Source organism: Pleurodeles waltl, chromosome 2_1 (assembly GCF_031143425.1).
Source record: "Pleurodeles waltl isolate 20211129_DDA chromosome 2_1, aPleWal1.hap1.20221129, whole genome shotgun sequence".
NCBI lineage: Eukaryota > Metazoa > Chordata > Amphibia > Caudata > Salamandridae > Pleurodeles > Pleurodeles waltl.
In genome coordinates, this window is record NC_090438.1 from 131,254,032 (window position 1) to 131,830,747 (window position 576,716).

General features: G+C 43.7%; 1 protein-coding gene across 4 annotated transcripts; it reads left to right on the forward strand.

The window, feature by feature from the left end:
• The first annotated feature begins 2,261 nt into the window (after window positions 1-2,261).
• On the forward strand, window positions 2,262-485,001 carry LOC138262001 (synaptotagmin-like protein 2). Of its 4 annotated transcripts, none has more exons than XM_069211640.1 (17): window positions 2,262-2,573; window positions 162,970-163,511; window positions 180,140-180,291; window positions 269,505-269,619; window positions 294,691-294,802; window positions 343,550-343,640; window positions 359,484-360,587; window positions 388,196-388,294; window positions 394,119-394,210; window positions 396,492-396,593; window positions 399,647-399,816; window positions 405,343-405,445; window positions 408,794-408,955; window positions 414,387-414,465; window positions 434,996-435,095; window positions 439,998-440,203; window positions 477,072-485,001. In XM_069211640.1, the coding sequence occupies exons 2-17, from the start codon at window positions 163,387-163,389 to the stop codon at window positions 477,215-477,217; spliced, it is 2,958 nt and encodes a 985-aa protein (XP_069067741.1). In that variant the 5' UTR covers window positions 2,262-2,573; window positions 162,970-163,386; the 3' UTR covers window positions 477,218-485,001. The 4 variants fall into 4 exon arrangements, with proteins under 4 accessions (XP_069067741.1, XP_069067749.1, XP_069067759.1 ...); XM_069211648.1 differs by lacking the exon at window positions 2,262-2,573 and adding an exon at window positions 2,593-2,721; XM_069211658.1 differs by lacking the exon at window positions 2,262-2,573 and adding an exon at window positions 129,155-129,543.
• The last annotated feature ends 91,715 nt before the right edge of the window (window positions 485,002-576,716 follow it).

The window sequence follows — 576,716 nt, forward strand, 5'->3', positions numbered from 1 at the left end:
TTTAGGAAAGTAAGGGGATATGTTATAATGGATATTGTTATCCAGCCTTGTGGCAACAAGCATGAGGTCATAGTGGCATGCATGGAATGTTGACACAGGCTGGAGGTGGTTAAAGGATGAGATGGAGGGCAGTGGATGGAGGTGGTTCTTACTTCATGCTAGCTACATAACAAATAAAATACATTTTACTTACAGGATGAACGACTCGTCATTACAGTATCCTCAATTGGTGTGATATTAGGCTCAAGTGACATGCCTTCTTGGGAAAAACATAATGGTCAGGGGTCATATTATGTCACTTACTATGATTTCATGAAGGTCAACGGGTATATGATGTCACTCACTACTGCTATCCCTAGCATTTTGGTGAATCAACGCCAATGCCAGAGAGCAAAGAAAACACCTGACCCAGAAAAGCTCTGCATACTAAAGCTAAAATGAGGTGCTTTATTTATCGGGGTTCCACTACTGCTTGGAGAAAATTCTGAACACCAAAATCCCTCCTTGTAAAAATGATACATTGCTTGACTTCTGTTTCCACACACAACACCCACATTTTAGTAGACACACACACACACACACACAGATACTAATACATGCCCAATTACACTTGCATATTTACAAGCCACTTCCTACATAGTCGTGCAGTTTAGCAGTAATGGAAATAATACTAGTTAAATAAGTAGATGGGCTTACTGTAGAGGTTTCGCTGCTCACAAGCTTGAATAATCAAAAAACAGCTTAGATGGTTCATGTCCTTACCGCAGAGCGAGCACTGCAGGTTAACAATCTGGTCAGGTTAGTGAGTTCAGGAGTGTCTTGCAGAGGTGTTCGTGTGAGCAGCAGATCACATCCTCCAACCTTGGTAAATTAGGTCAGTGGGTTACACTCCTATCGACATCTGTTGTATCCCAAAAGCCATGTATGTGCATCCTAATGCAAACTTTCATTCTATTGAGTTTTTTTTTTTTAACTGTAGTTTTATATAGTGCGAATCGACCCAAAGATATTGGAGCGCGTTGCATGAGCACCAGTTACGTTACACAAGGACATTAGTTGTAGGAAAGGAACACTCATCAGGTAACTTCCAAGTTAATTTATTTATGAGCAAGCAGCAAGCAGTACAACTCTCACATCTTCCCCGCTACCCTGTCCAACCGCCACTCCCCACGAGCCTGCATTCTCTTTCCGAATCTACCCACCTCGCTGCTACGTTACTTTAGAGCACGTAGCTACATAACAAATACCAGATTAGTTTTTGGACTTTTTTATTAGACGTGGGTCTCTGAAGTGAATTTCTAAGAATCACAGGATGTTGAGGCGACGCTGAGACTCAAATCTAGTTCCCCAGTTCCAAAGTGGTCAGTTATGGCCATAACGCCACATCCTCGCTGGATGGTCCCAGTTCAGTTTGGCAGTAATCATTCCCACTTCTGTGAATGCAGGTGGAGGTGCCAAGGAGGCAATGGGCAAGACCACCTCCTACCACGAGCAACCACCAGCATCATACCTCGGACATCCAATCTATGCATTTGCGCGTTAATCTCTCTTTCATCCATCCATTTCATTAATCCATCCTTCCGTTGATTCGCTAATATGTACAGACATCCTTGCAGTCACTCGCTCAACCACTCATCCATTCACTCATTCATTCACCGATCCGTTCTCTCACTCATTCATTCACCCATCCAATGTTTCTACGCATTCTAACTTTCACCAACTCACCAAACCACAAACACTAAATTTGCAACTCAATGAAGAAACATTTCAAACTAAAAAAGAGAAATATTTTCCATTTTACCGACCTCAGAAGTGTGAAAGTCTGAGTAAGCCTGCCAGGATATACAACTGTCGTCCTAGGGAGAGACACACACCCAGTCAGTGGAATCACTGGTGCACTGACGCAGCCTCCAGACACACTCAACTCTGTAATAATTCAAGACATACTGAGAACTTAATTGTTTAGATATTATTTGATTTAACCTGTTACAGAATTATGTACGTACATACTGAGAAACACATCCCAATAAACCTATCGCCTTCATTTCACACGAAAATCACCAATTCACCAAGGTTTTGCGAACTTACTAAAGTTTTGCAAACTTTATTCGAAGGGTTGATAACGAGTTCAGCAGCTGTCCACCCAAAGTACTAATATTGTTGCCCAAGGCTGCCTCGCTCCCAGTGCCACGTTGCCTCCTTGTAGGGCTGAGATGTACTCCAACCCTGCCCGTGCCACAGGTGCACGCAGCTGCCAGGCTTGCTAAGCCAAGCTGCCCGACCGGCCCTGCAGGTCGGGCGCTGGAACTGAAAGTGGTAGAGCCGCAGACCGCGGGATCCAGGCCAGGGTTTGCAGCCAGCCCGCCGGGTGAGGTGTTGCACCTCGTGCACATTGGATAAAAGTTTGCAGCCGGTGCCCGGGCCGAGGGAGAGACACGCTCTGTCTGCGCACCTGCCACCGAGGGACATCCCCACTGCAACAATTCACAGCAGCTTCCTTCACCTCAGGAGCCGGTGGAGGGAGGCGGAAGAGGCTGGTGTGAGAGAGTCAGCGCTGCGGACCCACGGAGCAGGTCTGTTCAAGGATGCGTGAGGAAGAGTGTGGTTGGAGTGGTGTGCGGTGGCTGCTGTCCGGGTGGAAAGGCGGATATTCCAGCGTTGCGGCTGCAGCCTGTGGTAGACCAGCTGTCCCTGCAGACGTAGGGACTGGCGTTGGTGAATGTACGTTTTACCTCAGAGCCTATACACTTTAAAGCACTTTATGGACAATGTCATTCCCTTGTTTACACTGTTAAGCAGACACCGTGTTCAGTGAGTGAGGGCGCTCCCATATTGCGACACAGCTACTTGAAGCGTTTCTAAGCGCTACCAGTTAGAGCAGAATGATTCGACTGTTTAGCATCCTCGACACAACTCTGCAATCGTGGTTTGTTTATCAAACGCTACAAATGTTTACAGATGTGGACAATTAAGCGCGAGGAGAAAGTGCGCATTTGTTTTGCCCATAAAAACAGTTTTGGTCGTCTGGGGAAGCAGAGCTGAAAACCCGGTTCTAGATTGGAAGAGCCTCAAATACTTCTAAAGATGACTGCTAGACCACAGCTTTGCACACAGTAACATCTAGACTACATGCTTACTCACCAGAGTCACTAGACCACAAGTACACCTAGTTTGGCCACTATACCATATCGTTACCTAGTTTGTCCAGTAGCCCACACCTTTACCTGCTTAGCCATGTGTCCACTTCTGCACCCGCATTAGCCCTTCAACTTAAAAGTGTTACCACTAGACCACATCTTCTCTCTTTCTCTTCTATAAATGTAGCACCAGAGCACTTCCGCCCACTCAGGCACTAGATCACCCATTCTATAAATGTAGCCGATAGATCACGTTGCCCCTAAAGACTCTAAACCTCATCTACTCACATTCTAGCCATTAACCTACATCTTTACTGTAATTAGCATCTGGACCTCCCCATATGAGCCTGTAGACCACATCATACGCATCTTTAGCTAATAGACCACATCTTCAGTCTCCTTGGTTTCATCCTTCTTAGTCATTAGACCACATCTTCAGCCTCCTTAACTACTTGACTACATCTTTCGTTTGGTTAGTCACTATATGACATCTCCAGGCCTGCTCAGTCGCTAGACCACAGCTTCAGTCTCCTTAACCACTAGACCGTGTCATCAGACCCCGTAGCCACTAGAACACATCTTCCATTTGATTAGCCACTATACCACATCTCCAGCCTGCTTAGTCACTGGACCACATTTTCAGCCTCCTTAGCCACTACACCATGTCATCAGCCTTCTTAGCCACTACACAATGTAACCAGTCTCCATAGCCACTTGACCTCATCTCCAGCCTGCTAAGCCACTATACCCCATCTCCAGCTTACTTAGCCATTATAGTCCATCTCCAGCCCGCTTAGTCACAATAGCCCATCTCCAGCTTACCTAGCCACTATTGCCCATCTCCAGCCTGCTTAGACACTATACCCCATCTCCAGCCTACTTAGCCACTATATACCATCTCCAGCCTGCTAAGCCACTATATCCCAACTCCAGCTTACTTAGCCATTGTAGCCCATCTCCAGCCTGCTTAGTCACAATAGCCCATCTCCAGCTTACCTAGCCACTATTGCCCATCTCCAGCCTGCTTAGTCACTAGACCACATTTTTTGCCTCCTTAGCCACTACACAATGTCATCAGCCTCCTTAGCCACTTGACCACATTGCCAGCCTGCTTATTCACTAGGCTAAATTTTCAGCCTCCTTAGCACAAGACCACATATCCAGCTTCCTTAACCACTAGGCCACATCGTCAGTCTCCTTACCCATTCGAACACATCTTCCACTTGCTTAGCCTCTAGACCGTATTGTAAGCCTCCTTAGTTACTTGACTAGGTCTTCAAACCGCGTACTCACTAGACCATATCAACATCCTGCTTTCTCACCAGAACACATATTCAGCCTCTTTACCCTCTAGACCACGCATTCTGCCTGTTTTCTCACTAGACCACGGCATCAGTCTCCTTAGCCACTGGAGCACGTCATCAGCCTCCTTAGCCACTAGACCAGACCACGTCATCAATCTCCTTAGCCATTAGCCCTCATCTTCATCTTTCATAGCCAGTAGACCTTATCTTCAGGTTCCTCAACCACTAGGTCACTTCATCGGACTCTTTAGCCACTGACAACATCTTCCGCTTATCAGTCTAGTATTATAACATATATTGTTACACTTCAGCTTCTATATCATATCTTCCACTGACTTTGACTCTCATTAAGAGAATTACTATATTCCCAACATGGACACCATATTTAGTTAAAGGCTGAATTGAGATGCAGAGTTGTGTAGGAACTCCGCACTTCGGAGTTTCTTTCCACATATTTCTCCAGGAAAAACCTGGTGATATTCGTGCACGGCAAAGGGAGCAGAATGGGTGAAAAGCATGTCAGAGTAGGTGAAAAACATGTGGCAGTCGATCTGCAGACACCAATTTTGCTTTAATTCTACATCCTACTCCTAAGGGCCCTGAAATCGCGCACCATGGAATTGTGGATCCCTTGGTATCGATAGCTCTGGGTGTGGAACTAATGTAGTTCTCTCATCACTCAAGAATAAGAGCCACTGGACCACATCTTTCCTCACTAAGCCACAAACCACGTGTTCCACAATGAGGCAAAATATGTGGAAATTACAGTGTAAATCTCTTGATTCTCCTTTGTATGGCTCGTATGAAGTGAAAGACTCGTAATGATGAGGGGATACCACACTTTGGCAAAGGTGACCCATGTCTTATAATATTATTACTTCTTCTGTGGTGTTAGCGGATCAGTTTACCAGGCAGTCCACAATGAGGTGCTTAGACAAGATCTTCTTACAACATAGCCATGCAACCACATCTTCACACAATTTAGCCATTAACCATCGAATCACCTTCCGTAGTAAGCATGTGTATACCTGGCTACAGGTTTACTACAGAAGATAGTGGAAATACATCAATTACTTATTGGTAATGTAAAAGTTCATAAAATGTTACGTCATTATGTCGCTGGCCAAAAATGGTATCTGTGACGCGCAAGACTTCTCTGCCGAGGAGGGTCATTTCTACTATCTAGGTTCAAGTAACAGGCTTTTTAATTTAGCAAATGTTTGCCAATGAGTTCCATAAAAATTGATGTGTTTTTAAGCATTTTTTGTGTAGACGTCAAAGAAATATCTTGACTTAACCGGTCATGACAAATTTGTTTAGTACTGTTTTGCAGCATTTATATTGCACTTACTACCCCTATGTGGGGTGCTCAAGCACTTGCCCACAAGGGTAAAGCGCTAGACCATCTAAAGTTGGAAGGAAGTTGTCTTTGTTTTGATTCTATTTGAGAAGTGTTTCCATGTTGTACATGATGACCACCAAGGTGCCATTATCGTGTTATGGGACACAGCGTGTAGAAATGTGGTGGGTGATGAAGTGTTGGAGACAGACACACAATTTTAAGGTTTTCAGCTCACTGGCAGCTTTGAATAGCTCTTCAGGTCCCTTTATGGTATTTCTTATCGTTATATTTTGCTTAGCTTGTTACTGCAGAGTTGTCTAATCTTAGATTTTGTATATAGTTGAAGTCCTTTGCTCATTTATTCTATCCTTTTTTTGGCAATGAAATAGGGTAGGAAATGATGCAGCTCATGAGATTCAAGACTGGGACTCTAAGCAGCGCATGCTGTGCAAAGATGCCAAGTGCTATTTGTTGCATAAGAGGCCTCTTGCCAGCAATTGTGACAGTCACTTGGGGCCGGCTCACAAAACAAATAGCACTGGTGATATTTCATGATTGTGGTGATAAGTTAAGGTTGTGCTTGGTGTATTATCAAAGAGGTTTCTAGAAGTGGTGGTGAGTGAGAATGTCTCTACGTGTGTGTTGGGCTGCACTTTGTTTGTGGTAGTGAGGTGGTCTGTCATTTGCATTGCTGTGGTTTTCTGCTGTATTATTTCAATGTGAAATTTTGTTGCACTGTGGGTATTGAATCAATCCTATTTGAGTGTTTTGCTATGTTGTGTCCTGGTTAGTTTTAACTCTGTTGCTTACTTTAGATATTTCTACAAATGTTGCTACATTTTCAACCAAAAGCAGCACATGCCTTGAACGTCCCCCTGACAAGGCACCACTTGCCACTGTTTAAGGTTGTAAAATAGACACCAGGTAGTCTAAAACTGTGGCAGAGACCATGTCTTAAATTTAGCACTTGCAGTGCTTAATTTAGATATACTGTCCCGGAGGTATTAAATTCATTTTTTTTAAATTTATATTTCTTTATTGGATTTTCACAAAATAACCAACAAAACAGGCCCAAGTCCTTACATTGATTAAACCTATTTATTAACCGGTTTTCTCCTGAAACACTTGTGAACAAGTGATCTTGTCTGTAAATTAGAAAACTTGGGGGAGGTAGGGGCAGGCCAGTGTACCGAGGTTAGGCGAGAGATCATATTCGTTCATTAGGAAAGTAAAATCAGACTTCTCTGTAGTACATCCAAAAATAAGCTCAAATGTTTTTGACAGCAAACCCTGAGAGCCAGCCTTGAAATAAAGGGTGTGATGGGGTGTGGAAAAGTACAAGCATGGAATCAAAGTATTAAGGGCAGTATCTTGTGAACAAACTCTGTGTTATCTGTGCTTGCCTGAGGTAAAGTTAAGAGGGCAGCAGCATAATATTAAATTGCAAGATAACACAAAGTAATGTGGTGTGGGTGTAGGAAAATGGGCTACTGGTTGAGGGGAGTGAAACCCTACTCAAGCAGCAACCATAAATCTTATCAGGGTGAAACTCAAGCAAACTTCTAATTAACTCATGCTTAACCCTCTGGCAGCTTGACACAAAAGCAGTCAGGCTTAACTTAGAGGCAATGCGTTAACTATGTATGCATCATTTTAAACAGTAATAAAATGAAAACATAACACTTGAAAAATCCCACACCAATGTAGAAAAATAGGTAAATTGTAATAAATTATTTGAGAACAAAAAGTGGCATTTTCAGAATTGTGACTTAACATTCAACTTTACCATTTAAGAGTGGTTTAAGTTACAATTCTTTAGACACCAAATGTGACATTCTTACTTGCTCCCAGTTGAAAGTTATCACTTATTAAATGTAGTAAGTTAACCCAATGTTATCCCATAAAAGAGGCATCTCTTGCAGTAGTGAAAAAATAGTTTAGAAGTTTGTAACTACCAGGACATGTAAAACTTAAAAGTACATCTCCAACTTTTTAAATACACTGCACCCCACCCTATGAGCTATTTAGGGCCTAAATGAGAGGTGACATATATGTTTAAAAAAGGACGCTTTATGCTTGGCAAAATGTTTATTTGGCCAGGTCGAAATGGCAGTTTAAATGCACACACAGGCTGCAAAGGCAGGCTCAAGAAATGCTTAAAGAGCTACTTAAGAGGGTGGCACAATCAGTGCTGCAGGCCAGCTTGTAGCATTTAATTTACAGGCCCTGGGTACAGGTATTACCACTTTACTAGGGACTTACAAATAAAGTAAATGTGCTAATTGGGTATAAGCCACATGAACGTTAGTACTTGTTAGTAGCGGTAAAGTGTACAGAGTCCTAAGGCCAACAAAAACAAATTCAGCAAAAACAGGAAGAGTAAGGCAAAAGGTTTGAGGGAAAACCACCCAAAAGGTTGACAGGTCTAATAGTGGGATGTGATGCCCTTCATGACTTACTGTCACCACACTGCATTAGTCTGTGATAATATACAACCTCATATCGCAGTGCTGCGCTGTTAACCTAATCAGGCCAAGCAGATAATGTAGACACAATCTGTTTCCATGGTATAGTCCCTTGATCTCTATCCGTTGTTGATGCTAACTGTGGCTCCTATGGGCTTTGATGCTTGTTATCATGTTTCACTAAGCACTGGTGTTGGATCTGACAACCGCAGGGTGGTCATCCCCCAACTTTTTGCCTGCCTCCCTCCACTTGTCTGACACTGTTTTTGCTGGCTTTAGGACTCTGCACAAATTTTACCACTGCTAATCAGTGCTAAAGTGCATATGCTCCCGCCCTTAAACATGGTAACATTGGTTCATCCCCAATTGGCATATTTGATTTACTAATAAGTCCCTAATAATGTGCACTACATGTGCCCAGGGCCTGTAAATTAAATGCTACTAGTGGGCCTGCAGCACTGATTGTGCCACCCACATACATAGCCCCTTAACCATGTTGCAGGCCTACCATTGCAACACCTGTGTGCAGTTTCACTGCCACTTCGACTTGGCATCCAAAACTACTTGCCAGACCTTAAACTCCCCCTTTTCTACATATACCACCCCTTAGGTAGGCCCTAGGTAACCCATAGGGCAGGGTGCTGTGTAGGTAAAAGGCAGGCGATGTACATATGTTTTTTTATATGTCCTGGTAGTGAAAAACTCCTAAAATCATTTTCCATTACTGTGAGGCCTACTCCTTTCAAAGACTAGCATTAGGCTCGCCATCATATAAATTTTTACTGGTAGATTCTGATCTGAAAAGGGTAAGTAACTAGGTCATATTTAGTATGGCCTGAATGGTAATAGAAAATCCTGCTTATTGGTTGGATTTTATATTATTATTTTAGAAATGCCACTTTTAGAAAGTGAGCATTTCTCTACACTCAAAACCATTGGTGCCTTACAGCCTGTCTCCAATCAAAGTCTGGTCTGTGCTGGTTGACAGCTCCCTTATGCATTTCACCAACCAACCACAAACACAGGACACTCAGCCACATCTGCATTCTTCTGCATACTGAATTGCTCTTCCTGGGCTGGAAGGGTGGAGGGCCTGACACTTAAATTTCAGAAGCCAATGGCCTGCCCTCATACAAAGAACTGATAACCCCCCACCGGGACCCTGGCAGACAGGACTGGGCTGAAAGAGGAACTTGTGCACTTCAAAACTACTCTTTGACGTCTCCCCCACTTCAAAGGCATTTTTGGGTATATAACCTGGGTCTCTGACCCTACTAAATCAGACACTTCTGGACCTGCACCTGAACTCTGTCAGAAGACCTGCCTGGCTGCCCAAAGGACTCTCTGGACTTGTTTGCTGAGAAGGACTGCTGCCCCTCTGGTGCCCTGCTCCCTGGTGGCCTCTGACTCTGCCTTCCCCCAGAAGTGCTCTCCAAGGGCTTGGATTGAGCTTGCCTCGTTTTCTGAAGTCTCAGGGTCAGCAAAGACTTCAACTACTAGCAGTGTTGTCACTGTGTTATGGTATAAGTTCTGCAAAAATACTTTACACATTGTCTTCTAAGTTAAACGTACCAGAGGGTGGGCACAGGATAATTTGGATTGTGTTGTGACTTATCCTGACTAGGATTGTGGTCCATACCTGGACAAGGGTGTATACCTCTGCCAACTAGAAACCCCATTTCTAACAACTGGCAAACCCAAAAGGATTTGGTGTGGCTGCCAACCGTTTGGCTTTTTTCAATGCTTCTTTTGTTTTCTCATTGTTTTTACAAAATGTTATTTTTGGGAAAGCTTGTCAGTCTTACAAAATGGCTAAAATAAAAAATATTTATGGACTTAGAAAGTACACATCGCCACAGTAGTTCTAGGTACTGAAAGAAACTACTTTGTGTGTGGATGTGCTCCTTCTGAAACATCAAAATGCCGTCACTCACAGTGAAGTTAGCCAGTGGCTGAAGTGGGTTGGCCCAGTGTTCTATGCTGTATGCTGTAGTGGGTGGAAGAAAAACGTGAATGACAAAACATCAGACCAATAAATGAAGATGGCTGGCTAAAAGCTCCTATAACCAACTATACTATTGATAAACTATTAGTAAAACCATTAGGTCTTGGCTAACACCAGACCTAAAAAATGGAAGGACTTTACAGAGTTAGGAAGAAAGAACTATGCAAAACACGATAACATGCTATTTTCAGACATAAAACCTTTAGTAGGCTAACTATAATTTTTAGTTGCTGGGATTCTTCCTCATGGAGTTGAATGGAGAATATTCCTTCCTCTGTGCACTATGCAGTGGTCTTAAAGGGCACATTTGGGGATGAATACTGGGCCATTAAGTATCTGATTGGGACACAGTTTAAGGCTTCAGAGGGATGCATAAATGAGATGTGTGTGCAGTGGAGTAGCAAAAAATGAATTTTAAAAATGTAAAGAAAACATCCATGAGAGCAGAGATAGGCCTACTATGCTGGTCACTGAAGTTTTAGACACATGTACACGAGTAAACTGCACCTGCTCAAAGTGAAGAAAGCCAGTGGCTGCAGTGGTCTGACCCATTGACTCATGCTTGGGTGGAATCACAATGTGAATGACACTTGAACAGACCAACAGATGAAGAGGGCTGGCCAAAAGCCACTCTATAAAAATGTATGTTTGCATTTTATTATGATTTTTTTAAAAAAACATGAGGATGGTGAGCTAAAGCTGTTTCTAGATCAGGCCCAAAAATGGTCTTCCCATCTCGTGTTTTGAAAGTGAAAATAGTATATTTGGGGTGCAGTGGGTCCCTCACATGCTGGGTCCTAGAGCACCTGCACCTCTAGTGATGCCCCTGTGAGTGTGTGATAACAATAGGTTGCAGTGTAAAGAAGGTATGAATAAAAGAACAAAAAAGTGTTCCTTTCACAACTACACTTAGAGAAGGATTTTACTGCATGAGCAAACAGGTGCACCCACAACCCGGAAATACAGCCCAAACTCCCAGAGACACCAGTACCAGGGCATGCCAGGGGGTGGCATCAAACTGGAGGTGAGCCAAAGAAAGGTGTAGAATTCAGTTTACTCCCTAAGGCAAATACCTGCGTGGTCTTGACACCTAGCAGCCCATATTATGGGTTTCTTTGTTGAAAAATGTATCGTTTCACCTGGACCCAGAATCAATGTTTTGAATTATGGCTACTGATGTGTATGAATGAAACATGCTATTTAGGGCCTCAATACAAATGAGATTCTTCTAAGTGCTGCCTTAAAAGTACACGGAAGAACTCACACATCCGGTTTATTAGCTAAGTGGTTCCAAGCGTCAGTAACAGCCAGGGAAGAACACTCCCCGTTAAACACAAGGCCCTGATTCACAAAACTTTCCAAAACCGTTGATGCACACAAGCGTATCTTCTGTGCGAAAAAACTGATCTGGAGATGTAAATTCCCTGACCCTGATTCATGACCGTGGGAGCCGAGGCCATTTGACCCACAGAGCAGATTTACTACTGAAGACAGTGCGCCAGGATGGGGAGATGTGCATTCTGTGTGGGGAAGGAGACTGGACACCCTCACACATGGACATTTGTGCAGATTCATAAACCCAGTGGAGAATGTTTCCCACACTGGTTGCATAAGCGAATTTTATCCTGTCAAGAACCCGGCTGTCTTTCAGAGTGTGAAAGGAAAGGGTGCACCCCTATAATTGATGGGTTTAAAGGGGAAGCTGCTTCTCCACAGAATATCTTTTATATCCATGGAGAAAATAAAATTACGCATGTGTCAGACAATTCCTGAAGTACTCCTGGTGGTCAGTGAGTGCGCTTGGAAATTTACTGTTGGATTAATTTTCTGTGAGTGCGCCTATTGCATTTTGGGATTCACCAAAAATGCTTGAACTTACTCAAGTCATAGAGTCTATGATTCATTTGTCTACAAATATGATTGTGAATAGAAGCCCATAACAGGAAAATCTATGAGTACCTGGTAGGAAGAGAAGAATAAATGGAGGATGGCTCTGCTGGAGAGCTGGCAGCAGGTGAAGGCTAGCCCATGTTGCTAGCTTTTTGTAGCTTTTTTAACGCTAACATTTGTGTGTAAAATTATTTTGATCTTTGCTGGAGCTGAGCTTAGTGTTGGAAAGTCTAGAGAGTTGAATGCAGATTTCTTTTGCTAGCCAGTTAGTTTTGTATTTTATAAAGGTTTCCCAGAGGTTCTTTCAGGAGGCCAGGTTGGTAGGAGCTAACCTGGTGTAACCAAGATTTCATTGGAACTGCCTCTACAAAGACATGACCTCATTATGCGGTGTGATGTTGAGGTTGTAGGATGTTGTGAAAGTAAGTTTATCTCAGATCCCAGGTTGAAGCTCAGATTCCTCTCCTTGGGCTGTGTTGGTGACAGTGATGCACCCAAAACAAGGGACTCTTTTATTTCAAGGTGACAACACCTGCATTTATCCGCGAGGCACGGATTCTAGGGCACTGGTTGAAATGAGTCAACGCTGTCATATGCATTGTTTTCAATGTGGAATCCTCCCAAACAACCGAGGTATCCACTCCTCCTCCTGTTTCACTCTGCCTTCAAACGTTGCCGTAAAACTGAGCACACCCCTCCTCACACGCCCAATGCAAGAATGAATCTGCCCTCTGCTTAGTCATGGGTCTCAGCCACTGGTCGATTACACTTCATCGAGAGCTGTCAATTGCTGGAAACAGACTGGTGGCGGGTTCCCAAAACCTGTTACTGTGTGTCCTCCCAGTGTAGTGGAATAGTAAATGCAGTAAATGGGCTGGAAAGACTTCCTTCAATTTCCAGTTGTATGCACATTGGTACATATGTGACACCTGGCAATGGCGGTGTGGGCGAGGCTTGGAACTAGTGGCCTGCGGTTGCAGCTCCAGCTTCTGAAAAAATTGTCGTGCAGCAAATGTGCAGCAAATGTGCAGCACATTTTATCAATGTGTGAATCTGATGAAGGATTGACAGGCTGGCACATGATGTTTAGAGAGCCTTTGAACTGATTTGTCCACACTGCCAAAGCTTTACAGAGACATTGACTGACTTGCGCACACCAGCAAAGTAGCTCTGAAATCTTCCACTACAATGTTAGGATTTGTTTATTTAGGGCTTTAGGTGGCTGCCAGAGCGTATGTCATGAACAGCCAAGACATACACAGAGACGTAGGGGTACTTGGTCAGCCCCCTTCAGTCATTGCTTGAAGACTGCATCCTTGGCATTGTGGATCAAGGTAGAGAAGTGTTTCAATGTCCTTGTTAACCTGAAGTGCTTAGACAGTGATGGGCACCATTCATGTGCTGCAATAGGGCACATTTGTGCTCCTGAAGTTGTTGTTGCAGCATCTATCACTTTGAACCTTAATGCCTTTTTGCTCCTAAATATCAATTGTGCTTCTAAAACCGATTCCATACTCCTGCTGATTCTGCATCAAGGGTGATTCTGAGTTTTAATGTGAGTTTTCACCTCATTGTAGCTCCTAAATGTATCACCACAGAGGCGCCTTCTTTGCACCTAAATGTGGCTTTGAACACAAATGGGTTCTCTGCAGTCTTGCTGATCTTGCTCCATGGTGGTTTGCACCATAAGGTGATTTTGCACCTGAATGTGATTTTTGCTCTTACAAGCTTTCACACTCTTGTTTATGTTGCTTCAAGGGGGTGTTTGGAAATCTATGTATGTAAGTGGCGTTCACACAGCATCAACCTTGCCACAAGGCAGTTGAGCACTATATAGGATCAAAGGCAAAGATACAGTCAACTAGTGATTGGATGGGATGCTGGGTTCTGAGAAGGGAGTGGTTTGTTACTTTAGCATGATGTGATTTTGCACCTACATTTTGTCCTTCAGATGTTGTGATGTGATTTTATCACCAAACCCTTTTATAATTTGTGCTTATAAAAATATTTCCACATTCCAGATGACACTGCATGAAAGGAGGTAACTTTACATTTTAATGGGATTTTGCTCCTGTGATACACAGTCCTATGATTTGGCACCAAAAAGTTGTTTTGCATTTAACAATGAATTATGCTTCTAGAGATTTTACATGCTTATGCTGATGTTGCACCAAACATGATTTTGCACCTCCTCGTGCTGTCTGCTAACTATGAGATCATCCAAGTACTCATTCTTGACACTTACTTATACGTTTTCTGTCAATACAGATTGATACCTCACGGCTGCATATTGAAGCTGTTTTATACTGAATCTGCTTCTCAGGAACAGTAGCCTTCACATTCTTTGTATGATATTAATTAATATAGCCATTAAATCTAAAACGAAAAGAGCTTCATATAAGATCAGACCACAGGATGCTTGTAACAACACATCTGAGATCCTATCACCCCCCGCAGCCTTGTAACAACACATCTGAGATCCTATCACCCCCCACAGCCTTCCCCACCCTATCCACAATTATTTTCCATCACCACAAACAGTGATGCCCTAACAACGAAACCTGAAAACTTAAGTGGTGACAAATATTATAATACCAGACTGGACTGCATTAAAACTGACTTACTGTTTTTGTTACTGAGGATATACCCTCATGGAGTGCTATGCAGTGGTGTTTCTTCTTAGAAACGTTAGCTACAGATCACTCTTGTATGAAAATGAATAAATCCTTGTGTATCAATATCTTCGTCACATTTTTATATCTGACATCCATACAAGATTTTACCCTCACTAGAAGCAACAACACTGACACCAGTTCTGCCATCTGGAATAGTCACTACCTTGCAACCCAGTGACCAAAGTCCTACTTTTTTTCCACCATCCTTGTTCTTTGGTTTGGAACTTCTCGCACCATACCAATCAGTGCTATGGAACGAATACAATGCAAAGCAAAAATCGATTACTGAAGAATGATGTTGACAGCTCAAACTAACATATCACGAGACAGCAGTAATCGATTTTTGTCTTGCATTGTATTCGTTCCATAGCACTGATTGTTCTTTGATTTGGCACTGATGGGGGGAAAGTCCACTCTTGATAGAAGCTGTCATCCAGTACATTGCCAGAAGACAACATGATTCTTTCAGTTACTCTGTTTTCTTTCCTATGTCCCATTACCACGAATAATTTCATATGAGATCATGTTTATCAGACAATTCAGAATATGGTTTACCAACAAGAAACTTTAAAACAGCAAAAATCCATGCCAAATTTACTATACAGAATAAAATAAAGTTTTCATCAAACCAAAAATGTATCAAATGTTCATGAAGAACCATCTATGTTTTTTAAGTTTCCATCCATCTGTCCTTATGCGTAACTGCCAACAACTAATCTGCCGACAGTGACGTTCTTTTAGCCTATAGAACTTTGGATTTTGGTTGATCTGTAGTTTTGTTCATAGCAGTAAAAGTGTAGACTAACAGGTCCAAGCAGGCAAACTATTGGGGGGCAAATAAAAAGGAATGGAACTCGTAGACGTTATCACACGATTTGGCGCACACCATCATTCCCCTCAGATTGCACATCCCAATATTCCCCCATTGTACATCACCTTGTGCCTCTTGTTGCAGGGCACACTTTATTCTCATAAAGCACATACCAGTTTGCTCCTGGACCATATTTCACTCAATGATCCCCTGATGCTTTCTACCTAGTGGTCCCCTGATGCACAGCACTCAAGACTCCCATGACGTACAATACAGAGTGCTCCAGTGAGGCACATGCACCAGTGCTCCCCTGAGGAACATCAACTAGTGCTCCCCTGAGGAACATCAACCAGTGATTCCATGCAGCATCACTCATTACATCCTCGAGTATCTTGGGGTACTCACCTGGTGGGTATCACCTAGTGCTCCCCTACTGCATATTGCCTTGTGCCACTTACTAAACATCATTCTGTGGTATGCTGATGCACATCACTCTGTGACCCCCTGATTCACATGGTTATGTATGACTGTTGACCTGTGTCCACTGGTGCCTGTATGCATGGGTCCCTAAATGGGTGTTGGACTTTGTGGAAATGTGTGCTTGTAAGTGTGTTGGTCTGTGTTCATGGGTGCCTGCATGTTTGTTAGACCATGTGAAAATATGTACTTTGGTTGTGTTCATCGGTGTTCGTGTACCCCCATATTTTCTGTACCTACATGCGTGTTCATGATACAAAAGCCAAACCTACTGGCTTTATCAATGCTTGTTGCTGTTATCACTGCACGCTCCCTCACTTGCGCTGTTGCAGCTTTCTCCTTCATATATGAGTTTATTCAGGCAGTGTCACGTGGAATATCTGTACTAGCACGATATGTATTTTGGGCACACGCCAAGTATGTATCTGGCTCCTTCTCTACACATTAAGGATTATTTGTCGCCTTCCTTTGTTTCTGAAGAAGAGTATGGTAAGTTAATACTTTACATCTGGAATGGGATATGCCCCCTTTCTCATAGGATGAGGTTACTTGGGTGAATGGTTGTAGCACACGTCAGCTCGCCAGGACAACAACCCTTTAGGGAAGCGGATGTCAGTGGTGTCACTGAATGAAGACTGGTGGTTGACCTGTTGGGAGACATCACACAAAGGGGGAGTACACTTAGAAAAAAACATAAGAGGAGAAGCTGGTTATAAAACACCTATAAATATAAATGAACTGTATTCCAGCACTGCTTAGGAATACAAATGATCTTTGTGCTGTCCTGAGGTCTCGAAAGGAGATCTCCGACGAGTCTTGGCGTTCACAGAGGCAAAACACTTTGAATGTATGTCTTGGACTCAACAAAACTTGAGGGAGAGACCCCCTGCAAAGTACATGAATGAGTACCCCTCCAGACTTACTCAGGAGCTCTCAGTCCCAGGTAATGTGCTGAGGGGGCTCCCTGCAGCTCGGGGGCCACCCCGCATGGCTGAAGGGGCCTTTGTTACACCACTGCTTGGAGTAGAGCAGGAGAGCAAAGTGCCCCAAACGTCCTGTTGCTAGTTTTATAAGACAGAGAGCAGTACAGCACCAAATCATTGCACCAAATGTTTACGGTTTATAGCTCGTAAACATCAAGCCAGAAACATGAGACAGTGCCTGCTACTGGCACAACTCACCTGTTACTGCTAGGCCTGGGTGAAATGTAAATTACCAGGCATAATTTGCATAATTTCAGGATTTCGCATTACACTTCTTACATAAAATTTCTAAAATGACTCCATTATACCACATAGTGTAGTTACGGGATTCACAGAATCAGGCTGTTTGCAACCGCAAAAATACTTTTCTGTATGTACAAACCATAAATTGTGATTGTATAATGTGCTACAGAGTTGCAATTTGGGACTAAATACGGTCATAGAACATTAAAATTTTACCACCTCCTCAAAGAAAGTGGCAAGCTATTAACAAACAGAAAGACCCCCGCTCCCCTTTGTGAATGTCGACAAAAACATGGACCACTTCCTGTTTTTTTTACCCACATCTTGTTTTCCTTTAAGGAAAACGGGCTGCATTTTTAAAATAAAAATGCTTTATTTAAAACCCATCAAAGTCATGGTGGTTTGTTGAACACAGTAGGCCGCCATCGCTGTGATCGCTGCGATTCCTAGTGGGTTGCAATTTGTGAATTACCTCATTAATATTCATGAGGAAGGTCGAATTGCAACCACTAAGAATTGGTAGTTTGCAAACCAATTTATTAGTGCATATGTCAATTCCCAAATTACCACTCTAGTCTAGAAAAATACTGCTCACAAATTGCGACCAGTATTTTATGTCCAGTGCCATGTACATCCGGCCCTCAGTCTTATTCGTGGCAAAATTGTGCAGCAAACGTGCAGGAAGAACACTAAATGCCAGAAGATGTGCAGCTGATGCTCACGCCACTTGTGTTTCTCACATTATTTTTCAACCACGAAGTGTATTCCCATGTTAAAACTGAAGGAAGGACGCATTTCACAATAAAATATAGCGATAAATGATGGATTTGCAATCGTGTAATTACTTTCACATAATTTTTCTGACATTTTGCATAATTATGTGAAAGCACATTACACCAAATTTGCACGCCCTTAGTAACAACACCGTGACTCCATAACAGCTGTCTGTGAAGAAGCAGTGTAGCGCTAACCTAACTCACTCAATGTGCCAGCATTGGAAGCCATGCAGGCTTAATAAGCATATGAAAGCAGTGCTTGCATGTGGTGGAAATATAGTTTATTTATTTTTATAAGTATTTTTCCAAGTGAAGACCTAACATCAGCAGGGTTGGCCCTTCTACCGATAGCATAATATAAAAGACAGAGTGAAACAGTGCTTAATTTGTAAATAAAGACGTGCCGGTGCCCAAAGCCCTCCTTGTAAACACGCGGCTGCTGCAATTAATTGTGTGAGCAGGGAATACTGAGGCGGCGTAATCCCGAAGACACCTCGGGCCTCTTCAATCCATTTAAAGCCAATACCTGCCCCTTCAGCTCACTCTGGCAGCTTTCTACTTTCTCCCTTTGTTACGCTATTTCGTTTTTCTCTTCCTCCGTCTTTCCCATAAGTGTCTTTTGCAAGCAGCAAATGCTTGAGGCAGAAGAATAAGCCCCGGCCCTCAAAAATAAGTGCCGGTGCTCAGCACCGGAAACAACAAGCACAAATTAAGCACTGGGGTGAAAGCAATATACAGAATCTTGGTTAAAGTGCAGCATTCTTTTAAGAAAGATTCACACAGTGGTGATAAATTATGATTCACCTAGTGCCATATAGAGGTTTACATTAAAAGTACGAGAGGCCCCAAAAATATCATTTGGTCTTGTACAGGTTAGTTCAGTGCATTCAACGTTTTCTTAAAATGTTGTAATTATGTTTTAAACTGTGAAATGCATTAGTGTTTTCATGTTGTGTCTTTCTAATAACAGCTTTAGCTTGCATGTGTTGCATACCTATTGTTTCAAGTAATGTAATAATATACTTATTGTATGGTCTGAGTCAGGCCTTGCTTGGGTGTATGGATAGCTTCTTTTAGAATAGCTTCCTTGTCAGCCAGCCTGGCACTGATCATGTTCTTTTACCCTAAGCACATATTGGAAAACAATATAGTTCTAAGAAGTTGATTCTTCCTTGTTTGTTTTATTAGGCAATACTTGCCTTTGCTAGTCTGAATGGTTTATAAACCGAGAGATAGGAAATAAACTGAAAACCTTATACTTCCAGCCAGTAATATCCTTAATATGTAATAACCAGAGCAAACACAAATGCAATTTTTCTTTGTTTACTGTACAACGTTTTACAAATACTTTATGAAACAAGCACGTATGCAATTGTCCTGGTTATATGTAGAATGTCTTACAAATATCCACCCTAGTACAAACAGCACAGTGTGAGCTAAAATACAAGCAGCAGATCTGATACGGAACAAGGAAGAGAATGTAAGCGGGTCCTGTTCATTTGACATATAAAGAAGAAAAGTCATTTTTGATAGGTGCAGGACATCAGTTTTACCTCCCCTTTGTCTTTATATTTTTTTCTAACCTAAAATATGTTACTACATTATCAAAGTGCTATATTAGATCAAGTGAATTAGTTATCCTAAAGTGATATAATTAAGTGTGTATGTGGTCATGTATAAGGTATGTGAACTACCATATTTCAAGCACAATTTATATTGTTTACCTTCTTTAATGTGTTTTATTTTATATATTTACATATTGCTGAGAGTAAACATACCGTATTTTCCGGCGTATAAGACGACTGGGCGTATAAGACGACCCCCTACTTTTCCTGTTAAAATATAGGGTTTGGGCTATACTCGCTGTATAAGACTACCCCTCTTCCAACGCACACCAAATAAAAATTTTAAAACATCCGATTTGATTTTAACATGGTAATTTTAATTCAAATGCTTATGACATGCAGGTACTTAGTAGGAAAACTGTCACTTATAAACAGAAGGCTGTTTGTCATCAAACATGTAAACATAAAACAGTGCAAGTGGAATAGCCTGGAGCACATGCAGGAATACGTGCCTGTCCAGACAACTGCCAGCGAGGATTGCGGCACACGGTAAGGACAGCTCAACTCACGGTTGACCAATCAGCTCTGTGTCCACAAGTAGCTGAATCTTGTGGGATGCGGAACCCATCATACGCTTGGAATCGATTTCCAAATGCAACGCACGGTGGCTCAGCTACAGGGCGCCTGTCCCTGAAGTTTCAGCACACCATATACCGGCGTATAAGACGACCCCCGACTTTTGAGGAGATTTTCAGGGGTTAAAAAGTCGTCTTATACGCAGGAAAATACGGTATGTAAATTTTAAAGCCAGTGCTAGTTCATGCATGGAGCAGCAAAATAAATAGGAAAAAGGACAGGGAGATTGAAAACAAAATACTGACATATATTCAAATGTCACCTCATTTAGTGAGCAGGTGCACCCATTCAGACACCAATCCGGTAAGCATGTGGTTGAGTTGCAGATAACCCCTCCCTCTAAAATTCACACAGGTGCATATCAAGGGAAGGCTGAAGAGGGGCTGCTTTATTGCCTGCTATATTCCTATGTTAGGATTTTAAGTCCTATGAGATGTGACACGAGTGAGGAGATGAACAGTTCGAGTAAAGGGATGTGGGAAAGAAATGCTGGATAGAAGCAATGGAATCTCTCTTACAGTAAGAATGTTTATCAATTTATAACTGTATGATTGTGTTTGTTGTTTGCTACTTTGCACATAGTATCTTTTGCATGTCTTCCCACTTGATTTATATATGGATAATATTAACAACATTAAAAACAAAAAGCTGTTATGAGGCCATAAATGGATGCACTTCGCTTCTTAATTTTGACACCAGTGTTTAAATTTGCATTACGAAAAACAGTAAAATTAACCCCTCAAGGATGACAGCATGCTCAGTGGAAAAGCTGTGAATCCGACAGCTTCTGTTTTGTTATGTCAGATGAACAATATGTTGGCACTCCAGTTTATACCGAGGACACTAGCACACAGTGGAATCACAGGACCGAGGGCTGCTGTTGCCAATATATCTTTCACATCTCTCTCAGCCTCTTTCTGAAATGGAAATGGAAATGGAATTTGAGAATCTAAAGAACGTGCTCACGTTTAACCATTTTGTCCCACTGTCAATGAGAGAAACCATAATGTTTTTTTTCCTCAAAGACACAGCATGAAATCTTTTATAGAACAAGCATTGACAAAGCCAGTAGGTCTCGTGTGAGAGACCTGTAGGTTCTGACATTGTTTTTTGTTTTGTTCATGCTGTACACAGTATCAAAGCAAATGCTGCATGGCATAAAGGAAAGATGGGAAAAATTACTCCGGTGCTGGGCATGTCATTTTTCAGACGCCTGCATGCATTAAACATATGGCACAGAAGCACACAGATGAATAAGAGCTATATGGAGGGACACAGAAGCACACGGGCGAGAGAGGGCAACATGAGCACAGGTGGGAGGCAGAAGCACGTGGGTGGGAAAGAGTGGCACGGAGAGCGGGGGGCTGAGAGCTCCACGAGGGAGACTACTGGAAACACATGCACTCTCATGGAGTGCTTAAACAAAAAGAAAAAATGTAGCTCCCAAAACACGAGTGGTAGGACAGTACAAGTACTGACCCCTCCAGAAGTAGATCTGCTATATTTGTTCCCTTGCTAAATGGTTCCAGAATAGGAGCAGGGTTCTGATTTCCCTTGCAAAGTCTTTCCACAAATCCAAGGCAAGCTTAAAGGGGGAAATATGTGCTTACAGGAAAGGCAGTTATGTGCTGGATGGGTTAAAACTGGCCCTATCATCATGCCCTTAACAGTAATGCCAAAAACATGCATTAATTTGAGAACAATGAATGTTAAAAACATTAAGGTAATGTGTGTCAGTGATTTTGTGCCTCTCTTTTTTCACGTTTTACTTAATGTTGCATTGGCCAAGTGACTTAGCTGTTTCATCATGCTGTGTTTCTGTGCATTGTATTACTCTTGCATAGTGCGTACTTTGACTTGTGCCAGGTGTTAATGAGGGGTTTTGATTGAGCGTGCTGAGGTTGAAGGCAAAGCAAAGTGCCTGTCAGCGTGGTGACGCCTCTGCAGAGCACATAGAACAGTGGTCATGTATTCTAGCTACAATTGAAATTCAGTGTAAATGTGTGCAAAGGTTGTGCAAAGGGGTCAAAGTACTTAAAAGGCAAAAGCAAAAGGAAATAAAGTGCTCAAACATGTATGAGTGCAGTGTATGTTTGAGATGGTAAAAGGATGGAGATGCGAAGAAGTGCATTCAGGCAACAGTGAAAAAAGGGTGCTGAAGAGAAACGAGGGGAGATTGAAAACGTGCAGATGGATGAAATGTGCAGAGAAAAAAGCCATACTTGACATAAAGCACACACAACTGAATACCATACTCCTTCCACTGGCCTCCATAATATTTAATTCATTGTCTCACAATTTCAGAATTGAAACATTTCCAGTGTTAATGATTTATAAGAAATCATTGTTGTTACTCATTTATCTTAAACAGATAACAACCACTGACAAAGCCAATAGGACTGACAAGTTTTAGGTGTATGTCAGTTGTTGTGTCATATTTTTGGATGCAATAACATCTCAGAGATAAACCAAAATACAGACCGGGTGACACACTAAGGGAATCACAGAAATGTATTTTACATGTCCCTTTTAGAGAGCCCCCACTTTTTTCATCCATGCAGCCAGCAGTTGTGGGTGCTTCCCAATGCCTGGTTAGGACATTTTCTTCCAAAGTTGATGCCACATGCAGTGCAAGACATTGCACAAGCACACACTTTAAAGGACCTAAAGTTGTCACGCTGTACAATTTGCACATTAAAATAACTGTTGAACTTATCGTTGCAGTAAGATATGGGGCAGTTTCTAATGTGTTTAATATTTAATATTTCATGGCTATACATTCACACTGCTTTATAAACCTTGCTTTCTCACTAAATTAATTTACTTTTAAATACACCATTTGTCCATTTTTTTTTCAATTTTTTCTTGGGTTGAGGACCCACCCTGGACCCCACGTTTGTCCATAGGCTTGCTCGCTTCACTCGCTACATAAAAGTCATACCCAACTTTTATGCCCTACCACTTTCAAATGTCACCAGCTACCACTGCTCGTGGAACTATCAATCACTACTTGCCTTAGAGAATCCCCCTTGGATATGATGCTTAAGATGTCAATGGAGGTGGAAAGATTACACTGAGCTGGGTGAGAGGATTAACGTGCAAAATTTGTGATTTAAGCTTTGATGATGTCATTGGCCTCATTCTAACTGTTCGTAAGTTTCACAAGCTGTTCTGGGAGACGCATCTTTCCTTGTCTCAGCAGCCAAACATTGGAACTCTTTCATCTCGATCTTCCCTGCTAGAAATTAGAAAATCACAGAAAAACTAACTATGTCTGACCCCTTAGTTAATGATGAGTCTCCCAGCTTTGGCTAGGGCTGTTCAATACATTTAGAAGTTTCAACTCCAATGGACCTTCGGGTGGTCATTTAGGCTTTATAAACATTAAAAATAAAAACAGTAATAAAAAATGTGTCTAGCTCGTTTAGCTTAGCCGTCCTTTTCAGGTGACCACAACTTATAAACAGGGGCTGTTGTTACAACCCCAAGAATAGCCAGGTTGTGAAACTTTTGAGGGTTGTAACTGAGAAGGTTTGCTTTATGACAGTCAAGAAACTACTACATACAAATGACCCTGCTTGACCTTTAAATTAAAAGCCAATAAAATTAGCTTATTTTCACATGCAATCATGTTAAAGGTATATTATAACAAGGTAAAATGCCAAGTGTGAAGAGTATACTAAATAAATAGCCTTCATATATGTCAAAAGGGTAAACTAGGCTATACTAAATGTTTATGAGCATATCGAGATTGGTCATTCATCGAGGAGCATAGCCACCCAACCTGACACTCACCACTGATCTCCACAAAGAGTATGCCCTATGGGTGGTGGCGCCCATGATTGTAAATAAGCATGTGTACGACGCCCACATCACATGTTACCAACCATGTTAGAAGCCATTATGCCATGTACCCGTCAGCCCAGGCCGGGGTAACATATTACTAAGTGGCACTCGCAGTGGACTATCAAAGTATATTGTGGCCTACTCATAAATGTGCCTGGTTAACACAGTCTTACTCTACACCCTACTCGTGTTAGCATCTCTCTGCTTCGTGATGTCTTTTTGCATTTTCCATGTCTCTGAGAAGTGGTATGGGTAAAAGGATATTGTGCCCATGGGGTATTTCAGGTCACCCATTGCCTTCAGCAGAGCATACAGTGACTGCTTCTCTTCGAATATCAATAAGATCATCGCCGGTTCTGAAGAATCTCTGGTAGACTTCTCTACCCAGGGCCCTGTGATAAATGTCAATTAATGCATGACCCAAGGACATGGCCTATGTAATTTGTTTCCTAATCAGCCTCAATTACAGGCTATGTGCGTTATCAAAGAATTGCATGCGGTGATGAGATGCTCTTGAAGTTCTTTCATTGACGTTATGATGAATGGTATAATCAACATAGATGCGGTATATCGTGGCCTCAGCTCTTAGCTGCCCATGTGTCCTGGCACAACCAGCACTGCAAGGACAAGGAGATGCGTAGTGCTCCACCGAGGCGTGATCCTTGCTAGCCCTCACTTTATATTTATCTCTTAAGTTCATCCACCAGCTCAGGGGCTCTCTGATTGTTCCATTAAGCATCACCTTCCAGTCCAGATGACCTTCTTGAAGGTCTACTGTGGGATATTATACCTGGGACTGGGACATCTATTCATGTATATATATTTCAGCTGGTGGCGAGATTGTCTATCTTACCTGTGCACATTTCTTGCCTCCTATAATGTAAGACTCTAAGTATGATATATTGTATCGAGCTGAGACTTATTCCTCTGAGGAGGCTGCTGTAGTACATGGAGCCTGAGGCACAGAGGGCATCACCAGCTGCCTGCCCTTTGTTAAACTGAAGTTTAGGATGTGCTGCTAGTGAGAAGGTCTGGACTGCTTGCGGGCAAAAGGGAGTGTCATCATCTCTGCTGAACTTGGCAGCTGAAGCACAGGGCCGGCAGTACCAGCACTGTGCGAATGCACAGGTGGGGTCTGCAGGGCATCTGCAGGCCCATGGAAGGCTTTGCTAAGGAAATGCGGCCTCAATTATATTAATCAACCAAAATATCTGCAAATCTTTGTGACTGGCTCTTTGCGCATCAGCAGATTCAGATATCCGCCAGGGCACCTGAACATCAATGTGTAACACACAGGTGCTCCATACACAGTGTCAGTGATGAACCTGTCCATTCGAACATCTGGTCATACATACAGTGAAAAATCATCTACCGAGGAAAGTAACTAATGCACCAACGTGGCTCTCAGTACAGAAATTCCGACCAAGGAACGCACGGTTCTTGTTCTAATAGCTCCAAGCACGCTTTCAAAGCCCTGCATTATTTAAATACACAATCAGTTATTAGAATGTTGAACTGTTCGTTCTTGCTGTCTTGGCGGCCATTTTGCAATAAATATGAGTAGCGAAAATATTAACTATTTATATCATGCATGTCACAGTCTAATTTATTTCTTGTCATCTATTAGCAGCTGTTTGTTGCTGCCCAACTGAGTATACTGATTTCAGCGGCATCAGAAAGATAAAAGGTTGAGTCAGCTGTTCCAGAATAGAACCTGTGTCATGCAGGCACATGGACTGGTATCGTGCCCACTTGACTGTCCCTGGTGGCAACATTTTTTAGGTTTGGGTTTAACGTGCTTTATTGGAATTATGGACCAGGCTAATGCAACAGTGCATGCGCGAGTCGAGAGTAAAGCATTTAAGGCCACTGCTGAGTGAACAGGAAGCACTGTTTCTATGTTTGTGCTCTGTGCGCCTGGGCATCTGATGCAGATTTAAACAGCTCCTCTGCCCTGCCTCTGTCTCTACATTCACTGTTTGCTGCAAAAAAATGCCACGTGCACCACCAGAACAATACAACTATGCAACTGCAGTGGAACTCTACAATTGCACAACCTCAGCTCCACAGCTTTTCTTCTGCACAACTGAAACAACACCACATCTATACAACTGGGCACCTGCAATACTGCCTGCATTGATTGCGATCCGTGCAAGTGTGTGTGTGTTGCTGGTGCCGTGAGTATTATGCCGCTGTCTGTCTGCTTGGGGTGGATGATTCTTCAGTGCTGAGGGAGTAGTTGTAATGAGTGTGAATATGAGTCAAAGGCCATCGAGTTTATTTGGACTACAGGAATCATAATGTTCCCATTGGTATACATTTTGGGTGGCCTGCGTAAAACTAAGGTCACATAATGTCATTGTGTAGGTAAGCACTGCACTCATTGCAGTCTTTTTGGTTGTAAAGAAATATTCATCAACCAGAACCTCGGAGAATCAAAGATTCTCCGATGAAAACTCTTGAATAGTCAAGTTTCTCCTCCTCTTTTGCTCTGTTCACCGACCCTGTGTTGCCCCTCCAATTCTTTTTTTCCAGAGCAGATTTTCTTTTCCCCTCCATGATCTTATTTTCCTTGGAACGACGAGGAAGCATTTTTTGAGAAGCACCTGCTTCTACCATCCTTTGTCCTACGGTTCATATTTAGTTCCATTCGGAATTATGCTTATTTCGTTATGTTTCCTTTCAGTTTTGTTTACATCCAATTTTTCCTTCATCTCAGCAAACAGTTCCCCACTTCTATCATCCACATTGAGGTCCAGTTTCTTTACTGGCTGTTGTATTCATTCTTTTTATGCGGGTTTCTCCCTTTCTAACATATGCCCTCAAGGTTTACTCGGCTGCAGGGGGTAGGTGAAAACATCAGGTAGGACCACCCTGGAATGCCCATAAATGCACCACTAACTTAACTTACAAGGATGGAAATTTCACTACAGCGGCGGGAGGTCCAGAGTGAAAGTTGCTCTTTGGAAGTGTAAAATTCCACACCATTCCCTGAATCAGGATGGGGAACGCACCCTTCTGATGGACTTTCCTGCAGGTGCTTGAACTTAGGTCCCAGATGCTTTGAACATTGGATCAAGGCACACCCAAGGTACCTCTGTTCCATTGCTCACATTGTAATCCACCAGGTACAGCGCGCCAGTCGTGGACTGGATGTTATTCCAGGAAGGAAGGTGCACATTAAGGTGCCACTGGGCCTTGCTTCTTTCCTCTTTTACATAATTGTGTGTATTCTGGGGCAGATGATCAACAGTGCTTGTTTGTTCCCTTACTGGGCTACCGATATTATTATTACCAGCATCACATTCACAGACTGTTGACTTTTACTATCAAGCTTACTATGTATCCTGCACTCACGGGCTCTGGTCAGAGAGGGTTAGGTATATTTTTTCAGGAGAAGGAGCCCCGGTTCCTTAGACTTGACCTATAAAATCCACTCTGAGGAAAGTGTGCCCCCCACGCCCCACGAGCAATAACTTTTGAACTTAATTAAGACCTCGCTGGGGACAAGGGCTGCTGTAAATCCGTATGATGACGAGACTGCACCAAGGACAAGCCACTTTGCACTGAGGAGAGACGACAATAATAGAGGGAAGATGCAAGAGAAAGAAAAAATGAGACATATCACCAAGGCCATTAGAATTATGTAACCGAGAACGATCGGATTATGTGCAGCGAGGGACCAAATTATGTGGCAACCTGACGAAATTATACAGCAAGAAAAGGCCACTTATGCAGAATTGTGTGGCACATTCTGTGGCAGTATTATCTCACTACATTCGTCATCGGTACCCAAAGGATCCGAAACACTATTCAAAATACAAAGGCTTCATAAAGAAAAAAAGTATACATAGTCAACAGACCCTAGTAAAAATGTTATCCACCAACAAGTGATGATGATGTCTTGTCTGGATGCTCAGGAACACTGTTTTATTATGTCAAAGAAATCTTCTGGGACTCCAAAAGAGTTAGAAAGTGTTTATTGACTAAATAAGATGTAATCGTGTTTGAATCACAGTCAGTCGACCAGTGGTTCGCGTTGAAAATGACCATGGAGGCAGGAGTTTCCTGTAGTGGTCACAAGATAAGTCTCATATGAAGAATACAAGCGGTGCCTTGGTGATTGCATGAGAGTGGGCGAACGACGTTCACCTGTTGCAAAAAAGTAAACTGTTTTCAGCTAACCAATTATTCATGTGGTTTCCCACCTTGAGAAACAAAAGACAAAGTGCTACACAATCAGAGAGGGGCACTTCCTGTGGGCAGTGATAGCCTGAGCAAGAAAACATGGCTGAAGCAGGTTACAGTTACACTAATGCGGGCAAATAGGTTTCAAGCTTTTCACAAATAACACCCTGCTTAACTCCAAGACTGAAATAGTGTTACAAGACGCAAGGTGACTCAGCTGGAGGGATCCTTTCGGATGGCTACAATGGTTTCAGCATGGTGAGCCATAACACCCTGATCTATCATTTGAAAAGATGGGAATATCCAGATCAGTTTTGTAATGGTTAATACCCTTTTAGAGACCTGGACCCTTTTAGAGGCCTAGTAAATTACATTGTGCCTACTGTCTTTGCAGAGGCTTTGTAGGAAAGTACCCTCTTTTTGACATGGTTACCCCCACGTTTTGCCTGATGTCGGTGTGTTTTGACTGTGTTCACTGGGATCCTGCTAACCAGGACCCCAGTGACTGTGCTCTCTCCTTCTAAATTTGGTTGTTCTGACTTTGTTCACCCCACAGATGGCATACTGGTGCCCCCATGTAAGTCCCTAGTATATGGTACCCAGGGCATTGGGACACCAGGAGTTCCCCATGGGCTGCAGCATGTATTATACCTCTCATGGGAGCCCATAAAAAATGTGTTTGCAGTCCTACCATTGCAGCCTGCGTGAAAGGGTGCATGCAACCTTTCACTACAGATCACTGCACCAGGTCACTGTAAGTCACCCCTATGGCAGCCCTCCTAGCCCAGAGGGCAGGGTACAAGTACCTGTGTGTGAGGACACCCCTGCATGAGCAGAGGTACCCATACAAACTCCAGGTCCATTTTTTTGGGCCTTTGTAAGTGTGGGGAAGCCATTTTAACCATGCACTGGACACAGGTCCTGTGTCCAGCTACACAATGGTAACTCCGAACCTGGGTGTAGGAAAGTACCTTCTTTCTTGGCATGGGTACCCCAATTTTCTGCCTGTTGTCAGTGTGTTTGACTGTGTTCACTGGGATCCTGCTAACCAGTAACCCAGTGATTATGCTCTCTTTTCCAACTTTGGTTGCTACTAATCTTTTCTCCCCACAATTACTGGTGCCCCCCATGTAAGTCCCTAGTATGTGGTACCTAGGTACCCAGGGCATTGGGGTTCCAGTGGATCCCTGTTGGCTGCAGCAGTTATTCTGCCATCCAAAGGGAGCCCATGCATAGGGTTCTGCAGGCCTCCCATTGCAGTCTGCATGAACTGGGTGCACGCACCCGGTTTCACTACACGTCAACTCACCAGGTCACCCCTATGGTAGGCCCTCTCAGCCCAGCGGGCAGGGTGCAGGTACCTGTGCGTGAGGGAACCCCTGCCCTTGCAGAGGTGCCCCCACGAACTCCAGCATCATTTTACTGGACTTTGTGAGTGCGGGGACACCATTTTATTTGTGTACCGGACATAGGTCACGACCTATGTCCAGCTACATAATGGTAACTCTGAATCTGGGCATGTTTGGTATCAAACATGTCGGAATCATACCCCAGTACTGTTGTCAGTATTGATTGTATGATTCCATGCACACTGGGGGCTCCTACTAGTTTGCAGGCTTTTTTTTGGGAGCCTGTGCTGCTGTTTTTCTACAGACAGGTTTCTGCCCTCCTGCTGCTTGACCAGCTCAAGCCCAGTAAGGCAGAACAAGGGATTTCCCCCGGGAGTGGGAGGCAACACCCTCTCCCTCTGGGAATAGGTGTTACATGGCTTGGGAAAGGTAGCCTCCCCAAGCCACCGGTATGCTTTGAAGGGCACATTTGGTGCCCTCCTTGCATAAACCGGTTTGCACCAGTCCAGGGACTGCTCTGGCGTGAAACTGGACAATGGAAAGGGGAATGACCACTCCTCTGTCCATCACCCCCTCGGGGTGGTACCCAGAGCTGCTCCTGTGCCTTCTTGAGTGCAAGGTGGGCAGGGGCCACTGGGAGCATATTAGTGGCCAGGTCAGGCAGGTGACGTCACAGCCCCCTCCTGATAGGTGGTCACCCTGCTAGGTGACCAATACCCCTTCCTGTGCTATTTAGGGTCTCTCTAGGGTCTCTCTCATGGGGGGGTCCTCAGATTTGTCATACACAATTCCAGCAGGACTCCTCTGCATCGTTTACTTCATCTTCTGGCCACCGGGACTGCTAATGAACCCTCCAGGAACCGACAATCTGCAACTCCAGCAACAAATCCGCTTAGTAACATTGTTACTCCGGCTCCTTCCAGCAACTGCAACATTTCCCTGGATGTGGATCCTCTGAGGGTGATGATTCTTTAGCCTGTACAAGAAGCAAGAAGGAATCTCTCTTGGAGTGAAGGAGTCTCCCCTGTATCCGCAGGCACCAAATGCTATGACGACCGGCTGCGTGGATCCTCTCTTCTCTGGAATTGTGTGGATCCTGCATCACATGTGGTGGCCTGGAGTGGTCCCCTGGTCCTCTCCACCAATGGTCCAACTTGGGAGACAGTGAGCCTTTGCCTGTTCTTGCAGGACAGTACCCCTCTGCTCCGTGACTCATGCAGCTACCAAGGCCTGTTGGCTCTTCTTTCAAGGGATCTTCAGTCCCCCCTGCCCCGGCCCCCAGCACTCTTCCCTGCAAAGCACAATCTCCTGCCTGCTGCTCCAGCGACCTGGGACTTCTCTTCAGATGTGCTGAGTGGGTCTCACTGCGACTCCTGTGCCTGCTGCCTGTGAGTTGCCTGTTGGGGCTGGAACTTCTGCCTCTCCTAACTTCTGAGTGTCGCCTGGGATTCCCCTTCTTGGATTGAGTCGCCCCAGACCTTCGTGGTCCCCAGCAGCTCTGCAACTCTTCTTCTGCAACTCTTGCCTTTGCCAAGTCTTGTTGGTGGTTTTTCCACACCACTGACTGACTGCAACTCTTCTTCCGATGTGGGACATTGGCTGCATCACTTGTGGAACTCTTCTTCTGCTCCTGTGCTGCATAGCCGACTCCTGGTCTTCACCGTCGACCTGGTCCTGCATCTCCACAAGGGTGGGTAGTGGCTCATGCCCCAACCGCCTGGCATAATTTCTGTTCCTCTGTGTGGAGTAGGGACGAAGCACTGATTGATTCAACTTAATTAGTACCCGTCCGCTGCTCCCGACGTGATCAAAGTACTATTTTGTTCTTTTTAACATCTAGCGCCCTTCAAACAAAAGGCTTGCAACTGGAAAAAATTTGCTCAGCAGGAAAAACAAGATTGCCAAATGTTATTTTTTAAAGCTAACTTTCTTTTATTTTGCCAAGTTGTCTTTTCTCACTTTACACTCATGTTTTCTTTTGTTTTTGCTTGTGGGTGCTCTTCTTAAAAGGTGACATCCATCCATCCCAATTAACCCCACTCCAATCCACCACAATCCACCTCACGATAACCCAGTCAACCCCATACAAATCCAATAAACCTCACCTCAAACCACCACACCCCAATCCACTCCAGTCAGATTCACCCCACTCCAGTCCAATCCACCCCACACCACTCCAGTCAAATCCAATGCTACCCAAACCACCTCATTCCAATCCACCCCCCTCCAAAACAATCCACTTTAATCCGCCCCACTAAATCCAATCCACATTAACCCCACCTACTCCAGTTGAATCCACCCCACTCCAAACCACCTTAATCTACCCCACTTCAAGCCAGTACACCCCTCTCTAATCCAATACACCCAACACCAATCCACTCCAACCAAATCCATCCCACTCCAATCTGATCCACCACAATACACTCCTATCCACTCCACCTCATCCAATCCACCCCACTTAATCCAATCCACCCAACTCAATCCAATCGACCTCACTCCACTCCATCCCACCTCAGTCCACCCCTCTGCAGTCTACCTCACCCCATGCTAATCCAATCCACCTCACTTCAATGCAATCCACCCTTTCTATCCATCCCAGTACAGTCCAGTACAACCCACCCCAATCCAGTCCACCTCCTCAAATCCACTTCACCCAATCCACTCATCCCATTTCAATCCACTCCACCTCACTCCAATCCACCCCATTCCAATCCAACCACTCCAATCCGGTCCAATCCACCCCACTCCAGTTCACCCTACTGTACCCCAATCCACCCCACTCCATCCCAGTCCAGCCTACCATACTCCAATCCATCCAGCCTACCACACTCCAATCCGGTCCACTCCCACACTCCAATCCAGTCCACTCCACTCCACCCCACTACAATCTACCCCAGCTCAATCCAATCCACCCCACCCATCTCAGTTCAGTCCACCACATCGCACTTCAATCCACTGCAATCCAGTTCGACACACCCCACCTCAATCCAGTCTACCCAATCCTACCCCAATCCACCCAACCCACTCCAATCCACCCAACCCCACTCCAAGCCAGTCCATCCCAGCCCACTCCAATCCACATACTCATTCCAATCCACCATACTCTACTCCAGTCCACCCACTCTATCCCAATCTAGCCCACCCCATCTCAGTTCAGTCTGACCCACTCCAATCCAATCCAGCTCAACCAATTCAAGACAGTACACCCACTCCAATACACCCACCCCACTGCAGTCCATCACTCCAATCCACCCCACTCCAGTCCAATCTAATCCAGCCCACTCCATTCCAATCCTCCCTACGCCAGTCCAATCTACACCATTCCATCACTCCAATCCAAACCAGTCCATTTCAATCCATCCCTCCCCAACCACTTCCTCCCAGACCAATCACTCCAATCCAAACCACCCATCCAATCCACCCAACTCAAATACACCCAATCCCATCTACCTCAACCCATTTCAATCCACTCCACACCAATCCACCCCACTCCACTCAATCCCCCTGCTCTGCAATAATCCAATCCACTCCATTCTACTCCAATCCACCCCACAACCTCAGTCCACTCCTACCCACTCCACCCTATTCCACCCCACACCACTCTACGACACTCTGCCACTGAACCCTACTCCCCTCTACTCAACTCTACGACAATCTAACCCTCCTGCTCCCCTCTACAACATTGAAACAAATCCACTTCATGACACTCTGCTTCCCCACTCCCCCCTGACACTCCACGCTGCCACCTTTTAGCCATGCTGAACAGGAGCCACACTGGTATACAACATGGCAAAATACATTGCCAAAGCCAATAGCTCTTGTATGGGTGAGACCTTTTGGCTTTGCCAACGCTTGATTCATATGCAGAGGACACCCACTTAGTAGTCTGTCTTGATTAGCATGCTGCTGTCTCACTGGCAGATTCACGTAACTGTATGATAGCAGTAGCAGTACAACCATGGATAGCATACATTTGTATTTATTTACTAAGGAAGCTCAAGATTGCCACCTCAGGCAGGCACAAAACAACAAGAATGACTCAGAGACTAAACAGATGGAGGAGCAACAAAATAGACATATTTTCACCCTTTAATGAAAGGGTAAGAAGTCCATCTCAGTTCCAGAAGCAGCTACTGCAAAGTTTTGGATCTAAAGACTGAAAGGCTTTCCCTCTGCTGTGTTATTTCCTGCTGCATTTGATATTTAAAAGCAAAAGAGAGCTGATCTGAGGGGTCTGGAAGGGGCCTGGTCTGTCTGCAGCTGAGAAGGTATTTTGGGTTCCTTTTTGTACAAGCCACAATACATTAGTCATGGCAGCAACAACTGAATGTGCTGATTGACCAGAAGCCAGTGTAAATTGTGTGAACGTTAGAGAAGTGATCAAATTTGCACAAGCCAGTAAAAAGGCTCACCGCCATGTTTTGAGTCATCTGTAGTTTGTTAATCTGAACCTCAGGTAGCACAAGATAACGGCATTAGCGTAGTCTAATCGAAAGAAGATTAGGGAGCAAACCACCATGGCATGGGATTTGAGGTGGAAGAAAGGGCAGAATGGTGGTAACCGGAAGTCTGGAGTTATAGACGGGGAAGTAAAAGGACAGATCTTTATCAAAGCAGACTCCAGTGTTTTAACCCTCTGCATAGGAATGGGTAAGCTACCCTTGGAGGTGAGCCAGAGGTCATTAGACTTATTAGTTTAGATAATAGTGAGGATATAGAATCCCGGTCTTGTTACAGTTGAGCTTCAACAAGTGGGCCGTCATCCAGTCCTGGATGGGAAGACTACAGTCCTTAAGTGAGGAAGCCTTCAAGCCCAGACCGTTTTCAAGAGTAGTTGGGTGTTGTCAAATTCGACAGTGCCAAAATTCCAATCTTCCTACTCGCTCTCCTAATGGTTGCTCAGAAATGCTAAATAGGATAGGGGATAGGCCGGAATCCTGATGGACCCCACATCTCACAATCATTTCATTGGAATGAAACAGAGGCAGTAATTGGTGATGACCAGGGTCAAAGGAGCAAAACTACTTCAGGGTGAAGCCTCTCTGGCCAAGGTTTTCTAGATGGCAAAGGGGTACTTTATGATCCGCGGTATCGAAGGCTGCAGACAGGCCCAGGAGCAAAAGTCCAGTGGTCTGATTTTGAGCTTTCGTGATCCTGAGATTATTGAGGGAAGACACAAGAACTACTTCAGCACTGTGTCATGGTCAAAACCCCACCCACAACCAATCAAGAAATACTTTTGTGTTCCAGTGAATCATTCAGCTAAATGTTGTTCCATATTCTTGGCCAGTGCTGGGAGAAGAGTTAATGGGCCTAAAGATAGTCAGGTCCATCACGTCCAAATCTGTTTTTTTTCAAGGGTAGATGGTCACAGCTTTTTCTTTTTTTGTAGAAGTCATGAAGAGAACCCTCTTGGAAAGAGTCTTTGAAGACATCGGCTAGAAGATTAAATATTTAGGTTGCATTGACTGCAAAACAGCTCCTGCTTACAGATCCAGAAAAGAGCCTGGATTTAGATGGCCAAGACTTGCGTTACCTCCTTCTATGAGTTCTCAGGTAGTTTAGGAATAAGCCTGTAGTGCTGTTTATAGGTCCCAACAGATAATGCCTTGGAATTGGCTGCAGTAGAACCAATTATATAATGTATCCTTATGATCTTATTAGAGAATTGAGAAGCCAAGTTATCGCAAATCTCTTGTAAAGCCTTAAATGTAGGCCAGCAGCCAGGGCCATGGGATGTAAAGAAGCAAAGTTTTCTAAACATCTCACAAGAATGTTGAAGGGAGGTCTGACGGCGTGCAAGAAAAAAAGTGTCAATGGCAAGCAGACAGTTCTTACACTGCCAGAGCTGAGATTTACATCTTGCTTAGTTTCTGGGGAGTTGTTCTTTTGCCAACTTCTTTCAGTTTATACAGCTGCCTGACTAGCTTTCTTTAATTCCACTGTAAACCAGCGATTTGGTATATTTGCCACTCCGGTGGGATGGGGAGTCACTATGGGGTGGGTATCGATTGGCTGCTCCCAGTTTTGATTGACCCAACTCTGTGGTGGTTGGCCTGAATCTTCAGATAAAGTGAAATTTAAGTCAAGTAGGCCATGTAAGGTTACTGTCATTTTAAACTGACTCCATTTTTAAAGTGTATCCTGTGAAAGGACAAGAGGTATACAGTGTTTACATTTAAAGGTATGAAGCCCTTGAAACAATATAAGAAAATGATTAGACCATTCAGTAGGACGAGTCTTTGAGGGGCACATTCTAAACTGTGGCACAAAAATAAGATCGAGTATGTGTAACAGGATGAGTTGGCGCTATTACAGGTTGTGGGGGGCCATATTACCTAAATCAGGTACCCATTTGTTGTAAACGATCTGTTCTGCAACTGGACCCTTGGCATGAAAGTTTAAGTCACCAAGTACCATTGCAGGGTTGTAAGCTACACAAACTTCACTTACAAGACTGATAAATTATTTCAGCCAATCCACAGTAGCGTTGAGGGGCGGGCGATATGTTAAAATAAAGGCCCATTTAGAAGCAAGGGACATGGCAACTTTTCAAATGATGGTTTTAGGCAAGGAGTAATGAGGTATGCCTGAAAGCACAAAATAAAAAAAACTGATTTAAAGATTACTGAAACACCCCTCCAATCGCCCCCTCCTTGTATTTACGCACTATGCTAAATCCAGGAGTAGCAATAAGATGTAATCCCAACAAGCTATAATAACTGGTTCTTGGTAACAATATGGATTGCTGGGTGGAGGTTATGTGGCCCAATAGTCTATGACCGGTCCCCTGTCCAACAAATAAGGTTAAAATCCGTTGGAGTTCTTGTAGGCAATGTGAGCCCAAATAAACTTGATCTATAGATCAAGCGTCCATGCTCTTTGGGTATTAAAACGCTTAACTTTTCTCTCATCAGAGATGCATGCCCCAATTATATTGACATTTTTCTAATTCAGAATTTAACTACTGCAACTGCCTGTGTCTGAGACTGACATCTCCTGACAGATCAAAATTTCAAAAAGTTCAGGCTGTGGCACTTTTCACATTGTAGAACATGTTGGCATGGCTCAGATGCTTGTAGAAATTTCCATTGGTTGGCTGTAGGAAAAGTGTATAGCTTAATTATTTAGGATTATTTCACAAAGTTTACTGTCTGCAGGACAAATTTCCCCTCTCCTGTTTGATACACGCCATCTTGTCCAATTTATTTGTCAAACCTGCAGTCCAATTTATTAAAAGAATAGCAAGGAGAGGAGTCAAATCGTTTAAATACTTAGGGATGAACATAAGGGATCAATGACTATTAAAACCGATAAAACACAGATACGACTTGTCTTTTCTGTTAGCCCTTTAACTTAAGGTTCCTCTGATGATTAGTGGTTCTTAGCGCCAAGAAGCCATAATGATGATAAGTGCAATTTGTAAGATGCAAAATCAAATCAATATTAGATCGAGTGTGCACGTGCATCTGCTTTCTGTTGAATGCAGCACACTACTGGAAAGAAGCCTACGTACACACACTTCTTGTAATAAATGGTGTGCCTCTTTTTATTATATATCCCAGTTATGTTTTAAAGATTATTTTTAGTTTTGGGTTTACTATGTGGCCACACTTGGGCGTTCGAAGCACCTCTTTAAATAGACATCTTGCAGGAGAGGATTCTAGTCACATATATGTAAACTTGAAGTGTCGTCCTGCGAGGCCACCTATGATTAGACACATCAGACGTTCAGGAGAGGGGTAAAACGTTTGGAATTTTCCTGGGATTCGAATTCTCTAGTACTGTGTGCCCTTATGACACTGATGTTGTTGTGGGAACTGATGCCACATGCATTTGCACAAATAATGAACCAAAACATTTTCATGACAAAGGAATCATTATTCCCATCCCGGCTGAATTACATTTAAATGTGTAAAGATTGTTTTCATGAGGCAGGAAGAGGCCCTTCCACAGTCTATCTGCTAGGAACACAAATTCTGTCTGGGCAATAGTTTCACCTCAATTGTACCAATTTAACACCTCGAAATAGCAAACAGAAACTGTTAACCTTTCCCAAGGGTCTGCCACTGTATAGCGCCTTGACTGCTATGTTTACTTAGGAATGTCTGAGGTAATCTTTTTTTGTTGAAATCTGAAAATTATGCAGCAGATGGTAGAATATGTAGCAACTGCAAAATGACAATAGTTCAGAAAATGCAACTGACACGATTCCAGAGGTCGTGTGCATCACCAAGGGGAGCAGCGGCAGGTGGGACCTGAGAGGGAGAGCAGAACATACTAAGAGAGCCAGTGCTTGGACATCAGAGAGTCAACATTATAGTTTTGGTAGTTAAAACCACATTCATTGTATGTGCTACCAAAGCCATTTGGTTTACGTGTTTCCCCAGAAGGCACTTTTTGTGCAACTATTTTTCTGCTGCACATTTGCAGAGTAGTATGAATGGTGTGCATGTGGGGCAGAAGGTTTTCCAGACTCTGGGTGTTGGCGAGATTTCTGTGGGTGTGCAATTTAGGCAGAAGCTAATGCAGTGTGCATGCTGGATGGGAAGTGTTAGTCACTTCTTCCAACAGTGAACTAAAGTCGGCTTATTTCACAGACATCTGCCTGTGTGTTGGGGTTAGCATGTACTCAGACCGGATGTATGAGGTTCATGCTTAAAGGAGGAGTACTGCAGCGAAATATAAGGTGTAATTCATAGCGGCACACAAATTACATGGACCTGCCATTCGCGCACAGGGGAAGCATGCAAACGCCACACATGATCGACCTGACAATTTACCAGCTACCGGAGGGTTTTTTAAATGCTGAACATGGTGCGGTCCCATCTCCCAGGCTAGGGGTGCTGAGAAGACACTATGAAACAGCAGATTAAATACTGGTTGTCAGCCTATTAGCTTGAGCTGAGAGGCCTGGGAAGGGGAGCTAGAAGCTGCTGGAAGCGGCACGTGGCAGCCCACGTGACCACGTGGTTGGTTAGGCTGCTGGCCGTTGCTAATCTCTTTCCCCTGATGGGCGGGTGATTCAGCATTTGTTTGGTTGCAGTGCTTGTAGTAGACTCTCTGTGAAAGCTTAAGTTCTGTGAGTGGCAGCTGGAAGACGCCGGGCAGTTAAGGAGTGGGTGCACACAGAATATGCTGTTTGTCAAGGCTCTCTTTCCACCGGAAGTGTTACATATGGATCCAGGCAGGTGCGCACTGTGGAAGTATACACCGCTCAAAAGTCCCTTCAGAGGGCACCTGACAGCCTTCACGAATTTACTTCAAAACATCTAAAATAGAAATAAAGTAGAAATATTCAGGAAATAAGTTAGTACAAATAGAAAGGATTGTGCCCTCCTTGCTTTTTTTTACTAGTAGGGAGTTGGACGTTTTGGGACTAATTTACAAATGTATGTAAGATTACATACAAGGGTGTGTTCCATACTGTAAGTGCTCTGTGAATCAGCAACAGATTGCTTGTAGTGCTGAGACAGCTTTCACATCATACCAACATTTAAAGTGGCCTGATTGTTTTTAAGCCACTTGTGAACTCAGTCGTCCACCTCACACATAGGTTAAATGAAGGCCTCATTCTGTGCAGGGAGGCAGTGGCCAGCACATGAAGATGTTAACTTTATAGAACAAAGGGCTTCAATTAAAACAGATTTTGACAAATTCTCAAATGTGAAGGCCTGATTTAGATATTGGTGGATGAGTTACTCCATCACAACGGTGATGGGTATTATGTCCACGGAAATCTAAATCACATTATATCCTATGGGATTTAGATTGTGACAGAGTAACTCTGTCAATATCCTAGTCTCTTATTCCCTAATGCAATAAAAGCACTGGATTTAATGTAATTGCCCCAGCAGCTTCTGCATGTGTGTTGCATATTTACAGGGACTGAAAATGGGGAAAAAAGGCTCTTTCTGCTGGGGTGTCACTGGCATTAGTAAAAGGCATATCCTCATGGTCAAATGATGCTGATAGCAATCAAGGATTCATGCAGAAGTGTGGAAATAACGCTGATAGTGCTGAGCCAGTAATGATATTACCAGAAGCTATTTCCACTGTCCTTCAACCTGGTAATTCAGGGAATCAATGTTGTTTCCATTGGTCACTACTGCATGTGTACTCCGCCAGGAACAAGCTGCTGTACACATCTCCGAGATTACAAGAGGTGAAATGGTAATACCTTTGGAGTTTCTGATGATGCTGGCAATGTTATGGAAATTTCCAGTAAACCTGTTACCATACATTTCTTTTACTCTGTGCTATTTCTACCCTGGTTGAAATAAGGGTATTAGTTATTAAAATAATTTTTAGTTCTTCCTATTTTTAGGCCACTCTGAGCTCCCACATGAACCGCAAACTGCAGAAATAGAGGGGGGATACACTGGTGGATGGGTTGGAAGCCAATTATTTTATGAAATTACAACAATAAACTATGCCTCTCCATTACAGCAATAATTCCAATCTCTACTATGCCAAATTATCTGACTGAATGAATAAAACGTTTAAGGATATCCTTCAATGTTACTAATTTTATAACCATGGTGTACATGTTACAGGCCAGTTTTGATCAGAACTAGTCCATATTATGAAAATTACATCACAACTAGCCTGTAACAGTCTATTACAAGTAAGTTCTAAAGTCACTGTGGCTTGTGGCGCTGCACTGTTGGTACGAAACGTTAAAGTAGAAGATGGTGGCAGGGGTGGGAGATCTGAAGGAACTGTGTAATTGGGGAAAAGCATTGACGGGCCTAGGAAGCTGTACAGGCATGGAACCGCGGAATAGCCCATGGGGTGAGGTTGATGCGCACACAGGGAATCGGGCTGCAGCAAGGAGGGCAAGTGAGCTGTATGAATAGGGGGTATTCTAACAATCGTCCATGCTTTCCGGGCTCAAGATGGTAGTAATTTGATGGCCGTGGCAGGCCTGTATTAAATGCACGTACATAGCCCCATGGCCCACCTCAAAGTTTTGATACTACATAGATGCACTTAACTGAGGTTCTCCATCCTCAATATAATAACAGAGCACCTTCTTTACTCGTAATAAACTCAGTGCTTAATTTGTGCTTGTTGTTTCCGGTGCAGAGAAGCAGCACTTATTTTTGAGGACCAGGGCTTATTCTTCTGCCTCCAGCATTTGCTGCAAGCAAAAGACACATATGGGAAAGACGGAGGAAGGGAAAAACGAAAAAGCATCACAAAGGGAGAAAGCAGAAAGCTGCAAGAGTGAGCTGAATGGGCAGGGAGTGGCTGTAGTTGGAGTGAAGAGGCCCGAGATGGCTTTAGGCTTACGCCGCCTCAGTATTCCGTGTTCACACATTTAATTGCAGCAGCCGCGTGTTTAAGAGGAGGGCTTTGGGCACCGGCACCTTTTTATTTACAAATTAAGCACTGAATAAACTAAAGACATAAATGTTATATCCAAATTTTGTTTTAAAACATAGTGAGTAGACAAACACCTGCTCATCGTGACAGGAAGGCTACCAGAACCACTCACTACCAAAACATAATTTAAAAAAAATGAACGGCAACTTTGCCCCCAGCGGATCTGGCTTTGGGGTGTAGCCCTCAATATTATAAAGGCAAGAAGAATTTATTGCTACCCTGTGGCTGCAAAGGGACAGAAAATCATTCCTTTGGACACCATGGCAGAACTCCTTGCTCCGCCCTTGGAACATGTTCCAACTACTGCAATGACAAAAAGTCACCCTAAAGCTAATTTGAATTCAGTCTGCTGAGCTCCTCCAAGTAAAGGCGAGCAGAAATATATTTCATTTCGATTACTTTCATGCAGAAGCACAAAAGATGCACTTAACATCACTACTTTATACCGCGGTGTTAAGATGCTAATTGCACGGCAGCGGGGCCGTGCGAGCGGTTTGCACACATTGCCTTCATTATTTTGTCTTAGAACCGGCTGAGAAATCCAATTCTCCAAATTTGCTGGAACCCAGAAGCTGGAAGCAGAAGAAAGGAGTCTGTTAATTCAGGTGTTTGAAGTTTTTAAATGAGTAATTTAAAGGTGTGAATCAAATTAACCTTGGCACGTTGCCCATCCTCAGGATCAAAACATCGCCTTAATGGAAAGAGTTCCTCTTCTGGAGCTTCGACCTGAAGAACCTGACTTCTCTTCCGGGTCAGCAGCCGCTGATTGACGGAGAAGCGCGAGATGTGCGAGTAACCGGAATTGGTTGGCATTCCAAAGAGAAAGTTTACCCGAGACCCCCTCCCCCCCAACCCCAGCCACTTATTAAAGCACTTCATCTTTGTTTTGTAATTGGCCTGCCATTGAAGCAGTGTAGCAGTGTAGCAAAATTAAATGCGTCGCATTTCACTCTCCGAAGAGACTCCCCACATAATATTTATGGTGGGAAGACGGGCATGAAAGACTATTTTGCATCCAGTAATTGCATTTGCGTTCCCACATTTGGTGATGGATGCAGAACTCTCTAGAAGTCACCTCACAGGCCCTTTGGTGGGGGACAGTGGGATTGGGAAGTGGACATTAGGAATGGTAAGAATTACTTTGTCCTGTCAATCATCCTCTAGTTTAGTTTCTGTAACTGATGCACAAATCGGGGGGCATGGTTATCAATCGTGCAGTAGATGCAGTGGCACTGGTGCCTGGGGCGATAGTATCCCCCAGTTAGGGGTGATATTATCTCCAGGGTAGTGAGTACCTGCTCTTTTATATTTCCATTTAGAGCAAAGGTCACAATACAAAATGTAGATCTAGGAAAGCAGTCGGTGAGCATGGACCCCAGCCCAGTAGCACATTGGCGCCCCAGGCCATTGTGTTTGTTAAGCAACTGCAGTGCTTAATTTGTGCTTGTTGTTTCCGGTGCTGGGCACCAGCACTTATTTTTGAGGGCCGGGGCTTATTCTTCTGTCTGAAGCATTTGATGCGAGCAAAAGACACATATGGGAAAGACGGAAGAAGGGAAAAACGAAAAAGCGTCACAAAGGGAGAAAGTAGAAAGCTGCAAGAGTGAGCTGAAGGGACAGGGACTGTCTTTCTATGGATTGAAGGCGCCCGAGATGGCTTCAGGATTATGCTGTCTCAGTATTCTGTGTTCCCACATTTCATTGCAGCAGCCGCGTGTTTAAGAGCAGGGCTTTGGGCACCGGTGCATTTTTATTTACAGATTAAGCACTGAGCAACTGGGTATCCTCCATTATTCAGCCACGTTATGTTAGATGTTTTTATGTAGTTTACATTCCAGCAATAGATACCTTCTTGCTTTGGTTTCGAGGATTTGGCTATTCACCAGTCAGGGTAGGTTCATGAACTGTGGTATCAGTGGTGTATTAGTGATTCAGCTGCTGTTTACAGTAGGTGTATTTTTAGGACTTGGTAGATCCAAGGGTTATGTAGTTTAACTGGTGTAATGGCCAATGTGCTTGCCAAAGCCCCTAGGTGTTGCCTTGGTTATTTGGCTTGCCGCATGCCCTGTTACCAAATAATTAGTTGTTTCATACCAAAAGTATTTGGGTAGCTTAAAAAAAGCCCATCATTCTTATAAAGATCATTAAGGGCCTAATTTAGAGTTTGGCTGAGCGGTTAATCTGTCACAAATGTCAAGTTTTATAGGCTATATTGGAATTGGAATTCGGGAGACGGTATATCTGTCACGTTTATGACAAAGTAACCCCCTCCGCCAAACTTTAAATTAGGCACTAAGGGCCTCATGTAGGAAGCCGTTTGCATGGTGCAAACTGCGAAAATCGCAGTTTGCGCCATGCAAACAGCCTTATGCGATGCTCATTCACAATTTGCAAGTCGGTACCGACTCGCAAATTGTGAATGCGACTCACAAATAGGAAGGGGTGTTCACTTCCTATTTGCGACTCGCATCGCAATGCAGAATTGCTTTGTGACCGCGAATGCGGTCGCAAAGCAATTCGCCGTTACCACCAGTGTCACACTGGTGGCAACTCATTCGCCCTTTGTGAATGTGGGCAAAAAGTTTTTTTCAGAGCAGGCAGTGGTCCAATGGACCACTGCCTACACTGAAAAAACGAAACCAAATGGTTTAGTTATTTTTTTATTTTTGCAACTCGTTTTCCTTTAAGGAAAACGGGCTGCAAAATAAAATTAAAAAACTACTTTATTGAAAAAGCAATCACAGACATGGAGGTCTGCTGACTTCAGCAGGCCACCATCCCCGTGAGTGCACCGACTTGCTATGGTGTCGCAAAAAGAGACCCACCTCATTAATATTAATGAGGTGGGTCTTTGCGACCCCATAGCGAGTCGCAGACGGTGTCTGTGACACCGTTCTGCATCCGAATTTGCGATTTGGAAATTGCGAGTCGCACCGACTCGCAATTTCCGAATCGCAAATTCAGACCTTACTACATCTGGCCCTAAGTTTGGTGTGTACAAGTTCCAAACTGGATCCTTTCCTCCCCAGTCAGGCAGTAGAAATGTGTTAAAAATATTCTTAATTCAACTGGCTTGTTTTCCCAGAGAACCAGTCCTGCTTCAATAGATGGGCGTGGCAGCAGGTAATAGGATTACATGAGAGAGTTCTTTATACCTAGTGAAGCTGGACCGTGTCACACAGCAACCGACTAGAGATCGGTTCAGTGCAGTGTTTACCTGAATCTGTCCCCACATGTCTCAACTGGTGTGGCTTTTTCGTCATTGTTTAAACCGTCTCTTTTGTTGTGAACGTTTGCTGCACAGAAGGCCCTCGGGGTCCTTTACGCAATAGTGTTTGTCCCACTTGGAGAATGTGAAGCCCGCGCATCTTTAGGGTGGGGGCTGTACATCTAAAGGTCTAGACCACTCCCTGTGACTGGTCACAGTCGCCGCCTTCAGCAGAAGGTTGTGCCTAATGGGACGACGAGTGCATGGATGGGGAGCACATTATTTGCACTTTAGTGTAACACCCTCTTCCAGACTTTTGACGAGGTTCCCAAATGTTGTCAGTTTTCCATTAAACTCAACAAATAATTAAATGCCATTCCCTCTACTAGATGTCTCCTGCTTTGAAACCTTTCTGGGGCACAGTGGCTTCACACAAATTTCTGTAGCGGTCACAGCGCCTTTGCCAGCCCGAAGTTTAATTCTGAAGAGCTTAGGAACTGGTTCTGCAAGAATACTGTGCTGACTAATGAATACCAGAGAGTTTAAAGGGCATGTGCCAAAATTCACTTGTGCTGATCCCCAAAGCACATCCCCTAGAGGTGAAAAGTGATGTATACGCCTGCCAGCCTCTTGAACCATTCGGCCCAGAGCTGATTGCGACGTCATTTGTAAGAGCTCTCAAGCATCCCATCACGAAAGACCTGGTTCTTTAAGAGATAACAAACAAGCTGTTTTACTTTATCATGTACATATAGTCTTTATTTGGTCACAGACCCGTAAATACATTGTTCATATGAATGGATATGTTAGCTTTGCATCCGTTTTTCTTGACACCCAAATCTTCATGCTTCTTGAACAACCAGGGCAAAACACGATGCACTCTGGGAACTTCAGAAATAGAGATTCTGTGGTTCCCATTAGACTGAATTATTTAAATTTTATTTTTGATACACACTCTGTTGTAATTGATCGGTTTTATTACTTTATATTATATTTTGTGATGTTATTGGTCAATTAATTCCCATATCCTTCCCTGATTGATTTATTTATTGGTTCGGTATTTAATTACTTATTGCAATGTGTATTGGTTTTAAGTTTGTGCACTGCAAACTTAATTCCTTTAAGTTGTGGTTTGCGGTTGTTACAGGTTACTTGTTTGCTACATGGCACTGCCTTGTTTTATCATTCCTGCATCGTGCAGCATACTTGCTTCACACATCATACCCATACTGGTTTCTTACCCCATCATCGCTGGCGCCAATATCTATGCACACCGCTAGGAAGAGTCACTTTATCTTAATACTTAGGGCCCACTGGCCACACGTGTTGCCAGTCCTCTAGACTGACTGCATGATCCTTAAGTTAGTAAGGGGAAACTTTTTGCAGATCTTCGAAGGCAGTGAGTGCTGGAGAAGTGTCCCACAGCCTGCATGACTTTCGTGTGTTCACTTTGACAATACTTGTCCGACTTGTCATGCCAATATTGTGTTTGTAAGGTATGGTATTGTATTGCTTGGCAAAAGGTTAAAGTCACCCAATGCCTAATTTGTAAAAATTAAAAAAAATTAAAACAAATAGGTACAGGGATCCAAAGTTTTTCTTATAAATCTACCACCAGAACTGCTATGCTCCAAGAATCAAAGGCCACCTAATTTTGATTTCTCCTCATCAACTCTTTCCTCCATCACCCTACACTTCCTGTTTCTTTACCTCCCTCTCATAGGTTTTTTTTACTCCTGCTTTCTTCCTTTCTCAGTGTTTTTGTGTCTTACTCTTCCTCCACTTTTCTTCCTTTTCTGACTTTCTCTTGCTTATCCTGGGAATGAAAAGTACCGGTCACAGAAATGAGTGCTGGTGCCCACCGCCTGCAAGTACCAGCACAAACTAATCAGTGATGTTACCTTTCTGCATACTTGAGCAATAATATTACATATCCGCACGCCTGGGTTAGGGTTCGGTAAGGGAAAGGAGGTTAGCAGAAGTATTTGGGCAACACCGTGAGAAATAACCCAAAAGACAACAGTAGAACCATGATGAAAGTTAGTAGGACCCTCATTGCAAGGTCTGGGCTAAATTTCAATCTCTGTCCAACAAAGATCTGAATTACAAGTTGTATGATAATGATCTCAGCCTCACAGTTTTCCCCAGATAGATTCCGGCAAGTAAAGCCTGCTGCAGCTTTTTGGGTGAGAAGGTCCAGAAAAAGTAAAAACATTCCTGAATTGAGAGTACTACAAGCTGCATATCCTGATATACCAAAGACAAGTAGCACGTTTCATCCCAAAAAGATGGATAGTTGGCTGTACTTTTACTTAGCAGAGCCAGTGCATTATATGAGGAGCAGGTAACTGCAGGATGTTTTTCCTTGTGGTTTGACTAGTTTTGAAAGAGGGTTTTCTACTACCTGCAGGGTGTGTATCTGTAAATCTGGAACACATGCATGGAGGTTATTACATAGTCTTATTAACTGCCCCTTTGCTGACTTATGGTCAGGGGCGTAGCTTGGTCAGTATGATTCGAGGGTGGGGGGCTGACCTTCAGATTTCCCAACAATCAAGCTGGGACATGTTAGACCGGGCATCGTTGGTTTGGTTTCCCCTGCCTTTTTGCCTCTGCCTTCTGTATTTTTGACTATGTGCTGGAGTTCGTTTTTGCTGGTTTCTGATACTCTGGGCACACTACCACCGCTGACCAGTGCTAAAGTGCAAGTGCTCCCTGTGTAAATTCTGATTATTATTGGTTATCCATGATTGCCGTATTTGATTTACTAGTAGGTGCCTCATGTGTGCCCGGAGCCTGTAAATCAAACGCTACTAGTGGGCCTGCAGCACTGTTTGTGCCACCCACATGAGTAGCCCTGTAAACATGTCTCAGACCTGCCATTGCCATTTCTGTGTGTGCAGTTCTAAACTGCCTTGTTGACCTGGCAAGTGCACCCACTTGCCAGGCCCAACCCTTCCCTTTTAGTATATGTAAGGCACCCGTAAGGTATGCCCTAGGTAGCCCCATGGGCAGGGTGCAGTGTATTTAAAAGGTAGGATATGTACAGGTGTGTTTTACATATCCTGATAGCTTAAATCTGGTGGCATAGCAAGCCTGAGACCCATGTCTGGGCATACCCTTCTCACTTGGGGTGACAAATGCAAAAACAACAGATGATGGACGGAATGCAGAATAAATCAAACATTCACCCTCAGTCACAGATCTAGGTTTAATCCATCAGTTATTTTGCTTGCCATGCCATTCCAGTTTGGACTGAGCCATGTGCAAATCAGTCTTGACCCTGTTCCCCATGGAAACAGTCCAGCCCAAACTGCCAGGCCAGGTCCTCCCTGGACCAGAAAAAAAACCATCCTCAGAACGGTTTCAGGGTATCACCCTTCATCAGCCAGGCTAGCTTGAATCTGGTGGCATAGCAAGCATGGGACCCACATCTGGGCATACCCTTCCCAATTGGGCTGACAAATGCAAAAACAACAGATGGATGGAATGCAGAACAAATCAAACATTCACTCCCAGTCACAGATCTGGGTTTATTCCATCAGTTTTTTTGCCTGCCATGCCATTCCAGTTTGGACCCAGCCATATGAAAATCAGTCTTGACCGTGTTCCCCATGGGAACTGTCCAGCCCGAACTGCTAGGCCAGGTCCTCCCTGGACCAGAAAAAAGCATCCTGGGACCGGTTTCAGGGTATCACGCTTCATCAGCCGGGCTAGCTTGAATCGTGTTTGCGAATTCACTCTAGACGGTAACACAAAGGGAGTTGAGGTGTGTCCTCCATATTCTGATGGCTCTTTCTAGGCTAGAGTGGTGGAAGGAGCTGACACTTGCACCTGAATAGGGCTGTGCCTGCCCTCACACAATACAGTCTCCAAACCACTATAGTGTGTCTGGGGCCAGGACAGGGAGAGGCAGGGTCTTGTGCACCACAAAGACTTTCCTTTGAAGTTTGCCTACTTCAAAGGCAGAAATGAGTATAAGTATTGGACTGTTGACCTCACAACTTCAGAACATTTCTGGATCAAGAGGAACCTCTCTGCCAAAGAGAAGAGCTGAAGAGCTATGAGTGGGAGTACTGCCCCTTTGCTGTGTGCTTTAGGTTGGCCTGCAGTTGCTGCTTCTACTTTGGAGAGGACAAAGACTGGACTTTGCTGCAAATCCTGCTTGTGACGTTTCTCCAAGGGCTTGGACCGAACTTGCCTCCTGTTAAGAAGCCTCTGGGACAGCAAATACTTCACCTACAATTGTCTAGGTTCTCATGCTGACGATCCTGACTAGCCAGGTGGTGCCCATTCCAGTTCCTGGGCCCTAGGGAGTGAAAGCTCACCTAAAAACAAGAAGAAACTGGCACATGGATTCTGGACGACTCCAGAACCGGTGCCGCTGCCCAACTCCGCCTGCACCGAAGCCATGGACCCCACTGGAACGTGACTACCCCACTGACCCCGAGGGCCTGATGCCATTGCAGTGCCTCTGAAGGTCCACTACATTGTGAGTCCCAAGTGCCGTGTCACTGACGTCCGTGACACCTGACTCCGCCATGACACCTGACTCCGCTGTGGCACCTGTAGCCTTGTGGTGTGACCACAACCCTGAGAGGTCACCCCATCATGTCTTGACCCGCCAAATTCATCGACCCCGCTGGATTGTAAGGAACCAACACTTCACAACTGACACTGTATCATCTCCGCTGCAACCGTAAGGAACCAACGCCTCCCCTCCCGAGCCCCGTAGTAAGGAACCGATGCCTCACCTCCCCGGTAGAAGTAAGAAACCGACGCCGCACCAGCTCCAGTGACCCCTCACCTCCTCGACTCCGTGCAACATCTTTGTTTCATCGTTTTCAAAGGCACTGTTCCTGGGGCTCGTGCGACTCCGTGACTGGCGCCGCACTCCCTCCTGAGTGGTGTCAGACTGTTGGGAACAACTCCGTCAGTGAGGTTGTGATAGTGCCATTTGGAGCTATTGTATTTCTAAGTGCTTTATTGGGATTTAACCTTTAAAAATTAATATTTTTGCCTGTGTATGTTGGATGTTGTTCTGGTCTTGTTTTACTTAGATAAATATTGGCTATTTTTCTAAACTGGTGTGGAGTACTTTTGAGGTGTTTTCACTGTATTACTGTGTATGTGGGTACAAATACTTAACACATTGCCTCTGAGGTAAGCAGCGGTGGCTCCTCTGCTAAGCTAAATACATTTCGAATTGTTCTAAATTTAGTGAAAAAAGAAAAAAAGTTTGCTCATTGGTCTTTTTGCATTTGGACATACTCAAGTTGCTGTGTAGGTATACCGCAGTGTTCTTGGTGGGGACAGTGATTGTCACCGGAGATCTGTTATTGGTGTGCTGGAGAATGGGGCATGTCTTGTCAGTGTAGTGGGATAACCTATTTGTAGGATCCATTGACTTTTCAGCCACTTGTGCTCAAAAACTGTCCAAAAAGGTCCAAGTTGTTAAAAATGTGGGATCAACTAGTTGTGCGGCACATACCATAAGATATACCTGGGTGTCATCTGCATAGGGGTAGGAGGAGAGGCCAAGGTTCATGGCCATACTCATGAATGGGAGTATCATTATTGCAAAGATTAGGGAAGAGGATATTTATGCAGGTTTATGCTTGTGATCGCAGACAGAAAGAGGATGGTGGCCCCCTGTGACTCCATGTTCCCTTCACTTAGGAGTCACCTAAGTCATTTGTGGGTTAGCATAGAGGTGCTGAAAGTATGGGAGGATAAGGGCAAGGCTCCACGCCCTGGGGCATGCTAGAGGCACCTTGACTCATTAGGGTGTCGGTGTTACTGGTGAAGATGGCCCTTGGTTGTGAGCTGGCGAACACCAGTTCCTTATGCATGCCAAGCAGCTCTTTGGTTGAGTTTTAGGATTGGTTGTGAGCATCAAATTATTGCACTGTTGCTCTGGTAAATACAGAGTGGTATTTCCCTGAGAAGCTGTGCAGTTAAGCAGTAGTTCTGTTTTGTTCCAGCTTCTTTCCAACACTCTACAATGATGTTTTAATTGGAAGTGGCTGTGAGTGGAGGACCGGCTTTTGGGCGGTGCGAGTGGTGCGGCCGCACCGGGTGCTGACCTGGATTGGGGGGTGCTGACCTCAGGGGGGCGCTGTGTTTAGCAACAACTTACAAAAACTTGCGATTTAAAAGCACCTGCTGAAAAGTTCCTTGTGTGTCCAGCCTTCAAGAAACAATTAAAATGTCAAGATACCGCTTGTGATTAATGCTCCTGCTAGGGAGAGAGATGTGAAGCCATCCTTTACAAGCGCTTTAAAACAAATGTATGTATGTGAAATTGGGGCCATGCAGAGATGAGGGGCACATTTGCCGGGTGATAGTGAGTGAATCCGAGGAGGTGGTCATGTGGTAGGAGGGCGCCAAAAAAGACTGTCGCACAGGGCGCACCAATGCTAAAGCCGGCCCTGGGTGAGTATACCACTTATTGATCTTCAAGAGGCACAATTTTGTGGTACAGCTAGAAGCAGGAGTATCCAGGGCCTTGGCTAATTTTGCTTGCAGGTGGCCCAGAACATCTATCATAGCCTCTAGATGTGTGTCAAGCATTTGTGGAACAACTGGGTGAACGCTTCTGCCTGTATGTTTGTTGTCTAGATTTCTCCATGAGGACAGTACGCTGATGTCAATGGAAGTCTCTTTTTTTAGGTCTGTGTCAATTTAGAATTTGAATTTGAGTTAGCCCTTGTGTTTTGGGGAGAACATTTGGTCAGTGGTATGGCTTTCCTCATGGGTTGATTTATTAACCAATTGAGTAATGGAATGTACATTATCATCTTTCAAAAACCATCTAGCTCTGATCATTGGGTGGAACGTCTGCATGGATGTTTAGATAACCCAAAATTAAAGCTCTGTCAGATATGCTTGGAATTATATGGGGCCACATTAAGGAGGTTGGCTTGGAAGTAAATGAGACATTTTGTGGATGGATCATACATAAACACATGCACCAAGTTTGTGGTTGGATAGAAGCTACTTAAATAGTCAAAGGATAGGACTTTAAACTGCTTCAAGGAAGTAACTTGGGATGATCAATATAATCCCTCCTCTGTTGCCAAGATCTATGTTTTTCTAAAAGTATAAATAGCATCTAATAGGTCCCCCACTCTGAAGGCTCTTAGCTTAGGGACCACCATGTTGACAATATTAGTCAAACAGAGAACATTTTGAATTGAACCATGACTAGTTTCAGCAGATATAATTTTGCATCATTGTTGAATACTCAAGACTAGACCTCTGGGATCTGAATGAAAGCCTCTACTCATAAGGTGAACAGAATAAGATCCAATAAAATTAACTATTTTGGGATGCACATATCCAAGTGAATTACTGCAACATAATATGCAATTATAAACATTTTTTATTTCTTAATCCCAAAGAAAGAAATGATAAACAAAAAGGAAAAATATATTACATGTTAAAAACTTCTCATAAAAAGCATATTTTTACACTGTTAGATAACATATTTTCCAACTTTGTTTGACTAATACAGTTGTATCATTGTTATGGTCCATTTACTCTTCTTAAAATCGAGCACTTTTAAATAAGGATGATAAATTATTGCCAGAAATGAAAAATACACAAAAGAGCTGATTGGAGAGGAGGATTAAGACGGGTTGATTGGAGAGAAGACTTCAACATGTGTTTTGCGTCTTCCTGCTGCTTACTCAAGGCTCTAATAAGTACAGCCAAAGAAAGTAAAAAGAGGTGAGACACAGTTTCTATTATGGATCTTACTAGCGTAGACATGTTGTATGATTCATACTGAATTTTAATCTTCTGTTCTGCATCCCAGACTGCCCGTGCTACAGTAACATTGCCCCCTCAATAGCACTTGTTTCTCGCCACCTCCTGCTGGGTGGGTCAGATTCTCTCATCCGCTCTTGTGGGACTTTTATGTTCATATTTTTAACTTGCCCTTCTGAGACTTCTTTGAACCTCAAACCCGGGGCCATAGTTGTGAGAGGTGCAGCTGGTGCAGAGTCACCAGGGCCTAAAGAAGTGGAAGGCCCAGCTTGACATGCCTGTCTACGAAAAGGAAATGTCAGGGTCATCAGAGGGTGATAAAAGGTCGAGATGTGAATCTCAGCTGAATGTGTGCTACTCAATTTAATATATATGGTGTAGATTTCAAATAAAGAAAATCTTCCATGCCAATATCAATAAAGTTCAGAATCAACATTGTTATTTGTAAAGTACATGCACAACTCTACTTGAAAGTCACCCAATGACTCAAACAATGCATGCACCTCATCCATACCCGGATTTCCAACACCTCCCTGAAACTCAACAACACCAGAACAGAAATCTTACTATTTACGAAAAACAAGAAACAGTACTAACCAGGCTCAATGACATCAGCATTGATGGCTCAAACATCACCTTTCACCCAGTACAAACTTATTTGGAATCATCCTGGACACCAGCCCCACACTCCAGGGACACATTGGGAAAGAAAGACGGTCTGGTACCAGCTCCCTGTAGAAAGTGAAACTGTTCCTCTCAAGAAAGCAACTGCAGAACTGCTGTCCAAGCCCTCATACTCTGTCATCTGGATGCTGGAAATGCCCTACTCTGTGGCCTTCTAGACTTCACCCTCGCTCCCCATAAGGACACCTAAACCCGCCGTATGATTGCGTCACCCCAACCCTGATGGAGCTCCATTGCTCCCCTCGCCAGATCACTATATCTACTAAACCAGCAGCTTCATGGCCAGCACCCCTGCCTACTGACACTCCCCCCACTCTGGAGGCTTATGGCACACCCACAGCCAGGACACCATCAGAACGGAAATGTGTAAAAAACACAAAAACAAGACAACACATGTTTTCTGTTTGTGCACCCAGGGTCTGGATTTGAGTGTGTGAGGAAGAAGTGTTTGTTTTTTAGAGAATGGTCAGAGAGAGACTGGGTTGGTAGGACATTCTGTTATTGGTTGTTGGGATTAAGGTTATGACCACCTAGAATGAGGAGTTGTTTAGAGTGAAAACAACTGCTGCTCCAATTAATCCCCTTTGATATTGTACAGAGCTGTGCTGCTTTTTGGCTAGGTTCATGCTGTGGAACAGAGCATTACTGAGAACCCAAAGCAGCTTAGGCAAATGTTGTCGGGCCAGCCCTCAGAGGGTGCAGAGCCTGACCACTACGATTGGACTTCAGGGGTTCTCCCCCTAAGAAAATTTGGAAACAGAAATGGCAAAATTGGTGCACTCTACAACACATCTTCCATTATATATTCAATTGTATTCGTTTTTAAAGCATAGTAAATGATGACCTTACAGTGCACCGGGATACGGCAATCTTTATAGGAGCTCTTTAATGATTTTATCACCATCATCCCCTCATCTTTCCATAGCCCCTCTCTCACATGCGTTTAATTTGTTTTATAGCGGCTCTCTTACTAGCGCAGGAGGTTGGAGATCTTTACATCACACTCACATACTGAGACAATGAATCGTACATGTGTATATCAGTGTATAGAAAATGTTACATAAGACAAAGTGGACTACAAGGTGTAGGATTCACGTGTCATTTATAATGGCAGACATTTTTTAAGAGTGCTTGTCTGGGGAAGCATAAATTAAGGATTCAGAACGTAACACAGTAGCTAGGGTTGACTTTACTAATCATTTATTTCTGCCCAAACAAACCTTTTGTAGCAAAATTAGGATAATCAAAGACTGGGGAAAAACATACCTTTCTAACCTGTGCCATGCATTTTGCATGCAGCTCTTTGATGGCAGTTCATAGCTCACTGTGCTGGATTATAATTGTAATTTATGAACTGCACAGTAACAAAAGGAGCTCTGTGACAAAAGCAGCATCCCACTGAGCTGTGCACATAGAATACGGTTCTGTAATCTGCAGAGTGCATGCGCTTTGCAGCAGGCATAGTAACCCTCTGCCCTACCTTAGATGAGTCAAGGCTGCCACTAGACAAAACTCCATCTCTCTCGCAGGTACATTAATCACCAGAGTTATCTTGGCACTTTTATTGTTGTCTGAAAACTGTTGGATATACAAGGAACTCTGCAGTGCTATTAAAACTGCTACAAAAGCGGCCCCTCCCCTTCCAGCCTCTCTGGGAAACGCCCGATGCCCGGTACGGCCAGTCCGGTCTTGCTGTGAAATATCACAAAGATGGGTACCTAAAGGACATGTTCACCCCTTGGTGCATCTTGGCGCTGAATAGCATGTTTCCAACTCGTGCTCTTTTTAACAACCTCGGTAGAGTGAATGGTTGAGTGGACCCAATGTGACACCTGTTAGCCAGAAGTCAAACAGTGATTCCTGGAATAGCCCACTGAGGCAGCAGACCCAGGTTTTATCGACTGAACTCCCGCAGATACAGCATATGGCAATTAAATGCCGCGTTGAGGGCAGTGCGGTACCACTTGAGCCATTTGCTCTGAAATAAACACCAATTTATCCGAGGCTCCCCTCCCTAGCTTGCTCGGCTATAAACCTGCCCCAGCGACGGCGGTAGTGAAAACACAGCTCCACCGCCTGGGTTTTAATGAACTCATCTTCACTCTTATTAAAGTCAGTTCCAGATAATTTACTGTAAATGCTTCAGGTGCCCGAGAGCGCTCAGCGTTCCGCCGAGCTCCGCTGGCAACCGTGGGGGCTGAGGGCGGGTCTCTTGTTACTGGGGAAACTCTCGCCAGTCCCGAGGCTGCGAATTCACTGTGAACTATTTGTAAATGAAACCCTCTGCCACCAGTCTTTACTACGCTCTATTTACTCCGGCGTGCATGGAGTTTGTGGCACATTGGCAGCCTGCTTTAGTTTTGGAAGACTGTTTAGAAGGGAAAACGGACTGTGCACTTTGTATGCAGGAGTGTGCGAATTGTGCGTAATTTATATGTGTTTCGGATGCAGTTTGCGCGAAATGCGCGTAATTTATTTGTGTGCAGTTGCGCCAAAAGTTGGGGAAATTACATGAAATTCCGCAGCAAATATGGTCTTCCGGCGGTAACAGAACTCTCCAGCGGGAGTCAAAGTTGAGTTCATTAAACACATATATAATCAAATGCTATAGGAGCTGTAATTAGGTAGGACATAGTGGTAAAACGAGCACCAGCGATTTACCCCGACTTTACCACTGGCGCTCGTTCCGATTCGAGCCTAACTGCAAGCACCTTGTTGGATTTAGCACTCCGTTTTACTACCAATCAGACTGGTGACAAAACAAAGCACTGGCATTGCTACTCCCCAGTGCTTAATTTGTAAATAAAAACGTGCCGGTGCCCAAAGCCCTCATCTTGAACACGCGACTGCTGCATTTAAATCTGCGAGCACGGAATACTGAGGCAGCGTAATCCTGAAGCCATCTCGAGCCTCGTCAATCCATTTTCAGCCACTCCCTGCCACTTCAGCCGACTCTACAGCTTTCTGCTTTCTACTATAGTGACGCTTTTCTCTTTTTCTCTTCCTCTGTCTTTACCACATTTGTCTTTTGCTCGCAGCAAATGCTTGAGGCAGGAGAATAAGCCCCGGCCCTCAAAAATAACTGCTGGTGCTCAGCACCGGAACGAACAGGCACAAATTAAGTACTGCTACTCCCTGCAAACACTGGCACGCAGTGCACGCTAAACGATTTGTGCCCGCTGCGCCGCAGTTCTATCACACAAGTCTGAGTGTGGGACACCAGCTCGGTGCTCATCAGGTGAAGGTGTTACCTGCGCCAGGACGTTTTGCACCTTATTTAGATTCGGACTATCACTGAGGCTCGTGTCATCAATGAAACCATATTGGATACAGAGAACCACGTCTTTGCAGCTGTAAAAACACATTGTTTGGCACCGTGAGTGTGACCCTCGAGGGTGAGATGTGTATCAATGCTTCTGGCCGCGCGCCTTGTTGCAGAGGCACGAGTTGGACTGAAGATAAATTCGATTGGTTCAAATCAACCTGAAAAATATTTCGATTTTTCCTTAAGAATACTTTCAAGCTAGTGGTAAGATGTAATAAAAATGACAATGTACTGCATGGTGGATGACTCAGATGCCAATCCAGGTGTTGCTTACAGGAGGCCAGAGAGGCAGTTTGCATCTGCGGCAGACATCTTACAAAACAACTGCAGTCTCACGGCCGACGCGACCTTACTTCTTCCAGTGTTGACAAAGAGGGTCCCACGGATAAAGGTAATTATGTTAGTTGCATTCATATTGAAAACACCGGCTAGACCCAGAATGTTATCCTCCATGGAGAAATGGTAAAACACTAATTGACAGTGCACGGAAGACTGGAGTAGAGGCTCACGCGTTGTTTCAAAATTTCCTATGCAAACTTCGTGAAGGTTTTTCCGAAATTTTTTGAAAGTTGTGAAGTGAAGAAAAAGTTGAAGGAAAAGACTTGCAAAAGTAGGTTTCAGGAAAAGAAATCTCACAAAAAATAGTGGAAGAATTCTCTTGCTACTCAATTTTGCACAGATAAAGCACTTTATTGCGATCTTTTTTGCCAAAAAAAAAAAAAAAACTTTGCCTGACCCATGAGAGTCTTACTGCCACTAAATTGATTTTGCTCATAAAGAAACTGGTTCTCCAACATGTGATGTTGCAGCAGTGAAGAACGATTTCTGAGTCCTCCGATGGTCCCTGTGCAGGGGCGTAGCTTCGGGAGCTTGGGGGGGAGCAGTTTGGGGTGTTACACCCCCCAATAAATGTTCTTTCTGATAAATAGTTGGGTACAGGTGTTTTCAGTCAGGTTTTGAGAGAGGTCAGTCAGATTTAGGCAGGAATTTTTAAATACACAGACAAAAAATGCACACTCACTCTCACTCTCTTTTTTCTAAGTCCTCATAAATATTGTTTATTTTACAGAATATTGTTTTTTTTTCACTTAGTACTCCTCTTAAACTGCATTCCTATCCCTTTCCACTACCTCTTAGGCCCCTCTCATGCACCCTGCTTGTCATCTAATGCAGTGGTTCCCAACCTTTTGACTTTTGTGGACCCCCACTTTATCATTACTGGAACACCCGGGGACCCCCCCCCCACTGAATCATTATTGAAATCTGGGGACCCCGCACTGAGTCATTACTGAAAGAAGGGAACCTTATCTGTTAATATTATTTAATTTTCTAAGCAGTCGCGGACCCCCTGAGGAGGCTTTGGGTCCCCCAAGGGTCCCTGTACCACATGCACTGATTGTCAGAAAATCTGAAGCTCACGCCTCCCACCAATCTTAATGACAAAGCTACTCCCCTGTCCCTGCCTAGTGGATATTGTGCAAAACTTTAATTAAGGCTGACCAAATTTTTTGTATCTGCTTGAAAATGTCCCAACCTCACACAGAACACAAAGGCTTGTACTCCTAAATAAGGTACTGAAGCCATTATCAGAAGAGGGTATTGAGGAATGTATCATCGTTGGAGGCCATAGGGATCTAAATTGCTAAAGAACTTAATCATCTTTGCACGAAAACTCATTCGCTATCTTTTCAGATGTTCATTCTATTTCTTCTGCTTTAGGCTCCGAGACACTCCTGTGAATATGCACAGCTGGTTTCCTGGAGGTAGTGCACATTGCAATCATTGCAAATATAGTTGCTTTGGAAATAGAGGAAAGTCTGGTTAAAATGCCCAAAGCTGGTAAAGTTATGTCGACAAATACAGATTTCTTGCGCATGTAATCAAGGAGAACATAAATGTAATTGCCAAGACCTGAATGCTGCGTCTGCCAGCTTTAAAATGTGTTGATGTAGGACTGATTATGTTATATTTCATGCGTCTTAAGGAGCATACTGGGTACTAGCGAAAAAAAAAGAGCAAGAAGAAATACCTGTAGCATAGTTTCAGATGTTCTACCAAAGTAGAACACAGAGAAAAGGCAGGCAGAGTCTTTGTGTTCTGTTGCAAATTGCTAATCGCCTGCTATTTGCACACAAAGTAGGTATGAGAAGTTAGGAAGGAGGAGGGCAGACCGGTGGGCTAGGAGTTTGCCAATCTTAGTAGAAGAATTAGACCCTTACAAGTGGCCTGGAATGTCAACGGGCCTGGTAAATTTGTGAGCCCACTCAAATTATACGCTGTGCAAGTTTCACTTAGAGATGCCAGCTGCTTAACAGAGCTGTAATCAATGATAACTATTTTGATAGTGCACCACTTATCATAAAAGTCCAAAAATTGTATAGCATCACATTGTTGTCTTGATTTTATTCAACTTTTTTTTGACATATGTTCAAGATTATTCATATGATAAGGTCTAAGTGCAGGACAATCTCTGCAAATGTTATTGTATTCGCACATGAGCACAGCCAAGGCATCCCACACCATACAGATAAAGCCAAAAATAACAGCCAAACCTTTGCGCCAATACATCCGCGTGTAAGCACAACCGTAGCATTCCGTGCCGTGATGCCATGTGAAAAAAGTATTACACCCGACATTCTTCTTGGTGACAAGCATAAAAGTTATACATATACAAGCCCTGAAGAAGTCCTGTGTTAGGATGAAATGCGTTGGCTGATGTTTTTATGAATATATGTCAAGAAAAAGTTGAATAAAATCAAGACAACAATGTGATGCTATACAATTTTTGGACTTTTATGATAAGTGGTGCACTATCAAAATATTTTTCATTGATTACAGCTCTGTTAAGCAGCTGGCATCTCTAAGTGAAACTTGCACAGCGTATAATTTGAGTGGGCTCACAAATTTACCAGACCCGTTGACATTCCAGGCCACTTGTAAGGGTCTAATTCTTCTACTAAGATTGGCAAACTCCTAGCCCACCGGTCTGCCCTCCTCCTTCCTAACTTCTCATACCTACTTTGTGTGCAAATAGCAGGCGATTAGCAAATGATCCCCTTGGGGCTGGCACCTTGGCAGCAGGTGAAATGATATGTGCACACATGGAATGACGATATTTTAGTTTACATTTTTGCGTTATTTGTATTACATAGGTGATAGGGGCAGGTGCATTATTCCTTTAGACCCGCTGCCAAACAGTATATCAGTTTCACCAGAGCTGTAATCAATGTGTGAAATTTCAGGGTAAACATGCAGGAATCAGCTCAGAAACAGTGATTCCTGCAAGTTATTCTCAAAGTCTCATAACCCCGCATTATTCCCCCCCCCCCTCAGAATTACTGGGCAGGGGCATCGCCAGATTTTAAGGGCCCATTCCTAATGATCTCACGGAATCGTTATAATTCATGTTGCATTTTTGGGATAGTGATTATATTTTTGTATGTGCTAAAATTACATGTTGTGATAATATTTTTTAAAAGGTGTTCTCGATATAAAACATATATAGGCACTCATAATGAGTCACCTCTTAAATCCAAAGTATAGCTGCTTAATGAAGGGGTTCGAGGGGTCCTGCAGCATCCCCAGAATAGGCATGTTGGAGATTAAAAGGTGAATGAGCAATAAAGATGCCTCTACATTTTGATTTAATCTTGTCATGTTTGCTGGGCGTTCCAAGACCGGGGACAAATGCCATTTATGTCTTCTGACATATTGCTGCTTATTCTCTTAACATGGAAATAGCTGGTAATTTTTCTTTCTCTGATTGCAAAGTGAGAACATTTTGTAAAGTGAACTATGTGAAATCTGGCTGGGATACAGGGAGTGTGAAAGGAAAGGCTGCCGGATGTCATTTTGTTCGTACACACAACAAGCTTTAAACATCTGTAAATGAACTGTGCACATTCAACCAGCAGTTAGAAAATCACAAACAAAGCACTTTTACATAATTCTGAAGTATGATGGAAACGTGGATTTTAATCCAATGAAAACAAATCTATGCACTTTACTTGGTCAAGCGTAAACAATAGGGCCCATATTTATACTTTTTTAGTGCCACATTTGCATCATATTTTGACGCAAAAGCGGCGCAAACTTGCAAAATACAATAGTATTTTGTAAGTTTGCACCGTTTTTGCTTCCAAAAGCGGTGCAAATGCAGTGCTAAAAAATAATAAATATGGGCTTAAGTATTTGGGAAACCCAACCTAAATATATTATCGTCTGTGCGCAATAAACTTTTATCAGGAAAACTACATGCCTGTGCACTTTAATGGCCATTGCAATAGTAAATGTGCTGTCTGTAAAGCTACCACACCATGCTTTGGTAATAATTTCAGTGTACTCCAAAGCGCACCGCCAGTTACCATTACTACCCTCCTGCTGACTGGGATGACTCATTTGCAATACTTTTAAATTTGTCCCAATCTGTATGATTTCAGTGACATAAAATTGATGGCAGCACCCCTACTCTGAGAATTGTTACAGCACCACTGCTCCGAAGAGGCTGGAAAGAAGGAGTTAAGAACCCACAGCACTGGAGTTATGATTTCTGCTTCTAAAAGTAGCTGAATCCTCTGGGTGAAAGTCTGCGCCCAAATGAGAAATTACTGGGGGAATCACACCTGGAATGACTACTCACCTGGTAATTCCTCATTGTTTATTGGATCCCTAGAGTCCTTGGGCAGAAATGGTCCAGATATTCCCTGGCCCCAGAGTTACAAGTACACCTAGGGTGCTAATTCTGAGTTTGGCGGGTGGCGGAGGCCGGCTGACAAACTCAAACCGTCACCTGATCGCTGGTGCCATCAGGACACCGCTAGCCGTATTCCGCCGGGACCACCAGGCTGGAGGCCGTCTTCGGCGTGGCGGTGTCGGCGGTATTCCTGCAGTGTTTCGGCCGCGGTCGGAATGTGGGGGATCAGACCGCCACCAGCACAGTGGTCCGATGGCCACCCCGAGTCTGGCGGTCTCACGACCACCTGACTCGGAATGAGCACCCTGGTGTCCATAACTCCAAGAGTAGAAAATGAATAGCCTATTTCCCATGCTACTTATAATTAGGGAGTGTGGGCCTTATTTAGAATTTGGCATCAAAATGTGACAGATATCCCGTCCACCGTATTATAAGCTGTAATGCACTTGTAATTCGGTGGGCGGGACATTAGCAATATTTGTGACACATTATCCTGGTCCTCCAAGCTCTAAATACGACCCTAAATGTTTAAAGGCTGCTACAGCAGACCTGGAAGTTAATGCTGGGAATTTTCTATTGTTTGCGTTTCACAGACCAAACACGTATCATTGTTAAATGGATTAAGGGAAGGTTCCTTTGTTTTATTATTCACTGTTAATCTGCATCCTGGTTTAAATATTTGCCACTAAATTCTATTTACCTTAGGGCGTAGAATATTTGTAGAGTCCCCATGATTTAGTTCCTCATATGCCCTGGTGTTCTGGTCAGTCATGGAAGCTTGAACTTCAGAAATGCACTTTCTCACCATCATTGTTTCTGCAGCATACCTATTGTAAAGGAAAGTTAAATAAAGCTGTATAGATTGCACGAACTAACATTATCAAAACTGGTCCTAAAACCTTACTTGAAAAATAACTCTTTTGGACAGAGAGCTGTATATCTGTGGAGGCATACTTGTCAGAGTAATGCCTCATTATACTGTTTAAATGTTGCTATTTGTATTCCCCTACTGGCTGCATAATATTTATTATGGTCCAGGTCCACATAAATTCATTGCTCCTTACTCTGCTCTGTAATGTGCAAGGGTTTATTTTAAGTGGACAGATACTGGGTTGTGGTTCAAGAGATGTGCAAGGACCCCTACAGCACCACGTTTCAATGGAAAATACACAAAGGTCACCAGCGCAGAGGCCAGAACTCTTGTTAGCAAATGCACCAATATAGTGGTGGGAGGCTACTGCCTTTACAAGGAGGTAAGTAGAACTAGTGCAGTGGTGGCATCATACCGTGTAGTGATCAGTATGAGTGAACACGTTTTTTTTATTACCTATGTTACTGGAGTAAGGTTTATAGGCTCCCTCGTTTGAAGTTCCACTGCTGTGTGCTTAACTCGCCTTTGGCCTGCATCAGGTTTGGTGTGGAGTGCTGCGTAGTGCATGTGTGGTACACATGTGCTGTCTGTATGTTATTCTGTGGTTCAATACAGTGATAATGCAGTGCTGTGCAGTGTGTGCATATTATATGCTTGTGCTGGGTGTATGTGTGCCTGTGACCGGTACAATACATGACGGATTTACTGCCGTGTAGTGCATGTATGCTATATGCACGTGCTGGGTGCATATGCACCTCTGAAGGGCACAATAAATGGCTGTTTCTGGGTGAAGATCCAGCTCTGACTGGAGTAACATGAAGAGAGGAGGTGGAGGAATCCCCTTTGACAGATTTGTGCATTGCTGCATTCCTATACGCTGGTTGGGACACACTATAGGAATGAAGGGCCAGTGCACTTCAAAGGGTGCTCTTTAATTCAGAAAGACAGAGAGAACGAGAGGAGAAACAGAAGGAAAAGGAAAGAGAGGCGGAGAGAGAAAGGATAGCCCATGACAGAGAGAAACGTAGGATGGTAGCAATGACAGCTCCATCTGGGAAAGTAACTCTACATCCAGTTCAGGCCAGGTTTCAGCCAAGATTCCAAGAGATCTTGTGCTTGTGTATGTGGAAGGCCAGGACATCATGAAATGGGTTGTGAGCTTTGAGGTTGCCTCTAGGGCACAGGCCTTGAATGAGGTGTCTATGACATCTGCCTTAATGGGGCACATGCAATTAGAAGGGACAGCCTTCATTGGAAGGATGTGAAAATGAGAGAGTGAAGGAGGCTCTGATTACACAATTGGGGCTGAAGTCAACTTAGTAACTTCAGAGATTCCGGGACTGCAAGAGAATGGATGGTGTTCTGTTTGAGGCTCGGATTCATGGCGTATTGTAGGATTGGAATGAGTCGATGAGAGGGATGGAGGCCAAAGACTTTCAGTCCCTTAACCGGTTGATGATGACAGAGAGACTCAAGGAGGCATACTGTACCCCACTTAGGCAATACCTGTCTGATTTGACAGAGGGGGAACCAGGGAAGCTTGCTGTATTGACTGACAAGTGGCTAGCTAAAAGGATTCACAGAAGGCTAGAACAGCACAGTTCTAAGCCAAAGGGAAATAAGTGTTCTGCACAGACTGGTTCCAAATCAGACAGTAAAGGCCAGGTTAATTCCCATGGGACTAGAGGAGAGCCGAGTAAAAATGGAAATGTTAATGGGTGTGCCCGGGAAGGAGCAACATGAGAAGCAATGACAGGGAAGTTCTTCCAAGTTCAGGGTGGTGACTTGTTAAAATGCCATCAGATGGGACACTTCAAAAGACATTGTCCGGCAAAAGACCCTGATTCAGCAAAACCCATTATAGCAAGCACGTTACATGTGGGTGAAGGGACCCAAGAGACCCTGGTTGAACTCAGTCTAGTAGCTACAGAGATCTTGGAGAGTAGCCCAGATGTTCTGAAGCACATTCATCCTACCATAATGGAATATGTGCAGGAAATTAGTACCAATGAGAGGAAAGTGCCTACCCTGAGGGATACTGGAGCCTTCTGCATTATGGTTGAGAGGAAGTGTCTTTAGCTGGAGGAGTTACTCCCTGGTACCAAGCATAGAGGTTTGGTAGCCAGTAGAGAGGGCATGAATTATCCGCTTGCAAGGGTTGAGATTGAGCTCAGTGCCAAGGCAGCCATGTCTGATGTCGAGGTAAATGAAAAGCAAGGTGCTGGATGTGTCTTGGGTAATGATTTGATTGCCCTTGGCTTGCTGCCAGGACTGGAATCCTTTATGGCTTGGACCACATCAGGTTTGTTGGCCACCAGAGCACAGGCTGCACATTAGTCTCAGAGTGGGACTGGGATAATTCCTGATTTGCAGGGACCAGGGCAAGGTAGTTTGCATAAAGGGAAGACTCCGGGAAGGCAGTGGCTGTGGAAGTCATCGCTTCTGCTCCAGAGGGAGAGCAGGATGAGGCTATTAAAGTGGACCAGGTGCTGTAGTCTTGGTCGTCTCTAGAGCTTCAGGATTTGCTAGCTGCTGGAGGGCCTAACTGGGAAGATTTCCACAAGGCACAGGAGGAGTGTCCCTCACTTGTGGGACTTTGGAAAGAAGACCAAGAATAGGTCACCAATGTAACGGTCAGAAAACACTACTTTGGCTGGGAGGATGGCCTCATTTGTAGTGAGACAATGAATCCTGAGCCAGGAACTAGCAAGAGATTAATGGTTCCATTATTGCAAAGGAATCTCCTGTTGTCAGTAACCCATGGAGTACCCTTAGTAGGACACTTAAGGATTAGAAAGTTCTACTGGCCAGGAATGTGCAAAGACACAAGCAGTTATGCAGAACCTACCCTGCTTTCCAGGTGAGTGGTAAGACAGGAGTGGGGATTAAGGCACCATTATTGACCCTACTAGTTGTCCTTTTGTGTCTGGTACAAGAAAAGAATAGGAACTGAATGCCCTTGATCTATCTGGTGGCACAGAGCCTTTCTGCCTCCAAACTCTCAGCCCCATATCATGGACTGCAATGCATAGCAGGCAAGTTTCCCAGGTCTATGTGTGATGTGCTGCTTCAGTCCAAGTTTTTTCCTTTGAATTTTGGGACTTGTAGTCCTGTTTTAAAATAGAATAAAAAAGACTACAAGTCTCAGACCTCAAAGAAAAAAGCCTGGAATGGACCAGTGCATCATGCATGGACTGGTAAACTTGGCATGGCTGCTCCAAGCAAAGAAGTCCATCTGCTACCATGTTTTCACCAAGAAAGCTGGCGCCTGACAGGTGCATTATTACGATAAAAGCAGTGAGAGCCATCCTTTTTAGGACAGTCGGAGGTTGCAGGTGCTGTAATTCGGCTTTTCACTGACCCTGTGCTCTCCTTTATTTTTTATCTCAATTCTTTATTACATTTCCAAAAGAAGAAATTTACAAACAATAAACCGCATATAGATGCCATTACATATACTTGAAGTGTACATATTATACAAAAGAAAAACCATACAAACCAATGATCAGAAATAAGAAGAAAATAAAGAGAGCAATAAAAAAGAGAAAGAAAATGATATTCAAGTACCATACATACATATATAGAATGTAAAGCATTTCATCAAGGTAAATAAATAGAGCAGCAAACGTCTATATTAATACATATACAATATCTGTGAGAAATGTGGATGGAGCAGTACTACATTAAGTAAACACCAGGGGCGGCTCCTGTGCTACGGCGAAGGAGCACCTCCCCTCCTCCCCCGCCAGCAGCAGCAGCTGAAAAACATTTACTATAAAACGATAATACCCTATTTTTATTATCGTTTTAGAGTAAAAGGGGCAGTGCCATTGGGCTGGGACGAGGAGGAGTGCACAGCACTCTGCCTCAGTGCGCATGTATGTTTGGCTGGCTGTCTCGGGCTGGCCAAACACACATGCACTGGGCTCTCTCTGGTTGGAGACAGCAGGCAGAGACTTCCACTCTGTCTCAGAGTGCCCTGGCTGGGCGCCCGACCAATCCTAATGCCGCTTTCATGCTGCCAGCAGCAGGAAAGCGGCGTTAGGATTAGAAACAGGGCAGGCTGGGAGCCTGTGCCTGCAGCCAAGTCGAGGAGCGAATTGGAGCGGCAAGGGTCAGCGCAGCATAAAAGGTAAGTTTTTTTATTATATATGTATGTATATATATATATATATATAAATGTTCGATGGCATGTGTAGCTGCAGATACACATGCTATGCACAGGTCCTGCCATCTATTGTTGGGCTCGGAGTGTTACAAGTTGTTTTTCTTCTAAGAAGTCTTTTCGAGTCACAGGACCGAGTGACTCCTCCTTTTCGGCTCCATTGCGCATGGGCATTGGCTCCATTTTAGATTGTTTTCCCGCAGAGGGTAAGGTAGGAGTGATAGAGTGTAAAGAAAGAGATGTCCATGCAATGGAATATATATATATATATATATATATATATATATATATATATATATATATATATATATATATATGTACAAATTTGAATGTAACTTAAACGGCTACAGGCTCCCAGGGAGGAGGGAGGGCGCATGTGAATCTGCAGCGGACACAGGTTACAAACTAGATGTTGGTCTGTGTAAGGATACTTGGCGTGGCACTGATGGCAGATTCTAAACGGGGTCCAGGACTAGATGGCAGGACCTGTGCATAGCATGTGAATCTGCAGCGGAACATGCCACAAACAGATGTACACTGGGTAAGTGACATTTTCCATATATATATTTTCGTCGTGCCCCCTTTTCCCTCCCGTGAGCCGCCACTCATCAACACATTCAAGATTATCTTACATCAAGAAAAGGGCCCCAAATAAAATCAAAGTACTGTAAATTATCTTTCAATTTATAGATCATTTTCTCAAACAGAGCCACATCAAACATGTCTTTCAGCCAAGAATTAAGCATGTGGCTGTGCTCTTCTTTATGCTACACAGTGAAGTGGAGGGGTCCAGAGGAAGGGCCCAGCTTTAGCCCCATCAGAAAATACTGCATGCAAACTAGTCTCAAAGCTCAGCTGCTTCTTAACCCTCATTTATAATCCCTTTTTACGTAATACATATTTCAGTGGGTGTTTGCAGATCATTTGTTACAGTAACCTACATTCCCAAATGTTAGCAGACTGCAGAGGTTTCACTTTGCTGTGTCCTAGTGGACATTTTTAGACCCTGGACCCTGTGCTGTACATGGTTCTAGTCACCCTATACATTTTTTCAGAGAGTGCCCATGAGCTGCTGTGTTGTGCCTTAAACACACCTCATGCTAAGAAGTGAGGAACTGGTGGGTTGGGCACGTTATCTGTGTTTGTGTGAGAAATTTTGGGGCTTCTGTTCCGTAAATATCACATGGCTTTGCCAACTTCACAAACCTGGGGTTCAAGCTGGAAATCAGGCAAAATCATCCTACAAATGTTTGCAAGACAAGATTCTCTCAGAATGTTTTTTATTTGTAGAAAAAATCACTGCAAGGTGAAGTTCTCGACTTCCTGAAGTGCAGAATTGAGAAATTCGAAACATTTTCCATCAGAATTGTAATTCTGCACGCCTGTAATGAAAACTAGGGGTGTGCAAACTTTTTATAATGCGAGCAGAATGTCACAGAGGTCTCAATGATTATTAGTCCGTGGGGTTTTCTGATTTCCTCGTTTTACACCACTGCATAGTTTTTTCACCTGGCGTAAAATGACCCATTAAACAGAGGGTAATGTTCAAAGCTCAGGCCATGACTTACAGGGCCTTACATCCTTCCGGCCCTCTCTGTCTACAAAGGAGAACCTCACGCTCTTCCATCCAGGGCTTGTTATGTATCCCGAAGATACATAAGGAGAGGCTGAGAAGGCACTTCTGCCTATTTGTCAGCAAAAAGCTGGAACGTGCTTCCTAAAGCGATCAGAGACTTTGGCACAAAAAAGGGCTTTAAGGCTTCTTAAAAACTCATTCTTTAGGGAACCCTATGCTACTTTTTTTCGTTTTACTAGCTTTTAGCACGTGGACGCTTTTTGGGACTGTTATGGTAATGTGTTCTTTTTGTCACCAACAAAATGCAACAAAATATTTTTCGTTTTAGCTATTGGCCCAACAGCAAACCTTTTGGCTTTGCCAATGCTTGTTTCTTGAATCAACTTAAAAGCTTGCAAAAGGCCTGATCTTAACAGGAAAACCTAAATGCAGAAAACATGAAGACATTAATGAGATTTACAAAAGTTTTCACTGTAAAAGTTTCACAACTTCTCACTCACTAAACCAGTAATGGGGACGTTTTTGATGGAAAAATCAATGACAACCTATGTTCTATGTTGGAAATGCCTGAAGGTCTATTCTGTCTAAGATAAGAGGTGAGTGAAGCCTTTTGGAACATAGCTGGGTGAATATTTACTCATCAAATGCGCTCTTCATTCAAGACAAGTATGTTTGTAACTCTGTTTTTAGCCATGGCAACAAGTGATGTGTGAACCAGTGCTTTCTACGAAACATCTATAGTTTGAAGTGTTGATAGTTAAACACAGCACTATTTATAATATATAAGAAAAATACTACACGAGGCAATGAAAGGCCTGGTTGTGATTTTCTTTCCCAGGCTGATATTTACTTTAACTTGCAAAGTCTTCACATGGAGAAAGTAAGTTTTAGAGAGCAGGTCAAACCACAAAAATTCTCTCTAAGCACTTTTTGGAATTACAAAACAATGTCAGATTTTCCTTTGGTGCTAGCTCTGCTGATTGTCCACAGATCCGGGTTACCATAAATGTTCAACAGAACATGTAGTTTTGTTTTATAATAATATTATTAATAAATAACTATAAACAATGGGTGTTAATGTTATCCAGTTTAATGGTTGTCAGGTTATCTACTTCTGATTGATGGAAGGCTTATTCATCCATGAAAGAATTTGAACTTGTGACTTGCAGATCACGGGATATTGTAGCAGTAAGTGTTCAGCTCTCTGAGCCCCCCTATCAGCTTTTATGGCACACGGTTCCATATAAACAAATGTGGCTTATGAGGCCTTCCCCTAGAATCACAGTATCACTACACCTGCTTGAAATAGGCATAGCTTTAGAAATATGAGATTTTGAAAAAAAAACTCTTAATACCCTCTGTGGCAATGCTACTTCATGCGGCACTGCTATGGGAACACGCATTGCCTCTTCATCCGTTTTCCTCACTACAGTCCTTATGGGGTATAGAATCACTGCATGTAACGATGAATCCTAGGACTCGTAGTAATGAAGTTGATAAATAAGGTAATGTGACCATTCTTCAGCCCATCACTTTACAGCTAAGCAAAACTGAGCCAACTGGGCCACAATCTTTACAAGGCCTCTCTGAGCCAACAAACAAGTTGTAATAAAGAAGAGTGGAAAAAGAAAAAACACAATATTTGAAGCCACCTAAGGGCGTTGCAGTTTAGCTCCATCAAGGAAGATGAGTTTAGGCCTAGTGTTTTATTGTATAACAACATGTAGTAACAACATGTTGTACCAGGAGAATGGGGCCCCAAAAAGCAGAGGCCTTGTGCAAGAGCTTTGGCGACCGTCCCCTTGAGACAGCCTTGAGCGGAGTGAAGCTTTGCTTGATACATCCAATAGATCCAGCTGTTTCAAGTGTTGAGTGTGCAGTGGTAAGATTGTGTATGTAAAAAGAAATAGGAGTGTGCCAGGGGCGTGGCTTACAATAGTGCAGCAGTTACGGTGGTACCAGCTCTCTGAGGGCCCACTGCTGTATATTACTGTATATTACTACTGAAAACAGGGGATGGGTAGCTCATTTTCCATGCTTACAATAGGGCTCCGGGCACCTTTGCTCTGCTGGGTTGTGGAGAACAGGCAAGTTGCTGACTTTGAAATAAAATAACTTTCGTTCTAATCGTTGCTTCCGTGTTTGACCCCATTGTCTGATCCTGGACAAGACACTTCTCTGCTTGTGCTTCAGTTCCTGTTTATGCAAGCCTGTGGAACCCTTAAAACAGATGGGTATGGAGTGCAACATATATACACAGGGTATTGCATTTTACTTGCCGGCTGTATCAAAAAGGAGGGCAAAGAATGAACAGTTGTGAATCTCAGCGCCTCTTAGTCCTCCTGAGCCATTGTAATGCACAGCAGGGGGGATAGTGTGGAGACATCATCACAGCTTGGCATGAGGTATACTTTAGTGCAACAAGATTAGCACTCTTAGGTATTGGAGCTTAAATGATTTGATTTGAAAATGTTTACCAGCATTTCTCAGCATGGCTACCACTTACCCGAAAATCGTACACACCCTTAGTGGCATTTCCCAGCAGCAGCAGTTCCCTTGCTTGATGGCAAAACGAGACGTTTTCACTGCTGCTGCTGAATGTTTAATTACACAACACCAACATTTTTTGGCAGTGACAGTGTAGAGCTCAAGCAGTGAGTTGGTGCAGTCTGAACTTCCTTGCCACAAGCCTGAGCCAGTAGGTTGTCCACAGGAGGTGAGTGCCCATGGCATGCATTGCTCTATGGGGCATCAGCCCTTGCGATACACAAGCATGTACTGTTCATCATGTTATCCCCCTTTTGATACCTAGTCAGTGACTGACACTGCCCAACTCGGATGTATCTGTGTGACAGCCAATCTCCAATCTATTGTAGCACTTCATACCTCTGACGAGGCGCTGAAGAGCATTTGCAGGTTGATAGTACCCTCTCCCGAGGCAGTGCTTGGATAGAAGAGTTTGTGCATGTAATGTGGCTTTCGTGGATAGTTTAATTGTTGTGCACCAACCGTAACTGAGCGTTTATCATTTTGTTTCACTGCACCATGGCCTACATCCAGATGGGAAGCAGGGATAGATAGGATGCTTAAGCATTAGTTGCTTGGCTATAGATGGACAAGTGCTTGAGTGCAGTGTTGCCTGTTTAGGGAGAGTTTTGGCATAACACATGTATGGTGAACATATATTTGCGCATGTGCCTAAGCGCAGAAGGAAAGGTGTAAGAACAGACATCATTGTGTGTGTAGATAAATTGCACAGAAGAGAATGGTGCTGGCTGTGGCAGGTGTTATCTACCACTAATTCTCAGGAGTTCACTCATGAGCACAAGAGTGGCACCCCACAGAAATAGGCATTGTACAACCAGCCATGGTACATGCTCTGAGGAGTTCACCCATGAGCAACAGAAGAGCAACCCACAGTAATGGGCATTAGACAATCACCCATGGTGTGTGGTCCGAGGAGTTCACTCATGAGCGGCAGAAGAACATCCCATAGCGGTGGGCATTCCTCAAGCAGACATGCTATATGCTTTGTATTCACTCATTAGTGGCAGAGAAGCAACCCATAGGGGTGGGCATTATGCAGCCAACCATGGTACATGCTCTGAGGCGTTCACTCAGCAGCACAATAGGGCATCCCAAAGGGACAGGCATTGTAAAACCAGCCTTGGTGTACGCTGTAAGGGGTTCACTCGTGAACGGCAGAGGGGCATCCAGTAGTGATGGGCATTATGAGTCATGGTGTTTGCTCTGAGGAGTTCACTCATGAGCTGCAGAGAAGCAATTTTTATGACTGGGTGTCATAAAACCAGCCATGGTACATGCTCTGAAGGGTACACCCATGAGCAGCAGGCGAGCAACCTATAGGGATGGGCATTATACAACCATCCATGGTGTATGCTTTGAGTAGTTTACTCGTGAGCGGCAGAGAACCAACCCATGGAAGTGGGCATTATACAACCAGGCATGGTGTATACTTTGAGGAGTTCACTCATGAGCAGCAGAAGAGCAACCCAGAGTGATGGGCATTATACAACCAGCCACACCGTGTGCTTTGAGGAGTTCACTCATGAGCGGCAGAGGACCAACCCATGGGAGCTGGCATTATACAGCCAGCCATGGCACATGCTCTGAAGAGTTCCTTCATGACCTGCGGAGAAGTAACATTTAGGAGTGAGAATTATAAAACCATGCATAGTACATGCTCTAAGGAGTTCACTCATGAAGGGTACAGGAAATAAACACAGGCATGAGTGTTATAGAACCAGCCATGGTGCATGCACGGAGGAGTACACTCACGAGCGACAGAGGAGTTAACCACAGCAATGAGTATTATAGAACCAGCCATGGTGCATCCTCTGATTTCACTCATGAGCGGGAGAGGTCTGACCAGTGGGGCAGGGCATCACACAGCCAGCCATGGTACATTCTCTGAGGAGTTCACTCATGAGTGGCGGAGAAACAACTCATAGGATTGGATGTTATAAAATCAGCCATAGTACATGAGCAGCAGAGGAGCCACCCCTAGGAATGGGTGTTAGACAACAAGCTTTGGCACAAGCTCTGTGGAGTTCACTTACAAGAGGCAGGGGAGCAACCCATAAGAGTGAATATTATGAAACCAGCCACATTGTATGCTCTGAGGAGTTCACTCATGAGCAGCATAGGAGCTAACCATAGAAATGAGCATTATAGAACCACACATGATGCATGCTCTGATTTCAATCATGAGTGGTAGAGGAGCTAACCATATGAATGAGCATTATAGAACCAGCCATGGTGTGTACTTTGGGGAGTTCACTCATGAGCGGCAGAAGACCAACCCATGGGAGTGGGCGTTATAGAATCTGGCATGGTATATATCAAGAAATATGTAATACGCCCTCAAATATTCGGTCATAATCGTACCATGTAAGACGGTTTTGACAAGGTCTCTTTTGAGTGCAGACAGCTTGTCCCACTCTTCTTTAGAAGGACCCGAGTGTCCAGTGCCGTCATTTCCCAGAATGGAAGGAGTCTGTAAAATTGCAGATACTATGTCGTCGTCAAAACTGAGTCCCTGGAAATTATCCATATTAAGGGTGTTCTGAGAAAATAGTGATAATCCCACAGCTAAGCTGCTGTGCTAATATATTCAAAAAAAGGAGGGAATTATGAGGAATTATGGTCCAGTGTATATCCTCCCAGTGGAAACATCAAGAAATATGTAATACACTGTTCCAACCAAAAAGAACGGAAACTAATGGCGGGGGTCCTAAATTCTAGGAGCAAGAAACCACACACATCCATAGGATGTCATGCTTCATCATCGGAACTGCTCCTCGTCAGACCGGCACTGCAATGTCTGACGGGCACCACCCCTGGTGGGGGGGGCTCTTTGCCGGAGATCTTTTTCAATGATGGTGCCGTGACCCCAAAGGTGAATAAGTGACAGAGGAGATCGGAAAAAATCGTGGTTAAAATTAGCTCACAAAACCGCCACTGGGTATATACTCTGGGGAGTTCACTTGCGAGTTTTTCTGTGTGCTTTGAATTAGAGGTGGCACTGTTGCTTTTTGGACCTTTGACATCTAAGCAGCTCTCATAAACATGAATTAATTGTGGGGCCTTTTCACTTGCACTTGCAGCAGTTTGTGTGTTAATTCCGATAACCAAATCAGTGTTTATATTTCCTAAGTCATTTGTTTCATTACATGTACCCATCTGTCTTTTGATCATTTGCATAGTCAATACAAATCAGAGTTCCTGTAGACGTCCTTCCCTGGAACAGAGATGTGCATTTTTTGCTTAAGTCCTCCCATCTATCAGAAAGCCCCTCTGTCTTGATTAAATCGAATTCATTTGTCCATTGTTCTATGTATAGTCTTTAAACTCCTGGATCTATGTGATGGAGTTGGATGATAATATGGTCAACGTCATCGGTCTTCACTTATAATGCACCCAGTGCATCACATAACAATATATCATCATGGTATTTTATTATTGTATTTATGTTAAAATTGTCTACCTAATCTTGTAACTATTTTATTCATCCTTACTATGCAATGTAGTGTGTTGCAGAGGGTACAGTATTATTGTCATGCAATGTAATGCTTGCGATATAGAGCTGGTGCACCTCAAGATGGCTGTATCAGTGACGGCCTATCTTTGAATCCATCACCTTTGACATAATTTGAATAAACAGTGCAACAAAGTAGGAAAGTGTGAGGAAATGGGGTGTATTATTTGGTGTGGTTATGAGACATCCCCATGTAGTACAGCACCAACCACTGAAACACCAGTCAGGTTTAGTTTGTCAAATTTTAGCTCAACCCTGGGTTACTGTGGCTTCGAGCAGTCAGGCTTTAACAAAGGAACAAGTGTAAAGCATTTATGTAGCACCACAATAATTGAAGAAGAAAGAAACTCGGCACTCAAGAAATCTGACATCAATTTATAAAAACAGATTTTATTTTATGGACACCAAAATGAAAAAGATCCACCGGAGCATTCCGAAGATGTAGATTTCACAAGGAACAATAAATCGAGACTTTTCACTTAACCTCAAACAAGCATTTGCAAATTAAATAGACTTAACACTTAGAAACCTTTTCAAGAATACTTTGGTCAAAGGGAAATGCGGTTACATGTAGTTACTTTGGTTGATAAACTCTGACATTTAGCCAGTCAGAGGGCCAGCAAGTTTTGAAGAACCTCAACAAGAAAAGCAGTTGTAGTCCAGTTCCAGTGTCAGTGGCTCCTTGCCATTGACTTCCAAGGAGTGGTACTAATGCAAGAAATACAGGATGCTGAAGATGCTCAAGGATGCTGGTGATGCTGCGTGGTTGACGGGGGGGTCTTCCTGAGGCCACTCCGTGTTCCACAGTCCTGGTGGGGTGACTTTGGCCACAGGGGTGGAAGTCCTACAACCACAGAGGTTGAAGTGACTACTGGTCACTGAGCACAGCCAACTCAGCAGTTTGTTTTTTTATGGTCAACCAAGCTGCACTCTGGTGACTCTCCTTGTTCCAGGAGACTCGGGTGCAACTTCTGTGCATCGAGTCTTGGTCTCCTGAGCTGCACGGCGGCGAGGAGTGGTGATTCGGTAATCTGAGCTACCAACTCTCCCCCACAGGTTTCTTCTGCTTTTACGGCCCTTTGATGTAAATAGGAAGCAAGCCAGTTGACTCTTGGAATCTTTGCTTCTAGCTGGGCTGGGGGATGAGTTCTCCACGAGCAGGACATAGCATGCACAGCCCTTTCTTTTGCTAGCATAAAGAGCAGCAGGTACAGTCCAAATTCAGTGCAGCCTTTTCTGTGCCGGTTCCAGGGTCATCAGGGTAGTCCTTCTTCGGTCCCCTTCTCCAGTCAAGCAAGACCTGAGTTCTGGGTGCCAGGGGTGCCCCTTTTATGGCCAGAGAGTGCACTCAGGGAAGGCTGTAGTCGCTAGCCAGTGGGCTACTAGGTTCCCCCTGCCTGATGACAACTTCCTGTGAAATGTGGCACCTAGCTATCTCAGATGGATCTATTCTGTCCACTCGCAAGATGTCTGGACCCCTCTCTTAATGTGTGGAACTTGGTAGCCCACCCTGGAGGTGGGGCTACCTGTGGGCTACATGCCCATGGAAAAAACTGTTTGGCCAGCGTTTCCCCCCTCTCTGATCCAATGCCAACCTGTCAACCCAAATAAAAGAGCATCCCCTCTCTAGTGTGTTCACCATTTACCCTTTAAAGGCAGCTTCCCATTTGAAGCTTGCATTTCAGAGCCAACACCTTTATGGTTACCACCCAGGAGAAGGTAACACCTCCATGAGTGGCAGGTCTCTATTCTTACCTGTCCTGGGAGCCATTGACATATCGTCCCAGACAGGCAGAAGTTGTCTTGAGGCTTCAGCAAATTGCCACTGGAAAACTGGGCAATAGAACGGCAACTTTCTTAAAGTTGCATGTGGCAACAAGTTACATTAAGTTTGGTTGAGCATCAAATTTGGCTGAATGTAACAAGTTGTTTGATACCTTGAAGTACCAACTTTGGCAGTCCCATTCAAATGTTAGTCTAGCTGAGGAGTCAGCGTGTAACTCTGTACCGGCCAATGGGTCAAAATGTGTCTGCCAAAACATGTTAAACACATGTTACACTTTTTAATATGCTGCACACTGCCTTAGGGCTAGACAGACCTTTTGTAGGGATGGCTTACACACATTAAAAAGTGAGTATGGGGTTTGCCATTGGTTAAAATGGCAAAGTCGAGTTAGCCGTTTTAAACTTCCTTTCCAGTCTGCTGTGGGTGGCACAAGAGCTGCAGTCCCTGATGGGACACCCTAAGTTACTGGCCGTGGGTACCCCTGTTACCATATACTAGGGACATACAGGTAAGTTGGCTAATGCCAGTTGGGTATAGGCCAATCAAATATACATGTTTAAGGGTTAGGGTGCTGGCACTGAGGTCTAGTTAGCGGGCCTCAATGCATTCTGCAGAGACGAAACAAAGCCGGCAGCATCAGTCCAAAACTTTGGGGGTAAACACACAAAATGAGTCATTTCCTTACATTAATCAAAATTTGTTTTTGATAAATAAAAAATGTGGGCAAATTGTAATCTGAAGATGTATATTTGTATGGAATTAGCTTGACTTCTTGAAGAGAGAGAGGCCACAGTTTGGGACTGAGGTATGCTAGAGCTTCTATGTCAATTTACCAAGGATCCCGCAAAGATAAACTCATTTTATCTGTCGCTCACCTTTGGTTGCTTGGCCTGAGCAACAAGGCTAAGCTTTAAAGATTCATGCAGATGGTATGTGGTATAATAACAAAGCAGACAGCAAACTACTAAATAATCAAGAAATCTAAAGATCTAAAACTATTTGAAAGAAAACATATTAACAACAATGAAAGGTGGATAAGGGATAAGGGGTTTAAAAGTTATGAAAAAACTAATCATTACCGTAAGGTACAATTGAAAAGGCTTTTAATAAATATCACTGGGGAAAGTAAACATTTAAAACAATGACAGTATCCTTTTGTTGTCACCAGTGAGGCAAATCTGCGAGTGCATGCAGTTACAAGGACATTGAGTCTGGGCCTTCCAGAGATGTAACCTCTGATTTGCATTATGGAGGTAAAATCAGTCCAAGGCTTCAAAAAGAATGGATGCTCTTGGTTCAGCAGGAAAATCGAAGGCTGCAGCCTGATGTATCTTCAAGAAGTCTCAGTTTCCAAATATTTACAGGTCAGGAATGCAGTTCCCACAGCAGGATGTCACGTTACCCACAACACAGACCCAGCTTGGTCTGGTAGTCCGTAAGAATGCCATCTTGCTTGGCCTTGTAAAACATCATTATGCAGACAGAAATTCAGTAGAGGTCAGAGCAGTCCTCTCTGTGTTTCATCAGCTTGTGAAACAGATGTATTTCCATTCTGTCTTTCACAGTATCCTTGTACCAAGGACCAGTGGGCCAGCTATAGGCTTTTAAAAGAATAGATTAGAGTATCACTGGTGTCTATCTCTTAATCACTCTCTAGATTTCCCTTTTGTGTCTCACTCCCCCTAGATGTTTTAATGTTGCTGCATTGGATTATCATGACACATTTCTACTTTTCTCATTGTGGTGATGGTCGTACAAAGCTGGTAGGCCTGACTTGTGATGACCACACCCCAATTTAATTGTGTTCAGCATATGTGAGGGAGGCATCATGGTTTAAGGATTCGAGGCATGCTGAGGTGTCAACTGTTAAAGGGTGTCCCCATAGGGATTTCCACCTACCACCTTGTATATGTTTGTGAATTAATGCATATTATTAAGAAGTGCATGCTTAATAAAGTACTTTTCCTTTTTATAAGCAAACATACTGGCTGGACAATAATGTATTGTGTTGTCTGTTGCTTGACTAAGGACTGGGGAACTAGCCATCACCACCTCCCTTGGCCTTGAACTGTTCTGCCATTAAACCCTGAGAAAGTCAAGTGCTACCAAGGAGTAGTTGTTTCGCAGCAGATGGAATTTGCAGTCTTAAAACTTGTGAAGAACCAGCTTCCTTCACAACTAGTAGCCCACATCATTACACCCATTCTACTGGGTGACAAACTTTCTGTGTTTTTTTCAAATATAGCAAGTAAAAACACTCACATAGTTCTTTATATCTCATTAGAGCTAATTAGGTTAAAATTGTATGCCCCATTCCTATTAAAGAAACATGTATATTCAAGCCCTTCTTCAATCTAGTATTATAGTAATACAGATATTCGTCACATCCACTTTTTTAAGGTCCGTCATTACCTTCCATCATGAAGTAGGCTGACCGCATCGAATACAGTTCTCGATGGGAAACCTGTAAAGTGTCCGTGTTCTTCACTGACCCCATTCCTTTCCACTGGAAACACTTAGGCAATAAAAATACCCTCGTGGTTTCCCATATGCCCAAGTCAAATCCTGTCAATAATGCCTCTCATCTACTCTACCCCGATCACTCTCCTTTCGCACTGATACCATACAACCACGCTGGAGACTCTCACTCCTCCACGAGATCATAACCATTTGCAGCATGCTGATCCGGATCATCTAGAAACCATAGTCCTCTTTACCTCCAGGCTCATGGTTAACCAAACTCCTGCTTGGCAGGAGTTATTGGCAGGTGGGTGTTCTTTGCAGCCATTCTACACTCTTGAGGTAAGCATCACTCCCTTCCTCTTAAGAACATGCATGCTGGCTCCATCCAGAGAGGCATGAGAGGATCCCAGGGAGCTGAAAATTGAAGTGTTCTCCCAGAGAACAATATTCTGCAGAATGTTCTCATAAATGGCCCACACACTCCTCAGCCCTGATGTTCAGGTGAATATGGAGTGAGTCTATTTCCCTTCCAGTTACTCTGCATGAAGACTCCATGGGCCATATGTACGAACACATTTTCCCATAGACACAGAATGGGCAAAACTGCTTGCTACATCGGCCCCAGCTGTCTATCTTCGGATACTATAATGAGATGTGACATCACAGCCTTTGTTATGTCGGCTGCAGCTGACTTTCACCATAAGCATATATTTCTCAACATGTGAGCTAGACTTTCTTCCAGTGGATGAGAGTGGTTCACTGAACACTGCACCTTTTGTCATCTGAGCACCATCTGAGTGCCACGCAGCAGCCCTGCCTCCTAGTCTTTACTACCCACGCCCACCGCTGACTCTTAATGCATGCACGTCACATGGGAGATGTACGCCTAACCAAAACCTGAATCATTAGGTGCAGAATCCAGGACTCTGCACTTCAAAAAGCCAGAAAGAATTTCACGTATGCAGCCCTTGCCTATATTCCAGAACACCTCATTGAAGGTTACTTGTACTTTATAAACAACCAAAAAGCCGAAACAGACCTTGATTTGTATTTGGGAAAACATTTTGCTCTGCCTTCCTCATTTCCTACCCTTTGATCACCGCCTAACTTTAAGTTAAAAAGACAGCACACCCACTGTTATAATCGTAACTTACTATATCAACAGAAATGTGATACATACTCAGACCACAACAACCTGATTTTCTCCTCACCAAAGACGTCACTGAAGTTCAAAGAAACTAGGCACATAAGTGGTACTGGCATCTCTTGCATAACATAGGTGTGTTGTTCATGTTTCTTTTCAATGGATTGAGTCATTCTTGCTCACTACCAGGCTGTCAATCACCGAGTCGTCAAACGTATTTCCCAAAGACCCAACATCCCATCTGATGTCCATGACTATTTCATTCTCAGTGGCCACAGCCATCTTAATCACCTCCAACTTAATCTGTGAGGATATTGAACACACTCCACCTTTAAAGTGACAAATGTGGGCGCAGAGGGCCCTAAGAAATCTATAGAACAACCCATGCCTAAACATTGGGTGGGGGGGGGTCAACATCAGATCATGAGGCAATGTGTCCCTAGAGATAAGTTTCAAATCCACATTTCAAATATAGACAAGTCAATCAAAAAAGGAGTTTGAGATCTGAATTTTTAAAAACCATGAAGGCTTATAACACAGTTCAAAGGTACAATACAGGAATAGTGAGTTCAAATGCAATAATAATGGCATTAAGTTACATAAAAATAATTTGCCGTGAAAGAAATCATTTGACATTAATGCCATCACATGCAGAATGATATAATAATTGGCATGAATCAGAGAAATGATCATTCTCAAATGTGCAGCAAAATTAGTTAGACATCGATGGCATCTTTATAGGTTCAAAAAAGATCTACCCCCCCCACCCCAATTCAAGGGTATCTTTATAGGTTCAAAAATGATCTACCCCGCACCCCAATTCAAGGGTTTACATAAAGTTTTCTTGCATAGGAAATTACAGAACCTGCAAAGTCAGCATGCTATTGCTATGGTCATGACACCAACAAATCAAATTTTCACAATTTTAACCGGCACATAACCCTATCACCTTAGCACTATTGATTTGCCTCGTCTCACTTAATGTCATCCAAATGTGTTGGAACAAATTAGTTAATACGTAAACAACAGTGAACCATTTTGAATGAAAGCAATACGTCTGCAAGCAGAAGGTCCTTGGAAAATGTTGCAAAAGGATCTTTTCTAGCAGGCTTTTTGAGAACAGTGTAATTCAGGAATAAATATTCCACATCTTGCTGCATGTGTGTCAAGCAAGAAATAAAAAGACAGATTGAACATTATGATATGGCATCCATTTTAAACAAAATGGGGCCAAGGCCCAACTGAGGTCTAGTCAGCCTAAGCCACAAAAACACTATAATGCACTGCAATATTTTTGTTTGAATTGCATGAGTTCCATATCAGTGTACACATCTGCAATGAGGTGCAAAATGGCTAATCTGAATCAACATTTCAATTTAAACACTCAAAAGCTCGAACACAAATATGATACTTGCCTGAGGACTCACTTAAAGCATTCACTGCAACTCTTCTACGCTCCATGTCATGTACCCACAACTCACTGTCTCCCTTCTGTTCACGCTGTCCACTCCCAACCTCTTAGCCCTGTCTGATGCATAGATGACTGACATTCTGCATTTGCAAAGGTTTGAGAGGTAAATATAACTGTGAAGAAGTGGAGAATTAGAAAAAAGTGGCTGAGCGGCCATGATGTTCACTGAACCAACTCATTGAAAGAAGATGCAGGCCAGAGCAAGTAATCATTCCATTGTCTGGCAATACGAGGCTTCCCTGATTAATCAATCTCTTATATATGCTTGTAAGGCGACCAGCTTACAATAAGGTATTCTGCCCTCTACAGGGACCTCCTCCAACTTGTTGCCCATCCTGAAACAGCTTTCTCTTAGGAGACCTGAAGATCTGAGTGGACGACCTTTGAATTAAATATGGTCTAAAATTGGCCCTCACCATGGTTAACCTCAAATCTAACAATTGGTTGAAAATCAGACCATGAAGCAGGTCATATCCTTGGCCTCACGGTTATTATTATACCAATCTTCCACATATTCACCTATGAGCTCCTCTCTGCAACAGCCCTTGTTAACTTAGTTTGAAGGCTGCCCTTGGCTCCTAGTTGAAATGTGCTGTGGAAGGGAGGAGCTCCCCTGCAAAAGAATTTTGGACAGTAGTACTTCTGAAGTTGTCTTCTAAGCACTTTCAGCTAATGACTTCCTGCTGGACTCTGTTCCAACAGACATCATAGCCATAATGGAAATAGGCATGACCCTTCCACACTGTCAAGTGGCTGCCGTGTGTCTTACCATCACTGTGGCGACACACGTCCTACTCCGAGAGAAACAAAATCATAGTGCTGCTACAAATAATCACAGACAAGCACATACACACCAAACTCACACACTACCTTCTGCTTTTTTACCGGTTTTTTTTGTTTTTGTGGATATCTCCCTTTCATTTCTGCACTTCTATAAGATATGTTAAGGTGCAACCACAAGGCGGTGCTAATGGCACCATATTACAGCTGGGACCTCTATAAACAACCATTTTGTTGCGGGGGTGGGAGGGTGCAGAGAGTGTGCATTTTTGCTATTTGTACCAAAAATCCTTGCACTGCTACCTGGCTTTCTTGCTGGGATCACTGCTTTTGTATCCATGAGTGGGACCTTAAAATGTCTTCTGATAAGCTCAAAAAACACAAATCAATCAATTAATCAGGAATTTGTAAAGCGCACTACTCACCCATGAGGGTCTCAAGGTGCTGAGGGGGGGGAGTGGGAGTGGGAGAGTGCTGCTACTGCTCGAACAGCCAGGTCTTGAGAAGTTTCCTGAAGGTAAGGAGGTCTTTGGTCTGGGCCAGGTGGGTGGGAAGAGTGTTCCATGTTTTGGCAGCAAGGTGTGAGAATGATCTACCGCAGGTTGTAGTTCTGCGGACGCGTGGGACGGTTGCGGAGGCGAGGTCAGCGGAGCTGAGATGCAGGGTCGGGGTGTAGTAGGAGAGCCGTCTGTTGAGGTATTCTGGTCCGGTGTTGTACAGTGCTTTGTGAGCGTCGGTGAGCAGTTTGAAGGGGAGTCTCTTGTTGACTGGGAGCCAGTTCAGGTTTCTCAGGTGGTGTGTGATGTGGCAGTGGCGGGGAATGTCCAGGATGAGGCGTGCGGAGGCGTTCTGGATGCATTGCAGCCAGTTCTGGAGTTTGGCCGTGGTTCCTGCGTAGAGGGCATTGCCGTAGTCCAGTTTGCTGCTTACAAGTGGCTTGGGTGACTGTTCTTCTGGTTTCGGTGGGTATCCATTTGTAGATCTTTCGGAGCATGCAGAGGGTGTTGAAGTAGGAGGAGGAGATGGCGTTGACTTGCTGGGTCATGGATAATGAGGAGTCCAAAATGAATCCTAGGTTGCGTGCGTGGTCAGTGGGAGTCGGAGTGGCTCCGAGAGTGGCAGGCCACCAGGAGTCATCCCATGTGGAGGGGGTGGAACCGAAGATGAGGACTTCCGTCTTGTCGGAGTTGAGTTTGAGGCAGCTGATCTTCATCCATTCGGCAATGGCCTTCATTCCTTTGTGAAAGTTGGTCTTGGCGGAGTCCTTGGTGAGGTAGAGGATCAGTTGGGTGTCGTTGGCGTATGAGATGATGTTGAGGTTGTGGGATCGGCGATGTTAGCGAACAGTGCCAATGTCTTTCAAAGTCTAAGCAACCTTCTCTGATCTAGCCAGGATCCATGCATAGTATTACCTAGTGCATTGAGACGCTGGGTTTGCGAAGTGCTCTACACAAACACACTCATTCAGTCACTCTTTCGTCTATTCACTCATTCACTTGGTAGTTTGGTCACTCTGTCTCCCTGTCATGAGGAATAGCTGCTTGAGTTCTTCACCACCTCCAGAGCTATAGATAGTTAGTCTTAAGGGATTGCATAAGTTCTGCATGGACACTGGGGATGTCACTCTCCATCTGATGCAAGCCACCCTCCATCATTCCTTGTTGACAAGTCCACATGCACAGGGGAATGCTTTGCTTTAGATTAGAAGGTTTCTGATGGGCCCATTGAGGACTATTTGTGAACCAACCACGTAAGGGATCTGTCCGAGTCCTGCTATACAAGCATTGGTACACCAGGGCGTTTCTGTGCATTAAAAACATATCAACCTGATAGTGTGAGTGCATGATGTTTTTGCTTGTTTACTCAAAAGATGTACTAGGGAATTAAACATTTGCTGCTGGAAGCCTGCATGTGACGTGTAGATCAGCTGGTCCAGTCTTGCAAAATCAACTCTGCCTTTCATTCTTCAGGGGGGCTTGATTCATTCAGTGCCCTCAATGGGTGAATAGTCATATCTGCTTTTTTAAGTGCGCAGAAAGTGCAGTATTAAGTACCGCACACTACTACTACTATTAACGACATTTACATAGCGCGGAACACCCTAGATTTCGAGGTCAGCAGATCTTTAGCTCATTCCAGGACAAGGCGAGCTAGATCCTTGGAAAATATGTTGTTCTTTACAGTGCTGTCGTTTTTTCCGAGCTTAAATTCAGTGGGAGGCGTTACCCGACGTCTGCAGCTCGGCCTGAGGAATGTCTCCCCACCTTGATGAAGAGATTGAAAGACAACTAACATTTGCATTCTTTCTTAATCACACTGTATAGTTTTTTGTTTTTTAAATATCGCCTGCTGTGGTAGCCGATCTATATTTGGATATAGTTCACACAAAATTAAAAAATGAAATACCTGCTGCGTTTGGCTGTCAGTTGGAGCACTTTGCATTTACCGTGAATTTCCCATCAGGAGTTCAGTGTCCCTCAAGGGCTGAATTGACAGAACAAGTGTTGAATGTACAGTGAGGTCAGCGAGTGAGGATTGCACTCTAAATTCACTCCGTGGGATATCTCCACATGTTTACTTCCGCGTGGCCCTTGCCATACAGGTCCTCGCTCTAGCGGTCACGGCACTCCTAATGTGGTAATTTAGCACCCAAAAGTGCTGACACGCCGTTATCATTCATTCCAGGATGAGAAGACACTTTGATATAACTTTTCCTCTGTAATGGGGAATAACAGTGAAATTGGTATAATAGTACAAATTTCCATAGGTAAGTCACAAATTTTGGGCTGTTTTCCGGGGACAAATTCCAGCAGGTATTGCAGAATGAACCATGTTCTCAGGAAGCGTGGAGTGCGGTAATACCTCCAATCCCACCCAAATGAAAATTAACTGAAACCTGTGAGGACAGGTGTGTCTAGGAGCGGGAGTTAATTGGTGTTTGTGAATTGTCATCGGTTTACTTTCTGGCAGGAACCACCGCTCCTCTTTTAAGACTAGAAAAACCCGTCTTTTCAATGCAGAGTGCGCAGGACGGAACAAAGCCACATAAAGGGATTTGTCTCTGACACAAAACTGGTAACCCTTTGATAAATCTGGCCAAACTTGCTGTGAAGAAGAGTGAGACGCTACCGAAGGGCCCACGCGTGTTCGGAATCACACAGTCTTGGGGCCTACACACCCTGCTGCTGTTTAGAACCAGTTGGTAACGCCTCTGCTTGTGCAAACATTAGGTTCCCACCGTGAAAACACAAAAATATGTACTCGTGTGAAAAGGTGGAGTGGGGTGACATTGAGAGCACAACGCTCATCCCAATAACCCATAATATAGCCTTAGAACCCGCCGTAGCGGGCTCTACCGGCTATTAAAGGCGTCGGCTCGGGCATTTAACAAGGGAAAGGGCCTTTAATAGGCGGTAGAGCCCGCTGCGGCGGTTTCTAAGGCTATTAGAACATTCTGCCACTCAGGGCAGAATGTTCTATTAAATAAAACAAATTGCTCATGGAGCCCGAGGGGATTAAAATCCCCTCGGGCTCCGTGAGGCTTTGTTCACAGCTGTTGCTGTGAACAAAGCGAACATTGGAATGTTGGCGCTGCGGACTTTTACCGGTAAAAGCCCGCAGCACTCCCTTGTTTTCAATGGAGCTGCCAACGTTCTAATGTTCTAATAACCCATAACAACCTATAATTAGTGACTAACCAGTAACCCTGGTTCCTAAGTAGCTTGCTGTTCGCCATAAAGCGCCTCAATGCCTCTCGGGAGAAGTAGGTGCTATATAAATGCAATTACAATACAGTTTAAGGTAGAGGAAAAGTGGGAGAAGTCATTTCCCCACTTGGGGAATTAATGTTTTGCTCAACGTGGTCATGAATGCTGCTGTCGGTTATCTGCCCTGCATAGATCCAACTGGAGTAAACCTTGACAGGAGTCACGAGTGGACTATGTTCCCTTGAATGATGGCATGTGGCAATACTGGCGGCCTCTGTAGTATAGCGTTGCGGTATTACTAGGGTATTGTAAATCAATCTCTTCGGATTTATCATACAGAAATTGATGCTGCTCCATCAATTTCCACAGGGCAGCTGTACGTTCACGACCTTTTTTGGTAACAGAGTCCTCTCAGTATGTGACCTGAAGATGTCCTTGGAAAACAATGTGGTGACACTGAAGGCAGTAATACCGCCAGTCATGATACCCTATGCTGCAGAAACTTACATTTTTGCCAACAATAGGATTAAGAAGCCATTTGTTTACCGGGTGTCCACCTGCAAATATGTAATTTTCATGGATTTCAAGCATACTCCTTATATATTTTGTGACACATCAAAATGTGGGAATTGGCTAAATCGGTACTGGTGCTCAGTGGTTCATAGATTCACGCATTTGTGAATCTGTCCCACAGCGCACAAGTATGCCAGTATGAATGACATACCATACCAGCCAGTGTGAATGGCATACCATACCATGTCTACGTGTGTCTTTTACTACAAGCCCTGGAGTAAATCACACATAAGCAGCGGTGGCTATGTCGTCGGAGCGTTGCCTCCTCGCGAGCAGCAGCAGCTGCAAACCTATAACTTAAAATAATAACAAACTGTGTTTATTATTGTTTTATTGTTAACGGGGCGGGGCCATGGGGGATGACAGAGACAAAGGTAGAGTGCACAGCACTTCCCTCAATGTGCATGTATGTTTGGCCGGCCATCTCGGGCAGGCCAAACATACATGTGCACTGTGCTCTCACGACCGGACACTGTGTTGGCAAGCTGGAGAGAGTAGGCACAGGCTCCCAGTTTGCCTGGGACCGCCCAGCGAGGGCAACCCATCCAATCCTAATGTTGCTTTCATGCAGCGTTAGGATTGGCTGCAGGGCAGGCTGGGAGCCTGTGCTTCTAGTGACCAGGAAAGAGGAATGGAGCGGCGGCAAGAAGGTAAGTTTTTTTTGTTTTTTAAATTAAATGTTTATTTTGTAGCCGCCTCCCCCCAACTGCTGCGCACAACCGCGCAGCGAGCCGCACATAAATAAAACACAACCTGTCACAGAAAAAACGTAGTGAATCAGTCTGGTAGAGCAGACCCCTAGCTATGTTTCACAACGTCATGCCCACTTCTGAAATCATCAGTAAGCCGACACAGCTTCATCTTTACGTACACAGTCGCGTATAAGATAGAATATATTTTTTCATATTTTATTCTGGCAATGTTATGACTCCAGAGGGAAATTTATATGTTCTTTAAAAAAAAAGAGGTAGCAAGGACGTCAGACCCTCTGTGCTAGCTTGTTCTCAAGGAGCCCTGATTTCCACAGAGAATTCCTCGCCTGATAAATGTCCTGAAATATCAACAGAGAGCACCTCATTAGTCAAACCCGCCAGCCTCATGTGACCAGCACGAGCCCTGTCAATACTGTTTAATTCAGGGGCTGCATCCATCATTTTACTGAAAGGCAGATACTGGGAACTAATTTTCCTCACTGAGTGAATCTGAACAGAACGAGAACTGTTTCATTGCTTTAACTTATTTTAGATTTTTCAATTTTGTGAATTTACTTTTTTTATTGGAATAAAATAGATGTTTTATGCAAACGTTTTAATTGTCCTGCTGTTATAATCTAATTTGCAGCTTATTTGTTTAGAGATTGTGAGTTTTCTGATGGCAGCAAGTACCATTAGGATCTACATTTTTCCTTTTTTTAGATCTGGCGTTGACCTAAACCTTTTGATTTTATTAAAATTATATGTATAATATGCTTACTCACTGGACCTTTCAACCAGTCCTCTTCACCCATTTGTCTGCTGTTTTGTCTTTCACAGTTTATTTTCGCCTACTGCAGAATGCAACATAGAGAATGGGTCAGCCCACTTCAGCCATTGGCTAAGTTCGCCCTGAGAAAGAGCTTTCTGCCTTTCACAAGATGCACATTCACACACAAAGCAGTTTCCTTCAGTGCCAAGGTTACAATGGCAATGGGTGCATTTTAATATTTTTAGCCACTGTTCTGTTTTTATTCCATATAGACGTCTCAGCAATATTCCCAACAATAAAGTTTTGCAAAGCTCATAACAAAACAAGTGTTGACCACTGCCAACCTATTGGCTTTGCCAATGCTTGTATATATTTGTTAACTTCTTTCTTGTTGACTTTAGTTCCAGCGGCATATGGCGTAGTCCCATGAACTAGTCGTGTTTCTATCACGTAATATTAATGGGAAAATATTGCAGTACTATATATAGGCAAAAATATTAATGACACTAATAGGAACTTCACATACTTACAGTGAGAAATACAAAAATATTGACTGCAAAAATATAGCAGACCAAAACATTGTCATTACATATGAAACTATATATAATTTAAAATATTTCACATTATTAACTTTTAAAAAAATGGCATATGGAAAATAAATAATCAATATATGTTAACAATAAAATTATAAAAATATTGAACATAGACTGTAAACAAATACAATTATGTAGTGCAGTAGATGAACCATTGACATCCACCACACTGCCTGTACAGAAGCATATTCTTTCCTGAACTCAAATTGATTATTTTTGTTTTGCTACGACGAGCAGTGTGCACACTGTTTTGACGTCCCAGCAAACCAAAAGTGAAAACAGATGTGGTTTTCATACCCAGAATGCCCCTCCGACATCAAATGTCTGCAAAATTATATATTTTGTCACATTTTTGTGTGGGAAACTTCAGGAATTAGAGTGGATTCCTACCACCCAGCGTTCCTACACTTCTCCTGATAGAAACAGTACCCCACTTGTGTGGCTGGGCCTAGCACATGCAACAGGAACAGATAAAACCAGGGAACATGCCAGACTTTCAATGGACTTTTGTGGGACTCATGTGGGAGCAGTGGGTGGTAGGAAAAGTATAGATCCATTCACATTGAGGAAGTTTAAATGCAAGAGTATAATCAACGTTTGAGGTTTATAGGGCATTGTGTGTAAGAAATGGTTGTGGAATTCATACAAGGCACACCACCCTGGACTTCCCTGGATGTCTAGTTTAAAAAAAATTCAGTGTTTGGTAGGTGTGCCTAGGTCTCAGCCCAGCATGACCCCAGATACTGCAGGTACCCCATCACCAGAGAGGTACATTTTTTTACAGGAAATCTTGATGTATCTGTGTTGAGTTTTTTAGAGTTTCATATGTGTCAGGGATGCTAGGTGCAGACACACAAGTGGGCTACCCTTTTTATCAGGAGTAGTATGAAAAGGATGGGTGATAGGAACTATATGAATCCATACAGATTTGGGGAGTGTCTGTCACAGATAAGTGAGGAAAATGTTAGATTTTAGTCAAGGTTTTTTGTTTTGCAGAGCATTGTGAGTAGTACAGCATACTGGGATCCATGCAAGGCACACGACCATGAACTCCTCAGGGTGTCTACCTTTCACAAATGTTTGAGTTAGTCGGTTTTCCTGAGTGGTTGCCAAGGCCAGGCTCAAACACTGCAGCTACCCCCATAGCCAAAATAGGAATTTTGTTTACATGAAATGTTGGTGTCTCAATGTTGCTTATGGAATGTTTTGTGTTGCGGGTGCTAGGGTTAATCAGACAAGTGGCATACCATTTTGTGACGGGAGAAGTTTGGAAACACAGAATAACATAACATTTGTTACTATGAATTGAATTACCCTCCATTATTGGCCTCCAAATGTAAGCCAGTATACAAGAAAGATCACATTTTGAAAATTGCCCTCTGGATTGCATGATAGTATGGATAACCCGAAAGCCAGAGGTACACTAATAACCACTGTTCCTAAACTCAGTATCTTGTGCTCATTTAAAAAATATATTGGTATTCTTTATGCTAATTTTTCATTCAATAAGTTTTGCCATAGGAATTGCTGCATGGTTCATGTGCAAGGCAAAATCATTATAAGCAGTAGCTCGTTTGTTGTCTCTCGTTATCACATGTCTTTGTATAACCAACAAACACTACATACCCCTGAAACCAGAAATGTCTGACAAATATAACGTAAGCTAGTTTTGTAATTCCACCATCGGAGCAACAAAGTACAGATGAAAAAGTCACCCTTTTGGTTTTTTTCCTACTTATTTTCATTAGTTTTTTATTTCAGCGATTTAGTTTCTTTTGGAAAACCATGAGCAATCTACACAAATAAACCCATGCAGAATTTGACATTTTGTCGAAGTTTCAGAAAAGCATAACTTTCTGGGTTTACACCTGTTTCCATCACAAACTGCAAGCAGGTTGAAACCACAACAAAATAGGCAAAATGGACTGCCAGTTTAAAAAAAGTAAAATTCTGTGATAAGACAGGGGTTTTCTTTTAACGCTCTACTTGTTCCTGAAAGCTGGGAGAATGGTGATCTTAACACAGCAATGCCTTCATTAATGTCATTTTAGGCAGAAAAACATACACTTTCTTGCACTTTTTCACATTTTCCAACACACCAATGTTTTGCTATATTTTGGGGATATTCTTGGTTCCCAGCAAAGAAGTCCACAAATTCTGGGAAACTTTGGAATCCCCAAAATGTGGGGGGGAAAAAGGATGCACATTTAGCCTGGATACCTTTTGTGGGGAAAAGATTATGATAGCCTAAGCATGAAGTGCCCCAGACATCAAAGGAAGGTCTCCGCACTGAGGGTGAAAAAGCCACAGCAGCTAAAGGGCTAACCCACTGACAATTAAAGAATAAATTACCAGTTTATCAAATTATCAAACTAAAATGTATTAACTATATAATTTCTAAACAAATATATAATTAAAACACTACTTTACCCACCTAGAAAGCCGACAACCCACAAACATTTATTAAAGAAATAGTAGAAAACCATAAATATTACACAATATTTAAAACATGTATTAAATAAAAATATTTATTATATAAAAAACTAAATCACAATACATTAAATTAAGTTAATGTATATAATTAATAATTTAACCGATTAAAGTATACAATATAAAATAATTATTTGTAAACTATTATAAAATATTTCATCAACAAAACTTCCCAGAACCCGCCTATGAATTAGAAATAATTGTACAACAAAAGAAAATTCTTTAAATATTGCTAAAACAGAAATCAAACGGTATCAAAAAATTATTACACATAATTAACATTAAAATAATAGCAACTTATAACACAGGTAATAAAACATAACACAATAATTAAAAACATATTGTAAACAAAGACATTAAAAAAGATAAGAAATACTAAAAAAAAAAGGTATTTTTACCTGTGATATTCCGTTCCACAATATTCTTGACAGCATATTTTTGACACGATATTTGTGTTCCACAATATAAATGATATTAAGGTTGTTCACCTAGCATCTTCATTAGCCTTAATTCTTCACCAGGGTAGTGTCTTCACACGGGGTGCTTGTAGATTAGTTCGCTATACTCACCAAAATGGATGTATCTTCTCAAATCACACCGATATTTCCTAAGTATAGCCACATTAGAGAGTTACCATTTAAAGGGACTGTATAGCAAGCAATAATATGCAGTCCGGTGGTTGTTTTTGCAGATTAGATGGCCATATAAGAGATAACCAAATGAAAACATATATGTAGATGGCTTGCAGTTCAGAGGTAGTTTTAGTCAGTCCTAATCATACAGCTTTCGAAACATGGAGTACATTTTGTGAAATCCAAAATCTTGCAACCGGATGTTAGAACTATTTTATTAAGTGACAGAGCATCCCGCCCCTTTGATAATTTCTAAAAGGTGCATGCATTGCATTTCTAATAAATTATGCTAGTTGAAGGCAAACATTTCTAATCGCTGTTCAACCTGAAATTCAACCCAAAAATCCCTGAAAGGATTAGTTAAAAACCACGCTCTTGTTGATGACAGGGGCACTGAACTTTAATAAAAGGCAAGGATGGCAAAATATAAACGCGTTTATTTGGTACATGCTTTATCGCGCCCTGTGATTGCTTTTTTTGTTGCTGAGTTGCATAGCACTCTCCAATTTGAACTGCAAGGTAGTGGCCAGAGTGAGTTCCAAGGCAAGAAGAGCAATGAACTACCAGGCAGTAGCTACTTTGGGAGATGTGGTGCTTCTTGTAATGGGTTGCACTGGCCACATAGAGTTATGAGGTACTTACCACAGTGAGTTACGGGGCCCTGCACACACTGTGTCGCAAGGTACCTACTGCATTGACTTGCATGGCACTGGCCACATTGAGTTGTACATCTATTGCTGCAATGAGTTGTAAGGTGCTTACCTTTTTGAGTTGCAATATTCTTGCCTCATTGAGTTACAAGTTGCTTACCTCACTGAGTTGCAAGATGTTTGTCTCATTGTGTTGCATGGCACTGGCAACACATTGGGTTGGAAGTTGTTTACTGCATTGAGTTGCAAGGCACCTGCCACATTGAGTTGTACATCTATTGTTGCATTGAGTTGTAAGGTGCCTTCCTTGTTGAGTTACAAGATGCTTACCTCATTGAGTGGCAAGATGTCTGTCTCATTGAGTTGCATGGCACTGGCAACACATTGGGTTGGAAGTTGTTTACTGCATTAAGTTGCAAGGCACTGGCCACATTGAGTTGTACATCTATTGCTGGATTGAGTTGCAAGGTGCTTACCTCATTGAGCTACAAGGTGCTTACCTCAATGAGTTGCAAAGTGCTTGCCTCATTGAGTTGCAAGGTGCTTACCTCATTGAGTTGCAAGGTGCTTACCTCATTGAGTTGCAAGGTGCTTACCTCATTGAGTTGCAAGGTGCTTACTTTATTGAGTTGCAAGATGCCTGCCCCGTTGAATTTCAAGATGCCTGCCCCATTGAGTTGCAAAGTGCTTGCTTCATTGAGATGCAAGGCTGCTTACCTCATGGAGTTGCAAGATGCCTGCCCCACTGAGTCACCTCATTGAGTTGCAAGGTGCTTGCCTCATTGAGTTGTACATCTATTCCTGCAATGAGTTGTAAGGTGCTTGCCTCATTGAGTTGCAAGGGTGCTTACCTCATGGAGTTGCAAGATGCCTGCCCCACTGAGTTGCACCATTGAGTTGCAAGATGCTTATCTCATTGAGTTGCAAGGTGCTTACCTCATTGAGTTGCACGGGTGCTTGCCTCATTGAGTTGCAAGGGTGCTTACCTCATCGAGTTGCAATATGCCTGCCCCATTGAGTTGCCTCATTGAGTTGCAAGGTGCTTACCTCATCGAGTTGCAATATGCCTTCCCCATTGAGTTGCCTCATTGAGTTGCAAGGTGCTTACCTCACTTAGTTGCAAGATGCTTACCTCAATGAGTTGCAAGATGCCTATCAATTGAGGTCCATGGCACTGGTGACACACTGGGTTGCAAGTTGTTTACTGCATTGAGTTGCATTGCACTGATCACATTGAGTTGTGCATCTATTGCTGGATTGAGTTCCAAGATGCTTACCTCATTGAGTTCCAAGATGCTTACCTCATTGAGTTGCAAGATGTTTACCTCATTGAGTTGCTTGGCAGTGGCGACGCATTGGGTTCCAAGTTGTTAACTGCATTGAGTTGAAGGCACTGGCCACATATATTTGGAAGATGCTTGTAGCATTGGAATATAAGGCATGGGCTGCATTGTTTTGCAACGTATCTCCCATATTAGGTTTTGACATACTTTCTGAAAAGAGTTGCAAATTACTTTCTTCAGTACACTGTAGGGCACAGACTGCATCACTTTACAGGGTATTTACCACATTGATCTGAGTTATGTCATGTGATGCAGATTTATAGAGCATACTGTCACCGGTTAGGCCATCCTGGCACTGAGTTACAGGGTACTGGCCACACCGAATTACAAGAACTGGCCACCCTGAGTTGCAAGGCACTGGCCACATTGAGTTTTAAAGCTCTCTCATTACTAGCTAGTATTGATGAAAAGTTTTAGGTTATTATTTTGAGATCCTGATATACGTGATGTTAAGAGGTCCCCACTTCATGGAACTCCTTTGGTGTGGTGCCAGTGCCCTGAGCATCGAGCGAGCTTGAAAATAAAGATTACCTTGGGCATGACTGCATGTGATATGCGAGTCATGTCTAAAATGTCATGAGAAGCTGCATTGCTGGTTGGTGCAGGTATTGGTAGAGAGTAGCCCTAGCAGATTATGACACCCCTAGCAAACCTGATCCCAGGAGGCCAAAGGAAGTGCCCAGATAGACTGTGTTTTTGGGGCAATAAAAGGAACCCAGCTGGACAAAGCCTCGGGGGCAGTAGCATGTGCTGGGTGAGACCATACCTCAGGGGCATGAGAATGTGCTGGGTTAGACCATGCCACATGGGCAGTAGAAGGTGCTGGGTTAGACCATACCTCAGGGGCAGTAGATGGTGCCAAGATAGACTGTGCCGTAGGAGAGTAGAAGGTGTTCAGTTAGACCATGCTGTCAGGACAGTAGATGGCACCAGGCTAGATTATACCTTGAGGCAGTAGATGGCGCTTGACTGTGCCTAGTTAGACCAAGCCATGGGGGCAGTAGAAGGCTCCACACTAGACTGTGCCTTAGGATTAGTGGAAGATGTCCAGTTAGACCATGCCTTTGGACGGTAGAAAAGACCAGGCAAAATCGTACCTTGGGGCAGTAGATGGTGCCAAGCTAGACTATGCCCAGTTAGACCAAGCCATGGGGGCGGTAGGAGGTGCCACACTAGACTGAGTCCAGTTAAACCAAGCCATGGAGGAAGTAGAAGGTGCCAAGCTAGGCTCTGCCCAGTTAGACCAAGCCAAGGGGGCGTTAGAACGTGCCACACCATAGGATTAGTGGAAGATATTCATTTAGACCAAGCCATGGGGGCAGTAGAAGGTGCCATGCTAGACTGTGCCCAATTAGACCAATCCATGGGGACAGTAGAAGGTGCCATGCTAGACTGTGCCCAGTTAGACCAAGCCATGGGGGCAATAGAAGGTGCCAAGCTAGACTATGGCCAGTTAGACCAAGCCATGGGGGCAGTAGAAGGTGCCACGCTAGACTGTGCTTTGAGGCGAGTAGAAAGTGCTCTGTTAGACCATGCCTTGAGGGCAGTAGAACGTGCCACACTAGACTGTGCCCAGTTATACCAAGCCAGGGGGCAGTAGAAGGTGCCAAGCTAGACTCTGCCCCTTTAGACCAAGCCATGGGGGCAGTAGAAGGTGCCACACTAGACTGTGCCTTGAGGCGAGTAGAATGCACTTCGTTAAACCATGCCTTGAGGGCAGTAGATGGTGCCTAGCTAGACTCTGCCCAGTTACACCATGCTTTAGAGGCAGTAGAAGGTGCTCGACTAGCTTGTGCCTTCGGGTCGATGCCAGGTGCCCACCTGGACTCTGCTGCTAATTCGTGCAGTTGGCCACAGTACAAGGTCACCATAGACCACGGTCCAAGCCCAGCAGAGAGAGGTGAGGTCGGGAGAAAGGTATCCTGATGACTGAGGACAGCACGCCCTGGAGACCAGACATTATCGTAAGTGATATCGAAACCAACGAGGAATAACACAGAATAGGAAACATAAGCGAATCAAGCACCCCCCGCTGTGTGTGCCCTGCTGACTGTACCAGGGCAGGGAAACCGAGCATCTGCCATTTGCACACAGTACTTTCAGTTCCGTAAATACTGCTTAAAGGGTTTAACTTGTGAAGAATGAAATGCCTTCCACCTGCCTGTCCTACCAGCTTTTGTCTCGCACATTTCCGAGCAGCGGGAGCAGGGAACGACTGGGGCAGCGCTCGGTGTACTTAGAAAACACAGCACGTTAGGGGGCGCTGTACCCCGATCCCCTGCTGCAGGCCTGAACCTAAACTGCACAGAGGCAGGAAATATTCCGGCGAGAGTCCCTGCGCCATTCTCAGCTTATCATAACATATGGGCTCCCGCTGTGTACTTTATATATGTGAGCATCTTAAAGACACAGTGATATTGACACCACATACGTGTAGGGTGTTCAGATTTTGAGGAGCAAAAACCAGGACAGGTCAGACATAAAAGAAGGACTAAAGACTTTACTCTGACTTTGATATCTGTCATTTCCCGTTTTTTTGCGTAGCTCTGTGAATGTTTGACTATATGTGCGTGTGTTGTGTATATATATATATATATATATATATATATACAAACACACATTTACAAGACTAAATATATAAAATTAGCTATGGCTTGACCTCCCTGCACCCCCAACCGCCCCCGCCCACCTCTCTCTTCTCCCCACTCCTCTGTCTGCTGGGAGCAGACAGGGGACTGTGTTGCCTGACAGTAACAGATAAATTACTTTAAATATTTCATACTTTATAGGTCTGTTAAAGGAGAGCATACCTTTAACTTATGCTTCTATAGATGATCTGACTTTTGTCCCAAAAACCGGGACATTTATTTAAAATTAAGAGAAGTGTCAGGACACCGGCACAGTCCTCTAAAAACTGGGTCTGTCCTGGGAAATCCAGGACGTCTGGTCATCCTAAAAAACAAGCCTTTACAACTTCTCATCTGCATTGCTGTCTTCACACCGATCGATTCACCCATCTATTAAAATGTCTTCTTCTGTTTATCTGTCGCCCTGTTTGCCATCCAGTCTGTTCATCTGCCAGTCTGTGCCATCCTTCCTCATTGTTGCAAAGATGGGACAGCACTTGGCATCCATGGTATGATTTGTAAAACTGAAAATAAGCAGCAATGCTTCAACAGCACTGGGTATCTCCCCTGTAGCTCCCATTCTATTTTAATACTTGTTATAAATGGGGTCTTTGGTTGGCAGTCAGTTTGCACTTTGTCCAAGTAGGGACCCTCACTCTAGTCAGGATAAGGGAGATACCTGCTCAGATAACCCCTGCTCAGCCCCTTGGTAGCTTTGCATGAGCAGTCAGGCTTATCTCAGAAGCAATGTGTAAAGCATTTGCACATAACACACAGTGATAAGTGAAAACACTACAAACGGACACCACACCAGTTTAAGAAAAATAGCCAATATTTATCTATACAAAACAAGCCCAAATACGATAAAAATCCAACATACAGTAATAAAAATATGAATTCTGCAAGATTTACTCAAAAGTACAGTTCCTTGAAGTCGACAGCTCCACCTGGGGCTAACACAGCGTTGTGATCAACAAAACCAACAGTTCAGGCCGGCTGTGGCGTTGCAGGCCAGCTGCGGTGTCGGGAAGACCCACAAACAGTACCTTGGATTTGCAGGGCATCGTGATCCTGGCGGTGAGCTCCAGAGAGCAGCATCGCTGACGTTGCGGTGTCGGTTCCGGAGTTGTCAGGCCCTTGAGGTCACACGTGTTGCGGATCGAACTCCAGGCTGATGAAGTCAAGTGCGCCGGTGTGGATGGCGTCAGGGCTGCGGTGTGAAGTGGGACGATGCGACGCTTGGTGCGCACAGATCATAGTGCAGGCAGCGGCTCGGTGACAGCGTCCAGCGGCATCGGTGAGACCAGGGCTGCGGTGTGTAGCGGGGCGGTGCCACATGCGATGTCCACAGGTCACAGTGCAGGCAGCGTCGTCGGCGTTGCTGAAGCGCTGTCATTGGTAGGCCCAAGCCAGCGGTGCGGGACGGGACGGTGCTTCGTGACCCTCACAAGCGTTGTCCACAGGCCACGGTGCAGGCAGGATGACTGGTCACGACATAGGAGTGGTGCTGGCATCGGTGGACTGGGGCTTCGGTGTGGGACGGGACGGTGCTTTGTGTACCTCACGAGCAGTGTCCACAGGCCACAGTGCAGGCAGCGGTGCCGGTGTCACCAGGAGCGTCGTCGTCAGGGATGCCCATGCTGCGGTGTGAGCAGGCGATGCTGGAGTGCGAGGCCTACAGGTCGCGGTGCAAGCAGCGGCTCGGTGAAGTCGTCTGATGACGGCGTCGTGGAGAGCAGGGTCGCAGTGCGAAGCAGGGCAATGCGACTCCTTGAGGCATCGGCAGGTCACGGTGCAGGCCAGTGGCGTCGTTAGTGGCGTCGCAGTGGTTTCTCCTCTTGAACAGCAGAAAACACACAGTTCCCAGTCCTGCAGGTCGAGGAAACTGAAGTCTTTGGTGTCCCTGAGACTTCCAACAGGATGCAAGCTCTACTCCAAGCCCTTGGAGAATTTTCTCAAGCAGGACACACAGCAAAGTTCACCCTTGGCACTCTTTTCAGGCAGAAGCAGCAACTGTAGGCCAGTCCAGCAAAGCAACACAGCAAAGGGACAGTACTCCTCCTTCAGCTCTTCTCCTGGGCAGAGGTTCCTCTTGATTCCAGAAAGATTCTAAAAGTGTGGGGTTTTGGATCTTCTTCTTATACCCAGTTCTGCCTTTGAAGTTGGCAAACTTCAAAGCAAAGTCTCAAGTGTTTGCAAGATCCTTCCTTGTCCAGGCCAGGCCCCAGACGCACACCATGGGGTTGGAGACTGCATTGTGTGAGGGCAGGCAAAGTCCTTTCATGTGTGAACGACCACTCCTCCCTCACCTGTCTGTAGACCCTTATCCTGCCACAGGGGGCAGACTTACCACAGCAAACAATTCACCCTGCTGCGGATTGTCCAGGGTTGTAAATCCAAACAGCATGCTGAGTTGTTCTCTGAGTCAGTGAATAAGCAGCACTGAATGTCCCCAACAGGTGTTTTTGCACATGAAAGTTATACCCACGAAAACATATTGAATTTGCACCAATGGAAGAACATCTGGAAGGGCACCTGGTTTGCTGAACTCCACCGTCACAGCTGACATTTAATTAGTGTTACTGGCGTAGTGCATAGAATGATGTTAGGCCACTTCAAGCCGCTGAATGTTATTCGCATTACTGAGGCCGTGGCAAAATCAGCTTGCTCTAGTCTTGTCTCGGAAGAGGCATAAATAGTGCCAAGTAACTTGCTCCATTGTCATCACTCGACAGTCATGCATCGGGGCTGCATCAGAAACAGTTGTGCTGGCTCAGTCCAAAGTGTTTGCAGTCCCTGAAATGCACACAATTAACTGTGAATTTCCCTGAGTTGATACATGGACCTCTGAAAACTGGCATGTGAGGAAAAAAACTGCAGAAATCAGCAGTCAAACACCAATTGAGTACGGTTACTCCTCATTCCTTAGATGAAACCTTCTAATAGTGGAGTAACACCACACTCGGCAATTACAGAGCCACGTTGTATTAGTGATTACAAGTGCAGTATAGAAACATCAGCATTGACGTACAAATTTTAATAATGGCCTTGGATTAAGAAAGATTTTACCCTCAGCAACAAAATATATAGAGTGCAAGTCTTGGGTTGGAGTAATAACATAAGTAAGAAATTGCCCCAGATTTACATAAAATGTTTTTTTGTAAACCACCAATGAGTTCCAAACCCTGCTTTTTTTTAGATAAATAGAAGGATACAAATAGCATTTGTAGCACGCTATCTATGCACAGCATTTAGATGCTACATAAAAACCCACTCCTTTAAACTGATATAAAGAGAAAGCCACCAGGTGTGTTAAAAACACTACTGAAATATACCAATATCTGGTGTATTTAAAAATAAATGTCAGAAGAGATGAATATCAGATGTATTATTGAAAAATCTGAGGTGTATAAAAAACAAACAGATTAAAGAGTCAAGTATACTAAAAAACTGTTGAAAGAAAATAATATCTCTTTTAAAAATGCTTAACTGATGAATATTTGGTGTATTAATAAAAACTTCTGAAAGAGACAAATATCATGTCTAATAAAAAAACAGGTGAATATCAGGTGTATTAAAAAAAATGTAAAAACGTTCAAAGAGACGGTGTGGTAAAAACTGCTGAAAGGGGCGGATATCAGGTGCTTTAAAAACTACTGTAAAAGAAATATGTGGTGTAATAAAAAACTGATAAGAGAAGAGACAAATATCAGGTGTATTAAAAGACAAATATCTCAGTTAAAAATGTTGAAAAAGAGACGAATATATGATGTATTTAAAAAACTGATGGTGTTTTAAAAAAATCTACTCAAAGATAGGAACATCTGGTTTGTTAAAAACTGATGAAAGAGATAAATATCAGATGTATTAATAAGGATGAAAGAGATAAATATGTCTCTTAAAACTTTATGAAAATCAGGTGCATTAAAAAACATAGATGAGACGAATATCAGGCGTATTGAAAAATAAGGGACGAAATTCAGGTGTATTTAAAAACTGCTCAGAGACAAAAATCTAGTGTATTAAAACAAATGCAAAAAAACGAATGATACTGTTAAAAAAACTGCTGAAAAATAGAACATCTGGTGTGTCAAAAAATCATGAAAGAGATAAGTATCATTTGTATAAATAATCTGATGAATATAGGGTGTATTAAAAAAAACTGATGGGCGACTGGGCACCTCTAGTGCACTGTATTAGGGACTTACTAGTAAATCAAATATGCCAATCATGGATAAGCCAATCAACAGTACAATTTATATGGGGAGCACTTGCACTTTAGCACTGATTAGCAGTGGTAAAGTGCGCAGAGACAATAAACCAGCAAACATAGACCTGAAAAATATAGGAGAAAGAAGGCAAAAAGTTTGGGGATAACCGTACAAAAAGGGCAATTTCCAACAATACTTTATTTGGCTACTGTCTCTACTTCTTCTCTCATAAGACTAATGTGCTGCAAATCGTTTTTAACACACCTGCCAGGCATGTCGCCCATCAGTTTTTTTTAATACACCCTATATTCCTCAGATATCATATTTCTTTTACAGCAGTTTTTAAAGCACCTGATATCCGCCCCTTTCAGCAGTTTTTACCACACCGTCTCTTTGAACGTTTTTACATTTTTAAAAATGCACCTGATATTCATCACTTTAATACGTTTTTAATACACCTGATATTCACCTGTTTTTTTATTAGACATGATATTTGTCTCTTTCAGAAGTTTTTATTAATACACCAAATATTCATCAGTTAAGCATTTTTAAAAGAGATATTATTTTCTTTCAACAGTTTTTTAGTATACTTGACTCTTTAATCTGTTTGTTTTTTATACACCTCAGATTTTTCAATAATACATCTGATATTCATCTCTTCTGACATTTATTTTTAAATACACCAGATATTGGTATATTTCAGTAGTGTTTTTAACACACCTGGTGGCTTTCTCTTTATATCAGTTTAAAGGAGTGGGTTTTTATGTAGCATCTAAATGCTGTGCATAGATAGCGTGCTACAAATGCTATTTGTATCCTTCTATTTATCTAAAAAAAGCAGGGTTTGGAACTCATTGGTGGTTTACAAAAAAACATTTTATGTAAATCTGGGGCAATTTCTTACTTATGTTATTACTCCAACCCAAGACTTGCACTCTATATATTTTATTGCTGAGGTTAAAAGCTTTCTTAATCCAAGGCCATTATTAAAATTTGTACGTCAATGCTGATGTTTCTATACTGCACTTGTAATCACTAATACAACGTGGCTCTGTAATTGCCGAGTGTGGTGTTACTCCACTATTAGAAGGTTTCATCTAAGGAATGAGGAGTAACCGTACTCAATTGGTGTTTGACTGCTGATTTCTGCAGTTTTTTTCCTCACATGCCAGTTTTCAGAGGTCCATGTATCAACTCAGGGAAATTCACAGTTAATTGTGTGCATTTCAGGGACTGCAAACACTTTGGACTGAGCCAGCACAACTGTTTCTGATGCAGCCCCGATGCATGACTGTCGAGTGATGACAATGGAGCAAGTTGGCACTATTTATGCCTCTTCCGAGACAAGACTAGAGCAAGCTGATTTTGCCACGGCCTCGGTAATGCGAAGAACATTCAGCGGCTTGAAGTGGCCTAACATCATTCTATGCACTACGCCAGTAACACTAATTAATGTCAGCTGTGACGGTGGAGTTCAGCAAACCAGGTGCCCTTCCAGATGTTCTTCCATTGGTGCAAATTCAATATGTTTTTGTGGGTATAACGTTCATGTGCAAAAACACCTGCTGGAGACATTCAGTGCTGCTTATTCACTGACTCAGAGAACAACTCAGCATGCTGTTTGGATTTACAACCCTGGACAATCCGCAGCAGGGTGAATTGTTTGCTGTGGTAAGTCTGCCCCCTGTGGCAGGATAAGGGTCTGCAGACAGGGGACACTGCAAAGTTAGCGAACACCCACGAACTTGTAGGTCTGTTGGTATTTGCAATTGAACGTCGATATACCTGCAGGCCAGGGTTAGCGGAAGTCATATCACACACCCGTTCCCCCCTCCCCCTTCCCACTCTTCACCCCTTAAACAGTCTCTTTGCTGCTCATTTGCTAAGTCGAGGACAGAGACTGCAAACTGCAGGAAAAGGAAACAGCACAGAAGAGGGGGTCCATGTTTCACACCCTCTAAAGTTTGTCCCTATAATCCCAGGAGTAAGTGCCCTTCAAGGGAGCGAGGAGAAGGAGTACGTGCATGGGAAGTTCATCAGGAAACCCTTCTCCATACTGAAGTAATGAGAAAAAGTTACTGGAGTTCACATGGAGGACTCTGAGCATGGAGTCATTGAGTGGTCTCTAGGGGCCGCAGCTGCAACCATTGCCTTGCGACCCCTGGCACTGCCTTTGCGATCCACTGTCTCAGAGGTGGCCAGATCAGTGCCAGGAACAGAGTGGCAGCTCATCCTTATGGACATGGGTTGGGGCTCCACTCTCTTGGTTGTATAACAATTTTTTTATGACGGTAATAGTGAATAATATTGTGTAATTTACCAATGTAATAATACAAAAGCTGAATATGAGCTGTAATATGACCTTTCATGGAAGCTGAGGTTAAGTCAAAAATGTTTTTAAATGTAGGTTGTGTGCATGCTTGCAGGTGAGAGTGTTTGTGTGCAAGGGTGTATGTAAGTGTAAATGTGTGTGTATGCGAAAGCATGTGGGTGTGAATGAAAGTTAAGGGCATGTAATGTCATTTCCTCTCCCCCTGGCATTTTGGTGACTTGACACGCATGACACGAAGTCCCCCAGGAATGCATGATTTTAGTAGCTTTGCGTGCCATCGAGTTGGGTAACAATAAGTCTTTATTAGATAGCACAAAGAAACCTCTTAACGTGGACCTGTGCTTTGTAAGGGATCAATGACAGAATATCGGAACCAAAAATATTGTATGAACAGAATATAATGTCTAACGATATTGAGGACCAAAATATAGAGAAGTGCAAATAGGTAAGTTTAGATTGAGTATTCTTAACTCCACATCTATGTACCTTGAAGATATATATATATCTCCTCTTATATCGAAAAAGATTCCAGGCAATAAGCATGCAAGTGAATTCTCTTTACTCCAATACAATGGAAACGCCAGAACGTGTTCGCTGATATCGTTTCCTTTGAGTCCTTTTCGATATAAGAGGAGTCTTGTGTGTATTTGAGGTGCATACGGCGTAGCGCCATTGAAGCACCGCTGGCGTTCAGGAGCCGACCGTCAACGCCAAACTGCAGCGAGGATACAAATATATATATAAATCAAGGTACATAGATGTGGAGTTATATATATAGCAAAACTTTGCTTACCTACAGCTTACCTTCACAATGTTTTTGTCCTTGATGTTCTTGACATCCCAACACAATATTTTGTCCCACAATATTTTTGGTCCCGATATTCTGTCTAAACATCCTTTGCAAGAGGCATACATTATGTTACGTTATGGCATGCTATACTGTGTTGGGTTGTCATTTTCCATATGTATGCTTTTTTGAACCACGTAAACCCTACTAGTCTTTGCGGACAAGCCCCCCCGGGAAAAATGCTTTGTGACCATCATGCTTTGCATACCTGGAAAGGAACAGTAATCAGGTTACCTGCTATTACAACGCTGCATATACCACTGGCTTGGGTTGGATGTTAAAAGGGGTGAAGACCAAACTATTTAATTATTCAGTCATCCTTTTCATCCGGCCACCTGGGCTGGAGCTTTCTGGGACCTTTAAATGGATGACACTGCCAAAATGTCTCTTTTTGCCAGAACCGAATATACACCTGACCATGCGGACACCAGTCCAGTTGTAAGGTCCATATGGGGTGCAGTGAAAGAATGGATTATTTCTAAAACGTCTATTTAGCTATGTGATAATTATGGCTGGTAATAGCTGGGCGGTAGGCAGCCGGCTTTACCTCGTGTGCAGACCTAAGGCATGCAGTTTGGGGACTATGACATTTACAAAATGAAGTGATTAACCGGTAATGACAGCACGTTGTCTAGTGCTGGCTTTTCACATTCCCGCAGTCTGGATTGCCAGACCATGAGATCATAGGACCATCCGTTCCATCCGTCGCCCAGTGACGTCATCACGTTGCCTATTAAACCGAGGCATGTCTCACTCTACTGGCGCAGGCAGGTGGCCAGTGCATCACTGACATTTTTTTAACGAGATTGTTCAGCTTTTAGGGAAACGGTGGCGTTCATCTGTTACAGGATAAAATTGGTAAATTCCTGCTTCCTCCTTCCCAAGAGAACTTCCTCCCGCCTGGGGCACATTTCATGTTATGAGTTTTGCTGTGATCTTATTGTTGGACCAAATTGTAAGGGACAGAATTCGCCAGTACGTTGTGAATTCTGTGCTTTTTTTTCTTCCGCTTCAGTACTCCCACTCATACTGCACACTGCCCAGAGCCCACTCTGTTATTCCCCATTGATTACTCATTAAGCTGAGAATCGTTAATTGGAGACTTGAATGTTCCAAGCGTGATTTGGAGACCCTAAACCAGTGGTTCCCAACCTTTTGACTTCTGTGGACCCCCATTTTATCATTACTGGAACCCGGGGACCCCCACTGAATCATTATTGGAATCCGGGGACTGCCCCCCCCACTGAGTCATTACTGAAAGCTGGGGACCTAATCTGTTAATATTATTTAATTTTCTAAGCAGTCGCGGACCCCCTGAGGAGGCTTCGCAGGTCTCCAGAGGTCCCCGGACCACGGGTTGGGAACCACTGCCCTGAACCATCACTGGGGGAGACACATTAGACATAGGTTCTAAATTATTTTGTATTCATCAACATGTATATTGAATTCAAATTCAAAATAGTAGTTGCAGTGTGGATGTGAACGCCGCCAATGTGTGTAGCACACATTTATTTCGAAAGAATATTCAAAGTATTTACACATTAAAATTAATTTGAAGTTTTGCTTGATCTCTTACTTTTAAAGTCCTTTTTAAATGCTGTCTAGCATTCGTGCAAATCCATTTATGTCTTGAAATTAAGGTGTGCTCCTGAGGTTAATAATGTTAGGTGCTTTGGCAGTAGGGGTGGACTTAAGTCCTTCTTAGAGCTTCTCAACAGGTTTTCAAAGTTTGTCTGTGACTTCCATGCACTATTCAGGGAGAGTGACCACCCCCATCTTCTTCACTAAAAGGTCTAAATGTGTTGATCACTAAACCCCTGTCTATACAAACATACTTTTAATGGGTCTTCATCAGGACTGAGGCTTGTCAGTGCTGGTCTCTTGCCTAAAATATTAAATGAGTGGTCTTAATATATTATTCTTAGATGCATGACTTGTCATTCAGCGAATAACCCCTAAGTTGAGTACTCGTGATGCAACCTACCTCTATTTCCATTGTAAGTCTAGGTGTAAATTACCTAATGCGGGGGAAGGGGCAGTTTGCTGTAGGTCCATACATAATTTCATTGATGTTTGACAAGGTACTGGAGCTGGATTTTTTAACCCAACTGCTTTTACATTGAGCCAGTATCTGTGAGTAATGTCGCAAATTCGTTATTTTATTTTCTGTGGGCATGTGTAGGAATCCAAAGGCTGCTTGGGTTTTCTTTGGCTGTTTGTTTCATTACAGGATTAATGTACCTACTTCTTTACATGATGCATGTGCTCAATGCACTTGTTCAACACAGGATGAATGTGCTCAATGCCTTGTTTTGGTACAGAATGGATGTGCTCAATGCACTGGTTCGGTACAGGATGGATGTGCTCAATGCACTAGTTTTGATACAGGATGAATGTGTTAATTCCCTGGTTCTGTACAGGTTGAATGTGCTCAATGCCCTTACAGGATGCATGTGCTCAATGCACTGGTTCGTTACAGGAAGGAAGTGCTCAATGCACTGGTTCGTTACAGGATGGATGTCCTCAGTGCACTGCTGCGGTACAGATTGGATGTGCTCTATGCACTGCTTTGGTACCGGATGGATGTGCTCAATGCACTGGTTCGGTACACAATGGATGTGGTTGGTTTGCGGAGTGCATGATACGTCTACTCAATGGTTATGTTCCTTGAAGAATAAACATACCCGGTTCTCTGATTCAGCACACGATGATTGTGTTTGGTGCTCTTGTTCACTGCAGGATGAATGATTCGAAGACCTGGTTCACTGTAGGACGGATATGTTCAGTGCTCTAGTTCACTGAATGATGGAAGGGCTCAGCGAACTGGTTTACTACACAATGAATATGCTCACTGCAGCATGACTGTGTTCTAAGCACTGCTTCACTGTGGGAAGAGTGTTAGATGCACTGGCTCATTTCAATTCTGTTTTATGATTTGATGCAGTGTTTGACCAGAAGATGAATATGTTTTATGCACTGGGTGCTCGTCAGGTATCGAAAATGTTGCATCTTCTTCTCTAGTCAGTATCTTCATTGTTCAAGTCCTGGGAAAGTACATCCAGTATACTTTACACTGATTTGGATATAACTTTTTCTCTGTCATCTACTGTTCGTGGTTCACTCACAGGATTTTTGCTGAGCAGATCGTTATTAAACAATAAGCGGTTCACGGTCAGATAATTGTGTACAATACAATGAGCCATGTAAGACGAATGTGTACAATACACTGGTTCAGTATAGGATGAAAGAAATTGCTAGTGGTTAGCTAGAGGATGAAAATGCTCAATGCATTGTTACACTGCAGTTTGAAGCTCACCTGAGGATGAATATTTTTCATTGGCTGATTTTGTACACACTCATCCTGTTCCTTATGTACTAGTTAACTGCAGAATGTTTGTTTTAGCTCACTGGTTAATGGTCCTGGCCCTTTCTACTGGGTCACCCCAAACTTTTTGCCTTCACCCTTCTTGTTTTCTGAACCTTTGTTGTTGGCTTTCAGGACTGCTAACCTGTGTCAAAGTGCTTTTGCTCTATCCCTAAAACATGATAAAATTGGCCTACACCTGATTAGCAAATCTAAGTTACTTATAAGTCCCTAGAAAAGTGGTACTACATGTACAGAGGGCTTGTAAATTAAATGCTACTTATGGGTCTGCCGCACTTATTGTGCCACCCACCTAGGAAGCCCTTTAAATATGTCTCAGGTCTGCAATTGCAGTGTTTGTGCAGTTTTAAACTGCTAAGCCAACGTGGCAAAATAAACCTTTTTGTCAGACCCAAAGCTTCCCTTGTGATACATACATGGCACTCCTAGGGTAGACCCTAAACAGCCCAGATGACAGGGTGCATTGTATTTAAAACGTGAAACATGTACAAGGCCTAACTGTTCCATTGGATTTCATTGGGTTATCTTATTACCTTTAATACGTGATAACTTTTGGTTGTGAGCAGATAGGGATCTCATGTTTACATTTAAAATAATTATAATTTAAAAAACTCCTTAATGATGATCTCTGATTTTAAGTTACAATCCTGAAAATGCCACTTTAAGAAAGTTGCCATTTTCCTAAGCATTTGGTGCATGTGTCCTGGGTCACATGACTGGGTATGGTTGGCCTTTGTGTATTCCTCCCAGACAATGAGACAATGAGACTAAGGGAGACTAGGTTTTGGCAGGATGCGAGGGACGGAGCTCTGCACTGCCCCAGTTATATTTCAAAGTATTGCTTCCTGCACACTCACGAAGAACTTGACACCAATCTTTTGTCACCCTAGACCTCTTGGAGCCTAGACAGGAGAAGGAGGAACACTTACAGAACTAGGCCTAGTCGTTTCTCCCATTTCAAAGGCTGGCCCATGTATAAATATTGGACCTTCAGACCAGCACTTCAGTACACTCCTGGACATGTGGAAGACTTCAGAAGGACTGCCCTGCTGCTTGAGGCATGCCTTGTACTTCAAAGGACTGCCCTGCTGCTTGAGGCATGCCTTGCTGCTTGAAAGAGAGGGGAGCCATCTCTTAGAACCCAGGACTACCAGAGTGACTCCACGGTTCAGTTGGCTGACCTTCTGTTCTGGGCTACAGGGACGCCCAAGTTTTAGAGGCTTCCCTGCAACTGCCCAGATGAGCTGCAGTAACTGGACCTGTCTGGACCTACCTGAGCGCTGTTGGCCTTTGCCAGAGTGATCCTCAAGAGGTGCCTCCCTAGATCCTAAAATCTTGGCTGGCATCAGAGTGCCCTCTTCTGTAAAGAAAAGGGAAATCCTGATGTTTTGGGCTCTTTACAACCGCGAATTGGCCGGTTTGTGCTGAGACTATTCCGCCTGCAGCGACCACCAACGTGACTCTTGTAAACCCAAGTCTTTGCACTACAGTAACCACCAGTGCTAACCAGCAACTTGAGATCTGCACTTTGTACTACAGCAATGGCAGCTTGCAGTGACGCCAATGCAAAGCTTCAGCAATAACCATCCACAATGCCCAACTGGATCTTCACACTACAGCGATGACTGTGACACCAGGCCTGCTCGTTCTTCACCCTTCTCAACCAATAACACAATTTCTTATACTGGTTTATGACATACTGTATGTGGAAAGTGCATGTGCTCGCTACAGGATGAATATCTTTGATGCTCACTTCACTGCAGGATGACTGTGGACAAATTGCTGGTACAGTCCAGGCTGAATATGCTTGGTGCATCAGTTCACTGGAGGATGAATATGTTTGATGCACTGGTCCACAGAATGATGAATGTTTGCATTGCACCAGTTCACTGGAGGATTGATGTGCTCAGTGCACTGTGTGGGTTATCCATTTGTTTACTATTGGATGAATGTGTTCTATTCCTTTGTTCCTTACATGCTGAATGTTTTTGATGCACTGTTTCAGTATTGGATGAAGGCTGTTTATTTTCTAGTTCAATGCAGAATTACTGTTTTGATGCATGGATTTACTACCTACTGAATGTGCTTGGTGCACTGGTTCCAGGATAACTCTGCTACACGCACAAACACGCTGAAGGGTGACTGGGGTTGCCTTGAATTTATTTATTTTATAGTCAACCAGTGCATCATTGTTTCATTGGTGTGTGAATGTCTTTGATGCACTGAACTACTGCAGGATGGTTGTATTTGATGCAGTGATTTACTGCAGGAAGAATGTGTACAGGATATTGTTTCACTACACAATAAATATGTTTGATACAATTGTTTACTGTTAGAGGAATGTGTTCAGGGTGTTGTTTCACTGCACAATGAATGTGATGGATGCACTAGTTTACTGCAGGATGAATGTGTTTGATGCACTGGCTTACTGCAAGAGGAATGTGTCTAGGGTCTTGTTTCCTGTCACATTGAATGCACTTGATGCACTTCTTTTTTTACTGCAGATGAATGTGTTTGCACTGGTTTACTGCAGGAGGGATGTTTTTATGGCAATGTTTCACTGCACAATTAATATGTTTGATGCACTGGTTTACTGCAGGATAAATGTGTTTGATGCACTGGTTTACTTCAGGATGGGTTTGGATGCACTTGTTTAATGCAGGAGGAATTTGTTGTTTCACTGCAAAATGAATGTGTTTGATGCTCTGGTTTACTATTGGATAAGTGTATTTAATGCACTGGTTTACTGCAGGATGAATGTATTTGATGCACTGGTTTAGTGCAGGATGAATGTATTTGATGCACTGGTAAACTGCAGGAGGAATGTGTCTAGGGTGTTGTTTCATTCCACAATTAATGGGTTTGATGCACTGGTTTACTGCAGGAGAAATGTTTCCAAAGTGTAGTTGAATTCCACAATTAATGTGCTTGATGCACTGGTTTACTGCAGGATGATTTTTTTGATGCACTTGTTTACTGCAGGAGGATTTTTTTGATATACTGGTTTACTGCAGGAGGAATTTGTCCAAGGCGTTTTTTCACCGCACAATAAATGTGCTTGATGCACTTCTGTACTGCAGAATGAATGTATTTGATGCACTGGTTTACTGCAGGATGAATGTATTTGATGCACTGTTTACTGCAGGATGAATGTTTGATGCACTGATTTACTGCAGGATGAATGTGTTTGATGCTCTGGTTTACTGCATGATTAATGTATTTGATGCACTAGTTTACTGCAGAATAAATGTGTTTGATGCACTGGTTTACTTGACAATAAATGTGTTTGATGTACTGGTTTACAGCAGGAGGAATTTGTCCAACGCGTTTTTCACTGCACAATGAATTAATGAGCTTGATGCACTGGTTTATTAAAGGATCAATGTGTTTGATGCACTGGTTTACTGCAGGAGGAATGTGTCTAGGGTGTTGTTTCACTGCACAATGAATTGGTTTGATGCACTTGTTTACTGCAGTATAAATGTGTTTGATGCACTGGTTTACTGCATTGTGAATTTGTTTGATGCACTGGTTTACTGCAGGAGGAATTTGTACAAGGTGTTTCCCTCCACAATTAATGTGCTTAATTCACTGGTTTACTGCAGAATGCATGTATGTGATATCCTGGTTACTGCAGAATAAATAAGTTTAATGCACTGGTTTTCTGGACAATAATTGTGTTTGAGGCACTGGTTTACTGTAGGATGAATGTATTTGATGCACTGGTTTACTGCAGAAGGACTTTGTTTGATGGACTGGTTCTGTGTGAACTTGTGAACAGTGTGAACTTGATTGATGCACTGGTTTACTGCAGGATGACATTTTCCAAGGTGTTGTTGCCCTCCACAATTAATGTGCTTGATGCACTGCTTTACTGCAGAATGAATGTATTTGATGCACTGGTTTACTACAGGATGAATGTGTTTGATGCACTGGTGCACTGCAGTGTGAACTTGTTTGATGGACTGGTTTATTGCAGGAGGAATTTTTCCAAGGTGTTGTTTCATTCCACAATTATTGGGTTTGCCGCACATGTTTACTGCAGGATAAATGTGGTTGATGCACTGGTTCACTGCAGTGTGAACTTGTTTAATGCACTGGTTTACTGGACAATAAATGTGTTTGATGCACTGGTTTACTGCAGGAAGAATGTGTTTGATGCACTGGTTTACTGCAGAATGAATGGGTTTGATGCGCTGGTTTACTGCAGGATGAATGTGTTTGATGCGCTGGTTTACTCCAGGATGACTTTTTTGATGTACTGGTTTACTGCAGGAGGAATTCGTCCAAGGCGTTTTTTCACTGCACAATAAATGTGCTTGATGCACTTCTGTACTACAGAATGAATGTGTTTGATGCACTGGTTTACTGCAGGATGGATGTATTTGATGCAGTGTTTACTGCAGGATGAATGTTTGATGCACTGATTTACTGTAGGATGAATGTGTTTGATGCTCTGGTTTACTGCACGATTAATGTATTTCATGCACAGGTTTACTGCAGGATGAATATATTTGATGCGCTGGTTTACTCCAGGATGACTTTTTTGATGTACTGGTTTACTGCAGGAGGAATGTGTTTGATGCGCTGGTTTACTCCAGGATGACTTTTTTGATGTACTGGTTTACTGCAGGAGGAATTCGTCCAAGGCGTTTTTTCACTGCACAATAAATGTGCTTAATGCACTTCTGTACTACAGAATGAATGTATTTGATGCACTGGTTTACTGCAGGATGGGTGTATTTGATGCAGTGTTTACTGCAGGATGAATGTTTGATGCATTGATTTACTGTAGGATGAATGTGTTTGATGCTCTGGTTTACTGCACGATTAATGTATTTCATGCACTGGTTTACTGCAGAATAAATGTGTTTGATGCATTGGTTTGCTGGGCAACGAATGTGTTTGATACACTGGTTTACTGCAGGATGAATGTGTTGGATGCACTGGTTTACTGCAGGATGAATGTTTTTGATGCACTGGTTCACACGCTGGTTTACTGCAGAATAAGTGTGTTTGATGCTCTGGTTTACTGCAGGATGAATGTGTTTGACGCGCAGGTTTACTGAAAAATAAATGTGTTTGATGCCCCGGTTTACTACAGGATAAAAGTGTTTGATGCCTGGGTTTACAGCAGAATGAATGTTTTTGATGTGCTGGTTTACTGCAAGATAAATGTGTTTGATTTGCTGGTTTACTGCAGAATGAATGTTTTTGATGCGCTGGTTTACTGCAGGATGTGTGTTTGATGCACTTGTTTACTGCAGGATGAATATTTTTGATGCGCTGGGCTACTGCAGGATGAGTGTGTTTGATGCATTGGTTTACTGCAGGAGGAATGTGTCCAAGGTGTTTTTTCGCTGCACAATGAATGTGCCTGATGCACTGCTGTATTGCAGAATTAATGTATTTGGTGCACTGGTGTATGGCAGGATGGATGTATTTGAATCAGTGTTAACTGCAGGATGAATGGTTGATGTCTTGATTTTCTGCAGGGTGAATGTGTTTAATGCTCTGGCTTACTGCAGGATGAATGTATTTAATGCACAGGTTTACTGCCGGATTAATGTATTTGTTGCTCTGATTTACTGCAGGGTGAATGTATTTGATGCATTGGTTTGCTAGACAATGACTGTGTTTGATGCACTGGTTTACTGCAGGATGAATGCTTTTGATGCACTGGTTTACTGCAGAATAAATGTATTTGATGCTCTGGTTAACCAAACTGCATTAGGACGTCAGACATACACCTATGCTTGAATGTCTACCACACTCTTCCCCTAGAGATAGAAGGAGGTTGCGGGCGTAGGAGGCACCTTGAACCCTGACTACAGTGGCCCTGCTGAAGTATACAAGAAAAGTGATAGATTGAATGCCCGAATAAATCTCAGCCATTGGTAACCACTCGGGCCGCATCCCACTCCATTGTTATTTTGCACACCATGTCACCTCCCTCATATGCAAATCAGGTCTTGGCCCTTCTCCAATAGGAACATTCCAGGCTGAACTGCCAGGCCAGGTTCTTCTTGAACCAAATAACAAGCATTACCTTACTCCAAAATCTTACTCCTATGTAGGAAAGATTGATATAAATGTACTAACATGCCTTCCACCCTGGAGCAGCCTGGCGCCTAATGTCAGGAAAGGGTAATGTATGCAATGCTGGTTGGGGAATGGTGTAAAAAGACAGAAAACGTCTTTACAAAGAAGTAAATACCATCCAGGGTTTGAGCTTCTTGTGGGAGAGAGAGCGCAGGCCTCTGTGGATCTGAGAGAAGGAGGGGGTGATATCCTTTTTCGGGGTGTTAGAAGAACATCGGAAGTAGTAAGAGGGACGTGTGCAGAGGCCTGTGGGCAGTGGGCGCTGGAGTAAGCAAGAAACCCCTCTGGCAGATGCTTTATAACCACGCGGTAATTAAAAACCTCTCAGTGGCACTGATGAGTTCAGACCGCAAAGGGGCGGATTTTACATAGAATTCGGAAAAAATAAGCTTGTTGATTCTAGATGGATTCATTTGAAGGGAGCCAGGCACAGAAACAGGAGGGAATGGTCGCTGCGTGTTTCTTTGGTACATAGGAAGCCTGGATTAGATGTTGGCTTGCGGGGGGTCCTGTTATTCTGGGGATGATTTTTACAGGAGGGCTTGATAGGTGATAACCCTAACATAAACATTGTTGGTGATCTCAAGTCTGAGCAAGGGCAGACACTCCACTGAGGAAGTGATATGCTAAGATTTCCTGTTCCCATTGCCTAATTGAAGAAACATACCTCAGAAAGTCCTGATAGAGCGTTCCGTCCTAATAAATTACCTGTATCTGGACGCTCTTGGGTCGATGAATCTTTTGACCAAGTGGGGCTCTCTTCACCCGAGAGTAATCAATTTAATCAAATCAATAATCAATAACGAACATAAGCAATGCCCTGATCAACATAACACTTCACAATTAATCCAGAAAACATTTCGGCGAACCATGACCTTTCGGCCATGAATAACCACTCCAGTTTATTCAAAATTAATGAATTTATTTCCCTATATTAACAAAGCTAGCACGATATAAATGTGTCTCAACACCAAATGATATATGTAAATGAACATTAATAGCTGTCCATAACGGCGAAAAGATGCAATCTATGCAGCATTTGAATAACAATGCATTCGATGATAGCAACGCAAACCACTAAAATGATAATCTGTAATAGGCTAATTGCATACATTAGTCAGCATAACAAGGTCTCAAATTGCATCGTGCAACAAATGAATCCTCATCTAACATCAAATTAGCATCTGCATGTGGGACTTTATGCAAAAAAACAATTTAGCAACATTAATTTGGAAAAACTCCTAACTAGGGCTCATATCAAAAATCAGCAGTTGGTTACCTAAAAAGAAAACACAATGCAATTGTACATTTTATCCTTTCATATTTACCAAATTCAATCAGCATTCAAAGAAGTCTTCGTCTCACAGGTACCGGTTGATCAGCATGGGACGGGGGTAAAGGGGCAGGGTGGACGGGGCAATTGCCTCACAGCGGCAAGATAAAAGGACAAAACTACTACTTTATGCAAAGGGACGAATCAAAGTTAAAGTCTCTAGGGTGAGAATTTCTTAAAGTCTCTTTCTCTCGATTAGAGAAAGCATCAAAGTCTCATTCAAAATGGCGTCGAACATCAATTGGCATCGTAGAAGATGGCAAAATGACGAGGTCGGCAAGATGGGCCATAATGTCTGCAATGTCTAATGTCCTCAATGGGTGCAATGGGTAATGGCTGCTTTCTTCTTGTGCACCAGGTTTAAATAATCAACAGTTCAAATCCAGTAGGGTCTTCCATTGGAGGGTTCATAGGTTGGCTTCAAATTGTCCAATCAAAAACAACAATTTACAAGCTTCTACCTAGGCCTACATTATCCTTGGAGTCGGGAACGTAAGTTGCAACATATTTCACCAATTAATTCACTTTCAGAGCTTCCATTGTCTGCACCTGCAGATTGACCTTGGAGCAAAGAAGAAGATGCCAGGCTGGCACGAAACCTTAAAGATAAGCATGTGAACCGATCTCACTGGAAAAGTACAGCTTCAAGCAAGAATACACGTTTTATTAGCACATTAGAAAAATACGAGCATCTAAACCGTGAGACAAGGCAACTAGGCCGAAGCCTCCACTAAAGTTATGCTAAGTTAAAACATTTCAAACAAGCAAATCATGGCACACGTTTACGGTTATGTCAGATTAGTACAATTCTAATACATCACGTTATATAAAGCACGCTTATAAATGTTGGCGAACTACTCTGAGGGCACATTTGTCCCCATACAATCTTTATTAGTTCGGTTAAAGTCACACTTGATTATTGCAGCACTACGTTTTATGCGCTAATAAATGTAAAACCTTTGTTTCTGCGTAATCAGTCCAAAGTGCATGCGCTGAAGGTCGAGCATTAAGTGCAAAGCAGGGTTTCCAGGCGTTGATTATTATGTTCCCACCGCAAAACACTCACAGAGCATTACAGTGCAGACATATCTCCTGGGTTCCCTGCCCAACACTGTGACAAACTGTGTCTGTTTCCCTTTCTCTTACCACCTCAGCCCAGCACTGGCGCCCCCCCTCCACGTGTCCAGCATCAGCACCCATGTCCCAAGTTCCCTCCTCTTTAGAGTCCCCATCTTATCCTCCCACACCAGTCACCATCTGAGCCCTCATCATCTCGCGACCACCTCTGGAGAGCGGCGGCTCCTCCGCTATGGTGGAGGATCTTCGCCAATAGCAGCTGCTGCAAATTGAAAAATAAAAATGATATTAAACAATGTTTATTATCATTTTGGTTTTGACTGGGCAGGGCCATGGGTGTTGCCATGTTGGAGACAGCAGGCACAGGCTCACAGTCTGCCTGGCAGCGCAAAGCCAGGGTGCTCAGGCCAATCCTAACGCTGCTCTCATGCTGACAGCAGCATGAGAGCAAAGTTAGGATTTGCCACAGGGTAGGCTGGAAGCCTGTCCCTGGTAGCCTGCAGCGAGAGCAGAAGAGCAGCAGTGGGATAAGATTTTTTTTTTTTTTAAAAAATGAATTCCTAGTTTTGTTGTCTTTTTGTTTGTGGCCCCCGCCCGCCACTTTGTCCCGATGGCAGCCGCCACTGGCTTTGGATCTCCTTTCCAAGAGGGTCTGAGGAGGTTTGTGCTTCCACCATGAGTAGGGTGCAGCAGGGAGGAGTGTGGGGAAGAAGTGGGTGAGAAGAGCAGTGGCATATCTAAAAGAGATTTTGTGGGGCACATATTGTGCTGCAGATGATACTGGTCAGTCCTCTTTCCTGCAAAAGGTGATTGTGGAAAGTGTGTGTGTATAATTCTAAACATGTGCATGAGTAAAATGTTTAGATATGACTTTGCATTTATGTATGTGTGTGTGTATTATATATATATATATATATATATATATATATATATATTTGTAAAGACACACACACGTACTTATGTACGTGTTACCAGCTGTGGAGGTGTGGCAGAAGAGGGTTCTAAGACAAATTTAAAGGGCCCCATCTGTCCCCCTCTACAGACGCCAGTGTTAGTGAGAGAAAAGGGGCAGTTGCTGGTGGTCTTCAACTACCTGGGCATTCAGTGAAACGATGTAGAACTGAGGGCTCCTTCTCAGGCCTGTCTGAGTGGAGAAGGGCTGTGATGGATGGGCAACTTCAGCAGATGTCAGTGCTGGGAGGCACCGCATTCTCCTTGACGCCTTCTCCTGGAGTTCTTTCTGCTGATTACATGACCTTTTTATTCCATAAATGTATTTCACAGCTTAAAATGTCACTTCTTTTAAAGTGGGTCTGCCTACCCTCTCCACGTTGCCGTTTGATTTAATGATGTCAGTGAAAAACAATCTGTTCTTTTTTTCCTGCCTAGTCTTTAAAAATATGAACACGGAAATTGTTTAGCAAAAAAAAAAACTTTCTAAGGAAAATGTCTTGTGTTTCCTTGGAATATGATCCGAATATATTACATGTCCAGTAATGAGCTTTATAATATTTCCAATACTTCTGGAAACTTTATCCCTTGTTGCCAAAGCCATCCTCCTGAAACTTGAGAATGAGGAATGCTGGCCCCATTTGTATTCCGTTCAACAAGGAAGCTGGCACCTTGCTAAAGTGTCTGTAACATCCTCCTTCCGTGTTTTCGTCTACGGGCAGAAATGCATAGATTTAAAAAAAAAAAAAAAGCCCTAACACTGTGAAGTGCCCGTGTGGCCTTTTTCAACACAACGTTCTAGCTGTGTTCTCGCTACGCCACCTCTAGTGCTCTGTATCAAAGTTTATTTTTTAAATGCCATGTTCCTCATATTGTTTAAAAAGTCAGCCTTGATTTTGTTTTGGGAAAACAAATATCAAGGGCCAGACCAGTTGGAAAAATTGTCATTTTTAAGTTGGTTGGTTGGTGCAAATCTCAGTACAAAATTGCACCTCACTAGTTCATATAAGAACTGCGCAAGATGTTTAACTCTCCTAGCAAATTGGAATTTTGCCAGCTGATGTGCTCCCATACAGTAAAAAAATGCCAACTTTATGGCATTTTTCCATTATTTTGGTAGTACCAATAGATGGCGCTCTAACGTTGCCTTTCCTCAGCTCCCGAAAACGCTAGCAGTAATGCAGAATGGGCTGATACCACTGACATCTGCATCGCCCTGCCTCGTGTACCCAGTTGTTTAGGCTGTGCTTGTCAGTCTGGACAGCTGTTTCTTCCTCCAAGAGGACCTAACGCTTTAGGATTCTTGGTCACCACCCAAGACGTTTGTAATGAAAACAAACGCTCTGATAATTTAGAGGATTGGGAAAATAGAAATTGTCATAATAGTGTTTTCATAAGAAAACAGACAAAATATTTATCCTAACAGAGGGTGCTGATACATATTCATGAAACGTTGTGTTAAGTGGTAGGATCAATTACTTGCAAGGCAGGGGCGTAACTATGCAATGATTTTTGCCTTTTTGTGAATTTTCTTTTATTTGTCCAGCTTCTACACGCAATGTATAGATTTGACAGACACATCAGTTTCTTATTTTCCCGATTTAGGTTCGCCCTCTGCACATTTCTGCACCTTATTTGATCATTTTCACTGCATTTCAAGATAGTTTTTACTCTAATCAGACAACTGGGGGTGGAAAATGTGTGCATATCTCTTCTGCAGGTCGCCTTCCTTAAGATTGTTTTAATTCACACACAGCAGCATTGGTCTCTGGAAATTTGTCACAAAAGTCGCCGTTTTCTCGCAAATGCGAGGAAAGCCTAAAACGCTGCTATTTTATAAAGTCGCAAAGTTGTTCAGAGAACTTTGAACAAAAGGTGAATTGGACCTGATTTTAACTGGGAGTGAAGTGCTGAATACAGTTGATGATCTGTTGTGATTCATTTAGACTAGATTACTTATTGTAGGAAACATAATGTACTTTAACAGTGTTTGTAAATTAGAGCCGCCCATCTGTGTATAATCACTTTCATCCGTGGGACTTTCTGTTCTTATTCTGCTTTTATGATGCAAATCCAACAAAAAGAACATACAAAGGCCTAACAGAACCTAGGGAAACAATGTGCGGTGGATTAAAGGTCTAGCTTTGCTTGTTACTGCTCAGTCCTCGAGGGTTACGTGGGAACCTCTTCTTAAAAAGTGTTGTTCAATTTCGTCAATGCCCCTTCAGGCTTTCAGCCTATTGCTGATGAAACAAGCATTGGTAAATCACATAGGTCTGGCTTTAAAGGAATGTATGGTAATGTGAGGCATTAAAAGTAAATAGCATGAGAATAGATATCTATTTGTCTGGAAGCAAAGAACTGCGGACTAATATTGGTGTATGTTAAAAGGTCACGTTACAGTTGCAGTGTCAAGCCAGACTTAAAACTCCATATAAGGTAATGGCTGCCCTCATCCTATCTGTGCTGCTACCAGAAAAAAAAACCCATAAATTATCATACATTCTGAAGGCATGAGTGTGCTCCTGAAAATTTAAGCTTAGGCAGCTGGATAAATGAACTAAATCACAGCTGTGGAAGGCAATCACTTTTTTGTGGAAAAGCAAAGCACTTCTGCCCAATCAAAACATGTACTCCTGACTCCCAACATGTAGGGGGAGCCCAAGCCCCTCTCTAGTGCTGCTGTATTTAGTGGAGCAACAGTGATGGTTAGATATGTGTATTTGAGGCCTTTCCAGTGTTTTGTGTCTTGTGCAAAAAGTCCTTCTGCCTGGGAGGTTCATGTGGGAGATGAGGCCAACAGCAGCTGTCCAAAATCTAAGACTCAGGGCCTGATTTAGAACTCCTCGGATGGGTTACTCCGTCACAACTGTGACAGATATCCTGTCCGCTGAAATCTAAATCCCATAGGACATCATGGGATTTAGATTTAGGCGAACGGGTTGTCCGTCACAGTTGTGACGGAGTAACCCATCCGCCGAGTTCTAAATGAGACTCTAAAGGTTGTACCAGGTGTTATCTGACTAGTATTTATGTTCAGGAAGTTTTGGCCCCGTTTTGTGGATTGCGCTCTGAGCTGTTTCAGAGCGCTCTGACGGTGATTCAATGATCCATGCACACCAGCAGTGTTTCTTTGGTATTTTATGCTGACTTGTAGCAGGAGTCTGGCAACTGTGTCTTGCTTGCGCTCGAGTCATAGGAACGCAACAGGGCCTAGGTGAAGTCCGTTCACACAGCCATGGTGGGAGAGGCCTGTGGAATTATTACAAGCATTTATGTTTTTTGGACAAACTTGAATTTGGAAGATGAGCCTCTATGTTGTGAGACGGAAGAACAAATAATTAGATTATTGAGTTGATTTTAAGATTCGAGGGAGTGTTTGAGGTCCATTTAAACAGTAGCGGCTCTCTGCTGTCTGAAGGGGCGGAACAGGTGCGGGGTGCGGTGGGGAGGCAGGCGAGCATTTAATAAAAAAAGAATAATAATTAAAGTAAAACTTACCTCCCCCGTTGCCCGCTCCTCTGTCCCTCGTCGCGCCAGGCTGCAGGCACAGGCTCCCAACCTGCGCTGCGGCCAATCCTGACGCTTCTCAAAGCAGCATTAGGATTGGCTGGGAGCCCCCAGACAGACTGGGAGCCTATGCAGGCTCTCTCCAAGAGCCTACTGCGCATGTGTGTTGGGCCGGCCCGAGATGGGCGGCCAAAAATACATGTGCAGTGAGTGGAGTGCTCTGTGCCCTCCCCTCAGTGCTTGCTACCCCAATGCCCCACCCCTTTACAAGAAAACAATAATAAACCAGGTTTATTATTGTTTTCTTGTAAAGGTTTTGCAGCTGCTGCTGCTGGCGGGGTGACTCTCCTCCACCCTAATGGAGAAGCCGCCCCCGTTTAGGCTCCTGTCTTGCTTACTGCCTTGGGTAACAGATGCATGTGATGCTCTCGAGCGGGTTTTCATTGTCTGGGAGGATGCCACAATGACTGCACTGCAGAGAAATCTGATTGGAAGGGTATGATATTAAATCTAAACTGTTCAGGAATGTGACCATCCTGTAGGCGCTGAGTTTTGATCAACAGTCTTGGGTGAATTTATTGTCTGTAAAGCACTGTGAGTAAATCGGCACTTAGGGAAACCTCATTGTGTGTAAGGCCCTGGGGTTAAAGCTGCACTCTGCTGGGACTGATTTGTTTGGCATGATGTGAGCTCGAACCTCCAAGTTTTCAATCATTCTATTGCTAAAAGGTAGAGACTTCCCCCATCACAACCACCAACACCACGAAAACAGGAGAGGAACTCAAAGCAAACCGAGATGAACTGCGGAATTTACGATATTATTGGCAATGAAAGTGCACTGAAGGAGTAGAGTGATGAGAAGGGATACAGACAGGAAAGAAAAAGAACGTCTTTATAAACATTTATTTCCTTTACTCAGTAACGCCAAAATCAAGCAAACCTTAGATTTGTGTTAAGCGTACCAAAACTCATTACCAGACATAGACCCCTTGCCTTATAAAAAGGCACATAAAAGTGAACTACATTGAAGTCTGAATATTTGGATTTATTACCCATTTACTGTGCTGTAATCCCATTCTTGCAAAGAGGAGGACTGTGCACATTAATTGGACATTAATCCAGATGAGATTGAAACGCGGATGTATGTTATCAGATGAGGTGAGGTAGAGTTCCAGAAGGCATCATCAAAGGTTACTTTGTTTTCCAGTTTGCTGAAGGTGTGTTAAAGTGTTCAGAATATAAAACAAGCATTGACAAAGCCAGTAGGTCTTGGCAATCCGAGAGCTATAAGCGTTTTTAATGTTAATGTCTTTTAGCTGTGTTATGGAATGGATTGGATGTATGTGGTGTGAAGTGGAATTATGTGGATTGGATTGGCATTGTTTGTTGTGAAATTGTGTGGCATGGAATTGTGTGGTGTTGAGTGGTGTTATACGTAGTGGAACTATGTGCATAGTCATTATGTGGTATCTATTGTAGTTGAATTATGTGTAGTGGGATTGCGTGTTATAGAGTGGAATTATGTGGAGTGGTATTGTGTGTTTTGAAGTGGACCTATGTGGTGTGGGGTCTAATTTTGTGTCTTTGCCCATTTATTGGACTCTTTCTCCAACTTTCTCCCACCTGCCTGCATTAGCCCTTTAGGCTACAGCTCGCATCTCTCTTTTGCAGCAATATTAGACATGTTCAATGATGTATAGTTTTCTTTCTGCCTCATTGAATTCTCTCACCTGCTATGCATGAGGCCACCAAAGTACAATTCTCTAGAAACAACTAGTAATTAGTAGTTTGTCATGTAGGACTGTGTGTAGTTCAAAAGATTATGACAATTCCTGCTCCCGCTGAACAAATATGGCTTCCTTCCTAGCCTATTTGGCTATCATTTATATCCTTGTCTATAAGCTCCTTTACATCGCTGTCCTAAATGCTCCCTGAGCTTCCCCCACTTTGCACAATTGTTTTTACCAAGACTAGTGTCCCAACAAATAGGGGTGAAAATAGTACCAGATACCAATTTTGCCACCCCAGCTTTCTGAATATTGCTGGCAATGGGGCAGGTGGGTGCTCTTAAGTGCCTTCTTTCTTAGGACTTGCTATGACTGATGTCAAATGTTATACAACAAACTGTTTGTCTGGGAAGATATTTATATTTTCCTGTGGATATTTGTTAAGTGTGTAGCTCGAGAAGGCAGCAGTGACTATCAACGCTCTCAGACCAATATATCTCCCTAGCCCCATTACAAATTCCTCTTAAAGCACTTCACATAGACTAAATCAATGGCATGTAACTAGCAGGAATGTGCTGGGAAGTATAGAGGACCACGGGACAAAATAAGTAAATACCTTGGAAAGTCATTCAAAAAACTTAGAACTTTGTCATCGTTGTTTGCAGATGGAAAGAATATGACTGGCCAGAAGGTAGTAACCACACTTGCCACAAACATCTAAGTAGTCTTTCTTATTACCATACATATGGCTACATAATGTGCATCATAAAAAACAATCCACGATCACCCACGTTCAGATTTCCGTCCTACACTACACTGTCAGAGAGCCTGTCAACAAAGCGTCCTAGAAGTCTTAGTTTTTTTCTTAGGTTCACCTCCGAGCAGTACATGGTGTGCGCTGCTCTCTTTTAATGGACATAGTGGAGAGTCTAGAAATGAAGAGTCTGCTGAGATGGCCATCTTTGAACAGGCAGAGATGTGATGGCCGCTTTTGGTCAAACAGTGAAAGCTGTAAAGTTGTATGCAAATCAGTAAATTTAGTTAAGTAGATTTATTTAATTGTGTTTGTAGGTCAGTTGTTGTGCTGCAGTCCGTATCTGCAATGTTACATAAATATTTAAAATTGCGTCAATCATTAGCATGAGCAAGGCAAGTTCGCCATGGTACATGTTATGGGCCACAAATGTGGTAGTCCACATAGTGCGTCTTTTTGTGTGACATTTCATTCTACATGTAGAATCGTGTTGCTCCAGAGACACCATCACAGTTCTTCCTGAATTTTCATGGTGATAATCTGTATATTGCTGTTTGTTCTTCACCAATCTCTGATGTTCTCCTCTACTCCCAGCACTCTGAGAAATTACTTTTTTTTTGGCAGATTGTCGATGTTGGGTTTTACTGACGGGGAGTACATGACTGGTACTAGCATACGGAGGGTGGGCTCATCGCATATTCTGTTCTTAATGACTCTGGAGCTAACGAATAAAAGGAGAAGACGGGCAATTCTCTTGTCCAGTAGTGTTCTGTGCACACTCTTGAGGGTTTGCCCCAGTGTTGTGGTGGATGCTGGAGGGACAGAAAATAAATATTAAATGAAACAGCCACTGAAAAATCCCCGGAAGTGGAGAAACAGAGTCGGATATTTTACCTGCAGGCATCCGTGTTACCTGCAGGAGCGACCCGTGAGGAGAAGAGCCCCTAGAGACACATGCATCACAGTAGGTACACCCCGGCTATGCTGTGCCAGCTTCTGTAGTACAGTTTGGCCAGCTACCTAGCTAAAGAGACAGATGAGAAATGGGGAGAGGGGTGTCCACGTACAGTCCTGAGTGATTTTTTCCCCATTGCATTTAGTTTTATCCGTAGCCGTGAGAGAGACGGGCAAGTCCATTGAAGACTTGAGATGATTGCTGCGACCTCTGATAATGTGACAAGATAAGAACATGACTTAGAGCCCTTTTTACTGCCATGTCCCTTGGAGCTAGTGAAAACGTGCGCGCTACTGAGGACTGCTCTTAAAGAAAGAATAAAGTAGTCCCTGGACAGATGTTAAAATGGCGACCAGTGTATTTATATAGTACTTGGTCCCTGCTGTCAGACAGGTCTAAACACAGCAAGAGGCATGACAAATGTATTCCATGTACAAATGGGGACAAAGAATAGGAGAACGACGATGGAGCAGGAAATGAGAATCCTATGGGTGAGCTGTAAGCCCACAACATATATACAACATGTCTCAAAGAGACAGCGCTATCTAGCCGAGACCTAAAAAGTAAGACTAATCTGTGGAACCAGGGATTTAACGTCTGTCTGTTCTGTGCATCATGGTCCATACGAAGTCTTTGATCCCGGTGCAGCCAAGATTGTGAAGGTTTAAAATTTCATCACTGCCATTATTCCTCCTTCTAAAGTTTCTTCCTTGATCTTATACAACCACTTTCCTCTCTATTTGTGCAATCCCATCTCCATTGGGTCATTTTACTCACCCTCTATTTTTATTTTACTATCAATAACTTTCTTTCTTCTGCACTGGTCCTCTATTCCATACTCCCTCATTTGCATAGTCCTTCAGTTTCCTACCATCCTTACTCTATGTTTCATCACCAGCCCTCTCTTTCATACCACCCTTGCTCTGCGTTTCATCGCTAGCCCTGTTCATGCCATGTTAATCCTTCATTGCCATCCCCCTCTCGATCCTACTGCACTTGCTTTTCCGTTACCTCCCTGCAATAGAAATCATGCAGACCATCATCAGTACCATAATTCACACACCTGTTAGGATCACGTTACGAGTGCCCTTTTATTTCCAATGGGGCTTGTCAAATAATTTATGGCCCCATCAAAATTACGAGATTTGTGGTAACGCCACAGATCTGTAATGTTGCTCCATATCTACAGGAAAAAATACAGAAAACTGTGCAACTACCAAGGGAATCTGGACCAGAGTTACCAATTCCCCGGGAATTTCTCAATCTACGTTGTCCCTCAGGGTCCAAGTTGTGATTCTCAGTAACCCCACTCCCCAAGGATTAGCGATTCAGGTGGCATTGGTAACCAGGTTATAGGGATTTTCATAATGAAGAGTTTAATCTATCACCAGCTGTCCTTACACATTGCCACTTACTCCTCTATACTTAGCTTTTACCTTTATCAGTTATCCCTCCTGTCCTTCACCACCAATCTCCCTTGCGCTTCCATTTTCAGGTCAATGCTTCTAACCTGCAACCCGTGCATTTCTTTTTTCTCCATCTACTTCAAACCCAGTTCTCTAGTCAATGCTAGATATTGTCAGCACCCTCTCCACTACATTCAACCCTGATCATATACCTACCTCGTTCCTCTATCCCGAGTGCTAACTCTGTAATCCACAGTTGTCTTTTGTCTATGCCACTGATTAACTTTGGAACTCATTTCCTCACCATATTGCAGAACTAGATAACCATCTTTTTTTTCAGAAAAAGTCTGAAAATTTGGCTTTTTTCTCAATAAGACTGTCTCTAGGTTTCTCTGATATCTATGTTTGAAAAATTCTCAGCTGAGTAGGATATGAGTCTTTCAGTGCCTTGACGTCTCAGGGTATTTGTGCATTCACTGAATTTTATTTAATTTCCTCTTTTCTCTATTATTTAATCTCCTCGCTTAACGTCTTGCCCATTATTTCTCCTTCTTCAGCAGCCGCTGTTCCATCCTCTGTGGCTCTTGATCGTGCATCCACAGCAACCGAGGTCTGTATCATGCCCACTATCTTGATCTGCATTACTTCCCTGTCCAGGGCCATCTACCCTCTTTCCACCTTTACTCCGTCCCATAAGTTGCTAGCTCCTACATCGCCAGCATTCATTACACCATTGCACTCTTGTGCCTTTCCTGCAAGCCCATCTCCAGCCCATGCCACCATAGTCCTCCAAAACCCATCACATATGTTTCTGACATCTTCATGACTGCAATCCTTTCTCTATGCCACACCAACTCCTGCTCATCTGTACTCGGGCCAGTTCCTGTATCATGTCCTTCCCTCTCTGCTCCATCCTCTGGCCCCCTTCCTGAACCATATCCTTACTCGTTTAGAATCTAAAAGGAAAAAACAGAGAGGCACGAGAATGGAAAGGGAAAGCATAGCAGCGAATAGATTAAGAAACATACCAGTCATAATACTGGCTCCATTGGAGAGATGAACTATGGGCATCTAAGGTGTTATAAAAGAAAGAGAGAAGGACAGGTAAAGAGGAGAAGCAAGATATGGTGGGATGACAGGGGTTCATCGGAGTAAAGAGGGAGCAGTGATGGCCCAGCAGGTCTCCGGGAACTCAGGAATATTGTAGCCAATGAATAGCTAACCCCGGGTACAGGCAGGGGACTGACCCACATCTGGGCTGGAAGTGGGCAGTCTCACTGTAGGACAGGGGGTTCAATATCAGTGAGCTGATACCCCACTGTAATATAAAACAAGAGTGCAGAGTACAACGAAGTGAGAAGACAGAGCTGATGCAAGTAAACATCAATGGAAGAGAAAGAAATGCAAGAGTCAAGGATGAGGGTGATGAACCCAAACAAGTATTTAAATATCTAGTGCCCTGCTGGGTCAGGGGTCTGAGGATTGAACAATGAGTATCATATCCATAAAATGCCAAGCCAAGGTACTTCCTACCAAAACAATAGACACGAGAGCCAGGCAGCCTCAGGGATGCTGCCATAGCTGTGTGCACAGAAATGGAGACGTCAATGGATTAGAGGTGAGGAGGACAAGGGCAAGCAAAGAAGCATCTTTACTTGAAGCACAAATGAGACAGGAAAAGCAAGGATGCTGGGGACTGGGTTTCCGACGATGCTCAAAGACTGCGAGGGCGAGTAGATAGCATGAAACCCTAGCACACCGAGGACCCAGACACAGGGGTACTGCCAACCAGTAACTCATAGGCCACGACACTCTCAAACTCGTATCCCTCATCAAGGTGAGCTCCAGCCCACTCTATTGTGGGTGGTCACTAGTGCTCAGAGTATTCAACAGGAGCAGATCCACAGGACGTCTCTTCCCAGATTCTATCAATATATGTTACATAAATTGTGAGATCTACCTAAGCTACTGAGGTAGTTCCCTGTTTAAAAATATCACCTCATATGTGCTTTAAGCGACAACTATCATTAAGAAATGTGCTCCTTTATAAATCATTTGTCAACAGCTTTTTCTGAGCACGGTACAGTTAATGTCACATTCCTTTTCTGTTCTTACTGATTTCATAGTTAGGCACGCACCATCCATCAGGGTGATCATGCTTCAAGCTGTGATGACGCATGGCTGTGATGTTCCCTCGTTTTTGCCAGTGATCGCCTCTTTTCTGGGTCTAGAGCAAGCTTTATACACCAATAGTGTCTTGCAGTGGTACTGCTTAATTAATCCCTATGGTCTGAGTGTATAAACATCTCAATTTTAGAATCACAATTTGTGAAAAATAATGACTCGGAGAATACAATTCACAGATTTTAATGTACCAACGTACCCTGAACTGAGGTTTCCCATTCATTCTGGTTTGGATTTGCAAAAATGCAGATTCACATTGTGCAATTAGGTAAAAGTTGCAAATAGTGAACATCGCATCCAGCAGTCATGGATGGCATCAACAAACCTGGAAGTAGGTCAGTTGTAGTGTGAGAGGAGAGAAGAGGAGCAGAGGCCCTGATCTCTTCACTGCACCCCCAGATACACCCAGAATGGTGCATCAGGAGGTATGTAAAGTCAATGCTTAGTTTGTAAAATGAGTGTCGGTGTCCAAAAGTGCTGGCAGAAGCCTGCAGGAGACTGCTAGTGCTTATTCCACCTCAGGCCTCTTTGATAGACTACCAGACACACTTTCTCTTTATTTCACTATTGCAGCTTACTGCTTTCTCCATTGGTGACAGTTTTTCGGTCTTTCTCTTCTTCCTTCTTTCCCATTTATGTGTTTTTTACTCTCACGCTCTCTGGAAATATCCGATGAGGAAAAATAAGTGCCAGTCCCCAAAAATGAGTGCCGGTGGCCCCCACCAGCAACCACCAGTTCAAAGCTGTGTCACGGAAACTGGAGAACGAATCACTTGAAAAACATGATGGTGGAGTAATGTATTTTCGAGAGTGATAAGCTCTTTGGCAGGTTCGCTCAAAATGCTCGAAGGGCCCTCGAAAAGTTGATATGGGGACGTTTCCGAGACCACATCAGTGCTGTGGGAGTGAGCAATAAGGCAGCTGATGAACTTAGGAAGCATTGAAATAATTTAATGTCAATGGCAAGGAAAGAGTGACAGCAAGAACAGTGGAGGCAGCTGGCTCTGCTGCAGGTGGTCATAGTATTGAGCCCAACCCTCGGTCCTGTACTAATGGAAGAAATGATTGACACAGCATTCTACCAAGAGGAAACCCAGGTGTCAGACCTGACGTCCTTGATCTGATATTCCTCCAAACCTTTTGCCTTCACTTTCTGAGTTTTGGCTGAACTCTTTCTTGCTGGTATTAGGACTCTTTGCACTTGACCCATGCTAACCAGAGCTAAAGTGATTCTGCTTTCTCCTTAAAACATGGTAACATTGGTCTACACATAATTGGCATATTTAATTTACTTGTAAGTCACCAGTAAATGGTACTCTAAGTACCCAGGGCCTTTTAAATTAAATGCTACAAGTAGACAACAGCACTCATTGTGCCACCCACTAAAGTAGCACTGCAAAACATGTCTCTGGACTGCCACTGCAGCCTGTAGTGTAGTTTTAAACTGCCATTTCGACCTGGCAAAATGAACCTTTTTTCCAGGCCTAAACCTTCCTTTCCAATACATATGTCACCCCTGAGGTAGGTCCTCACCACCCCTGGGACAGGATGCAAAGTATATAAAAAGTAGGGCATCTCTACTTAAATTGTACATGTCCTGATAGTGAAAAACTCCTAAAGTCATTTCCACTGTTAAAAGACCTATCTCTCACATAACCTAACACTGGGTTTCCTTATTAAATTTAAGAAAGTGTTACTTTTAGATTGGCACCAGATAGAGATATGCTGGTTACATTCAAATGAATTGTAATGTAAAATCCTATTTAATTGTGAAGTTGGATTTTAGGTCAGTATATTTAAAGCATTGCTTTCAGATGTTTCATGCCCTTGTGTACTTGCATACTTCATCAATGTGCAAAGTTAAGCAATGACTGTACATGTAACTGTAGACTACAGACTAGTTCTGTATTGAGCAATGTATGATGGTTTGTTGTTGTATTGGACATTGTAGTGGTTGTGTTAGGTCAAAACAGTGGCATAACAAAGGCCCTGCAGCCCTTGCAGTGCAGGGGACCCATGAGCTCCAGAGGTCCCCACAGCAAACTGTGCACTGGCAGCAGGCCCCTGACTGGGTCCAGGGGGCCCCCTCCAGGTACTTTGCAGTGGGGCCCCCTCAAGTTTCGTTACGCCACTGGGTAAAATGTTGGAGAAATGAATGGGTCATGCAAGAATACCTGTAGATTGAGTCTAGTTCCGGATCAGACAATGTGCATTGGCTTGGGTTGTGTTGGAGTAGCAGTGGCTGTGTTAGGGGAGGGAGAAAATGTTGTATCTACTACTTTTTGCAGTGTCAGTCTTAACATGGATGAATACAATGTACAGCTTCCCATGCACTTTTATGCCCCTCTGGCTTCACTTATTGCTTTTTGTTCACATTGACCTTGATCTGAGCACCCTGCCCTTCGTAGGGAGAGGGGAGAGAACGATTTGATAATGTGCACTGTTGTATGGAAGGAGGGGGTAGACCATGAGGGCAAACGTATGAATTCAAGTCCAGACAGTGTCGTTTTTTATTGCAGGGGATCCCACCTTCTAGGCAAAGTAGATGTGATCTAGTGTCATAAAGAATTGTCAGTGTGTTATGCTGTGTTGCCGACATTGGCATAGCACTTATTACCACTAGAAAGGCACAAAAAGTGATTTCCTAATAGAACCACCCGTTCTTTAATGGTCTTGGATTGTCTGCCCTTAAGGTTGCTCATAGCCCATTAAGCATCACATCTTGGTTTCTGTAATCTGGTCTCTACTGGAAACTGCAGAACTCACTGATCTACCAGCAGCACCTTATGTTCGAAGTCCCTCTGCTTCACTATTAATGGCCATCCCGGCTCACACTATCATTTGCATTTGTGATCTTGCTGCGGATGGATGTGAAATAGGGCTGTTACTCTACAGCAAGTGAACAGCCGAGCCTGGACCTGGAGGGAGGGTTGTGTGGCAACCAAGAGTGCAGGAACAGCTCTCTTCAAACATTCTACCAGTGTAAAACCATATACTTCCCTCCCCAATGATCTGAGAACCTCTCCTTGGCCTTTATTAACCACAGGTCACGCCTCGTGGGGCATTAACATCTAGGAGACTCTTTGTGTATCTAGAGGGTAGTGGTTAATGATTCCATGTGTTATCTTACAGATGTGCTGTGTGCTTTCGCTCACACGCACAGGTGACTTATACCTACACCGAAGAGTGAATGATCAGTCCACAGGGAGACGGAAGATCATGCCTGGAGTTGGTATCTCAGCAGTTACAAGTTGTATTTGCTGCTTGTTGGAGCGTACTGTCCTTCTGGTGTAATAATTGAATGTAGTGTTTCCAGGGCGAACCGGCTTCCTATTGGCTGCTAAGAGCGTGAGAAATTTTTTAAATACAGAAGTGAACGAGGGACCCAAGGAACTTTGAACGTGCAGGTGCAGGGCGGTCGCGAGAAACTAAAAAACACAGAGGAGCCCCAGGAGTTTTGAAAATGCCCATGAACTCGAGGAACTTTGAATATACAGAGGTGCGAGGGAACAGGGTAGGCAAGGAACTTTAATAATTCAGAGGAGCACCAGAGGAGTCAACACTTGCAGAAAAATGGATCAGAAGAATAGCAGAGCATACATTTTGTGGTAAGAAGGTAAGAGGAAATAGTAACTAAACATTTATATTTAAATAAATTGGAAAGTGTAGAAAAAAAACACAAAAACGTGGGTAAAGTATATATAAAAAAGTAAGATCAAGTGTAGCCAAAAAAGGCCTTCTGTAATTGATTTAGTTCGAGGGAGTGGAGAGTAAACCAAGTGTGGTTAAATTGAGAAAACAGAGGCTCACCCTATGCAATGAAGCAACATTTAAACAATCTATGAGGTGAAAGCATGAATTAAAGTACAGTCACTGATCACATTTTTCTGCAGCAGATCTCGAAGTCCAGTAAACAGAGATGTGGTTCAGTGTAACAGGGAGGGAATTCTAATCCTACATTTTCCACTTTATGGACATTTTGCACTCTATGCTGGGCATACCAGTTTATTTCCCCTGCCTCAGGTTTTCTGAATGCAGTGCTAATTTATCAACCTTTACTGCTGGATTGGCACAAATGTGCATTCTTAATCCAAGCACATTTTGCTTGAGGTTCATGAATTTCCATTAGTCAGTTGTGTATGGCTATGTATGGTTAGAAGAGGTGTGTTAAATGTATAGTAAAAAAAACAATACAGTCTGTTCTTTACAATGCTCCTAGCCCATTAATCCGTTTATGTCTGCGGAATTGTCTGCCTAGACTGCGGACAACCCCGCAGTAGTACCTTCCGCTTAGTGAATGAGGAGTGAATGTTACAAAGCGTGGTTTTCCTTGTACGTTTGTGAATACATACACACTTGTTTTTTTGGGGGGTATTCACAAAATCCTCCCTGACCCTTTCCCTGTCTGGAAATGGTTATATTGTTCTTCCAGCAAAGGGGCGGAGTAACGTACGCCTTGGGTTGGACCAGCAGTGGATGACTCCGCAGACTTTGTGAAGGTGTAGGAAAAGAGGTTCCTCAACAGGGAAAAATGCTTTCTCCCTGAAGAAAAAATTTGCATTTGCACATCAGGCTGCTGTTCCACAATTTATAAACTATGTCTAATTCCACTTTGAGGAAATGGCAGCCCTTAAAGGAGGCAGTCAGTAGTAGGGCTTGAAAGCAGTGACCGAGGAAGCTTTCAGTCATTCTAAATGCTGAGTTTTATGAATACGGGAAAATAATAAGGGGCCAATTATGACTTCGGCGGACGGGAATTTCCTACGTGGAGGTTGCCACCTTACTGTCTACCTCCCTGCTGGCCCCGTTATGGCTTTCCTGCTGGGCTGATGGGCAGAAACCAAGGTTTCCGCCCGTCAGCCCAGGGGGAAAGTGGCAGCAGCATAGTTGCTGGCTCATAATCAAGCCGGTGGGCTTGCTGCCGCCTGCATGGGGCACCTGCACCCTCGTAATGCGCACTGTCCGCACAGCAGACAGTGCGCATTACGAGGGTGCTGGTCAGGGGGACCGCTGCACTGCCCAGGGCAGTACTAGAACCTACCCCCCTTTGGCCCCCTGCACCTGTCCTGCACCAGCCTTTTCATGGCAGTTTTACTGCCATGAAAAGGCTGGTGAAGAACCAGGTTGTAATTAGCTGGGCAGAGCTGAGTTCAGCACCGCCCTGGCTGATTGCATCCTGCTCCCGCTGTCAGCCTGTCGGAATCGAAGATCCCAGCGGAGATGGCGGTAGGTTGGCGGGGCTGCCGCCAACCTCGTAATGTGGCGGTCACACCGCCGCAACCGTGGCTTTCTGACAGCCACTGCGAGTCTGGAGGTCTGAGGAACGTCACACTCGTATCAGGCCCCAAATGTGCACCAGTAAGAAATAGTATTTCTCTGAGTACATATTTACGATTCTCTTTGGAAATTGTCCCACTGTTTGTGAATTGCTCTTCTACTTATTGCAGCTAGATCTACCATATATCAAATATATAAAGAAAAACATGTGGGGAAATGTGGCACACTCCCAAGAGTAAATACTAAAAAGATGTGGCGGTAATGAATAGTGACACTCTGCAGTGTGTAAAACTAACACTTACACAGTTATATGTGTGGTTGTGAAGGGTTGGTTCAAGTGTCAACACAAATGCATTTTCAGTGTAAAGTTCACTCAATTACAGGTTGCTAAGTGCTGTTCAGGGGCAGACAACAAAGGCTAACCTTGTTCAGATAGCTCAAGCTAACCTTGACCTGTACACTGTCAGTTGCAACCTGCCACAGCATGAATGAACAATTATTTAATTATTTGATAGATGTTTGACCGTCTTATTGTTGACCTGTGAGGCCACTTGAGGCCTGATTCTCCAAATTCAACCTGGATGCACCAAAAATGCATTTGCAAAGCAAAGTCCAAAGGCTATTGACAAATAAGAATTTTTAAAGAAAACATTTCACTAATCTTGATATTTTACTGCCACAAATTGTATTTAGGAATATGGAAGTTCCACCAGTTTGAAGGAATTTCTTCAATCACACATTTAATGTTTGGCAGTTTTGTGGACAGTTGGGGACAGTCGTGGCTACAAAACTAAGTAAACACCCAAAAACTCATATGTTTGAGGGTATTTACATAATCCTTGAAGGTAATTACTCACTTAATAAAAGCTAGGAAATGTACCTCTCCCAAGGGCAGGAATAACTTAGTTTCAATATTTAGTAGGAAATACTGGAAGGGGGTCCTCGATGGAATAAATATTTTCTCATGAAGAAATGGAAAGCCAGAATTAAATGTGCCAAGGCACATGTGCAATAGATTTAACTGTGCCCAAATTTCTATGCGGTAAAAAGTTCACTTGAGTGCTCCTGGAAATTTATGACTGTCATCGTTGTCCTTCAAAAGACAGAGATTTGCTCCAAAAGTAGCAGTAATCCCAAAATCTATTAATCGAAGCAACTGTGGCAGAACACAGTTCAAGAGCATGGTTCATAAAACGAACCATAGACAAGCTACACAGAATAACTATTAGCATGACATACAATGTTTAACAAGTAAATAAACAGCCATGAATCACGCAGATAAATATTTGTTTTTTATTGCCACACTCTGCGATTTTAATTAGCATGGAGACTCTCCTACTAACAAAGACAAAGTACACATGCCTGTTTATGCCAGCCCCTTTTTCTTTAATCTCTCTTTTGAACCGAAGAGTAGGATGCTGATGAACCTCAGAGGGCTATACAGGAACGTGCTCAACCTTTTGAAGACCAGAGTTTGACATCGGCTAGCATGTCTCTTGCTACAGCAGATGAAAGGGATCTAAAGGGGGAAGCAAGTTTAGATAGATTAAAAGATCTCTGAGAGGTCTCATAACAACTCATATGTAAGGACCGTAATGAAAAAGAGAGCATAAGAAGGTACTAAATAAGGGTGGATGGAATATTCTGTTCTGCCTGCAGAATTGGCAGAATTGGGCGACTCCGCGTTACTGTTGTAATGCAGAGTTCCGGCCAAATTCCAAAGTTGCTGCGCGGTGGAATTTGTTCTCATTTAAGGCTCTGGAACAGTAAGTTGGTGAGTGCAAGCAAGATTTGGCATCGCCTAGCTCGATTTCCAGTCACTAGGGGGACATCTGGCAAGATTTTTCTCATGTAGGCAGTCACTTGCAGTCGTAAATGTTAGCCGGCAGAAGGCTGCCTCTCGAGTATACTATCTACTCGAGCAGCAGCAAAATTGACTCAAGTAGCTGTGTCCCCTTGCACACTGCGTGATGCTGTTCACACTGATTTTTCTGTGCAGAACCCGCTACCAACGCTAAATCATAGTGCAAGCAGCTCAAAAGGGCCGAGGGGTATTTTCTGGTTTAGGGGCGGGGTGGGGGGGTCGGGGTTTTAGATTTAGGGCCGGGGTGGGGGGTCAGGGTATTTTTTGGTTTAGGGCCAGGGGTGGGGGGGTCAGGGTTTTAGGTTTAGGGCCGGGGTTGGGGGCTCGGGTATTTTCTGGTTTAGGGGCGGGGTGGGGTTTGGGGTTTTAGGTTTAGTGCCGGGGGTGGGGGGTCGGGGTATTTTCTGGTTTAGGGCCGGAGCGGGGGTGAGGGGCCGGGGTTTTAGGTTTAGGGCCTTTAGGTTTCAGGGATGGGGTGGGGGTTGGGGTTGTTTTAGGTTTTGGGGGTAGGGTGGGGGTCAGTTTTAGGGGCGGGGTGGGGGGGTTGGGATTTTAGGTTTTAGGGGTGGGTTGGGGGTCGGGTAATTTTAGGGGCGGGGTGGGGGATTGGGGGGTTTAGGTTTAGGGGCAGGGTGGGGGGCTCGGAGTAGTTTTAGGGGTGGGGTACTTTAGGTTCCAGGGATGGGGTGGGGGTTGGGGTTGTTTTAGGTTTTGGGGGTAGGGTGGGGGTCAGTTTTAGGGAGGGGGCGGGGATAGTTTTAGGGGCAAGGTTGGGGGGGTTGGTGTGGTTTTAGGGGGATGGGGGGTGCAGTAATTTTTTGGGGTGGGGGGCCAGGGGGGACACATGCAGGAACAGTGGATGCCTATCACTAATGCCTTTACCAGGAATGCCTTTACAACGAAAAATCGTTGTTAAGGCATTCGTGGTAAAGGCATTAGTGGTAACAACGAGGTCATTGTTCCGACCTCGTTGTTCAGGCATTCGTTGTTCCAGCAGGCGTCGTTCCGACATACATCCACTCAGTGGAATTCCGCTGAGTTAAATTCCGCAAGTTCCGCCTACCATTAATACTTAACCACATAATCTCATGGAAGTCAGTGCAGTGGTGCCAGTCACAGCCGACATGTCACAAGGTTGATAGAAGGTGATCTGGCAGTTGTACAGTGGGCGTGTCACGTACCTCTGTGGTGTCCAACTCCTCTTTAATTGTATGGCTGATTGGTCGGTTTCGTCATTACTTGTTTTAACACGTAAGAGCTTTTGCCTGTAAAGTCAGCGATATCAGGTAATTATGCATGTAATTTAAAAAATAAACACTCATTGTATCTTCCTGGAGATGTAGTGTGTTTTATGGTGAATGATATGCTGAGTAGCACTACCAAATGGTTTTTTAGTACAAAAACCCACAGGAAATGGCACGATAGGTTGAAAATTAAGCCACTTTTTATTAATTGTGTTGGAGTATATTAAAGTATTTAATTCCCAGTGACAGCAATTTAACAATTTAACATTTCTGTACCAGTATCCATTTAAAACACCCCCTACTTCTGCAGCCCAACAGTCAAATGAACAGCATTCTCAAGTCCTGTGCCCCATACCCAGAATGACAGAACATGCGCAGTCCTTCTATTTTGATTATAACAGTCACTACTACATAGACACAAGTTTCTTGTGCAAGTGTTTGGGGTTAGTTGCCAATGATCTGGTATGTTTCCTAGCATCCAAACACGAGGTATTTTGTGATGATGGATGAAGAATGTTTTCATATATTAGTTTTTCTATTTTCTTTTATTGCTAGGGCCTGGTTACAAGTGGACAGTTATATTGATATCCCTGGGCAAACTATGTCATTAAATGGTGTGAGATGTTTATTTCACATGTTGATTATCAGTTAAAGTTTGCACACTTTGTTAAGTTTTGGCATGTCGAACCTCCTGGAATTTAACTGGGGAAAAAGGCCACTATATATCAGGACAATGGATTTTGGTGCCAGGGTCAACAGGAGAGGCACAAGCATCCCTGTCAAAAATGCCCAAACTACCCCCACTCCTTTCATCTACTTTCTCTCTCTCTTTCTATCCACCCATTCCCTCCCTGTCTCTTCTTCCTCCCGCTTTCCCTCTCTTTCTGCCTTTCCTGTAGCCTCCCTGTGTATTTATTCTTTGGGAGCTGGGGAAAGTTACAGAGGCACAAGGAGTGACCATTGGCTTTCAAAACTGGCCTTCAGATTTGCATGTTATTCCCTAAAATGTCGGAACAGTCCATGAAAATTACATCCAATACATTCCAATATTATAAATTGACTAATATCACGTGGGAGCAAATCTGCTATCAGGGACGAGGAGTGGGCATTCCATGGCTCGGGTGCTTTGAAAAGTTGGTGAAAAGACATAAACCTGGGAATTTGTGTATCCTTACATATTTTTGTAAAATACATCCCACACTGCACACAACTATGGATTTACCATTTACTCCTGTCACTGGCAGAAGTAAATTAATATCCAGGTGGGAATAAAGAAGGAGCAGCACACAAATAGCTGAGAGTGATGGAGAAATAAAGAAAAATGTTATGAAGAGCAAATGCACTTTTGCTAGGCGATTCCTTTTCCATAAATGTACACCCTATACATTTACTGAGGTGTAAATGCTTAGGCGTGTAGACCATTGGCATATTTGTATTTTGCACACCTACATTACTATAAAGTCAGTTTTAGTGCATCATGACATTTTGGCAAAATTGCATAGCAGGAGACACCAACCACACCATCTACCGGCCCTTCCACAGCTGGTTCATCACAAGATGACAACCGAATTGTGCTGCATTTGACATCTGCTGCAGCGAAACCAGCTATGCCCAAAAGAGTCAGTGGTGTGACAGTTTTTTGTTACATGCTGAGCAAAAAATGGTATATGCAACTTATGCAAACAGGTGCTACATAGGGGTACAGTTGGTCAGTAATGGGGACAAGTGGGATATGGAAGCACCTTCGGACTGTGCATTCCTCCCACATAGCTCAGAGTGTGAAGGAACAAAGACCAAAAAACCTAACCCCTGGAAGTGCAATGTCAGCAACAACAGAGACAATCGACCTCATTACGAGGCTGCCAGTCCACAAACCGCATGGTGGCAGTCTGACGGCCACATGCTTGGCGATCAGACTGCCAGATTATGAGTTTGGCTATGGGAACGCCAGCACCCTGCCGGCGCCGCCATAGTCAGGATCGCGGCAGCCAGGACCACGGTGGTCAATGTTGCTGAATCAGGCTTCCTGACCACCACAGCCATTATGATCTGGAGGACTGCCAAGCTTTCTATGGCGGGGACCCTGCCATGGAAAGCTTGGCAGTCCTGCAGGTAAGGGCTTAAAACGGGCCACAGGGTGAGGGCCCCGGGGTGGATGAGGTGGGAGTCCCTGTCTGCCCTCTCATACCTGTTGGGTTGTGGGGTGCATTGTGTGCCATGCACAACTGGGTGCGTGGATGCAGTCCGCTCGCTAGGCTGGCGGCAGCCTACAATGGCAGTCTATGGCCACAGTATACTGCCCTCTGCCTCCTCCCGCCAGCACCTCCAGCCCCGTGGGGAAGTAGTAATAGGGCGGGCAAGGGACTGTCGGCCTGGTGCCATCCTGACAGGCGCCACCCCAGTGGTCCAACTGGTCTGATCGCCAGCCTTGTAATGAAGGCCGAATGACACTAAGCAACTTTTTTTTACTTTTATTTATTGTAAATACTGCTTGAAAGTTGTGGCTTCTGGAGAGAGCAACAAAATAATTGTTACCAAAGCTATGGAAAACCACCTAAAAAAGGGACACAAAGATTTGTTAAAAAAACATAAAAAATAACTATTTACATATTGAAAATTAAATATATTACTTTAACATTCACAAAAAAGTTTACTTTTTTAAAATTACAAAACAAAAAAAATATAGTTAAAAAAAAAAAAGAGCAACCCAAAATAATTAAATTGCCCAGATGCAAACATCTGCAGTCCGTCTCTTCTGCACACAATTAGAGGTTTTGTGTAGAGAGGGTCAGGCTGGATTGCTTGCAGAGGGTTGGGCACAAGGTATAACCAGAAGCCAGGCCTTGTTCCCAAACCTCACTGAGCATGGCCATGTGCAATGTGCAATGGGCTTAGCAACCTGAAGAATTTGTTACAGGAGCTACATTTAGAACGAGATAAAAAATAAACTCAGAAACTCAAGGAAAAAACGTAAGGTTAAAGCTAGGTAACAAAATAAGATCCTAACTTGAATAAAAAAACAGCCATTTACTGAAAAAGCAAAGGTTAAAGTGATGTTATAGTTAGGTAAGGTATGTGAAGGTAAAGTGATGTTATAACTAGGTAATGAGATAAGAACTAACTTATACCAAATGAAAATCGACTGAAATTTGAAAGTAACAGTTCACTGAAAGAACTATAACTTATTATTGACTTCATATATTACATCACTCATGCCATGTTAAATGACATCACTGATGACCCCTCAAATGACACTGATGACATCAATGATGACATTATCCTTGCTACTGTTATGCTTATTACTCAATAAAGCTTTTACATTATTTAAAAAAATGAAGAGTCTGATATAAGTTTGGCGGACAGATTAGTATGTGTCAGGATGGCGGAGGATGTTACCTCCGCCATCCCAAGGATACTTCACTAGTTAAATGTAGAGATGAACACCTTGCCCTGCCATCATCTGTGTACATTGAAGGGAACCGCCTTGATGGCGGATTCTTTCAATGTACTATATGTTTGGTTAACGGCTACTGATGGTTTTGACAGCCATACACCAAACCTTTGATGGACGTTTGTTTTCGGAAAACAAAAAAATACAAATGACTCTCCACACCCTGGAAATTCTCTCCAAGTTTTTGTTAACAAATTATTATTCACTTGCAGATGTTTCGGGACATGCCCATATTAAATACATGCCGTATTTTGCTACATACATGTTGTATATAGGTTGGAGATTTATAAGCCGTGGAGATTTATTTGTAGAACTTTCCAGCGATTTTGAGGCTTTCCAGACTGTTAAATAATGTACAATGTAGGGTTCACACACTTAGAGATGGTGTAACTCACAGTATAATTGTAACCATACCATTAAGGTTGTACACATTTCTGCTCTTCTCTGTAATGTATGTAGCATATTTTACCAAATTACAATAGGGATGTCCATATATACTGCAGGAAGGTGTTTTATTTAAAGACAAGTGCATACCTGTCAACCGATTGATTCAAAATTGGGAGTCGTGTAGTCTTCCAGAGTGTGATACCATTTAAGGTGAATACAGAATGATCACTATTTTATACTGTGTTCAACCTTTAAAAAGTGAAGCACTCCATTAAACTGTATGGACAAATTGTGTTTCTGTGGTTGGTGAATACCAAGAAATATAGGGTGACCTCCAACAAATTTGTGTACATTCACAAATAAGGATTATGCCCTACATATTGCAAAATGTTGTACCCATTATCTCAAAACTGATGATTGGGTACAGGTGTACCTTGGTGAATTACTACCAGTCCACAACACCGATAGCAAACTCTCACAATCGCTGGCTGATGTCATCGGTGATGTAATTAGTGATGTTATTATTAATATCATCAATGATGTCTTTTAACATGTTATATGTGATGTAAAATGTAAGGGCATAAGCAGTGCATGACAGGAGCTTAACTTAACTATAACTGGCGAATTTAAGTGTTTTTTCAGTTTATATACATTAGTTCTTAACTAATTCTTATCTAATTTCAACATGTACCTACACTTTAATCTTTAGGTTTTACTACCCCTAAACGCTACCCATTTCTAATCCCTAAAATCCTTTACAACCTCAATACAATGCCCATCCCTGAACCCTAAAAAACCCTTCTTACCTTTAACCCAACCAATTAAAAAATCATAAAACCCTTTATTATCATAATACACTACCCAGCCATGAGTGGTAAACATCTTTAACAAATTTCATCACTGAACCGCAAAAACTTTTAAATACCCCTAAAAAAACGTTAAAAATGTAAATCAATATGCATATATGGATTTTTTAAATAATCACCATATATTAATTACTTAAAATTCATTTAATTCATGTGACAATTCATTTTATATAATAAAATAATACATAAATACATTTTTGTTTAATCAATAGTTTTAATTTATTAACAAATGTGAATAGATTAAGTGACAGAATCTTAAAACTAAAAATGTAAGTGTGCTCGTGTGTGTGTGTGTATATATATATTTTTATCATTAAATAAACAAAGGTTAAAGGGCATTATAGTTGAGTAAAAATGTTACTTGAGATAAATATAAATGGTAAATTTCAGTTGTTTTCTTTGTTTAAAACAGTGCGTTTTAACTGACACTTTTGCCTAACTGTAACGTCCCTTTAACATTTAGTTTTTTTCAGTGTCTGTAAATATATATATATATATGTATATTCACTGAAAAAACAGAGGTTAAAGTAGCATTGTATTTAGATTGAATTTGTCAGTGGCAACATTAACGTTTTGAACTAAAAGAATCACAGAAATTCACCAGCAGAGCTAACTATAACTTGCGCCCCCATCATGCACTGCTTATGACAGCACATAAGACATCACTCATGACAGGTTCAATGACATTTTTAACACATTTCAGCCCCTAGGGTGGGCTCCCTGGGGACCTTTAAAGGCTTGGGGAGGGGAGCCATGTACCCACTCCCCACTTCAATAAAGAATTTTGCCCCGGGAAATGAGGTCCCTGATGCCTCTAGAAGCTCAGGGAGGGGGGTTGCATGGCTGCCTCCCCTATTTAACACATTTCAGCCCCTGGGGGTGGGCTCCCAGAAGCATTTACCGGCTGGGGATGTGTGACCCCCTCCCCTTTACGAATACATTCGGCCAGGGGATATGGGGTGCCCTGGGCCTCTAGGTGCTCAGATAGGGGCCCACTTCCCCCTCCCACTTTCATTGATGTTTTTTTCCCCCAAGGATGGGCTCCTGAGGGCCTATACCTAAGAAATGTAGCCATTTGGAAATTGTTTTTGATCCTTCAGGAGTCTTGCAGGATCACAGCAACTTTTGTCAATTGTATTTTTCTTTTTGGCCCTGAGGGAGGTCCCTTCGAGTCCCCCCCATGAGGACTAAGGGGGTCAGGGCATCCCTACCCTGCCCTGTATAACTTTATTTTTTCTAACTTCAGGACAGGGGACTAAGGGCCTTATTATGAGTTTGGCTGTCCCACCGTGGAACTGCAAAACTCAAAAGGAGGACAACATGGCGGCGGCGGCCCCCCTGAGTGTATTACATTGTTCCTGCTGGGCTACCCGGCGGGAATATTGTAGTAGGCAGTTCCCGCCAGGCTGCCCGGTGGGAACAGTGCTACGATTTTGGTCTCGGCTCCATTAAGGGAGCGGAGATCAATACCGTAGCACCCAGCACCCTTGGAATGGGCACTCTCTAGAAAGCAGACAGTGCGCATTCTGATGGACCGCCAGCCTCATAATGAGGCCCTAAGTCCCCAAGTCCTGTAAAGGCTACCAGCAAAATTATTTTGATGTTGCTGGCAGTCAGTCAGAGCACTTGCTCTTGCAGGAGTCTGACTCCCACCGGAGTGAGACGGCCCAAGGAAAATAAAGCTCCCTGGGCCAATCAGATCGCTCTATTTTAAGAGTTTCATGAGACCCTTGCGAGCCTAACCTTACAGGTATACAATTATTTGTCACCCTTAATTTCTCAAAAACTACTGAACGGATTTACACCAAAATCACAAAAATCTGTGGACCACAATCTAGCTTTCTGCTGAATTTGGTGTAATTCGTTGGGCAGTTTTTGCTGTTGCCCTTCTTAAAAAAGTCTATGAAAAAAAGCATAATGATTTTGAGTTTTGAGACCCCACTTTCTCAGCCCCTACTTGACGGATCACCCTGATGATTTCCATGCACACACTAGGGAGAAAAAAAAAACTCAGAAAGGTGGGGAAGCCTTTCTGGTGGGTTCAGGCGTGAGCTCATGTGTTCATTGGACTGTATGTATGGGCTCCATTACCAGTCCCCTGTTATCCCTTTGGGGAGATACCACGGCTGGAATTTACAATACCGACTGATATTTCCCCATGAGATAATGGGGATCAGAAACTGTTTTCCCCAGACTAGAGAATAACATGTGGACCCTGGAGTACTGCGTCCTGTTCTGCATGTGTGTGGACTTAGAATTAAAGATGTTGAAGATCCGTCAACTGCTTGTTTTTTGTTGTTGTTGCCAGTAGTGGTCAGTCCATCATATCGTTCACCTCATAGTTAGCACAGAAAGCAGCTGAACAAAAAGTGATAGGAGCAATGCTAGAGCGCAGTAATTCCGGACAGGCATGACTGGATATCTGCAGAACCCTGCTACACCCTGGTAGGTAGCTGTGCAACAAGAATTCCATATCTGCTTGTACAGTTGACACATGTAAACTCTGTTGAGGAGGTCCAGAGTGCGACGTACAATCTTACTAATTGATTCAGTAACAAAGGTAGCTGGGAGGATTCTCCTGACTTTCCTTGAGGCCTGAGCTAAGTTTAGTAGTATCCTTTCTAACCTACAATATGGGTTTCGCACTAGCCTTGACACCATAGAACAATGCCTCAAATTCTACCTCCTGATCAACAAGTATATTATAGCTAAAGAGGGCAATTTATATTTGGCATTCATGAAGCTAAGTATTGCTTTTTACCATGTCATCCATTCCATACTGTGAAGTATTGTATTAGAATTAGGTATGAATGAACATATTAAAATCTTTTTGAGGCAGTTGCATTTGGAAATAACAGCATGTGAGATATCTGGCCCTATCACATTGAATCAGAGCATCCTTGCCCCTATCCTTTTTCACTCTATATTAATGGTCTTGAGTAGTTACCCAATACTGCCATTACTTTATGCCAGTGACGCAGTTTTCATTGTCAGGACTCCAATTGGCCTAAAGAGAATAATAGATAAATTTTCAGGTTTAATGGCCAACCTTTATTTATAGATTAATGAAGCCAAAACCCATATTATGGTCTATGGCCTGAAGAGAGCCAGTCAGAGGAACTGTACCATAAATAATGGAAAGATTGGGTTGGTCCCTTCTTTCGCTTATCTGGGGTCTTGTTTGAGGATACATGGAGTTGGAACCTCGCTAGCCGAGTTTGCTCGGCTGAGTTTAAGAGGAGTGTTGAGGCATTGTTGAAATTCTGTTCACAATGGGCTCAAAGTCTTTGAAAGAGTTGGTGATTATCTAGAAGGCGATTGATGTTATGAGGTAGGGTTGTGGAGTCTCAGTATTAAAAAAATAGAGAATGTTTTTCTGCTGTGGTTGCTGGCTGTTCCTTCATCCACATCAAGTTATTGTGAATTTCAATTTGGGTAACGCATAAAATGAGGTTCAATAGATAGGTGCTGCTAGATTGCGTGAAACCAGATGGGGTGTTAGGATTCCATGATTAGCGTTCTTAATAAAATATTCTTGTACGAAATTGGTTTATTAGTTGAGCAAATAATAAACACAACCCTTGTCAGGGTAAACCAAAAAGTCACTAAGTATGCTTAATCCTCAGGTAGCATGGCATAAAAACAGTTAGGCTTTACTTAGAGGATATGTGTGAACTTCTGATGCAGCCCTCAAACAGTGGAAAAGTAAAAACACAACACAATTCCAAACCAATTTAGAAACATAGAGCTAAGTTTAATAACTAAAATAACACCAAAACAACAAAAATCCAATCAGTGAAACCAGATATATGAGTTTTTAAAGTTTTAGATGAAAATTGCACCAGAAAGCACAAATCACCATTTGCGGAATCTGGTCATGCTGTACTGGGATAAAGTCACAAGTTCAGGATGACCGCGTTGCAGCATGCATCAGATACAGGGTCCAGGTTCTTCCCGCTAAAGAGTTACCTTCTCAAGTCGGTACAAGGAGCTGCTGTTTGCATTGGTGAGGGCTACATGGAAGGCGGTGTCCGATGGAGGAGCAGGTCGGGCATGGCAGACAGTCACCGGTGCAGCACAAAGAGCTGGTTGTAACTGGAGTTTCATGTTGGTGGTTGACTCGGGCTCTCGCTGTCGGTGCGAAGTGCAGGTCTCACTGGGGCCTCACATTGGCAGTTGTTGCGGATAGTCAGTGTCGGCACAAAGTGCAGGTCCTGCGTAGCTTCATGTTGGTGGTCCTTGCAGGTGGTCATTTCTCAGCATGAAGAGGCCAGTTCGCGTTCGAAAGGAGCCCAAACTTTCTGTGTCTTCACCATGAGTTCAGGAGGAGTACATTCTGATGTCAACCAAGAGTGCACAGCCTGGGGCCACCTCTTGGGGATCAGGACTCACCCTCTCCCTCGAGCAGATGCCAGCAGCAGGGCTCAGGAAGATCCAGTTGGTGCTGGACAGCTGGGCAGTTGGAGGGAGGCCTCTGAAACCTTGTTGTGTCCCTGTAAGTCAAATAGGAGGACAGCCATCTGACCCTTGGAGTCACTTCTGGGGGACCTGGGCTCAAGTCAAGCAGGTCTAGTTCTTTTTTTTCAGATAGCATGACAGCCTTTCTTCTGAATCTTCCACAGGGTTTGGTGTGTTTTGGTGAGTGATTCTGAAAGCCTCACTTTAATCCCCAGTGCCAGCCCTTGGGTGGGGCATGCCCCCTTTGGCTAACCTTCCCCCTTTCCTGGATTTGCCTCCAAACTATGTTGGGTAATAAAAGGAAGGTAGACCTATGTGTGAGCTGCATTTGTCAGTAGCAGCGAGGCAGCCTTTAGAAGTCGGGAAATAGATGGGCAGGTCTGTGGCTGCCATTTGAAGATCAGGAAGGGTTGAGTACCCTCCACATTCTCCGGATAACCTGTCCAGGAACGCAACATCCTGCTTCACGCTCTTTTGTCCCCATTTCTGGAAGGAATACACAAAACATGTCAGGCAAGATATTCACAGTCATGTAACCCTGGACACTGGTAGAAAGACACATTTGGTTTAGGCAGAAAAATGCCAACTTTCTAAAAGTGGTATTTTCAGAATAGTAACTTAAAATCTAACTGTACCATTAAAAATGATTTTAAATTACAAATCATTTGAATGTGAGCAGCATTTCTCTAACTTGTCCCAAACGGAAGTTATCATTTAATAAGTGTAACAATGTAGCGCTGCTACAGCACCAAATATTCAAGTTTTGCATGTGGAACACTCATATGGATCCGGCTGGGGGTTCTATTCAGATGCCTAAAAGAAGAAATAGACCTAGAGGGGCATTACTTTCTCGTGGAAGGCCAACTAGATGTCAGACCTATACCACTCAGGAGTATTTATGTGCCAAAAACAGTGCAATCAGCCCTCTTTGTGCGCCTGTCTATTGTCCTTACTTGATGGGCAAAGCTCCCCTTGGCTATAGGGGGAGATTTTCAACTGTGTCCTTGCGTATGGATGGTGCCCTGTTGCTAAAACCTAAAGGGTTGTTGACAACTAGTTATATACAAGCACATCTATAGTTTTGTCGCCCGAATCGGTTATCTTTACATAAAACATGACAGCTCCCACCAAGCATATACATGGTGCCCTCCTGCTAGGCCCTAAACACGCATTGATGGCTAGGCGTCAGTTGAGACTAATGCACTAGTACATGACCGTGACTGTACACAAGAGCATGTTCAAAAAGCTGCTCAAAGCTAAAGAACCACTAGAGGAGCAAGCCCGCTAGTAAACCTAATGCAGGTACACGTAACCCTGTGAGTGGGAGAAATTGAGTCAAGTAACTTGGCTTCCCCTGTTGAGGATAGGAAGCAACAGAAGAGTGGACCAAGACCCCTACTTAGTTATTGCTCAGTCAGTCCTTCGCTGGTTCACCTTCCTGGCGGTCGCAAACCCAGAAGTGGAAGGGGGTACACGGTTCACTGAATAAAAAACATACAGGACTAGGCAATCATTGGCTACAGTGAACACGCCCGGGTGTGGCCGGCAGAGTTGCGTGGTGATGCAGTATTGTCAGAAGAAAGCGGGGGGCATGTATGTGGCAGACGTGTTACAAAGTGATGACAGGCTGTCAAATATGCGTCCCGAGCCCTTCTTAATGGACTGCAATATACCAATATGTTACTCATTCTGTAAATAGGATCTTTAGCACAGCCAGCTCGCAACATATCTGAAATTGTAAAGGCGGAGTCTAGGTGGTGCCCCCAAAAGGAATGCTCACAAAGGATTGTTATGATATGCTTCATAGCTGGACCATAAAAGAGAGAGGGGGAAAATCACCCATAACAACGAAAATCTGTCAGTATGTGGTCATGGAACAATGAGGAAGCATCAGGTTGATTACCCAACTCATGTGAAAAAACTGGACCATAGTATATCATCATTGAGTCCAGTAATATGTGTCTTCAGTCTGAATACCCATCTCTGTTCTCTTTCCAATAGGTGCTGTGAGGTTGTTGTAGAGACAGTCAGGTCCTCGAGAATGATCCACCATAAATCATCAGGGGAGTGTGGTTTCTCAATAAAATGTGTACAGATTTTTGTATTAGGCCGTTCAAACCTAATGTTGCTACGATGTTCATTAATCCTGATATTTACCGGTCTGGTAGTCATCCCAACGTAACACAAATTTCAGGGACACGTCACAAGGTAGATGCAGTTGCTGGTGTTACAGTTAGTATGTTTCCTTAGCTGCCACCGCCCTGTAGGGTCATTTCTTTGCCCATGGTGCACTAGTGGAAGAGATGGGTCGTTTACGGCTTATCACTGACACAGACCAGAGCAACATCTGTTATTTCACACACTCAACATCATGGGTAGTGGTCACAAACGTATCACTTGGTCCCCAAGGGCACTGGCACACTCAATTCAGGACCCCTTATTGCTGACCCGCAGGTGATGGGAGAAGGATATAGGTTGCAACCTGACATCCAAAGAATGGGATGCCGCAGAAAGCATCACGAAATGCTAAGTTTCCATACATACAACATAACATCCTTCAGAGAGCGTAACTCACATCGGCAAGGTTACATAAAATATTTGGATCCGCCTCTCTCTGTCCTAGGTGCCGCGCGCCAAACACTGACATGATGCATATGTTCTGGAATTGCTCTGCAGTTGTGACCCTATAGAGGGAGGTTATAGATAGATTGCGAGAAGTGACAGGTCGTTAAGGTCTGCTCACAGTGGAAAAGGCGTTGCTAAGCCTGCTTAAGTGGAAAAAAAGCTCAGAGGGTAAGTAGTCGTTTCCTTGGAGCATGGCAAGAGATGCTTGGCATCTTGTCTTCTTCCTGCAGACTGAAGAGGTTTCTGCAGTGAAATCCTGATCTTGCTTCCTAGTTATGACGCATGCTGAAGCCTGGGGCTTTCTACATGAACAGGAGCTTCTTCTAAATGCTATATGTCCAATTCTGCTTCATGTGTATACTCTCATAAACAAGCGTATAAACATGCCCCAACCTCCTGTGCCAACGAAACAAACCTGCCAGTTCGCTTGGCGTAAGTTGCCTCTCTTAAGGTTTGGATACATACATTGTAGATGGGTAGTTATTTGCACTTAGATACTATTTCTAACACTATTAATGACCATATTACATACCATACTAATGTGCAGATGCAAAACACAGCCTTTTTCTTTTGTCTCCATAGACAAAAGGTAAACATTGCAAAAAGAAGAGGAGAAGCATAGCACTTCCGCTCAGAATGCATTGTGGGATTGAGTACACAGGTTGCACTGAAGGCATTGGTTTCACTTACACTTTCAGGTTAGATTGCCTGAACTGCTGCAGTGCAGGCCCTGTTTAGCACTGGGTAGACAGCAAATGTTTCTGTTAAATCGCAGCAGCATTAGAGCAATCTATGCAATCTATGCAATCTATGTAATCCTCATTTAATTATTTATGTAAAATTGCTATATCCTTTTGGTTTGGCTTAGAATGGTGTGCAAACATTTTCCTCAGTTAATCTGCTAAGGCTTTTTTGTGCACCAAAGACTTCTCAGTTGCTATTTAGAACTGAAATTGAACTATTTTACTGTTCATACAATTAAGCAATTGTATGCCAGGCAATGCAAATCAAATATTTTATGCCTAAATGTATCTTGTAAAAAGGGTTTTACGATGCCCTGAAAATTACAACTGCCAGCCTATGTGTGAGTGTTTTATGAATAATTGGACACTAAAATAGTATTAGATTCGGTTTGCACCTGTGTATCGAACCAAATGGTGCAAACGTACAAAGTGTAATCAAGCTCTGAAATAATTGCACATTTACCTCTAGAATTCCACCCAGGCGCTAACTAGGCCCCGATGCAAATAAACATCACGCACACAGGTAGCATGACCTCGGTTATATATTCATTCTGCTCTTTATAATATTATGCACAGTTTTAATGCAGTAAATGTCGTTTTAATATTATGTAAACTTGGTCATGCATACACATCACACAGTTCCAAGGGTTGCCCTGAAATACCAGCAGGGCGCCCCACTTAATTCGCTTGCTCTCTTGCACTGTCCAAAAGGTTGTCAGGTCAATAATTTACTCCGCCAATACTTTTTCCATTCTTTTTGCTTTTTATTATTTTAATCATTTTTTAATGTTTAAACGAAGCCTTAATGTTAAAGTAATTCAAAGCCAATAGCACTTTCTCTGCACAAATATGAACCATCATTTTTTTAATTGTGCAATAAAACTAAAAAATAACCCTTTTCTAAGTGCCCATACCTGCCAGGAAGCACCTCTGCTATTCTATTAAAATAATAGGAGATGAGTAATGGTTGTTAAATTACAAAAATATTATCTCAAGCATAAGGTCACCATATTTAGATGGTATTAGGTTTTCTTTTTTCTACTTTTTAGTTTTTTTGTTGCATATATTTACAATATTAACAGTTGCTCCAGCTTAACACGGCTACTTCTATTGGCTTTAAAAGTACTTGCCTGCTGTACTTGGTACCACAAATTATGCAAATCAAGTCTGCACACCTTAAATTATCAAAACCAGGATGTGAACGTTCGAAATCACTGCATTCTAATTTGTGTTCAAGAATGTCTAGAGCCTGCAGGAAAGCAGCGACTTAATTCCAACCACATCTAGAGCACAGACCACACTCTCAGTATTTACATGTTTTTAAATTTAAGGTAGGATTTTTTTTGTTGGCTGTTACGCTATCATTGACTTGAGACAACATATAGGAGCACCAAGTCAAAACTGGATATTGGTCTCAGTTCATGAAATGTATTTGCTGATAATTAATAGCAGTAAAGATAATTATTTTTGATGCTTACGTAAACATAATTTACTTTTACAATTAGCAGAAATATAAATGTCTGTTTTGAGCCAGTTAATGGTTAATCCAGAGGTTATTGATAGTTACTGGGGTTAATCTTATTCTCTCAAATAAAACATTCTATCCAGTTTCTTTGTAGTAAATTGAATGAATAGGAGTTAAATGTGACCCTTTCCATGGGCTACATTAGTTCATCCAATGGTCGGAGGGATAAAGCGAAGGACTAGGCAACATTAGGTATTGTTAAATTGCAGGGAAATGGTTAGAAAGAAGAAAATGAAGATAGACAGGATTGCAGCTTGTAAGTAGGCTATACTTGGAGAGAGGAGAAATGCAAACATTGAAGTTAAGGAAAAAGGTCATTCGAAAAAAGGAAAGGACAGGGAATAATCAAAAGTTTTACATAAGGCCAGTTTTTCATGCAGGATTTTAGGAATATCGCAGGAGGAGGCTTTTAGAGATAGAGTACAAACTGAGGACATAAAACTATGGAAAGAAACGACAATATTTGCATGTGGGATAGAGCTACATTAAGTACTTTTGAGAGGCCCTTCAGAAATGTTTGTGAATCAGCCCATCACTTGTGAGCTGCAACCTTGCATATTTGTACACATTGCATGTTGCAAGTTACACGTGCTTTCGGTAATGGGTTCCACTGTGTGTTCGTGATACATCTCATTTCATCGTTGTTGCATGTACATCATTCTCCAGTAACTATTATTCTGATCTTATTATGTTTTGAGGTACTTCTCCCTTCCACAGGTACAATATTATTTGTACCTAATATTTGGTGTTTCTTAATCACTTTCTTCTTTTCCCTCCGTTACCTTAATAGCCTGCTCCTTGTCAGGCATTCATTGACTGAGTGTCACTCAAATGAGAAGCAAACACCCTGTGAAATATAAAAACATCCAAAGTGTGGCCCACAGGGTCTGTCAGGAGCCTTATCTATGCTTCTGGCACTTATATTGCATAATATATTTGAGCACCACAGGCTTTAGGAATAAATAAGGATGACTTGTGGAAAAGGGATAGAAGCACATCTCTGATGTGGATTGATGTAGTTAGGTGTAGTTAGATTAACTATCTCCCGAATCCCCTTATTAATTGTCATAACTGATCCATCCTCCTTGCTGCTAGCTGCAGTCCTCCTTTGCACTGACTTTTACAAGTATCACAGTCTTTTTTTCTAGGGAATTTGGTCTTTGGATTATGTGTCAAAAGCTGGGAGCTTCATCTCTGTTACGAGTGAACATTATGGCTTGATTTTATCACCTATACATCTGTTTATTTTCCTGACTGTCCAAGGTATGAGCAGAAGACTCCTCCAACACCAGAGTTCAAATGTATCTGTGCTCCTCCTGCCCTGCTTCGGTTCTGCTAGATGAGCACTGCGTGCAACTAACTTTCCACAAGACACAAAGAGGACAAGTGATGTGCAGACCAGCCCTCCATGCATATGTAGGCAGTATGTTTTGGGTTACTGACAATCTAGTGAAGGGGCAATGGTCTGCTGATTTAAGCAGCTCTCCTACCCCAAGCGTGTTGGAGCACACCTTCCGAACAACGATTCTTAACTGTTCCATACTCATAAATGCAGCATATTTCCTTTTTAAGCCTCATACCTGTGTAGAAATAACACCCGGGCCACTGTGTTCCTAATGCCTACCTATGCACTGACAAAACCAGGCCATGGTAGGCATTCTTGCGTAGCATCCCTTAGTGAATCATAGAGGCATCTGAGTATGAATGAACCAGACCCATGGCTCTGCCTCATTTCTATATTTGTACGCATGCCATCGCCCCCATATGCAGCGTAAGTTACTTGATTCAAAATGTAATCAAGCATAAAATGTATTCACAAAACGAGGCTTGGTCCTGAATATTGATTATACAAGTAATACTTGGATAACATGAACCTCACAGTGTGGTGGGCAGTAAAATGATTTACATAGAACGTGAATACACAAAACATGTGGAGTAAAATAAGAGTATGTGTATAGAGAATGGACGTGGACATTATGTGAATCACCTGGTACTTCTATAGAGTTTGCAGAGTTGTAGGTTTGGATTACGTCTGCGTTTTTCAAGAATGCGATTCCAAATGTTGGTTGATTGGCACTGTAAGGCTGGATTCAAAGACTTTAATTTTCTAGCTACCATTCAGATTTCCAAGTAGGAGGACCGCTTTGGTCAACGTGTCTCTAGGCACTCTTCAGCTGCAAAATTTGTTGTGGAGGTTGTTGGCTCAGATCCACCATTTGTCCCATCTGATATTGTATTCTCCAAGTGATTCAGGGATAAAACCCGTCTGAGTTTCAGAACCTGATCTTTGCTTCCCAAATCAGTGCCTAAAACACCTTTCAATTGTGACTGTGCCCTGGGCATGTACAGGTTTGAACATTACAAAATTATTTTGGCAAAATATATTTATTGGGAAAAAAAGTACTGAACGAATCAATGCCAGTATGGTAAAATGTGAAATTTCAAGGAGATTAGTTAACTTTAAGATATAAAGCAACAGTGATATCACAGTGACTGTCAATTCAAGGCCAATAAAAATTTCAGAATATAAATTGTTTTAGGGAGACGAAATCCTACAAAAGAAATCCAAAACATATGTGTTTATATGACTGAGCATTGAATTTGTTGTAGGCAGAAAGAAACACTGCGACTTCAGTGCACTTGGTTCCTGCAATCCACTTTAGAGCTGTTGTTCATTCTTCTGAGATCAATTTTATACCATATAGTGGATGTCTGACTAAACTGATTTTTCAGATGACTTTCATAGTAGGGTAGAATCGTTTTGGAAGTAAAAATATTGTTGTCAGGAAATTAGCTGGAGAACCCGGGCGAATTTGAGCTTATTTTTTTTGTAATAATTGTTTATTGTTTTCAGAACAAATAATAAAAAAAAGAAACAAAAATCAAGCTTGTGAACTGCATGACTACATACATGCATTTGTTCACAAGATGGAATACATTTATGTTCACAGTAAGGGATTTACGAATAGTGCACATGCCGACGAGTCTGGCAATCATGTGTACTTAGTTCAAAAGTAGCAATAATAACAGAAACAAAAGTGTTAAAAATCACCACAACCTCTCAAAATGGTGATATCAGAGTAAGACACATTAGAATAAAGTCCTAGTGACCCCCACATTGTGACTAAGTTAAGCTATAGCCCACCTCCATCCACTAGGACTCCCGTTGAATTTGAGCTTCTGATGGTATTTACCAGAAGATCACGTGTTTAATATCATCCTGCTCAAATATCATGTCCAAAAGACTAATTACCACAATATTGTGACGGCAAGTATGTATAACTAAGTTTAGATTTACTATTCTAAACTCCATGTGGAGTTAAAAATAGTAGATCTATGCTTACCTTTAAATACTTGCCTTCACAATACCCCACTATTGTGAAGGCAAGTATTTAAAGGTAAATATAGATTTTCTGTTTATACTTACCTATGAATATAGCCTTCACAATATTCTGCTACTTGATATTTTTGCTACATTATTTTGAAAAATAATGATATTTTACTCCTCAGTATTCTGATATACAAACACTTCTGGCTGGCCTCTGATCACCAGATCAAGAATTGAAATAATTCTCAATTTGAATATACCTTGGTCATGTTTTGTATCGCGCACAGGAGGAGATGTGGCCTAATGTCCAGAATAGTCAACTTTGGAAATGGGTAACCAGGTTCGAGTTTCGGTGCCGGCTCAACATCCTGTGGTTCTGGACAAAACATTTAGGGGGTTATTCTAACTTTGGAGGAGGTGTTAATCCGTCCCAAAAGTGACGGTAAAGTGACGGATTTACCACCAGCCGTATTACGAGTCCATTATATCCTCTGGAACTCGTAATACGGCTGGTGGTATATCCGTCACTTTACCGTCACTTTTGGGACGGATTAACACTCCTCCAAAGTTAGAATAACCCCCTTAATGTCCCTGTGTCTCAAAAAAATGATTCTGGCCATGTGTAATCTAATCTTTTGCTCTTTGGCCAAGTTCACGCTACATAAAACTGCATTAAAAAAAATCAAATATCATTTTGAAGAAAATTGATTTAATTTTTTCAGTTTGAAATATACATTAATCCGAATGAAGTCTTGTGATGTGTGAAAATCCAAATAGATTGATTCATTTCAGACAAAGTTACATGCACAATAAAATTCGAATTGTTAGTTATTGGGTCGCTTTTCTATTACAAATTAGTAGATCCCGTAATCAGTGTTTGGCATATCTTTGTCACAGCGAGAAATAATATGGATGCAATAACTCTTTACTGTTAGATATTAGTATCAAATACCCAACTTTAGATTGCCTTTGTGCTACAGTAGAAATCTGAGAAGCTTTTTCATTTAAAATTTTAAATAATCATAGATCTTAAAAAATATCGAATTCTTTTAAAGATTACAGTTGCTGCTTTGAGACAATGTAGTGGACCACCTTCACTCATTACCGCATGTCAGCTTTAATTGCACGTTGAGAAGTCAACGTCATTTAAATTTGACTAGCTTATAACAATTATAGTAGTTAGAACTAAAAAAAATAGCTTGACATAGATGCACTTTATTTTATTTTCAATGTAGCGAAACCTTGCAAATTGTCAATGGTATTGCTGACTTCTATGAAAAGTGACTAACAAATTAAAAAGGTTTTGAGAGCCTACATGGGTTTCAAAACGAAAAACTATTTTTGTACCATAGAGGCATTAACAATGAGATGGGTGTGAACACCAGTGTTTGGCACATGCTTGTGGATCTGACTGTTTAATATATTGTACTGCAGCATTTCTTTAGCACTTCCCTACTTCCTGATTGGGCCTTGAAGTGTTTTACAGTAGGTCTAGTACACAGCTACTCCAGTTGTTGTGTTGTGTATGGTTTAGAGTAGGTATAGGGAAGGGGTCAAATAACTGTGGTGTGTTTTTATGTTGCATGTGAAACCCAGACATGACCTCCAGACTTGATGTAGCATTCATTCACATGAGGCGGCGGGACGGACAGATTTGCATACATACCACAGTGTCAAATGATCTTCAGGTTTCTGAATCGTAGTTTTGGGAACTTGGTGATAGCAAGTTCTTATTATGGCTACTTACTCATTTCACAAAAGTCCAATTATGACAAACCGGTTCAGGATGTATTAGTTTCTAAGTTCATCTTTACCACTACGATTTGAGATCTCAGTATAAGTTAATGTGTTTTCTGCCTTTCATTGAAGGTAAAATCAATCTTTGCTGTATTTGCTAAGCACTTGCTGGGCACGGTAAATTTAAAACCAGGTCACTGTCCATTTTTTATGGTCTTGCTTGACAGTGCAACTGTCGCCAGACAATATGTGAGAACCACCAGGAGAGGGGCTTTTGCTCTGCCTTCATGTTGGGATTCAGGAGTACATGTTTTGATTGGGCATTTGTTGTGTCCTTCCACAAAAAAGGCCTTGCCCTCCACACAGCTGTTATCATTTTGTTTATGTATCCAGATGCTTGAGGTTGAACTTTCAGGGGCAGATATTTGACATTGTAATGGAAATGAAGTGTCCTAGATAATTAGATATGTTTTTCTTCACTGGCAGCAAAAGATACATTTATTTACAATAAAACTAAATTGGAACTATTTATATACACCGTGGTTATGCTGAAAATCCTACAATGCAAATGCAAATTCGCTAGAGGCACACCTTGGTAAATAGCTACAATCCAGGAAGGAGCATTCACGCTCAGCAGTATTTGTGTTACAAGTAGACTGTCCTCACTGCAATAAATTAGTCATGCTGTTACACGGCTACATTTTGTGTTTTTTCTGCATTACAGTAGGTAGGTTTGCAGCACTGGCGATATATCCACGGATGCCAAGAGGACTTTGTTTATGCCAACTTAAATATTTTCTTTTCCAACGGTGCAGAACAATTTTAGATAACTGTTATTTTTACAGAGCATTTACCATTGATGCATGGCCATTGTTTTTCCCCATTGATAAAATGAAGTCATTTTGTTTGTTCATAAATATTGACTAAAGTTAGGCCTGAATGAATCAACCTCCTTAAACTTTGTAAACAATTGGTGTGGTATAGTCACACCTTTTTTAAAAGTACAGGAACCCTCCACCCGTGCTGGAAAATTTTTCCAGTCATTCCCAGAGACAAACATGCACCCAGGTGGCGGCCATGTTTTATTGAACGCATCCACCACAGGCTGATGGCTCTCTGTTATTAATGCTCCAATAGGCTCAACACTTTCCAGTCAGTTTACCCACAAATCTAAGGCAAGGAATCCTCTAGACTGACTGCCCGTGAAGCACTGGTGCCTTTTAAATGCCTATGGACTGATGTACTACGGCATTTTTGAATACCGGAAGTAGTACCACAGGAGTACTTTTTTACATACTCATAAATGCCTTTGTGGATCGACCACTCTCTTTATAAAAGTAGGTGCGGTCCTTTCAATTTATAGTAACTGTAAATAAAAATTCCCTCAGTAGTCTCATTTGAGATGTTTTGGGATCAATTCACAAAGGTGTATGTAAAAAGAATATATGGGAGTAAGACTCCTAGAATTTTCAGTGGAAGGAAAAAGTCTGAATTAATAAATTTGTTGCACAACTACATTCTTAGTAGTCTTCTCCTTTGGGGAAACCAGTGACAGTTGTGCAATGAAAGAACAAGATGTCCTTATCACTACCTGACCCCCAAACTGTGGAACAATCCGCCGATCTGCTCTTCAAGCGCAGCAAGACTGAGGACTACTTTGCTGTGGTCTGAAAACATTTCTGTTCTTAATGGTGGTTAGGGTTCCGCTGATTGTTTTTAGCGCCATGAAGACTTTACGGCAGCTGTGTGCTTTATATGTCAAATAAATAAATACATAAATAGACATTCAATATGTTTTTCATCCTTTGTGGAACATTTACAACCCATTGAAGTAACAAATAGTTTGGTGACTCTCTCGCAAAGGATACAGCGTCTTCCAGGGCGCTGACGTATCCCTTTCTTAAGGGAATACTGAAGCTTCCAAGTGTCTAAAAGTTTTTTTGTTTTTTGTTTGAACTCAAAATAAATATGAATTAATGACGTAATTTAAAGAAACAAATGATTTGGCTCGACAGTGGGTTGTATGTGACCTAATCAAGAAAAAAAATTCTTTGGGGGTACAAATGGAAGGGTTTTTAGGTAGTTCTGGTTCCATTTATCCACCAGCACCTCAGTAGAAACACTGGTGTTACAGAAGAGGCTGGTGCAGGAAATAAAGGGTTAGCAACGTGGACATTCAGTAGGGCACACACAGTGAGGTTCAAGGCCCTCAGACTGGGAGCTATATACATTGTATTTTCCTCTTCGCTGGGATCCGGTATCTTCTTCTCAGGTAGTATGAAGGACACAGTGGCCTATCACGTGACATTTCTTGCCTGCCCTATCACCTCAAACCCTCTCCTGGTCATGCTCATTCTCGCAATTAGGACTCAGAAAAGAGAAAGGAAGCCCACACTGTCTAGCATCGCTTTGCAGCCTGCCAAGCAGAGGTCTTTGAGGCTGAGCCTGCCAAAGGTGTACTCACTGGGTGGAGTCCTGGCGGCTTCCTTGAGTGACTCACATGAGGAAGCCACCCGCCTCCATCATATGGGGAGGAACATACTTCCTAGATGAGGAACACTGCATCGCCGTGGAAAATATTAACACTTCCTGAATCCAATCCTTTCCACTTTTATATAGTGAAAAAGTCTTCTCAGACTTTGTTAAAATATACTGAACAGGTACCACATGGGCAGCGGCAGTGCAAGCTTCATTCTCACATTGAAGAGGTACAGCTTCCAGTATTTAAAGCTTCCTTTATACATAGAAGATGTACTTGCCAGAGACAGCAACGGTGCTTTCTTTCTCTCCTAGAAGCGGTACAGCATAGACAACAGCTGTGAAAGCCTCCCCCACTCTCAGATAACAGATAGTACAGACAGAAGCTGTGAAAGCTTCCCTCACACTCAGATTAGGTACAGCATAGACAGCAGCTGTGAAAGCTTCCCTCACAAACAGAGGAGGTACATCATAGGCAGCAGCTGTGAAAGCTTCCCTCACACCCAGATTAGGTACATCATAGACAGCAGCTGTGAAAGCTTCCCGCACACCCAGATAACAAACAGCATAGACAGCAGCTGTGAAAGCTTCCCTCACACACAGATAGGATACATCTCTGACAGCAGCTGTGAAAGCATCCCTCACAAACAGAGGAGGCACATCATAGACAGCAGCTGTGAAAGCTTCCCTCACACCCAGATTAGGTACAGCATAGGCAGCAGCTGTGAAAGCTTCCTGCACACCCAGATAACAAACAGCATAGACAGCAGCTGTGAAAGCTTCCCTCACACACAGATAGGATACATCTCTGACAGTAGCTGTGAAAGCTTCCCTCACGCTCAGATAAGATACAGCATAGACAGCAGCTGTGAAAGCTTCCCTCACACACAGATAACAAATAGCATAGACAGCAGCTGTGAAAGCTTCCCTCACACACAGATAGGATACATCTCTGACAGCAGCTGTGAAAGCTTCCCTCACGCTCACATAAGATACAGCATAGGCAGCAGCTGTGAAAGCTTCCCTCACACACAGAGAGGATACATCTCTGACAGTAGCTGTGAAAGCCTCCGTCACACTAAGATAAGATACAGCATAGGCAGCAGCTGTGTAGGCATCCCTCACAAACAGACAAGATACAGTATAGACAGCAGCTATGAAGGTGTCCCTCGCACACGGATGAGTTACAGCATAGACAGCAGCTGTGAAAGCTTCCCTCACAAACACAGGAGGTACATCATAGACAGTAGCTGTGAAAGCTTCCCTCACACACAGATAGGATACAGCATAGACAGTAGCTGTGAAAGCTTCCCTCACACACAGATAGGATACAGCATAGATAGCAGCTGTAAAAGCTTCCCTCACACACAGAGAGGATACAGCATAGATAGCAGCTGTGAAAGCTTCCCTCACACACAGAGAGGATACAGCATAGATAGCAGCTGTGAAAGCTTCCCTCACACACAGAGGATACAGCATAGAAAGCAGCCGTGAAGGCTTCCCTCACAAACAGAGAGGATACAGCATAGGCAGCAGCTGTGAAAGTTTTCCTCACACAGAGAGAGGATACAGCATAGGCAGCAGCTGTGAAAGCTTCTCTCACACTCAGATAAGAAACAGCATAGACAGCAGCAGTGAAAGCTTCTCTCACACACAGAAAGGATACAGCATAAACAGCTGCTGTGAAAGCTTCCCACACACTCAGATAAGATACAGCGTAGATAGTACTGGTGGAAGCCTCCCCCCCACACAGGAGTGTTTAAGCATGGCCAACAGCAGTTCAAGTCTTCACTCAAACACAGAACAGTTCCAGCACACCAGAAGTGCAAGCTTCCCTCAGAGACCAGGGAGGTGCACCACAGGCAGCAGCAGTGCAACCTTTAGTCACACAAAATGCCTAAGTGTGGCAAATACTTCTCTTCATCGTGTAGTAGACCGGTTACACCTGTTCCAGCATTGCTTAAGTATAAAGGTGTGCATCGGGTACATGAGCAAGCAGGTGCACTGACAAAGGGGCTAGAGGCTCCTGGGGTACATAAGTCAAGGAGGCATGGGGGAGAGAACTCTCAAGCAGAACAACTACAGGCAGGGGAGATGGGACAAAGGATGGCGAAGCACTGAGGCTAGGAGGTGGGGTGGCGTGGAAGTACGGGGGTATGATGAGAAGGCTGGTCACGAAGATGGAGGGCGGGAGGGTGGAAGGGGGCACAAGAAGCAAAGGTAACAAAGGGTTTGAGGTTCACATACAGAGGTGTGTTCAAGGGTAGTAGATCAGAGAGGACAGACAGAGCTCTGGAAGGGAAACCGTGAAGCATGTGCAGAACCACATATAAAGGGCACACTTGGGAAGACACATAAGGAGCATAAACTGGGTGTTTTCAGAGAGGACCAGGAAGCGCATTGTCAGTGGGCACAGAGGGCATTGACATTGACTTCCACCCTACCTTGTGCATTACCATGGAAACCATCGGTCTAGCCCCTGCAAGGGTGCTTGGGGGTCAGGACCAATCAATTTTGATTATTGCATTGTGATCGTAGATGAGCAAGTTAGTCTGATGGCAATCAAGCCATCTAAAAGAATCCACCTCTTCTTTGCCATCTACTCTCTGACTCATTTCAAACCTTTCCCACTCCCAATAACATCTCACATCTTCTCTTAATAACGCACTTCAACTAAACTTCCCTATTATAAACAACAGAGTAAATGCATGAGATCTCAGGAGCACACACTTAACAGCCTAAACACAACCAAGCCTGCTAGGACAAGGAACAACATATTACTATAACATAAACTATATACCTCTAACCTTGGGTTCCAGAGTATATGTTACTTGCCGCACCGCCTCATCAAGGGTTTTAAGCACTATATGAATACAATTTACAATTAAAATCTCATTCTGACCTTTAGCTCCATAGGTTCCAGGAAGTAAATCATATGCAATCCAATTACTGATGATTTAGCAATCAGTTGGAACCCTCAAACAGGGAAACATGCAAGTGTGCAGAAACGTTACACCTTGGAAGGAGACTATGGAATAGGCTGGGACTGGCTGGCTACTACCCTATATAAGTCTTCCTCTCAGTGGGGATAACAGCATTCAGCAATGCAAACTGGGGATGGATTTCAGCAGGGAATCATTACAAATCCTCTCATGGAGTGTAGCTGAGCTGGTCAAACTTGTAAAGATGCTGCCAGTTACGCTTTCTTTTCTCCAGTGATATATTGTGCATTCAGGGACCTTAGCGCTGACACCAAACTTCTGCTGTGGGCTTCCAGAGTTTCTGTGTTAACGATATTAAACCTTTAAGTATGGGCAGAGCTAGTGGGGGCTGCGTATCTATGTACCAAATAGCATGCAATAATCTGTAGGCTTTGCGCTTAAGTTGGCATATCACTCGGAAAGCAATCTGTTCTCGCCTACTGATAAATATTTATCTCCACCCTGGCATTACTATTAAGGCAATTACTGTACAGCACCTTCAGACCACATTTACCTCACCTCACTACTCAACAGGAAGAGAGATGCCTAGCCAGGTGATTCTAACCTTAACTTGATATACAGTTTGACGCAACATCCATTTTATACAGACACTGACATTTTCTAAGGAATTCCCACGACAATATTTGCACATCAAAGGCATGAACCCAGGTGTCTTGGACTTGTCAAGACATTACAGTCATTCATTGTCCCTTACCTGAATGGAAGTTTTTTGCTGACAGGCCGAAGAAACAGACACATTCCTTGCCACATCGAAATGTGGTGTTGGACTACACTTTTGTCTCAGCAGAGTTCTTCAGCATTGCTGATTAATTTGAATTTACTGATCAGGTAGAAAGCAATCATGCAGCTAAAAAATATGCCTGACCCTCAGCCGCCATGAGATCAGGAGTTCAGGACAATCAGCAATTCAACTGATCATAACACCATAAAATTCGCGAAATAGTCAGAGGCCACGTCGGATGGCCTCACTAAATGGTTGACTGCAGAAGGTGGAGGTTATGTGTTATGCATCTTCCTGAAGAGGGGCTTCCGCAATCAACTTGTGACACTGTATGGCCTGATCTTAGTTCATGTTAACACAACCTTTAATTTAACTGTGTGTAGAGCTCCTACCAATATAATGTAGCACACAGAAAATTGAAACAGTAGAAAAGAGAGCTAAACAGACTCTTCAGTCACATAAGGAAGTCGGCAATAAATGCAAGTACATTTAGGTAACAAGATCTCTGAGGAAAAGATATAGGGGGTCATTCTGACCCTGGCGGTAAAATCCGCCAGGGCCAACGACCGCGGGAGCACCGCCAACCGGCTGGCGGTGCTCCCATGGGCATTCTGACCACGGGGGTACAGCCACGGTCAGAAACGGAAACCGGCGGTGTACCGCCGGTTGCTCGCTGCCCTGGGGAATCGCGCCGCCATGGGGATTCCGAGCCCCATACCGCCATCCTGTTCCTGGCGGTTTTGGCCACCAGGATGAGAATGGCGGTATGGGGTGTTGTGGGGCCCCTGGGGGCCCCACAAAGATTTTCAGTGTCTGCCATGCAGACACTGAAAATCGCGACGGGTGCAACTGCACCCGTCGCACCCCTTCCACTCCGCCGGCTCCATTCGGAGCCGGCATCCTCATGGAAGGGTGTTTCCCGCTGGGCTGGCGGGCGGCCTTCTGGCGGTCGCCCGCCAGCCCAGCGGGAAACCCAGAATACCCGCGGCGGTCTTTTGACCGCGCAGCGGTATTCTGGCGGGCCCCGCCAGGCCGGCGGCTACCGCCGCCGGCCGGGGTCAGAATGACCCCCTAGATCAGCTAGTTTGGGAGGCTAAGAGAACCCACCCTGGACCGCACAGGTTGAAACCAGCTCAAATATGCCACCAGGGATGCTCAAAGAAATTCTGACATTTCATAAATAACCTTCATTTAAAGCAACCAGGTCACTCAATCTCTGGTAAAAGCTGGATTGCCCATATCAACTCGTTATTTGTGGATAGTTCAGGAGACTAGACTTCCCCATACATCATGACTTACCCTGAATTATCTTTTAGACATAGTTCACTTCAACATTTTCTAAAACCCTTAAGATCAGAAGGAGCACCAGGCCTCAATGGCCTCTCCAACACTCTGTTTGAATCTAATGTTGATGAATGGGTCCCAACCCTCTCACCCTCTATAGTACTGCACTTGAAGCTTGAATTGTCCCTTAATTATGGCGAGGATCCATTTTGCATCCGATTTATAAAAAAAAAATGATCTAGGGCTGGTCACAAACTATAGACTGGTGGCCCTGTTCATGGAAAATTCTAACTTTAGAGCATTAATCAATCTCCATCACTTCTATACACCTCTGTTACTAGTGAAGTTCCAAATTGATCAGTTACAACAGGTAGATTTATTTAAGGAATCAAGGAGGTCCAATGCTTGTTCCTGTGAAACATTAGAGTAGGCTTCATTGGGAGGTAATATTTGTGGATGTTTACCTCCACTGCACAGTAAAATGTACCCGTAGATAGGGATTACTGTACATATTTGGCCTTAGTCCTGCCAATGTGCTTAGAATAACACAGTTTAAAAGGATTAAAATATGTGAAAGATTCCATGTCACAGATATGCAAAGTTGTGAAGCTATTTCTCCACAAAGTTCATTAAGTTTTATCAAAACTTTGCAAGTTGTCTGGCTTTGAAGAATGCAGAAAGGGATTCTTTTTACAGATTTTTTTTATCCCACAAAAGTATGTTTCATGGGAAACAACCCCCCCAAAAAGTCTCACTTTTATCAGAAAAATTAGCTTTCAAAAAATATTTTTGTGGGAAAATTGTTTTGCCAAAAAATACCTGATTTTTCAACTACATGCATGCTTTGTAAAATTGACAAGCTCCAAATAGTGCAGAATCTGTCAACAAACGCGTGTGGGAAAATGTGAATTTTGCACTGCTATGATTTTAAAAGATTATATCCAACATATGTATAGAAAGGTCGGATCCTTGCCAAATTTTCAGGATGACTACAGACGATTTAATTGAGTTCATTTTAGATTCACTTAATGTAGACCTATTGTAAAACAATATTCTGGAAACCTGGCACGGTCCCAGCCTGCCATAAACACCATTTATATAGTGACTTTTCCTGTTTTGAAGTGAAAAGATGTCTACTCTCTGCAGGTGTTTGTTTTTTTAATGGAAATCAAGCATCTAACCTTTGCACCAAAGCGAACTGACTTGCGACATATGTTGAAACAACATCAACGTACTAATTAAAGGCTTGTCAAAAATGTGGACGTATTATTAAATGTAATGGACAGCCTAAGGGTATATGCATTAGGTACGAGGTAGGAGGCAGGCTTTGTGTTTGACAGATCAGAGCTTTCACAGATCCCGCGTGGATGTGTGTTTTCAAATGAAACCCTGGAGTGTGAGCACACCCATTATAGGGAAGGGCTGACAGGTGCAGTTCCAACGTCTGTGACATCAATTCCCTTCCGCCATATGTCAAGCGGGTAACCGCGCGCCAACGCCCACGCGGAACACTTCATTACCCAATAACGTGCTGGGAAGAGACCTGTATTAGGAAGTGGCGTGGGGAGGGACCCGCCTGCTTTAGCCTTTCACCAGCCCCACCCTTCAGTAGGTTTCCTCAAAGAACTGTGTATATTTGCACGACACCATACACATAGTTTGCAGTCCTAGCTACCGTGCATGCTTCAGTTTTACTGGTCACCCGAAATTATGTTTTGTTAAGAAATGGTATTATTTTACCTGAACAACCCCACTGCCTTTGCATTTAGCAAGGTGACACCATTGTAGCATTAGAGATTGAGTGAACCAATAAGATGTTAGTAGGTGTCTTGGTCGCCAGCTGTTAGCTTTCTCTGATAAAGCAGCCCGAAATAGTCTGTTATGACATTTGCATAAAGGCACTGAAGGTGCCAGAGACTTGGGAATAAACAGGACAGCTCACTTGGCAAGTTCCTCTCTAGAGCAAATACCCGCCCAGGTGTACACATCTAGTCACCATATGCCACGTTTTTTCGCTAAGACGTCCTAATTGTGTTTTTCCCTTTCTTGCAGCTGGGGCTGAAAGCTCCTGGATTTTCTTCGTTGATGGAGGGAAAGGTCATGCAAGAAGGTCCTCTCGGTGATGTGGCCATCTGCGGGTATCGATAATCAATCGCTGAGTGACAAAGTGAATCAGGAGTGTGCGTGTTCCACCTTGTCAGAAGAACACAATAGCGCTGCATGGCCGAAATAGAAAAGAAGGACTATCTGGCAAGCCTTCTATGTCATAAAGGAAAATTTGCCTAGATGACCATGTGAAAGAGAAATTAATCGACCTCAAGTAGCACTTGGACCAACAGCATGTCCTTAAAATTGGTGTTGATCACAGAGGGCATGTTGTAGAACTGGCATAGAAGTTTTAAGAGCCCAACAGCCACAGGCTACAATGCTGTTGCCCAACAAGGCCTGAAGACATCTTGATTTGGGCGAATGAAGAGGAACAGCAGAGAGAAGATGTTGGATCTCAGCTTTCTGACGGAGGAAGAGTATGAGAAGCTCATGCATGTACTGCAGAGGGATGAAGAACTGAAGAAAAAAGACAGTGACCGAATCAGGTATGATATTTGGCATGTATGAAAAAATAGAAAACAAATACCATATTTTAAGCAATAGAATGTGGTATGTCCATGTGTCTTTTGTGCAATGCTGCTTTTCCTAGAATGTCAAGCACAACAAGTAAAAGCTAGCTGAGGAAAGCTAAACAGATAACAATACTGGTCATATTATCACTGCACAGTTTATTGAATTAGGTTCACAACAGCAAACATAATGTAGAAAAACAATTGCATGGGTCAATGAGGATGCATGGTGCAGGTCACCAGTTCCTTTGTAACCATCTATACCCTTAATGGGAAATCTACACATTTTTACAGGAGTTCTCCGTCATGCGAATTAACTAACAAAATGAGTTATAAAGAATTTTATAGAGAGGAAGGATGGCTGAGGTCACCTGAGATACACTATGGGAACGACAATTACAGTTGTATCCACCCATCTCTGCTTTTAGAACAATACGTCAACGCATCAGTGTGGCTTGGATGTAAAGATTTGATAATACAAATGCTATGTGATTTTCCTAATTCTACCTTGCAGTAAAGCTCAAAGTGAATGTATGCCACTAACAAGAAAATTAATTTGGATATCTTGGTGGTTATTATGTACTTTCTGAGCATTAATTGATAAGGAAAAGAACACTCCCATTGACATGGGATATGGGACAACACATATATTGACATGGTGGGGCATTCAGGAGGCCTCATGCAAGAGTGTAAAAAGAGCAGATGATGGACGGAATGCTGAACAATGCAAACATTCACCCCCAGCCACAAAGATCTGGGTTTAATTCATCATTTTTTTGCTCACCACCCCAGTTTAGACCCAGCCATATGCAAATCAATCTTGACCCTGCTCCTCTTGGGAAGAGTCCAACCCGAACTGCCAAGCCAGGTCCTCCCTGGACCGGAAACAAGCATCCTAGGACCGGTTTCAGGGTATCATCCTTTATCACCTAGGCTAGCTTGAATCCAGTGGTGCAAGAAGCACGGGACCCACGTCTGAGCATACCCTTCCCACGTGGGGCAACAAATGCAAATAGAACAGATGATGGTCGGAATGCTGAACAATGCAAACATTCACCCACAGTCACAAAGATCTGGGTTTAATCAATAGTTTTTTTGCTCACCTCGCCACCCCAGTTTGTACCCAGCCATATGCTTATCAGTCTTGACCCTGTTCCTCATGAGAACAGTCTACCCTGAACTGCCCAGCCAGGTCCTCCCTGGAAAGGAAACAAGCATCCTAAGACCGGTTTCAGGGTATCATCCTTCTTCAGCTAGACTAGCTTGAATCCAGTGGCGCAGTGAGCACGGGACTCATGTCTGGGAATACCCTTTCCACTTGGGGCGACAAATGCAAAAAGAACAGATGATGAACGGAATGCTGAACAATGCAAAAATGCACCCACAGTCACAAAGATCTGGGTTTAATCCATTGTTTTTTTGTGCACCACGCCACCCCAATTTGGACCCAGCCATATGCAAATCAGTCTTGATCCTGTTCCTCATGGGAACAAGTCCAGCCCAAACTGCCAAGCCAGGTCCTCGAAACAAGCATCCTAGGACCAGTTTCAGGATATCACCCTTCATCAGCTAGCCTAGCTTGAATCCAGTGGCACAGTGAGCAGGGGACCCATGACTGGGCATACCCTTCCCACTTGGGGCGACAAATGCAAAAAGAACAGATGATGGATGGAATGCTGAACAATACAAACATTCACCCCCAGTCACAAAGATCTGGGTTTAATCCATTGTTTTTTTGCTCACCACGCCACTCCAGTTTGGACCCAGCCATATGCAAATCAGTCATGACCCTGTTCCTCATGAGAATTGATGGATTAAACCCAGATCTGTGACTGGGGGTGAATGTTTGAATGGTTCCGCATTCCGTCCATCATTTGTGTTTGTTTGCTTTTGTCGCCATAAGTGCGCCGGGTATGCCCAGACGTGGGTCCAGGGCTCACTGTGCCATTGGATTCAAGCTAACCTGGCTGATGAAGGGTGATACCCTGAAACCAGTCCTAGGATGCTTGTTTCTGGTCCAGGGAAAACCTGGCCTGGCAGTTCGGGCTGGACTGTTCCCATGGGGAACAGGGTCAAGACTGATTTGCATAAGGCTGGGTCTAAACTGGGTTGGCATGATGAGCAAAATAATTGATGGATTAAACCCAGATCTGTGACTGGCAGTCAATGTTTGATTAGTTCCGCATTCCGTCCATCATTTGTGTTTGTTTGCTTTTGTTGCCATAAGTACGCCGGGTATGCCAAGACGTGGGTCCCGGGCTAACTGTGCCATTGGATTCAAGCTAGCCTGATGAAGGGTAGCTTGAAACCAGTCCTAGAATGCTTGAAACCAGTCCTCGGATGCTTGTTTCTGGTCCAGGGAAAACCTGGCCTGGCAGTCCAGGCTGGACTGTTCCCCCGGGGAACAGGGTCAAGACTGATTGTATTTGGCTGGGTCCAAACTGGGGTGGCATGGTGAGCAAAATAATTGATGGATTAAACCCAGATCTGTGACTGAGGGTGAATGTTGGATTGGTTCTGCATTCCGTCCATCATATTTGTGTCTGTTTGCTGATGCAAAAGTGTGGCCCCAACCAGTAGCATGCCTCGAATGTATATTTAAAGGTCTAGTCACCTTACACATTTATACCCACTCCTTCTTAGCCGACAAAATGGTGTTATTGCCAGGTAACTTGCAAAGAAGCACGAGCCACAAGGTACATTCCTCCTGGCAACCCAGCACCATTTGCATGTGGACTGGAATAGGAGCTTTCTGCGGTCTCCTCCTCAGATATCTGTGAGGATCACACCCAAGGAGACCATGCCTCCTGGAGACCAGGGCCTAAAATAACCTGGATCCCTAGGTTCCATAGGGATAGGTTAATCTTTGGAACAAACATGATTCTTAGCCCTTCTGATCACAAATATCAAAGGGACGATTGGCACTTCAAATCACTGTAGAGGTATATACAGATATTCAGGACATACCTCTATCGCAGTTCACTGTTAGGGTGGACATTTTAAAATATAGCCCTGATCATTATTAGATGACAGTGCAAGGCCTGGCACAAACACTTTCCTTCTAACACTGCTGACCAGCTTAACATATGTTTGTCTAGGCATGTATATAGAGTGAAAACAGCTGGGATGTAGGGGAGTGTTGTGCATTGTAGGATAGATAATTGTGTACATCAAGCAAGGATTTATATCTTTGAATATACAATTACATTCCACACTTTTATTTTCTGGGCACACAGTGATAAAGTGGTTTGCCCAGAATGAGCCAATGATCTGTAAAGTGGCAAGGCTTGGATTGGAGCCCAAGTCATCACATTCAATAGTTTGCACTTAGCTACTAGACCACATCTCCTCGTTTCAGGACTCTTCTGGGCTGTCAACAATCAATTCAATTGCTTTGTCAGGAGACCTCCATGCAGAAACTTGATGTGAACATAAGTCACTAATAGAAATGTATAAACTGCACAACTAATAATGTACATCTATTAATGTTTAGCTAATTACAAATGCTAGTTCCCATACGTTTAAGGGAAAATGTCTTAAGGCAGCTGGGTTAGAGAAGTTTAAAGTGCGCATGCCAGGCTAGCCATCGCAAGACAGACAGCCAAAGGGACATGCACACTTTAAACAAGTGCGCAGCTCCCTGCTGCCACTCAGCAGCAATTGCTCCGCCCCGTCCTTACACTTGGTTCAGGATGGGGCACTGAAAAATAAAATATTAATAAACAAAGTTTATTACCGGTTTTTTTTTTTGTCCTGGAGTAATTTTTCTTAGCGGGGCGATGCTCCTCTGCCCTCGTGGAGGGACTGCCCCTGCATTCCACACATTTATTTTCCAATTACACAGAGTTGAAGTGGTTTGCCCAGAATGACACAATATCATTGAAGTGCCAAGGCTTGGACTTGAACCCAAGTCATCACATTCAAAAGCTTGCACTTAGCTAGAAGACCACATTTTCTCATTTTATGATTCCTCTGGGTTGTCAACAATCAGTTCATTTGCTTTGTCAGGAGACCTACATGCAATTCTTCTGTCTCGAATAGGCGACAGCCCCTAAAATCAAGATCCAATCCCTCAGAAAAAAATGATATATAGAGAAAAAATCCTTCAACGTTTTCTGCACAAAGTCATTTAAGGACATTTCTTTAACACACTAAAGGTCTGGTTTAGGGTTTGGAGGAACAAGAGTATGGACCTAATTCAGTGGGGCTCCCGCCCTGCCAAGCTCGTGGTTGCCCACTCCATTTAAAGTCAAGCGACCTGCTGTGTTTACATCAGCAGAGCCTTTAATGGTGCCACCAGTCTAAACTTCTGACTTGTTTGAAGTAAATAGGGTAGATTTTACAATGTTGCAAAAAAATTCTTAATGAGATGAATCTCAGATATTTTAATAAAGCGAGTAGGATCTTGAGCTGTATTGCAATTATAATAATGTAACATTTTTATTTATATTTTTTGATGCAGAGTATTTTCAGAAATTGAGCCAGCTAACCCGTTTGGTGCGCATGCCTGGGGCTTTTTCAAGGCTAATAGAAAACGGAACTGTTTTCCTCCTATTGTTGTCAGTTGTAGAAAAGGTATGTTCTGCAGAACCAATATGTCTGCTGGACTTATTCTAGTGTGAACAAGTGTGGTAGCATGTGAAGCAAAGTTATACCTTTGTTTCATAGAGAATGAGCAATATGGCTACATCTTGAACGGGCAAACAATTAAGTTATGGAGTCATTGAGGTTCAAAGTGGTTCCTCTGCCCATCAGGCAGCATGATCCAAGTCAGTCGACTGACTTGCTGATTCACTACGGAGAAAAGCTATTGTGCATTACCAACTTGACCGAAACAAGGGGTCCTCACTATCCAGTGGGCCCGTCTGGATATTTTGAAACTGACTCATAACTTTGCTTTCAATAAAGAAAATTATTATAATACTTATCAAATCCAGATCCTATTCACTTTATTAAAAAATCAGAGATTTATCGCATTGAGAATTTTTTGCAACATTGTAATCTGCCTGTTTTTTGCAACTGTGGGTTTACGGGTATAACCCACATTTAAGGTAATACTGTCTCATTTAGGTATTAGGACATTTTCAGGTTTCATAGTCCCTGGGGGTCTTCCCCTTCCTGCTTTTCTAAACTTCTGACCTGGTGGCCCATGCTCTACAGAGGTTCCATGTCACAGTGACATTTATTCCACCCTATTGAGGGTGGGATCCCCATCACTCATTTTCATGTCCAACATCCAAGGTATGGCAGACATGGGCAGGGAAAAAGGATAATACCCCCATGTGCATTAATCTGGCCCATTTTTTGTTTTTTCTTCAGTGAAAACAACCTTCCACTTTTGGGGTTAGTTCTTGAAATACGTTTTGCTGAGCTTTAAACATGACACCTGCTCAGCAAACCTGCAGTACTGCTCAGAGATAACTGCAGGCAGGCCTGGATCTCTAAGTAGGGGTGAGGTCCTCCAGAAAGACCCAGAATAACCCCATCTCCTTATTTTTAATCTTTAATTTCAATGACATGGGATGTCCCAGTGAATAACAGAAGGTGATACTGCAGCCTCCTCCATAGAAGAATCTTTTCGTCCCCACAACAGTGACCCAGTGTTACTGCCACGGAGCTGAAGGTGCCTTGCTTTCATCAATGCTTGAGTGTTTCTCAGACATTTGAAACGAGCAGGAAACAGGTCAAGGTTATCATCAAGGAGAAACCAACCTGATAATGTTATCACGCAAAGAGGTGGAAGTACATAAACATCACATAGTATAGGAGAAGCATGGATCCCTCTATGACATCACACACAAAATAATTGAGTAATAAAAACAGAACAGTACTCCTCCGTCCTGGCTCTTTTTCATTCAAAAATGCAGACCTATGGTGATTGACCATATATTGCAAGTAAACAAAGCACTTTTTATAGCAAATGCACTATAATTTACTGGACAGAAATTTGGGCGCTTTCTATGCATTGGATTCATGGTTTGCACTATTGGTGCCCCCCACTGGGGTGGCTCCACTCATGAGCACATATGAGTAGCATATCTACATAGATACCAAAAAGGAAAGGACTGAAAACATTTATCTCATCTAAGGCCCAAAATACCTTGATCCGGTCAAGGCAGAAACTTTCTGTGAACATAATTCACCAATAGAAATGCATAAACTGCACAACTAATAATGTCCACTGTGCATCTGTTAACGTTTGTCAAATTACAAATACTAGTTCCCATAGTTTTAAGCGAAAGCTCCCACTGATGCCTTGGTTGTCAAATGAATCTCCTTTGTTTGTTGCTTTGGGTACACATAAGGAGGTTGATAGCTGTCTGAGTCGAGTATTCTAGAAGAAAGGCGAGATGTGCATGTGTTGGAAACATTAATTAAAGTTACCTTGCGACTGGTGCCCCTCTGGAAGGAAGGAGTGCTCGCATGCATGGGGCGGGTATAGGGCTGAAGAATACCAAAGGACCCCAGATTAGCTCAACTAAATGTGTCTGTTGACCTGGTCTATAGATGCAACAAGCAGAAGTGTTCTAGGCGGGGCTAGTGGTTGCTAAGCGAGACGTAGCCAAAGAATGGAAGAGTGTTGACCCCTCACTTCTAGAGGGCTGAAAGAGAGGCTTGGATCATTGCATGAGTCTGGAGGTTCCATTTATGCGGCAAGGGGTTGCCCACAGAAGCATGGTCTAAGATGGGCAGACTGGTGCCAATACAGAGGCATCCTTTTAGATACGAGAAGTACGCAATCCCGAACCCTGGATGGCAAAACGGGAACTAATGATGGTCAGACGCATGGATGAGGGGGACAGGAAGCAGAGGGTACGGAGGGACAACCGGGAGGGATATGGGGGGGAGCATGACATGTCGATTATAACAGGGGTCCGGTCCTGTGGTGATTATCAGATATTGATGCGGAACGTTGGACTTCAGGCACTTCACTGATGTGGTCATTGATATGTCTGGAACAAAAACAGTATGTGTTATAAAAAAAAATATATGTTTTAGTTTCAAAATCACTCTCTCCCGAAAGAAATGTTATGTTTTTTTAGCCTTGCCTTAGTCCCGCTTTACTTACTGTTTTGCAAGGCTGCTATGAGGCAGTTCCTTATGTTCTGTGCCCGAGCTGGGCCGTTTCCCTGCAGCTTGTCTCAGACCAGTTGTTGAGAAGGAGGTGTGGCTCTCAATGCACGGTGCACTCTGCCTGCCCATGAGCAACCCAAGGATGCATGCTGCAATGATGTAAAGTGCCTTTGTCAGACTGGCCTTGCCCTTGGCATGGTCAGCCCAATATGCACAGAGTCCTCGGAATGTGTGCAATGTCAGCGGGCCAGGGCGACTGAGAACGCAGCCCCCTAGTCTTTGATGGAGTGTCACCTTACCTCACCCAGATAATCTGGACATCCCTTTCAAGACTTTTACTGTAGTAAAGAGCGTGACAGGGGTGTCGGAATTGGTGGGAATGGCTGCACTTGATGAAAACAAATCCTACTGGCCCTGCAAGCACTGACAATTTCAGGAACGAAGGGGTGGGAGCAACTACAATGTGGCCAATTAGTCTGCAGCTTTATTTGGAAGTGACGTGCTGTTTGACCATGTTTTCTGGCTCTTGATGCAGGTTGCTCTTCCTTTGTACTTGGATATCAGCAGGGCCGGAAAAGGCTTTGATTCCACTTGCCATGTCCCCGGTGGGTTGTAGCCCTTGGAGGCGGCTTTGAAAGCCTAGGACCGGTCCTGGTACCTCTGTCACTTTCCCCAGCTCCCTGGGGTTAATTGCAGCAGACATAAGGGCTTGAAGAGGAAGAGAGAGAGAGCGACAGAGATGGGGGAGGGAATGGAAGAGAGAAAGTGATCACAGAGGGAGAAGAGAGGGAGGAGAGAGGATGGATACAGTGCCAGAAGACGAAGAGATCAGGGCCGGCATGAGCATTTCTTTTAACACTCTCCAGGTAATGCTAATGTAGCTTTCTACTGCCCAGCAGTGCCGGCTCAGGGTAGGGAAAAGGGGTGGGGCAGCACAACGTGTGGCGTGGTGGGGGGTTTGGGGTTGCGAAAAAATAAAAAAAACACAAGAATACATTTAAAAACGTACCTGTCTCGCTCTGCCGCACGGAGCCGCTCTGCTGTCGTCACTGCAGGCACAGGCTCCCAGCCTGCCCTGCATCCAATCCTAACGCTGCTTTCATGCTGCTGGCAGCATGAAGCAGCGGTAGGATTGGATGGAGTGCTCAGCCAGGGCGCTTCATGCCAAAGTGGGAGCCTGTGCCTGCTCTCTCCATTCCAGCAATGCAGCGCCAGGTTAGAGAGAGCTTGTGCGCATGTGTGTTTGGCCGGCCTGAGGCGGCCCTCCAAACATACATCCGCAATGAAGGGGGAGTGGTGTGCACTGCCCCTCCGTCCCTGTCCCGGCCCATGGGCCAGCCCCTTAAACTATTATGTCGTTGTGTTGGCAAAACATATCCGGCTGGATGGATATTGTGTTTTAGGGAAAAGTTTTTTTATTTTATTATTCTGACCAGCACCAAGACCCATAACTCAAGTGGTAAACACCGCTGACTCTTTTTCTAGTGCGACGGTACATCCTGTAATAGATACCACTTTTGTGAATATGCTGCTAAACTTAAGTATGCACCTTTCTTAGTGAAAAATACGGGCCTTCATTTCTTCATTTTTTCAGATTCTGGAGAGGTAAGGTGGCAGTACATAATTTAGATTTTGTGTAAAATCTTCTATGTGTTTAAACATGGCTGTTGTACAAACTCGAATATATGTATACAGCTGCACCCAAAAACAGGGAAGCTTACTCGGAAGAATGTGCACATTTCAAGCGTGCCTCTTCGGAACTGCCTTTAAAATCTCTAGTAAATTGACGAAATTCTTTATCAAAATGTGTTATAAGATGCATCATTTGGTGCCCACTCTCAAGGGTTGCCAGCCTCCACTGCTGAAGGTACTACCCGCTCTGAAGCGGGGGTTTGGAATCCATTGAGGACAACAGGGCTCAGTAATGGAGGCTCATCTATTCCATAAAGCTACTGATTACGTTTTGAGGGTTTTGATCAACTTTCTCCATGTGTGTCAGTAAAGTGATAGCTGAGGGACAGCATTCTGTAGACCAGTGTGGTTCCCACCCTTTTAACTTCTGTGGACCCCTACTTTATCATTACTGAAACCCGGGGACCCCCACACAATCATTAGTGGAATCCGAGGACCCCCCCACTGAGTTATTACTGAAAGCTGGTGACCTAACCTGTTAATATTATTTAATTTTCTAAGCAGTCGCGAACCCCTAGAGGAGCTTCGCAGACCCTCAGTGGTCCTAGGACCACAGGTTGGGAACCACTGGGTAGACATCCAAGACCTGATTCTTCCTAAAATATGGGGAACAGGTATCTGTAATTTGGTCAAAAATATATTCTCCTACAGAACCACTGCTCCAGGCACACAGGATACTTCTGGTGGCACATCCCTCACTTTCCCAAGTCTGTAAATCACATATTATGCTTGAAGACACTGCGGGATGGCCCTCTGTGGGCGCCAGTTACTGTACTTTGGAAGGTTGGTTTCCTCACAGTAAAAAAATATAGCCCAATAAAAACAACGGCCATTGTTTGCTTCCTTACTGCAGGGGTTTGCTAAGCTGATTAGATCAACGCAAATTAACCATGTACAACTGGGCGGATCCCCAGCCATGCAGAACCAGCACCACAATGTACCCGGGAGACGCGCTAAATCATTTTTAATAATCCGCATCTCAGGAATGTATTTTAACGCTTCGTTATTGAGTTAAGAAATAGCTGGGTCAGTTTTAAAATATCGGAATCCGGATATTTCTATGTATGCATTATTAAATCCCCCTTCTGCAATGGCGGTAAACCAGACTCAGAGTTAAAGGTCCGATCCTGCTACCTAAGTTTGGATACCTACGTTTAATTTAGCTGAGCAAAAAACCCAGCTGCAGGAGTAAGTCCTTGAAGGTGATTTATGAAATAAGGGTACAAATACATTTTGACACTCATTTATATGACAGGCTTTGACATTTTTTCTTTCTGTGACTGATTCTAACGAAGAAGCTTTTGGAGTTTCTTTGAGTTACTTCAAGAGTGTAATCGCAGTTTGTTTTCTGAATTCTTCTGGATATCTTCGCAACAGCACTACTACAATTGTGAACACTTCTGCCACCATTAGCCTTGAAAAAGTCACAAGGGTGACAAAACACATGTTGCCTGTCAATATTATAACGTATGCCCTGTGAAGAACTGACACTTCTACATGTCAGTAAAATAATTGAATCTGACCTGTTCTCCGTGAACCTTTAATTTTGAGGACTTACAATAATTGTGGACTGACTCTGAGTGCTGTGGTATTATTTTAATTGACATAATGCCATATTGTATTGGAAACAAGCGCCCAACTATACACACAATACACCACCCTATGCCCCAAATATCCCCCTATGTGGCCTGCCTACACCCATGGGTATACTAACGTCCACGCTGCTGGCGCCATGGGAAGAGATACTGGTGACCGTGATCGATGATCTCTTTGAGGATGGCCTACTACAGTCTCATCAGAACTTCATGCAAACCCACGATCTACCCAGAGCTCATTTCTTCACACATGCCATATATTATGTTACTTCTGGACACACTAGGCACCAATAGGTGCTGACCTCACAACACACTTGTTTGTTAAGGCAATGCACATAATGGACACCGGCAGACATTTAATTAGGTGGCTGTATAAAGGCCTTCACACCCATCTACACACCTCAATTGCCTCAGGGACCCCACCTATATAGAGTCAAACTTGCTTCGCTGGGTTCTGGGGTCAAATGGCCATACATGATGGTGACACCGTCTCCACTGCCATTCCGTGGGTGACCTAGATGGTCTTCTTCGGCTGGAGGGCGACACTTCGACACACTGAATAGAAAACTATATTCACCAACAGAACAACCGACTCCATTGTGGTAGAGCAGGTGGCTGAGGAAGGTGGTGGCTTGGAATGCTTTGGTCACTTGGGACCATGATGGGGGCCCTTGAGAAGGGAGTGGTCTCCCAGATCTACAATACGCTTTTCATTAACTCTTCTGACACCATGAGTCAGCTCAGAACTCGTTGGAAGGGATAGTCTTGAAGATGATGATTGGACAGACGCAGTGATGGCCGTCAGAATCAATGTGATATCCTTCAGAGTGAGACTGGTACACAGCTACTATCTTCACTGTGCATACCCTACTTAAGACCATCTCTTTAGGGCAGGTCTGATAACACGTCTTGGGTGCTTCCATTGTTCTTCTCAGCTCACAGACATCTACCACATGGTCTGGTCATACAGCAGTACTGGGTGTCAGTGGCCGCAGAACTTTCAGAGGTGTTGGGCTGGATGGTGGACCTCTCGCCACTGGTGTTGATACTGGGAGTGCTTAAAGGGGTGGAAGGCACCGGGGCGAACTGAATCCTGCTTGGTACAGCCACTGTGGTGGCAAAACGAGACATAGCATCCCGCTCGAAAACACCGGAGCCTCCCACAGTGGCGCAAGGGCGTCGGGAGGTGGACTGGTGCGCCGAGCAAGAGAAGCATTTGAATGAGGGTGTCTCAGCAAGAGGAGTTAAGCCATTTGGTATCTAAGCAAGTAGAGGACTGTCTGACAAGTGCACCATCCTCATCTGAGAAAGGGATGGGTGAGTAGGAAGATAAGGAGCCAATTAAGGGCCATATGTACGAACACATTTTCCCATAGACATAGAATGGGTAAAACCCTATGATATATCTGGCCCTAAGTCAACTTAACATCATTGCATGAAAATTATTTCTTGTGAATACCCTGAAAATCTCCCGTTGATGCTTCCATCATGGATCAATAATTACATGCCTGTAGTAAACAAACATGGGCAAAATGGCATTTTGCTTTTTGCCACCTTTCTTTCTGCAAAATGAATCAAACATTCAGTGTTATTGTGCATTTTATAACTTAGCTTTGGCACATAAAAGTGTCAGTGAAACAAAAGGAATGTGGAACACACTGCTGATATTTCTTTATGGAAGGCATCATTAAGTAAATATTGGCCTGAGGAAAGCAAAAAATGGAAATATTCTGGAAGAACCACGATGCAGCCAGGTTGACACCAACATCCCTGTTTGGAACAATATTAATGAGGGGAATGGGAATTTTCAAGAGGTTTCGGGGCAGCCTAAAGGTGATTTTGTAGCATCACCAAAGTCAAATTCCACATAGACTAATGGTGAATGTGGAGTAAGAATGTCAGATCATGGACTTGTTGCCACTACGGTGTCACCATTTTGTTAAACTATAAGGAGCAAGTCTGTCAGTCCAGGCTTTATTGTGCCCTTGTTAATGATGAATAATATTTTGTATTGTTAGGCATAATTCATCCTTGAATGAGCAAGAAATAGGGAATAAAAGTTAAAGTTGTTCCATACAGGGGCTCTCAAAATATATTTTGCTTGTGATCCCAAAAATCCTCAGGATGACACTGAATACAACACATCCCAATTCTAGGAACTTTTGTGCTACATTGAGATATTACGACTGATATTGGCATGTAGCATGAAGCTCTGAACGAAGGGCAAGATAGCATCACCAAGTAAGAAAGGTGACTTTCATGGATAGGGTATTGAATTTTTTACTTGCTGCTAACAACTGAATGTACAAGAAAATGGGTGCTGGGTAATAGTGCTCATGGTTCCTGTCATACTGATGCATAGTTCCTCATCATGGGACCTTCCTCCTCAGCCTGGGACGACTCCTGGTGGGCCTCCACACTCGGCAGGCCCTAAATCCCCACAGACCACGCACGAAACCTCGGCGTCATCCTCGACTCAGTGCTCACCTTGACCAGACAGGTCAACTCCATCGTCGCGACCTGTTTCCACACCCTCCGACTCCTATGGAAGATTTTCAGATGGATACCAACCGACTGCCGAAAAAACGTGACACACACACTAAACACGAGCAGACTTGACTACGGCAACGCCTTCTATGCCGGAACTGACAAGAAGAACCCGAGCAAGCTGCAACACATTTAGAACGCTGCCGCTAGACTTGTCCTAAACATTCCCTGTCAAGAGCACATCACAGGACACCTGAAAAACCTCCACTGGCTCACAGTCGAGAGTGCACGCCTACAGAGCCCTCCATGACAGCGGACCCAGCTACCTCAACCACCGCATCACCTGGTACTCCCCTTCCAGACCTCTCCAATTGCCAATGTACTCCGCATAAAGAAGTCCTTGGCTGGAGGAAGTTCTATCACATACCTGGCAACAAAAGGTTGGAACACCTTACCTCTTCATCTCAGGCAGTCGCCATCGCTGCCTCAGTTCAGGAAGGACCTCAAGACCTTGCTTTTCAGCTGATCCCTGAGGACACACCCCCTCAGCGCCTTGAGACCCTATTGGTGAGTAGTGTGTTTTAAAACACCTGATTGATTGATTGAGGTAAGGCTACTGAAAAGCAGTGTTATAGCAACACTGGTGCCATTTGTGCTTACATGCGACATGACTGGTGTTAGCAAGTCGTTTACCACATTTGGTCATAGGGTCACAGGGTGCAGCAGTTGAGTTATCCTACCTACAGTGTCAGGATACCCTCACTGGTGAAAGTGTGCTTTACAAACACACATAACATCACTGCTTTCTTGTTTGTCTCACGGGAAGCTAACAGACGTTATATAAAGATGACTGTAAAAACGATTAAGCAGGAAGAATATTGAAAGACATCTATCGTGACACTTATGTAGGGGGTAATATACTCCAGCTATTACTTTTGTTGATGGCGAAGATGTAATGAGCTGGTCTATTTTTCCAATTTCGTTTATGTGTTATGTCTACTTTTTTTGTAATGTAGAAATACCCTAACTAGCATAAAGGCTTGTTGGTATGGTACGAGAAAATCAACATTTAAATCGTGTGTTACATAAATATTGTACCAAAAATATTGTCAACCACTGTATAACACAATTTAAGTATATATAGGTAAGAATACATTCACTATCCTTAAATCCACATATATATATACCTGGGCAATATATAGATATTCAAACTATATAGACCCATACCTACCAAGATATAATTACCTTTACAATATTTTTGTTATCAATATTTTCCCTGCGATAATCCTATACTACAATATTTCTGTAGCAAGTATTCCGACATACAGCCCATTCAGGATATTTCATGTTTTATGTTTTTAAGTAGTCAATTATTGCCTTTTCTGCAAAAGTTATGAAATGTGAACCATAAGGTGAGCATAAAATTACTGAATGAAAAAACGGAAAACACTTTTGTGAATTATGTGTAAAATATAAATATTCAAAACGATTGTGGCAGTCCTCAGGTTCTGCACAGTGTGTTCAGAGTTTTTATTTCTCAGTAACTCTGTGTGTTTGTTTTTATAGTGTTTGAAAGTTTTGTTTCATCCCCCCAAATGCTATATTATCACAAATGAGGATAGTACATTGACTCCTCTTCTTTTCATGCAGCCCTTGAACTAGGTGCTTGAATTTATCTTCTACCATTCCCTTCAGAATATCTGTTCAAGTTCTTCACTTATTTGCCCACACCCCCTGGATAGTCCATATCTGTGATTTTCAAACAATGTATACAGAATGGATCCTCCATTCTCTCAATAACATCAATGTCCACCCTTCTTCCAGGATTTTGGTGCACTTGCACCTTTTTGGTAGTCATTGCTTCAAGCTGATATAGCCATTATGAAAAGCTCACTTTTAACTCCATTAAGTTGTAACTGTGATTGGATGTCTAAGGAATTTAAAGATTGATGGATTCACATCGACTGTTCATCTTTCTGGAAGTCGATGGTTTGAGTAGGAGCCACACAAAGGGATTCTCCTTCGGAGAGACTCTCTCTGTTGAATGGATCTGTTATTGCCCCTTCTTTCCACTCTAAATCTCATCACTTCTACCTCTTTTGTGATGTTTTCATCAGACTTCCTCTCTGTAAGTTGTTTAGGAGCTGTCCTTTAGCACTGAATACCTAAAAGAGGGGTAGGAGGACACAAGTGATCTATATTGTCCCGGACCTCAAGAATGACCATTTGAAAACATCTAAAGTGCAGTTGGTGATGCTTGACCTTGCTTCTCTATTCCTTATTTTATATTTTTTGATTTTAGTCATTCTTTGCTATTGACCTAGCACTAACCTTCTTACAACATGGTTTCAACAAGGTCTCCTGCCTCTGAGGGGTCTGCAGTCTTAGTGCAGAGCAGTGCATTCCATTAATGATGGTAAAATCATGCTCCATTGAGGAGAGGTGGTGAGAACCAAAACAAGAGACAGGGCTGTGGTAGACTTGTGCTAGGCTCCTCTGTTTAAGGAAACCATTAAATCACATCCACAGCTCCTTGAGCCTTCACCGAGTTGGTCAGCTGTGGAGTCATGTGTCCAGCCTTCACCAGTGAGTGGGTTCTCCAATTTAGGACACCTTCTGCTTGGTTCCACACCAGTTTCACATCCATACTGTCCACATTCAAGAATCCCTACTCTAATCAACTTTTCCAAATGGTGCCATGCCATAGATCCAGCCACGCTTCCATTTGCCTTACAGCGGCAAAGCCTTCACCTGGGCGGGGGTGTCATGTCTTTGGCTCAGAGACTGTATATCGCAGGCCACACATCTCCCTCGAGCATCCAAGCTTATACAATTCAACATTCTCATTGATAGCGCACCCTATTCCACCCACAGTTCTGAATACATGCTAGGTCACAGTGTTGGAGGTTTACACTAAACTTCCATGATATTCTCACCCAGGACCTCCAACCCCCTGCCCCAGAGCTCAAAGTTACTCCCATATAATGTTCACACATGCTATGGTCATTTTCTTTTGAGTAAATAGATTTATGAGCGTAAATTCACATTTTGGGAAATGCAAAAGTCAATTTGCTCTAGTAAATTAAGCTATTTGCCTACCTAAATGGAATCTACATATGGATTTTTGAATCTGTCCTTAACATTTTAAAAATATCTGAAGTGAATTTTACATTTAACAAAAGTTGTATGCACAATATTAAACTTGGTGAGGCTCTTTGTTTTGATGGTTGTCACATTTTTACTTTCTTATTTACCAATCTTTACCAAAACATGCATAACCATATCCCACATGTATATGAGAAAGAGGGTATAAGTAATAAGGGGATAAATAAAGCAAAGGAGAAAGCAATATGGATTGATGGATGGATGAGTGCAGTAAGCAGGGTGATTGAGGTTGTGGGTAAGCATGGATGAATGGATGGGTGGATAGATGGACAGACAGATTAGATGGCCGACAGATCATCAGAGGCTTAGCAGAGGAAAACAGGCAGATTTAGTCAACCTCAAAACTGTTTGAATGTATCTCTAAGGGACATATATTAGTGCTGGGTTGTAATGGGAATTTTTCATATTTCTACAATTTTTAAAGGAAGTATTCAATGAAAAGTAGAATCCACTGGTGGGATTTTTCCCACCACACTATATAATATTGCAGCTAATAAATTGATGTTCTTACCAACAATGAATTAGTCTCTGAGTGTCTTCTGCGAGAATTGTGATTAATTTTGCATTTTGACTTTATTTCCGTTCCTTCAGACGATTGCAAGCCTCTCTAAACGACGAAAAGAAGAAAAAGTTTGTCACAGGAGAATGGTTTGAAGATGTGAAGGCTAAACGCTTTGAAGAGGATTTACACGGGTCTGATCTTCTGAGGGTTTCAATCAGGAAGAAAAAAAGCAAAGTACAAAGTAAGTGAAGAAAGAGAACCACAGAAGTAGTTCTGCTAGGTAAGGCACTGACCATAGGATTTAAGTAAAATGTGAACTATCTGCTGATCCAGGTCACATCTTCTGTTCTTCTGTTTGTGAGAGACTTTTGTCGTGAAGCATTAAAAATGAGTGGATACAGATTATCCATTACAAATAAATTGTATCCAACTGATAGGATCATGCAGCGTCAGAGTTGGGTTCCTGTGTTTGCCACTTTGAGTGGTCTGGAGATCTATCCTGGTAGAGTCCAGAGCAACAATCCCTATCTTGTGGGAATTACAACAGTCCGAAAACTCCTTCTTTTGCAATTTTTAAAGAGGGTAAAAGTTTTAGACAATATTTAATGTCAAACGAAAAGTGAATCGGTTCTTCAGTAACAACAAAATATTTGTTTAGCCAGTCTGCCCTAAGTATGGCTCCTAAATCTGTTATAATCAGATGGAAATGTAAATCTTCACTCATATTTATTGCAAAACAGTTTTGTAACTATAACACTAAGGTTCTGTTGGTAATAGCATCATTTTTTCTTGGGTCAATTGATAATATGATTTGCATTACAGTGTTATATTTTGACTGCACAGAAACAAGTAGAACCCACTGACACAGCACATGGATTCATGTGGAAATCTATACCACTTTGCAGCTCTGCCAATAGATGTTGCCTTACAAATCACCAGAAATAAATCAAGAAATGCAATCATAAATTGAATATGATTTACACCCAATTTCAGTTTTATTTATAAGATACAGATCTACAATGTGATCCATTTTACATAGACTACAAATTACATATTCACTATATATCTAAAAACATTAAAACAATGTAAAAACTTTAAAACACATCATTTTATTTACTGGATTAAATCATATTTACCTTACATGGCATCTTTCACTGTGTGCACTCCATATTTCAAAAACAATGGTTTCAATAAACAGCTGTTATTATACAATGAGAGGCATACAAAAAAGAACATGCTCTAAAGTTTGTATGGAAACCCCGCAAAGATTACACAATCTAAGTTTAGGGGCCACACTCAACCACGCACCTGTAATAATATTTAAAGGCAGAACATTCAATCGAAATAATAGAAAAAAACTGATGAATACCATGTTCCAAATTACATTTTAAATATGGTTGGGAATAAGCCCCAGAACATATAGAAACAATTACTGCCATCTTCCTTTTTCCCTACATGGAAGAATATCTAAATCCCTTGAAATAACCTTAATGCTAGGCTTTGGAAAGTTCTTAAGTGCTAAGCGAGTCATTGCCTTAAGTCCAACACTGTTCATATCAAAGCGCTGTAGTGCTTTATTAAAATTCTTAAGAAACATGTTGGTGGTCCTACATTGGTCAAATGCTTCTGAACAGAGTAAGCTTCTAAAGGAATTATTTTTGCCAAGCAAATGCTGTGGCCCCTGTGAAGGACTGCAGCCTGCCCCTTAACATAGGGGCCCCATTTCTAGGAGTAAGGCTTCAAATGGTACAAGATTACTGACGTTGCAAATTGTATCAATTATTTTCTTTATTTTATGAAGAAAGTCTAATAATTTTAAATCCATAATTTCAGTTGCATAAAGTAAAGTTAAGGGAATGTTTACATTATACACAGACCGTGAATGGATAAAGTGTCTGCAGCCTCGACCTCTATAAAGTGATAGGAGTGCGTTAGTATGTGCCGTCACTTTCTCAGATAAGTGCAAAATGTGTTCTTTCACAGAACGATTTTCAGAAAATATTTTTCCCAAATATGGATAAGAAACAACACCTTCCAAGTCCTGGGTACGTAATTGCCAAATAAAATTGTTCAGTTTTCTTCCCCCCCTCAAAGAACATTAAAATCATTACTTTGCTCTCACTAATAATATGTTTTTTAAGTAATGACTATCAGCAAACTTCTGTAAACAATCCAAATGACTCTATAGCCTGTGGATGGGACTGGACTCCATTGTACTGATAATTAAAACTTCCAGACCTTTTTGCGAAATCAATGCCTTTCATCTGACAGCTTCACCCTTAATTTATAGACAAGGAAAGCATTAATGAAATCCACTAATTAAATGCAATTCCATACAAACTAATTGGCCATGTTGATCTGTACCTGGGTCCTATTATTTAAATTTGCAGCCACAATAGAAAACCTACAACTGCAAACTCCGCCAATACTTAAAAAACCATTGAAACAATGTAATAATTTTTAGTATCTGCTTTCCTCTTCAAGTGATTACACTGCCACTGAATTATTCATGTGTACTGCCAGTAGATGTTGTTATGTGGTAAAAGTGCCACTTAGGAATGTTTACGCTGTCAGTGTGAAAAAAGCTATACATTTGTGAGATTTTATAAAGCCAACAATTGAGAATCATTAGATATTGAACTTTCCAAACAAATGCAAATAGTAAGAACCTTGTAACAAGATCATCATCCAGAACAGATCGCCGCTGGCGCTGCTTCCACTCCTCTAAATACAAGACTGTCACCTTGACCGAACTTGAGCATTGAAGTGCATACAGGTTTGAACATACCAAAGTTGGTGATAAGTAAAATCATTCTTAAGAGCCTCTAACATTATCTGACTCTATAGTCACACACAGCAAACTACAAACCCAGTGGAATCTATGAGGGATCCATTTCGGATACGGCAATTACAGTGCAACCAGAAAAAAAATGAGTAACTGTTCCGTCTGCAAATCCTACAGCTTCCTCGATTTATTTTTGAGGTGGGGGACGGCTTGTTTTCCTATGGCAGATCCTCAGCTGGCTTTGGTGTCCTAAACCTTTAGCCAGTGGTCCATCCACCACAGGGCGTTCATAAGGACCAGCGTCTTACTTAGAATGGAGATTCTGACTCATCTGAAAATTGCAGAATGCCCTGATGAACTCGGAGAAAACTCCTAGCATGTTTAGGACTTTTTACAAATATTTTCCTGAAACAATCCCTAAATTGTGGGTTATTTCTATAAACTGATACCATACTAAGGGGGCATTCATGACTGTCCATAGCTTTTAAAAGAGTAGGTCTTTATTTACAATAGTTGCAAATAAATATCTATTAACGTAAAATGATGAACGTAACACAAGCCAGATGGTTCTAGCATTTAGTATTTTGCCCCAAAATATCTTTATATCTTGTTGGATAATGTTATCCTATGCAGGCAGTTGTAGGAGTTCTCGGCTGCCCTTGGAAGCATTCATGTCTCAGTCCTCTTATTAAAACTGTTTACAGCAGTGGTTCCCAACCTTTTGACTTCTGTGGACCACCACTTTATCACTACTGGAACCCCGTGAACCCCAATGAGTCATTACTCGAAGCCGGAGACCCAGCCCTATACATTGTAGATGATTTGAACCGCAAAACAATACACAAAAAATACAGAAACGAGCATTCCATCAAACACATACACAAATGATAACACATTTTATTTAATTTGCAAACAAATAAAATAAAAGCAATACAAATTGTAAAATTAATAGGAAGGTTGGAGCTTTTCTGAATTCAATTGAAGCCACACATTGCCCATACTATACTCTGTTTGATGCAGCCCCCGGCTCCCGCAAATCAATTTAAGGTTACCAGTTTAACTTTTAGCCTCCAGTTTCAAATTCCATGACATTCACAGTACGTTTTAAACATTTCAGTGGTATATTTAGCCACTTTATTAATCTGTTAATATTAGTAAATTTTCTAAGCAGTCACAGACCTCCTGAGGAGGCTTTGCGGACCCCCTGGATCCCTGGACCACAGGTTGTGAACCACTGGTTTACAGTGTTGGCAAATGGACCTATAGGTGCCAGATATAATGTAGAATTGTATTAGATGGTCTATGATACATGAACCCTTTGTCCTACTTGTTCAATAGCAGCGGGTTGCGCTTGAGGTGGCTACAAATCTGCCATAAATTTCACAAACCACAAAAAAAATTAATGTAAACACCCACCTCCCACAAATTGTACAGGGCGATCCACCCAGAAAAAAATGATAGTTTTGGGGTTTCAAAGAACTTTTTATGAAGTCAAAGTTCCAGTATACTGTTCAGGGTGTCTGTGAAAGGGTAACATCAGATGCAGTGCAAGAGAAGATCAGTTCCAGCAACACCAACCTTCATGTTGAACATCACAACAGAGGGACTATTGGTGCTGAGAATGGGTGAACATCCACAGAACGCCCGAGCGCAGGAGACTGTATTTTAAACAAACATATCATATTCATATTTTTTTTAAGCATTCATATACCAGCTAATCATGGTTGAAAAATGTTATCCATGAGGTACTTGATGCGCCCAATAGACCCATTGGTCCAGGTAGCATCTAGAATTGGAATTTAAATTTAGGTTAGTCACTCATGTAATCATCATTTTTTGGTTGATCGTCTGAGTGGAAGTAAACAACCTGTTCCGGAATCAGCCCAAACTGCCTCAGCCAATTGGTCACAATGCTAAGACCCAGGGTGAACAGGAAATAATTCTTGCATCTCTATCAGGATGCAGAGGGATGTACAAACTCCTTCCAAGTCAGGGATGGCACTGAATGGTGTGGGTAGTTCAGGCTCACCACTCTCTTAGTACTGGATTGCCTCCTGTAGGTAGGTCCTTGACCCTCTTGCAAACCAGGAATCGTATCTGCCCAGGTGCGTAGGTCAGTCCTTTGTGATCCGACAGGTCTGTAGGCTCAATGCTTGTTGTTTGTAGCAGCCAGAACCCAGACGAGTGATACCACCAATGGCTCTCTGAGGCAAACCTCAGCTCTGCTTCGGTGACAGGTGAGCTGGATCGGCTGTAACATGTAAGGGAACATCTCATGCAATATACAGTGTTGCACGACACGTCCATATCACAAACATTCTCCAGACAGATCATGTGCAAGTTACGTTCATGGGAAAGGGGAAAGACCACGGTAATGGGAGACTGAATAAAGTTTACCCAGAAAAAGCAGTATAGTCTTCTAGCAGTACCTGTAAAAGGTCATGTGTCTCCCTGTTACCAGCAGTCTTCAAGTCTGGCTAAGTGACAGTAACTACCATCTGCTGTGGGACACAGATGTAGTGCTCCACAAACATACAATGAGCATCCAGAGAGTGGCCCATTGTTCATTTCCAGTGGAGGAACAGTGCTTAGTTTGTGCCTGTTGTTTCCAGTGCGGGGCACCGGCACTTATTTTTGGGGGCTGGCGCTTATTTTTCTTTCCCAAGCATTTACTGCGAGCAAAAGACACATATGGGAAGGATGGAGGAAGAGAAAAACAAAAAAGCGTCACAAAGGGGAAAACCAGCAAGAGTGAGCTGAAGGGGCAGGGAGTGGCTGTGTATGGATTGAAGAGGCCTGAGATGGCTTCAGGATTACGCTGCCTCAGTATTCCGTGTTTGCACATTTAATTGCAGCAGCTGCATGTTTAAGAGGAGGGCTTTGGGCACCGGCACCTTTTTATTTACAAATTAAGCACCATGGAGGAACAAATGGGTCAGTCAGAAAACTGAATGAAAGGGTATGGTGACATATGCCTTCACATAGCGCCTGGACATTCATCCTTACAGTCATTAATTATGGTAATAAATCAGAAGATGACTGGTCATCCTTACTTGAGCAGCCGTCATTGGATTTAATTATTCAGCACGTCTTCAATGTGTTTGTTGTTATTTTACCAAGACTTGCGTTCTTCCACTGAATGTGAGACTGGAAACTGTATTCGTTACACTTCCACTGAAAATAATTGAAAACAAATTGTCAAGGATTATTATATAAGGAGTATTTCAGATTAAATAGAGAAAACGAAGCACTGTGAAGAGAGATCAGGCTAGAGTGCTTACATATTACTGTGGTTCCTGAGGTGTATTGCTTCAGGTTCTCTGAGTTCCTTCTTACCATAAGCGCTGTAGCTGTTAGAAGTACACAAGCTTGTTTGTTAACCAAGTGTTCCAAATATAGCTTTCTCAGATTTTTTCTTGTCCATTGGTCTACACATTCTCCCAAATCTGTGTGCCACAAATGTTGGCACGGTCACAAGTGACAGCTTTCCTGTGAATGTGTGGTGTGTGAAATCACACAACTTTCCATCCGCCACACAAGTGGGGTATTAAATAAGCTGAATTCAGGGCATCAGCCGAGTTAATGACTCTTTTGCAGACGCACACAGCAGTGTACTGCATGCATGTATACTGCGTGTGACTGAGCCCTCCTACATGCAACATAAATGGAAAAACATTTGCAACCAGTAACCTGCGATCAGGGAAAGACCTCTCCTCCCTGATCCCTCTCACTTGAGAGCAATTGTAAACCAGAAAAGGTCAAATGGAAGCTATCAGGTGTGACCGCTCCCTTATGTCTCCGGCACTGTTCCACTCATCCCTGCCCCGACACAGGCTAAAGGAGGAAAGTCTGCAGCACTGCTAAGCTTAAAAGGTGAGATGGAACACTGCTAAGCTTAAAAGGTGAGATGGAACACTGCTAAGCTTAAAAGGTGAGATGGAACTGGTATGAAAAATAAGCCTGAGAGTCTATGCATGATTGTGTGCCTGTTTGTATAGGTGTATACTAGGGTGCATGTACACATGAATAGATGCAGATACATCTGTGTGTGTATGTGGGAGAGTTTGGGTGAGTGAGAATATCTTCAAGGTGGTAGGGGCCTCACCCCGGTCTAATGGTGACTGTACCTAACCTACGATGAACATTTGTGGTGACAGCATTATGGCTATCCCTGCAATGAGAGTAACCCTTCATTGGCAGGAGGTGTGCATTCTTGGAAATATTCTGGCTGTTCCTGACACAATAGTTGCACTTTCTTGACATAATGTGACTACTCGTGGTAACTTGTTACTATTCTCGGCAACATTGTGGTTACCCCGCCTAATGGTGTTCATCTTGACATATTGTGGGCATTAGTGTCAAAAGTTTTTAGTATCTCTTGTATGATAGTAGCCCTAGTACAGTGTTGCCACTTCTTGAACTACTGTGGCCATTTCTGACCTAATTACTCTATTCTGTCTATTTCAGGCACAATGATGATGTAAATTCATACCATATAGTGGGCATCCCTGGTACTTGAAGGTGATAACATAAAGGCAGAATGTGTTTAAGTGTGGCACAGGTGAAAAGGGCAAGACCTTTGGTGCCATACAAGTACTTTCTTAAAACCTGATCTTTTGCAACAAAAATAGATTTGTCATTCTAATGGTAATCTTCTGTATGGGGTATTCGAGCTTATTTATTGACATTGGGTTTACTTTATTTCATATGAAATGTCTGTATCAAAACTGACATTCTGACACTCAAAATAACTACATTTCTAAAATATGTTTAAAGTTGATATTTCAACTATAAGCCACATCTACTTCAAGCGGATTATTGATGGTTTTGAGGGCATTTACTGCTGTGGTTGTTATTTCACGACTTGTGCAGTGGCATTTCGTCAGCTATGTTGATAAAACTTCCTGCAACAATGTCACTATTGCAGTCTGAAGAATGAGAATCTATTGTAATGCTCCTCTCAGCACAAAGCGATATTCCTGTTTTCTTCTCCCACTAGGAGTATGCTAGTGTATAAAGAACAAGGACAATCTGTGATGGTTTTGTTTTTTGAAAATTAATAAAAATATATTTAAAGAAATACAAAATATGAAGAATGGGAATTTAAGCACAAGCATAGCTATCAAACAGCACAGCAGATGCTGTGACACAAGGGCCCAGGGCTACGAACAACCATTAGACCCCGATTATGGCTGTTTACTACCAAACTGTGGTCGCGAGCCTGTTTGCATTGCTTTCATTAGAGTCCACAGCATCCTTGGTACGTCTCTGAATTTCAGATTGGTGTATCCTGTTAGTTGTCTGAATGTGTAATCTCTGTACAACTGAGCAGTAGTGTTGCTGTACGTACCTGTTGGATGTATGGCCCTGCTATCTATGGTCTGGTGTTGTAAGATTTGTATGATTTCAGAGTTGTCCATTCTTCTACAGAACTCTAACTCTACTTGGAAAGGACACAATGGAAAATGAAGTGAAAAAATGTTATACACTTTTCAGAAAATGGTAGGCAGTATGATATTGGAGAACCAGAATATTTTAATTGTCTATTACAGATATGCAGTTCTTTAGCTCATTTTTGGTGACACTGTGCTATAAAGTTGTCTGTTTGTCAATATTTTTGCTTGGAGACTATAAGCTCAAGCACACATGGAGAGGGCAAGTGTTGCTTGGAAAACAATAACGTATTGAACTATTTCAGTATAATCTCTCCTGACACGACTTTTATCCAAGTGTAGTAAAAACTGTACTGTCAGATGTCTCACTTAGTCCCACCGGACCACTCTAACGGTAGCCCGGCTTGCTCATTAAGTAAAGTTTGATGCAGATATCTTCGGCGATTGTAAGGACTTTAGCCTACCAGGGGGATTTTGCAAAGTCGTGCTGCTGACCAGCCTGCCTTTAATATCATCAACATGGCAGAAAGATTTCCTCTCATTGTCATCTGCTCATTTTTCATAGAAAGCCAGGAGCCCATTGTACAAGGCTGCTGGGAGCGAGGAGTGGTAGCGAGAAGCCAGAATCGCAAACCACGGTCTCAAGAGCAATTTGCCCGAGGCACTTTTCCTTCCCCGTTGTCCACTTCCCCATTTGTGTAATCTGTTATTTTGTGTGTGGGCATTCTCCCATGTTCCACGGGATGTTCAGCGGCCATCCTGAACAACTCTGGCACCTGTATCACTCTTGTATGACCGGACTGCCTCCCCCTATTTTGATTCTGAATTGTGGTGGGTTCTCCTTGTGCTTTGGGTGGTTCCAGCTGGCCATGTCCCAGTGCACATTTCTGCGACAGCCACCCGCCTGCAGTTGAGTGGGCTACAGAAGCCCACCCTCATTCTTTAATTGGAAACAGCAAGACTCAGACACTTCACCTAGGCTGCATTATTGAAAGACTTGGTGCCTGACTGTTCCCTGTGAGCCTTATTATCCTTTCATTCTTAGAGATACCCTATTGCACAGGTGTTACATGAATGGAACAGAAACTGACTCCAGAGATGTATAACGATTTTTACTTTGATATTCAGTCTAAATGTAAATCAAAATCCTATACTTTTCACTTAATTATATATCTGCATAGACCAGCGCTTCTTAATGTTTTGAAGCACAACCCATTTTTTAGAACAACGAACCTTCGCGGCCTACCTAGTTTTAATTGAACATGAGACAGGCAATTTAACTAAAGCATTGTGTGGTACCGCACTCTTAGAGACCGCACATTTTCCATTTAAATGACCACTAAATTTGCAACGACCTACAGTTTTATTGATAAAGTTGTATTGAAGACAAATGATAATGTATGGAAATTGGGTTTCAGTGACTATGGTGGTCATTATGAGTTTGGCGGACGGCTTTTACTATCCGCCAAACGTCCGACAGGGAGGTTGCTGCCACACAGAGTTTCCCGCTAGGCTGGGGGCGGAAACCTAAGTTTCCGCCAGCCAGGCTAGAAGGAAACAGACTAAAGCTTTGTCACTGCCAGCTCGTAATCGAGCCAGCGGCAATACTGTAGTCCGCAGGGTGCACCAGCACCTCGCAATGTTCACTGTCTGCAAAGCGAGGGTGCTAGCCAGGGGGGTCCCTGTACTGTTGGCCAAGGGGGCCCTTTACTGCCCATGCCAAGTGCATAGGCCCCCTGCACCCATTCTCCACCAGCATTTTCATGGCAGTGGTACTGCCATGAAACCACTGGTGGAGAAGGAGGTCGTAATACCCAGGGCAGCTCTGCTTGCAGCGCTGCCCTGGTGGGTTAGGACTGTCACCTACCTCCAGATCAACGGGATCTCTGATCCTGGTGGTTCCCTGGTGGCTCAACCACCAGGGTTTTAATGTAGCTTTCAGACCGCTGCATTGGCGGCGGTCTGACCACCATCCGTAAGTCTGGTGGTCTAGTGAACGCCAGACTATTAATGATCCCCTATGTATCATTTGTGCATCAACAGGTAAAGTGTCTTGATTTGTTTTGATTCTATTAAATCCTTGTTACCATTACACTTCAGAATTACAAAAACAAATGTCCTTCATTTTTGCTTTTCTAACTGCCGTATGTGTGATTTACAGGTATTTACATTTTGTTGTGTGTTGCAAAAATTGTCATACAACAGCCTTTCCTTTCACATTCCCTGTACCCCTGCAGGTTTGTCACATAATTCACTTTGCTGTTCTTCCTCTGACTGAAAAGTAAGAGGAGATTATAACACCAATCCCATTGTTAAAACAAAAAGCAGCAATTTGTCAGAAGACATAGCCTGACATTTGACCTCTGTCTTTGAAGCGCGCAAATGGGACGAGATAAATACAGAATTTTAAGGCTTCTTTATTTATTACTTGGACTTTCCAACCTACCAAAAGTCAGCTGGCGACCCACCAGTGAATTGTGACCCACAGTTTGGGAAACACTGGCGCAGGCACTCAAATAACTGTGATATTTGGATCTGAAACTCTGAGCCTACATCCTCCACCATGTGTAAGCCTTGACCAGCAGTGCACCTCAAAGTCACTGCCTGAAGAGCAGGTTCTTGGTATTCAGTGTCTCTGCACCAGGGCCTGGTTCGTGGGGTTCCCAGGAGAGCCGGCGGTGCTTGTTATAAAGATTGCCTAGTTGCCCCTGAGCTCCCTTATCTGACAGATGCTGATTATGCTATAAGCTAACATGTGTAGCTCTTCAGTGCTGGCAGTCTTGCGGCGGAACTGTGTGCCGCTTGCATCCTGTATGCTGGAGAGCATGTGGACTGCTAACACACTTCCGGCTGAGATAACTTGAGTTTAAAGAGCTGCTGAGGGAGGATGTGTCCTGCTTATCTCTAGAACACTGGCTCTCAAGCAAGAAGGTCAGGTTAATTTCAGATTAGAGTTCTTTCCTTGGCAGTGCATGGTCTACAATGGATCATTGTCCCTTCCTTAATTAGAGATTATAAAATGCTGCTATAATATACAGTTAAGATTTCACCTCTGCTTCTTTGAAGTATTTCTGTTACTCTGAAAGTAGACTGTTTTTACACTATCTCTATAAAAAAAAAAGATGCAACTGTACTTGTATATAAGTATGCGTTTCAGATTTGCACATTATTATGTAAAGAAATCTCTGCTGAAGGTGTATTGTGCTGTCTGTCAAGTTAAAAGAACAGAATGCTAATAAATGAAACCAGATTATAATAAAGCATGATAACGGCGTATTTTATTTGGGGCTACATATATAGGTTTTGCATAACGTTAATTTTTGCTTCAAGGAAGTAAACTTCACCTTAAAAAACAAACGCCTGCCGTCATGCCTACCTCCTCTCAGACTTATGTTTACTTTCGCCTTGGGTAAACAGAGCTTTCCTGTAAGTGGCAGTTGGATAGTTGTCAATATTGGACAAACCAGGAGGTAAAAAAGGAACAAGAAGTCTAGCCAGCTAGAAGGCTGCTGTCAAGGCAACGTTTGTGTCCCTGCAGTTTGGGTAGATGTTCAGAGGGCTAATCATTAAGAGGGTGGTAGCCTAATCCCAGGAGTCGGTGACATCACTTCGTTCCATCATCCTCCGCATAGCATCCATAATATGCACACACCGATCTTGGCACGACGGCCGTCACTACTGAAAGAATGTCTTTTTAATAAACCATTTTAAGACACAGTTACAGCCGCTGTTCTGCAGCAATCACAGACTGCGAAAGTAATAGGCTGCAACGGGGTCCATATTGTGACGTCAGTCTGCCAAGAGTTTATCACAAACTACAAATTTACATTTTTAGACCATGGTTTTGACATCCTAGGTATCAAACCGACCTGCTGCATGGAGTGGGCTTTGGGTCCACCCTTTTCTGCCATTTGATTGCTTCCATCAGTCTCACTCAGCCATTGGCTTGAAACTTTGTCAGTGACATGCTGGCTCAGCTACAGGAAGTATCTATATCTCAGCTAATATCCTTGGCTGTTTGGGTGTATCCTTCTTGCTCCATTTGAGTGTTCGTGTTGAAATGCACGAAGCACCAGTTTCAGGATCCAACCCTACTTCCTTCCCCGGGTCCAATGTACTACTGATGTCTGTCTTCTCACATTACACACAGACCTATTGGCTATGTCAGTCTTTGTTTCAAGGACTCAACAGAGCACAAGCACCGATGCATTTGTTTTACAAGGTTTACCTCTAGCCACCTATCATTGTTTGTGTGTCACCTTCAACGTACCTTTAGTGCTGCCCATGAGAATTTGTATGTATCGTGGCACTGTGCGGTGCTGGTGTCCTAGCACTTGTTGTCATTTGTGCCCTGTATGCCAGTAGGATTCCTCTGAAGTGCGTGTATGTGAGCTTCTCCACTGCTTTGACAAAGAGGATTCAATGTAGGGATGGTTTAAAGTGCTTGGCTCAGGACCTCTCCCTGGGCCCTGAGCCAAGCACTTTACAAACTCTTTAGAGACACTTGGGCAGATGTAAACATCCTAGGTAGTGGCAAACCGTCTGAGCTCCTATGTAGCAAGTTCGGAGTTCAGCGGGGATGTATGCCTTCCCACGACTGTTGGACATCCATATCAGAACACCGTGTAATTTGTGAGGGAGTAAGCATATTCCCTCCTAAGCGCACACCCCTGCCGTTGTACTTACGGGTCCTAGATGCCTCTTAGAAAGGCCTGCAGTGAGGAATCAATATGTTAATACATATGGCCTGCATAAAAATCGCGTTCTAGATATGGATAGAGCAAAATAATTTCCTCTGCCTGTATAAATGGCACGTTGGTGGCTGTAAGCACCAGATGTCAATTCTATAAACATAAAGTTTCATAAGATGAATCATCACCAGAAAGTGCATTTTTTGTCACACTGGTTTGAACAGAATAACTGTCTCGGATAATAACACGATTAGAATACAAATGTACAGTCTAACTCACATTCTTGTATTTACAAAGGATTTCATTTCAAAACAGACAGAGGAGGTGGATTGTGTAAATCGAATGTTCAACAAACGCGGCTAAGACTTCAATTATAACAAGCATTTGCAATGCAACGGGTCTCGCGTTTGCTCATGTTAGAGCTGATCGCGTTGTAAACTCCTAACCCAACTTTTCACCTATCGGCAAAAGTGCATTTATGTGCGTAACCCGAAAAAGTGAAATTAACTATGTAAAGCTCTCGACTTCTGCCCAGCGAGATCGCGCTCGTAAATTAGAGAAAAAGAAGTCCACGAGCCGGACAGAAAACAGCGAGCCTCGCATGTTTTCTGTACTTGGTCGCTGCGCTCGAGGAGGGCTAGCCACCGGAAAAGGCATGACCTATGCGTGCCTTCGACTAATGAAAGCAAGCAGATTTTATTAGGCAAGCCCACGAACCAATAAAAAACACTGACGTGAAGTTGACAGGGCTCCGAGCCCTTTTCTACATACTAAAGCGTCCCTCTGCGATACACATGTGCGAGCGCATGCAACGCAGGCTCGACCCTAAAAATGAGTCAGTGATCAACCTTTGGGTTCCAACTCTTCCATACCAAGTCCGTATTTCGATATAAAGTTGATGCAGGTGATGGCAGAGGCATAACAACTATTGCTTTTAGTGCAGGTATCTTTGCAAGTAATGTAGAGTGTGGCAGATGAGATACTTGACAAATATAGCATCTGTTACAACCGCTTTACTACAAGCACATTATAGTCTATGCTACTTGTAAAATAGTAGTCCTAGTATCCACTACACTTGTGATGGAGTGTCCCATTCACAGACACTAAGATCCTTTGTTCTTTCGTAAACCTGATGACTGTAGGGTTCTCTTTATTCATTGCCTAAGTCTCTTTTATTTGAGTCATGCATGCTCACTGAAAAGCTACCTGAAACATCTAGAGTGATTTAAAGCAATTGTAACTTTGCTTGTGAACATACACCTAGTAACTAATTACTAATGAGGCTAATAGGAGTAATAACCGCTTATAATGATTTACATGGTTCTACCATTGATCCCTTCACCCATCTTCACTTGGGGTATAAATGGAGCTCACAGCAGCAGCTTCATAACTTTCCTTGCTAACTGTCTTGCTGATTAGCTCACTAGGAGAGACAGAGCGGTGGGTACAAGCTGTAATGCTATGTAAACTACTCCACCCCAATTGGGTGTTTGACGGAAAGCAGAGCCAATAGGAACACACTAACAAACTACAGTGGAGACAATAAGACGTCACAGGGAGACACAACAAGTACCGCTGGCCCGCATGGCTCCCAGGAAGCGGGAGAAATCAATGCCTCCGTTTGTTTAGACTAACTAGCTCCACCATGACATAATGCAGATCCCGGGGAAGAATACTGAGGTAGCAAGGAGATTGAGAATATGGACTTCAGAATACTGCACCATGTGAGCATGCATACCTGCAGCTGCGTTCACACTTTGGTGGCACAGTCACCTTGGTCAGGCTGTCCAAGAAATATGTGGCAATAGTATTGATGGGGAGCCTCCCATATTTTATTAAAAGCTATGAAGGCTGCTCCACCTTAGCATCATCGTAGGATTTGGGCTGGATATATGAGTTGGCAATTTCAAGTGGAATGGGTGCTACCTAATACTCTAGTATCTTTCATGAGTGCTCCTCAGTTACAAAGAAGCTTAGAGGACCTGGTTTGAGGATGCTTTGACCTTTCCGCTTAAAAAATACTTTATTTATGCACTTGCAACAACTAAAACACAATTTAAGGTTTGTTAAGCATTTCCAGCCTAACCAGATAAACCAATATTTTGGTATTAATGGTCTATCCACTTTCACTCCGTGTACAGTACGAAGTTCAGATGCTGTTGTTGTTGTTTATGTGGAGCTCAGTGTTAACAATGACATCATGCCTGTTATCTTTGGGTCGTCTGCAGATATAGCCCATTTAATAAGCTTTACTGTTTCCTTACACATTCATAGTTCACTTGAGGGCTCCCTTGAAAAGTTCTGATTTTAGCTACCTTCTGAATACAGGGTTGTTTATCACTCAAGAGCCCTGTATTCCAAGTATTTTCCAACTGAATTAATGTTTGCCGACATAGGCCCTCATTACAACCCTGGCGGTAAATCCTGCCTACCGCCGTGCTGATGGCTGCCAACATACTGTGACCGTGGCGGTATACCGCTACGGGTATTATGACCCACACAGAGAAATCTGCCACTACAGACACCCACACAAGTCCGCCAGGCCAAAGGTCAGTGATAAATTGGCAGTACCAAAACCCACACCGTTACGCCAACAGGAATACGCCCACAGTATCAGGACCCACGAATCACTGTGGTGGTCTTTCAACCACTGTAAACCGTTGGTGGTACACACCGCTGCACTCAAAATACACACACACTAAAAAAAAACTACACCACATTGGACAATTCAAAATACACACACCTGACACACATACACACATCACACCCACACACTCAGACCACTATAAAACACCCACCCACATTACCCACAACCCTTTCAACGAAAAAAAAGATTTCCAACAGAGGGAGAGACAAGCCAGGAGCACCCACCCAATCTGAGCCATAGAACACCATCACCCATACACCATCCATGCACCTCACAGCACACACCACAACACATCACCCCACACATCCTCACACATATCACTCACACCACATCCATGGCACCCCAAAGTCACCCCAGGTTTTCAGAGGAAGAGCTAAGGGTCATGGTGGAGGAAATCATCCGGGTAGAGCCACAGCTATTCAGATCACAGGTGCAGCAGACATCCATTGCAAGGAAGATGGAGCTATGGTGGAGAATCGTGGGCAGGGTCAACGCCGTGTGACCGCACCCCAGAATAATGGATGACATCAGGAAGAGGTGGAATGACCTACGGGGGAAGGTGTGTTTGTAGGTTGCAAGACACCAGGTAGCTGTACAGAGGACTGGCGGTGGACCCCCACCTCCTCCCCCACAACTAACAACATGGGAGGAGCAAGTCTTGGCGATCATGCATCCTGAGGGCCTCGCAGGAGTAGTAGGAGGACTGGACTCTGGTAACTCAAATCTTTACTGTTATATCCCCCACCCTACCTGCATGCCATCACAAACTCCTACCCCTACCCTCACCCCCATCACTCCACCACCTCAAATATACCCCACTATCACAACCCACCCATCCCAATACCAAGCCCTGCATGCCACACCAATCCATGGACCCCCATCACAGACCTGCATGGACACCCATCACCACAGCATGCCCATTAGAGAGAATCACCTACCCCACAAAATCACCACTCACACAAGGCAAAGCTGACAGGGCAATCACAACCATCAAGGGAAACACACCCATGCACAAGATGGCACAAACAGATACAATAACACTGCGTTTGCATCCCCACAGGACCCCTACTCAATGTCACCGGAGAGGAGTTGCCAGTTACATCCAGCCCCCCACCCCAGAAGAGGCCCACAGTGATGTCAGCAGCTCTGCATGCCTGGATCACGATGACCAACCTGGCCCATCATGGACCTCTGGACAGTCGGTTACCCTGCCACAGTCCCAAACCACCACAGAGCCTCCCCCCTCAGGAAGCACCAGCACAGCACCCACCCAGCGGGCCCATGCCACTGTCCCCAGGACATGTCAATCAGCAGTGTGTCCACCACTACTGGGACCCCAGGCAACCCCAGAAACCCAAGAAAATCAGGGACCTGGGGTCAGTGGCAGTGGGCACATGGTTCAGGGGACAGAGGCACAGGACAACAGGGAAGCTAGGGTGACTGCTGTGCGACAGGGGGAGGACAGGCCCAGGGAACCCACTCTCCAGGAGCCACTCACAAACATCCTGGGAGCATACCACCGTCCCCAGGAGACCATGGGCCAGATACTGGCCAAGTTGCAGGAGACCCAGCGGCTGCAGGAGGGACAGTACCTGGGGATCAGGAAGGACCTCAAACACATCTACACCATCCTGGTCACCATTGCAGGGGTGCTGGCTGACATGGCAAACACCATGAGGGAGGCAGTGGCACACCAACGGGCCCCTGGCACTAGTCACACTGATGAACAGCCCTCCACCTCCGCCGGCGCTAGTGGACAGGAGGCCCCACCACAGGACCAACAGGCCACCAGCACTCCACCTCCTGCAGAAGGAGAACCACCCTGCAAACGGTCCCTGTGATCCAGGCAGAAGCCAGAGAACATTGCCAAGACCCCCGCCAGGAAATAAGACTCTAATGATTGTCACCCTTGTGTCCCACTCTGTCACCCTGTCCACCTTGAATTGCCATTACTCCCCTTCCTATGCCCCATTGAACAATGCACCTGTGATACCAAGAGACTGGACTCAAACTGGACATTCCTCCACCATCACCCCAGCCCATTGCACATTCCCCTCTACTTATTAGCACTTAAATAAACACCCTTGGAACAAATACAAATCTGGAGTCTGTTAATTGATTGAAATATGTATTAGTACAACATTCTGAAAACATTGCAATTCGTATGTACCAGAGTGGGTCACAGAGATCTGAAAATAGAGATGCCAAAGGGTACAGTAAGTGGCCATAGACATAGGGAAATCAGGCTGCCATGTACAATGTCAAACAGAAAACTGAAAAGTAAAGTGAAGTTACAGTGTCCTACCTGTGTGTCACTGGAAGTACTGCTGTATGATATTACTTCTGTTGTCCACATCTGCTTCCTCTGCCGCCTCTTCCTCACTGTCCACAGGCTCCACCGCTGCCAAAAGACAATCTCCAGGCTCATCCTCCTGCAGAAAAGGCACCTGGTGTCTCAAGGCCAGGTTGTGCAACATGCAACATGCAACGATGATGTGGCACACCTTCTTGGGTGAGTAGTATAGGGATCCACCTGTCAGATGGAGGCACCAGAACCTGGCCTTCAGGAGGCCGAAGGTTCTCTCAATTATCCTCCTTGTTCACCCATGTGCCTCATTGTAACGTTCCTCTGCCCTTGTCCTGGCATTCCTCACTGGGATCAGTAGCCATGAGAGGTTGGGGTAACCAGAGTCACCTGAAAACATCGAGGGACAACTGTTAGAAACACACTAACCCTTAGGGACAACCCCATACCCATACACCAACATATACTGGGTGGGGGACCTTTGACTCACCTATTAACCACACCCGGTGCCTCTGGAGTTGAGCCATCAAATATGGGATGCTGCTGTTCCTCAAGATAAAGGCGTCATGCACAGAGCCAGGATACTTGGCATTCACATGGGAGATGTACTGGTCAGCCAAACACACCATCTACACATTCATAGAGTGATAGCTTTTTCTATTCCCGAACATCTGTTCATTTCTCCGGAGGGGGACAAATGCTACATGTGTACCATCAATGGCACCAATGATGTTGGGGATATGTCCTGGGGCATAAAAGTCAGCTTTCACTGTGGCCAAATCCTCCACCTGTGAGAATACGATGTAGGTGCGCATGTGTTTCAGCCGGGCAGACAACACTTTGGTCAACACGTTTGAGAACATTAGCTGAGACATCCCTGATGCCATGGCCACTGTTGTTTGGAAGGAACCACTTGCCAGGAAATGGAGGACTCACTAGAGGGAGGATACCTGTGGGCTGGCGGATAGCTGACATCAGGTCTGGCTCCAATTGGGCACACAGTTCTTGGATTGTGTCCCAATCAAGTCTGTAGGTTAGGATAATGTGTCTGTCCTCCATTGCCGCAAGGTCCACCATGGGTCTGTACACTGGAAGATGTCTCCATGTCATATTCATCCTCAGCGGTCGAAGTCTAGGAATGAAAACAGTGAGCAGAGGGTCATAATCACACATCTACTGCAATAATGATGCATCTCTTCATTTACAGAACCAGTATGTGAATCTGAGAGTCAGTTGATGTGCCAATGTCTGCTGTGACGATGTTATGTGCCATCGCCTGTGCCCCCCTGAAATGGCGGCTGCCTGACCTGTGTGGAGGGACAAGAGGAAATGAGGTAAGTCTGCTGGCGTTGTGCGCCGTTACAGTAGGCAGTCAACGACCGCCACACAAATTCGCATTGGTTATCATTGGGCCCTATGGTTTCCAGTAGCCAATGGCGATGTACGCCGGTGGTGACGGTATGCACTGCTGCGGACGTGACCACCATTTTCTATCTGTTCACTCCATTGCTACCTGACCTTCAACAGGAGAGGAACTACACTGCAAGTGCTGCTGTGACCTGTGTCTGGAAGCGACAATGGCTTATGTGTCTGGGGAAAGGGTCCCTGCCTTCACTGCAGAGGAGTTGGAGAGACTTGTGGATGGGGTCCTACCCCAGCACACTTTACTCTATGGTCCTCCAGACAAACAGGTGAGTACACTGTGAGCATGATGCGTGGGCCATGAATGAATGAATTGCTGTGTGTGTAAGACCTGTGTAGGGGTGGATCTGAGGGGTCCTGGCCAGAGTGCTGCATGTATGGTGGTCAATGTATGTGCGATAGTGGATGGGAGGGATATGGTGGGCCAAGAGTGTGACGGTCCGGACGGTATTACTAATCCCTTCTCTGCTTTATTGTGCCTGCAGGTCAGCGCTCATCAGAAAAAGGGTATTTGGCATGCCATCGCCAAGGAGGTGCGGACCGATGGGGTCTTTGGCAGGCAGAGCACCCACTGCCGCAAATGGTTGGAGGACCTATGCTGCTGGGCAAGGAAGACGGTGGAGGCCCAGCTGGGGCTGGCCTCCCAACGAGGAAGGGGTGCCTGTCGTACCCTGACCCCCCTGATGTTCCGCATCCTGGCGGTGGCCTATCCGGAGTTGGATGGGCGCTTGAGGGCATCACAGCAGCCACAAGGAGGTGAGTACAAATTCAGATTCATGATGTGGTACACGTTAAGGTTTTACCTGGGTGGGGGATGTGGACTGTGGGTGCCCCTAGGCCAGGGCGAACATGGCAGGGTAGGTCCCTTGTTGTGCAGGCTCTGAAGCACTCCAACCCCAATGGTGTTAGTGGGCATCTACTACTGGGCAGGATCCTGTGGGTTTCAGATGTGCAGCTTATGGCGTTATGCCATGTCCCCCATGGACTAGCATTGTAACTGGTAGTGCATGGCCTAGTGCATAGGGCAGCTCCCTGTGTGTTGTGTACGCCAACGGTAGTGGTGTTGCTGGCATTGACCAAGTGTTTCCTCCGCCTCCCCCCCCCCCTTTTTGTTTTGTCACCCTGTCCTTGTGTGCATTAGCATCATCTGGGGAGGAGCAGAGGCACCAGCGACGGAGGGATCTGCATCCCACATGGAGGCCGAATCCCCCGACGGTGAGGGCACCAGTGGAACAGAGGGCGAGGGAAGCACCACGCCGGAGACAGGAGGGGGCACTACAGACAGCGACTCCTCCTCCAATGGAAGCTCCCTGCCAGTGGCGGACACCTCTGTGCCCACCCCAACAACAAGTACAACTGCCACACATCCCTATCAGCACCGCCCTCCCAGTAGCCCCTCAGCGTGTTTCCCATGCCCGCTCACCCAGGAGGGTGGGCATCTCCTTCGCCCCAGGCACCCCAGGCCCTGCCCCAGTCAGCCCTGCTGCCCTCAGTGAGGAGGCTATTGACCTCCTGAGATCCCTCATTGTTGGGCAGTCAACCATACTGAATGCCATCCAGGGTGGCGACTGGCATTTGCAACAAACAAATGCATACCTGGAGGGCATTCACTCTAGCTGTGGTGGCCCAACTGTGAGCATTTCAAGCTCTGGTCTCCGCACTGATGGCAGTCATTGTCCCTGTCTCTACCCTCCCCCCTCCAACTTCCTCTACCCAGTCCCAATCCCCTCAACCCCAACCTATCCCAAGCACACCTTCAGATCAGCATTCACCCAAATCAACACACAAAAGTGGCTCAGGCAAACACAAGCACCACACTTCATCTCACAGGCACTCACACAAGCACCATCCCCATGCAGACACACCAACATCCACTGCCTCCACTGTGTCCCCCTCCTCCTCCTCGTCCACCTCCCTCCCAGTAGTGTCTCCACTTCACACCTGCATGCACTACATCCTCATCCACTACCTCCATCACCAGCACGCCCATCACTACACACCCCTCACTGGCAGTCACCACCCCCACATCCATGCACACGTCCCCTGTGTCCTCTCCCACTGTGTCTGTGACCCTTCCTCCACAAACACAAGCACGCACCCACCCAACAGCCATCCACCTCTCAACAGCATCCAGCTCATGCACCTGCACCCAAACACAGCAGACGGACACCTCCTACAACCACTCCCTCTCCCTCCACTTCCAAACCTTCACCCTCTTCCCATCCCAGTGTCCCTAAGAAGCTTTTCCTAGCCAACATTGACCTGTTCCCTACCCCTTCCTTCCCCCCCGTCCTTCCCCTCGGGCCAGGGTGGCCAGAACCCAGCCCAGCACCTCAGCCACCAAGTCCACGTCCTCTGTGGTGTCTGCAGCTGTCATTGGCTCAAAGGGGGCACCCGTCAGGCCAGCCAGAGTGCCACCAGCCCCTGCCAATGCAAAGAACATTCCGCCACCTACATTATACGACAAGCAGGGCACATGAGAGGGGATAATAGGGTAGCGAAAAGGGAGACAAATGCGGATTGGTAGGGGTATTAAAAATGATGTTTGTGATTTCAGCAGCCAGTAATGGAAAGCACTTCCTGGTATGATACCCACTATCACCCTGAAAACAGGTTAGTAGTTTTAACCTTGTCAGCTGGCTTCCTCAGTGTTTTTCATGTTCATATGTTTGAAGGTGGTAAATAATAGTTGTATGGTGGGGCGATTACAGGAGGAAAAGGGTACTGCATGACCTTATTAGATACTTCTTCACAAAAACACAATATTGCATATTTGAAGATAATTGGTAAGTCCCCATAGTGTTATTGAGAGGTATGAGGATTATTTTACAGAGGCTCAACATTGATTAGTTCCACTAAAATATTCATTATTTCACTTTATTGGTTGGCATCATACACACTTTTTACCCTAATGACTGCCCTATAATAGCCCCATCCATGCATTCCATATCATGTTATTTTATGGATAATTTTAGGTATGTAACTTTTGACACATTAGTTTTGAGTCTGCCCAGGTTACTAAACTTTAAATAGTAATGTTAATGTGTGTTTTATTTCAATATATTAGACATTTTATTTTGAGATAATGGAGTGTGTTAATGTCATGGCACTGCTGAGGTAGGGAACGTCCAGTAGGGCTTTGAGGTTTATATGTCTACTGGAAGGTCTGTTTATACTGAGATGTAGATAGTATTAATTTTCTTTATTATCCTAAATGGCACCTTTCCTTTCTAAGGATATCTCATGTGACATATTGGTAACATAGACCAGAAAGTGATGAGGAGTTGAGCATACACTTTTAGCTGTACTGTTTTGGTATTGTCTGTAAAGACTATGACTATATTTAATATGTGAACTTTACCGTGTGTGGAACCTCTTACCTGCTGGCCAACGCGTAGAGCCTTATTGTTCTTGATCAAGTCTACAACTAGCTTTCTCTCTGGTTTAGCCATCCATTTGAAGAAAACCAATATTACCTGAATTGTTTGACTTCGCCATTGCTGGTGTGGAATAGGTGATATTTTGTGCATTAATAATGATTATTAAAATGCTTTTTCACTCTTGATTTTACATATACAGACTGAATTAACATAATTGCAATTGAGACAGAATTCCTATGATATGTAGAAGTGAGTTTATTAATGTGTTTTAGTTATGCCACATCTCCCTATAAATTCCATTTTACACAAAATTGACTCCATCCCTGTCTCTCACTCCTGTTTCCTTCACCCCCGCATACATGCTCTCCCCACAGTCTCTGCAGCACACAGCCAAACTGAGGCATCTATCCTATTTTGAATTCTTGTAGTAAAACCCTTTAACTTTTCATTGATCTAGAAGTGAGTGGAACCAATTACTTAGTGAGTTGCTTTTACTCTACTAATGGGATGTTCTGGGAGGTGCCTAATGCTTGGACACATTTCCTCATGACGTTTCCGTCAAACACAGTCCCAGATTGAGCAAACTTTGGCAAAACCGCAAGATGTGAACTTCGGGGTGCCCAAATTTGGGGGTACAGGTTTGCTCATACACTGGTACATTCATGCCCAGAAAAGAGTTATTAAAACGTATGGAACGATATATCACTACTCATTTGAAGTAACCGTTAACGTTAACCATAAGGTGTTCCCTCTAAATATAGATTCAAAAATATTGTTTGCCAATAATATCCCTGTCAGAATATTGAGACTAGAAACCTATTGTGGAGAAAAATATCAAAGGTAAATATATTGTTGTTGTCTTTTTTTATCAATGTTATCAACATTTACATTATAGTTTGCTAAATAAATGTTATTTTTTTTTTTATTTGCTATGATTTTTGTTTTTCACTATTTATGTTATATTTAAATGTAATTGTAATTATTTTAAATAATACAATGATGATGTATGCTTGTTTTATTTGGGTATTTATTGGAACTTGGATTTTTTCAAATTACATGTTAATTATTACACGGCCATCCACTGGGAAAAAATGTTTGCTAGTTCATCCGCAACCTTACCTTTTTTCAAATGATCAGATCATCCCAGATAGATATTAGCTCGAATCATGTTTCACTGGTACCCTTCTTTTGGCATTTAATTGATTATGGGGTTCAAATATATTGTTATGAGTCAAATGGATATTGATAAGTTAAATTTGGATGGAAGGGGAATTTCCAGCAAATTATTACTGATTAATTTAGTTTTATTCCATGGTTTGTTTGTTTTGGCTATGGGTCTTTTAGTTTGTAAGACATATAGGAGCCATAGTGGTTTGTAAGTCCTTGATAGTTCCTTTTCACTTTATCAAACCAGGTGTGGCCATCCAGTGAAGGAGCCTGCATGACTAACCTAGGGAAAGTCACCAGCAGTTCCAGGGTGCAGATGGAGAAAAGGAACTAAGCTATCATTGTGCCCAATCATTTTTCTGTGCTTTGAAAGGTTTGTCCTGTTCTACTAGCCATCTACCAGGAGGAGTTTACGGCATACCTAGTCTTGACATGTCTAGACTACTGTAGCATGATCTAAAGTAAGGACATATGGAAGCCACCTGAAAAGCATGCAGGTGGAACCTGGGGTAATGTGGGATATTGTTCCTGGCTGGGATCTTCTGAGAGGGGAGCTTTGTTCATCATGAAAGTACCAAAGTTATGATGGCTATCCTGTGGCATGAACTTATTACAATCTTCTATCAGGAAACATTGAGAGTTATGTGCATTGCAAGGTAGTAGGTTTACAATGAAAAAGTGTGCTGTGCCATGACATGCAGAGTGCAATGTGATACAGCTTAAACTTTAGTGATGCCCCTCATGTCACAAAAGTCACCAGGATGTGGCAGTTTAGGTTTATGAAAGTAAAAGAGAGAAATACTAATTTAGAAAGCTGCACTGACATGTAATTTAAATGTGCAATTGCTTGTATTTCAGAGTTTGACTCAGGTGCCTTTTGAATTAAATTGCATGTTACAAGGATAAAACTGATGTTAAAATGTAATTTAGATTCTAAACAGTGCATATAGAAACAATATTGAATTTCTTGTGATAATTGAAAGATAAATGTGTCTGAAAATATATGTGCCAGTGAGAGAAATGCACTTCTCTGTTGTGTTTAATGAAATGCAGTAACAAATATTTTCTATTTATATGAAATCTATTATTCATATTGATGAAAAATAATTAATGTTTAATGTATAAGTTCGCATATGACATGTGTTTTACTAAAATGTATTAAAAGTATTATTGTGATTATGTGGTAGCATTTAATTTAAATTAAATTAACATTTGAATTTTGAGAAGTCCTAGTCAGTCGTGAGCAGCCTGAAGCAATTTCCTAATCAAACCTATGCAGACCCAGATGCTTCCAGATGCCTTGTTGATCCTGGTGGCTTGCTGATGAAGATTCCCTGAATTCTGTACCCTTAGAGAGGTATACCATTTGCCCTTACTCTTGAAATGCCCTTTTTAGATTTAGAATCCTTTATTTTCTCATTCAGAATACTCGTGACTGAGCTCCTGATGTGCTGATGCTTTCCCTTTTTACTTATCTTTTGCCAAACTTAGCTAGTGACCTGCAGCCCAAGATTATCTTTTTCCAAATTATTTTTGTCCTTTTTATGTGTTTGGCTTTTGCCTGCATGCGTTTCTCTCCACGCATGTATTTCCCTGATTTGGTCAGCTGTAGGGTTGGCCTGTGCCCAGCCAAAGATTTTGACTGCTGAATTTGAATTGACAGATGATTATTATCTCTGAGCAATTAAGTATCTCAGTGTCTCCGATATTCTTGTTGATGTTCTACATTCTTCTTCTTGAATGCCTAGTTTCTTTAATGTTAGTTCGCCAGAATCTATTTCGACACCATGGACAACAGTTGGTGATTATGTATCTTTATAACTTGGTTTTGTGCATTGTCTTTATGACTTTGAGGTTGTGTTTGTAATACATTTTTTAACTCTATTCCTAATTGGATTTTTTCTTCTGTGGCCACATTGCTCATGGTGTTGAAGTTGTTTAGGGCATTATTGAAGTTATGTTGATGGTTCTATCACACTACTTACTGGATCAAAAGGTCCGCCGATCTCCGTGAGCATTTGATTCCTGCGAAGGATGAAAGAGGCTACTGCTGGTGAAATGCTACTTAGTCTTCCATGCGATGAGGTACAACTTTGCAATCAGATAATGTGTGATGCAATGTGCAGTGATGTAACTCCAGTGTGCGATAGTGCATTATTTATTAGTGTAGTATAGTTGTACTGTATACCGTAGACCATCAGAGCTCTTTGTGGTGTGCATTCTAATGCAATGTTTAGTGTATTACAACAGATGCTGTGCTACGTACAAGGTAGTGAAGGGTAATATAGATAGCTGTGCAGTGAAACGTGATGGTGTCTGCAACAAGAAAAAAGTCAGCAATTGCATAATAGTTTGATATAAGATAATTGCTAATGATTTATTATTAATATATAATTGTTAATATATAATTGTTATTATTGTTGTTCTTCAATGATAGTAACAAAAGCAACAAGTAATAAATATTAAGCTGTAGGTACAGAAGTTGAGCAGCTTTGTAAGCGGTATGGAACACTTAATGTGTGTACTCAGACGTGTTGGGTGCCAGATGCATGTGACTTGACTGGCTTTTCAAGAGTTGGATAACATTCAGAAGGTCACAGTGACTGCTGACATGGAAAGTACCTTTTGTGCCTGAGCTTTTTGCAAATAAGACTGGCCGTGACCCATTATTTATTCTTTCACACGCGGACCTGCATGTCCATGCAGGACTTGGGTGTGCCTCCATGCGGATGTGTGCATGCCTGGGACGTTGTCGCTGTTCTGAAGCAGAGAGGGCGGTCTTTTCATTCCATAAACAGAGTTAAAGCCTGCAAACTAGAATAGTCCAGATAGTTTTCACTGTCTTACTTTAGTGCAAGTATATATGCTTTGGTAACTAACTCTGTCCATTTGAATATTACTGCCCAAGGGCCAGATCATGTGCATTAAGTGCACAAGGGCTGGGAAACTTTTTATTGATTCAGAGTAATTTTACATCATGCTTGAAGTAACGTTTGAACCGACTGACTGGTGCAAAATAATTTTGCGCTGGCTAGCTCATGCAAATATTTTTTGTAGGCCTGGGAATAGCCAAGACCTTTTGTTTTCACTAACATTATATATACATTATACGTTTGAGGGGGGGATTAGTTAGCCCTTTTCAGTCATTGGTCTGTTACTGTGTCATTCACATTTTACTTCTGCCTATTACAATATAACGTGTGGTGCATTAGGTCATCCCATTTCAGGCACTGGCTAAAGTTACTATGAATTACCACAACCTGCCCTTCCACAAGGAGTACACTCCACACAAGGTTCCCGCCAATCCCAGATACAATATGGAAATATGTTTTTTTTAGACCAAAAAATATTTTTTCTTTTAGCCAATGTTTTATTTTTCAGATTGACAAGCGCCCAGCAGTTTCTTCAACCGTAAAGTTTTTCAAAAACCATGAAAAGGCAGAACAAGCATTGGCAAGGTCAAATGACTGGCAGCCAAAACCAGACCTATTCACTGCCAAAGTGTGTTGCCTTTATCAGCTGCTTCAGATATTGTTTTTGCGGTGGTCAGGTGCTGCAAACGTTCTAGTCTTCAGTGATGATAACACCATAAACTTTCCAAACAACACTGCAAAATTGCCTACCATTGGTGCAGTTTATGTAATCAGAGTGCAAGATTTTGCTCAATAACACCATTAAGTAACTTCACAAAGAAGCAATGCAGCAAGTACCTCACTTTTAAGAGGATATTTTTCTAGAAAACTTGTATCCAAGCACTTTTACAAACCCGGAACAGTATGAAATGTTGCATACTGTGCATTTCATATTTGTTTTCTTATACATGAATCATCTGTAAATACATATCCTTTCCCGAGTCAAATGAGAAACAAAAGGTGAGTGAGATTGGCGCGACTAGGAAGAAATCAGGATTGGTATGCAGCTGGGTTATCCCTCCAGCTGCAGTTGTGGTGGCTGGCAGCTTGGGGTATTGCCTTAGCGACCTTGGGCCCGCCTCCATTCTCAAGTGGCAATTTGAGCCATGACCGGCCATAATGGCATTGCATGTTACTGTTGCATACATCAGGAGTTATCACATTTGCAAGAGTTACATTGAGAATCATTACATCAAAGGTAAATTTTGAACCTTTATTTCTCTGGTCTTTACTTTTTTACTTTGTAGGTTAGTTACTTTTTAATTGTTAAAATGACCTAATCATAGTATTATATATATATAAATACATATACTATTGGCGGTCGATAATAAGTAGTTACAGTTAGGCCCATGTTTCCATAGAAAAGGCATTTTTTGACTTGCCTATATCTTTGGCGCTGTTTGACGAATCTTCACAAATTTTACAAAAAAAGCATTGCCGAGAAGTCCAAAAAAGTGAATTTTCCATTTGAATTCCCATAGAGATTTTAGGCACGTCTACAGCCTGAACTGCTGGAAGGAATTACTCCGTATTTGGTAGGAAGTTAGCTTTTGGTCATGAAAGAGTACTGTTTGTTATTTTATGTAAATCCGTTCAGTAGTTTTTGAGATATTAAAAGACAAAGAAATATTGATATCTAGAAGCGCTAAGGAACTATAACTCGCGCTCTCGCCATGCACCTTTTTCCCATCAACAACTTTACTGCAGATGTTACAGTAATATCAATGATGTCATAGAAAATGTCCTGAGTAATGTGATATCTGGGGTAATTAGCAGTGCATGACGAGGGCGCGAGTTATAGTCACCTTAGGACACGAGTTATAGTTTCTTGAAATAACTCTAACTATTACAGCTGAAATTCTATGTTTTTTTACGTTTGAAATGTGAGCCTAACTATAACGTCTCTGTAACCTTTGTTTTTTTCAGTGAACTTCTATGATTTGTTTAACATAAATTAATTTTAGCTACTTAATGCTAATCCAACTACTGCTGCACATGCCATTCGGCCATGTGCGGCCAGCCCCCTATAACCACTCAACCATGCGCCATACATGGCCTTCGGCAGTGCGCTCAGAGGTTAGCCACAGGGCCTTGCCATGCCCTGCTGCCAACCCCCTCTAGCTACCCAATGCCACAACCCCTCCCCAACTCCTGTGGGAGCCAGCATTGATCCCAAATGGAGGGAGCTGCTAAAAATGTAGCTCCCTGTGTGCAAGAGCAATCTTTTCATCTCTTTCCCTGCCCGCTTCACAACAAGCAGGAGCAATTTTGCTTGGTGGGAGCTGTCACAGCAAAAGCAAACAGCTGTCTCCTGAGGTTGACAAAGAACAGCACAATCAATCAATCAATATTTGTAAAGCGTGGCTACTCCCCGTGATGGTCTCAAGGCGCTGAGGGGGAGGGACCTTATCCGAAGGGCCACGTCTTGAGGTTCTTCCTGAAAATGGTGAGCGAAGGGCTTTGTCTGAGGTGCAGGGGAGGTTGTTCTAGCTCTTTGCTGCAGTGTAGGTGAAAGATCGCCCTCCGGCGGTGGTTTGCGGATGCGAGGGACAGTGCCCAAGCCCATCTGGGTGGAGCAGAGGGATCTTGCAGGGGTGTGGAAGGAGATGCGGTGGTTCAGGTAGGCTGGTCCTGCGTTGTGTATGGCCTTGTACGTGTGGGTGAGAAGCGTGAAGGTAATTCGCTTCTCGACCGGTAGCCAGTAGAGGATCCTCAGGTGTTGGGACAGCTGCTCCCTCTGGGCAGGAGCAATTGCAACACCTGTAGCATGTAGCAAACCGGCTGAATTTGCAGCGGCCCTGGGGGTTCCTTTTACTCTACTCTACTTGCTGCTCAGTGGGTGCCCCAGGTGTTCCAATGGAGCATCAAACTTTAATGAGGGAAGGCTTCGAAGAATAGGGCTCCTGGACCCATAATAGACTTGGGGAGGGGGGCCACACTACCTCTCCCCTTTTTAATGTAATGAGTTCCAAAGGCCCAATAAAGCTCGGGCAGGGGGATGCAGACTGCCCTCCCCTTTTATTATGGATTTTGGCACTGGGGCATGGCGAGCCACACAGGCCCCATACCCTTTATAATGAAAAATGGCCCAAAGGGCATGCACAGCATTGGGTTGGCTTCCTGCAGGGGTGGTGGCCACAGGGCCTGGACATAGGCAACATGGGTATGTCTGTCTGTCTCTGTGGGTGGTTGGATGCAATGCCTTTCTGCAAGCCAGAACCTGCAGCCATCCACATGCTGATCATGACCAAAGGCACCAAAGGCTGTGCGCAGTGTGGAATTGGCTGCCCGCGGGGGATTGGTTAGAGGGCATGGCCATAGGCCAGCCCCTCTGGCTAACTCCCTGCCACACACGGCCAAAGGCTGTGTGTGGTGGGGTTTGCTTTACATCCAATAAAAATTATTACTTTACGTGAAAAAAATATATTGAAATTGAATGAAAAAAACAAAGGTTGATGAAACATAATAGGTGAGAATTTCAGTGACATCGTAACATTTTAAATGTACAAAACCACTGAAATACTCCAGTTATAGTTAATTTAGGTAACTATTACCCGTGCCCTAAGTTAACTATAACTTGCACCCTCGCCATGATCTGCTAATTGCCCCACATATTACATCACTCATGATATCTTCTATGACATCATTGATATCACTGCAACATTTGCAATGAAATTATCGATAAGAAAACTATGCATGGTGGTATAAGTTTCAGTGCAGGTTAGATCAAAAATATAGTAATAATTATCAAAACATATTAACTAAAAAGTATTGTAATTAAATCAAGGAGTACGCTTATTTATAAACATATAATTTATTTTAAGCTTAGTTTGTTTTCACAAAATATGGCAGTTTTTGGAGGTTATTTTGGGGTGGTACTGAGTTTAGGAGTTCAGCAATGGGTTGTTTTTTATGGAGGGATATGAGTTTATATGGCTTAGTGGTGAATAGTTTTTAAGACAGGTGTTTTTAGGGGTGTATGTATTTTTCATAAGACTCGGGGATGGGTATTGTTTTGAGGTATAAGCAGTTTTTAGGGTTTGTGATAGGTTGTTTTTAGTGATGGTAAGGAATTTTTGGGTTCAGAGCTAGGTAGTTTATGGGGTTGAAATGTGTTTTGAGGGTTGCAGAATGGTCGATATGTGGGGGCTGTAAGGTTCAGGGATGGGTATGTTTTAAGGGCGATAATACGTTTTTAGGGTTCAAGGATTGAAATTTGTTATAGGTGTTTTAGAGTTCAGTAATAGGTAGTTTTTATGGGTGGCAAGGGCTTTTAGTGTTCAGGTATGGATAGCTTTTTGTTCTTTTTAAGTGTTCAGAGTTAGGTAGTTTGTAGGAGAGTAAGCAGGTTTAGCGTTCAGGAACAGTAAATTGTTTTGAATTTGTAATATGTGTTTGAGGGTTTAGGGATGGGTAGTTTTTATGGATTTTTTTGGATTCAGTGATGGGTAGCTTTAAGGGTGGTACAGGATTTGTTAGGGTTCTGTAATAAGTAGTTACTAGGATTACAAATTTACTTTAAGGGTTTAGGTATAGGTAGTTTGGGAGGGTGGTAAAGAGTTTTTAGAGTTTAAGGATGGGTAGTTTTAGGGTTGTAAGGACGGTTTAGGGATGGGTGTTTAGTAAGAGTGGTAAGGTGTTTTTAGGTTCATGATGGTTAGTTGTTTGGGGCGACAAGGAGATTTTACAGTTCATGGATGGGTGTTTTTAAGGGAGTTGGTTTTCTTTTTAAGGATCAAGAATGGGTAGTTTTTAGGGGTTTTAATGTGATTTAAAGTTCAATTATACTAGTTTGTGGGGGTGGTAAGGAGTTTTAAGGTTCAGTTATGGGTATTTTTTGGGGGGGTTGGTAATGTGTTTTTTAGGGTTCAGAGAATATTATTTTGTTCAGGTGGTGAAGGGTTTTAGGGTTCTGGGATGGGTAGTTTCTTGGGGGTGATAAGGAGTTTTTAGGGTTCACAGTGGGTAGTTTTTAGGACTGGTAAGACACTTTTAGGGTTCAGGGATATGTCGTTTTAAGTGGTTCAGGGATATGTCATTTTTAGGTGGTATGTTTTTTACAGGTTCAAAAATGAAGAGTTTGCAAGCGTGTTAATGGTTTTTTAGGGTTCATGAATGGATAGTTTTTAGAGATGGTTAGGAGTTTTAGGCTTCAGCGATGGGTAGTTTTAGGGATGGTGATGAGTATTTAGAATTTAAGAATAATTAGTTTTTAGGGGGTATAATGAATTTTAAGAGTTCAGGGATAGATAGTTTGTAGGGGAGGTTAGTGGTTTTAGAGCTCAGAAATTGATGAAAGTTGAGGGTGTAAAACATTTTTATGGTTTAGGGATGGGTAATTAGTAAAGATGGTAAGGTGCTTTCATGTTCATGAGAATGTTGTTTAGGTTGTAAGGCGTCTTAGGAAATTAGGAAATTAAGGAGTTTTTAGGGTTCAGGAGTGGGTAGTTTTGTGTGTGGTGAGACTTGTTAGCGTTCAGGGATGAGTAGTTTTTAGGGGTTGTAAGGAGTTATTAGGGTTCAAGAATGGGTTTTGTTTTTATAGGTGCTGAGGGATTTTTAGGGTTGATGGATGGGGTTTTAACAGTTATATGGCGTTTTAGGGTTTGGGAAGGGGTGTATTAATGAATATTTGAATTCACATCCACCTAAAATGAAATGTAAATATTTATTAAAATATATTTTTAAATTTTAAATTAAGTTTAAGTTGTAAAATCATGTAAAGATATAGGCTCTCATTCCAACCCTGGCGGTTTGAAACCGCCAGGGCGGAGGGCAGCGGAAGCACCGCCAACAGGCTGGCGGTGCTTCCTGGGCTATTCTGACCGCGGCGGTAAAGCCGCGGTCAGAAAAGGGGAACCGGTGGTTTCCCGCCGGTTTACCCCTGGCCCAGGGAATCCTCCATGACAGCGCCGCCATGGGGATTCCGACCCCCTTCCCGCCAGCCTGTTTCTGTCGGTTTTCACCGCCAGAACCAGGATGGCGGGAACGGGTGTTGGGGGGCCCCTGGGGGCCCCTGCACTGCCCATGCCACTGGCATGGGCAGTGCAGGGGCCCCCTAACAGGGCCCCACAAAGATTTTCACTGTCTGCTTAGCAGACAGTGAAAATCGCAACGGGTGCCACTGCACCCGTCGCACCCCTGCATCTCCGCCGGCTCCATTCTGAGCCGGCTTCATGGTTGCAGGGGCTTTCCCGCTGGGCCGGCGGGCGCTCTTTTGGAGGGCGGCCGCCGGCTCAGCGGGAAAGTTGGAATGGCCGCCGCGGTCTTTTGACCGCGGTCATTCGGCGGTGACCGCATGGCGGGCGGCGACCGCCATAATATTAATTGGTAATTAAAATAATGTATTTAATTTTCAGATTAAAAAATACTGTTATTAATATATAGATAGATAAATACACACACACAAAATATATATTATAATTAGTGCTCCCATTTTTATGGTATTTATTTTTGTAACATTTCCATCTGTACTTATCCATATTTATTTTTTGGGCCACCTAACTGTTTTTTATCGATATTGATTTTGTATTGTGGGACAAAATGGAGGCGTAAAATTGTATATTTCCACATTTATTTAACTAACAAACACACACTCATACAATGATGCCTGTAATGTTTTAGCAAATTAGGCAGCCAACTATAACAAAACACTACACCAACATGTAAATAATAGCATTATGTACAAATATATTATAACATATGCCTGCATATGAGGAAATCTCATCCAGTGTTTAACCCCTGTGCTATCTGCTCAGCTGTTGGCCTGGAATTCATGAAGGACAGCATGAGGAGTTACTCACAAGAACCACACTTTTCTGTAGTTTGCAGCTTCTAAAAGTAAATACTGACAAGAGACACATTGTTTTATGCTTGTATTTATGTGTAAGAATCGGCCAAAGAATAAAACTGGAAGTCCTAAATATAATTACCTTCAGAAATGTGATGTAAAGGCACTCCATATGTAAACAATTGTGATGTATATGTAATCCTGTGTATTTATCATAATGTAATGTTTTCTGATGTACTAGACAGTGATGGAACCACTGATATTCAGTGTTGTGTATTCATAGAGGTATATTATAAACATCTAGGCTCAAAAGTAAGTCCATCTAGAGGTCATGCTTGCAATTCCCTTGGTGTCATCACCTGTCATCCTTACTCCCATAAACTCTTAAGTCCTCCATCAATAATTTGGTCAATGTACATCACCCTTTTAATTCTTAAGTGCAATCAATTATCTATTGAACTCCCTGGCAAATTTCATCCACATAAACAACAAACTCATTCAAAGAAGAAGCACATATCCCACAGGTATATCTATAAATTACATAGTGGAGTTCGCTGAAATGGGGCCTGAATTCACTGAAAAAAACAAAGGTTGAAGTAACATTATAGTTAGTGAAATGTTCATTAACATCTTACATTTTTAAACTAATAAACAAAACTAGAAAGTCACCAGTTATAGTTATAGCTAACTCAAGTAACTATAACTTGCCATGCATTGCTAATTACCTGAAATATTACATTACTCATGATATCTTCTATAACATCATTGATACTATTACTGTAACATTTGCAATTAAATAATCAATGAGAAAACCTTGTAATCAATCATGTAATTTCAGATGTTGCCGTGATGTTACAAGTGATGTCATTGAACATATAATGAGTGATGTAATATGTAGAATCCTAAACAGTGCATTGCGAGGACACAAGTTATAGTTACTTTAGGGCAAGAATTATAGTTACTTGCAATAACTATAACAGGTGATTTTCAGTGGTTTGTTCATTTAAAATGGTATGCTTTAAGTGACATTTTCACCTAACATTGCACACCTTTACCCTTTGTTTTCTTTCCTGTGGATTTCCATGTTTTTCTAAATCTAAAGTAGGATATGACTGTTCTGAGATATAACGTCAATATAACTTTCGTTTTTTTCACTGAATTTCGATGTTATTTTTTAATGTAAAGTAATTGTTTATTACCAAACATAGAGCCAACCTTGCGCTGTGCACGTCCTGGCCTGCAGCCACGTGCTGCATCCAACACCCCCTGCCATGTAGATAACTTCCCCTGCCACATGTTGTATGGGGTTGGCTGTGTCCAACCCCTCGCAGGCAAGCAACCCCAAGCCATGGACAACTTTCGTCCATGCACAACATGGGGTTGCTTGCAGGGTGTGATCCTAATGCTAACTTCTCAAGTGTATGTTGTGAATAGCTGTGTGTGCAGCCTACCTAGTACATGCATAGTGTATGTGTGTGTAGAGGCATTTTGGATGCCACTGCCTGGCGTTTTGTACGACATAGAGATGAGGTTGTTTTCTTAGACAATGAAAGTGAATTGATGACATTCCTAAAGCTGAACAGAGGCGAAGTAGATAGCAAAGAGAGGGAAGAGGAGGCAAGACTGCTTTAGATATTTTATTAGCTTTTCACTGAGCAAGGAGTTATTTAGTTTTCCTGAAATCGTGCTGTTTGATAGATAGTGGGGGTGAGGGATGGGACTCCAGACCCTGTTGTGAACCCTTAGGGAATACCCAGCTTTTTGCCTATCCCTGATCACTCTTTCAGTTTGGCTGATGACATGTGCAGAAAAATGACACTTCTTTGTGCCTCTATTGTGAGTATTCCAGTATGGAGACAACCCTGCTCCAAGAAGCATCACTCTACACAAAGGCTGTGTCTGAAGAGGAGCTTGGGAAGGACACACACCCACTGGTCATGGACTAGTCAAATTGGTTGAAAAAACAGTGAACTGAAAAAGGCTGTGCATAATAATAAGGGTACATGGATAATCTGCAGTGATGGCTGCCAACTGTGGAGAGTGGTGGAACACGCAAACAGGTAATGCATGGGCAAAATTATATTAGCTAAATTATTGCCGACATGCATTTCATTATCGTTTTAAAGTAAAATTGTTTAACTTTAAACAATAATGTTATGCATTTCGGCGATTTAAGGCAACACATACATACATAAAATACACATATAAATACATAAAATACACATATAAAATACAATAACAAAAGGAAATAAAAGTCATTTACCATGCTGCACGTCCTTGCTCAGTCCCAGTGTTCTCCCCTCCAGGAGGGACCCAGCCAACTCCCCTAACCAACCCTGCCGCTGCTCTCATTCTGTTTATCAGCATGAGAGATGCACCAGAATTGGATGGTGCGGGCCCTCTCAGCGCTCCAAAGGGCATTGGAGGCCTGGGCTTGCTGTCATCCCAGCTGCCCAGGGCAGCTGGGCTGAGATGTTTAAAGTGGGTATATCTGGCTGGCTGTCGCAAGACAGCCGGCCAAAGTGACATGCACACTTTAATCTTAAAGTGTCCAACCCACTACTCCTCTCTGCTGCTGCCACTCAGCAGTGGCCCTGCCTCACCCTGCCATGAGGACTCGGGATGCGGATTTGCTGTGTTAATGAAAAATAAAAAGGTAATAATGTTTATTTCCATTTTACTTTTCATCTGGGGGCATTTTAATCAGTGGGGCAATGCTCCTCCACCCTAACGGAGGTTCTCCTCCTGGTAATCTGCACCTAAGCCTAATCATGCTACATATTGACCTGTAGAAGGAACAGCCTGGACCAATGGAGGGGCCCGGGGCTGAATGCGGAATGAAGCACAGACATACTCCAGTTTCAGGGTACTAAACTGCATAGTGCACATTTTCAGATGTGTGTTATTTAGTTCTTCACTTCTTGAAAGCCAAGCACTGGGTTGGACAATTATTTATTACACTAATGTGTGTTTGTTGAATGCTGAGCTTGAGTATCCTCGCGTCACCTCACTGAGAAGCCTGTGGGTGCTCACAATTGCTGCCATTGAGAGTCAAGTCCTAAAGATCATGTGATCAGTGCAATTAAACAGCAACAGTCACAGCACCAGCTGCATACTGGATTGTTCACATGTGCTGGTACTAGCAGGAACAGGTACTGCTGTGGACTTCCAACCAGTCTCAAGTCATTTGTTCTTTGGTCTCTCAAAACTCTTCCAAAGGAGAGAAACAAAAGGATCTAGGATCAAATTGTAGGCCTGATTTAGAACTTGGCGGATGGGTTACACCGTCACAATGGATATCTTGTCTGCCAAAATCTAAATCCCATAGCATATAATGGGATTTAGATTTTGGACGACGGGATATCCGTCACCTATGTGACGGAGTAACCCGTTCACCGAGTTCAAAAACAGTCCCTAAGTGTTTTGGATTCAAGATCATTCACAATATTATGCATTTAGATTTGGTAAAAATAAATTAATGGTACCAAATATACTCAATGTCTTGAGAACTATTTATACATGGACTAAATACACATGTAGCAGATTTATATTCCTAAAAAGTCTTTTAGACATTACATTCCAGTAACACACTGGCTTATCTTCTGGTTTAGTAATAGAAGTTGGTGCAGTCCTTGTGGCACTCCATTCTGAAGGTTTTAGACATGGCCAATTCCCTTCATTTTAATGCATTTCACAAAGTGCATGCTTCTTACTTTAAAACAGTACAGTCCCTGTGCCTTACCACGGTGTGTTTCCCCCCCACCTTTACAGTGAACGGAGCAGTTAAAGAGCTGGACTGGGACACAAAATAGGCTCGGGCACCAACAGAGGTGTGGAATTTAATAAAATATCTACTTATCCAAGGGACAGGTTGCTTCTTAAATCTACTTGTCCTGCAAAAAGAATCTAGCTGTCCCTTGGTGCCATGTAAAGCAGCCACAAATTATGCCAGTAATATCATTATGTGAGAGCTCTGTTAATAACCTCTCTGATTATGCCAGGGCTAATACTGTAGTAGGGCTTAAATACTAGCAATTGCAAGCCCTACTATAGCAATTTCCTTAATTTGCCACTTTTCCGCAGATCTACGGACTGGTCCTGGAGGAAGCAGTAAGCAATAGTTTCAGGGCTAGAATGCCTTTGTGTCTGTGAAAACCTCATAAGGTGCATGCTTTAAGACTTTTCACAAACTCTTCACTAATCTTTTCCCACACTGAGAAAGTTTGGAAATGTATTGACAAGGGCAGAATGGGAAGTTCTTCCAGGGTTGGGAAAAAGTGGTTGAAGGGAAAGTGAACTTGTAAACGCTCAATAGATTTTCCCATGAGCAAATCTACACATGCATATTTGCTCATGCTAAAATACAGTTCACAGATATTTTCCTCAGAGTACGATTTCTTGATCGACTTTTGTAAATTCTTGTGAATTCATGAAAACCACTAATTCAAAGACATATTCCATGGGTGCACTTTTGTGACTTTCTTCAAGAATTATGCCCCTAATTAGCTCTGGCATTAACCAAGACATTTTATTTTTATTAAAATTCTATTTCTCTCTCTCTGTCTGTCTATCGGCTGGCTTTACTGTGAGTGATAGCATTCTGCTCTTCCAGAAGGAGCATATTGGCACACAAAGTAGTTGTTCAGTGCCAGGATCTACTGTGACAATGTGTGCTTTTTGGGACCAAAAACGTTTTTTTGCTTTTTGCCAATGTTTGTTATAATGGTGAGGACCTGGCAGCTCCCACAACAGTAAAGTGTTAAAAAAAGCTATATCAAATCAAAACACTCATTGACAAAACCAAAAGACAGACAACCAGTGTTTGATCGATTGGCTTTGCCATCACTTGTTTATTTTCATGTTTCCCATATTCTTGTTGAAAATGGTTACACTGATTTTTCATTATGAATATTTTTGGGAAATACTAGCATGCATCAACACATTTTACTTGATGATTCTTCGAAGAGGGGGTGCCAGAGAGCTAGCATCCAAAATGGCCGCACTCCACTGAAGCTCTGGCAACCAGGGCTGAAATCCAGCATAATCTGCGGTATCCAGAGCCCTAATCATGTCAGAAACAGAGTGCTTTGTCCCGCCAAACACTCGTCAATCAGGATCAGTGGTTAGCGGAGAGAAAAACACCAGCAGGCCTAGAAAACAGACTGCTGAATACGGTGGGGGTGGCCTGACATGGCAGCCACGAGGGGCCTGTGCTGCACTGTGCGGTAAAGAAAGAACCACTGACCAACGCTGCCCTGCAGGAGATCAGGGTGAGAGGCCACCGCTGACTAGGTGACATCGGCGGTGAGCACCAGCACATTGGCCATGTGGATTGGTGGCACGGAGGCCCGAGCCTCTGGGGGTGAGAAGCAGTACGGGCGGCGGCCGTGAACTGAACACTGTGCAGTGGCCAGGTGGGCCAGAAGGTGGCATGCTCAATAGCGCCTGATGGAAAGTTGAGGCAGCCCCAGCCGGGGTGCAGCAGTGAAGGCCCAATGAGCAAGACAACAATGAAAGGCGGTTTGAGAACTGGGACCACCTTAATTGCAGCGGGAGGCCCAGACCTGATCAGCAACGGTGAGAGAGCCACGGTAAAGAGCCAAGTACTGTGTCGGGCCTTAGGAGAGTACAGGGCTGGGCCAGAGAGAAGATCAGATGCACCGACTGGTGTGTAGGTGAGAGATGTGATGGCCCCAGCCAGGACGTGGCAGCGGGAACCCACTGAAAGATGAGGTGAAAAGTGGGGAAAGCAGCAATACCTGGCATTGATCGCTGTAGCCGATTGAGGTGTAAACGGAAAGAGCGGCCCCTGCTCAGACTGCCAGAGACAGTATTCACTAGGGAGATATTGGGCAGGGGGCTGCTGGGGAAAGTCCCTGACATGAGTGGCACCCTCACGTCACTGTGGGCCTGATTGACACTCGCCGGTGTTCACAGAGATTAGGAAGGGGCCTCCTATGCTGGTGTGGGACACAGTGGAATAGCCCAGCTGTGAGAAGACATAAATAGGGAACACACACTAAAACTTGTTAATCACACTGAGCGCAGCTCATGAGGTAAGAGTCGGAGTGTGCATTCAGGTAATCTGGAGTGCTGATTGACTGGCCCAGTGAATAAGAGGGACAGCAACTGTAATTGATGGAAACCTATAGGGACTAGTAGATCCAGACTAACTTGCTTGTTCTCAACTACACAGCAGCTATAGGAAAAACAAAAGACAGGCAATCTAAGCTACAGTTTGACCTAAGGATATCCTTCAATTCAGAGGAGTGGAATCGCCTGACTCATGGAGCTGCCCCCAGCTGGTTACACCTATTCTATTGAGTTTGTGAATGTATAACAGTTTGATGTCTAGTTCAATTGATAAATGTGGGTTGGGAGGTGCTTGCATGACGAAATCTAGACGTCAGAGTAGGGGGAGGAGTTGACACATATAGGTCACTTCAGGAACTGCTTGACATAACAAAGGGACGCACACTGTGTTATATTAAGACATCTTATATCCATGCCTACCCAAGAGAGACAGCACAACACCGAAACACATAAGATTACCACACACAAATCCTTGCGGCACCTCACCTGGAATGTGTGGGGTTTTGGGGCCTGTGTACATGAAGACAAACTTTGGCCTACCTTGACAGGCACAACATTCACATAGCCCTAACACAAGAAACACATTTTGCCCCTAGAACAGGATGACGCTGGTTGCTAGATGGGCAGCATGTAGACAATTCTCCGAATATTCCTCATACACCCGTGGAACTGTGATTATTGTCTGGAAGGGGGTGCCTTTCCAACTGCAGGGATCAGTAAATGATGAACAGGGAGGATCCCCGTCATGTGTGTAGGCTGCGCGCTCACTCAATACTAATAGCTAACTGCTATGGCCCAAAAGTGGATGCCCATGCCTTCTACGACAGGCTGTAGGGGCTGATGTCGCCCCCGACTTTATACTGTGGGGAGAGGACTTTGCTTCAGCTCTACATGCTGTGGTGGATAAGTCGGGACTGGCCCAGCCTCATCGCAGTATAGCAGGGAAACATATTATTGACATTGTGGAAGAAAACCATCTGCTGGACGCGTGGAGGCAGGTCCATCCTGACATCAGTGAGGTTACATACTATTGAAGCATACATAACAGCTGGTCCCGCATAAACTATTGGTCGGTCTCGAGGGGGCTGGAGTGTTAGGTCCAAGGGGTTCTGCACCTTGCAAGAACATACTCCGATCACTCACCCATTCTACTGATACTGGAGGTACCTACTAGTGCAATGAATGCACATAGAGACTAAACCCAGAAATACTACTGGACACGCCTTTCCAGGAGGAACTGAGGCAGGACATTGTAGAATTCCTAGGCAGAAACATTGGTTCTGTCCCCAAGATTGGTACAGTCTGAGAGGCCCTCAAAGTCACTGTGAGAGGTATCTGCTTGACAAAAAGCTGTGGGGTTTGTAGGGCCCTTCAAGCCGACCTCCAGGTTTTGGAAATTAAACTTAAGTGTTTGGAGACCCATGGTGATGGAGGGGTGGAACCCACTGTACTGGCAGACATCCGAGAGACCCTTTCAGAATAGAAGGAAGTGGCGGACAGAGAACGCCTCTGTTGGGGTAAATATGCCAAAGCTTGTGCCTATGCGGAGGGGGAAAGGAAGGGACATGCACTGGCCACTATGATCCACAGGAATCCCACAGCTAATGACATCCTAGAAATCAAAACACCTGAGGGCACAATAGACAGGGACTCAACAAATATCCGTTCAACATTTGCGCAGTTCTATGCGGACTTCTATAGGTCATGTGGAGGGCCATAGCCAGCTTACTCTAGCTATTTTGATAATGTGGTGCTGTGCTGGGTTGGCGACGCACAGCACGAGTTTCTTGGTGTAGACTTTATGGGGGATGAGAGTCGAGAGGCGACTGATCAGTTGCCAACACGAAAAGCCCCAGGGCTGATAGACTCCCGGCTGAATATTATAAAGCCTATGCAGGAATACTGATATCTGTTTTACACCTGGTGTATAATGAGTCGAGGGAGGTGGGTGAGCTGCCCCCTACTATGTGAGAGGTACAGATCCTGGCTCTGCTAAAGCCTGGAAAGCCTCCTGATGCGAGCAATTCATACATACATCTTTGGCTCATAAACTGTGACACAAAAAGACTAGCTAAGTTACTTGCCAATTGATTCTCCCTGCTACTCCCGTTCTTGGTTAGACTGGACCAGGTGGGGTTTTTCCCAGGGAGGTCAACCTCACACAATTTGAGAACCCTGTTTGCAGTCATGCAGGATATAGACCAGGAGCTAGAGGCAGTGGCGATCTTTTTGGATTCCACTAAAGCCTTTGATTCCTTGGAATGGGGTTTCTTAATGTCAGTGTTGTGCTGTATGGGACTACCGGGGAGATTCCTGGAGTGGATATGACTTCTATACACGCACCTCACTGGAGGAGTGCACATGAATGGCGGGGTGTCTGACTCCATATCTCTGTCCAGGGGAAACAGACAGGGATGTCCACTGTAGCCACTTCTTTTTGCGCTGGCAGTTTCGCCCCTGGCAGCCGGGCTCCGGCAGAATCATCAAGAATATGTGCTCCGCTATCCCTCGAGGCACCTCCTGGTGTCACTGTATGCGGATGATATCAATTTGTATTGGAGGGAGCATTGAGTCAGCCTTAACGAGGTTTTGCTGGAGTTTATCTGGTTTTGTGAATATTCTGGAATACAGATCAATTGGAGGAAATCCCAGATCTTCCCACTGACGCATAGTAAGTGACCATTTGACCCAGACTATCCACTGCAGTGGTGTTCAACCGAGCTCAAGTATCAGGGAGTGTGGATCTCCCTGGACAAGGGGGAAACAATCAAGGCTAATTACGGAGTGGCATTACCTACCATCAGTGGATATCCCTGCTGCTGTCCTTAGCAAGCCAGATAAGCCTGATGAACATGGTTGTGCTCCCTAAGCTTCTCTACATTTTCTTAAATATACCATACAGACCTAAGCTTTTTTTTCAGGCACTCCGAACTCAGATGGTGATGCTGGCATGGACGGGGAGGCAGGCCAGAATCAGATGGGATGTTCTTACTCTCCCACTTAGTCGAGGCGGTTTCGAGGCTCCTGACTTTGAATTACATTACAATTGTAAGCAAGCCCACTACGCTTTCCACAGGTTTAAACCTACTTCATACATGCCACATTTGGCTGTGGAGGAGGATTATATGAGCCTGCTTCCTCCGTCAGCCTACTTGGGTGCTATGTTGGACTTCTCAGATTCGGCGAACTCAGCGATGGTGTGTACCACTGCTGCATGGCATAGATTAGCAAAACACATGAGGATAACATTGCTTTACTCACCGCTCATCCCCTTACCAACTAACCCTTTGTTGTGGACATCTGGGAGGTGACCTGTAAGGCAGTTCTGAAAAGGATGGGTTGTGCAAGCTTGGGAGATCTATACACACAGAAATGGCTCCCTGTTGCAGTTACCCCCCACTTTTTGCCTGATACTGATGCTGACTTGACTGAGAAGTGTGCTGGGACCCTGCTAACCAGGCCCCAGCACCAGTGTTCTTTCACCTAAAATGTACCATTGTCTCCACAATTGGCACAAACCTGCCACCCAGGTAAGTCCCTTGTAACTGGTACCCCTGGTACCAAGGGCCCTGATGCCAGGGAAGGTCTCTAAGGGCTGCAGCATATCTTATGCCACCCTAGGGACCCCTCACGCAGCACAGACACACTGCTTGCCAGCTTGTGTGTGCTGGTGGGGAGAAAACGACTAAGTCGACATGGCACTCCCCTCAGGGTGCCATGCCAACCTCACACTGCCTGTGGCATAGGTACGTCACCCCTCTAGCAGGCCTTACAGCCCTAAGGCAGGGTGCACTATACCACAGGTGAGGGCATAGGTGCATGAGCACTATGCCCCTACAGTGTCTAAGCAAAACCTTAGACATTGTAAGTGCAGGGTAGCCATAAGAGTATATGGTCTGGGAGTCTGTCAAAAACGAACTCCACAGCTCCATAATGGCTACACTGAATACTGGGAAGTTTGGTATCAAACTTCTCAGAATAATAAACCCACACTGATGCCAGTGTTGGATTTATTAAAAAATGCACACAGAGTGCATCTTAGAGATGCCCCCTGTATTTTACCCAATTGTTCAGTGCAGGACTGACTGGTCTGTGCCAGCCTGCTGCTGAGAGATGAGTTTCTGACCCCGTGTGGTGAGGGCCTTTGTGCTCTCTGAGGACAGAAACAAAAGCCTGCTCTGGGTGGAGGTGCTTCACACCTCCCCCCTGTAGGAACTGTAACACCTAGCGGTGAGCCTCAAAGGCTCAGGCTTCGTGTGCTCCAGCTAGTGGAGATGCCCACCCCCTGGACACAGCCCCCACTTTTGGCGGCAAGTCCAGGAGAGATAATGAGAAAAACAAGGAGGAGTCACTGGCCAGTCAGGACAGCCCCTAAGGTGTCCTGAGCTGAGGTGACTTTGACGTTTAGAAATCCTCCATCTTGCAGATGGAGGATTCCCCCAATAGGATTAGGGATGTGCTCCCCTCCCCTCAGGGAGGAGGCACAAAGAGGGTGTAGCCACCCTCAGGACTAGTAGCCATTGGCTACTAACCCCCCAGACCTAAACACACCCCTAAATCGAGTATTTAGGGGCTCCCAGAACACAGCAAGATAGATTCCTGCAACCTAAGAAGAAGAGGACTGCTAAGCTGAAAAACCCTGCAGAGAAGACAGAAACACCAACTGCTTCGGCCCCAGCTCTACCGGCCTGTCTCCCCACTTCTAAAGACACTGCTCCAGCGACGCTTTCCCCAGGGACCAGCGACCTCTGAAGCCTCAGAGGACTGCCCTGCATCTAGTAGGACCAAGAACTCCCGAGGACAGCGGCTCTGTTCACCAAAGACTGCAACTTTGCAACAAAGAAGCAACTTTGAAACAACTCGTGTTTCCCGCTGGAAGCGTGAGACTTGCCACTCTGCACCCGACGCCCCCGGCTCGACTTGTGGAGAACAAACACTTCAGGGAGGACTCCCCGGCGACTGCAAGACCGTGAGTAGCCAGAGTTGCCCCCCCTAGCCCCCAGAGCGACGCCTGCAGAGGGAATCCAGAGGCTCCCCCTGACCGCGACTGCCTGCTTCCAAGATCCGACGCCTGGTAAAGACTCTGCACCCGCAGCCCCCAGGGCCTGAAGGATCCAATCTCCAGTGCAGGAGCGACCCCCAGGTGGCCCTCTCCCTTGCCCAGGTGGTGGCTACCCCGAGGAGCCCCCCCCCCTTGCCTGCCTGCATCGCTGAAGAGACCCCTTGGTCTCCCATTGATTTCTATTACAAACCCGACGCTTGTTTGCACACTGCACCCGGCCGCCCCTGTGTCGTTGAGGGTGTACTTTCTGTGCTGACTTGTGTCCCCCCCCGGTGCCCTACAAAACCCCCCTGGTCTGCCCTCCGAAGACGCAGGTACTTATACCTGCTGGCAGACTGGAACCGGGGCACCCCCTTCTCCATTGAAGCCTATGCGTTTTCGGCACCACTTTGACCTCTGCACCTGACCGGCCCTGAGCTGCTGGCGTGGTAACTTTGGGGTTGCTCTGAACCCCCAACGGCGGGCTACCTTGGTCCCAAACTTGAACCCCGTAGGTGGTTTACTTACCTGCAAAAACTAACAAACTCTTACTCCCCCCAGGAACTGTTGAAAATTGCACTGTCTAGTTTTAAAATAGCTACATGTGATTTATGTGAAAACTGTATATGCTATTTTGCTAATTCAAAGTTCCCAATGTACCTACCTGCAATACCTTTCATTTGAAGTATTACATGTAAATCTTGAACCTGTGGTTCTTAAAATAAACTAAGAAAAGATATTTTTCTATACAAAAACCTATTGGCCTGGAATTGTCTTTGAGTGTGTGTTCCTCATTTATTGCCTGTGTGTGTACAACAAATGCTTAACACTACTCCTTTGATAAGCCTACTGCTCGACCACACTACCACAAAATAGAGCATTAGTATTATCTCTTTTTGCCACTATCTTACCTCTAAGGGGAACCCTTGGACTCTGCGCATACTATTCCTTACTTTGAAATAGTGCATACAGAGCCAACTTCCAACAGAGCCTTTAAAAAAAAAAACAGATCTTGGCAGGTGTGGTGCTCACCCCACTGGACATGTTTATGTACCTTAGGATTAAACACAGAATCAAAGCTTTCACCCCTGAAATCCCAGCAGAACCACATACACTGAACACGCTGCACACATTATTATAGGCTGATACTCCATGTCGTTTGGTTTCAACCCTATATAGTATTATACAAAGCGAGGCATCCTTAGGGAGCATTCGGTTCCTTACACAATGGCAGACAGAACTTGAGATGGAACTAACAAATGACGTATGGGTGGCATGCTGTGCGCACACAGGGTAAGTCTCCCTCAGTAGTAGGCTTCGTATTATACACTGTAAATACTTGCACAGAGCATATTACACGCCACAGCGTCTCTGCAGATATGGAAAAAGGAATAGTGACAGATGCCATTGATGCAATACGGAGGGAGCGGCCTTTCTGCATTTGCCTTTAGAGCGCAGTTACATTGTGAATTACTGGTGCGACATACAAATGGCACAGAGAAATGACAAGCACGACACTCACGCTTACTCTTTTACTTGCCGTAATGGGTTATACACGGCAGGTAGAGCCCTGCTACAGAAAGTTCACTGTGCTAGCACTACTATTAGCTAAGCAAAGAATAGAATGCCGATGGGGTAGGGGGGTGGGCTCCCAAATTTAAGGAGTGGCTATCTGATCTTGTCTACTGCAATGAACAATTGACACTGTATGCTGATACCTTGCCTCTGAACTCCAGACCCAGAGATGTATGGGACCCACCGCTGTATGTATGTATGTATTTCGTATTTATAAACCGCATTCCAGCCAAGGCATCAAAACGCTAAGCAACAGGAGTGAGATGACCAACAGAAAAAACAGGAGAAGAAGAATTATCCACAGCTACTGTGGAAAAAGCCACGTTTTTAGCTGCTTTCTAAAGGTTAGGAAATTATGTTCTTTCCTCATCATTAAGGAAAGCGTATTCCAATACTTGGCAGCGACCACCGTAAATGCCTTGTCACCTAATCTAACCTCACAAGTCCGCAGAACATAAACCAGGTTGGAGCCTGTAGATCTAAACTGACGGCTAGGGACATACCAATGAAGCCCCGATCACAGGTATTCAGGGCTGCTCATATATAAAGATTTGTGTGTTAGACATATTGGGGGTCATTCCAACCTTGGCGGGCGGCTACCGACGCCCGCCAGGCAGAAACCACCATTTGGCCGCCATGCGGCCAAATATCCGTGGTCCCCATTCCAACATTCCCGCTGGGTCGGCGGGAATGAGGGCCACAACACAGGAGCCGGCTCCGAATGGAGCCGGCAGTGTTGCGGTGGTGCGACGGGTGCAGTTGCACCCGTCACGCTTTTCACTGTCTGCTAGGCAGACAGTGAAAAGCTTCATGGGGCCCTGTTAGGGGGCCCCTGCACTGCCCATGCCACTGGCATGGGCAGTGCAGGGGCCCCCAGGGGCCCCAGGACACCCCTTACCGCCAGCTTCTTCCTGGCGGTGAAAACCGCCAGAAACAGGCTGGCGGTACGGGGGTCAGAATCTCCAGGGCAGCGCTGCTTGCAGCGCTGCCCTGGTGGATTCTCCCAGCCGGGGCTAAAACGGCGGAATACCGCCAGCCCCGGCGGGGCGACCGCGGCTTTACCGCTGCGGTCAGAATAGCAATGGAAGCACCGCCAGTCTGTTGGCGGTGCTTCCATCATTCGTGACCAATGACCCCAATTGTCTTAAAAGTAATATGTTTCTTAATAGGTTACCAGTGTAGTTGCCTCAAACTGGCACTGGCCGAAGCTGTACGGGGAAGATTAAGTACTAGACGAGTAGCAGTATTCTGGATAAGCTGAAGTTTGCTAAGCAAAAGCTTATCAATATTAAGCAATAAAGCATTACAATAATCTATTTTGGAGATTACCAAGGCAAGGGACACCATGATTCTAAGCTCCTCTTGTAGATTTCCCACTCGGACGCCATTAGTCCTGGGTGATCTTCAGGTAGTTGAGACCAAAAGTCAAATATGAGGAGCAACCATACAGCGGGAAGCTGTTGAGGGAGCGAAGAGCTCTCTCGAAGTGGGAGATGGCTTGACACATTGTGCCCTGTTAGAGTCCTGGGATATGGGACCAGATACAGGACTATCACTATCGCTGGGGAGGGTGAAAATAGATGGTGGCAGGGTATGCTGTAACATGATGCGGGCACACAGGAAGCGAGCTGCGATTGCACAAGGCATGAAAGGAAACAAAATAAATTATGCATGCCTTTGTAGTTAATGTCCAGTTAATGCCTGATATGTGACATCATAATGAGACCAACAAATATGTTAATTGCCGAACATGTAACTATTGCCATTCTTTAATGCAATTAAGCTGATTGTAATGTTGTTTTCTCTGCTGCAAAATCAATAAAAAAGATGCTTCAAAGAAATAGTACCTGAAACTTCACAGTAGCAAAACATTATTTTCCTACTTGCATTTTTTCTAACTTTTTATTTTGAAAGAAAATTATCATCACTCTTGTTTACAAGCTTTGCCAAATATTTACATCTAATCAGACAGCATTCTGGGAGCATTATACGTAGCCTCATATTGTTAAACTTTTCAAACGTGTGTACACCGTTTTTACTGGAACCATCGTCAGTGATGCAGTATGACCTTACAATGCTTATTTAGAGCGCTCACCCTAATAATAAAGGCTTTGCATTACTGACCCATAAATACAGGTTCGAACAGCATTAAGGTATGGACACAAATATTACCTCATCTGCAGACAGTTTCCTTTCCTTGTAAACTGGCACCCAGAGGGTCTGTGCTGCAGTGGTTGGGGCCTACTTGTCAAAAAGAACATGAAACCTTGTTGTCCTTTACCCCAAACAATATGTCCTGAGCATCAGGCTATAGAAATTCCACACTGCTGCACCGAAATAAAAGTGGACCCCATTAACTACCCAGATAGCTGTCAAAAAGTGGTCCACATTTGCAAATCAGATGAGTTGTAAAGGCACCCTCTGCGGAAATTTTGCAAGATATAGGAGACTGCATGCATTTTTGTTTGCTGCAGGCAATGTTTGGGGTAATATCAGGGAAATCAAATGTAAAAAAAAAAACTGGCCAACCTGGCCTGAAACAGACACACAAACTGCTACGAAACCGTCCCACACTCTGATCTGTCAGACCAGCCCATCAGGCACTGCCAGATCATCCCTCTGCAGTTAAAGTACATACTCTGGCGATGTGAGAAAGAACTAAGGTTTTCTATGATACAACAGTGACCTCATTCACTCTGTTTTACTCTGGAAAAATCCTTTACAGCAGAGCCTTTACCACGTAGCCTTTACCATGCATGCCTTTACTACTTATACAATTTTGGTGCTTTTCCCATACATGGTAAGTATAGTTAAGGTATATATATGTGTGTGTGCGTGTGTGAGTGTATATGTATATATCTGTGTGTGTATGTGTGAGTTTTTAGGGTTTAGGGGTGGATAAGGGTATATGGTGGTAAGGGTATATAAGGGATGGGTAGGGACATAGGGTAGTACGTCCATTTTTAGGGTTTAGAGGTGGGTAGGGGGCATATAGTGATGGGGTAATTAATAAAGGAGGGATGGGAGGATTCCACCCCCCCAGTAAAATGTCAAATAAAATTAAGGTTTTAAAAACGTGGGGAGGCTTAGAGGATCCCCCCCAAGGAAGAAACAAACCTCCATTTACATATACATAAGGATTTCCTATGGAAATGCTAATTTAACTGTATCTATATATATTTACTACCCAGTGGCGGTTACCACTGGTAGTTACAGTTAGGTCAGCATTTGTATAGGAAATTCTTATTTGTTTTGCTAATAACTTTGGCGCTGTTGAACAAATCCTTATGAAATTTTCCAAACAAATGCTCTTTTTGCCTAGTTTGTGCATGGAAAGTTTTGGGGTGTTCTTTCAAGTGGTGGGGGGAGGTCCAAGAAAAAGACGGGGTCCCAAAATGCAAAATCCCCATATATTTTCCATAGACTTTCTTAAGAAGCACTACTGTAAAAACTGCTGAACAGAATTACACCAAATTTGGCAGGGATCTAGATCTTAGCTAAAACTGCTAAACAGAATTACATTGAATTTGGCAGTGTGCTAGATCTTGGCCCAGAAAGCCTGACTTTTGTAATTAGGTGTAAATCTGTTCAGTAGTTTTTGAGAAATTGAGGTTCAAAATGTATAAATATCTGAACAGTTGGTGTCCAGATATGCTCTGATAGGCCAATTTAAAGGTGACTAGTCAGTCCTGCTCAGTATGTGTCAACCAGAACAATATGTTTGCAGCCACTGCTAGTCTTGTGTACTTGTTCCCTGTGTCCTGAAAATGAATTAAAAAATAAGTAAGGAGGCAGGGTGAGCACACCCAGGCCCCAAAGGGCATGTGGTAGAGGCTCCCAAAAGGACCCCCCTTTTATTGGCTGGCCACAACATAGACATGTTGTGGGAGCCGTTAAGGGACGCTGAGATATGGGCCCCTTTGAAATGCACTGTAGTAAATGGCAGGTTTTGAGGGTCACAAATAGAGCACATATAAAGGGTAATAACAGATTTTAGTTACAATATAAGCCATTTGTTGTTGGTACTACACTCATTTTAGGAATTCTGATGTGCACCAAAAGTGATTTTACCCTGTGAAAAATAATGGCCCTCTGCAGGGATTTCCTGAACCATGTTTGAGAGAAAACTGTTTTCTCATGATTTTCTCATAGAGTTTATGGAAAGTGCTCCAGAAGCTAAAATGAGAGCATATTTTCTGTAAATTCACAATATCTTCCTCAGCCATGTGAAAATAAAGTCTGATATTCTGAATAAAACATGTACTTTCAACAGCAGCGGTAGCCTGACATTTGATTTCCCTGAGTTCAACTGCAGCCTCCCAGAGTGTTCTAAAGAATAACTAGAGCGCTAACAGTCTTACATATGCCAAACGTGTGGCAGTACTGAAGCAGGGGCAGCTCCTTTGCTATATCGAAGGAGCGTCACCCCCTCCCCAGCCCACCCCCCCCCCGTGGCCAAGAGCCAGCAGTACAGGGAAGGGGTGGGACTGGGCCGTGGGAAGGGGGAGGAGGGGAGAGTGCACTGACTGTGCATGTGTGTTTGGCCGATCATCACAGGCCGGCCAAACACACATGCACACTTCGTTTTCTCCAACCCGGCTGTATACACAGTCGGGCTGGAGAAACTGCACAGACCCCAGGCTTGTGTCTGAGCGACAGTGACTGCCACTCAGACCAATCCTGATGCTGGTTACATGCTATGTGTAGCATGTAAGCAGTGCCAGGATAGCTGGGGAGCCTGTGCTGGTGTCCCAGTAAATGCTGGGACACCACATGGGGGGAAGAGGAACGAGGCAGCAGAAGAAGAGATCTCCGTTCTCAGTTCACCCCCCTCCATCCTATTGAGATTTGCAGTGGCTGCTGTGCTGAAGCTATCTTAATTGAATCAAACTGGTAAAACTTAAACCATTTCCTTTAGAAAGGAACAAAATGAGTGGGTTTATTTTGTCATAGAAATTATGGTTGGTGCAGTAGAAACCAAAATTAGGTTTCATTTTAAATTAGTTCTCAAATATATTCCTCAGCTATTTCATTAAAACATTCTGATATGCATCCTGAATCACACCCTTTCAACACCAGCTGCAGACTGCCAGTTAGCTCCTGTATTTGCATTGTCGTCCAGTGACTTTGGAAAAATATGGAAATGTAAACAAGTAATCTCAAAACCAGTGATGAAAAGTTTTTTTATGTAGATGTACAGATTAATTTATATCATAGAGTGAGTATATTCACAAATGTATTAGTTTGAAGACGTTGGCCCTGATTACGACCTTGGCGGAGGGGATTACTTCGTAACAAACGTGACAGATATCCTGCCGGCCGCATTACAAGTTCCATTATATCTTATGAAACTCATTAATATGGCAGACGGGATAGCCGCTACGTTTGTGATGGAGTAATCCCCACCGTCAAGGTTGTAATCAGACCCTTTGTCTCCTGAATAATTCACACCATTACTTAAGTAGCTTAAGCAAGCTTTTAAGTGTGTCACAATTTAATGTAACATTGTCAGTAGCATCAGAACGAACACCTATTTTAAATCACTATGCAAGTATGGTGTGCCTTACGTATTATTTGTGCTATTATGTATTTACTTCCACAATGTACTGTTTGACAACTATAAAGGGGGAGTCACAACGCACTGTACAATAATGTGATTTAAATAGAATATTAGGTAGCAGAAACAATTTTAGAGATTGGCGTGAGCATTTATTGCACAACCCTCCTAGGTTGTGGTTTGCACTCTGATGTTGAACCAGCTCTTCCATAAATTACTGTTTTTGTTAGACCTGATATCCTTGGCGTAGTCTCCCCTGTTTGTTTGCCTCTGCTTTCTATGTTTTGACTGTGTGCTGGACCTTGTTTAGGCTAGTTTTTGGTACTTTGGACACTCTACCACTGCTGACCAATACTAAAGTGCAAGTGCTCTCTGTGTAAGCTGTATGTGTAATTAGCTTTTCCATGATTGCCATATTTGATTTACTAGTAAGTCCCTAGTAAAGTGCACTAGAGGTTCCCAGGGCCTGTAAATCAAAAGCTACTAGTGGGCTTGCAGCACTGATTGTGCCACCCACATGAGCAGCCCTGTAAACATGGCTCAGACCTGCCAATGCAGTGTCTGTGTGTGCAGTTGTAAACTGCCAATTCGACCTGGCAAGTGTACCCACTTGCCAAGTTTAAACCTTCCCTTTCTGTACATGTAAAATACCCCTAAAGTAGGCCCTAGGTAGCCCCAGGGGCAGGGTGCAGTGTATGTTAAAGGTAGGGCATGTACTGATGTGTTTTACATGTTTTGCAATGTAATACTGCCAAATTCCGTTTTCACTGTTGTTAGGCCTACCTCTCTCATAGGTTAACATGGGTACTGCCTTTAAATGTCTTTTAAAACAAGTCTCCCATTAAGAGCCGGTCGAGATTTGGAGTTTGGGGTCCCTGAACTCACAATTTAAAAATAAATATTTTAATAAAGTTGGGTTTTAGATTGTTAGTTTGAAAATACCACTTTTAGAAAATGGTAATTTTCTTGCTTAACCATTCTGTGCCTCTGCATGCTTGTGTATTCCACGTCTGGGTCAGACTGACAGTTGGGCTGTTGTGAATTCCCTCTAGACAGTGACACAAAGTGAGCTGGGGTGTAGCCTGCATATCCTGATGAGTCTCCTGGGCTAGAGAAGGGAGGGAGGACCTGACACTTACACCTGAAAAGGCTGTGCCTGCCCTCACACAGGCTCCCTTGTGAGTGTCTGGGGCCAGACCTGGGCAAGGCAGGATCCTGTAAGCAACAGAGAATTTCCTTTGACGGTTGCCTACTTTAAAGGCAGAAAGGAGTATAAGTATGGACCCAAAATCCTAAACTTTTAGATTACTTCTGGATCAAGAGGAACCTCTGCCAAGGAAAAGAGCCAAATAGCTGGGGGGGGAGTACTGCCCCTTTACCTGTGAGTGTGCTTTGCTGGGTTGGCCTGCAGTTGCTGCTTCTGTCTGAGAGAGGACAAAGATGGACTTTGCTGTGTTTTCCTTCTTGTGAAGTGACTCCAAGGGCTTGGACTGAGCTTGCACCCTGTTCTTAAGTCTCAGGGCCATCAAAGACTTCCTCTGCCAGCACTTGGACTCTCATGCTGAGACTCCTACCCTGCCAAGTGGTGCCTAATCTAGTCCCTGGACCCTTGAAAGGAGAAGCTGGTGGAACCAAGACTGAAATTCACGTACTGGAGCCATGCAGGATTAATATTGATGCAGCACCTGCTTTGTGGCTGAAAAATCAACTCATCATCTGCATCGCGGCTGGAAAATCGATGCAATATCCGTGTGCAGCTGACAAAATCAACGCATCACCTATGCTGTGTGGCTCTTCACCATTGTGTGCCAGAATTTCACATGCATCGTTTCTGGGTGTCAAAATCATTGTGGACCTACGTGGATCCGAGGATGTCTGTCTGGAAATCAACGCATCGCTCTCCTGCAGGAGAGAAAAATGACACATCGCCTAACCTACCGTAGAAGAAACGACCCACTGCCTCATTTGCAAGTAAGGAATCAACGCATCACTGAATTTTCAGTCGCCCGTGTGGCTTTATTTTTTACTCAAATGAGGTACTTTGTGTAAAAACAACGCATCCATGGATTTCTATGGAGTAAGACTTTTTTTACTTTAAAAATGTATAACTTTGCTTGTGTATGTTAGATTTTTGTTGTTTTGGTCTTATTTGATTTAGATAAATATTGGCTATTTTCCTAAATTGGTGCTGTGCACATTTTGTAGTGTTTTCACTGTGTTACTGTGTGTGGTGAAACAAATACTTTACACATTACCTCTTGAGATAAGCCTGACTGCTTGTGCCAAGCTATCAAGGGGGTGAGGAGGGGCTATCCTAGGTGTGCATCTCCCCTACCCTTACTGGAGTGAGGGTCCCTGCTTTAACAGAGTACATACTCACTACCAACCAGAGGCCCCATTTCTAACAGTTATCATAAACGTTGTGGGTGTGCACAAACATTGTCAATCGCATTTACCCCATAAATGTACACGTAAAATTAGAGTTTGTAACATGGTAGTAGTGTTCTTTCAATTCTTGAAAGTCTCACGAAGAATCAAACGCCCCACCTCTTCTTTCTAAGCTATATAAAGGAATCTATATTGAAAAATGAAGAAAAGGGTGAATGTGCAGAAAAATGTATTTGAATATACATCAAACCTGAACTCTCAGATTCCTGCTCACAATCCTACGAAATTGGTTTATGGAAAAGAGGATTTTCCTTTCCAATATATGATTTTCGTAGATTTCAGCTATTCTTTCTGGGACTTTTGTGAGTCCTAAACGAGGAGCAGATTTACAAAACTGCATATGTAAGTCCATGAACCATAGATTTAGTCCTGCTTTACGAAGCTTCCCCAAACTAGGAAGTGGAAATATCCCGACAACTGAGAAATACTCTGTGTAACAGGTAAGCAATTAATGTATATTTACATTTGCATTGCACCTAAGGCAATGGTGAGGAACAGATCTGGCTTTTTTGTGAGCAAATAGTTGTAGATGCAGAAAAAGATCTGAGCAGCAATTTTTGGTCTGTGTTTTTGTTATGCTTATTTTGTACCAGAGTTATTAACATGATGTCTTGGGGATAATAAATATAACTGTTTTGCAATAGAATAATAAGCATATACAACACCACCTGTACTGTGCTGGTGCAAAAGTGATAATGAGGTTCCTGTTATAAACAAGCAGAACCAGTGTATACAACTAAACTACTCTTTACCATGTGTACAGAGTAGTGAGATTTGGTTTGTTACCACATGTTTCTGGCCAAATAATGTTATCAGTTTGTCTTGTCTCATTACAACGTGCATACTACTCAAATGTTTAATATGTGTAACATAAAGCATAATTAGCCATCTAGTATACTCTCACCTTTTTCAATATTTGAACAAATGGCCTAAAAATTGTGATAGTGCTAGTGTTAGGGGAGAGCACAAACCACATATGTTGCACAGATGTAGGGGTTTGCCCATTTAGTCTACCAGGTTTTTTGCTTTTGACTACCCAGTGTTTGGTCCATTACTTTGGGTGAGCCTTACTATCTGAATCTCAAACATGGTAAATTCACTGTTATTGGACTTTGGGGGTTATTACAACTTTGGAGGAGGTGTTAATCCGTCCCAAATGTGATGGATATACCACCAGCCGTATTACGAGTTCCATAGGATATAATGGACTCGTAATACGGCTGGTAGTATATCCGTCACTTTACCGTCACTTTTGGGACGGATTAACACCTCCTCCAAAGTTGTAATAACCCCCTGAGTGTGATAAACGCCAGTGTCTACATTTTAAAATAAGGCTTCTGTGGCACAGCTAGGGTAACACGTGTGCACATGCATGTGCTCATGTCTTTGGACTGTGGGAGTGAGACTTCCATTGTGTGCAGCCCGGTAATTGTGCATAGGTTGCCTGGTGCAGAAGGGACTCTATAAGCATTGGCACTCACCTGGGGTAGGCCTTATAATATTATTTTGTATTCACAGATATGCCAGTAAGGTTTACTGGAAAATATATAGAACTTTCACTGTATTATACATATTGGCAAAATCTCCCACAAAGTGCCTTTTCACCACACATTGGCCTACACAGTCCAGCAAGGTGTCAAACTGGAGTAAAACATGCACAAGGAGTATGAATTTGCAATTCTGAAACACACTAAATTCTCTTCTATGGCTTTTCAAGAATTGTCACATTTCTCTGGCTTGGCTCGTAAACAGATTCCAGGCTTTTTGTCCCCCTTGCTGGGCCAGGTTCATTACTATGCTCCCCTTCAGAAGGAGCAAGAGCCTCCCCACACATAGGAATAATCAATAATGATGAGATCAACTCAGCTGATGGGAAATGAAGGTGTGCGGAGGAATATATGCATCATATAATTAGCTTGTCACACTGCACCTGGGCTAGGACAGTGAGGTGTGGCGGCATATTCTGCATGAGCGTGATAGCAAGAATTTGTTCGAAGTGGCAAGCAGCGGGTTGTGCAATGGGGAGCCTGCTGACATCAGAGGTACATACCGACATGAGCAGGAGAGTGAAAAATGTCCTATACACCTGCCTTTGCGCTCGTGCAGAACACACCGCCACACCTCCAGGCTATTAAGCCTCTCATCGCCTCGTTCAGGATGATAGAACACATGTTGGCGCATTGGATTCTGCTTTGTCACCCCTGCTATTATGATTGTTATTGTCTCTACAGGAAGGTTATTTTGAGCCTGTAAATTTGCATATGGCACTTTCTGCGTGATTTCTATATCATTGTATGTTGCATTCTCACAGGCATTGGGTTATATATTCAGTAATCCCCTCACCTCAGGCATAACCCTATGTCCTGATGATGATCCCAGCATTGGACTAAGGGATCGAAATGTTGTTGACTGGAATACTCTGACTTGGTCTTTGTATTCTTTAAAAAGGTTAATATGAGAACAGGTACTGGAGTATTGTGACGTTATTTTTCTAATTGTAATTTCTGTCACATATATAATGCCTGAGTATTTTCACTCTGTTGTCTACATTACGATTGTTATTTTTTTCTGTGTTCTTTTTGTTTCCCTGCTACTTTGGGGGTCATTTTGACCTCAGCGGTTTTTTGTCAAGACCACCGAGAGTCCGCTGTGCTGAAGACCGCCAGTTGTGGCGGTGTTCCGCGCGGCGTATAATGACTGTTGGCAGCTCTCCCTGCATTGATAGTGCCTACCGCCATGGTTTTCGTGGTGGTACGCTTGCCACGAAAACCAAGGCGGTAGGCAGGGTCATAATCCTGAGGGTGGGACTGTGACGGCCGCCGGGCTGGAGACTGAAGTCTCCAGCCCAGCGGCCATTACCACCCTGGCGGCCGGAGTGGTACATTGGCGGTTTGGCTTGAGCCAAACCGCCAATGTCATAATTTGGGAAAAGGTACAGCCAGCCTGTTGGCAGTACCTTTCCCCAAATTACCACCGACCGCCAGGGTCATAATGAGGGCCTGTATATTTGTAAATTAAGCATAGACCCCATTGTGTTTCTATCTTACATTGACTCTTATGGTTTCACTTGAGGGACCGTTGTTCCTAAACAGCTCATAGGACAGGGTGCAGTGTTTGTAAAAAATAAAAATAAAAAATTGTACTTGTACGTTTTGCACGTTCTGGGAGTGAAAAAACTCTCAAATTAGTTTTTTCACTGCCATAAAGTCTTCTTTTTCTATAAGATAACATTAAGTCCTGTTATTAATTTTAGTAAGTGATAACTTTTGTTTGGGAACTAGTAGAAAAGTCATTGGCCTCTAATGAATTGTAATTTAAAATCCTCTCCAATAGTAAAGTCAGAATTTAAAACACAATCTTGAAAATGCCTCTTTTAGTAAGTTGGCATTTTCTTGTCCTAACCATTTGATGCCTGCAGCCTGTGTCAAATGACTAGGTGTAGTTGGCAGCTGGCCTTTGTGTGGTTCTCACACAGTGAGACAAAGGGGGAATAGTTGTTGGCAGGATGGGCCATCCTTCCAGGTTGGACAGTGTAGAGCTGTTCCATGCTCCACTTATATTTCAAAGGGACAGGCTCAGCTCACTCGCAATGTACTTGCCACCAGGCTTTTGTCACCCCAGGCCCCTTGGAGCCTGGGCAGAGAAAGAGAAGGCAATTCCAGGCCCAGATGTGGGGGGAAGTCTAGAAATTTCTCGTAAAGCTGGCACCAGGTATAATTATTGGACCCTCCGACCAACTTTTCATTACACTCCTGGACCTGTGGACACTACAGAAGAAGGACTGCCAGAGAACTTTCCTGCAGCTTGAGGCCTAGCCTGCTCTCAGAGAAAGACTTGACTTGCACCATTCATCCCAGGCAGAGTGACTCCAAGGGTCAAGTGGCTGACCTGTTCTCAGCTACAGGGACACAACAGGCTCCAGAGGCCTTCCTGCAACTGACCAGCTGACCTGCTGCACTGGACTTTTCTGAGCCCTACTAGCTTCTGCTTAAGTGAGTTCATGATCCCTAAAAAGTGCCTCTCTGGGTCCTGGACCGTTGGATGGAAGAAGTTAAACTCCTCCTGCACTTGTGAAGAAGAGGAGAAATCCTGACGTTTTGGGCTCTTCAAGACCACTAATGTGCCCAGTCGCACCAAGATCTTGGTGCCCACAACGAACGCCAAATGGAAACTCTGGTGGACCTGACTCTTTGCGCTACAGCATCCGCCAGCAACAAACGGCATCGAGACACCTGCACTTCACACTACAACCTGCATTGATCACCAGCACAAAGCTCCAGCAAAGACCATCCGCGATGCCTGACCGGATCTTCACGCTACAGAAATGACCATCCACGACTCCAAACCCATTCTTTGTGCTACACTGACAACCCTCTGTGATGCTTTCCTTCCTCCTCGCAGCCTCCTCCACCCCAAAGTGAACATTTTACGCCAGACTGTGACAAGGTAACTTTTTCAGGGGCACCAACCTAGTCCCTACATAATTTAATGTGTAGGGTTCAATAGTGTATGGGTAATAAAAGTAATTTTCTATTTTAAAAGAGAAAGCACTGACTGGACAATGATTATTGAGTTTTCTTGTTGTATGCCAGTGAATGAAGATTAATAGCCCACACCAGCTCCACAGAGTAGCCCTTGCACTGCTCTGCTTGGCTATCATGAGAGAGGGAAGTACTACAATGTGGTTCTTAGTTCCTAGTAAGGAGACAATTGAGGACCTATTTGTTGTAAAGGACTCTCATCCTTCGCTACTAATCACCCAATTTCTTACAACCAAGATCATTTTGCCTTGGTCTCAGAATATCTTTGGAGCCAAGTTGCTTCTGCATTGTATTCTGTTATTTGTTATTATTTCTAAGCCAATCTACACACACCCACACCTTATGTTGTAAAGCTCTCCCTATGGTGGAGAATAGGGAAAAGTGAAAAAGTGTGTTAAACGTAAAATAAAATAAAAAAAATACAAATAATGTTATGCTGTGTATTGATTTACATGTGTGTATATATTTTAAATATGAAACAATTTTTAAAAATCCTTCAGCACTATTAACTCAATGTTGGAATAAATATTTCATTGTGATAAATTAAATTGAGATTATTTTGTCTGGTATTGTAGTACTACCAAATGCACTACAAAATGCAGTTTGTGATTGGGCACTAGAAGCTTTTAGTTATTCCCCCTGCTAGTTTATTTTTGCAGCCTGTTTGAGTGTTGCAGGTGTGTGGCATTCTATTCACCCAAACCATGGTGAGCTCGCTGCCCTGGAGCAGCTTAGCCTGAACTACCGCCGCATGACTGATGCTGGTAACGTATCCTCAGAAAGCCGAGAATATGAGACACACAATTCTTCATAAGTGACTGAATGGGGACATGCTTTGCCCAGAGGGAACCGGTGACTGGGAATTGAAGCCAATAGCAGGAAAAGGAGAAGGCGAATGTAAACGCCTCTGGGCGCGAATTGCAAAGCTTTTACCTCATGTAAATCAGATATACACACTGAATTATGGGGGATTCAGAATGTAACAGTTGCAGTGATTGATAGAGTCAGGCAGTGCTTAATTTGTCAATAAAAAGGTGCCGGGGCCCAAAGAAACACGCGGCAGCTGCAATTAAATGTGCGAGCACAGAATACTGAGGCAGCGTAATCCTAAAGCCATCTCGGCCCTCTTCAATCCATTTACAGCCACTCCCTGCCCCTTCAGCTCACTCTTGCAGCTTTCTGCTTTCGCCCTTTGTGGCGCTATTTCGTTTTTATCTTGCTCCGTCGTTCCCATATGTGTCTTTTGCTCGCAGTAAATGCTTGAGGTAGAAAAATAAGTGCCGGCCCTCAAAAATAAGTGCCTGTGCCCTGCACTGGAAACAACAAGCACAAATTAAGCACTGGAGCCAGGTTTGATTACCTCGGTGCCAGACACTATGAAAGTCTGCTACGCCTGCAGATTTTGCAGATTAATGTGACCTTGTGTAATGTAACTGGGTTTGAGTTCACTATATAATACTGCAAAAGTATCTTATATTACGAGTTTTCGCCCAAAACGCGGACTAACATGCAGATTTCAGTGCTTACCACGTTAAAACCCGCATGCCCCTCGTTTACTGGGCATTTTTATCAGCAATGAATAGAAGCAGGCTTGGCCTGCCAATATTTATTTGGGGAATACCTTTTTAATTCCAAAACTGAATATTCCAGAACGTGCCGCAACCGTAGTTACCACATTTATCGGAGTTTTTTGGGGCCTCTTGAAAGGAAGGTCATGGAACTTGAAGCCCAGACTGCAACTTCTAGGTCTTTTAGATATCAATTCGGGAATAGCTGGAGGGGGCACACGTTTCTCAGGTCCACTTGACAGCAGTGCTCCCCACTTCACGTTGTATTTCTAAATGACATGTCCACCCCTTACTGCATCGTGGCACATAGAGAAGATGTTTAGTGTTATCCAGCTAAACAGTACTATTTGTATCTACCTTGGAAGGAGGAGAGGCGGAATGGACACCGTAATCTGAAACTTTGACCATGAAGTCAAACATCGATTCCTGTAAGCGCACGTACAAGGTTCAGCACTTGGCGTCCAAACGTTCACATTAATGAACTGGGTGTGAGAGGTATGTATGCATAATAACACAATTTTCACTGGAGGTGTAGCGGAAGAGAAGATTTCATGGAACAATCAGGGGTGTACAGTGCTTAATTTGGGCTTGTTGTTTCCGGCGCTGAGCACCGGCACTTATTTTTGAGGGCCGGGGCTTAGTCTTCTGCCTCAAGCATTTGCTGCGAGCAAAAGACGCATATGGGAAAGATGGAGGAAGGGAAAAACGAAAAAGCGTCACAAAGGACGAAAGCAGGAAGCTGCAAGATTGAACTGAAGCGCTGGGAGGGGCTTTAAATGAATTAAAGAGGCCCGAGGTGGCTTCAGGATGACGCTGCCTCCGTATTCCGTGCTTGCACATTTAACTGCAGCAGCCGCGTGTTTCAGAGGAGAGCTCTGAGCACCGGCACTTTTCTATTTACAAGTTAAGCACTGGGGGTGTAGCTTGGTCAGTCAGATGGGGGTGTGAGGGAGCCTCAGATTTCCCAACAATCACTCTGGCGTACAATATCAGAATAAATGATAAGACAAGCAGGGCACGGTTAAGAGGGACTGAAAGGGCAGTGGAAAGGGGGACCACTACGGATTAGCAGGGGTACTGAGTGAAGAAAACACAATATTTTGTACAATAACCAACCTTCAAAGCAGAGGGCAAGAGCGCGTGCGCGTTGTTGTCTGTGTGCGTGTTAAAATCTCTTATAGAATCCGACAGACACCTCACCGTAACCGACTGAAATAATCTGGACCAAACTATTTTCCAGAAAATACATTTATTAGTGGGGGCGTAACACCGCCTGAAGGTACGCCCCTGGGAACAATATTTTCCATGTCAAACAGAGGAATACGTGTTCTTCTTAGATTTCACAAAGGGGAAGGCTCTTGGCGAGCAGAGTCTCATAGACCGCATAAACAGCTCGACCCCTGATTGCGCTCTTACAAAAAAGTTTGTCGTCTCTAGTTGGTCGGGGTGAGACAGCCCGTAAACCTCCTAATACCCCCCTTTTTCTCTCAAGTTTGACTCGGTGTCTAATTACGCGCCTCCAGTTTGCATTGCAAAGGATGTTTACATGTAAACCTGTACTTGTATAGTCAACCGTTTCCAAACTGAACTACATCGGTGCAGCAGGTGCAGTGGCACCGGGGCCCACTGAACCCTGATTATTGCTGTATTTCCCAGTACAAACAGCGCCAGCGGGCCTATGTCCTTCCTTGCACCAAGGCCCACGACTGCTAGGGCCCTGGCAGAGCACATTGTAGTCATGGTACATCCGCAGCGTGCAGCGTGCCACGTGCAAGTGCTTACATCGGTCAGCTTCAACATAGCCTTGACAAAAACGTGTTTAGTTAGTTCCCGTCAATCCTTCTTTTGCGGATCTGGTAACCACTCACATAACTCCGTCAGGCACATCTCCCTATTTTATGACTGTTTAGGCCACTCATCCATTAGAAGTCCTTATACAACGGGGTAGTCAGTTTCCTATTTGCTCCAATCTGTTAGGATTGAAAATGTGTTTCGTATCAAGAGACAGTCAACACATTATCAATGCACTGATTTCCGTCAGCAGTCTCCAGTAACAAACGTAGCATTTATGAAGAGAAGCATGTTATGGACAATACAGTTAGCAAACGGAGTATAATTCCTCGGGATAAAATGCACCTCTTCACATACAGGATGAGCAAATGAGCACCGAAAGTGTGTCATAGAAGTATATTTCTAAGAATAGAATCAACCATTGGCAAAGCCAGTTGGTCTGGCCTTTCGGCTTGGAGACCTACTAGCTTAGCCAGTTGTTTTTGCCAATGCTGTTCAGCATCGGCAAGAGACAACAAACGTTATGCCAGTGATGAGCAGCATCAGCAAAAAACACAACGATGAGCACGAGTGCCTGCATCTTCACTCATACACGTCATGATGCAATTTTTTTTTTAAATTGATTATTGCATATTGCAGAACAGTGAAACAACAAAATTGGCCCACCAAGTATAAGTGCACGTTGTGTCGAAATACAGCCCTCTCCTGACACAAAATACAATCAATTCAGCGGGGCCCAAATTTCCCACCGCACAAGGACATCATGGTTAAAACTGACAGTGTCGGCAAAGTCCGCCAGCCTTCTCGATGAGTATGGTCCCAGCAAAAAGTCCAGGAGATGGGCCTTAAACAAATACTGTGAAGCCAAGGCTAACAACAGAAAGAAAGCAAAGAGAAGAGAAGAAGCAGAAGACAGGCAGAGTATGCGCACAGAAGCGCCCAACCGCAAACATCTACTCACACAAGACACAACGTGAGTGGAGACTACGGGAGAACAGACACCTAAGATGCGAGCAAGCATGCATCACTCAACCCCCCCACTCAAGGTCGCCAAGTAAGCTCGCAGAGGAGCCCAGATATCCTTCGGTCGGGAGCCATCGAGGGATAGCTCCCAAAAAACCATCAACTGTTCCTGGCAAAAGGCGGCGTTGCGTAGCCATTCCGACCCACGAGGAGCTCGCCCCCTATCTCAACAAATGGCAACTCTGCGCTTAGCCAGTAAAAGAAGTAGACCCACCAGCCTTCTGTGAGTCCGGCAGACCTCATTCACACACCCAAGCAGTGCGAGTTTGGGGGATATAGGTATCTCCGACCCAGTCATCTTGGTAATCATAAGCAGTACCTCCACCCAAAAAGCATGGACCTCAGCGCATTCCCACACAAGATGCAGAAATCCAGCGTCAGGGGCATGGCACCGCTTGCAGTGCGCATCTGCGAGCAGACCTATGGAGCAGAGCCAACTAGGCGTGTAGTATAGGCGGTGTAAAAACTTGAAGTGCAACAGCCGCAGCCTATAGTTAGGGGATAGCACTCTCATATGCGCACAGCAACTCCGCCACGTTTCCTCCGTAATAGGTTCTCCCACATCCATCTCCCATCTAACCCTGGAGGACCCTCCAAGTTCACCCCGCTGCTCCTGGATGCAGTTGTATAATTTTGTAATTAGTTTACGTGGCGACTGTGCACGACACAGCACCTCCAAAGCGCGACACTCCAGCGGAGCCTCCGGAAGACCAGGGAACCGAGCACGCAGCATAGCACATACCCTCAGCACATACATCCGCTGTAACGCAGTGGCACGTTCATCTCCAAGAGCCTCACTAGGAGGAATCAGACAACCAACCGCAAATCAATCGCCCGCTCAGTCAAGCTGGCCTCCCGAAGAAAGTCACTTATTCCCCCAACTCGGAACATCTGAGCGTCAGCAATGGCTAGAACAGGTAACGAAGGGGCAAAAGGGGTGACAGCTCCAGAACCAAGCATCAGTGCCTTCCACGCCTTGACAGTACATGTCACTGTGTGGACACCCCGCAAACAAGGCCAAGACGGATGCCCAAGCACACGTACCAAGCCACCTGGCCAAACTGCGTCACTTTCAGGCGCCAGACGTGGCAGATACCGAATCGGGCACAGCCAGTAATACGCAAATTGCGCCTGCGGGCAATTATAATAAAGCTCCAAATCAGGGGCAGCAAGACCACCCAACTCAAAAGGCAACGTCAGCTTCTCCCAGGCGATACGAGGTTGGCCGCCCGCCCAAACCAAGCGGATCAGAACAGAGCAGAGATGCCGCAAAAAACTCTTCGAGAATATGAGCGGAAGATTCACAAATAGATAAAAAATCTGAGGAGCACCACCATCTTCACAATTGCAATACGCCCAATCAGCAAAAGCGGTTATGAGCGCCATGACTCAACCTTCTCCTCCAACCACGAAAGTGCCGCACCATAATTGGCCAACCAGAAAGTTTCCTTGTCGCAACTCAACTGGACTCCCAGATACCGAACCGGGCCCTCTGCCCATGCTATAGGATACCGGGAAGAGAACTTTGCCACACCCGGGGACAGAGGCAGCACCATTGACTTAGACCAATTAATCACGATGCTAGAGAAAGTGCCAAAGTGCACGATCTCATCCAACAGAACATCTAAATTCTGGCACGGGTCCCGTACATACAGCGCAATGTCATCAGCATACATAGATACAAAAATGGGTGGTTGCCGGAACTGCAGACCCTTGTCATTATGCCGCTGTCGTAACCCCACCGCAAGAGGCTCCATTGCTACCGCGAAAAGTAACGGAGACAATGGGCATCCCTGACGAGTCCCACAGGCAACCGGAAAGGAAGCCGACACACTCCCATTTAAACGCAATCTAGCAGTGGGGTGAGTGTACAATAATCTGACCAGTTTCACAAAGCGCGCACGCAGACCGACTCGGGCAAGTAGTGCAAACATACACTCCCATGCCAAGGAATCAAAAGCCTTGGTAGCATCCAGAAACACTGCTGCAGCATTATCATCAGCCTCCATCGAACTAGCAACCGCAAAAAACGTGTGCAGGTTATGATGCGTGGATCTCCCAGGCACGAAACCTGATTGGTCTGGCAGCACCAACCGTGTAAGCAGCGGTTGCAAACGTGCCGCAATCATTTTGGCCAAGATTTTATTGTCAATGTTGATCATAGAGAGCGGGCGATACGAATCACAGCAACCCGGATCCTTCCTGGGCTTAAGGATCGTGACAATCAAGGCCTCCCGGAGTGAGGCAGGATGAATCCCAGCTTCCAGAGATTCCGCGTACACCTCCAAGAGGTAAGGGGCAAGAAGATCCGCATATTCCTTGTGGAACGCAGGAGTCAAACCATCTGTACCAGGAGACTTATCGGCAGGCAGGCCACGGATCGCCGCAGTCACCTCCTCCACAGAGAATGGAACGTCCAAGTACGCCTGGTGGGCATCGTCGAACTACACAAGTGCGAGAAATAAGCCTGCGCCGCTGCAGCGTCTAACCCGACCGGATCAGCATATAGCTGTGCAAAAAATTGGGTAGAATCTTGCATGACGCCACTCGTCCCAGCCACACGCTCATCCCCAGCCCCTACAATCTCGGTGACATAATTACTAGCCCACGGCCTGCGCAGCATATCCGCAAGCATGCGCCCGGCCCTCTCCCCCTCACCGTAGCGCCGTGCCCGAGCGTTCCGCCCCAAAAAACAAACCTCTATGAGGGAGGCCTCCTCATACAAGGACACCGCTCTCCGCAGCTCCGCCAGCACCTCACCCGACCAGCTCTCCACTAAACGCCTCTCCAGCTCCGCAATCCTCCCCTCCAAATCCGCTAGATCCCGGCTGTTAGACTTTTCATCCTTGGCGTGGTCTCCCTTAACTTTTTGCCTCTGTTCCCCAGGTTTTTGATGTGTGCTGGACTCTGATTTTGCTGTTTTTGTTACTCTGGGCACTTTACCACTGCTAACCAGTGCTAAAGTGCAAGTGCTCCTGTTTAAAATGTGTACGTAATTGGTTCTTCATGATTGGCATATTTGTTTTACTGTTAAGTCCCTAGTAAAGTGCACTAGAGGTCCCCAGGGCCTGTAAATCAAATGTTACTAGTGGGCCTGCAGCACTGGTTGTGCCACCCACACAAGTAACCCTGTAATCATGTCTCAGACCTGCCACTGCAGTGTCTGTGTGTGTACCTTTACACCATAAATTCGACTTGGCAAGTGTACCCACTTGCCAGGCCTAAACCTTCCCTTTTCTTACATGTAAGGCACCCCTAAGGTAGGCCCTAGGTAGCCCCAAGGGCAGGGTGCAGTGTATGGATAAGGTAGGACATATAGTAATGTGGTTTATATGTCCTGACAGTGAAATACTGCCAACTTCGTTTTTCACTGTCGCAAGGCCTGTCTCTCTCATAGGATAACATGGGGGCTACCTTTAAATATGATTAAAGTGTAGATTCCCCTAGAGAGTAGATGGACATGTGGAGTTTGGGGTCCCTGAACTCACAATTTAAAAATACATCTTTTAGTAAAGTTGATTTTAAGATTGTGCGTTTGAAAATGCCACTTTTAGAAAGTGAGCATTTTCTTGCTTAAACCATTCTGTGACTCTGCCGTGTTTGTGGATTCCCTATCTGGGTCAGTTTGACAGTTGGGTTGTTTTTCACCTCACACTAGACAGTGACACAAAGGGAGCTGGGGTGTAACCTGCATTTCCTGATTAGCCATATCTGCTAGGAGGGAGGGGTAGAGTGGTCACTCTCATCTGAAAGGACTGTGCCTGCCTCTGACAATGCAGACTCCAACCCCCTGGTGTGTGTCTGAGGCCTTGCCTGGGCAAGGCAGGATTTCACAAGTAGGTGTGAGTCCCCTTTGAAGAAAGGTGACTTCAAAGACTAAAATGGGTATAAGAAGGGCACCCAAATCTACAGACTTTAGAAACACTTCTGGAACCAAGAGGAACCTCTGCCTGGAGAAGAGCTGATAGCTGAGGAAGAAGTGCTGCCCTGCCTGTGACTGTGCTTTGTGGAGCTTTCCTGCAGTGCTGCTTCTGCCAGAGTAAGAGGGCAAAGACTGGACTTTGTGTGCCTTCCATCTTGTGAAGAAATCTCCAAGGGCTTGAGTTAGAGCTTGCCTCCTGTTGTTTGAAGTCTCAGGGACAGCAAAGACTTCTCTCTGCCAGCACCTGGAGTCTCTGTAGAGACTCCTGCCCCGACAAGTGGTGCCCTATCCAGTCCCTGGGCCCTTGAAAAGAAAGCTGGTGGAATGCCAAGGAAATCGACTTCGGACGACTCCGGACCGACTGCGCTGCTGAATCCGGTAACGCCGCCTGCACCCGATGCCGTGACCTTCGCTGGAACGCGACGCTCTTCGCAGACCCGACGCCGTAGCAGCCCCGCTGAAGTCCGCGACTCCGTGTAAGTCGCCACACCACGTCGTGACCGACGCCGCTCGAAGTGCGTGGATTCAACGATTCGCACAGACGCCGCGATCCCCGGCTTCGCGCATCGGCTTGTTTGCACTCTTCACCAAAGGTACTGTACTTGGGGGTCTACTCGACTCCGTGTCCGGCGCCGCTGGTGTCGGCTTGTTGGGAACGACTTCGTCACGACACCGTGTTAACATCTCATCGAAGCATTTTTGTTTCTAAGCGCTATTTTTGAGTTTAATCTTTAAAAATTCATAATTTGACTTGTGTATGTCGGATTTTTGTCGTTTTGGTCTTGTTTTGTTTAGATAAATATTTCCTATTTTTCTAAACCGGTGTTGTGTCATTTTGTAGTGTTTTCATTAAGTTACTGTGTGTGTTGGTACAAATACTTTACACCTAGCACTCTGAGGTTAAGCCTACTGCTCTGCCAAGCTACCAAGGGGGTAAGCAGGGGTTAGCTGAGGGTGATTCTCTTTTACCCTGACTAGAGTGAGGGTCCTTGCTTGAACTGACTGTCAACCAAAGACCCCATTTCTAACACCGGCAAAGGGACTTCAGTATCCCATGCTGTTTCGAGAGACATACCCCCCGAATAACCACCTTAAATGCCTCCCACAAGGTGCCAGTAGGCCTCACAGAGCCACTGTTTTCAGCATAGAACAATACAATGGCCTCGCGCACCTCCTCACGAAAGGACGCATCCTGCAACGCCCCACAGGGAAGCCTCCACAGGAACGTGCGCTCCAGCTCACAGGGCACCTCCAGCACTAACCGAACCGGCAAATGATCAGACAACGTGCGAGGCAAATGATCCACGGAGCTCATCCATAACCTCACATCTCTGGTACCCAGCCAACGATTGATACTGGACCAGCTGCTGTGGGTATAATTAACGCACGTGCCCTCTCTAGCAGCACCATGCATCTGCCTCCACAAATCCACCAAAGCACCCCCCTGCATCACCGACACCAATGCCCTCGCCGCTGCAGCATGCTACACCCTGGCCACGCTCTCTCGGTCCATCCTCGGATCCAGAACCACGTTAAAGTCACCACCCCAAATTACTGCGCCAGTTCCCAATGACTCCACCAGACTCCACAGCTCTCGGAAAAACTCTGGGTCGTCCACATTAGGACCGTAAACAGCAACCAACCGGCAAGCTCTATCCAATAGCGTGCCACTCAACAAAACATACCTGCCGTTCGGATCAACAATGACCCTCCGAGTACGCCACTGTAACCCTTTACGCAGCAGAATCGCCACTCCGCGAGCATAACTCAAATACATCGAGCAGTGACATTCGCCAACCCAGCCAGCCTTTAACCTGCCCAACGTTGACGCCACCAAGTGGGTCTCTTGCAACATACAAAAATATAAATTTTGTGACGTTTAATAAACGCTGCCACAAGACGCGCTTTCCGCCTATCATTTAGCCCGCGTACGTTCCAAGTCAAAAAACACACCGTTGTCACGCTATTTGTTCCCATCTCACCCACCTCATCCGTAACATGCACCTCCATATAGCGCCACCCCGCCAGCCAGAAACATGCATAAAGGCAGAAAGAAGAGCGTAGAGGACAAAAAATATACAACGTAACTGAGACCATCCCTACTCCCTCCCACGCAGACCCCCGAATTGGGCCGTAGCTGAAATCCAACCTCCCGAGCCCCAAAACCACCCCTTCAGAACACGTAAACAATGATCAGGACTCATCCAAAGGGCGATAACCGGCCTATCATCTCGCCACCCAGTAGAAACTGGGGGAGAGTGGCACAGGGCCGAACAGCAAATTAAACAACAGAGCGATCCTAGGCACAGAAGTGGACCACCATAGCCCAGCAGCTCCAGCAAGCCGCGCCAGTTCCAGCGACTTGCTGATTAGTCATTATCACTCAAGGTAGCCCTCTTAGATCTGGAGCCGTCCGGGCCCGCTGCCTCCAGCTGCTTAGGCAATCGTCTGGCAAACCTGGCAGCCTGCTTTGGGTCTGTAAAAAACAGTACCTTCCCCTCATGTCGCACCCGCAGCCTAGCAGGGTACAACAGAGCAAATCTTGCGCCCGCCTGGTTCAACAAGCGCTTGGTCAGTAAAAAGGCACGTCTCGCCGCCTGCACACCAGGAGTGTAGTCTGGGAAGAAATTGAGTTCAGAGTTCTTATACATTACCGGCTTCCTCGCCTGTGCCAGTCATATTACAGTATCCGTGTCAGTGTCCGTGTCTCCAGGGTCTCAAATCTGGAATCATGATCGTCCACCCGAGCTTTTATTCGATCTAACTGCTCAGTCACATGATCCAGCTTCGCATCAATACCAGCCAGGCTGCTCTTGAGCTCCAGAAACATGGAGTTCACTGATGCAACCGAACTCCCTTCCCCAGCCCCGTCGGAACTGGATGCCAAGGCAGTAGTCCCACCTCTCTTTTTCTCTCAGTTGAAGGTAAGCTTAGCCTGACGCTGCTCTGCCTTACCCATGGTCTCAGCCCTGTCGCCAACCAGCACCAGCGCCAATGAGTCGAAGTATGATGCAGCCAAATCCAAGGGTCTCCCTCCACCAGGGCCCCTCTCCAAACACTCAGGGCCTCACCTCACCAGCCAATCAAACGAGGCATGGGACACCAATCAGTCAAGTGGACACTCTGCAGGACAATCCAAAAAACACCCGCCGCCACCAGCATCCACTGCAGACGTCAGCTCCACAATCCAATGCGACAGCACCTTCAGCTGGGGGCCAAGACCGGAAGCCCCAGCTCAGGTCCAAGCGCATTAACGTAGATCTTCCCCCTCCAAGTGCCCAGCTCTCACCAAAGCAAGGCCAGGCCAGACCTCACCCTCTTCAGGGACAGGCTACCTCCTCCTTCAGCCCGATCGCTCTAGCGTCGCCTCCACTGCAGCCAGGACCAGGCGCGACCAGCCAGGTCCACCACGCGGCAGGCAATTTGTGCCGGCCCCCCAGGCCGGCCTCCAGCGCCTCGCTCCTTGAGGTGCAGTCCAGCGCTGGTTCCCCGCTCCCCCCCTATCACCAGAGGAGCCCAGACAGCAGGCACCAGCGCCGAGCCTAGGACGCCCGACGCACCAGAGGGCAGGCCCAGCCCCTCCGGGCAGTCATCCGTCCGCGTGCGTGCCGGCCCGCCAAACATGGCGCCTCGCACACCCAAGCCAAAAGGCGCCGTTCGGGCCGCGGTCCGACCCGAATGCCCACGGCCCCAGCCACCAGGGGGAGAGAGAGCCCCCCAGGTAATCCCACCCGCTCCTGGCACAAGAGGAGCAGCTGGGAGCGCCACACAGCAAAGCACGCCCAGCCCCGGAGGCGCATGCGTCTTCTCAGGCCACACCGTGCGGCCGGGCCCTCTCCCCCGGTCGAGGGAACACCACGACCCGCCCTCAGCAGAGGCCCGCCGCAAGAATCAACGCAGCGCCGGCGGTCTCAGGGGCCCGCAGAGCCGGCCCAATTCCAGAAACGTCTCCCATCCGGATAAATTAACGTTGAAACGGCCCGAGGCCCGGCAGAGCCTCACTCTGTGACGGCTATCTGGCCAGGCCACGCCCCCCCCATCATGATGCTACTTTGGCCACCACCCCCACATAATGGCATGTACGCGTGCATGTTTCAAGCACATATGTTGGGATGCTTTTTTAAATGTACATTTCCAAGCTTGCAGACGCAAATCTTGGAGCACTAAATTAAAAACAATATGTGGAAAAGCACTTTGAAGACAAAAGAGGGGCTCAATAAAAAGTTGCAGCCATCTGGACCACAAAAACACAATATATATATTTAAAAAAAAACAACTACATGAATATGGGTAAGGGATTACTGGATGAGCAGGTGGGGGAGCATTTAAATCCGACAGGATAGAGTGGGAGAGGGAAAATCTGAGGAGTGGATGGGGATAGCAAGTAAATTCTACTGAGCAGCAGGGACCAGAATAGCAAGGTAGGAGTGGGGTTGTACATTTAATAAAACAAGCATTTGCAATGCAATAGGTCTCACATTTACTTGAGTTGGAGCTATTGGCATTGTAAATTTATAAGTGGACTTTTTTGCCACATTAATTGTTCAACCCAGCCACATATAACTAAAGGGCTAGTAGGCTTACTGGAATATTTTTTCAAACAAGGCCTTTAGGACACAACTACTTCCAGGTGCAAAACGAAAGTTCCAGCTATGAGAGGCTACAAGTACACTGATTGGGGGGATGGGTTATTATTTTAGGCTTGCCATTGAAGTACTGTGGGGATCCAAAGATGATCTAGACAGAAAGCGCACTTTGTGGTGAGCACATTTTGAAGGTGGTCCCATTGTCCTAGGACCACCATAGGTTAAGTTATGAGCAAAAATGTTTTCTAAAAGGAATGCCCTCCAAAACATTATGGATTGAGTTTCCGAGTGTCACAAATATTGGAGTATGTTGACTTTAATGCTCAGAATAGCCCCTAGAGGACACCAGAATAAAAATATCATTTCTAAGAAACATTCAGAGAATCAGCCCGTTTGCAACTAGAAAAGTGCTTTTTGGGATTGCAAGGCCCAAATTGCGAATCGGTAACTTGTTACCGAATCGCAATTTAGGTTTTGCGATTCAGTATTAGGTAGGGGCGTGTTCAGGGCATCCTTTCCTAATACTAAATTTGAATGGTATATATGATTTTTTTGTGACTGTAAATGCACTGGCAAAACAATCGCAGTTAACACCAATTTCATGGGGACCCCTTCCCCTTTGTGAATGGTAGCTAAAATATTTTTTTCAGAGCAGGCAGTGGTCCCAAAACTTTAAATTTTTCTTTTTTGAAATGCATCCTGTTTTTCTTTAAGGAAAAAAGGCTGCATTCAAAAAAACTGCTTTATTTAAAAAGCAGTCACAGACAGGGCAACATCCCTGTTAGTGCGGACATTCCCAATGGGGTCACAAATTGCAACCTACCTCATGACCATTGATGAGGTAGGTCATTTGCGACCCCAATGAGAATCACAAACCGTGTACTTAACACTGTTGTACATACTGTTTTGCAAAGTGCAATTTGTGATTCCCAAACGGATCGCAAATTGCAAGTCGCAAAACAAAAGGTCGTACATCTGGCCCTAAGTGTGATACATAGGGATGGGAGGTATTATAGCTTAGATATGTTAGATTTGGTTTGGTAGGTAGATTAGCTATAATAGGGTAGGTCTGAGTGGTAAGGTAGGTTATTTATGGTTGGCATAAATATGGTAGGTAGGGATTGTAAATATGATAGGTATGATAGATGATCCACTGTAGGTAGGCATGTTAAGTTAGCTATGGCGTGTTAGCTATGGTCTAATATGTTAGGTATTGGAGGACATAATGCAATGTTTATCTGGTAAATATATGTTTGCACTGTTAATGTATTTTCTAGTCTGCTTGATTACAAGCCATCACATTGTTACGGAGAAGCATGTACTGTTGTACTTTTGATAAAGGGACAATGTTTTATTGCAACTTTAAGAAAGCCTATGTGTGCATACATCTTTATTTTGTGAGCCAAATCAGTATATTCTACAACATGTTATTTTGACAGATTAAGAGTGACTATTGGATAGCACTATGTCCTTATTTTATTACAGACTTAAGAATCAAAACAGCAAGCAATAAATCAGTGATTAAAATGTTGTTGTGGGAAACAAACTAAATACATCAAAGAATGAAGACTCTGCCCTTGTTGTATCTGCAGTTTATCAAAAGGACTACTTGATGCACTCATCCTTGAAATGCCATGGCCTTGATGGAGAGCCCATCCAAGCAATTGCAAACCACGAAAAATACATGAAGCTCAGTGGCTGAAAAAGCTGACCTAAAACCTACTTTCTATCTGTCAACTCATATTTTTTTTCAGTGTAACAATGAGAAGAGCTCTCGCTTCAGCCAGTTAAAGCTGTCCGTAGCAAGACCTAAAAAGTAGTTCTCTGTGTGTAAGTTGTGGCAGGATACAAGTTATCCAATGATGAGGATGAACAAAGAAGATGTGTTCCAGGGTAGGGACAAGCACAAGAAGCGGACGGAAAACTATAGAAAAAAGGCAAATGAGAATGATAAGGAAACAAAAAAATAAGGAATGAACTGACCATAAGCCCACTATATGTATGTATTCTAATGTATTGGAGGCAATAGTTTGTTGACAGATCTAAACAAAGAAAATATAACTGAGAGATGTACTGTGTAAACTAGAGAACATGGAAATAATATTTAAAGGACACACACAATGAACATAATCTTACAAATATAAACTAATAAAGATTATACAAAAGATGCTGAAAATGCACTTTTTAATCTCCACCACACACATTGGGAAAGCATAGTTAGGTGCAGAAATATACTGGCACAAAAGTGCTAGCACTCTTCATGAAGTGCCAGCGTGAACAGGTTTCCATTACAGTGACTTAGCAGACATTGAACCCATTTAAGACCATTAGAGTTCCTTTTGGTCTGTTTCTTGTGCTCATTTTTCTTGTGAAATGATTGCTAAATTCCCATAGACTGGCCCCATTTCCCACTCTGTCAGGGCACTAGGTAATCAGCCATTTCCTGTGGGTAATTTGTTTTCTGGATTCCTCAGATGTTATTAGTGTTAGCATGCTGCACTTGCATCCCGTGGCTTAACCATGCTTCCACTTCCCCCAAAGGGTCTGTCAGTCTTGCAGCTCAGGGACAGAACTCAATGTGTTTCAAAGCCTTGGAATGATGTTGGGAGGAGAGTCGACATATGCTGCTCTGTCTTGCATGCACACAACATACATCTGGCGATGTAGAAATGTTTTCGGGCAGTGTCTTGTCGATCTGTCATTCCCTAGGTTTGTAGCATATGCATTCTATATGGAATGTGTGTATTCCAGACCTTTTTCCTACCAAGCTTTTCCTCTAAGTATATAAGATCAGAAATGTATTCACAGAGAGTTCCTCCTATCTTTGGCTGGGGCTCAAGGACATTGCCCCTCTAGAAACATTTTGAGGTCACTGACTCCTGGAAAAATGAAGCACCCTGTGCTTCAAAAACAAAATCACAGACTGCTGCATAGACATGTCCAGATGCCATAGATCTCTAGCTTTTCATAGGGACTTAGCTTCAATAGATAGAAATTGTCTGGTGCACTCAGGCGAAACTCTACTGTATGTTAAAGAAATACACTTTTATTTTAATTTTGTTGCATCTGTATCATATCCTTACATTATGTCTGCTTCACGATATACATATCAAGCTGTTTCATGGCTTGTCTCATCCACAAACTCTTAAAGCCAAGCTAGACCATAGTCTTGGCTCTGGGTCCACTCAGCCTATTGATTTCCTGGTGCGTCCATCTCCATTTGCAACTTGAATTCAATATATAGGGCTGTAAGTCACTTGATAAAATTCTTTTTTGAAAGCAGGGAATTGAAACATGCAGTCCTGCCTACAAGCACTGATTTAATAACATTACCATCAATGTTTTTCGTAGGAGAGACAAAGAAGTGTGTGCAGTGAAAATACATGTAAAATAAGTGATCCTAGGGCAGGGACTCCAGGCCATTTTGATGTACATGACCAAAGTCATGAGTTCACAAGGAAAACTACCAGGCCCAAGTGGGATGGCCAGGATTGTAGCTTCAGGCTGGTGTTTGGGGTGTGACACCCCCAAAATACAGTAAATCTGCACCCATTGAAGTATTTATTGAATGGGTGCAAATGTTCTAATTTTTGAATTCACAAACACTGGCTGTAGTAGGCATAGAAAGCTGTCAGTCCCAGGTTTCCAGGCATACTACTGGCAATCAAACACTGAAAAGGTGAGGAGATGAATGCTTCCAAATAGTCCAATTAGTGAAAATTGCTTGGGATAGAATTTCAACCCATCTTTGTACTACCACTGTGCCACTCTAGAGAGGGGCCCACCTAGTGCAAACCAGTACTGCCCCTGTTCCTCTTGGGATAAGTCCAACCTGAACCTTGATCATCTCACCTCTCCATCCTCCACCTCACTGCTTTTTTATTTGGGGAATTTGAGATTCACACCCATTGAATCTCACTCACGTAGCTACACTCCTGATCATGCATAAAATCACACCTCTCACAGGCCTGCAGGAAATGAAAACACAGTCTACTAAGGGTTTCTATCTTTGAATATTTGACCATCTCTCTGGCATGATTTAGTTTGCTAGATCCGGGAGGAGGTGCGTGAGCCCTGGCGGTCAACAGATGTTTTTGCCACTGCCATTTGCCTAGAGGCTTTGGCTCTGACCAAGGGAAGGTGGTGTGCAGGCTGAGTTAAGGCAACTATTTGAGCTATGTGTTGATATCATTTTATTAATTGACTGCTAATCAGGAACAAGTTTATATACTGTATGCCAAATTATGTTTTACATGGTGTTTTTTTCTCAAGCAGTGTTTCTAGCTGTGAAATGGTCCCATGTTATGTGGGCGCCACCTTGCGCCAATCATGGCTATCAAGTAAACAGAGCTTAGCATGATGAGGTTTTTTAGCCAATGTTTATTATGATAAAACAGAAATAAATGTCCTAGCATGCAGTATGTTTTAGGAAATGAAACAGGATAGGCTCATGTGCCAGGGAGCTACCTGGCAGCAATGGTTGTTTATACCTGCCCCAAAAAAGTATACAAATAGGTTATTGGTAAATGTAGTTCTATCTAGGCATATAATAATTTAACTATATAATCAACGGAAAACAGGTTTCAACTCAGAATAGAGAGGTTGAAAGGGAACAGATTTGTGACCTCTAATGTAACCAATTCCTTATCGCTCTTTAATGAAAAGCCTTTTGCTAGTTATAGAGTGTTGAATTTGTTCCTCTTATAATTCAATAATAAGGTCAAAGGCTGTGCCATATAGCCAGCTTTTCACAGGGTGGACGCCGTCTACCCTTCCAAAAGGCTGGGCCCCACGGAAAAGTGCTAAACTTGTCCTGGGGTAGTTTTTGGACACTGGGACGTTGTCGTTCGGAGCAGGGACGTGCAGGCGAGGAGGGGTTTATCAGGTTCTACCGGTGGCAATAACAAAGGCCAAAGTTAAGGCGCCAACAGGCCTCCATTCCTTGCAGCATCCTGGCTGGGAGCTATCTGGAGCCTCACACCTAAATGCATTGGAGGGGAAACAAAGGCACATAGCAGTGGCGTAATGAAACAGGAAGGGGTCCCTCTGCACAGAACATGGAGTGGGGCCCCCTCCGGACTCTCTCAGGCCAGGTGCTGTGCTGCAGAGGCCCCCTGGAGCTCAGCCCTCTATTCCCCCCCGCACTGTTACCCCCCTAGCACACAGCTTATCACTTCACAGGTACTTAAGAGGCGTGCCTTCGGTTTTGATTACACCCTTTATATAAGATATTAAGAGATATGCATGAACTGTTAAAATGTCAGCTGTGTTGATCTGTCCAAATATTTTGTTTTATTTCTCTTATGGCACTAGTCATCCCAGTGCAGGGTGTCATAGCGCTTTCCATGACACTTCCACATTAGACATTGATAATAAATCATCTGTGTGTAAATCAGTGTAGAGGATGTGTTATGTAAGACAGTGAGGGTCACAAGGTGTAGGAGCCACAGGTCAGACATAGATAGATGTGCTACATTAGAAGGACTATGAATTATGAACTGCAAGCAACTAAAGGATCTGTGTGATAAAATCAGTAACCCCCTTAGTCATTTACATAAAATAAAAATCTGTCATCTGCGTGTCACATAATGTGCTTTGCAGGAGATGTATTACACCTCTGTGCCACTGTGATTCAACACTCGGACTAGACAAAACACAGATCTCTCCAGTAAACACGTTAACCTCCAGAGTTATCTTATCATTGGTATTATTCCCTGGGATTTAGTTGGCATACAAAGATCTCTGCAGCAGGGGCTTTAGCCCATAAAGTATTTCAATATACACATTTTGCAACCAATTAAGCAGAACAGATTTACTGCCACTTTCCTTTTTATTGGCAATTTCTTTGTGGCAGGGATTTAAAAAATAAATATACAAGACAGGGCCCAGATTTTGCATCTAGGTTGCATCACTTTTGCATCACTACATTAAGATCCCTCTTGATGTGAACTGCTTGAAGAGACTTTAAGCTTTTCTCTGCCCAACTAAAAATACTTAGCACACTAAAGTGTTAAGGGACGCTGACCTGGTCGTGAACTGGTAATTTAAGTATGACATAGGTATTGAATTGTCTGTTCTGATGGTCACTGCTGGGTTTTATATATTCATTGAGAATGTCTGTAGGGCTTTCTACACCACCATCAGTTTCTTGCAGTTGGAGGAGTGACCCTGGTCTTGGGTCGACCATTGACCTTCAGCAATCCTTGAACCAAACATAGCCCGTCATCGTACCTTACTTGCATCCACAGTTAGTCTCTTTACTTGTGAAGGGTACAATGGCAATCCTATCTCTAGGCTCCCTGGATCCAAAAACAGGCTGGTTTTTCACCACTTGTTTCACAGGGGTCATGGCTTCAAAATTCAGTGAAATTGGGGTCCATGGATGAAATATGTGCTCTGTCAAAACACCAACATGGAGTCTCACCCGTGATACAAGAAAGAGACATGCCACCTAAGAAGGCAATATGAGACTCACAGGAGAATCCCAAAATGTAGGCTGTGCTTGGCAGAGAGATTTTTTTTCATATCCATGCCATAGACTGTGAAGCCATTGTCTGGCTGAGGCTTGGTCCTTCTGCAGCAGGTGTTTTTATCTCTCCCTCAGCTCCGTCCTCCTTACCAAAGGTAGTGATACTATTATTTCACCTCTCTGGAACCATACCCCTACATCTTCCATTGTTTGTTGAATTCAGTAGAAACTTCTGATAATTAATTACAAAGCCAAATACCTGAGTAGGTTGAACAGTCCTTTGAATCTATCTGAAAGTTTGATTTTGAGACCAAGATACAAATGATAGTTTCTCTAAATTCAAATGAGCCTGAATACCTTGTCATGAAGAATTGCCACAAACTGAGCCAAGTGCCTTGGTAAAAACCCTAGGGAGAGGCTTTGAGGCCAAAATGGTGACCCTGACATTACCAATGGAGCTCCCCCAGTGCAAACTGTAGGTACCTCTGAAACCTTTTCTGGATTGGCACACGAAGGTATACATCTTGTAAGTCTATTGACATTAAATACATTCCCTTTCATTCCCATCAGTAGAATTTCGTTACAAATTGTTTAGCTGGGAAATGAACTCTTCTGAGAAATGCATTAAAACACTTTAAATTGATAACCACTGTGAATTGACCTGAGGATTTATTCATTAGAAAGGCATTGGAGTACTTACTCATCATTTTCTCTTCTAATGAGACTGGAATTATTACATTTTTGAACCAGCAAAAAAAATCAATCTTGCCAAACCCTCTTTATGACATTGTCTCTGGACAGAGGAGTAGAAAGGACCCTTGGATTTGAAAGAGTACATTGGAAATCCAGAGTGTAGCCATGATATTTTACTTGTGTTACCCTATTGTCTTTCCACTCCTCTTGAAATAGTGCAAGATGCCTTGTCACCTTTACCGCTGGGGTCTACATTTCAGCATAATCAGGACCACTGTATTTGATTGGTCTAGGGGTCCTACAGGGGCCCCCTAACAGGGCCCCACATTGATTTTCAGTGTCTGCGTGGCAGACACTGAAAATCGCGACGGGTGCAACTGCACCCGTCGCACACCAGCAACTCCGCCGGCTCCATTCGGAGCCGGCATCCTCGTTGCTGGTGCTTTCCCGCTGGGCGGGCGGGCGGCCTTTTGGCGGTCGCCCGCCTGCCCAGCGGGAAAGTCAGAATCACTGCGGCGGTCATTTGACCGCGCTGCGGTGTTCTGGCGGGGGAACTTTGGCGGGCGGCCTCCGCTGCCCGCCAAAGTTAGAATGACCCCCTAAGTCTTTAACCAAGGATTGTGATGTGTAAAATGATTAGATCCGGGATTTTGTTGCTAGATTCAATCCAGAATATGCCCTTCTAAACAAAGCTTCATGATTCTGTCGAGTCTGAAACTGAAACTGCAAAGACAACATTTTCACAGTGGTGTAATGAAACTTAGTGCCTCCCTGCAAAGTACCTGCATGCCCCCCCTTTTTCCTGGACCCAGTAAGGGGCCTGCCACCCGTGCACAAAATACTGGGCTGAGCATTCTCAGGATAGTAGTTTACCCCATTATATAAACTATTAGTGGGCCTATCATCTGTTTCTGTGGGAGATCCATATTGCTCCTGGTCAGTGGGTGTAATCTGCTGATAAATCGAGAAATGTAAGTCTTTATTGGGTCTCTCCACTCTCTTTTCCGCATCCCCTGTATAACCAAATATATTGGTAATTTATGGACCTCTGGTTTATTAAATTGATCAAACCGCTCTCAGGTACTTGAGGGCTTCTGTTTGTAATTGGAAAGTTTAATATTTGCTGCTAAATAAGAGATTAATCACTACATCTTCTCTTTCAGAGTATATTTCCCCCCTATGGACTGCAAAATCATCCACACTGGGGATGACTTAGAAGAGGAAACAGAAGAGGGAGATGAATATGATCTTTTGTGAGGATTCGGGGCTAACAGGGGAGAAGGCACCCAGCTGATCTTTATGCTGCTTATTAATGTCCAATTTAATGACAGATCTTAACAAGAGTGACTCCTTATACAAAATGCTTCCACATTTCCCCCTCTTCTTGTAGCGCAAGTAGTTATAACATTGGGGCAGATCACTATAAATTCACTTATTTTTAAATGAATGCTTATCCCAATATACTTTCTTTACTTTTTGTTCCAAATGCCTTAAAAGGAAAAATAGAACATAGCTGAGAAGGTATTCAATGACCTTTCCCTTTGAAGATGCAAACAGGCATCACAAAGGGCAACTCCTGGATAAAATGCATTGGCATGATACCAGCAATAAAATAAGGGTCTCCTACACCCACTCAAGGACTCACTACAGTGTCATAAATAGATACCAAAAACTAGCTTACCATTTGTACACATTCCAACCTGAAAGATAGTGGGCTGCTGCACTGCTCCAATTTCTTTTCAAATGCAAAGGTGCTCATCACCCTAACAGCAGGCTGAGGTGCTGCTTGAGATGAACCCACCACATACCATCTGGTATTCCTGAAACGTGGGCCATTTCTCCACCTGAAACCCTGCATATACCTGTCCTGGGCAATAAACTCTGCTCTGCCGGCAGAGTTAGCAGAGTTTTGGCCACTCTGTGTTATGCATGAAGCGTGGAGGTCTGGCCAAATTCTGCCATCCGCCGCTTGGGAAGTATTTTCTTGCTCATCAACAGTAAGTTGACCTGTGTGACTGAGAATTGGTGTCCCCTAACACTATTTTTGGGCCCTAAGAGTGCACCTGGCATGATTTTCCAAACACGGGTTGTGGAAAATGTACTTGAGTATCAGTGCCCCCTGAGGCGTTTTAGTTAATTGCTGTGCCAACCCACCTGAAATAATAACCACAATTCTTTCCAGAGTGAACCACTAAAGTAACTAAATAAACCTCTGCTTTACTCTTTGATAGCTTGGCACAGCAGTCATGCTTAACTTAGAGACAATGCGGAAGGTATGTGTGCAATATTCAGGCAGTAGTGAAGTGATAACACAACACAAGAAAAATCCCAAACCATTGTAGAAAAATAGAGTGAATTATAACAGATAAAATTACACCAAAACAAAAAACTCCAATTTAGTCGAACGAACCAAAGATATGAATTCTTAAACTTTGAATTAAAAAGAGAGAAAAAACACAAAGGGCAAACCATAATTATCTGGTCACACTAAACTGAGTCAAAGTCAAAAGCTAAGGCCACCTTCGACGGATACAGGGACCTGGTTCATTTGGAAGGAAAGTTTACTTCTGACTCAGGAACTTTTTAAGAGGAAAAGTAGTCATTGACATGTTGTGGGGCAAGCTGCTAGCTGGATCCAAAGTGGGATTCAGTGATGGATTGCTTGGTTCTGGTGTTTTTTGCCAACCAAAGCAGGAAAGTTCTGAGCGGGTGATGTCTGTGCCCCGGAACACTTTGATATCAATCAGATGCTGCTGGACATCGGTCCAGATGAACCACTCTACTTTCAGACTTAAAAACTATTCTGGATGTCACATCTCCTTCAGTAGGACAAACAAGCAAGTTGTGGACAACCTGCATTTTGAAGTTGACACCTGTGGCCTTGACAGTGATCCCAGTCCCCGTCGGTTCTCCAGGCAGAAAGTTGGTGAAACATTTGTAAGTCTAATTTTGGGAGTTTTGAAAGAGGAGGACTACACTCTAATACCAGCTGTAGGGTATAGGGAAGGTCCAGTTGGAACTGATGAACTGGACCATTACAAGAAGAGAGAATTCTGGAAGCTTGCTGTGTCCCTTTAACTCAAACAAGAGGTTAGCCAACTAACCCTGGGAGTCACATCTGGGTTCCTTAGTTCAAGACAAGCACACCCACTTTTCCTTCAGGTTTCAGATAGCAGGGCCGTTTTTCTGATCTTCGCAAGTCCAGTAGTGTTCTGAGGAGAGGTTTATGGGGTCCACATTTATGCCCAGTGCCAGTCTTCATCCACCCACTAAGCCTGTTCTGATCATTTCTTATATCCCCACTGGGCTTAGTGCTAACCTCAGTAGTGAGGCAAAGGGGAGGCAAGACTAGATGTGAGCTTCATCTGCCAGTAACAAGGATGGCATTCCTTGAAGCTTAAGAAGGGTCTGTCAACAGCCCCCAGATCAAGAAAGGGCTGTGCACAGCCACCATGCCATCTTCTCAAAGGAGACGTTCCCCATTCTACATCCAGTGCCCTTTGTCCACTCTCTGGGAGCAATACACATCTCACCACAGGGGAGTCATTGGAGTCGAGTGACAGCTGGACAATAGCAATAAAGTATTTTGGTTTTAGGGAGTCAAATTACAATTTTCTCAAAGTATAATTTCTAAAATACTAATACAAAATGTGACTTGACCATTAAGTTGAATTTTAAATTACCATTAAAATGAGTCTTTGGACCATTTTTCTACCTAATCCCAAAATGAATTTAGCACTTATTAAATGTAATAGTGTAAACTAGTGTTAGTCTACGAGAGAGTCAGCTTTACGACAGTGAAGAGCGACTTAGGAGGTTTTTCACTTCCAGGTAATGTAAAACATTAAATATACATGTTTTACTGTTTATATATAATGCACTCTGCCCAATAGGAATGCAGAGCCAACCTTAGGGGTGACTTATAAGTATTAATAACTGAAGTTTATGTCTTTTAAAATGGTTATTTTGCCAGGTCACAATGGTACTCTGGTTGCAAGGGTAGGCCTAGAGACAGGTTTTTACAGTGGTACTTTAGTGAGTGGCACAATGAGTGCTGCGGGCCACCAGCCATGAGTACAGGTAGTGCCATATACTATGGACTCATAAGTAAATGATATATGCCAATCAGGTGTATATCAATTTTAACATGTTTGTAAATGGAGGGCGCAAGTACTTTACTATTGTTAGCACGGGATATGGGCATAGAGTTCTATGGCTCAAAAAACGGGTTCATCAACAAAAGGTAAAAATCTGAGGTGACTTGCAGAAAGGGCAAATTTGCAACAAAGATAATTTGCTCACACTTAAAAAAAACACAAAACGTTATTTTTCATTTTTTCAACTCTGGGTACCTTTTAAACAGTGCACCATGAGCATGTTTGCGCATCTAGGCCTATCCCCCACATACTTCCGCATTACATTTCATCACAGCCCCACCCCAGAAACAACAGGTTTTAAAGGTGAGCATTGTACCTCATGACATTGCGTTCCCGTCGCGGTATTAGCACCGTACCCATTCACACAGCCCGCACCACTACTATTCCGGAGTTCTCAGCAAAACCTCCTGCTCAGTTTCATCAAACACATCAATTTGTTTAAGTATCTCCTGCCATGTCTGTATATCCTCCCTAAGGTTTGCTCACACTTAAAATTACTTTCTGGCATACATGCCTGCTTTTGGGAACAGACAAGATCAATAAATTGAAGAAGAATGAATTGAGAGACAGCTAAAATAAATCAATTGTTCGCTTAAAAAGATCGTGAGTCCTAACAAGGAAGTGTTAGCATGCATGCACTGCTATCATTACAAGTCTGAATAAATTAATGTGAATTTACCTTTTGTCAATCACTGACGTGAATTTTCACTGGAAATTAATTATGATTCGCCTCAGTTGGCACCATTTTTGACAATGCCTGCTCCATTTCTATTTTCCAAAAAGGGAGGCTGATTTTATTTAGAAACTAAAGTATTTTGTTAAAGAGTATGATTACATAGTTTCAGAACTCTTGTAATAAAATGTTTCAGATCCGATAAAACATTTAACTGAGAAAGGTCGCCTACTCATTCCATTCGGCCTGGAAACGATTATCTGTCAAAAAAGATAAAAGGAGAAAAAACAAACCGCGCAGAAAGAAAAATGTTTTACGTGTGTTTTATCAAGATAATTTTTGGCAGTTTGAGAGATGTGCTTTTTAATAAGATTATAAAGCGTTAATCTGTCGTCGGCTTTTCAATTTTTACTGTCCTTTGTTGAGTTTCTTACAGTTGGTGTTCATTGTGTGTTTGTTATAAAAAAAAAAGTTTGAATCCGTGCCAGTGGCGACACGAACCGGCGGAACCTCCTTTGGTCAACTGTTGTCACCTCCTCCCCCCATGTTTGCCAAGATCAGATGACTTTCCATCAAAACAGACACAGGCTGAAAGGAAAACACGAGAAGGATTGTAGGGCAGGCTTGTGTGGGGCAGCACCGCACTCAAACAACCGAGGTTGTGTTAAGGCCAGCTAGCAGCTGCAAAAACACAGGGATTGTGCTGCTGAGGGACAGCAGACGAACAGGACAGCCTGACTGCTGCTGTGGTACATCACCACACTAAAACGACCAGCAAATCGGTAGTGTGGGACAGCAACACCGGTGTAGCTACGATTAATGCAGTAGGCGCAGTGGCACCGGGGCCAAGACTTCCGAGGGGCCCTTAAACCCTGATAATTTGTGCATTGTTCTGCCCCTACAGTAGTCAAATGGGCAATTGTCCTTGCTTGCATCAGGATCAAGGGCATCCTTGCCCCTCTACTGGACAGATGCATCACAACACACCAAGTTTGAGCGAGTGTGGCACATCACCACATCACAACGACCAGCAGTGTGGGACAGCAGCTGCACAAAGTCCAGGATTGTGTCAGTGCAGGACAACAGGTGCACAAAGTCCAGGATTGTGTCAGTGCAGGACAACAGGTGCACAAAGTCCAAGATTGTGTTAGTGCAGGATAACAGGTGCACAAAGTCCAGGATTGTGTTAGTGCAGGATAACAGGTGCACAACGTCCAGGATTGTGTCAGTGCAGGACAACAGGTGCACAAAGTCCAGGATTGTGTTAGTGCAGGATAACAGGTGCACAAAGTCCAGGATTGTGACAAGTGCAGGACAACAGGTGCACAAAGTCCAGGATTGTGTCAGTGCAGGGCAGCTGCTGCACAAGAGAGCCAGGATTATGTTAGTGTGGAACCCGACCCCTCTAAAGCACCAGTAGTTTGGTGGTGAGTGAAGGCAGCTTCACAAAATGACCAGCATTATGTTAGAGTGGGACAGCAGTTCAACAACCGAGCAGGACAGCCCTTGAGTGGCCCAGAGCCGCACAAAACCACCACGATACTTACAGCACCTGAACAGCGCCTCCAGGACTGGCCTGCTTTTCCACAGAAATTGTGTTGTGGATTATTATATTGTAATAGCAATCAATAAAACGAAATAAAGCACTATACTTCTTTGTGAAAACTTATCTTGAGTTACATGCCACAAAATGTGTGTGTGCCCCCATCACGTTGTTGCATAATAGGCAGGGAGAGCGGGCAGGCGCTAGGTCACTATTGGTTCCCTATGTTGGATGTTTTAAACCACTGAACTGGTTGATTTGATTGAATATTTAAATGTTTTTTTTTTTCATAAAATTTACCTTAGTATATGGAAGAAATATTCTATTAAAGTCACCAACACCGAGGAAGCCTATGTGTGCGTGTGTGTTTTTATGTGCTTTGTGCTTGTGCGTAATTGGCTTTTTGTATCTTTGGCTATGTGCGTGTGTGTCTATTTGAATGCCTTCCTACATGCATGTGTGTGTCTGTCTCTAAATGTGCCTGTCTTCGTATGTGCCTGTCCCTTTGTGTGTGTATAAGTGCCTGCCTGTTTGCTTGTCTTTCTGTTTGCCTGTCCATGAGTGTATGTTGTGGGCTTGTCTCTTTTTGTCTGCCTAACTTTGTGTGTTTGTTTATTAGTTTTTGTGTGTTTGTGTGTGTGTGTGCATGCTCTTATGTGCATGTACGTGTCTGGGTCAATTGACATTCATATCACTTACATCTAGTACTGCAGGTCCCCCAGTGTGCCTCATCTCTCTCCCACAGTGATTATGCAAATAATCAACAACATCCCCTGGAAGTGACCCACTGGACCTGATACACCTGTGCATGGGAATTGATACATTTATGATTAATATCATATAAGAAATCATACCCAGTGTGAATGTTGTGCTAAAGAGAATTAGATTAATCAGAAACTCTGGCCATAATAAGGGCGGGCTAATGGTAGTCCTGAGACATAGTAAGCCCTTAAGACAATGGTCCTCACCCAGGTTTCCGTTCTGTCTACTTAAACTGATAGTGACCCACAAACACAGTGTGCCAGGAAAAGATTTTATCTCATACATATTTTGTCAGGAACATAAAAGCCATAATGTACCAGGGACTTGATGCCCCCAGGAATAGTTTGGTTACTATATCCCAGTCCACAAATTTGCACTTTAGTTACTGGGTCGAGAAATGTTTATCACGTCTGATAGCATGAATATATATTCAGTAGTAAATACCAAAACAGTAGTCAAGTAACTATTGCAAATGTAAACTTACAAAAGTGTACTTTTACATTTGTGAACCAGGCCTGGCGAGTCAGGCCCACAGCGGGCCCGATTCACAAAGGTAAACTTACACTTTGTAGTAAGTTTACTACTGTTTTGGTATTCACAAACTACGAGTGTGATTTTACTACTAATACCTTTACTAGTACTAAAACTACACTCATAGTTTGTGAATACCAAAACAGTAGTAAACTTACTACTGCAAGTGTAAACTTACACAAAACTGAATGAGACCCTAGATCTGTAAGGGGTAACAGGTGGTAACTATAGCTCACCCAAGGGGAAATATACCCACCCACTACTCCCGAACAACGAAGTCTTGAACAACATAAGCAGAACAACGCTTTCGTTATCCACGGCTTCCTTGTTCAGTTCCTTAACCATGCATGTGCTGAACAACGCACATGCGTGGTTAAGGCACAGAAGAAGGGAGTCATTGGAGGACGTGATCAGGTAAGTGGGGCTGGGGCCATTTTAGAGGCAGGGAGAGGGGGTCAGGGCATTTTTAGTTTTAGGGGCGGGGGTTGGGGTATTTTTAGTTTTTCGGGGTCGGGGTGGTTTAGGGGCGCGGGTGGGGGTTGGGGCATTTTTAGCTTTAGGGGTTGGGGTACTTTTAGTTTTTGGGGGTGGGGGTCGGGGTGGTTTAGGTTTAGGGGCGGGGGGCTCGGGACATTTTTAGTTTTAGAGGTGGGGTGGGGGGTCAGGGTATTTTTAGTTTTAGGGTTGGGGGGTCAGGACATTTTGAATTTTAGGGGCGGGGTGGAGGGGTCCGGGCATTTTTAGTTTTTTGGTCAGGGGGTCAGGGTATTTTAGGTTTTAGGGGGTGGGGGTCATGGTAGTTTTAGGGGAGGAGGTCGGGGTATTTTTAGTTTTTAGGGGTGGGGTGGGGGTCGGGTAGTTTAGGTTTTATGGGCGAGGTGGGGGGTCGGGGTAGTTTAGGTTTTAGAGGAGGTGGAGGGTCGCAGTACTTTTAGGGGTGGGGGGTCGTGGTATTTTAGTTTTTGGGGGTGGGGGAAGGGGTAGTTTAGGTTTTAGGGGCAGGGGTGGGGGGTCATGGTAGTTTTAGGGGTGGGGATAAGGGGTTGAGTTAGTTCAGGTTTTAGGGGGTGTTGCGATAGTTTTAGGGGCAGGGGTCAGGGTATTTCTAATTTTTAGGGGTGAGAGTGGGGGGTCCGGGTAGTTTTAGGGGCAAGAGTGGGGGGTCGGGTACTTTAATTTTTAGGGGGCAGGAGGGTCGCAGTAGTTTTAGAGGCAGGGTAGTTTAAGTTTTAGGGGTGGGGGTTGGGGTAGTGGTAGAATTGTTTTTAGAGGTGGGGTGGGGGGGTTGGGGTACGATTGTGTTAGGGTGGGGGGGTTTGGGGAGGGGGGAGTCGCATGCTGGAACCATGCATGCCGTTCACGCATGCCTTTACCAGGAATGCCTTTACAATGAAAAATCGTTGTTAAGGCATTCATGGTAAAGGCATTCGTGGTAACAACGCGGTCATTGTTCCGACCGCGTTATATAGGCATGTATAGTTCCAGCATGCATTGTTCCGATTCCTATTCCACCCAAGGCATAGGTAACCTTGTCCGTTCATGTGTTTGTACTTGGAGAGTCCTGACTGCTTGTGATGCTTTCAGCCTGTCTCTTCTCTCAAGTTATGAGAGTGTTCTGTTTATGCATAATACTATGCACCTTTTTGTGAGGTTTGATGCATCGCTCCATGAGGACACTTAGCCTATATTGATAGTAACCAGATGTTTTCTGGAAGTTGTAGTCATGGCTTTCTTCCTCTGAACCAACTGGACGCCACATCAGCTAAAAATGCATCAGTAAAGTCCAGAACGACATGAATCTTGGTGGTACCCAAGTCTGTAGGAACGAGATTCGACTTGAACATCAGCAAGACAAGATGCAGGTTGACGATGCATTTAGTACTGAGCAGTGTAGGAACATGAATACTTATTTTAGGCTGGTTTATGATAGGCAGGAAGACTTCGCGAGGAAACTGGAATACACATTGATCTCTCTATTGGCATGCTTTGACGATTAAATACAACTAATAGCAATAATATCAAATATAGAAATTCACAACAACATAGGAAACTGGCATTGCCCATTGACTAACGAAATGTAAATGTCTGTCAGGAAAGGTACTGCATAGCATGTCACCATATTAATGAACACTGTTAAGCATAACCGAGTATATGTGGATCTCTATGACATATGTTTGTTATCTTATGTGCATTACAATAGCTCTTTACTTTCTTTTGCCTGGTCCCCACCCATGGAGCTTTTGGAATCTGGGCACCCTTTTCGTTTCCTGGATTCTCGAAGACTGGAGTCCTAGTGATCTGTTGACATTGCGTTTTGTGCTTCATATAATATAGTTGTTAGTCATATATTGGATGGGGTCGGCAAAGATGGAGGAGGAGAGTGTATTGTTTAGTGATGATTTATATTGGATAGGGATCGACTAGATCCTGTAATTAAAATGTTTGGAACATTATATGAAGGAATGTGCAACGAAGAAATTTGCAGTGTATTTCATGCTGCAGAGTCACACAGTAGTATGTGGTTGTTATATTTCGATGCATCTTTGCGCATTATGGCCATCATTATGATTGGCCATGAATAGGAGAAATTATAGGTTTTGGATGTTCACATATGAAAAATCAGCCGAATCCTTTAGGTGAAACTCAGAGGTAACCAAATGATCAGCACAGAAAGACTAATTCTGGCATGTTGTACACCAAAGTCTTGTAATCTCCACTATTCCCCCACCCCCAGAATTACTGACAGTCCTGATAACAGCAATTCTGGGCAATTCCGTTATGCTATTCAACAACATTTTGTAATCCCTATTCTTTCCCAGCCCCGGAATTACTGGGACTCCAGGTAACAACCATTCCGGGGCAGCAAAGTAGCAGTAGTTATGTTATGTACATAATAGTGTGATATAATTGAGTCAACTTCTTCATGAAAATTCTGAAAGATTTTGTATTTCAGTCGTAATGATAGATGGACCTTTTTCTGTTTCCCCAGGCGACACTTGTAGGGATGGAAATGAGAGTGAAGGCCATCATCCAGGCTCCTCGCCACCCAGTGCCCAGAGCATGCTTTTACTTTCCGAGTCCATCGGCTACATGGAGGAGGACAGGTAACGCACTGTGAGAATCACCCTGCTTGGGGTTACGGAGTCAAGCTCTCGCCCACTCAGACACTTACAATATTTCATGGCAGATAAGGCCTCTTTCCAACCCAAAGACCCCAATTTCTCAACTAATACTGACTGCAGAAATGTATATTTGGTTGTTACCTTAAGCTTTGTTTGAGTAATTAAGTTTTTAAAGTTCTGTTTGGAGGAAAACTCTTTTGAACAGTCCCATTTGTATATTTCTCAATGTTTAATCTTTTCATACATTTACAAAAGTTTTTTGGGTGAGTTGTTTTTTTGCACACAAGAGAATGAGGACCCCCACTGGCATTACGCACATTTTCCACCTTGCTAGTGTGCCCAAGGCAAATTACTTCCTCACACACTTTTGGGTTACCTACTTGACGATGACTCTGTTATAATGGAGAGTGACAGAACTGCTTGACTAGCTCGAGTATTGTGTGGGAATGGATGGGCACAACCCAGTTAATTTTCTGGATGTGACAAATTGTTGGTTGTTTCTAAATGATAGGACACACCAGTATCCAAGAAACCATAAACATAACAACTAATCCACTCCATTTCCTTACATGTAATAATCGCTAGAATTGATCAGGTTTAGACCTGTCTTCCCAGTGGTGAAAGGGTCATAAAGTGGCTCCAATTCATGTAGAGAATTTGAGATTTGGTCATTCAAGTTGAAGTTCTTCCAAAAAAGAAGCACAGCATCTTTGCAAACTTTTAACATCTGATTGACTGGTCAAGTAGAGTACTTGGCAGGGAAATATTGTGAGTAGATGTGTTTGTACGAAATAATTTATAGTCACTTCTTCCTATTTAGTCTTCTTGTTTGATTAGGCCAGAGAGTTATAGGAGCTAAACGTACCCCAAAAAAGTGTTTTAATGCCACTACGTATTGTAATGATCCAATGAGCATACTGCTCCAACAGCCAGGTCTTGAGGCGTTTCCTGAAGGTCAGCAAGTCCTGGGTCTGTCGTAGGTGGGCGGGGGGGAAGTTCCAGGTCTTGGCGGCGAGGTGAGAGAACGATCTGCTGCCGGCTGCACTACGGTGGATGCGAGAAACGGTGGCGAGGGTGAGGCTGGCGGAGCGGAGTTGACGGTTGGGAGTGTAGAAGGTGAGTCGCTCGTTGCGGTAGGCAGGTCCAGCGCTGTGGAGTGCTTTGTGGGCGTGGGTGAGGAGCTTGAAGGTGATCCTCTTGTTGACGGGGAGCCAGTGTAGGTCTCTCAGGTGGGTTGAGATGTGGTTGCGGCGTGGGTTCTCGACGAAGAGGCGTCCTGTATATGTTGCAGTCTTTTCTGGAGCTTGGCCGTGGTTCCAGCGTAGAGAGTGTTGCCGTAGTCCAGTCTGTGGCTGCCGAGGGCCTGGGTGACCGTCCTTCAGGTTTCTGTGGGGATTCACCTGAAGATCTTGCAGAGCATGCGGAGGGTGTTGAAGCAGGAAGATGAGACGGCGTTGACTTGCTGGATCATGGTGAGCGATGAGTCCAGGATGAATCCTAGTAGTAACCACCAGTAGTAACATATTGTTGTGTTGTTTCTTACATGATTCTTATCTAATGTTGTGTAACAAGTTACACCACCCACTAAATGAAATAATGCCTCAATAATAATGCACCACACTTATCGGAGGCATAATAAAATTAAAAGTTGTTTCACTAATGCAGATGAGATACATTAATGAATCCCTATGTCAGTACCTTTGAGTTGGGTAAGAGTACCAGCTGTTATTGGTTAACTTTGAGACTTGAAATGTAATCCGTCATTGTTAGACCTGACAGCCATTAGGGTGGTCTTCCCGCATACATTTTGCCTACTCTCCTTGTGTTGCTGAAATTAGTTTTTGTTGGTTTAAGGACTTTGTGAACCTTACCACTGCTAACCAGTACTAAAGTGCTTGTGTTCACTCCCTGAAATATGGTGAAGTTGGCCTACACACGATTGGCTCTTTTAATTTTCTTATAAGTCCTTAGTAAATGGTACAACATGTGCCCAGGGCCTGTAAATTAAATGCTACTGGTGGGTCTGCAGTCCACTTAAGTAGCCCTTTAAAACACTTCTCAGGCCTACCATTGCAGCATGTGTGCAGTTTTAAGCTACCAGTCAACCTGTTGAAATAAATCTTTTGCCAGGTCTAAATCTTACTTTTTAATACATATAAGACACCCCAAAGATAGCCCCTGGACATCCCAGGGGTATGGTGCAGTGTTTTTCTAAAATTGTGCATGTACTTTAAGGATTTGCATGTATTGGTAGTGAAAAACCTTCACATACGTTTTTCAAGGCCTACCTTTACCACAGGAGAACATTGGGTTACCTTATTACATTTAATAAGTGATAACGTTTGATTGGGAACAGGTAGGAATGTCATGTTTACACTCAATTGAATTATAATTTAAAACCATCCTTAAAAGTAAAGTTGGATTTTATGTCACAGTTCTGCAAATTATACTTATAGAAAGTTGGCATTTTCTTGTCCTAACCATTTAGTGCCTGCAGCTTGTGTTCTGGGTCACATGACTAGGTTTAGTTGGCCTTTGTATATTACTCCAAGACAGTGAGACAAAGGGGGACTATATGTTGACAGGATGGGTCATCCTGCCAGGTTGGGAAGATAGAGCTGTTCTCTGCCATACTTACATTTTAAAGGTGCTACCTCAGCACACTCACAAAGAACACAGCACCAGTCCATTGTCACGCTAGACCCCCTTGGAGCAGAGTAGGGAGGAAATTCCAGATGTAGAGGGAAATCTAACCTCTTCCATTTCAAAGGCTGGCACCAGGTATAAATATTGGACCCTAAGAGCAACTCTTCAGAACACTCCTGGTCCTGTGGAAGACTCCAAAAGGACTGGCTTGTGCTTCAGAGGACTGCCATGCTGCTTTAGGCCTGCCTTGTTTCTCAGAGGACTGCCCTGCTGCTTGGGGCCTGCCTTGCTGCTTGAAGGAGAAAGGACTATCGCCTCAAACCCAGGAGTATGAGAGTCATTCCAAGGGTCAGTTGACTGACCTTATGTTCGAGCTACAGGGACACAACAAGCTCCAGAGACCTCTCTGCAACTGCCCACTTGACCTACTGCATTGGACTTGCTTGGACCTGTATTAGCTCTGCGGTCCTCTGCTGGATTGAATTCCTGATCCCCAAAAGGTGCCTCCTCAGGATCTTGACCCCTGGCTGGCCTGAGAGAAAATTCCTCCTGGCGTAACTAAAGATTTAATAAAATCCACCACTAAGCAATAAAAAGCTTCACAAAGCCTTGCTACACAGCTATAAGCTTCATCGAAACCAATGCCAAGCCCCTCAAAGCCTCCCCTCACAGCATCCAGCTTCATCAAAACTGATGCAGAGTGAAACAAAGCCCCACAAAACCTTGCCACACAACTGAAAACTTAATTAGAACTAATGCTGAGCAATGCAAAGCCCCACAAACCCTCAGCACACAGCCTCATCAGAACCAACACCAGACGATGCGGAGCCTCACAAAGCAATGCGACGCAGACCTCGCAACAAGGCATTTGGTACATCTCTCGATGGGCCAAACTTGGTCCTGTGCCTTTTATGTACTCCTTCGCAGTCACCCTGAACTTGTGATTTTGTCCCGGTCCAGTGCAACCAAATAACCTCAGTAGTTGCTTTGCTCTTTTTGGTGCTACATTTATATAAACCCTTAAAATCCAATATCCCCAGTTCTATTGACTGGAATTTAGTTGTTTTGGTATCAGATTATTTATTAAAGGTAATCTATTTGTCTAACTTTGTTTGGGACTTTTCTTGTGTTTTCACTTTATTATGTTTGTGTGCTGCATATACACTTAACACTTTACCTCTAGGTGACTGCTTTTGTGCCAAGCTACCAGAGGGTTAAGCACAGGTTATTTAGTGATTTTTGTGATGTACTCCGACAGGCCTTGTGGTAGTTGCTTGAGAAGGGTTTACAACCGGCTCAACCAACAACCCAGTTTTTGAGTCATTTTATTATTCCCATTCTTATTCTTATTCATAGCAGTAGTAATAGTAGTAGTGATATCAGTAGTATTAACAGTAGTATTTGTATTTTTGTACTGTTTAAGACATAAAATATAACTGCAGCTTAAAGAAGTCAATGACACCTGCATATCAAAAGGTTTTTGAAATTCAGTGAAAAGTCAGGGTTCAGAGTACTTGCCAAATTCAACGCAAAGATATGGAATATATTATCCTGTTATTATCCCTATGCAATTTCTTCTTTTGCCTTTACTTTGATATAAATAGCTGTACCACCACAAGATAGTCCATCCATTTCTACCATCAGAATAACTGCTACCAGTGCCAGCAACTCATTGTTAATTTTATTTTGTCAATAATCCCTTAACACACTAACCCCTTCCACAATTTTGGGCCTGATTTAGATCTTGAAGAGACTTCCATTGCACCTCTGTGGCAGCGGTTTCAAGTACTCTTTCAAATTGATGGATTCCTGCCCCCGTATTTAGATGTATGGCAGCTGAACCTCTGTCCACCTTGACTGAGTGTTTTCCGTTGTGTAAGAGGCGCACCACTGATGGCGTGGCAGACTACTATGCTGGCTAACATTACTCCATCACCATCAGGCTGGTGGGTTACCGCCAACCATATTTGGATTTCACAGTTGTGCTGGCATTTTTCTAGCAGCGTTTTCCTGGCAGAGGGAGTCTGTCAAGGGAAGTGTTCAACGTGCTATGCCTGTGGCTAGGGGATGACTGCTAGCAGCACACACCTGATGTAGTGTGTCTGACTGTGCCCACCTGCATACCACACTATACAACACACTCCATTCAGACCATGATCCTTTGCCATTCCACCACAACACTATATTTTCCTGCTGAAAATGCACCAAGAAACACAATCAAACACACAACATACACACTATTGATACTACACCCACATACACCACAGCCACACCAACCACAACAATAACACAATCATCTAAACCAACACACTTACACAAAAGCCTACCTTCACACATTGCAACACCAACCAGAACCAAACAACCACACTAACCTGAATATTAAACACCAGCAAAACCACACACATCCGAGTATACATAATAAACACCAGACTCACATGCAACTGCCAAAAATATAGAACAACTACATCACCCAGTCTAGCTCCCTCTACCTCAACCCACCAATACACCCCCCTCCTAACCTTACTTCTTCCCAATTCTTCATTTACCTTACCTTGACCCTTACAACACCTCATCCCACCCTTTCCATTTAAAAGCCTTGCTGTGTCTGATATGTGCCCAATAGATGCCCCTTCTGGGGGAGGTTACACCTGTAACTAAGTTAAGGGCACAAAAGGCAGGAAAAATTGTATACTCCAAACATTGTTCACTGTCTAATATGTGTTACATTGCCAAAATAATGTTCCTGAGAGAAGTATTACATGAATGATTACTTGAGTTCTGTGTTCACAAAGTTTGTCCAACATTGATTATTCCTCTACAGTTCATTGTGTTAATAGAATAACATTTGTGTAACAGTGATTTACACATTCTGACTCCCATTCATAACTATAAATACAACATTTTTCTGATGTCCCATTGCAAAGTACAACCATTGTCATTTCTTTCAATTGTGATGAACATGTAACATTTGGTGGAAGCCTTCATTTTGGCAATGAATACGTACACCAATTTTTTTTATTTATAATTAAGTGTTGATACAGGTGTGTCTCATCTAATGTCTGAAAAACAAGATTAAACACATATGCATTTCACCAGTAATTTCAATATTTTATAGGACATTTTTGTAAATGCACGGGTGCAGAGCAAATTATAAGTGACAATTCAACGTAAACAAGTAATATGAAAGGCTGACCTTCGATTCTGGAAATGACGGTACATTTGCTTTGTGATAAAGTGGCAGTAGCAAAGGCAGGGCATGGACGATCCGGTCCATGATGGAAACTGAAGTGGAAAAGGGAAAAAAGTAAGTTTCTACTTTATATCCCTTCCAATCTGCTAACTCGGGTGTGGGGGTTTCCCCACCACAGTTGCCTCGGTGGGATGCCGCATCATGATTAGCCCAGTGGAAAAACTGGCTGTGGTCCCGGCGACAGCTGCTTTTGTCTATGGCGCAGTCGACGTGGGTGTAAGATTCTGGCTGCGACGGCGGACTTGGGCGCCCTCTTGTCTATGAACTCGCTAGCATCAAATAGAGCAGGCGGACTGCCTAGTAGGCCAGTGGATTATCCGACGGAAAAGCAACGGCGGGACCAATTCCACAAATATTTAAATCAGAAGTTTTATCCCTAAATCTTAATTATTGCCCTTATTCTTGCCTTATCCCATCCCTAAGTAAGTGCTGAGTTAAAAATAATGAAGTAAAGTTAAGACAGGTTGATGTAAATTAGGTAATGGCAGAACCAAATAAACTCCCAAAATACCTCAGTTAAGGAAAAGGACGTGTATATCATTCAGGCTTTAAGCATTATATCAAATAAATAAGTAAGCTGCTGTGGTATAGGTAGAATGAAACACCCCTTAAGCATACCATGTGCCCACATCCTGAATGGCAGACTTCTGTCTTCAGTGCAGAACAACAGACTGTCAGCTCCTGAAAGAGACATGTATCCGTCCCCTGCTTTGCCGTTCTAGCTACCCTGTTTGGCCAAAATATCTGATTGTTGTGACCGAATCTTTCCCTTGCCATTTCACGGCGATGCAAAAAGACAAATGCAGGATGAAGAAGCTCACAAGTCCTAAGATTTCGCACCCTTTGTGCCTGTGGGTGAGATGTTTCACCTGCCTTATTCTTGTACTATCAACATCTTGCTTTCTTTTAATTCTTCTGCCAAATCCTTCTCGCTTCGAGTGGGTTATTGTAGGAGCAGATAAGGGTAGAAAGCCTATTCCAGATATATTGGCAATCACTCCCCCCCACCCCCCCGCAGTCTGAATTTCATGATGGCCTACACTAATTTCTTTTAAAAAAAATAGTGGAACGTGGACCTAAGATAATATAAAGTAGCAACAGGATGGGTACCTAAGCTTTACGTATGCAAGAATAATGCCAAGATCCACAAGTATTACATTATTGAGATGACTACATGGCAATTAAACAGGTACCTCACGAGAAGTAGCCGTATAAATCAGTACGTAGGAAATAAAGGTAAAAATGACAGTATCAGTTGCTGTCCTGCTGCTTTTCGGAAAGCTCTACCTGGTGACTTCAACATTCAGGTATAGTAAGCATCTACCCTGGCAGATATAATATACAATCCCAAAATGTAAAAAGGAGTGAGCGCTGGATGGCTTGGGAGGACCTTTGCCTCGGCCCTTCTTCCTAGATGCTGCTACTAGTGGAGGTTAGAAGAACACGTTGGCTTTTCAAACTTGAATTTATTCCTTTGAAAACATGGCATTATTTTCAAGCTCTGTAGCGAATTACCCTGCCCTACACCTTCTTATACAATAAAGAAGCTATAGGGTGAATGTAGGCACCTGTACGTGTATAAGGCCTGTGATTCTTTAACAGCACTATCCTAAAATCTCTTCTCTGATAGCTACCCAATAGTTCATAGAAATAAAGATTGGCAGGCAGGGTATAGTTCCCTGTACACAGCGGGTGCACCTAAGGTGGCACACCCATCCCAACCAAGAGTATACTTTCACAGGTCAGAGAGAATGTAGTTCCCCAGTGAGAAAACATATATTCTACTGACATTTCATGGACATTCTCACAATTGGAAATGCACCTCCCAACGATCTAATGATCACAGGCCTGTCTATCATTCACTGGGTTTATGCAAATAGGCACACTTCACATTCTCATGTAGGAGCACTGGGGGATCCTTTCAAGGGAATAGGAACAACCATAACTGTTCTTGGAATATCCACAGTGCACCCATCTATTCAGGTAACATGGATCAGTGCATTTCCTTGTGACTTCCCTACTTCTACGTTAACAATAGAGATATAGAGTTGGCCCTCTGAATCACCCTGTTCTTCTCACAGTGCCCCCATAGGCTATCTTGCTGATGGTCCTAGTGGCTTCCACTTACCCGTTCCCCATTCTTATGGTCAAAAGAGATTATTTAGGGATGATTAAAGTAGGGCACATTACTTCTATAAATGTAGTTTAAGAGAAAACCAAAATTGAGGAGCCATAACTTCTAAACTGTAATAAGTCTACGCTTGCTAGTGGCCTACTGCCAGACCTGGGACTAGCATCCACTTGGGGTGAGTTAGTATACTACATGGTCCTTAGACCCACCCAAAAGTTTGGTTTCCCTTTTATTATGACACAGGAAGCTGTCCTGTCTACTCGTGTTACTAAGAACTCTTGCACATTATGTTGCCAAATGATCCAAACCACTGTCAGAGTGGATGGAGCTAACCCCACAGAGAACATCTGCCAGTCACATAGGATTCAACTACTGTTCCGCTGTAGATGTTTATCTTTTCAGACATCCATCGATTGGAAGACCTGTGCCAGGCAGAGCCCACTGATTCTGCAGAAGCACCAGGATTTTTAGAATTTTCCTCCTTAGTGGCAAACTCCAGCACACTTAGTCATCCCACAGAACATTCAGGCACAGCCAGAAATTTTGTATGAAAATCCACCCAGCAGGTCAGTAGCACTCTTGCCGTGTTCACACTGCCATAAAGGCCCTTCCCGTCCAGTTCATGAACCTTACCTCCTGCCACTAGGGGATACTTAAAGTTATCGTGCTTCAACCAGCCATCTAAGGGAACCACCAGGAGTCTGCACTCATGCCACTGACTCCATCTTTAGAGAGCTACACCGGCTCACTCTCTGAAGTGGTATTCAAATAAAACAATATTGATACTTGCAAGAACTCCAGTCTGAAAAAAAAATAGCTTTCTCACAGCAGTTCAGAGTCCACATCTGCAATGCACCAGTCCTGGTGAGATGGCAAAGGATTCACAGAAGAGCTCCCCACATATGTCAGACCCTAACCTTCCTCTTATTATCATGAACCATTAGCGTGATTTCATTTAGTTGGCATATGCATTGCAATTTTTTTTCCTAATTTATACATTCTACCCCTATTTTTTATTTATTTATATGTTTATTGTTGTTTTATATAGTGCCAACTCGACCCAAAGGTATTGCACTTTACATGAACACCAGTTACATTATGCAAGGGCATATTCACTTTTGAGGGCAGTGAGAGATTAAGTGATTTGGCGAGGATCACAAGATATTAAGTTGTTGCCAAGACTCGAACCTAGGTTCCCCAGCTCCAAAGCCGGCAGCACTGGCCGTACCACCACCTAACTTCACATTCACCCTAACCCCTCACTCCAGCCGCTTACCCTTAACATCACTTTACCTTAGGCTTACCACTTGTCCTCGTCCCTTTAACATTTTCCCCTAAACTTCACCCCTTACCTCTCCCCCCAACCCATGTCCTGTCATCTGTCCTCATATTGAAAACTCAAAAGTTTCAATAAGCCAAACCCCCTTATTATATCCCGAAGCCTTTTATCTACAACTCTTAACCCTCACCACACCAGCAGATTGTCTCCCTAAACTAAAAATACCTAACCCATCACATAAAAACCTTTAACCCATTACCCCCAAACTCTTAACCCATTACCCTTAAACTTTACTCCTAACCTAACACTTGTCTCATATTCTTTCCTTTTTGAAGCCAAGTGTCTTTTTCACTAATTGCTTCTCTGAACATTTGCCACGAACAAATTCCCACAACAAGCCTGCATAAATCAGCTCAGATAATTTGTCAGATCAAGGCAGCAATTATCAGGTGTAGAGGTGTGAAGCGCAGAAACGCAGAACAGTAATACTTTGATTCCAAAGCGTATTGATAAATAATTAACCAGCTGGTCACTAGTGCGGATAGTTTTGATTCACACAGCAGCCTCTGAGGCCATGAGAGAATAAAGGCCCAGGGAAGCGTGCAGTTCAAGACTGTCAAAGTGATACATTCTGTGAAGATCTGCATCATAGCACGAGGAAGGAAGTGTTTGAGGATGTAGACATTCTCTCACCAGGACCGTCACAGTCTATAACATTTGTAAAGCAATTATAGGCCTTGGCACATCTGCGCTGTAGTCAGTGTGCTCATAGTTCATTTCTATCTGGAAACAGTGAGATGGCACATTGATGCGTACATGCTAATATTCGCTCCTTCAGGTTTTAAAAAAAGACGAGAGGTTGACCTATTTCTATATATTCTTATTTCTGAAGCATTTATACATTTGTAATTGTACTATTTTAATTTTCCTTAATTACTGGTAGTCAACCTTTTTACACAACACATTTCTATACACCTACCCCCTTGATATACCTCCGTAAAAAAATTGTTATCCATAGATTTTCATTTTTGATTTGTGTTTTTGTCATTAGAGAAGTCCTTTTTCTTGGGTAGATATTGTTAATCCAGGCCAATAGTTTCTGGACGACATTTTTAAAAATGGCGGATGTGTTGCAGTGATGATGTAATATTTCAGGAGCCACGAGGCCCATTTACTTCGTTTTGGTGTCAAAACATAGGTTTTGGGGGCCAAGTAGTCTTCAGGCTCTATAATTACGTGTTTTAGCCATCATATTGGTAATTTATTTTAATATTGTTTTTGTTTCAGGTTTCCCGTTGATTCAGATTCGTAAACATAAGCAAAGCAGGTGGTAGCAGATGATCTCATCCTGCTGACAGAGTGTTGCTAACTGCAAAGTCTGAGGACTCCTTCAACAAAGAAAAATGTGTCAGATACCAAACTAATCTGAAAGAAAAGCTAACCAACTGCGCCTGGACAGAAGAGACTGCTGCAGAAATACGGCAAGACAAAGTTCACAAAATATTGAAACTGGTGGGTGAAGAGGATTAAATATTTTTTCATATCAACAAGTGCTACAAGTTGTATACAATGAAAAGAAGCCTGGAAATAATTGTCAAAAATAGCAGAAACCAGTGAATCACAACAAGAATCTTAGTCTTTTGAGAAAGCAAAGACAACGAAACCCAATGCCCATCCACTTAGAAGATCGATGGCTACCCCTTGTCCACCTCCAACAGCTGATCAGAAAACAGAGGATCTGCAATGTGTTATCTGTGGTTTAGCCAGAACAACAGCCAAAGGGATTTACGAAAGAACAAAGTACTGAATATGTGAGTACTGAAGCGCAAACACGTTTTTATCTACAGCTAGTTTCCTTCTAGATTAAGTTTTCAGCCAAGTAGTTGATCTAAACAGCAAGATGAATGTATTTGCAGCAGATTTGTATGCCCACCCGAACTGCATGCATGCATACATTCAAAAATATGAATGTACAATGAGCTGTCAGCAACCTCATAACCACCAGCCTTCAGTTAAGTTTGCACTCTTTAAAAAAGCAAATTAAGTTTTAAAGTCACTCTTGAGTGGTGGCTGCGAGTTCACAGTCAGTGAGATCAGAGAAATAATGTTCAAAATTGATAAAACTGTATGGATCCATAATAATGAAATTAAAGTTTTTCTGGTGAGAATGTACCATGACAGAATTCTTTTTTGTCAGTCTAACAAAAAAGAATGAGCCACGTATCGCGTTCTCAGCTGATTTGACTCCTGAATTTCTTGCTGCAAAAATAAGATCACAGGATGCAGTAAAATCAGCAGGAACAATTTTAAGAAACGTCCTGAAAGATTATTTTGGACTTAATGACAAATTTTGTGATGTCCCAGAGCACCGCAAATCATGGGAGTCAATAAGAATGCCTGATGCTGTCTTAACATTTTTACATCATTGTTTAATATTAGGAAAGCAAAACTGTTATAAACTAAAGTTCTTGAGTTCGGAACAGAACCGACAACATTGATGATGGCTTTGAAGATATAAGTGAAGCCGACAGGCTTATGCTGTGCAAATGCACTGTCTTTTCCAAATCATGTTTTATGCATTACCTCACTACAAAAAGACCGCTACACATGATGAGTACCCATGCAATATACAGGGAGTGCAGAATTATTAGGCAAATGAGTATTTTGACCACATCATCCTCTTTATGCATGTTGTCTTACTCCAAGCTGTATAGGCTCGAAAGCCTACTACCAATTAAGCATATTAGGTGATGTGCATCTCTGTAATGAGAAGGGGTGTGGTCTAATGACATCAACACCCTATATCAGGTGTGCATAATTATTAGGCAACTTCCTTTCCTTTGGCAAAATGGGTCAAAAGAAGGACTTGACAGGCTCAGAAAAGTCAAAAATAGTGAGATATCTTGCAGAGGGATGCAGCACTCTTAAAATTGCAAAGCTTCTGAAGCGTGATCATCGAACAATCAAGCGTTTCATTCAAAATAGTCAACAGGGTCGCAAGAAGCGTGTGGAAAAACCAGGGCGCAAAATAACTGCCCATGAACTGAGAAAAGTCAAGCGTGCAGCTGCCACGATGCCACTTGCCACCAGTTTGGCCATATTTCAGAGCTGCAACATCACTGGAGTGCCCAAAAGCACAAGGTGTGCAATACTCAGAGACATGGCCAAGGTAAGAAAGGCTGAAAGACGACCACCACTGAACAAGACACACAAGCTGAAACGTCAAGACTGGGCCAAGAAATATCTCAAGACTGATTTTTCTAAGGTTTTATGGACTGATGAAATGAGAGTGAGTCTTGATGGGCCAGATGGATGGGCCCGTGGCTGGATTGGTAAAGGGCAGAGAGCTCCAGTCCGACTCAGACGCCAGCAAGGTGGAGGTGGAGTACTGGTTTGGGCTGGTATCATCAAAGATGAGCTTGTGGGGCATTTTCGGGTTGAGGATGGAGTCAAGCTCAACTCCCAGTCCTACTGCCAGTTCCTGGAAGACACCTTCTTCAAGAAGTGGTACAGGAAGAAGTCTGCATCCTTCAAGAAAAACATGATTTTCATGCAGGACAATGCTCCATCACACGCGTCCAAGTACTCCACAGCGTGGCTGGCAAGAAAGGGTATAAAAGAAGGAAATCTAATGACATGGCCTCCTTGTTCACCTGATCTGAACCCCATTGAGAACCTGTGGTCCATCATCAAATGTGAGATTTACAAGGAGGGAAAACAGTACACCTCTCTGAACAGTGTCTGGGAGGCTGTGGTTGCTGCTGCATGCAATGTTGATGGTGAACAGATCAAAACACTGACAGAATCCATGGATGGCAGGCTTTTGAGTGTCCTTGCAAAGAAAGGTGGCTATATTGGTCACTGATTTGTTTTTGTTTTGTTTTTGAATGTCAGAAATGTATATTTGTGAATGTTGAGATGTTATATTGGTTTCACTGGTAATAATAAATAATTGAAATGGGTATATATTTTTTTTTGTTAAGTTGCCTAATAATTATGCACAGTGATAGTCACCTGCACACACAGATATCCCCCTAACATAGCTAAAACTAAAAACAAACTAAAAACTACTTCCAAAAATATTCAGCTTTGATATTAATGAGTTTTTTGGGTTCATTGAGAACATGGTTGTTGTTCAATAATAAAATTAATCCTCAAAAATACAACTTGCCTAATAATTCTGCACTCCCTGTATGACAAGGACAAAAGTCGAGAGCTAATCGCTTTAATGAATAGTATTGGTGTACTGACAGCAGAAAGAGAGAAAAACAGACTTCCATAAATTGGAAATGAGGGATTAGTAAGATTAACGATCATGCTAAGCAAGCATTAATAAAGGTTCAAATTAAGGATTCAAAGAACATAATATAAGAGGCTATATAAAGTGCAACTTATCTTGTGAAGGAACAGCATTCAAAAGAGGACGATTGTTCTATGCAAGGACCTTTTATATGTTGCTATAACTTCATTCTAGACTGCCTTTCTTTATGATATACTGTACTTTCAAGTGCTGCTGTGTGGAGTAGCATTAAAAGATGAATGCATAATGGTTGCCTCCGGTCTTGTAATGAAAGTTCAGGTCGAAAAGGTGTCCTCATTGAAAACTGCTGTTCTTGTGGACTATATGTCACAATTGCGAATGGTCAAGATTTCATCCATGCAAATCTTGGGAGAGGTCGTTCAGACTGTTCTACAGATATCAAAGTCTGTGCACTTGCAAGAACTGCACATTCTCTGTGACAGTTATCTTGAACTATCTGTCAAAGAATATGAGAGAATCAGATGAATGTCTACAAGTGGAACAATTGACCTTGCCTGCACCAATGCTTGTGCAACTTGATAAATTCTGGTCATCAACATCGAACAAGATGAACTTCCATATGTTAACTTGCCAAAACATTACTGATGCTTCAGTGAACACTGGATTTCCAATTATTGCTAGTGGAATGATTGTCAATGAGGAGTTGGTGCCTGCAGAGAGATAATCAAAAGGTACGAGCCATACTGTTCAAGAATGTAACAGCAAATTAGAGGAAGCTGACCTTCGTGTTGTGCCACATGTTGAGTGGGCTGTTTGAAATGGTTCCAATAGAGACATTATGCTGTGAAATGACACAGATGTTTTGATTGTGCTACTTAGATTTGTTGCAATGTTCATGAGTCAAGGATTGTCAGAGTTATGGATACATTATGGGACAGGTGAGAAAAGGCACTTAATCCCGTTGCATATTCTGTACAAGAAACTTGACCCAGAGATGACCAGTGTTCTTAACAAGGCACATATTCTTACGAGGGATGAAACTATGAACAAAATTGGAACAAAGCTTTGAGCTTTAACTGCTGAACCTGTGAAGTTTCTAAAAGGATTTGCTGAGACAGAAGAAGAATGTGACTTTAAAGACATAGAAAAATACCTTGTGCATGTGTGAAACACTAGTTCTGACTGTCACACATTTGACAATCTTCGGTACAGTGAGTTCAAGATATCAGTCCCGCTAAGTGACCTTCCACCAACATCATATTTTTTTGAAATGGGGTCTCTAATTGGCAGGGGTATACACCTTTGTCCAAATAGGGATCACAATCCTAGTCAGGGTAAGTCACACACAATCCAAATTATCCTGTGCCTACCTTCTGGTAGCTTGGCACTGAGCAATCAGGCTTAATTTAGAAGGCAATGTGTAAAGTACTTGTGCAATAAATCATGCAATAACACAGTGACAATACCACAGAAAGAAAACACACAGATTTAGAAAAATATAAGATATTTATCTGAATAAATGCAGGTCAAGACGATCAAGATTTGATAAGAACACGTTGAAGTATCACTTTTTAAATAATAAAAAGAGCCTTTAGTTCTTAAAAGCAACAATGGTCTCTTGCAAGCACAAAGTACCTGGTTTGTGTCAAAATTACATGCAGGAAGACCGCAGAGGAGGAGATGCATGGAAAACGAAGGGTGTGAGTCGGATTTCTGGGCGCACACGGACGATGAGTTGATTCTTTTCCACGTGGCTAGGGCTTCGCGTCGAATTCCGGCATGCAGGCTTGAATCCTCTTGCGATGCGGGGTCTTTTGACTCCCAGGGACGATGCGTGGAAATCCTGGGAGTGTTGGACTAAGTCACAGGTGCTGTGTCGATCCGGTGGGTGATGCAGGGAAGTTTCTGTCACATGTCTGGTGCTGTGTCGATCTCCACTCGAAGAGCCAGGCTGCGTCATTCCGGTTCAGCGATGCAGTGATTTTCTCACCACTGGGCAGGCTGTGCGTCGATTCTGGCAGGCAGTGCGTCGATTTTCACCACACATGGAATTCCTTTGCAGAGATTACGTCTTTTTGGCTCTGAGACTTCAGGAAACAGGAGGCAAGCTCAATCCAAGCCCTTGGAGAGCACTTCTCAGCAGAGCCAGAGGCCAGCAAGGCAGCAGGGCAAAAACAAGGCAGCAGTTCTTGGCAGCAAAGCAGTTCACGTGAGTCCTTTGGGCAGCCAGGCTGCTTTTCTTGGCAAGTTGCAGGCTCTGGTGCAGAATGTCTTCCCAAGAAGTGTCTGAGTTGGTAGGGTCAGGGACCCAGTTTATATACACAAATGTGCCTTTGAAGTGGGGGAGACTTCGAATAGTGGCTTAGAAGTGCACAAGATCAGTACAATCCTGTCTGCCAGGGTCCCAGTAGGGGGTTTGGCAGTCCATTGTGTGAAGGCAGGCCACTGTCCTTTGAAACATAAGTGTCAGGCCCTCCACTTTTCCAGCCCAGGAATACCCATTCAGTATGCAGGGGTGTGCAGGTGTGACTGAGCATCCTGTGCTTGTGGTTGTCTGGGTGAGATGCACAAGGGAGCTGTCAACCAGCCTAGCCCAGATGTGGATTGGAGATACGCTGTAAGGCACAGAAGGATTTTAAGTGCAGAGAAATGCTCACTTTCTAAAAGAGGCATTTCTAAAATAGTAATATTAAATCCAACCTCACCAGTCAGCAGGATTGTGTATTACCATTCTGGCCATACTAAATATGACCTGTTCAGCCCTTTCTAATCAGAATCGATCACTCAAACAGTTTATGAGGGTAGCCCTAATGTTAGCCTATGAAAGGAGCCGGCCTCACAGCAGTGGAAAACGAATTTAGAAGTTTTCCACTACCAGGACATATAAAACACACAGATATATGTCCTGCCTTTTACCTACACAGCACCCTGCCCTCTGGGTTACCTAGGGCCCACCTTAGGGGTGACTTATATGTACAAAAAGGGGAGTTTAAGGCTTGGCAAGTTCTTTTAAATGCCAAGTCGAAGTGGCAGTAAAACTGCACACACAGTCCCTGCAATCCCAGGCCTGAGACATGGTTAAGGGGCTACTTATGTGCGTGGCATACCAGTGCTGCAGGCCCACTAGTAGCATTCAATCTAAAGGCCCGGAGCACATCTAGAGCACTTTACTAGGGACTTACAAGTAGATCAAATATGCCAATTAGGTGTGGACCAATGTTACAATGTTTTAGGGAGAGAGTACATGCACTTTAGCACTGATTTTCAGTAGTAAAGTGCACAGAGTCCTAAAGCCAGCAAAAACAGTGTAAAAAGAAATGGAGGGAGGCAAGCAAAAAGTTAGAGATGACCACCCTAAGACTGTCAGATCTAACAATATTCTTTATGTGGACACATTAAAATAGCATTCTACTTGATCAGAAGATGTGTAAAAGTTTTGGATCGTGCATATGTCGAGAAAGATCTTTGTGATTGTTTTGGAAAGAAATTGATGCGGTGCAATAGCCGACAAAGGTTCTAAAGCCTCTACCCACAGAACTTACACGTACATGTACTTTTTTTTGCTACAAAAAGATGTCACTGTCAATATGCAAATGTACCACGAGCGATTGCCGAAAGAAATACATACAGTGAACTATGAAAATGTGTCTAAAACAGGAGTGATAAACATTACTTTTTTCATATTTAGATCATAAACATTGCTTGGTGTATTCATAAAAGGATTAAAAGCCCTTATTATTTGTTTCATTTCTATATATGTCTCTTCTTCCTCTTTTATAGCTGCTGTTTTGGAAAATGGTGGAAGGGTTGCTCTGAGGAGTTATTTTTTGTCAAAACCTCTATTTTGACACCAAAATGAAGTATATAGGTCTCATGGTTGCTGAAATAATACATCATTACTGCAACCCATCCACTAGTTTTAAAACATTTCATCCAGAACAATTTGGCCCGGATCAGCAATGTCTACCCAAGCTAAATTACTTCTCTAGTGATCACAAATACATATAAAAAAAGAAAATCTCTAAACAACAGTTTTTTAAGGAGGTATATCAGGTAGTCGGATTAATATTGGCAAGAAATGAGTTCTCCCCTATTTCTTACAGAATTTAAAGCAAAACTAACTGAGGTGCAAATGGATGTTTTTGCCCAAATGTGGATTAGAAGTTGTGTGCACATTGCAGATGTTTGTGAGTGTTTCAGGAATCTGCAGTGTACCTGCAAAAACATTTCCTTGCAGCACTAAATCATCTGTGTGTCAGTAAGAATGATTTTTTGTATTAAACTTTATTGCGTTTTGCACAAACGAAGTGCAGCAAACATAAAATAAGACATACCAGCACCAACACCCACACCAATACAACATATTATTGCACAGTCCTCCTCTTCCCTTCTACATGGTATATTAGCACTCTATGGTACCTCATCACTATTGCCAATTCACCCATTCCAGATGCACACTTTCAGCATTACAAATATCTGGGGCAGTCTGTAGTTTGGTATGTCCATTAACCTGATCACCATTTCCACCCAATCAGCAAGGTCCCCAGTTAATTTCTAGTCCTGTCTAGTATTTTGCAATTGTTGCTTCTCTGCAATTGCCCACTCCAGTAAATCCTTCTTCCAAACATCATGACTTTGGGTCCTAGTACACACCCACTGAATTGTTATTCTTCGCTTAACTAAAACTGTGCCCAATGCCACCACTTTTATCTTCATTTTCAATGTTAGTGTTGTTGGGAAAATACCCAGTAAGCATGGTGGTAGGAAAGCTGAGTGCTGCTTGAGATGCTGGCAGTTTTAAGAGCAACCCTCTTTTCTGCCTTACATCCTTTCTGTGTAACAAACACCATAGAACACTCTATTTTCATATCTTCAATCTCTAAAGATGTCAAATTAAGTGATCATCAGGGCTCAGGAATGTAGCCATTTGGCTCACATGCTTCGAACCTTGGACACCACATTTTATATCTATGCAGATGACACACAGCTAATTTTTCTTGTCTCTCCAAAAGGTACTAATGGTCTCCCAGAGGAACCTTCACTCTTTAACAGCCTATCAGTGATATGGTAGTAGATGTCACAAATGTTAGAGCTAAATCCAGATAAGAATGAGCTGTTTTTGACTACCACTAATACCCACTACTTTGTACTATAGTGGCCGTCATATTTGTATGGATCCTTTCCCAAAACTAGCAAGTTTCATTTAGAAACTTGGGATACACTTCCATTCCAATTTAGGCCTACACACCCTAGTAACCAAGGGTGCTCAGTCTAGTTTCTTTATTCTGAAAACAATTAGACAAGTATTTCTCTATACTGAACCCCCGCTTTGAACCCCGATCATCATTGCCATCCTTCAGTCCAGTATGAATTAACCAAACACCATTTTCTTAGCCACTCTGGAATGCTTACTGAACCTGTTGCAAAGAGTCTAGAATACAGCAATCCGGTTTATATATGGCTTTAAAAAATCAGAGTCAGTTTCCAATGTCAGAAGAAATCTACACTGGTTTCCAGTTCATTCTAAAGTAATCTTTACTCTATGACCATTGTGTTCAACATTATATACTCGAAATCACCTGATTTTGTCATCAAGAGAGTTGTCTGGTACAAAGCCAAAATAACACTCGTATCTGATCCATTTAATGATGCCAAAATCCCATCCCCTCAGATTGGGTGTTAGAGCCTTCTCTGTTGCAATCACAAAATTGTGGAATGCCTAGACCTCTATAGACAGTCTTTTACCAAGCACTTCAGAAGGCCCTTAAAAACCTTCCTGTTCAACTAAGGTATCTCAAATGATTGTTTTCAGCACCAAGAAATCATTTACGGAAAACATAAGCTCTTTACAAAATTCCTAAATCTAAATCAGCCCCTATTTTTTCTTTGCTCCGTGGCTTCTTGCGAGTTCAGTTGTAGCCTAAGGGAATAGACTGTGTTTACCTGGATCAGCAAACATGTGTTCCAAAGACCTATATTACAGCAATGATGCACCGCACCAGTGTTCACCAGTTCGTGCCCTCATCCTAGTGCACTTGTCACAGTCAAGGGCTGTGTATCCAATTACCGCCAAAAAGTACTAACTCTTGTACTAAATGCATGTGCTAGAGCATACGCAGCAGTGAAACACTTAGTTGGGCCCTGAAGGTGCTGATCACATTAGGTAAAGTTGGAAATAGTCACAGACTGCTCCCAGTACCACGAGGGCCTTCAAGATGCCATCAGAACTGGGGTGCAGGATATAGCTGAATAAACACAACACGGCACATACACTTTCATAATGTCAGAGTCTTTACAGGGGCACCTCTGGTCTGCTTGACTTTTTTTGTAAGTTTTAAAAGTGAAGTTTATTTAGCAGAAATTAGAAATAAACCAAAATGTCTTCACAGTATGATTAATGAACAATATAATGAATACAGCTGAATAATAGGTAAATAATACAATACATTTTGTATATTTATTCCCAAATACAGGAAAGAAGGGAGAGGAGAAAAGAGAAAAAAGTAGTTAAAACATCTCATGCAAATTAAGTTGACGTGGTCTTAAACAAAATTAAAATGTGAAAACTATAGAGCATATGTAAGATGGATATAAACAAGTAACATATTACCATTGGTATATAAAATCAAATAAGAAAATGTTGACTTCAAGGAGGTTTAGGTAATTCACACAGTTAAGGGTTGGTGTAAGGTAGCCAGTAAAGCAGAGAAGTCTAAGAAAATGGTTATTGGAGACCAAAGAGCATTTTGTTTGACAGCAAGAGACATTGGGATAATGCAAGTTCTATCTAGTCTATGGTTGTAACAAACACCATACCACCATGCTTAAAAACAGACATGAAGAGCAATTTTCCAACAGCAATTAATAAATCCACAATTTGTATACTGAAAGTCAACCATGCCAATCAGCTGAAAGTCTAGCTAAGAATAGGTTAGTAAATTAAAAAGGTATGTGTGTATGGAAAATGAGGGTAATTTGTTTTCAAACTTGTAACCAGAAGTGATAATAGTAGGGCATTCAAATAAAATATGTTTAATATCTGAAACAGAAATAGAACAGGATCCACAGAATGATAAAATATTAGAATCAAACTTATGTAAGGAATCTGGAGTAATCAGAAGGTGGTTGTTAATAAAAAAAAAAATTGACTTGTGGTAGCAGTGTGGGATGTTTTGTGTATTTTGAGCCATATTCTTTTCCACAGAGAATAGGGGAAAGAAGCGTGTAGGTCTGCTTCCCATTGTGACTTCAGAGTTGTTGTTTGTCCATCACCAGGAGGGAAATAAGGCATTTATAAATGTGAGAGGAGGCTGTAGGGGTGGATAGCGACAATGGTTAGATAAGGGAAATGGAGGAGAGAAAAATCTGTATTATCTGAAGTGAAGAGTATGTAGTAGAAATAAATGAGACCAGAGACTAAAATGTGCCTTTCTATGAATTAGGAAAGTGAAAGAGGGATTGGGCCTGGGAAAAGGAGACAGGTGAGTTATTATGAATCAATTGATGATTTCATAGTAAACCTTTGTCTTGCCAGGGTTTTAATAAGTTTATTGAATCAGATCAAAGAATGAAGGAATTGGTCTAAGTCTGAAAGAGAAGAAATAAAAATTGGACGTAATAATCTACAAAGATTTTTTAAAGTAGGAAGTGACATGGAAGAAGGACGGTGGGTAAAAGATACAAATTCTGAAAAGCGAAGGGGTTATGTAAAAAAACAACTCCAAATACGTCCACAGGGGAGGCTGGGGTTATCTTGACAAAGGGTTGATATTAAATTAAATAAAGCAGTTGGGTAAGACTGCAAATGTGGAAAATTAACTCCACCTTGTTGTTTATTATCTTGTAGTCTGGAAAGAGATATGAGTTTTTTTAATTGTTCCATAAAAGTAGTAGTATTTTTTTTGTAAATATGGAAAAGGGAATGTTATAGGAGTTGTCGAGAGATAGAAACGAAATATGAGAACCAGCATCCTCTTACTAGATTCAAACCTACCCCAGCATGAAAGAAATAGTGGATTCCATCGGGAAGTAAGGGAAGACAGAGTAGAGAGAAGAGTAGTAGAATTAAGTGATGTAGTATTTTTTAAGGAAGTGGTGAACCAGAGACCAAAGTATTTATTTTTACTGGATTTCAAAGAAAAGCCTGAAAGGAGGAAATCATGTTTAAAGCAATATTTTTAGTGGAAGAATCCCACACTTGTCTGAAGTAGGTTTATAACCTGAAGGGGAGTCAAACGTAGAAACCGTAACCAAAAATGGCTGTAAAGAGGAATCAGAAGTCATACATAAAAGAATATCATCAGCACAAACTGAAAATTTAATTTGCTTATCCCCTTCTTTGAAAACCTGAAAGGTATTGTTTTGTCGGATTTTACATAGGAAGGGTTCTAGAGCAAGAACAAAAAGGAGAGAGGATAAAGGACATCCATGTGGCACTCCTCTGTGCAGCCCTCTGGTCTGCTTTTCTAGGGGTTGGCTTTACACCTTTGCACATAGGAAACGGAGTCTGTAATTGAATAGCCTATGTGACCATTCACAGGGGGTCAGTCAAATACTGATTAGGCCCTCCAGAAATGCACCTGGGAGGCGAGTGTTTTAATTATGTAACTCCTCCAAGGTGGTGCACAATTAGCGCATTGCTTGAGGCCCTCTGTGCCTGTGTGACTGTGTCTATAAAATGGTGCTAATGTGTGGTCAAATTTATTCTCTCCGGTTACTACTCATGCAAATGAAGTTACATTCCCTTACATTGTGTATCCCTAATGTTGTGCCCATACAATATATATTAGATAAGAGGACACACAGAGATCCATAATTCTTTGGTGCCCTGTGAAATACCAGTGGGAACTGAGAGCACAGAAACTGTATTTTCTTTGATAATGTGAACCCAGACCTCCTGTATCCATAGCTGCCAGTTTAGACAATACACCACTCCTTATTTATGATGGTGTCTTGACCATTGGCCACAGAAATCTCAAACAAACGAGCATAAGTATGCACCTACCAAATCTGCCTATTCTCCAGCCACTTCCGGAAAAACAATGCATTCTAATCACAAAGTTAAGCAAATTACACATATAACTTTACTCTTAAACTATAAAGTATCATTACTACTTTTGGCTGTTCACCATTTACCAGTGGAAAGTTACTCAAAGTGTAGACTTACATGTCTGCACTCCCTGAACAGGGATGGAGCCAGATTTACAAGTGTAAGTTACTACTACCAAAAAGAAGCCATAATACGTCCAGCACAACACATGGCCAACCACTAAGACTGCAACACACTCTCATAGAAAATAATGGCCATGTGTGGTTCTGGGCTTACTCCACCTCTGAGCTGGGGTGCACTTACTACTGTTTGGGTCTTTTTTGCTGTAGTAAGTTTAGAAGAGCAGTTTGTCAACAGCAATGGGCTTACCCCCTTGTGAGTGGGTGCGTGCCCTTTTCTATCCCCTCCCCAACCTTCCCTAAACCCCTCCTTACTCCTTCCTTAGCCCCTCTCATCTAGTAGTAAGTATGCGTCTTTTTTCCTGCCACTGCCTTGGTCCCTCCCACATTTACTACTAAGTAGTAAGCTTACACGTGTGAGGATCTCCCCATAGAAAAGATAGGAGAGGTGGGGATCTACACTCGTAGGTTTGTGAATAGCATTTTGTAGTAAGTAGTACTGCTTTACGAACTGCAACATGCACTTTGTTAATCGAGTCCGATACATTCAATATGTACATGAATACAGAACTTTTTTCAAGCAGTGCCATGCCTCTTAGGTGCAGTGTCATGAGTCAGCGTAAAACACTCCTTGACAAATGATTCTTCACACAACATTTGTGTACCTGCCGCTTACCGAACCTGTAATCCGTGAAGTGAAATACCCTCACTTAGATAATAAACCTGATGAAGAAGCATGCTGTAGAACCAGCTTGATCAGGCAAGCTTCTCCACTTAACAGTGCTGGTTAATACAGCACCGGGACTCATTTTAATGAAGGGTTTGCTTTTAGGGATATCAGTCTAACATGGACTGGCATTAGTGCAATGGCTCTCCTAGCTAAAGATAAAGAAAAACATGTTCAGTTCTTTTAGGACATATGTTGTTAGATGATAAATCGCAAATATGGCCTTATATTATAGTTATAAAGGAAATCTGTATGATTGCATCAACATTAATTACATAATCAGGTGTAAAAAACAATTCCTACCATAAATATGGATAACAAACAAATCCGTAAAATATGTATATTGCAGTACTAGCTTCGGATGCGGGGCCATTATAATTACGATTTAAAACCTAAAAACCTTTTAAACTCACCCACATCAGCAGCTCATTACCGCACATATGATGTCACAGATGTAATACTAGTGATGTCATCACTGACACACTGATGGAATCACATCATCACTGATATCATTGATGACATTACTACTTCAAATGCAGAAGTCAGAATGGAGTACTACTGGCAGCAATTGAATGCTTTTGTACACACAAGAGGTATATATCATCATACATAAAAAATGTAACTGTAGCTATAATTGTTTCATTTGTTATTTGTTCTATTACTTGTAAAGTGCTTATTCACTGCAGACAGTTTCTTGGTACTTTTAAGTAAAAAAATTAAGTAAACAATTAAGTAAAAAAAAAAAGCCAGACAGTTCCTAAAAGAAGAACTAAAAGTTTGGAGATGTATAAAAAGGAAAGCAACGTTGGAGGACCTTCGTGAAAGACAGGTGGGTGTGATGGTTGTGAATGTAGATCGGAAGGTTGTTTAACAATGTCAAACCTAGATGTTGTAGCAGTTGTATGAACTGTCCTCCTGTCCACACCCACTTAATCTTGGAGCGTGTCATAGAAGAAAAGAGTTAAAATCAAAACTTTGTCAAAGGTGTTTCAAAATAATCTCTCTCTGAGGCACGAGTGATGTAATTCATAGCAGACCCTGTGAGCTGTCTTTAATGCTGATATGTTGGACTGCTTGTAAGTGCTTGGTACATGTACCCATGGAGTACCTGTTAAGATGTTGTGGTTGAAGTTATACGACTGCTACGACTGTCTGACCACAGAGTAAAATGTATATCTTGCATTCCCTCCGTATGCTCTTCAGTCCTTTTTTTCTTAATTAATTCAGCCATGTGGAAGCAATGAGTGTCCATGCTACTCACAGAACCCACTTTGACACATATGTGACATGTGTGCGATACAATGGTATACATAAGTATGCGATGTGGGATTGTGGCGGTGCGGCGTCGCACAATGCCTGTTGCCTGCATGGGGTAAAGCATTGATGTAGTCTTTGGCACATACAGTTGATGCTCTATCTGACAGTCCAGTCATTATTCTGCACAGCACTCTACATAGGGACATAGACCGTTCCCTAAGCCACCCGGGTAGGCATTTCTCAGGCAAGGGGTGGGGCTGGCAGTGGATGTCATGTTTCTTGCTATACATGTAATACAAAAGCCAGTCAGACCTTGATCTCATTACTTTTACAGATTTGAAGACACTAAAGAAGTGCATTCTACAGAGACAACTAGAACCTTGCCAAAGCCAAAGGTTAGGCCTCCTGTCCTCCAATCAATGTCCACAGGCTCCTTATCAGAAAAGGTAACTTTAATATTGTTAATATGTACTCATACAATCTAACTGTACAATCTAAAAACGGTTTGTTTCCTTGGTTTTTTTTCTGCTCCCTGAATAGGGCTCAGTCACAGGAAAAGTATTATAAAAACAAAGAGACTTGTTCAGTTTCTACCACATAAACTTAGAAACATATACCCAGAATTATATAAATTATGCTTGGATTAATGTTTCATAAATATGTTTTTTGCTAATCTCAACCAATCATTTCATGCCTTGCTTTAAATCACTTTTAAATCACTTCTTTGTTAACTGCACACAAAAATGTATTGCTTAAATCACCTCTCTGAAGCTTTAGTACTATAAAGGACTTCATCAAAGACAAAGGAGCCACTTGCATACATGTCTCAAGCACCACAACCCCTTCTCCTACCCTCCTTCAGAAAGCAGTCATTACACGCTATAGCCTGAAGTAGGTGCAGATACTCAATGCCAGGGGTGCTGAGCCTGGTATTGTCACACTCCTTTTTCCCACCAGTAAAACTAATCTCCTCCAGGGTCTTAGGATTGGAGTCATCTGTCCATCGTATCAAACGTGGAAGAAGTCCACCCAATTAGAGTTCTGTAGCATCAACACTCATTCCTCCTGCCTTCATTTCACACTTCTCCTTGTATAACAGGAAGTATTCGGTTCTACTCTGTCCAATCAAATGTAGCACATTTCCTCTAGCACATTTCCTGTTTCTAGCCACAGTTGAGGGTGAAAACGTATGCCTCAAATCATGTGCTGGGCCACGGCCATTTTACATGACTCAAAAGAATGAGTTCTACAGCACGTTTTGAGGCGACCAGGTGTCTAAATCACAAGAGTATTTGATTGCATGAGAACATGATTTACCAGCAAACAGTTTAGCTATAAATTAGTTTTAAAGACGCGAACCTCTTGTCAGGGCTGGACAGGAAACCAAAATCAGACCTGGCAAAATTGTTCAAAACAGCCCCACTGCAGGAGGTTGTGAACTAGAGAGGAGTCATTGAGGGCATGGTTGGGTCATGGCAGCTCATCCAGTTTGGAAAGCAGCCTCCTAGACTTTGGTCAATCATGCATATACCAAAGAGGGCAGGATGGCCAGTTTAGCCATGATTCTTACAATGCCCAGGAAAGCAGAGAGGAAACAGGGGTGAAGGGAGAAGAAAACTAAAGGATGGAGAGAGGTGGTCTTGAAAGGATGAAAGGAGGGAAGAAAGGAGCACGTAACAGTGGAAATTGAGAAATGGAGGATTGGAGAAACGATTGATGAGATCAGAAGGGTTGAAGGAAAGAAGAGAAAATGGAGGGAGGCAAAGGCAGGAAAAAAGATTGTGGAATAGTTGGATGAAAGAAGGGATTGAGAAAGGAAGAAGTAAATGAAGAAGAGTAAACAAGGGAAGGAAATATATTATGGAAAGAAAGAGATGAAATATCGAATAAAAAATATGATGATCATTTTATTGGTGCCTTAGTTTTCCCTCAATCAGGAACACCAAGAAATATCCAAAATTAGTCTTAATTGCTATAATAACTGTTGTGGAGAAGACGGCAATGTTGGCAAAGAATTTAAGCTCCTAAATCTCAGAGATATTCATAGGCCTTGTGCTTGAGGGGCCACCCTGAAGGGTACGTCCCCTGCACAACAGGGGCTGCAGGAGTTTACATCACTCCTCTGTCCAGTGACACTGCATAAGATTCATAGAAAATCAGTTAAAGGAAGGAGAACTCTGGCTCTGCTGTTAACTATAATAGTGACATAAACTAAAAAGTAAATACATTTGCAGCATTTTCCACGGGGAACCTTGAACTATCAAAACACATGATGTGCTATTTTTGGGGGGGAAGTTTTATCATTTACTGTCAAGATTGGTATTACTTTTCACATGCGTGATCCAAATAATCCAGGAGGCGACTGTGGTGGTCATCCAAAGCTAACATGAATCAACCACAACGTAAATGTTTTGCTGCAATTCAAATCCTAATTTAAATATAGCTCTTACCATTAACCATAATCTAACCCAGGCTTCTCCAACAAGTATCTTGTGAGCTACTGGCAGCTCTCCAGGCACCTATATGTAGCTCTCCTGTGTGCATCCCAGCCTACAAAATTATAAACCGTTGCCTAGTTGAATTAATATGCGCATACCAAAATTGAAAAGCATTTATTTGAGACAAATCTTTGTGTTTTTTCAGAACTCATAAGCTGATATTTTGTAGTGAAATAGTTGAATTTCCAAAATATATTTAAAGCTGACATTTCATTGAAAAATCATGTGGCGTTGAGGAGTCCTACTACTAATATAATTACTTTGTTGACAGGGGAATTGCAGCTATGGCTATTATGTATTAGCTACGTAGAGACATTCCACATTGACAAGTCCTTTTCTCCATTACTACTCTCAACCATGCCTGATGAACTGAGATGATCACTGCTGGTAATCTTGTGTATTGTGGTCACTAATGGAGCCTTGTCTCTTGTGGTCACTATTACAACTCTAATGTTAGTAGCTCAGGATGACTTTCGTTGAACTTAAGTAGCTCTTTGTAATGAAGTGTCCATTTTGAAATGGTCACTCCCACTATTTGCCCTAGCACAGATGCTTTTTGACAGAAAGTGCACTATGTCCCTTCTAACTAGGCCCCCAGTGTCAGCCCTCCTTCCCTTAAAACAAGGTAAATGTCTAATTGTACCCCACTTGGCAAAGGACTTTAGCACCTCGGTAAGTCCTTATTAAATGGTACCCCTGGTACCTAGGGAATAGGTACTAAAGAGGGTCCCTAAGAGCTGCAGCATTAGTTACACCACCCTCAGGGATCCGTTCTCAAAGACATGCAGACTGCCACTGCAGAATGCGTGAAATGGTGCAAACTAATTTGAAAACAGTACATTGCCCATACCACCTCATATAATATAGGTACATCACCCCTAAAGCAGCAGGCCTTAAGAGCCATAAGGCAGGGTGCATTCTATTGCATGTCAGCGCACATCTGCATGAGGAGATATGCCCCTGTGGTGTCTAGTTCTGTTACTAGATATTACAAGTTATTGGGCAGCCATCTTAAGAACATGTACTGGGCACTGGTCTTCACAAGTTACCCAGCTACATGATGGTTGCAAGCAAACTAATGTTGTTTAGCATCAAACACATTGTCTTAATAAATCTGTGCTGATGCCAGTGCCAGATCTATTATGACATGCACACAGAAGGCCCCTTAGAAGTGCCCTCTGAAAACGTACTTGTCCCTTAGTGTGCTGGCTGACTGGTCTCGACCAGCCTCATACCACAGATGAGTTTCTGACTCCCTGCAGGAGAGAACCTGCGCTCTCTGAGGCCAGAACCGTGCCAGCTCTGGAAGAAGATGATCACACCTCCTCCAGTAAGATGGCTAGTGAATAGAGCATATCAAAGCCAGAGGCTCCAAAGCCTCTGCTGCCCTTGAGCCTGCCTTCCACAAAATCTTGGGGAATACTAGCCCCAGCCCTGGGGCCCATTTTGCACCGGATCAGACAGGAAATTAGTTATTCAGGAAGCATGTTCTACTTCTAGGCTAGTCACACCTTTAAGGTGGGTTACCTGAAGTGGACATTGATGGTGGAAGGGTTCCACCATCTTGCTTTTGGTGGAACTAGGAACTCTAAGTCTGGAATATGCCCATTTCCCACAGGAAGTGGTCATAAAGGGGGTGTAGTCACCTCAGGGATAAGTAGCCCATTGGCTATTACCCTACACTCCCCTAAATGCCCCTAAGTTCAGTGTTTACCCCCCCCTCCCACCCCAACAGCAGGAAATCAGGTTTGACTACCTGGCAACAGAAGAAAGATAAAGAAGAGCGAACAACGTAAGTACTGTGGACCAACACTGAAATTGTTGCTAAACCCTGCCAGGCTGCTGCTGTCCAAACAATTTCAAGAAACAACTTGTCCCGCGCTGGCCAGCCTCACCAAATCCTTGGAGGTCTCTCCAGCACTTCACCAACCAAGCAGCATCTCCCTAGAGGTGGAGGAGCCATCTCCCTGCTTCTGCTGGCACAGACTTCATCTGCCTGGTTCACTATTTTGCCACCCATCGGGTCCACCGAAGGAGCAACTCACTAGGAGAAGGACACCGAATATCCAGGAGGTCAGCCCCGTTGCACCACCAAATCTCGAGACACTGAGCCTTCCCTGACCTTCCCTGCACCAATAGCTGGGGTCCAAGACCCCTTGCAAGCACCAAGGCTTGTTGTGTGCCCAGCCTGGAAACCACTGATACCAACCTGATGATGAGGGACATCAGGACTTTTAAGGCCATTGTCGAGAGGGGATCTGCAGTCTTGTATTCTCTCCCTATCCAGATCACCCAAAACCAAGTGAGCATCTGACTCAAGTAACGGACTAAAAACCTCTGGTGATTTTCCACTGTTTTACATGTAAAAAGCTGTAACATCGAAAGTACTTACCCAATATTGATGATCTTAGTGTCAAAATATATATAAAAATGTGTGTAATTTTCCTAAATGGGTCTCAGATTTCTTATTGAGTGTGTGACTCATTTATTGACCTTGTGTGTATAACAAATGCTCAACACTCCCCTCTGATACGCCTAAGCTGCTTGGCTACACTACCACAAGTAGAGCACTTGGGATTATTAAAGAAAGCCGCAGTAAACCAATAATCGCTGTTTGGACTATTTACATGGTGTAGCCCTACAATTGGTACACTACCTAAGTAGCCAGCTGCCTACACTCCGATTACAGAAAAGGTTGGAGACCCCTGATCTAGCCTTTTCTGTATGCTAAATGTAGTCTTAAATCCACATCTAACCATCATTGTTCAACTTTACCTGCTTAGTAACATTAACAGTAATCTTAAACAAAACTCTATCCCTTACCCTAATGGCTAGACTCTATCCAGTACCCTAAATCTAACCCTAACCCATTGCAGAACTAAATGATTTACCTTGTGGATCGGGCTAATCTAAAAAATAAGTTGAAACACAGCAAGAACAAGTATGTCACCAAACAGCCAATAAAGGGTTCTTCAGGCTGGTCTTTAACACTGGAAAGGAGGGGGATAGACATGTGTATCCTAATTGACAGGGAAACACACATTTGTGGAGCTTAGTCTGAAAATTTGTATTTTTTTGTAGAATGGGTCTTATATTTAAGAAAGTCGGGTGTAGTGAGGTGTCCCTCATTTGGCTTTTACTTACTCAAGCTAAGGTGATTTTGTTTGCCTAGTATTTCAGGATTTCCATACGCAGTACCTTGAATGTGATACAGGCAGTTTTGTATATTTTTCATGTTTTTAGAAATAGCCCTTTGAACGATGACAGGACTGAAGTAATATGTTCAAATGTTCTTGCTCCGGAGATGAATCGGGCAGCAGAGTGGAGGTATGGTTTAAATTGTGCAATTTAGATCATATGAAGGTCTGTGAATAAAACACTGATGTATTCAGTTATGGACACGATCATAATTTGATCCATGCCCTTCCGATTGGATTTGGGCAGGCAGAGTCTGATGTTGCATATGATTGGGAGATGAAAATTTATTTATTTTTAATTGTCTTTATGAGGGTATAAAAGTTGAGTTTTGAGGGTAGCATTACACATAGGGTTTTAGCTGAAGAGGTGGATTTAGATGTTGCTCTTCAGTCCACTCAGTCAGTAGTTTCAAGATTTGTTTAGTTGAAAGAACAAGAACATGTGTTTTATGGGAGTTGAGCTATAGTTGAATATGTTTCAGCAAAATCTGTATTTTGGATGTTCAGGCTGGTTGGGCTACCCATTATTAGTTATATCCAGGTGGCAAAGAAAGATCAACTGAGACATTGAGTTTATGCAGGAGTTCACCCAAAGGTTCTGCAGAGGATGGAAAGGATGGGGCCAATCTAAGGCCTTGCCACATACTGAAAGATGAGGGGTGTGTTTTGATGAGTTACCATTTTTCACTTGTTGAAATTGGTTAGTGAGGTAAAACCAGAACAGAACAGTGGTTTTAAAACTAGTGTCTTCTGGTAAAGGAGTGAAGTTATGGTCAGTCATATCAAATTCTGAGTCTAGGTCAAGAAGTACCAACAGACAAGTGCTCCCTTTTTCAAGATGTTGTGTGCAGTCTTGAAGAAGTGTGTTTTGTTGCTGTGCCCAGATCTAAATCTTGACTGAAATTATCCTCGGAGTCAGTCGTTGAAGTGCTCGTTGATTTGGATAGTCACACATTTCTGTGTATATTTACCTAGTTTGGAGACCAGTATGCGGTCTAAAATTATCCATTTGGAAGGAGTGCCTTTAGCCTTATTTATTAGAGTTTATATGTGGCTGATTGTCAGATCTTGAAAGGGTCATGTACATTAAAACTTCAGATTGAAGTGTCAATGCAATTTATCAAAAGAGTCATAAGGGCATTGCTATGTTCTTTGGCAGTGAATGGACTAACTGGATTGTAAGAGTTCTAGGATGGCTTGATTTAAGTAACAAATTATTTAAAGCTTTGTTGAGTGACTGGACCAACATTTGTCTGAGAGGTCCCTTGGAGTGAAGTTAGTAGATTTTCTTCTGCTAGGGGACAGCACCAGTTGCTTTCCTTATTTCAGAGATTTTGCTGGAAAATACCTGGCAAATTTATTGTACCTGGATTCATTCAGTTGATAGGTCGGAATGCTCCTTTAGCTTGTCAAATTGCTCTTTAGGTGGCTTCCTACAGTATTTAGACTTCTTTTGAGGAATGAGTGTTTGGCTTCTCATGGTCAGAACTGTGTGAGTGTGAATTCAGATGGGCACTTAAACTTTTAGCAGTCAACTACTCTCACTATTTGTATTCCCATATTTACTTTGTAACAAATCAAGTGGAAGGTTTTAATTGTTCACTTTAATTTATTGAGAGAAGCAGCAGTATCAAGTATAATATACAAACTGCAGTTGTATTCTTAGCTGCAGTACAAGAAGTATGACTAGTCTATTAGGAAGCACCAGATGTAGTCAATTGTTTATTAGAAATGTATTAAGTGCTAAATAGTTGCCATTCGGTATATAACTGGAACATCAAATGATTAAAATGATTAGGGAAGGGCACTAGAAAATTGATTAAAGTTCACACAAATTGCTATTCGTAAAGTATCAATAAAAAGATGTTATGTGGTGCATGGTGCACTAGCTATATTTTTCAATCTATTTATCTAGACAGAATGTAAATATTTAGAGAGGGCAAAAGGAAAGGAGGAGCTTTATCTGATTTAGGGCTACAAAAAATAACCATATAGCTTCATCTGCCTGTGTTCCGAAAAACTGGGATACTTCACTTCATCCTGAACTTATGGTAAAGAGGAAAAAAATACAAGAAATTTACTTTTTTCAGATAATCCTTTACAGTAGCAACACAATGTGATGATGATTGACTGCTTAACCATTTGGCAGTGAAATAATAGAATAATGTTCTTCCAACCTGAGGCTCAATATCCTCTAAATGGGCCTCAATCTTGGAAATCTACGTGTGTGATAAAATAATCTCTGTATGACTACTGTGAATAGTTCCCAGCAGTCTACTCAAGCCCACCAAGCCCCATCAAATACTTTTAAGCCCTCTTCCCATGATAGATCAAATCCTTCACTTTGGAGTTTTCTTATTTTTGCTTCTTTTGTAAGAGTTGGGTCATTTATATGCCCTGCTTTCTAGTTTACCACATTTTCAACATCTTCATCATCAGATGCCCCCAGTTTTTGCACCTCAAAGTGAGCTCCCAGCAGGAGACAGGAGCAACAAGACCCCGGATAGGTTCCAAATGAGTCACAAGTGTATACTCAACCGCGAAGCCTTAGCCACATCTGTACTCTTCCAAATTGAATAGATGTGATGATTGTGTATGATAGCCATTTCGCCTCTGTCATCAAATTCCTTCATTACGTGTTTTACTTTCACGGATTGTTATCCTAATATCTCAGAGTAAAGAAGATATTTATTTCAGCAACATCAATTCTTTAACATTTGTAGATGTCTCATTACTCTAAACAGTCTATCTTTATGCTACGCCTGTTCCCAAACGGTCCTGGTGCAGCCAGTGCCAAGGCGTACTCCCATGTACACCTGTGCAGCATTATGCGCACACCTTAACATTCCTGATGACCAATAAGCAATGACATAGGAGCAGATTTGTGATAAAATGGTTTACATTTCTGGAGTAAAATATGTGCTGTAAACAGTCTACAGTGTGAAGCACAAACTGATGCTTCACAGTAGGTCCCGAGTGTGTGATGAACAAAAGTGGCTGGCACACTATAGTCAATGCTATTTACATGTATATGACAGGATAGCTAGGGTATAAAGCTGCCTTGTAGGCCAGTGGCTGGTGATGGATTCATTTAAATTGGCTTGCATGTGCACCGTATAACACTTGTAGCAGGGCATATACCATCTAATGCATGGTTATTGTAGGAATGCAACAAATAATGCTGATTATGTCCTGTCACTTTTTCTTAATTTCTTAGTAAATGCATATTTGTTTAAAAAATATTAACATACAAGTATTACAGCAATAAACCTTAAGAAAATATTAACATACAATTATTACAGCAATAAACTGTAAGAAAGATAGATGGGTTAAAATCAGCCCAGCAGAGATACAAAGAAAATTGCCATTAAAAATGTATGTTTACATACCACCAAGGAACATATCCAAGGCCCATCAATAAGAGTGACAAAACAACTATTTATATTGTTTTGGCCTTCCTAGTGAGAAAAGTGCTAAACATCTTGAAGTGTTCACAAAATCCGTTGTAAAAAGAGTTAAACAAACAACACTTTCCAGTCACCAGTGCAGTGATACACACCACAATATGGTGCAGTGCTATTATATCCAATGCTGATGGAGCTAATGTGGCCACTCGAGGGATTTCAACACGTGTTTCCTGTATGGCCAGTTCTACATGCCTTAACACGGAGACTGACCAGAGAACAAAGAGCAAGTCAATTTTGGCCACAAACAGATCTTGTTTTTAATTAATAAAGTTTGCCATCGGTTTACAAACTATGGAAACAACAAATATCATCTTTAAAACATCATAGATCCCATATGTGATCATAAAAACAGTATTACATTCATAATTCTAATATAGTATCCCTCTTATTAAAAAATTATGTCTGAGTACAGCTACTCTACTACAACTGAACCACTTAATAACTGCAGTGCAATAGTCAAAAATCTGACTAATGTAACAGATTTAATGAGACGTTAGACAAGGCTTCACACAGCACATGCCAGGATTCATCAATTGTTATTCCACAACTTGACATCATAAATGTGCACCTGATGTTAGGCTTCAAACCCAAATAGATGTATAGTTGTATAGGTACAGGTTTGACACAACAGGCAGACTAGAAAGATTAGCGGGGGGCAAAGTTTTTTTAGGAACCCACCATGGGCAATGTTGAATGTTGTGGTTACCAGATACCGATGCTGCCAAATTGTGATGCCACCTCCTGCCTCTGTCAACACCACACACTTGCTGTCTCTTTATTGTGCACATTCTCTTGCTTCCATGCTTTCTACCTTTGTTATTGTTTTCCTACCTTGTTTTTTGACTCTTTTCTTCATTTCTCTCAGGCTCTGAGTCAAAATCTGAGGATGAAAAATTCATCACAGTCTCCCCAAAAAGATTGCTGGTTCTCATCTTCTGCAACCACTGGCACAAATTAGGCACTGCATGTGCACAGGGTATTTGTTTTTAAAATAGCTTTCAAAGCCAATATCTCCCCGTGGTGATATCCTGGATGTGGCACTTATGTTGTGCAGCTCACAGTCTTAAAGCAGCATCACAACATTGTGTTAAATATTTATCTTCCCAGAATCCTTGCAAGATTCTGGAAGGGCTGGTGGCAAGCTCCATAAAAAGAACACACCTGTCCAATGAATCTCAGCCTGTCCCCGGCGGGATTGGCAAAGGACAGAGGGGTGCCACACTGCCAGCAGGGGTTGAGTACACAACTCATCCTACCTCGGAATGGCACTAAGGGCATCAAGGCTGTAGTATCCCAGATAAGAAAATCCTTCAAGAGGAAGTCGCAGCCCAATTTGTAATCCCGTTTCGGTGCAAACACGAATGTCTGCCCACAGCGACGTTTGAAGGCGTATTATTTGGTTTGCTAGTGCTAAGTGCACAAACTGCATCAAGGCTCATACTTTTGTCAGTGCTAATTTTATTATTTGTATAGAAAACAGTGAACTCTTTTTTTTTTTAACGAGTTTTAAAACTTACAAGTCGTAGTTTAAAATTACTTTTTCGATGTGTAATTTGTTGAAATATTAAAAGACTACCTATATTTAATGTCTTTCCTTAGAAGAGGAGTGATTCTTATGCTATGTTACATTTTTAACAAAGTGCAAGTGCACTCTCAAAAGAGTTTTATGGCGCTATTGCAATGAAATGTATGCGACTTAAAGTGTAAACAGCCAGTTTTTTAGTTGTTTTTAAACTGTTATGTTCTGGTGTACGGCTGGCGGACAATTATTTCATACCTTGGCAGCGCTGATATGGCCAGTACGTCTTACAGCAGAGAACATGGTGATCTTGGCCAACAGATTAGACAAGGATCACAGTTCGCAAGAGGACACATATTTGAGAAGCTTGGGTTTCAGAAAAGAGGGATCAGTGTCATAAAAGGATCTGTGCACAATGCAAAGGGATGTAAAGGAAACACACTTGTGTATAGAAGCCAGTGTAGCCAGGAGGAGGTAGAACACATGTAGACACGTTTACCGAGGTGGAGTGTGACATTCTACACCATTTGAGGGTAATCCAGCATCTGTTTGCAAAGCCCAGGCACATGCTTTTACCAAAACCCAACCTATATAAAACAAACACATTTACAGAGAATACTTTATACTTTAAAAGAAAAGATGCTGATTTCTTCTGATGCAGCTGAAAGCCACCTGTGCTGTTCTCAATTACGAGTTACAAAAGAAGGTTTATGCCCAGCTCTCTTGTAAGTCTTCTAATAATCAGTTTTTAGGGTTTGGGTGTTTACAGTTTAGGTATTCAGCCCCCAGAACATCATAGAAGGAGGAATGTCTTGGAGGATGTTGGGTTGCATCTTGATGCGTGCAAGAGGCAGCTCGTGCATCGGGGTTTATGATGCGTATTGAGAATGTGGACGGGGAGGGTCCTATGTGTGCGTTTGGAGGGCTGGAGTTACGGGTAAGAGGTCTTTACCTGCTGTCACGATAAATAAACTTGAATTCACAACTTACCGAGTTGCAACTTCTCATCACAGTATCCTCCCAGCCGTACCGTTCCATACCCCCCATAATGAGGACTATAGTGCAGTGGTTCTTAACCTTTGACTCCTGTGGACCCCCACTTCATCTCCACTGGAACCTGGGGGTCAGCCACTGAATCATTACTGAAAGCCTAGGACCCCTGCTGAGTCATTACTAGGACCAGTGGACCCCAGCCTAAGAACTTTGGATGATATGAACTGCAAAACAATACATAAAAATACAGAAACAAGCAACTGAACAAATATTTTATTTATTCACAAATATTTAAAAAATCATAATTCTAATCGGAAGGTGGGAGCTTTTCTAAATTTCTACATTCAATTGAGGCCACTTATCATCTAGACTTTTTTGGTTCACTTGCATTGCTCCCACGAATCACTCTGCGGTACACCATTTTCAGCCTCCAATTATACATTTTACTTCTTTACTTATATACATTTTTACTAAGCAGTTGCGAACCCCCTAATTAGGTTTTGCGGAACCCCAGGGAACCCCGGACCACAAGTTGAGAACCACTGCTGGAGTGTATTCCTGCATGAAACTGGTCAAATAGGTACTAGAAAGGTACTGTTTAACTAAAAGAATTGTTCTTTCATAAGATACTATACACAGTATGCATAGATGAGTAGGTTCAAATGTTGTTTAATATGATTTGTAAAGTTAACATCTGTCTGGGATGTGTGTCTCCACATGGGTCAAGAGTGTCCTCGTAGGTAAGAGCCTGGGTCATCACTTGATGATGAATTTTAGTTATTGCGTTCTGGTTCATCCTTAAATCATTGTTTCCTTCAGTGTGTAGTTTTAAGGTTGAGCTTTGGTTTCTATTGTAGGAGGAGCCTAAGTGATCAGTGTATGAGGAGTAACCGGAGGACTTTACCATTTGCTTACAAATCTCCTCGATCAGTGGGAGATACATTCCACTGTCCTCTCCTATATGATATGATGAAGGATTGACCTTGTCACATGTGTTCATGTTTTTTGGTACTGCGTGCCTACTACCGAAGCTCATTGTCGCTCCACATCAGTACATATACAGCACCCACTTGCACCAAACATATTGTAAGGAAATGGCTCCCTGTTGCAATTACCCCCCACTTTTTGCCTGATACTGATGCTGACTTGACTGAGAAGTGTGCTGGGACCCTGCTAACCAGGCTCCAGCACCAGTGTTCTTTCACCTAAAATCTACCATTGTCTCCACAATTGGCACAACCCTGGCACCCAGGTAAGTCCCTTGTAACTGGTACCCCTGGTACCAAGGGCCCTGATGCCAGGGAAGGTCTCTAAGGGCTGCAGCATGTCTTATGCCACCCTAGGGACCCCTCACTCAGCACAGACACACTGCTTTCCAGCTTGTGTGTGCTGGTGGGGAGAAAATGACTAAGTCGACATGGCACTCCCCTCAGGGTGCCATGCCAACCTCACACTGCCTGTGGCATAGGTAAGTCACCCCTCTAGCAGGCCTTACAGCCCTAAGGCAGGGTGCACTATACCCCAGGTGAGGGTATAGGTGCATGAGCACTATGCCCCTACAGTGTCTAAGCAAAACCTTAGACATTGTAAGTGCAGGGTAGCCATAAGAGTATACGGTCTGGGAGTCTGTCAAAAACGAACTCCACAGCTCCATAAGGCTACACTGAATACTGGGAAGTTTGGTATCAAACTTCTCAGAATAATAAACCTACACTGATGCCAGTGTTGGATTTATTAAAAAATGCACACAGAGAGCATCTTAGAGATTCCCCCTGTATTTTACCCAATTGTTCAGTGCAGGACTGACTGGTCTGTGCCAGCCTGCTGCTGAGAGACGAGTTTCTGACCCCATGTGGTGAGGGCCTTTGTGCTCTCTGAGGACAGAAACAAAAGCCTGCTCTGAGTGGAGATGCTTCACACCTCCCCCCTGCAGGAACTGTAACACCTAGCAGTGAGCCTCAAAGGCTCGGGCTTCGTGTTACAATGCCCCAGGGCACTCCAGCTAGTGGAGATGCCCGCCCCCTGGACAGAAGCCCCCACTTTTGTCGGCAAGTCCAGGAGAGATAGTGAGAAAAACAAGGAGGAGTCACCCACCAGTCAGGACAGCCCCTAGGGTGTCCTGAGCTGAGGTGACCCCTGCCTTTAGAAATCCTCCATCTTGCAGATGGAGGATTCCCCCAATAGGATTAGGGATGTGCCCCCCTCCCCTCAGGGAGGAGGCACAAATAGGGTGTAGCCACCCTCAGGGCTAGTAGCCATTGGCTACTAACCCCCCAGATCTAAACACACCCCTAAATCGAGTATTTAGGGGCTCCCAGAACACAGCAAGATAGATTCCTGCAACCGAAGACGAAGAAGGACTGCTGAGCTGAAAACCTGCAGAGAAGACGGAGACACCAACTGCTTTGGCCCCAGCTCTACCGGCCTGTCTCCCCACTTCTAAAGACACTGCTCCAGCGACGCGCTCCACAGGGTCCAGCGACCTCTGAAGCCTCAGAGGACTACCCTGCATCTAGAAGGACCAAGAACTCCAGAGGACAGCGGCTCTGCTCCACAAAGACTGCAACTTTGCAACAAAGAAGCAACTTTGAAAGAACACACGTTTCCCGCCGAAAGCGTGAGACTTTGCACTCTGCACCCGACGCCCCCGGCTCGATTTGTGGAGAACAAAAACTACAGGGAGGACTCCCCGCCGACTACGAGACCATGAGTAGCCAGAGTTGACCCCCCTGAGCCCCCACAGCGACGCCTGCAGGGGGAATCCCGAGGCTCCCCCTGACCGCGACTGCCTGCTTCAAAGACCCGACGCCTGGTAAAGACACTGCACCCGCAGCCCCCAGGACCTGAAGGATCCGACCTCCAGTGCAGGAGCGACCCCCAGGTGGCCCTCTCCCTTGCCCAGGCGGTGGCTACTCTGAGGAGCCGAGGAGCCCCCCCCCCTTGCCTGCCTGCATCGCTGAAGAGACCCCTTGGTCTCCCATTGAAACCTATTGCAAACCACACGCCTGTTTTCACACTACACCCGGCCGCCCCATGCCGCTGAGGGTGTACTTTTTGTGTTGACTTGTGTCCCCCCCGGTGCCCTACAAAACCCCCCTGGTCTGCCCTCCGAAGACGCGGGTACTTACCTGCTGGCAGACAGGAACCGGGGCACCCCCTTCTCCATTGAAGCTTATGCGTTTTGGGCACCACTTTGACCTCTGCACTTGACCGGCCCTGAGCTGCTGGTGTGGTAACTTTGGGGTTGCCCTGAACCCCCAACGGTGGGCTACCTTGGACCCAACTTTGAACCCTGTAGGTGGTTTACATACCTTCAAAACTAACAAACACTTACCTCCCCCAGGAACTGTTGAAAATTGCACAGTGTCCAGTTTTAAAATAGCTATTTGCCATTTGTGTGAAAACTGTATATGATATTTTGCTAATTCAAAGTTCCTAAAGTTCCTAAGAGAAATACCTTTCATTTGAAGTATTACTTGTAAATCTTGAACCTGTGGTCCTTAAAATAAGCTAAGAAAAGATATTTTTCTATACTAAAACCTATTGGCCTGGAATTGTCATTGAGTGTGTGTTCCTCATTTATTGACTGTGTGTGTACAACAAATGCTTAACACTACGCTCTGATAAGCCTACTGCTCGACCACACTACCACAAAATAGAGCATTAGAATTATCTCTTTTTGCCACTATCTTACCTCTAAGGGGAACCCTTGGACTCTGTGCATGCTATTTCTTGCTTTGAAATAGTACATACAGAGCCAAATTCCTACATTGGTGGATCAGCGGTGGGGTACAAGACTTGCATTTGCTGGACTACTCAGCCAATACCTGATCACACGACTAAATTCCAAAAATTGTCATTAGAAACTGATTTTTGAAATTTGAGCTATTTTTCAAAAATTTTTAAAGTCCTGCTAGGGCCTTGTGTTAGTCCCTGTTAGCATTTCTTTTAGAGTTTAAAAGTTTTGTAAAAGTTTGAATTAAGTTCTAGAGATAGTTTTAGATTCTTAAAAAGTATTCCAACCTTTAGAAACATAGGGGGTTATTCCAACTTTGGAGGAAGTGGTAATCCGTCCCAAAAGTGACGGTAAAGTGACGGATATACCACCAGCCATATTACGAGTCCATTATATCCTATAGAAATCGTAATACGGCTGGTGGTAAATCCGTCACATTTGGGACGGATTACCACCTCCTCCAAAGTTGTAATAACCCCCATAATGTCTAATGCAGAAGAGAATGTGATGGAACTCAACGTCACCCCTTACCTGCATCTTAGGATGTCCGAGTTAAGGTCTCTCTGCAAAACCAAATTTTTGTAAAACTGGTTCAAACCCTACCAAAGCACAGCTCCAGGAGCTTTTGGCAGAGTTTGCTAAAAACAACCCCTCTGAGGATGCCCTCCCAGAGGAAGAAGCTAGTGAAGTGGAGGATCTCCCACCCCCACTCCTAGTTAGGGAGAACAAGGGTTCTCTAACCTGACTCCAAATGTGATAGTCAGAGATGCTGCTTCTCTCACAGGAGAGTCCAGCAACTCTGGAAGCATTGAGGACTACCTCAATGAAGATGACCTACTGTTAGCCAGGATGGTCAAAAGATTGGCTTTAGAGAGACAGCTCCTAGCCATAGAAAGGGAAAGACAAGAGATGGGTTTTGGTCCCATCAATGGTGGCAGCAACATAAATAGGGTCAGAGATTCTCCTGACATGTTGAAAAGCCCAAAAGGGATTGTAACTAAATATGAAGATGGTGATGACATCACCAAATGGTTCACAGCTTTTGAGTGGGCTTGTGCAACCAGAAAAGTAAACAAGTCTCACTGGGGTGCTCTCCTTTGGGAACTGTTCACTGGAAAGTGTAGGGATAGACTCCTCACACTCTCTGGAAAAGATGCAGAATCCTATGACCTCATGAAGGCTACCCTGATTGAGGGCTTTGGATTCTCCACTGAGGAGTACAGGATTAGGTTCAGGGGGGCTCAAAAATCCTCGAGCCAGACCTGGGTTGATTTTGTTGACTACTCAGTGAAAACACTGGATAGTTGGGTAACTGGAAATGAAGTGCATGACTATGTAGGGCTTTATAATTTGTTTATGAAAGAACACATTTTAAGTAACTGCTTCAATGAAAAGTTGCATCAGTATCTGGTAGACCTAGGTCCAATTTCTCCCCAAGAATTGGGTGAAGACTAGGGTAACCAAAACTTCCACTGGGGGTGACTGTGAGAAGGTAGCCTCTTTCTAGCCTTGTTACCCCCACTTTTGGCCTGTTTGTGAGTGTATGTCAGGGTGTTTGTCACTGTTTTCACTGTCTCACTGGGATCCTGATAGCCAGGCCTCAGTGCTCATAGTGAAAACACTATGTTTTCAGTATGTTTGTTATGTGTCACTGGGATCCTGCTGGTCAGGACCCCAGTGCTCATAGGTTTGTGGCCTATATGTATGTGTCACTGGGACCCTGTCACACAGGTGTGCATGTATATGTTCCCTGTGTGGTGCCTAACTGTCTCACTGAGGCTCTGCTAACCAGAACCTCAGTGGTTATGCTCTCTCATTACTTTCAAATTGTCACTGACAGGCTAGTGACCATTTTTACCAATTTACATTGGCTTACTGGAACACCCTTATAATTCCCTAGTATATGGTACTGAGGTACCCAGGGTATTGGGGTTCCAGGAGATCCCTATGGGCTGCAGCATTTCTTTTGCCACCCATAGGGAGCTCTGACAATTCTTACACAGGCCTGCCACGGCAGCCTGAGTGAAATAACGTCCACGTTATTTCACAGCCATTTTACACTGCACTTAAGTAACTTATAAGTCACCTATATGTCTAACCTTTACCTGGTAAAGGTTAGGTGCAAAGTTACTTAGTGTGAGGGCACCCTGGCACTAGCCAACGTGCCCCCACATTGTTCAGAGCCAATTCCCTGAACTTTGTGAGTGCGGGGACACCATTACACGCGTGCACTACATATAGGTCACTACCTATATGTAGCTTCACCATGGTAACTCCGAATATGGCCATGTAACATGTCTATGATCATGGAATTGCCCCCTCTATACCATCCTGGCATAGTTGGCACAATCCCATGATCCCAGTGGTCTGTAGCACAGACCCTGGTACTGCCAAACTGCCCTTCCTGGGGTTTCACTGCAGCTGCTGCTGCTGCCAACCCCTCAGACAGGCAGCTGCCCTCCTGGGGTCCAGCCAGGCCAGGCCCAGGATGGCAGAACAAAGAACTTCCTCTGAGAGAGGGTGTGACACCCTCTCCCTTTGGAAAATGGTGTGAAGGCAGGGGAGGAGTAGCCTCCCCCAGCCTCTGGAAATGCTTTGTTGGGCACAGAGGTGCCCAATTCTGCATAAGCCAGTCTACACCGGTTCAGGGACCCCTTAGCCCCTGCTCTGGCGCGAAACTGGACAAAGGAAAGGGGAGTGACCACTCCCCTGACCTGCACCTCCCCTGGGAGGTGTCCAGAGCTCCTCCAGTGTGCTCCAGACCTCTGCCATCTTGGAAACAGAGGTGCTGCTGGCACACTGGACTGCTCTGAGTGGCCAGTGCCACCAGGTGACGTCAGAGACTCCTTGTGATAGGCTCCTTCAGGTGTTAGTAGCCTTTCCTCTCTCCTAGGTAGCCAAACCCTCTTTTCTGGCTATTTAGGGTCTCTGTCTCTGGGGAAACTTTAGATAACGAATGCATGAGCTCAGCCGAGTTCCTCTGCATCTCCCTCTTCACCTTCTGATAAGGAATCGACCGCTGACCGCGCTGGAAGCCTGCAAACCTGCAACATAGTAGCAAAGAAGACTACTGCAACTCTGTAACGCTGATCCTGCCGCCTTCTCGACTGTTTTCCTGCTTGTGCATGCTGTGGGGGTAGTCTGCCTCCTCTCTGCACCAGAAGCTCCGAAGAAATCTCCCGTGGGTCGACGGAATCTTCCCCCTGCAACCGCAGGCACCAAAAAGCTGCATCTCCGGTCCCTTGGGTCTCCTCTCAGCACGACGAGCGAGGTCCCTCGAATCCAGCGACATCGTCCAAGTGACCCCCACAGTCCAGTGACTCTTCAGCCCAAGTTTGGTGGAGGTAAGTCCTTGCCTCACCTCGCTGGGCTGCATTGCTGGGAACCGCGACTTTGCAAGCTTCTCCGGCCCCTGTGCACTTCCGGCGGAAATCCTGTGTGCACAGCCAAGCCTGGGTCCACGGCACTCTAACCTGCATTGCACGACTTTCTAAGTTGGTCTCCGGCGACGTGGGACTCCTTTGTGCAACTTCGGCGAGCACCGTTTCACGCATCCTCGTAGTGCCTGTTTCTGGCACTTCTCCGGGTGCTACCTGCTTCAGTGAGGGCTCCTTGTCTTGCTCGACGTCCCCTCTCTCTGCAGGTCCAATTTGCGACCTTCTGGTCCCTCCTGGGCCCCAGCAGCGTCCAAAAACGCCAAACGCACGATTTGCGTGTAGCAAGGCTTGTTGGCGTCCATCCGGCGGGAAAACACTTCTGCACGACTCTCCAAGGCGTGGGGGATCCATCCTCCAAAGGGGAAGTCTCTAGCCCTTGTCGTTCCTGCAGTATTCACAGTTCTTCAGCCTAGAAAGAGCTTCTTTGCACCAACCGCTGGCATTTCTTGGGCATCTGCCCATCTCCGAGCTGCTTGTGACTTTTGGACTTGGTCCCCTTGTTCCACAGGTACCTTCAGACAGGAATCCATCGTTGTTGCATTGCTGATTTGTGTTTTCCTTGCATTCTCCCTCTAACACGACTATTTTGTCCTTAGGGGAACTTTGGTGCACTTTGCACTCACTTTTCAGGGTCTTGGGGAGGGTTATTTTTCTAACTCTCACTATTTTCTAATAGTCCCAGCGACCCTCTACAAGGTCACATAGGTTTGGGGTCCATTCGTGGTTCACATTCCACTTTTGGAGTATATGGTTTGTGTTGCCCCTATCCCTATGTTTCCCCATTGCATCCTATTGTAACTATACATTGTTTGCACTGTTTTCTAAGACTATACTGCATATTTTTGCTATTGTGTATATATATCTTGTGTATATTTCCTATCCTCTTACTGAGGGTACACTCTAAGATACTTTGGCATATTGTCATAAAAATAAAGTACCTTTATTTTTAGTATAACTGTGTATTGTGTTTTCTTATGATATTGTGCATATGACACTAAGTGGTACTGTAGTAGCTTCACACGTCTCCTAGTTCAGCCTAAGCTGCTCTGCTAAGCTACCATTATCTATCAGCCTAAGCTGCTAGACACCCTATACACTAATAAGGGATAACTGGGCCTGGTGCAAGGTGCAAGTACCCCTTGGTACTCACTACAAGCCAGTCCAGCCTCCTAAATTGGTTGTGCAGTGGTGGGATAAGTGCTTTGAGACTACTTACCACTCTTGTCATTGTACTTTTCATAAGAGAAAAATATACAAAACAAGGTCAGTGTATATACACATAGCCAAAAAGTTTTGCATTTCCTCTTTTCACTCTTTTCTAAGTGCTGAAAAGTACTTCTAAACTTTCAAAAAGTTCTTAAAAGTTTAAAAAGTTTTTTCTGTCTTTCCAAAAAGTTCTGAAAACTTTTTTCTCTTTGTCTATCACTTTAACTCTCTCTAAAAATGTCTGGCACAGGCCAAAAAGTTGAACTGTCCAAACTTGCATATGATCACCTTAGCTGGAAAGGAGCAAGGAGTCTCTGCATAGAGAGAGGTTTGAGTGTAGGGAAGAATCCTTCCTTAGAACTGTTAATTAATATGCTTAGAGTACAGGATAAGGCCATAAGTGCCCAATCTGTAGAAAAAGTAGCTAATGGTTCTCAATCTGATCCAGGGACTCCCCCAGGAAAAGGTTCAGGAAAGAAACTTATCAGCCTGCCCATTACTAGACAGTCTAGCATAGTTGGTACAGAGGTTGAATCACACCATACTGATGGTGTGCTCTCACATTATACTGTTAGCCAAGCTGTTAGGGTGCCCTCTGTAAGAGACAGGTCTCCTTCTGTTCATTCCCATCATACCTCTGTATCTAGAAATGTCCCTCCCACCCACCCTGATGACAGATTGTTAGAAAGGGAGCTCAATAGATTGAGAGTGGAACAAACCAGACTGAAGCTCAAGAAGCAACAGCTGGATTTGGATAGACAGTCTTTAGAATTAGAGAAGGAAAGACAGAAGTTGGGTTTAGATACCCATGGTGGCAGCAGCAGTATTCCCCATAGTCATCCTGCAAAAGAGCATGATTCCAGGAATCTGCACAAGATAGTTCCCCCTTATAAGGAGGGGGATGACATTAACAAGTGGTTTGCTGCACTTGAGAGGGCCTGTGTTGTACAGGATGTCCCTCAAAGGCAGTGGGCTGCTATCCTATGGCTATCATTTAGTGGAAAGGGTAGGGATAGACTCCTTACTGTGAAAGAAAGTGATGCCAATAATTTTACAGTTCTTAAGAATGCACTCCTGGATGGTTATGGCTTAACCACTGAACAGTATAGGATAAAGTTCAGAGAGACCAAAAAGGAGTCTTCACAAGACTGGGTTGATTTCATTGACCAGGCAGTGAAGGCCTTGGAGGGGTGGTTACATGGCAGTAAAGTTACTGATTATGAAAGCCTGTATAACACAATCCTGAGAGAGCATATACTTAATAATTGTGTGTCTGATTTGTTGCACCAGTACCTAGTAGACTCTGATCTGACCTCTCCCCAAGAATTGGGAAAGAAGGCAGACAAATGGGTCAGAACAAGGGTGAACAGAAAAGTTCATACAGGGGGTGACAAAGATGGCAATAAGAAGAAAGATGGTGAAAAATCTCAAGATAAGCATGGGGATAAGGGTAAAACCAAAGATCCCACTTCAAATCTTAAACACTCTTCAGAGGGTGGGGATAAAACAAATTCTTCCTCTTCTTCCCAACCTGCACACATTAAAAAGCCTTGGTGCTTTGTGTGTAAAAATAGAGGCCATAGGCCAGGGGATAAGTCCTGTCCAGGTAAACCCCCTGAGCCTACCACCACTAATACATCAAGCTCTAGTGCCCCTAGCAGTAGTGGTACTAGTGGTGGGACTGCTGGCAACAGTCAAGCAAAGGGTGTAGTTGGGTTCACTTATGGGTCCATAGTGGAAACTGATGTAATCAGTCCCAAGACAGTTTCTGTCACACCTAGTGGCATTGGCCTTGCCACACTGGCTGCTTGTCCCCTTACAATGGATAAGTACAGGCAGACAGTTTCAATAAATGGTGTTGAGGCCTTGGCCTACAGGGACACAGGTGCCAGTTTCACTTTGGTGACTGAAAACCTAGTGCCTCCTGAACAACACATCATTGGACAACAGTATAAGATTATTGATGTCCATAACTCCACTAAGTTTCTTCCCTTAGCTATAATTCAGTTTAGTTGGGGTGGAGTTACTGGCCCTAAGCAGGTGGTGGTATCACCTAGCTTACCTGTAGACTGTCTCTTAGGTAATGACCTAGAGACCTCAGGTTGGGCTGATGTAGAGTTTTATGCCCATGCAGCCATGCTGGGCATCCCTGAGGAATTGTTCCCTCTCATTTCAAGTGAAATGAAAAAGCAAAGGAGAGAAGGCCTGAAAACTCAGGATCCCTCTCCATCAACAGGTAAAAAGGGTATCACAGTATCCCCTAACCACCCTACCATTCAGGATACCATTCCTGTGGTGGGAGAAACCTCTCCTGGGGTGGCACCTGTTCCAAGGGAATCATCAGCTGGCAAAGCTGGACTCCCTGAGGTGGAAGTACCTCTCTGTGGGATAACTAACATTGGTGACAAAAAGAGCACCATTTTAGTTAACATGGAGCATCCCTCCAACCCTCCCAGAGAAACTTTAGTGCAGAAACCCTGCACTACCTCACAACACTTAGGACAGCATCCCTGCCCTAGTGTGGAGCTCATAGGACAGCATCCCTGCCCTGCTCCAACTCAAGAGAAACAGCATCCCTGTTCTCTCTTCCAGCCAAATGGGCAAAGTTTTTGCCCAGCTATGGCTTTACTGAGACAGCATCCCTGTCTGGCATTTCCATCATTACAAATAGGTTCAGTGGATAATTCCCACTGCTCTAAACTAAAACTTACTGATAGAAACTCTGAAAATACATCTTCACATTGTTGGTTAGCTAAAAAACTTCAAACAGGGTGGTTTACATCCCCACAGGGAAGTAACCATATAGTGGATGATAAAGGGAGTAACCAGTCTATTGCAGAGCTACTCTCTACTTATCACCACTTAGACAATAAAGTCTCAACTGGCCAAGGTTAGCCTTATTGTCCTTCGTTTGGGGGGGGGTTGTGTGAGAAGGTAGCCTCTTTCTAGCCTTGTTACCCCCACTTTTGGCCTGTTTGTGAGTGTATGTCAGGGTGTTTGTCACTGTTTTCACTGTCTCACTGGGATCCTGATAGCCAGGCCTCAGTGCTCATAGTGAAAACACTATGTTTTCAGTATGTTTGTTATGTGTCACTGGGATCCTGCTGGTCAGGACCCCAGTGCTCATAGGTTTGTGGCCTATATGTATGTGTCACTGGGACCCTGTCACACAGGGCCCCAGTGCTCATAGGTGTGCATGTATATGTTCCCTGTGTGGTGCCTAACTGTCTCACTGAGGCTCTGCTAACCAGAACCTCAGTGGTTATGCTCTCTCATTACTTTCAAATTGTCACTGACAGGCTAGTGACCATTTTTACCAATTTACATTGGCTTACTGGAACACCCTTATAATTCCCTAGTATATGGTACTGAGGTACCCAGGGTATTGGGGTTCCAGGAGATCCCTATGGGCTGCAGCATTTCTTTTGCCACCCATAGGGAGCTCTGACAATTCTTACACAGGCCTGCCACGGCAGCCTGAGTGAAATAACGTCCACGTTATTTCACAGCCATTTTACACTGCACTTAAGTAACTTATAAGTCACCTATATGTCTAACCTTTACCTGGTAAAGGTTAGGTGCAAAGTTACTTAGTGTGAGGGCACCCTGGCACTAGCCAACGTGCCCCCACATTGTTCAGAGCCAATTCCCTGAACTTTGTGAGTGCGGGGACACCATTACACGCGTGCACTACATATAGGTCACTACCTATATGTAGCTTCACCATGGTAACTCCGAATATGGCCATGTAACATGTCTATGATCATGGAATTGCCCCCTCTATACCATCCTGGCATAGTTGGCACAATCCCATGATCCCAGTGGTCTGTAGCACAGACCCTGGTACTGCCAAACTGCCCTTCCTGGGGTTTCACTGCAGCTGCTGCTGCTGCCAACCCCTCAGACAGGCAGCTGCCCTCCTGGGGTCCAGCCAGGCCAGGCCCAGGATGGCAGAACAAAGAACTTCCTCTGAGAGAGGGTGTGACACCCTCTCCCTTTGGAAAATGGTGTGAAGGCAGGGGAGGAGTAGCCTCCCCCAGCCTCTGGAAATGCTTTGTTGGGCACAGAGGTGCCCAATTCTGCATAAGCCAGTCTACACCGGTTCAGGGACCCCTTAGCCCCTGCTCTGGCGCGAAACTGGACAAAGGAAAGGGGAGTGACCACTCCCCTGACCTGCACCTCCCCTGGGAGGTGTCCAGAGCTCCTCCAGTGTGCTCCAGACCTCTGCCATCTTGGAAACAGAGGTGCTGCTGGCACACTGGACTGCTCTGAGTGGCCAGTGCCACCAGGTGACGTCAGAGACTCCTTGTGATAGGCTCCTTCAGGTGTTAGTAGCCTTTCCTCTCTCCTAGGTAGCCAAACCCTCTTTTCTGGCTATTTAGGGTCTCTGTCTCTGGGGAAACTTTAGATAACGAATGCATGAGCTCAGCCGAGTTCCTCTGCATCTCCCTCTTCACCTTCTGATAAGGAATCGACCGCTGACCGCGCTGGAAGCCTGCAAACCTGCAACATAGTAGCAAAGAAGACTACTGCAACTCTGTAACGCTGATCCTGCCGCCTTCTCGACTGTTTTCCTGCTTGTGCATGCTGTGGGGGTAGTCTGCCTCCTCTCTGCACCAGAAGCTCCGAAGAAATCTCCCGTGGGTCGACGGAATCTTCCCCCTGCAACCGCAGGCACCAAAAAGCTGCATCTCCGGTCCCTTGGGTCTCCTCTCAGCACGACGAGCGAGGTCCCTCGAATCCAGCGACATCGTCCAAGTGACCCCCACAGTCCAGTGACTCTTCAGCCCAAGTTTGGTGGAGGTAAGTCCTTGCCTCACCTCGCTGGGCTGCATTGCTGGGAACCGCGACTTTGCAAGCTTCTCCGGCCCCTGTGCACTTCCGGCGGAAATCCTGTGTGCACAGCCAAGCCTGGGTCCACGGCACTCTAACCTGCATTGCACGACTTTCTAAGTTGGTCTCCGGCGACGTGGGACTCCTTTGTGCAACTTCGGCGAGCACCGTTTCACGCATCCTCGTAGTGCCTGTTTCTGGCACTTCTCCGGGTGCTACCTGCTTCAGTGAGGGCTCCTTGTCTTGCTCGACGTCCCCTCTCTCTGCAGGTCCAATTTGCGACCTTCTGGTCCCTCCTGGGCCCCAGCAGCGTCCAAAAACGCCAAACGCACGATTTGCGTGTAGCAAGGCTTGTTGGCGTCCATCCGGCGGGAAAACACTTCTGCACGACTCTCCAAGGCGTGGGGGATCCATCCTCCAAAGGGGAAGTCTCTAGCCCTTGTCGTTCCTGCAGTATTCACAGTTCTTCAGCCTAGAAAGAGCTTCTTTGCACCAACCGCTGGCATTTCTTGGGCATCTGCCCATCTCCGAGCTGCTTGTGACTTTTGGACTTGGTCCCCTTGTTCCACAGGTACCTTCAGACAGGAATCCATCGTTGTTGCATTGCTGATTTGTGTTTTCCTTGCATTCTCCCTCTAACACGACTATTTTGTCCTTAGGGGAACTTTGGTGCACTTTGCACTCACTTTTCAGGGTCTTGGGGAGGGTTATTTTTCTAACTCTCACTATTTTCTAATAGTCCCAGCGACCCTCTACAAGGTCACATAGGTTTGGGGTCCATTCGTGGTTCACATTCCACTTTTGGAGTATATGGTTTGTGTTGCCCCTATCCCTATGTTTCCCCATTGCATCCTATTGTAACTATACATTGTTTGCACTGTTTTCTAAGACTATACTGCATATTTTTGCTATTGTGTATATATATCTTGTGTATATTTCCTATCCTCTTACTGAGGGTACACTCTAAGATACTTTGGCATATTGTCATAAAAATAAAGTACCTTTATTTTTAGTATAACTGTGTATTGTGTTTTCTTATGATATTGTGCATATGACACTAAGTGGTACTGTAGTAGCTTCACACGTCTCCTAGTTCAGCCTAAGCTGCTCTGCTAAGCTACCATTATCTATCAGCCTAAGCTGCTAGACACCCTATACACTAATAAGGGATAACTGGGCCTGGTGCAAGGTGCAAGTACCCCTTGGTACTCACTACAAGCCAGTCCAGCCTCCTAAAGTGACCAAAAGAAAGGGGTTACCAAGCCTCCCCAGGAGAAAGTGAGTGACACTAGAAACAAAGAGAAAGAGTCCTCTGTAGGCCCCCAAAAACCAGACCAGGTGGGTGGGCCCCAAGACACAACCCAAAACAAAGGTGGGTACCAGGGTAAGAACTGGGATGCCACTAAGGCATGGTGCCAAAACTGTAGTCAGACAGGGCACCAGACCAAGGACACTTCTTGTCCCAAAAACAAACCCCCTAGCAAAATCCCAGGGGTGACCAGTGTAGCCATTGGGGATGACTCCTCAGATGAGGAGGTCTTCATAGCCTTCAACTGGAAAAAGGGCCCAACAGGTGAGTTGGAGATTCCAGAGGGAAGTAGACACTTCCACTACCTACTGGTGAATGGAATCCCAGCCACTGCCCTGAGAGACACTTGTGCCAGTCACACTATTGTGCAGGACAGGCTGGTGTTCTAAAACCAGTACATCCCAGGAGAGACTGCCAGAGTAAGAGTTAGCCCAGACAGGGTCACTGATAGGCCTGTGGCTTTTGTGCCCATAGAAGTGGGTGGGACTTTTAGCTGGAGAAGGGTGGAAGTCAGTACAGACCTCCCCCTTGATTGTCTCCTTGGAAATGACTACCAAGAGGTTAGTCAGAGCCAAAGAGAGGAACTGGTCCAGTGCCAGTCCTCTCCCAAGGACTCTGGAGGTGCTACCCCTGCAGTAACTGCAAGTAGGCCCCAGAAGAAAAAGAAAGGAAAACAGAGTAGGAAAGGTGGACAACCTTTAGCCAAGGTTCCAGCAAGACAAGGAGATTCTGCTCCAGTAGGGGAGAACTCCAAAAATGGCACTGGTAAAGTCCAACCTGACCCACAAGGAGTCCTGGTTAGTCAGGCAACTGTTAACCCTGAGTGGGTGGCTCCTCAGTTAACAGAAGAAAGAGTGGAAGAAGGGTGTTTACTACAAGATGTAGTAACCCCCCACTCTTACACAGCAGACAGGCACCCTGAACCCAAAGAAGCCTGTAACTTAGCTCCTTCCCTTGCAGGTGAAGAGCTAAAGGTGTGGTTCTGGGCACTGACAGCTGTCAGTGGCCTTTGCTGGGTGTTAGCCTTTATGGCTGCACTATCCTTGGCATGGTGGTCTGACCCCATGCCAAATAGTAAGTAAGGCCCCCTGACCCTGTTGGTCATGGTGGGGTTACTCCAGCTCTGGGTAACCTCTTTGCTTAAGCTAGGGGTGACCCTGGCTAAGATAAGATTAGCAGAGGTGGATACCTCTAACCCCAAAATAGAGAGAATGGGTGAAGACATTAAAGGCACAGACAACAGGCAATTCAGACTTGGTCCTATCACTGTGGAAGTGGGTCAGTTCCCCAGAGGGAATGACCTGAACAGGAGGATGTAAGGCAGAGTAGGCCCTGCAACAAAACCAGCCTATTTCCTCTACTCTTCCTTGCCTGACAGACTAGGAAGACTCTCCCAGCTTTGGCTGAGTCTCCTGGCCTGTGGGCTGGGGGGGGGGCTTGTGTAAGGAAATGGCTCCCTGTTGCAATTACCCCCCACTTTTTGCCTGATACTGATGCTGACTTGACTGAGAAGTGTGCTGGGACCCTGCTAACCAGGCTCCAGCACCAGTGTTCTTTCACCTAAAATGTACCATTGTCTCCACAATTGGCACAACCCTGGCACCCAGGTAAGTCTCTTGTAACTGGTACCCCTGGTACCAAGGGCCCTGATGCCACGGAATTTCTCTAAGGGCTGCAGCATGTCTTATGCCACCCTAGGGACCCCTCACTCAGCACAGACACACTGCTTGCCAGCTTGTGTGTGCTGGTGGGGAGAAAATGACTAAGTCGACATGGCACTCCCCTCAGGGTGCCATGCCAACCTCACACTGCTTGTGGCATAGGTAAGTCACCCCTCTAGCAGCCCTTACAGCCCAAAGGCAGGGTGCACTATACCCCAGGTGAATGCATAGGTGCATGGGAACTATGCCCCTACAGTGTCTGAGCAAAACCTTAGACATTGTAAGTGCAGGGTAGCCATAAGAGTATATGGTCTGGGAGTCTGTCAAAAACAAACTCCACAGCTCCATAAAGGCTACACTGAATACTGGGAAGTTTAGTATCAAACTTCTCAGAATTATAAACCCACACTGATGCCAGTGGTGGATTTATTTAAAAATGCACACAGAGGGCATCTTAGAGATTCCCCTTGTATTTTACCCAATTGTTCAGTGCAGGACTGACTGGTCTGTGCCAGCCTGCTGCTGAGAGACGAGTTTCTGATCCCATGTGGTGAGGGCCTTTGTGCTCTCTGAGGACAGAAACAAAAGCCTGCTCTGGGTGGAGATGCTTCACACCTCCCCCCTGCAGGAACTGTAACACCTAGCAGTGAGCCTCAAAGGCTCAGGCTTCGTGTTACAATGCCCCAGGGCACTCCAGCCAGTGGAGATGCCCGCCCCCTGGACACAGCCCCCACTTTTGGCGGCAAGTCCAGGAGAGATAATGAGAAAAACAAGGAGGAGTCACCCACCAGTCAGGACAGCCCCTAAGGTGTCCTGAGCTGAGGTGACCGCTGCCTTTAGAAATCCTCCATCTTGCAGATGGAGGATTCCCCCAATAGGATTAGGGATGTGCCCCCCTCCCCTCAGGGAGGAGGCACAAAGAGGGTGTAGCCACCCTCAGGGCTAGTAGCTATTGGCTACTAACCCCCCAGACCTAAACACCCCCCTAAATCGAGTATTTAGGGGCTCCCAGAACACAGCAAGATAGATTCCTGCAACCTAAGATGAAGAAGGACTGCTGAGCTGAAACCCTGCAGAGAAGATGGAGACACCAACTGGTTTGGCCCCAGCTCTACCTGTCACGACTCACGTGCTGCTTGCGCCTGGAGTTTGCAGATCTTGAGGCGTGGATCTTGAGGGTTCGACTTTGTCCCAAAAAGGGGCGACTCTTTCTGGTAGCCACGGTGCTGTAGGCGAGGAAACGCCAAGGACAGACCGTGACCGTGAGAAAGTAGCGCCAGAGGGAAAAAACCCCTTCAGAAGAAGAGGAAAAAACCTCCCAGAAGATTCGCAGGGGATTCCTGGAACAAGAACAGAGGAACAGGAATCAAAGGAACTGACGTAACACAGAAATGGCGAAATCCAGAGCCAAGGGCTAGGAAATCAGGAGCGAGGACACTAACTGAAACAGAGAGTGTTGCAGCGCAAAGAGGGAAAGAGAAAACACCCTTAAATACCATAAAACAGGAAGTGACCCACAGGAAGAAAAAGGACACCATCTTGCATAGGGAAAAGTAGATAGAATAGACTGGAACAGAAACCATAGAGAATAGGGAAGGAGGAATGCTGGGAAGACAGAGGTAACCTGGGAAGGGGAAAAGACATAAAGGACAGAGGAGAAAACAGACCCAAAAAGAAAGAAAGACAGAAAAGAAGAAAGAGGAGTCCCCAAACAGGTAAGAGGGGTCAGGAGACCCCAACAAGACGGAGGGAGAGCGCAGCGCGAGGCCCCTAGTAAGTCCTGGGGCCTCGCAAGGTGCAAGAAAGGCTCGGGGCGCGCCGCGTCTTAGAGACGCGAAGCGCGGCCCGAGCCGAACGCGCGGCTTGTGCCGAACGCTCGGCTCGCGCCGCGCGGTGCGGCGCGACAGTAGGCCCCCCTCCCGAAGGCCCTGGTTTGAAAGGAAATAAACGGTGAAAGCGCTGAGTCAGAAGAGGAGCATGAACAGAAGATGCATCTTCCCAAGAACATTCACTGAGAGGATAACCCTTCCAATGAATTAGATACTGCAGACGGGTGTGAAAAAGACGAGAGTCACAAATCTCCTGAACCTCATATTCAGGAACATCATCCACTAAGACAGGAGGAGGACAGGAAAACTGACGGGAGTACGGATCTGGTACATAAGGTTTGAGTTGGGAGACATGGAAGACTGGATGAATCTTCCATGTGTGAGGCAAGTGAAGACGGACAGTGACGGGATTAAGCAACTGGAGAATACGGAAAGGCCCGTAATAGCGAGGTGTGAATTTGTTCTGAGAAAGACGTGAGGGTAAGAATTTAGAAGAAAGCCAAACTTTATCCTGTGGAAGGTAGTCCGGAGTTGCCCTACGTTTCTTGTCTGCTACTTTCTTCATATATCTCTTGGTGTGTAAGAGATTAGAACGAATCAGTCTATGGATTTGTAGAAGACGTTTGGAAAAATGAGTAATAGCGGGTAAGGGAGTGGGAGACAGAGAAGAAGTAGGAAAAGAGGTAGGATGAAAACCATAAGAACAGAAAAAAGGAGTGGTCTTGGAGGCACTATGGACTGAGTTATTATAAGAGAACTCAGCGATAGGGAGATAAGTGTTCCAGTTGCTTTGAGTTGAGTTGCAAAAACAACGAAGGTATTGTTCTAAGCCCTGGTTCAGACGCTCGGTCTGTCCATTGGTCTGGGGATGGAAGCCCGATGACAGAGCTCTATCGATGTTTAGTGTCTTACAAAAATACCTCCAGAACCGGGAAATGTACTGAGGACCTCTATCAGATATAAGAGTATGAGGAAGTCCATGAAGACGGAAGATATGTTCAATGAATATCTGGCTTAATTCTTGGGATGTAGGTAGTTTTTTCAAGGCAGTGAAGTGAGCCATCTTAGTAAAAGAGTCCACAGTGACCATGATTACCCGGTTTCCTGCTGAGAGTGGTAACGAACACATGAAATCGGTGGAGATGGTGTGCCATGGAGTTGGCGGAACCGGCAAGGGCTGGAGTAAACCCGCAGGTCTGGTTCGGGGAATCTTGACTTGAGCGCATGTGGGACAAGCCTGAACGTATGTTTCAATATCTTTTTTCCAAGTAGGCCACCAGAAAAATCGTGATAACAGTTCTTGTGTGGCCTTGATGCCTCTATGACCAGCAACCGGTGAATCATGACACATTTGTAATGCCTTTTCTCTCACTCTGTTAGTGGGGATGAATAACAGATCGTGATAATAATAGTATCCTTGTCTCTTATGTAAAAGAGGCCTTAAGTTCTCTATTTCATCATCAGATAGATTGGGGTACTCTAGTTGTACCTCCTCCAGAAAAGACTGGGCTACCCCAATGATCTTACTAGGTTCCAGTAGGGGTTGAGCTGGGACAGGAGTACAATCTGGATAACGACGCGATAGAGCATCAGCCAGAATGTTTTGGGAGCCAGGAATATATGTAATGTAGAAATCATACTGGCTGAAGAAGAAGGCCCAACGAGCTTGACGACTATTTTGGCATACGAAATTTCGTAAACATTGTAAGTTTCGATGGTCTGTTCTCACTTCAAAAGGTTCCTTGGAACCCATCAGAAACTGCCTCCATTCAATACAAGCTGTTTTCAGAGCCAACAATTCTCTTTCCAATACTGAGTAATGTTGTTCTGCAATAGAGAGTATATGAGACAAATAGAAAACAGGATGTTCAAGACCATCGTCTTCTTGTTGTTGGAGTAGAACGGCACCAATGGCTTTTTCAGAAGCATCGGTGACGACAATAAATCGTTTGTTGGTATCAGGATGTCTTAAGATGGGAGCTTGTGTAAATGCCTTCTTTAATTCTTGAAAAGCTGTTTCAGCAGTTTTAGTCCAGACAAACCCTTTAATAAGATTTTCCTTCTTTAAAGTGTGAGTTATGTGGCTAGTTTGTTTAGCAAAGTCTGCGATGAATTGTCGATAGAAGTTCGCCAATCCTAGAAAGCATTGTGTTTCTTTAATGGAAGATGGAGAAGGCCAATCTAGGATAGCTTGCACCTTTTCTTGATCCATGGCTACTCCGGTGGTACTTAAATGATATCCTAGATATTTGACTTCTGTCTGGTCAAACTCACACTTTTCGGGTTTGCAAAACAGTTGATGTGCCCGGAGTCGTTGAAGGACTTGTTTAACATGGGAAGAATGGAGTTTGGGATTTCTGGAATAAATAAGAATATCATCAAGGTAGATTACAACTGTCTGATTCAGGAGATCCGAGAATACTGAGTCCATAAATCTCTGAAAAATTGCCGGGGCATTAGTAAGACCGAAAGGCATTACCCTGTATTCAAAATGACCAAATGGAGTCCTAAAGGCCGTTTTCCACTCATCTCCTTCTTTAATGCGTAAGAGGTGATAGGCTCCCCGTAGATCTAGTTTGGTAAACCGTTGAGCCCCTCTGACTGCCTCTAAAATGTCCCTTATGAGAGGCAAAGGATAACGATCTTTAATAGTTATTTTATTCAGGCCTCGAAAATCCAGGCAAGGGCGAAGGTCCTTTGTCTTCTTGGGTACGAAAAAGAGAGGAGCCCCAGCCGGAGAAGACGATGGAACAATAAGCCCACTTTGAATATTTTCATCCAAATACTCCTTTAGTACTTCCTTTTCAGTTTCCGTGAGGGAATACATCCTGCCAAAAGGAACGATAGTGCCAGGTTCCAAGGGAATAGCACAATCGTAATCTCGATGTGGAGGTAACACAGGTTTGGAAGGTTTTTGGAAGACATCTTGAAATTCCAAATAGTGTTCAGGAACTCCTTGGACTGTATTTATGGTCGAACCGGTGGTGCCCTCCGTGATAATTGACCTCTTAGGCGACCAATACTTGTCTGAAGCAAAACAGTGCTCGTGACAGAACTGTGAAGACAAGGAAACCGTCCGGGTAGCCCAGTTCACATATGGATTATGTCTGATGAACCACGGGATTCCAAGAATGATGGTATGGTTGGGGGAAGTTATAAGATCAAAGGAAATGTGTTCCTGATGGTTGCTGATCTGTAGATTTAGCATCAGGGTAGTTGTATCTACTGGACCCGATGATATCAAAGACCCATCCACCGTGTGAACTTGTTCTGGAACCTCCTTAGGTTGTATAGGAACTTGTTGAGTGGTGGCCCACTTCTTATCCATATAAATGCCACTAGCTCCACAATCTAGTAGTGCCATAGTCTTCTCTAGACGGCCATCAGGTAATTGTAACATTACTGGTAAAGTGAACAAGGATGTGGTATTGTCGTTGAAAGAACTGATGGAAGGTATGGCTGCTAATCCCGTCCCCTCCCTTCTTACAGAGGACGGGAAGCGGCGTTTCCCGATGGCCTTGATGGACGTACTGGGCAGGTACGCAGTATGTGGCCGGCAGATCCGCAGTATAAACACAACCCCTTCTTTCGTCTTTCTTCTCGTTCGCTAGGGGAGAGAGGGCCTCGAGTTGTATCCACCTGCATGGGTTCTCCTTCGGTGTCTCTGACAGGAGGGCGAGGTTCCTCAGAACGATGTGGAAAAACTCGGGAGGTGCTTGGTTGAAAAGACCCTCTGCCCTTTCTCTTCTCTGCTCTCCGTTCCTGAAGGCGATACTCGATGGAGAGGGCTTGATCCATCAGGCCACGAAGATCCTCCACTCTGGTGGAATGTACTAGTTCGTCTTTGATCTCTTCTTTGAGTCCTCTACGAAACAAAGTCACCAAAGTACGTTCCACCCAGGTGGTCTCTGCCGCTAGTTGACGAAAGCGTGTAATGTATTGAAGGACTTCTTGTGAACCTTGATGAATATCGCATAAGGCCTCTTCTGCTGAAGCTTCCAATCCCGGACGACTAAACATCAGCTTGAAACGGTTCACAAAGGCAGAATAGTCCGACAATACCGGATCGTTAGATGATACCATCGGGGTTGCCCAGGCCAAGGCAGGACCAGATAGGGCACTGATGAGATAACCCACCTTTGTTCTGTCATGGGAGAATTGGGTGGGTCGGAAGGCAAAGTACACTGTCAAGGAGTCAAGGAACTCTCGCAGCTTGGTTGGTTCACCCGAAAAACGATGGGTAGAGGCAGAGAGCGTCGGGACATCACCACTACGGAAGGCCAAGGCATGTCGCAGCGCAGCATTCTCACTGCGTAGTTGCTGTAATTCATGAGCTTGTTGCTGAATTGTAGTTAGCAGAGCTTGATCCGGATCCGCAGCAGCTACCACAGTGTCTTCCATGGTGTTAGAAGACGTCGGGATGGTTAGGCGCTGCAATCTGTCACGACTCACGTGCTGCTTGCGCCTGGAGTTTGCAGATCTTGAGGCGTGGATCTTGAGGGTTCGACTTTGTCCCAAAAAGGGGCGACTCTTTCTGGTAGCCACGGTGCTGTAGGCGAGGAAACGCCAAGGACAGACCGTGACCGTGAGAAAGTAGCGCCAGAGGGAAAAAACCCCTTCAGAAGAAGAGGAAAAAACCTCCCAGAAGATTCGCAGGGGATTCCTGGAACAAGAACAGAGGAACAGGAATCAAAGGAACTGACGTAACACAGAAATGGCGAAATCCAGAGCCAAGGGCTAGGAAATCAGGAGCGAGGACACTAACTGAAACAGAGAGTGTTGCAGCGCAAAGAGGGAAAGAGAAAACACCCTTAAATACCATAAAACAGGAAGTGACCCACAGGAAGAAAAAGGACACCATCTTGCATAGGGAAAAGTAGATAGAATAGACTGGAACAGAAACCATAGAGAATAGGGAAGGAGGAATGCTGGGAAGACAGAGGTAACCTGGGAAGGGGAAAAGACATAAAGGACAGAGGAGAAAACAGACCCAAAAAGAAAGAAAGACAGAAAAGAAGAAAGAGGAGTCCCCAAACAGGTAAGAGGGGTCAGGAGACCCCAACAAGACGGAGGGAGAGCGCAGCGCGAGGCCCCTAGTAAGTCCTGGGGCCTCGCAAGGTGCAAGAAAGGCTCGGGGCGCGCCGCGTCTTAGAGACGCGAAGCGCGGCCCGAGCCGAACGCGCGGCTTGTGCCGAACGCTCGGCTCGCGCCGCGCGGTGCGGCGCGACACTACCGGCCTGTCTCCCCACTACTAAAGACACTGCTCCAGCGATGCGCTCCACAGGGTCCAGCGACCTCTGAAGCCTCAGAGGACTACCCTGCATCTAGAAGGACCAAGAACTCCCGAGGACCTCGGCTCTGCTCCACAAAGACTGCAACTTTGCAACAAAGAAGCAACTTTGAAAGAACACACGTTTCCCGCCGGAAGCGTGAAACTTTGCACTCTGCACCCAACGCCCCCGGCTCGACATGTGGAGAACAAACACTACAGGGAGGACTCCCCGGCGACTACGAGACCGTGAGTAGCCAGAGTTGACCCCCCCTGAGCCCCCACAGCGATGCCTGCAGAGGGAATCCCGAGGCACCCCCTGACCGCGACTGCCTGCTTCAAAGACCCGACACCTGGTAAAGACACTGCACCCGCAGCCCCCAGGACCTGAAGGATCCGACCTCCAGTGCAGGAGCGACCCCCAGGTGGCCCTCTCCCTTGCCCAGGTGGTGGCTTCCCCGAGGAGCCCCCCCCCCCTTACCTGCCTGCATCGCTGAAGAGACCCCATGGTCTCCCCTTGAAACCTATTGCGAACCCGACGCCTGTTTTCACACTGCACCTGGCCACCCCCGTGCCGCTGAGGGTGTACTTTTTGTGTTGACTTGTGTCCCCCCCGGTGCCCTACAAAACCCCCCTGGTCTGCCCTCCGAAGACGCGGGTACTTAACTGCTGGCAGACTGGAACCGGGGCACCCCCTTCTCCATTGAAGCTTATGCGTTTTGGGTACCACTTTGACCTCTGCACCTGACCGGCCCTGAGCTGCTGGTGTGGTAACTTTGGGGTTGCCCTGAACCCCCAACGGTGGGCTACCTTGGACCCAACTTTGAACCCTGTAGGTGGTTTACTTACCTGCAAAACTAACAAACGCTTACCTCCCCCAGGAACTGTTGAAAATTGCACTGTGTCCAGTTTTAAAATAGCTATTTGCCATTTGTGTGAAAACTGTATATGATATTTTGCTAATTCAAAGTTCCTAAAGTTCCTAAGAGAAATACCTTTTATTTGAAGTATTACTTGAACCTGTGGTCCTTAAAATAAACTAAGAAAATATATTTTTCTATACTAAAACCTGTTGGCCTGGAATTGTCATTGAGTGTGTGTTCCTCATTTATTGACTGTGTGTGTACAACAAATGCTTAACACTACCCTCTGATAAGCCTACTGCTCGACCACACTACCACAAAATAGAGCATTAGAATTATCTCTTTTTGCCACTATCTTACCTCTAAGGGGAACCCTTGGAGTTTGTGCATGCTATTTCTTACTTTGAAATAGTACATACAGAGCCAACTTCCTACATTGGTGGATCAGCGGTGGGGTACAAGACTTTGCATTTGCTGAACTACTCAGCCAATACCTGATCACACGACTAAATTCCAAAAATTGTCATTAGAAACTGATTTTTGAAATTTGAGCTATTTTTCCAAAATTTGTAAAGTCCTGCTAGGGCCTTGTGTTAGTCCCTGTTAGCATTTCTTTTAGAGTTTAAAAGTTTTGTAAAAGTTTGAATTAAGTTCTAGAGATAGTTTTAGATTCTTAAAAAGTATTCCAACCTTTAGAAACATAGGGGGTCATTCCGGGGTCGGCGGGAGCACCGCCAACAGGCTGGCGGTGCTCCACAGGGTATTCTGACCGCGGCGGTTCAGCCACGGCCAGAAAGGGAAAACCGGCGGTCTCCCGACGGTTTTCCGCTGCCCTGTAGAATCCTCCATGGCGGCGCAGCTTGCTGTGCCGCCATGGGGATTCTGACCCCCATACCGCCATCCTGTTCCTGGCGGCTTCGGCCGCCAGGAACAGGATGGCGGTATGGGGTGTCGTGGGGCCCCTGGGGGCCCCTGCAGTGCCCATGCCAATTGCATGGGCACTGCAGGGGCCCCCGTAAGAGGGCCCCACCCTGAATTTCAGTGTCTGCTTAGCAGACACTGAAATTCGCGACGGGTGCTACTGCACCCGTCGCACATCCTCCACTCCGCCGGCTCCATTCGGAGCCGGCATCCTCATGGAGGGGTGTTTCCCACTGGGCTGGCGGGCGGCCTTTTGGCGGTCGCCCGCCAGCCCAGTGGGAAACCCAGAATACCCACGGCGGTCTTTTGACCGTGCAGCGGTAACCTGGAGGTTCCATCCAGGCGGGCGGCTCCCGCCGCCCGCCGGGGTCAGAATGACCCCCATAATGTCTAATGCAGAAGAGAATGTGATGGAACTCAACATCACCCCTTACCTGCACCTTAGTATGTCCGAGTTAAGGTCTCTCTGCAAAACCAACATTTTTTAAAACTGGTTCAAACCCTACCAAAGCACAGCTCCAGGAGCTTTTGGAAGAGTTTGCTAAAAACAACCCCTCTGAGGATGCCCTCCAAGAGGAAGAAGCTAGTGAAGTGGAGGATCTCCCACCCCCACTCCTAGTTAGGGAGAACAGGGTCCCTCAAACCCTGACTCCAAATGTGATAGTCAGAGATGCTGCTTCTCTCACAGGAGAGTCCAGCAACTCTGGAAGCATTGAGGACAACCTCAATGAAGATGACCAACTGTTAGCCAGGATGGTCAAAAGATTGGCTTTAGAGAGACAGCTCCTAGCCATAGAAAGGGAAAGACAAGAGATGGGTTTTGGTCCCATCAATGGTGGCAGCAACATAAATAGGGTCAGAGATTCTCCTGACATGTTGAAAAGCCCAAAAGGGATTGTAACTAAATATGAAGATGGTGATGACATCACCAAATGGTTCACAGCTTTTGAGTGGGCTTGTGCAACCAGAAAAGTAAACAAGTCTCACTGGGGTGCTCTCCTCTGGGTACTGTTCACTGGAAAGTGTAGGGATAGACTTCTCACACTCTCTGGAAAAGATGCAGAATCCTATGACCTCATGAAGGCTACCCTGATTGAGGGCTTTGGATTCTCCACTGAGGAGTACAGGATTAGGTTCAGGGGGGCTCAAAAATCCTCGAGCCAGACCTGGGTTGATTTTGTTGACTACTCAGTGAAAACACTGGATGGTTGGGTAACTGGAAATGAAGTGCATGACTATGTAGGGCTTTATAATTTGTTTATGAAAGAATACATTTTAAGTAACTGCTTCAATGAAACGTTGCATCAGTATCTGGTAGACCTAGGTCCAATTTCTCCCCAAGAATTGGGTCAAGACTAGGGTAACCAAAACTTCCACTGGGGTGACCAAAAGAAAGGGGTTACAAAGCCTCCCCAGGAGAAAGTGGGTGACACTAGAAACAAAGAGAAAGAGTCCTTTGTAGGCCCCCAAAAACCAGACCAGGTGGGTGGGCCCCAAGACACAACCCAAAACAAAGGTGGGTACCAGGGTAAGAACTGGGATGCCACTAACGCATGGTGCCAAAACTGTAGACAGACAGGGCACCACACCAAGGACACTTCTTGTCCCAAAACCAAACCCCCTAGCAAAATCCCAGGGGTGACCAGTGTAGCCATTGGGGATGACTCCTCAGATGAGGAGGTCTTCATAGCCTTCAACTGGAAAAAGGGCCCAACAGGTGAGTTGGAGATTCCAGAGGAAAGTAGACACTTCCACTACCTACTGGTGAATGGAATCCCAGCCACTGCCCTGAGAGACACTTGTGCCAGTCACACTATTGTGCAGGACAGGCTGGTGTTCTAAAACCAGTACATCCCAGGTGAGACTGCCAGAGTAAGAGTTAGCCCAGGCAGGGTCGCTGATAGGCCTGTGGCTTTTGTGCCCATAGAAGTGGGTGGGACTTTTAGCTGGAGAAGGGTGGAAGTCAGTACAGACCTCCCCCTTGATTGTCTCCTTGGAAATGACTACCCAGAGGTTAGTCAGAGCCAAAGAGAGGAACTGGTCCAGTGCCAGTCCTCTCCCGAGGACTCTGGAGGTGCTACCCCTGCAGTAACGGCAAGTAGGCCCCAGAAGAAAAATAAAGGAAAACAGAGTAGGAAAGGTGGACAACCTTTAGCCAAGGTTCCAGAAAGCCAAGGAGATTCTGCTCCAGTAGGGGAGAACTCCAAAAATGGCACTGGTAAAGTCCAACCTGGCCCACAAGGAGTCCTGGTTAGTCAGGCAACTGTTAACCCTGAGTGGGTGGCTCCTCAGTTAACAGAAGAAAGAGTGGAAGAAGGGTCTTTACTACAAGATGTAGTAACCCCCAACTCTTACACAGCAGACAGGCACCCTGAACCCAAAGAAGCCTGTAACTTAGCTCCTTCCCTTGCAGGTGAAGAGCTAAAGGTGTGGTTCTGGGCACTGACAGCTGTCAGTGGCCTCTGCTGGGTGTTAGCCTTTATGGCTGCACTATCCTTGGCATGGTGGTCTGACCCCATGCCAAATAGCAAGTTAGGTCCTCTGACCCTGTTGGTCATGGTGGGGTTACTCCAGCTCTGGGAAACCTCTTTGCTTAAGCTAGGGGTGACCCTGGCTAAGATAAGATTAGCAGAGTTGGATACCTCTAACCCCAAAATAGAGAGAATGGGTGAAGACATTAAAGGCACAGACAACAGGCAATTCAGACTCGGTCCTATCACTGTGGAAGTGGGTCAGTTCCCCAGAGGGAATGACCTGAACAGGAGGATGTAAGGCAGAGTAGGCCCTGCAAAAAAACCAGCCTATTTCCTCTACTCTTCCTTGCCTGACAGACTAGGAAGATTCTCCCAGCTTTGGCTGAGTCTCCTGGCCTGTGGGCTGGGGGGGCGGGGGGGCTTGTGTAAGAAAATAGCTCCCTGTTGCAATTACCCCCCACTTTTTGCCTGATACTGATGCTGACTTGACTGAGAAGTGTGCTGGGACCCTGCTAACCAGGCTCCAGCACCAGTGTTCTTTCACCTAAAATGTACCATTGTCTCCACAATTGGCACAACCCTGGCACCCAGGTAAGTCTCTTGTAACTGGTACCCCTGGTACCAAGGGCCCTGATGCCACAGAAGGTCTCTAAGGGCTGCAGCATATCTTATGCCACCCTAGGGACCCCTCACTCAGCACAGACACACTGCTTACCAGCTTGTGTGTGCTGGTGGGGAGAAAATGACTAAGTCGACATGGCACTCCCCTCAGGGTGCCATGCCAACCTCACACTGCCTGTGGCATAGGTAAGTCACCCCTCTAGCAGGCCTTACAGCCCTAAGGCAGGGTGCACTATACCCCAGGTGAGGGCATAGGTGCATGAGCACTATGCCCCTACAGTGTCTGAGCAAAACCTTAGACATTGTAAGTGCAGGGTGGCCATAAGAGTATATGGTCTGGGAGTCTTTCAAAAACAAACTCCACAGCTCCATAGTTCTACACTGAATACTGGGAAGTTTGGTATCAAACTTCTCAGAATAATAAACCCACACTGATGCCAGTGTTGGGTTTATTAAAAAAATGCACACAGAGGGCATCTTAGAGATTCCCCTTGTATTTTACCCAATTGTTCAGTGCAGGACTGACTGGTCTGTGCCAGCCTGCTGCTGAGAGATGAGTTTCTGATCCCATGTGGTGAGGGCATTTGTGCTCTCTGAGGACAGAATCAAAAGCCTGCTCTGGGTGGAGATGCTTCACACCTCCCCCCTGCAGGAACTGTAACACCTAGCAGTGAGTCTCAAAGGCTCAGGCTTCGTGTTACAATGCCCCAGGGCACTCCAGCTAGTGGAGATGCCCGCCCCCTGGACACAGCCCCCACTTTTGGCGGCAAGTCCAGGAGAGATAATGAGAAAAACAAGGAGGAGTCACCCACCAGTCAGGACAGCCCCTAAGGTGTCCTGAGCTGAGGTGACCCCTGCCTTTAGAAATCCTCCATCTTGCAGATGGAGGATTCCCCCAATAGGATTAGGGATGTGCCCCGCTCCCCTCAGGGAGGAGGCACAAAGAGGGTGTAGCCACCCTCAGGGCTAGTAGCTATTGGCTACTAACCCCCCAGACCTAAACACACCCCTAAATCGAGTATTTAGGGGCTCCCAGAACACAGTAAGATAGATTCCTGCAACCTAAGACGAAGAAGGACTGCTGAGCTGAAAATCTGCAGAGAAGACGGAGACACCAATTGCTTTGGCCCCAGCTCTACCGGCCTGTCTCCCCACTTCTAAAGACACTGCTCCAGCGACACGCTCCACAGGGTCCAGCGATCTCTGAAGCCTCAGACGACTACCCTGCATCTAGAAGGACCAAGAACTCCTGAGGACAGCGGCTCTGCTCCACAAAGACTGCAACGTTGCAACAAAGAAGCAACTTTGAAAGAACACACGTTTCCCGCCGGAAGCGTGAGACTTTGCACTCTGCACCCAACTCCCCCGGCTCGACATGTGGAGAACAAACACTATAGGGAGGACTCCCCGGCGACTACGAGACCGTGAGTAGCCAGAGTTGACCCCCCTGAGCCCCCACAGCGACACCTGCAGAGGGAATCCCGAGGCTCCCCCTGACCGCGACTGCCTGCTTCAAAGACCCGAAGCCTGGTAAAGACACTGCACCCGCAGCCCCCAGGACCTGAAGGATCCGACCTCCAGTGTAGGAGCGACCCCCAGGTGGCCCTCTCCCTTGCCCAGGTGGTGGCTACCCCGAGGAGCCCCCCCTTGCCTGCCTGCATCGCTGAAGAGACCCCATGGTCTCCCATTGAAACCTATTGCGAACCCGACGCCTGTTTTCACACTGCACCCGGCCGCTGAGGGTGTACTTTTTGTGTTGACTTGTGTCCCCCCCGGTGCCCTACAAAACCCCCCTGGTCTGCCCTCCGAAGACGCAGGTACTTAACTGCTGGCAGACTGGAACCGGGGCACCCCGTTCTCCATTGAAGCTTAAGCGTTTTGGGTACCACTTTGACCTCTGCACCTGACCGGCCCTGAGCTGCTGGTGTGGTAACTTTGGGGTTGCCCTGAACCCCCAACGGAGGGCTACCTTGGACCCAACTTTGAACCCTGTAGGTGGTTTACTTACCTGCAAAACTAACAAACACTTACCTCCCCAAGGAACTGTTGAAAATTGCACTGTGTCCAGTTTTAAAATAGCTATTTGCCATTTGTGTGAAAACTTTATATGATATTTTGCTAATTCAAAGTTCCTAAAGTTCCTAAGTGAAATACCTTTCATTTGAAGTATTACTTGTAAATCTTGAACCTGTGGTTCTTAAAATAAACTAAGAAAATATATTTTTCTATACTAAAACCTACTGGCCTGGAATTGTCATTGAGTGTGTGTTCCTCATTTATTGACTGTGTGTGTACAACAAATGCTTAACACTACCCTCTGATAAGCCTACTGCTCGACCACACTACCACAAAATAGAGCATTAGAATTATCTCTTTTTGCCACTATCTTACCTCTAAGGGGAACCCTTGGACTCTGTGCATGCTATTTCTTACTTTGAAATAGTACATACAGAGCCAACTTCCTATACGTATCTTATCTTTCTAGATGTACACCATTTCACCAAAGGATCCCTACCCTAAGAAGACAGAAAGTATGGAGACTGCACATAGCAACTAAACCTGAACTTCAGAAGGTGACCGACTAAAGTTTCCCCTAACAGCATTGTCACATTCGACTTCTATGCAAAATACCTTCATCTCACCTGTGGCGTAACAAAACTTGTGATGGCCCCCCTGTAAAGTACTTTAAGGGGGCCGTGCACAGTGTACTGCACTGAGGGGCCCCCCTGGAACTCCCCCCCACGCCGCGAGGGCTGCAGGGGCTATTGCTATGCCATTGCATCTCACACTTAGCTCAGATCTGTCACTCAGCTCTAAGATCAAACACAAAGCCAGTTTTGACTTAGTAACATCAAACCAGTAACCACAGTCCTGATTTCATAACCACTAAACACACACCCTTCGGCTCTCCAAAGTTTACGTAAAATTGTTATTTACTCTTACCTGTGTGCAACCACATTTTTACCATCCAAAGCCACCCTCCATGACACAGCTGACCTCCACCAAACCCTTTGCTACAGTACTCTCTTTCCTTCCTTCCTCTTCAAGACCCTGGGGCAACAACCTGTGTAACTTCCAGGGAATCTAAACCTGTCCAGGTAAGTCTTCCGTTCCAACTTGGCCCACCCCACCCCAAGGAAAGCTGCATAATGATGTTAACTGTTTATTAGCAGAATTATTAGTGAATGTATTATCCATATTCAAAGCAGCAGTGAACGTAATACCAGCATTAGTAATATTCCCACTACCAGTAACACTACCAAAACTGTCACAACCACTACTGAGAGCAACATATGTGTCAAACCAGTGAAAATTAAATACACTATTCAGAACAAGAGCACTTATAAAGACATATTCACACATTTATTAGAACAGTGCAAAGAGCAGTGTCAGTTACTCTGACTATAGAGGAAAGCTACTCTGTTAATACTCACAAGCCCAATTACCTGTAATTTTATGTCAGTGCTTAGATGTACCATCTTGTACCCTGGTTCTGGATACAAGAGTTTTTACAGCTACTGGATGTAAAAATACAGCATGGCGTAGACAATATGTGCATATCCGTTGCGATTAGTGGTCTGCTTAACGCCAAAGCTATTGGAGGGGGGTTCGCGCTTATTGACCCTCTGAAGGCTCTACCACTCATATCACGCCACTCAAAAGGCACGCCACTCAAAAACCCCAGCCATGGTGATAGAAAGTATGGTGCAAGTATGTTGCACTCTGCATACTTACTTTATGTGATACAGTGACACTTGAGGATGCACATAATATATGTTGTATTCCAGTGGTTCCCAACCTTTTGACTTCTGTCGACCCCAACTTTATTATTACTGGAACCCAGGGGCCCCCACTGAATCATTATTTGAATCCGGGGACCTCCCCCACTAAGTCATTACTGGAAGCCGGGGACCCAGGCCTATACATTATCGATGGTTTGAACCGCAAAACAGTACACAAAAAATACAGAAACAAGCATGCATACAAAAATGATAACGCATTTTATTTAATTTGCAAACAAATAAAATAATAAATAAATAAATTTAACATGAAGGTTGGAGCTTTTCTAAATTCAGTTGAAACCACGCATTGTCCATACTATATTCTGTTTGATGCTCCTGCACTGCTCCCACTAATCAATTTGAGCATACTAATTAAATGTTCGACTCCAAGCTCAGCTAGGACTCGTGCGAGCTCAGAACAAAATATGTCACCTATGACCACACTGCCATGCCTATTACCTTTGTCATTGGCTGTTTAAATAGTCTTCTGTGCACTATATATTCCAGCAACCTATGGCTGTGCACATAATTCACATTTTTAATGGCTCAGTGGGACAATGAGTCTGAAGCTGCGCAGGGATCCAGTATGTACTATTCCTTCAGAGAAAACAGAAATGAGCAAATAATCACTCAAAATAGAAAAATACTCTTTACCGGTGAAATAATTAAACCAGGGAGATCCGACGTGCTGGGTAAATATTCAGCATGCATTAAAGAGTGTTAAGAATATATAATTAGTCCAATTAGTGTAGCAAACACAGAGCAACCTGTACAAATTCCTCCAGCAGTTGTAGAACTAGGGTGCCCTCCCTGAGGCTGCCTGTTTGTTAATAGTCCGCATTAAATCAAAAGAGCTGAACATAAAAAAGCCTCCTGAAATTAAAGCAGTAAATCAGACTCTCAGCAAAGGGTTCAGCCGAGGATTCAAAGATTGGAACGAGATAGAATGAGGCTCGGTTGGTAAACAGTACATCAGATCAAAGGAAGCGATATAGGGCCTGATTACAACTTTGGAGGAAGGTGTTAATCCGTCCCAAATGTGACCGATATACCACCCGCCGTATTACGAGTCCATTATATCCTATAGAACTCGTAATATGGCTGGTGGTATATCCGTCACATTTGGGACGGATTAACACCTCCTCCAGAGTTGTAATCAGGCCCATAATGTCGATGTATAGCGTTTTAGTCAATAAAGGTACTTAGGAGTACGATAACAATTACTCCTGTAATACTCGTTTACGTACTCATACATGCCTTTGCGAATACGTCTCAGGAGAACATGACAACAAAATGAGATATATATTGGAATATTCATATACAGTTAGTACAAACAGAAAAGACTTGTAATTTTACTAATATGGAGTTGGGATTTTCGGGCAGATACATAAAGGAGTACACCAGTATGTAAAAGAGTACTGCACAAGTACTACTTTCCATACTCTTAATCGGCCCCATAGTTTTAATAACTTCTGATACCACCAACACAGAGCAATCATATGACAAGACGGTGTATTTCACTTTGAAGTGGACTTTAATAAAGACACTTTCTAAATATTGGTATTTTTCATGCCAAGGCCCTCACTCCAGGAGTGCGGTATTCAAGATTCAGACCGAAACTGAATTCTGCGTGGCATACACTACAAAATTATACGTTTTGCTGCTTGGATAGAAGGAAAACATGTGCTATTGCTGTGTTACCCCTCATTTAAGATTCAGTATACATAAGGGGTACAAGAAGTACCGCTTTCAGTGTTATCTGTATTTACCGGACACAGTATTCCCACACAAGAAAAGAAACACTCAGAATGAGGCCCAAAGTGTTAGTGCAAACCCTGCCTTGAGATCTCAGGGAGGATAATGAGAATTTTGATTTGTATTATAATCTCAGAATGGCACATTACTCAGTCCATTAAACACATTAAGTAACTTCTCTAAAGTGTATACCTAAAATCATGTAAGAGCCATGAGACAATTTCAGCGCTTTTTAAACTGGGTGGACCTTCGCTACCAAGAAAGTAAATGATTTAATTACTTTGCATTCATTTTCATTACTCCGAGTCATAGCCTTCCTCTGCCCACTCCTCACGTAAAGGGCCTTCAGTTTCGCTGGTACAGACTTCGCCTATGCAAGTAAAAAAGCATTCAGTGCCCCTTCCAACATGGCTGCCTCTGAATTTCCTGTTGTATGACCCATAAATGAGGAACACCAACATGCATACTTCCTTATTCTAGCAAGCTCACTTTCACCCTTACTCCCTGTATTTCTTTTCTGGAAGGGAAGGAAATGAAAACTAGGACGATGATGAGGATGACTCTGATACAGAGTAATCAATGTTACAATAAGTAATCGAAGCATTACCTTCCTCATCTGCCTGCCTCATACCAGTCCTCACACAATGATCATATACCCAAGCTTATTCAAAATTGCTATTAAGAACGACACACCATAAATGCAACACTAAAAGTGACAAAAAACAAAGTTATTATTGGGCTGCTGGCAATGCTGCTGATCTAAATTAAGACGAAATCTCCCCATAAATGTTACTTATAATGTGTAATCAAAGTATAACGTGAGGTCCAATTGGCTGCCATACAAATGTCTTTGAGGGAAATCCCTTTAAATCAGACCGGGAAGAAGCCATGCCCCTACTGGACCGACCGTGAAGCATTGAAGGTAAAGGAATCCCTGCTTTCTGTTAGGCCAGAGAAATTATCATTCTAATCCACATCCTTAAAGTCAAGGTACAAGGATGATGACCCTTGTTAGCTAGGCCGAAGGGGACCAATAAAAAATCGACTTTCCAAGAAGAAGCATTTCTTTGAAGATATACAGACAAGATGTTTGTAAGTCCAAAGAATGCCAAAAAACTTCTTGTTCAGATGTAGGGGATGGGAAAAAATAGGAATGACTAAAACCTGGGAAAGATGAAAGAATCTTGGGCAAAAGGGAAGAATTTGGGTTTAACACCCCCTTATCCTCAAATACCTTTAAAGTGCTCTGCTTCCTTGAATTTTGAATAGGTACAGCAATTTCAAAGGAATAGTCCAAGGACTCTAACCTCTGCCTCTCAATTTTCAGACACTCAGAGAGAGGTGTTGCAAAGTCTTTTCTGGCCACTGAGGAATTTTCGGGTGGGGGGTAGGGGGCAGAACAACCTAGAAAATCCACATAGAGTGAAGAAACATGGGGAACCTGGGATGACAGGAGCAATAGAGTGCCACCAAGAGAACCTTTGGTCCTCCCTGATCTTGCATAGACTCTTGCTGAGCAGTGAAAGGGGGGGAAGCATGAAGTAAACCTCTTGGCCACTGAAAACTCATCACATCCACCCTCCAAGCATCTTGACATGGTAGGAGAGAACAGAACCTGGCAAGGCAGGCATTCTACGAAGAAGTGAAGAGGTCTAACCATAAAACTGCACTTCTCTTCAGAATTTCCCTAAAACCATGCAGGCAGAGGGTCATGGACGCTGAGGAAGGGAATGTGCACCTGAGATGGCAGGCACACTCATTCTTCTTCTCCGGAAGATAAACCACTGTCAATAACAGAAGATTCTCTTCTGCCGAAATCCTAATCTGTTCTTCCAGTTGAACTAAGCAAAGGACTCTGGTGCTCCATAGATGATTGATGTAAGACCTTGTGAACTGATTGTTAGTATTTGAAAACTTTAATTTTTGAGAGGCGATGCAAAAGATAACTGGGCTTTGTGGATTGCCACTAGCTCCTTGGAATTAGAAAATGAGTTGAGCTTTGTGTTTGATCATAGACCCTGAACTGTGGAATCCCCCATAGCCACACCCCAGTTATTTTTAATCTGCTGTTACTGTCACTTGAAGAGGAGGAGAAGAAAAAAACACCCCCTTGCTCATAAGTGAAGGATCGAACCACTATTATAACTTCTGTGACACTGGGAGATTGGAACCAAAGTCTCTTGATTCTCTGCCTTTTGATCCCAGTGGGACATGATACACTAGATGGTAAAGATGCGGGTGAGCCCAGAGGACTCATTGAAGAGCAGCTGCCCTATCCATGGCACTGCTGCAATCATTGCCTCGCGGGTGGTTCCTGGCACTGGTCCTGAAATAGGGCTCCTATAAACTGCAGCGTCAGAACCATTAGGACCTGGGGCTTCTTTGAGTTCAGAAAAAATCCATGCTCCATAAGACATTTGCACACCAGACAAACTGCTTCCATATTAGCCGATTGACTATGTACGGAAAAAACCAACAACCCTCTAGAATTAAGGTTGCCAGAGTCTCGGTGATCACCTTAGATGCAGAGGCGAGCCCAAAGGGAGGCACACCACATTAGGTAATTGTTCCATAGGACTAAGAATTTTGGTAATTTATTGGGATTGAGGATTCACTGGAGTATGCAAATAGGCATCTAAAGATGTCTTACATATGCCTGCCATTACCAGGGGCAAAATATTGTCTAGATTTACCTGCTTGAAATGCTGACCGTCCTTAGCTTTAGAACCGATTGAAATCTTCCTGACGACTTCTGTATCACAACATAGCAACCTTGCCCCTCCTCTTCCTCTGGCACTGTTTTTTTTGCCCCCCCTTGCTTACCAAGTCGTTGACTTTAACAAAACATTTGTTCTGCAGAAGATCCTTAAAACCTGTTTACAGTAGGGATTGAACGAAGGCAAGCAATCAGTATTATTTTTATATTTAACATTTTCATACCTTGAAGTGTGTCCTGTGTTATTTTCTTATTTTGCCAGAACGTTGGGCCAGTAATTTGTCGTGTATTCTTTTGCAACTTTTTGTGCGTGCATGTTTACTTACAGCCCATTGTCCTTTTGACAAATCCAACCAGGGACTTCACTAGGCCCTTCCAGACAGACCTGGCCTTTTCTCAGAGAGTGCTCTGGGCGAAACAAGATTTGACCCTTGCCGACCCCTCCCCCCCCAATACCCCTCCCGCTCGTTCTATTTTATTGTCAGTTTATTGGAGATTTGAGGGGGGTAGTGGTATCAAGATTAAACAAGATTAAGGGAGTGCCATGAAAAGAAAAGAAAACAAAATGCAGGGAAGCACACCAGAGGACTTTAGAAGGTGTTTAAACACTTTTCTTTAGACTTAAGTTGTCTCTAGTCTTCTGCAGGGAGCTCCCGTGCCCCTCTGGAGGTTGGCGCCCTGGGCATGAGCTCCAAAGTGCCAAAGGCCGGCCCTCCCTACAACCCCAGAGGTGCAGGCAGCCCCGGCACGGCCGGCGACGTTGTAGTTCTGCGAGGGGCGCGTCCTGAGGGGCTGCTCACCAAAGGGGGGGGGGGGGGGGAGGGGGGGGATGGGTGCACGTGCGCCATTTAATCAAATATTTCCTCTTCCTGATATCTGTGCCCTGTTGAAAATTCATAGCAAAAATAAACCGGCGCGTGACTCCTATTATCTTGGCTTTTATTGTTACAAGCCGTTCGCAGCCGGCTGTTTAAACGACCGTGTACTTTGATGCGTTCAGCACTCTATAAATATTTATGGAGTATCATTCTTATGGCTGCTATCCCTGTTGCATAAATAAATAAAATGTCTGCTCTTTTTCTATCATCCTAACTTCTGCGTGAAAAGAAGCACAGCCTGACGGAAGTCTCGCCAGCTGACAGCGGCATCGGCTTAAGTCCTTTTGGGGTCACCGATAACTCTCAGCCCCCTGAAAGAGGTAAACTGCATTAACCAAACAAGGGAATCGTTTATTTTTTATTTATTGCCTTTTGTATCATGTGTCTGGCATAACATACACTCTTACTTTTGGGTCCGGTAGATATTCAGTTTTTTAATAATGCATGTATGTTTTTCAGAATTTATAATAAAATACTGAATCTCGCGACTACAGTATAAATCAAGCAACCCTGTTACCAATGGTTTTGGAATCTTTGAGTGAGAAGGGTTTCTCAGTCTTAAGACACACAAAACAGAAGTCACATGAAGATAAGCAGTGCAAGCTTCCCCCACACACACAGCATGAACAGCACCAGCAGCATGAATTAATGCCTCCCCCACACACAGCAAAGGTGGCACGTGGGTGTCTGTAGTGAAAGCTTTCCTTTCACACACCAACCAGTAATAGTGCAGGCACCAGTAACATTGTAACCCGTCTCCCCTTCAGCACCCCCCCCCCCCCCCCCCCCCCGCCACACACACAACACACGTACCTGAAGGGAACCGACCTAAGGAAATGAGTTGCACATCCTTACACTGCACACTGCTTAGTTCCCACAACGGGTTGCTACGTACAAACATGGGAAAGTCACTCCAACAGTGTCAGTTGCAGGATGTGTGTGAGTATGTGTGCCAGGAACTGACAATATCTGTTGCCATTATATGTTGCCAGATCAAAACAACCGAAATCTGTCTTCAAAGTAAGCCAAAACGAACACATTTTTGCCAAAAGAAGTGAGAAAAAAATCCCACAACAATCACAAAAAGTATCGATATACAGGACAACAAAAATACATTATTTGTTTAATATGCACCAGAAATGTAATCACTGATTATTCTTTGTAGATTTAACTTTAATGAGTGAAATGCAGGCTGTCAAAAATGCCTCCAATTGCGGCACAAAATGTTTGTATGTCATGGACGAAGGTGCCTGAAATAACCTTGTTTGCAGGAAGTTATTCCTGTATTTCTTTCGTTCTAAATTGTTTTAAATGTAATCGTTCCCGTTCAATTGTACTGTGTTTTTTATGTGATCTGCGTGGTTTGAGTCGGTAATTACTACTGAAAGTAAATGCATTAACAAAAAATATCTATATTAGTATTTTATGCCCTCTTGCAGGTTATCATTTATTGTGAAATGAAACACTCCCATTCTAAGATTCCCAGCCCTTCGCACGTGCCTGCCCCTATGGTGCAGCCTTTTACGGACTGGTTTTGACAGCCCAGCTGTCACATAGGTCTGTTATAGCTAATATATGCAGAGTGGGCTTTGGGTCATTACCCTTTAAGGACTGTTTTTTTTAGACCAGGCTCTTTAACAGCGGCAGCTCCTCCGCTATAGCGTAGGAGCGTCGCCCCCTGCGAGCAGCAGCTGCAAAACTTTAGCAATGAAAGGATAATAAACTGTGTTTATAATCCTTTTGTTGTTAAAGGGGTGGGGCCAATGGGGATGACGGGGACGAGGGGTGCACTGTGCACTCCCCTCAGTGTGCACGTGTGTTTGGCCATCCGTCTCAGAGGAGTATATCTTTCTCACATAAAGATATTGGCTGTTAGCCTGTACCTTTCTGCCTCTAACTGAATATTGCAGTGAACTGCATAAGCAACGTTTTTTCAAATACAGGCCTTGTCTGTCGACTCCTGTTTTTTGCTTTCTTCCTCATCCCCCTGTCTTACCGATGTATCTGACTCTCAAGTTTATTCCAACCACAAGACTTTATTGTTCCTTCCTCGTGACCTCTGTGCATCCCCGGTGTGCACTATGGATGTAAATACTATGAGGCCCAACTCCATATTAAGGTTGAGGCTCCATTTTCTGTATTGCTGCAGATGTCATCTGTCCTTATCTTTCCAAGAACCTGTGAAATTGTCAAGTCACTCAGACATAGACATCAACAAGACACCTGATGGGACATCAGTCTGGAACAAGTGCCTTGTTATCTCTATTTCAAGATCAAATGAGAACAATAGCCAACATCGTAAAGGCTGAATTGTTGTGTTTTTAAGTTCTTTGTTTACAAGAATGCGTCTTAAACTACCGTCTTAAGGCTCAGTAGTTATACCAGACATTCTTAAGGTGGTGTTGGAAAGTCAATCCCCGATAACTGACAATTTGTCAGGAGAGGTCCTTTGCCCAAGATTATTGCACACAATACTGTGAGAGATGATCTAGACTGCAAGAGTTGCTGCAGTATTGCACTTTCCAATTAAAGCTGATATCAAGCCCGAGCAGGTGAGGAGGTGATGCGAAGCATGTTTGCCTTTCACTGGGAACACAACCCTCCCTGACTTCTTATAATTACAGAGCTTAACTGTAAACAGGTATGCAGTGCTTTGTTTCTCCCTAAGGAATTCTAGATGCAAGTTCTACTACTCCATGCTGTCCTAGTGTGACACATAGAAGTAGGCTTTAGGGTGTTAGGTTGTAGATGTCATTTTAACCATGGTAGAAATGCTTATTTTATTCTCACTGTTCACACCATGCATTTGTGCTGTTTTAATTATATTCAGTGTGGTTGTTTCTAAAGTGTTAAGCAATGGGCTTGCACCTGTTGAAATAAACATGATTTTTAGTTAACATGCCTGTTTTTCAGTGCAGTTTTTTGTGTCACCTTGATAAGAACGAAACGGGGTTGTTTTTAATCACCACAATGTCCCTGGATTGTCACGGTGTCCTTTCCTCTGGATCTGCACGTCGCTGAACAAAAGGCCCACCTTTCGGCGTCACCCACTCAGAAAGCTATTATAGCACAGAGTTAGGATGAAGCCAGTCGGGGGGAAGGGAATTAGGGTAGGGAACAGCAGGGAGAGAGATCTGAAAAGTAAAGGTTAGAACAAATATGCATTTACTCATTCATAGAAATGTAACTCATCAATAGACTCTTGACTAAGTGTGTCTCCGAGATATCAGATGGGGACCTCTTTTGAAATGAGGGCAAAGCTCCTTCTTTGATACATGGAGCAAGAGTAAACTATGACCTCAGAATCAAGAGATGGCAAGAACTTTGAACTATGATTATACACAGAATATCAATCCTGTAACATCTATGTATTCACAACATAAACCTTTGATCATGACTTAGAAGATCTCAAAGAATCAAATACGCTTTTCACATCTTAATCTTTTCAAAGAACAATGAAAACTATGATTTGTTTATCTCCAGAAATACTTTCACATTCACAACATAAATGCCAAAAGTTTTACTCATTGACCTTGAAGTGCTTTACTCAATAATACTAGGAAGCGCTTTTACTCGAGCAGCCTGAATCACTTAGATTGTTGTGCCAAGAACCTTTTACTCCTGTGAATTGAAGCGCTTTGATTGTCGTGCCAAGAGTGCTTTAAAACCTGAGGACTGAAGCGCTTGAATTGCTATGCCAAGAGCACTTTACATCTGTGAACTGAAACGCTTTGAATTGTTGAGCCAAGAGTGCTTTACATCTGTGAACTGAAGCGCTTGAATTGTCATGCCAAGAGAGCTTTACATCTGTGAACTGAAGCGCTTTGAATTGTTGTGCAAAAGAGCGCTTTACCTCTGTGAACGGAAACGCTTTGAATTGCTGTGTACAAAAGCACTTTACATCTGTGAACTGAAACACTTTGAATTGCTTGTGCAAAAGAGCGCTTTACATCTGTGAACGGAAACGCTTTGAATTGCTGTGTACAAAAGCGCTTCACATCTGTGAACTGAAACGCTTTGAATTGCTTATGCAAAAGAGCGCTTTACATCTGTGAACAGAAACGCTTTGAATTGCTGTGCGCAAAAAGCGCTTTACATCTGTGAACTGAAACACTTTGAATTGCTTGTGCAAAATAGCACTTTACATCTGTGAACGGAAACGCTTTGAATTGCTGGGCACAAAAGTGCTTTACATCTGCAAACTGAAATGCTTTTAATTGCTTGTGCAAAAGAGCGCTGTACTCTAGAAACTGGAAAACGCTTTGCTCGTTATGCTAAGGGGCGCTTTACCTTTTGAAAGTAATGACTTCCTCCAAACTTGGATTCAGCAAGGCCTTACCAATACGAGTACGACCTACTCGTTTTTGAATGCACTATGGAAACAGGGATTCTTTGGTTAGACAACCCTTTGTCAATCAGGAACTCTGTTCTTCTCCAGAGAAACCCCCCACGAGGTCTGGCTGCATCGAAGTCTTCAAAATAGTGAGCAACATGCTTAGGTGTGGCTGGGCTTTATAGGCCTGCCAGACCCCAAGATGGCTGCTGCCTCTAAAAACATGGGAATTGTAGTCCCTTCATAGAATAACACTGATAAGTGCATCTTGTCCACCAATGGCCTGAACCTGCAGCTCTATGAGCTTTGCCACAGGGAAGACGACGCTGGTGGTCACCTTTGGAACAAGAGGGGATGACAAGTGGTGCGCATAGAGCCCCGCAGAGTCGCGCAGTGGAGTTTCGGGGGAGACCTGAACCGCGCCTGGCCTTATTCCTGACAAGATCTCTATTTAGGGACTGTTAGTCCCTGGAACTCTATTTAGGGACTTTTAGTAACCCGAAAAGCATTGACACCACTTCAGCTATGTATTGGGTGGGTTTCTACAGGGCTACAAAAACCTGACTTTAACATTTAGGCATTGGTGCATTGAATTAAGTTCTCTTGTGTCACCCTTGGATGTGAAAACAAATCTTCAAGAGCTGAGCCAGAGAATCAGTTAACGCAGCACTTACTTTCCACACCCAGTATTCCCTTTTATTCCTATCTTCCACGTCTCCCTATTTCCCTTCTGTGCTCCTCCTTCTCCTTGCCGACCACCTTCTATCATCCTTCTTCTCACCCCTCCCTCTTTCCCCTTGGCCCACCCTTCTTTTCCGGCAGCTTCTCATTCTGCTGGGGCTCACTTAGAAAGGAATGGCTCCCTTGACTTCAATACAGTCTTTTTGTTTCAATGTCAAATGAACATATGTTGGCAAGTGAGCCTTCATTATAGCTGTTCAGTAGTTTCTGTAACATAGAAAGAAAGGAAGGACTGTTATGAAGGCTCTCTTGCCACTTAACCTTTATTAGACAAAAAACAGGACTGTATTGCAGGTAAGGGAGCCTTCAATATAGACAGTATTCCATTTCTTAAAGTTGTCTGGTTTAATGAATTTTATTGCATGTTGTAGCGCACAAAGTGCTCACCAATTTTCCAGTGCTTATTTTGTTTTGTTAATTTGTTCATGTCAGAGGTCAGGGATATGGTAATAAAATCATATGACTTTTTACGGTGTCTCCCTAACCTTGATAGATGTTTTGTCAATAACATTTAAAGACCACCTGTTTTTGGTGGTAAGCACTTAGATGCTGTCAGAGGCTGTCCCTCTCAACATATACTAGTAGTCAGACAAAAAGAAGCTCAAAACCAGCAGCTTTTGAAGCTAAAAAGATCCAAAATCTCAACAAGAGTATCAACAGCAGCTTTTAGAGCTAAACGGGTCCAAAAGCCAAACAATCGGATCAACAGCATTTGGCAAATAGAAGCCTGTCTGTCCTGTTGGGATTAAAGGTCATTTGGACCAAATCCTGTTTGTCCATTCACACCCACGATTACTGACCCGATATTTGTGCGTTATGGTATTCACTTACTTTGGCAGCCTTGCATGTTCCATTCTTTAAGCATTCTTAATTATCACTCACCTACAGATCTATATGACGGCATTCTCACCAGAGCACTGCCGTCTGTTCGCACGCATATGTGGTTTGGGCAATCCTTGCTGCAGTCTGTGCCGGGCCACGTTGCTCTAATTAAAATGATTATGTTACCCTGGTTCCTTTATAATTTTACTAATCTTCCCCTTTATATATCAAAGTCCTTTTTCACGACAAGGGCTGCTGCGATCATTGATCTGGCATAATGCACGCTGTTGAGTAGCACTACACAAGCTCTGTTTGCCTACAGATAAGGGGGGCCTAGCTGTCCCCAGCTTCAAGCAATATTATCTGGCCTCTCAGCTTCAATGGGGGGCCTGCTGGGCCACTTCTCCAGCTTGGGACTGGTCTAGACTGCTCCATTTAATCCCCCGCTGCATGTGATCCACTGTACCTTACCCCACTCTTCTAAAAGTCGATCTTCAATGTTGTAAGCCCTATCTTTTCATCACCAAACACAACCGCCCATTTGCACCCGTGCTTCCGTTACTAGGAACACCACGCTGTGGTTCGCCCACATCACAAGCTGAGTTCACCACTTGGCATGCCGCAGAAGTACAGGCACTTGGGGGTCCATACCGAGATGGTACCCTTATACCACTAGATTCAATGATTGAGAAAGAGGCACTACCTCCAGGTCAGTTCCTCTTCAACTCACTGATAGTAGTACAGGGTAGTGGCTTGGGGAACATACAGCACGGATGCCCCATGCATCTTACCATGCAATACTTAAACGTCATGACACACACCTGATCTGCCAGTTTGCCGACTCCTTGCGCACACATAGAGCTCCAACACTCCTCCCCCTATGTGCAACTAGCGAGCAGACTTAGGCCACCTGTGCACCGACAAGGAATGGGATGTGTTACTGGAGGAACCAACTCGCATCCCACACAATTCCCGCTTCTACCTCATTCAGCACTACGGCCATCAAAGAGCTTATCTCACCCCAAACAAAATCAAGCAGTATTTTCAGCATGCCCCAAGTGCCGTCTCGTTGACACCAACATCATTCATATGCTGTAGGCTTGCCCATCCTTAAATTCCTATTGGCAGTGAGTTACAACACGCTTGGCGCAGTGCACAGAGCACCCAGCACTAAATACTTGGGAGATCTGCAAACTGGGCTTGCGTCGAACAAATAATAGAGCCAGTGACCGGTTACTAGACTTAGGTTACTTGCTGGCCAAGCGACTAGTCACACGGAAGTGGAAATTCCCCACGCCCTCTAAACACGTGGCGTGGGAGTGCTCTCTGCTAGCTTGGGCTCAGGCGGAAAGTGTTGCATTGCAGCTGGAAGACACAGTATGGTTAGGTAAATACCCTTTAGCAGTCAGCTGGGATGCTATACCAGCAGATTTCCAGACAACCAATCCTTGATCAGATAACTCACAGTGATGCTCCTACCTGGGAGCTATATGTCTCAGTGAATAAACAGGTTCCCACATAGAAGTGCACAGCCTGCTGCTCTCCCGCCACCTAGATCACGGCGTTCCCATGCACACTTTCTTTGATCATTGCTTTACACGCTTGGTAACAGTCGAACACTTAACTTCACAGACTGGCTGTGGTTCAGTTTGATGTTCTGAAGTTTGTTAAAATTGATATTTAGATTGTATTTTCTGACACTGCTGTGATAGCAACCGGACAATACTTGCGATGAGACTGGCCTATGGTGACAAGATCTGTGTGCCTCTGTGCTGTGCCACTGGTCTAATCCATATGTGGCACATTTCCCACTGACAAATAGTCAATGGTTGTTTGCATATTTAAAAACTGTTTCATTGGAATATGTTATACATATTACTATACAGTAAGTAATTCTATCACAGAAAGGCAAAAATGTTACTAAACAAATTTAAACTAAAACAAACCAAGTAAATGGTACCAACAAACAGAATTTTGCAAAACAACCTTAATTCTTTCCAACCTTTAAGGAAAATGTTGTTTAAAGAATGTATCTAATCTGCTTCATTTTTTCACAATTAGTTAGCATTCAGATCTGAAGCCATATTTATAGTCTGAAGAGGTGAAGAAATTACTTTGCTGCAAATATTTTTACATGTTTATTGCCCCTTATTTTTGCTTGTGCATATTACTCCCTGTTTAAAGGAGTCTCCATGGTCATTTGATCAAATATATGAATTGAATTGTGTCACATTTTGTGGAACTCTGTATTTTATTAGGCACTGATGAATGTGGATAATAACTGATATCTGCATCTTTTTTTAGGTCTGGCCTTGAAACAGCACTAGGTGTCTCCCCGGCTTCATGTAATAAAAATAAATACATGTTTGCAAATATAGGAAAACTTTACGTCAACTTTCTTCATTGACTGCTCTGTTCAGTTATCATTACATTTTGCTTTCACCCAGCACAGCTTAAAGGATACGTCAAAGGGCCAGTCCACTTTAGCAAGTGACTCTCTGGAATTGAGCGTGATGGAATTTACTTTGTCGGTAGTTTTTGTTTTCCACTTATGTTTTTTTCGTTTTTTACTTCTCTTTTTGTATAGTTAACAATGCATTTTATTTGTGACTATAAGAATATTATTTTCCTATGAAATGCACTAAAACTAAAAAGGGGTTTTATATCTGTCCATCTGCACCTGCCTGCTAGAAACACTTGACTTCTATATGTAATTTATGTTCACAATATTTTTACATTTAAAATTTGGATTGCAAGCGTATGGCTGCCAACTAAATGTAGCAGCAAGTTCTATTTTTTTTCAATATGAGGTATAACTTTGCAATAAAAAATAAACACTTCACTTGCTTGTCAAGGCCAGGCCTACTGGCTTTGCCAGTGCTTCTTGAAATATTAATTCAATTTAGATACTGCTATGTTTCTCCTTGGAAAGTTGATTGAATAGTACAATGTGCACGATTTTGTTTGTTGTAAATTGAGATGTAGGTATGATGTTTTTGATATTTCTCAATCTGTGAAATAAAAAAAGTGGTTTCTTAAAAATTAGTTCATTATTACTTGATATAATGAGCACAGTTTTAGTACTATCAACTTGATTCTCCTGACTATTAGATTTAAAAACAACTCATTACTGGAACATATTCTTTTAATACATATGATTGTGAATATATAGCTCTTTTTTTTAAAGAATGGAAACTTGAGTAGGATAGAGTACTGTTTTCATCTATGTCTTTAATAAATGGCAAAGCTAACTATTTTCTGCTAATGCAATGTTGAGATCCAAATAATGTTTGTAAAAATGTGCTAATTCTCAATATGATTTATATTTTATCGTGAAGAACAACATGTTTGAATATTCAATTTCAACTAATGGTGAGGCCCTTTCCAAAAAATTAATACATCAGCAATATATCTCAATTACAAAAGTGTACTCATTCCAGTTTGTAACCAAAAGAATACTATCAATTTTAAATTTATACCTACAATAATTAGCATGTTATTATGCCTCTTTGAACCTTTTCAAAGTTCCAGCCATCTGCATTGAAAGTAATTGATAGTATGACACTGATAAACTGTAAAAAAAAAATATGTTTGCTCTGTCAGTGGATTGTTGGGTGTACAGCATTCTACAGCATCCCTGAATTCACCGTTTGCAATAGATGTATGTAATTATATGATATCTAAAGTGCATAGGAGAGCTTGACCTATAATATGAACCTGTTGTAGTTTATCCATGAAAAAAAATATTTCTTTATTGCCATTTGCAACTCAAAATTTCAGCAATGGTAGCAGATTGACAACAGCAGATGTGTCTGCATATGTACTAGTAAACAAAGGAGAGAAGAAAAAATTCCTCATGAGAAGCCATATCTCATAACTTGTAATTGTAAAATAATATACCTTGGAGAACGTGAGTGCACACATATAACTCTCATTACCATAATGTAAAGAACAGTCTCTACATGAAGGAGTCAAAGCAACACTGTCTCTAGTCAGCCCTTTATTGTACATGCCCATCTGACAGTAATGGACACAATAGCCAAGTGTTAGAAATGGGGTTTCTGGTTGGCTAGGGTATGCACCTCAGCCAGGCAGAACTTACCCACTCTAGTCAGGGCAAGGGAGTTACACGTCCAAGATAACCCCTGCTCACCCCCTTGGTAGCTTGGCACGAGCAGTCAGGCTTAACCCAGAGGCAATTTGTAAAGCGTTTGCACAACACACACAACACACGTGACGCAATATCCCCACCACAAAGGAAACACAACACCAGATTATATGAAAATATACTGTATTGTACACAAGGCAATTATCAGACCAAACATCACATATCAGTACTATCCTGCTACCTTAGCAGTTGTCAGAACGTTACACATTAGTTACTCTGCAAACTAGCAGTAGTCACACATAACACACAGGTTACTCAGCATTCTGCAATATAAGCAGTAGTCAGGAAAACATGTATTACATCACAGCCCTTGTCATAAGAATATCATAAAATGGCCATAGTAGGAACATTAGAAAACATATGGCAAGTTAGAAAAACATATTAGCAAGCATGTCCATAAAAGGAACATTTGCATACACATATGTAAAAACATCAAACGCAGGTAGGTAATATATAAATCAAATAAAAGTCTGTAGAAAGAACTTTGGATTGCAACTATATTGGTCCTTTAAACAGTACCTGGTTGGATGAAGGCACCTCCAGTCCCTAGAAGGCGAACAATGGGGCCCCCGGCGCTCCTATGCGCAAAACGGGGGCCTCCCTTATACTCTGGGGTCAGAGGAGGGCGACATGCACCTCCTCTCTTTTATAGACAGGCCACTCCGGGGACCGTGATTACTGGGGGCCCCCCAGGGCCTCAACCGGCCCTCACGAGGGGGGCCAAAGCCAGCAAAAACAACTTAGGGCAGGAGGGGGGGCACCACGCACCCCCTCCGGTTTAATGACAGGCCCCTCCCGGGAGCTTGCGATCTCTGGGGGCCCCCCAGGGACTTCACTGGCCCTTCCACCAAGGGGGGGCCCACAATAATGCCCGTTTTACCTAACAGCAGAAAAGGAGCGCCCTGCTCCTAACGCAGAGGCCAGGGGGAAGGGGGCAATCCCCGCGCCTTCCCCTGGTCCTGCCGTGAAGCCACAAGAAGATCAGACCCCTCCTGGGGCCCGAGCAGACACTCGCCTGCACCCGATGCGGTGCACAAGTGTTCTTCCAGCTTCCCGGGCCGCTGCGGTGATCTTATTTAATGGGGCACAATGCAGCAAGGAGCCTACGAGCTCCCAAGGCTCCATAAGCACGCTGCAATCAGCGCTATGGCAGCCGCAACCACGGAGAAGCACCCCTCGTGAAGAAATGGATGCAGGGGTCAGGGGCCACAGCACCCTGCCCCTGGGGAGCAGAATCTTAAGACAAGGTCCTCAGGTGGAGGGCCCAGCTACAGGCCAGCACAAGGGAAAGGCAGCAAGTGGCAAGTCCTTCACAGTGACCAGGCAGGTCACAGGTCAGCACAGCAGCAGCAGTCCATGGCGGTTCCTGGTGAGTCCTTTCAGCCTTTGGTGTCCAGTTCCAAGATGATTCCAAGAGTCTCCAAATTGTGGGGAAAATTCCCCTGTACTTATAGTCAGTTCTTACAGTGTTTTACAATGGTAGGGAGAGGAGGTTCCAGCCAGTTACAGCTGGTTCTGGGAGTGCCCCCTCTCTCCTTTCAGCACAGGCTCCAAGCATCAGTGGGGGGTTAACGACCCTATTGTGTGAGGCCAGGGCACAGTCTTTACAAATGCAGGTGTGCCCCGCCTCTCCCTTCTCTCAGCCCAGGAAGACTATTCAGTATGCAGATGCACCTCTGTGACACCTCCACCCTCCCTGTGTACAGGCTGTCTGAAAAGTATGCACAAAGCCCCAACTGTCACTCTGCCCAGACGTGGATTGGAGTCAAGCTGCAAAACACCAGAGTCATAAGTACAGATAAATGCGCACTTTCTAGAAGTGGCATTTCTGTGATAGTAATAAAAAATACACCCACACCAGTAAGCAGTATTTATTATCACCATCACAACCATACCAAACACGCCTACGCTACCCCTCATAAATCAGACAATACCCCTTACACATAAGGCAGGGCATTTCAAATGCAATCCTATGAGAAGGCAGCACTCACAGCAGTGAGACACCAAGTTAGGCTGTTTGTCACTACCAGGACAGGCCATGCAATATGGCACATGTCCTGCCTTTCTACATACATGGCACCCTGCCCATAAGGCTAGCTAGGGCGTACCTTAGGGGTGACTTACATGTAGTAAAAGAGGAGTCCTGGGCCTGGCAAGTAAGTTTAGATGTGTGGGTCTTGTGCCATGACATTCGATTCAGTCGTCACCCATCTCATGGTGACCCACAGCCAGTTATCTATTGGTGGTGGCTGTGCTGCCTTCCATGCAATGGTTAAAAGTCACTTGAAGAGGAGCACAGCCAGAACAGCCAGTTTTAAACAATCCTTAGTGCGTTTTTTATTAGTAACTCCAACAAGGCAGAACAATGGGTCCAGTGATAGTCATAGATCAATCACCGCCGATACATGTTCCATGACTTGAGCCCATATTTGCGCTGGTGAGGGCAGTCCCATGCCATACGTAGAAATCTTGCGTCATGATGGCCCCACCGAGGATACACTGGTGGCACCCCCGAAAACATTTTATGGTGTAGGTGTGATGTAAGGTGAGTGTAATGCAAGTAATTGAATTGGGTGAAATTCAGGCGAACATTGGGAGACATCTGTTTCACTGACTCGAGCGCCAATACCCCATTGCTTGGCCATCAAAATAGTCCCTAGACATGTGTCCCAGTGGGGCCTGTCAAGCAACACAAGTTCCACGTCTGCAGCCTGCAACACCGCATAGAGCATCATAACAGCCCTTCTCCCTAGTCCATGCTTTAATATACACTGTAGCTTGTGGTGAAGGGCTGGAGCCTCTTGACCTACTGACCATATATTCCTGATCTCTAGCGTAAGGGCACTGTATGTCAGAAATTGGCCAGCTCCCAAATCATGTGCCTCTTGTTAATCCTGGAAAGTGCCTAGTTCTCTGTCTGTGTATAAGTCCCCTATACTCGTGGTGACTGCTGGTATGAATAAATGAAGTGATGGGACACCTACTGAGAATAATGACTTGAAGGGTCACCTAGTTGTTGATGCATGGCCAACATGTTTCTGCCCACTTCGGAGTGCCAAAAGAGGTCAGGGGGCATTAGTCAGGGCTAGGATCCCTAAATATCTATATTAAATATTCAAGTAAGAGGGGATTACCTCCTACAGAGGTGCTCTAGGAAGGAAAGGAAAGGAGGCCTACCTGTGGGCAGCTTAACCACGGCAGTCCTAATCCTGGTGGGCTATTGGCCCATCAATGGCGACAATTGGGACATGTAACACCTGCATGCCATGTGACCCTCTGAAAGGGGTTCTGACAGTGAAAGATCAAACTGATACTAGAAGTAATAGGTCTGATTTACAAACTGCCTTTTATAATACATAAAGTAGTACTACATTAGCACTGCTTACTAACTACAAATACAAATCTACAAGTGAAAACTCAACCTCACCTATCTTTTCTATGGGGAGGTCTTTGCATGTATAAGTGTACTATTTAGTAGTAAATATGGGTAGTGCCCGAGGAAGGGATGGGAAAATTGGGAACATCTACTACAAAATGTGAGGGGTGTAGGGCAAAGTAAGAACTTTAGGAAGGGACACGATACTTCATACAACCACCCACAAAAGAGTAAGCACATTGCTACACATAAACTACACCCCTAAAGTTATTACAGCCCAAAACTAACAAAATAGTAGTAGGCATATTTCAGCCCAGCCTTGGAGTAAGTGACGCTCCACACATAGCCAACTCACAGGTCCCACAACACACACTCACAGAAAACAATAGAGGCAAGAACCTAAACTAACATTCTACAGGACATAGTGGGTTATTACAACTATGGAGGAGGTGTTAATCCGTCCCAAAAGTGACGGTAAAGTGACGGATATACCACCAGCCGTATTACGAGTCCATTATATCCTATGGAACTCGTAATACGGCTGGTGGTATATCCGTCACTTTACCGTCACTTTTGGGACGGATTAACACCTCCTCTAAAGTTGTAATAACCCCCATAATGTTAAATAAAATTAATTTGACTTTCAGATCTATGAATATATTTAATTTAATGTTAAAGAATGATATAGAATTATCAGCAAATTATTTTGTTTCAAAATGTAGTAAACATATTTAAAAAAATAAAATTCAACTTCTAAACATTTGTTTTAAAATGAAAAATAGTTTCAATTAATTCAGCACAAGACTTTTAACAAAATATAATACATATCAAGTAAATTAAAAATGTTACTGTGAGTGAGATTTGTGTGTAATTATTCTTTAAAATATTTAAAAATTAAATACATATATTTAAATTAATTAATATGCATTTAATTTAATGAACCTATGTTCTGTAACTTTTTTATTAGTTCTGCGTTATTAATAAATCATTTACATTATTTTACATTTATATTTTATAATTATAATAAAATACATGAAATATTTTTAAAGAATAACAAACTTTAAAAATGTTCTCTATACTTTCCCATAGGGGGCTGTCCCACACAGTGGTCTGTATCTCCATCCTAGCGGAAGAGATCTTCTTAAACATGTGAGAAGTTACTTCTAGTAACTTTACAATTGTAAATTTGTCTCTACCCCCTTTTAAAGGTGGTTTAGATATGCATGTTTAGACTTTACAGTAAATCAGCACTCGGAAATGATGAATAACAAAAGTAGTAAGTTTACTTCAAAGAGTAAGGAAATTTACATATGTAGATTTAGCCATGTGTAAATTTATACTTGTGAATACTCTACACAAGTCTACATGGAGGATCCACCAAACAAATATATTTGGGAGCATGTGCATGACGTGCGTCTGTGGATATTTATTCATCTAGCATCTTTTTGGGGTTATCCATCCAACTTCCAAAGTGTTTTGAAGAACATTTTGAAGTATAAGCTTTAAGATATGTCTTCAGGGCCTTATTGGTAGGATCACAATGTAGTATTTCAGTAAGCGAGGTGTTGTTCTATCTTATCTTCATCACAATTCCTTTTTCAAAACACGTTTATTTCAATTTGTTCATAGAATAATTCTTCTAATTAAGGGACTTTGACCTGCAATTCATTGAGATTTATTGAACTGCGTAGTTTCATACGTCTTGACTTGCTCTTTGGAATTATGATTAAAAGGCAATACTATTTTGGCTCTACCTAGGAGTGTAGCATCCTAGACCAAATGAAGCACTGTATTACCATTTATAAATTTGTGGGTGTACACCAACTTTTACATGTGGATCAGGAGATCCCACCAACCATTCCCTTCTACCAAACTAGTAAATACTAAAACTTCACTATGTTGGCTGTGTTTCTGCATTTGCCCTTGCACTTTTCAAAGGTTAATACTAATTTAACAACCTTTGTCACGCTTATTACAGCATGAAGGCACATGAAATCCAAATTAAAACCCCTCCACTTCTAGTCTAGGGAAGACATGATTGCAGGTAGAAAGTGCACATTCTGAGGTCAATTCAGAAAGTCATTTATGGGTTTCTTAAGTAGTACTCCAGTAGTATGTTTCACCTATTTTTTAATGCCTGTGTGTATTTCCTTCAAAGCATAAAATGTGAATATTTGAAGGATGTCCATGTACAGCTAGATAAATAGAAAGGAGGATGCCTTCATTGCACATTTAGTAATCGCGTTTTGAATATTTCGCGGCCAGTTCACAAAGGCCTATAGAACTACTTTATGTACCCATAAATGCATTTGAGAATTGGCACCTCTGTTTCCACAATAGACCACTGAATATGTTGGTACACAAACGTGAGATCGGCAGGTTCTTTGTTTTCACCCCTCTGCCAGCTTTGGCTATTTGGCTGCTAGAACCGACATGTGTTTACCTACTCGACATCCACAGCAGCCTGCCACTATTTATGCAAATTGGGAAACCTTCTTCCTAACAGTTTCCTGTTTTTTAATTTCTGCTTTTTTACTATCAACGAATTAGCTATCTATGATTTCACCAACCAATATGGACCACAATCTATGTTCCTGAATGGTGCCTATGCTTTTAAAACATAATTTATATTCAAGTTCATAACAGATAATTTAAGGTTGTGGTGCCGCTTATAGTGTAACACATTTCTTTTCTGAATAACATTTGCATCTTTTCTTCTTCAGGCCAGGATATTCTTCCTACATCACCAACTAAGCTTTCAGAAAAGGAAGCAGTTAATCTCTCTTCTACTACTGATTGGGATATCCCTGTTGAGACAGCACCAAAGAAAGGACTGCAAGAGGAAAGCCCAGTTCCCAGTAGAATACCAGTCAAGCAGAAATCTATCAAAGGATTCCCTAGGCCTGAGTCAGTTCTGGACAACCAGGGGCAGTATGACACCATTGTCAAGACAACTGAGCCACTCACAAGTTCAAGCTTGTCTTCTCCAGATGCAGAAAGTGGCAAAATTCTAAAACAAGGGTCTCACTTTACTGTATTTTCAATGGCAGACAAACCGAAGGAACTAGAGACGACTGTGGACTTCAGGACTCTGAAAACGTTTTGGGAGAAAGGAGCTGATCCTTCGATAGTGAATAGCGCAAATGATGGGGAGTCGTTAGAGAATCACTGCTCGTCAGAGTCCAATGGCAGGCATTTTTTTCCTTTAAGTCGCGCTATCTATGTGCACTCTGATAAGAGCCAAGAGGGTCAGACAAAGCCAACCCCTGAATATCCACAGAGAACGCGATACCCTTTCAACAGGACAGTAACACCCTCTTCCAGCGAAGATGAGCCACTCTATATACATGTGCCCCCTTCAAGAAAAGGGGCTTCATCTTCTTCAGCACCTAGGTCTACTTATGGGAGGAGCAAGGGCTCTACACAATCCAAAAGCATCACTTTCACAGAGAACAATGGGAAGATCAATGGAAATGAGGAGAACAGGAGCCCAGTCAAGCACCCTAGGAAGTCAAGACTTCCTGTGAGAATCTCATCTGTCCAACAGGACCCCAAAATCGACACACCTGTTCCCCCCAAGAAAGAGAGGCTGCAAAGTGCGTCTGAGCCAGAGGCTCAGACTCCCGAAGAGGAATCCATTGTCCAAGAAAGAGTCCAAACCCAAAAAGAGTCCCTGCAAAGTAAGGTTCAGATTTTAATTGATACAGCCACAACAGATGACGAAAAAGATAAATTCTCTGACCGAACCATGTGTGATGACATGGAGGAAAAAACATTGAAAACTAATGGACAGCTAACCGAGCAGCATGGGTCAGAAGATGATATAGGTAATCTCAAACTTTAATACCCAAGTAAACATTTGTGGCTTGTGTTGTAGATGCATCCCTATTATTAAGAAAGTTAGGTTATATGTGCCCATGTGAAATGTATTATTTGCATAGTATTTATGTTAAGAAAAAAAGAGCACTATTGAACTTCAGTAGAATTTAGCAGGATGCGAAAAGCAAACTGGATTCATTTATTGGGATTGGGCAAATTTAATTGGACTAAAACTGAATTGCATAGATACTGTCACAAAACTTGTTTTGCCGCAAATTGCAAATCATACTCATTTTGTACAGAAAGTTGACCTATGAAAAAGAGATGCATGACTGAATTCTTCAAAAAAGAAATTGGCCAGATATATTAATCCTCCTGGATGCAAAAAATGGTTGCAAATGGCACAATGACTTTTTGCGACCAGTAATTTATTGTGGAAACTGACCTATGTACTGATAGACCAGTTCTCGAAATAAGGAATCACGGGGGTCACAGAATAACCTACCTAAATAATAGTAATTTAGCAGGTCTCACTTTGCGACCCTTTCCTCTCCCCCACCCCCAGCATGGCTACAGTCATAGAGATGGTGAGATGCAAGAGAGCTGACCACCATCTCTAGGACTGCATTCCAAAAGCAGCCCCTTAAAGGAACTGGTTCTCCTTAGAAAAAAATGCTTTTCAATTTGGAAAGTTTACATGACAGCAAGCAGTGGTCCACTGGATCCCTTCCTACTCCCCCAAGGCTGTCACCATGATTCACAAAGGGGTCTGGGCCCAAAATGGAAACCTTCCCCTTTTCAAATCAGTTACCACTTAAACTTGGCAGTAGGTAACTAATGAATGATTTGCCACTGGAATTAGGGTCACTTAACATTGATGCATACTAAACCGAATCACAATTTGGAAGGAGTGCCCCTTATATGCCTTTTCCAAATTGCAGTTCAGTATGGGTGAGTAACCCCTTTGAATGGCACTGAAAAGCTTTCTTGATTTGCAAAATGGGATCAGTATATTAGAAAAGGGAGTTTGCAGTCACAAACTGAGATTTTGCAAAATCCCTTAGTACATCTGGCCTTGATTCTTTAAAAAAATGTATTCCTTCTTTAATTAATGAATATAAAAAGAGTAAGGGCCATATGTACGAAAGCTTTTTCCCATAGACACAGAATGGGTAAAATCCTTTTGTACATCTGGCCCTAGATTCTCTAATACACCTGAATTCATTCTGTAAAATACAATTAGATGATTCTTGAACACGATTTGTGGAATTTTTCAATTTTTCAAAATCAATGTGCAATTAAACACTTAGAAAAATACTTAAATAAAATAGCCTAGCTCTACTAAACTCTGGGCCTACAGCATTTATATTTCTGTCTGCAGTGAAATTATTTTCATTTTGTAAGAACAATCCAAGTTTTTACACTGATTCCTTGGGAAGAATACAGTATTACCCTATTAAACATGTAACGTTAAAGTTGTTGGTGCAAAGAACTTTCTCCAGTAAAAGAAAAGGTTAAATCTTTGAGGAAGATATATCCATGAGCAATCCCCTCAGCGTAGCAGTCAGTAGCTGCTTCTTTCATCTAAGGAATCATGTCACATCCTCTCACTTCTGTCCATAACCAGCAGAGCTCAGGTGAGAGAAACTTTAGTTAATGCCCTCTTAGTGCAATGCTTTGTGTGGCGGTTTACCTGCTAGTCACATCCATGAACCTCAGAGAGCACAGAAGACAGCTGTCTGGTTTGTTAGAAAGTTACCAGAGGTATGCACCCTGGTCAAGCAGGGACCACAATCCTAGTGAGGGTAAGTCAAATACACACTGTGAATTAACTTGTGCTCACCCGCTGGTAGCTTGGCACAGAGCAGTCAGGCTTAACGTAAGAGGCAATGTGTAAAGTATTTGTGCAACACTAAATTACAGTAATGCAGTGAAAACACCACAAAAGATCCCCACCAGTTTAGAAAAATAAAGAATATTGTTGAGTAAAATGAGACCAAAATGACACAAATCCAATAAGTAGAACTTAAGATATGATTTTTAAAGAATAAACTGCAATATAGTGCTTAGAAGTCTATAGTGTTAAAGGTTACGTGAGGTCACGCTAGACTAGGTTAAATCAAAAGTTCAGGTCAACCGTGATGGAGAGCAGGCCGGCTACAGGACCCACAATGGGCCTGCAAAAAAGCCTTTTGGATGGAGGGTCGCATCGAAGTTGAGGGGCGATGCGATGGTGCTGAGCCACACAGTCCAGGGCATGTGTTGTCATCAAGCGATGTCCTTGAGGTGCAGCGCCAAACCCCTGACAATGAGGGCAATGCGTTGTCGTCAAGCCGCGCAGTGAGCGATGTGAAGGTGAAGCACCGAGCCTGGTGGTGATGCAATCCTGAGCCATGCAGTCATTGATACAGAGATCTCTGTGGCAGCGGCAATGCATCAGCATCGAAGGAGGATGCGGTGGTTCCGATCAGCGCAACAGTGTTGATATGTTGCTCTTTGTAGAAGAACAGATGCAAAGTCCATTTTCAAGGCCCAGGACTGGATTGGCACCTCTTGGCAGGACAGGACTCACAGCTGGCAGAGTCCAGCAGCTTTAGCATGATGGAAGGAAATCTTTGATGGCCTTCAGATTTCAGAACACGAGGCAAGCCAACAAGCCCTTGGAGTCACTTAAGTTCTTTAGGGGATGTAGAAAGGCATGTCATTTCCTTCTCACTCCTAGGCAAGAGGTAGCAGACAGCAGGCAAATGCAGCAAAGCAGTTCAGCAGAGTGGCAGTCCCTCCTGGCAGCACAGGAGTCCTTCTTCCTGGCAGAATGTCCTCAGATCAAGAAGTATACTACTGGTGGGGTTTGGGGTCCAGTATATATACTCAGTTGTGCCTTTGAAGTGGGGGAGATTTCAGAGAGATGCCTTTGAAGTGCACAAGTTCTCTGCCCTATCTTCCCTGGCTCCAGACACTCTACAGGGGGTTATCAGCTCTTTGTATGTGGAGAGACATAGCTCTATTCAGGTGCAGGTGTAACCTCCTCCCTCCCTTCTTGGCCAGGAAGAACCATCAGCATGGTGATGGGCCATCAGGAGGTAAGTAGGACACCTCAGTTCTCTTTGTGTGTGGCTGACTGGAGGGAATGCACAAAGCCCAGCTGTCACCCACCCCATATGTGTATTCAGAGACAGGCAGAGACACAGAATGGTTAAAGAAAGAAAATGCCAACTTTCTAAAAGTGGCATTTTCAGACTTACAATGTAAAATTAGACTTCACCATAAGTTGTGATTTTAAATAGTGAGTCCAGAGACACCAAACTCCAACAATTTATCTTTTACCAATTGGAAATTGCACTTAAACATTGTATCAAGGTAATCCCATTATTAACCTATGGGAGAGATAGGCCTAGCAGTAGTGAAAACCGAATTTAACAGTTTTTCACTACTAGGAAATGTTAAACTTAAAAGTACATGTCCAACTTTTTCAATACACTTCACCCTTCCCTTGGGGCTATCTAGGGCCTAACTTAAGGGTGACTTACATGTAATAAAAAGTAAGGTTCGGGCCTGGCAAGTAGGTGAGCTTGACCAGTCGAAATGGCAGTTTAAAACTCTGACCATAGGCTCTGTAGTGTCAGGCCTGAAACATGTTTTAAAAGCTACTTTAGTGGGTAGCACAATCAGTGCCGCAGGCCCACTAGTGCCATTTAATTTACAGGCACAGGACACATATCGTGCACGTTACTAGGGACTTACAAGTAAATTAAATATGCCAGTTGTAGATAAGTCAGTATTACCATGTTTAGAGCACAGAGCACTTGCACTTTATTACTGGTTAGAAGTGGTAAAGTGTTAAATCCTAAAGCCTGCAAAAACGTGTTACCCATAAAGTGGAGGGAAAAGGCAAAAAGTCTGTGGACAACTCAACAGAGAGGGCCAGGTCCAACACTTACAAGTTGGCAGATGGTCATGATGTTCTGTTTATTGATAATGTGAAAAGGGACTGTAATGAATCACTAATCATGATGAGGTGCATACATTATCTAATTTTGTGCACAGCACATTCAGTGGGATTCAGAGGAAACATTATTTTATCTCATCTTCAGAAGGAAAAGAATAATGAAGAACTAGTTTTTATGAACCGAGAAAGATCTGATTTGTGGGTTTCATCTTGCTTTGAAGGCTGTACAGAGGACTGGAGAGTGGGGGCAGGAGGAAATATATGAAGACCGGTGAAGATGGGCCTTGGGTCAGAAGGCAACACAAACACTAGGGGAGGGATTAGCAGTTTTAAACATATGAGAATGCGGCTAGAGATGTGACACCTGAGGATTGTTATCTATAAATAGGTATCTTGGAGTTCAATATGACAGAAATTAAATTCACCACAGAAGAATTGCTTTACTTACAGCCTCCATTCTAGTCCAACTACAGTGAAAATCTTGTGAAACTAACTTTTTTTGTAATGCTGCCTGAATGTCCATGATAATAGAACTATTGGCACCTTCACAGAAATCGGGAAAATGCATTTCAGGTGGTACAAACATTAACAAGTATGCAAAGTTGATAAAAGAATCCGTTCAAGAAATCATGCTTGATGACAAAAAAAGCTATACTTGGAGAAGCAGATCATTGAAGCAAATGGAATATTTGCAGAAGCAACTGAAAGTATTTTTTTTCAGAAGGAAACTTTTTGCAAATATAAACACGAGATGAATAAACACTAAACCAGCTATGCTGAGAGAATTGATATAACATAGACTCCAAAATTCTAATAAAGAAAAGTAATTTCTGATATTTTCTTAATATGTAGCAAATTTAAACAATGGGGCTGGTTTTCTGACTCCATGTACAAATCAGACCAAGATTATTCGCAGTAGGACACACATGTAATTTTATAGGGAAGTGATTGTATTAATTAATTATCGTATGCAGAATTAGCTTAGCTCAATCACCCAACTTTGCTTCCAGTACTAATTTTAAGAACAAGTACTCTGTGGGTACATCTGAGCAGGACTTTTTTAATGTCTGTAATCTTGTCAAAAAACAATAGGTATGTTTACCCTAAGCAGATGTTGATGTACATATTTCTCATTTATCCATGGAATTAATCTGTAATAAGGTAATTAAGTATCCAAGGACTGTCTATCATTTACTTCTAAAGTACAGACTTAAAAAATAATTGACTTATGTTGCAGAATACCTCAAAGTACTGCTTACTAAGGAGCCTGGGTTTCTTGGTTAGAAGCTCAAGATTAATATTATGAGTTGCAGTCATGTCGTCAAATTAAAAAAATATGGTCATATATTTTGGCCCACAAATTCTATTGGTAGAACTGAAGTTGACAAAATTGGGTGAGACATGGGAAGCCTAATTCCAGTTCATAATGGCATTGTTGTAATATATCATGTCAAACATGATCCCATTTATTTAATATTGTCTCGTGATCTCTTTTAGTAACCAACCCACTTTTATTTTGGTCTCCTAATTGGTGTTTACTAAACACCCTTGTACTGAGCTAAAGCTTCTCAGGGTCAGTGAGACCAAAGTCAACTATATACTGACACAACCTTGAAAAACAGTTATTGTAAAATAGCTCTTTCAATTTATGTATTTATTTATTTATTTATCTATTGATTTATTTATTCATTTTAGGGCTTCTTATATAGTGCTTCTCATCCCCAGGTGGTGTTAGAATTCTTTAGAGTACAATTCATTTTGAGACACTGTCTTAGAAAAATCATTGAATCATGTATGTTCAACATAATGTCAATGTACTGAACTAAGAATAGCTATAACTTCATTCAGTAGAGGAAGGTGAGAAAAATCGTTTGGACATTTCCTGCAGGTAGTGAAGTTGTGTATTGAGTTTCTTTTGAAAGAAATATCAGTGTCATCCATACTACTGATGTCTTGTGAAAGATAATTGTATACTAGGGGGAATGCATCAGTACTGGAGGTGTCAAAGTGCTTTCTAAGAACAAATATTTCTGAGACACGGGCTCTGGAATACATTTAGCTTTGTTTTGCAACCATAAGGTCAGTATAACTTACACTAGAACAAAACTATTGGAACTATATAAGCAACTGAGAGGAGTGTGAAGCCTCCGAGATGAAGAGTAAAACAAAGTAGAAGGTGAAACAAAGATTTAAGAGAAAGAGATCTGGTTATTTCATACAGTAGAGGAAGGAGAGTAGAGCATGTCAGTGTTAAAGGTCAGTTTAAGAGTAATTTTTTTCAGTTTTTAGAAAGATGCTAAGGTCCTATTGACATCTGTTGTCTTCTGGAAGAGAATTCAATACTAGTGAGGAGAAGTCTCCAAAAAGGATTTAGATGTGGCATAGTTGAATTATAATTTCTTTGTGTCCGTTTAGAACATCTCTTTAAACCTTATGTTTCCATCCAGCTAGAGATGGGGAAACAGGAGTGACAATAGGTTGATTTTTGAAGTTTTAGGGCTTTAAAGGGCAATGACAAAATTGAATTTGATCCTTGCCGCCAAAGGTAACCAGTGAGGGTAGCTCAGTGCCAGTATTATGTTGTTCATGGTATATGATGTTACAGTGTTAATGATCAAATTGTAAAGTTCATTATAAGTTATCATCCATTATAGGTTTCTCACAGCCATCTGCTGATGCAAGGGAGTTATAAAATCATCTGGTACTTTTGAGGTTCTTTCAAGGTGTCGTTGAATTTCCTAAAGTACTTCTCAGGGGTCAATCCAAACTCCTGAGCAAATATACGTCTTGAGAACTACAACATTTACCCTTTTTCTCTTTCCATGTTAAGTGAATGTTGCTACAGAAAAATCCAACAAAGAATTTATATCAAATGCAAGTACTGTATGTACTGCTTGGTGCCTAAAATAAGAATCACATTCCTCTTGTAGACAGTAAGTCTCCCAAGAAACTGCACCCACTAGTATTCCTCCTTTAGCTGATACATCAAATAATTCAGATGCAATGATCTATGTCATAGTTAATCCCATAACTGGGTGCAGCCTGCTTAGGTGGGTGAATCTAAACTATTGCTGTTATGCTCTCCAAACTCTTGCTGAAACTGTGAGCACATCCATCTTACTCATCCTCTGTTCATGAGCCAGTGCTTCCTTTCTCTCCAGGACAAGCATTCTTTCAGGTCATTTACAGCTGAAATTCTTTTTGTGCTTTAAAATCCTCTATATCTGGCATCCTAATCACTAGAGGATAGGCTGTGGCATGAAATACTGCTTCCTTCACTGAACAGGGCAGGAGAAGAGGAGTGGTGCAAGTCTTCCTCCACTGAACCCCCTTGCTTTTATGATCTGCACTTGCCTTTCTTTTTCTCATGTCCTGAAATGCTTTTTCTAGCTCTTGTCCACCAGTAACCCCTTTCCTTGCATACGCCGTTCATGCTATAGCATATAGATCTAACATATAGATCTAACAGGGCAGCCAAATCAATGTCCATGGTCTCAGAGCAAATAGAAATGAGCCAAATCAAACTCAAAAACAAAAAACAATCTAACAAAGTCAAATTCGGCCAGTTAAAAGGAAAAACATTGCCAAAATCTTCTAAGGCAGTTTAGTATTTGCTTGACAAAATCTTACCCATACAACAACTCAACAGTGTAGGAAACCATATTAATAGACTTTGGAGGAATAAGGAGTGTATCTTGATGGGTAGTGTTGCGGGGCTCCAACAAACTTAGAACAATCGAAAGCTTGGAATTAAAATCAGGCTTAGTTGACTTGGACACTAGCAAAAGGCCTTCATCATAGAAAAATGCATGTCCTACATGAACCGGTTGAATGTCAGAACCACGCAGGCATTTATGACACATGCCTTAACAATGAGGCTCGAACCACTAATGCATCTTTATAACTCATTCCTTTACCATGCAAGTCGTTGCCACGACTTGCCTTTGAGAAAACGCTAGATTTGGAATAGCATAATTTACTATTCCAACTCCAGTCTGTCCAACAGTAGGGAACGTCTTGGAATTAAAGTCCAACATAATTCCAGCAAAGCTTTCCTGAAGGCAAGTGGTTCTAACTTACGTTGTAAAGGAATGTGTTGTAAAGACGCACTCATGGTTCGGACGACATTGCAAGTGTACAGCATGGTTTGAGCTACGATGTAAAGGCTGTTTCCCACATGAATCACACAACCAAAAACATTACAATTATTAGGTATACACAATAAAATGACCCAAACGCATTTGGGCAAAGAGAAAATATTTTTATGATTAAGCAACACAAAAATTAAGCAAATGGAGGCTAGAGTTAAAAAAAAATAAGTCAACAAATAGTCTTTGGAAAAATGATCCCCTTTAGAAGAAATTTTGACTCATGAAGTATATGGCTAAACAATGCCACAAAGCTTAGTACGGACGTTTTTAAAGATGTCAGAATGGAGCCTTGTGTAAAATTCTGTCTATCTTCATCCTAGATCCTTCCAAAGGCAGCCTCATCTGGTTACTCCAAGACCAAAGCCAAACTCACAACGTCTGGGTATCCCTGTCTTTTCTCCATGGACTAAGGTTTCTTTTGATCTGTGAGACCAATGAGCTTCAAAAGGGCCCAGTGCTGTGGCTTCCTGTTGTCTCCTTATTGCTAAAACATAAGAGCAAACGTCTCTGTCAAAAGGTTGTCAAGACTGAATGCAATGACAATTTGCCAGTCCTCTAAGCATGTCTTTGACCAGTTGTTAACAGATCGCTATTAAACATGTGAGCTGAATGATCTAGAAAGCCTTTTGTTCTTGGGAAGACCAAGATTACTGGAAGTGCCACGCTTCTGGGCTGAGAGTATGAGTTTGAGAAACTAATAACTTGTGAACTGCATAGAGCTGAGCCAGAGCAGGGGGTCAGTTACCAGACTAGCAAAGTAATTTCAGACCTTGGTAGGTGGCCTGCCATCCTAATCCTACCAGGCAGAGGGCCACCTGACACATTCAGAAATGTCCACCAGGCAGGCAGGAATCTCTATGCCTTTAGTGTAGGCCCTCTCGTGGCAGCTTTCTTGAAGTCCCTGATACTGTGTCAAGCTAAAGTGTTATCTGACGAGCTCACTTGTCAAATTACTTTTTTCTTTAAGAAGAAACTCCCATGGTTGGAGTTTGTTCTTGCAGAACAAAACAACAGTGCTCGGAGTTTTCTCCAATAAGTGCCATTGTGAGATTTCCCTTTACAGGACCACCTTGATTGCATTTTCATCCTGGGTAAGGAAACAAAGTGATGGGCACCACAACTAAAATAGGATGGAGTTGCTGTCATGGTGATCAGATGGGCTTGTAGTAGAAAGGCCATTAGGTCTGGTGCTTGCACTGACAAAGACAGCTAAACCTCCACTGTTCCGTCAAGCTGTAAAAGCCCCCCTTAAACTGGTTTACTTAAAGACTGGAATATAACAACCTTACAAAAAGTCACTCATTGCATTTAAAATAAAATTCAATGTTAACCAATGTTTTTTTTTATTTTCTTGAGTCAGTTTCAAATGAGGTATTGCTTACAACAAATGGGTCCTTTTGTAGACAGAGAGAAGAAAACAGTTGAAAAATAAAAACATACAATAAAATGGAAAATGGAGGAGTGCATTACGATAAAAGGATTTGAAAATATGCAATTAGAGGCAGATATATAGACATTCTTGTGCAAGATTTGGGGGTTCATTTGATTTCATGAAATACAAAGTGGTGGAAAAACTATCAATCTTATCACATTTTCTGGCAACATGAACAGAAATGAAAATAAATGAGCTATCTTCATACGTAAGTTGTGCATTATGGGAGAAAAGGTCTTTGCTGATTTAGCTCCCAGGACCTACAATCAAACCAGAAGGGTCATATTTGAGGCAATGTGTAATAGGATCTGACGTCTGCTCAGAAAATCTGGCTAATTGCTTGCTCACATCCTACTACCAAACTTTTGGACTGTTGTCTACAGTCTTCCATAGAAATAATCTTACGGACCTACTGTAGGAGCAGAATGTGAGTGGTCTTTGTTTTTCTTTTGGTCATAAGGCTAAGCTTGCCCAATGTGACACATATAGTTGTTGAAGTTGCTAGAGAGGGAAAATCGCTAGGGTGGGTTTTGTGGGGCAGGGTTGAATAGTCCACAGAGGGACTCCTCTGTGAATGCCAAGAATTAGAAAGGGTAACAACTCAAATGAGTAAAGTAAAAGGATAGAAAGTGACTGAGGAGGGAGATGCACCGTCTGCAATATCAGAATCCACCGCCCTCCACACTGCAAATGCTGTGAACATTTCACAGAATCACTGAACAAAACAGTGGGGGTGAAACCTGTTACTGGCGTAACAAGTAGCATAGTCAGACATTAATGGTAGTAATGCAATGTTGGTAGAGCCTTCATTCAGTAGAGCCTTAATCGAGTGAGGGAGAAATAGCTTGGCAGCCTGCAACATGCAACACAATCCACAAAGCTTTTGCCTCCAGGCATTTCCTTTACCAGTGGGAGACTAACCAGTCTCACTCCTCTCGACCATCCACTCAGCCCACTCTACTGCGTTCCCTTTGCCTATTTATCTACCTAATCCAGTGGCTGGCAGCCAGATAGTAATAACTAGCTCCTGCTGTAATCGCTAAGCATCTGTGTTAGTTGTGTGTTGTTTCCCCCCCCCATAAATGAGAGCAGCAGAATTGACCCATAGAAATGACGACCCATGTGCTGGCAAACCTTAAGCCAAGTGGCAAACACATACGTCTGCAGCTGCATGTGGACTCCACCAGTTCATGCCTCATTTAGTTGGAGGAGAGAAAAAGGACACTGGTGCATCATCCACTGTGCCAGAAACCTTGTCATTTAAGTCCTTCCAGTTCTTGTAAAAGCTGCACAGGGCAAAATCGCACTGTTATACTCCGTAATGTTACACAGCAATGATCATTCTAAATGTCTTGGTGTTTCTTTACTGTTCCTGAACTGGAATAAAGATGCATGGCGTTCAATGGCCCCAAGACTTGTTGAGTGAGATCCTGAAGCCCTAAGGTGTGTACTTAGAGGCCTGGCTTCCTGGTTGCCACATAGCAGTATTAACGGGCCAGGTAAACATACGTGTAGACTGCTAGAAATATGCTCTGCTTATTGTCCTCAGCCCATATGGAGAGACATCTCATCATGAGCCTAATGTCAGGGACCAAGGACACATTAAGACTAGCATGGGTGCCAGCAGCCAGTTCTCTGCCTTCCAAGAGTTAGAAATATAAGCACTTTACAGCATGGATAAGTACTTTAATCCAGCAGAAACAGGGAAGAAGGAGCAGGAATGGGAGAAGCACTACAATTCGCAACAGACAATATGACCATTCAGAAGCAAAACAGAAACAGAGAAGGGATTCATGTCACAGTTAGATGGAGTTAATATGTATAGATGCATAAAATAGTTCATGCAATATGACACTCACTGCTGCAGGTTACAAGTACTCTTGACCCACAGCGTAAGCCAGATTGGAGTCCAGGCAGCACTGCTGAGGAAGAGAAGAGGAGCAGCAAGAAAGCCGGTCTTTACTCAGGTAATAACAGTTAAGGATAAAAAGGAAGTAACCTGAAAGGGAACATCAGAACCTCAAAGCATGATATTTGAAGGAATGTCACTGATGGACTGGACAAATACTAGAAACACAACAAGATAAACAGCTCACAAGGAAAGGTCTGGGACGAATGCATGTTAATACTGCCAATAAGAAGCTGGACATCACAAATACCATGTTTGTGTTTTCCATTCCTATGCCATTTTGACCTGGATAACAGAATCTCCTTCCAACTCAGTAAGATTGATTCTTGACACGTAAGTCTGCTTATTGTATTTAGGCTACTTACCTGGTTGGTGGATACCTCTTCACTCAATATGTTTTGGTACACGGGCCCGCAGGGGGATCTTGGGATGAACTTAAGCTTATCTTAGACCCATTCATGAAACACTGTTGAAACTGTCTTGATTCTGCACCACAGATACAGCCCCTACCATGCTTCTTCTACAGTGGCAGTGCATCTTCTCAGTAAACAGCACTTTGCCTGACATTGGGCAAGAAGAACATTTCAGCCATAAGGTGTGCCTGCTTTATCTCAACCAGCATAAAAAAGAGGGAGCGCTACACCTGAAGTTCATTTGCAGTAGCAAGCTAACCAAAAAGCATTATAGTTGAACCGAGGTTGATTGAGGCTCAGTGATTGACACCAAAGTTTCAAGGTTTCCTGACTATTAAGAAACACTTAAATCAGAATTGTTGCTTAGGGTATCCTGCATTGCTCTCATGACAAAAGGAGAAGAAGCACAATAAGGAGTTACATTTTTAATGATTTATTTAGCAGTTGGATGTCTGTCCTCACCTAGTAAGGAACAGGACAAGATGGTGGTCCCAAATCAAAGGAACAGTTCAGATTGAATGTTGTATCTTTACAATAAATATTGTGGTCCTTCTCTGGGTATTGAAATCATTAGTAGAACTATATCATTGTGAATAAGTGTTATATTAACTCACACAACTATGTAACCAGTCCTATTTTACTCCTGCAAAAGGGAAGAAATAGAGGAAAAGAGCAGAAAGATAAATAACATATATCATAGATGCAGTGATCAAATGCATTTAAGGAACTTGGTTGAAATGACTGCAGCAGAAGTTCATTGCCCGGACATTCATGTGACTGCTGAGAAAAAGGAACTTTTTTAGCAGTTACACATATAAGAATTTCAGGCTGTAAATAAAGACAAGTTTTTTGCAGGAAATATGGAATATAAATTATTAGCTTACTGACAACCTGTGGGGGAGTTCAGGTAATTGAAACAGAGAGAATTTTAGGCAGCATCAATAGAATCGAGAAGTGAGAGGGCCAGCTGGCATATGGAGGAGCAGAGTGGTGCTCACAGTGGTAAATGTTATTTTATGTTATTAAATCTAATAAAGCACTGTATTACCCAGAATGGTGTCCAAGTGGTAAACAAATCATACTAGAGTCAAGTTAAATGGGCACAGGTTTAGTCCAATAACAGAGTGTTCAGTAAGTTTCCAAATTGAAGGCAGTTAGAAGTACCCTTTAGTGAGCAGGGAGATGCATTCCAGTGTTTAGCTGTAAGATCCTGAAAAGTACTGCTTTCTGAACTCTGGGATAACCCGACTGTTATACGTTGCCGACCAAAGGGGTTGGTTTGGACTTTATGAATGAAACTTGCAGATAAGGAGGATCTGATTTGAAAAATGCATGGTAAGACAGCAATGTAAGTAAATAGAATCATTTTTTCAACTGAGATGTAAGTATATAGAACCCCTTCTTCAACAGAGAGCCAGTGTAGTTGGCATCTGTGTTAAGAGACCTGTGCCCGACAGTCTAGCCCAACAATCAATTGGACTGCAGTGTTTTGTAAAATGTAATCTTTTCGAGAAAAAAAATACTCCATTAAATTGAAGATTCCTATATTTTATTCAGCTCTGTCCAAAGTGACAAGCCTAGAATGCAGAACCGGCTCACCTACCCGGCTTATGCTTAATTCACCTTCTACATTCTCTTATTTACATCACTGCCCTGACCTAACAAAGGTATACAACATTACTAGACATAACATATCACCCTTAAAATATCACACAAGATGAATACAATTTTACCACACTAACCTATATTATGTGCTATCTTAAATGTTACTATAATTTGAACTAACTGTACTGAATATAGTCTTTGAACTTTGTAGGCACACTCCTTTGGCGGTTAATTTTAAATTTTGTGATTTTCCACTCTTCTTCTACTGTGGTTTGATGATACTCTGAATGATGCTAACTCCCTTTCATTGCATCTTACCACATTTCTTATACTCCATCTTTTCCCATCCTCCACAAATACGGAAAATCTTTTCACCTCCACAACTCTATTTTGGCTCAGACCATTTAGATTCCCCTTTTTTATATGCAATACATTTCCTCAATCTTACAAAATATCCTACCTTAAATTCCTTGTCAACTTTTTAAAACTCTTCCATTCTAGCAGCATTATTTTTTTCTTGACTTGTACATACTCTTTGTTTTATGCTATCCTCCTTAATTTCTAACTTTTTGTTCCTATTCATCCAGATCGTTACTGCTATTGTGCTAGCTTTTCGACCCCTTAGCCACATAAACAGTGTCTCATTTGTGATGTGTGGCATAGGTCTATAATTTCAGACCATTTCCTGACCTCTTCCTTACCATCCAAACAACTTTGTAAAGCCAATTGTATATTTTCTCCTATAACTCTGTTAAATCTTTCTACTAAACCATTTTCACATGGGTGGTACACAGAAATTTTCTTATGACAAATTCCACTTAATAAAAAAAAACCTTCAAATTATTTTGCCACAAATTGAGACCCATTAACCTATATTATCTTTTCAGGTAACCCTCTCTTCTAAATACTTCTTTACAAAATTCAACCACTACACTAGCTTTAACTTCTCTCACGAACGTAATGTCGGGCCATTTAGAATAAAAGTCCATCAATATTTTGCCAGGACCGTTCTGGATATTCCCTGGCTATAACAGCAGTTTCTTGTGCAGTATGGGGTTTATCACTGCATGCACAAGCCAAGCACTCTCTAACAAATCTTTCAACATGCTGAGCCAGACCTGGCACCAAAAAGCCATGCGTACTTTTCGTTTCATGGCTGATATACCCCCATGTCCTTCATGTAGTGCAGTTAGTACTTTGGAGTGTAGACTTCCAGGAACTATCAATCTATCTGCTCTAACTAATATACCATCTATGTTAGTAATTAATGCCACGCATACTTGAATTTTGAAATTTCATTTTTTTTCCCACTCCTTATTCCCCCATTTGGTAACAGTTCTATAACTTTCTAACAAACTTCATCCTTCTCAACTTCAGCTTTCCATTCCTGTTCTGATATTGCCTTGAGACTAGACATTTCTATCTCTGCTACTATCCACTTCATCGTCATCTACTTGTAATGGTACGTGTGATACAAAAATCAGCATTTACATTTTTAATACCTGGCACATATTTCACATCAAAAATATATTCTTTCAAACGGAACAACCATTTTGCAATTTGTGGTGTTGCTTTACCTACTCCCTTAGCAAGGGCAGCCCTCCACGTGAGCGGAGGAGCGTCTGCCCGCTACAAAATTCCCTAAAAAATGCCCCAGAACTGAAAAATAAAATGGTAATAATCTTTCTTTATTGCCATTTTATTTTTCAGTACCCCATCCTGAACCGAGTGTCAGGACGGAGAGGGGCAATTGCTGCTGAGTGGCAGCAGGGAGCTGTGCACTTGTTTAAAGTGTGCATGTCCCTTTGGCCGGCCATCTTGCAACAGCCAGCCTGACATGCACACTTTAAACATCTTTAACAGGTGGGTAAGAGAAAGCACATATCTCCAGCACTCTTGTGTATGCTGAGAGAGCCTGCTCCCACCAATCCTGACACTGCTTTTATGATGATTACCAGCATGAAAGCAGTGTCAGGATTTGTTAGTAGCGTTTCCTGGTTGCCTCATTGGAGCTGCCACTACAAGAGGAGAAGAGGATGCCATTAGGAGAGGAAAACGTCCACAGGTAAGTGACTTTTTGTTTTTAATTATTATCATTGTACTCCACCCCCCGCCGTAACTACAAGCCAGCCGCCACTGTCCCTTAGTTGTAAATACATCAATCAAAGGTCTGTGATCCATCCATAATTCAAACTTTGCTCTCTATACACTATTTCTAAAATGTTGTATACTCCACTAACATGCCATTGTTTCTTTTTCAGTGGTACAATAGTTTACTTCTGCACCTTTCAGTGTTCTTGATGCAAATGCAATGACTTTTTCTTGACCATTTTTCCCTCTTTGTATAAGTACAGCGCCCACTTAATTCAGACTTGCATCTGTTGCGATAATTGATTTGTCACCTGAAATATATGGTGTTAGGGCTACAGAATTAGCAATACATTTTTTGATTTCCTCAAATGCACTTTGTCATTGTGATATCCACACAAATGTCTTTCCTTTTTTCAATATTTCTCTAATTGGTTGTATGCTATCCAAAAAATGGTCCACATACTTTGCGTAAAATTTTGCTAGACCCAAAAATGATTGCAACTGATTCTTATCAGTAGGATTTGGAGCCTTCTCAACAACTGCTACTATTTTCAATTTGGGTTTAATCCCTTGAGCAGAAATAGTGTGTCCTGAATACTCCACTTCTAACTTGACTTAAATCAATCATTGAATAAATTATGCACCACTTGTTGAAAAACGGCTGATGCTGAGGATAAACCAAAAGGCATTCTCAAAAACCGATATGCCCCTTCCGGTGCGACAAATGAAGTCAAATGTCTGGACTCCTTGTGTAATTCTAACTGGTGGTAGGCATTTGGCATATCGATCGTAGAAAAATATTTACCTTTAGTTATGACAGCTAAGTGTTCACCTATATTAGGTATGGGATGACAGTTTACCCATATGTTTTTGTTTAAATCCCTTAAGTCCATACACATTCTTATCTTGCCATTACAGGGAGTGCAGAATTATTAGGCAAATGAGTATTTTGACCACATCATCCTCTTTATGCATGTTGTCTTACTCCAAGCTGTATAGGCTTGAAAGCCTACTACCAATTAAGCATATTAGGTGATGTGCATCTCTGTAATGAGAAGGGGTGTAGTCTAATGACATCAACACCCTATATCAGGTGTGCATAATTATTAGGCAACTTCCTTTCCTTTGGCAAAATGGGTCAAAAGAAGGACTTGACAGGCTCAGAAAAGTCAAAAATAGTGAGATATCTTGCAGAGGGATGCAGCACTCTTAAAATTGCAAAGCTTCTGAAGCGTGATCATCGAATAATCAAGCGTTTCATTCAAAATAGTCAACAGGGTCGCAAGAAGCGTGTGGAAAAACCAAGGCGCAAAATAACTGCCCATGAACTGAGAAAAGTCAAGCGTGCAGCTGCCACAATGCCACTTGCCACCAGTTTGGCCATATTTCAGAGCTGCAACATCACTGGAGTGCCCAAAAGCACAAGGTGTGCAATACTCAGAGACATGGCCAAGGTAAGAAAGGCTGAAAGACGACCACCACTGAACAAGACACACAAGCTGAAACGTCAAGACTGGGCCAAGAAATATCTCAAGACTGATTTTTCTAAGGTTTTATGGACTGATGAAATGAGAGTGAGTCTTGATGGGCCAGATGGATGGGCCCGTGGCTGGATTGGTAAAGGGCAGAAAGCTCCAGTTCGACTCAGACGCCAGCAAGGTGGAGGTGGAGTACTGGTTTGGGCTGGTATCATCAAAGATGAGCTTGTGGGGCCTTTTCGGGTTGAGGATGGAGTCAAGCTCAACTCCCAGTCCTACTGCCAGTTCCTGGAAGACACCTTCTTCAAGCAGTGGTACAGGAAGAAGTCTGCATCCTTCAAGAAAAACATGATTTTCATGCAGGACAATGCTCCATCACACGCGTCCAAGTACTCCACAGCGTGGCTGGCAAGAAAGGGTATAAAAGAAGGAAATCTAATGACATGGCCTCCTTGTTCACCTGATCTGAACCCCATTGAGAACCTGTGGTCCATCATCAAATGTGAGATTTACAAGGAGGGAAAACAGTACACCTCTCTGAACAGTGTCTGGGAGGCTGTGGTTGCTGCTGCACGCAATGTTGATGGTGAACAGATCAAAAAACTGACAGCATCCATGGATGGCAGGCTTTTGAGTGTCCTTGCAAAGAAAGGTGGCTATATTGGTCACTGATTTGTTTTTGTTTTGTTTTTGAATGTCAGAAATGTATATTTGTGAATGTTGAGATGTTATATTGGTTTCACTGGTAATAATAAATAATTGAAATGGGTATATATTTTTTTTTTGTTAAGTTGCCTAATAATTATGCACAGTAATAGTCACCTGCACACACAGATATCCCCCTAACATAGCTAAAACTAAAAACAAACTAAAAACTACTTCCAAAAATATTCAGCTTTGATATTAATGAGTTTTTTGGGTTCATTGAGAACATGGTTGTTGTTCAATAATAAAATTAATCCTCAAAAATACAACTTGCCTAATAATTCTGCACTCCCTGTAGATTTCTGCACAATCACTATAGGACATAACGACTCAGATGCCTCAATCAGTTTGATAATGTTTTTCTTACATAATCTTTCAATGGAGCTCTTAAGGCCATGGAAACATTTCTTACTTTATGTACCACAGGTGTGGCATTCTCTTTTAATATAATTTTGTGAACAAATATCTTTAAGCACCCGAGATTTTGCCTAAATGCTTCTTTACATCATTGCTAATTGTAGTCAACCCTTTTTCTTTTTTATTTGGATGTAACTTTATGCCCAGTTTCCGTTGATCTCTCTATCCCAATAATGATCTTCTTTTTTCAGCTATGTATACAGTACTTTTTGCACATCTATCATTGAATTTCAGTTCTGTTTGAAAACACAGCATTATCAGTAATTCAGCCCCACAATAGCCCTCTAGTTCAACCTGTATTTCACTCAACTTTACATTTCCTAGCTGTTACCAAATTTCCTTGTCAATTAATGTATATGGGGAACAGGAATCTGCCTACATCCATATATTTCCCCCACATATTCTCACTAAACACTTGGGCAGCTGATACTAGTCAATTGAATTTATGTTTTCTCCATCCAATGCATTTATGGAATCTTGTACCATTAGCACCTGAATTTCTTGATCAGATCCTGATTGATTCTCCAAGTCCCTTTTGTCACATGGATCGTATTGGATCACATTAACAGATTTAGATCTGCTACTACTTCCTTCGCTTTTACATGCTTTTGCAAAATGCCTAATTCTCTGACATTTAAAACATTTGCCTTTATTGCAGGATAATTGCTAGATGTAGCTATATGTTTTATGCTACCACACTTATTAACAGTTTCTTTTATCATATGTTTTCTTCTCTCTTCTTTATTTCTAGACCATGACTCCTTTATTTTACACACACTTTCTCAAGATTTCAACTCTTCTACATATTTAGGTGTATTCTCACAGCATTATGGGTGCACCTGGATTAGCTAAAATGTAGGTGGAGGTACAACTGACTGCATGTTTACTGTATGCAAGAATCCTGTAAACACTACTTTGCTCACCTGCCAAATCATTTTATGAGTTGCCTACAATTTCTTTCTATCTTATAATAATGTGCTACTCAATACTTATTTAATATTATTCACACTACATTACAAGATACAGTAGGTGTGCATATCACCGTTAGATTCTTAAAATGCACAATTTTTCCAATGCATTTAAGGTGTGCATATCACCGAATATCCACAATGTATTCCAAATCTTAGCACTCTTTACGGGACATACCATCTTTTTAGGTGTGCGTATCACCGTTGATTTCCTACATGCAGACGTCACTCAAGCATAATGGTGTGTGCATCACCGATGTACACACATTAACAAAAGTACACTAATATGCATCAGTTTTCCCATTTTATTCCCCTTCCTTTTAAGGTGTGGGAATCACCGCTGCACTCACATTTAAGGTATGGTTACCCATATACATACATTTAGGTGTGCGGAAGACCGTTCACCAATATACGTGCATTTAGGTGTGCGCATCATTGTTGCTATCCTTGTCCTAATTTCAAATGGCAACTGACGTGCGTAATGCACACATGACTCGAGGCCCTTGTAAGAACGCCCTAATGGCCGGACAATTCTCAAGCAGAAATTCTCCTGCAACAAAACTCACGTGCCAACTGACCTGCCGCCTCGTGCCTCAATACTGCTCAATATACATCGCGCATGCCTGAAGACCATCCGATCTGCCACATCCACAATGTTTCACACTTGTGACACACAGGGTAAGTGTGTATGATCAATTCACATTTTTCCTCAGGTTTTGTTCTACAAAGTCTCTTAAATTCCTTGGTCATAAAATAGCCCCTGCACAATCACACCAAACTCCTTAAACAAAGCTAAACCACTTCCGAAATTTCCGAAATAATACAAATACTTGCGTATATTATGAGCATTCTGACAGTGAGTCACCTCAGTGCTTTTTTTTATCTTTCTCACATGATGTTCCTCAATTTATTCGGTGTCCAGCTATGGTCGGTGTCCTTATTGTGAATCGGGTGGTTCTTCTCATTTCTGGATCCTATCCTCGTCACCCCTAAAACATTATTATTTCGAATAAATACTCGATTTAATTGAAGAGTCTTATATTTTATTTAGCTCTGAAAACAGCGGCCAGCCCAGAATGCCTACCGGCTCAGCTGCCCGGCTTATGCTTAATTCACCATCTACATTCTACATTCTCTTATCTACATCGTTGCCCTGACAACATAGTTATACAACATTACCATACACAACATTTTGGATCAATTGAAATATCATGATAAATATTTTAGGTGCTCCAATTCACAAACTATTTAAATAATAAAAGTTAATAAGTGCATAGAAAACTTACTAACGACGCTGTAGCGGAAAACATGAGAAGTTTTCTTCAGCATTTTTTTATCAAGAAATCAGGTGGAGGTTGTATTGTTGATCTAAGGTAGAAGGGTAGGAGCAGGCTACAACAGACGTCAGCAGGAACACTTCATTCACAAAGCCATTTTGTAAATTCAGTTTTAATCTGAATCCCAAACTGCTGTGGGTGTGCCCAACTTCCTCCTGCTAGATTCTTTACTAAAATGTCCATTGGGCATTAACTTAAATTAAACGTTACACATAATACTGATAGAACTGAAGATGTGGTTTTGGGACATCCCAGCACTGTTTGCCCTGACAAGAGGAGGCTTCGGATCTTGGTGAACCACCTGGCTCCACCATGAGACACCTGGGCTTCTTTCCATCTTTCCAAGTTCAGTAAAGTCCATCCCATTAAGGCCCTCATTACGAGTTACTTGTTACTTGTTATTTCTGATGGATTTGGTAGCAGGAATTACTGGTCCCTTTGGGATTATGAGAATTGTGGACACGCTGCAGGCCATAGCAACTCCCCGGAGGGCTGTGCCTCCTCATAGCATGTGAAATCTCTGGGTGAAAACACAGCTGTGAAAGAGGAAAAACCAGAGGATCAGATGCATTAAATCCGATTCCACTGTTATTCTCAATTTCACAGTAGACCCTCAGAGTCCACATTTTAATGGTGTGGTTTTTCTGGCCTGAAACAAACTGTGAAACTCAGAATTCCAATAAATACTGTAACAGCAGTTTTGATATTGCTGTTAGATATTTCAAAATTGTTATGAACCTTTCCTGTGCAGACTCTTTTTACTCATGGCAAGAATCAGCGCTGAATTATCTTCTTGATTTTTCACTCAACATTGAATAAAATAAGATAATATGTACTATATGTAATTATTTTTGGAACAGTATTAAAAAATCACCAAATATGTTACACTTTTCCTATTTTCTTCTGTATTGCTTTGCAGTTTATGGTGCATGTATCATAGCAAAAAGCGAAGCTTCTAGACTTGGGTATAATTATAACCCAAAAGACATAATGGCATTTAGGATCGAGGCTGACGCACCATTTAAGACCCCAGAAATATTTGATCAGCTCCCAATATCTCCATTTAAACGCACTGTCTAATTTTTAAAGGTCATAATAATGGCTCCCAATTTTCCGATTTTTACAGGTAAATACAGATAGAAAAAACACTGTGTTTTCTGTCTGCATTTATTGTTAGAAGCAGAATAATGCAGAAAATTGTACTTCTTTGTAGTGACTCTCCATGTTGTCTTTTCTCAATTCCAGGCCAACAGCTGAGCAGACAGACAGCATGAGCAGTTAAACAACAGGATGATATTTGCTGAAATAATGGAATATGTTTGTAGCATAATGCTAATATTAACCTGTAGGTGTATTGTTATCCTATATTTGGCTGCTTAATTTGCTAAAACACGACATGGGTCCAAGTATGAGTGCCCATTTATCAGTTAAATAAATGTGGAAATATACATTTTTACAACTTCCTTTACTCACAAAACACAAACTAAATATGGATAAATACCAATAAGATGGCATGAAATAAATATCGGTAAATACCCCTGGAAAAGTTTAGTTTTTAAAAACCATATAACCTGGAGCTCTATTTACAATCAAAGTTGAAAGTAACTAATACTTTTTTAATATAACAATATAACAACCCTAGGTACATTTGAAAAAGAGATGAAAAACATTATGCTTCAGGGGAGGATCCCACAAAGTGGTAATATATTTGATATCATCTATCTTTCCTTTTCTGATCACCCCCGATTATGTTTGTTTTGCATGCCCTGATGCCCAAATAGATTTGTTTTGCACCTGATTAGAATCCTAATGAATGAAAAACAATTTGGTAGCTTTGGTGAGATAGTGGCACATTTGTGGCAAACAGTGTTTGGGCCAGGTAACAAGTTGCAACTGATCAACTGCAAAAAGAAAAGTGGTGTTCACATGGAATTTACACCCCGCTACCACTGGGATGTAAGTTGATGCAAGGAGTGCCTGCTATTTTATTTGGTGGATGGCACATCGTTACACCAGGGGCACAGAGTAAATTACTTTGTCCCCATGGAGGAGGGACCAACCAACACATTTATAAATGACTGCCAATGAGGCGTCATTTAGAATGCATTGGCAGGAACCGCCGTCATGGAGCTGCACCAAACAGTGAAATGCTCAGTGTCAGCATGATGCAACCCTGCACCAAACAGTACTTGTTTTTTTTATTTTTAAAAAGAAAATCCCAAAACAGGATTTTCTTTCTGAAAATAAAAAACGTAATGCTGCCTTCGCCATGGGAGTCGTCTCCCATGGTGGTGTGTAGCATTATTAGCATTTTACTGTACCTCACTGCAAGGCTTGCCTGGCGGTGACAGCCTGTAAAAAAATGGCCATATGTTTTCAGATCCCATTGAACATCGTGCTCATCTTGAATAAACATAGTTCTCTTGAGGAGAAAATACTCAAAGTCACTACACACACGGTCAGCAAATCCTGCTGCTGTGTTTGCCAGCATTCTACTTGGGCGCCATCTTGTGTTATCAGACATCTAGAAATAGGACTCAACACATCCAAAAGTCAAGGAGAAACGACCACCATCTCAAAGTAGCCCCTGTTCAACAAAACGTTTACTTTATCACAAAATCTGTGAGAAATAAACAAAAGGGCCACTGGGAGTGATCAACGCGCCCCCCCCCTGCAATATTCGTTAAGTAATGCAGGCACCAAAATTGCATCTTGCCCCTCTGCATCAGTGCATTTACGTTTGTACATTTGTAACTGAGAATGCCAGTAATAGCTAGAGTTGAGTTGGTACTCTTTTGACTCATCATAAAAATTCTGTGTCGCAAGGATATTGGCCCATCCAGAGTAGTAAATAAAGAATCTATAAAGAAAAAGATAACATAAGTCTTATGGTATGATATTAGAAACTTCATACCTGGAACAGTAGCTAGAATAGATCAACTTTTTGGGATGGTAGGGAATTATCCTAAACGCAGAAACCTTCAGTAGAAGCACTTCTGCTGATTAAACGTGATGCCAAAATGATGCTCTTGACCCATCTCTCTTTGGTGGCTGCTCTTTATTTTTTCTTACCTTTTACTTAATTCTATTTACACCAGTCTATATATCAGTTTTCCCAGTATACCTTTAACATAATTTTAAGCACCTTCTAGGACTTATTTACATGTATCTATTTATATATTCATATGTGTATGTTAAGACATGCATCTATCTAATTTTAAATATTTGCAGCCTTGATAAAGTCACGCTTTGATGAAACATGTGTTGGATGCCCGTTGTTGTAAATGACAACATTCACAAGCAAGATCCATGTCATTGTTTGGAACAAATCACCAAACAAAGTTTTGGACTGATGGACTAAAAAAAGGAATGACTTTTCATGTTAAGCTTATTGATTACACATTAATGTGTCCTTTGGCTTCACTTGATTTTGTTCTGATAAGAGTCCTGACGATGAAGTGTGCATTCTGAAATTCGCTCCAGCTCCAATAAAAAAATCTAACAAATGTCATAGTATCATGTGCCATTGCAAGATCAACATACAACATGCATGCAAAATGCTCTCCATAGTTTCATGCAATTAAGGTATCTTTTTGCACCCCTGATTATGGATGGTATGACCTCCACTTTAACCTTTGTGGCAAAAGTCTACCTTTCACCCATTCATCTCTGTAGGCCTCTCTTTCCCTCTACAAACCGCCCTCTGCAAAAGGTTTGTCAGACACACATAGGAAGAGCATCAATATTTATTTATTACTTATAAGTCACCCTTTGATCTGTGATGACATCACAGTATTCGAGTAGCCATTTATTTGTCTTTTGACATTTTTGAAGAATGACCAACTGGCGCTCGCAGGGGTTATTAATTGTTTTTCAATGTGTTAAATCTTTTCCATTTATTAATTAGGACACTTCGGTCCACATATGACAATAGCTAAAGTATCAGTGTCTAGAAGTACTGTGTAACTTTACACGTTTAATAATTTGGGGGCAGACGTATTAACGACCATGATGCAGAAGGCAGTCGCAAATTGTGCACTGACTTTTTACCACCAGTATTTTATTTTGTGGGCAAACCTATGCACTAGTAGAATAATTAGTCAGTTCTCAAAATAAGGAATCGCAGTCGTTTGCAAAAAACATACATAATTAAGATTCATTAGGCCGATAACAATGTGCGACGCACTGCGATTCTCACATTCGCAGGGCTGTTGGCCTGCAAGGGACAAGAGACAAGAGACCACCATCCCTGTATTTGTATTCCAAAATAGAATTTTGTTTTAAAAAAAAAATTCAGTCCCAGTTCTTGGGCTGTTTAAAAAAAATGTTTTTCCTTTTGAAAAACTTCAGTGAGAGTAGGCAGTGGTCCCCCAGAAGACTGCCTACCTCCCCTAGAACCTCTTCCCCTTGCAAATCAGTTAGCAACCCAATTTGGAAGTCAGTAACTGATCAATGGTCTGCAACTGGAATTGTGGTTGCAAACCATTGATGTAGACCATTTTAACTCGCAATTTGGAGTAACGCCTCTTACACACCCCTTCTGAGGTGCTATTCGGTATGGGTTGGAAGCCCCGTTTTGTGAACAGGAAAAACTTTTTTAAATTACAAAAGGAGGCTAGTACGTATGATTTTACGAATTGCAGAGTTTGCAACCTCAAATGCCCATAGGGACTTTGGCACGTAGTGTCTCATTTTTTTAAGATTTGTACAAATATGAGGACTAAACAAACACTAAAACAAATTCACATAAAACTGAGTCTGAAGAAGTTATTTGTGAGTTCAGTTACTGGAGTAATGGTAATTTGATAACCTAGAGTGAAAATACCTCTGGTAATAATAACATATAAGTAGTTGAGTATTAACACTAACTGTTTGGGCCAGCTCATTTAGAAAAAGACTCAGCATCTATGTCTAGAAGAGAAGGAATGCAACAAATGAGCGCTTAAAATATTACCCATCACTGTACCACCGGTGAAGGTAAAGGCCCTTTCACCAGTGAAGAGTCCAGGAAGTCTTACCAACATCCATAAATTGCATACATGTGAGCAGTTCTAAAAGAACTGTATAGCATCTGTACAAACAGTACTACTGCATAGTATTAATAACCAAGCAAGCATGCCTCTCCTGCATGCAGGCAGTGCCTGGAAAAAGCACAGCAATGACTATGCGTCTCATGGATGCAGTCGGTGCCACTGTTACTCGAGCAGCTGTCGCTAACCAGTGGATGAGACACAACACAAGCCTTACACTGCCTCCCCGGTGCATCACCCGTGCACTTAGCACAGCCTCTACCAGTAGGGAGGCCAGGTTCCTCCAGATGGAGAGGACAACCCCAATAGCCATCTGAAAATCTGTCATGCATCTCTGGTTCTTCATGCTGCCACCTGCCCAGCTTCTCCTGATCCATAGCCCCACACAGAGCAATTCAGAATGGGCTCCCTACCCCCTATACTCACTTAGCCCCTCACTTCCTCTCCAGTGACAGTGCATTGCCATGTCTGTCCCCAGAGTTTGCAGAAGCACAAGAGACAGTGTGTCCACACCTTACCACACTGCAGCAATCTGTGCTTCCCACTATTACGATCTTAGAGCGCATCGTCAGTGGGGATTGGAAGTAAAAGGCCTCCCAGCTCAGCACATCCTCCAACTCAAACCATTTAAATGGAGGTACAGCTTTCTTGTCCATGACCAGTACACTGGCAGAGGCAGAGATCAACAGTGAATAAAAAACTGGGATGCAGTTCTTTGCCTTGGAGCCCCCTCAGCGACTTTGACTCTTAAGCATTGTGCCAAAATAGGGACAGTGTTTGTGCTATCAAATATTGCAACCCGATGCCCCTTCGGCCTGTGAGACTCTGCAAACATGCAAAACATGCAGCACAGGTTCATAGTCTTAGGGCCTGATTTAGATCTCAGTGGACGGGTTACTCCGTTACAATGGTGATGGGTGTTCCGTCTGTCGAAATATAATTCCCATAGGAAAGTATGGGATTTTTATTTCGGCAGACGGGATATCCATCACCGTGGTGACGAAATAACCCGTCTGCCCAAATCTAAATCAGGCCCTCAGTAAGAATCTCTGCATGAGCAAAACATTTCTGATCCTCTAAAATGCAGCTATGAATTGAGATCCTGATTAAATCTGTTATGTTCACACAGTTTCAATCATCTATAGCCTTCCTTGCAAAACCCTTACGTTATGCCTGCAGCTATTGAGTATCATGGAGACGCTGAAGGCATAAGGCTGTATAGAAATCACCTAATCACACATTCACTCACTGATTATCAAGCATAAAGATGTGTGGCAAGATGTTGCAAAAATAGTACTGATGATTATTAACAAAAACGACTTTAAGTGCTTAAACCTCCATGTACCTACATTCATATCATTAATCAGAACAGTCAACTGCAGCACAGATCTTGTTACCATTAAAATGCAAGAGAACTCACTGTAACCGATACATTTATCTGTGCTATGTCTGACCATCCATTGTATCAGTAGTCAGAACATGTTGCATTAATGTATAGTTAATTATGAGGCCCTGTTGTGGCATGGATGAATTTCCACAGACGAGTGGCCATATGCTGGATGAGTGCTCGGGTTCCCTGGGTGGCCACGTGGCAGAGGGATCTTCTTGAATGGATAGTAGGGGAGGAGGTGCATATGCGTAATACCCGCAGAGACAGGGGGGCTCTGGTGGCCATCACGCTGTGGGGGTCCCTACTGCACAACTTTACAGAGGAGGATGAGCATGATTCTATGGACGGCTCCAGTGAAGGGGAGTGATGTGTGGACACCGTTGTAACTTTTTTGAAGCCATGATGGTTGATGACTAATAGTGTTACCGGATGGTCCCCATGCGTGTGGTCAATTGGTCACCTGGGCATCAATGTGCTGTGAATTGCAGGGGGCCCAGCTCCGGTGGAAATGTGATCATGGTTGTATGTATTGCCCTCACTCATGCTCAAGCCTATGAGATCGCTCCTTTACTGAATTGCCGAAATGCCTTGCTTGTTATGTTACGTTATTGTATTGTTAAATCATGACTGAACAGACGTGATAAAAAATACCAATAAAGAAAGTTTCAATTTTTTTTTTTTTAAATGTATGATTTTCCACTGTTAATTACTTGGTTGTTCCATGTTTTCACTACCCATCAGAGGAAGCCGATGATGACTCCCCAGTTGCGATGGCCCTTGCTCGAGCCAATAGTCTTAGCAATGCAAGGAGTATGGTGAATATCTACACAACCACTGAGAGTAAGTGTTGTTTTTTTTGTCTTAAATTTTGTATTTAATGCTTGGCATTGCATACTAGATCCTCACATTCATAAGGCGAATAAGGCAACCATGTAGCAGTGCTGGAAGACGAGGGCTGCAAAGGGCACTGTATTGCCTCTGCGAGCTGCAGCTGGGGCTCTGTAGCCAAGGGGCTTGCCACTAGCATCAATAATACTTTCACGATTCTTGAATATATGTGATGAAGTATGGAATTTAAGGAAGAGAATAGATTCTTCTTGCAAGTAGAAAGCTCAAATGAAAGTTGAGTCTTTCAATATGAAACCCTCTAATACATTAGACATATTTGCCGGACATGCAGACATGGCAGGGAAATTCAAGGAGATGCGAAGCTGGGTTCTGAATCAACCGCAATCGGTTGGTCAAATATGTTTGTAAACCAAGGTAAAGAGGGTTCAGTACTCCAAACATGAACCAATAATTGCTTGGATCATAAAAACAGATAGGGGAAATATAATAGAGACAAGAAAGGAAGTTTTTTTTAACGATTCTTAAGTAAACCAAGCATAGGGAAAGCTAATAGGTCTGAATGTAGTGAGAAAATGCATGCACCATTAACACTTTAGAGTAGATACACATGATGGGACAAATAATAGCCGAATGCAAGAGCTATGGTTATAGACAAGTCCCTCAAATAGCTCAATGCAAGCACTTAAGTGAAGAAGGAAGAATACACCAGAATAGCCAATGTCAATAGGTCAGAGATGAATAGTAAACAGGGCTGAGCAGCCATGATTGGCAAAGTCTCACACTAATGACTGAAAAATGCTTGTCAAAGAAAGCCAATGGTTTGAAAGTGGTGGACCGAAAACCCACTCTGTGTATTTGGTCTATTTGACCACTGCACTCTCAAATCCAGACATAAAAACAATGCTCCAGAGTCTTGGCTGATTTGGGGAGTCAAAGTTAACTACTGATCAAAAATAAAGCTTAAGTAATGGACTCTGGAAGCAAGAGTCAGGAAAGATCCTAGGTCAGCAGTCCACCATTTGTCAGACCAGTTGATGGGAGAACCCCGCCATAAGCACATGTGCAGAAGATTTTGTCTTCCTTGTCCCACTGCCTCTTTTGGATTGAACGTGCCCACCTGGACAGATGAGACCAACTAGTAACACATCCCTAGAGCCAGTAGGGTACTCCATACACTGCTCTGGCTGCTTACTTGCTATTGGCACACCAAGTGCGTAGAAATCTTTGTGACTTGTAAGTTGTAAATGATCAATAAAGACAGAAGCTGTGGAGACAAGACAAAAATGGACACAATGTTTGCTTAAAGTCCTGTCCTTTGTCTTGTCCTTTTCCTGCTCTGGTTATTTGTGATCAGGCGTGCACGTGAATGTGCACCCATGTCCAGGCTGAGTAAGTATACTGGGTCGAACTCAGCCATTATTTGTGAACAGGTAGCCTACCACAGAAAAGACTTTTACTAAAAGGGGAAATGCCTGTATTATTTAATTGGGTATCCAAAAACAAATATTCCCATATATTGTTGATTGAGATGTGAGTCTGCAGTGCTTCACTGTGATTCTGTAGTGCTTCACTGTGAGTCTTAAATGCCTTACTGCAGTGGTTCCCAATCTGTGCGCCGCAGCACCCCAGTGCGCCTTCATATCTCGAAAGGGGCGCCGTGCACCAAGCACACAGTTTAGGAACCACATTCCATTGTCAAAAACTCAGAATCGGGCTCTGACATCATTGCACACTGAACGTGGGGGCCCTACTGTTCATTTCCGCCCTGAAAGCACAACAGAAAGACTTTCATATGAAGCAGAACTGCCCCCTTCACAGGCTTCTCAAGAAAAAGTGAAAAGAGATTGTTAGCCGAGGCGCTGTCATGCATGAGGCTCCTTTGCAGTGAAGTCCAGTAATCGATGTTAAAAGACCGCACAATCCCGGCTGTCCATAAAGCCGATTTAGTTTCACTTTTGCAGCTACTATGTTCACACAAGCTTCCCAGAGCACCAAGAGAGCAGTGAAAAGGTTGGCAGAATGTCTCCCTCTGTCTTCCTGGTGTAGCCAAATTTCGACAATTGTGTGTTTTTGGAATGAAATGACACGCACATCCTGCAGCATTATGTTTTTCAGGCCCCTGGATGTCTTGTTCTTTTCAGATTACATATTTTGCTGAACAAATTTAATTTTAATTTTGGGAGGATTGGTTGAAATGTCATTTTATGTGAAAAATAAAAATGTTTGAAATGTACTAATTTTGTGATAGAATATGAACGGAAATTATATAATAGTGTTCTATACCTAAGATGAGATCTCTGTGTTTCAGAAAATATTTTATAGCACGTGCTTCATAATAGACATTTAATTTTCTTCCAAATTAATAGATCTTCTGTGGTATTTAATTTGTGCTTCGTATCAAATGTTATTTTACCTTGAGCAAAAGCATAAGCTTAGAACTGAACTGAACTGAAGGAGTATGATTAGAGAACTAAAGTAAAGTATACATTCAATGTATGGTTAGTAGAAACAAATTATACTTTTAGGAGGTGCCAGGCTAACTGTTTTGAAACATAATCTATTCCTGGACTATGTGTTTCATTTAATAAAAAAATCCATAAACAACTCTCACGGATCAGAAGCAGAAGACCAAAAGTAAATGGCATTGGTTAGACTAGACAGCAGACACAGGCCTTCTCCATCAATGCACCCAGGGTGTGAAACAGCACTCCTGTATCTATCAGGGCCTCACAAACTCTGCTCAGGAATGAGCTATAGATACAGCTGTATAAAGAACACTACATCACAATGCAGTAACAGTTCACTTCTCTGAGAACCCCTTGTCCCTCCAATCAGTCGTTGACACAGCATGGGGTTTTGCAGTGGATAGAATAGGATTACATCTATAATTACAATACCTTCATGGGCTTCATCCAAATTATTTTGAGGGGAGAAATGGAAACACTCCTAAGGTGGGGCTTACATCCCCTCACCCACCAAAAAAAGTGTAATAAAGGGGAGCCGCAGCCAATGGCCAATAGGTCAAGGGTGCCAGGGGTCGAAAACGTTTGGGAACCACTGCCTTACTGGATAACCACTGTAGGTGTAAGCTATGCCAGAATACCAACTTTGCATTGGCTCAACCTAGAGAAAAGAATAAAGTATCTTCCTATATACTTTACATGGGTCCCAAGAGCAAATATAATAATAATTTGGTCATATTTGCACTCCTTCATATACTCTGGGTATTGTAGTATTTTCTGAGTAAACCACTGACTAAATTCGAACTTTGAACTACCCTCCTGTGCCAAGTTAACTACTTTGTTGGCCAGTAGGTAAATCAAAGACTTCTCAGGCAATAGGTTCATCTAAAGAGGATTATCTTGCTCTTAGGAGAGGAAGAGGGTTGGGTAGAAATCTGATGGTCTAATTAACCTACACTAAATGGGAAGCCTGGGCATGTCTTTTTCACATAAATAGAGGCAGCCAGATGTCTGCTACCACTCACTGGATGGGCAGTCTTTTGAAGCTTAGGAGGGAAGGAACCACAGGGGCATGTTCCGGGTGACAGCAGAGTATGGACTTGCTGGGGACCCTGAAGGAGAGGTTTTCCATGGAATGTCTGTGGCTTGGTCCTGTGGTTTATCCCCTGGAGGGAACCAGCCTGGAACACACTGTCCTCTTGCAGCTGCTTTGCAATTGGTCAGGAAGGCCTGGCTACTAGAGGCAGGGAATCTAATCTGCTATGGGGCCACAGGGTGCTTCTGAGGAAGACCTGTTGCCGAGGTGGTAGACCACACGCCCAAACATAAATGTAGGTCCTCAGCTCTGTGAAGCTTCCTGCTATTAAAAGGAGCAGCTGGGTGCTGGAGTAGGCAAAGACTCCTTAATAATCAGGCTGAGGAAGGAAAAGGGCAGCAGGGCAGGCTCCAAGTGCGTGCTCATCGAAGGCAGAACAGTTAAAACAGTAGCTTCAGGAAAACTATAAAACAGTCATAAGGCAGGAGGTGTGAACTCAACCCCCTTGGGGGCTAGGGCCTGCCACCAGGAGCAACACGGCAAAAACCGCATCCAGGGATTGGCACGGGTGCTGAAAAGTAATCGTTAAGCCCCAGCATAAATGTCCTTGTGGTACTCCATAGGAGCAGGCACGGTTTGTGGAGATTGACAAGAAAGCAACAGGTTCTATAAGAACTCATGGGTAATTATGGGTGTGTCACCATACGTCATTAATGAAGAGAAAGCCCCCAGAAATGTTTCAGTCAGTTAAAGCTCTTATGGAGGTGGGGATTTTGTCTAAATGTTCTAGGGTGCATGGGCCTTTGTTACTAGGTCCTGTGGTTATTTAGAGCACGGTTAGAGGTAGATAGGCTCATACACTGCATCATATTAAACATTGAAGACATACACATTTTTACACTGAAAACATTATTGGCATATATATTTTTACATTGAAAACATTATTGGCATATATATTTTTGATAGTAAATAATTGTAAATATTGTTTTATGTTGTTGAAAAGTGACACCATCCTGAAATGTTTCTCTATATATTTCCGTTGTGTTGGACTTTGCATTTTGCTGCTAACTACTGTGGTTACACCATGACAAAGCAAGCAGCATACTAGTTCCTAAATCTAGCCCTCATCTTGTGTGAGGCTTACTGGAGCGATAATGTGCTCTTCAGGTAGGGAGCTTGCAGGTGTGCAGACCTTTAATGGTGCCTCCTGCACAAGTGGCACAAGCTACCTTTATGGGGTTACTTAACCTGCGGGACCTTTCTTTACTGTGCGCCCCCAGTTGGGTGTTAGGCCCTTTAGAGGGTGCCACTACATGCATTTCCACCTGTCATTCTATGTGTGTAGCGTGTGTAATAAAATACTTTACTTCTTAAAAAAAGAAAGACCTGACTGCACAGTGAATTATCGAGTTGTTTGTTGCATTGCTGAGTTCTGAGATAAGATACCTCTGCCAACACCACCCCCTCAGTAAGCTTTGGACTGCTCTGCCTTACTGAGAGTTAGGTGCTAAAAGGAGGAACACTACATTTTCATTCCGGAAGGGGCAGCTCTGCACAGAAATGTGTGTTTTTGCAGCTGGGGCTTAATCAGGCTTAAAAGGAGCCATTGAGCACAAATCTATTAGTTGTGTTTGTGTTATGGTCCCAGTAGTTTTCAGCTGGTTGGTGTGTTTTTCTTAAGACATTAAACAATGCAGTGAAAGTGCATTACTGTGAAGCATTTTATGTGCAAATTGTTTATTAACAGCAATATAAGGAATGGGGACACCCAAAATGGCTAGAAGTTAAAAAGGATGTTCTACCGCTGTTGTATTCAAGAATTGTTTAAGGTGCAATCGGGAATAATATTGAGTAAGCTTTCCTTATCAGTAGTGTTTGCAGGTTTTAAATGGGTTTTGACTGATAAGAAAAGCTTTTGCAGGGTCTACATGTTCAATGGAGAACAGTCCCTGAAGCTTGTAAACTGGATTGAATGTTTACATCATTGGTCTTGAGTAAGGGTCCATGTGAAGTCTGACAGCTTCATTAAAGTTTCATTATCTCTTCATTGAGAACATTTTCCAGTATTCAAGATATAAACCAAACTATTGAAATTGACCTTGTATCTTCTTTTGTGTATCCTATCTACTATGAAACTATGCTTGATCGAAGGTTGCAGTCTCTACCTTATGCTGTTATCATTGGAAATTATTTTGCTCATCTCATTTGAGAGATATTTTTAGGTTACAAAACCAGACTTAGGGCCTCTTTGGAAGGTTTGTAAACCGAAGGACCATGCATGTGTGAAATAACATCAGCTTTGCACTTGTTTCCACAGCATACAATAAGCCCCAAACAATAACCCAGCAGCTTCTTGAGCCTGAAAGGGCAAAGGAACTGAGTAAATCTACACCAGCCCTCCTGTCAGAGGTAAGTGTGCTTCACAAATGCAGGATAACACTTACGCCTTTCTGTTGCGGGGAATGTTGGCTTTGCCTTCAGACATCATTTGTGGCTGATCCACAAAGAATGTAAGTATATGTTGTATTTAGATGATAGATTTATATTTATTTTAGAAATGTTGCCTTTGAGCAATAGGTATTGTACTATATATTGTTGTGCACATACATCCAGAGTTGTAGGTATTAAAAGCCAATAATGCTAATTTGAGAGGTTGTCTACATCTAGAGGGATCAATTTATTAGATAATGAGATATGAGATAATAAGTAGGACAAGATGCCATGATCATACATATTTATGATATAAGTCACAGAGAAGTTCCATGGCTTCAGAACAAACCCATAAGTCAAGCGCCTTTAGAAGGCAACATTATCATTGTTAATTACCCTACCTGGATATAAAATATGGTAGGGTGTATTTTTTTTTACAATACTTTTCTTTTCCCCAAACTCAAACATACTTGATGTCTTTCACTACTCTTACCCCCGTGTACCTCACCGTAAATTCAATTTTGCGCTGAACATGAATTATAAACAAACGTTAATAAATACCGTTTGGGAAATGGTACGTTAGAAGTTCAATTCTTGCTGCCTTTTCTTTCCTTCTTATTTTAGCTTAAAGATGCATTTTTTTCTTCAGTTTCTTTCTTTGATTTTTTTTGTTTCAATGATATTGTTTATTTTTGTCTTATTCTTATACATGCTTTACAAATGTTCACATTTATGATTTTTAAATAATTTTTGCCTAGATTCTGTGATATTGTGAGCAGTGATATCGAACTCATTAAGAAGCACATTTCCTAAACAGTCGACTGATAGTCTCTTTAACCTGTCTGCGCCCAGATTCCTTACATTTTGTACTGGTACAGTGCATTTTTGCTACAACATTTGCACTAACAAACCAACACACAAAAAACGTAAAAATTGACATTGCACATATAATTTTCCACTGGTCAGTTGGTGAAAATAGTGGAAAATAACAACTCACTATGTAATGTGACCAGACCTGCCAACTCACACGGTACCACCGTGTGACACGCTGTAGTGGCTCTCATCACACGGTCACGAGGGAGGAGCCAATGTTACATGGTGGCAGGGAAAACAAACTGAAAACCACTCTAAAGCTTTGAACCGCCGATGTCCATTAATAGGTGTGAAAACACCCCAGGACATCAGCAGCAGCCTCAGCATGCTTTTTTTATTTTTTGTTTTGGAGGGAGGGTCTTGGGGGTGGCCTGGGGGCAAAAGTGCCATTTAGGTACTTCTCAGCACAAAGCCCCGCCCCCTCCTCACACTGTGAAATTGTTATTCAAGTTGGCAAGTCTGTCCGATCTCTGGACCACACAGCTATAAACATATGAAAGATGGACCATCAGATGCTATGGAGCAATTATTAACAGGGTCGATAACTGTAGTGCACAGGGCGACACCTTTTTTCTGCACTGACATGTCCAACTGCAAATTTTGTGAATAGCCGAAACAAGCTTTCTTTTGCACATCTTCAAGAATTACTCTAAGATATGTGGCATTACTAGGTGAGCTGACAGAACTGGAACTACATCTCCCAGTAACACTCGGGATGTTTTATAATGGTACAAGGCAGAAAAAAAATGTCCGACAACATAACTACCAGACAATTTTTGTGCCACACATTGTTACCATCACATCCATAAGTAGGTCCTATATGTTACAGACACCATCACATCCATAAACAGGTCCTGTCTGTTACAGATGCGATCACATTCATAAGCAGGTCCTGTCTGTTACAGACTAGCAAACATTTGGATTCTTCAATAGTACAGAAAAAAAGAATTGCATTATTAACCCTTCAGCAGGTGTGAAAAGGGTAACATACTTTTATTCATGTTTCCTAAGGTAACTTGACTTTATGCCCTAATTTTAAAACCAACTAAGTATCAGTGTTGTTTCCTATACTGCTTAATAAAAAGTTGAAGAACCTAATTACTTGATTTCATTTATTTAATAATGCAAGCGGCTTATGATTTCATATTAAGAGCATCATTACTAGTAGGCTTGTAAAAATGGGGTGGTAAAACAGGCTTCGAGCCAGGATGCGGTGTTAAAGGAAGTGGAATCTTACCTGGTAAAAGCGGGTGGAATTCCACTCCCAGTAAAATTTGTATTCTCAATGTGTAAGAGTACTGTGGCTTTGCATGTGTAAAAGCAGGCGTTTAGTCCATTCTCCACTTTGTGTAAATTAAGGTGTCATCTTTGTGTGTTTTTTGGGTAGACCGAGTCTGATACAGCATCTGAGCTCAGTTTCCAGTTCAGCAGGCACCGGAAGGCCCGAAGCAGCGGCAGCCACTCTTCTGATATGGCGTCAGTGTCCTCGGTACGTACTCCGACGTGTGAAGAGGTGGTCATTGTAACTAAATATGGGTGGAGCCTGCACGAGTGACGGAAGTACGCATGGGAGAGCCACAGCTTTGCGCCTACACTGCAGGGTTTTGAAACTGTGAGGCAGATTTATCAAGATTTTGTGTCAGTGTAAAATCATGCAAAGTGGTGCAAAGTCTTAATCATTATTTTAAGAATTTTCAGGGCAAAACTTTTGCCCTGAACCTTTATCTCTTAGCACTGTTTTGCATTACTTTGCATCAAGGGGACATCCCATGGGGTTTTTTGAGACTTAACGTCCACCCACTGAACCTCCAACTTTTTGAACTTTTTGGGATGATAATCCCTATCTACTAAAATTTCTAGGCAGAGCATTGTGTCAAAAAATAATGCCTCCTTGAGGCAGGTGTGAGCAAAGAGAAATGTTTTAATTTCTCAGAACTTATCACAAATTGCCTACATGAAAAGTTTTAAAGCTAGTTTAGGCATAATATTTTATACTGGAAGAGTGCTAAGCAGCCTGTTTGTGTTCCAGCAATGGGGAAGAGAGCAGCAGCCCTCTATCTTAATAGATATACCTCTGCAATACTCTTTCTCCCAGTGTGATATTGTACAGGAAGTTTGGCTGCTCCACTGCACAAAAATGTTTTAAATCTGCCCCTGCATGTTTTAAAGCTGTTGCTCCTGCCCCTGCATGGCAACCTTGTCTGTGTAATTGGAAAAAAACATATGATGTGCCACACAGTCACGACTCGCAACGGTCAAAAGGGGCAGGGCGGGGCGTGGTGGGGGAAACGACAAACAATAGATAAAAAACTTACCTGATGCGGCTCTGACGTGCATCTCCTCGCTCGTCGTCACAGCAGGCACTGGCTCCCAGGCTGCCCTGCTGCCAATCCTAACGCTGGCAGCATGAAAGCAGCGTAAGGATTGGCCGGAGTGCCCTGGCTTGGTGCTCCAAGGCAGAGTGGGAGCCTCTGCCTGCCCAGTGCGCATGTGTGTTTGGCCAGTCCTAGACGGCCAGCCAAACATACATGTGCACTGAGGGAAGTGCTGTGCACTCCCCCTCCGTCCCTGTCATTGCTTGTGGCCCCGCCCCCTGAAAAATAAAAACAATAATAAACGTTGTTTATTATTGTTTTTATTTTTCGGTTTGCAGCTGCTGCTGCTGCTGGCTGGGGGGCGGGCGCGACGCTCCTCCCCCATAGCAGCGGAGCTGCCGCTGGTGCCACACCTTTCCTCCCCGCCTCACCAACCCTACACTCTGCTGGATGACAGTGGAGGGGTTGTGACACAGTGGCTGCCCTGTGCGCTGCCACTTGTATGACAATTGTTTTTATTTCCATTATGGGCACAAGTGCACAAACTGCCTCTGTGCCCAGCACTGGAACTAACATTTTAAAACAAGTACCTGTGCATTAAACCAGTCCCTGCTGCTTAAAGTACAAGAACAGGACCCGTCAAGACCTGCATTATGCATTACCCCCTCAATTCCTGATGCACTTCGTCATTACAATAATGAGCATTGTTTTTTTTGGACACCGTCCTAAATCAGTGGATGGTTCAGCGCTGCACGTGCCGTAGCCTAGCGTGTCCTCTGCGCCTTGCATGGCCAAAACCACTTTTGAGCCATTAAACACACACCAGGCCTTCTCAGCTGCTTCTCACATGCAGAGCGACGCCCAAAATGCAGACCCTAGTCAAATATTCTCTATATGGTTGATTAGGGATGCTCTTGTGAGCGTTTCTGACCTAATTCACAAAGGCTGGGTGCATATGGAGTGGTCCTCTGTGTAGGGAAGTTAATGTAAAGCACACAGTAAATAGTAGGCACCCCATAAATGAGCATCAGAGGGTTTTGCATAAGGAGTGTCAGAGGTGGGTCATTGAAAAGTAGTGCAAATGAGGTGTACGCCTTCACGCCATAAATTTGCCATATTTCATAAAACGCTTGTAAATTTAAGCATCCATCTGCGCCATCCAGGTATAAGTGCTGCAGAAACCGTTTATAAATGGTGCCTATTTAGAAAGGAATGACATTTAAAAAAATGGAAAAGATATTTGTGAAATGAGTTGTAATTGCATTTATATAGCTCTTGGCGAATAATAAACTACTCCTAAACCCAAGTTCAGTTTTTAATCCAGTGGTTATTGTTGGCTACTCTTGGTTATTGGTATTAGCCTTGTGGCCTGAGGGAAACCATTGCTTGCATTTGCACCAGTCTTTGTGGTAGAATAAACGAACAGGAGTGAGGTGTAACCTTCCCATGTCTACCAATGAAGATGCTCTTCGGGAGCAGAAGGGGTTAGGGAAACCTGCTGGAATCCCAGTATTATATGCGAGCGGCATACATTTCCATACATCCATTCCGAGATGCATAGGTAGCGTGTACACATGCCTGGGAGTTTTGTGGCCAGGTAATTGAACATAACCCTTATAATACGTAAGCATACGACAGAAGGTCAGATTTCTCAGTTTACTTTCCAGAAGCTGCTTGTTTCGTTAATATTGGCCTACTTGGGAAAAGAAAACTGGTGATGTTTTCTGCCTTTTGACTCAGATCTTACTTGGCATTAAGAGAGGGTGCTGCTGCACGGTATTTTGGTTTTGTGATGATTGTTTGAGCTGTGAGGGATCAGTGTTTTTCCAGTGCCTAATTTGGGATTCTGCCCTTGCCCTTTACCTCTCTCCCCTCCTCACTTATCTTATTGCTTGTGCGCCACGACCCTAACCATTCGAAATATCACTCCTCCCCCATCCTTAAATCAAACGACTGACACGCAATTTGCAGCCACCCCTGCCTGCTCCTTCTCTGGGCTCGCTAGCACCCGTCACCACCTGTCGTGTTTTCTTGGTGCTCCAGGCCTTCCAGCTGCATAATATTCGCCCAGTATCCTCACCCAGTTCTCTGTGGACCTCGGGCTGCTTGTGTGACACAGATAGCGCGCGGTGACATACAGACATGATTCCACAGTGCATCCCCACGGCATCAGCTCCCCACTGCCCCCTCCCGGGGCTGTACTAACACTGCGCTCTTCTCTCCACAGATCAGCAACAGCGTGCTGAGTGTGTACAGCGGGGACTTCGGCAGCGTGGATGCCCAAGGCATGGTCCAGTTTGCGCTGGACTACGACGAGAAGAACCGAGAGTTCCAGATTTACATCGCGCAGTGCAACGATTTGGCGGTGGTGGACGAGAAGAAAGGACGCTCTGACCCGTGAGTGACATTTCTCTTCATACGTGTTCTCTTATTTATAGTACTCTCCGAGCATTAGAAACAACAGACATCGGGTTATGATGTCCTAGAGTTGTTTAATATTGTTGGCCTGTATTCAAGTGCATTCTCCCCCAAGTCATTTTCGCATCAGTTTTATGGAATTTGCATATTTGACCTTTAACCAGAAACAATACTACATAAAGTGGCCGGAGTGCAACCGGCTGGTGCATCTGCTTTCTGCGCCACTAGTACTCTTTGGTATTACTGAAAGGCCCGCTGATGCCTTGGTGACCCCGTTTGTAGGACAGATAGCAGTTGTGCACATGTAGTGCCAAAGCAATGCGCTTGCAGATCTTCACACTGAGCTTTGGGGGTTCGAGTCCAGCTGGACTCACTGCAATTTTAGCAAATACATATTTAAATTTAATTTGGAGACATTAGGTATATCAGACATCAAAACCTAAAAACTCTATCTCCCTCTCACTTTCTTTCACTCTCTTTGTCTCTTTCAATCACTTCTCACACAGACACCCAGTCAGACACTTACGCACCCACTCAGACACTCACGCACCCACTCACAGACCCACTCAGCCACTCACGCACCCACTCACAGAGCCACTCAGACCCTCATGCACTCACTCACAGCCCCAGTCAGACCCTCATGCACGCACTCAGACCCACTCACAGTTAGGATCCCATGCAGACCATCACACACCCACTCACAGACTCACTGACACCCTGATGCACCCACTCGCAGACCTACTCACCTACTGACGCACCCACTAAAACACTGATGTATGCACTCCCACACCCAGACAGACACTCGGACAGCCATTCTTAGCCCCAGATACAGCCTCTCACACCCAGAGAGGCCGCAGCCAACTTCTGCCAGGCATGCACAAAGGGTCATGCACAGCATCGAGTTGGGTGGTTAGAGGGTTTGGACGCAGGGACTGGCTGCAGGCCAGCCCCTACGGGCAACCCCTGCTGCACACAGAAGAAGGACGTGCATGGTGTAAGGTTGGGTGCTTATAGGGGTTGGCCTCGGCCGGGCCCTGTCGCCAACCGCAGTCGCAATGAAGATTACTATATGTTACAAAAACCATAGAAATTAACTGAAAAAAACAAAGGTTACAGGGATGTTATAGTTAGGTTCTGAATTTATTCATACAAAACTGTTAGACTAGGCAGCATTATCATGGTCTCCCCTAACTTTTTGCGTCTACTTCCTAGGTTGTTTCTGTGTGCTGGACTCTGTTTTTGCAGTTTTGTTTGCTCTGGACACTTTACCACTGCTGACCAGTGCTAAAGTGAAAGTGTTCGCTGTATAAATTATATGTGTACATTGGCTTATCCATGATTGCCATATTTGATTTACTGGTTAGTCCCTAGTAAAGAGCACTAGAGGTGGCCAAGGCCTGTAAATCAAAGGATACTAGTGGGCATGCAGCACTGGTTGTCCCATCCATATTAGTAGCCCTGTAAACATGGTTCAGACATTTCCACTGCAGTGTCTGTGAGTGGAGTTTTAAACTGCCAATTTGACTTGGCAAGTGTACCGACTTGCCAGGCCTAAACCTTCCCTTTTTATACATGTACGGCGCCCCTAATGTAGACCCTAGGCAACCCCTTGGGCAGGGTGCAGTGTATGTTAAAAGTGGGATATGTACTTATGTGTTTTACATGTCCTGACAGTGAAATACTGCCAAATTCGGTTTTCACTGTTGCAAGGCCTATCTCTCTCATAGGTTAAGATGGCTGCCTTAAATATTATTAAAATGCAGATTCCCTTCGGGAGAAGATACACATTTGGAGTTTGGGGTCTCTGAACTCACAATTTAAAAATACATCTTTTAGTGAAGTTGGTTTTTAGTTTGTGCGTTTGAAAATGCCACTTTTCTTGCTTAAACCATTCTGTGAGTACTGCCCCTTTGCCTGTGACTGTGCTTTGCTGGGTTGGCCTGCAGTTGCTGCTTCTGCCTGAGAGAGGACAAAGACTGACTTTTGTGTGACTTCCCACTGGTGAAAAATCTCTGAGGGCTTGAACTGAGCTTGCCTCCTGTTGTTGAAGTCTCAGGGACAACAAAGACTTCTCTCTGCCAGCACTTGGGCTTTCTGCTGAGAATCCTGCCTGCAAGATGGTGACCTAACCTGTCTCTGGGCCCTTAAAAGGTGCAGCTGGTGGAAAAGGACAGAAATCCACTCAAAGACTGCTGTGCGCGGAAACTTTTGATGCACCACCTGCTTTGCAGCTAAAATCGACACTCCACCTGCATCGTAGCTGGGAGATCGACGCAACGTGGCTGGAGAAATGACACGCAACACCCGCAGCAGCTGCTGTTAACGACGCAAGCCCTTATGCAACGTGTTTTCTTGACACCGTGCAACCGGATTTCAACACAACATCACTGGGCGCAGAAACTCAACGCAAAGCCTGCCCGGACCCGAGGTGCCTGTCCGGATCGACGCATCGCTCTCTTGCGGGAGAGAAGAAACGACGCAGGGCGACCCGACGGGAGGAGGAACGACGCATGCTCTCGCTTGCTAGTGAGAAATCGATGCATCACTGGCCTTTTCCAATGCACACTCGCTCGTGCGGCTTTATTTTGACTCTACCCAGGTACTTTTGTACGCTAACAATGTTCTCACTGTTTTCTAAAGGATTTAAGACCCTTTTGCTTTTTAGATTCATAACTTGACGTGTGTATGTTGGATTTTTGTCACTCTAGTCTTGTTTGTTTAGATGAATATTATCTATTTTTCTAAACCTGTGTTGTGTCATTTTGTAGTGTTTTCACTGAGTTACTGTGTGTGTGTGTTGGTACAAATACTTTACACCTTGCTTCTGAAGTTAAGCCTGCCTGCTCTTGCCAAGCAACCAATGGGGTGAACGGGGGTTAACTGAGGGTGATTCTCCTTTGCCCTGACTAGAGCGAGGGTCCTTGCTTGGACTGGGGTAACCTGACTGCCAACCAAAGACCCAATTTCTAACAAAAACCATAGAAATTCAACAGTTATAGTTAGAGATTTTTTCAAGTAACTAAAACTCGAGCCTTAAGGTAACTATAACTCGCACCTACGCCATGCACAGTTGTCTCATCAATAAGTTTATTGCAGATGTTGCAGTGAAATTATGAAAGGTGGCATAGAATATGTCATCAGTGATATAGTATGTGGAGTAATTAGCTGTGCATGGCGATAGCGCAAGTTATAGTTACCTTAGGGCACGAGTTTTAGTTACTTGAAAGAAGTCTAACTATAACTGCTTAATTTCTACATGTGGGTCAGACAGGGATGGAGACACACTGATTCACAACACATACACAACTGTCATTATGATGCCAGTATTCATTGCCAAATGAATGCTGGCACCACAATGACGGTACATTCACACTTGTCAACTGTGCCGCGGTGTGCACATTGCAAGGGGACCTGTAGCTGTCATGTTGTGCTTCAAGTTGTGTGTACGAGTCAGTACCTGTATATGTGTGTTTTTGATGCGATTGGTTGAGTGAGATGGAGGGAGGTGTAGTGGGTGATGTGGTTGTGTCAGTCCATGTGCTACTTGCATATGGTGTGGATATTGTTGTGTATGTTGTGTTGTGTTGCTGTGTGCAGAATTCAGGTGAGTGTTGTGTGGCAGTCGCTGTTGTGATGTGTGTAGTTGTGCATGTGTGTGTTTGTGTAGATGAGTCTGTAGTTGGAATGGTTGTGTTGTGTTGGATGCAGGAGGACGCATATGTGAAGGGTAGAATGTGTGTGTGACTTCCCTATATTCTTTGGCCACTGCCATTGTCCAATGTCCATGGGGCCGAGGGGTGTCCTCCTTCCATCAGCAAACCACCAGCAGAACACAGTCTGTCCAACTGTAACATCTAAATATGGCTAGCGGGAATCCGCCTGCCTGACAGCTAGGAAGAGCACTCCGGCGTGGCAATCTTTGTATTCGCTGCAATATATCTAAATATGTCGGGGGAGAACACTGCTGATTTGACAGTCTTTTTTGGCCCACCACCAACATGGCTTGGCTGTAAAACCGCTAAGATCTAAATCAGGCCCTAAATCTAGAAAGTTTTGGGTTTACTTGCTTTGGGCATTCACTGTCATTAAATGTTTGGTTCATAGTGGGGAGTAGTTTAATTTTCTGCCTATTTCCTTGCTTAGGGTACATCTGATGCTCTGCGGTATTAATTTTACCTAATTTCAATAAGGTTAAAAGCAGTGTACCTCGGGATAGAATAAACTTTGAATTTCTGAGTCGATTTACTTTAAAAGCAAGCATTGGCAAAGCCAATTATCTTTCCTAGAAGACCTATTGGTTTTGCCATATTTTTTAGCCATGTTGTGCAGCATGGCGGCTGCTACTCTGTGTGGCTAAAAAAGCAAAATATGTGACAGCTGTGTTGTTTTATAGCTGTACCCATGGATTCAGCGCACATACGCGATCTAAAAAAGAGCACAGGCTTCTATTTCTATTCACTGATCCAAGGTGGATTGGTTTTAAGATGAAGCATGAAAGCACTTAAAAAAAAAAATTAAACGGATGAATGGTTACATGAGGAGTTGCAGGTTAAGCAGCAGGGTGGGCTGTGGCAAAAGCAACACGATAGAAGAAGGAACACGAGGGAGAAAACACGGCAAAATAGAGCAATGTTGAAGCGCAGGGAAGAGAAGCACACAGACAAGAGAGAACAGCATGAGTGCATGTGGGTGGAGAGAAGCACATGGGAGAGAGAGAAAGAGGAAGGAGCTTGAAAAGCACGCAAGGAAGACAGATGAAAAATATGTACACTCTCATGGAGTGCTTAAACAAAAAGAAAAAACAAGTTCCCCCATAGCGAGAAGAGCCAGCCAATCAAAGAGATGGTAAAAAGGCTGCGCTCTCCGAGAGAGACTAACACAATAATGAAACTGCTGAAACAAAGCCATTCAATAGAAAGCAAGCAAATAAGGTTGACAGTAAGCGAACCCATGGTAAGCAGTGGGTGGGCTGCAAGCCTCTGTATGTTCTGGGAAGCCTACAAAATGTCTTTCATAGGCAATATGCTGCCTGGTAGGCTCGACCAGACTAAGAAAGGTACTTGTCTTGCACTGTATAGAATTAGTTACACATGTCTAGAATCCTTGTTAGCCATCCTCATTTTAATAAATCCAGTGTCTTCATTTATGTTGTTGTATCTTACACCTAACTGTGAGCATCTAAACGTACAGGTTGCATTCTTTTACTTCTTAAGAAATAGAATGTAAATTGTCACGATCAATTAAAAAGTGTACAAGAAAATAACAGTTTTTGAGGGCAAACTTTTTTTGATGGAAATTCTGCGTTTAGTAAAGCCATCTGACTGAAAGGATTATAATTGTACAAATTGGCTAGTGTTGGTCAGTTCATTAGCTTCCGTAGGCTCCCAGCCATCAGTCACATGTTCTTTGTTAACTCACATACCACGCAGGATTTCAAGGTTCACAGCTACTAACTGAGCCCTGTTGGAGATTAAACTCTTACGAGGTGAAATGTGTGTTTTTCAGGTATGTCAAAACGTATCTTCTACCAGACAAAGCACGAATGGGCAAGAGAAAGACTTCAGTGAAGAGGAGAACAATCAACCCTGTGTACAATGAAATCCTGAGAGTAAGAACAACATATGTTGTGGCTCTGACTGTTGACTCTGAATGTACCTGCAATGAAGAGGACTGTACAGTAGAATATTCTTTGTGCAACTTGACTGTTTTTTTTTATTGAACTTAAAATCTCTGCTTACTTTTCCTCTCTTCGTTTGTTGAAGCAGTAGTATTGAAACTATTTTCAAAACAAAACATTTTTATCAGCAGACTATAAATAATTATGGGATTAGCTAGGCAATTAGATTGCTTAGAATGCGGTCATTTTTTAATGTTGTTTTTCTGCATGCTGTGTAAGGTGATTGTTTGAAGCTGGGAAAAGAGCAGGTTATCTGCCTGTGTTGGTAAGACATGGGGTTCAGGACACCTGGTGTACAAAGACATTTTGCCGTCGAAAAGCCTGAAATTTGAGAAATCACGAGCTTTGCAACCACAAAATGTCTTTTTACAATGTACAAAGACCCATTTACATGTAAAAGTCCAGAATCTTAAAGACCTTTACTGATCTTTTTCCATAACTTGGCAACTTTTGGGAGCTTGGATTCTTCCAATGGGGCAAGGCTGCAAGCTGTTGCCAAACAGGGCTCCAGGAGGCCGGATACCTTCTCCATGAGGCTCTGCTGAATCGGATTTGCTGGTGCATAAAAACCTTTGAGCAGGAGAATCCTGACTCTTCAACCTAGAGCAAAAAGGCAAACACCTTTGTTGGATTGTCTTGGCAGGATGGTCTTCGTCCTCCGGGAGGTCGTCCAGGTTTCAGGAGATGTTAGTATGCTTTTACACAGCGAAGGGTCCCAGGAACTTAGTAACAAAACACTTAGGGGTCAAGAATCACTCCAGAAGAGGCCAGCAGCAGGACCCAAGACAGGTCTGTTGAAACTGGCCAACTGGGCAATTGCAATAAGACCTCTTGTCGTTTATTGCGTCCCTTTGAATTGAACAGAAGGTCACTTCTTTTTCTTGGGTCCACTTCTTTTCCTGGGTACAACAGTGAGAGCAGGTCAAGTCTTCTATGCAAAAAATACCCAATGCCCTTCTCTACCTACAACCAAGATAGCAGAACCTTTCCTCCACTATGCATAGCTTGAGTGCCCACTCCAGAGGTGTGGCCATGGAAATGAGCAACCTTTCCTCTGTGGTCACACTAAAGCAGTTCTGGGGACAACTCCTCTTGTGCTAGGATTGTTGCCTGCCTGAGTAGGGGAACAAACAAAGAGCTTGCTCAGGTGTCAGCTAGCATTTGCCTTTGCTTGGGTATGCCTGCTAAAGTCAATCAAGGCCCAGTGTCACTTCCCTTAACCAAGGGCTTTGTCCTGCTCTGGGAGCAGTTTTCAATCATCATCAAGGGGGCTGCCAGGTGACAGTTGGAGCTCATGCATATAAGCCTTCAGAAGCTTCAGGCAGTGAAAATGTAGCTTTTTAAAAGTACCTATTCCCTAATAGTTATTATAAATTTCATTTTACCATTAATATGGATTTTGAATAACTATTAGAAAGGATAATATTTCTAGCTGTTTCATAACTGCAATTAGCATTATTTGTTTTTGAACCTTTTAATTCAAATTTTTGTACAGCTGACAAGAACATAACCTTGTGGTAACTCCTCACTCCCTCTCCTTTGGTGACACGTTGTCTGGCAGTCAGGTAGGATCTAAATATTGCTTCCCATGATCAAACAACACAGTACTGTATAGTGGCCCATGATGTCGATCCCGAACCGCTGGATTCCGCCTCAACCCTCAGCCTTTCCAATACTTCCAATACTTCCCAGCCCCCACACTTGAGTAAATTTGCTGGGGTATCCCCGTGCAATGTATATATATAGGACATCTCCACAAAGTGGGGTGGGGTCACTCTCACTGACCCCATCTCACTCTGTAATGAGGGTGGGACTGCTAACAGCAGTCCCAACCCTCCTGGGATCTCGGAGGCTGAGCTGAAGGTAAGTGTGTTTTAATGAATGTTTTGTGCATGCATGTATGTTTGAATTTTTGAAAATGAGTGTTGTGAATGATTGTGTGTGTGCGCCTATGAATGAGTGTGAGTGTGTGTGTGTTCTGTCCGCCCCCTCCCTCCTAAAATTACCAGCCACCACTGCCCCCAGGTGGAGTGGAGCCCAACTGAATGCTCCTTAGTCTGATTTCATACACAATTGTTTGGTCATAGTCAACATAAGCATGATGTCGTACTGCTTCCATGTCGATGCTGCAAGGTTTAAGATTGGTTGATGTTACATGCCAAAATAACTAAATACATTTTTTTTTAAAAAGGTCAAAAACATTCAGCCTGCCGGAGAGTCTTTCTTCTAACATTGTTTTTATGATTGCATTTTGTGGGCTTAAAAATGTTTGGGGGGGAGAGTCTCTGGGACATTTTTATTTTTTTTAAAGGGAAAAAAGACAAGCGGGCTCATCCCAAATATAGACCCACAATAAACTCTGATGCCACATACACTTCTCGCTCATGGGCTGGTCAGAAGCAAAATACTGTCCTTTCATGCCCACAGTACTGATATTTGAGGTTGTTCCATTTTTGAGTAAAGAATGCATCCATGGAATCCAGAAAAGGCACAAGCACTCTGACTGGGACGAGACTGCCTCTATGTTTCAACTCAATGTAATACACCTTACCTTCTTTCTCAAATCAGTCTACCCTGAAGGTATGCTGAGGTACTAGTGATGTGGTGTCTCCTGAGTAAAATAAAAGAGTGATGAATGAAATACACAAATGGAACTCAGCCACTGGTTGTCACTCTGGGCCACATTCCATTCTATTGTTTTTTATCCACTGGGCCACTTCATATGGGGAAATCTGGCTTGGTTCTGATCCTGTAGGAAACGTCCATCCTAAACTACAATGCCACATCCCTTCCAAAATGGAATGAAACCAACTCCAGACCAGTTTCTAATTCGGTGGAACTCATCTGAGGTACAACTTGAGTTCTGTGGCACGGTGAGCAAAGGGTCCACGTCTGGGCATACTCCATCATACCTGGAAATTTCACTGAGAATGATAAAAGAGATGGGCAGAACATGTGAGATAGTCTGTCCAGACTGCAAAGACATGTCCATTCCAGTGAGGAACAAAAGCAACCCAAGACCAGTTTTCCCCTCGTTGATTTCATCACTGAATAGCTGCTTGAGTCCCATGACACAGAAGCATGGAATATAGGGCTTTACAAAAGCCATATATAAATAAATACAGGTACAAGTAGAGAAAGCTAATTGGTGCAGAACGTAAATAAGAACTAAGGGCCGTATGTACGAACACATTTTCCAATAGACACAGAATGGGCAAAACTGCTTGCTACATCTGGCCCTAAATCCTCTAACATGTTCTTCATTTTCTCCCATTGCAGTACAAAATAGAGAAAATGGTTTTGCTGATCCAAAAATTAAACCTCTCGGTGTGGCACAATGACCCACTTGGGCGCAATAGCTTTCTGGGAGAGATGGAAATCGACTTAGCGAGCTGGGACTGGAGCAATATAAAACTGAACTGGTACACGCTGAAGCCTCGGGTAAGTATAGTGCTGACGGCATTATGTAACTATGAGTTCATTAAGACACTCTGCTTATAACAGCTTTGACAAATATATTGATTCACTCTGAATATGGCTGCATCAGAGAGTAAATGCAGATATAGTCTAACAAAGGCAATAATGCTTCTGGTTTGTTGGAAAATAGGACATTCTGTAAGGGTTATTTATTTATTAAGCAACATCACAAAACAAAATAAAATGATGGACGGAGTGTTGAAACTTTTCAAACACTCACCCCCAGTCACAGAGCTTGGTTTAATCCATCGTTATTTTGCTTGCCACGTCACCCCTGTTTGGACCCACCCATTTGCAAATCAGTCTTGACCCTGTACCCCATGGGAACAATCCAGCCCAAACTGCCAGGGCAGGTCCTCCCTGGACAGGAAACAAGCATCCTGGGACCGCATTAGATACGGCCCCAGAAAGTTAGAGGATACATCAAGAATATCCTAAAAAAGAGATGTTATAGAGATAGTCTAAAATTGGAGGCATAAACAAGAAGGTCCGGGAAAGGCGGTGGATGGCTCAAGAAGGGAAGGGGCTACACAGATGGACCCTTAAAGAGAGCATATTTGAGATGGCCCAAGAGTGGGTAAGGTATACAGGAAGGCTCCAAAATAGCAGGTTATGCAAAATGGAATAAGAAGGAAGTGCAGGGGCAGAAAAGCAGGAGATACACAGTGCTTAATTTAAGCCGGTGGGGGACACCAGCAAAATATTTTCGGGGTTGGCATTTATTTTTACTCATCCAGTATTTCCCAGGAGCAAGAGAATCAGAAAAATAAAGACGGAAAAACCTTCATAAAGGGAGAAAGCAGGAACCTGTAAGAGAGACATAAAGGGGCAGATAGTGTCTGGTAGTCATTTAAAGAGGCATGAGGTGGATTCTAGATTATGCATCCTTGGTTTTCTGTGCACCAGTGTCAGGTGCAGGCTTCTGAGCAGAGCTTTAGGCAATGGCACATATTTTCAAATTGCCAATATTCAGTCAACATTCTCAAGGCTTTCAACATGACAGCTAGACTCATCTCCCAAACAAAAAATGGTCAGCCATAACGCCACAATCCAGAAAAATGTACATTTGCACTGGTTACTCATCAAACCGAGAATGAAACTAAACATTGGTTGCCTAATTTGCAAAGCCAATCATCTGAATAATCCGCCTAGCTCTAAAACCTATTTATTATCTCAGGTGAACAAAGAGGACTCAGAATCAGGAACATTTTGTAATTGGAAGCACCAAGATTCAGAAGTTCTCTATCTCTAAATCAGTCTTTCACAGAAGTCCCTACCACTTTCTCAAACTCCTCTTGCTGATTTAAGGCTCAAACTTTCTTTTCTCTGACAGAAAATCCACCATTTACAACTAAAATTACTTCTTAACTGTCTCTGGCGAAACCTCTTTGACCGTCCTTGATACACGGATGCCTATTTTTATCCATATGTTTTGTTTCTGTTGTGACATAAAGTGGGTTATTTCTTTTGGGGTGTAGTTGCATCACAAACCTGTCAAATAAGTAAGTAAATGTTAGGTATGGACTCAGAAAGGAGGAGCAGAGATGACCCCGTACTGAATGGATTCATTTACTCCAACTGTCGACCTAGCCATTCATGTAAAGAGCAAAGTAGACTTCTAGGAGCATTTCAACATAACATGAAGGGTTTACAAGTGAAATGATAGAAGGTTTTTGACGATGATGATAATTCCGAATACTTATTCCACAAAGTATATGGTATTCAATAGTAAGAAACACCCCGCCGCACTACCAGAGTAAAAGTGAAGAGTACTTGCTGTTCAAAAGTTGTAGTTTATGGAAAAAACCTGTGGGAAAAGTTCGTAGGAAAAATATGTAAATGTATTTCCAACACTAAACAGATATATTACAAAAAGTGTAAATTGTCTGGTTTTATGCTTTTTGTAAATATGTGTTCAGAGTTGTAAATATAATTGCTACAACGCTGCTGCTACAGCTTGCGCTGCCCCTCCAAGACTGGCACACACCGGAGGGTAGAATGTGCCCACTCTGAGCAGCAGCTCTGTCAGCCATGATGGAACCATTGCTTATGCTTAATGCAGTAACTTCCCCCTCTCTCAAAGACAGTGGGAGGACCCAGTGTCCAGAGAAAGGTACAGGTTGAAAGCAGAGTTAGAGAAGGGGAGTGTGGTGGGAAGAGGCTATCTGTATATTGTATGCATGGGTGGACGAGGCCAGTCTCCATTACAGTATTGTACAAGATGGCCGCCTGGATTTCATGTCTGAGAGGCACATGTTGGCTGACACAGGCACTGATGTGTGGAACAGCACAGATGTGGTGTGAAGGTGAGAGTTGATGCATTTGGCTGGTTATTGTGCATGCAGGGATTGGGGGGGCACTATCTCATCTCAGGGGGTTTGTTTCAAAAAGAGATCATAAGTCAAAGAAGAGACAATGGAGGACAGGGAACATATGCCCAATTATCACACTTTCACTTATGACACACCTACAAATTAAAGCACAGCGCCCCAGGTAATTTCCTAGGAATCATTCCACAGGAAGGTGGGCAACATCTTTTTTCTCCCACCATGCTAACTCAGTTTGGATCCAGCCATATCCAAATCAGTCTTCATCCTCTTCCTCATGGGAACAGTGCACACCGAACTGCCATGCCAGGTCCTCCCTGAACTGAAACACAAGCAACCAGGGACGATTTCGGCTTTGTCCTGGGCTCCTCATCTGGGTATGGCTTGATTCCAGTGGCACAGTGAGCTAATGACTAGCGTCTGGACACACCCAGTGCACTTAAGATGTCAAATGCAAAAACAATAAGGTTATGGATGGAATGCTTGAATGAATCTCAGCCACTGCTAATTGCTCGAGCCACATCCCAATCCATCATTTTCTTCCACCATGCTATCTCAGTTTGGATTCTGCCATATGCAAATCAGTCTTTATCCTCTGCTTCATGGGAACAGTCCGGCCTGAACTGCCAAGCCAGGTCCTCCTTGAACTGGAACATAAGCAACCCAGGACCTGTTGTGCCCTTGTTATGGGCTCTTCAGCCGGTTATAGCTTGGTTCCAGTGGCATAATGAGCCCGGGACCCACATCTGGGTATCTTTGTTTTCGCATTATGAAAAGTATAACGTAACACCTATAAACTGGTAGCCTTGTTTCATCAAGGCTAAAGGTTCCTGTGTTTATGAGAGCTTCTAACACATTACCAGTGTCCCATCTGAAAAGAGCAGCCTCTCTCCATACAACAGCAAGATGGAAGAAGGTATAGTGCCCAAAATCTCTCCCCAAAACAGCACCAATAGTACCTGGCAAAACAACATCCATTACCAGCTGCAGTGTGTGCAAGAACTCTCATCAGCACTGCAGCATCAGCGCCAGGTGACAGAAAATCCACCTGCAATTGTATAATGCCCTAGAACATACACCAAGCAGGATGTTAGGTGCTGGAAGTAACCAGCCAGTGGACTAGCTACCTCCAGGAAGTAAGCAACACAGCCAACTAACCATCCAGTCAACTAAAAGCAATGAATTGTCCACCACACCCACCTGTGGACACTTTGGACTGTTTTACTTGTTGTGACATTGGGTGGGATGTAGTGTACATGCACACCTCTTTTTTGTGCCCACTCACATCATGCGGGTTAAAAAATAAAAAAACATTTTCGGAAACAACTTCTCCAACTTTTACTCGTATCCCACCCTCTTTTCATGTCGTTAACTCACATCCAAACGGCGACGAGGCAGACAGAACCCAACCTGTCAACACACTACAGTGCAGTGATAATGCCATTAATCATTAGCAACAGTCGGTGAGGAAACAGACCATCCTCTCATTTTCACAATGATGGTTTTTGCATCCCTATTTGTGTTCCACCTAAGAACTGAATTTACATTAGGTTTCAGTAACCATATGTTTGTGATATACCATATGTTCATTATCCTCTTATGTATTGATGTATTTTGTGTATCTTTAACCTTTTCTAAACAAAATTGTTCAGTTGGTTATATTGAATATATACTTTGTATCTAGTGTATCAGTATAATCGAGAGAAATGTAACCTTCACACAGTTGTGAATATCATATTAGAGCAGGACATGTTATTTGTATATATGTCTGTTACACAATCCTGCTGCTCCCAGGGAAGCATGCTTAGTAAATATTGTTAATGTTGAAAAATCAACCTCTGATATACAAATTGAAAGTTGCGTTTCACAAAATAAACAACACAACTCTTTAGGAATGAGAGGTCACTTGCATCTCGTATTGACTTAGGGCCTGATTACGACCTCCGCGGATGGGATATTCCATCACAAACGTGACATATCCCGTCTGCTGTATTACAAATTAAATCCTATGGAACATGTAAACCGGCGGGTGGGATATCCGTCACGTTTGTGACAGAGCATTCCATGTGCCAAGGTCATAATCAGGCCCTTTGTATAATCTCTGTGCTCATGATTTGATGACTTTTATGCCTATTTCTGTTCTCTTTTGTTGATTCAATGGCTTTCCTCCTTTCCTCCGTGCATTTGCATTTGTCCCACCAGTCTGTCTCACTGTGTTTTATTTGGATGAGTTGCATCCTTCCATTGCTGACAAAAGGATATTGCTGCAGTGCAAGAACGATTACTTCCCCTCCTTCTCTCTGTCTCTCCCTGCTCTCCCCTCTCATTTGCAGCCCATTATTCTCATAATGAAATATTACCCCATCAGCACTGCATGCCCCTCCCCCATATCCCTTGCATGAGGGTCTCTACTTGCCTCTGTATGGGCGGTCGGTCATATTTAAATGGATTTCATATCATTCCAAGATGACCGCTCATGTGTGCCCATGTGCAGACATGGTGACCAGGTTGGAATGATTTTTCTTTTAAAAAGAAAAATACCATTCCAATATGTCTGCAGTTTATGCCTGCGAATGCACAAAATTAATCTTGGAATTATTTTTATTTTGCTTTAAATAAAAATCATTCTAAGATGGGTGCAGCACATGCGTGTGCATGCACAACAGCCGTATGAGGAAAATAAACAAACATTCACAAAAAAGATAGGTGTAATTATTGGCGTTGCCAGTGCTTTATTATGTAGGAACCACTTTTATTTAGCGCTCTGTTGATGATGTAGAATTAAACTTATGGTTGTTAATTGCTCAAGGAAGTAATTTTATGCCATGTATCTTTCTAATGGGATGAGTGATCCGTTTAGGAGCTTGTAGGTAGATATTGTCCTTCAACTGCATCTGCAACCAGTCAAGTTTATATTCAAATTAGCAGAACAGCGAAATTGTCCTGATGAAATGGAAAGTAGATAAGCCACCTGTGTGTCGCAGTGACATTGAAAGTAATTTACTTTTACTGCTGACAAATTTAAGATGGACTAATTTATTGCATCCCAACCTGCTTTTATGTTTCAGAGCCTTTCTGCCATCAATGGAGTTGATCACCTCGGAGTAATGAATTTGTCAATTAAATACATCCCACCAGGAAGCTTAGGTAAAAATGATGGTAAAATTAATGGCTTGCTAGTGCCTTTGCTTGCCGTCTCTGTTGTGGCTAATTAAACTGGAGCTGATAATGCCTTTTTAAATTAGCATACATGCATAATTACCATTTCCTACACCCGTGTCTTTAAATGGGAAAAGTCTTGCAGCGCGATATTAAATCTTAAATGTGATAAGTCTGAACTTTTAATAAATCCGTCATAATCTTTAGAAGCAGTATACTGTATAAATTCTGACACCAAGTAAGCATTTAAATATAGATATATATCCATATAGATATATATGTAATTCATGTCAGAATTTATATACATCTTCCAAATATTATATATAAATATATGTTTTGCTAATAACTTACTCATGTTAATTTCCATAGAAGAAACTTTGCTCTCTGCTACAGAATTAAACTAAATTTGGCATAAGGTTAAAAGATCACTCAAAGGGCGTACTTTTCAATATTTGGTGTAAATCCGTTCAGCTGTTCTTAATAAATTTGTGCTTAAAGTAGTGCTTGGGGTGGTCAAGAAGGGGTTAAAAGTTTAGGTATATCTGGGTGGGCGGCCTCACAGTAGTTCCCCTGTACTGGAAATTTTAAAAATGGGGTCCTCTGATTGGCCCAGGGAGCTTTTTCTCCTGCCATGTATTTTGGTACAGTGCGATCTAGACCGGTTCAGCTGTGCAGAACAATCTGTTTAGTTGACTTCAACTGAGAGAAAAGTATTGCAGCTCCCATTACAGCACTTGGGAGACCCTATCCTCATGTCCTGAATTTCATTCTAAAAATAAGTATAAGATGGCGTCCTTAGGGACACCTTTTCACTGTGGCACTAGTTAGGTTATGTGTATTTCTAGAGTGCACAATTAATTGGGAAAGTTACCTGGCAGTACTGTGGGGACCCAAAGGGAATAAGGAGCCAAAAACATTAAAAAATGTTTTTTTTGCCATAGGTACCGCAGTACTGCAGGACCCAATGCTGTCCTCTGGTTAGGTGGTTAGGTTCTGCTCATGCTTCACCTCCATGGTACTGTGGTTCCATGCAAGCGGTACCCTGGAAATGAAGCTTCAGTGTCAGTACTGTGGTACTCACAGAAACATTTAAAAAAGATAAATAATAAAAGAAATGTGTTTTGAGGGTCCTTGAGGGACATGGATGTACATGGAAGGTTGGGGGAAGGACCTGTATGGTGCCCTTGCCCTGGGGCCAGCCACCTGCTATACTCAGTAGAAGCCATGTTCAAGGTTGGTTGGCCATCCAGGTTGTTGGGGGTGGGGGATTGGGTACAGTACCTAGCCAGAAACCATGCCCTGCGGCCACCTGTTTGCTGTGCACAGCCAAAGGCTGATTATAATGAGAGTTGGACGCTCGGAGGGGGGTTGCGTGCAGGGTCTGGCCAAACTATGCCCTGTTGTCAATTTTGCAGCAGGGGGGGGCTGCCCTCAGCAGGGCTGGCTGGGTAGGGCCTTGCGGTCAACCCCCTGTTGTGCACAGGTGAAGTCCATAACCAATGGGTGTTTGGACCCCACAGTAGGTTTGGGCCCTGGACTTGGCCAGAAGCCTTGCCTTGCTTTCAACCCCCTGCTGCGCAAGGAAAAAAACTGTACTTAGTTGGGGAATTGACTGAATGTGATCAGAAAGCCACAGAAATGTAGTGAAAAAACAAAGCTTAAAGTGACATTATAGTTAGGTAGGGTAGTAGGATTTTAGCTTAATGTTACAAAACCCCAGAAATGCTTAAAAAAAGAAGGATTAAAGTAACATAAGTGACATTATAGCTTGGTATGGTAATAAGATTATGGCTTATATAAAAAAAACTAGAAATTAATTGAAAAAAGGTTTAATGATGTTACATAAATAGCACTAAAATGCAACTGATATAATTTACTGAGAAATATAGCTTGTGCCCCACCCTGCACTATCATCCCACATATTACATCACTCATGACACGTTAAATGACACAATTGAGGGTTTTTTAATGTAAGCTAAGATAGTAATACAATACCTAACTATAACATCACTTTAACCTTTTTTTAAAGTGATATATAGATTGATTAGAGGTTTTTGTGAAGTGCTTCAAACCACAACCAGTGGGCATAAGAGTGTTTTAGGATCAAATGGGTAGGTACTAATTCAACGGCCAGAACAGCTAACTATAAGGATCAAATCCAAGTACACAAGTAACAGATAATGAAGCTTCAGAAAGAGGTAACAATTAAATTGACCCAGGGAGGCTGAAATGGTATTTTTGTAGGCGTATCATCAGCAGGAAATGTGTGCCAAACAATGTTTCCCAGTAAAATGCAGCTTTCCCTACTACTGTTGATTTGCAGGGCCAATGCATTTGCTTTCCTTTATACTTAGCTAGCATATTGATTTGAAATTTTGTATTTTACAAAGATTACAGCTGTTTGCAAAAATTGCATAGGAAAACACATAGAAGGCCTGGCAAAAAAAAAAATCAGACAATTTAAAGATTAGGGTATGTTTCTACAAGCCTGAGTTCCCTAACCCTACATGTGCAGAATATCTGCAATGTTGAAAAGCCACAAGAGTATATATATATAATTATATGGTATTTTTGTTTGTCTTTTTTTTCTTTATATACAAAATAATTTTCCATGTTAAAAGGCATGCTCTTAGGTAATGGAGGTGCTTCATTTACTTTCCCTTATTTACTGCACAACCTCCAGGCATACCCTTAGATGTTCATGGAAGCATGGGAAAGGCAGAGCAAATGCATGTGAATACCAACAAAAGTTCAAGTGAGTGGGTGTACACGTAATTTTCGATAGGCACCCCAAACACTCTCCTTTATATCACGACTTGAAAAACTGTATATACATGGTGGAATTTGTACAGTTGTAAATGGCATCTATTTACACAAAAAGCAAGAGTTCATGTGAATCAGGTGTTTGGGTGAACTTTTAAGGTGACATTTGTTTCCACAGCTGTTGTTCCCATTTCAGTTTATCAGTGACTGTAAGAAACTTTGTAACCTGTATGGCAACTTTTTGCCTTTAAGACCCTTTAAGATCTAGGGTATACAGAGATTATAAGCAGCTAAGGTTTATTTTCCTATCACATTCTTCGACATTCATGCACCTACCTCATCCTATGGCGTCTGTGTTTTGATTATCGGATGATGCTACAAGTCTTGTCTATCATATATTGGTAAAGGTATCTTACCGAAGTTGATTTTAAATGCAATTTGTACACCTGAACGGATGATATGCCAGTCAGCATAACAGCTCTGCTTTGAAGTCAAATGGGACTGCTTCTAGGAACAATAGATCTCCAGGGTTCTTCCTTAAGCAGGACCTACCCTCCACTTTGACCTGTTCATTGTGATCATGCTCTAGACAGAGCTCAATATCAGCTAACCATTTCTAATTTAATGGATAAAAGTACATTTTTTGTCTCTCATCCTATTGGCAAACCTGAGATATACTGGATTCTTTCCCATTCGTACTATTTACTTTTAGCAGAGATTGCTTATTTTTCTACAGTGCTATAGTTTTGAAGTACAGGAAAATTGGAGTCAACGGAAAGTAGACAGCTATTTATTGATCAGTGCTTCTTCAAAGGACATTTATTTATTGATTACCTAGCTCCACAGATGACGTTACCAGGCCTGGAAGACCTAATCTAGTTTCATTCAAGATGAACTGGGAGACAAATCTCATTGAGAAAAAGTAGGACGCTAACCAGGAAGGGAAATGTAGAAAAGGCATGAGAGTTGGGGATCTGACTAATCCTGGAGGAAGGTGTCAGTGTACAAGCCTTCTAGAGCAGTTCTGACCTTCTTCTGAGGTCTCCAAACACTGTTCACTGCCTGGAGGTCTTGGAGGAAGAGTCTCGTGTTACTTATATATATCATGAATATCTGTAGTATCAATCTACTTTGGAACTGAAGGGAATGGGAAGGTACTCTTTTATTAATACTAGGTTGTTTCATAAAAAGCATTCCGACAGGTCTTTTGCAAGTTTTGTAGGTTCTTTCATCTAAAGGGCTCCTAAGAAGGATACAGCTGTGGGTGCTGTGTATGGCCAGGCACTTCATTGCAAGCGCCAGTGAGCAACTCAAGAGCACCGATTTGAGAGCTGAATTCCACTGAGGACCACAAGCCCCCAAAAGTCAGTCTGGTTGGCTACATAGACTGCCCTTCTGCTGACTGATTCAAGGATTTCTCTTTACAAGTCTTTTTCTTTATTTATGTTCTATGAAAACACGTTACACAATACATAAGAACTGTAATTTGCATAGTGTGAAAGAACTGTTATATGCACATCATACTGTGGCTTATGGCGCCACAGTATAACATATATAAATAGTTTTGATATACAGTCAGCAGCAGTGGTGGCATAGTATTCTAATAAAAGAGATAATCAGTATCATATATCATGATTGGGTAGTGGACCTCATATTTACGCAGGTGAGTATCTTGTCACTTGTAGGTCAATGCCCTGAGATCATTAACATAGTCTGTATGAAATTGGGATTGTGATTGAGGGAGGTGAAAACCCTATTCAAACAGCAACCACAATCCTGGTGTGGGTGAACCACAAACGTCACTAAATTTGCCTGGGCCTAATCTTATGGTACTTGGCACAAAGCCAGTCAGACTTAACTTAGAGGCACTGTGTAAATTATTTATGTGTCAAATACAAAAATAACAAAGAGATGGATGGAATGCTTTAATTAATCTCAGCCACTGGCAATCTGGCTATTCTGGGCCACATCCCAATCCACTGTTTGTCGCCTACCATGCCACCATAGTTTGGACTCAGCCATGTGCAAGTCAGTCTTGACTCTGTTCCTCATGGGAATAGTCCAGCTTGAACTTCCCGGCCAGGTCTTCCCAGTTCAAGGAGGATCTGGCTTGGCAGTTTAGGATGAACTGTTCCCATTGGAGTAGGGTCAAGACTGTAAAATGATGATCTGGGATGCAGCCCGAGCGATTGCCAGCGGCTGAGATTAATTGAAGCATTCCATCTATCACCTTGTTGTTGCTAAAGTATTTATGCAGCACACACTCAGTAATAAAGTGAAAACATAACAAAAAAACACACCAATTTAGAAAAACAGAGAAAATGTTCATAAATAATTTAACCAGCCAAGTTATGAATGTTAAAAAATTTCAGTGAGAAATAGAGCTTAAAAGATTAAAGCGCAAACCATGGACATCTGGTAGAGGGAGACAAGTACAAAAGTTATGGTTCGGACACGCAAGGTGGATTGGACCCAGTCTCTCCATATCTTCAGACTAAAAAGAAAGACATTTTAAAGAAAAGTTCCTGAGAAGGTAAAGTTCATCTGGGCAAGAGAGCCGGTGGTGTCAAAGGAGAAAGCATCATCAGGGAGCCACTGGATGAGGTTGCAGTGACGATCTCTACATTCAGACTATGTCACTTTTTTGGAAGTCGAAAATCTTCAGTGGGATGAAGCTGCAGGCTATAGCCGATGAGGGCTCTCCGAGGCCGGATACCCCTTCCAAGTGAATCCGATAAACAGGATTTGCTGCTGCAGAGAAGAGCGTAGCGGGAGCGACTACAAAGTCAGGCCAACTGGGCCAGAATCCCCCAAGTCCTCAGGCGCCTTTCTGTTCCTAGACCGAGCACAATGGGAAGGGGTCCACAATTGGAGGTTCCCTGAGAATAGCGATTACTCCAGAAGAAGCAGTAATGACAGTTCTAAAGAGAGAGGACTCATGACAGAGCCACCAACAGCATAATGAAGGTAAGACCCCTAGACTAACACTAGCAACAGTGTACTCCTATCTGACCACAGCAGTAAGTGGGTACAGGCCTCAGCTCCCCATTGAAAAGCTCAAAAGGTAGCAGCTCAGTTAAGTGTTTTGATTTACAGTCTCAGCACACACTTGGAGAGACTGAAGGTAAGTCATGTGCAGGAGGTCGGCCTCAGGGCTCAGGGGAAGAAGGTACACAAATGGAACCACGGTATACAGCAGATGCCCAGGGAGAGTCCAGAGGCTGTTGGGAGTGTGCAGAGGTGTGCAAGAGGTACACAGAGTATATTGTGAGGTTCCACAAGTGTTAGAGAGATGGTATTGATTTGCGATGAACTCAACTGTGTGTGTGATTGAGGTGCACAGACAATATCTGGAAGTTATATGTGGTGCTGAAAGGGAACAAGGACTGAAATAGGAAGGAGGGGCTCCACCGTACTGACAGGCACTGGTCCAAACCATATCACATATATTAATTTGGATAATACTCCAGAGGGATGAAAGGGGGCTGAGAGGTTTTTAAAATCCAGCAAGAAAGCCACACAGGCCCGTGACTGCTGCCTTAGGTTAAAGTTCAGTTCAAGTGTATTTATCGGTTTAATTAAAAACTATTTCGAACATGTGTAAAACAATCTACCCTGTGACAATTAATATACCAAAAATAAATAGGTCCAATGTATTTGCTGCATGGCGATTTATTTAAAAATGATTTAGGATAAAGCCTCTGGCTCAAAGCTCAAAATTTGATAACGTAAAGTAGTTAGTCACAGAGACCCTTACTTCATTCTACCTTTTATTCAAATCAACTCATCATACTAGACCTAGAGGTTTATCCACCATTCATATAAACACATCCTCTTATCTCTGTGTACTAAGTGTGAATGTCACAAAGCTTCTATCTGCAATAGTCCCAGGATGACATGAAAGTGCCTCCATAAATGTAGCTACCCTTGCACAGATGTGATTGCCTGCAGCCTCAAAGTACCAATGCCCCAGAAATGGTGGTTTCAAACCAACTGAAGTTAGGTTGCAACAATATGTGCTGCTTAATATCTACCCCTGGACATATACAAATTTGTTGCTTTAGTGTACATAAGTGACAACATATATAGCAATATGTAATAACCTTCACAGGATACACTGTTTTGATGTCTTTATTTCGCTCATACATAAATACCGACCCCCAGAGGAAAACGCGTCCGTTTTTCACCTCCGGCACCGTTTCTCCGCGTTCCCCCGGTTGCCCCAGCAACATCGTGTGCTCGAGCGCCCGAGTCCTCTAAGACTCGAGCGTCAGCTCACATTAACTATTACATAGAGTTTTTTTTTGTTTTTTTTTACTATATAATTTCTTTTACAAACAAACAAAAACAACTCCACATAATTATTCAACTGTAAAGATTTGCATTGAGCAAACTCTCCTTAAAGCCTATTATGAATATAACTCCTTACACAAACAACTATAACTAACTTAACATGCTTATAGAACAAAAATAATTTTAATTGAACATTTTCTTCACATAAAGCTATCTTATGGATAACTATATTATTATTATATTTTTTTTAACCGCGTTCCACACACACAGACCCATCACACTCTGAGTTTCCAAGGTACTCTTCTTAAACGTAGACTCTTACGCGTTGGCGGTACCTGCGATACCGGTTGCTGAAGAGCATTAGAATCCTGTGACCTTGAATTAGTCCTTAACCCATGGTCAACACAGCACTCTTCCAACCCATTCTGAAGTTTAACAACCTTTGACATGTTCCACCATTTGTTTCCGTCAACTTTTACTGTATTCCCTTTCACCAACTTCACTCTTACCGGGTCAGAGAATTTCGGATCCCCTTTTTTGACAAAAGTAGGCAGCTTTATAGACACCCAATCTCCTGTTGATAAACCAATTCTCCTAACACCTTTCCGTTTGTCAAAATGCATTTTTTTGCACAACCTGTTTTTCTTTCAAATTCTGTTGGACAATTTTCGCACGCTCTTCCAATCGCATACTCTTGAAAAATCTAGACATCCACCCCGGACATACTTGCATACAAGCCTTCCTTCCCCTTAACGCTTCAAAAGGGGACACTCCAGTGGTGGAGTGTGGTGTTCTATAAAAACCATAGCATTGCCTGGACAGATGTAGTCACCACACATTTGTTTCTCAGTGACCACCTAATGCAGTCACCCAGTACACAATTAAAACGTTCCACCAAACCATTTGTTTGGGGTTGATAAAGTGAACACCTCAAATGTTTAATTGATCCTTCATCCAAAAACACTTTGAATTCGTCAGACAAAAATTGTACACCATTGTCTGTAATTATTTCTTCAGGAAAACCTTCACTCATGAAAACCTCTCTCAAAAACATAACCAACGATCTAGCATTAGGATCCTGAACGAACTTCACGTATGGCCATTTTGAGTAATAGTCAACTACCACGTACGCATACCTGGTACTGGAATTCAAAGCATGAAATGGTCCCACCAAATCCACTCCCAACTTCTTCCAAGGACCAGTAGGACACTCAATTGGAATCATGGGAGGAGTACATGTTCTAAATGACTTATCACTATTATAGCATATGGTGCAATTTTTCACCAAACTGTCAATTTCACTATCCATCATTGTTGCACCTAAATGCCCCTCATGAGCTTTTTCCTTGATTCTGCATCTCAAATCTTCTGGTGGAATTAATTTGTCATTCTTCAGCAAAATATTGTCCTCAATAGTCAACTCGTCAGCAACTTTCCAAAATGGTTGAACACCATACGTCAATCCCCTTTCATAAGGCCACCCTTCTTTGACATTCTTGATTACCTCACACAAAATTTCGTCTGCATATAATTTCTCCTTCCATACATTTTCTGAACACACACAGACGTGTTCAATTTCCACAGCAGCAATCAAGCAACTCTCATCTGCCCAATTATCATCATCCCCTTCTACAATTTGAGCTGAAAACCGTGATAGATAGTCTGCTCTGACATTCTTTCCTCCTTGAATATGAATGACTTCAAAATCATACTGTATCAATCTTGCCGTAAACCTCGCAATTCTGGGTGTACCAGTTTTATTATTTGTGCCATTTAGAATCGACACCAGAGGTTTATGATCTGTCTTCAATATGAAATGTCTGCCCCAAATATAGTTTCTGAATTTCTCAACCGCCCACACACAAGCCAACAATTCCTTTTCAATAACAGAAAAATTAGTTTCCGGTTCCCTTAACGCTCTGGATGCAAACCCAATTGTGTTCTCTTCATCCTTCTTCAACTGCGTTAAAACCGCTCCAACCCCTACATTACTTGCATCAACAGTTAAACAACATTGCACCTCTTGATCAAAAGGTTTCAGTACCTTAGCACTAACTAATATCTTCTTTATTTCTTCGAATGCCCTATCACACTCAGTGTCCCAAGCAAAGCATACCTCACTCTTCAAAAGATTTGATATCGGCCTAACTATGCTAGCAAAGTTTGAAACGAATCGAGAGTAAAATTCACACATTCCTAAAAATTACTTCACTCCCCCTTTGTCCTTCGGGGGTGGAGCCTTATTGATGGCTTCTATCAATCCAGGTTTTGGTAAGATTCCCTCCTCCGAAATAACATGACCTAATACTCTACTGATGGTTTCATTAACAAACACTTCTCTCTTTTTAGAACAATTCCACAAGATGAAAACTTATCCAACACCTGTCTCAACACTTGGTTATGTTCACATTGAGTACCTGCATAAATCAGCACATCATCCTGAAACACTAATACATTCGGCACATCTTTCAATATCGAACACATAATCCTTTGAAAGATTGAAGCTGCCGAGGCTAACCCAAACGGCATGCAACAGTACTGGAACGTCCCAATAGGCGACACAAACGCTGTCAAATGTCTTGATTCTGGATCTAACGCAACCTGATGATAAGCACAAGCAAGATCAAGTTTAGTAAATATCTTTGCATTCTTAACCGTAGACAACAATTCACTTATTTTTGATAATGGATGCGTGTCCACCCAAATCTCTTTGTTCAATGCTCTCAAGTCCACACACACTCTCAAATCTCCGTTTTCTTTTTTTGTAACCACTAAAGGGGAAGTCCATAGCGAAGACTCAACTGGCTCAATAATCCCTTTGTCATGTAAACCAAGAAGCTCTTTTTCCAGTTCCTCTCTGATGCTAAAAGGTACACTCCTAAGTTTATGTTTGACTGGTATGGCATTGTTCTTTACCTTGATTTTGTGCTTGAATCCTTTTATCTTTCCTAAGTCTCCTGAAAAAACCTCGGGATATTCATTTAACGTCTCTTCAACATCATTAACATCCCTAATCACTGTTACCTGATCTTTGGTACCAGGTCGCAAAACCATACCAAAAAGACCTTGATGAAACCAACCCAAGATATTTAAACCTTTCACTGCAACATAAATTTTTCCTCGTATCTTTCTTCCCTTGAACTCCATAATATCCTCAAAATATCCTTGGAGATCTATTCTCCTCCCTTCATAAGAAACAGGAGCTCTATCTGGAGGTAACAAAGCACGACCTTTCCAATTCTGACTAAACAACTCTTGTGTTATCATCGTAATTCTCGCACCCGAATCCACTAACAGCCGTAAATGTTTATTTCCTACTCTAATGAGGACATACGAATCAATGCAGCTCCCAGCATCATCACTCTTCATCATCCTGTCATCAATAACTAACACCATATCTTGAACTTCTCCAATCAAATTTTCAACCAACCCTTCCTCATTCTCAACCACTGACGTTACTGCGTTGTTTCTTAAACGTTCACTCTGACACACTTTCGCAAAATGGCCAATTTTTCCACAGTTCCTACATTGAACATTTAAAGCCGGACACGCTCTGGTCCCTTTCACATGTAGGGCATATCCGCACCTAAAGCAAATATTTTTTTGTCTAAAAAAAACACTCAAATTATTGTCTCTACTATTCTTGTATCCTTGGTTAGAAGGTTGGATGTTCATTGTTTTGTCCAATCTTCCTTTGTCCATTTTGGTTCGAACCACACCAATTCTTTCCCGACTATCCAAAGATTTCTCTATTTCCTTAGTCGATTTTATTGATGATTTGATGCTCTTGGCAATTTTGATAGATTCAACTAGTGTTGGATTGTTCAAAGATTACAATTTCTGCTTAATTGATCTGTCCAGGCCTTGACAAATGAACTGATCCCTGATCAATTGATCACTCAGTACACCAAACTGGCAGTCAGCTGCCAACAACCTCAGCGCAGAAATGTACGTATCCACATCTTCACCATTTTGCTGAACCCTCTTGAAAAACTTGTGTCTAGACACTACTAAACTTGGCGGAGAATCGAACCTGTTACTCATTTTCTTCACTGCAGATTCATAATCATCCAATTCCTCTTTGTCATTTGGTATATCCGGTAAATGTTTGAAGATAGCTCGACCTTCAAACCCAATAGAATGTAACAATATGCACTTTTTACGCTCAGGTCTAAATCTCGTCGCTCCTAATGCCCCCAAATAAGTTTCAAAAGCATCAAACCAATGCCTCCAGGCAATTTGTGGTTCACCTGGACTTTCCAAAAACGGGGGTGGAGGATTAACAGCCTGCATAGCGCATAAAGTGGCGAATCCAAGACTACACAATAAACCAAACTATTTTTCATATATTTACTACAGCTAATAACTTCCAATGATGTTTATGTACATCCTTGTCCTTTAAAACTTAGTAAAACTGTAAAATACAACACAGTCTAAAAAAATACTCATCCAAAATGGCTGCTGTAAATGTCCATTTGAAATAGTAAGTTTTCTTTTGTAGCACAACACCCCCACAGTGCTATTTCCTGTAAACTTCATTAATCACGCCTCCTGCTGAAAAAAAAAACTTGATACTTGAGGAGGCTTGAACCAGTAGCTCCGAGTCTGCTCCACACGTCGTTGGTTAATTTATTCCAACTCGAGCCTCAACTGACTGCAGCAGCGTCTGGAATGGGTTCGTCTCCGAGGGTCTCCTCGTCGCCAAAAAGAAGGTATGTAATAACCTTCACAGGATACACTGTTTTGATGTCTTTATTTTGCTCATACATAAATACCGACCCCCAGAGGAAAACGCGTCCGTTTTTCACCTCCGGCACCGTTTCTCCGCGTTCCCCCGGTTGCCCCAGCAACATCGTGTGCTCGAGCGCCCGAGTCCTCTAAGACTCGAGCGTCAGCTCACATTAACTATTACACAATAGCCACCCCTTTTCCTCTATTTGCAAATATTAGGCTGCAATAGTTTAAATGTTGGGCTATTTAGTTATAATTAACGCTTCTACCACTGGTCTCGTGGCGGATGTTCTTTCTATTTATTTCACTTGAATATAGCCTCTTAGTTCTCTCTTGAGGTGAGTAGAGAGCACTTCCTTATTGGCCCATTCAAAGTTGCATATCCCACTTTACCAAGATTTCATTTTCTCATTTCAACCCACAGATTTTAGAAAGTTGAGCTTCCGTTCAGCACTTCTGCTGTCAGTAGTAAATCTTTCGTGTATTGGGCTCTACTAGACATGTTCAAACTTTTCAAAATTGCATTACAGAATTAACCGGCATAAGGTGGTCCTCCTGTCAAGTGTCCTTTCCAGTCTGCTCTACAGGCGCAGCCTTTGTGTACTGATGCCAATCACAGGGTAGTCTCCAGTCTGGAGCATCCACAACAGAGGGACGATTAGGTGTGAGGTTTCTGCTTCGAAGGTGTGATCAAGGAAGACACAGGACTTGGGCTCACCTAAAGAGCCTCCTTTCAAACTGCATACCAGAATCTGCAGTTACATCCCTCACCTCCCAAAGGGCAGTGCTTCAGGAAGTCTAATCAGCAGCCCTTTGCTAACAAAGTCTTCGTTGAATTTGTAACCCTGTGACCATCTTCCTCACACCACCATCTGCATCGCTACCCAATATAATTCCACTCTCTGGGAAGCTGTCTGTGCCCTGCATCGTGTGCCAGGACAAACAAGAAGCATTTCAATGGATCCCACTGTGCTTTGCAATTAATGCTGTGAACAAAACTTGAAGAAATCAGTAGAACTTCTCTTCAGCATTTGCAGAATCTCCTTTTCGAAGTGCACATTATTTGTCCATCTAAGTACTCAGTTACCCACTTGCCACAAGCCTGAGGTTACTGCTTCCTTTGCATGTAGCTTAAAGTATGTGATCTGTCTGGATATAAAATAATTTTTAAATTCCAAGCCTTGAGTTGATCAGCTGACCTAGCTGGAGCGGTGACCTAGCAGTGGGCTAGCAGTGGACAGACTGTTCCAGTTACTCTAGCACTTATCCCAACTATTTAAAATAGCACAGCCTTCACATATAAATAATGGCAACCAGTAAAGCTATACACAGAGACAGTGTTGTGATGGTAGACCAAGTAACAAACAAATTGATCCTAATACAGACACTTTACTATTGCGATCGGGACTGGTGTCCCCTGTGCAGGATAAGAGATGGGCAGCTACCTTAGCCTTCATGGTGGCATGCCTCATGATATGCAGTGTGAAGGGAAAAGGTTTCCTATCCCCGCCGGCCCAGGTAAGAGAGCCTGATGGAGACAGACCCGCCAACTCACATGGTGCCTCCGTGTGACACACAGTATTGGCTCCCCTCACACAGTCTTCCGGTGATTAGCCAATATCACATGATGGCAGGGAAAACAGGCTGAATACCACTGTAAACAGGCGTTTGCAGCTCTTTTTCAGAGGCTTTTAACTGCCTATGTCCATTAATGGGTGTGAGCACACCCCAGAACATTGGCAGCAGCCTCAGCAAGCGGTTTTTTGTTTTTAGAGGAGGGGGTTTGGGGAGGGGGCAAAAGTGCCTCTTAAGTGCTCCAAGGCTACGCCTCCTCCTCACACTGTGACATTTTTGGTGGAGTTGGAAGGTCTGTGGAGAGGTGTAATCACACACAAGGACATGACTTCAAAAGATGCCAAATAGATCTACTGAGCTTGAGCTCAACAAAATGGATGACTTGCACAGGCTACCTTCCAATGATGCTGGAAGGGACTTCTGAAGATTCCAGCCAGGCTAAAAGCTTAATTGGAAAGCGCCAATGAGAAAGGAAGGGGGGACCTGTATACATAGGATGGAGTGTGATGAAGAGCTTACAACAGAAACTCCACAAACTGATACAGATTGAGATGACAATAATACAGTAATGTCTTGTGGCAGTAAAAGAAAGCAGGAGTTGACGGCATAAGGGATACGTAGAGAGGTAGACATTTCTGCCTTTTCAAGGTTAAGAGCATGTGTTGGCACGTATGCATTCGAGCTGTGTCTTTATTGGGCATTTTGTCTCAGTACATTTTAATATCATGTTTTAGTGTTTAACTTTATTGCTGTTGTGAGACAGTAATAATAGGTTTTCTGCCTGTAATTGTGGCTTCCATGTTTTGCTTTTAAATCTCAGATTATTTCTGTACTATAGCTTGAAAAGTCTTCATTAAGTCCACTTGGACTAGCTTGTGTTTCCTAGCAATATCTTATAAGCAGTCTTTACATATCCTGTCACCTTCCTGTATTACTTCTCTCTCCTAGATGTGCTTCATCAGTCAAGATAGTTCATTGACTTGAGTACTATTGCCAACCAGTGAGATAGCTCATTGTCTTAAGCACTGCTGTCTGCTGGTAAGATAGTTCAGGGAATCAAACACTATTTTCCGCTGGCAAGATAGCTTGTGAGTTGAGTCCCAGGGACCTGATTCAGAAAGGGCCAAGGTTGAAGATCGGAGAGGGTCACCATATAATTGCTCCTCCAGTTGTAGCAAATTTCCGATTTTCTTACACTAGCAATTCCCGGTGTAATCAAGAAAATGTTTGCAAAAGTAGAATTTAGCCTGTCTTTCTTCTGAGACATAATTAAAAACGCTTTTTTACAAATCACTTTTTTGTGACCAAATGTTAATTCTGGCATAGAAATGCTTACAGAATTGTCCAATTGGTGCTGATTTTAATTCAACGTACAAGTTAGAGGTTGGAATCCTGCCGGTCCCGATCAAACTTGTCCCTTTAGTGTCGAGTGATTGAGCAGCGCAACAAAACACCAACACCTGTGGTAGCAAGCAATTTACACATGAGTGAGCAATATAAAATAAACAGATAATTATAAGAAAATAGGTCCCTCTCTCCTAGACATCAGTCATGATACTACTCTGTGTGCCTGTGAGTTCATAGAAAACTAGCGTACAAGTAGTAAATGACTTTCCAAAACGATTCCAACTCTCATCTGATGTCTGCAGATGGATTTCTTCTGGGCTCCTCTTCATTCCTACACTGGTACCCCGAGCATTTAACCACATAATTCTTTCTTTCGATATTTCTTTTTATTTTGAACTCTGAAAGAGTCCAGAGTTCTATGGAGCCTCTTTGCTCTCCTGTCTCCACACCTTGATTCTCTGTAATTAGCAGGGCTGACATATAATCAGTCAAAGTAAAATCAAGTCTATTGTCATTGGGTATGGACTCTGGCCCTGTATTTAGGGACATGTAAGGGGCAGCTCCTCCATTAGATCGAAGGAGCGTCACCCCACTGAAATGCCCCAAGAAAAGCCCCAGAGACGAAAAATAAAGCGGTAATGAAGTTAGTTCATTAACTAACTTCATTATCATTTTATTTTTCCTCAATCATCCTGAACCGAGTGTCAGGATGGGGCGGGGCCTGCTGAGTTGCGGCAGCAGGGAGAAGTAGTGGTCTGCCTGTGTACTAGTTTAAATTGTACGTGTCTCTTTGACCGGCTGTCTTGCGACGTCCAGCCAGACATGCGCATTTTAAACCAGCACAGGCCTTCAGTGCACTTGAGTGCGCTGAGCGAGGCCGCTCCCTCCAGTCCTGGCACTGCTTTCATGCTGGTTCCAGCATGAAAGCAGCGCCAGGATTGGTTAGGGATATTTGCTAGAGTCTGGGAGCCTGGAGAAGACTGAGCAGAACACGTAAAGTCGTGCAGCAAGAAAGGTAAGTGGCAATTTTATTTTAATTACTGTTGCCACTCACCTTGCATGCATGCACCCATTCCACCACCCATTTGATTGCTCCCCCCACCCCCACTGTAAGTATTTACCAGCCACCACTGGGACACATCATTATTGCAGTTGCTGTCTGAAAATATTTTGAACAAGACATATCCTTGGATAGCACTTGTGTTTTCACCTCAAATTTCACCTAATTTCCCCATCTCTGGTCCTTTCAACTCGAGCTAGTGTGGGTAAGTCCTTTCTACTCGCCATGTTGGCTGGATAGGCGTCTTCATTTAAGCTTGTTCCAGGACTGCTGAATTGTTCTCAGCAGCTGCAATGTTCAAAGGTCTTTTTCATTTGCAGTATTCTCCAGACTGTAGATCAGAAGGGGCTGTCTTTGTGCATTATGACCACTACCTCTCCAGATCCTTCTCGGCTTAAGCCTAGTATATTTGGGTTTGGCAGCTTGATTTAGAACTGGGACACAATGAAGAATCTGCCAAAATTTACAGATTTAGCTGCACAGCTTTCCCTGAATAATCTCCCTATTTAGTTTACCCTAAGAGGTGGACACACTGCTGGTGGAGCCTCTTCATCTTAAACAATGATTGGATTGGATTCTAGAGATGATATGTGCTGCAAACCAGCCAAACATCAATGCAGTTAGAGAAACAAATAACTTTAAAAAGTTGTAAAAAGTGGTTTATCTTAAAATTGGGTCAATTTGTCAGTAACTGTTGATATTTATTCTTTCCCCTTTTTCTTTCCTCCCCCCTTTTTTCCCCCCCCCTTACTGTTGTAACGTGTTCATGCTGTTCCATTCAGACAAAATGAATAAAAATCTTTATAAAAAAAAAAAAAAGTTGTAAAAAGGTTTAGTGAGTAAGGCAAGCATTTGACAAGAAAAAAAAAATAAGAAGAAGAGTTATAAAAACATATTTTCATATGAAAAAGTGTGGAAGTTGATTACGTTAAAACTAAAAAGCAATGGAATTGTAGAAGAAAGGTCACTTGTGGAAGACGTAACGGTATATAGGAATGAAGCAAGAAGTGGGAGCCCACAGGAAGCGGAACAACAGAGTTTGTAAATGAAAAGTACAGTGTGGAAGGAAACTGATTCTTATGGCTGACACTTGATCCAAATTTATCGGTTATAGTCTGGAATATCGAGTTGGGAATATAGTGATACCCTAAAATCGCAGCCCAAATTTAGGGACCAAAATATTGAAAGGTAAGTGCCTTAAGGGAAGTATAGGTTTACTAATCTTCACTCCGCATCAGCGTATCTTGATTACATATGGCACAGAACGTATATGTGGAGTAAGATGTAGAAATAGAAAATCTATATATACTTACCTGTCAGTACTTTTGACCTCAGTATTGTGGCTATGATATTAAAGTATAACGATATTCCCTACTTAGTAGCCCCAATCCACACCAAGTCTATCGGGGGCACTTTAGAGCTTTATCAGCTATGTTTTATGCTAGTTTTTCTGGAAGGCGGGAGGTTTATCTGCCTCATTAGTCATGGGTCAAGAGCATGTTCCTTCTCTAGAAGTAGGATTTCTTGTTCTAATTTGTTCTATTTCCATCTTTTTTTCTTGAAGTCTCCCACTTCTCCAGCGATTAGGTAGCCGCTTATGAAAGACTTGTAGGCCTTCCAGGGTGTAACTGTACTTTCAAACGTGTTCTCGCTGTCAGCCAAGTAATTTTCTGTTGTTGAGATCATCGGTTAATTTCAGGTGAGTCAGGTGCCATGATTCAAGTATCTGGTCCCCTAATCCAGTGGTTCCCAACCTGTGGTCCGGGGACCCCTGGGGTCCACTAAGCCCCCTCAGGGGGGCCGCGACTGCTCAAAAAATCAAATAATCTTAACAGATTAGGTCCCCAGCTTTCAGTAATGACTCCTTGGGGGGGGGTCCCGGATTCCCATAATGATTCAGTGGGGGTCTCCAGGTTCCAGTAATGATAAGGTGAGGGTCCACAGAGGCCAAAAGGTTGGGAACCACTGCCCTAATCAGTTCCTAGGTACTGAAGTGCATATTTATGACCCGGTTTGCATCACGTTCAGGCCACGCAATGTGGTACATGCGTGATGCAAACCTTAAGTGGGAGTTAGGAACCTACGTAAGGCTACCTCATGTGGACCTGCGTGGTTTCTCAAATCTGGAGTAAAGCAACGGAGCGCAAATCGCTGTTGCCTCACTCCTCGCTAGGGAGGCCTTTCATGGGCGTTGTGTGGGTGTTTCCACACAACTCCCATGGTTTTTGATGCAGTCCCAGATTTACCAGAACTGGGAAAAGGAGAGGTCTAACGAGGAGAAATATTTTTATTTTTCCTCATTTTTTCCTCCATCTATGTGTGCTGCATTTTGCATTTTGCAGCTCACACAGACAGATAAAAAAAAACCCAGGGGATTGTTTTTGTGCATGAAGGTGCCCGTTCTCGCACAAAATCAATCCTGCATGCAATAGAGGCACCCTTGCACTATGGTGCAAGGGTGTCTGTGTTGGCGCTAGGCAGAAAAAAGGCACCCGTGCAGGGGAAAAGGAAGAAATGTTCTGTATTCTTTTAAATAAGTGACTTGATGCGGTGACTTACTGCACTGCGTGCCATTTTATTATGTGTCTGGCGCAGGTGGTGTTTTTAATTGACTTTTTCAACCCCAGGTCTATAACTAAAATAAAGTCTCCACCTACTAATGTTAGTGCATCCGGGAATTGTGATGACATTGCTCCTAATGTATGTAGTGCATTGACTTGGATGCCTAGAGATATATAAACCTGGGCTAAGAGTAGTCATTCCCCCTCTCAGTCCCCTTCACCACTGCATATCATGCCACACTACCCCTCTATATTTGATCTGGGTGAGAGTGATTGAGTTTTTAACTAGTATGGCAACTCTACTAAACCTGATGGTGTATTATGAGTAGGACAATTCCCTGCATTTCCCCTACCCAATGAAATGGAATTGCTTACCTTTCAAATGTGCACTATGTCAGCGTTCTGCCTGAGTGGACTGTACCTCCTGAACCAACCCTCACTTTACCTTGTTGCAAGATTCATTGATGTACCATGTCATGCATGTCAAGGAAAGTGCAATTTTGTATAGCTTTTACTGTCTGTTGTTGTGACCCGTACAGGAAGAGTATTCCTAATAGGTTCCCTTTTCAGCTATTTTGATGCCTGTTTTGTTCTTGCAAGTAACATATTACTGTGAATTATTCCAGCTTTCCCTCACCCAACAAATCTTGCTGTGGCCCATTACCCATAAATTATCAATTAAACTTTTAAATTTTTGATGAAGGGTTTTTATACTATCATCTAGTTGCTACCCTCTTCTCTTGTGCACTTTGTGCTCCTGGTTTTATTCTGTCTCCTGTATTTTCCACCTCTTCATTAGGGAAATTATACCCGTTAGCGAACCCCTTTCTTTTGAAAGGATGACAAGCCATGTGCCTGTCCCGCTTTGGCTTTTTTCAGCAGAATTGACTTACCGCTCCTTCCTCTGGCAAACTTGTCGCTCGTGCCATAGCTTGTTAGTTGACCAGCTATGCCCTTATGCATGTTCTGAGTCTGCATTCAAGAAAGAACCCCCTTTTGCGTGCAGGTCCCCGTAACCTTCCAGGCACCACTTTGGATTTCCAAGAATCCAAAGTCACTGTCAGTCATTCTTCAGCACCTCCCTTTGAGCAACTTATGGGGTCCTTTTCCAAAGTCAATTCACTTACTGTACACTATCCCTTCCGCTACACGTCCTCATCCATTGATGTGAAATATCAGACTTTCTCCTCTACAAAGCCACTGAACTTAGAAGGGACCAACATTATGTATGAATTTCTTGTTCTTAGTTCTCTTTTCTCTGTCGAAGGATCTGTGTTGTGCCTAAAATGATTGCCTGAATCATGGAATATCAGAATCTGTGTGTTATCATACTGTAATAGGTTTTTACTTATCGCTGCCTGCAGTATGCCCTCTTTGTCCTGGCAGTTGTAGACACAGGCTGTTATTTCTCTAGGTCTACCCCCTTGCTTCTGCAGAGGCACCTGGGCCCAGTTATCTCATTCTGCGGAGAAGAACTTTGACCGTCCCTACGGCTGGGGGGTTTCCAGGACAAGGGACTTTACAAGAAGTTCAACTGAGGGCCCCTCTACCTGCTCCGGGACCCCCACGAGTTGGTTCCTCTCTCCCTGTTAGCCCTGATTGTTGCCTCCTAGGTGTTTGATTTCTTTCATGTTTTTTTATGTCTGAGGCCTGTTCTGTTGTCATTTTTCCACCATCTCCATATAGCTGGACATTTTTCTTAGGTCTGCCCTAATGAGTAAAGTCCAGTGCCATGTTATCTATTTGTATTCCAGTTCTGTTCTGTACTGACAGACTGGCACCAGGATCTCACTCAATGATGGCTCTTCTCCATTCTGCTTGTCCTTGGACATGTGGCTTCCAATGGTGGACTCATAGTTTTGTGTGGGGAGGGGCTATTACAAAGGCATACGTCTTCGGTCTATTTCATTGGGAGGATCTTGCAGCTCTGTAATGTCCCCTTTTGCATGGCTGTAACCTGTATCTGTATCCTTCTCTGTCACTGCCCCCACCTCGCCCTTTCTGTCCCCTCCCCGCTGCCTGTTAGAGACATTTGGTACCACTACAAGCAGCACCATCAGTTTCTCAGATTCAGCCCAATCATGTACATCCTGTATACTGTCCTAAAAGTTTTAGGTCCAAAACGAAAAAATATTTAAAATCACCTAGAAGTCTGCATTTTAAAATCCACAACTCTTTCATTTCACAGGTCCAAAGAATCCTTCCTCTGGAGAAGTTCATATCTGGGTGAAGGATACCAAAGATTTGCCTCAGCTTCGGCCATCAGGCGTTGACTCTTTCGTAAAATGGTATGTTTTGGTATTAGCAAGCCTTATGTGCAAAATAAAGCACTGTGCTTATTTGTGCCTGTATTGAAGTACAATTGACCACATGTGCAAGTATGTCATAATGAAAGTGAGTCCATGCAAGTGCAGAAAGTGTGCACTTCCACAAAAGACAGTTTTCACTTCTTATTTTAGAGTGTGGAGTAGAAAAGTAGTAAAATGGGTATTTGTACAGAAAGGGGAAGCAGATGTAAAGCCCATCTGCACTGTGATATAAGGAACAACCATTGGCAATGCCAATAAGTCTGCTTTATGAATGCACTGTCAAGCCAGACCTAATATTCACGTAGGCTAATGGCTGCTTCCTCCCCACTGTGCAGCTGCCAGAGAAAAATACTATAATTTATCAAGTCATTTGAGACACTTTAATAGCATTTCAACAGCACATGTGTGCCCCTGAAAGTTCATGCTCAGGCCGCTGCCTAAATAAAATGATCACAGCTGTGTAGAGGGCAAGCACTTTTTTGTGGCAGCACACAACATCCGTCCAATCAAAAGATGTACTTCTGGCTCCCAACATGTGGGTGGAGGCAACAAATCTCTCCTGGTAGTTCTCACATAATTGTTCGGCAACAGCTTCGCTGTCTAACCATCACATAAAGAGCAGCACCAGAGAGGTGAATTTAGGCATTTCTAATATAGGGATTTGTGTTGAAAGAACATAGAAGCCCAGGATGTTCTTTGAACTATAGGGTGAGCATGTAAGCAGGAGAGATGACCCAAAGCTTCCTCTCCGATACTCAACACAAAGTGACCAAGAGAAGGAAATCAGAGCTCAGATTGATAAGTGGAACTTACAGCTGTTAGGGTTTTCTGGGTCTAGTTATACACTGAGGTATCAAGACATCAATAGTTGGTACTTATATTTTAGTCTTGTTTCATCTTGATGTACCTGTAACTGAAGAATACATTTCTGAGTTTTTTTAGGCACTTTCCATTTTCTGGCTCATCTAAGAAATCAAGCAATATGAAACTTGTTAAAAGCTTTATTTAATCACGCTTTGTGTGTATTCTAGGAAAACTATATTGCCTACCTGAGGCCTAATTGGCCACTCATTGTCTTTTGATATCTCATTATCAAATAACTGGTCCCTGCTATTAGTAGTGTTCCTCTGTAGTGTTCATTGTAGTGTTCACAGTTTTTGCACAGCATGTCTTAGCAATATGTGACACAGCCACCTGGCAACTGTGCATAATAATCTCTGTTCCACTGTATTAGGCACTCTGCTAATTATATTAGATGACAGAGACAGTCACTATTGCTACAAAAGTTGACACATATGTAAGTATTCATAGCACGTAGTGGGAATGTTTCTGTATTGCTTATTTTGGATGTAAATAGTTAACATCAGACATTTCCCAATTGTCCCAACTGCATGTATTGATATTTTGTGATGAGAGGTGGTCACAGAGTTCCAGAGGTTTCTAGGGTTGAGCCTGCAATTGTATGCACTAGCGAATGTGTCTTGCTTGCAAGACTCTGTTGTGTACAGTAAAGGGCTTAGAGCCACTTGTCGCTTACCATTTGATGGCCTGCGTGACAGTCTTCTTTACAGCCTCATAATTCGTCACCATCATTTCCGTTCCTCTATGTGGAGCAGGGACCAAGCACTGATTGATTCAACTTAAACTTAATCAGTGCCTGTCTGCTGCTCCCGACATGATTGAGGTACTATTTTGTTCTTTTTAACTTCTAGTGCCCTGCAAACCGAAGGCTTGTGAGTAGCAAAAACGTGCCCAGCCAGACAAACAAAATTGCTAAGTCTTATTTTTTATAGCTAGCTTTCTTTTATTTTGACAAGTCGTCTTTTATCACTGTGTTTATGTTTATGGGCGCTGTTCTCAAAAGAAGATGATTATCTTGTTCTAAATATTGCAAAGCAACACTTTTTTATTGTGTCATTTCTCAAATGATGCATTAACGCATAATCATGGGCTTCACCCCAATCCACCCTACCACAATCCACCCCAATCCACACCACTCACCGCAGTGGAACCCACTCCAGCCAACCCACCACAATCTAAACTGCTCCACTCCAGTTTGCCCCACTCCAATCCAAAACAATCTGCATGCACCACTCCAAATTAATCTGCCCCACTCCAATCCACAACAATGTGCCCCACTCCAGTCTAAAACAGTATGCCCCACTCCAATCCAAAACAATCTGCCCCTCTCCAGTCTGCCTCACTCCAATCTACCCCACTCCAATCTGCCCCACTCCAATCCAGAACTATCTGTCCCCCTGCAATCTGCCCCAGTCAAAAACAATCTGCCCCACTGCAATCCAAAACAATATCCCCCACTCCAATCCAAAATAATATGACTCAGTTCCATCTACCCCACTCCAATCTGCCCCACTCCAGTCCAAAACAATCTGCCCACTCCAACCCAAAACAATCCACTCCACTCTGCCCCAATCCAAAGCATTCTGCCCCGCTGCAATCTGCTGCACTCCAATCCAAAACTATCTGCCCCACTGCAATCCAAAAGATTGTGCTCCACTCCAGTCTGCCCCTAATCCAAAGCAATCTGCCCTACTGCAATCTGCTGCACCACTCCAGTACAAAACAATTTTTCCCATTCCAATCCAAAAGAATCCACACCACTCCAGTCTACCCCAATCCAAATCAATCTGCCCGCTGTAATCTGCTGCACTCAAATACAAAATGATTTTCCCCACTCCAATCTGCCTCACTTTAATCCAAAATAATCTGCCCAACTCCAAACTGCCCCACTCCAATCCAAAATAATCTGCCCCTCTCCAGTTTGCCCCACTCCAATCCTCCCATCTAATCCAATCTACCGCACTCTATCCCAATTTACCCGACTCCTAGCCACCACAAGCTACCCTAATACAATCCAGTCCAGCACAGTCGAATCTAGCCCACCCCACCCCACCCAATACATCTTATTCCAATCCACCTCACCCCAATCAACCCCAACACAATCCAATCCAATCACTCAAGTCCAATCCACCCCACTCCAGTCTGATCCACCCCACTCCAGTCTGATCCACCCCACTCCAATCCATCCCGTCCCGCTCCAATCCATCCCACCCCACTCCAATCCAACCCACCCTACTCCAATCCAAACCATCCCACTCAGGTCAAGTCCACTGCTACCCAGTCCACCTTACTCAATCCACCCACACCACCCTAATCCATCCCTCTCCAATAAAATCCACCCCACTTCAGTCCAATTCAGTCCACATTAATCCACCCCACTGCAAACCACTTTGATCTACCACTCCAATCCAGTCCACCCCTCTCCAGTTAATCCACCCCACACCAGTCCAATCCAATCCACACCACTCCAATCCACCCCACTCCAGTCTAATCCAACCCACTCGATTCCAATCCATCCCACTCTAATCCAATCCACCCCACTTCTTTCGATCCACCACAATCCATTCCTGTCCAGTCAACTCACCTCATTCCAATCCACCCCAACTCAATCCCTCCACTCCACCCCAATTCAGTCCACCTCACCCCAGTCCAACCCACCCCACCCTAAACCACCACACTCAATCCAATTCAACCCACTCAATCAAATCCAGCTCACTCTGATCCAACCCAATCCAATCCACCCCACTCATCCAACCCACTCCTGTCCAAACCACTCGTCCACCCATCACACCAATCCAATTCATCCCACACCAATCCAGTCCACCTCACCTCATTGCAATCCACCCCTCCCCAATCAAACCCACCCCAATCCACCCCACCCTACTCCATCCCAGTCCACCCCTCCCCATTTCAGTCCAATCCACTCCACACTAGTCCAATCCACCCCACTCTACCCCAGTCCACCCCACCATATCCCAGTTCAGTCCACTGCGCTCCAATCCATTCAGTCTACCCGAATCCAATCCACCCCACTCCAATCCAGTCCACTCCACTACAGTCCACCCCACCGTACTCCACTCCAATCAATACAATTCACCCCACCCTACTCCACTCCAATCCACCCCAATGCAACACACCCCACTCCAATCCACCCAACCCCACTCAAATCCATCTCACTGCAGCCTGCCACACCCCAATCCAATCTGCCCACCCCATTTCAATCCACCCCACTCCAATCCAATCCACACACCCCCAAATCCATCCCATTTATCCCAATCCACCACACTCTATCCCAATCCAATCCACTCCACTCCACCCCAGTTCAGTCCACCCCACTCCAGTCAATCCATTCCAGTGCAATCCACCCCACTTTAATCCAATCCACCCCACTCCAGTCCAATTCACCCTACCCTACTCCAATCCACCCTACTCCCATCCAGTGTATCCAATCCAACCCACTTCATTAAAATCTTCTCCTCTTCAATCCACCACACAATCCAATCTACCCCACCCCAGCCCTATCACTCCAATTCAATCCACACCAAACCACCCACCCAATCTAATCTAATCCACCCCACTCAAATCCACCTCACCCCATTTCAATCCACCTCATTCCAATCCAATCCACCCCACACCACACCAATCCACCCCACTCCACTCAATCCACCCACTCTACCCAATCCAATCCACCCCACTAATTCAATCCACTCCAACCTATTCCACTCCACGACACTCCCTGCCACTGAACCACTGAACTCCAGTCCTCTCTACTCAACTCTACAACAGTCTACTCTCCCTACTCCACTCTGACACTCCAAAAAATCCACTCTATGACACTGTACTACCCCTCACCACTCAGACACTCCATACCACTAACTTTTAGCCATGCTGAACAGCAGCCACACTGGTGTACAACATGGCAAAACACATTGCCAAAACCAATAGCTCTATTTTGTTTTGCCAATGCTTGTTCTGCATTGCCAGAACAGACATCAATTTTGTGGTATTTCCCTCTTTCAGTTATGTGCTTCCCGATACAAGTAAGAAGAGTTATCAGAAGACGCGAGTCATAAAGAAAGACCCCAACCCAGTTTTTAACCACACTATCGTTTACGACGGGTTCCATACGGAGGATCTGAAGGATGCCTGTGTTGAACTGACCATGTGGGACCACGAAAAACTGACCAACCATTTTCTGGGAGGCATCCGATTGGGACTTGGTTCTGGTAAGCAGACTCCTTCACCCTTCTCAGCACTTTGACATTGTTTGTGGCACTCTTATTCTTTTGACGATTGCATCATAAACTCCTATGCAAATAGCAGGCAGTGCAACGACCCATTCGTCACCAGAGCTTGAAAACAACAGGTATTCCAGCTCACTCTGAAATGCGGAACTGTGAACACATAGGGGGTCATTACAAGCTTGGCGGGTGGCAAGCGGTAACCGCCGTGCGGCCGCCAATGCGGCCGCATTCCAGCGGACCCCATTACAACATTCCCGCTGGGCCGGCGGGCGCAAACCTAGTTTACGCCCGCCGGCCCAGCGGGGATGCGGCCGCAACATAGGAGCCGGCTCCTAATGGAGCCGGCGGTGTTGCGGACGTGCCAGTGGCATGGGCAGTGCAGGGGCCCCCAGGGGCCCCAGGACTCCCCTTACCGCTAGCCTCTTCCTGGCGGTGCAAACCGCCAGAAACAGGCTGGCGGTAGGGGAGTCATAATCCCCAGGGCAGCGCTGCCCTGGTGGATTATCACCGCCGGGGCTAAAACGTCAGGAAACCGCCGGCCCCGGCGGTGCGACCGCGGCGCTACCGCTGCGGTCGTAATACAGGTCTCCGTACCGCCAGCCTGTTGGCGGTACGGACGCCACATTACCCCTGGCGGTCGGAGACCACCAGGGTCGTAATGACCCCCATAGTATCTTTACTATTTTAGATAGTGGGAGGGAGATCTAGCAATAAGGAGATTGTGGCAGAGAATGCAAAAGTATTGGAAAACTGGCCAGACAAAGGAGTTGGGAGGGCATGAGGAGTTGCTATGAGAGTGGGTCCCTCACAATTGAAATAAAACTATTTGTCACTAAAAAATATTTCTCATTTTAGGAGTTTTTAACCTAATATAATTTGTCATCAAGACATTGGGAAAAATCATCATGCCAAGTTTGACGTGTGAGAAAAGCATTGCTAAAGTTTATGAAAGCCAGCTCATTTACATTCCTTTTCAGTGCACTCTAAATATATGCACACATCCACTCTTCTAGATGCCTCATGTGCATGCTGAAAATCCTCAGAGGCAGTGAAAACGTATGCATGCAAACCTGACTTTTAGGACTAATAGTAATTTTTTCAGATTGCCAATTTTTGCATGCGTGCGTTTTGTGATTCTTTCAATTAATTTCTGGATCCTTTTGTTTTAAAAATGTGTAAACAGCTGTATGTTAATCTTGTTTAGGCAGCTGATAGACAATTTATTTAGTAATTGCATTTATATAGCTAAGAGTGCAGCAATGGCCTTCTTCAGGCTAAAACCTCTAAAATACAGTGCTCTGGGGTGTGTCTTGGCAAGCCAACATGAGGACCGGATTGTAGCAGGGCTCCACTGCCTGCTCTAAATCCGCCCGCATCTTACCTGACCAGGGTGACCACTGATGGTATGGGGGCCGCCGAACAGTGCTGTTGGCTGGGGGGCAGGACGGACCCGGCCCTCGCTGGAGTGGGGCACCGGGAAAAGGACTTTGGCTGGCACTGTGCGCCTTCCGTGATACCTGCCTGATCTTTAAGGGAGGCACCACGTGAGAGACTCCTGCTTCTCCAGAGCCGTTGAAATTGCCAGATCCAGGGGCCCCCAGCACTGAGGATGCCTGGTGAGCGACGGCGGTCGGGGGCCTGCGGACAACCTGGACACTGGTAGAGTCAGTCCCGAAATTGGTGAGACGCTGCACAGCCTGACTTTGGAATGGCCAGTACCGCGTAGTGTGCACTCGGGCCTGTGGGGTCCTTGGAGAGCCTGTGTGGCAGGCCCCAGCTCTTCGTCAGTGACCCTAAAGGGGGAGCAGGTGAGGGGACGGATCTGTGCTGTGGAAGTCAGAACAGAGATGGGGAGGCTAGTTCCTGGCTGGTTGGTTGGAAACACCTTCCCTCCCCCCCCCCCCCCCCCCCCCCCCAGGAAGCATTGTGGCAAATGGTGGTGGATCATCACTGGGCTCTGTCGGTCAACCAACCATTGAAAATCATTGGGGCGGAAGCAGGTGCTGGGACCATTTAAGGGGGGGGCATTGAGGATTGACTTGTGGTGAAGTGAGGGCCCCCCATTTCCTCCACGGGCCGAGTGGAGGACAGAGCGACATGCTGTGGTCCCCCCAACCCCCCGAGCGTGGACGGCTGGGCTGGGGGTCATCGCTGGGCCCTTACCCCTCTCGCCCCCGGTGGTTGGGGTGCTTGTTTGAGCTTCCATGGGTTGTAACAGACAGCCGCCGCCCGCGCAGGTCCAGACAGCAATGGACCAATACACGCTCCCTGCTCCTGCTGGGGGGTTGGAACAACCAGTTCCTCCTTGGGGCCGGCGGCATCTCTGCCGGACCTTGGCGCCATCCTTTAAGCAATCCAGGACTTGCGGGAAGCCATGGAGCACAAGGTAAACGAGCTTCGCAAAGATCTCTCACTGATCCGGCAGACCTTCAAGGAGTGGTGGGGAGGGTGACCGAAGGTGAAAAGCGTATCTCAACGGCGGAGGATGACCTGGCCCTCCTTAAGCACCAGGTCTCAACCCTCACATCGTTGATGGCTGATCTGCAGAAGCGAGCGGAAAATGCTGAGAATCGGGCCCAGCGCAACAACTTGTGACTGGTGGGCCTGCCGGAGGCCTTGGATGCGCCTGACCTGGCTGTGGTGCTTGAGAGGTGGTTCCGCACCTGGATGCCAGTGGGAAAGTTGTCCGCCACCTTCGTTATAGAACGTGTGCCTCGTTCGTTGGCACCTCGGCCTCCGGTCGGCGCTCCCCCTGGCCAATTATTCTACGGATCCTGAATTTTAGGGACCGGAATACGATTCTGTGGGAAGCCAGGGCCCAGGCAGACCTTTGGTATCAGAACTCCAAAGTCTTGATTTTTCCAGACTACTCCAGGGCAGTGCAGCAAAAACGCAGATTCTTTGAGGCAGTGAAAAGGAAACTTCGAATGCTGAACCTCCGCTATATGCTGCTTTTCCCCACCCGCCTAAAAGTGATGTTTCAATGTAATACCTACTTTTTCGATACTCCAGGACAGGCATGGGACTAGGCAGCAGAGAAATGGGACCTGAGGCCAACAACACAGTGGGGAGGAGCTGGGCCGGGGTCAAAGGATCCTGGTGAGAACCCCCTCCCGGCATGAATGTGGAGCAAGTGCTCCCAGTCGAGAAGGTCGCAGATGGAAGCTGGGGAGGGAAGGGAGAGCACCCGGGCCCCACCGCCTCATGAGCTGCAGGAGGAGACTGATCTAGACGCTGGTTTGGTGGCTACACCCGCCCTGTTTATATTGACTGAGGGGGTCCCGAGCACCTTGGAGTGACCTTGAGTTTGTGGGGTGGGCCTGTGTCTGGGACCTGGTTAGCAGTGGCTGCCGAGGCGCTGGGAGGGGCTGAGGCCTTAATGAATGAATCACTTTGTATTATGTTAATAAATATGGACAGGTGGCACATCCGTAATTAAGGCACCACCAAATTGTGAGGACTCCCAAAACTGACTGTTTTACTTACTGGTTAGCAAATGTGTTGGGGAAGGGCGACTGATGCTTCAGGGGGTGAAGTATTGGGTGGGGGCCTACGGAGGATTTTGGGATGTTCCTAGGTGCTATTCTTATTCTTGTTACATTAACTGTTTTCTTTTTAGGTTCGACTTGTTTACAGTGAGTGCTATGTATGTGGATACGTGGTCCTTGGGTGATCTGGGTGGCCCACGCGCTTGGCGGAACAGGCTGTCTATGGGGCCTTGGATATGCTTAGTACTAACCAGCACACCAGCGTTATGTTTACGATACTCTCTTGGAACCATATTAAGAGATCCACTGTACTGCGATACATCAGGAGGTACCGTCCAAGGATTGTCCTCTTGCTGGAGACCAATTTGGTCGGGACCCAGTGTATGTTTCTTGAGTGCTTTAGATACAACCGGGTGTTCCATGCCGGATTCACTAGAGGCTCTAGGGGAGTGGCCCTGATGCTCCATAGGTCATTGCCCCTGCTGGTGTCCGGGGTCCATGTTAGCCCCCAAGGGAGGTAGATCGGTGTGAAGGGCCACCTAGCTAGCGGGCAGGTTATCTTAATTTCGTGCTATGCCCCCCGCAGCTCCTTTGGTTCTCATTGACAGGGTTAAGTAGTTTGCTGCTCGCCCTCCCGCAGGGTACCACGGTAGTGGGGGGGACTTTAGTGTGGTCCCGGACCCGATCCAAGATACCTCAGCTAGCCCTCACCCAGGTAGATGGGTTGGGTCATCGTGCGTCTCAACATGGGCAGATTCGTTGGGTTTGTGTGATGCATGGCGGTCGTAGCACCCGCAGAAGAGGACATTCACACATCAGTTGGCGGCTCATCACACGGAGGCACGGACAGCCCTGGTGTGGCTACCGGCAGGGGATCTCTTGGGTTTGACTTCAGTACAAATACTGGTTTGCGGTATCTCGGATCATGCGCCGATCTTGATGGACTGGGGGACTCCCCTGCAGACTCGATGGCCGATGTGGTGTTTTAGTACTTGGTACCTGAGGGATCCTGAATGTGCCGAGTTTATTGATCAACAAATTGGCCACTATTTTAAGGAAAACAATGGGTTGTGACTTTGGCGGGGATCCTATGGGCAGCTAGCAAGCCCTCACTGAGAGTCAGACAGAGGGAGGCCAAACAATCTCAGTGGGTGACCGACCTGGAGGGTAAGCTGACGGACCTGGAGAGTCGGGCTTGACAAACTGGTGAGAGGGGGACGAAGAACAGCTGGCGCTCCTACGGGCAGAGATTTGGCAGGTGTCACTAGCAGAAGCTAGGCAGTGCTGGCAAGCCTTGACCAGAGGGTCTATGAGTCGGAGTACAAAACTGGAAAATTGCTTTATTGGCTGGTGACTCAGGATGTCTTGACCTGGGTGGTACCCCTCATCAGGGACCACACCTGTGCTGCACGGGAGGATCTGACGGAAATTGCATGTACTTTTGCCTCATATTATGAGGACCTCTATGACCTGGTTCCCCAACCCTCAGCGGAACAGGAAAACCCCATTTTGGGGGACATTCCACTGCCCTCTATTTCGGCGTCCTTGGCCGCGGAGCTGGACCTGCCCTTGACGGAGGAGGAGGTGGAGGGCGCTATACTGGCTGTCCAGTCCGGGAAGACCCCGGCCCTGATGGTTTTCCCATCAAATACTACAAGAAATTCCATCAGCACTTGGTGTTTCACTTGGTGAACGCATATAAAGAGGTGACCTAACGGGCGCATTTAAGACTTGACATGAAAATAAAAGGCAAAACAGAGTAATGAAGGACTGCACACAAGTGCACAAATGGTTTATAATATGTTTGTTTTTGTTTTACTGCATCATATAGGAAAATATTATTCGATATATAAAGACTCCTCTGATAGCTGTGACAACGTGCCATTTCTGATGAGCCTTGTGACATTTCTGATGAGCCTCTGTTTTCCTCCTTCTCATGCCTTTGACCAGTTTGTTCTTGGTTCATCACAATCATACTCCCCCCTCCTTCACTAATTTTCTTTCTCTTCCTCTGTACGTCTCCACCTTCTAGAAACCCCCTTTGAAGTACTTCTTTCCTAATCTCATATATTTAGAAACTGTTGATGCACTTCATGTTTCATGTGCCTCTAATGAAGCATCTTCTTCTCCATCCATAGACCGCCAATTCACCTGTGTGTGCGTACCGCTCCTTCTTTTGAGGCAATCGCCACCTTTTCTTACACCTCAAAACCTCCCCCCTACTTTCTCTGCCATAATACCTCCCCACTCTACCGGGGCTTCATATCCTACATATCACAGGAGAGGGCTCTGGGCAAGGACCACAAGGTTAACCACTCTGTCCAAGTCTACCTATTCTGTGCACTAGTTCTAATTGGACCAGTCCCCTAAATGTTAAGTAAAACAGCACTGTTAACAACTCCTCTATGCTCACTGATCGGATTCTTTTTCCTCTTTCTTTCATGTTCTGCCCCGTCAACATAGTAATTCCAAGCCCCTCTTGTTCTAGCGGCCCCATCTCTATTGATCTTTCTAATGTCACGAATATCTTGATCAGCAAAATGTACTATCTTTCTATAAATAAACATTTAACATAAAATGTCTGGAAGAGTTTGAGCCCGGGAACAACCAGTACCAAAGTCCTGCAAGAAAAAGTCCCCCATGAGTATCTCGTTATTCTGAGCTGAATACAGTTCCACCCCAAACCAAATCAGCTACACCATCCATGCAAACTATACTGACACTTCTGGGGAGATTAAAGAGTTGTTTGCCCACTGTAGCTCAGAGATGCAGATGTGGCAGGTAAATACAGGAGGGGTCAATGCTACAGACACCTATTCTTCAAATACTACTAGGACTCCTGATGAGAAGCCAATCCGAAAGCACGATCACTATTTTGGTTGGTCCACTCCACAGGCAGTTATCAAAAAGGAATGCTGAGCCTACAAATCTTTTGGAGATCCCACTTAAGTCCTCTATTTATGAGATCACCTTTTCCTCTTCATTACAATGTATGCTTCATAACTGCCACTCAGCAGTAACATTCCAAATAGAAGTTGCTGATTTCATAGTCGACATGCATCTGGATCTTATGGTGCTTATGGAAGCATCCTTTCATAAAGCATATCAACCGGTCATGGAACTACTCCTGCCTCCTGGATCCTCCAGTTTACATCTAGCTAAGGAGGACAAAATTGAGGTGTTTTCCTGACTCCTCATACTCCTATACCTTGATGTATCATAATTGCAGGCCTTCTCTTTTTAGATCCTTGAACTTAAGTCTATTGGCTCTAAAGCCACCAATATTCAAATTATTTCCCACCCCCCAGGGAGAATAATCCATGTGTTCAAGATTTTATGGAGCAATTGAACCTCACAATAGATGCTTTCTGTGTTACAACAATTCAACCTCCATTTGACCTCTTTATTGACTTCTACACAATTGATTATGGCTTTTTTCAGCACTATTTGAAAGTTATACTCATCAAAGGGGCCGCCATAGACCTAATCACTGCAAGAGAAACCTCCATCCTTGCAAAGGGCCTGATTATCGTAGACTGGTCTGATCATTATCTAATTACTTTCTTAATATCCTTCTCAAGAACTTGCATTGTGGTACAATCGAAGAACCAGAAAAAGACCTTGCCAACAAATATGCAACATCTGCAACACAGTTCCTTGGCGATAATGCTATGAATGATGCTAGTAATATGGCATTCTGCTACTGAGGGATTAAAGTATTAGAATCAAGAGGTCTGGTTCCTGATACTGTATGAAATAAACTATGCATAATGTCTGAACATTTGTGGTATCTCAACCCTTCCAAGTCTAATCAGGAACACCTATGTGCAGCAAGAAGGTCACATGAAAAGAATATTTTTCAACCTAAATCAGCTTTTTTCTGGTCTTAAGTTAAATCAGCTGAAAACTCTTTTACATTGTACTGTTGCCAATCCCTTGCTCTCTGTTTGTGTTGCTAATCCTGAAAAGAAATGGGACAAATGTAGCTGATTTTTTGTCAGTAAGTTCAGGGTTATTGAATACTTCATCCCTTCGCTCACAAAATCATGCATTACATTGTCACAGACAGTAGTGATGGCTTAATTCCTTGTAAATACATGGGGACATTCACCCCAAAACCCCTGTTCATGTACTTTCACTTGCATCCTCACATGCAGAAGATCTTCTGGTTGCAGATATGCAGAATAAAGAGGAACCTAGCAGAGACGAACACAACAAGCGCCATCTCCAAAATAAAAAATAAACTGCTTTACATCAGGTTCTCAGAGGCTAGGTCAAACCGTGCCAAGAAAAGAGACTGGTTTGATTTCTGATGCTCCCCATACGTTCCAGAAACACCTTACACAGAGATTTGCCATTATCTAATTTCTTCAGTACATGCTTTATTGATTAGATAGAGCAAGGGGACTTTAACCCTCAATACCCGATTTAATCCAACCAAACAAGACGGATTTGGGACCAATAAGTTTGATTGAACAGGACAACTAAAATAACAATGTCATAGGGTTCTTTACAAGCATGTGTCACTCCGTCTGAAAAATAGACTGGGAACAAAAAGAAAATTTAAAATACTTAAGTGGTACTCTTGGACGTGAAAGATGATGATGACCAAGTGGTCATTGAGCTCCAGCCCTAAAAAAAGCTAACTTACTATCAACATCATGTGGTTTACCTGTGCCCCACCCGGGTGCACTACCTAAAGTTATTATCACCTGCATCTTTAACTTCAGAGACAAAGATGTACTCCTTCAGGTGGCGAGGAAACTTAATCCACAGTTTTCTGCATAAACATTCTGTTCTTTCCTGATTTCAAACAAGTGGTCTAACAACAAAGATACAGGTTTGAGACAGTAAAACAAGAACTCAGTAAGTGGGAGTAGGATTCATGAATCTGTTCACAACCAAATTTCAAATTCTTACAAAGGAGAAATCCTGGCTTTTTCTTATATCCCATGAGGGGTAAGATTATTTGGAATGTTGGCATCTGGCTAGAGGCCCTGGGATTTGGACAAAACTGAGCCAGCAGAAAGCAATGAGGAAGGAGGTTCAGATTCTGCCAAACTATGGGCTCTGGCACAGCGTGACACTTAGTCAAGATTGTAGCTCAGACAGCAGACATCTGGCACAAGTCATGCAGGAGTGGCACAAAGACTGGGGAATGCACCGCCAAGTGATCAGATGACATGCTTGCAGCCGATGATCAAATGATGAATGTGAAATTAGAGTTGTAGGCGCTTTGGGGGTAGATGGGAAATAGTGGGGATTAGTGAAAGCCTCTAAAAATAAATCACATTTGCTCTAGCAATGCTTTTGCAACTAAAGTTCACAAGCATTCACATAGCCAAACTATATGGGGCCACTTAGATGGGGGTCAGCCAGGATACAGGGTGAGAATAACTGGAGTGCTGTCACTTGGAGGTGTTCACTGCCCACCCCTTATTCAGAAGGGTTATATTGAGTAGAGTTGTCTGCGTGCTGTTAATTTGAAATAGTGAGTTGGCTGCTACAGAGACCTTGAGTATTATTGAGAAGGACAAGTTGGAGCCCACAGTTTAAGAAAGTAGTGTGTGAGGAACTTTGGGAGGGAGTGTTAATGTTTTAGTTTCAGGTACAGAATTGTAGAAATAGGCTACATATCACATGCACAACATGAAAGGCATGAGTTGGAGACATGCCTGGTACATACAACAATCTTAAACCAATTACATGGAAAGTGAATTGTTTGTGCCATAAAGTTAAGAGAAAGGTGGTGATGAGATTCCTTAACAGGTGTAGGATTAACATTATATCACTTCAAGAAATACATGTGGTGGGTAATAAATGTAGGTTTATTGAAGGGACAGATATACGCCTCTGGCACAATCAAGGCTTAGCTTTGAGCTAAGGGGGTGGTCATTTTAACTGGAAATATGACACCCTTCATGTTCGAGTGATGATAGTCTGACTCCTGGGGCAGATATGCTACTGTCTTAAGTACCTGGGAAGGTGGGAAGATAAAAGTGATGCCAAGAGCTGCAGACGTTGGAACTGGTCACCCAGTTCCAAAGAAAACATCTGGTGATTCTGGGAAAGTCACTTAGGGCCTGATTTAGAGTTTCATGGACAGGTTACTCAGTCACAACCGTGACAGATATCCGGTCCGATTTATTACAAGTGCATTACATTTTGGTCACTTTCAATAAGGTGGACTGTGATGGAGTAACCCAACCGCCAAACTCTGAATCAGGCTCTCAGTCTCTCCATGCCTAAAAAAGAAATCTGACCTTGTGTAATGTAACCTGATGCTGGTGTAAAGGGTTTTGATGCCCTTGGGCCACGTTTGCGCTATATAAAATTGCAAAAAGCTATGCTCCAAAAACACTCTCTGGAGGTGATAATGGAGCTGGTGTTGCAGGAAGCGGATGCAGCCCTAATTATATTAATGCTTTGATGTAGTTATGTGGGAAGTAGAGGATAGAAAACCCCTCCACCTAAGTCTACACAGACAGGTGTTGAAGCTGTAAAGCTTTGCTGTGGCCATGGGATTGTTGAACATCCAATAATGGTATTCAATGAAATCATTTTTCTATGTAATCACATATGAAATCTCAAAACAACAGCAGCCAGGACCCTATCAGACTCTAGGCTAAGAAGTAAAAAAAAGAAAATACAAGTAAGTAGGTCTTTTCCATCAATGCACCCGGGATCTGGAACAACTTCTGTGTATCCATCAGGACCACCCCAATGTTGCTCCAGTTCAGAAAAGAGTTGACAACTCACTTCTTTCAAGAGTACCACATCACAATGCAATACCTGTCTGCAACCCAGCTACCTCTCATATCACTCGTTGACTTCATGATTGCCTTTGACCCTGTACAGCGCTCTGCTGCCCTTGGTCAGGTTTGTGCTATAGTAGTACTAGATTCATATCTATCTATCTATCCATCTATCTATCTGTCTATCTATCTATCTATCTATCTATCTATCTATCTATCTATCTATCTATCTATCTATCTATCTATCTATCTATCTATGCGTATGAATTCGGGATTTGTATAGCACACACCTAGTTAAAAGGCAGCAGCACACTGTGAGTGATTAAAGGCTGAGAGAGAGTCAACAAATGATCAAGAGGAATTTCTGGCAGAGATGGATTGGTGTCAAATTAGACACATCAATGGTTTGGAAATGCTCATCAGTTCAATGCATTTTGGGTTTTTGAATTTTACTTTAAAAAAAAGGTAGAAAGATCATTAAATAATTTTTCAGATACTATCAGCAGAGTATGAAATTCTTAAGGAGACTGCAGCTGAGAAATAATTCTACAGAACTCTTTTGCTAAATTTATATGTGTTAAAAAAATAATTCTTAGTAGTGCACACCAGATGCTTGTACATTTTAGAATGTTTAAACAAACAATTTCTAAAGCAGAGTAGAAGGTCCTTTTCAATTTAATTACATTTCTGGAAAAAAATATAAAACTTGAAGCAATAGCATGCAGTGTACATATAACAAAAATTAAAAAAAACATTTAAGAACATCTGACAATAAAATATCATAATAGGATCCCTCTGATACTCCGTCTATAAATATCAAGTAAAACCAGCTACCTATCATCATTTTTAATCAAAATCTTGAATGCAACAATCAATGTTGGATCAGATTTAAAAAACACCACAACGTGTAACACCATCCATGTAGCCTTTATGAGAAGCACTTTTTTAAGCATGTGTCCTTGTGTTAGCATAAACTGCCCAAAAACAGAAAGTGTAGGTCATCCTCTATATAGTCTGCACAAATATTACAGTATTTTAGTTCTAAACAAGCACTCTCTCATTTGTGAGTAAAATTATTAATTGGTAAAATTCGAAACCTAAATTCTGGGTCTAAAACCTTGGCTGCTACAGGTTCGATATCGTCTAAATACCATTCACAATTGGTACACATTTTGTACTCCTAAAGATTGCTGTTAGTCTCCTGTTCACTTAATTAGCAGGCATTTCCTCACCTCAATATCCAGATTTTGTATACACCTTTAATTAAAGGGTAATCAGTCAGGTAATGACCACAGCTCAGGCATGCCAAGCTTCAGAGGCAATTTATGAGTGTGCCTAAACCAGCCCAATGACTGGCTTCCGTCTAGCTTTAGGACTTCCCATAGTGCTCTTCAGAAATATCTCAGCTCTGGTGTGCCAACAATCATACCCAACACAAGATAGGTCTTAATTTAGCAATAGGTGCAATACCCATAATCCCAAGGTCTTTGCTACGCCTATGATAATGTTCTGAGGGATCCATTATGGTCTTCCTTACTCAAGCAGGGAACCCCTCAGAGTACTCTACATATGAAGGTTAGGCTTTATGACTGTTATTTTGCCAGAAACTAAGGAGGTGCTTCAGGAACATTCCTTTGTATGTATAAACACCAGACAAATCAGTGTATTCCCATAGCTCAGCGCCAGCAAGTGTTGTGCTTTGACCTTGCCCTCCGTACACCTCCACTGCCAGAGAAATTAACATACTACCCTTGTCAGGAGACAAGCACAAAATGGCCCAGGAATCTTGCTTTGCTATGCCTCATTACTTCTTTCTTTTATTTTATATCTTGAGCAAAATCAGTTCCTAAATAGGTAAATGCCTGCACTTGATCCACAGTGGTGGAGTTTCTGTCTTACCTGTGTTAGCTGTAAACCTTTATTGGAGCAAAACTCGTCAAACTTTTTAAGTAGAATCTGTAGTCCTATGGGAGTTTTAGGCACCAAGAAGATGTCATTGGCAAACAAGAGTTTCACAATGTCTTTGTCCAATTAATACAGGACTTCACAGCTTTAATCACCTTATTCATACAGACATACATTTGCAAGAGAGCCAAGAGACAGTCCTGCCAAACTCCTTTACTGACCTGAAAGGGTATGGAGGATTCCTCAGCAGGGCCCCATCATATCCTGGCAAACCTATCCTCATGGAGTCTAATCCTCATAGGTAGAGTACTCAGAGGGATTTCCCGCTTGAGTAAGGAAGGTCATAAAGTATCCCTCTGAACATTGTCAAAGGTGCAGGAGAGGTTAACAAATACCATATAAAAGTACGATCTATAGTGCTGATTTATTTCCAGAAGCCTGCTTGACAATGGGACAGGATCTCATTCTCCTCCACCCAGTTCTCAAGTCTAGACTACTGTGCACATGCAAACTGTTTTTGAATGCTTTCAAGAAGGCCAGTAGGTCAATAATTTGCCACATTACTTCTGTCCCCATTCTGAAGAAGAGATAAAAATTCAGCTCCTAGCCAAGCATATTCCCACCCAGCTCCTGATGTGCTCACTATACTTTTATATAAATGTCTTGCAACTCTGCTAGTCATGTGATCTTTGTCTGAACTGGCTTAGGCAAGAGTGGGGCTATATGTTTCACAAGAGCATCGTGCAGGGTCATATGTTGATGGAACTCTATGCTAGACATTTCTGCTGAGGACGTACCAAAGCAATTATTAACCACAAAACAATGGAGCTAGATTCAACATTCTCTCATTTGAGTCTCCTGTGATTATTCGCTACCATGAGACCTAAGATGCAGCCTTTTGAACTAATAAATTGCCCAGGGGAGAGAATTAAAGGATCAAAGTTACTTTCCAGGTGGCACTCAACTTTCATATCTAATATTCTTATCTACTGCTGAACATCAAAAAATATAAAATCAATCACACTTTTGTACAAACTATTATTCAGTGTAAAATACCTTAGAGAATCAGGAATGAATTTACAGGAAAGAAGGCCATACATAAGATTAAGTAATGTGAGCTGCGAGCCATCTTTTTATTGCAATTTTATTGTCCTATTAACCAGCTAGTCACAAGAGTGAAATGTTAGCAGTAATTGCTGGATATCAGGGTGGCCTGAATCAATTACTTTGAACTTACCGTTAAGTGAAATGTTTACTCAGGTGGGCAAGTAGCCCGATGGTCACACAGCTGGAATATTAAAAGAATATTAAAAGAACTGAAGCTGGATCGATGTAGAAAAAGCCCAGAATTCTTGCAATAAGCAGATTTGGTTAACATCAATAATAAACTGCACCATTCCAGGACCTCGAGAATACAGTCTAATCCTTTGCATCTGGTATTTATATTTTCTATCAAATTACAAGATTTTATATTTCTATATGCTTTGTTCAGTTGTGAGGGAGCTCTGCAGGGCCTTAGCTGTGTCTTATGAATCTACTCTTTGGCAGCTTGAACTCATTCGGCATCGATTGACAGTTGTATTTGGCTCCAAATGAAATCGGCATTGGAAAAGTGAGTTTATTCATGTTCTGTCCAGTTCTTAGGTGCCCTAAAGCCTACTCTATGGCACTTCTTCCCAGCAGACTGGTCTTTGGCATGTGTATGTGACTGGAGCCCTGTCCTGTTCAGTACACTAAATGCCAATTATTATGTCCAACTATGGTTTTGCCAGAGGCTGGGTTTTAAATGTAAAGTCACATGGATACAGTTAAATTGCTATGGCTAATCTTGTATCAGGAATATCTTCACATCATTCAGATCTTTCCGCATGAATATTCATTCTTCCATCTTCTTTTTTAGCCACTGATAGACCTTGTTGGTTACAAGCTCTACTCTTCTATTTGGGGACAATTTAATGATATAAAATGGTGTTAGTTGTGCTGATTTAGCCTACGTTTCATAGTTTGCCTTCAATCCAGGACTGGCAGTTCATTAAATCCATGCAACAAGTTCACTGCCTATGTGGCATGAATCCAGATTGATCAGGGTGTGTCAGTGAGCTGCCCACCATGCATAGGCCACATTAGCCAGTATGCTGGCTAATGTTTTTGTTTCCACATTTAAAAAAGCAAGATGAGACATATGAATGAGTGTAATTGTATAATTGTGGACAAGTGCAACTTCTGAGAAAGGAGGCCATCCTTCTCCGCACAGTCCACATTTGTAAAATGTAGGTAGAGAGTTTATTCCATAATCTTTTGAAAACTTTGGCCCATTACGGAGTGCTCTAGTCACAAATGCCAACACTGACAGAGAGTAATACGAGATGCTTCTAGTGATCCCAGATGCACCAGCTGGTTTATATGATTTTCAGAATTAATGGCATTTAGCTTTTCATAGAAACCAATTCACAGAAAGTCTTTTTAGTCAAAATTGGCTTTTGAATGCATGCTTATTTTTTAGGTGTAAATTCAATGGTTGCAGGTCTTAATTTCAGAAACAGTTTTATTTATTTCATTGCATTACTTCAGGGGACATTATTTCATATTTATATCATTTACATTGTCAGACAATTACTTTGGATGCTTTCAATACTTTGACCCATTGCCACCCATAAACATCATCCATCACTGACCACTCTCAACCCAGTCAATCCTTGCCCCCTAAAGCCCCTCACCACACCTGAACAGCACTCATCCCTGAAGCCTAAGTGCATTTTCTTTCCCAGAAATCCACCATCCCTGAACCATGAAATCACCCACTTCCCATAAATCCACCCATTCCTTGACCCTAAAAGTCCTTTCTATGCCTAAACTAAACTATGTCTAAACTCCACCCATTCCATACCCCTTTAAATACCTCAGCATGCCCATCGCTGAACTCTAAGAAATAAATAAATCCCCACTGACCTTAAACGCCAGTCATCTATGACCCACAAGAACTCACCATCCTGAACTACTCATGTCTGAACCCTGAGTAACCCTTTCTACATCTAAACTCCACCCATTTCTGAATCCTTAAAAACCTTCACCACCCTAAACTCCACCTCATCCTGAACCTTAAACATTCTTCTCCCCAGCCACTGCCCATATTTGAACCTTAAAAACCCTCACTAACCCTAAACTCCGCCCATCCATCAACACTAAAACCCCTTGATACCCAAAAACTCCACCTGTCCATAAAACCCAAAAACACCTCACACACCTAAACACCACTCATCCATGAGCCCTAAAATCCCCTCAGCACCCCTGCACTCCACCCATCTCTGAACTCTAAAAAACCCTTTCTATGCCCTATTGCCAATTATTCCTGACACCTAGGGACTCTTCAACATCCTAAACATTATCCATCCCTGACCCCAAAAACCCCACAGTAATCCTAGACGTCACCCAAGTTTAATGTGTTTGGATTTTCCTTAAAAGCATCTTTCCTTTAAAATGTTACCTTTAACTTTCAACTTTTTTGTATTTCCTCAAATCTCTTGCCTTACAATTGTTTTCCATGATTTGGTTCCCTTCAGTGGGGTTTCTCAGTTTTCCATTAATTCACACACACATCACCCCCAGAGATGGTGAGTGTGTCTGCACGATAAACAGTGGTGTTGGTCGTGAGGGATTTGTAAAGGGTGCAGCTGGTTTTAAAGATGGTGCAGGCCGGTCAGGGAAGCAATGGAGTTCCACCGGGGACTAAGGCCATCTCTGAAGATATCATCCTGGGATAGTCTTAACAATATCCACCTTTCTGACTCCCCCAATGATATTTTTCTTACTAAGTGGATGAAAGTCTTGGCTGGTACTATACTTGGCATCCTTCTCACCTTATTTCACTACTCACTTAACTCTGGCAAAATGCCCTTGCAGTGGAAATCTGCTATTTTGAAACCTCTTCTCAAAAAGACAGCGCTAGACCATATTGAACAGACCCATTTCCCCCCTTCCTTCTTTGAAAAAAATCCCAAAGAACCTACCTTTTAGTCAACTCCAGCCAGTCATCAAACTGATAGATTTAGATACCCAAAATGCTGACTTCCGCCTCAGCAGAAGCACCCCACTGGTGATTGTGTCAGTGGAGTGCTCGATGACCATCATAGGCTAGGCAGCGGTGTGGATGTGTGGCCTTTGATTTTGTGCGAGCTCTCTGTGGTCTTCGACACCATCAAGCATGTGACACCTGCTGGTAGATGACTTGATATAGGAATCACAGGCATAATGTCCTTTTTGGCAGACTGTGGACAATCTGTTGCTCTATCCCATTCAGTTTCACTCCTTTACTGTTGAAATAAAGTATGCAATCTACAATTAGTTTCAGCTGTCCGTGCAGTTTATAATAAACTAATTTAAAGTTTACTCTTTGTGCGAAGATGCAGAGAGATCTGTTCTGAACCCCAGCACTACATAAATCAATCTAAGCGACCAATTAAGTGCGAACTAGGAAACAGACAGGTAATTCCATCCTCTTCCCATGGAATGATTGTGGGCATCGTAAACTATGAGAGGGGCAGGATGTCTTCCCATTACATGTTTTGGGAGCATAGCATGTGGTAATCATTATTTGTGCATCAATTGCCACATGAGTTTACCTAGTATAAACCCCAACATATCACCTGCTTTGAGGCCTGGGGAAAATCACTGGGCCCATGGTGTTCTTGTGGGATTGTAGTTCAGATGGGCCTAACTACGTAAGTCACTGACATAAAGTAATAACGTCCTACAGATAATGAGAGACTGAAAGTTTACTGAGCAGCTAAGTACTGTATGCACCAAGGCCATGCACAGGGTTTAGCTACTGCATCCTTCTTTTATTTTGACACTAATCCTTGCTATTTGTCAAAAATATTTACTGCCCTTGCAACTGAGACAATATTCTTCCAGCCTGAGAAATTCACATGCTTTAACATGGTTTTGCTTTTAATCTTGTAATCTCTAAAGTATTATGGGAGAACAAAGCACTACCACTTGTTTCACTCTTCAGACACTGACTGGCTCAAGAGAAAGCCTCTGTCTGAATCTTTCACTTGATGGAGGGAGACCTGATTGGTGGAGTCTTTGCATTGTAAGGAGGGCTGCTCAGTGAAAGACTGGGGTCTAGGAGCACGGGAACCTGCTAAACTATTTTTCATCCACGTGGTGAAGGTTGTGAAATTTTTTGCTTGGATACTTGTGCATAGCCAAAGTCAGCAGAACGTAAAACTTGTGGAGAAAAAGTTTGCAAACAATAACTTAAAGAGAAAGATTCTTGCACACTTTTTCCAGATTGACAAGAGCAAAACTTATCTTGCTTTGCTCTGAAAAATATCTTGTATTGCAGAGAATAGATTTGCTCGAACGAAGGCAACCCCACAAATTTCATAAACGTTGCTTGTATTGCAGAGAAAAGCTTTGCTCGAACGAAGGCAACTCCCCCAAATTTCACAAACTTTGCAATAGGAGAAAAGCAGAAACATCACTAGAGAAAATAAAATGTGCACACCTTTTATGAAATACACCTTTGAGACCAAATAAATCATTAGTGTGTGTAAACTAGTTTTTTTTTGTTTAACAGTATCCTGACTGGTGGTAGACAGGCAGTCATATCAAAATAATTATAAGAAACTGGGACCAAAAGTTTGTGTTGTGCACCATTTTGTAAACTAGAAAAAAATGTTCTTCAAGAAAAATCAGGCAGTTCTACTAACACTTTCTGGCGATTTTAGGTGTGTTAGCAGCCACGAATAAACAGGCTAGGAATGCTTCAAAATCTATCAATGGATTTTGCAGCATGAGGGCAGGTCCTGAAAAGTGCTGGGCCTAGGTAATAATATGTATATAAAGGCAGTTGTGACTGTTCAGCAAAGGTTTCTAACAAATGTCATTGCATAGTAGTCTTGGTGTATCCGACCTTAGTCTCAAATCTAATTTATATTCTACCTAGCCTTGTGAAACCACAGTTTGCCTGCAATCATTTCTCTATGGATCTTCTTTTCAACCTTTTACTTAAAACTAAGGGCCTGATTAGGAGTTTGGCGGTCCGAGGACCGCCAAACTAACAGAGACGGTCGGACCGCTGCACTCCTGACAGTCTGACTGCCAGATTATGATCCTGCCGGTCAAACCGCCAGGAGACTGCTGCCTCTGCTGGGATCAGGGATACTTATGGTTGGCAGCGGTCATAGTTATGGTCAGCCATAGCAGTGCTAAGTTCTGCACCACCGTGCTGATCACGATTCCCCTTTCCACCAGCCTTTCCATGCTGTTTGCACATCATAGAAATGCTGGCAGAAAGGCAGTGCTGGGGGCCACTGGGAGGCCCCTGCACTGTCCATGACCATGTCGTGGGCAGTGCAGGGCCCCCCTGCCAGCACCCCAGAATTCGCACTGTCTGGGTTCTTGTGTGCAGTGGCATTGGCCACGGCCTCGGCTCCCTGAAGGAGCCAAGGCCAATGCTGACTCACTGTTTCCACCGGGCTGACCAGCGGAAACTTCACGATACGACGGGGTTGAGGCTGCCACCTTGAAGGCACCCTCACCCCAGCCGTATTGGCGATCTCGTCGGCAATGCCGCCAAGATCGTAATCAGGCCCTAAGTCCATTTAACATCTAGTGAACTTGATGAGTTGTATAATTGTGTGCCCAACCATATTATAGAATCTGCAGCCTCTCTTTAGCCCAGAGTACATTTCTAGATATTTCAAAAAGACCATGTGTAACCTCTACTAAGGAAGCCAAACAGAGATGGCAGTGCCTTGGGAAACTATAAATTCACTGCTGTACTTCCTAGTTTATCTAATGTAAAGAAGAAGCTATTAATTTTACATCTACAGAAGCACCTAGGTGGTTGTTCTCCATTTTATCTTTCTCAGAAGCTATTGGGCTCAACCATTGATCAGAGACATTGCTTGTAGAGGGAGGTGCATTAATAAGATGTCTATGGCATAGTGGTGGCTACCGCCAATCATGGGTGGTGTGGGATCGGAGGAGGGCAAGGAGGGATATACATTTTATTTTATTTTTTATTACCTGCTGCTGCTGATCCATCCCATGCGGTTCCCTATCCTGCTGCCTGTCCCTTCCTCTCTTCCCAACAGTCACCACAGGCTCCCAATCCAGACGCTGCTCTCAGGCTTAAGCTGGCGTAAGAGCAGCGCCAGGATTGGTTTGAGCGGTCTGGTCTGATGCTCGCTCAGGCACGGGAGCCTGTGCCATTTCTCCATCCTGGCTGTGCAACACAGCCAGGTTGGAGAAATGTTACTGCGCATTTCTGTTAGCTGGCCTGAGACGGACGGCCAAGCAGGCATGCATACTTTGCAGTGCCACCACTCCTTCCTATGACCCGGCCCCACCCATCCTACATTCCAAGCTGTCAGACAGCGGCAAATAAAATGATAATAACATTGCTTAGTTATCATTTTATTTGCCCCTGTCTGACTGAGCAGACTTGCAACACTTCTCCGCTAAAACAGAGGAGCCACCCCTGCCGTGGCACACGAGCAACTGAATCATTACAGCAGCCTTTTGTAATGTTCTTGCTACAGGAAGATGATTTATTAGCTTCAGTTAAATGCTTTAGGGCTGGAGGTGATTATCATTTCGTCTATACCCTAAGGAATGAAAATAATTTTCTCCAGCCTCTTACTTTCTTTTGTAATTCATTAACTTCTGCAGTAAAGTTTGTGTTCTCACATAGTAGGTCAGTGTTATCTACTCTTAGATTCCCAAATAGAATGTTGGGATGAAGATTCTTTTCTGTTTTTGTCTTTGTGCTGAATGCAATAATTGGTCCTGTCTACCCAAGATACAAATTCAGGCCATACATTTCCTCTCGTATCTGTGGTCTTCCTTCCAATTTATGGTACCAGTACTCAGTATGAAAATGTCTTGGATGAGAGTACCCTGCTTTTTCTACCTCACCTGTAAGCTCTGGAACTTCCTTCCAACTGCACATAAATCCACTTCTGATCCAGTTCTATTCCGGAAAACAACCCACAACCTGACTTTTTCTTAAATCTTATACTTCTGCTGTAGTTATGTTGTTGCCCTGCTTCCTTAGTGCCAGGACGCCCTTTGGGGCATTTACAGTGCTTTACAAACTTGTGTACATAACATAATTTCTACAATAAATGAGGAAGGTATTCAGATATAGTCTTGCGCCTATATTGTTCCATACAGCTTAGCACAATTAGATCAAGCAATCAAACCACTCCTTGTGCCACACATTGCACCATACTATTGGATTCACACAATATTTGCTTAAGGTGCAAGCTAATGTATTTCGCTTATTATCTAATATATGAATAGGTTTTTGTTGTCTTTGAATAATTATGCTATTCCCTTGATATACTTCAAAGAAATTGAAAATCTCCTTTTGCAGAAAGTGCAGCACCAGTGGTGCAAGGGCCTCATAAATATGGGCCTTAGATTGAGTGTAAGAACCAATTCTTGCCCTGTAATTTTCTGTAATTTTCTGATTATGTAAAAATACAGTTTTTAATAACCCTGAATGTCACTACAGTGTAGCCGGCTGTATCAGGTGTTCAATAATGCTGACATGCGCTGGCAAAGCCAACCTGGTCTGGCTTCAATGCACTAACACATGTGTTTATATGTACTGGCACACTAAAGTTAGACCTATTGGCTTTGCCATTGTGTTTTCTTCTTACTGCCTTGGTGAACATGCCTGTGTACAGAGCTTAATTTGTAAATAAAAATGTGCAGGTGCCCAAAGCTCTCCTCTTAAATACCCAACTGCTGCAATTAAATGTGGGAGCATGGAATACTGAGGTAGCGTAATCTCGAAGCCATCTCGAGCCTCTTCAATCCATTTAAAGCCACTCCCTGCCCCTTCAGCTCCCTCCTGCAGCTTTCTGCTTTCTCCCTTGGTGACGCTTTTTCGTTTTTCTCTTCCTCCGTCTTTCCCATATGTGTCTATTGCTCGCAGCTAAGAAGAATAAGCGCCGGCCCTCAAAAATAAACAACAAGCACAAATTAAGCACTGCCTGTGTGTATTCTAGTGAGAAGTTGTAAAGCTCTATCCGGCTGTTTGTTGATGCGTTTTGGATTCTGCCAGTCCACACTGAAATTTAAAAAAAACTGTATTTACGAAGTAATGAGTGCAAAACATTTCTTCTAGGAAGCAAGCAGATCTTTCTATGCTGTACTCAGACATGCTGAAATAAAATGCATCCCTCTCAATGACAATTGTAATTTACTCGCAAGGGCAGTTTGATTTGTTAAAATACCCATATACGAGAGGGAACCATCAAATGCGGGGGTAGCAGGGTTAGGTTTGGTCTAAATGTGAAAATCCTCCCTCCCCGAACTCATCCGTGAGATGCTACCCAGTCCCATCACCCGACTCATCTCGCGGGGCTGCTTATAGCAACTGATGTACCAGCGAAACATCATGGCTGAAATATTATCAACTGCTGCCATATCCCTCAAGGAGGCTACAAAACCACAATGCACTCACATGTAAAATTATGCAGAGTATCAATTGGAGGGTTAACCTAGAAAAGGTGCCTTTCACACAGTGTGGCCTCTTTTGCCGGAAAGGAATGTATCGAACCATGTTACCACTAGGATAGAAAGCTGCTGCGCTTTATCCTACACATAGTTCCGTAATTTGTTTATAGAATTTGAAATCCGCTAGTATGGTATTAGAATTGTTAAATCCTACTGAAGTTAGCCCCCATCCTTTCACCAAACCAAAAGCTCCCCATCTTTATGGCTCTACTTGGCCAAAAATCAATGTTATGTTACTTAATAAAATATGTGCCTATGTGATCATACTAGTGCTTAAAATGAATAATCTACGGAAGATGAAAAACTAAGACTGGCTGAGTTAGTTGTAGCCAATGATTAAACATTTGAATAAGACCACAGTACACGCCTGCTTTCTTACCTGAAATGAATCAAGGGGACAAAAAGTCAAACCTGATGAAAGAAGAATGGGAGACTGAGGTGGGAAGCAGTATCTACAGCTCACAGAGGGTGTGCGGCCTCTGCAGAAGACCGTCTGCTCAAGGGTATCTCATAGGAGGACCGTCCATCTCAAAATGCAACTTTTCCTAGAAAAGAGTGGATCTTTTACAACATCCTGAGACGGACTGACTCTGGAATTTCTTTCAGCAGCGCATTTAGGCCCAGATTTACTATAAATTGGGGGGCAGAATGTTTGCAACCAGTAAATAAAATAATTTTCTGGACTCACCTATGTACAAATAGGTCAGTTTAGAAAATTCAGAGTGGGTCGCAATCTGACCTACCTCATTTATATCCATGAGTTAGGTCACAAATTGCCACTCACTCTGATTGGAAGACATCACAAGCATGGTGACCTACTGGGGTCAGCAAACCATCATGTCTCTAATTGCCTTTCAGTAAAGTGTTTAAAAAATGCAGCCCGTTTTTCATAAAGGTAACAGGACTGAATTTAAAGAGAAAAGTTTAGTTGTAACAGTTTGTTTGAGACCAATGCCCACTGCCCGGCAAACAGTTTTGCGAATGGGTTAGCACCCCAAATTGGAGATCCATAAATTTACAGTGGTTCACAACAGCTATTTCACTTCTTAACCCTTAATGCATGCAGATAGGAATCACAATTTGGAAAGGGAACCTACAACATGGCCCTTCTAATTAGTGATTCCCTTATCCGTTTCTAAACACGTTTTAGGAATCAGAAAAAAGTTACTGACTTGAAAAATAGGTTTAGTACATTGCAAAAAAAGCGTTATGTTCTTTTGTATGATTATCACAGAGGCTGCACAGCTACATTGTGTGTTTCTCGTACGGTTTGGATACATTTTAGGTTAACATTTTATATGTTAATTGTTTTATTTTAAATCCCCGCCCACAGCTTCAGTATGCTCAGAACAGAGGAATTGCTAAGCTAAGAAATTCTGTGCCACAGAAGTGTATTTGAAGTGAAACTCATTGGATGGTTCGAAACAATTCATATTTGTATCTCTCTTTTTATACGTCTGTTGACTTGGGGTTTTGTTCACAAAGTCCATGTCTGAACCTTGCGGCAGAATACGCCTCATTGGTGAAACGATTGTTAATGAAAGCCTGAGATTAGTTGAAGAAGTGAACTGTACCCTCCTCAGTGCCTGAGGCTCAGCCTTCCCTTGCATGTGCTGTAGAGAGGTCTGACCCCTCCTCTAGAGCCTACACCCACTTGCCTCTTTTTTTGTAACATGATGTGTGATGTTTCATCTCATGTGTTGCTATTTGTCGACAAGTATAAAAGGGCGCTAGAGGTTTGATACAGCGATATCCACCTTGGAGGAGACCAGGATGGAAACACTTCCAGTGACCAACACAAAACGTATTCAGAAAGGAAAAAATAGCTATTTGAACTCTTCTGCCACCCTTGCTGCAAAGCAAAGTACAGAGGCAAGAAAAGACACCGCACATGGTGACAATCATGAAAAGAGATGAAACCATCAGAGTAAATAATTAGACATATCGCTGCCCGAGTCCCTACCGCGTAGCCAGTAACAGAATATCCAGATGATCTCCATGGTAACGAATGGACACACGGGCCATCGCATTGACAGAAGAACACCCATCATATATAGAGAGAGATGCTGCTCAAAATGCATGTTCAGGTGCAAAACACTAAGGGCCACATGTACGAATATTAGGTTTTGTGACTTGAAAATTGCAAGCCTTAGCGACTCGCAATTTGCGAGTCGCAAAACCTGATGTACAACAGTGCCATTGACACTGTTAACGATTCCCAATGGGGTCGCAAATGCCCTACCTCCTAAATATTCATGAGGTAGGTTGCAATTCGCAACCCCATTGGGAATGGCCGTCTTCACATGTCTGTGACTGCTTTTAAATAAAGCATTTTTTTTTTAATGCAGCCCGTTTTCCTTAAAGTAAAACGGGATGCATTTCAAAAACGAAAATGAAAAGTTTTTTCTTTTCATTTTTTTCAGAGCAGGCAGTGGTCCCTAGGACCACTGCCTGCTCTGAAAAAAATGTTTTCGCTAACATTCACAAAGGACCCCTTCACTTTTGCTAACGGGGTAGCACCAATTTGAAACTGGTGCTAACTGCGATTGTTTTGTCACCTCATTCACTGTGACAAAACAATCCTACCTCACACTGCAACTCGCAATTAGGAAGGGAACGCCCTTTCCTAATTGCGACTCACAAACCTATTTTGTGATTCGGTAAATAGATTACCAAATCGTAAAATAGGGTCTGTACATACCAAAATGGCTTTTTTCTTGTCGCAAATGGCCCGATTCTGCGATTCAGGCTGTTTGCGTCAAGAAAAATGGTACGTACATCTGGCCCTAAATTATTGTCACTGCACTTCAGTACAGAAGAGGAATGGGTGGCAGCTGCAAAGAGACAATGGAAGGTAAAGGGCCTTGTCGAGGGATTAAATGATGTATGAGGACTGAATTAAAGTATAGCACAATTGTTCATCAAGAACTCATTTGCCTGTCAGTGCTGATCCTGTCACTGAAAAATAAACAGGCAAAATGCTGTCACTCACACTGAAGGATAAAGTGCAGGTGACCCTTTGCCCCATGCTGGCTGGAGGCAACATGTGCTTGGCACTATAAGAGACTGATAAGAAGGTCTGACTAAAAGCCCCTCTACGTATCTATGTAAATGTTGATTTTTTTTAAATATATGTTTTTAAAATTAAAAGGTCTTGGCCATCGTGACACCATAACATGAGTAATCTTTAAATTAGCTAAAGGCATAGTTAAGTTATAAAATATTATGCTCCCAACTTATCTTCTTTTCTTCTTCCCAATGCTTTATGCCAGTGATACTCAAAGTACGGCCCAGGGGCCCTATGCGGCCCTCCTGACCTTTACAGGCGGCCCCTTGCTTAACAGCAGGACTGGGCTGCTATTTACTCAACTCTGCACAATGATTAAAAATATGTTAAATTAAAGGAAACCCTTTATTTAAATAATAATTGGAGGCAAAAAAAGGAAGTAACTAGGTTGTCCTGCACCATTAGGAAAGCCTTTCATTTTTAAAGACATACTGCAGCAAAATTGTATAAATATAACAAGGTTTCTTCAAAAATCAAAACTGTATTTCATTAACATACAGAGTCGTTTCAACTTAATACATCAGATTATATCAGTGCATTGAGAAGTATTTGCTTTTTAAGTGATGGTTTCCAAACATAACTCCGGAAACATTCACCACCCACCCTGAAAACAATGTCAGTAGTGAACTAAAAGGCAAATCAGTGGTTATGGGCACTCTTTGGGTGGCCTGGGTTCTTATTACACTTGAACAGCATAGTTTATTAAATTAAACACAGGAGAAGGTTTTGCACAGCGCACATCCTGAAGTCAAGTATTTTGAAGTTCTCTTATATGCACTAATAAAGAAAAAGGAGGGAAAGTGAAATAATTGTCTAGGATTACACATTTTGCTAAAGAGGGAAAGCCAGGATTCACACCAGGTTTTCTGGTTTCACATTGTGCAGTTCACCCACCATACTGCACCCTCCGCCTCCGCCTACCATCAATGTGGCCCCCGGTCACATCACAAACCAAACTTTGTGGCCCCTGGGAAAATGTTTGTGAGTACCCATGCTTTATGCCAATACCAAATTCAATCAACCTATTTCTATTAGCCCGATTATTGTTTGAAAATACAAAGAGCTGTCTTTCTTTCTTGCAGAGACAGACAAGCCATTGAATCCCTCCATCAAGAAAAGGCCCCTGGACCTGATGTTATCCCCGGAGACTTATTTAAATCAGAGATTGATATTTGGGCTCCTTATATCAATTGCCTTTCTAATGCAATTCTCAAAGAAGGCCTACCTGGGCTGGGACACATTTCATACCTAATTTTAAGAAGGGTGATAGGAGTGGTCCTAAACATTATAGGCCAATAAGCCTTTTAGGCAACCTCCAAAAAACTTTTGTACTCTGATTCTTTTCAATCTTCAGAACTGGCTATATGAAGCCAACATCTTATCTCTCTTTCAGGCTGGGTGCTGATGCAAGATCAGCACTATAGACCTAGTGCTTCATTTTTTTCTCATCATCTGGAAATACAATTTTCTTCTGAAAGACCATCTTTATGTGGCCTTGTTGATCCTAGAGCTGCGTTTGATCTGGTCCCCAGACACATGCTTTGGGAAGTTGTAGGTGAGCTGGGAGTTCCCCTCGATATTCTAATTATCCTCATCAGGCTCCACCAGTCTAATTACTTGTGGGTGACATGGGGCTCTGCTGGACAGCTGACAGACCCTCATCCCTATATGTAGAGTACTTCCCAGGGATACATATTGGCACCCACTGTATTTTCTCTTTTTATTAATGGGGTTGTTGACCCTCTTGATGTCGAGAAAGCTGATGTCCAGAAGTTGAGCGGAAACAAGATCCCTGTCTTCATGGACAATACCTTACTTCTCTCTAGGACCCCATCTGGCCTACAACCCTTCTTAACCAAATTCGAGGGATTTTGTCTTTCTAAAGGGCTAGAAATTAACACCCAAAAGTCCAAACTTCTGGCCTTCAGACCACATAAAAAAATGAAGTTCCGGTTCACCCTTGGCAATACTCCTCTGCAGCTGGTGCAAACCTTTGATTACCTAGGGGTAAGGATCACAAACTCCCTTTACTGGTCACCCCAAATACTGAAAATCAGTGTGTCTATCCCTCACACCTCAATGTATGCAAAGGGGACGTACCCCTATTAGGCGGACCTCAAAAATGGCACAGTGGAATCTAAGAGATTCCACAGCTTCAATTTTTGTGGCTACTTTTATAGACTGCTCAGAGCAGGCATTAAAAGGGGGCAAACTATTGGTTACAATGAGCCCCTATGTATTGTTCAGGGTTAGCGGCAACATTTTGGCTCTAACCCTGAACAGTACATCAATAGCGTCGAAATGTTGACGCTATTGCCCCCTGCTCTGCACCATGGTGGCACACATGGTGGTGGTAGGGGGCGCTAAGGGGCGCAAGAAAAGTGGAGTTGCACTGGATGCAGCGCCACTTTCCTTTCCTTAAATCAGCCCCTAAATTTTGTTTTGGTATCCTATCCCCTCAGAGCTTTTACTAGCAAATTGTCTTCAGGTTCCCTTTCACCGCAATAGTGTAAGATGTGTGGGTATAAAATTGAGGACACTACTCATTTTTTGTTTTTCTGTCCATATTACATAGGCCCTAGATGCAAATGGATTGACCCCCTATGTCTTAAACTAGGCCTAGACAGATGTATGACTGGCTATAGGATTCTTACTTCTGGCCCTCCTAGGACTATACCCTTCTCAACCAGTAAATACTTGTTTGAGACATCATCATACACTCTAGATCTCTTCCAGTTGTGGCTAAGTACCTCTGTTAAGATTCCAATCAATTATACCAGTAGGGACCTCATTTCACACTGGCCTAATGTTTAAGGATCATACCTGATATGTACTTCCTCCTTAAGCACTTTTTTTGTTGCTTTTATTTTATGAGTATTGTACTGTGCCAGGATTGCTTATTGTCTTGCATTTTGCTTGAATTTTAATAGATGTGCAATACCAATGCACTTCTAAGTGGATTTCTGTAGTATCTGATTGTGTGGCTGTTGCTCACCCTTTTAACCATTATTAAGAATGTACATTTGTCAAGTGATTCGCATCACTAATGCACTTTATATGCGTACTTTGTCATATGCAATTGTGTGGCAATTGCTTGCCTTTTTAACTGTTGCTAAGAAGGTACTACTGTTTGTATATTGTACATTTATGACCTTTGGGCAGAAATAAAAATGTTATTACTACCAACTTTTCTACTCACATTTCAACCCTAGCTTTGTACTCTCACTTAAGGGGAAAAGGTAATCAATGTCAGTGAGCCAATATTTGAATCAGGAAATTGGTGGTCATTTATTTATCCATGAAAGCTCACAGAATATAGTATTGCAGGAAAGTGATTCTAACAGGGAGTAAACTTAGCTGTGATGTAGCAAAAGAAAGTATTTCCCCCTTACACAATAGGTAACTAATCCTCAATACTTTATATATTGGTTTAGTTTTACTAAGTTTTCGGGTACCATCAGGATTTCCTAGCAATATGTGTTTGTCTGTGGAGTGAGAACACAAATATGGAGCTATTTGCAAATGTCTGAGAATCCTTACCAGTAAAACAGTTTTTCTTGAGACTTTCTTATAATTTGGGGCTTCCATCCAAATTTGAATGTACTATGCCACAACTCTTGATTTCCCAACAAAGCCTGCGGCAGATACTGTGTTGGCATCAAATATATACCCTTCTAAATTTAAAAGCTAAGCAATGCAACCAAAGATTTTGGTGGGTCCAGTCTGCTTTAATGTTTGGGTAATACAGCTTTTCCAAGTCATTCTAAGAACTCTATATTGCCAAATGAATCTAGACAAGAGATTGAATTTGAGAACCTGAGGCATTTTGGTAGTGTGTGAAAAAGGAGAAGGTGTCTAGTCAGAATCTTATTGTTATCTCAGGTCTTTTGATTAAGTTCCCACCTACTTAAGTCTGTCTTGAAAACTGTACTTATTATGCAGATATTGACCTTTGTAATACTGTGATCTTTGATTAGACTCAGCAATTTAAGATTTTGCACATGATTTATGATCGCCACAAAATGTTCAATGTAGTATGGAATGTTTTATCTAAATTGACTCAAAAACACAATACTTTATAAAAGGACAATCCACCTCAAACATTTAAATACAAAATACATCACAGTATCTGCTTAAATTGATTATATTTAAACCCCCACCAATTGCACTTCTACTTTAATAAATATTTTGAACAGTTCCATTACTGCGATAAATAATAATGGTGACAGAGCCCAGCCTTACAGGGTACCTTTTATAATTTTCATGATGGGTGACTTTGTGTCTTTTATTATCGAGCCATCACTAGGAGACACATAAAAGCCCATCATTTCATAAGGAAATTGATTCTTAACCACTGCATTGTTTACCCAAGGACTTTCCAATCAATCCTTTCTAAAACCTTTTCATTATTCATAATGATCATTTTGAGAGGACACCCCTCATGTGAAGTAATACTTATTACTAGAGTCACTACATGTGTTAAAGGAAAGCAGTCCAGACAGGACATAGAGTCCATATATCATCACTAAAGGTGTGGGGTAGTGGGAACTAGGGGTGGGCCTAGGTCGATTAACCCAGTGCACCGTGTTGGAGTCGCTTAGGACTCTGAAGTGGGGAAGTCATGGTGGGAACGTATCCACGTAGGGGGGTGGTATGTAGTTCTACAAGTGGAAGGGGGAGTTCCCTTACGGACTAGGTGGTCTCACACACATAATAGTGTCTTGCTTCATCATTTGACCACCTAGCCCCACCCAAGTAAGATGATACTACTTGGGCGGACTCAACCTCTTGGTTAAAAGAACCAGAGGGAGTGCTGAAATAGGACTTACTGGATAATTACAGAGATCCAGATGGGGTGAGAAATAAAATTACCAAGCAAGTCACCAATTACTACTGCTAGTTTTAATGGGGGTGTATGCTGGTAAGGTTAAGAATATAGGGGAACAGACGGCTCATTAGAGGATAATGTCTCTTAGAGTCTAAAAAGAAATACGTAGGACCAACATGTTTCTGCCCTCACTAAGTGCTGGTTGGTCAGGGGCATTCGTCAGGGTCGGAGCACCCGTAATAAGTGAGGTGCTCGAAGTGAAGATATATAATGTGCCTACCTGAACGGATAGTTCACGGTGGGGTAGGTCTAAAATAGCCCGTAGTTGGGGGCGATTCGCCTCTGGTCTGGCTAATGCCGGGGGGGCGGTTTCCCTTGTAGTCACACTCACTCCAAAGGGTATACCATGGGGGGGTACCTACATGCCGGAGCCAGGTCGCTCTGGTCAGGTGAAATTATTTGGTTAATCAACCCTTCAACGTCCTTGCCATCATTTTATTGTAAACTTTGTATTCATTGTTAATGAGATGGGGTGATATTACCCACATCTCCATGACAATTGATGAGTCACCCCAGCTCTGTGTTAACTTTGCATGCAAATTAACTGAAAAATTTATATTAAAATCCTACTTGTTAGAAACTGAAAATGTGCGTGAAAATACTACATGTTAGAAAACGTTTTATAAAATTAACCGAAATGCAATCTGATCCTGCAGCTTTAGTGTGGAATAGCATGTCATTGATAGTCATTATCTATTTTGCGTGTCATAGGATAAATCAAATGATGGCATTTGCAGAGAATAAAATATAAACTACCACTTCAACCCAAGGCAGAACAATGATGATATAATTCTGAATAAAGCTGCCCAACAACCCTTTCTATGTTGTGTTTATTGTCGAGAGAGCGTTGTTCAGGGTGCAGAATTTCCAAAATGTTAAATATTCAACGTTGCCTACCTTCGTCAGAAACATGACATTTTAGGATCATATTCGACCATGTCTGTTTGAGACTAATAAATTTAATTCAGCGTCTTTCTTCTACGATACCTATCATTTCGTATTGTGTCACTGCATTTCACATTTCAAAGTTCTTTTACAAGGTATTTTCCAAGTATTTTTTTTTAATTCCACAATCATATGAGAACTCTGGACAACATCATGAAAAAGTCCCTTAGTTGGAGGCACTATGACTATCTCACACCAGACTGCTGCAACATGTTATATGATAGTGCAGGTGTTAAATGTGTAGGAGTTTTGCAAAGATGTGAGCACAGATCTGTCTTACACAGGCCACTGCTTTAGTTTCCCATTATTGCACAGATCAAAGGTAAATTGTTGTCTAATCCATGATGTTGTGCTCTGTAATGTGTTTTCCTATCTTAGAAGCAAACGTCTGAGTCACAGTCCACTCGGGAGCTCAAGATCAATGTGGTTTGAACTATTGGTGCTTCCCCCATAAAATTATATTTATTTCAGCAAACAAGCTTTCTGGGTTCAAGCTCCTCTCCCAGGAATGAGCATCCAACTGATTTAAGAAAATTTAAAAGTCCTGACAATCATAGACAGCAAATGAAAAAGTATGGTTGTAATAAATCAAGGTATTGTTTGGTGGGGAGTGATGTTGTTGCCCACCTCCAGTAATAATCACTATCCTTGTTAGGATGAACCGCTGAATTCACTAAATAAACCTGGGTTCATCCCCCGGCAGCTATGCCACAGACCAGACACGCTTAAATTAAAGGCAATGTGTAAATTATTTAAGAGGCACTAAACCCAGTAATAAAGCTGAAAATACCAAAACAAATTAGAAAAATAGAATACAATGTAATAAACCAAATAAAACCAAAATGACAAAAATTCTATAAGGGGAGCCAGAGATATAACTTTTAACATTTTTAAATAGAAATAGCGCCAAAAAGCACAAAGTGCCAATGATAGTCAATGGTCACTGTAGAACAAGACCTAGGTGCAGTTTGAAACAAACTGGGATTGAGCTTGGGTTGACAACACTAGCCAGATTTGTCCTGGTCAAAGATATATTACCTTCTGACTTTAGTTCTTTAAGTCGCAAACCACAAGAGGAGTACACTTCTGAAGCTCCACAGAACTTCAGTAGAGGCCATTACAGACTCATATGATGGTAGGCAGAGTCCAGTCCAGGTGCTACTTACGAGATGGTCAGTTCTCTTCTGATCATCCACAGGGCCAGGAGTGTTCTGAAGGGGTTGCCCAGAGATGCTACATATATGCCTGGCATAAGGTAGTGAGTAGGAATGACCCAAGGCGATTCCCTTACTAATTGGATAAAGGTACCCAGGGCTAACCCTATCCATTTTTGGCATTTTCAAGTTGACCTAAATCTTCAGCCATAGCAAACTTGGGCTCTGAGGGCTGGGGGTGTATATATCATTTTAAGCAGTCCTTTAAACCCAGCAACCTAAGAGACAGGCGTTTGGTAGAACAAAAGCTGAGTTCCACCAGATGGTGGATATACAAGAGTTGTTTTGGTAGTGGGTTCTCACCCTTTGAGGTGTTACAAAGTGTGATACATAAAACACCAGCAGAATTGGCAAGCAAATCTAATAATGTCAAAAAGTCAACAAATGGGCAAATCTTATTGGGGCTGGTATCTAGCTGGAGGCTTGGGGAACAAATTAAGGGTGCCTCATTGAAGGCCTAATTCAAGTTAATCAAGTTCTTGGGCCAAGCCCACAGGCAATACTGATAAGGGCACAACAGCACCTCCCCTCACCCAAGGCCTTTCGTACCGGTCCTGGGAGCAATTTCACACCTCATTCATGCCTATTCAAATGGTAATTACTTGCTGGCAGAAGAGAGAGAGCAAAATGCACATTTAGCTTCCAGGGACTTCAGGCAGGGCAAAGGTGAATTTCTAAAAGTCCATTTTACAATTTTTGTTTATCACAAATCGGACTTCGCTAGTGAATAAAGCTTGTATACATATTTCATAAAGGTAAAAAGTTGAATTTGTAGATGTTTCCTAAGCAGAGATAACATTTATTAAATGTAATAATGTATCCCAATGCTTTGCTATGGAACAACGAACCCTGCTAGCTGATAGCTTTGAGGTGCTAGTCCTTTAAGGACATGTTTAACATTACATTTTTATGTGTTCCACTTATAAATACTATGCACCCTACTTTATGTGCAATAAGGCCTACTTGGGGGTGACTTTAATATTTACAAGGAAGGTTTAGGGCTGTCAAATAGAGGTTATTTTGACAGGTTGCATTTGCAGTTCAAAACTGCACAGCCAGTCTACAGTGGTAGGCCTGGAGACATGCTTTACAGAGCCACAGCAGTAGATGACACAATGAGTTCTGCAATCAACAAGTAGCATTTAATTTATAGGCCCTGGGTACTCTTGGTACCAAATATCAGGAATGATATGCAAATTATATAAAGCAATCAGTGGTATATCAATGTTACCATGTTATAAGGAGGTACACAAGCACTTTCTACTGGTGAGCTGGGGTACAGTGCACAAAAATACAGCAGCAAATATAGGGTCCAATATGAGGCAAAAAATACAGGGTGACCCTCTAGAAAGGGCAAAATGAGCAATAATGTGTTTCCAATACCTCCTGACAACTCTACGATCGCTAGTTTGATGTTCTTCAAGTTGAGACACTATGGGGGTCATTCTGACCCTGGCGGTCATGGACCGCCAGGGCCAACGACCGCGGAAGCACCGCCAACAGTCTGGCGGTGCTTCCGGGGGCATTCTGACCGCAGTGGTAAAGCCGCGGTCAGGAAAGGGAAGCCGGCGGTTTCCCGCCGGCTTCCCGCTGCCCCAGGGAATCCTCCACGGCGGCGCTGCAAGCAGCGCCGCCATGGGGATTCCGACCCCCTTCCCGCCAGCCTGGTTCTGCCGGTTTTCACCGCCAGAACCTGGCTGGTGGGAACGGGTGTCGTGGGGCCCCCTAACAGGGCCCCACATAGATTTTCAGGCATCCTCGTGGAAGGGGGTTTCCCGCTGGGCGGGCGGGCGGCCTTCTGGCGGTCGCCCGCCAGCCCAGCGGGAAACTCAGAATGACCGCCGCGGTGTTTTGACCGCGGTACGGTCTTCTGGCGGTTCCCAGAATGACCCCCTATATTCTGAGAGAGTGAGAAATATAAATGCTGCAACACACTTACCAAAGAACACCCACCATATGGGAAATTACTAAGATTAGACTGGTGGATAAATAGTATTCAAATTCACGAAAGTGCTATTTGATCACTGTTACAAGTTCTTCTTAGTCTTTGGTATGGATGGCTGAATGTTTTATCAATATATGTAGTTGTTGATGATTTTTTTAATTCTGGTGTTGGGACACTGTCCAACAGTAAGGGGGTCATTAAGACTTCGGCGGATGGAAAAGGCTGTCTGCCGAAGTCCGACGGTCAGATTGCCGCCAGTGCAGCCGCATTCCTGCGGGCCCCATTAAGAGCTTCCCACTGGGTCAGCTGGCGGAAACGATGTTTCTGCCCGCTGGCCCAGCAGGAAATGGCCTACAACATTGACGGCGGCTCCTAATAGAGCCGGGGGCAATGCTGTAGTGCGTAGGGTGCACCAGCACCCGTTGTGATTATTACTGTCTGCAAAGCAGTCAGTGAAGATCGCAACAGGGCTGGCCGGGGGGGCCCTGCCCATGCCAAATGCATGGGCAGGACAGGGCAGGGGCCCGCTGGGGCACCCTGCACCCCGTCTCCTCCAGCAGGTACATGGGGGTGCTACCGCCATCTAACCACCGGTGGAGAAGGGACTCGTAATCCCCAGGGCGGCGCTGCATGCAGTGCTGCCCTGGCGGATTAGGACCGATAGCACCGCCAGACCGATGTAAAGTCATAATCTGGTGGTGCTGGCGGTCCAAACGTGGCACTACCGCCACTGTCGTAATGTGGCTGTTGGACCGCCACATTGGCGGCAGTCCAACCACCATCGCGAGACCGCCAGGATTGTAATGAGGTCCTAAGTCTCTAACACATCTGTTAGTGCATTGGAATGCACTAAAAGCGTACTGAACGTTTCAAAGGGAAACATTTGAATAACTAGTAGTTTTAATTTGAGAAAAGGAATGTAGATTACAATAAACTTTACGCACTTGAATATGGCTATGAACATGTTTTCTTATAAGCTAGATTTAATGTAAACTCTGTAAAGGACAGTAATATAGGTTTTTCATATTTAATGTGCACTGAATGATACGTTTGATACATTTTAATGGGAACATGCTATATATTTTCAAACTGTGGGTATACAAATGCAAATATTGAGGTCTGTTCCAACAGAGGACTGAGTTCTCCTGAGTAATTCACCAATACTATATTTACATAAAATCCTTTAAATGTAACAAAATGTTCTACAGAATGTCATAATTAAGAACATAATAGGAGGTAAAGAAATTGGGCACTAATTAAAAGTAGCTGAAGATAAAACAGGAACTACTTATATGACCTGCCTAAGCAACAAAACTTGTAACAGTGATCAAAGGTGAATACTTTTATTGGACACATTTATGTTTCTTTACACATTGTGGCCCTCATTATGACCCTGGCGGGCTTCTGACCGCCAGAGTTAATGTGGCGGTATCACTGCCAACAGGCTGGCAGTGAAGATTGCCACATTATGAGTGTGGCGGGTTTGCCGCTGGCAACCTCCGACATCTCCATGCATACCGCCATGGCGGTATGAACCGCCGAGCCAGAGATGTTCATCTCCGACCTGGCAGGCCACAGATGACCGCCAGCAGTATAATAACCCAGCCTACCGCCATGGTTTCTGCGGCGGTACCACCGCCACGAAAAGCATGGCGGTAGGGCTACTGGTGACAGGGAACTCCTTCCCTGTCACTGGTAGACGGCTTCCCCACCCCCCCAGCAAGCACCTGACCCCCTCACCTCCTCTACATTCACAGCGCCCTCCACTCACATAGTGCCCCCCACCCCCCTACTCACATAGCGCCCACCACACCTACTTACATGACGCTCCCCACCCCCTACTTACATAGCACCCCATCCCCCTTACTTACGTGACACCCCCTCCCCGCATATATGCACACATACAATCACCACCAGGCCATACTAATGGTCATAATATGGTTGGTGTGCCCTACAGGTGGGGCGGTGCAGGTGGTAGCAACGCCAGAGCACCACCGACCGCCAACATGGCTACTGCTGGATATCCGACCACAGCGTGGCAGAAATCCATCAGTACCCATAATATGGCGGGCGAATGTTCGCCTCAGCTGCGGTATGTTGGAGGCAGTCAGCATGGCGGTATTGGGAAAATACCACCAATGTCATAATGCGGGCCTATATGTTGATGATGATGATCACAGTTTTACATGTTGATGATGACAAAATGTATGTAGCAAATTTATATGCAGGCATCTCTTAGCTCTGTAGAGCATGATTCCTTCAAGATACTGGCAAGCATATCCCCCTTCAGGCTCCTCATATACAATCTTGTCATCTGAAATTGATGTAATAAACTTTTTGACAGCCCAAATATTGTAATCTGGTCTCACCTTGCCCACCTTCCCAGTTACTATGGGTCACACATAAGAGGGTGTTAAGTAAAACACCTTCTTAAATCCCCAAAAAATATTACAATATTGTTTGGATACATAATCCACATGTTACTTCTAGGAGAAGAAGGAGGAAAAACACAAAGTTTTTTTAACTTTAAGGGCTGGAGTGATGTTTTGAGAAAGGGTAAGTCTTTAAGATAGAAACTACTTACCTGTCGTTTACTACCATACTGAACTATAATTTCTGCCCTATTCTCATTCAATCCCAGTCAGTGGTTATGCATCCAGGTACAAATGTCAAAAAAACAGCATTGCAGATTTGTGAACTGATTGATACCTTTTTAATGACTCAAACAGTCATGTGGCATCCTTGTATGATGGTGAATAGTAGGTTAAAACATTAAACATTAAAGAGTCCATTGGCAGAGGAGACCCAGGAGGGACTCCGGAATCCATATTTGCACATCCCAAAAAATAGTAACCCCAATTTACTGCTGTTGATTATCTGTCACAAAACTGGGACAGGGATGCAGAGAGACATTGCCATTTCAGGGATTTTTCTTGCCAGTGGAAGCTCAGATGCAGGATGGTTGCTATTGGAAGGGGAATAACAATGGCTATTATGAACAGCTAGGACACATTTGCTTCTGCTAATGAGATGTGAATGTTATAAAGCTTTTTAAACAATGCCTGAAATATATTATCATGCAATGTTTGTGGGGTTTGCTTTCCAGGTAAAAGTTATGGCATCCCGGTAGACTGGATGGACTCTACACAGGAAGAGATTGCCTTCTGGCAGGAAATGATGTCAGCCCCTGGTGACTGGATTGAGGGATCACTTCCCCTGAGGTCCCTGGCTGGCAAACGGAAATTCAAATAAGACAAAAAGGAGGACTCTTGTACTGCTAAACAGAGAGAGATTATCGTTGAAGCAGCTGCCCGCTGCCCGCTGCTCTGTGTGCTGCATTTCATCACACCTTGGATGATTTAGCAGGGAAATCAGAGAAGCTTCTGTTTTTACAATGTGTTAGATTTCATTGTGTGTGTGTCTCTGGTTTGCAGATGTTAAGAAATGCACTTTGTTGTTAAATTTACCTAAGAATGGTAGGTTTTGGGTGTCTTCTGTGGCTATTTGAGTTTACTAGGTACCACCTTCCTAAAATGGAAGTGTCTTATCATTCCTAAGGGGATGGAGGTGCCACAGAAAGATCCTCCATTGGCTTGTCTTAAACTTGTTATATAATCTTTGTTCTCTTGTTTGGGATGTGTGTGCCTCGGGAGAATAATGGACAGCCAGTACAGGCCCCATGTCTCAGTTTTGTAGCTGCTTTGTTTGTAGCACCTGGATACCCTCTCGGATAATTAGCTGTGCTATACAAATTGAATGATTAATTGATTGTAAGGCCAAGTAATCAATGCTTTGTGAAAGGATGGGATCTGTGATCTTCTTATGTTTGTTAGTGGGTGATTGCAAATTGTCTGCCATCTTCCTTACCCCACATAACAAACAGGAATAGGTTTGTGATAATAAAAGTGAGTGCTGCAGATTCAAGGAGATGTTTATTCACCTAATTAATGAGTAGGAAAGGCAGAACCAAGCCTTTTACAAAAAGGGCACACACTTTAATACTGTTTTTACCCTGAAAACGGATAAAAGCTGGAAAACAACCTTAAAATTATTTAGACATGTCTGCCTTTATTAGTGCCCATTAGACCCATCAGACGTCATGAGGCCTAGGGGTTACACCTCTATAAACATCGGATCTAATATTTGCTTCTCCGCTTAACCACACTGGCAGACCCTGAATGGATCACTGACAGAATATCAGAAACAAAAATATCTTTTGGACAGAATATAGTGTCAAAAATATCTAGGACCAAAATAGAGAAGGTAAGTACAAATAGGTAAGTATAGATTTACTGTTCCTAACTCCACATATACGCACCTTAAAGATATATCATCAAGGAAAATATATTTGGAGTTAAATATAAAGATACATATATGTGAAGTTACATACAGTAAAAACTTTAATTACCTATAGAAACGCACCGTTAAGATATTTTTGTCCTCAATATTCTTGATACAATATTTTGTCCACATGATAATTTTGTTTTCCAAACACCCCCAAAAAAATACACTCTCTAACACTTTTGCTTCATTTGCCATATCTGCAGAAATTGTGAGCTCTTAGAAATAGGTTAGGTTAGGTTCTGGCATACACAGCTATACAAATAAATAAATAATGGCCATTTACATAGGAAACCTCTGTATAAACTAATACCAGTTCCCAGCAAAAGGAGGCCTCACAGAGAAGAGAGCTCTTGAGGTGCTGCCTTTAATTGAATGTTTAATCTTCTGAATCAACATAAGTGTTTTAGAGTAATAGCCAAAATAGATTTATCCAGACTCCAAATGGAAGGTCCACGCACTAGTTGTCACCGAGGGGAAGATCTGTCTCACCAGGTCGAAACTCTTAGAAGAGGAGAAGACCACACATCATGCGCCAAAAATACAACATTGTTTTAGTTTACATGCACATGCATCCTCGTAGAGCCTCAAACATGGATTTTCCATTGCTGGCTTATAATGGCACCTAGAGGAATCCCACAGGAGCGAAACTGTTTTTTTGGAGTGTTACAGTGACCCGCTGCATTGATAAATAAACAGTTTTCTACTGATGTAGAGAAATTCTTCCACAGGAAATGCATGTTTCATATGTCCAGAGTAAGACTCAAAAGAGATCTTCCATATGTTGGGGGTGTGCAGCTTGTGTGTTCCTTCCTGTACAGACTTGCGGACATCAATACAACAGTGTAAATGTGCACTTTCATGCTGTGTCCTTGTTCACTAAGTAGCGACTGAAGTTTGTGTTTCTCCCCCAAGACCCGTAAACTCCTCCATGGGAATTCTCTTGGTTTGACAGGGGCGTAGCTTCAGGACAAGGAACAAATGAAAGTGATGGGTGTGTGATGGGCGTGGTTGAAGCCCACATACAGATTACAACACATTGGAAAAGCAGTGCTTGCGTGCTGCTATGCTCGACCTAAAAAACAGGGTTGTGAGTCTTCATGATAAATCTTTCTGTGAAGAGAATTTGTGGCACATGTGAATCTATGCATAAGGATTAGATGGTTCATGGATTTTTTTGTAGTCATTTCACAATCTCTTTTCTTCATTATTTCCTTGATCCAACACGTTTTGGCCTCGATTACAAGCGTGTGGGTAAAGACTGTGTGCGTTACCTGCTGAGTAACTAACAATTCACGCCACATTCAGTGAGGTGTTGTGCGTCAGGCCTTTTTGGTTTCCGCATTCCAATGAATAAAACTGAGGTTTGAAATAACAATCGAAAACAGGGAAGAACTACAAGTTACAGCTACCAAGGCAAAAAAGGAAAAAAGTAATTAAAAAAAGAGAGTGAACAGAAATGTTGAAAATGGTAAGAGAAAGTGACAGAAACTGGAGAAAAGGGAGAACTAAGGAAAGCATTTGGTTGTAAAAGGAAAACAGATGGGAATTAGCAATTTACAACAGGGGGCCTTCTGTTAATGCAGAAAGGCTGTGAAAGAGCAGGGGTCAGATTATCTAATTTGCACTATGCTGTGCACTTTTGCACTGGGGACGGGCATTTTTGCATCTCAAGAGTGCCTGCTGTCTCGTCACTGGTCAGTCAATGAAACTGTAATTTTTCAAATAGTCATTTGGAGCAAATGTTGTGTTTGCACTGGTCTCTCCAAATGTCATTACAGAAAACTTGGGTTATCAGTGCCCGTCACTGGTGCATTTGTGCCACTGGTGCAATTTATGTAAAACGGCCCATACAGTGAAACATGAGATGGCAAAGTCTGTTTCTTTAGCAGCAAAAAAAGTGTTTCTCTCCCATGGACGTCAATTCACCAAAATGCCAGGGGTAGCGGAAGTGACATTACACAACATTACACCTTTACTTTCACTCACACACACATATGCTTACACATACACACATTCACTCATACACACACTCTCTCTCACATAAGCACACTCTCACCGCAAGCGTGCAAACAATATACAGTTAAAAGTGTTTTTTACTTACCTCAGCTTCCATGGAAGCTCATATTCCGGCTAACTGTACTCCATTTTTATTACAGTAATAGTGAATAATACATTATTCACTATTACTGTAAAAACAAAACTGATTGAGATTCAAGAAGTAGAGCCCCAAGCAATGTTCATAAGGACGAGCTGCCACTTTGGCCCTGGCACTGATTTTGCGACCTCTGAGGCCAGGCGTCGCAGGAGCAGTGCCAGGGGTCTCAAGTGTCAAGCTGGGGGTCGCAGCTGCGACCACTGGTGACCCCTAAATGATGTCCATGGTCTCCCCTAACTGTGTCTTAGCTCCAAGGCGTGCTTGGCATCATCAGTGAGAGAGGAAGAGAAGGTACTCAAAAGAGATAGAGTTGGAAAGATTAAGACGACAAAGAAAGGGAAGTAGAGACCTCAAGTGATGGCACTGCAGATGGGAACTTGAGATGGGCAGCTTTACTGAGGCTGTAGAAGGGACAACAGGAACGAGAAGCTGAATTCAGACAAGGAACACAGGGCACTGTGCAATGTGGATAATGGAATAGTGTAGCTGCTGATCTCCAACAGTGAGAAAGTGACGAAGGAACTGATACAACCAAGGATCAGGTTAAACGTGGCAGTAATTTAAAGTGAAGTTTCAGGTGTTATTCCTTGATACAAACATAACTTTTTCAGCAATTTAGTGGATCTAATGAATTTCATAACTCTATTCCATGGGTTTTTGGACAGCACAAAACATTACATGGTGAAAATGGACTCATCCAGAAGATTGATCTTCGGAAAACTCTGGTGACCTTCATGACAGGTCTTTGGGTGCACTGGTTAGGCCATTTACTCACAGGTGACCCAACAGGTTTAGGTAATTTGGATTCTGGCCTCTGTAGGGCATCAGTAGAGATGTGTAATTCTTGCCTGCCAACACAGTTCTGTGCCACCTGTATCAACAGCCGAATTGACCCTGGCTGGCCTGCACCACTTGCTTCCACCCCCGCCCTTCACAAAATTCATGGAGGGGGGCCCGTCCTCCCCGGCTCACCACCTGCCAGTTTTGCTGAGGGACCCATTGGAACCCCCCCACCAACTCCTGCACCACCACTGCCCAGGGGGGAAGGTGTACTTAAAGTGAGTTTAAACAGACGGACTCTTAATGTGACTAAGAATATTCTTTGTAGGTAGAGAAGAATCAACTAAAACAATTTTTACAAAAGTTTAGGCATAAGTTCTGAATGTGTTACCCCCTACTACATGACAAATAGAAGATACAGACGATTTAGCTGTTAGTACCTTAATAGAATGCTCTCTAACAGTTTGTCCCCAGAAATCATCCACTTGGAAAACAACAGGCTCTAGCTACTGTGAAGCAAATGCTCCTGAGAAATATGTTAAGTGGAGGAAGTATTGTGCTATTAACATACCACGAAGGAAAAGTTAATACTAAAAGCAAAGTGAACTAAAGCTGTGGCACTACATGAAACACAACAAACTAGCCCTACAAGTTGTAGACAATCAGAAACAGTTCTGGGGTTTATCCAGTTGGTCAACTCTTCCGCCTTCAACTTTCGACTTGCGCTTTGATCATAAATTACATTCTGTCAACCTGGAAGTTTGTGCACAACTGCAGGCAGAGACCCCCGAGAATTGTTTACAAGGTACCAATATGATATTCCATCCTTTTCCAAATCAAGAGCCCCTAAGACCCAGTTCTCAACAGATCACTTAGAGGAGTAGCCCCAGCCTCAGGCTGGAACTTGTTTAATTCACTATGCATCCCTCCACATTCTTACGCAGCTCCAGAACAAAACGTGGACCCCATAAACCTGTATCCGAAGCGCTAGATTTTCTGGTGGCCGTTCAAACGATAATACTACATTCAGAACTTAAGACCATCAACTGCTAGTCCAGGTTAGACTTGATTGATCTAGATACATCTAGTTGCATCATTGTTTGTTACTGAGGATGTGTAAAAACATGGCATGCCAAATTAATATATTTTCCTCAAAACAGGTATCGAACGTTTGTATTCCTTTTACAAATATTAGTTACAATGTAATAAGCATGGGCGTCTCCCCCAACATCCTCTGCATGAATCAGGTAATCCATATTTTGAAAATAGGCATCCAGCCTCTTTGAGATCTCCAAATAAATAGCAAAGCAGTAGCAACTATGCACATAACTCCAGTATTCACTGAGGCATGGGGCCATATCAGCATAGCCAGGTGTACAGAATGTCAGTGCTCTGTTTGGGACTGCTCTGGAAATATGAGACAGCTGATTAAATGTTTGTTTTGTCAGTAGTAGGAGTACATCGATTCAACAGAGAGAGTCATTTGCAGGAATATGAACAAAAAATGGCCCTCCTTTCAGGGAATAATCAAACTAGTATAGTCAAGAACACATACATAGCTATTCGAGAAGGGTAACAACCACTACTGTCCATCCGCCATGCATGCATTACGAGTGGAAAGTGACGGTTGCTGCCTCCATTCGTACTCCATTTATGTGAGCCTATTAAACAATTATTTGTAGCATTTTCTTTGTACTGCATATGACCAACTCCTTAATCAGAAAACTCTGACACTTTCTTCATTGTCATTGTAATCTACGAGGCTGGGTGAATTATCTCAGATACAGAAATGTATGTTGTTCTGATGATGACTCGAGTCGAAACTTCAACACTCTACAATTGGATTAATATATCACGAATGGACTGAATTACAATACTATGATTTGACTCCTGCTTAGTTAAAAAGACTCTTTATGACACTTCTACATATTTGTTACCTAGTGGGCCTAAGAACGTCAATTTTGAAGGTGTCACACATGCTCCTTTATGGTGTTTCTTCTCACTTGGACCAAGTACTGCACCATCAACATGATCTTGTTTGCACATTCTATGCATATATTTTCTGATATAATACAACAAATATGTTACCCTTATCAGATGACTAAGTGTCCTTGATTAGACCAGTTTGATTATTCCAGCTAAGGAGGAACCATTTATCCTGGTCCCTATGTCCTTAGGTTCATCCTGCATTTTGATGTTTTGTCAATAGTATTAGCACCTTTGTTTAACAGAGTCTGACCCTTATTGCAAGTTTGTTGGAAAACAGTGGTCTATTTACCCCACAAGCTAAACACCATTTACCCCAGGGTGAGTTGTTTATCACATGTGGTAAACATCTCCTATTCCGAGTTTTCAATACGAAACTGGGGCATAACATGCAGAATCATTTTAACACACCGAATTCCACATGTTTTTCCTTTTTTCCAGACCTTTTTCCTCAATAAATTTTGCCAGCTTTGATCTGCTGGAATGTATTGGGAAAACTGAGAGGGTCTGATAATTATCACACGCAATTGCCAAGCTTCAAGGGCACCAAGAGGCTTACTCACAGTTTTAAGCCACCTCGAGGAAAACTCACAAGAGTCAACAGCCACTGCTTTTTGAGGACAAGAAGAGACCGGTGTGAATCACAACTAAAACTCAAGACCAACTGAATATAGTTGCACAGGTTGAACTTCTTTTCAGTCTCCACAAAATTGTGAAGCAACTGAGAAGCATAAAACAGTAACATTGTCTAGTGAATGGCTGCAAGATCCATCCCCCATTCTGGACCCTCACAGCTGGGAAAACCCACAAACTGCAGTCAGCAATCTGAACACTAAGGGAAAAACCCGTTTTCTCATGAAAATCATTTTCAGACACGGACAGGGGATAGTGGGAAAGGGTCGGGTTGCAGTTTGGAATTTCTACAAATGCAAATATTTGTGGGTGACTCCAAACTTCCAGAGTAAAGTAAACATGCACAAGGAACATGCACACCCCACCTCTTCAGTAGGATTTACTCCTGCAGATTTCTCTACACTCATGATGAGAAAATCTGGAGTAGTAAATGCATTTATGCCTACCAGGATTCCTTTCCAAATTTCTTGTTGCTGTAAAAGAGGCATTTTCAGCCAAAAATGTAAGTTTATGGAGGTATGAACCTAAGGTTAGAGACAAACAGCCCTTAAATGTATAAAATACATAGACTACTCAAGACTCTTGGTGGGGCACTAGAGACATTTCATATTAGTCTTTCTTTACTTCAAGTACCTGCAGCCTAAGTGGGGTTGCGGTGCCCCAAGCATTCTAGTATATTTTTTAAATCGCGTGTTGCCAGTTTTACTTGATGGGCCAAAGGGAGGAAATTTGGAACAAATGTATATTTCATGCTTACTTGTAAAACGTTGTATTGCTTGGTATCGAAAGTGCTCTAGGGCTGAATTTACTTTTTACTTGCTGTCTTGTTCTGAAACAAACACAAGCCAGTACAATTTCTGAAAATGACTGAAGAAATGAATAGTTTGCTGGAGGCGAGTGAAAGTTAAATGAACATTTCAGAATTTTTACAAGGTTTTTGGGAAAGCAAGACCTCTGGTCACACATCTGTCTGAGGACACAGGTGGATTGTGGCCCATAAAGCGAATCAAGCAGTATGATTCTCTTGCCAGAAATATGTTATTGATCATGCTGTATACTGCAATGCTCAAGAACCAATAATCAATGTGTAAAATACATCCATGAAATGGATGCAAAAATAAATCCTACAATTGTAAAACTGTTTCCAAATAGTTTTTATTGAATCGCTGCTTTTAACCTGCCTGTCCACCATAAGGACAGGCATAGCATGGATGGGCACGAGGTAAGTCAAGACTTAAAACCCTTGCACGTGCATACTGGTAATAGACGTAAGTCTCTGACAATGTTGTAAATGTTTTGGTGAATTATCAGGCAAGAGTTTAAGAGTGCAAGCGATAATCCGCCATCTTGTGTATTTTTTATTTTCTTTTTACAAATACACTGAAATGTTTTCTTTAGCAATAAGGTCTGTCTATCCTACTCAGTATTGAACGTTTAGGTATTGTTTAAATGTACACATGGGCATTTTAATTGTATTGTATTGTGTCTTTGAAGAAAGTAACACTGATTTTGGTTTGTCAATGATTTTATTACTGTATTTTGCCTCCAGAGTTTGGGTTTCAAATGCATTTTGCTAGGTTTGCGTGTACGTATGCATCTATGTGTGTTGTGATTCGATAAAATCTGAGAAGTGCACACATTGAGAAGTTCAGACTTGACATTTTGTGGATTGAGTTTGACCGAATGGAGATTTAGGAAAGGATACAATGAAATTATGCTGAGTTTCCTCACGTATAGGTTGGCTTACAACAGGCAAAAGAGGACCTGGTTGATGAGGGAACATGATGAGGTGGCTAGAAATCTACCAAGGGGCAGGAAGGGAGTGTTAGTGAGGTTGGGAAAAGGGGATATGGCACTGCCGAGAAACAGAGGACTGCAGAATAGTGGTAGTTTAAATGAGAACAATGGGAGGATTAGGTAGATAATCGGGGATCAAATATAGGGCAGCCATCTCCTAACTACCAGTATAATGCCCAATATTTAGCATTATTTGATTAGATCAATGACAAAAAGTGGAAAAGAGAATTCCTCTGCTTGCTCAGACTGTTAAATGCCAACCATTGAAGGAGCTAAACCCTTGTCATTTGTCCACATTAGAGCTACCTCCTTGAATCAAGAAAGCCTAGGTGCCAATACTGAAAGGTATGCCACAACATGAGTATCAAGTAATCTATGGACCAGGGCATCACCAGTATCTGCATGTGTTCCTGCCGTACTGCTGCTTGGCATATCTCCGGTGAGACGGCGTGTAGCTTGAGAGCCCAGTTAACAACACCAAGTCAATGACAACTTCTCTTCTACTTTAACCCCGATTACAAGGCTGTGGAGGAAGGGAGTCAGATTCCGTTGGTCAGATGAGGTCCAGGTGGCATTTTGCAAGCTAAAGAAAAACTTTTTCACAAGTCTGTCTTAAGACCACCGAACCCTACACTTCCATTTCTTGTAGAAGCCGATGATTCACAGGTGTATGTGGGAGGAGTGTTTTCACATCGAGGCAGAGATTCAGGCGATATACAACCTATGGCATATTTCTCATGTAAGTTAAATCCAGCTATATGCAAATATGCAGGGGGAGTTCGTGAACTTTTAGCCATTCTGGTGGTTTTTGAGGAGTGGCACCATTTTTAACTCAAAGCTCATAGGACGGCTAGTACTTTAAGTCAGCTACATTTCATTCAACTAGACAATCACATTGGACCTAGTTCTTTAATGATTATGATTTTTCACATCCTGTATCAACCGGGAGTAAGAAACGGGAAAGCAAGTGCATTATCACAGTATTGAAATATAGATCAAGGGGCAGATTTATCAATATTTCATACAGCGCAGCAGCCCACGTTGCTGTGCTGCTCTGCGTGAAAGGGCATGAATGTGCCGTATTTAACATAATACAGCGTATTCCTGTGCTGGTGCCCTCTTGACCTCCTATCACCAATACATGCACCCTTGCACTCAGGATTGCTTTTGTGCAGGAAATGGCACATTCCTGCACAAAAACAATCGTCAGAGGCATTTTCCTCTATGTGTGCTGCATAGTGCAGCACACATAGCAAGAGGAAAAAGCAGGAAGAAATAAAGATATTTCTCCTTGTTACGCATCACCTGGGAAGGTGTAGCACTTTGACGCATTCCCAGGTCTACCAGTAAATGTAAATCTGGGAATTCATCAAAATCCATGGGCGGATGCTTGGGAACACCCACACTCCACCCATGGAATGCCTCCCTTGGACAGAGTAGAGCAACACAGCAGTTTCCACAAGGTGGCTTTGCATGGCTTGATTAATGTTACTTTAGTGTTGGGTCACCCTTGCGCCTCCCCTTGCATGGCGTAAGGGCAAACCAACATATTGATAGGTATGCCCCCAAGTGACCAATCAGCACCTTGAGACCCTCACGGGTGAGTAGTGCACTTTACAAATTCCTGATTTATTGATTGATTGACCAATAATAACCCAGAGCCACCCATTATAATATCATTGCAAAGGATTATTTGCTCACAACAGATGTTTTGAAAAATGTAGAATATGAGGAAAAGCTTCAGTCACAACAAAGACAGCTTGGGACTGGCACTTGCAGAGACAGTTTTTGTAAAAGGAAAACACCTTGTAGTTACCTTTTTTGGACTTGGAAAAAGAAGCATGGAATTGGTGACATTCAATATCCCTGGCAAGGTACCCAGGGGAGAAGAAATGTGCTTATAATCAAGGCCCAGTAGACTCTTCTTGGCCCTTAGCAAGCACAGGTTTGTACCCATTTACAAGCTTGAGTGGGAGAAACGGGCAGGCTGTGACCCACAAATCTCCTATAACGTTTCTGGAGATAATTCACATTGGGCGACTATCACATCCTGTCAGGAATACTATTGAGACCTGTTTCTTAGGTTGATGAATGAGGATGGGACCCTTGGATGGATTATTGTTAAATCATTGGTTGTGTCATTTTGGAATTGCAGCATTTGCTCTAGAAGCCTCAGGCCTAGTGGTTGTATCATTGTGTCTTCTTTAAAGAAATGTACTTTAAAGAACTAACCAATTTGTGACGTCTTTGCAAATATATTTTATTTTAGTATGGGTTCTTAGGGCACCCTTCCCCAACACACAAGAAATCCACACTATAATTTTAAAAGGCTTTATCATCATATAAATGCCTTGTTTTAGTACAGAATATATGAAAACGTGTAATAGCAGATATAAACATTATGAAGAGTAAAATGATAATGATTCATGAGAGTTGGTACAATAATTGATGACAGTCTTGGATGCAATCTGAAATTAAACCAGTTAAAAAGTTCCCTTCTATCATAGTCCTAGCTTATATTTACATTAGTACATCATCTTCTCAAAAATGTAAGCTTCTTAAAAGGCACGTATACAAACATGCCTATCTTATTTTTCCAGTCTTTTGCACACCTGTAAACAAGGCCAGTCTTAACTTCTGTTTTGTCAATGGTCGCGAGAGAACGAGATAGCAAGAAAGCGAATACAAGCTTGTGGCAGACTGACGTAGGTGCTCCTTCTGGAATGTGTGAAGTTTCTCTCCCTCTGAGAAGCAGACCACCAGCTTAATATAGTATTTTCCAACATTATTTTGAGAAAACCTAAACCTGTGATGTAGAGTGTGAACAGAAACATATGAATTCCCTTGCACATTAATCTACAGCTACTGTGATTTCCCCTAAATATCTACTTGTATGGTTTTTATAACATATGAGATTCTGATAAGCTATCAAATTGCAAGTAAACATTATTATACTATGTGTGCATAACTAAATGAAATAGTAAGCAACAAATATCCTTCCCAAAATATGTGGATTAAAACATTTTTACTACAAAGGAGGCGCAGAAGCAGAAATAAGGCAAGTCATATGATACTGTGCTCAAGGAAAAAGCCTATACCAACCATAAGGACGCCTTTTCCAACCAGTAATTCCTGTTCCATACAAAGGGTACACTGTACTGTTGGATTTCATTATTGAATTACTACCGTCACAAGGAGGATTCCCTACTATCTTACCTGTAGTAGATCATTTAATAAAATGGAACACTTCATATTGTTGAAAGCCTCACCTACAGCCAAAACAATGATGACAGTGAGGTGGTCAGGTTACATGGCGTGCCATTCATTTTGATTTTCAGATAGTGGCACACAATTCATTTAGGCCCGTATTTATACTTTTTGACGCTAAACTGCGCTAACGCAGTTTAGCGTCAAAAAGTTTTGCGCCGGCTAACGCCATTCTGAAGCGCCATGCGGGCGCCGTATTTATTGAATGGCGTTAGCCGGCGCAAGCAGACCGGCGCTGCCTGGTGTGCGTGGAAAAAAAACACGTACACCAGGCAGCGCCGGCGTAGGGAAAAATGGCGTTAGGGCGTCTTAAAAATGGTGCAAGTCAGGTTGACGCAAAAAAATCGTCTTAACCCGATTTGCGCCATTTTTAACGACGCCCAGACGCCATTTACATGACTCCTGTCTTAGTAAAGACAGGAGTCATGCCCCCTTGCCCAATGGCCATGCCCAGGTGACTTATGTCCCCTGGGCATGGTCATTGGGCATTGAGGCATGTAGGGGGGCACAAATCAGGCCCCCCTATGCCAAAAAAAAATATTTAAAAAAATATATATATACTTACCTGAACTTACCTGAATGTCCCTGGGGTGGGTCCCTCCAGCCTTGGGTGTCCTCCTGGGGTGGGCAAGGGTGGCAGGGGGGGGTCCCTGGGGGCATGGGAGGGCAGCTGTGGGCTCATTTTGAGCCCACAGGTCCCTTAACGCCTGCCCTGACCCAGGCGCTAAAATCCGGCGCAAATGCGGGGTTTTTTGGTCCACCCGCTCCCGGGCGTGATTTTTGCCCGGGAGTATAAATACGACGCATTTGCGTCGCAGTCATTTTTTAGGACGGGAACGCCTACCTTGCATCTCATTAACGCAAGGAAGGCGTTCACGCAAAAAAATGACGCTCTTTACACATAGTTTGGCGCTAGACGCGTCTAACGCCAAAGTATAAATATGGCGTTAGTTTTGCGCCGAATTTGCGTCGAAAAAAACGACGCTAATTTGGCGCAAACGGAGTATAAATATGCCCCTTAATGCTTTTGCGGTGCACTATGTGCTTTGTTGGGCATTGAGGCAAAGTTATCCTCCAGTCAGCATCCAAAAACTGATGAACAAACTAAAAGAGTCAACCAGGTGCTGCAACAATACCTGTGGGCCCAGCTTTTGCAAGACGCTGAGAATAGGGCGCCAGTTCTGTGGTTAGCTGAATTTGCATATAGAGGGGCCCTAGTGCACCCGCTGTTTTTTTCGCCATTATATTCTTCAATTGGCTACCATTCACTCAAGCTCTCTATTGCACAGGAGCATGTCACAAAATTAAACTCAATTCTGAAAACAAGCTGAGAATAATTTGACTGACACAAAGAGGGCCTTTAAAAAATGGTTAGATACACATCAACATCCATCTCCACAATTTCATGCTAGTGGTAATGTATGGTTGTCGTCCAAACACCTTCATCTGAAAGGGTAAACAATATTTCAACCTCAATATAAAGGACCAAGAGCCAGATGTACGAACATTTAGAATAGCGACTTCCAAAGACAGACTTTTTCTGAATAGTTATTTGGTAATCGCTATTCATAATGTACGAATTTTTATTTTTAAATTACTGATTCCTAGTGGGTCGCAAATCGACCTACCGCATGAATATTCATTCCCACCAGGAATTGCAGCCATGAAAGGGAGGGTACACAGTAAATAGATCATGTTAGATTAAGGGCACGTTCACCATAGGTTTCTTGGTGCTACAACACCATTTTTGAGAGGACACCAACATGAGGAAATTAGTCAATAAAGATATGCATGTGTGAGAAACAGCAAATCACCTTCATGCACCACATAAAATCTGCTAATTCCACATTTGATCTCTCAGAAATCAAAAAATGTGAGAAGAGGTCTTGTGGGTGGAGGTGTTGGATACAGCCATGCTTCCATACTGGGCACTATACCACTCCTTGTGAACACCTACATTACTCCACCCCCTTTGTTCCGTGCAGCTCCATCTTTGTAAAATCCTTGACTTCTTAGAGGTGGCTTGGCGGCCCATGGTGTGGTTGGGGATTTTACTTTTACTTTTATGTGGCTGGGAAGATGGTTTATGTAATCGCATAATGTAGGCAGCCATCCACACCAAACCAAGAACAAACTTGTGATGTTTCTGTTTCATCGAGAGCAGCGCGTGCGATCTCCGTGGTGATCGGAGAGAACGCGGTGTTCTCGAGATGAAAGGAGGTTGAGGCCGACGCAACGACAGTTGAGATGGAGCGGATGGCTGGGGCGACCGAGAATAAAGAAGTTAACCTATTTTAGTGTTACCGTGCTGTTTATTCGACGAGGTAACCAATCGTCACATTGGCGACGAGGTGGCTGTCGGCTCAACATCGATTTGGCCCTCATCAACTATCATCTGAATAATGACTGTTGCCAAAGGCTTACTATTTAACATTGAAACCTCTCCTCGTCTCGATCCATGACATCGGGTGTTTCCAGTTTCGAAGTAAGGCTGTTATTTTGACTCTGCATGAAAACTGTTTGATTCCCAGAAGGCGTGGCTCCCTGTATTTCCTTAAAGGGATTGTCGAAAAGAGAAGGGCTTTACTTAAAGGGATTGCCTCTAACAAAAAGCGTACTTCAGCTTAAAGGGATATTTGAGAGACACAGTCTTAAAGGGGAGGACTTAAACAGGATTTTCTGAACTTTCCTGAAGTGAGCTCGTTTTTTTTTTTTAAAACACTAGGATTTAAACAGGAAATTCAGGATTTTCACAGAACTAAGCTCGTTTATAAAAGAAGACATTGTGACATTGGACTGCCTGCTGGAAACGGTGACAGGCACACCTGAGTATTTCCTAGGTCAACTTGCCTGTCATATACATTGTGCGGTGACAGGCACACCTTCAATATTTTAAGCATCTAATTTTGCAGAATCTCTACAGTGTGCAGTGACAGGTACACCTAAAGTAAGATATTGTGCACCAAGAAGAGGGGACTTCAGGATCACCGGAAGAACGTCACATTCAGGAGTACATTTTTAGATTGTGATTGTAGTACAAGTAGGAATTATAATGCAGAATGTAACACCCCCTCCGTTCTTCTTAAGTAGTCCAGGAGATCCCACATATCCTTGGACTAAGTGGAAGAAAATGTTTGTTCATTATGCAAGAGTGTGTGGACCGACTCTGAGTGCGGAGAGGAAGCATGCATTATTAATGCATTGTTTGGGAGGTGAGGGAGAGGAAGTACTTGAAAATTTACCAGAATTAAGTGTTGAAGAGTCAAGAAATTTGAATGAATATGAGGTGTGTATTAAAAAATTAGACAAAGATTATGTACCTAGGGTAAGTACGATAATGGAGAGGTACTATTTTGGGAAAAGAGAGCAAGGAAAGGACGAGTCGGTAGAGGAATACATTACCAGTTTAAGGAAGTTGGCAGCGTCGTGTAAGTTTGGTACATTGGTGGACTAGAGAATTAGAGACCAATTTGTATTAAAGTGTAGTAGCAACAAAATTAGGGAGGAGCTTTGGTTAAAAGATGAACCACCATTAGAGGAGGTGATTATGGTGGCAAAGAGGGTGGAGCATATGTTAAAGTGTGTTAAGGAGCTAAGTGGCAATAAGTTGTGAGTGGAGAGTGTACGAAGGTGGAAGAGGTGGTTTGTGAGGTGAAAGTCAAAGAATTTGGGGCGGAAAAAAAAAAAGAAGAGATTTCAAAATTTAAAGGGGAGTGTTTTCGTTGTGGAAAAACTGGACATAAGGCTAACACGAGCAATTGCCCAGCATTAAATGTAATATGCAATGGGTGTGGAAGAAAAGGACACTATTTTAAATGTTGTCGTAACAAAAAGAAGAGGAGTAGCAATAGTAACATGTTAAAAGAAGTCAAGGAGGTATCCCAGGAGGTGATTTTTCAAGTGAAGACTCAGAGTGTGGTGAACATCCCAGTGAGGTAGTGAGAGTGGAAGATGTTTATTTATTGATGAGATTTGATTTGTGTTCACAATTGACAATAATTTCTAAGAAAAGTTATGATCTCATATCAAGGAGAAATAGAGTGTTACGGAAAATGGATGTGTGTCCTGGTGGTTATGGGGGACAACCAATAAAAATGTTAGGGTATTTTGAGGGACGTCTTGAATTGAAAGGGAGACATTTGGTTGGGAAGATTTATGTGTCCAATCAGGGTGATAATCTTTTAAGTTGGACACATCAAAGATTGTTGGGAGTGGTGTTAGAACCCAGTGCACAAACACAAGTGCAAGTACAGTGTGTAGAGAGTAAAGAAGATTTGGTCTCTGAATTTCCTGAGGTTTTCTCAGAGAAATTAGGATGTTTAAGAGGTTACAAACATAAAATTAAGCTCAAGACTGGTGCCATTCCGATAACAGCGAAGGTGAGGAGAATTCCCCTAGCATTACAAGAGCCAGTTATGTATGAGTTTAAGAAGTTACAGGATTTGGACATAATTGAGGAGGTGGAAGCAACGGAATGGTTGGCGCCCATTGTAGTGGCAAGGAAGGGTAGTGGAGAGATCAGATTATGTGTGGACCTTAGAGCCTTGAACAAAGAGGTGGTAGTCGACAAATTTCCTCTTCCAAATATTGAGGAGATTGTGTCCACGCTTGGGGGAGCAAAGTATTTTTCCACGCTGGATTTAACCTCAGCGTATCACCAGGTAGAATTGGAAGAGTGTTCTCAAGAGTTGACTGCATCCATTGCCCCTTTTGGTGCCTTTAAATTCAAAATGATGCCTTTTTGGGCTGGTTTCCGCAGCTTCTGTGTTTCAACGTATCATGCATAAAATTTTAAAGGTGTGTGTGGTGTAAAATGTTATCAAGATGATGTGTTGATTTATGCAGAGTCAGCAGAAGAGCATTGGAGACGGGTGAAATTAGTGTTGAGATGTTTAAGCCAAGCTGGTCTTACTCTTAAGAGGAAGAAATGTCATTTTGGTCTAACTGAAGTTGAGTATCTGGGACACTTGATTACGGGTGATGGTGTAAAGCCTAAACCTGAGTTAGTCAAGACAATAAAGCAGTTAACGACTCCTCAAAGCAAGGAGGAAGTAAGGTCATTTTTGGGAATGGTAGAATATTATGGGAGATACATAGTGAATTTATCGGAAAAAACTGTAAATTTGAGAGATTTGTTTAAAAAAAAAAGGAGTTCCGGTGGAACAACGAATGTGAAAAAGAATTTCCCCTAATCAAGGAAGAATTGGATAATGCCCCTTGTCTACAGGCATTTAAGCCAGACAGACCGACTGTCATAGTCACTGATGCCAGTGCGAAAGGGCTAGGTGCTATATTGATGCAGGAGGATAAAGGAAAGAAAATTATGATTGCATGTGCATCTAAAGCATTAAATGGTGCTGAGAAGAATTACTCTGTGATAGAAAGGGAGTCGTTAGCTATTTAATGGGCTCTCAGGAAGTTTAGACAGTTTGTGTGGGGCACAGAATTTCTGGTGTTATCGGACCACAAACCTTTGGTTGAAGTATTCGGCAGCAAAGGTTTAAATTGCATCTCTGCAAGGATTAGGAGGTGGATCATCAGTCTACAAGACTTCAAATTTAGGGTGGAATATTTACCGGGCTCATTGAATGTGAGTGCAGATTGTCTTTCCAGATTAGTGAGGGAGGACGCTAAGGAGGGTGAGGAAGATGGCTTATCGTTGCAGGAGGGTTATGTCTGTGAAGTTTTCTGTGATGTGAGTGAGATTATGTATGGTGCAATAACTGAGCAGGAGTGGAAAGAGGCGGTGAAGGAAGATGTTGAACTGAGCGAGATCTGCGTGGCGTTAGAAGATGGGAAATTTAGTACTCTTGGTAAGGTGTGGAGTTTGATAAAAGATGAATTGGTGCTGGAAAGTGGCATGTTATTGAGGGGTACTAGGTTGATCCCGCCAAGTGTTCTGTGGAAGACGGTTATGGATCAAGCTCATGAACGCCATTTAGGTATCGTTAAAACTAAGGAGAATTTAAGAGCAAACTTTTGGTGACCTGGCATGGATTTGGAAGCAGAGCAAGTGGTCAGAGAATGCATACAATGTTCACGGAGTGACAAGATATTGAAAACTCATAATGTACTGATGTATTTTAGGAACCTACCGAGTAAACCCTGGGATGAAGTCGCTATAGATACTGTTGGTCCCTTATCAGGCGAACACTCTACCCCATATTTGATTGTATTAATTTACTTATATTCCAGGTGGGTGGAGGTAAAAAATGTACGAGATGTCTCTTCTTATAGTGTGATAAGCTTTCTGGAAGAGATTTTTAGAAAAGAGGGTTTCCCTAAGTCATTGTTATCTGATAACGGTCCGCAATTTTGTTAAACGATGTTTGAGGAATTTATGAAGGAATGTGGCATTACGCACAAAAGGTCAGCAGTATATCATCCTGAAACGTATGGTGCAGTAGAATGTTTCAACAAATATATCAAAGAAAGCATTCAGCTGGCAAAAGTGAACACCTTGAATTGGCGAACAGAGCTATTAAAAAGGATAACTGCTTATCGGTTTTCACCACATTCTACCACAGGAAAATCTCCTTTTGAATTGTTTAAGAGAAGGTTACCCAACACCAAATTATGCCCAGGTTGGATGGGATGGATTAAAAATGAGTTTAATTTGACAGATACAACATGGCGTGATAGAGAACTAAGACTCATGGAAAAAAGAAAACAAGAGTTTGATACTAGGAAGAAGGTGTCCAAAGTGAATATAGCTGTGGGTGATGTAGTGAAGATAAAAGGCTCCCGTAGGGTTTATGGACGGATCAAAATTTACAAGACCCTTAACAGTGGTCAAAGTATTTAAGAATGCCATAAAATCCTCTGATGGCAGGATTTGGAATCTGAACCGAGTCGTGCGGATGAAAGAGGTAGTAGAACCGTGTTCCGGTAGAGAAATTATGAACCAAAGTAAAATATGGTCAGAATCTCCAAGCTACAGCCGAGGTGGAAGTAAAAGGTGTGAAGGAACAAGTAGAAGTAGTAGGAGGAAAGTCAGTCCGGAACGCCTTAAAGACTATGTACTTGGGTGAAGGGTTGGATGGGTTTAGGTTTGTGAGTTAGTTGCTCTTTATTTGCGATAGAATGACTCTGTATTTATTTTATTGGTTCTCCACATGTTTAGTCTGTTTGTCTTTCACATGCTAGTGATTTTTTCTAGTTATTTGGTTTTAGTGTATATAATTATTTCTCACTGTGTTATGAGGGATTTAATTTCATTCCTTTCAGAACAAGTTTGTCCCGGGTCAAACATATTTTCCGCTAATGTTTGTTAAATATAAAAAGGGAGATGTGTGATGTTTTCGTTTCATCGAGAGCAGCGCGTGCGATCTCCGTGGTGATCGGAGAGAACGCAGTGTTCTCGATATGAAAGGAGGTTGAGTACGACGCAACGACAGTTGCGATGGAGCGGATGGCTGGGGCGACAGAGAATAAAGAAGTTAACCTATTTTAGTGTTACCGTGCTGTTTATTCGTCGACGTAACCAATCGTCACAAAACTGCCAGACGTGGACTGAACTTCAGTGAACATAACTTACCTGTGTGGCTCTCTCCACTGGTCCTCCCTTGTGTGGGGGAGGTGTCTCCTGTTTTCTACTGCCTCTGCTTTTGGGTGTCAGCCTTGATACCAAAGTCTTCAGTCTAAGAAAACAAAAGAAGAATAAGTCAGAATGAGAAGAGTTAAAGTTATGAATTTGGTTGTAGCCCATTGTGCATTGCTTTGGAAGGTGTTAAAAACGTAAAAAAGGATTAGAAATTCAGCTCTCGTACGTTGCAGCACCAGTGCAGGAATGTGAAAGCAGTTAAACTCCTGCTCCAGCTCTGTAGTCAGAAGCAATACAAAAATGTGATAAGAAGCAATTGAGTTATTATTACAATAGTACAAGCAGACAGAACAAGTTGTAGGTATTCAATAAATCAAGGAGAATCAAACTGAACTATTGTTTTTGTGAGATAGTTGTCTTGAGAAAGACATTGCTCTGCAGAAAAACAAATTATGTTATATTATGGTTCCGAAACACTGTAACTTCTTTCTGTTCTCACCGAAAGCTTAGAAATGTAAACCAAACCTAATATGTAACATTATTAGATTAGAGTTTTCATACAAAAAAATTCTGTGAGTTCATTATATCCTACCTTTTCTTAGAAAAAGAGAATGAGAAATATTCTGCTTGAGAACTGAAGACATATCTCAGAGACACAAAGTAGCACCTTGGTGTGCATTGCTTTGCCTCAGAGTGTGTTCCATGGGTGGTACATGGGAGTTCCCTTGCAGCCACCCAAGGGTTTTGATGCAAACACTGTCTCCTAACAATACTTGAGAGGGATTTGTGCCAAAAATTATGCCTTTTTAAGCCATGGCAACTTGGAAAAAAATGCTTTTATTTATCCAATGTTTCTGACGTTGCGTGTGTGCTGCACTGTACAGCACTCATCCAAAATGGGAACAGTTTTAAAGATTGCCAAGATATAGTATTTTGTACTGGCAGGGTACCTTTCTAGTACAAAAACTATGCTAGGCATCACACGCACACCCTTGAACAATGGTGCAAACGTGTGTACTTGGCACTTAGCAACCTAACTGCATCTTAGTAGGTATGGCACTTTCCTGCTCACTCCCTCTCACGCAACGCAGTAGAGCAATTTTGGTTGCTGCACTGCATTATGAAAGATTTTAGTAGATATACCTCAACATTTTTCTCAGACCATATTTAGAACAGGAAATTCTGGTACCCTGCTGTGTGCCGGTAAACTTAACTGATGCACAAGAGCCAAGGTTTGTGGAGCACTGGTTATCTGGCAGGCACTTGTTTGTCTGGTAATCCTTTGCAAATACATATGTTGAGAAAACTAACATCTAGAAACCCTAGAAACCCTAATTTTCATCAATTTATGAGAACATCATCTTAGTACCTGCTACCCCACAGCTAGGTTGAACACTCAACCTTGCAGGCAACAATATGCACATCATTGTGTTGCACAAATCCTTCACAGCCTTGTTTGAAACACTGATAGATTAGGTATTCGGTTGTTTAATCTTCCTCAGCTTGGATGGAATACATTTTATGCATATTATTCACTCGTATTTCAGACAGGCTGGTTACATAATGCTACACTTCCTCTTCCACTTTCATTTCTTCTTCACTGTTACATCCCCTTGAGAGAGTCAGTGAAGCACTGGTAGAGACAAAGTAGATGTTACTTTGTTATACTTAGTTCATCCTATAAAACGATGCCACAAACCTTTTAGTTCTAAGGGTTCTTATCCTATCCTCTCTTCTCCATCGTCTCCATCATAACTGGTCCAATCGATAGTTGATAGAGCCACATGAGCTGGACTCTAAAAGGATCTTGGAGTTCATCCAGAATATATGTTATATTTTTTTATGTTATGTTACGTGCATTTGGAAAGCGCACTATCAACCGCGAGGGTATCCTGACAGACTGTTAATCTGGTGTCCACCTTTAATCTGGCTTCCAAGCAGGTAGTGGTTAGCACTGTTGTAGCACAAAGGTAGAGCTTAGAACTCCAGGAAACTCCGCAGTTATTAATTCCTGGAGTCAGTTATATGCAATCATCTATCTGTAGATTAAACAAGTAGAAGCTGAAATATCTTCTGCTGTTTGAACAGAACAGTACTTTCTAGCAGCTCTTTCATCATTCTACTCTGGAATCACCACCATTCAGAACACTTTCACAGCAATGGGAGCCTCCTTTTAACGCCTGCTCAGAGCTCAGCTCAGAGCAGGCGTTAAAAGTGCCTAAAAAATGACGCAAAGAAATCTCTTGGTGCAGGCATAATGTAGCACAAAGGGTTACAAAGTGGTGAAATGCATGCATGGTGCCACTTTGTAAATATGGCGCAGCGTTTTTGGCCTCCTAGTGCCACATTAGCTTTGAAAAAATGACGCTAATGTGTCATTAGAATGGCGCTAGGCCCTCCTAAATCTGGGCCTCAGAGTTAAAGAGGGAAGATTAGCTCTATTCAATATCTACTGCCCACCAGCCAAATAGCAGGATTCAGAATGAAGAAGAATGAACTCTACGTGCATTTAAAGCAGTGCTTAATTTGTGCAGGTGGTTGCTAGTGGTGGGGACCTGCAGTCATGTTTTGAGATTGGATCAAGCAAGAGTGAGATCAAGAGGCAGGAAGTGTAGGGTGGTGAAGAAAGAGGCCTGATGCGCATTCAAAATCAGGGAGAACCAGTGGTGTGGTCATCAGAAAAACTTCAGGCCCCTGCCCTTGTATATTTTACACATTAATTACTGATTTGAATTTTCGACATTCCAGAACACAGAATGTAGAAATATAAATAGAAACACTATAACAATAAGATCGGATTGCTTACAGGGTAACTTTGATCATCCTAGAACTCAAATGCAAATAATTGGTACTGCTGCCTCAGAGGTACTGCAGACTGCTGGTACAAGGATTTCGGGAAGTAAATATGCCTATATACAAGCATGCAAGCAGTTTGCAATATCTCCATTGCCAATCAAGTGGTCTTTAAGGTTTTCTCTATTCACAGTTTCATGGCAGTAGCTGTGGCACCAGCTGGAATTGGCGCACTGGCACACCTATGTGCAAAGTTACATTGTCCCATGCCCATGAGCTTTTGGTTGCCACTGAACTAGGTCTCACTCTGCTGTCATTCATCTGCTTCTGAGGAATAGAATGTAGGAGGCTGTCACTCATCTTAATCATCATACTCATTATAATGACTAGTACTTCACCCCCCCAGCAAGTCTAAGATTCTCGCCAACTGCGGCCTCTACAGTAGTTACAGTCACCTGCCAAGTGACCCACTTCCTTAGAGTCCCCTCCCTGATACTTCATCTGTGCAGGTATATTTTGCCTAGGCCCCAGCTCCCACTTGACCTTGGACTGGCCCTCCAACCAGTCTGAGGCAATTACAGACCGGTCCCCTTGCCCGAGGCTTCGCCTTCCAGCGTTCTTCCGCTCCTGCCTTTCTGTCCCCGTTGTTTGTGCCCCGTGAGCACCCTCTTTGCTGCCCAAACCGTTTGCGCCCATTTTTTTGTGCTCGTTTTTCCTATTTTCATCTCTATGCCTATTTTGCCTCTGTCTTGTACTCGTTTTTGCCTCTGTACCCGATTTTCCTTGTTTTTTTGTGCTCTTTTTTCCTGTCTTTTGTGCTTGTTTTCCCAATTTTACGCTGCCCAGTCTTTGTGCTCCCCTCTTCTCTCTCTTCCCTCCTCCCTCCTCATCCTCTCCTTACCTGCTACTCCGAATGCCTTCAGCCACGTGCCTCTCCCGCTGTATTCCTGTGCTGCTTTCCTGCCCCTCCCTAGCCCCAACCCCCCACGCTCCTCCCTTCCTAGGACCTACTAAATGGCAGCCGCCGTGTGACCCATTGAACAGGTGCCTAGGCCCCAGCTCTTGACTGGTCCTCTCACCCATCTAAAGCCCTTCCGGGCCCAGCAGAATTGCCCGAGGCTCCACCTCTCTGCGCTTGCCCACTCGTGCCTGTCTGTCCCCATGATCTGAGCCCGGTGAGTGCTTTCTTTGCTGCTCAATACTTTTGCACCAGTCTTTGGTACTCGCTTTTGCCTCTTTGCCCATTTGTTTTTTTTTTGTTTTTTTAAAACTCTTTTTTACCTCTGTCTTTTGTGCTCATTTTGCTCTGCCCGGTCTTTGTGGTCTTCCCTCCGCCCTAATCTCACGCTTTACCCGCTTCCTTCCTCCTCCTCCTCTCTTTATAAGTTTCTCCATGTGCCTCCTCCATGGGCCTCTTTGGCTGCCTTTCCACCCCTTCCTCCTCCCTGTGCTCCTCCCCTCTTAGAACCTACATAATGGTGTCTGCTGCACTGAAGGCATGCCAAAGGCAAGCCCATCTCTGCCTGTCTGCGTCCAGCACCACAGACCCTTGTCCATCCGACTGCCACTACAACAGCCCTGCCGACCTGCTAGAGCTCAACACCGAACGCCACCACCACCACCACTGCCTCTGTGGTACATCGCACAGTAGGTCTTTTCTCATGCGCTCACTGCTGCTTCTCCTGCAGCATCCCCCTCAGGCAACAATCCGCACACATTGCACCCCCATCATCTGCATACTTTTCAACATCAGATCCCTCTGCAAGAACACCACCAAGATCTTGGACCTCATCTTCACAGATTCTCAGACATCCACTTCCTCAATGAGACCTCGCTCAACCCATCTTCAACCCAACCTCTGCCGTGGCCAAGCCCCCGGGATACAAGTTCATCCACTGTGACAGGCGACACAAGCCAAGAAGAGGCCTCACAATCATCCACAAGGACACCATCACCTCCAGATGAACCTACCACACTCATAGAACACCTGCTCTTCCAACTACAGATCAGCCACTCCGCGACCATCACAGGCACCCTCTCCTACCGACCATCAGGTCCACACACCTCCATCAGTAGCCTCCTCACTGACTTCATCACCCCCATCACCATCAGACCCAACAATTTCCTCCTGCTCGATGACCCAACAGACCAAAATGCCACTGACCTCCAAGAAAGCCTCAACAGCATCGGAGTCACGCAACTTGTATAAGTTCCGACCCATGCCGCTGGACACATACTCAACCCTATTTCACATCCAGCAAAAAGATCACCTTTGGCCACACGTCCCTGCTCACATGGACAGACAACTCCACAATACATTTCTACATCATCACTCCCACCCCACAGCCACTGGAGCAACATAACAGAATCAGACTGGGCCCACACCCTTTGATCCAACTATCCAGCCCTCACTGGCAACCTACAAAGAGACCTACCCACATTTGACAACTAGATCTCCGATTGCCCCAACAACCCGGTCCTCTTGAAAAAAATCAGATGCAACAGAATTCACAGAATATTGAGGACCAGCCGACACAACACCTCCAGAGACACCTACCAATCCACCCTCTGAAGGTACCATGCACAGATCAAAGAAGCCAGGAAAGTGGCCCTCGTGGTCAAACTTGAATCCTGCTCCAACACAGACAAATAACTCTTCAACATCATCAAGAAGTTCACCAATCCAACGGCTGTCACCAACACCATCACTCCCTCACAGATCCTCTGCAACAACCTATTAGACTTCTTCCACAACAAAATCCTCAAGATCTACTCCAACTTCATACCCTAACCCATCGTTGAGGACATCACCACACAACCCCCTGCCACCTTGAGCATCCACCTCCTAACAAGCTGTAGCTCACTCACCACAGAGGACACCACCAGAATCATACAGACCGTCCAGTCAGGATCATCCTCAGACCCTGCCCTCACCACATGTACAACTTGAGAAGCACATTGATGAGCACCAAGCTCATCACTATCATCAGCCTCTCCATCCTCAGCGGATACTTCCTGGACAGATGGACACACACTGAGTTTACTGCTCTGCTGAAGAAACCCTTGGCAAATCCTAAAGATCTTAGCAATTCCATCTCATATCTACCCTTCCTAGCCAAAGTCCTGAAGAAAGAGATCAACAAGCAGCTCTCCATCCATCTTGAAGAGCACCACCTCCTGGACTCCAACCAATCAGGATTTCGCAGAAACCACAGCATGGAGACTTCCCTCCTAGCAGCAACAGACAACATCAGCCATATCATGGACAGAGGAAAAACGGCTGCACTCATCTTGCATAACCTGTCGGCAGAGTTTGACACCACCAGTACTCTCATCAGCAGACTTCAGGAATCAGGAGTCCAAGGACTCACCCTCAGTTGGATTTCCTCCTTCCTCTCCAACAGGACACAATGGGTCAGCCTGTCCACTTTCACCTACAAACCCAAGAAGCTCATCTGTGGAGTCACTCAGGGCTCCTCTCTCAGTCCAAAACTGTTTAATATTTACGTGGCACCACTTTCCAGCATCATAAGAACCCACAACATCAACATCGTCTCTACGCTGATGACACTGAGCTCATCCTCTCTCCCAGTGACAAGAATATCACCACTAGGAACAATTTCACTGCTTGCAGGCCCGATATAGCTAACTGGATGCGGGAGAACTGCCTCAAGCTCAACATGGATAAAACAAAGGTCCTGATCTTCGGAAATATGAAATCCCCCTGGGACTCCACCTGGTGGCCACCCAACTTGGGTTCTATGCCCACCCACACAGACCATACCAGAAGCCTCGGCATCATCCTTTACGACAAGCTCTCAATGAACAAACAAGTCATCCTGCTGCCACATCCTTAGAATGCTTCACAAAATCTTTAAATGCCTCCCTCCCCACACACAAGGCACACGGTCACCCAAGCTTTCATCACCAGCAGACTCAACTACAGCAACGCACTATATGTGGACATCTCCAGCCACTTCACTCAAAGACTCCAAACCAGCCAGAACACCGCCGCCAGACTCACCCTAGACCCCAGAAGGGCTCCCATCATGCTTTATCTCGCAAAACTAACCGCTCTGGCTACCCATTCAGAAACACTGCAAGTTTAAACTCCTGCCATGACCTGTCCACTCTGTTTGTCACCTGTTCTAATCAAAGATCCTCTCATATGCTGTCACTTGCTAGAAAGTCTGCTCCCTTTCTCCTCCCACATGCACAAACCATTCTGTTCTTTTTCTGGTTGCATGAAAGGCCTTTGTACAATCCTTCATCTAGAGAGCTCTGTTGGAACAATGTCCTTGTTGCTAGCATTTTGGTGTAATTTTGGTGTCATGCATAAATGATAACAGTGGTGCTCTTATTTTGCCTTAGTGCACATTGCTTGATAGTGTGGTAGTGGAAAGAAGAATGAGAGATATAAGGTGTGCAATTCACATTAATTAGTTGCTGCAGATCCCTTCTGGAGTTTTCAGGATACCACCGAACCATCAACCTATATCCTGTACTGATACAACAGTGAAGACAGAGGCTTTGTATAATTATGAGAGGCTGTTAAAGGCAACGATAGAGGTCAGCAGGGATGGTCTGTATTGTCATCCAGATGGAAATCATTTTGTAACCAAATGGGTGATATTCCTTTCAACTGTCTAATTGAGAGGTTAGTGACGCCCGACTGGGACTAGCAGTGTCTGAATCTAGTAAACTTATCCCAGCTCCAAATTATTATTGTAAGCAAGCAGGTATACAGTTTCAGTGGTTTATGGCAAATCTCTTCATGCATTGGTTACATGTCCGCTTAGTAATAAGTGAGATTGCTTTAGGAGGGTTGGTGGTGGCTGCCTGAATGTATGTGCGTTAAAGGTAGAGAACAGAACTGCACCATGTTTACCAAGATATGGCGCAGTTCACATCTCTTTGCACTGGTGAACTTTGAGCTACCTAGCACCCACGCAAGCACCCTTGCACCATGGCACAGTGATGCCTGCATTATTGTAAGGTTAGTTCTCGTACAGGAAGGGTTTACCTTACTGCACAAAAACTATCCTTTAAGGTTTATAAGTAACAAATATAAATAAAGATACTACTTGTTATACCAGCTACAGGTAGGTGCATCATTTTGTTGCACACCAATGTTTACAAGTATTGGTAAATATGGATTTGTGACAAAATATATGTGTGGATGCACAGGAATGGCCATGATCCACCCATGTGATGCCTACTTGATGCAAAGTAACACAAGGTAGTGCTATGGCTGCCTTACATTACCTTTTTACTTTATTTTTATATTTTTTGCAAAGCCGCACAAAGCCAAAGAAATCAGGTGTTGCATGGCTTGGTAAATCCCAAAATTGATTGCGGAATGCAAGACACATGCAAAGAGAAGTAAGAAGGAAGTAAAAAGGGGAAAAGTATATTTCTCCTTGTTACACCAGCCTCAGATAGGTGCACCCTTTTTCACAAATCTGTGCTATATTGGTAAATATGTGTTTGCATAAAATACATGTGTGGATACACTGGAACACCCATGCTCCACCCATATAACGCCTCCCCATGCAAGGTAGCGCAAGGCAGTGCTGCATTACTTTTTTTCTTTAGCCACGAGAAGCCATGTAAATCAGCCCTCATGTGGTTTAGTAAATGCTAAAATAGATTTTGTATAAAGGCTGCACCAAAATAGTGACACAACCCTGAAACAAAATCTTAGTAAATGCAGGCCCTAGTCCTTTTGGTTGTTCCACTGTTACACTATATTATGTTGTTTCCAATCAAATGGTTAGCCTCAAGAATATATTTTTTTGGTCCATTTCTGATTAAACATTCTTTTCTTGTACAATGATGCCCAAGGAAAATTGAAAAGGTTTGTGATTTGTGTGCCTTAATTGAATTTTAATTGTCCAATTACAGGGAGACAGTATCCTGGCTCTTCTATTGGGAATAGAAAATTATTCTAGATTTGTGCATACCGTTTAACTTCTAACTTGCTATGTTGTAAACAGTAAACCAAAGAGGTTACAATAGCTCCATTTCAGGAAACGTTATGTCTATATGTGTATTTGTATGTTTGCCTGAACATAATCCAAATTAGGCCTGCTTGGCTGGTGAAGTCGTTCACTGAGTTGTCACACTGATACGTGCACATTTGTTGGAATGGCTTTGAGAATGAATCTTCACTGGTGGAGAGGATAAGCTAACTGGAGGATATCTTGAAATCTGCCAAATCCTTGAAGGTAGGTCCCCAGCCTGCCCCAGCCAGGTTATGAGGCTCTGCCTCATGGCTGTAACCATCAGTCTGCAGGGACTGTGCCTCCCAGGTGAAAGCCATGGCTTCATCCACCTCTCACAGTTAATTACAGGAGTTGTTCAGCTCAGAGGAGCCTCAGACTCCCCTTTGGTCTGACACTTCCCTGCCCCAGGTAGGGAAGGTGAACCTGTCTGGTGCATGGAGCCCTGGGCTGTGGGGGCGGGTCTCTCAGGCAAAAGCCATGGCTTTGCTTGTCTCTCACAAGGGATTACAGGAGCTGTTCAGCCAGCAGCAGCCCCAGACTTCTCCCAGTCTGATGCCACCCGGTTCCAGATCGCCCCCTTGGGCTAGGTTATCATGGGAATCCCATGCCTGTGTAACCCCCCGGTGAGACACAAGAGTCGTCCCTAGTCGGCAGCCACCATGTCCAGGGTAGGTACTATCACCCCAGACAATCAGTTAAGGCTCCTCGGGTCAATTCCATCTTCCTGGTGTCTGAGTCTGGGGAGCTAAGGAGGGTTAAGCCCCCAGCCAACTACCCTCTCCCCTTGCACCTGCCTGAAAAGCTGTTCCAGTCAGACCCAAGGGGATTAAGATGCTAAGCCCCAATGGAGGCTTGCAGAACCTGGAGAGAGCACAAGTCAGCTACGACTATTCATCTGGTCATTTAGCCACCAATTGGTCACTTAGTTGGCCAGGTACCAACTGGTCATCTGGGTGGCCAGCCCAGAGACCAGATGATCGGTCTGACCAGAGTGACCATACCCAGGCTTATGGCAGCTGGCAACAAGGCCACCTCACAGGAGTCTCCTTCTTAGAGCCACCCATTGGCTTTTTGCCTCCAGACGGCTTAGCTGGTGCTTGCTGCATCCAGTTGGTCATCCTGCTAACCTGCAAAGGATCGTGCCTACGTCCCTGCACCTAGCAGCTCAGGGCAGGTGGAGAGGCCCCCGTGCTGCACAATACATGATGGAGGTGACCTCCCATTGTTCCGCACCCTGTCCCTCCCACCGGCTGGTGGCAGTGGGAGCCCCAGGGTGCACGGAATTCTCTCACAGATGGCACAAAAGCGTGGTTCAGAGGATGTCTTTCAATAGATCGCAGCAAGGTAGCTGCTCTGCTACTTACAAAACCCGTCTACAAATCATTTGACACCAGGTGCCCCAAGAACATGTGATGCACTAAGGCCCATATTTATACTTTTTTAGCACCGCATTTGCATCGTTGTTTGACTCAGGCTCAGTCAGTCACTATAAGAATCTTGAAAGAAAAAGTGTACATATATTTACGATCTAATAACAGACTTATATACAGATCCATCTGTGTATTTTAAGGAAAAAAACTATCTACACCAGAAATAATAATAATGAAGTCTGGGGTAAACAAGGTGACTCACTATCCCCACTGTTATTTATTATTGCCATGGGTCATCTAATTATGTGATATTCAGAAAAATGGCAAGGTCATTACATTTTGTACAGATGGGCTTATTGAACAGATCAAGATCACAGCTTTAGCCTTTGCAGATGACATATCAGTACTCAATAACACATGGGAAGACATGAGTACTGACTTTAAGATCATTGAAAAATTCAGCAAACAACATGCCTGAAACTAAATGCTAAAAGACACGTGGGCTTTTCATGAAGCATCACAAAGACAAACATCTGGTGAATAATTTCAAACCATAGCAATTTGAAAAACAAAACATCAATAACAGTCAAGTGACTGTGAGAGGTACCTAGGATTGAAATGTGATCTTCATAGAGGTCAGGCAAAATGTATGTATTACTACTAGGATGGACACTAACAATGTGCCTACTCTTGATATACAACTTATAGATCAGCAAAGCTCATTAAATGTATACTCAATTGTGTGTTATGTTTCAACAGAAATAATAATGTTAGAAAATGGAGCTTATTAGTTTAGCAGTGAAATTTAGTGTGAATTTAGATAATGTTATTAAGTGTTAGAGTTTGATAATATATGTGTGACTTTAAAAGTAGAATTAGAACTAGTTGAAGGTTTATGTTAATGTTGACATTAGGATTTGTTAATGTAGTTATGTGTGAATTTAGGTTAGAATAGACAATATTACATTTCACACTGCATGAAAGAATTGTTAAAATGATTTGCAATCTACATACAAACCAATCACACCATGTCACAATTTTGTATGCTAATCATGTGCTAACCGAACCTTACTATGCACAGGACATTCGTAATTGGAAGATCTAGTAGTGCGGTAAGAAATAGCCAATACTAATAGCTAGAGAAGCACTGGAGGGTGTACTCGCTCTCTCTATTATGTGATTCATGTTTCTTCAAGGGCAACTGAAGTGTAGTTGGACTCCAGAACAATCCTTTTGTTTTTGGAAGCAAGACCAATTTGATGCTGATGGGCAGCAATAATAACCCAGAATGAGCCACTCCATGTGGTACAAAAATAGCCATATGCCTCATCATCTAATTAGTGACGCGCATGAAAAGACGAACAAGATTCCTACTATCCCTACATACTATCTAGCGAAACCACAGCCAAAGGAATGGGCTTGACAGAATCAGTGGGGAAAGAAAGCCCTGCTGAGCCTGACTTCCGTCTGGCACTGTGAAGAGACACGAGATGACATGTTAAGGAAGATGCCCTCAGACTGCTGGTGAAATATCACTGTTTTATTCCTTTTACAGTTACTCAGTGAAGCATGAGGGGTGACCTCTGTGGGGCTGTCGCTTCTGGCTCCAAGTGCTCCAGGGGCAGCAGCAGTGGAGGAGTCTGACTGCGGTGATACAGCCGTCTAACTATACCACAGGTGTCCGAAGGCAAGCTCAGAAACCACCCCTGGAGCAGAAGGGCAAACGCTCACTTACTCTCAGTTTTCAGTATGAATACAGACCGGGAATGCAGGGCTGTGTTATCCTGCTGAGTTTTTGGGTTTCAAACAGGGAGGTGTCAGAAAAGACACCACAGGGATAATTGGCTTCTGGCGGCTATGCCTTATAGTGACATTGCTTTTTGATCCTTTGGTGATGGCCCTTCCTATGATTGAGAAACAGAATTCACCAAGCTTTAGATTGTTTACCCTCTAATAGGGAAGTGAACTGGGTATAGAATGTTGTGAGACAGGTTAGTTTTACCATATTGATGATGTGTCGTGATAGTAATCTAGGTCAGTACGACAGGAATCACAGGTTCAGACATTTGGTGTATGTGCTTAGCAGGGCAGCAAATGAGATGAAGCTACTCATCTGTGGGATTATGATTGATACTGATACTGAAGTGCTGGGGAGTCTTGGTTAGCCTGGGATAGCCAACCCCTGGGCTGGTGCATAGAGTCCCTCACATGAGGACCGGAGAGAAGACAGAAGAGGGCTGCTTCCTTCGCACTAAGGCCCATATTTATACTTTTTTAGCGCCGCATTTGCGTCATTTTTTTATGCAAAATCGACGCAAACTTACCAAATATGATTGTATTTTGAAATACCTATGAGCACCGTGCAAGCAAGTGTTTATTCTTAAGGGCCTCCTTTATAATATTCTTTACAAGCATCAGGTTTACAAGACATTCTCGAAATTTCATGAAGCTTCTGTGTCTTAATGAAATTTATGATACTAGTGAGCCCTTTGGTCAGGATTTTTGTTAGTAACTTTCTAAATGTTTTACCATTTGTAATTGGTCTCCAATTGTTTATTTTGTTCAGCTCGTTTACTGGTATGTTCCTGGGAGTCGACATTGATCGGTTCTTTTTGCATGCATTCTGGGACTCTTCCCATTTCTTACCAAGTTGATAGTACACAACGCAAAAAGACAATGTTCTCTTTCTACATGTGCTGCAGAATTCAGCACACACACAGAAATAGCCATTTAACGAGGATAAATATACCTATTTCTCCTAGTTATGCCTCTGTTGGGATGGCATAGCATTTTGACGCAATCCTAGGTTTACTACCCTTAGTAAATCTGGGAATGCACTAAAATCCATGGGTGGATGCTTGGGAACACACACTCCACGCATGGAATGCCTTCCCAATGCAGAGTAACGCAAGGCAGCAATTTGCACTATCTTTCATTACTCTGGATTTATTAAGCCATGCAAGGTGGGTTTGTGTGGCTTAGTAAATATCACTTAAGCCCTTGTTTTTTCTTGCATCGCCTTGGGTGACGCAATGGCAACGCAAGGGCTTACTAAATCTGGGCCTTGGTTCTTTCTTGTGAACATTGTACAGATCATTTAAGCCAACATTCTCAGGCCCCACTGCTTTGTTTAAGTTGGCTTCCTTAAATGCATCTGCTATTTCAAGAACTGTGATTTCTTTACACAGATGTTCGTAGTCCCATACTTCTGAATTTCAATCAACTGGGACAAATTTTCATATTTTTTTTTTTTCAATAATGTCTTTGTAATATTGTTAAATATCCTCCACACTGATCTGGCAAGTGGCATTTTCTGCTGAATCAGTAATTTTCTTGGCAATTTTCTTTTTATCTTTCTTTGACATTAACTGATATTCTTTGAAGCTGGCATTTGATTTTCCAAGTTTACTTATGTTTTTTATTGAATTTTTCATTTTTCTAATCTTTCTTGGGTATGTTACTCTGGACTGAAACAGTTGGTTCCCATCTTGAACACTGCTCGTAGTCTCAGCATCATGTTCATTAGGTGTTTCATTTTGATTTTAGTTGGTTGATTTTGGATGGATTTCGCTGGTATTTTGTGTGATATAAATTACAGTTTCTTCCATCAAGTCCATAAAAACTTCTTGATGCTGTGGATTTTTTGAATATTTTTTGGACTTCTGATATTTTGTCATGCAAATCTTGATTGCTTGTGATTTTAGATGCTCTTTATTTGCTTACAAAGTCTTTATGCCTTTCTTTTATTGTTCCTTCGAATATTTCTGGTTCATTATTAGAGTTGCTTTCAATATTTGTGTATGCTTGATGCATATCATTTTGCTTTTCTCTCATATTCTGTCTTTTCTCTGCAATCTGTTTGCTATTTTTATTATCGAACTGCAGAACTATGAGTACATTTGTATTCCTTTTGATTCCACATACTTTTTCCAGTTAGCGGCAATATTTAGGCTATTGACCACCAATTTCAATGTTTGCTGCTTGCTAGAGCAGATTCTAACATCATTTTGTGCTTTTGGATGTGTATGCCTTGAATGCTGCAACACTACAATTTGTTTTTGCAAATTTCAAATCACAAAAGCTACATAGGAACTGTGGATTTCATTTATTTTTCCTACCTTTTCACTTGATATTGAGGAGTGTAGTGTTATGAAACCCAGCTTCTTTGTCACATTTCAAACAATATGATTTTAAATAGAATCATTTGTGTTTGTTGAAGTTATGTTTTAAGTTCTTTAAAAGTTACCATTATGTCTCAACAAAGATCGCAATTGTATTTTTCATTGGGATATTTCCAATACATGTTTTCAAGGTGAAGTCACTTTTCTTCTCATTGGGTTTGTCAGTGAGCTCTAAAATGTTTCACAGTTTTTTCCAGCCTAAGTGTGTCTTGTACTCTTGCAAATGATGAAGTTACAAATTTGACGCTTTCACTGTGATCAATAATTTCCTCATTATCGAATAGTTCGGAGGGTGAACATGGTGAAAAAGTGTGAATTAATTATTTGTTATTCATTGTGTTGTTCTAGCTTGGTGTAAAGTTCACAAAATTGGTGAGATAGTTAATGATTTGCGGAAAAGACAGCATCTCCTTTCGCCATCTTAATGGAGTTTTTGTTGTCCAGGAGGTACCCCATGTGGAATTGGGATTGTTAGCTTTGCAATTTCTTGCTATTGCTATCATGACTATGATAGATGCCTTATGTGGCCTAGCTCTATAAATGTTTCCTGAAACAGATGAGTGATATAGTGATAGCTACAAGAAGGGCCACTTGGAGGTAAAGGCAAATATGGCCAAGAAGATTTTAAGAGAGTCTTTGTTACTACCTCTGTTTACCTGCACTTCAATGAATTTCTCTACTTTGACATTCAGAGCACTGGGCAGAAATCACATCACATTGCCTTGGGACCTCTAGATGTTATGTTTTCATTAAATAGTCTGAATCCGCTGGTCCGCACCAGTTTTAAGTCAGCTACTAGGCTTTAGCCACGGAAGATCACCAGCCTCACACCCTGTGGAGGGGCGCGAGGCAACCACCACAGGTAGAGTGATTCTCAGGAAGGGCCTGGCTCATGTCCACAGTCACCGCCACCTCAGAGGGTGATGACTAGCCGAGTCCGAGGGTGATGTCCAGTCAAGGCAAGCATCCAGCACTGCTTCGAGGCCCAGCATGACTAACCTAGCCCTTAGAGCCAATACTTATCTCAGAGTTGCACATCTGACTTGCCAACTTCCCTTACCTACATTGCACAACATGCCAAAGGCTATTCACCATGGAGACACACTGAGGCCATGGTTATGGCCCTGCAAGAAATTTACACTATCTTCCCGGGAATTTTCAAGGACCAGCAAGACTCATCAGATGCCACCGAAATTGCTACACTTTCCAAGTTTCATGCTCCATCTTCCAAACAGCATAGGCCAGTGGTATGACTGCTGCAAGGCCATGGCAGAATCCCACCTCAGCCGATCCACACTGCCCCTTACCTTCTTTACAACACAGGGTTTTAATCAGCCCTATGACTCACACATGTATTAGACTCCTTGATTTGTGTTTCAAGATGGGTCAGGTGAGTAACCAGCACTGCCACTGACCCCAGTTGCCTGACACTGTCCTTCCGTGTCCAGGCTATGACGTGTGACCAGATGGCTAGGCTTGAAGTACAGACTTATTGGTACCAAATGTAATAATTTGTATGTGATAAATTAATAAAATATTTTGTACAAATGTATTTATGGTTGTCTTCACCTGTACCATGTGTTGTATTTTTTTTTAGCATGGGTGGATAGAGTTTCGATAGGATTTAATACATTCATCTAGGCTTGAATTACATCCCTCTGGTCAAACTGTGTCTTATGAATTTGATTCCACTGGCCCTAGAATGGGCTTAGGGCTCCTGGGGCTGGGTTCTCAGAGTCTGAGATGGGTCTGAGACATGCGGCTGCAGGGGGGCCTCACAAAGCTCTGACCTGGGGCTCTATTTGAGCTTTTTTCCCCCTAGCCAAGCGCCCCCTCCTCCCATCCCCCAGGGCTTGTGGGACATTATCCTGGGCTCTAACTGACGCAGCAGGCTGGAGAAGGAAGCCCAGTGGCAGGTTTTTAAACCTCCGGCCCAGCTGGATCTCTGACCCGGATACTGGTCAGAGCTTTTACACTCAGCCCAGCAGGGGAGCCCTTCATGGGCCATTGGGACAGATGGATCTCTGACTCAGGGCCCATCGCAGCTTCTAAGCCAAACAAGTAGGTCTGACCTTCCATGCCTATTGGACCATGTCCCAGGCATTATGGGACACAACAGTCTAAATAAATGAGCCCAAGGCTGTGGCTTCTTCTCCCTAGCCAGCAGGAGCTTCTGACCTCGGCCAAACAGGGGAGATCTCCTCGGACTGCTGGACCCCTCCAGGACACTTTGTGACCCAGCGGGCGGGAGAACGGAGCCCAGGGCGGGCACTTAACACATGCAGGCCTGCTGGAGCTCTGACCCATTCCCGGGCCAGAGCTTCTTAATCCAGTAAGGTATGGTATATAAGGTATATAAGGTATATAAGGTAGGTAAGGTAAGGTATGGTACTTCCTGGGCCTGCAGGACATCATCACAGGCACTTTGCAACATGGTGGGCCGGAGAATGGAACCTAGGGCCAGGGATTTCCTCCCTTGGGCCTGCCGGAGATCTGACCTGGGGCCCAGTCACAACTTCCTAACTAAGGCAGGCAGGTGATGTCTTCCTGGGCCTGTGGCACCCCGTCCAGGGCACTCTGTGGCACGGCAGGTAAATAGAACCCAGGGACAAAGCCTTCCAGTCCTGGGCCAGCTGAAGCTGTGACCCAGGGCCCAATCAGAGCTTCTTTAATCAGCCAAGCAGGGGAGCCCTCTCAGGACTTGCCGGACTCCGTCCGGGTCACTTTGTCACATGGTGACCTAGAGAAGGAAGCCTAGATTGGGGGCTTCTACCCCAGACCAGCAGGCCAGCTGGAGCTCAGACCCTGCAGGAGCTTCTTCACCTGGCCAAGCAAATTGTGTGTTTTTTTCTTTTTAAGTATGAAATATCAACACTGACATTGTCCTGGCACATTTTGCAGCACCCATATAGGCATGGTAAATGCCCCCTCGTTACAGTTTCACACAGCCCTATTTGCAATATGCTTTGATTGCAGTTTTGCACTGTTGATAGCAACAGGCTGTGTATGTTTACTATTCTGGCAAATAAAGTAAAACTTAAAACAAATATTATTTTCTTGAAAACTGTTCTCTGCCATTTTAGGGATTTAAATACTGCTGTCATGTTATCATTCACCTTTCAGTGTTTATATGTGTAAATTCTCAGGGGTTTGCACGCTAAAGCTGTACCGTAAAATAAACTCCTTATAGTAGCCTGTTCCTGGTCATCACTGGTCTAGCGCTATGCTTCTGGATCTGTGGCTTCATGCCAGTAGCATGTACTGTGGTAATATAAGTCTTCTTGCTGACTGTACCATACTCTACTATTCCTACATATCCTCTCCTATACAATGTATATACTTTCTCACTTGCAAGGCCTCATAAAAGTCCAGATTTGCTAAAAAATAATCATGCAATGCAGAACAGCAAGTAAAGTTGCTGCTCTTCATTGCATGAACGGGAGAGAGCAAAATAGCGCCATAGCTATTATGATGTGGCACTGTTCTGCTCTTTTTCTGCACTGGCATGCTTCTGGCTGCCACACACCAATACAGGAAGGGGTCCTGTGTTATGTTTATGTTATACGTAATGTTATGTTGACTTCTAAAGTGCATTATCACCCGCAGGGCTAGCCTGAGGAGGTGTGTGTGCCTAGCCCTGTCGATGGTAGGTTGGATAATTGAAAATCCAGACCTTCACTTTCTTGCAGAATTCAGGAACAGGGTAGGAGGCTCTGATGTGGCGTGGAGGCTGTTCCACCCTTTAGGAGCGATATAGGAGAATGACCACCCTGCTGATCGGGTTCTGTGTATGCATGGGTGTGAGAAAGTCATCCTTGTAGCATGTTCACCCCCATGTTTTCTGACTGATACTGGTGGTAACTGACCGTGACTGTGCCCTGGGCTCTACTAACCAGGCCCAGGGCTCTGAATAAAAGGTATATGGTGAAGTGGTACAATTACAATTGGCAATGATAGACTCTTGTAAGTCCCTAGTAGATAATAGGGTAAGGGGGATTCAAACTCCCTATAAGTCCCTAGTATATAATAGGGCAGGGAAGTTTAGAGGCCCCGTAGATTTCCTGCACTGGAGTGTGCAGTGCTGTGTTGCCTACTTTCATTTTTAAAGGCCACCCTGCCTTGCAGACTGCCTTTAAAAAGTAAAATGTGTGCAAAGTTGACTTTGGAATTAAGGGTACTTCCAAGATGATAATCTACCTTATATTTACATATACGTCACACCTAATGTCTCCCCTAGGTGCCCCATGGGTGTGGTGCCATGTAACTATAAGACATTTTATATGCCCTGGTGAGGAAAAAAGTGGCCCTTTCATTTTTCCCCATTGTTGTTATTTAACTCCATCGGATAACATGGGAAAATGTCACATAAGCATAAGCATTGCCAGAAAGGAGCTAAATGTGCCATAAAAAGACTCAAAAGATTGTTAATGATAAATCCAACAACTTGCCACTGTTCAAATTTATCATAACTAACACAGAAAATAAGTTATAGAACTTTCTTTTCTGTAAGCCAAAATCCACCCTGCTAGTGCCCTCTCCTGATTGGTCAGCATTAACAGGGTTAGCCAGGCTGCTTTGATGAGGTGATAAGTGGTCTGTACTAAGTAGAGGTTATCTGATGGGGGGAAGGTCTGCAGCTGCAGAGGCCAAGCCAGGAAGGGGGCTGGGTAAATCAAACTGGGCTTCAAAGGAAGCAGGACAGAACGGATTGCCAGACAGGCCTACCCTCTCACCCCGTACCTCCCAGGTAGATAGCAGGCCCAGGAAAGGAATTTGCAGATGGTCTGGCGGGATGCGTTAATGGAAATGAGCCACAGTAGTAGGTTGGTTTAACCAAGTCATTCTCCTCTGGAGAGAACACATCAATCTTAAAGTGCAGTGCTTTATGGGACAAGAAAATGCCACACTTTGGAGGAAGCTGTCATGTTTTTGGGTGGCACCCTGCATCAAATAGGACAGGGGTGCCCCTCTGCTTGTCCCCCAAGATGATTGAATAAACATGGCTGAGCTGCATGGCAACTCAGATCTGCTGCCTGAAATCACCAGAAGAAGAAGGACTGCCCTCCTGGAACCCTGGTCTACAACCCCAAGGACCGCCCTTTGAAGGACTGCTCCTGTTTCACACTGGAACAACAGACCTAAGGACTTTGCCTTGCTTAAGAAAAGGACTCAGGAGTGGATTCCCTGAAAGCAACTGGTTAACAGAGCTTGCCTTCACCAACTATCACAAACGTCCCCAGCCTGGAGTGCGTCCAGTGGACTTTTAAGGATTTGACCAGGTGCATTGAGGGCATTGTAGACCTAAACTTCCAAGGACCATCTCAGAGTATCTGGACCCTTGGATTTGTGTTTGGGACACTCTGAACCCTCAAGAGGAACTTCACAAAGATGTTCCTGAAGTTTGGAGCAACTTTGAGAAAAAGCTCCAGAAGTGGACTGACCTAACGTCATTAGTCAAGCCGACTACCTTCAACTGCAACCCGGCCTGAATAGCAGGTTCGTCCCACTGAAAGCTCTGGAGCTCCAGACTTCCTGGATTTACCTGGTCCTCACGGAAAATCGGTATGCCGACCACATCAAAACTGCTTGCTGAGGAGGACCGCACAACGTCGAGAGAGAAAAGCTCCAGAAAAATTACTAAGTAAGAAGTTAACATTTTGCCCAAGGTCTCACTCAGTGTGTCTGAGCAGGGCTCCATCTCAGCCGACCTCAAACTTTGACTAAGTCCTGGTCAGGTGCAACCAGATGCCCACGGTTGGTGCTATTGATTTCTCACTAGGAAGCACAATTTTTTTTATTTAATCTTTAAAAATGTGTAACTCTGGTTCCCTCTATTGAAGTTTTGTCATTTTGGTGTCACTTTAAAGATAAAAATATTTACTATTTTTATAAATTGGTGTGGGATTTTTATTGTGTGTTGTGTCTTACTTATTTACTGTATAGGTGTATTTAAATGCTTTACATACTTGTCTCCTAAGTTAAGCCTGGATGCTGGTTGCCAAGCTACCAGGGGTTGAGCCAGTGGCTGTTGTTTTGAGACCTTGATTGGACCTAACATTGGCTTGGGAGCATTATGGCTAGTGGTGGGGGTGTACTTTACCTCTACTAATAACCAGCCTTCAACAATGGGATGCATGCGAATAGGAGTCCTTCAGAGCGGAGATGTCTGGGTGGTTGGTGGAAGGAGTTGCAATTGTTCAGGTAGGTAGAGCCCATGTCGTGTAGTGCCTTGAATGTGTGTTTGAGGAGTTTGACGTGAGCACAATTGTGTATTGGGTGCCAGTGTAGTTCCCCGAGTTGTGGTGTGATGTGAGTTCTGTGTGGGAGGTTGAGGAAGGTCCTGGCTCCTGAGTTCTGGATGGTGTGTAGTCTTCTATTGAGTTGCTTAGTGGTGATCCCAGTTTGTTGGTGTCTAGTGAGTGACAGTTTTTCTAGTGTTGCTTATAAGCCATTTGAAGATCTTCCTAAGAATCTTCAGCGTGTGGCAGCAGGATGCAGTGAGTATGTTGACTTGTGTGGTCATGCCAAGTTTGCTGTTGATGATTATTCCAAGGTTCCTGGCATGGGTTCTGGATGTTGGTCTAAGTTTGGCCGGCCATCAGTTGGAGTCCCTGGGTGAGGTGTTCTTACTAATTATCACTTGTCGATGATGAGCTTGAGACAGTTGGTTTTCATCCAGTTAGCAACTTCAGTCATGCAGATAGTGAACTTGTTTTTTGTATTAGGGTCTTGTCCAAGAGTGAGAGTAAGGGCTGTGTGTCATCTGCATAGGAGAGGATTTTGATGTTGTGTGCACAGGTGATGTTGGCCTGAGGGATCATGTATGAGTTGAAGAGGACGGGGGCTTAGCAATGAGCCTTGAGGCACTTTGCAGATGAGGTTGTGGGTTTCCAAGAAGTAAGGTACCAGGCTAATAGCTTGAGTTCTATCTATTAGGAAGAAGTAGATCCAGGGTAGAGCAGGTCCTTGGATGTCAATCACGATCAGGCACCTGTTGAGGATGGTGTATGAGGCCATGTCAAATGCTGCATGGAGGTCCAGGAGAATCAGGGCCATGTGTCTCCTTTGTCTAGGATCATGTGGATGTCGTCCGTGGATGCAATGAGTGCTGTTCCTGTACTGCAGTTGGGCCTGAATCATTTTGTACCTTACAGTACAATAAACTATGCTATAAGGTGGTTCTCACTTTGTATGTGTGCTGTAGAATGCAGCACACATGCAAAGAGGGCCTCATGGAGGTACAGGATTTTGATGCTAATCACTGTCTACAGTTCCTTTGTAGGTAGTGATTTGCATCAAAGCCCAGGGTTGGATGCATGGGAACACCCATGCACTACCCATGGATTACCCCCTTGACGCAAAGTAATGTAAGGCTGCAAGTTGCATAGCTTTTCATTACTTTGGTTACAATTGTGAATCCTACCACTAAACTTGGTGGTGGGTTTGCATTAAAAAAGTAATGTAAACCAGACGCAAAGTGTTTGTATATCTGGGCAACTGTGAGTACAATTGTTTTTGTCTGATTTCCTGTATCTCCTGTTTCGATGTTCAGCTACTTCTGGCTACATCATATGCATCCCTGTCCTGTCCTCCTTTGACACTTAATATTCTTAACCTGAATACTTGTGTTGTACAAGCCTCCTCTCCCTTTCTTCACCTATCGCTGTTATTCAATCCTGTATGGTTAACCTTTATTTTTAATGTTTCAATTACATTCATGTTTTTATCAAAGTACCAACATCATCTTACTATGACACTATCCAGGCTCTATACATAATATACAAAGCAACATAAGTACATTAATTACATATTTATTTAAAATAATTACCTCTTCTTATACCTCACGCTCTCTCCTCGTTGTCACTTCACCCTGCCACTCACAGACGATCACTCTTGTATGTGAATTTGTGTTTTGTTTTATTATATGCTCATTAAGGTTGTCAAGCATGCAAACTGAATAATGAGTTGCTAATACCTACACTATAAAATAAGGCCCTCATTTATGGGGATTTGGTGTAGGGCAGAGCAGCAAGTCACCTTGCTGTGCTGCCTTACACCAAAGTGAAAGTAATACGGTGCATTCCTGTCCTTTCCCCCTGTGCTGGCATCATTTCAGCAGCATAGCCGAAATGGCGCCATTTTGGAAAGGGAGTCTGCATCGTCAACTGGATTGTTTTTGTGCAGAAAGGGGCACCTTCCTGCACAAAAACAATCCTGCGAGGTGTTTTCCTCTATCTGTGCTGCAGAATGCAGCACACATGGAAAGAGGAAAAAACTAGAGGAGGTCAAGTTATTTTTCCTCGTTACTCCTCACCTCGAGAGGCGTATGGTTTTGTTTCATTCCCAGGTTACCTGGTTTTGTAAATCTGGGAAAGAATAAAAATCCATGGGTGTTGTGTGGGAACACCTACCGTAACGCCCATGGAACGCATCCTGAGTGCAGAGTAAGCCTTACTCCATATCGATGAGGCCATTCGGAGCCTCGCAAAGTGGCTTTGCGTGGCCTCGTGAATAGGTTTTTTAGTTTGTGCCACCGGAGCGTCACAAAAAGTGACGCTGTGGTGGTGCAAGGGGATCATAAATATGCCCCTAAGTGGAAAAAATCATACGCACAATGCATTAATGTGTTTGATGTGCAGGGCATCTTTATTCAACATCAAAACACCTTCATGCTTACAAGTATTTAAGTTTGAGGCTAAGTTTACATAAGAAGCAAAGCCAAAAATCCCCAAGAAAAGCTTTTTTTCACTCTACAAAAGCCTTTTGTTTGGCCAGGTTTAGACCTGAAGCATTTGTACCAAACGCCGACTAAATGACATAACCTGATAAGGCTCCTAGATTAGGAAAATCAGGTCTCTTGGTACAAATCAACAACTGTATGAACGCTGAAATTGAAAAGAGAGAAACTATTGTTGAAATCCAAGCATTCACTTATTTTGGAAACTGTTGTTAAAATCCAAGCTTTCAATTACTCCTTTGTGGCCAGACTGCCGTTTTCATCATTTCCCTGAACACTGCTGCATTGCAGACAAACTCTGCGACCTTGTTGCATGGAACTCTGGCTTATTTAACAAATGTGAATACCACTTTTGTTCTCATAAACTTTAATCTATGCATGCAAAGCGCTGTACTCATGCATAATATTTATTATGTATGATTTTACATCACCATGGTGTAATATTATATCGTAATATTATAATTTGATAAATTACCTCACAATGGTGCTGAGTTGCCTCTTCCAGGAGAGAAATGCTTTGAATAGTGGGTGAATTGTTATAAATATGTGGGTTTTCGCAATACTTTGTAAGGAGCGTTCCCAACCTGGACCCTGTCAGATAACTACCACTGTCAAGGGTAGGAGTAAATCTGAATTCAGAGTTGTAATGTGGAGCGAATGCCTCCGAATTTCGGGGTGGGGGCGGTCTACAGAAGAGGTTTCTCCAAGGGAAAAATGTTTTATTGTGAAGGGGAAAAAGTGCAATAGTACTACTGTGAAGCATGGTTGCATGCTTAAAAGTACGCCTGCAAAAATGCCTTCACATGGGGGGAACTTGGATTTCACAAATGAATTCCAGAATTGAAACAGAAAAACGCATTTACTAATTCTGTCAGTATGTAAGCAGTGCTTGTTGTTTCCGGTGCAGGGCGCTGACACTTATGTTTGAGGGCGGGGCTTATTTTTCTGCCTCAAGCATTTACTGAGAGCAAAAGACACATATGGGAAATATGGAGGAAGAGAAAAACGAAAATGCGTCACAAAGGGAGAAAGCAGAAAGCTGCCAGAGTGAGCTGAAGGGGCAGGGAGTGGCTGTAAACAGATTAGGGAGGCCCGAGATGGCTTCAGGATTACCCTGCATCAGTATACTGTGCTCACATTTAGTTGCAGCAGCCGCGTGTTTCAGAGGAGGGCTTTGGGCACCGGCCCGTTTTTATTTACAAATTAAGCACTGTATGGGTGTATGCTTCTGTTTCCTACCCTGGAAATACACTTACTCCTGCCGTTTGCAGGAGAGGATTTCCAAGGTGGAGAAAGCCTAGACTTGTCATCGCCACTCTGGTCAACACCCCTTTCTTTTTCCCTACCACGTAGGTGATTAATAAGGCAAAGTTCTCTCAATCAGCCTTTGACATTTATGCTCACAAATAGTTAAACAAGTGAAAAGTATGAGAGAATAAGACTTAAGGGCAACATTGACTCAGAAGTGTAAATTCTGGCTTGCCTAACCTCCCCATCTAGCCGCCCGGTCACAAGTAGACAAAAACAGGGCCGTGTTAGAAATGTATTATGATTGAGTTGATACTTTGCTCACTCTGTATTATTAAAAAATATGTCCTATTTCTGGGATTAATGGTAGATGCAGTGGAATACACTACTCAGGAACACTGCTTATCTGTCTAATCATATTACCTCAGTCGTGTTTTGCTGTATTATAGCCATGCTCATAAAAGGCTAAGGCCCATATTTAAGAAAAATGTAGTTGTGTGTCATTTTTTTTAGCGCGAGCTAATGCCATTCCATAGCATCATCCGTGCGCCATTTTAAATAAATGACGCAGGATGGCGCTAAGGCCTGGCTAGCATCAAAGAAAAAGACGCTAGCCAGGGAGTAATGGTGTTAGGGGGAATGGCGCTAGTGGGCCAATAATGACGCTAGACTGGTGTGCGGCAAAAATATTGCCACAAGTCAGCCTAGCATCATTTTTCGACACATAAGCAGCCCAAAAATTATACCGGTCTAAGGAGTCATCACAACCACCCCAATGCCCACCACAGGGGACCAGTGTCCCCAGGGCATGCCCAAAATACCCAGTGCCAGGCAGGGGGCCCCATCTAAGGGGCCCCAGGTGGCACATCACACACACTAACACTAATACTTACCTGCAACTTACCTGGGATGGGCTCCCTCCTCCAGTAGTGTCCCTGTGGTGTGTGGTGGTGTTGCTGGGGGTTGGGGTGGGCATCTTTGTGCCCATTCCATGGTGTTTCCCCCTGGAAATGGGCCTACCTGCACTCTAAACGACTGGTCTGACCCAGGTGTTAAATAATGTTGCTAAGCTTAAAAACATGCTTAGAGCCTGCCCATTACTTACCATTGGTTGCCTTCCATGTCTATTGTTTCCTTGCTACTTATTAGCCATGCCTCCTGCTTTCTGCCAGCAGTTTACCACCTCCTGCATACTTCTGTGGCCTCTGTCCCTGCTGAGGAGCATAGACCTAGCACAACTTCCTTCCACTGGGTGCATGCTGCTTCTAGTACTGTTATTTTTTTTACTTTTGGCCATGCACTCTATATAAGTGCATGGCACTATATGCTCTCCCCACCCTAGCCCTGCTCTTGCTGTGTTTCCCTCACCACCGCCTTCCTCATGGTCTTTTCATGTTTCCCCAGCCCACCCTCCTCCCACCCTCATCGCATTTCCCCCACACTCTCCTCTCTCCTCACCTTTCCCCCACCCTTGTTGTGTTTCTACCACCCTCCCTGTCCACCTTCCGTTCTTGTTGTGTTTCCCACCCCCTCCCACGTTTGGCTTGTCTTTAACCTTCTCAGCCCTCAGGATTAATTAACAATATTTAATTTATTGCTGCTAGAATGTCAATTTACCCACTTGTGGAGACGGTAATTTATTTACCCCTGCAAATCTTATTGTTACTAATACCCTGTTCCCAGTAAGTAGTAAACCCAACCACTCAGATTCTTTGGAAGGGCACCAGTGCATAAAGATGGACACCAGCTCTCTTGAAGAAAAGTAGGTTCATGGGGAAAAGCACCAGGGCCCATATTTATGGACTTTGGCACAGGGCAGTGCAGCAAGTCACCTTGCTGCTCTGCCCTGCATCAAAAGGGAAGGGTATTAATGCACCGTAACTATGGCATACAGTGCATTTCTGTCCATTCCTACTGTGCTGATGCCATTTTGGCAGCCTAGTGCCAACGCAGGCACCCTTGCACCATGGTGCAAGGGTGTCTGTGTTGTAGGCAGGATTGTTTTTGTGCAGGAAGAGGCAACTGTGGGGGAGAGAGCCCTGTGCGCATGTGTGTTTGGTCGGCCTGAGACGGCTGGCCAAACATACATGCGCACTGAGGAGGAATGCACAGCACTCCCCCTCATTGCCCGCCCCTTTCCCCAAAAATGATAATAAACAAAGTTTATTATCATTTTTGTGGAAAAGGTTTGCAGCTGCTGCTGCTGGCAGAGTAGCAACGCTCCTCCGCCCTTATGGAGGAGCCACCCCTGTTCCACACTCCTCCCCCTCACGTTGTTGCTGCTCCCACCCTCCTCCCATTCATCTCCCTCATGTTGCTCCTGCTGGCCATTGTTTCTGCTCCCTTCTATTCCTTGTCCAGCCCCTCGCACGTGGCTTAAAAAAAAGCTATGAAGCGGACAACGCTGACTGCATCAGTGCTTTTTGTTCTTTACTTTAGGCCATGTTGCACTGCAACGTGGCTTAAAGTTAAGGAAAAAAAGCGCTATGACGTGGTCAATACTGGCTGCATCATAGCACTTCTTTTCTTTACTTTAGGCGTGCTTACTTGTTGATACTTCTGCCATTCATAGGAAGCTAACTTAGTGACCGTGACTCTAGCACAATGTGGTTCTATGAATGAGTACCACAGACCTGCCTTGCTATTGTTCTTATTATATTATGCAAAAAGTGATGGATGGAATGCTTGAGTTAATCTCAGCCACTGAAAGCATTACTTGGGCTGCATCCCAGTCCATTGTTATTTTGCACACCATGGCACCTCAGTTTGGACTCAGCTATATGCAAATCAGTCTTGACCATGCTCCAATGGGACCAGCCCAGCCTGAACTGCCAAGCCAGGTTCTTCCTCAGTCAAACACAAGCAACTCAGGATCGGATTCCCCAGTGTTATGGACGCATCAGCCAGGTATAGTTTGGTTCCAGTGATACAGTTTGCAGTGTTACTATAATTCTTGTCTGTTTGTAGAGAGGTGTGTAAGTAAGGAGTTTGCATGGTCCGTCCTTAATAATATTTGGACTTTTAGCACTGAAACTATGATACAGGCCTTTAAATAAAAGAGTGCATGTGACTTCTAAACCAATAATAGCACAGTGTTATTTCCAGAAAGATCATGGAGGTAATAGGGGGATTGGATGTTTGTCTCAGTGCAAAGAAAAGGATGAAGAATAAAAACCACGACTGCAGCCTCTTTTAACAAAAGCATAGGAGATAGAAGGCAGAGGGGTAACAAGGGTATTGTGGGAATGTTAGGCTCTGACCTGAGCACTGTAGACAATTTTGGTTCCTGGATATGCAACCTCTAGAACTGGTCAGTCGCAGGTTTCCATCTAACGTTTTTTCCATAAACCCCCAAGTCCTCTGAAAGCCACGAGTCAACGACAGAAGATAATGATGGTTCTGCAGCCTCTGTTTCAATGAATAAAACTTCAGCAGCATATGCAGAGTCTGCCACAATGAATCCAAAAACACAGACTTTTGAAAAATGGGAAGCTCTTGTGGAGAGTCAGACAAAAAAAATAATCCAAAAAAGGTAGATGAGACGTGTGATATCTTGAAGACATTGAAAACCAAGGGCTCACAATGGACCATGTGCTGCAGATTGCCATCACCCTCTCCAGAACACACAGGCTTGAAAAAAGACCAAAACCATATAATCATTCAAAGCCATTTCCATCCAGAATCATGTGGGTCCATATCCACAAATATGGTGCTTTACCAAAAGTGCCAGTTAATGTGGAAGTGATAGTTAAGAGACAGATGTACACCACATTAAGGTTTTAGTACAGCTGACAAGCACAACAGCCTGCACGACTGTGCAACATGTCTTAAAGCAATGCATACAAGCGCTATGTTGGGGTCAGTGCTGGCCACATCATATTGCTTTTTTCATTGACCTTAAGCCATGTTGCACAGCGGAGTGCAGCAAGGTGACGCCCTGCATGATTTCTGTTAAATATGTCCCCAAATATCCGTAATGATTTCTAATGGCTCCAGGCCACAATGATCATCAGCGACAACTTGGAGTAATGCACATGAATGGCGCCAGGCACTAATGAAACAGCATGGTGGTAGCCAGAATCACCTTCAGTCATGTCTGCATTAATGACCCTTTTCATACCTCCATCCCTCCTCTACCATGCCCACATGTGGGTGGGGGATATTTAGCACCAAAAAATGATTAAACTCCTGGCAAGGGCAGCCATGTGCTAATTTCCAGAATTAGAATGGGGAGGGAACACCCCATAATTAATATGTTGTGCATGAGCCGGTTTCACCAAAAAGAAAAATATTTTTCGCCTGGAGATTTTTTTTAAAACATAATGAAGCACAAATGCACTTATCTATCAACTATCTGCAAGTGAAATATACAGTGTACAACTCTGCGAGCAAAAATACATAAGCATGTAAACAATCATGGATGTCTGTGATGCCTAGAACTGCTGGATTTATTCTAGAATTCCAAAAAGTCATCCACCCACTCCTTTTCGCACAATGCAGCAACTGAAGTTACTTTGGTACATTATGTGAAATGGAGATAGCAGAACAACTCTATGTTTACTAAGATATAGCACTGTTTGACTCTCTCCCTTCATTGGCACACTTTAGCCTGCCATGCACCAACACACCCTTGCACCCTGGTTCAGGTTTTATACTTTCTGTCAAGCATAGGTTTTGGACTGAAAGGATATCCTTTGAGTAAAAAACTATGGGCCATATTTATACTTTTTGATGCAAAACTGCGCCAAAGCAGTTTTGCGTCAAAAACTTTAACATCGGCTAACGCCATTTCTTTGCGCCACCCGGTTGTCAAATTTATACTTTGACGCATCGTGGCGCAAACCACGGGTTAGAGTAATGTTTTTTACTCTAACCATTGCGCCACATCGTAAAGCAAAACGATGTTAATGCAGAGAAAATGACTCTAATCCGGTTTACGACATCACAAACCGGATACGCGCCATTTTCCCCCGCAATTGCATCAAAAAGCAGCACAAACGCAGCAAACAGTGCTTAGGAGCCCCAAAATGGATCCCAGAAGCCAGGAGAGACCCCAGGGAGACCCCAATCGACCAGGAATCAGCCAGGAGGACCCAGACAAGACCCAGGAGAGGGAGAAGAAGAAAAGGAAGTGTTGTTTCAGTGCAGAGGAGCAGGAAATACCGGTCAGAGAGGTGACAGACACCAGCATCAACTTTTTGTCACCTCAAAATTGCCAATTGGGAGGAGAGAGGCAATTTGGCAACAAATTGTCGACAAGATCAACAGTGTGGCAGAGGTCCAGAGAACAGTCACAGACAGCAAGAAACGCTGGCATGACTGCAAGCGCAGGACCAAAGAAAAAATGGCCAGGAACAGGAAGGCAGCACTGCAGACTGGAGGTGGGAGTCCAGCACCACAGGAGGCCCTGGACCAGATGGAGGAGATGGGGGCAGCCGTCATCCCAGAAGAAATCGTCACAGGAATTCAAGAACAGGACGGCGCTGACTACCAGGAAACAACACAGATGCAGGGTAAGTCGCATGGGGGACAAAAATGCCTAAATGTTAACTGCAAGCAGGGGGAGGTACATACCTACTACACAATGCATGTCAGCCATGGAAATCAGGCAGTGGAAAGGGCAAAGGGGCACGGGACGGGTGCATGGGTTGTGCAGGCTAAACCAGGGGCACAGCACAATACTACACCAACAACCTTTGCATGGGGGTACTCTGCCATGCCAAGGCTGTTGGAAAGGCCAAGCCAGTCCAGGAGGGTAGGGTAGAACGTAAAACTGGCCTTCTGTGACAGGACAGCTGGTATTGTCACAACATGAACTAGGGCTCAATTTCTAGTCTCAGGCCATATCCGCAAGTGGCATGTAACATTGACAACAGTTGCCACCACCACCTGTGCTGTGTGTGTTGGTCAAGTAGCAAATGGCAGTTAGGTGCCCATAGATCAAACACACCCAAAATAGAGGGTTCAGGGTGACAACGTTATCAATCCCCTTTAATTCCTACCAAAGTGTAAATCCTGTCAAATGCTCATGTCTATAGGAGCAATAAACACCATGTATTGTTACTTACATTATGAAGTACACAGCAGTAATGTCATACCCATGCTGCCCATTCCAGGGTGCCTGTTAGCTGCAATGCCACCTTGCAACATCTCAACTGTCATACTGCTAAGACAACAGCATTGAGAGGGAGGACATATATGTCTAGCTAGTGAAACACACCTGCCCAGTCATAAGAGGAAATGGAACACTGCCAGGCCCATCAGTGCAATGCAATGTAGCACACATTCACAAACATCAACATGACACACTACCAATTCTGAAACCTGTATCGTGCCATGCCAATGCTATACATGGTATGTGCTTGGTATCAGCAACGTATAGGGGTATGTGAAATATCAGAGACGGGGTCAGTCCCATATTGTTAAGTGTGGTGCAAGTGGCATCAGAACACCCACAGCCATTGCAAGGCCTCACCATGCTAATGGAAGTAGAGGGAGGGTTGAGTAGGACAAGAAGGTGGCAACACACAATTTGGACAGAACCTACACCTAGAGGATGTGACGCAGACAATTCCCCAAAACTGCCCACACTACATGTGACATGCAGGTGGGGCATAGGCCTGTGAGAATGCTAATATTAATGACAGGAACAAAGAACAGGAACCAACATTACAATGTCTCACTAATAGGAAGTCAGTGACGTCACATTATAACTGCCACAACACAGACACACTAATTGTACAATATCTCATTGCAGAGGACGATGGCTCTCCTGTGGCTATGCCTGTCCTGGACTTCCCTGATGACATGGATGATGAGCTGACAACCATTAGCCAGCAAACCCTCCAAGATGTCCTTGGAACCCTCCAGACCCCACCTTCAGTCGCAAGGAGGAGCACAGATGTAGCAGCCAACACAGACGACCCACCCACTACCCCAATAGTACGACCTGCCAGCTCCAACCCAGCTGAGGACTCTGATGACACTGGTACCACCTATGAGAGGACAGTAGTGGGAGTACAGCGGGAGCTGGCCAAGGAGGTGTGGGTGGGGATGCAAAATATGGCAGCCAGCCTTGAGGGGATGCGCATGTGTATGATGTCATCTGCACAACAGTCAGCAGCCATGCAAGTGCAACAATCCCTACTGCAAGGACTACAACAGTGTGTGAGGGATTTCACCACAGCAGTTAGTGAGTTGCCACAACACCTGGCATCCCAAACATTTCACTGCGTTCATGACTGTAATCATGACCCCCTCAGGGCCGACCTGGTTGCCTACCACAGCGATGTAGCTGCTATACTCAAGAACCAGAAGCTCCTCCTTGCTACAGTAATGCCCTTAATAGCCCTGACAGTTGGCAGCTACCGGGAATTCTGAGTCCACGTCATCAAACACTGAAGTGTGTGTTGCCCCTTCAAACCCACCACCACCAAGGGCAGAGGAGACGACACACACATCAGAAGATGAAGAAGTGGGACAGATCACCTTCACCCGCCAGTCTTGCTACAGTTGGTAACATGCACTGTTCTCCAGCACACTGTTCATATTACCAATGCAATTGTCTCTCACTACCTCATTGGCAATTCATGTTCCTCTACACTGAATAACACTTCACCACAGCATGTCCAATGCCATGTCCCTCACCATTGCACTTGTGTTGCGTCACAATAGAAGGCATCACACTAATTAACTTGCAATCCTGGACTATGTAAAATTTGCACTACAGCATATTAAAATAAATTGCACTTACACAACCACTTTGTCTCTGTGTAATCTGACACATCAACTGTGTAGGAGATTTGTGATGCATGTAATATGTCAATGGCCACAGAATGTCAGTACAACAGTGTATGTGGGCTGATAACTATTCACAAGGGTCTGGATTTTATCATCATCTGTGCTTCCTTAGGCTTGTTTCTGAAGTTTAAAGATCACTAACAGTATAATGCTGTGTAGTACTGAATATGTCCGCTCCAAAGTATGTACAAGATGAAACTCAATGTGGCCCACATTCCCTTCAAGACAATCATTATGTATGTGACATACGACTCTAAACTTTAATCACACACACACCATACAGCAGGAATGGATGTGTACGAGTGTGTGGACAATTACATAACCTGGGAGTACAACGTAAGAAATCATAGGTGTGAGTTATGTATAATGAAATTCATAAGATTATGACATCACTCAGTTTATCAGGGTTCATATGAACATTAGGCTGCAGGCAGACATCCCACAGTGTCCAAGAGTCCAACACAGGACTCAAACGATGACAGATTTAAAATCACACCAACCTTTACAACACATTGGGAGCCATAGTTCCCTGGAGTGGTGGGTGCAATGGATGGCAGATGCATAGAGAAGTAGCTTTGTTGTAGCTAGCAATGTGACAGCTCATTTGGAAGTGGGAATAACCATGTCAAGAATGGGATTTGGATGCAGGATGGAACCCAAATGCAAATACAAAAATGACACTGTACATTCATGCAAAGGCCCTGGTCCCCAAGCATAAGACACATACTGTAAAAGAGTACATAAAACTTTATTATATCAGTATGAAAGGAAACTTAAACTATAGGAAACACCTAATCTAACCTAACCTATCCTAACTATACATTACCCACAACTGGCCCTAACTACCCTAAGCTAAACTTACTTACCAAATGTAACTAAACACGCTAAACAATCAACCCCCCACCCTCTTTATATGACGGGACACGTGTAGGACAACATATACTAACCTAAACACATACTAACTTATCCTAAACAAATACATATTTTTTTGTATTTTTGAATTTTTAAATATTTTTTATACACATAAACCTCAACATCATCCCCCTCCTACCGACCCACAAACAAACATGTACTAATATAACACCCTCCACCCCCAACCCACTTATCATAACTAAACTAACAGCCTACTCTAACCTAACACTAAGCCCCCTAAACCCACTAAAGAAAAGAATGAGGAAAGAGGAGGGAGGGGACGGAATTATGGGTGAGGAACGACAAGTCACAAATTGACCCTCCTCAGGATCTTCTTAATCCCTCGCAGTCTCCTGCTATTGCGGGCCACCTCCTGCTGCAGCCTGTCCATCAGGCGCAACATACGTTGCATGTCACATTGTAGTGTTCTGAATTCAGTCATGTCAAATACTGCAACTGGGGTCATCTGGGTAGCACTTGTCGAAGCTGGTGCTGGTGCCGTGGGTGGAGTGGGAGGTGCAGGAGGTGCTGCTTGTGGGCCTTGGGCTGACGAGGTCGAGGGACCTGCTGGAGTGGCTGTCATCCCTGGGGCCACTGTGGTCTGAGCTGTGGTGGTGGTGGCAGTTGTGGGCAATGCTGGCCCCCCTTCGCTAAATGCCCTCCATACCCCTGTGCTCTCTCATGACAATATCTCCTTGCCATATTGCAGAGCCCAGCCTCCACATCGAGTATGTGGTGGTACCGCACTGCCCGCCTCTGAAATTCCAGTATTTCCTGGGCATTCATGTTGGCAGCTATGAAAATAGAGAAAGGCAAACATTAGTGACATCATTGTGTGATACATGTACAGATGATATTCTAAGACTTCATCAAAAATAGCACATGCACTCCAAATGACAGTACAGATGATAGAATGTGTAGGAAAGTACCATCTTGCCTGGCATGTTACCCCCATATTTCACTGTATATATGTTGTTTTAGTCCTTGTATCACTGGGACCCTGCCAGGCAGGACCCCAGTGCTCATAGTATGTGCCCTGTATGCGTTCCCTGTGTGGTGCCTAACTGTCTCACTGAGGCTCTGCTAACCAGAACCTCAGTGGTTATGCTCTCTCTGCTTTCCAATTTTGTCACTAACAGGGTAGTGACTTAATTTACCAATTCACAATGGCATACTGGTGCACCCATATAATTCCCTTGTATATGGTACTGAGGTACCCAGGGTATTGGGGTTCCAGAAGAACCCTATGGGCTGCAGCATTTCTTTTGCCACCCATAGGGAGCTCTGACAATTCTTACACAGGCCTGCCATTGCAGCCTGAGTGAAATAACGTCCACGTTATTTCACAGCCATTTACCACTGCACATAAGTAACTTATAAGTCACCTATATGTCTAACCTCCACTTAGTGAAGGTTGGGTGCCAAGTTACTTAGTGTGTGGGCACCCTGGCACTAGCCAAGGTGTCCCCACATCGTTCAGGGCAAATTCCCCGGACTTTGTGAGTGCGGGGACACACTTACACGTGTGCACTATACATAGGTCACTACCTATGTATAGCGTCACAATGGTAACTCTGAACATGGCCATGTAACATGTCTAAGATCATGGAATTGTCAACCCAATACCATTCTGGTATTGGGGGGACAATTCCATGATCCCCCAGGTCTCTAGCACAGAACCCGGGTACTGCCAAACTGCCTTTCCGGGGTCTCCACTGCAGCTGCTGCTGCTGCCAACCCCTCAGACAGGTTTCTGCCCTCCTGGGGTCCAGGCAGCCCTGGCCCAGGAAGGCAGAACAAAGGATTTCCTCTGAGAGAGGGTGTTACACCCTCTCCCTTTGGAAATAGGTGTGAAGGGCTGGGGAGGAGTAGCCTCCCCCAGCCTCTGGAAATGCTTTGATGGGCACAGATGGTGCCCATCTCTGCATAAGCCAGTTTCCCCCTGTTCAGGGATCCCCCAGCCCTGCTCTGGCGCGAAACTGGACAAAGGAAAGGGGAGTGACCACTCCCCTGACCAGTACCTCCCAGGGGAGGTGCCCAGAGCTCCTCCAGTGTGTCCCAGACCTCTGCCATCTTGGAAACAGAGGTATTGGGGGCACACTGGACTGCTCTGAGTGGCCAGTGCCAGAGGGTGAAGTCAGAGACTCCTTCTGATAGGCTCTTACCTCTCTTGGTAGCCAATCCTCCTATCTTGGTAGCCAAACCTCCTTTTCTGGCTATTTAGGGTCTCTGCTTTGGGGGATTCTTCAGATAACGAATGCAAGAGCTCACCTCCCTCTTCGCCTTCTACCAAGGATCGACCGCTGACTGCTCCAGGACGCCTGCAAAACCGCAACAAAGTAGCAAGACGACTACCATCAACATTATAGCGCCTAATCGTGTCGGCTTTCTCGACTGTTTCCAGGTGGTGCATGCTCTGGGGGTAGCCTGCCTTCACCCTGCACCAGAAGCTCCGAAGAAATCTCCTGTGGGTCGACGGAATCTTCCCCCTGCTAACGCAGGGACCAAAAGACTGCATCACCGGTCCTCTGGGTCCCCTCTCATCCTGATGAGCGTGGTCCCTGGAACAGAGCTACTCTGTCCAAGTGACTCCCACAGTCCAGTGACTCTTCAGTCCAAGTTTGGTGGAGGTAAGTCCTTGCCTCCCCACGCTAGACTGCAAAGCTGTGTACTGTGTGATTTGCAGCTGCTCCGGCTCCTGTGCACTCTTCCAGAATTTCCTTCATGCACAGCCTAGCCTGGGTCCCCAGCACTCCGTCCTGCAGTGCACAACCCTCTGAGTTGGCCTCTGACGTCATGGGACCCTCTTTTGTAACATCGCATGGACTTCGGTTCACTATTCTTCTAAGTGCCTGATGGGATACTTCTGCGGGTGCTGCCTGCTTCTGTGAGGGCTCTCTGAGTTGCTGAGCACCCCCTCCGTCTCCTCCTCCAAAAGGCGACATCCTGGTCCTTCCTGGTCCTCAGCAGCACCCAAAAACCTCTACCGCTACCCTTGCAGCTAGCAAGGCTTGTTTGCGGTATTTCTGCGTGGGAACATCTCTGCAAGCTTCATCGCAACGTGGGACATCTGTATTCCAAAGGAGAAGTTCCTAGTCCTCTAATTTCTTGCAGAACTCTCAGCTTCTTCTTCCCGGAGGCAGCTTCCTTGCACCTTCATCCGGGGTTTCCTGGGCTCCTGCCCCCCCTGGACACTGTCACGACTATTGGACTTGGTCCCCTTGCAGGTCCTCAGGTCCGGAAATCCGTTGTCAGTGCACTGCTGGCGTTTGTTGTTCTTGCAGAATCCCCCTATCACGACTATTGTGCTCTTTTGGGGTAGTAGGTGTACTTTACTCCTACTTTTCAGGGTCTTGGGGTGGGGTATCTTGGACACCCTGACTGTTTTCTTACAGTCCCAGCGACCCTCTACAAGCTTACATAGGTCTGGGGTCCATTCGTGATTCGCATTACACTTTTGGAGTATATGGTTTGTGTTGCCCCTATACCTATGCTTGCCTATTGCAACCTATTGTAATTCTACACTGTTTGCATTACTTTTCTTGCTCTTACTTACCTGATTTTGGTTTGTGTACATATAACTTGTGTATATTACTTACCTTCTTACTGAGGGTACTCACTGAGATACTTTTTGGCATATTGTCATAAAAATAAAGTACCTTTATTTTTTGTAACTCTGTGTATTGTGTTTTCTTATGATATTGTGCATATGATATAAGTGGTATAGTAGGAGCTTTGCATGTCTCCTAGTTCAGCCTAAGCTGCTCTGCTATAGCTACCTTCTAACAGCCTAAGCTGCTAGAAACACCTCTATTCTACTAATAAGGGATAACTGGACCTCGCACAAGGTGTAAGTACCTTTGGTACCCACTACAAGCCAGGCCAGCCTCCTACAGAATGTCCCTGAGGAATGACATGCCAACGCAGCCTACCCATCAACTGTCTAACAGCACAGCAATGCACAACAAGGTGTGTACTTAATTAAATGATATGTGCATATTTGTACTGCTATTAGTCACATAACAAATGCTGTAAGTACTCAACATGTGCCAGGCCGACTAATCACTATCTTCTGGATCAAATTCAAGGCACACAAGACCTGTGATTTGTATATGGAACTGCCAGGACAGTATGCAGTTGGTAATCATGAGGGGGCATTGTAGTTTCAAACACATGAATGCTTGAATTACATGTCTGTCATCTACACTGTGATCATCACACCTAGATACACATATTTTGTACCCCTAACCCTGTGCCTCGGGGGGGATGGACATGCAACACATACTTTCAAACATCAAGGACAACCACGAACCTTTGGACAGCTGTCCATGGGTTTAGTCAGTCCGCCACAGGTAAGGAGGCCCGCCAACTAGGATTGAGTCAACCATTGGACAATCACATCTACATTCATTATTCTATTTGCGGACAATTGTCAACATCATTAGATCTTACTGACACATTTCCAAAATCAAGCACATTGATGCAAGCACCCATCTGGCCTTGACCTGCATGCACGCCTATGACATTTCACTTAAGTGCCACGTAAATGGAGTACAACATGTGGAGCTTGATGCTGCGGGACAGTCACCCATACAGTCCTACATGTTCATTACTTAACAGGGATGCACAAGTCTGCGTGTAAAACTGATGCATCACTGTTCTGTGTGAATTAGGGTATGACTTGCTGATTAAATTATGACACTGTCCACCTCCAAATCAATTTCTGACATACATGTAGCAACAAATCACCTGGTTCACCTGCCCATGCCTATTGCGCAGCACTCGACTCCCAATATATGACTCTCCGCCGCTGAATGTCTAACTCTTCCATGGAACAATATGTCAACCTCCAGTCAAGTCACATATCAGATCACGTGCCAGCACATCATATCTTGCAATGAATCCAACACACAGGAGTCAATCACACAACAGCTGCAAACACAACACAGGACAAACATGTTAACACTTACTGGATACATCTAGGTCTGCAAATTGAGCCACTTCACCAATTGTGTAAGGGGCTGTTCCACCTGTAAAACATGGAAAAGTGATATGTGCTCAATGTCTGCTCACTGTACAAAAGTTGGAACAACAAATCACTGTGTGTGACATTTTATATGACAGAGCTGCACATCAGACATGTAGACACCCCAACAGACATACCACTGCAAATATGCATTGACATTGTCACTCCAGTGAGTGATAAACACACATATGCACACATGCACTGTCCCTAACAATCATGTGGTGCCAAACATGATTACTCAATTTTGTGCTTAATTCATTCCAGAGGGTACTTCATTTCATCATTTGTAATTGGGAGGCACATGCAATGCCACATTCCTGGTGCACTGCAATACCAGTGACTCAGGTATTATGGCTTGTGCATCAAGGGACAATGAGTAACTGTGTGATGCTCATGTGGGTTGATTTGCGGTCAGGAATTATTGTGCTTTCAGTGGTCCATTATATGTGTGCAAGTGTATGTAGGTTACATATGCCACATTGGCAGTGTACCCAGAGCCGTATATGCCCCCTATGACAACATGATGGCAGGTATCCTGTGTGTTACTTGATGACAATGTCACGCTAAGCATGGATTGCCCACTTTTCTGATTAAAAAAAACAAAAAGATGTATGCTGACAGTGTCTTATTTGATCATCCTTGACAGAATGCATGGGAACAGATTCCGTCATTGCACATGAAATGTGTTACTCTGGGCCCTGTGTACCTATATCAGGTATTGTAAATCACACTTTGACAGAATCAGTAACTTAGAATTGCCAAGTTGGGTGATCAGTGGTAGTACAACTGAACTGACACTGTCTGCTAATAAAAACATGGGTTAGCAAATGTCCTACTTCTGCAATCATGATGAGGTAGGTCTCTATTTGAAAGCACCTTTGGAATGGCGGCACTCACAGGAATGCTGGCCTGTTGATCTTAGCATACCACCATGTCTGTGACAGCCTTCCTACTGAGAAGTTAACATTTGTACAAATGTTGCACTATATCAGCAGGGGTGTACAAAAAGTAAATTAACAACCTATTTCATCACTAAAATGGTATAATGGAAGCAGCCAGTGGTCCCTTGCACAATATCATGCTAACAAATAGTTTGTGACCATGCATTCACAAAGAGCAGGGATCCCATTATGACCCATTCACTTTACAAAATAGTTTGGCTATAAAGTGACACAGATGGTAACTGCACTAGCTAAGTACCAGCAATTGCGCCCAAGCCAAAAATGTTGTTGGGCCCTGCTACTCAATGATAGGATTTCAACGCCTACTCTGAAAAGCCACGAGATGAACCTGTTTTGTGCTACTGCAATCTGGTAGCATGCTGGCACATTTGGGTTTGGCCATGTGAAAGATTATGGGGGTCATTCTGACCTCGGCGGTAAAAGGCGCTTACCGCCGGTCAGAAGACCGCCATAACACCGCCGCGGCCGCGGTAAACCGCCACGGTCATTCTGACCCGCAACTTGCAAACCGCCAAAAACCCGACATCCACAAAAGTCTGCCACACCAAAGGTCAGCGAAAAAATGGCGATGACCAAACCTCCACCGTCACGCCAACAGAAATACGCCCACACTATCACGACACACGAATCCACGCGGCGGTCTTTCAAACGCGGTATTCCATTGGCGGTACACACCGCCGCGGTGAAAATACACACACATATAGAAAACTCAGCCACATTGGTCATTTTGAAACACACACACCTGATACACATACTAACACCACTCCCACACACCCAACACAATATAAAACACACACCCACATCACCCACAAACCCCTACGACCCGAAATTATTGACGAAGGCTAGAGAGAGAGAGCACAGAATAGACAATCCCACAACACAGAGGCACACAACACCATCACCCACACAGAATCCACGCACCAAACACCACACACCACCACACGCACCACACTCATCACCACAAACGCCACCCCACACCTCATCCACACCACCCCATGGCACCCCAAAGACAGGTTCACTGACGCAGAACTCAGGGTCATGGTGGAGGAAATAGTCTGTGTAGAGCCCCAGCTCTTCGGGGCACAGGTGCAGCACACCACAATTGCCAGGAAGATGGAGCTATGGCAAAGGATAGTGGACAGGGTCAACGCGGTGGGACAGCATCCACGCAATCGGGATGACATAAGGAAGCGCTGGAACGACCTACGGGGGAAGGTGCGTTCCATGGTATCAAGGCACAACATTGCGGTGCAGAAGACTGGCGGCGGACCCCCACCTACTCCCCTAGAATTTACAGCATGTGAGGAGGAAGTCTTGCACATCCTGCATCCTGAGGGCCTCGCAGGAGTAGGCGGAGGAATGGACTCTGGTAAGTCAAATCTTCACTAATGCTTCCCACCCCCACCCCACCTGCATGCCAGCACATACCCCCACCCTCACCCCCACCCCATCACACCAACTCCTTGCAAATGGCTCACCATCACAACCCACCCATCCCAACACCAAGCCCTGCATGCGACCACAAAGCATGGACACCCATCACCAAAGCATGCCCACTGCACACACACATCACCCCCACAAGCCACTCTCACAAAAGCCCCCACAAGGGAATGCCTGCACTTGGGTACACGGACACCCACCCATCACACGAAATGCCACACACAGAAGCAATAACCATACCTTTATACCCCTGCAGGACCCGAACGCCACCACACCGCCACGGAGGGTACAGAGATGTCCATCCCACCCCCAGAAGAGGCCCCCAGCGATGACAGCAGCTCTGTCTCCCTGGACCCAGATGACCAGCCCGGCCCATCGGGGACCTCTGGACAGTCGGTTCCCCACAGACAGCCACAGGCTACACCAGACCCAACCCCCTCTGGGAACACCAGCACAGCTCCCACCCAGCGGGCCCATGCCTCTGTCTCCAGGACACGTCAATCAGCGGTGTGTCCACCACTACAGGGCACCCAGGTTGACCCACCACCCCAACAACAACAGGGACCTGGGGGCAGTGGTAGTGGGCACACCGTCCAGGGGACAGAGGCCCAGGAACACAGGGGAACTGGGAGGGCTGCTGTGCGACAGGGGGGGGACAGGCCCAGGGAACTAACTCTCCAAGAGGCCCTCTCCTCCATCATGGGAGCTTACCACCACTCCCAGGAGACGATGGCGACGGTACTGGCCAGGTTCCAGGAGATCCAGGCACTGCAGGAGGAACGGTACATGGGGTTCAGAGAGGAACTGAGGAACATCGGTTCCGCAATGGGGACCATCGTCGTGGCCCTTAACCAGATAGTCACCACATTGCGGGACCATGTGGCACCCCAAAGGGCCCCTGTCACTAGCCCAGGCCAGGAACAGCCTACCACCTCCGCCGGCGCTAGTGGACAGGAGGCTCCCACACAACGACAGGCCACCAGAACCCCACCTCCTGCAGAAGAAGAACCACCCCGCAAGCGGAACCTGAGATCTCACAAGAAGACAGAGTAGGATTGCAAGACCCCCGCCAGCATAAGATACCCCCTGATGTCATCCCACTGTCCCACATTGTCACCCTGTCCAACCTTTAACTGCCCCTGCTCCATCCTTCCACAGGCATATGGACAATGCACCTGTGAGACTGAGAACTGGACTCTGCCATGGACATTACTCCACCCCCACCCATCACCGTTTTACAATCATGTACCTATATGTAGCACTTAAAATAAATCACTTATTGCACTTAAAATAACAGGAGTCTGCTTGTATTCTTAACAAATGTATTACACATAACGGTGCAATAATGTCCAGTTACTTTGTGATGACAGCATACCAATTTCAATAAGCTTTAGTCCATGGGCAAACAAAGCAGAAGTCACGCAGTGGGTCATACAGCTCTGAAAAGGGAAGGGAAAGTCACAAATCAGTTAACAGGAACTGGGGGGAAACACAGACAGTAGAGACGCATGAGGCCTTAAGTAAATGTACAATGGCGTGGGTGATTCTTACCTGTGTGCTACTGAAAATATTGTTGTATGACTGTATCCCTGTTGTCCGTGTCGTCCCCGTCGTCTTCCTCCTCTTCACTCTCCACAGGCTCCACAGCTGCTACAACACCACCATCTGGACCACCCTCCTGCAGAAAAGGCACCTGGCGTCGCAAAGCAAGATTGTGAAGCATACAGCAGGCCACGATGATATGGCACACCTTCTTTGGTGAGTACATTAGGGATCCCCCTGTCATATGCAGGCACCTATACCTGGCCTTCAGGACCCCAAAGGTCCTTTCTATGATCCTCCTAGTTCGCCCATGGGCCTCATTGTACCGTTCCTCTGCCCTGGTCCGGGGATTCCTCACTGGGGTCAGTAGCCACGACAGGTTGGGGTAACCAGAGTCACCAATTAGCCACACACGGTGTCTCTGTAGCTGTTCCATCACATAAGGGATGCTGCTATTTCGCATGACATACGCATCATGCACTGACCCAGGGAACTTGGCATTTACATGGGAGATGTACTGGTCAGCCAAACAGACCACCTGGACATTCATCGAATGATAACTTTTTCTGTTTCTGTACACCTGCTCACTTTCTTTGGGGGGAACCAAAGCCACATGGGTCCCATCAATGGCACCAATGATGTTGGGGATATGTCCAAGGGCATAGAAATCACCCTTCACTGTAGCCAAATCGCCCACCTCAGGGAAAATAATGTAGCTCCGCATGTATTTCATCAGGGCAGACAACACTCTGGACAAAACCTTAGAAAACATAGGCTGAGACATCCCAGATGATATGGCCACTGTTGTCTGAAAAGACCCACTTGCCAAAAAATGGAGTACTGACAGAACCTGCACCAGAGGGGGAATCCCTGTGGGTTGGCGGATGGGGGACATCAGGTCTGGCTCCAGCTGGGCACATAGTTCATGTATAGTTGCTCTGTCAAGCCTGTATGTAAGTATGATATGTCGTTCTTCCATTGTCGACAGGTCCACCAGCGGTCGGTACACGGGAGGATTCATCCTTCTCCTCGCAAGTCCCAGCGGACGGTGCCTAGGAAGGACAACATGGAGCACAGAGTCAAGCAACCCACAGGTTCGTTCACACAGCTTGCACAGTACACGAATCGCTATGCATTGAAAGGCTTGTATGAGTGGCAATGCAAGGCCTAGGCCTGTGTGACGCAGTAGAAATTATGCCATGTGGGCCCTTGAAATGGCGGCTGCCTGACCTGTGAAGTGTGACAGTGGGATGTGAGGTCAATGCGCTGGCGTGGCACACCGTGGCGGTAGGCAGTCGAAGACCGCGGTGCTAAGCCGCATTGGTTAACATTGCAGCCTATGGGTTTCAGTAGCCAATGAGGATGGGCGCCTGCGGTCGCGGTACACACCGCGGCGGTACGCACCGCCACGGTACGCACCGCCGCGGGCGTGACCGTCATTTTCTATCTGAATAATCACTCGAGACCTGATCATCCACAGGAGAGGACTGATACTGCAAGTGCTGCTGTGACCTCGGTCTGGGAGATACAATGGCTGCTGCGACTGGGGAAAGGGCCCCTGCCTTCACCTCTGAAGAATTGGAGAAACTTGTTGATGGGGTCCTCCCCCAGTATGCGCTACTCTACGGTCCTCCAGACCAACAGGTTAGTACACAGGGTGCACGTTGAATGGGCTATGCCTGTGTTGAGTGGGGTGTATGTAAGATGGTGGGGAGGGGAGCGAATGAGGAGTGCAACGCACAATAGATGAGAGCATGTGCCACATGGCAAGGTTGGGGAGGGGGGGGCCACTCACATTGACCAGGCAGAAAAGTGATGAGATTTCCTTTACCACCCTGTACATGTCACATATGACATTTGGCGTGCCATCGCCAAGGACGTCCGGGCCCTGGGGGTCCACAACAGACGGGGCACCCACTGCCGAAAGAGGTGGGAGGACATCCGCCGCGGGACCAGAAAGACCGCCGAGTCTCTGCTGGGGATGGCCTCCCAACGTAGGAGGGGTGCCAGCCGCCAATTGACCCCCCTGATGTCCCGGATCCTGGCGGTGGCCTACCCCGATTTGGATGGGCGCGTGAGGACATCACAGCAGACACAAGGGGGTGAGTATCAGCACATTCTGCTATCTTTGCGCGCAGTGAAGGTGTCTGGGTGGGGGAGGAGGGCTGTGGCTATCTCTAGGCCAGGGCGCATTATGTAGGCTAGGCCCCTCCGTTAGGCATGGCCCTGTGCCCCCGCCCCCCACCTCTGTAGGGTGCCAAGTACAGCTATCCATGGTCCGGCCTCACCCATGTGTGCATTTGTCGTCCATAGACCTGTAGGCCTAGTCACAATAACTGAGTAGTGTACCCCGATTGCGCGGCCTAGTGCAGGGGGCTTCTGTGTCTGTCCTCTCCGACAACGGTGTTGCCAATGCATGCACTCAACCTGTCTTCATTTCATCCCCCCCCCCATTTTCTTTGTCTTCCTGTTCATGTGTGCATTAGCATCATCAGGCGGAGGAGAAGTGGCATCGGCGCACGAGGGAGCTGCATCTCACATGGCCCCGGAGGGCCATGCAACAGACTCCGAGTACACCAGTGAGACGGAGGGCAAGTGGAGCTCCACAACGGGGACCCGTGGAGACGTCAGCGACACCGACACGTCCTCAGAAGGGAGCTCCCTTGCGGTGGCGGCAACATCCGTGCCCACCGCCACAACAGGTACAGCCGCCACCCAGCGCACCAGCCCCGCCCTCCCAGCAGCCCCTCAGCCTTCGCTCCGTGCCCGCTCGCCCAGGAAGGCAGGCATCTCCTTCGCCCCAGGCACCTCAGGCCCTGCCCCAGTTACCCCTGCTGCCCTCAGTGAGGAGGTCATTGACCTCTTCAGGACCATCATTGTTGGGCAGTCTACCCTTTTGAATGCCATCCAGGGTGTAGAAAGGGAGGTGCATCGGAGCAATGCATACCTGGAGGGCATTCATTCGGGTCAGGCTGCCCATCAGCGATCGTTCAACGCTCTGGCCTCAGCACTGACGGCAGCCATTGTCCCTGTCTCCAGCCTCCCTCCTCTAACTCCCTCCACCCAGTCCCAGTCTCCTGTTCCTCTGCCTATCCCATCCACACCATCAGACCAGCCTGCACACACCTCTACACCCAAGGGCAGCTCATCCAGACATAAGCACCACAGATCCCACAAGCATTCACCCAAGCAACATCCAGATGCAGACATGCCAACAGTCACTACCACCTCTGTGTCCCCCACCTCCTCATCTCCCTCCTCCCTCCCTGTGATGTCTCCACTCACACCTGCATGCACACCACCATCAGCCAGTACTTCCATCACCAGCACACCCTCCATTACAGTCCGCACATGTGCAGTCACCACCCCCACTGCCATTTACACGTCCCCTGTGTCCTCTCCCAGTGTGTCTTTCACCCCCTCTTCCAAACCACACAAACGCAGGCAGCCACCCACCCAACAGCCATCCACCTCACGACAGCCTCCGTCACAAGCACCTGCACCCAAAGACAGCACACTTGACTCTCCTACAACCACATCCTCTTCCTCCACTCCCATACCCACTACAACTACCCGTCCCTGTCCTTCCAAAGTGCTTTTCCTTTCCAACCTTGACCTCGTTCCAACCACTGACCCACCCCCTCCATCTGGTAAGAGTCAAAAAAGCACCTCAGCCACCACCAGCCCTGCATCTACTAGGACCATAGTGCAGGGCTATTGGAGTCCACCAGCTCCTAGGGCAGGAACATCGGCCAGCAGCAAGGGGACAGCCAGCCCACCCCCTGGGAAGAGGACAAAAAAAACTAAGGGCCGGCGCGACAAGCCTGAGGACAGTAGCCTTGCCCCGTCACCTGCCACATCATCAAAGGGAGGCAAGGGCCACAGAGCTTCAGCGAAGGAGGGCAAGGGCAGCAGGGCGGAGAAGTCAGGCAGCAGGCGAGCTGCCCAGGAGGGCCCCACCAGCCCCATTCCAGTTGTGATGGACGACACCCACGGGCCCAGGACTCCATCACAGGAGGGCCCCGCGACCGCAAGGTCGGATGGCGACTGAGCGGGAAGTCTTGGCCAGGTCTGGCTCCCTAGAAACACAGGACAAGCACCGCTGAACAGGGCCCCGCCGTGAGAAGCACTGCTGAACAGGGGCCCGCCGTGACAAGAACCGCTGAACAGGGCCCCGCCGTGAGAAGCACCGCTGAACAGGGCCCCGCCGTGACAAGAAACGCTGAACAGGGCCCCGCCGTGAGAAGCACCGCTGAACAGGGCCCCGCCGTGACAAGAACCGCTGAACAGGGCCCCGCCGTGAGAAGCACCGCTGAACAGGGGCCCGCCGTGACAAGAACCGCTGAACAGGGCCCCGCCGTGAGAAGCACTGCTGAACAGGGCCCCGCCGTAAGAAGCACTGCTGAACAGGGCCCCGCCGTGAGAAGCACCGCTGAACAGGGGCCCGCCGTGACAAGAACCGCTCCGCTGTGCCCTTCCTGTCAAGCACCGCTCCGCTGGGCCCTTCCTGTCAAGCACCGCTCCGCTGGGCCCTTCATCTCAAGCATCACTCCGCTGGCCACCGCTGTCTCAAGCACCGCTCCGCTGTGCCCTTCCTGTCAAGCACCGCTCCGCTGGGCCCTTCATCTCAAGCACCGCTCCGCTGGGCCCTTCCTGTCAAGCACCGCTCCGCTGGCCACCGCCGTCTCAAGCACCGCTCCGCTGGGCCCTTCCTGTCAAGCACCGCTCCGCTGGGCCCTTCCTGTCAAGCACCGCTCCGCTGGGCCCTTCCTGTCAAGCACCGCTCCGCTGGGCCCTTCATCTCAAGCACCGCTCCGCTGGGCCCTTCATCTCAAGCACCGCTCCACTGGGCCCTTCCTGTCAAGCACCGCTCCGCTGGCCACCGCCGTCTCAAGCACCGCTCCGCTGGGCCCTTCCTGTCAAGCACCGCTCCGCTGGGCCCTTCCTGTCAAGCACTGCTCCGCTGGGCCCTTCCTGTCAAGCACCGCTCCGCTGGGCCCTTCCTGTCAAGCACCGCTCCGCTGGGCCCTTCCTGTCAAGCACCGCTCCGCTGGGCAACGCCGTCTCAAGCACCGCTGGCCCATTGACAGTGCCGGTTCTGTGTCGAGCAGGGCTTCACGAAGCACTCTGGGCACCATGCCTCCTCCATTAACAGTGGAGTCGGTAATCCATCTGATAGACTGTGGCTTGCCACTTCCCAGGATGTAACAGTGGGCAAGCCACCCACTGTAGAGACGTGAGAGACTGTGGCTTTGCACTCCCCAGGATGGCACAGTGGGCAAGCCACCCACTGTAGAGACTTGTGAGACTGTGGCTTTGCACTCCCCAGGATGGGACAGTGGGCATGGAGGCCCCTCGTGGATCTGGCGTCGTGGACTCATGTGGCTGAAGTGCCCCCCCTTCCCTTCCCCCTGAGGTGCCTGTAGTTTTATCATCTGATGCCCCAGCATTGTTCTCTCCAATGGTATCTGGTCTCCTGTGTGGGCTTTGCCCATGTGTTTGTGCACATTGGCCCACGGACTATGGAACTTTGACAGAATGGGGAGGACTTACTGCCTATGTATATATTTTTAACTATGTTCATTCCTTATTTTGTATCTTTCATATTGCATATTTCCCATAACTTCAATGGAGCTATATTATACATATATTTTAAAGATCATTTTAATTGTGTCTTTGCATTATTCCGGTGGCTTTGGGGGGTGTCACTCTGACTTGTTGCTCTGCATTGGGGTGTAGGTATTTGGGGTGGGGGGGTGGGTGTATGGCGTATGTGTGTGCCCGTAAGCTTTCCTCCTCCCCCCTCCCCTGTGTCGTAGGTGCAGTACTCACCGTTGTCGTCTGCGCCGGCGTTCGTACTCCTGGTAGATGAGCAGGTAGACAATAGCTGGTAGGATGTTTAATTCGGGTTCCATGCTGTCCAGATTCCTCGTGGAGTGTGTAGAGGTGAGCGTTTTCCCGTTCGTAGTCTATTTCCGCCGTGTTTTTATCGGCGGGGCTCCCGCCCCGGAAAAGGTGGCGGATTGGTGAGTTGTGATAGGGTGGACGGTACATTGTCTGTCGCCTGCCTGTTGGCGGTGACCGCCACGCTGTTTGTCTGTCCCGCCGTGGCGGTCGGAGTGTTAAAGTGGCGGCCTGTGTTGGCGGTTCCCGCCAGGGTCAGAATTCAATTTTTTTGACCGCCTGCCTGTTGGCGGGTTGGCCGCCGCTTTATCACCGACCGCCAGGGTTGGAATGACCCCCTATGTGTCCAGACGTAAACACACAGAAAGAATGAACTTAGGGCCAGATGTGTCATTTTTTTTTGTGTTGCATTTGCTACATTTGTTTACGCTACAACTATGGAAATTATCAAAATAAATTTGATTGTAGCAAGTGTGCTATACTTTTGCATCCAGAAATAACGCAAATGCAGCACAAAGTAGAAATATTGGCCTAAGATAATTGCAGAGGTTAGGAAGAGCTTTGTACATATGGCCATGAACACTGTTCAGACATGGTTAAAAAAAAAAAGGGGACTACATTGGTTCCTTTTATTAGCATTTGAAATACATCCCATTCCTGGTACACTCACAGGCCCTGATTCATAATTTTGGTTGTGCTGCATTACCATCATCTATTGACACAAAAGCAGCACTAATTTATAAGATAAATTTGTCTTTTGTAAGTTTGTGCGGCTTTTGCGTCAACAAATGACGGTAATGCGTTGCGAAAATTGTATAAATCAGGGCCACAGTTTGTTCAACTTGCATTCCACATGTCCACAAACCTTGCATGCAGCATGTCACAAAATCTGCTACTGTCACTCCAGAGCATTGTACTGTACACATTAGTCAATTTTGTACTCACCAACAGGGCCACCAATCACCACACCCAGGTGGTCCAGCAGGTCCTGCTCTTGGGCCACCAGGTCAGCCCAGAGATGCTTCAGCTGTTGGTCGTTGCGCTGGCTGTTGAATATGTGCCGCAGGTGGACCAGCACCTTTGCCCACCTGAGCCTTCTTGCCTCCGTGTGATACTCCTGTATCACCCAGCTCCCAGCCTCCAACATCAGGGGGAGGAAGCGGCACACCAGCCACACAAATGCCTCTAGCTCCTCCTCACCCATTCGCCCCAGACATGGCCTTCCCAACATCGCAACAGAATTAGGAGAGAAAAGGGTAAAGAGGGAAAAACAGGGAAAGGAGGTAGGCAAAGGAAACTTAACTAACCCACAGGCAGCCCAACAATACCCCAACTAACAATACCCACAAACAGACTCCCAACAGTACGAAGACAAATCTAAATACAATAAATGACAAAAGAACACTTACACAGGATACCACAGACACTTACAAAACACCAAAATATAATATCAATAGCATACAGGAGACAAATTCACAATATTCACAGAGACAACTCAAGACACAGCCACACAGTCTAGAATAATCACAGACTGCAAAGTGAGAGTGAAAGTACACCCACTGAACCATTTCTGCAAACAGGATATCCTATGACATCACTTCCTGTCTCAATTGTGGGCCGTTTTTTTTTTATTGCATGTCATTTTATGACACTTACGGGGTTTGCGTCAATATGTTTTGACGCATATGCATGAAAATTCCCCCGCTTTCAAGGATCAATACATTTTAAGTGGATAACCGCTTTCCTGGGGTGCGGTGGTGGAATTAAAGCTAGGGACCAATTGATGTATAATGTGTGTGAGCATCATATTTTAACGCATATGCGTTATATTTTGACACATATGCGTCTTTTTTAAACGTTTGCGTCAAAAAATCTGTCTTAAACTGTGTTTGTGTGATTTTTCAATTTTGTACATGCATGCAGCCTATAACTATACAAAGATAGGATGGTATGACCTGCAGTGTGTGTTCTAGTGTTTGGGCACATGTGGCAGACCATAGTACTGCAGCCCATAATACTCATGTTGTTGTGCAGGATTAGCTCTCTTAACTGAAGCTACAGCAACACAAACTTTGGGAATAAAATAGGTATTTTATAATTTGAGCAGGTGTTGCATTAATAGAGGACAACAAGGTTATGCTACTAAACAAATAGACTCATGGCCTGTGTGTTTATGTCTGTGAATTGTCTGTTGAAATTATTGTTGTGCCTCTGTGGGAACGTAATGAGAAATGTTTGGCGTAATGTGCATGTATGAATGAGTTATAAATGTGTATAACCATCAGATGCCATTCATTGAGGTACATCAGTCATGATACGTGTTTGTTATACCTGTTGCGTCTTATGCTGTGTGTACTTCCTTGACTTTGGGACAAAACAGTTCCCATGACTAACTATACACAGGAAAGATCGAGGACGGTTGATAATGGCTATGTCAGATATGTTACCCCTCACATGTAATGAAATATTGGATACCACTTCATGGTCACTTATGTGTATACTACCCATGAGTCAGGCATTTAAACATGCTAGGTAGGTACAGTGTTTGTGACACAGAGTCTCAAATCCAATCCTAAAATTGTTATGTACACCACAGTTTGAGTCGTGTAAATGACCTATGTTTTTCCTGTGGCTGTGGAGGACCAGCAGACCATGCTGCATGTGTTCACATAGTTCCAGTGGTTCATTGCACAAATGTGTCCAGTCCAAGTGTGTGGCCATGTGTACCCTGTGTCAATATTGGCCTCCATGTTGTCACAGTCACGTGCAGGTCTAGTCATGAGTCTGTGGAGCCAACCCTTGAATTAACAGAGTATCCTTCAAAGCATATTTGACCAAAAGCCAAAGATCAACTAACGACACACAAGGGGATAGTCCAGCTATGGCACAGCAGAACTTTTAGAAGGCTGACGACAGAGCAACCTTGGTGTGCTCAAATACATTATGGATCAGTAATAGGAAACAGGCAGGTTTCATCACAACATTTGTACACAGGGTGGGCTCTAAAATTCCCACTGCAACAGGGAACATCAGTGCCTCTGGGCTGATTAATCTCACAGCCAGTCACCACACAAGCCCCATCAAAAGGTGGCTGCAGAAGTGAATCTGTGTCTGGACCGTCAGGGCACAAACATGTTTTGTCCTTACATACACATTAGCAACCCTTGTTTGTTGTGCTGGAGGCACAGTACCAAATCCAGGCATACAGCCATAGCACACTGTCACTGTTTGGCACTAATGAATACATGGAAAACCAGACAAGGGATGGGGACTGGATTAGGCCATTTCAATACATGTCCCAGAACAGAATATGATAAGTAAACTGATTAAACTATACTATACATTTGAGGATTCATCGTAGACCTACCAGACATAATACCCCAGGAGGAAACAGAGGGCATGGAAAGCAACTATGAGACAAATGTAGCCACAGCGAACCTCTATGGTTAACGCAAAGACTGGAACCAGTCTGGCTAACAGGATGCAGGCTCTGTCAGGAACAAACATGAACAAGGCAGTGAGCAGATTCTGACTGGGACAGTTTCTGCTGTGGTCTGCACTGTTACACAATCCCCCAAGGGCTCTGGTACACAAGTGATTTGTACGCCAATGCACAACAAGGAGATTCAGAAAACGGCAGCTTCTAAGCAGTTCCAGGCAGCAACTAGGGCAGGGCAGGTTCAAATGGCAGGTCTGCATGGAAGTGCTCACAGGTGTGTGCACCTTCAGTCTCTCACAAATCCTGGAGTTGAGCATCAAGTTCAAAGGGCCAACTGGATTTTTCACATGGGAAGCAATGGACAGGTGATTACAGGTCCTACTGACTACCAGGCAGTGCACTATCAGACCTGAAGTCCATGCTGACTGATGAACTATGACTATGGCATGCCATACTGAAGAGGGAAGCACACAAGAGTCAGAATGAGAGTCTGGGTGAGTGTAGATGAAGATTCTCAGGGTACAGATAGTCAATTTACAGCGCCCCCTAGAGAAGGGTGGGGAGAAACTTAAAACATGGCAGTGGCAGGACTTATTACCTGGGATGGACTGCGGAGGGCATGTCTTGTGAGAAATGCTTGTCATACCTGGGGCACTTGTGCTATCCATTTTCAGATTTGATGCACTTCTTGTCACACATGCTCCTTGCCGAGATAGCTGATGTCACATTTACTGCTGTCAAGGGTCTGGTCATACATTCCTGTTACCAATGCAATTGCACATCCACTGCCTCATGTATGAAGCACTTTTTTACCTTATGATTGATGGTGTCTTAGTTGGGTGTCATATGCTGCAATGGAGCATGTTGGCAACATGGATGTGTCTCATAGCTGTGGTCCTCTGATATTGCCCTTCAAATGTGAAATAGACAGGATATATGTCGTTAACACTGTGTGTGATGTTTGCTGTACATTCATACTCATCAAATGTGATGTGGCTTTTTCAGTATGCAAATTTGTATTTCTGCAATGCTCCATGAGGCAAAACTCTGATTATGATTCCTAGAGATCATGTGATGCATAAATAATTACCCAGAGCATGATTGAGTGATGAAGTGAGGTGTTTAATTACATATAACAAAGTGGTGATGGTGACTATAGTTAGAAGATGTTTTGTACGATGTGTTGTCTCTGACGCAATCGTGCAGCTGTGTTTGGATGTTCCCTCTCATTTTCACTGACAGTATCCTCCTCTTCCTCCTCTTCAGGCACTTGTTGGTCCGGTTCATAGAGGGGAATGTTCCTCCTCACACAAATGTTGTGCAGGATGGCACAGGTCAAAATTATCTTGCAGACCATTTCAGGGGAATGTAGGAGGCTGCCTCCTGTGATGTCCAGGCACCTGAATCTGGACTTCAGAATGCCAAAAGTCCGCTGAACTATGGTGCGTGTCCTACAATGTGCCTCATTATAGGCACGCTCTGCTGCTGTGCTTGGGTTGGCAATTGGGGTCATGATCCATGGCTGGATCCCGTAACCCTGATCAGCTGAAAAAGAAAATGAGGGTAAGTATTTTGTTGTTGGTTGCACCGTGACTGTCACTTTGCATGGCAGTTGTTGTCTTGTGTCGCCTGTGACTCATCTATGTTTGTGGTATTGTGCGGGATCCTAGGCTTCTGTGATGTTCTTTCTGCATTGGGTTGTTTGACTAACAAAACTGGTGTTTGGCAGATTGACATGATATCAGTGGTATATTTAGAAACTTGCTGTTCAGTGTGTATCTCCCATGCGTTATGTAATGTGAAAGGAGTGTCTGTGTGCCTTCACTGGAGGTGACATGATACTTCCACACACACAATCAATTCCACTGTGGCGGTAACATGGTTGCACTATATGGCCTGAACATCCCATCCAATTCGACATATATAATTGCAGGTGAAATGAAACAGTGAGGCCCTTTGATTTGGCTAGGTGACAATGCACAACACATCTCCATAAGTTGGCAGCACTAAAGTGTTCACAATTGACAATGCACAATTATCCCATGTGTGACAAGCTCTATGCAAACCTATTTTTGTGCCCTCACCAAGTTGGCTCATGTGCAAATGTGTACCTGCACTACTGAACTTGCTCCAGGTAAGCTGGCTAACTTGGTTGTGGGGGCGAAGGTTTTAGTGTAGGAAGGTCCATCTGCCTGTACATTCGTTATGTATATGGGGAATTGTCTCAATCCGTATGTGTAGCAGTGTGCACTTTGCATTAGTGTCACATCCACATGTTTTCATAGCACAGTCCACTTCCTTATTGCTAGGTGGCAATGTCACCCCAGGAGTGATGTGAGATGCTGGTACAGCCTCAATAATTCCATGTCACCTTCATTAGAGTCAGCGTCATCATGCTATGTATCTCATGGTGTTTGACTTGCAGCAACACACATTACACACCCCTTACACAGGATGTATTGCTTGGAAGGGTGTGGGATTGAGTGTTATTGATGTGATTTAGAAAGGTTAATCTTCCAAGTCGTACTGCCAGTTAAGGCCATGTCATTGTCACTGTGTGGTTTTAAATTGGTACCGTGTGGCTCTAGAGTGGCATCTCTTATTATTTGATTCTGTCATTTGTCCATAGGTGTGTATCCTATTGGTTCAGGATATCAACATGACTACCAGGGTCACACCCCAGTGTCTTCCTGGCCACGTGTCACTGTAGTGGTGTATGTGTTGGGTGTCCTGTAGGGTTTCTGTGCTGTGTGTAAATTACTAAGTTTCTGTACTTACCAACAAGTAGGCCATTGCCTTATCGTCCATCCTGAAAGTGCCGAGTGATGGTGCTGTGGCAGAAGATGAATGAATCATGTACACTCCCAGGATACTTTGCCATGATTTTGGTGAACAATCCACGGTGATCCACAATGGCCTGCACATTGATGGAGAGTGTGTGCTTCCTGTTGCGGTATAGGTGCTCGGTTGCAGTAGGTGGCACAATCTGGACATGTGTGCAGTCAATGGCACCAAGCACGTGGGGGAAGCCATGAATTTGATAAAATCCCTGTTTGGTCTCCTGCTGCTTCTGCTGTGTGTTGGGGAAGCTGATGTGCAGGGTGTGAGGGAGATGATGGCATCACGTACCTTGGGAAGGAAGGCAGAAAATGAGGGCTGTGAGATCCCGGCACCCAGGGCACCAATAGTTTGAAAAGAGCCACTTGCCAACATGTGCAGGACAGCTAGCAGCTTGGTCTCCGGTGGAATGATGTGGGGTGTCTGCAACTGGCTGCCAACTGTGGCTCAATGTGGCGCAGCAGCTGCTGTATGGCTTGCCAGTTTAGTCTGTACCTCTTGATGATGTCATGTTCCCTGAGGCTCTGAAGGGTTGTCCTGGTCCTGAATATCCTCTCCTGCCTTCTGCGTTGCCTTAGGGGTCCATGTTGGTGTGGTGGTAGCTGCTGCTGTTGCTCCTTTGCTCTGCATCTTCGTGCTTGCTGCATGAGTAGCACCTCCATGTCTTCCTTTTTGAGCAATGATGTTGCTTGTTTGAGTTTTCCTTAAGTAGTGGTGTGTTTGCCCCATTTTAAAGCCTGCCCGGACCCAGGCGTTAAAATTTGGCGCAAATCAGGATTTGCGCCATTTTCCAGCTCCAACTTCGAGACGTGCACCATTTTTGGGCAGTTGGATAAATATGGTGCACGGGTGTTTAAGTCATTTTTTGGACGGGAACGCATACCTTGCATATCATTGACGCAAGGCGGTTTCACACATCCAGAAAATGGCGCACACTAGGATATTTTGACGTTAGACGGGTCTAGAGTCAAAGTATAAATATGGTGTTAAGTTTGCACCGGATTAGCATATAAAAAAATGACACTAATCCGGCGCAAAGGGAGTATAAATATGGGCCTATGTTTCAATACTTTTCTCTCTTTGTATGTGTGCTTTACACTGCAGCACTTATGCAAAGTTGGAAAAACGTGGAGACTTTTAAAAGGTGGTCCACTGTTACACCTGCCTCGAGAAGGCATAATGCTTTGACACAAGTCCCTCTCTGAAAATGTTTGTACATAGAGATTTACGTGAAAACCCATAGGTGGTTGCACAAGAACGCCCATGTACCACCCGTCGTATGCTTCCTTGGCGCAAAGTAGAGCATAGTGCTACTCTGCATGTCTCCTGGTAACTTTCCAGCGCAAAACAGGAAGTAAATTCCACAATACTTGTGTTGGGTTTGTGTCACGTTTGTGACCAAAACTCTGAAACACGTTTAAAAGTGTAATTAAATCTGGGCTTTAGGATTACCATTGCAGGAGTAAATTTACTATACAGGTGCAACACAAGATATGGAGCTGACTTTATGTGCGGGTTCTTAGCATTAATTATAATGCTGCAATGTTTAAACCAGATTTGTTTTGAAATGATGTACAAACAAGGCAAGTAAAAACAAACGGGGAAAACATGTAATCTCCAGATCAGGAGCCTAAAAGCCTCCATAAATACCAAGTGTAGAACAAGGGGCTTTTGGTAATCTGCTCTACAAAACATTTCATGCAGCACAGTTGTTTACTGTAAAGAAGCTGTGTTGCAAGCAGGAAACAAATTATTTCTAGAAAATGTACAGGGATTATTTGAATTAAAGGGGTGTTAGAAATGGTGGGGGTTCCAAGAATAACCATGGCGAGGTCTGCATCTGCAAGGAAATGCAGTCTTCCCACATAATCAAACTTCCATAATAAAATATGATCAAACTTCCAAAATAAAATATCATCAAACTTCCAGACTGAAAACTACAGTAATGTGCTTTCAATGTGTTTGGCACTTTGTGAAACAGCCAACATGGCAGCCATGTCACCTGAAAAATGCAGCAAATAGCAAAGTGATCTGAAGGGGTGTGGCTTTGTTTGTTGGTTGGACATAATTGCATTCCTATTTCCAGCAAAAAGGCTCAATGGTGTAAGGGCTTGGGGTGGACACCTGTTGATGATTGCAACTTCCGTCTTTGGGTCCTGTCAGGGTCAAATGAGCCATTCAGCCTTTCAAGGTCCATAAATTGTGTACCACAGAATTGGGTAATTTAGCACCTTATCAATAGACCACCTCAAAATGGAAAACTCTGGTAATAAGAACTGTACGTTATGTTAGATTTACTTATATAGTGTGCGCCCTGGCATTAGTATAGGTTTGAAGGGATATTACAAACAAGTTATAATTTAGGGGCTGATTATGACCTTGGTGGAGGGCATTACTCCGTCCCAAATGTGAAGGATATCCCGTTCACTGTGTTACAAGTTCCATAGGGTATAACGGAATTTGTAATACTATGGGCGGGATATCCATCACAATTGGGACAAAATAATCCCCTCCGCCAAGTTTGTAATCAGGCCTTTAGTGTTATAATCCACACTTGTGATAATTTCAGCTGTTAAATTACCTATCCCCACAATTATATGGGCAAGAAAAGTAATAACTACTAAAGACCTGCAGATGAAGGCAATAAAACGTTGAGTACCCTCGCCTTTTCCCTAGTGGTGAACTTACAGCACTGTCTTTGACAGGTGAAAAGGCGAGCAACGCAGTTCCAGCTTCCTTTCTTCATAATCGGGCCTCTCTGTTGCGCTATGCTGGCCCCTCTCCTTCCTTCTCTATAAAGAAATACAAGCCCAAATACCTAGTAGAAACAATTAAAAACTTTAGGAGCCAGATTTATAAAATGTTGTCACTTTTTCTGAGACAGCCCTGAGGTAAAATCTATTTTGGTATTTATAAATCCACGAAAAACTGGATTTGCATGGCTTTGTTAAAAAAAAAAAAAAAGGTAACACAAGGCAGAGCATAGAACTGTATTGCCTTATCCCGCGTCAGGAAAGGCATCCACCCATCTATTTTGAAGCACCCCCAGATTTTCTAAAGTCTGTAAACTTTGGTTTGCACCAAAATGGTATGCCTACCCGAGGCTGGTAACCAGGAGAAATATTTATTTTTCTTCTTATTTGTTCCTCTGTGCGTGTGCAGAATACATGCAAAGAGGAATATGTCTCTAGGGATAGTTTTTGTGAAAGAAGTCTCTGCACAAAAACTATCCTGCCCACAATGCAGCCATCCCTGCAGCATGCGCAAGAGCACCTATGTTGGTGCTTACGCAGACACAAGTGCACCAGTGCAGGGAGAGAACTGAACAGCACGGAACATATCATGCAGTTCAGCTCTCCTCCGTTCACGTAATGCACTGCAGCAACTGCGCTACATTGTGTGAACTGTTAGTGAATATGGGCCTAGGTCTTTTTCTACTTTGCAGTGATTGTGAGGGCTTATATTCCAGTTTAGAGAAGGAAGGCCCTCCCCTTCTGGCCAGTACAGAGCAACAAAGAGAGTGGTTTACAAAGAAAGAAACAGCACAACAGAGAGACTAGCTTATGAAGAAAGAAACTGCTACCTTACTGGACAAGAGCCGTTGCTTCTAAGCAACAAAAGATAAAAAATTGAGGGGCATATTTATACTTCATTTGCACTGAATGTGCATCATTTTTGTATGCAAATTCGGCGCAAAACTAACCCCATATTTATATTTTGACGTTAGACGCATCTAATGTCAAAATCTAGGAGTTTGTACCATTTTTTAGATGCGTCAATGAGATGCAAGGTAGGCGTTCCCATCTAAAAAAATGGTGCTAGCTCCATATTTATCCCCCCCCATGCTAAAATGATGCACAGGTTTGAGGAGGGGCTAAATAATGGTGCAAAGCTTGCTTTGCACCATTATTTAATGCCTGGGTCAGACCAGGCGTTAGGGGACTTGTGGACCCATTCCATGGTTAAACACCATGGAATGGGTCCACAGGTGCCCTCCTCAAGCCCCAGGAATACCCCCACCCACACCAGAGGGACACAAGAGGATGGGAGACCCCATCACAGGTAAGTACGGTAAGTATAGGTAAGTATTTTTTAAAAAAATTAAAGTGCCATCTGCACTGCATAGCACAGGGTGCAATGGCCTTCCCCAGAGGACACTGGTCCCCTGTGCTGGCCATTGGGGTGGTGGGCATGACTCCTGTCTTTTCTCTGACAGAAGTCATGTGGGATGGATGGTTTTGCGTCAGAAAATGACACTAGGCTGGTTAGAGGCATTTAATTTTTTGCCTTTAACCAGCCTAATGTCATTTTTTGGTGCAAAACCCCCTTCTCCCATACCACCACCCCCACCCGGCTAACTTCATTTTTTTTTACGGTATCCCACCCTTTGCACCGGCTTGCACTATTCCATAAATATGGTGCCCAGCTGGCACTCAGGAATGGCGCAAGCCGGTGCTAAACTTTTTGATGCAAAACTGCGTTAGTGCAGTTTTGCATCAAAAAGTATAAATATGCCCCTAACTTTTCTTATCTTGACTAATGAAATGAGAACCACCCCTCAAATTCTGCCGGGCAATAACATCAAGGAAAGACTAAACAGTATAAAACAAAATTTAAAAAATGTATAATGAATATGAAAAAGAGATCACAAATACATTGAAGTCAATGTAAAAATAATATAATTTATTTTGTTAAACAATGCGCATACTATTGTTATCAATTTTGTAAATAAAAGGGTATATAATTTTGTAAAAAAGAGAAAATATTTTTTAAATATTGCAGAACAAAAGATGTTGTAAAAAGTATTTACGTTTTTTGTAAAATGTAAAAGGGACATTTAGGCCCAGACTTAAGAGGGCCTTGCACCATTTAACAACACATTAGCATAATTTTTTTATGATAATGTGGCAGTAGATGGTCAAAAACGCGGCACCAGATTTACAAGGCGGCGCAATGCTTGCATTGTGCCCCTTTATAATTCCTTGCGCCACATTATGCCAGCACCAGGCATAATGTATGCAAGTGGTGCATTCCAGTGTTCGGGGGGCCTAAAAAATGGCACAAAGAAATCGGAGAGATTTCTTTGCGTCATTTTTCCCGGCATTTTTAACACCTGCTCCGAGCAGGTGCTAAAAGGAGATTGCCATTGGTTTTAATGGGCCTCTGGGTGCTTTGCAGGATCAGTGTCAAAATTTTGACTTTAATCCTGCAAAGCGCCGAACTAGTGTCAAAGATTCTGATGCTAGTTCCCTAACTACGGCCATAATGCACCATATATTAAATACAGCACACACATGGTGGCGCTAGGGGGCGCTAAGATGAGCAAGAAAAGTGGCCACTTTTGATAAATCTGCTCCTTAGTTTACATATGTAAACATGCATTTGCAATGCAATAGGTCTCAATTTTGCTTGACTTAGAGCTATTGGCATTGTAAATTCATAACTGGATTTTTCTTGCCACATAAATTGGTCAACTGTGCCTCATAAGTTCGGCTTTTCCTGCCATATCAATCAATCAATCAATCAATCACGGTCTTGTAAAATGCACTACTCACCCATAGGGTCTCATGGCGCTGAGGGGTGACCTTAGAGATCAGTCGAAGAGCCATGTCTTGAGGTAATTCCTGAACTGAAGCAGCAATGGCGACTGTCTGAGGTGGGGTGGTAAGGTGTTCCAGCTTTTTGCTACCAGGTATGAAAACAATCTTCCTCCAGCCGAGGACGTCTTTATTTGGGGTACGTTGACGAGTGACTGTGGGATGAGTGGAAGGGTCTGGGAGGGGTGTACCAGTTGATGTGATTGTTGAGGAAGTTGGGTCTGTTGTCATGGAGGGCTCTGTAGGTGTGTATGAGGAGTTTGAAGTTGATCCTCTTCTCGACGGTGAGCCAGAGGAGGTTCTTCAGGTGTTCTGTGATGTGTTCTTGGCAGGGGATGCCTAGGACGAGTCTGGCGGTGGCGTTCTGAATCTGTTATAGCTTGTTCAGGTTCTTCTTGGAGGTTTCAGCATAGAGGGCGCTGTTGTTCATACACAATTCCAGTGGCCCTGCATATTACTAAAGAACTTCCATTTAACTTCTTCCTCTATCTACAGAAAAAATTAAAATGTTGTCATTTAACATCCTAATTTAGCTCTGCTACTTTGAATAGAATACCTCTTTTACCACTGCACCTTCAGAGTTGCTGGCTGGCTAGCTAACACAATTCCCTAAAAAAAGACACAAGACAGCCACAGAGGAGAAATAAACTAGAAGGGTCACCCAAACATATCAAGAGTGTTTAAACTGTCATAGTGTAATAAGAATGTTAAGTTGGCCGGAATCATGGTCTTAATTGTAATAAGGAGAGATTATTAAAACATATACAATTATCATATGAACCATTATCAGAAATAAACTTTTGGCATTAGACAGTAATGCTGAAACAAGCCCTTAGAGGGCGCCATAACAAAAAGAAACATGGTCATGTAACCATATTGTTAGCACCTAGAAGACATAACCCCATGAAAAAAACAGGAGAAAGTAATGCAGTGCATCCATATACTTAGCCTCTACAAGGCGTTTTAGGTCTAGCAGGCCTACTGCAATGGTATTAAAACAAAACTTCTCCCAGCTGTAAAACAAAAGTTCTAGACATGAGAAAGCTTAAAAGTCACTGAATGGTGGGAGGGGTTATTATTTTGGGGTACCCACCAACTTAGTGTGGGGCCCTAGAGATGTATACAGAAAGAGCATTTTGAAGGTGGTCCCATTGTTCTGGGACCACCACAAGCTGTGTTATGAGCCATGAATAGTATAGTATGTTGACTGCAATGCTCCGAACAACCCTTAGAGAATGCCACAATAAAAATAGTATTTAGAAGAAATATGGTCATGTAACCATACAGTCAGCCCTTAGAGAGCATAACCACATGTAAAAATGAATAGGATTAAATAAAGCAGTGTAACTATATATATAGCCCCTAGAGAATGTAATGCATTAAACATTTTTAAGGCTAAGAAGCCTTAAAAGGCTGTATTGGTAATACAAACAAGGCCCATAAAACATAACTTCTCTCTCCTATAAAACAAAAGTTCTAACCAAGAGGGAGTTTAAAAAGATAATGAATGGTGATATAGGTTATTATTTTGGAGTCCCAACTAACATAGCGTGGGGACCCAGAGATGATGTAGAAAGAAAGATCACGTTGTGGTCAATGTTTTGAAGGTGGTCCCATTGTCCTAGTGCCACCACAGGCTGAGTTATGAGCAAAACTGTTTTGTAAAAGTAATGCCATGCAAAGCATTATGGGGCACGTTTCCTGAATGCAGTGAATATTGTAGTATCGGCTCTCCCCCTACGCCGAAGAGCCGCCTTCTCTTCGAGGATTTCTGTTTTATGTAACGTATTTACCAATTTGAAGTGTTTTAAAGATGGAGCCACAAGAAATTAATCTGATTAAGTAACTGTGAACAACGTGACCAGCGCTCCAATACCACCGATCAAGTTCACACTGTTGTGCCCGCTCACACTGTGAGTGGCATGGCTGCCATGCAGCACGAAGGGGAGAGACAAAGTAAAAAAATAGGTCACCCACGCTGAAGTATATCGGCAGTAGTGCAATAATCCATGGGGGCAGGCTACAAAGCGTGACAAAAACAATCTCAAGGCGGGACAAATGTAAAGTATTTACCAATGACATCAAGTGATTTTTGAAAGTCAAGCCCAGGAATGAATGAAAGTGATGGGCGTGAGATGGGCATGGTAAAAGCCCACAACACTTACAACAGGTCAAAACGCTTGCACGCTCGACCAACAAATTACATATTTTATTGTAAAGACAAAATCACTAAATAGCTAGCTATATTTTATGTGAACCTTCTTTTGTGAAAAACTTAAATTAATTTTTTTACTTAAAAATGTGCCTACGTTTATAACACTTTGCTACTTATACGATGAATTGTATGAAATTTTTATTTGGACTAAGATTGTATTTTACAGGTGCTGTAGGGGTATACATTCAGATGTTTCATAGGGAGCCATGAAATATGGAGAATATTTCATGGTTACATTTGAAATTATTATTTCATCGTCCTCAGCCTCCAAACTATTCTGCAGAGCTATAACATGGTCAGGGATTCTAGTATTATGAACCATGAATATCCAAATTAAGTGGCCAGTTGTCTTAATTTTGTGACAAAAATGTGACTTATGTAGTAAATTCTGTGCCAGTATAATGTTTATTCATTTGAAAGAATAATAATATTTTAGTGAAATCTGCAAATTATGTGGTAAACACCGTACATCCCTAATTATGTTGCAAACCTGCAGCCACAGAATCAGCTACATCATTGAAAACCCACCAACACAAATCTCCAGAAACAACAGTCCACGACAGCCGACAGGATCTTTGTGCTACAGTGACTACTGTCCGCAACACCAGGCCTGCTTTTTGCGATAGAAAGGGGAGCATCCGTGATGCTCTCCTGGTGGCCTCCTCCACTGTGAACTAGACTCTTCATGGTGGACTTTGAGAAGGTAACTTTTCCAGCAGGACTAACCTTTATCCTGCAGCACTTCATTGCAGTTGGCCTGAACTTGCAGAATGGAATAACAGTGATTCCTTACAGGTAATGGTGGCGCAACAGACAATAATAATTTCTGCAAATGGTGATTCAATTCATAGATGGCAATACGCCCAACATGTTGCTGATGGAGCCTTCCTCGCGGGTTAGAGTGCCAAGTTAATTTCAAATTACATTTTCCCTGAGGTGGAAAACACAAACAATGGACAAACAAAGACCATGGAGCTGTCTAGCCAGTAGCAACAGTGGCCATATTGTAATGTTAGAATATGTGCAGGCATGATATACTGAAAATTGGAAACAATTAGTTGTTAAATACAAACAAAAGTTAGGATAGACAAATATGAACTAAATCGAGACTAAGCATAGTGTCTATATACCTCATTAAGTTATTTAAACATAAAAAATGCATATCAGAATATATTGTCTGCATCATGGGTCCTGATTTCTATAATATCAATAAATATGCACATGGCTACAATAAATAATACAAAATGAATTAAATGTCCATACCATGTTGTTAGAAATTGGGTTTCTAGTTGGCAGAGGTATGCACCCTGTCCAAACATGAACCACAAAGCTAGTCAGGGAAAGTCACCAACACACCCTAACTTAACCTGTGCTCACTCTCTGGTAGGGTGGCGCAGAGCATTCAGGCTTAATTTAGGAGGCCATGTGTTAAGTATTTGTGCAACACTTCAAACAGCAAAACAGTGAAAACACCACATAAAAGATACCATGCCTGGCTAGAGAAATACAGCTTAATTTATTGAACAAAACAAGACCAAAACAGCAAAAATCCAATAAGTAGAACTTGAGATATGAATTTTTAAAGAATACACTGAAATGTAGTGCTTAAAAGCATAAAGCACCAACCAGGGCTATCTGGTCACCCTAGACTGGGTCAAATCTGAAAGTTCAGGCTGACCGCAATGGAGTGCGGGTTGGATACAGGGACCAGACTTAGCCCACTGCTAAAGTACTTTGCTTGCGTCAATGCCAAAGACGATGCGAGGAGGAGATGAGGGGATGCGTCTTCATGAATCTTTGGGATGGAGGAGATGCATCGGCTCCAAAACGCACAAATTCAGAGATGCATCTTAAATGAAGGCAATGCACTGCACAGTCGGTGAAGCGTTGCACTCGATCTTTGCAGCAGTGATGATGCGTCGGCAGTGAAGAAGATGCACCAGTTCCGAGCTGCGCAATGATGTTGATGCAGGGTTACTGGTTCTAGTAGCACTTTATACCCACTTCCAAGGGCTGACAAGTGGATTGAACAACTTAGCAGGGCAAAACTCAGAGATAGCAGAGTCCAGGTGCTGTAGCAGGAAAGTTGGAAGTCTTTTGTGTCCCTGAGACTTCAGAAAACAGGAGAGCACCCAGCTGGCACATGGAGTCACTCTGGGTGTTGGGTTCAAGTGATCTGGGTCCAGTCCTTATCACCCAGGTAAGGAGGGCAGTAGGTCAGCTCAGTAGGAAAGCAGTACTTCCAGAGCAGCAGTCCAACAGAGTAGCAGTCCTTGTAGCAGCACAGCAGTTGTTCTTCCTGGCAGAGCATCCACAGGTCCCGAAGTGCACTGAAGTGCTAGTGTTTGAGGTCCAGTGTTTATACTTTGGTACCCTGGTTCTCAAAAGTGGGGAAAGCACCTAGACAGTGGCTTTGGATGCAGAGAGTCCCCTTCCGCCCCTGCCCTAGCTCCAAGCTTGTTGGAGTGGCAATACAGGGTCATTAGACCTATTGTGAGGAGACAGGGTAGCCCATTCAGGTGAACATGGAGCTGTACTTAGCTCTGCCCCCGATCAAGCCAGTTAATGGCCCATTAGAGCCCACCAACTCACACCTAAGCTCCCATTGTGTGTGGCTGTCTGGAGGGAATGTGCAGAGCCCAGCTGTCACCCCTACCCAGGCATGTAGTGGAGACAGACTGCAGGCACACAGGTATAAGAGCAGGAAAATGCGAACTTTCTAAAGGGGCATTTTCAAAATTGTAACAATAAATCCGACTTTACCACTAAATAGGATTTACCATCACAATTCCATAGGTACTAAACATGATACAATAACCCTTTCCCAATCAGGAATTACAGCTTATTCAATGTAATAAGGAATCCCCAATGTTATCCTGAGAGGGGTAGGCCTCACAGTAATGAAAAACAAATTTGAGGGGTTGTCACTAATAGGGCATTCAAAACTTAAATGTACATTAACTTATTTTTTATTATACAGCACCCTGCCTTATGGGCTATCTAAAGCCTACCTTAGAGGTGACTTATATGTAATAAAGGGGGAGTTTAACACTTGGCAAGGGTTTCAAAGGCAAGTCAGCATGGCAGCATGACACTACATTCAGGAAGCAATGGCAGCCCTGGGACACGTTTTAAAGTGCTACTTAAGTGAATGGCAGATGCAGTGCTGCAGGCCCACTAGTAGCATTTAATTTACAAGCCCTGGGAGAACATAGTGCGCATTACTAGGGACTTATACGTAAATTAAATATGCCAATTAAATCATGCTTTAGGGAGAGAGCACAAGCACTTTAGCACTGGTTAGCAGTGCTAAAGTGCAGAGAGTCATAAAGCCAACAAAAATTAAATCAGAAAAATAGCGGTAACAAGGCAAACAGCTTGGTGGTGACCCTGCCGAGAGGGCCATTTCCATCACATGTGGACATATTTTGCACAAACTGTGTTAGTAGGGAATAACACCATATAGTGAAGTCCAATAAATAAATATCATAGAGATAACCATGTCCTGCAAAACATTAGTGTGATCAAATGGTATTGCAGGTAGTCTATAGCAAATAAGGCCCCTTCAGGCTGATGCTGTCAGTATTGGGTCACAATTAAACACATGATAACGCCATCATGTTGAGCAATCTGTATTCCTGGTATAGATGTCTACCCTGAACAGATGGCATTACCCACAATCCCAGGGCTGGCCTCCCAGAATTACAAGGCACACATAAACCAGTGGAACGGCTGCCTAACTCTGCTTGCAGTGGTTCATTTCAGGATATTAGGAAGGACTACAGAGTGATAAGGTTTCAATCATTTATTGATAGGAAGCTGGCTCTGTATATTCTATGCCAAAGTAAGGTATAGTGCGCACAGAGTCCAGTGGATCCCTAGAGGCTTTACAGAGGCTAAAGTAGATAATACTAGTGCTCTCTTATGTGGTAGTGAGGTCGAGCAGTTAGGCTTATCAGAGGGTAGTGCAAAGCATTTGTTGTACACACAGTCAATAAATGAGGCACAAGCTCAATGACTAACTCCATGCCAATGTTTTATGTATCAAAAATATACTTTGTTACTTTATTTATAGAATTTGTTGCAGGTAAGTATAGTTTAAAAATGTATCACTTTCAGGTATCAAATGATCCGAAGCTGGCGGCCAAGTTTGTTAAGACGCTCCCTTGGCGACCTGCGGCTGTGCAGGCTGGAGCTTCGGGCTCGGAGAAGGCGCGCCTCAGTGATAATGATTGACTGTTCTGCAGTTGTGATGACGGCTGGCCCTGAATCATCGCTGGTGTTATCGCGGTGGTGCCGCTGATTTTCTTTTTCAGCGCCTCTGTATCAGTTTATCTGCCTCTTTTATTATCCCTTTGTCCCTTCCGGCCTGTCTGTTTTTCGAATGGGCTGGATGGCTAGGTTTACGACCCCTGGATGAGTCAAGTCAAGTCACACAAGCTTTATTCGGTCTAATTAAACCATCAAAGCAATAACTTACAACAGTAAAAACATGATCTATACACAATAAATATATAATAACAAGATTAAAAAGTAAATAATGAGGATAAGATAAAGATAAAATGAGAGATCTGCGAATGTCCAAAGGAGAAAAAATAGATATAAATCTTCACATGTGTCTCCCATCCTATATATGAGGGGGAAACGTCAGAATTCCTTTTTGTTGGCTGCCTTGACATCCTCATCAATAATTTTATAAAAAATTAAATGAGTAAAACTGTTGAATTAAATAAATTAGAATCAAGTTTCAATTAATAACAAATCACTGTGATCTTTTAAAAAATGTGTACGTATATGCCAGGCGGACGCAAGGAACTTGCTGACCGCACAAGTTAGGAAAGAGGAGCAATCTCTCAACATCAACCTTAGGGCATCTTTGCACGTTCTCAACCCCATATTCCTGCAAGCGGGCGGAGCCATTTCCGCCGGGCAATGCCATAGGCAGGACAAATAAACATAAAGTGCACTATGGTTTCCACAGAACCGTTACAACTTGGACATTGATTAGATAGCGGGGTAGAGCACCATGAACTGGAAAAGGACTTCAGAGGAAGGCATCCATACCTGAACCGAACATACAAGCTTTTACTTAGTTGATCAGTAATCCAAGAAGGGTTCGAAGTGGGGAAACCACTTGTAATCAAGAAATTGAGACGTCAGCCTACCATGTGAAGTACATAACAGATATTTTTCCCTAACATGGGACCAATAAACTGATTTTAAGTGGTCCTTGTGAACCCTCCTTAGATTATTAGGCTGGCTCCAGAAATCACTGAGTCCCAAGGTATGGAACCATTCTGAAATGTTCTTGAACCAAGGGATAGAAAGTATGTTTGGTCTATCCAATAAGTCTTGCAAAGACTCCTTGTATATGACTAATTCAGGGGTAGTCCAGATGCGAACCCAGAAAGTTAAAGGCCTTAAAGCTATTACATCAGAAATGTGGGGGAACCCTAGGTCCAAAAACACTGGAACCAAGGGCGTGCTACGAGGACATGCCAAGAGCGATCTTACAAAATTATTTTCCCCCACAGATAACTTGCTAGTTTTGGAACAACCCCAGACCTCAGCGCCATAGACCGTGGCACTCTGAGCCTTGGCTAGATAAATTTTAATAGCTGGGGAAACAACTTTCACGGTATTAGACATTTGGAATCGCAAAATTGCGCCTGACCTGTGTGCTAAGAGAGCTAGGCTTTTTCCTACCTGGGCCTGCCAGTTCATATCATTGCTGATTCTCACCCCTAAATAATCAATGGAGCATACCTTGCTCAGAGGAACCTCGTTATATAAGATGTTACATCGTTTTGTGCAACCAAGACCGAAGACCATAAGTTTTGTTTTACTAGAATTAAGTTCCAATCCATAGTCTGCACAAAACACACCAAACCTATCCAGGAGGACCTGAAGGCCCATAGGTGTTTTAGAGATCAGGAGGGAGTCATCAGCAGATAAAAGAATAGGAACTTTTGAATTGTTCAATGAAGGGGCATCGTTTTGACAATCTGTTACAACTTGCACCACTTCATTAATGAACAGCGAAAAAAGAGTAGGTGCCAGGACACAGCCCTGGCGTACCCCCCGCCTGATATTAATGCGATCAGTAAGTTCCCCCTGACTACCCCATCTTACTCGAGCATAGGTGTTCTTGTGCAATCTTTGAATTAGGTGCACCAAATTCATCGGGACGCCAATTTTCTTTAGGACTTCCCACAATTTCTGTCTTGGAACAAGATTGAAAGCGGACTTTAGGTCAACAAAAGCAACATACAAGTTTTGTTTGGCCAAAGTAACGTATTTCCAGAGTAACAGAAAAAATCTAAAAACTTGGTCCATAGTGCTAATTCTTGAATGAAAACCAGCCTGGAGGGAAGATAGGACCTGATTGGCTTGGACCCAGTCCATTAGCCTGTCTAGGACTTGCTTAGAGAAAATCTTTTGAAAATTATCAATGAGGCTAATTGGGCGGTAATTGACGGGCAGTCCCACATCTCCTTTTTTATAAATAGGGATAATTTCGGCCCGAGCCACGAGTCCGGAATGAGGCCACCTGCTGCGATGGCGTTTGATAAAGTATTAATATACCACGCCCAAATAACGGGTTCTGACTTAAACAGGTCCCCCGGTATCTTATCAGGACTACCTGGATGAGTCCTTTCCTTCTGATGTGGGGTTCAGATCTTCTCTGTTTGGGGGGGGGGGTTGTGTTTTGCTTCGACCCATTTGGAGGGTCCACGTGGGTGGGGGGGACTGGGTTCTGATTTGTTGTGTTTGCAATGATAGACTTGCATTACTGTGTTATTGTGTTGGATGGAGTTGGATGGCGGTGGTGGTCGGTTCTGCAGCGGGATGCCTGGAAATGATGTTGGGTGGATGTTGGGGGCAATGACGGCGGTCAGCTGCCTTACGTGGAATGTGCGTGGTTTGAATGATCAGCGGAAGGTGCGTCATGTTTCTGCTTATATCCAAAGGCATCGTATAGATGTGTGTCTACTTCAGGAGACTCATCTGGAGGCCCAGACGATGAAGCGGCTGAGGGCGGGGTGGATCGGAGTGTGTCATGGTGCAGTGTTTTCCAGGTATGCTAGAGGGGTGGCGATCTTGCTACGCAAAGGGCTGCAATGGCGCACGCATCGTGTGATAGTAGATCCGAATGGGCGATATGTGCTTCTAGGTGGGACATTGTTGGACAGGCCCTGCCGGTTAGTGTCAGTTTACGGGCCTAATGTGGATGACCCTGGTTTTTTCTGACAGGTGTGGCGTTTGGTGGAGTTGTTGGACAGTGGTGCTGTGATCTGGGGGGGAGATTTTAATGTGGTTCAGGATCCGGAGAGGGACCGGGAGAGTTCAACTAGGCCTAGGCATTCTGCTGCTGCTGCTGCTTTGAAGAATGTGATGTGCGATGGTGCTTTGGTTGATCTCTGGAGAGCTAAGCATGGGGATCTGCGAGAGGGCACATGTGTTAACTATGTCCATAATAGCTGGTCTCGACTGGATCGCTGGCTGGGGACTAGGGATGTGGAGATGTAGACGCATTCGGTGGAGCATCTGGCCTGGACCCTCTCGGACCATTCTCCGGTGCGGTTGCGGCTGACGATACCTGGGGCTCCGAGGGCTGTGTTCACTGAGGAGGTGCGGAAGGATATTTTGCATTTTTTTGCTGAGAATCATGAGTCGGTGAATTCTGCCGGAACGCTTTGGGGAGCCTTTAAAGTGTTTATTCAAGGGGTGTGCCTCTCCAAGCAGCATGGTGTGCTTCGTGCCCTGCATCGGGAACTAGCGGAGCTGGAGTCTCAGATAGCAGAGCTGGAGGCGAAATTGGCCACCAACTGGGCTGGTGGGACGTTGGCGGATTTGCGGGATGCAGTTTCTCGCTATGAGGAGGCTTCCGACCGCGAGGTGTGCTTTTTGGGGAAATATGCCAGGGCCAGGCGTTATGGGGAGGGTGACAGGGCAGGTCGCACCTTGGCGAGTATTCTGCGCAGGCCCTGGGCGAGTGGGTATGTCACTGAGATAGACGGGCGGGAAGGACAGCGGGTAACAGGAACGGCGGGGATTGTGCAGGTCTTTGCACGGTACTATGAGGACTTGTATTCGGCACCTGCTGTGTCAAATCTTGATGCCGCGCAGGCTTACTTCAATGACATTAGTCTGCTCTGGTTTAATGACAAACATAGGGCCTATTTTGATGAGCCTTTCTCGATGGAAGAGATCAAGGCAGTAATTAATGGACTGCCTGGTGACAAGGCTCCGGGCCTCGATGGCTTGACCCCTGCCTTTTACAAGGAGTACTCCGATATTCTGGCTCCCTACCTGTTGGAGGTTTATGCTGAGGCGCTGGAGGAGGGCTCTCCCCCAACCTCCTTGAGGGAGGCGCTGATTGTTACAATACTTAAGCCAGGCAAGGATCCTTGCAGTTGTGATTCGTACCGCCGGCTCTCCGTGATTAATGTTGACAATAAAATCTTGGCTAAGTTGATTGCGCTTCGGTTGCAGCCGTTGATGTCGCGGCTGGTGCTCCCGGATCAGTGTGGTTTTGTGCAGGGGCGTTCGACTGCGCATAATTTGCACACTTTTTTTGCGGTGTTGGGTAGCCTCTCGGCGCAGGATGAGGCGGCTGCAGCGTTTTTGGATGCGACAAAGGCGTTCGATTCCCTGTCTTGGCCCTATTTATTTGCGCTGCTGGGCAGGGTAGGTATGATTGCGCGCTTTATTGGGCTGATTCGCTTGCTCTATACAAACCCAGTTGCGAGGCTCCGGTTGAATGGATGTATTTTGGAGCCCTTCCCGGTGGCCCGGGGAGCTCGGCAGGGGTGTCCTTTGTCCCCGCTCCTTTTCGCTATTGCAATGGAGCCGTTGGCGGCCTATTTGAGGCAGCACCATAATCCTAGGGGACTGCAGTTTAGGCAGCGCCCGATATTGGTCTCTATGTACGCGGATGATATTGCGCTGTATATGCATGAGCCGAGTGAGAACTTGGATGTTTTGCTTACTGAGGTTGTCCGCTTCAGCACCTTCTCTGGCATAGTGATGAATTGGTCCAAGTCAGTGGTGCTTCCTCTTACTCACTGCATCGCGCGTTTTCCGTCGCGCTATCCTGTCGAGTGGGCGGAGGGCCCGGTCCGTTATCTGGGCGTATGGCTCAGCTGTGATGTTGAGACCCTGTGGCTTGCCAATTATGGTAGGTTGGTGGCCATGTTGGAGGACAGGCTGGAAATGTGGCGCTCCTTGCCGCTTTCGCTGATTGGGCGCATTGGCATTGCCAAGATGGTGGTTTTACCTATATTTCTGTATCTTTTCGTTAATCTTCCGCTGGTGCTGCCACTGAGCTTTCTGGGGAGACTCTGATCGGCATTAGTGCGGTTGGTGTGGGCGGGCAGGCAGCCCAGGATCGCGTGGGAGAAGCTGACGCTGCCATTTGAGTTGGGTGGGCTTGCCGCCCCAGATCTGGAGTTGTATTATTACTGTGCTCAGGCCCACTTTGCATACTTTTGGATCCGCCTGGGGAGATATTTACCTCATCTTGCGGCAGAGAGTGATGCGGTATGGCCAGACCGGCTGCCGAGAGTGCTTGGTTGCATGACTCGGACTCGTCCCAGGGGTGTGAACACAGCTGCGTGCACAGCTGGGGCTTGGGCTGCATTTTTGCGCCGGTCAGGTGAATGTGTGCCTTTTGCCCCTGCGATGCCGGTGCTGGAGGTTGCGGATGAGAAAATGTCAAGTGATGTGCGACTTGCGGGACTTCCTTTCTGCTTCCGGACTGTCTTTGCTGGGGGACTGGTCTCTGAATGAGCGTCTGTGGGAGCCTGAGGAAGCGCTAGGCGATGGGGTTGATAATGCGCTGCATAGGCTGTATTTGTTGCGGGTATACGCGATGCTCAGGGCACGCTTTGCTGGTCTTCCGACTATGCAGCGGGCCTGTCAGGCGCTTGAGTTGCTTTGGCGCGTGCAGTCCCACCGTCAGCTTATTACCAAACTTTATAGGTGTACGCAGAAGCAGCGACGGGTGGGGGTGGAGGCTGCGAGAGTCAAATGGGAGAAGGATGCTGGGGAGGAGATCACCGATGCTATGTGGAGAAGCTGCTGTGTGACCATGAGAGCACTGTCGCCCAATTATAGATTACGGTTTATACACTTCAAATTCCTGCATCGCTTGTACCATATACCCCCCTCAGTTTAAGGGCAATGGGGTTGCGGGATGATGCTTGTTGTGTGCGATGCTCTGCCCCGGACGCTGAATTTCTGCACCTGGCATGGACCTGTGAAGCGGTACGCGTCTTTTGGGGTGAAGTGATGTGTGCAATAACTGGTATGACTGGCCTGGCTTTGCCTTTCTCTCCCGTGGTGGTGTTGATGGGTCTGCTGGATGAGGTGCCCTTGGAGTGGCGACGTCTCGTTGGTATGTTGCTCTTGTTGGCGAAGCGAGAGTGGCGGTCTGCTGGGGGAGGGGCAGGGCTCCGAGGAGGGATGATTGGCTGAGGGATGCTGCATTCTGTTGGAGCAGCTGTCCATCTTTTGGGAGTTGGCCCCGGCGCGTTCTCGTCCGAGAGATATCTGGGCACCTTTCCGTTCCTATCTGGAATCCGCTGGTTAAAATTGAGAGCATCCAGTTGATGGGTGTGAGCATATGTGCAGACTGTTTGGACTGAATATTGCTCCTGTATGTGTGGAAAATGGTGTTTGTTGGGCGTTGCTGCTGAGTGCATCTGTTCGGCCGCCTCTATACTTTTACTGTTACGATTGTTATTGGTTTTTTGCACCACGAGCTTCTATATTTCGGTTCGCCCTGAGGGTGTGCTTTCTGCAGCTCCTATAGGCATGTATATGGGATGGTAGTTGAATCTAGGGTTTTGACCCTGCTGCGGACTCTGCTTTCTTGGACTCTGCCTTGTTATTCCGGACTACCTTGTGCACACGCCAATGGTCTTCTAACGATCTTTGTGGAGCTTTCGGGGCTGTTGTTGGTACTATGTAAAATTGTATAACTAAATTTAAAAAAATAAAATAAAATAAAATAAAAACTCCATCAACTGACCCATCTTTAGGGTTGTGAGAGAGGAGGTCAGGGAGAGGTTCACTCTCTGCTTCCTGATTCTCACTGGTAACCATCGGCATAGTTACATCAGCCTGTCACAGAAAAGCTTGAGGCGGTTGACATGGATCACCCTTTTGGCTGTTCTGCTAGTGTCCAGGTCTACCAAGTAGGTGACCTCACTTTTCTTCTCAAGGATAGGGTAAGGGCCACTCCACCTGTCCTGAAGTGACCTTGGAGCCACAGTTTCCAGAACACGCACCTTCTGCCCTGGTTGGAACTCCACCAGTGCAGCCTTTTGGTCATACCACTGCTTTGGGAGCTGTTGGCTGGCGTAAAGGTGTTTGGATGCCTTCTCCATGTACTCTGTCATCCTAGAAAGTGGGCCTAGTACATAGTCCACCAAATCTTGCTTAGGTTCGTGGAGATGTCTCTCCCAGCCCTCCTTTACAACAGTATGTGGTCCCGTAACAGGATGGCCAAACAGAACTTCAAAGTGGGAAACCCCCACTCCCTTCTGAGGCACCTCTCTGTAGGCAAAAAGCAAGCTTGGCACAGCTTGAACTTGTAGGTCACCCCACACTCATTCCACAAGAGATAAGCTGACATGAAGTTGGCACCTCTGTCAGAAACCACCACATTAGGAAACCCTATCCTGGTGAAGATACCCATGAGGGCTTTGGCTACTGCAGGGGCTGTAGTAGACCTAGGGAGAATTGCTCCAGGATACATGGTAGCATGATCCACTACTACCAGTATATATTGGTTTCCTAAGGATGTGGGTGGTTCACGTGGACCCACTATATCCACACTAATCCTTTCAAAGGGTAACCCAACCACTGGTAGTGGAATTAGGGGGGCTTTGGGTAGCCACCTGCCTTACCACTGTCTTGGCAGGTGACACAGGAGCTGCAAAGCTCCTTCACCTTTTGTGACATGTTGGGCCAGTAGAAATTGCTGACAAGCCTATTCCAAGTTTTAGTTTGGCCCAGATGCCAGCTAGAGGGATGTCCTGGGCTAGTGTGAGGATCAATTCCCTGAACTGCTGAGGTACTATGGCTCTCCTGATAGCTTAAGGTTTGGGGTCTCTGGCCTCCGTGAGCAGGAGTTCTTCCTCCCAATAGACCCTGTGGTAGCTACTGACATCTCCCTTTTCCTGTGCAGCAGCTTGCTGTTGCAGGCCTTCAAGAGTGGGATGGGTTTTCTGTCCCTGGCACAGCTGGTCCCTAGAGGGTCCCAGTGGGCCCAAGAGCTCAACCTGGTAAGGTTCAAATTCCATGGGCTGAGTTCCTTCTGCGGTTGGTAATTCTTCTTCCTGAGAATAGGAGTTGTGTGCCTTTTGCTGTACAGAAGGTGGTCCCCGAGTCTTCTTGCCTTTCCTCCTGGAAGGTTAGGCCATTATTCCAGGCTCCAAAACTTATTTTTCACCCTGTGCTCATCTTTGTGCTCTAGTCTTTATACACATCATCTCAGGGATTTCCAGCATGGCTGCATGGGTTTTGAGTTCTATCTCAGCCCATGCTGAAGACTCCAGTTCAGTCAATAGCAGACATTCAACTGGGATTGCAGAACAGACCACTATGTTTCAGGCCAGTACGTAACCTCTCCCCATTCTAAAGTCAGCATAGCCATGGGATGAATCCTAGTTGCATTGTCAGCATTGGTAAGTGAATATGTTTGTTCAGCCAAGCACTGTCCTTGGGAACCAGTTTTTCTGTCAGCATGCGGACAATGGCACCTGTATCACTCAGGGCTTCTACTCTAGTCCCATTAATCAAGGGATGCTATCTGTATTTTTTCATATTAGGGAGACTGACAGCAAGAGTGGCAGCATCTACCCCACCCTCAGAAACTAAAATAGCTGCACTGTGAACCCTGATTTGCTCTAAGCACACTGTAATTCCCATTGGGAGACTGGCTATAACAGTGCTAACTGGTGCAGTACTAGGGGAATTCTTTTTTGGACAGGCCAAGTCTCCAGTTTGGAGTTCATTATGTCTACAGTTGAAGCACCAGTACCCATAAGTAGATGATGAAGAGGTTTGGGGCCCATCCTCCTAAGCAGGTTTTTGGGGTCCTTTAAAAGACTCTTTACATTTATCCTCAGGTGTCTCCTCACCCTGAACCTAATTCTATACTCCTCGGTGGTGAATTCAAAGCCCTCAATCAGGGTAGCCTTCGTAAGGTCATAGGACTCAGCATCTTCTCCAGTAAGTGTGAGGAGTCTATCCCTACACTTACCAGTGAACAGTTCCCAAGGGAGAGCTCCCCAGTGAGACCTTTCCACTTTCCTCCTTCCAAAGGCTCTCTCAAATGCTGTGAACCTTTTAGTAATGTCATTACTATCCTCATACTTAGGGACAATCCCTTTGAGGATTTTGAGGTCACAAGATTGCTCCCTTTCCCTAGGTATTATGTTGCTGCCACCATTAACGGGTACTAGGCGCATTTCTGCTCTCTCCCTCTCTATTGCCAGGGGCTGTCTCTCCAAAGCTAGACTTTTAGCCATCCTTGCTAAAAGGAGGTCCTTTTCACTGAAGCTTCCCTCAGTGTTCCCAGAGGAACCAGATTCCTCTGTGGAAGACCCAGATGCTGTGAGCACTATCCTTGTCCTCCCTAGTTAGGTTTTGGGGGTGGGGGGGTCAACCTCCTGATCCCTAACTTCTTCCCCATCTGAGAGGAGATCATCCTCCTCAGTAGGGTGTTCCTTTGCGTACTCTGCCAAGAGCTCCTGGAGCTGGATCTTGGTAGGGTTGGAACCCGTTTTAATCTTTTTGAGACTGCAGAGAGGCCTTAACTCTCTCATCTTGATATGGAGGTAAGGGGTCAGGTCAAGTTCCAAAAACATGTCTTCTGAGCTGCACATTATGTTACTAAGGTTAGGGATTTCTATAAGGAACTAAAACTACTTTTAGCTACTTACCCCTAACTATGGTAACTTTTTAAACTTTAAAAAGAAATGCTAAAGGGGGACTTAACAAAGGCCCTAGCAGGACTTTTATCATTTTTGGAAAAATTGTCAATTAAAAAATTTATAGAATCTAAAGACAATTTTGGAACTTAATTGTGTGATCAGATATTGGCTGAGTAGTCCAGCAAATGCAAAGCTGTAGATCCCACAGCTGATCCACCAATGTAGGAAGCTGGTTCTGTATATACTGTACTAAAGTAAGTAAGTGTACACAGATTCCAATGGATCCCCAGAGGCTTTACAGAGGCTAAAGTAGATAATAGTAAAGCTCTCTTTTGTGGTAATGTGGTCGAGCAGTTAGGCTTATCAGAGGATAGTGCAAAGCATTTGTTGTACACACACAGTCAAGAAATGAAGCACAAACTCAATGACTAACTCCAGGCCAATTGTTTTATGAATCAAAAATATAATGTGTTGCTATATTTCTAGAACCAGAAGAATCTTTGTTGCAGGTAACTACTGTTTTAAGAATGTATCACTTTCAAGTATCAAATGCACTTTGTTGAGAACTCGCAGATAAACAGGTTACAGGTAAGTTATACTTTTCAGTTTCAAAAGTGGATCCATTGCAATTTCTCACAAAAAGCAATGCAGTCCTACGGGAGGAAAAGTAACAACACAATTCACAGATAAGTACTTGACTTACGATCCCAGCCTTCGGGGGGGTTAAGGTGTCCACAGGGCAACATCTAGGAAGACACCAAGAGTGCACCATCAGCAACACAGGACCGGCTGGGTGCAGAGGTCAAAGTCAGTGTCTGGCGGCCAGTGGAATTCTACGGAGACAGTGGATGCTCAGAAAGAAACAGCTTGCAGGTAAGTACCCGCAACTTCAGGACACGGACCTGGGGGGGTTAGATCAGCACTGAGGGGGGCCACAGGTCAGCAACAAACACACACCCTCAGCGTCACAGGGGCGGACGGGTGCAGGGTGCAAACACAGCATTGGGAGCCCAATGCTTTTCAATGGGGACCCCCAGGGGTCACAAAAATGCTGCAGGCATTGTCCAGGGAATCGAATTAGGAAAACCAACTGCTGGACAGGTAAGTAGAGAGCCCACTGGATGTTGCTGGACTGTTGATTGGGTTCCCAAAGGCCAGGAGGCTACGGGTGTAGGGGTACATTTAGGCATCGGGAAATCTTAACCAGAGCTGGTTGCAGTGAGGTGGGTCCTCTGGATCTAGGCTGCAGGTGTCGTCGTGTTGATGAGGAGGGGTCACCCCAAGGAGGACTCTAGGTTGGAATTGCCTGGAGACCTTCTCTAGACCGGTGAGCCACCTGGACACGGGCCGTGGGCATCAGGTGCAGAGTAGGCAGGACTCACAGACCTGGGGCGGATCTGGAGTACTTCTTGGAGGTTTCTTTGTCCTCAGGTGATCTTGGTCCTTGGGTAGGCAGGCAGTCCTCTGGAGGTTTGTAGAGGTCACTGGTCCTGCAGAATGAGTTGTCTTCTTGTAGCAGGATTCATGAAGCTGCAGACAGACCGGTAGCGCTGGAGCCAAGCCAGTTGTCGTCTGGAGTCTTCTCTGCTAGTGCAGCTCTTCAGTCCTTCTTCTTCTTGTTAGGTCGCCAGGAATCTGAAAAGCAAGGTTCAGGGGTGCCCCTTAAGACTACATTTAGAGGTGTTACAGGGGTCAGAGGGCAGTAGTCAATGGCTACTGTCCCTGAGGCTGGCTACACCCTTCCTGTGCCGACTCCCTTTGGGGGGTAGGGGGGCACATTCCTAGCACTGTTAACACCCTCCAAAGCAAGATGGAGGATTCAGTCAGTAGGGGTTCACCCCAACTCTGGGCACCCTACAGGTGGTCCCAGCTGGGGTGGACGCTCCTCCTGGTGTTTACTAATTTTCCAGCTGGACCTGCAGCCAAAAGTGGGAACTTTTTCCTTTTTTGTCTCTCATCACGCTGGTGCTAATAGCGGCCGTAGGGCTGTGAACCTGCTCGCTTATTTGAAACTGTTTTACTTTTGGTTTTCAATTTATGTGGCAAAAAGAGTCTGGTTAGGAGTTTACATCTCTCATAGCTCTAATTCGAGCAAATGCGAGACCCACTGCATTGAAAATGCTTGTTTTCTTGTTCGCCACTTGAAAGGATTGGTGCAAAAGTGTGTGTGCCTATAGATATATATATAGCACCAATCGGTTGACATATTTTTAGGATTTCTCAATTTTTGGACAAAATTAATTGACCCACTGACACGTTTACCTTTAAAATATATTGGAATACACCAAGTCTATGTGGGGAAAGAGATTACCCAACTCTTCTAAAGTTTATTTCATTCCAATTGATAAAGCTACCCCTGTGGTTGTGCAAAAATCATTTCCTCCAAAATGCATTATCATCACATTAGGGTGCTTACAATTTGAAATGCTTTCAACCATAGGTAGAAGTTGATGTGTTTCATTCCTCTATTTCCATGTAATGTCCACATTGGAAAGTCCTAGGTCCTTGTCAATGCTGCAACCTTTGGCATACTCACAAGTACACAAAGGAGTGAGCAACAATCCGTATGCGAACCATGATGCATTTATTTTAGTTTAAGATAGAGAAGGAGATGCAGTAGAACGAGAAGTGCTCTCGAAGAGTGTGTGATATGAATAAACAAAACTTTTAATTTAATATCATAGCCTCCTGATTAGTTGTTGTTAGTGCAGTAGTACAATATATTTGGTAGCAAGTGACTGCGATTTCTTTTGATAATTCTAATTGGAACCCAGGCACTGCTAACTACGGGGTTTTCTGTTATTGTTTTAAAGTTATTTGCAGACAATAAGGACTACCAATCATTCAATGCTTACAGTTTCTGTGGAATAGCCTATGCTTGGTGAACTTTCGACCTGCAGACAATCTGCTAACCAGATCTTATCTGGTATACTTGGAAACAGCTGTATAGTAAAAGGGGAGGGTTAGCTGTTGGTTCATGCTGAAAGACCTGTTGCAGTTTAAAGAGTGGTTTTCTAATCAAAATGAATTTGAATTTAAATTTTCTTTAATTACAAATTCTGCATTAAACTTAGAGAGTAATTTGAGTGTGTTGTTTTAATTTCAAGGTGATGTACGTTAAAACTCCGAGTGAACCAATGTGTGTAGTGATATATAGACAAATGTTTTTGCGTTCCGTGTTATAAAAATGTGCCCATGATATGAAAGTGTTTTATGCAGCCAGGTCATCACTGATAAGGCACCCTTTATAGACCAAAGGGACGGGTCGTGATGTAGTGAAGGAGGAATTGTAAAACGCTTATATACGAGTACAACAATGCTTCAGGGCCTAAAGTGCGTGACTGCTAAACTGAGTAGTGTCAAGTTAGCCCTTCATCCTACAGCCAAAGCACCAGTGCAATCGTCGCAGGGTAAAGAGCTCATCTAGCAGCCCAAGAAAAGTGGAATTATCAAGATCCGGTGTGTTTGTAGTGCAGACAAGCCAGAAGAAGATGGTAAGCCTGAGAGTCAAGGTGTAAATCGGCCCATAGTGAGATGCTCAAGGGGTGAAGCTGATAAAGATGCAACTGTAATCACACTAGACACCTTCTATCATGTTAGACTGTCCTGCCTTATGCTATCCTGTGGACTCCTGTAAGCCTTCATGCTTCTCCTCTCTTCCATTCTATTGTCTACCATTCCCTTGCTTTTGTGTGCTACCCCTCCCTTAATAAGACACTTTGGGGTTTATTAAAGAGCCCCTTGTGCCACCTTAGTGTCATTTTATTGACGCTAAGATGGCGCTAAGGTGGCCTTTTCCCCACGCCATATTTACAAAATGGTGCAATGCTTGCATTGCGCCACTTTGCACCCCCTTGTGCCACATTATGCCTGTGCCAGGCATACTGTATGAAAGAGGTGCGTTCTGGCGCTGGGATGCCTGCAAAAATGGCACAGTGAAATTTAACAGATTTCACTGCACCATTTTTAATGCCTGCTCGAGGGCAGGCATTAAAATGACACACCTATAGAAACCTATAAACCTCCTTGCATTTGGCTACAATAGCGTCACAATTTGTGTATCAAAGCGCCACAATAGCGTCAAACATGTTGAGAAACCTAATGGTAAAAAATGTTGAGAAACCTAATGCTGGAGAAACCTAAGTGCACATGTGTTTAGCCGGCTTTAGGGGCCAGCCAAACACACAGCTGCACCTCTACCCTCCTCCCCTCTCCCCTGGCCCCACCCCGCCACTCCCTGCACTATTGGCTGTGCCAGAAGCAGAAAAATAAAACGATCTACCCTTTTATT

What these genes read in the sequence shown, in the direction of transcription:
- LOC138262001 (XM_069211640.1), top strand. Translation starts at nt 163,387, where the DNA reads ATGAAGAGGAACAGCAGAGAGAAGATGTTGGATCTCAGCTTTCTGACG. An exon ending in TGGGTCAGAAGATGATATAG is followed by an intron (nt 360,588 to 388,195) that starts GTAATCTCAAAC and finishes ACTACCCATCAG; the next exon opens with AGGAAGCCGATGATGACTCC. An exon ending in ATATGGCGTCAGTGTCCTCG is followed by an intron (nt 396,594 to 399,646) that starts GTACGTACTCCG and finishes TTCTCTCCACAG; the next exon opens with ATCAGCAACAGCGTGCTGAG.